The sequence below is a fragment of the Phyllobates terribilis genome, unplaced genomic scaffold (genome assembly GCF_046119375.1).
Source record: "Phyllobates terribilis strain yellow unplaced genomic scaffold, ASM4611937v1 Scaffold_1__5_contigs__length_1240528914, whole genome shotgun sequence".
NCBI lineage: Eukaryota > Metazoa > Chordata > Amphibia > Anura > Dendrobatidae > Phyllobates > Phyllobates terribilis.
In genome coordinates this window covers 1,132,132,891-1,132,709,606 of record NW_027362761.1, presented here as the reverse complement: position 1 = coordinate 1,132,709,606, position 576,716 = coordinate 1,132,132,891, and the positions used below count along the sequence as shown (strand labels likewise).

Here is a 576,716-nt window from a genome sequence, read left to right as displayed (position 1 = left end):
CTCATTTCTATGACTTGTCAGAAACTGAATGAAGTCATATCATCCCAGATAAGGCCAAGGTCCATAGTGATGGGAAAAGATAAGCTTTCTAGTTATGTATAGAACTCGGGATTATATAATCGTGAGTATTTATACCTTTGTACACAAGTGTTATCGCTTATCTTACTGACCTCATTTAAGTTTGACTCTTAAGTTTGACTTAAAATTAATAGGCATTGTTGTTTTTTGGCCTTTTAAACTCATTTTGCACCTGTGCCATAAATGCATGGTGCTGCCAGCTCCGATACTCCGTGACATACGTCTATCATTCTGAAATTATGCCAGCCCAATTTCCTACATGAAAGGAGAAGTAAACCTTATTAACAGTAGGGACGGATGGACATGTGAAAGTTCAGGCTCTGGTACCTCATCCAAGGTTCAGTTCGGGTGCCAGAACTGTACTCGAACTTGAACCAGAACCTGAACCCCATTCAAAAGAATAGAGACCCGGACTTTAGAGCTGGAAAATTCTCTCTCTCTGCAACGGACTTCCTCCAGAACTCCAAACTTTGCAATGAACGTACGAGACAAGTCTATGTTCGGTGTTTAGCCCCGGACACTAACTGTCCAATACAAACCCACAACTTTCAAGTTTTGATTCGCTCATCTCTAATGTCACAACTCTATGGGCAGAGAAAAGTATCCTCTGTGTGTTTCAGCATTAACAAAGGTAGGAGACTCTTTGTAACACGATCAATATACCCCGAGCCTGTTTTTACCTTCCTGACGAGACCGAATTTTTCAATTCTGACTAGTGTCACTTTACGTGGTAATAACTTTGAAACGTTTCAACATATCACAGTGATTCTGAGATTGTTTTTCATAACACATTGTACTTTATGTTAGTGGTAAATTTAAGTTGACATGATTTGCGTTTATTTATGAAAAGATTGAAAATTTGACACAAAATTTGAAAAATTCACAATTTTTGAATTTTTATGCCCTTAAACTACATAGTCATACCAGACAACATAGCTAAGAAATAATAATTACCACATGTCTACTTTACATACTTTTTGTTCTTGAAATGTCTTTTTTTATGATGGTAGAAGCATTAAAAGTTTAGCCACAATTTTTCATTTTTTAATGACATTTAAAAAGTCTATATTTTTTAGGGATCACAACACTTTTTGAACTAACCTTGAAGAGCCTATATGTCAGAACACTCACAACAAGACCCCATTTTAAAAACTGCACTCCTCAACATATTATAGCTAAAAATGGCCCTGTAACTTGTTACACAATTTCTCCAGATAGGGCAATGCCCCATATGTGTTTGCACAATACCGTTTGGCCACACAGTAGGGGTTTGAAGGGACGGAGCGTTATTTGTATTTTTTTCCTGGAATAGTTTGCAGACTCCATTTGCAGAGCCCCTAAGTTACAGAACTGCAGAAACCCTCATCAAGTGACCCGATTTTGGAATTGTGTAGTGATTCCATTGATGATTTCCAGGAAAAAGTATGCAATGGATGTTTTACAGTGAAAATTGAAAATCTGTCACTGTAGTGCCCATAAATTGTGCCCAGCTTGTGCCTCTGAAGATATGGAGCACGTAAACTAAGCAGGCTCTCCCCGGTACAGTAATGCCAAACATATGGACGCTTACTGCAGTTTAGGCACACCGTAAGTCTCAGGAGGATGGGGGGCATTTGGATTTTGGAGCATAAATTTTGCTGGATTTCCTTTTTGGGTGGAGATATTTTGCTTTTCCAGAGCCTCACGTATTGGAGCGATTTACACATAAACCCCAATGTAATCCGCTCAGTGTAGAGCGCAGGACAAATGTGAGCGGAGCCTTACTGCAATCTTTGGGAGGCAGAATGAACAAATCAACAGCAGGTGAAGATTTGGTTTTATTATTTATGTTTTACGCCGTTCCTCGTGCGGTATAACTGATAAGACGGATTTATTCTTCGAGTCTGTGCGATTACTGTGATACCAGATTTATATTGGGTTTTTAGGTTTTGCTTCTAGCACAAAAAAAACAAACACTTTTTTACAAACAAAATTTTTTTCCATTATTTTGAGAGATATAATTTTTCTATTTTTATGCAGAAAGATCTGAGGGTTTGTTTTGTGTGGGATAAGTTGAAGTTTTTATTAGTATCATTTCTGGGCTAATAACATTTTTTGATTGCTTTCTATTCCGATTTGTAAAGACATAATGATCAAAAAACAACAATACAGGAATGATGTTATTTTTTTTGCTGTTTACTGTGCGGTATAATTGAGAAGACAGCTTTATTCGTCGGATCAGTATGATTCCAGTGTTACCACATTTGTGTAGGATTTTTTTATGTTTTGCTGCTTTTGCACACTAAAAGCAATTTTATTGAAGAAAAATTGTTTTTGCATTGCCATATTCTGACGGTTATAGCTTTTTTATTCTTATGCTAGTGTAGCACCCTGAGGATTCGGCTGCTACAGGGGTATTGCACCTCAACCCAGAGGTGTGATATTCCACTCCCGGATAAGGATGGAGTGTGGAGCTGAGCTCAGTTAGCTGCATGAACTACACACATCCCATTTCCGGGGAACAGACCGACGGTACTCCCACCAGTTTATGTGCAGGTACGACAGTGTCTGTTCCTGGCTGGAGTGGGAGGGGGGTGGAACATCCCAGTAGTGTAGGGGCAGATAGGGGGAGCAGTCTGGGTAGTGCTAGGAGCTCATTGGGTGCTGGTCACCTGAGCTCACACATAGAGGGAGTATATAAGGTGGGAACCATCTTAGATCAGAGTCAGTCTGTCAGAGTTGAGTCAGAGAAGCAGAGCAGCTCAGCCAGCTCCAAGGCCAAGAGAGAGAGAGAGAGAGGAGAAAGAAGGACCCAGAGGGGGAGAAGAGGGAACTCCAAGAACCCAAAATTAGATCAGAGGGTGAAGAGTTGGCACAAGGGTACCGGATCCCAAGCTGGTGGAGGGCCCTAATCCTTAGCCAGAGACCGGAGGTCGTGGGCAGGATCTGCCACGACCACCCACTAAATCCACCCGGAAGGCAAACCAAGAATAGGGTCAGGGAACCCAGAGACAAGGGTTTACCAACAAGAGGCCCGAGGGAGCCGGACTTAGGTGGATCCCTGGTGGGGAAGGCCGGAGAGGAGGACAAGTCAGAAAGGGAGCTCAGGACCACACTCCGGAGTTGCCTGGGAGTTGACCGAGTCCAGGACCTGGTGGACGCAGCACGGCTTGGGTGGTCACTGCTGTACACAGTGACCCGAGCAACACCAGTAAGTAAAACCCTGGAACTGCATTTTATGCCTCTGAGTCTCCTTGCTGCACCTTCACAACCACCATCCTCCACGGCTGACCCCCTGAGGCTATACCCCTCCCGTTGGGGGTTATACTACCGCAGCTGCACACACACCACCAGCCTCAGCGGACCATCTTGCAGCGGCGGCCTTTTGACCGCAAATCAACGGGTGGCGTAGTCGACACTAATAACATCTATAAGGACTGCCGCACACTGAGTTTGACACCCTGGGCACGGACCGGGTCACAGCCACTCGGAGACTACAACCCCCATCTGATCCGGCTCCGGGTATCCCTAACAACATGGCCCAGGGGGCGCGTCACTAGCGGTGCTAAGTTAGGGTTTGTTTTTTGTGGGTCAAAAATCAAGATGACGTTTTCAGGGATATTTTTTTGCATTTCCATTTACTTTTTGATCACGTTTTATTCCACTTTTTGTTTAATGGTATGATGAAAAAAAGCATAGTTTCTGCCATGTTTTCTTTATGGTGTTCACTGTAGGGGTTAAATAGTGTGATAGTTTTATAGATCAGGTCGTTCAATACCAAATATGTGTACTTGATTTATTTTTGTATTTACATAAAAATGCGTATTGGCGTAATATTTGTTGTGCTTTTTTCTTTTACTTTTTGCGTTTTTATTTTTTTATTTTTGCAATTTCTTTTTTTTTTTTTTACTTTTCTACTTTGCTCCTCTATGACACTTCAACTTATATTGGTCTGATTATTGTTCTTATGCATTGCAATAGATATGCATTGCGATGCATTAGACCTGTCAGTGTGAGGGACCATATTTTCGGTTCGAGTGTATCCTTTAAAATAACGGACAGCACTCGGGCCAATGTTGTTCAATGGGGCAGTGCAGATGAACGATTTTTTTCACTGGCGATTTTTTTCTTCTGTAATTCGGATGAGACTCACCCATTCGAGTCTATGGGGCCGCAAAAATATTGGATACCACAGTGTAGCATCGGATTTTTACGGATACATTGCAATTCTGCAACATAGGAAAGTGTAAATGATTTTGTAAGTGATTAATAGCTGCTGCTGTAAAAAACTGATTATATACAGATGACAAGTGAGAAAAAACTCGTCCCACTTTTCTGGAAGAAACTCTGATGATTTTTTATATGTTTGTGTGAACCTACCCTGACGTTGACAGCATGCCCGTAGCTAGCAGACCTGGAGGTAGGTCATTATTTGATCTCTGGTTGCCATGATTACCATTAGCTCCCCGTGACTGCGTAGCTGGGGTGCCAATGGTTTAATAGAGGGAGTTCTCTCTCACAGCCTTCTATATACTGCTATCGTTATAGATCGTGGTATTTGGAGCTTTATACAGCCAGGGCATAATCACCATGATATACTGGTACGTCATGTCGGGAAGTACCTGCACAGTATTGGGGTTATTCCCATCTTCACAGGTGTCTATTATATTATAGTCAATATGATACGTATAATATGTGAAGATAGCGATGTACAGTTGAGGTTGTAGTGATTAATGGAGGGGTAGTAATATAAGAAAACCCCGATGCCATGACATAAAACAAGCTCCGGAGCCGTGGGAACAACAATGGTTGCATCTTGATGTTGTTGGTATCCCGGACGCCTGGGCCTATATGCTACAATGGGGGAGCTTTGTAGCTATTGATGTGTTTTCATAGCAACATACAGTGCAACAGAAACATGTCGTCACCCCGGCTACATCCATCTCCTTCATGTACAGAAAAATCTCCTTCATGTGCACAAATCTATAGTGAATGCTAATATAATGTGTGTATACAGTGTCCTTATTATCACCGCAGTGGTGGAGCCGCAGATGTATAGCACGATCACATAGCACTATAAAAGGTATACAAGCAAAGCACAGATGCACAGAAATATACATATATGACACATATGTGTTCACTCTTTACAAAAATGTAAATACCCAAATACTGCCATGAAATGCACAATAATATGTCTATACAATGCCCACACAGTACATGCCATTTACATATTAAAAGGGTTGTCCACCGTTGGGGCCATTTTTTTTCTATTTAAATGCATGTATTTTGGGCTAAAAATCATTTTTGCAAAAATGTTGCTTTTACGGGCTCTTTGTTTCCCTGCAAATTCAACATTAAAAGGGTGGTCCAGAGCTATAATCCTAAATGTTAGGATTATTTTATTTTATCATAATATAATCTCTTTTCTAATACACGTTAATGAAAAGATCCCTACCGTTCCCTAACTACACTAACTGCTTCATTTTTTTTAATTAATATTTTACTTTTACTACTACTTCTTCTGACCCCTCCCTGAAATGAAGTGTCATCAGTGATGCCCATTTCAAGGGCTGGGCTAGTCCTTGCTCTACTGAACGGGCGTCAGTTGTCAATTCCAATTTATGGTCAGTAGATTGCTTTCACTGTGTGATATGCACAGTGACAGTGCACTCACTCTGCAGTGACAGTGCGCTCGCTCGCCGGCTCTGATCAGAAGTAAGGAGCCAGCAAAAGAACGCACTGTCAGTTCGCATTGTAAGAAGATTACCTGGATGTAGGAAAAGCAGAGACCAGCGCTGCCCCCGCAACTGAGGTCAGGAAGCCGGGAGACAGATTAGTGGTGCGCTCCTGAAAAAACAACATGTGAAAAACCCTTTAAATATAGGTTTACATGCTTCACTCGAGTTTCTCCTAGTGGCAGAATGTTTGAAGACATTCTAGGAAACAGTGGACTTTGGCAATTGCCCTTTTTTTCTACCCCTTATAAGCAGGTTCACACTTTTTGATGCGTGGTTTTTATCAGCTGGAAAAAATCCACATTGAGATCTTTCAAATCTCACTCACAAGTTACTTTTTTCCTTACATAAACTGACCTGCAGTGTTTTTTTTTAATGAACAACATGTCAATACTTAAAGCATTGAAATCAATGAGAAAAAAAACATAAAGGTTTTGGCACAAAATCCATATAAAACACACTCTGAAAAAGAATAAAAAATGCACCATTGGAAGTGAAATTGCTGATACATCTTGCTGCATTTTTCGGTGGCCAAACTTTTTGGTGGCCAAACATTCCACCCCCTCCACTAATGGACTGTGCCACTCCTAATGCTGACCCTACTGCCAGTCAGTTGTGGTGGTGAGGTTACAATGGCCATTTTCTATACACAGAGCGGTGACTGAACCTGCACCGGCGCCATTCCCATGACTGAACGCTGCCGGGGGAAAATAAAATTAATTTCCTCCCGGCAGTGGGGCTCTCGGTGCCGGCGCCGGGCAGGTTCAGAACATTATTAACCTGCAGATTAACCCCATATCAGCAGGTTAATAGCGTTTTTTCATGTGACAGATTATTTTTAAAGTTCAAGGCAAGTCAGCGCTCTCAATCACCATAGGTGGAGGGGATAGAACAATGCGTTGAGAGCTTGGACTATAGGTATAATATTTAGGTATAATATTTATAGAGACTAAAGGCTTTTATGCCAGTAAGCTGATGTAAAATGTTTTGAAAAGTCACAAAGTTTTTGCACAAAGCCGAGTTTCAAAAAAAATGCTTGCGACTTTTGCAGTCTTCTTGCTAATTTGATGCAGCTCCACCAAAATGGTCAGAGCTGGGAAGAAGCCGCAGTGGGGCTAAGCCGATCCATCAGATTCAGTAAAAAGTGCTGGCGTTTCTTATGCCAGAAATGCTACTCTAGTCTGTAAATTGAGTCAAATTTCTGGTGAGGCACATGGAGGAGCCCGCCAACGAGAAGCTGTGCCAAATTCATTAAGTGGCTCATTGTACTCCAGCGAGCCTTTCAGCACACGCCAGTATTAATGAATCGGCCCCTAGGTCCTCTGTATGACTACCTGATTAGTGTGCGTGATCGGGGTGACAGACTCCTTATAATGTGTTACATGATCACTTGTGGTATATGACAACGGATAAAACAAGTTAGGTCAGGGTAACATGAGCGTAGTTTCTCTCATCCGAGAGTAGTGGCTCAGTGGTTAGCACTGTACTATATATAGGGCAGCACAGTGGCTCAGTGGTTAGCACTGCGGCCTTGCAGCACTGTGGTCCTGGGTTCAAATCCCACCAAGAACAGCATCTGCAAGGAGACTGTTTGTTCTCCCTGTGTTTGCGTGGGTTTCCTCTGGGTTCTCTGGTTTCCTCCCACACTCCAAAGATATACTGATAGGGAATCTAGATTGTGAGCCCCAATGGGGACAGTGATAATGTCTGCAAAGCGCTGTGGAATTAATGGCGCTATATAAGTGAGTAAAATATATAAATGAAAAAATCAAACCGATTATGGTAATGACACTCAGCTTCAACTCTGACCAGAGTTTGATCTGAGTGTCAGCTTAGTGTGATTGCATCACAGGTGTGGAGAAGATGGAGAACTTAATTTCTCCATCTTCTCCATTGTCTGAGTCTGTTGTCTATACTGTGAATTTTTCTACAGACAGATTCGATCTGTGGAAAAAAACACACTACACCATTACGTAACATTGGTCAGATAAATACGGCCCTTAAAAATGTGAAAATTTGCATAATTCTCAGTGTTACACCATTACACTTGCTGTTATTCCTGATGACTTCTGACCCCTTAGAGATAACGCATTGATGATTCTTATCTATTACATACAACCACTAGATTACTTAAGGCCTAATCTGTGGTACACCCTTTCTTCCCCAGAAGGCCAGAGAAGCTGCAGATGGGTTAGTTATTTGCTTTGGGCCCAGACAGCTCTGTGCTCTCACTAGGGAAAAATCCCATGTCTCAGCAAGTCTATGAGAGCAGCACTTTCTCCTGTTACCACCGCTGTTCCCTCCCATAGCTGCAGGCATCTTGCATAGTAGAAAACATACAAAAAAAACAAGGGTAACCCTGACCCGGAGAATCCTGGAAGTTAAAGGGAAGGATACCATGCCACCTGGCTTGCAGCGCTTTAACTCTTTGCACCCTTTAAATGCCAATAATTGTCCTGTGGTGGAGTAATGACATTTCCCCAGCCCTCAGAATTGCTCATCAATTCTCTGCACGCTGAGCAAGGCTAAATGGTGAATAAACAGCACAAGAGGAGGGGAAGTGCAGAGTCAGGGTTTTTGGCATTAGTCAGCTTTCACACCCTAAGTACACAGCCTGAGCTGACATGGACTGCATCAGGGATACCTACAATGTCTGTAGAGCATACATGTTAACCTCTGGCCTGTGGGCCAAATCTGGTGGTGCCCATAATACTGTATGGAGGACTATGTGGGCCCATAATACTGTATGGAGGACTATGTGGGCCCATAATACTGTATGGAGGACTATGTGGGGCCATTATACTGTATGGAGGACTATGGGGACCATTATACTGTATGGAGGACTATGGGGGGCCCATTATTCTGTATGAAGCACTATGTGGGGCCATTATACTGTATGGAGGACTATGTGGGGCCATTATTCTGTATTGGGGACTATGTGGGGCCATTATACTGTATGGAGGACTATGGGGGTCCATTATACTGTATGGAGGACTATGTGGGGCCATTATTCTGTATAGAGGACCATGTGGGGCCCATTATACTGTATGGAGGACTATGTGGTGGACAGCATTATGTATGGAGGACTATGTGTGGACCATTATTCTGTATGGAGGACTTTATGTGGCCCACTAAACTGTATATTGGTTGGCCCACGACTTTGTCCAAATTTTTAGTTTTATCCCTCTGTGTGTTTGAGTTTGACATCCCAGTGTAGAAATAAGTCAATTGTTTCGCAGGACCCCGGCCCAGCGGCTTGGTCAGTATTCAGTGTCTACTGAATGGGAACACTGTGAACCTCCTACCCGCCGCCTCCTCTTTTGATTAGCCGGCCGGCATGATGTCATCATTGCGCCATCGTGGTGTACCGAGCTGGCTAATCAAAAGAGGACTTGCGGATGTCGGGAAGTAGAAGGAGGTTTGCAGGGTTCCCATCTAGCGGCCACTGAATACTGACCTAGCTGCTGGACCAGGGTTCTGCAAAATTATTTGACCATCTGTATTTCACTGTCCATGTGCCCTATGAAAGCATATGGATATTATAGAGAGGGCACTGCCCTGTTCAACCATTATCAGCCAGTAAGAGGATGTGGCCTGACCATGTATTACACAATCACCCACTGACTACTAACATGATCCCCTGAGCAGCTGATCACAGGGGCTCTCAGCAGGAGGACATCTGCAATGAATCCATTATTGGGACAGCTGTCTCAGAAAAGGAGGCTTTCCAAAGTTTTCTACTGTACATAGAATATATGTGTGTTGTCATTGTGTACAACAGACCACACACACACCAATCAATGTGGCAGTGCACGATAGATTTTCCATACGGACTGATGGTCCATGCAGGAATGAATGGTCACCGCATACACTAATGTCACGTCTTTTGCAGACTAGTTGGTACTAGAGTAAATGGCACATAAATATATGTATCATGCACCTATTCATGCATAGGGCTGCAAATGGACTCAGATATGTCTGTAATTTGCCAACATGACTGACCCATGAATTATCACCTTAGTCTGAATGTAGCCTGAGGTGACAGTTGTATTCACTTTTGTCAGAGCTAGGCCTTATTCAGATGTCTGTTCTTCACGGATAAAACATGTTTCTCTTATAATTTATGGGACTGTTCACATGTCCATGATTTTTTGCAGACTGAGTGTCCACAAAAACTGAGACATTACCGTTTTTCAGCAGAGTCATGGATCAAACTTAAAGGGGTATTCCTATCTCCAAGATCCTATCCCAATGTGTAGTAGCTGTAATAATAATAATAGTAGCAAATATCTCCAATTAGAAATGTAGTATAGTTTTTCTGATTCGTTATGTCTCTTTCCTTATGTGCAGACATTGCAGGACCTTAGGTATCCATGGTTATGACCACTAACAACTAGCTGTCACTATATCAGTGGTTGTAACCATGGATGCCTAAGGTCCTGCAATGCCTGCACATGAGGAAAAAGACATAGCGTATTAGAAAAACTATACTATATTTCTAATTAGAGGTATTTGCTAATATTATTAGTATTATTACACCTACTACATGTTGGGATAGGATCTTGGAGGTGGGAATACCCCTTTAACTATTCAAATTCACGAGTCAGCAAAAAAAATAGAGGACAGCGCATAGATGTCATTTTTTGTGTCATCAGTGTGCTGTAGTTTTTTCACAGTCCGAGTGTCATCCGTCAAAACATCGGATTGCACTCAGACCAATGTTATTCTATGGGGTAGTGCACATGTCCAATTTTTTTCTCAGACCGAGTGGTCCGAAGAAAATAAAATCGCGGCATGGGCGATTTGCCTCCAATAATTATCGGATCGCACTCAGCCATTCAAGTCTGTGGATCTGTGAAAAAAAAATCGGACCGCACTGAGATGACAGAATGGAGATGATGGAGAAACTTTGTTTTTTTTATTCTCCATACCAATGAAAAACGTATTCCACATTGATCATACTCTGATAAGAGTGAGATTGGCATAATCGGACTGTTTTTCTCAGATGCAGAACATACGGTCGTGTGACCCTGGCCTAGTGAGTTGGAAAAGCTTGGAACACTGATGGTAAAAATGGACACGTGGACCGAAAATGGGTGAAAATCAGATCCAGCACACTGTTGAAAACAGTCCATTTTTTCTTGTATGTGAAAAAAAACTTCCAAAAAACATGTCTGAATTTTTCTGCAGCAAAACCTGATCTCTTGGCAGTAAAGGCTGTGCCTCAAAAAAGCAGGTTTTGCTTGTTTTTTGCTGCATTTTTGCTGCGTTTTTGTCACTGTCCATTTTTTGCATGCTGATAAAGTTTAGCGACGGAAAAAAATTGCCTATTCAACTTCATCAGGTTTTGGCACAAAATTCGCAGCAAAACCTGATAACTGCGTTTTTGCAGCGTTTTTGTCACTGCCCATTACTTTCAATGGGTGAAAAATGCTGCAAAACCGCCGAAAAAAACACTGAAAGAAGTGACATGCTCTATTGTGCAAAGCACAAGATACTGATGACAAAAAACCCAATGTGTTTGCATTAGATTTCTGAAATCTCAGACTTTGTGATAATTTTTTTGTTATTTTTAAAATAAATACATTAAAAAAATTGTTTTCGAATTAGATAAAATAAATTGTTTGAAAATAAGTAAAAAAAAAAAAACCTCCTAATTTTTGTAATAATAATAATATATATATATATATATATATGCATACATATATATATATATATATATATATATATATATATATATATATATATATATATATATATGTATATACACAGTGGTGGCCAAAAGTATTGGCACCCCTGCAATTCTGTCAGATAATACTCAGTTTCTTCCTGAAAATGATTGCAATCACAAATTCTTTGGTCTTATTATCTTCATTTCATTTGCTTGCAAGGATAAAACACAAAAGAGAATGAAGCAAAAATCAAATCATTGATCATTTCACACAAAACTCCAAAAATGGGCCAGACAAAAGTATTGGCACCCTCAGCCTAATACTTGGTTGCACAACCTTTAGCCAAAATAACTGCGAACAACCGCTTCCGGTAACCATCAATGAGTTTCTTACAATGCTCTGCTGGAATTGTAGACCATTCTTCTTTGGCAAACTGCTCCAGGTCCCTGATATTTGAAGGGTGCCTTCTCCAAACTGCCATTTTGAGATCTCTCCACAGGTGTTCTATGGGATTCAGGTCTGGACTCATTGCTGGCCACCTTAGAAGTCTCCAGTGCTTTCTCTCAAACCATTTTATAGTGCTTTTGGAAGTGTGTTTTGGGTCATTGTCCTGCTGGAAGACCCATGACCTCTGAGGGAGACCCAGCTTTCTCACACTGGGCCCTACATTATGCTGCAAAATTTGTTGGTAGTCTTCAGACTTCATAAAGCCATGCACACGGTCAAGCAGTCCAGTGCCAGAGGCTGCAAAGCAACCCCAAAACATCAGGGAACCTCCGCCATGTTTGACTGTAGGGACCGTTGTCTTTTCTTTGAATGTCTCTTTTTTTTTCCTGTACACTCTATGTTGATGCTTTTTCCCAAAAAGCTCTACTTTTGTCTCATCTGACCAGAGAACATTCTTCCAAAACGTTTAAGGCTTTCTCAGGTAAGTTTTGGCAAACTCCAGCCTGGCTTTTTTATGTCTCGGGGTAAGAAGTGGGGTCTTCCTGGGTATCCTACCATACAGTCCCTTTTCATTCAGACGCCGACGGATAGTACGGGTTGACACTGTTGTACCCTTGGACTGCAGGGCAGCTTGAACTTGTTTGGATGTTAGTCGAGGTTCTTTATCCACCATCCGCACAATCTTGCGTTGAAATCTCTCGTCAATTTTTCTTTTCCGTCCACATCTAGGGAGGTTAGCCACAGTGCCATGGGCTTTAAACTTCTTGCTGACACTGCGCACGGAAGACACAGGAACATTCAGGTCTTTGGAAATGGACTTGTAGCCTTGAGATTGCTCATGCTTCCTCACAATTTGGTTTCTCAAGTCCTCAGACAGTTCTTTGGTCTTCTTTCCTTTCTCCATGCTCAATGTGGTACACACAAGGACACAGGACAGAGGTTGAGTCAACTTTAATCCATGTTAACTGGCTGCAAGTGTGATTTAGTTATTGCCAACACCTGTTAGGTGCCACAGGTAAGTTACAGGTGCTGTTAATTACACGAATTAGAGAAGCATCACATGATTTTTCAAACAGTGCCAATACTTTTGTTCACCCCCTTTTTTAGGTTTGGTGTGGAATTATATCCAATTTGGCTCTAGGACAATTCTTTTTGTGTTTTTTCATTGAAGACAAATTAAATGAAGATAATAATACCAAAGAATTTGTGATTGCAATCATTTTCAGGAAGAAACTGAGTATTATCTGACAGAATTGCAGGGGTGCCAATACTTTTGGCCACCACTGTATATATATAGATTTCTTTCTAGGCTTTTTCTCTAAAACCACGGCCCCAGGTCATTTGGTTTACATGCCAGATGGCTGCATATGTCCAATTAAACTGCCAGTATAAGTAGCCAGATTAGGAATGCATCCTGTCACTTTCTTGGATTGAGCACTTGTCCTGGGCAAAGTGGCAATTTCTCCAGTGCAATGCGTGTCTCAAAGGAGTCCTGGGACTGGATAAGAATGATTGATGTGATTCCAAATGTTTGATTTTCCTCACAATATCTGTCCTCTTAATGAAGTCAAATGGAAATGAAGCCACTGCCGCTCTGTAATGAGAACCAAGGAGAGATCTGCATGCTGGAAATGCATCACTACATGGTGCCACAACACAGTTTGTGGCCTCTCCTGCGGATACCTATATATTTATATGTTGTTTATAGGACAACCCCTTTAATCCTGGGATCTTTAAAGCCTATTTATTTACACCTTCACACAGATTTTTTATATTGTTCATTTGCTTTCTAAATGCAAAGATAAACAACTTTCATTGAAAAAAAAATCGACTATTTAGTTGCTGCAGTGTCTGTAAGTCCTTTATCCAGCTGAGTGCTTTTGCAAAACTGATAAAAGTTGATCAGAGTTCTGCTCCTTGTTCCGAAAGCTTTCCTCCTCCCTTATTTCATTGTTAGAAATGACAGTGTAGCGCCCCGAGGGTTCGTTCGCTACAGAGGTATTGCATCTCACCCAGAGGTGTGATATCTCACTTCCGGGTAAGGATGGAGTATGGCTCAGGACCCTAACACCCACATGCACTACACCACATTTCCGGGGGACAGGGCGACAATGCTCCCAAGAGTGAGCACAACTGTCCCTGTCCCTGGCTGGAGTGGGGTGAGGGAACACCTAGAAAGGGGGAACCCGGTAGTGTGTGGGTGGGGAGAGTAGATCCCGGGTGCACTGTATAGGGAAGTATATATGGTGGGCACCATCTTAGAGAGAGGAGAAAGAAGTGGAGAAGAGAGAGAGAAGGAGGCTGGGAGCAGAGGCTCTGCATGGGCTCTGCTCCGCAGGCAGGCCAAGTCTTAAGGCCTGAGCCTGAAGGGAGGAAACAGAAGGAGAAGGAAGGAAGAAGGATGGAGGAAGCTCTAAGAGAAGACTGAAGGGACCCCAGGGGTGCGGACCGGCCAGCCGCCACTGCACGCCCGCCGCTACCAGAGTAGGGGGGTCAGGCCAAGAAAAGGAAACCGGATCCCTCATCTAGTGGAGGAGAGCAACTACCCTCAGCTAGTAACCGGAGGCCATGGCATTGTACGTGCACGGCCCCTCACTACACCCGTTAGGAAGGCACCATATAGGACCCAGGGAAAAGGAACATACGTTTGCCCGCCAAGGCCCAAGGCAGCTGGACAGAAACGTGGTCACTTGTGGGGTACGACAGGCCAGAGAAAAGACACACGAAGAGGGTCCTGAAAAGCATTCCAAAGATACCTGGGAGTTGGCCGAGCCCCTCACCTGGTGAGCACAGTACGACGTGGGCAGCCATTACCTGCAGAAGTGGCTTGGAGTGTAAAACTGTGAGTAAAGACCCTGGACTGCATCACTAGACTCTGAGTCATTACTGCTACTCCCGCGCACCATCACCCCCACCATCTACACTCACTGCCCTGAGGCTATACTCCTCCCGTGGGGAGTTATACTACCCCCTGCTGCGCACACAACACCAGCCTCAACGGTCTGCCCTGCAGCGGCGGTTCTCAGTGACCGCAATCCAAGGGTGGCGTAGTCGGACATTTAATCATTAAAACCCACATAAATAGACTGGCACTGGTTTGACCACCCTGAGCCACGGGACCGGGTTGCCGCCACAGAGACTACAACCCCCAGTATCATACAGAGACCTGGCTCCGGGTATTTCCCCTACACACACAGCCCAGGGGGCGTGTCAACAGCAGGAAGAGGTATACCTATTTATTTTACTCACTTATATAATGCCATTAATTCCACAGCGCTTTACAGACATTCTCATCCCTATTGGGGGTCACAATCTAAGATCCCTATCAGTATGTCTTTGAAGTGTGGGAGGAACCCGGAGGAAACCCACGCAAACACGGGGAGAACATACAAACTCCTTGCAGATGTTGTCCTTCGTGGGATTTAAACCCAGGACTTCAGTGCTGCAAGGAGGCAGTGTTAACCACTAAGCCACCGTGCTGCCCTACCTATATAGTTATATGTTGTTGATAGGACAATCCCTTTAATCCAGGTATCTTTAAAGCCTATTTATTTACACTTTCACACAGAATTTTTTTTTATATTGTTCATTTGCTTTCTAAATGCGAAGATAAGCAACTTTCTAAATAGTCTTCAATGAAAAAAAATTCTACTATTTGGTTGCTGCAGTGTCTGTAAGTCCTTTATCCTGCTGAGTGCTTTTGCAAAACTGATAAAAGTCGAGCAGAGTTCGGCTCCTTGTTCTGAAAGCTTTCCTCCTCCCTTATTTCATTGTTAGGGATGACAGCAGGAAGAGGTATGGGGATGTACATAAATCACTACAGCATGGAGAAAGTATTAACTGTCTCACAGAGGGCAGATAAAACAGGCTATTGAAAAGGAGTATACATGAAGAGGACATAAGTGCAGGATAGAAGCTGTGCTGACACTTGAGCTAATAAAGACAGCAGCATCCTGAATGCAGCTCACATCCTAGCTATATTACTGGGAGAGACAAGAAAAGGCTGCAAACTGGGGGTCTGAAACTAAATAAAAGAACAAAGATTGCAGCCTGAAACTTAGCTTAACTAATGGTAACCACTAACATAAGTAAAAATTATTTTATTCCATGTCAAAAGTGTCCACAACCAAGTGTCTATAAAAGTCAATTTAAATGTTGCAGAGAATAAAAGGAAGCAGATACTTATAATTTAAAGGGCCCTTTAGCAAAGTGAAGGATGCCCTAACCAAAATATAGTAAAGCAGTGTAACAAGGGGTGTAAGGTTGGAGTGGTGCCATATAGAGGATCTTCAGCACAGATGAGGGTCCGTAAAGTAATAGTATAGAGTCAAAAGAATTTGGCAGATTTACTAATCTTGTCCAATATTTTAACATTGTAAACTTACACTAGACAGTGGGAAAATGCTCTAAATTCATCACAATGGTTCATGCCGGATGTTCCTTTTGACATAATTTGGTACATTTTTAATCCACACCCCATTCCCTCCAACCATACTCCTTGTCAAATGAGCTGCAAAAAGTGTTGAATAAATACCGTAAGTCTAAAATTTGATGCAACATTATGATTTATAATAAGCCATTTTTTTTGCATGTTTCACCAAGGTGGAGGTGCACTCACAATAGTAAATCTGCCCCAATGTTTTCTTCCCCTAAAAAAATGTAAGAACACACCTGATAGGGTTATCTGGCAGGTTCTATTATATTCCTGCATGTTGAGGCCATCTAAAATGCAGGGATTATATGTCTAAAATATACTTTGACTGTATACAACTAGTGCCTATGCTACCAATGCTTTACTGGAAAAAAAACCTTGTTTTTTTCACCTCCTTTTCACCAGCCTGTTTTCTCTGCCCTCCGTGAGACTGTAGATACTTTCTGTCATCTCCATGATGTAGAGATTTATGTACAATCCCAATACCCTTTTTCTCTGCTGCCATCTCTAACAATGAAAGAAGGGAGGAGGAGAGCAGAGAGAGCCCTCAGAACAAAGAGCAGAACTCTGACCGATTCGCATCAGCTTTGCAAAAGCACTCAGCTAGATAAAAGCCTTACAGACACTCGGCAGCCACAAAACAGTAGAATATTTTTAAGGAAAACTAATTAGAAAGTTGCTTATCTTTGCATTTAGGAAGCAAATCAACATCAGATTTAAAACGTACACCTGGTAAAATCAGTACAAGTGAGAACCTCAGTCTGTACCCGATGACTCAGTGATTTCAGCACCCGCTAATTAAAGGAAACGTCCAGGCAACTCTTATACCCCGTTTTATACCTAGCGCAGGGCCTGAGGGGGCGGAGCATGAGACAGACATTCCCTATTTCATGTTCTTTGTATTCCTGTCATGCTCCTCCCCTATAGGCCCTGCACCATGTATATAAGAGTATTTAAGTTTTGCCTGGAGTTTTCCTTTAAGAACACGTTCACACGTTCAGTATTTTACCTCGGTATTTGTAAGCCAAAACCAGGAGTGGGTGATAAATACAGAAGTGGTGACGTGTTTCTATTATACTCTTCCTCTGATTGTTCCACTCCTGGTTTTGGCTTACACATAGTGATGTAAAATACTGACCGAATACTGAACGTGTGAATGTGGCCTAAAAGAAGCGTTCCCCCATGATGGATTCTCCATGACTGCAAGATATTTTGACAGCGTGTAACTGGTTAAATGGAATTAAAAGTAAGTGTTTTGACTGCAGATTTTATAATGTTTCTTTAACGAGATAAGAATGGACTGGTATTATAAAATCAAGAGAAAAAGGACAAGGTCACCTTGGCTGGAGTAACTCCTATCTCAAGGCTGAGCGCACCATTGTGTGTAATCTGGGTTTAACCCATTGTTATTCCATCTATTTGGTGAGAACATACCATACAGAGGAATTGTGTTTAGATGCAGCCAGATGTAGAGGTTTGTAAGTGTGAACAATTGACTGACATTAACTTCTTTAACCCCTTGACGCACCACTGAAGTAACTGTACGCTGCCTTACATAGAAGAGCCACGACGACATACAGTAACATCAGGTTGATGTGTGAGTGCGATAATTGCTGTAATGGCTGGAGCTGAGAAACCTCTGATTCTGGTTGTTTAAATGCTTCGGAAACACCCATGGAATGTAACCATTATGGCGTAACTCGTGTAAGGCCTCGTTCACACGTCCGATTTTTTTCGTGTACGAGAACTACGGAACCAATTATTTTGATCAGACTCTGGTCAGAGCTGGATTAGAGTGTGGTCCGAACGTCATCAGTCTGTGAAAATCGGATGACATCTATGGATCCGTGATAAAACTGGACCGCACTCGGATAACATCTGCGGGTCAGTCAAAAAACTGAACCGCATACAGATGATATATATACGTCTGTCAAAAAACTGGACCGAACACTAGGATGATATCTATGGCTCCATGAAAAAACTGTACTGCACTCGGATGACATCTATGGGTCCGTGAAAATTGGACCGCACTTGGATGACCTCTATGAAAAAAGTGGACCGCACTCGAATGACATTTATGGGTGCATGAAAAAAGTGGACCGCACTTGGATGACGTCTATGGGTCCATGAAAAAAGTGGACCGCACTCGGATGACATTTATGGGTCTGTGAAAAAACTGGACTGCGCTCGGATGACATTTATGGGTCCATGAAAAAACTGGACTGCACTCGGATGACATTTATGGGTCCATGAAAAAACTGGACTGCACTCGGACGACATCTATGGGTCCGTGAAGAAATTGGACCGCACTCGGATGACATCTATAAGTCCATGAAAAACTGGACCGCGCTCGGATGACATCTGTGTGTCCATGAAAAAACTGGACTGCACTCGGATGACATCTATGTGCCCATGAAAAAACTGGACTGCACTCGGATGACATCTATGTGCCCATGAAAAAACTGGACTGCACTCGGATGACATCTATGTGCCCATGAAGAAACTGGACTGCACTCGGATCACATCTATGGGTTTGTGAAAAAACTTGAACTGCACTCGGATGACATCTATGGGTCCATGAAAATTGGACCGCACTTGGATGACGTCTATGGGTCCATGAACAAAACTGGACTGCACTCGGATGACATCTATGGGTCCATGAAAAAACTGGACTGCACTCGAATGACATCTATGGGTCTGTGAAAAAAGTGGACCGCACTCGGATGACATTTATGGGTCCATGAAAAAACTGGACCGCACTCGGGTGACATTTATGGGTCCATGAAAAAACTGGACTGCACTCGGATTACATCTATGGGTCCATGAAAAAACTGGACTGCACTCAGATTACATCTATGGGTCCATGAAAAAACTGGACCGCACTCGGATAACATCTATGTGTCCGTGAAAAAACTGGACTGCATTCGGATGACATCTATGGGTCCATGAAAAAACTGCTCCGCACTCGGATGACATCATGTTGCCAGGTCATTTTTACCATATCACAAATGCAGTAAAAATGAGAACCAAAAAAAAAAAACCCAGTATATTTGCATTTATTTCTCCATTTCAGCCCACTTGGAATGGTTTTCCTGTTTCCGTATGGTAAGGTGAATGCGGTGGCGCAGTCATGGGTCTTGAAAGAAGGGGAGTAAAAAACTAAAGCGCAAAAAAGAAAATTGTCCGCAGAGGGAATGGGTTACAATTGACGGCTTATCCTTTGGGTTTGTGCACACTACAGTTTAAATTGAAAAAGGGCTATCCGTGGTTTTGACAGATTGCACTCATAGTCGTGTTATTCTATAGGGCTGTGCACATGTCCGAAAAATCGTTGTCATGTCCTATTTTGATCTGAGTGTCGGATCAAAATCGGCAATGCAACTTTATGGCTCCATGGAAAACATCGGACCACACTCAGCTGACATCCGATTTTCAAGGACTGACTGCATGGAGAAGAAACTTTTTTTTCTTTTTCTCGCCACCTCCGAGAAAAACGGATCCCACTCTGATAAAACCCTGATCAGAGATTGATTAGCATAATTGCACCATTTCTCTCGGATGGAGAGAAAACGGTCGTGTGACCCTAGCCTTAGGATAACTCAACAATATTAGATCGGTAGGGGGCCAATTAATGGCACCCCCTCTGAAGAGGCAGCGGTGCTATGCTTTCAGCAGCTTGCAGGCATGTTTGTACTTACTTGTTCTGCACGTTTTACAGCGGTCATAGTTATTGCAGCGATGTCCTGTTCACTTCAATGGAGCAAAGCTGTAATATCTGGCACAGCTGCTAAGAAAACTACAACGCAGGCAAGTACGGACCAGTCTGTAAGCAGGGACCAGCCTGTAAGTATGGATCAGCCTGTAAGAAGGGACCAGCCTGTAAGAAGGGACCAGCCTGTAAGTACATACTAGCCTGTAAGTACGGACCTGCCTGTAAGTGCAGACCAGCCTGTAAGAAGGGACTAGCCTTTAAGCAGGGACCAGCCTGTAAGTGCGGACCAGTCTGTAAGTGCGGACCAGTCTGTAATTAGGAACCAGCCTGTAAGTAGGGACCAGCCTGTAAGTAGGGACCAGCCTGTAAGTAGGAACCAGTCTGTAAGTAGGGACCAGCCTGTAAGTAGGGACCAGCCTGTAAGTAGGGACCATCCTGTAAATAGGGACCAGTCTATAAGTAGGGACCAGCCTGTAAGTAGGGACCATCCTGTAAATAGGGACCAGCCTGTAAGTACAGAGCTGCCTGTACGAAGGGACTAGCCTTTAAGTAGGGACCATCCTGTATTTAGGAACCAGCCTGTAACTACGGACCACTCTGTAAGTAGGGACCAGCCTGTAAGAAGGGACCAGCCTGTAAGAAGGGACCAGCCTGTAAGTAGGGACCAGCCTGTAAGTACATACTAGCCTGTAAGTACGGACCTGCCTGTAAGTGCAGACCAGCCTGTAAGAAGGGACTAGCCTTTAAGCAGGGACCAGCCTGTAAGTGCGGACCAGCCTGTAAGTGCGGACCAGTCTGTAAGTAGGGACCAGCCTGTAAGTAGGGACCAGCCTGTAAATAGGGACCAGCCTGTAAGTAGGGACCAGCCTGTAAATAGGGACCAGCTTGTAAGTAGGTACCAGCCTGTAAATAGGGACCAGCCTGTAAGTAGGGACCAGCCTGTAAGCACAGAGCAGCCTGTGCGAAGGGACTAGCCTTTAAGTAGGGACCATCCTGTATTTAGGAACCAGCCTGTAACTACGGACCACTCTGTAAGTAGGGACCAGCCTGTAAATAGGGACCAGCCTGTAAATAGGGACCAGCCTGTAAGTAGCGACCAGCCTGTAAGTAGCGACCAGCCTATAAGCACAGATCAGCCTGTAAGCTGCTGTATATACGAAGGAGGTGTCCTCTGTTCTGCTGCTTATAGTCGGATTCCTATCTATCCAATGTTGATGACTTGTTCAGTATGTGCACACATTGCCTTTATCAGGAGGGCGCGCCCAGAAAATACTCAAAAGAAGCATTTCTATACGAAAACGACTTGCTGTTCATATGTTCGGTCTCGGTAACGTCTTTTAATCGATTTAGGTTTCCAAAGACGCCCAACGGGATCTGACTAGAGATGAGCAGATCAATTCATAGCACCGCGGCCCAGCGTCCAGGTGATATCTAGCGGCTGGACGGGAGCACCGCGAGTCTCTCCCTTTCAGCAGCCACAGGGCGGCATTTGTTTTTTCAGGGCTGGAATGGCGGGACGCGCGTTGTGCCAGTCTAGGCTAATCATAAGCCACATAGAAGATGCCGGAGGTAAGAGATTCACGGTCTCCTGTCCAGCCGCCTGATGTTCCAGGACTTGATCCGCTCCTCTGTAGATCTGACCATTCTTGAGGCATGACGACACTCTGCAGTCAGTGGGCGGCTCAGATAATGCCCAAGCGTCTTTTTGAGCGTTTTGTCACCATTTCTGCATCTGGAAAACGACATTAACAAAAAGATGTCACAAAAATGTTGGAAAAATACAACAAAAAGGGGCTCAGGGATTCCAATAAAAATGCTAAAACTTCAGAAAATAAGTGTTTCCTGAAGCATCTTCCTTTTGGAAAACTTGTCGGGTCCGCCCTCCTGAATAAGTGGCTGTGTGAGTGTACCCCAGGGCCCAGGAATTGTCTGACACTTTAATGCAGTTACATTGGCCATTTTTTAATTTGATGCAGAACGCAGATTAGTAGTGATTTTAGGCGTGCGAGTGGGTAAGAAATACAGAAGTGATGACGTCTATACGTTTCCTCTGATTGTTCCACTCCTGGTTTTGGCTTACAAATACTGAGGTAAAATACTGACCGAATACTGAACGTGTGAACATGACCTATAAAGCAGAATGATCTGGAAAAGAAAGAGGTAAAATAGCCTAATAATGAGGCTAAGGGGCCCCAATACAGAGACGCCTCATAATCAGCTGTGTATAATACTACCAGAAAGAGCTGACAGCTCCTCTCCAGGAGTGAAAGGGTTACTGGTGAGCGCCCTGCCTGCGTTTTCCCACGGCTGCCCTTGGACTCCGCGCACGCTCTGCATTGTGACGTCACCGGGCTGGAGGAAGACAGCCACAGCCTGACAGGACAGGCTCCAGTACGCCTGCGCAGCCTGACCTGCGCTGCAGCAACTCTCAGAGCACGTCACGTGGTGGTCAGCTCTGCTGCAGCAGTGAGATAAAGGCTAAAGGCTCTGCAGCGTGCTCCGCGCTACCTGAGCCACACATCATATATACAGGACATACATATATATATATATATATACACAGGAGGCTCTGCAGCGTGCTCCGCGCTACCTGAGCCACACATCATATATACAGGACATACATATATATATATATACACAGGAGGCTCTGCAGCGTGCTCCGCGCTACCTGAGCCACACATCATACATACAGGACATACAAATATATATACACAGGAGGCTCTGCAGCGTGCTCCGCACTACCTGAGCCACACATCATATATACAGGACATACAAATATATATACACAGGAGGCTCTGCAGCGTGCTCCGCACTACCTGAGCCACACATCATATATACAGGACATACAAATATATATACACAGGAGGCTCTGCAGCGTGCTCCGCACTACCTGAGCCACACATCATATATACAGGACATACAAATATATATACACAGGAGGCTCTGCAGCGTGCTCCGTGCTACCTGAGCCACACATCATATATACAGGACATACATATATATATATATACACAGGAGGCTCTGCAGCGTGCTCCGCGCTACCTGAGCCACACATCATATATACAGGACATACAAATATATATACACAGGAGGCTCTGCAGCGTGCTCCGCACTACCTGAGCCACACATCATATATACAGGACATACAAATATATATACACAGGAGGCTCTGCAGCGTGCTCCGCACTACCTGAGCCACACATCATATATACAGGACATACAAATATATATACACAGGAGGCTCTGCAGCGTGCTCCGCACTACCTGAGCCACACATCATATATACAGGACATACAAATATATATACACAGGAGGCTCTGCAGCGTGCTCCGCACTACCTGAGCCACACATCATATATACAGGACATACAAATATATATACACAGGAGGCTCTGCAGTGTGCTCCGCACTACCTGAGCCACACATCATATATACAGGACATACAAATATATATACACAGGAGGCTCTGCAGCGTGCTCCGCACTACCTGAGCCACACATCATATATACAGGACATACAAATATATATATATATACACAGGAGGCTCTGCAGTGTGCTCCGCGCTACCTGAGCCACACATCATATATACAGGACATACATATATATATATATATACACAGGAGGCTCTGCAGTGTGCTCCGCTACTTGAGCCACACATCATATATACAGAACATACATATACAGTACAGACCAAAAGTTTGGACACACCTCATTTAAAGATTTTTCTGTATTTTCATGACTTTGAAAATTGTACATTCACACTGAAGGCATCAAAACTATGAATTAACACATGTGGAATTATATACTTAACAAAAAAGTGTGAAACAACTGAAAATATGTCTTATATTCTAGGTTCTTCAAAGTAGCCACCTTTTGCTTTGATGACTGCTTTGCACACTCTTGGCATTCTCTTGATGAGCTTCAAGAGGTAGTCACCGGAAATGGTTTTCACTTCACAGGTGTGTGCTGTCAGGTTTAATAAGTGGGATTTCTTGCCTTATAAATGGGGTTGGGACCATCAGTTGTGTTGTGCAGAAGTCAGGTGGATACACAGCTGATAGTCCTACTGAATAGACTGTTAGAATTTGTATTATGGCAAGAAAAAAGCAGCTAAGTAAAGAAAAACGAGTGGCCATCATTACTTTAAGAAATGAAGGTCAGTCAGTCTGAAAAATTGGGAAAACTCTGAATGTGTCCCCAAGTGCAGTTGCAAAAACCATCAAGTGCTACAAAGAAACTGGCTCACATGAGGACCTCCCCAGGAAAGGAAGACCAAGAGTCACCTCTGCTTCTGAGGATAAGTTTATCTGAGTTACCAGCCTCAGAAATCGCTGGTCAGATTAGAGACCAGGTCAATGCCACAGAGAGTTCTAGCAGCAGACACATCTCTTCAACAACTGTTAAGAGGAGACTTTGTGCAGCAGGCCTTCATGGTAAAATAGCTGCTTGGAAACCACTGCTAAGGACAGGAAACAAGCAGAAGAGACTTGTTTGGGCTAAAGAACACAAGGAATGGACATTAGACCAGTGGAAATCTGTGCTTTGGTCTGATGAGTCCAAATTTGAGATCTTTGGTTCCAACCACCGTGTCTTTGTGCGACGCAGAAAAGGTGAACGGATGGACTCTACATGCCTGGTTCCCACCGTGAAGCATGGAGGAGGAAGTGTGATGGTGTGGGGGTGCTTTGCTGGTGACACTGTTGGGGATTTATTCAAAATTGAAGGCATACTGAACCAGCATGGCTACCACAGCATCTTGCAGCGGCATGCTATTCCATCCGGTTTGCGTTTAGTTGGACCATCATTTATTTTTCAACAGGACAATAACCCCAAACACACCTCCAGGCTGTGTAAGGGCTATTTGACCAAGAGGAAGAGTGATGGGGTGCTACGCCAGATGACCTGGCCTCCACAGTCACCAGACCTGAACCCAATCGAGATGGTTTGGGGTGAGCTGGACCACAGAGTGAAAGCATAAGGGCCAACAAGTGCTAAGCATCTCTGGGAACTCCTTCAAGATTGTTGGAAGACCATTTCTGGTGACTACCTCTTGAAGCTCATCAAGAGAATGCCAAGAGTGTGCAAAGCAGTCATCAAAGCAAAAGTGGCTACTTTGAAGAACCTAGAATATAAGACATATTTTCAGTTGTTTCACACTTTTTTGTTAAGTATATAATTCCACACATGTTAATTCATAGTTTTGATGCCTTCAGTGTGAATGTACAATTTTCATAGTCATGAAAATACAGAAAAATCTTTAAATGAGAAGGTGTGTCCAAACTTTTGGTCTGTACTGTATATATATATATATATATATATATATACAGGAGGCTCTGCAGTGTGCGCTGCTTCCTGAGCCACACATCATATATAAAGAACATACATATATATATATACAGGAGGCTCTGCAGTGTGCTCCGCTACCTGAGCCACACATCATATATACAGAACATACATATATATATACACATGAGGCTCTTCAGTGTGCTCCGCTACCTGGGCCACTCATCATATATACAGAAGGACATACATATATATATACACAGGAAGCTCTGCAGTGTGCTCCGCTACCTGAGCCACACATCATATATACAGAACATACATACAGTGCCTACAAGTAGTATTCAACCCCCTGCAGATTTAGCTGGTTGACACATGCGGAATTAACTTGGCATTGTGACATTTGTACTGTAGATCAGCCTGGAAGTGGGAAATGCACTGCAGCAAATTTTTTTTTTTTTTTTTTTTTAAAAACGTTAAAAGTTAATTCAGAGTGTCATTTATTATTCAACCCCTCAAACCACAAGAATTCTGTTTGGTCCCCCAAAAGTATTAAGAAGTAGTTCAGGCACCAAGAATAATGAGCTTCACATGTGTGGATTAAAGATCTCTTTTGCCAGCCTTTTCTGACTATTTAAGACCCTCCCCAAACTTGTGAACAGCACTCAGACATGGTCAACATGGGAAAGACCAAGGAGCATTCCAAGGCCATCAGAGACAAGATCGTGGAGGGTCACAAGGCTGGCAAGGGGTACAAAACCCTTTCCAATGAGTTGGGCCTACCTGTCTCCACTGTTGGGAGCATCATCCGTAAGTGGAAGGCTTATGGAACTACTGTTAGCCTTCCACGGCCAGGACAGCCTTTGAAAGTGTCCTCCCGTGCCGAGGCCAGGCTTGTCCGAAGAGTCAAGGCTAACCCAAGGACAACAAGGAAGGAGCTCCGGGAAGATCTTATGGCAGTGGGGACATTGGTTTCAGTCAATACCATATGTAACGTACTCCACCGCAATGGTCTCCGTTCCAGACGAGCCCGTAAGGTACCTTTACTTTCAAAGCGTCATGTCAAGGCTCGTCTACAGTTTGCTCATGATCACTTGGAGGACTCTGAGACAGACTGGTTCAAGGTTCTATGATCTGATGAGACCAAGATCGAGATCTTTGGTGCCAACCACACACGTGACGTTTGGAGACTGGATGGCACTGCATACGACCCCAAGAATACCATCCCTACAGTCAAGCATGGTGGTGGCAGCATCATGCTGTGGGGCTGTTTCTCTGCCAAGGGGCCTGGCCATCTGGTCTGCATCCATGGGAAGATGGATAGCACGGCCTACCTGGAGATTTTGGCCAAGAACCTCCGCTCCTCCATCAAGGATCTTAAGATGGGTCGTAATTTCATCTTCCAACAAGACAACGACCCAAAGCACACCGCCAAGAAAACCAAGGCCTGGTTCAAGAGGGAAAAAGTCAAGGTGTTGGAGTGGCCTAGTCAGTCTCCTGACCTTAACCCAATTGAAAACTTGTGGAAGGAGCTCAAGAATAAAGTCCACATGAGACACCCAAAGAACCTAGATAACTTGGAGAAGATCTGCATGGAGGAGTGGGCCAAGATAACTCCACAGACCTGTGCCGGCCTGATCAGGTCTTATAAAAGACGATTATTAGCTGTAATTGCAAACAAGGGTTATTCCACAAAATATTAAACATAGGGGTTGTATAATAATTGACCCACACTTTTATGTTTAAAATTTAATAAAATTCAACTGAGCAACATAACTTTTTGGTTTGTAAGATTTATGCTTCTGTTCATAAAACCTACTCTCGTTTGCAGTTTGAAGGCTCTAACTTATTTGCATCTTATCAAACCAGCTAAATCTGCAGGGGGTTGAATACTACTTGTAGGCACTGTATATATATACACATGAGGCTCTTCAGTGTGCTCCGCGCTACCTGGGCCACTCATCATATATACAGAAGAACATACATATATATATACACAGGAAGCTCTGCAGTGTGCTCCGCTACCTGAGCCACACATCATATATACAGAAAATACATATATATACACAGGAGGCTCTGCAGTGTGCTCCGCTACCTGAGCCACACATCATATATACAGAACATACATATACAGTTATATGAAAAAGTTTGGGCACCCCTATTAATCTTAAGCTTAATGTTTTATAAAAATTGGTGTTTTTGCAACAGCTATTTCAGTTTGATATATGTAATAACTGTTGGACAGAGTAATGTTTCTGCCTTGAAATGAGGTTTATTGTACTAACAGAAAATGTGCAATCTGCATTCAAACAAAATTTGACAGGTGCATAAGTATGGGCACCCTTATCATTTTCTTGTTTTAAATACTCCTACCTACTTTTTACTGACTTACTAAAGCACTTTTTTTGGTTTTGTAACCTCATTGAGCTTTGAACTTCATAGCCAGGTGTATGCAATCATGAGAAAAGCTACTTAAAGTGGCCACTTGCAAGTTGTTCTCCTGTTTGAATCTCCTCTGAAGAGTGGCATCATGGGCTCCTCAAAACAACTATCAAATGATCTGAAAACAAAGATTATTCAACATAGTTGTTCAGGGGAAGGATATAAAAAGCTGTCTCAGAGATTTAACCTGTCAGTTTCCACTGTGAGGAACATAGTAAGGAAATGGAAGAACACAGGGACAGTTCTTGTTAAGGCCAGAAGTGGCAGGCCAAGAAAAACATCAGAAAGGCAGAGAAGAAGAATGGTGAGATCAGTCAAGGACAATCCTCAGACCACCTCCAGAGAGCTGCAGCATCAACTTGCTGCAGACGGTGTCAATGTGCATCGGTCAACTATACAACGCACTTTGCACAAGGAGAAGCTGTATGGGAGAGTGATGCGAAAGAAGCTGTTTCTGCAAGCACGCCACAAACAGAGTCGGCTGAGGTATGCAAAAGCACATTTGGAGAAGCCAATTTCTTTTTGGAAGAAGGTCCTGTGGACTGATGAAACCAAGATTGAGTTGTTTGGTCATACAAAAAGGCGTTATGCATGGCGGCAAAAAAACACAGCATTCCAAGAAAAACACTTGCTACCCACAGTAAAATTTGGTGGAGGTTCCATCATGCTTTGGGGCTGTGTGGCCAATGCCGGCACCGGGAATCTTGTTAAAGTTGAGGGACGCATGGATTCCACTCAGTATCAGCAGATTCTTGACAATAATGTTCAAGAATCAGTGATAAAGTTGAAGTTACGCAGGGGATGGATCTTTCAGCAAGACAATGATCCAAAACACTGCTCCAAATCTACTCAGGCATTCATGCAGAGGAACAATTACAATGTTCTGGAATGGCCATCCCAGTCCCCAGACCTGAATATCATTGAACATCTGTGGGATCATTTGAAGAGGGCTGTCCATGCTCGGCGACCATCAAACTTAACTGAACTGGAAATGTTTTGTAAAGAGGAATGGTCAAAAATACCTTCATCCAGGATCCAGGAACTCATTAAAAGCTACAGGAAGCGACTAGAGGCTGCTATTTTTGCAAAAGGAGGATCTACTAAATATTAATGTCACTTTTCTGGTGAGGTGCCCATACTTATGTCAAATTTTGTTTGAATGCAGATTGCACATTTTCTGTTAGTACAATAAACCTCATTTCAAGGCAGAAACATTACTGTGTCCAACAGTTATTACATATATCAAACTGAAGTAGCTGTTGCAAAAACACCAATTTTTATAAAACATTAAGCTTAAGATTAATAGGGGTGCCCAAACTTTTTCATATAACTGTATGTGTATGTATATATATATATATATATGTTACAGGAAGCTCTGCAGTGTGTGCTGCTACCTGAGCCACACAGCATATATACAGGACATACATATATACACTACCGTTCAAAAGTTTGGGATCATTTAGAAATGTCATTATTTTTTAAAGAAAAGCATGTTTTTTTTTAAATGAAGCTAACATTAAATGAATCAGAAATACACTCTATACATTGTTAATGTGGTAAATGACTATTCTTGCTGCAAACATCTTGTTTGGATCACACAGAAGAACATTTGTGAGACGCAGAACAACTGAAAAGACGCTGTAAGAGTGCCTGACGTCATCTGTGAAGCATGGTGGAGGTAATGTGATGGTCTGGGGTTGCTTTGGTGCTGGTAAAGTGGGAGATTTGTACAAGGTAAATGGGATTTTGAATAAGGAAGGCTATCACTCCATTTTGCAACGGCATGCCATACCCTGTGGACAGCGCTTGATTGGAGCCAATTTCATCCTACAACAGGACAATGACCCAATGCACAACTCCAAATTATTCATGAACTATTTAGGGAAGAAGCAGGCAGCTGGTATTCTATCTGTAATGGAGTGGCCAGCGCAGTCACCAGATCGAAGCCCCATTGAGCTGTTGTGGGAGCAGCTTGACCGTATGGTACGCAAAAAGTGTCCATCAAGCCAATCTAACTTGTGTGAGGGGCTTCAGGAAGCATGGGGGGGAAATTTATCAAGATTACCTCAGCAAAGTAACAGCTAGAAGCCAAAGGTCTGCAATGCTGGAATTGCTGCAAAGAAGCATTCTTTGACGAAAGCAAAGTTTGAAGGAGAAAATTATTCTTTCAAATAAAAATCATTATTTCTAACCTTGTCAGTGTCTGGACTATATTTTCTAATCATTTTGCAACTCATTCGATAAATAAAAGTATGAGTTTTCATGGAAAACACAAAATTGTGTGGGTGACCCCAAACTTTTGAACGGTAGTGTATATACACAGGAGGTTCTGCAGTGTGCGCTGCTACCTGAGCCACTCATCATATATACAGTGTGTGTGTATATATATATATATATATATATATATATATATATATATATATATATACACTACCGTTCAAAAGTTTGGGGTCATTTAGAAATTTCATTCTTTTTGAAAGAAAAACTAATTTTTTTTCAATGAAGCTAACATTAAATGAATCAGAAATACACTCTATACATTGTTAATGTGGTAAGCTAGCTTGCAACGTCTTGTTTTTATTGCAACATCTACATAGGTGTATAGAGGCCCATTTCCAACAACCACCACTCCAGTGTTTTAATGGTACATTGTGTTTGCTAACTGTGTAAGAAAGCTAGTGGGTGTTTAGAAAACCCTTGAAAACCCTTGCACAAGTATGTTAGCCCAGCTGAAAACGGTTTGGCTAATTTGAGAAGCTATAAAATTGACCTTCCTTTGAGCTAGTTGAGAATCTGGAGCATTACATTTGTTTGTTCTATGAAACTCTCAAAATGGCCAGAAAAAGAGAACTTTCATGTGAAACTCGACAGTCTATTCTTGTTCTTAGAAATGAAGGCTATTCCATGCGAGAACCTATAACGAATCCACTAAAAGTGGAGTCTGACCCGATTATATACACTTTAACCAAAAAAGGGGGAGAGACAAAGACCTCTGATCTGCAGTATATAATTACAACAACTGAGCCCAGAAGAAATAGAATATCATAATAATATTAAAGTTTAAACTAGGGGTTCAAGTGAGTCTCAGAGAAAGAAAAAACCAAAGGACTTTTAGTCAAAAGAAAAAACCGCGGGATCGGTTTAAATATCAGAATAATTTTATTAGAACAAAATATTAGTACATATAGAAAAATCCACATATGGTGAAAGAAGACATGTTGCTAAAAGTATATACGACAATAATGAGTAATAAAACTCATAGAAACACAGAGGGTTCCCGGCCCTCAGTCAAAATAGACAGAGATTCACCCCCACACACTAATAGACATGCATAGCAGCCTCCAGGACAGCAAAGCCTAAATATGGGTAAAGATCGAGATATGCTTGGCAATGAACATCTAGCGAATATAACACAACATAGTATAAGTCCTGACGAAGCCGGAAGGAGAAACGCGCGTCGAGGCGCTCGTGTGGATCCCCAGCCCTCTCCCCACAACGCGGATATGTCCCCAGGTACAGCATGTATTTAATATATTATACTATGTTGTGTTATATTCGCTAGATGCTCCTCAACTGGCAGCTTCATTAAATAGAACACGCAAAAAGCCAGTGTCAACGTCTACAGTGAAGAGGCGACTCCGGGATGCTGGCCTTCAGGGCAAAGTGGCAAAGAAAAAGCCATATCTGAGACTGGCTAATAAAAGGAAAAGATGAATATGGGCAAAAGAACACAGACATTGAACAGAGGAAGATTGGAAAAAAGTTTTATGGGCAGACGAATCAAAGTTTGAGGTGTTTGGATCACACAGAAGAACATTTGTAAGATGTAGAACAACTGAAAAGATGCTGGAAGAGTGCCTGATGCCATCTGTCAAGCATGGTGGAGGTAATGTGATGGTCTGGGGTTGCTTTGGTGCTGGTAAAGTGGGAGATTTGTACAATGTAAATGGGATTTTAAATAAGGAAGGCTATCACTCCATTTTGAAATGCCATACCCTGTGGACAGCACTTGATTGGAGCCAATTTTATCCTACAACAGGACAATGACTCAAAGCACACCTCCAAATTATGCATGAACTATTTAGGGAAGAAGCAGTCAGCTGGTATTCTATCTGTAATGGAGTGGCCAGCGCAGTCACCAGATCTCAACCCCATTGAGCTGTTGTGGGAGCAGCTTGACCGTATGGTGCGCAAAAAGTGCCCATCAAGCCAATCCAACTTGTGGGAGGGGCTTCAGGAAGCATGGGGGAAATGTCTCAAGATTACCTCAGCAAAGTAACAGCTAGAATGCCAAAGGTCTGCAATGCTGTAATTGCTGCAAAGGAGCATTCTGTGATGAAAGCAAAGTTTGAAGGAGAAAATTATTCTTTCTAATAAAAATCATTATTTCTAACCTTTTCAATGTCTGGAATATATTTTCTATTCATTTTGCAACTCATTCGATAAATAAAAGTATGAGTTTTCATGGAAAACACAAAATTGTCTGGGTGATCCCTATCTTTTGAACGGTTGTGTGTGTGTGTGTGTGTATATATATACAGTTATATGAAAAAGTTTGGGCACCCCTATTAATCTTAAGCTTAATGTTTTATAAAAATTGGTGTTTTTGCAACAGCTATTTCAGTTTGATATATGTAATAACTGTTGGACAGAGTAATGTTTCTGCCTTGAAATGAGGTTTATTGTACTAACAGAAAATGTGCAATCTGCATTCAAACAAAATTTGACAGGTGCATAAGTATGGGCACCCTTATCATTTTCTTGTTTTAAATACTCCTACCTACTTTTTACTGACTTACTAAAGCACTTTTTTTGGTTTTGTAACCTCATTGAGCTTTGAACTTCATAGCCAGGTGTATGCAATCATGAGAAAAGCTACTTAAAGTGGCTACTTGCAAGTTGTTCTCCTGTTTGAATCTCTTCTGCAGAGTGGCATCATGGGCTTCTCAAAACAACTGTCAAATGATCTGAAAACAAAGATTATTCAACATAGTTATTCAGGGGAAGGATACAAAAAGCTGTCTCAGCGATTTAAACTGTCAGTTTCCACTGTGAGGAACATAGTAAGGAAATGGAAGAACACAGGGACAGTTCTTGTTAAGGCCAGAAGTGGCAGGCCAAGAAAAACATCAGAAAGGCAGAGAAGAAGAATGGTGAGATCAGTCAAGGACAATCCTCAGATCACCTCCAGGGAGCTGCAGCATCAACTTGCTGCAGATGGTGTCACTGTGCATCGGTCAACTATACAACGCACTTTGCACAAGGAGAAGCTGTATGGGAGAGTGATGCGAAAGAAGCCGTTTCTGCAAGCACGCCACAAACAGAGTCGGCTGAGGTATGCAAAAGCACATTTGGAGAAGTCAATTTCTTTTTGGAAGAAGGTCCTGTGGACTGATGAAACCAAGATTGAGTTGTTTGGTCATACAAAAAGGCGTTATGCATGGCGGCAAAAAAACACAGCATTCCAAGAAAAACACTTGCTACCCACAGTAAAATTTGGTGGAGGTTCCATCATGCTTTGGGGCTGTGCGGCCAATGCCGGCACCGTGAATCTTGTTAAAGTTGAGGGACGCATGGATTCCATTCAGTATCAGCAGATTCTTGACAATAATGCTCAAGAATCAGTGACAAAGTTGAAGTTACGCAGGGGATGGATCTTTCAGCAAGACAATGATCCAAAACACCGCTCCAAATCTACTCAGGCATTCATGCAGAGGAACAATTACAATTTTCTGGAATGGCCATCCCAGTCCCCAGACCTGAATATCGTTGAACATCTGTAGGATCATTTGAAGAGGGCTGTCCATGCTCGGCGACCATCAAACTTAACTGAACTGGAATTGTTTTGTAAAGAGGAATTGTCAAAAATACCTTCATCCAGGAACTCATTAAAAGCTACAGGAAGCGACTAGAGGCTGTTATTTTTGCAAAAGCAGAATCTACTAAATATTAATGTCACTTTTCTGGTGAGGTGCCCATACTTATGCACCTGTCAAATTTTGTTTGAATGCAGATTGCACATTTTCTGCTAGTACAATAAACCTCATTTCAAGGCAGAAACATTACTGTGTCCAACAGTTATTACATATATCAAACTGAAATAGCTGTTGCAAAAACACCAATTTTTATAAAATATTAAGCTTAAGATTAATAGGGGTGCCCAAACTTTTTCATATAACTGTATATATATATATATATATATATATATATATATATATATATATATATATATATATATATATATTGTAATGCAGCAGCTTGCTAGCATTACTGTAAATGGTCCAGGATGTGTTTTACCTGACCATGTACCTTCCCCTTTAACTGACTGGTCACATGACCGTGACATCACACAGGTCCTGTATGCACAGTAAAGGTCTGTACACATGACTGGGACAGCACACAGGACCTATACACACAGCTGACTGATCACATGACTGTGACATCAGCAAGGTCCTGTCAGTATGTGGGTGTCTGTGCACAGGATATATAAACCCTGGTGATTTGAGACAGGTGTGTTCGGTGTGAGGCGTGAGGCCTGTGCTCCGTGTGTGTGGGACACCATTTGTGAGAGGCCTAGTGAGGCCAAGAGTGAAGCCTGGCAGCCTGAAAGGCCGTGCCCGGATCCTGTGCGTGGATGCCAGTGGCCTTTGAGGGAGAGCCGGCTGGTTGAGGAACCCTGAAAGGCGCAGGCTGGATGTCAAGTGTGGAAGGCATACCAGTAGCCTACGAGGGGACGACGGCTAGAGACCCCTACCTGGGAAGCCACAAAGCCACAGTGGTGGCAAGCGTAATGGACTGCAGCAGCTAAACCCGGCAAAGGTAATACCCTGTGCTATATGGACATTGTGATATGAACATTGCTATTTTTACCTTGCCGTAAGCTGTAACCTGGAGCAAGTGGGCCTGTGTGCCACTTGGCTCATGAACATTGTGTTTATGTGTGTCTGCGTGCCAAGGAGTTGGACCCGGTGAACTGTGGCTTATGAAGTAATAAACTGCAGCATTGTGATAAAAACGTAAAGACATTGCACGTGTGCATTGATTGACGCAGCGAAGCGAGTAACCCCAGTATGATGACTAGCGCTGCTTACAATATATATATATATATATATATATAAGTTATATATATATTAAAGACAGCACCATTTCATGTTACTCACTAGTCGGTGCCAAGCCTCCAAACAGTCTGTCCAAACTGCTGCATATCAATAGAAAAAATATAAAGAGGCAGCACTCCAAGAAATTTTTGAAAAAAAATGGACTTTAATGAGCCCAAAGGCGATGTTTCGGTTCACAGAACCTTTCTCAAGCTTGAGAAAGGTTCTGTGAACCGAAACGTCGCCTTTGGGCTCATTAAAGTCCATTTTTTTTCAAAAATTTCTTGGAGTGCTGCTTCTTTATATTTTTTCTATATATATATATATATATATATATATATATATATATATACATATATATATATATATATATATATATACATATGCACAAGTGCCTCTCTCAAAACTAGAATATCATCATAAAGTTAATTTATTTGAGTTCTTCAATACAAAAAGTGAAACTCATATATTATATAGAGTCATTACAAACAGAGTGATCTATTTCAAGTGTTTATTTCTGTTAATGTTGATGATTATGGCTTACAGCCAATGAAAACATGAAAGTCATTATTTCAGTAAATTAGAATAATTAACAAAATACACCTGCAAAGGCTTCCTAAGCGTTTAAAAAGGCCCCTTAGTGTTATGAACTGCTACAAGCACTAAGGAAAGATAGGAAAACTGTCCCTACAATAGGACTAAGCTGATTCCCTACGACGCAGCGGGGGACCTGTTCCTTGTGAACAGACCCGCCTAAGTCCTCGGCTAGTCTGAACGCAGACCTATAGATATAAGGGAGGGGTCCCTACAAGAACTAAGGACTGGGATATAGATGGACACCTCCTAGCAGAAATTGTAGCAGAGCAAAGACAAACAAACAAAAAGTACTAGTGGTCAAAAGACCAAGCAAACTACAGAGTTAGGTACAAGGCACCTGGCTAGCTTAAGAGTAAATGTAACACTGAAATCCAGCAAAGCCAGAAGGGCGGAGCTGGATTATATAGGCAGAAAGTCATGTGACCAACAAAATAGAAAAATAACTAACAGGAGGGTTCTAACACTTAGTCTGTTTCAGTTGGCTCCACAATCATGGGGAAGACTGCTGACTTGACAGATGTCCAGAAGGCAGTCATTGACACACTTCAAAAGGAGAGTAAGCCACAAAAGTTCATTGCTAAAAAAGCTGGCAGTTCACAGAGTGCTGTATCCAAGCATATTAATGGAAAGTGGAGAGGAAAGAAAAAGTGTGGTAGAAAAAGGTGCACAAGCAACCGAATAACCGCAGCCTTGAAAGGATTGTGAAGAAAAGGCCATTCAAAATTTTGTGGGAGATTTACAAGGAGTGGACTGCTGCTGGAATCATTGCTTCAAGAGCCACCACACACAGACGTATCCAGGACATGGGCTACAAGTGTCGCATTCCTTGTGTCAAGCCACTCATGACCAATAGACAACGCCAGAAGCATCTTACCTGGGCCAAGGAGAAGAAGACCTGGACTGTTGCTCAGTGGTCCAAAGTGTTTTCAGATGAAAGTAAATTTTGCATTTCATTGGAAATCAAGGTCCCAGAGTCTGGAGGAAGAGTGGAGAGGCCACAATCCAAGCTGCTTGAGGTCTAGTGTGAAGTTTCCACAATCAGTGATGGTTTGGGGAGCCATGTCATCTGCTGGTGTAGGTCCACTGTGTTTTATCAAGACCAAAGTCAGCGCAGCCGTCTACCAGGACATTTTAGAGCACTTCATGTTTCCCTCTGCCGACAAGCTTTTTGGAGATGGAAATGTCATTCTCCAGCAGGACTTGGCACCTGTCCACACTACCAAAAGTACCAATACCTGGTTTACAAACAACAGTATCACTGTGCTTGATTGACCAGCAAACTCGCCTGACCTTAAACCCATAGAGAATCTATTATAGAGAATCTATGGGGTATTGTCAAAAGGAAGATGAGACACCAGACCCAACAATGCAGACGAGCTGAAGGCTGCTATCAAAGCAACCTGGGCTTCCATAACACCTCAGCAGTGCCACAGGCTGATCGCCTCCATGCCACATTGCCGCATTGATGCAGTAATTGATGCAAAAGGAGCCCTGACCAAGTATTGAGTGCATTTACTGAACATACATTTCAGTATGAGTGACCTGGAGCAGTTTGCAAACGAAGAGTGATCCAAAATTCCAGTTGAGAGGTGTAAGAAGCTTGTTGATGGTTATAGGAAGCGATTGATTGCAGTTATTTATTCCAAAGGGTGTGCAACCAAATATTAAGCTAATGGTGACCAAATTTTGTATGGCCCATTTTTGGGTTTGTGTGAAACTATGTCCAGTTTGCCTTTTTTTTCTGTGTTTTTTTGTGTTGTTCCAATACACACCAAGGAAATAAACCTGTGTATAACAAAACATGTAATTATAATAATTTTCTGAGAGAAATACTTCATCTTCTGGAACAATTTCAAGGGCGCCAACACTTTTGGCCATCACTGTGTGTGTGTTTATATGTATATACAGAACATGCAGATCGCTCCGCTACATGAGCCACACATAATATATACAGAACATACATATATATACACAAGAGGTTCTGCAGTGTGCTCCGATACCTAAGACACACATATACACACACACATATATTACTAGGGCAGCATATACAGTGGGGGAAATATGTATTTGATCCCTTGCTGTTTTTGTAAGTTTGCTCACTGACAAAGACATGAACAGTCTATAATTTTAAGGGTAGGTTAATTTTAACATTGAGAGATAGAATATCCCAAGAAAATCAAGAAAATCACATTGTATAAATTAGATAATTTTTTTGCATTTTGCAGTGAGAAATAAATATTTGATCCCCTACAAACCGTTATGAGTTCTGGCTCCTACAGACCAGTTAGATCAGGGGTCTCAAACACGTGGCCCGCGGGCTGCATGCGGCCCCTCCGGCTGCTTCTTGCGGCCCGCAGGCACAGACCCCGTAACTATCGCGGCTCTCTCCAGCAGCTGCCCCATACTGCGCTCAGGTTCACCGTCCCCCCCATACTGAGCACAGGTCCCCTGTGATGTATTTCACATAACAGAGAAAAAAAAGAAAAAGATTCTCACCTGCCTCCGTTCCCTCGGCGTCCTTTCTGCACCTGTGGCCCGCCGGCACAGACCCCATAACGATCGCGGCTCTCTCCAGCAGCTGCCGACATCAGTGCTGTAATGCAGAGTATTGCCGCGCAGAGATCGGCTCTCTGCACAGCAATACCAGTGTCAGCCGCCAGCCTATCAGAGGCCAGCAACTGACATCTGTGTCCCAGCGCAGCATGACGTCACTGATATGCGCAGATGTCAGCTGCTGGCCTCTGATAGGTTGGCGACTGACACTGGTATTGCTGTGCAGAGAGCCGATCTCTGCGCGGCAATACGCTGCATTACAGCGCTGATGTCGGCGGCTGCTGGAGAGAGCCGCGATCGTTATGGGGTCTGTGCCGGCGGGCCACAGGTGCAGAAAGGACGCCGAGGGAACGGAGGCAGGTGAGAATCTTTTTCTTTTTTTTCTCTGTTATGTGAAATACATCACAGGGGACCTGTGCTCAGTATGGGGGGGACGGTGAACCTGAGCGCAGTATGGGGGGGGACGGGGACCCTGAGCGCAGGATGGGGGGACGGGGACCCTGAGTGCAGTATGGGGGGGGACGGGGACCCTGAGTGCAGTATGGGGGGACGGGGAACCTGAGTGCAGTATGGGGGGACGGGGACCCTGAGTGCAGTATGGGGGGATGGGGAACCTGAGTGCAGTATGGGGGGACGGGGACCTTGAGCGCAGTATGGGGGGGCGACGGGGACCCTGAGCGCAGTATGGGGGGGCGACGGGGACCCTGAGCGCAGTAAGGGGGGACGGGGACCATGAGCACAGTATGGGGGGAACCCTGAGCACAGTATGGGGGGGACGAGGACCCTGAGCGCTGTATGGGGGAAGGGCGACCCTGAGCGCAGTATGGGGGGGGGACGGGGACCCTGAGCGCAGCATGGGAGGGACGGGGACCCTGAGCGCAGTATGGGGGGGGACGCGGCCCTGTGCGCACTATGGGGGGGGACCTGTCTGCAACATGGGGACCTGGATGGGGTACATGTCTGCAAGATTAGGACCAGGATGGGTGACTATGTCTGCAATATGGGGGACCATGTCTGCAATATGGGGGACCTGGATGGGGGAGCATGTCTGCAATATGGGGGACCATGTCTGCAATATGGGGGACCTGGATGGGAGACCATGTCTGCAATATGGGGGACCTGGATGGGAGACCATGTCTGCAATATGGGGGACCTGGATGGGAGACCATGTCTGCAATATGGGGGGCCTGGATGGGAGACCATGTCTGCAATATGGGGGACCTGGATGGTAGACCATGTCTACAATATGGGGGACCTAGATGAGAGACCATGTCTGCAATATGGGGGACTTGGATGGTAGACCATGTCTGCAATATGGGGGGCCTGGATGGGAGACCATGTCTGCAATATGGGGGACCTGGATGGGAGACCATGTCTGCAATATGGGGGACCTGGATGGGAGACCATGTCTGCAATATGGGGGACCTGGATGGGAGACCATGTCTGCAATATGGGGGACCTGGATGGGAGACCATGTCTGCAATATGGGGGACCTGGCGGGGAGACCATGTCTGCAAGATGAGGACCAGTTCAAAAGGTGTATAGAAAATAAAATGGTATCACTAAAAATGTCACTTTGTCATGCAAATAATGCGGTCCCCCACATTAAATGTTTTTCCGTGTGCAGCCCAGCTGAGTTTGAGACCCCTGAGTTAGATGCTCCTAATCAACTTGTTACCTGCGTTAAAGACAGCTGTCTTACATAGTCACATGTATATCTCCACAAAAAAGAGAGAAAGGAAGACAGAGAGCGCACCAATCTAAGTGTAGTATATGGCGGTAATATGAATATTTATAATGGTCTTTTGCACTTCACTCAGGTAGAATATACCTGAGGAAGACATAATCTTGTCGAAACGCGTTGTATGTACTTGAGGAATAAAGATCGTTTGGAGAATATATACCCACAGTATTCACTGGCTTCTTGGGAGCGCATTTGGCCTGGATGAACATTATTGTCAAAATAGTCACCTGTATAAAAGACTCCTGTCCACAGACTCAATTAGTCAGTCAGACTCTAACCTCACAACATGGGCAAGACCAAAGAGCTTTCTAAGCTTTATAAGGATGTCAGGGACATCCAACTCCGACTCCAACTCAAATATATCTCCCGGATAAACCATGAATCTGCAAAAACACTAGTGCACGCCCTCATCATCTCCCGCCTTGACTACTGCAACCTCCTGCTCTGTGGCCTCCCCTCTAACACTCTCGCACCCCTCCAATCTATCCTAAACTCTGCTGCTCGACTAATCAACCTGTCCCCCCCGTTATTCCCCGGCCTCTCCTCTCTGTCAATCTCTTCACTGGCTCCCCATTGCTCAGAGACTCCAGTTCAAAACCCTAAGCATGACATACAAAGCCATTCACAACCTGTCTCCTCCATATATCTCCGACCTAGTCTCCCGTTACATACCTGCACGCAACCTCCGATCCTCACAAGATCTCCTGCTCTACTCCCCTCTTATCTCCTCCTCCCACAACCGTATACAAGATTTCTCCCGTGCTTCCGCCCTACTCTGGAACGCTCTACCCCAACGTATCAGACTCTCGCCTACCGTGGAAACCTTCAAAAGGAACCTGAAGACCCACCTCTTCCGACAAGCCTACAACCTGCAGTAACCGCCTCTCAACCCATACCGCTGCACGACCAGCTCTACCCTCACGTACTGTATCCTCACCCATCCCTCGTAGATTGTGAGCCCTTGCGGGCAGGGTCCTCGCTCCTCCTGTACCAGTCGCTGTCACATTGTGTTCAAGATTATTGTAATTGTTCTTGAATTATACCCCTTTTCACATGTAAAGCGCCATGGAATAAATGGCGCTATAATAATAAATAATAAATAATAATAATAATAGACCTGCACAAAGCTGGAATGGGCTATAAAACCATAAATAAGAAGCTTGGTGAGAAGGAGACAACTGTTGGTGCAATAGTAAGAAAATGGAAGAAATACAAAATGACATCGATCTGGGGCACCATGCAAAATCTCACCTCGTGGGGTATCCTTTATCATGAGGAAGGTGAGAGATCAGCCTAAAACTACACGGGGGGAATTTGTTAATGTTCTCAAGGCAGCTGGGACCACAGTCACCAAGAAAACCATTGGTAACACATTACGCCTTAAAGGTTTAAAATCCTGCAGTGCCTGCAAGGTCCCCCTGCTCAAGAAGGCACATGTGCAGGCCCATCTGAAGTTTGCCAATGAACACCTGGATGATTCTGTCAGTTATTGGGTGAGGGTGCTGTGGTCAGATGAGACAAAAATTGAGCTCCTTGGCATTAACTCAACTCGCCGTGTTTGGAGGAAGAAGGATGAGTACAACCCTAAGAACATTGTCCCAACCGTGAAGCATGGTGGGGGAAGCTTTATACTTTGGGGGTGCTTTTGTCTGCAAAGGGGACAAGATAACTTCACCGTACTGAAGGGAAGATGGATGAGGTCATGTATTGCGAGATTTTGGCCAACAACCTCCTTCCCTCAGTAAGAGCATTGAAGATAGATCGTGGCTGGGTCTTCCAGCAAGACAATGACCCAAAACATACAGCCAAGGCAACAAAGGAGTGGCTCAAAAAGAAGCACAGTAAGGTCATGGAGTGGCCTAGCCAGTCTCCAGACCTTAATCCCATAGAAGACTTATAGAGGGAGTTGAAGCTCTAAGTTGCCAAGCGACAGCCTCAAAATCTTAATGATTTAGAGATGATCTGCAAGAGGAGTGGACCAAAATTCCTCCTGACATGTGCGCAACCCTCATCAACTACAAACAACATCTGACTGCTGTGCTTGCCAACAAGGGTTTTCCCACCAAGTATTAAATGTTGTTTGCCAGAGGGATCAAATACTAATTTATACAATGTGATTTTCTTGATTTTTTTTTGGGATATTCTATCTCTCAATATTAAAATGAACCTACCCTTAAAATTATAGACTGTTCATGTCTTTGTCAGTGGGCAAACTTACAAAAACAGCAAGGGATCAAATAATTATTTCCCCCACTGTATATATATGTGTCACCCTACCTGGATGCCACAAGTGTAATAAAGCTGTGTCTGAGAGCAAGGGGGAGGTTCTCTGGTCAGGGGAACATTAGCATGCAATGCCTCCTGTCTCAGGCCAGTAGGGGGAGCAGGCTGCCCCTATAAAAGCTGGTACTGGGGACAGGGTTGGAGAGAACTGGATTGCCTGTCTCAGCTCTGAGACGTGTCCCAGAGTGGAGCAGGGACAGAAAGTTGCATTGTAACCTAAGAGGAAGTGTGGCAGTAAGAGAGCCACAAGCCAGAGACAAGAGGCGAGGAGAGCCTGTCTTGGCAGAGAAAAGACTTCATTTTACCAGACTTTGGTGTCTGAGGCTGGAAGGATTCCACATCCCCCAGCAGAGAACCAGTCCGCAAGGGACTGTATATTCCTTGGCCTAAGAAGCCTGGAGGCCCTGCCACAACCGAAGGGACCAGTGAAGCCGTACAAGGCTGGGAGCAGAAAGGAACCCACGTCGCAGGCCATACAGGCGAGAAAGCACAGAAGCTCGGAAACGTGGGCTGTTACCCTATAACGAGGAGATAGCCAGAAGGAGCGCAGAAAGCACGGTAGGCCTACACCCTCACCCTGACCAGGGCCAATTTCCCCGTTGCTCTCAGACATCCAGGTCCCCTCCTAGCTGGGACTGTTTATGGGTCAGTTTACCTGTTTCAGTAAAGACCCTGGACTGCAACCTGTTGTCTGTGTGCTCCTTGATCCTCCAGCACTATCAGCACTGGGACTCTCACTACCATCACTCCCACCATCCACTATACTGCCCTGGGGCCGCACTCTTCCCGTGGGGAGTCACACTACCATAGCTGCACATCTCATCAGCCCCAGCGGTCTGCATGCAGCGGCAGTTCCTAATAACCACAAATCCACGGGTGGCGTAGTCGGACATAATCATTAACACATAACGGACTACCACTGGCCTGACCACCCTGAGCCACGGAACCGGGTTGCCACTACTACTCCCATCGTTTCCCCCTATTGCCCGGATCCGAGTGCCCCACGGCCTAGGGGGCGAGTCAGCTTTGGCGTAGTCGGCAGGATTTCGTGCCCGCAACCACCGGGTACTGCGTGCCTGAAAAAGACTTTTGTAACTTACCTGTGGCAAAGTTTCCCGCCGTCCGGAGTCGTTTCCCGCCATCCGGAGCCGATTCCCGCCATCAGACGCCATCTTGGACCGTTTCCCACCGTCTTCTGCCGTCTTCCCGCCATCCGCAGCTGTTTCCCGCCATTGGACGCCATCTTCAGGACGCCGCGCGGGAAGAAGAGGGGCGTGGACGTCAAAACCGCGCGAGATCCGAAGCTCCGCCCCACGCTCCGATGCTGCGCAAGGTCCTGGAAGGGAGAGAGAGCGACGCTGACGTCATCAGGACGCGACGCAAGGTCCTCGTCCAGAGCAGCAGCAGCGGAGCCGCGGCCTACAGAAGAGGATCGTCGGAAGGTAGGCCACGGTCCACTAGGGGGGTAGAAAGATGTCGGACACAGAGGCGCCCACTACCACCAACGCAGCTGCAGCAGCGGTGATGCCCTTTTCCTTGCCCTACATCCCTGGAGCGGCCTGGCTGCCCAAATACTCAGGGGAGCCCCATGCCCTAACTGACTTCAAGGAAAGACTGTATAGTTTGTTCCAAGTTTACCCCCTGACAGAGGAACAGAAGGTCAGCATATTGACAGGGCAGTTAACTGGCGCAGCCCAAAGGGAGGTAAAATCATGGCCCATTGAGGAGAAAGGGACTGTGAAGGGTATTCTGGCCCGGCTGCGGGGTACCTTTGATACACGTACCTCCGCTGAAATTAAAATGAGGTTCTATGGATGTAAGCAGCGGGCACAGGACAGCATCAGAGACTATGCCCTAAATCTGCAGGAAGCCTTGAGGGCTATTCAACAAACTGACCCTGGCAGTGTGCAGGAAACCGATAAGCTGCTAACAGAACAATTCATAGAGGGTCTGCTGTCCAGCGCCCACAGGGCCCAGCTGCGCCTCATGTTCTTCCAGAACCCCGACCTGACCTTTGCCCAATTTAAGGACAGGGCCATAAGGGTGCTCCGTGAATCTGCAACCAGTGGCGCTATGAACCCCCGGCAGCCTGCTATCACCTACCACCAGGAGGCGGCGCCCTCCTCTATGGACTCCGTGGAGGCTGATGCACAGGCGCTGAACCAAGCCCCATCGAAAGGCCTGCACCACCAAGTCCAGGAGCTGACCAGGAGCGTCGCGGCGTTGACCAGGACCGTCCAGGCGTTGCAAGTGGACCTGTCAAGACCCATCAAGCTGGCTTCAAGTCCGGAGGATGTCCCGTGGCGTCGACAGAGGAGGATCCCGTCGTTCCGAGGGAGGCCCACAGACCACTACGCAGAGGATGGACAGCCCATTTGCCGTCGATGCAACCAGCCCGGACACATTTCCAGGTACTGTAATTTAAACGGGTCCAACCTGGGGCAGAGGGCCGACCCCCAGGCATAAGATCACCAGGCCCTTATAATTGGCGTGATAAGTACGTTGGGGGGCGCCCAGTTTTACCCGTGGTGCTGGACGGTATCCCCATGAGCGCCTTGCTGGATACTGGGTCGCAAGTAACCACAATCCCTTATGTACTTTTTAAGCAGTATTGGACTGATGCTGATATCACACGGTATCCAGACAGTAACTTGAGCATCATCGCCAGTAATGGCTTACCCGTGCCGCAGATGGGGTTCAAGGAGATGACCATTAAAATTGGTAAAGTTGAACTGCCGGCACAGGGAGTGATTATTGTGGACATTGACCGTCATGAAAGTCACCCTAAAATAACTGTGGGTACTAACATAATTGAAAATTGTCTTTCAGAAGTAATTGTAATTCTACAACAGGTGGCGGTGAATGCTAGTTCCAGCCAACAGAGAGTCCTCAACAAGGAGATAAAAGCCCTGATGAGACGGCAGCAGGTAGAACTGTCTGGTGGTGAGATCGGTAGCGTAAGACTCAGTGATCCATTCCCCATTTCCATGCCTCCCAAAAGTGAAATGATGATCTGGTGTCGGACTGCAATCGGGTTGAGAGGTAGAGACTACCAAGCCATGGTAGAACCCGTGTACTCAGACAGCAGGCCCACCATTTTGACAGCCCGGGGGGTGGTTGATGTCCGTCATGGGAGGGTGCCCGTCCGCATCCTCAACATTGGGGAGAGGGAAGTACACTTACCCAGGTACGCTACACTCGCCAAACTGTTTGTCGTCGAACACCAAGCTATCAGGGCCGTGGAACCCTTGCCTCCATCTCCACAGGCGGAGGGTAATGGCTCCCAGAAACAAAAGGAGGACTGGTGCCAGAAACTCCACGTGGGTGCTGACTCCACTCCCCTGCACCAAAAACAAGGAGTCTACCGGGTGGTACAGAAGTACGAGAGAGTCTTTAGTAAGCACCCGCTAGACTTCGGCAGAGTAAAAGGGATAGAACACCACATCCCCACAGGGAGCCACCCACCAATAAAAGAAAGACACCGACCTGTACCCCCTGCACACTACCAGAACGCAAAGGGCATGCTAAGAGAGATGAAAGAAGCTGGGGTCATTAGAGACAGCTGTAGCCCCTGGGCAGCCCCCTTGGTTCTGGTCAAAAAGAAAGACGGCACCATGAGAATGTGCGTGGACTATAGACAAATCAACCGTATCACCCACAAAGACGCATATCCGCTGCCTAGAATAGAAGAGTCTTTAGCCGCACTAAAATCTGCTAACTTCTTTTCTACTTTGGACCTTACTAGCGGGTACTGGCAGGTTCCTGTGGCAGAGGCTGACAAGGAGAAGACCGCCTTCACCACCCCGATGGGACTGAGCGAATTCAACTGTATGCCTTTCGTCTCTGCAACGCACCAGGGACCTTCCAGCGGCTGATGGAATGCTGTCTAGGGCACCGAAACTTCGAGACGGTCCTCCTTTACCTGGACGACGTGATCGTCTATTCGAAGACCTACGAGGACCATCTAAAGCACCTGGCCGAGGTGTTCGAAGCCCTGGCAGGCTACGGCCTGAAGGTGAAACCATCGAAGTGTCACCTGCTGAAACCAAAGGTCCAGTACCTAGGGCACGTGGTAAGCGCGGAAGGAGTGGTGCCAGACCCTGACAAGGTCACGGCAATCAAGAGCTGGCCAAGCCCCTCGAACATCAAAGAGGTGAGACAGTTTCTCGGGTTGGTAGGCTACTACCGAAGGTTCATCCCCGGGTTCACTAAGATGGCAGCTCCTATGCAGGACCTCCTGATCGGACAGTCTAAGTCCAGGAGTCAAAAGCCACCCTTCAAGTGGGATAAACCGGAAGAGGAGTCCTTCCGCCAGCTAAAGATGGCCCTCACGGGGGATGAGATCCTGGCCTACCCTGATTACGGCCAGCCTTTCATTCTCCACACAGATGCCAGTAATGTGGGACTGGGAGCCGTACTGTCCCAAAACCAACAGGGCAGAGAACGGGTGATCGCATACGCCAGCCGGAAGCTGAGGCCCACCGAGAGGAACCCGGAGAATTACAGCTCCTTCAAGCTAGAATTCTTGGCGGTGGTGTGGGCCGTGACAGAACGCTTCAAGCATTACCTGGCCTCCGCAAAGTTCACCGTGTACACGGACAACAACCCGTTGACACACCTGGACAATGCAAGACTGGGTGCCCTGGAACAGCGGTGGATGGCCCGTCTTTCCAACTATGACTTCGTGATCAAGTACCGGGCAGGCAAAACCAACGCCAACGCGGACGCCCTATCAAGAATGCCTCACTTACCTGAAGGTGACGAAGACCCAGAAGAGCTGGAAGAGGTAGAACTCCCCGCGTTTCACCGGTATGGAGCCGCTCAACACTCTCACCGCGTGAAGGAGGAGGATCTAACAACTGTGATGATGAATCCCCTACCTCACCACAGCTGGGCCGAAACCCAAGATAGTGACCCTGCTGTCCGCCTGGTGAAAGATCTGCTGACCCGGGAAGACGCCCGCCTAGATCCAGATGCCCCAGAGGAAGCCAAGCAGCTATGGAAGGAGAAGAGCAAGCTGTTCCTCTACGAAGGCAAGTTGTGCAGAAGGATTGTTAACCACCGGACGCACAAGCTGACCTGGCAAGTCGTGGTCCCAAGGCGAGATGCAGCTATGGTCCTGGGGGCTTACCATGACAGAGCGGGACACTTTGGTTGGAAGAAACTGGAGTTCCTGCTAAGAGGAAGATTCTTTTGGGTCGGCATGAGAGGAGCAGTAGAAAAGTGGTGCAGAGACTGTGGCCCTTGTCACCTGAGGAGGAAGGACCGCACCAGCCAGAAGACACCCTTGAGGCCCATCGTCACCACGCAGCCTCTTGAGCTGGTAGCTCTGGACCACGTCAAATTGGCTCCAAGCCGGTCCGGATACATCTACGCCCTGACAATCGTGGACCACTATTCCCGTTTTCTAGTGGTGGTCCCGGTAAAGGATTTGACAGCCCAAACAGCGGCCCGAGCCTTCCAGCAATACTTCTGCCGTCCACATGGGTATCCGGAACAGGTCCTGACAGACCAGGGTCCAGCGTTTGAAGCTGAAATCTTCCAGGAGTTCTGCAACCTCTATGGCTGTAAGAAGATTCGGACAACGCCTTACCACCCCCAAACCAACGGGATGTGTGAGAAGATGAACAATATAGTCATTGATCTCTTGAAGACGTTGCCCCTGGAGGAACGCAGCCTGTGGCCAGAAAAACTGCCGGACCTGGTAGACATGTACAACAATATCCCGGTGAACGCTACAAACTGCACCCCGGCTTACCTGATGCGAGCCAGACCGGGTAAGCTGCCCGTAGAGCTGGAGATGGGAGTCCTAATACCTGAGGACACCTCCCCGCATGCGGACTGGGATACGGAAAGGCAACTGCAGTACAAGAAGGTACAGGAGAGTGTGGAGAAGAGCCTGGCCCAGGTGAGAGAGAAGCAAGAAAGACTCTTCAATCAACACGCCCCTGCTAGTCCCCTAGAACCTGGTGAGCAAGTCCTAAAGCGAAAAAGAAGGCTACATAAGTTGGACGACCAGTGGGAAAGGGAACCCTACACCGTACTGCAGTCTGACCACGACAACCCAAAGGTGTGCGTGATCACCAAGGACGGAGGAGAAACCACTAGTGTCGTCTCCAGAGACCACCTCAAAAGGTGCCCCGAGCAACTCCGCAGTGCAGAAGAGGATCAGAGTGACCTTGAACCCGCAGAGGACAAGGAAGAAATGATCAGCACCGTTCTCGGAGAGTTCCCTCAGTCCTGGACTCGCATAAATGATGCCATAGTGGTACCCGTCCTGCATTTCCTGCAACCGGCCCAGCAACAACCAACACCAGAGCCGGAAGGTGAAGAGGAGCAAGCGGTTCCAGAGGCAGAAGAGCCTGTTCAAGCAGCCCAGGAGAGTCAACCCTCTGCTGACAGTGAGCCTGCCATGCCTGCGGTAAGCCAAAGGACCCGCAGACAGCTGCCTGCCCTACCTGTACACCCAGCTGGTAGCTGCACCCCTAACGCTAGTGGGGAAAGCCAAGTCAGTCCACCACCAGACAGTGGGTTAAGGAGGTCAACCAGGAGCACAAAGGGGCAGATACCCGCTCGCTGGAGAATATAGAGTGTACTAAATTGTAAATAACCTTGTTGCCAAATGTTGAATTGTTTGCCAAAGTTACCTGCATGTTTATTAATAGTGTGTTTCAGTTTCTTGCAGCTACCGTAAGGACTCACAGGTTATGGACTTTTATAACCGGGACCTTGTATGGACTGCATTCTGAGCCTAACCCAGGAATGAACTAAGACTGTGAAGGACTTGGGGTAGGACAGACCCCCACCTGGTTAAGGCTCCCCGTTGTTTTGGTGATATGGACACCTGGTCATAGACTACACTGTGACCTTAAGAACTCAATTTGTGCGTCGTCTGTCTATTAATGTTTTATTGTTATGCATATTGTCTTTGTTTATTGTTTAGTCCCGGAGTACTAAATTTCACTAGGGGGGAATGTGTCACCCTACCTGGATGCCACAAGTGTAATAAAGCTGTGTCTGAGAGCAAGGGGGAGGTTCTCTGGTCAGGGGAACATTAGCATGCAATGCCTCCTGTCTCAGGCCAGTAGGGGGAGCAGGCTGCCCCTATAAAAGCTGGTACTGGGGACAGGGTTGGAGAGAACTGGATTGCCTGTCTCAGCTCTGAGACGTGTCCCAGAGTGGAGCAGGGACAGAAAGTTGCATTGTAACCTAAGAGGAAGTGTGGCAGTAAGAGAGCCACAAGCCAGAGACAAGAGGCGAGGAGAGCCTGTCTTGGCAGAGAAAAGACTTCATTTTACCAGACTTTGGTGTCTGAGGCTGGAAGGATTCCACATCCCCCAGCAGAGAACCAGTCCGCAAGGGACTGTATATTCCTTGGCCTAAGAAGCCTGGAGGCCCTGCCACAACCGAAGGGACCAGTGAAGCCGTACAAGGCTGGGAGCAGAAAGGAACCCACGTCGCAGGCCATACAGGCGAGAAAGCACGGAAGCTCGGAAACGTGGGCTGTTACCCTATAACGAGGAGATAGCCAGAAGGAGCGCAGAAAGCACGGTAGGCCTACACCCTCACCCTGACCAGGGCCAATTTCCCCGTTGCTCTCAGACATCCAGGTCCCCTCCTAGCTGGGACTGTTTATGGGTCAGTTTACCTGTTTCAGTAAAGACCCTGGACTGCAACCTGTTGTCTGTGTGCTCCTTGATCCTCCAGCACAATCAGCACTGGGACTCTCACTACCATCACTCCCACCATCCACTATACTGCCCTGGGGCCGCACTCTTCCCGTGGGGAGTCACACTACCATAGCTGCACATCTCATCAGCCCCAGCGGTCTGCATGCAGCGGCGGTTCATAATAACCGCAAATCCACGGGTGGCGTAGTCGGACATAATCATTAACACATAACGGACTACCACTGGCCTGACCACCCTGAGCCACGGAACCGGGTTGCCACTACTACTCCCATCGTTTCCCCCTATTGCCCGGATCCGAGTGCCCCACGGCCCAAGGGGCGAGTCATATACAGTACAGACCAAAAGTTTGGACACACCTTCTCATTTAAACATTTTTCTGTATTTTCATGACTATGAAAATTGTACATTCACACTGAAGGCATCAAAACTATGAATTAACACATGTGGAATTATATACTTAACAAAAAAGTGTGAAACAACTGAAAATATGTCTTATATTCTAGGTTCTAGGTTCTTCAAAGTAGCCACCTTTTGCTTTGATGCAAGATGCTGTGGTAGCCATGCTGGTTCAGTATGCCTTCAATTTTGAATAAATCCCCAACAGTGTCACCAGCAAAGCACCCCCACACCATCACACCTCCTCCTCCATGCTTCACGGTGGGAACCAGGCATGTAGAGTCCATCCGTTCACCTTTTCTGCGTCGCACAAAGACACGGTGGTTGAACCAAAGATCTCAAATTTGAACTCATCAGACCAAAGCACAGATTTCCACTGGTCTAATGTCCATTCCTTGTGTTCTTTAGCCCAAACAAGTCTCTTCTGCTTGTTGCCTGTCCTTAGCAGTGGTTTCCTAGCAGCTATTTTACCATGAAGGCCTGCTGCACAAAGTCTCCTCTTAACAGTTGTTGAAGAGATGTATCTGCTGCTAGAACTCTGTGTGGCATTGACCTGGTCTCTAATCTGAGCTGCTGTTAACCTGCGATTTCTGAGGCTGGTGACTCGGATAAACTTATCCTCAGAAGCAGAGGTGACTCTTGGTCTTCCTTTCCTGGGGCGGTCCTCATGTGAGCCAGTTTCTTTGTAGCGCTTGATGGTTTTTGCAACTGCACTTGGGGACACTTTCAAAGTTTTCCCAATTTTTCGGACTGACTGACCTTCATTTCTTAAAGTAATGATGGCCACTCGTTTTTCTTTACTTAGCTGCTTTTTTCTTGCCATAATACAAATTCTAACAGTCTATTCAGTAGGACTATCAGCTGTGTATCCACCAGACTTCTGCACAACACAACTGATGGTCCCAACCCCATTTATAAGGCAAGAAATCCCACTTAAAAAGATGAGAGATGAGAGAGGCCTGTAATTGACATCATAGGTAGACCTCAACTATAAGAGACAAAGTGAGAAAACAAATCCTGAAAATCACATTGTCTGTCAGTTACAAACAAGCAAGATTTCTGTCTCTCACAGACCTGTATCTTCTTCTTTAAGAGGCTCCTCTGTCCTCCACTCATTACCTGTAGTATTGGCACCTGTTTGAACTTGTTATCAGTATAAAAGACACCTGTCCGCAACCTGAAACAGTCACACTCCAAACTCTACTATGGTGAAAACCAAAGAGCTGTCGAAGGACACCAGAAACAAAATTGTAGCCCTGCACCAGGCTGGGAAGACTGAATCTGCAATAGGCAAGCAGCTTGGTGTGAAGAAATCAACTGTGGGAGCAATAGTAAGAAATGAAAGACATACAAGACCACTGATAATCTCCCTCGATCTGGGGCTCCACACAAGATCAAAATGATCTCAAGAACGGTGAGCAAAAATCCCAGAACCACGCGGGGGGACCTAGTGAATGATCTGCAGAGAGCTGGGACCAATGTTACACAGGCTACCATCAGTAACACACTACGCCTCCAGGGACTCAGATCCTGCAGTGCCAGACATGTCCCCCTGCTTAACCTCTTTACCCCGGAGAGTGGTTTACACATTAATGACCGGGCCAATTTTTACAAATCTGACCACTGTCACTTTATGAGGTAATACCTCTGGAACGCTTCAACAGATCCCGCTGATTCTGATTGTTTTTTTTGTGACATATTGTACTTCATGATAGTGGTAAAATTTATTCGATATCAAATGCATTTATTTGTGAAAAAAAGTGGAAATTTGGCTAAAATTTTGAAAATTTAGCAATTTTCAAAATTTTAATTTTTATGCCCTTAAATCAGAGAGATATATCACACAAAATAGTTAATAAATAACATTTCCCACATGTCTACTTTACATCAGCACAATTTTGGAACAAATTTTTTTTTTCATTAGGGAGCTATAAGGGTTAAAAATTGACCAGCGATTTCTCATTTTTACAACAAAATTTACAAAACAATTTTTTTAGGGACCACATCACATTTAAAGGGACTTTGAGGGGTCTATATGACAGAAAATACCCAAAAGTGACATCATTGTAAAACTGCACCCCTCAAGGTGCTCAAAACCACATTCAAGAAGTTTATTAACCTTTCAGGTGCTTCATAGGAATTTTTGTAATGGGCAAGAAAAAATGAACATTTAACTTTTTTCACAAAAATTTTACTTTAGACCCAATTTTTTATATTTGCAGGGGTAACAGGAAAAAATGGACCCCGAAATTTGTTGTGCAATTTCCCCTGAGCACGCAGATACCCCATACGTGGGGAAAAACCACTGTTTGGTCGCACGGCAGTGCTCAAAAGAGAAGGAGCGCCATTTGACTTTTTGAATGTAAAATTAGCATGAATTATTAGCGGACGCCATGTTGTGTTTAGAGAGCCCCTGATGTGCCTAAACAGTGGAAACCCCCCATAAATGACACCATTTTGGAAACTAGACCCCTAAGAGAACTTATCTAGATGTGTGGTGAGCACCTTGAATCCCCAGGTGCTTCACAGAAGTTTATAACATGGAGTCGTGAAAATAAAATTTTCACATTTTTCCCACAAAAATGTTTTTCAGCCCCCAATTTTGCATTTTTATAAGGGTAAGAGGAAAACTTGCACCATGCAACTTGATGTGCAATCTCTCCTGACTAAGCAGATACCCCATATGTGGGGGAAAACCACTGCTTGGGCGCACGGCAGGGTTCGGAAGGGAAGGAGTGCCATTTGACTTTTTGAATGTAAAATTTGCTTGAATAATTAGCGGATGTGCCCCTGATGTCCTAAACAGTGGAAAACCCCCACAAGTGACACAATTTTGGAAACTATACCCCTCTGGGAACTTATCTATATGTGTGCTGAGCACCCTTAACCCCCAGGTGCTTCACAGAAGTTTATAACATGGAGCTGTGAAAATAATAAAAAATCAAACTTTTTCCACAAAAATTATCTTTTAGCCCCAAATTTTTTATTTTCACAAGGGTAAGAGGAGAAAATGAAACCTAAAAACTGTTGTGCAATTTCTCCTGAGTATGCCAATACCCCATATATGGGGAAAATACACTGTTTGGGCGCACGTCAGGGTTCAGAAAGGAAGGAGCACTGTGTGACTTTTTGAACGCAAAATTGGCTGGAATCAAGAGCGGACGCCATGTCGCATTTCGGGAGCCCCTGATGTGCCTAAATAGTGGAAACTCCCCACAATTGACTCCATTTTGGGAAATAGATCCCTCAAGGATTTTATCAAGGGGTATAGTGAACATTTTGATCCCAGAGGAACGAAGGAATTTGATAACATTAGGTCATCATATTGAATAAGTTATCATTAGTCTTGAGCGCAAGTGCTCGCTACTTGAGTTTGCATCGGGTACTCAGGTATGCACCATGTATCACGGGTGCTCGAGTGACATGTTCGCGCCCCCGCCCCGCATGTTTCATGGTTGTTAGACACCCAAAAAAAACATGCGGGGATCTCTCGTGCATGGCAGGCGATCCCAGCAACGTTTTATTTTGGCCACGAAGCAAATGGGGTAGAGACTCGAGTATGTCACTCGAACACCCGCGATACTCAGTGCATACCTGAGCACCCAATGCAAACTCAAGTAGCGAGCACTGGTCGCCATATCGTCATCATTTTTTTTTCTTTACCTTTTAAAAAATCCCAACCCTAACCCCAACCCTAATACAACCCTAACCCTAGCCCAAGCCCAATCGTAACCCCAACCCTAACCCTAGTCCAACCCTAACCCCAACCCTAATACAACCCCAACCCTAACCCCAACCCTAATACAACCCTAACCCTAGCACAACCCTAGAGTTTATTTTTTTACGCCGTTTCTCGTGTGGTATAAGTGATTAGATGACTTTATACTTCGGGTTGGTGCGATTACAGATTCATATCGGCTTTTTATGATTGACAGCTGTCACACACTTTTTTTTGCAAAGACTAGTTTTTGCATCACCATATTTTGAGAGCTATAATTTTACCATATTTTGGCAGATAGAGTCAAGTGACGGCTTGTTTTTTTGTGGGACAAGTTGACGTTTTTATTGGTACCATTTTCGGGCATGTGACATGTTTTGATAGCTTTCTATTCCGATTTTTGGGAGGCAGAATAAACAAAAAACAGCGATTCCTGAATTGTTTTTTTTATTTTTATTCCGTTCCGCATGTGGTAAAATTGATAATGCAGCGTTATTCTTCGGGTCAGTACGTTTACAGCGGTACCACATTTATATCGTTTTTTCATGTTTTGGAGCTTTTACACAATAAAAACTATTTTCAAGAAAAAATAATTTTTTTGCATCGCTTTATTTTGAGAGCTATAACTTTTTTATTTTTCAGATGATGGAGCTGCATGTCGGCTTGTTTTTTGCGGGACAAGATGACGTTTTCAGCGGAACCATTTTTATTTACATTCGTCTTTTTGATCACGTGTTATTCCATTTTTTGTTTGGCGATATGATGATAAAGCATTGTTTTTTGCTTAATTTTTTATTTTTATTTTTTTACCGTGTTCACTAAAAGTGTTAACCTTGGGCAACATTTTTATAGGTCAGGTCATTCCGGACGTGGTGATACCAAATATGTGTACTTTTATTGGTTTATTTATTTTTTCATAATAAATAAATATTATGGGTACAATATATTTTTATTTTTTGGAGATTATTTTTTTCATTTTTTCAAAAATATTTTTACATTTTTTTAAATTATTTTTTTCACTTTCCTACCCTTTTTTTTACTTTTACACATTGTACCACTATGGGACTTTCACTTTTTGCAGCCTGATCGGCTGTATAGCATAGAGAGCAATAGCCCCCTATGCCATGCAGCCTGTCAGCGCTGCACACAAGGAGACATTACTTTGGTCATGCACTGCGCATGACCAAAGTAACTTCCTGCCTCCTGGTGACCCGGATGTTGTCATGACGACATCGGGTCGTCATGAGAACATCTGGGGGCCGCCGCAGACATCGCTGGAGGCCGGAGAGGAGGTGAGTACCGGTGCTTACCTCCCTTCTTGCCCCCGCAATGCTACGATTGACTTAGATCACAGAATTGCGGGGGTTAATGTGCTGGGAGTGGTGCGGGACCACTCTCTGCACATAGCACCGGGTGTCAGCTGTGACAATCTGCTGACACCCGGCGGCAATTGCCCCACACCGCTTGTGTGCGGGCGCGATCGCATTATGCGTAATAGTACGTAGCTGGTCCATAAGTCCCAGGGCACAGCTACGTACTGTTACTGACTTGATCGGAAAGGGGTTAAGCCATTACATGTCCGGGCTCGTCTGAAGTTTGCTAGAGAGCATTTGGATGATCCAGAAGAGTATTGGGAGAATGTCATATGGTCAGATGAAACCAAATTAGAACTGTTAGGTAGACACACAACTCGGCGTGTTTGGAGGAGAAAGAATGCTGAGTTGCATCCAAAGAACACCATACCTACTGTGAAGCATGGGGGTGGCAACATCATGCTTTGTGGCTGTTTCTCTGCCAAGGGACCAGGACGACTGATCCGTGTACATGAAAGAATGAATGGGGCCATGTATCGTGAGATTTTGAGTGCAAACCTCCTTCCATCAGTAACGGCATTAAAGATGAAATGTAGCTGGGTCTTTCAGCATGACAATGATCCCAAGCACACCGCCAGGGCAACGAAGGAGTGGCTTCATAAGAAGCATTTCAAGGTCCTGGAGTGGCCTAGCCAGTCTCCAGATCTAAACCCTATAGAAAGTCCGTGTTGCCCAGCGTCAGCCCCAAAACATCATTGCTCTAGAGGCGCGCTGCATGGAGGAATGGGCCAACATACCAGCAACAGTGTGTGCCAACCTTATGAAGACTTACAGAAAATGTTTGACCTCTGCCATTGCCAACAAAGGATATATAACAAAGTATTGAGATGAACTTTTGTAATTGACCAAATACTTATTTTCCACCAAAATTTGAAAAAAAAATCTTTCCAGATCAGACAATGTGATTTTCAGGATTTGTTTTCTCATTTTGTCTCTCATAGTTGAGGTCTACCTATGATGTCAATTACAGGCCTCTCTCATCTTTTTAAGTGGGAGAACTTGCACAATTGGTGGCTGACTAAATACTTTTTTTTCCCCACTGTACTCTCCTGTACATGTTTATATTATTATGTATATACTCTCCTGTACATGAGTATATATTATGTATATACTCTCCTGTACATGTGTATATATTATGTACACACGTGGTCAAAATTGTTCGTACCCCTCGTTTAATGAAAGAAAAACCCACAATGGTCACAGAAATAATTTGAATCTGACAAAAGTGATAATAAATTAAAAATCTTTGAATATGAACAGATGAAAGTCAGACATTGCTTTTCTGCTTCCACAGAATTAAAAAAAAAAATTAAACTTATGAAATAGGCCTGGACAGAAATGATGGTTCTTCTTAACTTAATATTTTGTTGAACAACCTTTTGAGGCAATCACTGCAATCAAACGATTCCTGTAACTGTCAATGAGACTTCTGCGCCTCTCGACAGGTATTTTGGCCACTGCTCATGAACAAACTTCTCCAGTTGTCTCGTGTTTGAAGGTTGCCTTTTCCAGACGGCATGTTTCAGCTCTTTCCAAAGATGCTCAATAGGATTTAGGTCAGGGGTCATAGAAGGCCACTTCAGAATAGTCCAATGTTTTCCTCTTAGCCATTCTTGGGTGTTTTTAGCTGTGTATTTTGGTTCATTATCCTGTTGCAAGTGTAACATCCCTGGCGGCGTGCTTGCATGGCTTACCATCTCCCACCATGCAAGACCGCAATCTTACCTTTCAGGCCAGGCTGCACACTTTTGCTCCAGTACCGGCTGTTTGTATGTCTCTTGTCTGCTGGATTAGGACGTCGGCGCTGTTGCTTTCTGATTCTTAAAGCTACAGTGTGCGCAGTCCTAATGCGTCCCCAGCCTATTCCTGTGAGTCACTGGATACTTAAACCTCCTCCACCCAGTAGGAGGTGCCTGAGCAACACTTTCTTACAGTCTGTTCTGTGCAACTGTGAGTTGCCAGGTCCTGTCCTGACTCTAGTCTGTCTGCCACCCTGGGGGCTGAGTACCCAGGGCCTCTACCTGTACCTGTGACTTCTTGTCAGTTTCTGCCTCCCTGGGGGCTATGTTCCCAGGCTCGTTCCTGTATCTTGTTCCTGGTTCAGATCCTGTCTGAACAGTGTCCTAGTCCATCACTTGTTTGTCTCTATGTCTGTATCTTCCCTCTTTTCTGCAGTATCTGAACCTGCACCTAACTCCAACTCGTTGTCTCTGTACTTCTGTTTGTGAGTCTTGTGTCCACTCGCTACTTCATTGTAAGTACCTTGTGTGTATCTGGTTCTGCTCGTTCTGTTTCCCTCCCTCTGTATCTAACTCCTGTGTTCCAGCTATCTTCTTGTGTTTTCCAGTCTGTTCCATGTGAACAGAGCCCTGTCCTGTCTACAGCATCTGCGGGTTTTGCTTTGCTCTGCTTGCTCACCGCACCTACGGTTTTGCTCTGCTTTGCTTTTTCACCGCATCTGCGGTTTTGCACCGCTCTGCTTGTCTACCGCACTTGCGGCTCTGTTCCTATATCCCAGTCTGTACTGGTCCCTATCCTGCCTACGTTCCTACTTGCCAGTACCCGCCAGTCTGCATGTCAGCCGTGCCTCCCTGTGCCCACCTGTCTGCATGCCAGCTGTGCCTGCCAGTGCCCACCAGTCAATATGCCAGTTTAACCTGCCTGTTCCTGCATTCCCCGGAGTGGGCCAACAGCTGTGACCGGGGTCTGACCTGGAGTAGCACCTGGTCCCTCTGCTCGGTTCACGGAGTCGACTGAGCAGCCGTGTGACCTTGGTCGGATCGGGTTGATACTTAGTTACGCCCCTCCACGCACTCCTCGGTCCATGGTACAGTGGGATCACTAATCACGCTCACGCTAGTCTGCCCAGGCGTGTGCGTAACAGCAAGACCCATGACCTGTGACTGAGACCAAGCTTTCTGACACTGGACAGCACATTTCTCTCTAGAATACCTTGATAGTCTTGAGATTTCATTGTACCCTGCACAAATTCAAGACACCCTGTGCCAGATGCAGCAAAGCAGCCTCAGAACATAACAGAGCCTCCTCCATGTTTCACAGTAGGGACAGTGTTCTTTTCTTGATATGCTTAATTTTTCCGTCTGTGAACATACAGCTGATGTACCTTCCATTTTTGTCTTATCTGTCTATAGAAATTCTCCCAGAAGCTTTGTGGCTTGTCAACATGTAGTTTGGCAAATTCCAGTCTGGCTTTTTTATGATTTTTTTTCCAACAATGGTGTTCTCCTTGGTCGTCTCCCATGAAGTCCACTTTGGATCAAACAACGACGGATGATGCGATCTGACACTGATGTTCCTTGAGCTTGAAGTTCACCTTTAATCTCTTTAGAAGTTATCCTGGGCTCTTTTGTTACCATTCGTATTATCAGTCTCTTTGATTTGTCATCAATTTTCCTCCTGCGGCCACGTCCAGGGAGGTTGGCTACAGTCCCATGGATCTTAAATTTCTGAATAATATGTGCAGCTGTAGTCACAGGGAGTATCTGTAGCCCTATATACAGGACCACTGACTGATTACAAGATTGTAGACACCTGTGATGCTAATTAGTGGACACAACTAGATTTAACATGTCCCTTTTGTCACATTATTTTCAGGGGGACCATCATTTCTGTCCAGGTCTATTTCATGAGTTTCATTTTTTTTTTAAATTCTGTGAAAGCAGGGTTGAAAAGTAATGTCTGACTTTCATTTGTTCATTTTCATAGATTTTTAACTTATTATTACTTTTTTTAGATTCAAGTTATTTTTGTGACTATTGTGGGTTTTTCTTTCATTAAACGAGGGGTACCAACAATTTTGACCATGTGTGTATATATACTCTCCTGTACATGTGTGTATACAGTTGTGCTCAAAAGTTTACATACACCGGCAGAATTTTTCCTTTCTTGGCCTTGTTTCAGAGAATATGAATGATAACAAAAAAACTCTCTCTCCACTCATGGTTATTGGTTGGGTGAAGCCATTTATTGTCACATTACTGTGTTTTCACTTTTTAAATCTTAATGACAACCAAAAACATCCAAATGACCCTGATCAAACGTTCACATACCCTGGAGATTTTGGCCTGATAACATGCACAGAATTTGACACAAATGGGTTTGAATGGCTACTAAAGATAATACCCTCACCTGTGACCTCTTTGCTTGTAATTAGTATGTGTGCAAAAAAGCTGAGTGAGTTTCTGGGATCCAGACAGACTCTTGCATCTTTCATCCAGCCACTGACGTTTCTGGATTGCGAGTCAGGGGGAAAGCATAATAATTGTCAACGGATCTACGGGAAAAGGTAGTTGAACTGTATAACACAGGAAAGAGATACAAAAAGATATCCAAGGAATTGATAATGCCAGTCAGCAGCGTTCAAACTGTGGTTAACAAATGGAAAATCAGGGGCTCTGTAAAAACCAAACCACGGTCAGGTAGACCAACAAAATTTCAGCCACAACTGCCAGGAAAATTGTTCAGGATGCAAAGAAAAACCCACAAATAACATCAGCTGAAATTCAGGATTCTCTGAAAACTAGCGGTGTGGCTGTTTCAAGATGCACAATAAGGGTATGTGCCCACAAAGTCAAGAAAGCAAAAATTCTGCTGGGGTATGTAAACTTTTGAGCACAACTGTATATACACATGAACAGGAGAGTATATACTTAATAATATATACACATGTACAGGAGAGTATATACATAATAATATATACACATGCACAGGAGAGTATATACATAATATATACACATGTACAGGAGAGTATATACATAATAATACCGTTGTGCTCATATGTAAACTTATGAGCACAACTGTATTATTATGTATATACTCTCCTGTGCATGTGTATATATTATGTACTGTATATATTCTCCTGTACATGTATATGATATATTATATATATACAATATAATTCACCTAATAGATGTAGATGAAAAACTCAGCAAATACTTATTGTGGGAATGTTGCCTTATGTATTATACTATATCTGACATTATCCTGTGCATATGATATGTGTTATATTAGATGCATGTCTTCAATACCACTGTATATCTGACACCATTCTTTACATGTGTGATATGTATTATTACATACATCATAGACCATATCTAGCACCATCCTGTACATGTGATGTGTATTATTACATATATGTCCTACATACTATATCTCACATTATCCTGTGATATGTGTTATATTACATTCATGTCTTAAATACCATGTATATGACACCATCATGGCTTATATATGATATCTAACACCATCCTGTACATGTGATTATTACATATATTATATCTAGTATGTCTCCCCTCACACTGCCCTGCAGGTGTCACACAGGGGGTCCCTCTGCAGTAACCCCTTCCCTGCCCTTTCCACCATGTCTCTGCCCTGCAGGTGTCACACAGGGGTCCCTCTGCAGTAACCCCTTCCCTGCCCCCATGACTTCCCTCTCACTCCCGGCCCTGCAGGTGTCACACAGGGGTCCCTCTGCAGGAACCCCTTCCCTCCCCCATGTCTTCCCTCACACTGCCTTGTAGGTGTCACACAGGGGTCCCTCTGCAGTAACCTCTTCCCTACCCCCATGTTTCCCCTCACACTGCCCTGCAGGTGTCACACAGGGGGTCTCTCTGCAGTAACCCCTTCCCTCCCCCATGTCTCCCCTCACACTGCCCTGCAGGTGTCATATAGGGGGTCTCTCTGCAGTAACCCCTTCCCTGTCCTCCCCACCATGTCTCTGCCCTGCAAGTGTCACGCAGGGGTCCCTCTGCAGTAACCCCTTCCCTCCCCCATGTCTCTCCTCACACTACCCTGCAGGTGTCACACAGGGGGTCCCTCTGCAGTAACCTCTTCCCTCCCCCATGTCTCCCCTCACACTACCCTGCAGGTGTCACACAGGGGGTCCCTCTGCAGTAACCCCTTCCCTCCCCCATGTCTCCCCTCACACTGCCCTGCAGGTGTCACACAGGGGTCCCTCTGCAGTAACCCCTTCTCTGCCCCCATGTCTCCGCTCACACTGCCCTGCAGGTGTCACACAGGGGGTCCCTCTGCAGTAACCCCTTCCCTCCCCCATGTCTCCCCTCACACTACCCTGCAGGTGTCACACAGGGGGTCCCTCTGCAGTAACCCCTTCCCTCCCCCATGTCTCCCCTCACACTGCCCTGCAGGTGTCACACAGGGGTCCCTCTGCAGTAACCCCTTCCCTCCCCCATGTCTCCCCTCACACTGCCCTGCAGGTGTCACACAGGGGTCCTTCTGCAGTAACCCCTTCTCTGCCCCCATGCCTCCGCTCACACTGCCCTGCAGGTGTCATACAGGGGGTCCCTCTGCAGTAACCCCTTCCCTCCCCCATGTCTCCCCTCACACTACCCTGCAGGTGTCACACAGGGGGTCCCTCTGCAGTAACCCCTTCCCTCCCCCATGTCTCCCCTCACACTGCCCTGCAGGTGTCACACAGGGGTCCCTCTGCAGTAACCCCTTCCCTCCCCTCACACTGCCCTGCAGGTGTCACACAGGGGTCCCTCTGCAGTAACCCCTTCCCTCCCCCATGTCTCCCCTCACACTGCCCTGCAGGTGTCACACAGGGGTCCCTCTGCAGTAACCCCTTCCCCTCGCCCATGCCTCCTCTCACACTGCCCTGCAGGTGTCACACAGGGGTCCCTCTGCAGTAACCCCTTCCCTCCCCCATGTCTCCCCTCACACTGCCCTGCAGGTGTCACACAGGGGTCCCTCTGCAGTAACCCCTTCCCTCCCCCATGTCTCCCCTCACACTGCCCTGCAGGTGTCACACAGGGGTCCCTCTGCAGTAACCCCTTCCCTCCCCCATGTCTTTCCTCACACTACCCTGCAGGTGTCACACAGGGGGTCCCTCTGCAGTAACCCCTTCTCTGCCCCCATGTCTCCCCTCACACTGCCCTGCAGGTGTCACACAGGGGGTCCCTCTGCAGTAACCCCTTCCCTCCCCCATGTCTCCCCTCACACTACCCTGCAGGTGTCACACAGGGGGTCCCTCTGCAGTAACCCCTTCCCTCCCCCATGTCTCCCCTCACACTGCCCTGCAGGTGTCACACAGGGGTCCCTCTGCAGTAACCCCTTCCCTCCCCCATGTCTCCCCTCACACTGCCCTGCAGGTGTCACACAGGGGTCCCTCTGCAGTAACCCCTTCCCCTCGCCCATGTCTCCCCTCACACTGCCCTGCAGGTGTCACACAGGGGTCCCTCTGCAGTAACCCCTTCCCTCCCCCATGTCTCCCCTCACACTGCCCTGCAGGTGTCACACAGGGGTCCCTCTGCAGTAACCCCTTCCCTCCCCCATGTCTCCCCTCACACTGCCCTGCAGGTGTCACACAGGGGTCCCTCTGCAGTAACCCCTTCCCTCCCCCATGTCTCCTCTCACACTGCCCTGCAGGTGTCACACAGGGTGTCCCTCTGCAGTAACCCCTTCCCTCCCCCATGTCTCCTCTCACACTGCCCTGCAGGTGTCACACAGGGTGTCCCTCTGCAGTAACCCCTTCCCTCCCCCATGTCTCCCCTCACACTGCCCTGCAGGTGTCACACAGGGGTCCCTCTGCAGTAACCCCTTCCCTCCCCCATGTCTCCTCTCACACTGCCCTGCAGGTGTCACACAGGGTGTCCCTCTGCAGTAACCCCTTCCCTCCCCCATGTCTCCCCTCACACTGCCCTGCAGGTGTCACACAGGGGGTCCCTCTGCAGTAACCCCTTCCCTGCCCTTTCCACCATGTCTCTGCCCTGCAGGTGTCACACAGGGGTCCCTCTGCAGTAACCCCTTCCCTGCCCCCATGACTTCCCTCTCACTCCCGGCCCTGCAGGTGTCACACAGGGGTCCCTCTGCAGGAACCCCTTCCCTCCCCCATGTCTTCCCTCACACTGCCTTGTAGGTGTCACACAGGGGTCCCTCTGCAGTAACCTCTTCCCTACCCCCATGTTTCCCCTCACACTGCCCTGCAGGTGTCACACAGGGGGTCTCTCTGCAGTAACCCCTTCCCTCCCCCATGTCTCCCCTCACACTGCCCTGCAGGTGTCATATAGGGGGTCTCTCTGCAGTAACCCCTTCCCTGTCCTCCCCACCATGTCTCTGCCCTGCAAGTGTCACGCAGGGGTCCCTCTGCAGTAACCCCTTCCCTCCATGTCTCTCCTCACACTACCCTGCAGGTGTCACACAGGGGGTCCCTCTGCAGTAACCCCTTCCCTCCCCCATGTCTCCCCTCACACTACCCTGCAGGTGTCACACAGGGGGTCCCTCTGCAGTAACCCCTTCCCTCCCCCATGTCTCCCCTCACACTGCCCTGCAGGTGTCACACAGGGGTCCCTCTGCAGTAACCCCTTCTCTGCCCCCATGTCTCCGCTCACACTGCCCTGCAGGTGTCACACAGGGGGTCCCTCTGCAGTAACCCCTTCCCTCCCCCATGTCTCCCCTCACACTACCCTGCAGGTGTCACACAGGGGGTCCCTCTGCAGTAACCCCTTCCCTCCCCCATGTCTCCCCTCACACTGCCCTGCAGGTGTCACACAGGGGTCCCTCTGCAGTAACCCCTTCCCTCCCCCATGTCTCCCCTCACACTGCCCTGCAGGTGTCACACAGGGGTCCTTCTGCAGTAACCCCTTCTCTGCCCCCATGCCTCCGCTCACACTGCCCTGCAGGTGTCATACAGGGGGTCCCTCTGCAGTAACCCCTTCCCTCCCCCATGTCTCCCCTCACACTACCCTGCAGGTGTCACACAGGGGGTCCCTCTGCAGTAACCCCTTCCCTCCCCCATGTCTCCCCTCACACTGCCCTGCAGGTGTCACACAGGGGTCCCTCTGCAGTAACCCCTTCCCTCCCCTCACACTGCCCTGCAGGTGTCACACAGGGGTCCCTCTGCAGTAACCCCTTCCCTCCCCCATGTCTCCCCTCACACTGCCCTGCAGGTGTCACACAGGGGTCCCTCTGCAGTAACCCCTTCCCCTCGCCCATGCCTCCTCTCACACTGCCCTGCAGGTGTCACACAGGGGTCCCTCTGCAGTAACCCCTTCCCTCCCCCATGTCTCCCCTCACACTGCCCTGCAGGTGTCACACAGGGGTCCCTCTGCAGTAACCCCTTCCCTCCCCCATGTCTCCCCTCACACTGCCCTGCAGGTGTCACACAGGGGTCCCTCTGCAGTAACCCCTTCCCTCCCCCATGTCTTTCCTCACACTACCCTGCAGGTGTCACACAGGGGGTCCCTCTGCAGTAACCCCTTCCCTCCCCCATGTCTCCCCTCACACTGCCCTGCAGGTGTCACACAGGGGTCCCTCTGCAGTAACCCCTTCCCCTCGCCCATGCCTCCTCTCACACTGCCCTGCAGGTGTCACACAGGGGTCCCTCTGCAGTAACCCCTTCCCTCCCCCATGTCTCCCCTCACACTGCCCTGCAGGTGTCACACAGGGGTCCCTCTGCAGTAACCCCTTCCCTCCCCCATGTCTCCCCTCACACTGCCCTGCAGGTGTCACACAGGGGTCCCTCTGCAGTAACCCCTTCCCTCCCCCATGTCTTTCCTCACACTACCCTGCAGGTGTCACACAGGGGGTCCCTCTGCAGTAACCCCTTCTCTGCCCCCATGTCTCCCCTCACACTGCCCTGCAGGTGTCACACAGGGGGTCCCTCTGCAGTAACCCCTTCCCTCCCCCATGTCTCCCCTCACACTACCCTGCAGGTGTCACACAGGGGGTCCCTCTGCAGTAACCCCTTCCCTCCCCCATGTCTCCCCTCACACTGCCCTGCAGGTGTCACACAGGGGTCCCTCTGCAGTAACCCCTTCCCTCCCCCATGTCTCCCCTCACACTGCCCTGCAGGTGTCACACAGGGGTCCCTCTGCAGTAACCCCTTCCCCTCGCCCATGTCTCCCCTCACACTGCCCTGCAGGTGTCACACAGGGGTCCCTCTGCAGTAACCCCTTCCCTCCCCCATGTCTCCCCTCACACTGCCCTGCAGGTGTCACACAGGGGTCCCTCTGCAGTAACCCCTTCCCTCCCCCATGTCTCCCCTCACACTGCCCTGCAGGTGTCACACAGGGGTCCCTCTGCAGTAACCCCTTCCCTCCCCCATGTCTCCTCTCACACTGCCCTGCAGGTGTCACACAGGGTGTCCCTCTGCAGTAACCCCTTCCCTCCCCCATGTCTCCCCTCACACTGCCCTGCAGGTGTCACACAGGGGTCTCTCTGCAGTAACCCCTTCCCTCCCCCACGTCTCCCCTCACACTGCCCTGCAGGTGTCACACAGGGGTCTCTCTGCAGTAACCCCTTCCCCTCGCCCATGCCTCCCCTCACACTGCCCTGCAGGTGTCACACAGGGGTCCCTCTGCAGTAACCCCTTCCCCTCACCCATGTCTCCCCTCACACAGCCCTGCAGGTGTCACACAGGGGGTCCCTCTGCAGTAACCCCTTCCCCTCACCCATGTCTCCCCTCACACTGCCCTGCAGGTGTCACACAGGGGTCTCTCTGCAGTAACCCCTTCCCCTCGCCCAGCCCCCAGCCTCAGCAGTGAGGTGTCAGCCGTGTACAGCAGGATGTCCCTGTACATAGTAATGAGGCCGTCACACTGACGTCTCTTCCTGCCTTTATAATGCAGCGCTGCAGTCGGTGAGCCGGCATAAGGAGGAGAGGAGGGGGGAGGTAGAGGACACACACCGGGCACACACCGAGGCTACATGTGCCCCCCAGTGCTGAGGACAGTGACATAAGCCTCCTGCCGCCGGGCTCCTCCATGCCGGCTCCTCTGTGACACTGGCAGAGGCTTCCCTGTAGTAACGCTGCCTCCTGCCATCTGTCTATTCTTAGCTGCTGTGCCCACAGACGTGTGATGGGGGATTACGGGTTCGGGTTACTGCAGACGGCCGGGAGCGGTGCCGGCAGCGGAGGGGGCGCCGGCTTATTCGGCGGGGGAGCGTTCAGGAGCAGCCAGCAGTTCCCCTCGTCCGCGGGCAGCGCCCTGTTCCTGCCCGGCTACCCGCAGGTGATGCAGGATGAGCTGCTGCTGGGGGTGAACTGTGCCCCGGGCAAGCACAGCAAGGGCGGCGGGCAGCACCAGCAGGGCGGCGGGCAGCACCTCCAGGGCGGCGGGCACCAGCCGATCTCCTCCCCGCCGGCCCTGCTGCTGCAGCACGGAGCCCAGGACAAGCAGCTGGGGCACAAGAGGAAGGAGTTCAGCCCCCAGGAGAGCTCCGCGGCGTTCAGGGAGGAGCTGAAGAAGCCTGGGGAGGCTAATCACCGCCAGGGATCTCCCCGAGCGGAGGATCTGGGTGTGGAGGCTCCTGACAAGCTGCTGCCAGTCTCCCCGTCCTCCTCTTCCTCCTCCAGTTCTTGCTCTGCAGAGGAGGCGGCGGCGGGGGACCCTCATGTGCCGGGATCGCCTCCATCTCTGGGTGCTCATCATCAGCTGCCAGCCAAGAACAAGCTGCAGATGGACGGGCAGAGCGGGCACCTCCTGAGCGGGGGCACCACCCTGCTGGGCAGCCCCTTCCCCGGATCTCCTGACCTCGCCAGCAGCAGCCAGAGCCCCGGAGGATCCAGCTCTTCTCCGTCACTGGCCGGGTTTGGTACCCCCTGGTCTGTGCAGACCTCATCCCCTCCACCAGCCCCACCATCCCAGCTCCCCCAGCAGCCGCCGTCTGCGCCCCACCCTACTGGGCACAACCTGAACGCCCTGCAGAGCCCGGAGCCGGACAGCTTCTACCCTGGCATCCCCTCCTCCATCAACCCGGCCTTCTTCCACAGCTTCTCCCCGGTGTCTGCCAACCCTTGCCCTGGCATCAACGTCCCCGGATTCAGCAGCCCCTTCTCGGCTCAGATGAATATGTCCCAGCAGCAGCAGCAGAGCAGGAGGTCCCCTGTGAGCCCCCAACTCAACCCCCAGCACCACCAGGCTGCAGCCTTCCTCCAGCAGAGGAACAACTACAACCACCATCAGGTAACCTGCCACCCCTACTCCCATCACATAACAAGCCCTCTTGCTTTGTTCCCATTGCTCTTATTGGCTGTGTAGAACAATCCTATTAGATTATACAGGTCCGATCTGCTTTATCTGGGGGGGTATTTAACCCTAAAATGCCAGCTTTTTTCCCTTTCCAACAATCCATTGTGCCAGTGGGCACAATCTCTACATACCAGAACGATAGGTACCGTATCGAACGTGAAAAACCCACCATCCACAGTCACAATCATTGCATCTAGAAAATGGGGGTTGTCCTGTTCTCCGCCGTCCCTGGCCTCTTATCTGCACGGTGACATCTGTGTGTCTTATCTGAGGAGCGGTGGCAGATCAGGCTGGATCACCGGCATCGTAATATTGCCTCATTTAACCTGTATGCCAAATATGTATAGGGGGACATCGCAATCATTGTGATATTACATGGGACTGCAGGTGCACCCGGTACAATATCCCCTAAGCAATGACACGGTGAGATCTGCTACATCGCTGTCCATATGTGAGCAGAATAGTGTCTGTCATGGAAGCTGGATCCCGCTGGTGGGGATGATGCACTAGGCCCTAATGACAATGCGGTATACTGCCATAGCGTACAATCACTATTAGTAGTAGCATAGCCCTGCCGTGCCATATATACCCGCCTATAGACCTGCACATCCCCTCTAATATCACCCGACATCCCCCATTATAACACAGGAAAGTCCTTCTTCCTCCCACCTCAGGCTTTGCTGCTTTGTGGCCATTTTCTATGTGCTCGGTGTATATATGGCGGGGCTATTCTGTATATCAGTGTCGCCTGTGCTCGGTGTATATATGGTGGGGCTATTCTGTATATCCGTGTTGCCTGTGCTCGGTGTATATATGGCGGGACTATTCTGTATATCAGTGTCGCCTGTGCTCGGTGTATATATGACGGGTCTATTCTGTATATCCGTGTTGCCTGTGCTCGGTGTATATATGGCGGGACTATTCAGTGTGTCAGTGTCGCCTGTGCTCGGTGTATATATGGCGGGGCTATTCTGTATGTCAGTGTCGCCTGTGCTTGGTGTATATATGGCGGGACTATTCAGTGTGTCAGTGTCTCCTGTGCTCGGTGTATATATGGCGGGGCTATTCTGTATATCAGTGTCACCTGTGCTCGGTGTATATATGACGGGGCTATTCTGTATATCCGTGTTGCCTGTGCTCGGTGTATATATGGCGGGGCTATTCTGTATATCAGTGTCGCCTGTGCTCGGTGTATATATGGCGGGGCTATTCTGTATGTCAGTGTCGCCTGTACTCGGTGTATATATGGCGGGGCTATTCTGTATGTCAGTGTCGCCTGTGCTCGGTGTATATATGGCGGGGCTATTCTGTATATCAGTGTCGCCTGTGCTCGGTGTATATATGGCGGGGCTATTCTGTATATCCGTGTTGCCTGTGCTCGGTGTATATATGGCGGGACTATTCTGTATATCAGTGTCGCCTGTGCTCGGTGTATATATGACGGGTCTATTCTGTATATCCGTGTTGCCTGTGCTCGGTGTATATATGGCGGGACTATTCAGTGTGTCAGTGTCGCCTGTGCTCGGTGTATATATGGCGGGGCTATTCTGTATGTCAGTGTCGCCTGTGCTTGGTGTATATATGGCGGGACTATTCAGTGTGTCAGTGTCGCCTGTGCTCGGTGTATATATGGCGGGGCTATTCTGTATATCAGTGTCACCTGTGCTCGGTGTATATATGACGGGGCTATTCTGTATATCCGTGTTGCCTGTGCTCGGTGTATATATGGCGGGGCTATTCTGTATATCAGTGTCGCCTGTGCTCGGTGTATATATGGCGGGGCTATTCTGTATGTCAGTGTCGCCTGTACTCGGTGTATATATGGCGGGGCTATTCTGTATGTCAGTGTCGCCTGTACTCGGTGTATATATGGCGGGGCTATTCTGTATAGCAGTGTCGCCTGTACTCGGTGTATATATGGCGGGGCTATTCTGTATATCAGTGTCGCCTGTACTCGGTGTATATATGGCGGGGCTATTCTGTATATCAGTGTCGCCTGTACTCGGTGTATATATGGCGGGGCTATTTAGTGTGTCAGTGTCGCCTGTGCTCGGTGTATATATGGCGGGACTATTCAGTGTGTCAGTGTCGCCTGTACTCGGTGTATATATGGCGGGGCTATTCTGTATATCAGTGTCGCCTGTACTCGGTGTATATATGGCGGGGCTATTCTGTATATCAGTGTCGCCTGTACTCGGTGTATATATGGCGGGGCTATTCTGTATGTCAGTGTCGCCTGTACTCGGTGTATATATGGCGGGACTATTCAGTGTGTCAGTGTCGCCTGTGCTCGGTGTATATATGGCGGGGCTATTCAGTGTGTCAGTGTTGCCTGTGCTCGGTGTATATATGGCGGGGCTATTCAGTGCGTCAGTGTCGCCTGTGCTCGGTGTATATATGGCGGGGCTATTCTGTATGTCAGTGTTGCCTGTGCTCGGTGTATATATGGCGGGACTATTCAGTGTGTCAGTGTTGCCTGTACTCGGTGTATATATGGCGGGGCTATTCTGTATATCAGTGTCATCTGTACTCGGTGTATATATGGCGGGGCTATTCAGTGTGTCAGTGTCGCCTGTACTCGGTGTATATATGGCGGGGCTATTCTGTATGTCAGTGTCGCCTGTAGTAAATAGGATGCTTGTTTGGCTCATACAGGATGTGGCTTTTGGCCGCTGTGTGTTCTGCATGGTAAATACGTAGTGTCGCCTGCTTATCCGGTATCCAGTGTAGGAGTCCTTGGCTATGGTATGCGTGTAGTAATAATTGTACATAATAGACGGTATTTTATATATATACGTGGTCTCTTCTCTTGTTAGGGTCATGTTTGCTCTTCTTGCCATTACTTGATAAGGTCACATATGGGAATGGATCTGCAGTGCTGTGCTTATATCGGATGTAGCAGAGCTCTGTATGTATGTATGTGTGTGTGTGTATATATATATATACAGCAGAGCCCCCCAGAGCGCACTGACAGCTCCGCTACATCTGTCACATCTCCACTAATTAGTGTAAAGTGCCTCGGTGACGTTCCTGGGTCCAGCCTACGACTATTGTTCACACCCAGTAATGGCCTGACACATATCAGTCATGGCGTGGATATTTATGTGCGGCCACTTATCTTCTAGGCCTCAGCGGAGGAAAAAATCCATTAGAGAAGTCAAATTGGCTCCTGGACCCATCTGGCTGAAGCCAGAGCCCATAATCACATGAAAGATATAGGATGGATCTATAGATGGGGCAGATATTAGCTAGGTATGAGGTATGATGGAGAGAGAGATGGAGAGAGAGAGATGGAGAGAGAGAAATGGAGAGAGAGAGAAGGAGAGAGAGATGGAGAGAGAGAGATGGAGAGAGAGAGATGGAGAGAGAGAGATGGAGAGAGAGAGATGGAGAGAGAGAGGAGAGAGAGAGAAGGAGAGAGAGATGGAGAGAGAAGGGGAGAGAGAGAGAAGGAGAGAGAGAGAGGAGAGAGAGAGGAGAGAGAGAGAAGGAGAGAGAGAGATGGAGAGAGAGAAGGAGAGAGAGAGAAGGAGAGAGAGAGAAGGAGAGAGAGAGATGGAGAGAGAGAGATGGAGAGAGAGAGAATGAGAGAGAGAGAAGGAGAAAGAGAGATGGAGAGAGAGAGAAGGAGAAAGAGAAGGGGAGAGTGAAGGAGAGAGAGATGGAGAGAGAGATGGAGGGAGAGAGAGAGAAGGAGAGAGAGATGGAGGGAGAGAGAGAAGGAGAGAGAGAGAAGGAGAGAGAGAGATGGAGAGAGAGGGATGGAGTGAGAGAGATTGAGAGAGAGAGAAGGAGAAAGAGAAGGGGAGAGTGAAGGAGAGAGAGAGAGAAGGAGAGAGAGATGGAGGGAGAGAAGGAGGGAGAGAGAGAGAGATTTAGAGAGAGAGAGAAGGCGAGAGATGGAGAGAGAGAGAAGGAGAGAGATGGATAGATATGAGATAGATGGATAGATATATAATAAATAGATGATAGAATAGATAGATATGTGATAGATAATATATATGAGATAAATAGATATCTATATCTGATATTAAGTATCTCTATTGGACTGATATATATTAGAAATCAGAGTGATTGATAGACGGATGGATATTATATATAGAGAGATATTAGACGGATAGATTTGAGATGTTGCAGTACACCTCTGCTCTGTCCCCACAATTGTCCCCCACATCGGCGGTGAGGTGCACGCTCTTTTATCCCCACATCGGCGGTGAGGTGCACGCTCTTTTATCCCCACATCGGCGGTGAGGTACACGCTCTTTTATCCCCACATCGGCGGTGAGGTACACGCTCTTTTATCCCCACATCGGCGGTGAGGTGCACGCTCTTTTATCCCCACATCGGCGGTGAGGTGCACGCTCTTTTATCCCCACATCGGCGGTGAGGTGCACGCTCTTTTATCCCCACATCGGCGGTGAGGTGCATGCTCTTATGTCCCCCACATCGTTGGTGAGGTGCGCGCTCTTTTGTCCCCACATCGTTGGTGAGGTGCGCACTCTTTTATCCCCCACATCGTTGGTGAGGTGCACGCTCTTTTGTCCCCCACATCGGCGGTGAGGTGCATACTCTTTTGTCCCCCACATCGGCGGTGAGGTGCACGCTCTTTTGTCCCCCACATCGGCGGTGAGGTGCACTCTCTTTTGTCCCCCACATCGGCGGTGAGGTGCGCGCTCTTTTATCCCCACATCGGCGGTGAGGTGCGCGCTCTTTTATCCCCACATCGGCGGTGAGGTGCACGCTCTTTTATCCCCACATCGGCGGTGAGGTGCACGCTCTTTTGTCCCCCACATCGGCGGTGAGGTGCACTCTCTTTTGTCCCCCACATCGGCGGTGAGGTGCGCGCTCTTTTATCCCCACATCGGCGGTGAGGTGCACGCTCTTTTATCCCCACATCGGCGGTGAGGTGCACGCTCTTTTATCCCCACATCGGCGGTGAGGTGCACGCTCTTTTATCTCCACATCGGCGGTGAGGTGCACTCTCTTTTGTCCCCCACATCGGCGGTGAGGTGCGCGCTCTTTTATCCCCACATCGGCGGTGAGGTGCGCGCTCTTTTATCCCCACATCGGCGGTGAGGTGCGCGCTCTTTTATCCCCACATCGGCGGTGAGGTGCGCGCTCTTTTATCCCCACATCGGCGGTGAGGTGCACGCTCTTTTGTCCCCCACATCGGCGGTGAGGTGCACTCTCTTTTGTCCCCCACATCGGCGGTGAGGTGCGCGCTCTTTTATCCCCACATCGGTGGTGAGGTGCACGCTCTTTTATCCCCACATCGGCGGTGAGGTGCACGCTCTTTTATCCCCACATCGGCGGTGAGGTGCACGCTCTTTTATCCCCACATCGGCGGTGAGGTGCACGCTCTTTTATCCCCACATCGGCGGTGAGGTGCACGCTCTTTTATCCCCACATCGGCGGTGAGGTGCACGCTCTTTTATCTCCACATCGGCAGCTAGGTGCGCGCTCTTTTAACCCCACATCGGCGGTGAGGTGCGCGCTCTTTTGTCCCCCACATTGGCGGTGAGGTGCACGCTCTTTTATCCCAACATCGACGGTGAGGTGCGCGCTCTTTTATCCCCCACATCAGCGGTGAGGTGCGCTCTCTTTTGTCCCCCACATCGGCGGTGATGTGCGCGCTCTTTTGTCCCCCACATTGGCGGTGAGGTGCACGCTCTTTTATCCCCACATCGACGGTGAGGTGCGCGCTTTTATCCCCCACATCGGCGGTGAGGTGCGCTCTCTTTTGTCCCCCACATCGACGGTGAGCTGCGCGCTCTTTTATCCCCCACATCGGCGGTGAGGTGCGCTCTCTTTTGTCCCCCACATCGGCGGTGAGGTGCGCGCTCTTTTATCCCCCACATCGGCGGTGAGGTGCGCTCTCTTTTGTCCCCCACATCGGCGGTGAGGTGCGCGCTCTTTTGTCCCCCACATTGGCGGTGAGGTGCACGCTCTTTTATCCCCACATCGACGGTGAGGTGCACGCTCTTTTATCCCACATCGGCGGTGAGGTGCGCTCTCTTTTGTCCCCCACATCGACGGTGAGGTGCGCTCTCTTTTATCCCCACATCGACGGTGAGGTGCGCTCTCTTTTGTCCCCCACATCGACGGTGAGGTGCGCTCTCTTTTATCCCCCACATCGGTGGTGAGGTGCGCTCTCTTTTGTCCCCCACATCGGCGGTGAGGTGCGCTCTCTTTTGTCCCCCACATCGGCGGTGAGGTGCGCGCTCTTTTGTCCCCCACATCGGCGGTGAGGTGCGCTCTCTTTTGTCCCCCACATCGACGGTGAGGTGCGCGCTCTTTTATCCCCCACATCGGCGGTGAGGTGCGCTCTCTTTTGTCCCCCACATCGGCGGTGAGGTGCGCTCTCTTTTGTCCCCCACATCGGCGGTGAGGTGCGCTCTCTTTTGTCCCCCACATCGGCGGTGAGGTGCGCGCTCTTTTGTCCCCCACATCGGCGGTGAGGTGCGCTCTCTTTTGTCCCCCACATCGACGGTGAGGTGCGCTCTCTTTTATCCCCCACATCGGCGGTGAGGTGCGCTCTCTTTTGTCCCCCACATCGGCGGTGAGGTGCGCGCTCTTTTATCCCCCACATCGGCGGTGAGGTGTGCTCTCTTTTGTCCCCCACATCGGCGGTGAGGTGCGCGCTCTTTTATCCCCCACATCGGCGGTGAGGTGCGCTCTCTTTTGTCCCCCACATCGGCGGTGAGGTGCGCTCTCTTTTGTCCCCCACATCGGCGGTGAGGTGCGCTCTCTTTTGTCCCCCACATCGGCGGTGAGGTGCGCTCTCTTTTGTCCCCCACATCGGCGGTGAGGTGCGCGCTCTTTTGTCCCCCACATCGGCGGTGAGGTGCGCTCTCTTTTGTCCCCCACATCGACGGTGAGGTGCGCTCTCTTTTATCCCCCACATCGGCGGTGAGGTGCGCTCTCTTTTGTCCCCCACATCGGCGGTGAGGTGCGCGCTCTTTTATCCCCCACATCGGCGGTGAGGTGCGCTCTCTTTTGTCCCCCACATCGGCGGTGAGGTGCGCGCTCTTTTATCCCCCACATCGGCGGTGAGGTGCGCTCTCTTTTGTCCCCCACATCGGCGGTGAGGTGCGCTCTCTTTTGTCCCCCACATCGGCGGTGAGGTGCGCGCTATTTTGTTTGCAGTCACTTATTAATAGCTGTGTACAGCTCTGGTAGGAGAGGGGATTTTGCAGGACATCACAGAGCGCTCGCTGCAGTCCTCTCCGTCAGCACAGGGATTAAATGGCATTCACCATCTGAAACTGAACAAGGCCGGATAAAGCCTTTAATTCCCCAATTGTTTTCCCTTTTTTCCCCATGTTTTGCTGAGGTATATCTTACAGGGCAGAAAACCCGACATCACGATCTGCTGATGTTCACTCACATAATTACTGGCTCGGAAATGTCTCCGCTTGTTTACTGGGGCCTGTGTATCTGCAATGGTCGGGGTAATGGATGCTGCCCAAATTATTATCAAAGACTCATACATAGGACAGATTGTGGTAACATTATTGGTCACCGAACCCCTCTGAAGAACAGCCATCCGCAGCACACAGACGCAGCAGAGCTGAATTAGTAACTGGTGCAATTCATTGGGATTGTACAGATCGTTCAGTGAGCTCTGCTTCATATATAGCTGCTACTAATCCCTGAGAGGGGAAAAAGCTCATGTCATGTGCAACTATCCCAGAGGCCAGTCACCAGAGCCATAGCATCTATCTGTCTGTCTGTCTATCTAGGCACATGGATGCTATAAACCCACCGTGCTCAACCCTACAGGGCATCTATATGAGGCACCATATTCTTCCTAACTACAGTATATGCCCCTTGAAGAATCTGGGCGAAACATGCATCTGGATGGAGGGACACAGGGCCTGATACCTCTCTGTAGCAGCAGTTTCACCTTCTATCTATCTATAGTATCTATCTATATATCTACAGTATCTATCGACAGTATCTATCTATATATATATATCTATGCAAATGGAGTTAATATGGGTCCATAACGGAGCGCAACCCTACAGGGCATCTATGTGAGGCACCATATTCTTCCTAACTACGGTATATGCCCCCAGAAGAAGCTGGGCGAAACATTCGTCGGGATGGAGGGACACGGGCCTGATACCTCTCTGTAACAGCAGTTTCACCTTCTGTCTATCCCATATCTATCTATCTATATTCTATCTATCTATCTATCTATACTATATCTGTCTGTCATCTGTCTACAGTATCTATATATCTATGTGTCTGTCTACAGTATCTATATATCTATGTATCTACAGTATCTATCTCATATCTATTTATCTAATATCTATCTATCTACAGTATCTATCTACAGTATCTCTATATCTATCTATCTGTCTATGAAATTGGAGTTAATATGGGTCCATAACGGAGCTCGATCCTATAGGGCATCTATGTGATGCACCATATTCTTCCTAACTACAGTATATGCCCCCAGAAGAAGCTGGGCGAAACGTGCATTGGGGTGGAGGGACACAGGACCTGATAACTCTCTGTAGCAGCAGTTTCACCTTGCAAGGTACTATTACCTCTGCAGAAATGTGACACTTTTTTGCTGATTAGCATAGGCCTCTGTCAGTCTTTAGATGCCACATTACCGGTCCGTCCTGCATGGATCCGCACTCTATCCATGTACATGGACTCTTATCATGAGTTTAGCGGTGTATGCTCTCAGTAATACTTATCTACCGGAGATCACCTCATGTTTGCCATCATTGCTGCCATGATGATAACCCCCATCATCATACAGGCCGTACTGTAGCGTGGGGAGATGTGGTTGCTGACTAGAAGGCAATGATAGGGTTACTTCTAGTTAGTTGTTGCTTATCAGTGGTCGTGAATAGGTAAAGGTGCATTATACTATTAGAACCCTGGTGTAGTGCAGTCTTCCCACTCACTTTAGGCTTGTTATATGGTCACATGCCAATAATGAATGGAAATGTAACCCAGCTCCATAGGATTGATCATTGGTGGTCCTGGTGGAACGGGGCAAGAAAACAAGGGCTGACAGCATATTCCTGCACAGTATCAGGGCTTGTCATATGATGGGCTGGGACTCCTGTTTTCTAACCCTAGCACTTGACCCCTCCATGCCTTGCAGATCATTACGTGCTTTTTTTTTGGTGTGGAACTATCCGACCTCATTCCAACTAGACGTGTCTTGCCTCGCTCAGTACACTTGCACTAAGCGAGGCTGCTCACGTCTAGTCTGCATGTGATCGCATGTATTCAAATCGCAGGTCACACGCCTGCAACTCCCAGGGCTGCTGTGTTTCGGAACGTCCGGTCGCCACCAGTAACAGCTGATCAGCGGATATGATTGGTCAAGCAGAATTGATATATTCGGATGTCTCTCTACTGGAGGACTCTTCTCTGTTATCAGCCATTTCCACCCAATATGGTTGCTCACTATCTCGCAGTGACAGATCTCCGTCGTTCCTAATGAATGGATGAAGAAGCTGCCGCCTCATGCCCATTGGCACAGCCCCCAACGTGGCTGCTACTGTGGCAGGCAGATTATTTTTGGGGTCTGTCCACCTTCAGATGTTCCCCAGGGCTATTAATGGCCGCTCTTAATAGACGTGACGAGTTCAGCTTTTTAATATATCCGTTTGGCCGAGCGAAACCTTTACAACCAGCAAAAATGATCCCGGGGCAACTGGGCGGCTGTGAAAAAAAAACTGATGATCCCTTAATCCTTCGCATTAATTTTAGTTACTGTTGCAAACTAATCGCCCTCCCCTCATGTCAGACACGGAGAGACGGTCACTCGGGCTCGGTTTCAAAAATGTCTTTGGCAGAGCCGAGGAGGTTTAGTGTTCTATAAGTCTTTTTCGTTGGCAGCGGGCACTCGCTGGGCAATTTAGAGAATTTATGTTTTACTTTTTTTTTTGGAAGGGACTTAATTCAATGAATGTTTTTGAGAGCCCAATTTTTCATTTCCGTTTTTTCTTTAAATTCACTCTTTTTTTTGTTTTTTATAGTTTTTTTTTTTAACTTAATTCTTCAAGATGGCGCACGTTCATGAATTTCGTGCAAAATCGAAAAATGCTCTTTTATCTTTGTCTTTAACCTGTTTTACGACTTTGCATGTTCCGCTACAATGTCGCAGATTTTACGCTAAAATTTTGTAGGGTGGGGTGGGGTGGGGTGGGGGACTGGAACCCCAAACTTCACCCACAATGACAGACTTAAAAAAATAAAAATAGGCAAACGCATATCAAATGGACCTTTTAAAAAATCAACAAAAAAGGAAAAAAAACACCAAAAACTAGACAAAAAAAAAATTACAATATGCAACAATGAATCGGCACCTGAATGTTTTGGTCTTTACTCCATTATTTTTACCAATGAATCCAACATTTTCACGTTACAATAAACTGGAGCCAGTGGATTGCAGCAGGTCCAGCTCCTGCGGTGAGAGGAGGACCCGCTCTGAGTCTGGCTGATGTAATGTGACATTACATGGTGGCTATTCGTACGTATCTGGCTGAAGTAATGTGATATCACGTGGTCGCCATTCTTACTATCTGGCTGAAGTAATGTGACATTACATGGTGGCTATTCGTATGTATCTGGCTGAAGTAATGTGACATAGCATGCTGGCTATTCGTACGTATCTGGCTGATGTAATGTGGAAAAAGGAGCAAAGTTGTGGATTTTCCGCGCTGCTGATCAGTAATAGGGATGTAAATAGAGGCTAATGGTATAGTGTTATTCATTGGTCTTATTCAACGCGTTTCAAAGTTATTCCAAACTTACATGGTTATGTCCTGAAGAAGAAGTTTGGGATAACTCCGAAACGTATTGTTGAAGACTAATCAATAACCGCTATACCATTACCCTCTATTTTGGATCCTTATTACTGATCAGCAGCAGCGCGGAAAGTCCCTTTTTCTTCATGTACGTAAATTTGGTTTCCGCTAAACCCATTCATATACAACGGAAAATTTCTGTCCCAATTGTTTTTTAGAATGTGTCAGGGCACTTTTTATTATATTAGCATTGGAGTTGGTGTGAATAAGTTTCCAGGAGGCGGTCCATCAGACACATAAGTAATCTGTGGAAGCCCTAATAACTGCCTCTCAGAATCCGCGGCTCTGCTTTTGATTAGCCGGCCTGGCGCAACATCATGTGACATCACGCCAGGCCGGCTAATCAAAAGTAGAGCCGCGGATGCTGATCGGTCGGAGGTTGTTCTCAGGGTCACAGATTACTGACCCGGCCGAAGGATCGGGTCTTCCCAATCAATTCGCACCAACTCTACTTAGTATTTATAATACTGCAAAAATATATTTTATGTGCAGTGTATACTATATAGGATGAAAGTGAATGACAGACTTGTAGCTGTGTGACCTATGGTTGCATGTGATTTTTGTAGCGGTGGCATTAAAACCTAATTTTGTAGCATTATTTTCTTCCTGTTTAGCCTTGTATAGCCCTTCTTATGTTGCACTCCTAAACCTACGGAGTGCTGTATTAGGGGATATTTTTAGTTACTGCCTTTATTTCATTTTAAGGGGACCAATCACTTGACATAAATGTATTTTTTTATACCTGGTGTAAATGGCGCCGTTCTCCTGAATCCGGCGCTGTTTTTCTTTTGTTCCTGCGCCCCTCCTTTCATGAGATACGGCCCCCTCTTTGCAGTATATAATTCTAGTCTGTTTAGTCAAGTGGGAGTGATCCTCAACTCTTGTATGGGCAAGACCACACCCACTTGGATATCCAGATTAAATTTTTATACTGTGAAGAAGAGGCCGTATCTCAGGAATGGAGAGGCGCAGAAACAAAAGAAAAACATCGCCGGATCCAGGAGAACAGCGGCAATTACAGCGGGTAAAAAAATAACATATTCATGGCAAATGACAGATCTTTACTTTAGGATGTTTTTAAAAAAAATTCTACCCTTGAAATGGCCCCCATGGCTATTCAGCAGCACTAGGGATACTCCTCATAGAAAAAAAATGATAGATCCCAGCTTCTTAAAAATCCAAAAATGTATTTAAACAAAATTTTAAAAGCTAATTGCATAGATCCATGGTGTGATCAAGGAGCAACTCGTTTCATACCCTCTCCGGCGTTATTTCTCAAAGCAGAAACTCCTCATAGTCCCTATTTCTTTTTTGAGGCCTAAATATGGGCTTGAAGTTGTAGGAATATATGTTTTGCCCAAGCCCTATATCTGAATACTCTCACCGAGGTAGGTCGGCTTGTTGGCGCTCAACCTTGCGCCCCACTTTTAGGGTCACGTACCCTGTAGGACATCACATGAGGCCTCACATTGCCGTACACTGTGTGACCCTATAAGCTTCCTCCTCTGACGAGCTTGGTGATTTTTCCATTCACGTGTCCTATTTGTAAGGATATGGACTATGTGGTTGCTCTTTTTTAACCTTTTGTCCATTTTCCTGCAGTACACAGCTGAGATCAGCGTGGGGACGGAGTCATAAGGAAGTCACATGCCCTCCACACCATCACTTTTCTTAAAATATACCCACTCTGAGGAACCTTTACTATCTATCTCTCCTGGGAGAGTCCGTCCTTAATCTTCCTCCTGATATATACACCTAGAAGTGTATACAGTACATTCTCACCCTGCGCCAGTGCACATGCCGCTCTGCAATTGTGACTAAACGACAACTCCCAGCATGGAAGAAGTAGTAGCTCCGCAAAAGGCAGAGGAGCTACACATTTCATATCACTAATTACGGGTAAAGCTTGTGACTGATACACCCTTGGCCATGTTCTCACATGTGAAAATCAGGGCTGTGGAGTTGGTAAGCCAAACCTGCGACTCCGACTCCTCAATTTCCCTTACACCGACTCCGACTCCACCACTCCGACTCCCACATATATTGCTTTTATTTAATTAGATAGATGGAGGGATTGATAGATAGATGGAGGGATGGATAGATAGTGGGAGAGATGGAGGAATAGATAGATTAATAGAGGGACGGATAGGTAAATAGAGGGATAGATAGATGGAGAGATAGATAGATAGATAGATAGATACAGGGATGGATGGATAAATATATGGATAGATAGATGATAGATAGCCATATGGATGGATAGATGGAGGGATAGATGAAGGGATAGATGAAAGGATGGATAGATAGATAGATAAGATAAGATAGATAAGATAGATAAAGTCATAGATAGATAGATGGAGGGATGGATAGATAGATAGTGGGATGGATGGAGGAATAGATAGATTAATAGAGGGATGGATAGGTAAATAGAGGAATGGATAGCTGGAGAGATAGATAGATAGAAAGATAGATATAGGGATGGATGGATGGATAAATATATGGATAGATAGATGATAGATAGCCATATGGATGGATACCTGGAGGGATAGATGAAAGGATGGATAGATAGATAGAGGGATGGATGGATAGATAGAGGAATAAATGAAAGGATAGATGGAGGGATAGATAGATGGAGGGATGGATAGATAGATGAATACATGGAGGGATAGATAGAGTGTGATAGACAGATGACAGCTACAGACAGCAAATAGTACATTGCACATATCGCACATTTAGTTCACACATTGTACAGAGAGCACATAATAATCACCTACAATATTAGCATTAGTTACCTTCCTGTGACAGAGATGAGCAGTAGTACTTTCACTTTCTCCAGCTCGGGGCCCAGGAATCGGATCCTGTGCAGGGCAGGCACCCCTCCCCCTCCTCTCTCTGGTGAAGACAGGACAGAGGAGGGGAGATTGCCCCCTGCAGTCTGGAGCCGGTGCAGGACGGGAGCACTGCAGCATACAAGTGAGTTTTGATAGGTGCGTGCCCCCGCTTCTAGGGGGGGGGGGGGCAGCTGCCCCCCCTGCCCCTCGCTGGCTACGGCCATGATTCACACACAGCGTTTTGCGGATCTGTTTTTTGCAGTAAAATGCAGTGACTCTGGGCTTCCCAGCAAAGTCAGTGGGTTTCAAGATATGACATTCAGACACATCGTTTTGTGAGGATCCGTTTTTGGGCTCAAAAACGGATCCTCACAAAGAATGAGCATGTCAGTTTGTGCTGCGTTTTTCTAATCTGTTTTTGCTATTGAAAACATTATCTATGAGCTCAAAAACCTTTCAGGTGATGCGTTTTTTTAAAAAGCTGATGTTCTTTTGCAGCTGAAAAACTTATGCTCAAAAAACACAGCAAAAACGCTGTGTGTGAATGTAGCCTTAGATCAGCAATAGAAAAGCCATTTATATGACATTTCATAACTTTCCCAAATTCCTATGAAAAAATATTCAGCACATTCTGCATTGAACTACTGTACCCAATTTATTATATATTTTAGGAGTCGGTCCATTTTATACCGACTCCGACTCCACCAAAATGAGCACCGACTCCACGACTCCGACTCCACAGCCCTGGTGAAAATGCTGCAGTTTTTTTCCACAGCTTTTTTTCTGTACTAAAATATATAGTAGCTATTTGCTTCTGTTTCTGATGCATCTTCCCTTTTTGGTTGTTTTTTTTTGCTGTTTTGAGACAGTGTTTTTTTTAGGGCAGAAATTCTGCAGTTAAAACACAATAGCGATCTATGCATTTTTCAGGCTTCCTAGAGATGTCTGTGGGGAAACAAAGCGCCAAAAATACACATTTCTGCAGCTTCTTTTAATGCACCGTGGGCACGAGTATTCATGAAATGAAAATTTCTATAAACACAGTAGATTTTCTGCACAAAAAAACAGTTTACACCACATTTGAACATAGTTTTGTGTTTCTTGAGCATTAGTGGCGTAGGAATTACATGTGGACACTCCAGGTGGAGATCCACATGGTGATCCAGATAGTGATCTATGTGATGATTGAGGTGGGAATTCAGGCATGGATCCAGAGTGTGATCCAGATAATGATCCACGTGATTATTGAGGTCGGGTTCAGATGTTGATCTAGGTGGGAATCCACATGTGATCCAGGTGGGGATCAAGATGGGATTCAGGTGTTGATCCAAGTGATAATCGAGGTGGGATTCAGGTGTTGATCCGGCTGAGAATCCACATGGTGATCCAGGTGAAGATCAAGGTGAGGTTCAGGTGTTGATCCAGATGGGGTTTCACGTGGTGATACAGATAGTGATCCACGTGATGATTGAGGTGGGGATTCTGACATGGATCCAGGTGGTCATCCAGATAATGATCCATGTGATGATCGAGGTGGGATTCAGGTGTTGATCTAGATGGGAATCCACGTGGTGATCCAGATGGTGATCCTAGTGATAATCGAGGTGGGAATCCACGTGGTGATCCAGGTGAGGACCAGGTGTTGATCCAGGTAGTGATCCACTTGACGATTGAGGTGAGGTTCAGGACTTGATGTAGGTGGGGATCTACATGGTGATCCAGTTGGGCATCTTGGTGGGATTCAGGTGTTGATCCAGGTGGGAATCCAGATGGTGATCCAAGTGATAATCGAGGTGGGATTCAGGTGTTGATCCAGGTGGGATTCTATGTGGTGATCCAGGTGAGGATCGAGGTGAAGCTGATTGAGGTGGGGTTCATGTGGTGATCCAGGTGGGGATCTATGTGAGATTCAGGTATTGATCCAGGGGGGAATCCACATGTGATCCAGATGGTGATCAAATTGATAATTGAGGTGGGATTTGCTATTGATCCAGGTGGGAATCCACGTGGTGATCCTGATCCAGGTGAGGATCAAGGTGAAGTTCAGGTGTTGATCCAGATGGGGTTTCATGTGGTGATCCAGATAGTGATCCATGTGATGATCGAGGTGGGGTTCAAGTGTTGATCCAGGTGGAGATCCACATGGTGCTCCAGGTGAGGATCTAGGTGTTGATCTGGGTAGGAATCCATGTGGTGATCTAGATGTTGATCCTGGTGGTCACCACCATTAATTGAATGACCATGTGACTAATAGGGGGTCCAGAGAACTATAGTATAACAGGAGGAATGATGTCTATAAGACCTGATTTGGTGGGTTATGTGCTCGTAGGACTATTATACATTGTTTGTGGACTGTATAGTGAAAAGCATATGCTGGCATTTCTACTTGTACACTTCTGGTTAGCTTGGACCTCACATCTGTATATCCTGGACCTCTGTTATCTGTATACAGCTTTCCTGGGCATCTTCGTGATCTCCTCCACCTACTTTTTATCCATCATCACTGGAAGCATTCACAATTCTCCAGTACAATATGACACCCACGAAAACATCCTCATCAATTACTCATTCATTCTGCAGAAATCTGTCCCGGTGCCAAGTGTTGAGTCTTGTGTGTGTTAATATTCTCTATTTATGGAGCCCTGATACACCCATCACATGCTTGGCACCAGCTTGCTGTGTTTCTATATACATCTGCCACCTAAATGTAATGCAATGCATTATACGCCCGGGTACTCTGCACTGAAATGAACTCTACACTTGTTCTGTCTGGAAATCAAATAGGGACTTATTAGAGGGGGGGTGTAAAGGACCTTCGTCTATTAGCCAAATCATGGTGGGCTTTTAGAAAGAGTTTCTGTAAGTCGGGAGGACTTGGCACATCCATGTATTACATGGATGAACCATATGTAATGGTGCATTTAATTTCTGGTGACAAGTACACTAAGACCGAGGGTCCCAACAACTATGAACAACGCCTTTCCACGGTGACACCACTTCACTTCCCAGGATACTTTGTTATAGGCCTGGCATGAGCATAACGCATTGCATTCAGGTCCTTCAGATAGGGAGGTCCATAAAAACCCTACTTTCTGCGCCATATGAGGAGTGTTGGTTGAGGAGGCTTTGTTACAGAATGCTTGGACCTTCAATCATGATTTTAGGTCCTGGCTGGTTCACAGGGTAATTTTCAGTCCTACATAACTAGGACAGGTCCTGAGTGACAACCACTGATGGTGCTGTTCTTGTAGCCATAATGGTTGTCCCATAGCTTTCTCAAAAACATCTCGGACTGGCAGACTAGTCAATGTGACCACCTCAGTGGTTGATTTGAGTACATAATGTAAGAGAAACTTGACTTGATAGCTACAGTGGGTGTGACCTGGTGTAGGGATCTTTGTAGTATTCCCTGTCTGTAACTCTTGTCGTCCCACCCAGGTTCCTGACACAAAACCTTTTATTGGCAGCCCTATTATTACTAATGAGTGTTTATAGCTCGGTGCCTGAAATAGTAGTGTGTCCTCTCATTATGACTACGTTGTCATTAGCCGTTCCCTCTTGGTTTGGCCGGTTCAGTCACATTACTGCAGTTGATCATGCTTTTGTTTGTGTCGTCGTGTTTGGTGGTAAGCGGAGCCTTGGTAGCTGGAAAACACTTTTTCTTGTTGGTGTTTCCCAGCCGAACAATGGAGGAAATTCTTTACTGGTGAATAAGCTCTGTGACTGTGACAAGCTGTGCGTCGTCATGTTGGGGTGACGTATGCAAACAAACTGCTGTATGGAATAGCAAAGGTGAAGGAAGGTAGTGATCTTCTGAGTGGCCATGGTGGCACATGGACCACCTTCCATCCTTGAGTTGGTTTCCCATGGAGTTGTCCCTAATGGGCCCAGAGAAATAAAAAAAAAAGTACATACCTCCCCTGATCTCTGGTATAAGCATAACCGCTGCAACCAGTCACCGACCACTGATTGGCACATTCCATCCAAACAGGAATAAAGGTGCCGGTCAGGGAGGTATGAATATTTTTTTTTTATTTCTTACGCCCCCCATGTCCTTTTAAAGTAGGCGATGACTTTTAAGCCAAGTGCACCCATCTCGAGTGAACGCAAAGGACCCCAAGTCTATGATCATACCCAGATGTGCACAGGCACATGATCACCCCAAGTCTATGATCATACCCAGATGTGCACCTTATGACCCATACCAAGGTACTTGACCTACCCATGAGGCTTATATAAAAGGGATCTGACTACTGAGCAGAAAAGATGTCAGGAAATCCGATTCTTCATAGCTTCCTAGCAGATATGACCATAAACAGGCTGCTGCAAACAGTGGCCCGTACTCTGCTGACTGGTGACCACCACTACCATGCTTTACTGAAAGATCAGTCCCACGTAAAAAGGAAACTCCGGGTATAGTGCATTGGAAAACTGATATATATATATATATATATATATATATATATATATATATATATACAGTTATATGAAAAAGTTTGGGCACCCCTATTAATCTTAAGCTTAATGTTTTATAAAAATTGGTGTTTTTGCAACAGCTATTTCAGTTTGATATATGTAATAACTGTTGGACACAGTAATGTTTCTGCTTTGAAATGAGGTTTATTGTACTAACAGAAAATGTGCAATCTGCATTCAAACAAAATTTGACAGGTGCATAAGTATGGGCACCCTTATCATTTTCTTGTTTTAAATAATCCTACCTACTTTTTACTGACTTACTAAAGCACTTTTTTTGGTTTTGTAACCTCATTGAGCTTTGAACTTCATAGCCAGGTGTATGCAATCATGAGAAAAGCTACTTAAATTGGCACTTGCAAGTTGTTCTCCTGTTTGAATCTCCTCTGAAGAGTGGCATCATGGGCTCCTCAAAACAACTGTCAAATGATCTGAAAACAAAGATTATTCAACATAGTTGTTCAGGGGAAGGATACAAAAAGCTGTCTCAGAGATTTAACCTGTCAGTTTCCACTGTGAGGAACATAGTAAGGAAATGGAAGAACACAGGGACAGTTTTTGTTAAGGCCAGAAGTGGCAGGCCAAGAAAAACATCAGAAAGGCAGAGAAGAAGAATGGTGAGATCAGTCAAGGACAATCCTCAGACTACCTCCAGAGAGCTGCAGCATCATTTTGCTACAGGAGAAGCTGTATGGGAGAGTGATGCGAAAGAAGCCGTTTCTGCAAGCACGCCACAAACAGAGTCAGCTGAGGTATGCAAAAGCACATTTGGAGAAGCCAATTTCTTTTTGGAAGAAGGTCCTGTGGACTGATGAAACCAAGATTGAGTTGTTTGGTCATACAAAAAGGCGTTATGCATGGCGGCAAAAAAAACACAGCATTCCAAGAAAAACACTTGCTACCCACAGTAAAATTTGGTGGAGGTTCCATCATGCTTTGGGGCTGTGTGGCCAATGCCGGCACCGGGAACCTTGTTAAAGTTGAGGGACGCATGGATTCCACTCAGTATCAGCAGATTCTTGACAATAATGTTCAAGAATCAGTGACAAAGTTGAAGTTACACAGGGGATGGATCTTTCAGCAAGACAATGATCCAAAACACCGCTCCAAATCTACTCAGGCATTCATGCAGAGGAACAATTACAATGTTCTGGAATGGCCATCCCAGTCCCCAGACCTGAATATCATTGAACATCTGTGGGATCATTTGAAGAGGGCTGTCCATGCTCGGCGACCATCAAACTTTACTGAACTGGAATTGTTTTGTAAAGAGGAATGGTCAAAAATACCTTCATCCAGGATCCAGGAACTCATTAAAAGCTACAGGAAGCGACTAGAGGCTGTTATTTTTGCAAAAGGAGGATCTACTAAATATTAATGTCACTTTTCTGGTGAGGTGCCCATACTTATGCACCTGTCAAATTTTGTTTGAATGCAGATTGCACATTTTCTGTTAGTACAATAAACCTCATTTCAAGGCAGAAACATTACTGTGTCCAACAGTTATTACACATATTAAGCTGAAATAGCTGTTGCAAAAACACCAATTTTTATAAAACATTAAGCTTAAGATTAATAGGGGTGCCCAAACTTTTTCATATAACTGTATATAAAATATACGCATATGGAATATTTGTCACAAGAGTGACTAAATCAATTTTGCCGCAATTTGGCCCAATTATTGGTGATTAATGATTGATAAATTGATACATTTTTAGATATAACACTATATATGTAGATGTTGTTCTACTTTTTCAGCAAATAAATGCAAATTTTGCTACATCTTGACATAAAAGAATGGCGTTATATGCTTGATAAATTACCGCATAGCTTTTTAACATACAAGCCGAGGTGTGACATGCTGTTATTGGACATAATGCAGTGGTATCGGGGTCTAGAAGCGTAGTAGCAGCTATGATTATGGGTGGAACTTGTTTGGTTTTGGTCACCGCACCCATTAGTTTCCGGTGTGGTTGCTGTAGTACTGGTATCGCTGCAGTCAGTGGTTCAGCCTTATGACCGGCAGCACGCTTTGGGTTTTCTATAAATAAGGCAATGCCATGATTCGGGAGTTCCTTTGGATTCATATACAGTCGGCTCTTTCATTCTACACCTCTGTAAATTCCCACTCACATGATGGAGAATTCCATCTGCATTCCCCAGCGATCTGCAGTATACATAATGTATGAAGTCTGCAGATATAATATGTATATATATGTATAGGGCTGGCGGGGTACCGGCTGTATCTGTGGGACACTTGACCTCTGGGTAAGCACATCCTATGCTTATCAAACAACTGGCCTATTGTGATTCTGCCCAACTAAAGGCCCACATGTATAAAGTACTTGATGGGTGGACATATCGCATGTGCAGCCTGTTCAGCTACACTGGGGCCCAAAGTGGCAGGGGGCCGACCAGGAAGGCATGTGATGCTCCCCATCGTCTCCATTGGTCCCACATAAAAGACACTGTAATTTTCAAGTATCCCGGTGTAAAATAGTTGTATTTTTTAACAGTTGCTCTATTCTGCCCCTGTCTTAAATAGGGCCTGTCACTTGCTCAAAAAAATTGTGATAAATCGTTTGTAAAAATCCCTGAGCTCTCCTTATTCTGCTGCTTTTTACCATTTTGCGCTGCATTGCTCCATTGCAGAGATATTCACATTTGTTTATTTTGGAGCGTACTGTGAAATCTCTGCTTGTAGTGCAACAGGTGGGTGTTTCTTCAGAGTCTTTACTGGTGGCATGTTTCACCCTCCTCTTCCAGATGCTACCAATCATAGCTCAGTAGAGTCTGAGACTGCTAGATAAGAGGTTTAGCTGTGATTGGCAGCATCTTGGAGGGAGAAGTATAAGCACACGCCTCCCAGAGAAGACTGAAGAAATGCCCAGTTGTGCTACAAGCAGAGATTTCACATACTGTGATCCAGAAGAAACAAATGTGAATATCTCTGCAATGGAGAGGCGCATTGCAAAACAGAAAAAAGCGGCACAATAAGGGGAACTCAGGGATTTTTACAAGGTATATAACTAAACTTTTTTGAATAAGTGACAGATCCTCTTTTAGGGCACTGTTATGTGACTAGCACAAAATTATAAGCAGTTTTGTGTTGCTGCCAATACTGTATGGAATTTCTATTACTATATGGTTCTTGTGGCGGGATAGATGTTATTAGGGTGTGTTCCCATGTAGCATACTCGCTTGCGGTGAAATTCACCAAATATAGCAGAAGGATTTTGAATGAAATGTACCTAAATGTTATCCCCATGGTCAAAGTCAATTTCAATTTATTCTTTGGTTAACCTTACGTATTTCACCATTTGCAATGCAATGGGTAACATACGGGGAATGTCCGCACCTTTTCCGCATTGAAGTTCACAGTGTTATTATCCGCCATGGATTTCCTGCATTTTTTCTACTGTGGAAAATCCAGTATTTACATAATGTGGGAACTTACCTTCCAAAAGGTATATACATTGTCCGCCCCAGATATTTTCACTGCATATAGTTTTATTTCCTTCTTTTACTTCCTCCTCAAGGCGTCCTACCTCACCTGTTAAAGGTTTCGGAGATTCCTAGACTGCAGTTTTGACGTATAGTAAAGCCATGGAAATACCATGTACTGAGTCTGTCCCTGATTCTTGAATTACAGGGGTTGTCAGGATCTAAAAATGTTTACGGCAATGAATTTTTTGATCATACCAATTGAAAAATTGTGTTTCCAGTGGTACAATAGAGATGACTCCACAACACATATGTCAAACTCTGGCTTGTGGGTCAAATCTGGCCATCAGGGTGGTTTTATTTGGCCCTCGACCCAAGAACCACCACTGAGGGGCCATTATTCTGTATGGAGCACTGTTTGGGGCCCATTATACTGTATGGAGCACTATGTGGGGCCCATTATTCTGTATGGAGCACTATGTGGGGCCCATTATACTGTATGGAGCACTATGTGGGGCCCATTATTCTGTATGGAGGACTTTGTGGGGCCCATTATACGGTATACTGGTTGGCCCGCGACTTTGACCAAGTTTTTAATTTTGGCCTTTGTGTGTTTGAGTTTGACATCCCTGCTCTACAAGACCTTGACACTACTACTCACTTAGTCTATCGGAGATCGGTCCAGGAGACACTGTCCCGTGTTTCCCAGCTATATGTCTCAGTGGTCCACCAGCAGTAGACTTGGTTAACACCTGGTAATCCAAAACTTTTGAGATTTTGGAGCCAAGTATCATTTACAAGGATCTCAAGGTGGCCTTATTACATTTCAATGTATAATTTAATTTAAGGCAGCCTAAAAAACGATAGCACATTCCCGGAAAAAAAATTATAGTCTGTGTGTATACGGCCCAGCAATATGTTCTAGATATGGCGTCCAACGGCTCACTATACCCATGGTATAAGATAATACTGGACGTGCTCATACTTCCTCAAATAAAGTTGGAGCTCATTCTGTCTTATTCTTAGGCCTCTCCTATATACCATTGCTATAAGCAGAGTCTTAAGATGAATCTGATCTAGTCTTCTCAGTGTCTATATTTGTAGATCGATATCACATGGAAGTTTCCAGGATACACATACTCATCATTTTGTCTTGGTTTCTCTTGCAGCCTATGGTCAAGCAGTCTCCATGGAGCAGCCACCAAGGCAGCGGCTGGAGTACGGGCAGCATGTCCTGGGGAGGGATGCATGGCCGAGATCGTCGCACCGCTAATATGGGAATGCCTGGCACCATGAACCAAATCTCCCCTTTAAAGAAGCCCTTCTCTGGGAACGTCATCGCCCCACCTAAATTCACACGATCCACCCCATCGCTCACTCCCAAGTCTTGGATTGACGACAATGTGTTCAGGACGGACAACAACAGCAACTCTCTCTTACCCTTACAGGTAAGAATGGTATGTAACTGCTCTTTACCTTTATGCATGCCTTATACATATATGTGTATATACTGTATACTGTCCATGTCTAAAATCCCTGCCTGCTCTGCCCAGATATGACCCAAGGAAACACTGCGTATGGACTGTCCGGTTACCCCCTCCTCTCAGAGGTTACCCAACGTCTTAGATTTCCTTCTCAACTTGGTAAAACAAATGATTATTTTTTTAATCTTTTACCGCTTTTCCTCCATTTTCTGGCCTGAAGAAGATATTGGAAAAATTGTGTGACTCCCATTTTGCGAACATTGACCCAGCTGGTATGACTAGAGTCGAGTTGCAACCATAGCAAGTTGTCGTAGTAGGGGATGGTAAGGATATAGCTGGGGTCACATTGCGTTTTAGCCTATGGTCAGTTTCTCAGTCGGGGCTTATGTCCGAAGAAAAACGGGATTTGGAGGTCTATGCTGATGGGGCCATTGTAACGATGCGGACAGAGTCACCGTGTGCCCTGTCGGACATCATTTTTGGCCATATCCGTCTACTTGAGGCAGCTTTCAAAACAGTCGACTGCGTAAATGCAATGTGAATACGGCCTTACAGTTAGGTTCAGTTAAGACCCCTATCAAATAATAACCCTTAGTTCATAGAAGTAGAGAATGAGGTCCTCGGACTCGTAGCTTTTTAGCACTTGGCGAAAAACAAAGTCCAGATTAAGAAGTGGAAAACAGTCTTACCCCTAAAATAGGTTTTAATTATTGAAATATGAGTTAATGATGAAGGAAACTTTCTAAAAGTATTTTGGAGGATTTTTTATTTTCACTCATCAGATAACCCCTATAAGGGTGAAATCAGACGTCCTTATAAATTGGAACAAAGTGGAGGGACTGGCTGGCAGCTCTCCCGACCCGAAAGTGACAGGTGCATAGAAATATATGACACTGCCAATCTTGGGTCGGGAGAGCCGCCAGCCGGTCAGTGCACTTCGTTCATATTTCGGCCCGATTCATATGGATGTCTGACTATGCCCTAATAAAGAATGTTTTCGCTACAAAAGATACCAAAGTTGGGTTCAGACGACCTAATTTCACCGTTGGTATATGGACTGCAATGCTCGCGGCTTTTCTGACCTAAACTTACAACCTTGAATATGCCTTGGACGATATGAGTCTGGATCTGGAGATACCACGTGAAATACGGCTGCCTACGGGTGCGTTCACACAAACATATATTCTGTGTGTGCAACAATCCGCAGCCAGAAACCTAGACCCAATGGAAAAACATTACAGAATTCACAATTTATGGTCCAGACTAGTGCATATAAATAATAGGCAACTGCATCCATTACATGGACAAGTATACGGAGCCGCAAACCAAATCTGTACATTTATCATCATATGCGGACCCATAGGTCACCCAGGCCTGCTATATAGAGGACATAACACGCAGAGCCCAGGTTTCGATACACATGTCTGCCTGCCAGTGAAGCAGGTGTGCTTAGTGACAGTCGCTCTCCTCCCCTGGCAGGCAGCCATGTTCTCCACGCACTCCAATGCCTTACAAGGCTGCTCTGCTGTGAAGGTCGGGGGTGTTTGTCTGCTTTGTTTTCATGTGGGCAGCAAGAATGGCTCCGGGATAATTACAGAGGCCTTAAACTGGGTGAAGCCTGCTAACTTCAGCAGGAATTATCTTCTTCAGGACCGTAATGTGGTGTGTGATAACTCATCTGTGTATTTGTATAAATAAAGTTATTGTTGTTTGTTTATAAGCGGAGTCCCTATTTGTTACTCCGGAATGGTAGTATTATTATTATTATACAGTATTGTGTATGGGTCCAGGGCGGGGAATAAAAAGAAAGCGTAGCCACAATCCAGACTCTGCCAACGCCATCCCCCGCCGGTCACGTGACATTAGAGAGGGGCAAAGTGACCGGAGCGGAGTAGCCACCAAGATCTGGGAGGTGACTGCCGTTTTTTTTTTTCTTAATTCTCCACCATGGGCCCATACACAATAATTCCCCACCATGGGCCCATGCACAATAATTCCCCACCATGGGCCCATACACAATAATTCCCCACCATGGGCCCATACACAATAATTCCCCACCATGGGCCCATACACAATAATTCCCCACCATGGGCCCATACACAATAATTCCCCACCATGGGCCCATACACAATAATTCCCCACCATGGTCCCATACACAATAATTCCCCACCATGGGCCCATACACAATAATTCCCTGCCATGAGCCCATACACAATAATCCCCCACCATGGGCCCATACACAATAATGCCTCACCATGGGCCCATACACAATAATGCCTCACCATGAGCCCATACACAATAATGCCTTACAATGGGCCCATACACTATAAAGCCCCCCCATAGGCCAATACACAATAATTCCCCACCATGAGCCCATACACAATAATTCCCCACCATGGGCCCACACAATAATGCCCCACTATGGGCCCACACAATAATGCCCCACCATGAGCCCATACACAATAATCCACCACCATGGGCCCATACACAATAATGCCTCACCATGGGCCCATACACAATAATTCTCCACCATGGGCCCATACACAATAATTCCCCACCATGGGCCCATACACAATAATTCCCCACCATGGGCCCATACACAATAATTCCCCACCATGGGCCCATACACAATAATTCCCCACCATCGGCCCATACACAATAATTCCCCACCATGGGCCCATACACAATAATTCCCCACCATGGGCCCATACACAATAATTCCCTGCCATGAGCCCATACACAATAATCCCCCACCATGGGCCCATACACAATAATGCCTCACCATGGGCCCATACACTCTAAAGCCCCATCATGGGCCCATACACAATAATGCCTCACCATGAGCCCATACACAATAATGCCTTACAATGGGCCCATACACTATAAAGCCCCACCATGGGCCAATACACAATAATTCCCCACCATGAGCCCATACACAATAATTCCCCACCATGGGCCCACACAATAATGCCCCACTATGGGCCCACACAATAATGCCCCACCATGAGCCCATACACTGTAATGCCCCACCATGGGCCCATACACAATAATGCCCCACCATGGGCCCATACACAATAATGCCCCACCATAGGCCCATACACAATAATGCCCCACCATGGGCCCATACACAATAATGCCCCACCATGGTCCCATACACTATAAAGCCCACCATAGGCCCATACACAATAATGCCCCACCATGGGCCCATACACTATAAAGCCTCATCATAGGGCCATACACAATAATGCCTCACCATGGGCCCATACACTATAAAGCCCCACCATAGGCCTATACACAATAATGCCCCACCATGGGCCCATACACAGTAATGCCCCACCATGGACCTATACATCATAATTTTTTACTTATTTTTGCCCTTCAAGGATCATTCCAATCATTGTTTTCACTGCTATTAAGGTTCTGGTACAGGACTGGTACCCAAACCGAACTTTGGACTAAAGTTCGGTTCTGTTTCTTTCCAGAACCCAAACTTTCATGGGTCCGCTCATCCCTCCTCAAAATGCATTTTAGTTTTATGGTCTTTTTGTGGCTTTTTTTTCTTGAGGTCAGTGGTGTTTTTTTCAAATGTGGCATGCTCTGGGTATAGGTTTTTTTTTTGCATTTTTACCATTTACTTAATTATAGGACTTGAAAAAAGATTTGGAAAACCTTGTACTAAATGGAAATCTATTAAAAAGGTCACCAAACATGACGAAAAGTGAGTGGAGGAGGCTCTAAGGCTGTGTTCACATCTAGAGTTTTTTGAAACGTTTAAAAAACTTTGAGTTTTTCACCATAAAACCACTTCAGAAAACTCTCCTTTTCTCAGGAGTTTTTAGAGAAGTCTTTCTTTTCCTGAAGAATTTTCAATGAGTTTTCTTTTTCCTAAAGTATGTTTTTTTGTTGCCTGTTGATTGGTCAGTGCCTAGTTTGGAGAGGTTTCCTTCAAGATCCCTTTCCAAAAAAGTGACATGCCTTTTCTTTTTCCACCAGGCAGTTTTCAAACCTCTCTGCAGGGGACAAAAAAAAACACTCAAAGTGGATTTCCTAGAGACATGAATAGAAAGAGTTTTCAAAGTGTTTTTGAGGAGGATTTTGGAGAGGATCTTCTCCAGAAATACTCATCCAAAACTCAGTGTGAACATAGCGTGAGTTTTTAAACGGACCCTGTCATCATAAATCTGCAGGCACCATGTTATAGAGCAGGAGGAGCTGAGCATATTGATATATAGTTTTGTGAGAAAAGATTCAGGATAACCTGAGTTTTTAGCATTTAATAAACCTTTGCTCTTTCTGGGATTTTCGGTCCAGTGGGCGGTCCTATCAGTGGTCCAGTGGGCGGTCCTATCAGTGGTTCAGTGGGCAGTCCTATTGGTGATGGGACCGCCCACTGCATACAAAAATCTCAGAAAGTGTAAAGGTTTAAATGCTGAAAAAACAAGTTCTCCTGAATCTTTTCTCACAAAACTATATATCCTTTTGCTCAGCTCCTCGTGCTCTATAACATGGCGCCTGCAGATCGGACGGCATTTTCATTGTGATACGTTCCCTTTAAATACATATGAGCATGATAGAGATGGGTCAGTGCTGTATCATATCTACAGTATATGGCTCAGTGGCCATATTGTTGGCTCGTCAGGCAGTGGTCCTCACGGATTGTGTCTTTGTGGGGGGTAATGTGACTGTAGACATGGCAGACTTGGGCTGATAAACTCCTGTCGCCTGTAGTCCTTCTTCTCTTTGCTCTTTTTTCCTTACAAGGTCTGGTATTTAGAGGGAATCTTCTTTAGGAAACGGCTGCTTTTTAGCTCGTGTGACTTAGCAATGGAACATTGTTTTGTGTGAAGTCTACGGCCATTAAATATTCATTGTGTCTACCTCCGTAGCCCAGGGCCCTCATACATCCACCGTGTCTCCTCAGCCTGTGATCACTCAAAAATAAATTATTTTTTACCCCTCGCATGGCCAGCTTTATAGATCGTGAGCTCCTATGGTCACCCAACCACTTGCCTATTTATTCCCAGTAGGTCCTTTTCCAATGGCCGGCATTTCTGCCATTTCTTCATGTCAAAAACATTACCTAACATTGTATCCACTGCAAAATGCAGCTAACAGACTGTGAAGGTGTCTGTTAGCTGCCCCCATGATCAGTGCAATTGCTACGAATAAACTGTCTTGGTAACCCATAGCAACCTATTACCGAGCAGCTTTCATATATTTTAGTACACTTGGAAAATGAAACCTGCGCTGCGATTGGTTGCTGTGACCTAACAGTACTTTTTTTTTAGACCGTTTTTATAAATTTGTCCCATCTAGCTTGTGGTCACACATACAGTATATATTCATCAGATGAGAGTATTTTTATACGGATAGTATACGGGCATCATACGATTTATCAAAACGGTCTAAAATAAAAATAGTTTTCTTAACCGTAACAGTCAATCTCGGCGCAGGTTTTATTTTACTACCGCTAATTAGAAAAAAATGAAAGCTGAACTCTGTTTGCTATGGCTAATAGATTTTCTTTGGACCATTTTGATAAATAAGGACCCAATATTGGGGACCCTATGGCCATTTTTGGTGGCAAGGGGCAGGAGAGGAAGTTCTGGAGACCATGTTGGACTGTAGAAGAGGAAGGCCACCGTGGGGGCCTTAAAGAGGATCTGTCACTAGGGATGAGGGACATGTGGAAGTTCGAGTTCTGGTACCTGACCCGAACTTTATTCCAAAGTTCGGTTCGGGTACCAGAACTGTACCCGAACTTGAACCAGAATCCAAACCCCATTGAAAACAAAGGAAACCCGGACTTTTGAGACAGGAAAATTTTCTCTCTCTCACTCGTCAGATTCATGCCACACCCCGTCCAGCCCCAACTCCCGCCACTTTGTTGGCATAAGAATGCCAAAAGTTGCAAAATTTTAGTGCAGCCTCGAGTTGCACCAAAATTTTGTGACGTTTTAAAGCTTTTTTACACCAGAATTCTGGCATAAAGGCTTTGATTAATTGGGCCCAAATTGTCCAGGCTTTGTTGATTGCAGCTTCTCTTCAGAGTATTCCGGGTTTTTTTGTTTTTAAGTTCACCATACATTTCCAGAGAAATTAACTTTTTTATTTAGCTCTAATTTTTATGGTCCTTAAGGGACTCTGGTCACAGGATTCACTGGCCACTCTTGACCTGCTGTAAGGTCCTTTTAAAATGGTTTCTAGATAGTTCCCCATCCTATCAGACCCTACCCTGCTGATGAAGCCTATTCATTAGGATTTCTGAACATTAGGCCGGTTTCACACATACATGTTTCACAGTCCAGGTTCGGACCACGATGTATGAACTTTCCGGCATTCTAATGACCCAAATTCAGCGGCCTCATAGGCATATATAAGGCTGTTGAGATTGCATCAGAAGACCCCAATCAGTCTGTACATCATGGTCCTTACTAGGACCATAAAACACGAATGTGTGAAACCAATCTTAAGGCCCCATACAAATAAGATAGCAGTCCACCAAACCTGTCTATTTCAGTGGGATTGGTTGACCAACTAGTGTGTATGGGGGCCTTCTGACCCTCTCCCGACAGATGAAGTTGTAGACGATAAGGATTGGGTTGTTGGATTTTCAATGGCGAATCCATTTGTTTGGCCGGGATATAGTCCTCTGCCAGAGGAGTCTGAAGATCGTGTATGGGGGCTTTTAGGCTCACAGCTATCTCTCCCTCATTATTATTATTATTGGCCTTCAGGTCAATCTCGAAGCCATGGCGACTTGATAGATGAATGCTCTGTAGGAAGATCGATCTTGTGCAATCCTAGATAGGTCCACCAGGGTCTCCTCCACCGTTATCTTGATTGTATCAAGTCATCGGGCTGCTGGTCTTCCGCTTTGTCTTGTTCCTTCTATTCTTCTGACCATGATGTCCTTCTCCAGTGATTGCTCTCTTCGTATGATATGTCCAAAGTAGGCAGGTCATAGCTTGGTGATCCTTGCTTTGAGTGCCATGTCTGGCTTGATTTGTTTGCTCTTCTTGCCATCCATGGTATTGATAACATCCTTCTCCAGCTCCACATTTCGAAGGCGTTTATCGCTGTAGGGAGGCAGATGCTTAAAGCAATTGTAAGGACTCATGCCCCATATTTCCTCAATAACTGATGACTGGACAGTTCGGCTGGCAGATCACTCCATAATACCAGATGTGTATAGTCACAACTCCAAGTATCATGGTAATGACATGCTGTGTTATATCTGGCCTAAAATGAGCCTTAGAATTGTTTTTCACGTGATTTTTTTCCTTTATACGCTAGGCACAGGGGCTTCATACACCACTTAGACTTCATGTCATTGCACCATTTCCCTCTTGGTTGAATTTCGGCTCTCCTACACAACCCCCGTAGTGTTCCTGTGAGACAATGAATTGACACATTTGCTCCTCGGCTCTTTTTCAGCCCAGGAGTCGGGATGAATAGACCCTTTGAGTAGATGCTTTGGCTAATGTGGGAATACCCTAAATCTAGACCGAATTACACCAGGTTGAGCTCCCCTGCTGGGCCACAAAGCAGGTGTACGTGCAGTCTGCTGTTGTGTTTTTTCCACTGGTGATTGACAATAGTGAACAGTGTGAATAATGCATTGTGTGTGGTGACTGTGGGCCATAATTACGCACATCTTTCCTTTACGTTATTTTACATACTTAGCTGCCCCTAAAGGTTCCTGCCCTCCGTGTAACCCACCACCTCCTTCCCGTATGACTAAGCGACCAGTGTTTTGTAGACTCTGCGCTCATGAGCTTCTGTCATCCCCTTTATTGCCGGCTCTGTAGTATGTTATATAACAGCTATTTTATGGAGGAATTCCCTGCCACAAACCTAAGCAGAATGACGGTGCCCAAAATATTCATACATTATACTGCAAGGAAGGTCCGAGTATTAGAGGCGCGCAAGGAGTGCTGAACTAATTTTTCTTACCATCCAACATATTGTGTTTATGTATTTATTTTTTTACATGGAGCAAATGTGGGTGACAGAACAGTAAGGCTATGTTCACACGCAGCAATTCTGCTCCATTTTTTTAGGGTGCCGATTACATGTGTGCTTTGTCTACAATACATGTTTAATAAACGTAATTTGCTTACCCAAAAACGCCGCAAAAACGTTTGTTGTGTCTTTTGCAGCGGTTTTTCACTTTCTTATTGCTTTTAATGGGTGAAAAACCACTGCAGAAAATGCTGAAAGGATTGACCCGATGCCGATTTAAAAAACCCTGCAATTCTCAAATTCAGACAGGGAAAAAAAATCAAGCGTGTGCATGAGATTTCTGAAATCTCATAGCTATTGCTGGTACTGTAAAAAGCAACTTTCCATTTGCATAAAAAAATGCTGCAAAAACGCTGCCTGGAGCCCCCTTCACATGTGCGCTTAAAAACACGTCCGTGTGGGACGTTCCGTTTTGACCATCCGTGTGCTATCCATGTGTACGTGTGCGTCATCAGTGTGCCCAATACCAGAATAGAAATTACAGATTTTTAAGTGATGTGCAAAGATAATAGATACTAGAGAGGTAGATACTAGGGAGAGGTAGATACTAGAGAGGTAGATACTAGAGAGATAGAGAGATAGATACTAGAGAGGTAGAGAGGTAGATACTAGAGAGGTAGATACTAGAGAGGTAGATACTAGAGAGGTAGAGAGATAGATACTAGAGAGGTAGATACTAGAGTGGTAGATACTAGAGAGATAGAGAGATAGATACTAGAGAGGTAGAGAGGTAGATACTAGAGAGGTAGATACTAGAGAGGTAGATACTAGAGAGGTAGAGAGATAGATACTAGAGAGGTAGATACTAGAGAGGTAGATACTAGAGAGGTAGAGAGATAGATACTAGAGAGGTAGATACTAGAGTGGTAGATACTAAAGAGGTAGATACTAGAGATGTAGATACTAGGGAGAGGTAGATACTAGAGAGGTAGATACTAGAGAGGTAGAGAGATAGATACTAGAGAGGTAGATACTAGAGAGATAGATACTAGAGAGGTAGATACTAGAGAGGTAGATACTAGAGAGAGGTAGATACTAGAGAGGTAGATACTAGAGAGAGGTAGATACTAGAGAGAGGTAGATACTAGAGAGGTAGATACTAGAGAGGTAGATACTAGAGAGGTAGATACTAGAGAGGTAGAGAGATAGATACTAGAGAGGTAGATACTAGAGAGAGGTAGAGAGGTAGATACTAGAGAGGTAGATACTAGAGAGATAGAGAGATAGATACTAGAGAGGTAGAGAGGTAGATACTAGAGAGGTAGATACTAGAGAGGTAGAGAGATAGATACTAGAGAGGTAGATACTAGAGAGAGGTAGAGAGGTAGATACTAGAGAGGTAGATACTAGAGAGAGGTAGAGAGGTAGATACTAGAGAGGTAGATACTAGAGAGGTAGATACTAGAGAGAGGTAGAGAGGTAGATACTAGAGAGGTAGATACTAGAGAGGTAGATACTAGAGAGGTAGATACTAGAGAGAGGTAGAAAGGTAGATACTAGAGAGGTAGATAGACAGACATGGATGAATAGATAGATAGATATATGGATGAATAGATAGATAGATATATGGATGAATAGATAGATATAGATGAATAGATAGATAGATATGGATAGATAGATAGATATAGATGAATAGATAGATAGATATGGATGGATAGATAGATAGATATAGATGAATAGATAGATAGATAGATAGATATGGATAGATAGATAGATAGATATGGATAGATAGATATAGATGAATAGATAGATAGATATGGATAGATAGATAGATATAGATGAATAGATAGATAGATAAGGATGGATAGATAGATAGATATAGATGAATAGATAGATAGATAGATATAGATGATTAGATAGATAGATAGATATGGATAGATAGATAGATATAGATGAATAGATAGATATGGATAGATAGATAGATAGATATAGATGAATAGATAGATAGATATGGATGGATAGATAGATATAGATGAATAGATAGATATAGATGAATAGATAGATAGATATGGATAGATAGATAGATATAGATGAATAGATAGATAGATAGATATAGATGAATAGATAGATAGATATAGATGAATAGATAGATAGATATGGATAGATAGATATAGATGAATAGATAGATATGGATAGATAGATAGATATAGATGAATAGATAGATATGGATAGATAGATAGATATAGATGAATAGATAGATAGATATAGATGAATAGATAGATAGATATGGATAGATAGATAGATATAGATGAATAGATAGATATGGATAGATAGATAGATATAGATGAATAGATAGATAGATATGGATGGATAGATAGATAGATATAGATGAATAGATAGATAGATAGATATAGATGAATAGATAGATAGATAGATATGGATAGATAGATAGATATAGATGAATAGATAGATATGGATAGATAGATAGATAGATATAGATGAATAGATAGATAGATATGGATAGATAAATAGATATAGATGAATAGATAGATAGATATGGATAGATAGATAGATATAGATGAATAGATAGATAGATATGGATGGATAGATAGATAGATATGGATGAATAGATAGATAGATAGATATAGATGAATAGATAGATATAGATGAATAGATAGATAGATAGATATGGATAGATAGATAGATATAGATGAATAGATAGATAGATAGATATAGATGAATAGATAGATAGATAGATATGGATAGATAGATAGATATAGATGAATAGATAGATAGATATGGATAGATAGATAGATAGATATGGATAGATAGATATAGATGAATAGATAGATAGATATGGATAGATAGATAGATATAGATGAATAGATAGATTGATATGGATAGATAGATAGATATAGATGAATAGATAGATAGATATGGATAGATAGATAGATATAGATGAATAGATAGATATGGATAGATAGATAGATAGATATAGATGAATAGATAGATAGATATGGATGGATAGATAGATATAGATGAATAGATAGATAGATATGGATAGATAGATAGATAGATATAGATGAATAGATAGATAGATATGGATGGATAGATAGATATAGATGAATAGATAGATAGATATAGATGAATAGATAGATAGATATGGATAGATAGATAGATATAGATGAATAGATAGATAGATAGATAGATATAGATGAATAGATAGATAGATATAGATGAATAGATAGATAGATATGGATAGATAGATAGATATAGATGAATAGATAGATATAGATAGATAGATATAGATGAATAGATAGATAGATATGGATGGATAGATAGATAGATATAGATGAATAGATAGATAGATATAGATGAATAGATAGATAGATATGGATAGATAGATAGATATAGATGAATAGATAGATAAGGATGGATAGATAGATAGATATAGATGAATAGATAGATAGATAGATATAGATGATTAGATAGATAGATAGATATGGATAGATAGATAGATATAGATGAATAGATAGATATGGATAGATAGATAGATAGATAGATATAGATGAATAGATAGATAGATATGGATGGATAGATAGATATAGATGAATAGATAGATATAGATGAATAGATAGATAGATATGGATAGATAGATAGATATAGATGAATAGATAGATAGATAGATATAGATGAATAGATAGATAGATATGGATGAATAGATAGATACAGAAAAAATAGTAGAGACAGCACTCCAAAAATAGATGGTTTATTAGCTCAGCTGGAGCTGTGGCGACAATTCGGCTAAATATAGCCTTTTTCAAGCCAGATAGATAGATAGATAGATAGATACTAGATTGATAGATAGATAGATAGATAGATAGATAGATAGATAGATAGCTTGTAGAGCTTTCTATTAAGCCACATAAATAAATAATTAAAAAAAATGACTTTGGGTCACCCCTATTTTTTGAAACCAGCAAAGGTAAAGCAAACAGTTGTGAGCTGATATATTATCAGGCTGGGAAGGTCCCTGGTTATTGAGCCTTTCCCAGCCTAAAAATACCAGCCCGCAGTCGCCCCAGAAGTGGCGCATCACATTAGATGCACCAATTCTGGCGCTCCGCCTTCGCTCTTCCCGATTGCCCTGGTGCTGGTGCGGGGTGATGGTTTTTGGGGTTGATGTCAGCTGTGTAGTGTTAAAAAACACAGCTGGCATCAAGCCCTGGGGTTAGTACTGTAGAAGCTTCTATCAGACATTACTAACCCAGTAATAAAACAAAACACACACACACAAAATCACTGTAATGAAATAAATACTCCCCAGACTTTCCCTCGTTCACCACTTTATTCAAAAAGGAAAAAAATCCCACGCAGGTCCGCCGTAATCCACTAAATCCACTACAAGCTATTTATCTATTATCTCGTATGGGTCCGTATGATCTGTGCTGCCGGTAAAAAAGGGACATGTCAGCGTGTGGAGTACACGGACACGCGGTCCTTGTGAAAACACAAACAAGTGCGCAGCCCCATAGACTATAATGGCTTTGTGTGTGTACGTGTCTCCGGTACGTGTCAAAACAGACGCCACACGTCATGGAAACACCAATGTTTGAAGGGGACCTAAGGCTATGTTCACTTGGCGTTTTTGCCGCGTCTTTTTTTTCCTGAAAAGAAGCTGGTTTTACAGCAAAAGCTCTGAGATTTCAGAAATCTCGTGCACACGCTTGAATTTTTTTCCTTACTGAATTTGAGAACTGCAGCGTTACCGTAAATATACTGTGCGTCAATTCTTTCATCGTTTTTGCATAGTTTTTTTTTACTCTTAGAAAGTAATGTGAAACTACAAAAATGCTGAAAAAAAGCAGCATTTTTACTGTCAAAAGTGAAGGTTTTACGGGCAGAGTAAAAAAAAAAATGTTTGCAAAAACGCCACGAGTGAACATAGCCTTAGGGGTGCTCTCACAGAAATTTGCAAGATCTGCTACAAAATATGCTCGGGTTACATGTGGATTCTCTTTCAGATTTGCATGAAAATTGCATCCTTCTGTCCACATTCCGACTAGACGTGTCCTGCCTCTCTCAACTCACTAGTATTGAGTGAGGCCTCACATGTCTAGTCGGCATGTGACCACATGTATGCAAAATTGCATATTTGAGGTCACGCACCTGCCCACTCCCGAATGGAGACTTGAACCCCAATCCTGGACAATCCCTTTAAATACCAACTATCTGCCTAGTTTCCCATCTCCGAGAGCACAATGGGCTAATAGATTCACCTAGGACTCTCTTAAAGTTGCGATCCTCAAATTTGTGAAACTGATTTGACCAATGTATCTTAATGAATTGGGAAAATGTAGATCGGCAGATCAAAAACTGAGGCTTCAGTGGGTGCAGAGGTGGCTGTCCTGCCCAATTGTTGGCACAACGAGGGAGAGGGCGATGAATCGGTGAAGGGCATCCTCGCTGCCGCTGCTCAGGTCACTTGTTTCAGGATTATTTGCCTGGGTAGTTTTGCAGAATTTCAACTGTTTGCTTCTTGCTTGATTGCCTTAAATGTGCAATAAAAACCTTTTGTTTCCAGAGGGACAGAGAGAGATGAATATTTCATGGCAGGATGATCAGCGCTGTGTATCTGCTGGGGGGGTTTCACAATCTTCGGTTAGAAGAGTCGTTATGTTGGGCAATACCAGCGGCCGGAGGCTCAGTGACTCCGGTGTGTGGAAATGATCTCTCCAGTCCAGTGCAGGAAAAGTGCTAAAGCCTGGGAGAGATTAGGAGTTCTGCCCCATTAACCATTTGGCTGCCACACTGGACAGCTGGCTGGTTCTGGCAGGAGCTATGAAGGTAGCAGGTGTGCGATTAATGGTGGCATCAGCACTGGTAAAAGTATCCATATGCAATCCCAAATATTTATCGGCTTTTCTTGGCGCAGCTTTTTGTTTGTTCATTATATGTTTATTTTATTGCCATAACACTTATTATGATGGCGGAAATAGACCCTGATGATTAGCCCGTCCATCGTGGGCTGATTTACTGTATCTGCCCCCCCAGGTATCTGTATGTACAGCTGGTACCGTTACTAGTCGATTAGTAATAAGCCAACCATAGGATGTAGATTTACATTATTATAACTATTTTTAGATTTAAACTATAAAGATTTTTAAATATGTTCTGGATACAAAGGGCACAAACGGAAAATGGACGCCCATTGGTGACCTTTTTTTTTATACCCTCTATAGCCCCCACCTATCCACCAATCAGGTAAACCTTAAAGGAGTTTTCCCACGAACAAAAGGAACATGGTCTGATCATACCACAGCTCCTGGGCAGGGAGAAAGCAACAGAGTATACAGACAGGACAGCAGGGGATCACAGCTGATTCTTTCTTTGAAGTAAAATATTGTTTAGAAACAGGTAGGGAAATGTTTTATCTCACAAAGAATCCGCTGTGATCCCTGCTGTCCTGTCTGTATACTCTTTTGCTTCCTCCCCTGCCCAGGAGCTGTGGTATGATCAGACCATGTTCCTGTACGGTCAGACACAGCCATTACACAGTACACAGCAGGGGCACATTTATAAGATTATCTCAGCACACAAACATTTTATTTAAACACATCCAATTGTGGAAATTATTATTATTCCAAGATCTATTGATTAAAATCAACTTTTGTTTGTGGGAAACCCCCTTTAAAATCCCCTCATCCTTGCCCTTCTCCCTCTAAGTTTCCCGCTCTAAAGACTCCTCCGAACAGATGACCCCTAACAAACCTAAGTTTAGGCCCTGCTTCTGTTCATGGGGCCCTCTCTTGAGCTTGGGGGGTACAGTCCGGGCCATTGCCTTAGAGGGACTTCGTGCCACCAAACAGGGTCTTTAAAATTGGATCCTCGCTACTGTGAAGATTCAGAATTGTCGGATTTCTCTTCTCCCATTTACTTATCTTTTTATGTGCTTCTAAAAAATGTGACAACAAGAATTCGATACCCTACCCGAACACCCTACCCGAACATTATTCCAAAAGTTTGATTCTGGTACCAGATCTGTAATACAGCCAGGTATGTGAGACCTTAAATGGGCTTTCTGGGCATTTTTAAAAGCTAGCTGGTGGAAGGGATATTAAAAGAAACCAAGTAGCCATGATTTGCCCTACTCTCCAGCTATGACACTCCGACCTCCTGCCCTGGACTGGAAGAGATGACCTCTCAACCCAGTCACCAATCTCTGGTGGCTTCAGCTGTAAGGAGACCGGTGATCCGGACGTCATCTCTTCTGCAGACGGACGAGTGGCAGCGATGGAGCGGAGGCAGATTCCGCCTTCATCCTTGATTTAAAAAAATAAAATGTCAATAAAAGGAGGGTTTTTTGATGATCTGTCCCACTGAAGTGAATGGGAGCTGAGCTGCAGTACCTGGGAGCGACCACTGCGGAGTGTATGGAGCTGTGCTGTTCTGTACACTATCTACATAGTAAACAGCTGATAGGTGGGAGGGCCATGTGTCGGACCCCCATTTCTATGGATAGGTTATCTGTATGAAAGGCCCGGACAGACCCTTTAATGTACTTAACTTGGATAAGAAGGAGGCTATTGTGGATATTTGAAGGGACACCAAGATTCCCTGATGCTGCTGTGTATAAAGTGTCATTTCCATGTATATTTTATAGTGGGGGGTGAAGTTCTCCTCTTAATGTCTGGCTTTGTGCTTGTAAATGCGCTCCCATATGTTGCGGTGCACATGCTATTTTGGTCCCGGTAAGTAAATATGGATGCTTGTGCTTCTGTGGCCGTTCACCTTGAGCTGTCCTTCTGCCATGGCTCGCTCAGCTGCAGCGCTCCTCCCTCTGCTGTCACACTGCGGCTGGCACTGCTCCGCTGCTGCTGCTGCTGCTACGCGGACACTGTGTGCTGTCAGGGCCAGGAGCATCATCAGCCGCAGTCATACCCTATACATTATATAGAGGCCCAGTCAGGGTCCTCTAATCTGACGTCCAGTAATCCAGTAAAAGATAAACCCCAATTACAGTAGAATGTAGAATGTGACAAGAACTCTCAGCAGCGCCATGGCTGCACTATGTAGGAATACAGCTGACAATCAGAGGGATTTATAGGACCAGAAAACCATTGCTGCTTGCTTTCAAAACAGCGCCACACTTATTCAAAGGTTATGTATGGTACTGCAGGTCAGCTTCATTCACTTCTGCAATACCAGACTCAACCTTAGGCCACGGCCCCACTATCAGTATTTGGCCAGTATTTTTTCTCAGGAGTGGGAGACAAAACCAGGAGTGGGTGATAAATGCAGAATTGGTGACTTGTTTCTATTATACATTTTCTCTGATTGTTCCTCACCTGGTTTTGGCTCCCACTCCTGAGAAAAAATACTGACCGAATACTGACCAAATACTGATAGTGGGGCCGAATACTGATAGTAGGGCCGCAGCCTTAGGACAAGTGTGGTGCTGATTTTGGAAAAAAGCGGCCATGTTTTCTGATCCCATACTACCCTGTTATTGCTTTTTTCAGAAAATTATGTTTTTACATTTTTTTACATTATGTTACTGTGAAGTCAGTTGAAATAATGTGAAACAGACTAGAAATAGTGCTTTTTTAACCCTTTTTGGTGATTTTTTTTGGACATTGGATCTTCTGTGTGTTCAGTGAGTAATGTGAATGTTCCCTTAGACCTCATTCAAATTTTTAGTGTGTCATCAGTGTTTGATCAGAGTCTCGTCAGTGTTTGATCAGAGTCTCGTCAGTGTTTGATCAGAGTCTCGTCAGTGATTGATCAGAGTCTCGTCAGTGATTGATCAGTGTCATCAGTGATTGATCAGAGTCTCGTCAGTGTTTGATCAGAGTCTCGTCAGTGTTTGATCAGAGTCTCGTCAGTGATTGATCAGAGTCTCGTCATTGATTGATCAGAGTCTCGTCAGTGATTGATCAGAGTCTCGTCATTGATTGATCAGAGTCTCGTCAGTGATTGATCAGAGTCTCGTCATTGATTGATCAGAGTCTCGTCAGTGATTGATCAGTGTGTCATCAGGTTTTATCACCATACTGTTTATTTTTACATACAAAAAGATTTCTGAAACTTCTCTTATCAATTAGATTTTTTTCACGGACCATTAGATTTGCATTGGCGAGGATGAACCGTGACTAATGTGACATTAGATGAAAGCCTTTGTTCTCCTCCTTTCATATAACATAATTGAAGGGGTCCCCACTATATACGTACTCCCCTCCCCACCTCCACTCTCCTGGTACACAGACTGCTGTGTAAGAGCGGATCTTGATCTTTAAGGTTTTTTTTTACGTTTTTACCTATCCATAGGATAAAAGAAACTCTTCCAAATCACTGCTGAAGTCCAAGAATGTGTAGACCGAGACATTCAGCATGGAGCAGAGGTGGTGTGTGCCCCCTATCCTTCATTGTCTATGACACTGACTGTGATAGCCCTGTTTTGGAGATCGGTCCTAGCAGTTGTTTCCAGAGATTGGGCATATCCATAGGATGGGGAGAACTTCAAAACTCAGCACAAGCTTAATATTTTCTTGAACTATATGGGTGCTTATTCATCTATAAGACCACAATGTAACACTATATAGGAAATGCCAGGGAGACCCAGGATCATCTGCCAGGTGATGTCACTCAGATTACAACTCTTTAATATATGGAGTGCACCCATGGCAGAATATGTGGGTACTTAAAGGGAATCTCTTAGCAGGCTTTTGTTATGTAATCTGAGGGCAGCATTGTATAGGGGCAGAGATCTTGATTCCAGGGATGTGTCACTTACTGGTCTGTGAATTGCTGTTTCAATAAAATCAGTGTTTTATCAGCAGGAGATTATCACTAGAGGACTAGATGTCTTGTGCCTTCTAGTCAACTGCTCTGTATAACCCCGCCCCCACCACTGATTGGCAGGCTTATGCCTATGAACAGTGTTCACAGAAAGTTGCCAATCAGTGATTTGGGCGGGGATATACAGAGCTCAGCATTCAGAGAACTGGTTGATCTGCAGCAGATAAAACAGGGATTCTATCAAAACTGCAACAAGCAGCCCAGTAAGTGACAAATTGCTGGAATCAGGGTCTCTGCCTCTACATCAGTTTACCTAGCAAAAACTTGCTGACAGATTCCCTTTAATACCTGCCATAATATGGGAGTACAATGGAAAACAGGAGTTCACTGCTGAAGGTGCTGGACTATGGGGGTAGCCAGCGGCCCTATTATACCCCACGTTACCAAGTAAAGTGCCAGCCTTCCTTGGCACAGCACCAGCCACTACAGAAGGGGCTAGACTATGAGTGTGTGCATGTTCTAAGGGAAGGCAATTTGGGGAGTTACTCAGGGCCACTATTATCTAGTGAGAGCCGTCACATACTGAACCATCAATCAAGGCAGCACAGATTTTGGCTCTGTGGCATCGGGGTGCTGGGTTTGAATCCGACCAAAAAAATGTAATTTAAATGGAATTTTCCCTGTGTTTTTGCATTGGTTTCCTCCAAAATATGCTGATAGGTATATTCATCCTAAAATGGGGAAATTAGATTGTGAATGCTGGTCGGCATAGGGAGCATTAGTAATCTGTGTACAGCGCTCGGTATAGGGAGCAGTAGTAATCTGTGTACAGCGCTCGGTATAGGGAGCAGTAGTAATCTGTGTACAGCGCTCGGTATAGGGAGCAGTAGTAATCTGTGTACAGCGCTCGGTATAGGGAGCAGTAGTAATCTGTGTACAGCGCTCGGTATAGGGAGCAGTAGTAATCTGTGTACAGCGCTCGGTATAGGGAGCAGTAGTAATCTGTGTACAGCGCTCGGTATAGGGAGCAGTAGTAATCTGTGTACAGCGCTCGGTATAGGGAGCAGTAGTAATCTGTGTACAGCGCTCGGTATAGGGAGCAGTAGTAATCTGTGTACAGCGCTCGGTATAGGGAGCAGTAGTAATCTGTGTACAGCGCTCTGTATAGGGAGCAGTAGTAATCTGTGTACAGCGCTCGGTATAGGGAGCAGTAGTAATCTGTGTACAGCGCTCGGTATAGGGAGCAGTAGTAATCTGTGTACAGCGCTCGGTATAGGGAGCAGTAGTAATCTGTGTACAGCTCTCGGTATAGGGAGCAGTAGTAATCTGTGTACAGCGCTCGGTATAGGGAGCAGTAGTAATCTGTACAGCTCTCGGTATAGGGAGCAGTAGTAATCTGTGTACAGCGCTCGGTATAGGGAGCAGTAGTAATCTGTGTACAGCGCTCGGTATAGGGAGCAGTAGTAATCTGTGTACAGCGCTCGGTATAGGGAGCAGTAGTAATCTGTGTACAGCGCTATGGATTGTGCTGCCGCCAGCCCCGTTATCGCTTTACTATCTGGTATGTCACAGTGCTGTATTATTATACTGACCTTCATTTCCAAAGGACTCATTAAATGGCTTGTAATTAGACGGCTGTGATTGCTCAGGGCCTGATGTGGGCGCTGTCACTGGCCGCAGATTTTATGGAGCGCTGACTTGTAGTCTCCCACCACAATGCCCCTCTGTACTGCGGACAGCCGAGCGGAGCCCGCAGCAGATTAATAAGGATAATCTGATTATCTTTCTTTGAAATTCGATTCCAGCTCAGAAATTGTTGCCTTCAAGTTCGATTTAACTTCTCCACTCAGCGGTAGCTCCTTAAATACGGCTTTTGGGTTTTATATAGTGCACGTCATTTACCCTCACTCCGTATACTGTCCCCGGGGAAACACCGCTATGGCCCTGTTCATATCTGCGTCATGACCCTGTGCCGGATCCATCCCAAAACAGTTTCCATTCATTTCAGATTTCTGGCTAAGCCTATGTTCAGATGAGTATGTCAGAAATGTCATCCGTATTATCACCCGTTTGTTTTATTACATTCATATGTCATCGGATTTTTTTTACTCATTTGTTAAGCTTTTTTTAAGACCTTTCTATGTTATTAAATGCAAAGAATCAGTAAAAAAAAGATACCCTACAGATGGTGCCCTTCTTCTGTACTTTGTCCCCCAAAATTGGACGATTTATTGTGGTTCGCTTGTCATCCATATGTCTGTTTTTGACATTCATATGAGATTTGATCCATCCATATAAAATCTGATTTTTTACATCCAAAATTAAAAAAAAAAATTAAAGGCCTAGTACTGTTTCCTATGTAATCTTTGCAATGAATCTGTTAAAAACTGATGCCATAGAGATAATGTCTGTATGGCATTTTTTTTTTTTTTTTTTTTGAGAGTCCTTTGACATATTAGATGGCTGTTGGTTGAACAGTTGTTTGACTGATCGTGCAGGTGACAGCCATCTCAGCCAGCTGTTCTATACACAGGAACATTCACTTGGCCAACACTCCTGGATTCTCAGTGAAAGAGCCACCAGCTGACACTTCATCAGCCCCCGACTGATCTCAGAGAGAACAATATGGTGGGCAGTCCGAAATCTGATATGCGGGATCAAAATTTTCCCCAACAATCAAACACTTCCAGATCTCATCTCATAGTAGTCAGTGTGGAGTAGCACTGTGAGATGAGATCTGGAAGTGTTTGTAGTAATACTTAACTCAACTCTACTGTATCTCTGCACAGTAGCTGCAGAGATCAGTGAGGAGAGGAGGGCGTGTTCATTTCTCCCCTGAATGATGCCGCCTGCTTATGATTGGTCAACCTCATGCAGAGGAACAAGCACACGCCCCCAGAGACAAATCTCTGGTATTGCCTAGTTGAGCTGCAACATAAATTCGAACCTAAACTTTAGAAGCTAATATATCCGCAACAGAGAGGAGAAATTAAAAAAATAAAAACTAAGTTTTATTCAGCTGTGCAGCCACTATTTCAAGATGCGGCCAATTTAACATGCACAAACTAATGAAAGGGTTTGTCCAGTTAAAAAATACTTGAAAGTGCTTGAAGCAGCCATATGCCTTATTAATATACTTCAGTTATCACAGTTTCTTTACTTCCAGTGCTGTGTAAGAAGAAGTCACAGGACTAAAAATGGAGCTGTTAAATCTTTAACTAGAAGGCATATCTGAAGATCATGGCACCTGTAATAATTAGTATACCAAGGCCAGTTTCACTGATGTCCAACCTTCACAGTATGACAAACTCAGGATCGGCCGCGGATCTTCTGACCTGGACTCAACAGTCTCGTTAACATATATGAGACTGTCGAGTGGGCGGTCAGTCTGGACATCGACTCAGATCATGAATGTCAGACGTGTGAAACTGGCTTAACAAGTACAACTTACTATTTTTAAACACATTTCAATGATGTAATCTAATCTTAGACATAGATTATGCCATAAATTTTTGATATCAAATTACTAGGAACAATTGGAGTTTAACTGCACTGCTGGATTGCCAAAAGCATGGATCCGAAGACCAGGGGTTAATAAAAATAGTTTGTCAACGCATTTCAAAGTCAAACCGACTCCTTCATCAGGACAACCACATAGAAGTATTTAATGTCGGTTTGACTTTGAATCGCGTTGACAATAAACTATTTTTATTAACCTCTTGTCTTCGGATGCAAGCGTTTGGCAATCCAGCAGCGCTAAAGCCCTCTCTTTCTGGGTAATTCGGCACTTTGAATCCCCATGGATACTGCAGCAGCTTATATTTTCACGCTATACAGTGGTTGTATCAACACAACACACCACCAGCTGAGCAAACAACTACATGTTTACCTACTCTGCATTATCTGGATAAGATCCTCTTTGTGCTTTATGTTCTCCTTAGCTTCATAAATGCTTGATAAGATACCAGTCCCACCACCATGTCACGGGTGTGTCAGGTTTGACAGACAGTCATTCTGGGTCCAGCTGTAGATGGTCGCTGGGCTTGGCTTTGCAGACACCTTCTTGATCCTTTCATCTCTGAAGTGTAGTGGTATCCTTCTCTCGCTAGGACCCAGCAGTGATCTGCAACTTCTGCTGCTAATTGACACACCCTTGCTTGATATTTAAAAACCCTCAGTGTCTCCAGAGAGTCCCCGGTGATAGAACTATTTTCCTCTGCTGAGGCCTGGAGTTCTAGCAGTCAGCTAGTTTCTTCTTGGAGTTTCTTGGTGGATTGTTGTCATGCTCTCTCTAGTGTCTTCTCAAAGCTAAGTGTATCCCCTTGTCTGTTTTCCTTGTTTGTCTTTAGTTGCAGTGGGGCTGAGTAGTGCTCACCCCTTCCCCTCCCTACCTAGGGCCTAGCTCTAGGGTCAGTTAGGGATTAGGTTTCCTGCTCGGCGATAGGTGCGTAAATTATTTAGGGACGATAGCGGAGTCAGGGTGTTGTTAGATCTGCCTAGGGGGTCTCCACTCTCCTTTTCCATAGTTGTTTGGCTTTCCCCCTTTTCCCATCGTCATACACTTGTTCCTTCCATTACCTAACAGGACACACTGGAAGTGAAGAAATGGCTGCGTATTCTTGGGTGTGAGAATTTGAAAACAGCCCACAATAGATCACATGGAAAAACTCACAATGAATGGAAAGGAAAGCCGCAAAATCCACAAGTCTAGCATATCTTTTTTTTTTTTTTTAATTTTTACCATTTTTGTATAAAATATAATAACTATGTGATTTAGAAAAGTGCTAGACAGCAAGACCGATCGTTTGAGTGAATCGTGACTGGGTACAACACCATCTTTTTTTCTGCTGCACATCCCCTTTCCTCTGTGTTCACCCTATAACAGGGATGTCAAACTCAAATACACCGTGGGCCAAAATTAAAAACTTGAACAAAGTCACGGGCCAACCTTGATATTTATTAAAAACATGTCTACAATTGAGGAAGTTTTTCCTTATCATTCCTTACAGAATAATGGGCCCTACATATTCCGCCATACAATATAATGGCTCCACATAGTCCTCCATTCAGAATAATGGCACCACATAGTTCTCTGTACAGTACAATGGGCCCCACATAGTCTTCCATACAGTATAATGGCCCCACATAGTCCTCCATACAGTATAATGGGCCCCACATAGTCCTCCATACAGAATATTGGTCCCCACATAGTCCTCCATACAGAATAATGGTCCCACATAGTCCTCCATACAGTGTAATGGCCCAACATAGTCCTCCATACAGTATAATGACCCAACATAGTCCTCCATACAGAATAATGGGCCCCACATAGTCCTTCATACAGAATAATGGCCCCACATAGTCCTTCATACAGAATAATGGCCCAACATAGTCCTCCATACAGTATAATGGTCCTACATAGTCCTCCATACAGAATAATGGCACCACGCTGTACTCCATACAGTTTAATGACCCCACATAGTCCACCATACAGTATAATGGCCCCACATAGTCCTCCATACAGTATAATGGCCCCACATAGTGCTTCATACAGTATAATGGCCCCACGTAGTGCTTCATACAGTATAATGGCACCACATAGTCCTCCATACAGAATAATGGACCCCACATAGTTGTCCATATACAGAGAAAAACCAAAAACAAGCAAAATACCCAAATAACTAGAAGTAAATGGATAAATCTCACAGTGCATAAAAATAATGATAAATAATAAAGGGTATTTAGTAAAGTTAACATAAACTTTGATCAAAATAATGTAAAAGCCATCCCGCCACGTCACGGCAACCCTTATGGGACAGTCCTAACTCTAATACTAAAACCTTACCATTTGTCAAGTGACATACATATGGATAAGGGCAGAGAGACTGAACTCCTAGTAGAAGCATGGACCTGAGAGGCAGAATGAACCTTTCAGCTCAGACAAAGGGCGGCCACACCCTTATATGCACTGAAGCTCACTAAACTACAAAGAAAAAACCTGGGAGTCTGAACTGAAACTTAAATTGATGTGCATGCAAAATGTAAATGCATGTTCACATAAGGCCACTAGACAGAGAAAAACCAAAGATTAGCAAAATACCCAAATAACTAGAAGTAAATGGATAAATCGCACAGTGCATAAAAATAATGATAAATAATAACGGGTATTTGGTTAACATAAATTTTGATCTAAATATTGTAAAAGCCATCCCGCAACGTCACGGCAACCCTTATGGGACAGTCCTAACTCTAATATTAAAACCTAGTTATTTGGGTATTTTGCTTGTCTTTGGTTTTTCTCTGTCTAGTGGCCTTATGTGAAGATGCATTTACATTTTGCATGCACATCAATTTACGTTTCAGTTCAGACTCCCAGGTTTTTTCTTTGTAGTCCTCCATACAGTATAATGGGCCCCACATAGTCCTTCATACAGTGTAATGGCCCCACATATTCCTCCATACAGAATAATGGCACCACACAGTACTTCATACAGAATAATGGCCCCACATAGTACTTCATACAGTATAATGGCCCCACATAGTCCTCCATACAGTATAATGGGCCCCATATAGTCCTCCATACAGAATACTGGCACCACACAGTACTCCATACAGTATAATGGCCCCACATAGTGCTTCATACAGAATAATGGGCCCCACATAATCCTCCATACAGTATAATGGCCCCACATAGTCCTCCATACAGTATAATCGCCCCACATAGTCCTCTATACAGTATAATGGCCCCACATAGTCCTCCATACAGAATAATGGCCCCACATTGTGCTCCATACAGTATAATGGCCCCACATAGTCCTCCATACAGTATAATGGCCCCACATAGTCCTCCATAAGTATAATAGCCCCACATAGTCCTCCATACAGAATAATGGGCCCACATAGCCCTCCGTACAGTACAATGGGCCCCACATAGTCCTCCATACAGAATAATGGGCCCACATAGTCCTCCATACAGTATAATAGCCCCACATAGTCCTCCATACAGTATAATGGGCCCACATAGTCCTCCATACAGTATAATGGGCCCACATAGTCCTCCATACAGTATAATGGGCCCACATAGTGCACCATACAGTATAATGGCCCCACATAGTCCTCCATACAGTATAATGGCCCCACATAGTCCTCCATACAGTATAATGGGCCCACATAGTGCACCATACAGTATAATGGCCCCACATAAAATAAAAAAAAAATAATAAAATACATCTACCCCGGTCCCCCGCTGCTCCGGTTAGGATGACAATACGGTTGAAGGCGCAATGACGAGGGAAGAGGGGGGCTGTGCCAGTGTCACGGGCCAAATATTGCCACCCTGCAGGTCAAATTTGGCCCACGGGCCAGAGCTTGACACGTGTATCCAACATATTTTAAAAATATCCATTGTTATGTATTACACTAAAGAAAATACCAAATTCTACAAAAATCTAACAGCAAGCCATTGTAGATACAGAGAGTTCTTCCCTTCGATCCCGCTTCATTGGTATTTTGCAGCCTATAGTAATGAGATCCTGACGTGGTGCTTCCTCCCTGTTATAAATAGCCCTTCCTCCATACGCCTTATGTTTAAGGGACGATTTTCCCACCGGATTTAGTTTTCTGTGTTTATATTTTAACCAGGCCGATAATTTATTTTCTGGTTGTCAGAGGTCTGCTACCTACATAGAGGCCCGGCTATAAAGTAGATTTTCTTTTCAGAATTCTTACCTTGTCGATAGATATAAAGAAAAAAATGTGTGTATCACTTATATTCTCTACTGTAAAATATTGATGACTTTATCAGCTTTCTACTGGCATTGTGCTGCATACCAGGCCGAAATACCACCTTATACGCAATCTAAATTATTAAAAATCACCACCCACTCGCGCTATACAATTACTAGAAGAAATGCAGCTGCTGGTAGTAGAGCAGGTTTCGTGTGATCACCCGCCTGTGGGGATAAATGTAGTGAAAGGAGTATATACTACCGCGCTCGCAGACGTCAAAAATAAGTGTCTGAAAGAATCTAGAACACCAGGGTAGACATATGTCAGGAGTAATGTGGCTAATGCCGTAATAGACCTACCTACAATAGTGTCAATAATAAAATGGAAAAAAAAAATCCCTGCACCTGCAATCCCCTATTGTGCTGCTATAGGGATCACAGAGAAAACTGATAAAACCATCCAATTAGACACTACATATGAACCAGTGCAGTGGATAGCACAATGGTTAAAGTACCTGTGTCGTTTGCTTTGTCCTCCTATATTGTGGTGGGTCCTGGAATCCTCGTATAATGCTTGGCGGTGAAAAAGGCTGTAATGGGAGCGTCCTCCCAGAGATGCTCCTTACCGTGAATCTTCAGCTGGCGCTCACCCGCGGCGTGCACCGGCCGGAAGCTACGCCGCTATCTGATGCTGCACACGGGGGGGGGAATAGTTAGGGTGAAGACACTGCTCAGAGAGCCTCAGAGCGGCCACAAAATCCAACGCGTTTCAAAGGAATCACTGTCCTTCTACTTTTTCACCGCCAGGCAATCTAAATTATACTTGTATGCGGCAAAATATTAATACAGATCTGCTTTTCTCTTGTAGGATCGTAGCCGAATGTACGACAGCTTGAATATGCACTCATTGGAAAACTCCCTCATTGAAATAATGAGAGCCGAACATGATCCCTTAAAAGGTGAGTAGACGTGACGTCACTTGTAGCATCGTGTTATTGTCTGTGGCTTATATGTTCATATGTTGTCAGGGTTCTTATTGATTACATGGACTCGGACTCCTCTAAATGGTGGCCACGTAATTATACATTTGCCCTGAAGGGGAAATGCGTGGCTGACCGCCTGTCTCGCAAGGTGTGGGAAAGACTAAGTGCAACACGAAGGAAAGAGGGGGAGGAAGCCCAAACACTAAGGAAAGGGGGAGTGGAGACCCTTAGGCAGATCTAATATCACCATGTCTACCCTACTATCCCTATATAGGTTCCACACCTATTGCCGAGCAGGACCCTAAACCCTGAATGTCCCTAGAGGTAGGCCCTAGTTAGGGAGGGGGAGAGGTGAGCACTGGTCAGGCCCCACTACAAATTAAAGACAACAAGGTAGACAAACAAAGGGGATAAACTTAGCTTGAGCAGACACCAGAGAGATAACGCCAACTGTCCTCCAAGGGCACCAGAGAAGAAGCTAGCCAACTGCTAGTGCTCCAAGCCTGCACAAAGGTACATAGAAGTATCACCGGCTATTGCCTGGAGCAAACTGAGTGTTTTTTTTATTATATAATTCTTATTGGTATTTTCATAAAACATAAGAACAAACCAAATTAAAGACGATAATCAGATACCCGTACGCAGACTGGGTATATGACAGTGCTCATAGGATTGACTGCTAATACAAACAATACAAGAATTAAGAACCATATAACTTTATAACTTACATCAACTAAGCTGACATAATATTCTATCTTATTGAAGCCATCGTGATGAAGTAATCCTTCTATACTCATACTATAAACCCTTACCTAATGATTTCTCTATCCTATTCTTTCTTCCCCTTCTTTAATTTAAGCGTAGTGGTCCCAGGCTATTTTTAAGATCCTCCAATAAATACCAAGCTGTAGAAGTGAAGGCTTCCACCATCTTTTTTTCATTTATTGAGCAACAGTTCACAATAAACTGCTTCCATTTTGGAAGAAATTTGCCAGCTTGCGTTTCCTTATTACTAAGGTGGGTTTTGTTGCTCCACTCCCATAAAATGTTTCATTTGAGCTGTCAATTCTGCAATGGGGGGAGTGTTGGGGTCTAGCCAATATTTACGTAACAATTCTTTTGCCAGTATAAGCAGGGTGTGAAGCAATTTGGGTGGGCCTCCTATCTTCCCACCAGGGTTTTCTGTGTTACTCCAGAAGTGCAACAAGGCTAGATAAGGAGAGAGGGTATATCCTGGACCCAAAATGGTGTTAATAATATCCAATACCTGTCCCCAATATGATACTGACGCGGGGCATAACCAAAGACTGTGTATAAGGTCGGAATATGGATGGTGGCATTTAGGACCTGCAGTTAGCCTATTTGATAGTGGATCTTTAAAGGCATAAATGGCCCCATGTATAATTTTATACTGAGTTTCTCTCCACGCTTCATTTATAATGTGTTTTCTTAATAAATTCCAACCTGTCCTGACCTTATCGGGATTCTCCACATCCTCCAACTACTGTATTTCCTCCAATATTTAAAAAAAATGTCCGGGTGCACCCCTAGCAGATTAGACCTCATTCAGAATAAAGAACAGCTATTGAAGGGGTACCCATTGGAGATAGCAAAATGACATCCAACTCGTTTTGGGAAACCTCAAAGGTAACGTCTTTTAAATTGGCCATAATGGAGAGTTTGATTTGTTCATATTGGAAATAATGTTGGGGAGGTAGCTTATATCTTTCCAAACACTCGGAACATGTCATCCATCTCTGCTCAGTTGGATGCCCCGTCTCATGCTGCACATAACACATCTGCATCTCTGGCTGCTGTGGGCATAAAAGGGGACAAACTTATGGTGCGGCCCCCATGCTCCCCTGACCTCAACCCCATTGAGAACCTCTGGAGCATCATCAAAAGGAGTGTCTATGATGGCGGGAGGCAGTTCACATCTAAGCAACAGCTCTGGGAGGGTATTCTGTCCTCATGCAAAACAATTGAAGCAGAAACCATCCAAAACCTGACAAATTCAATGGACGAGAGAGTTCAGAAGCTCCTTTCGAACAAGCGGTCCTATATGCAAATGTAACATCACCTAGAATAAAGTTTTGAGTTGAAAACTGTTTGATTTCAGTTTCTAATAACCTGCTAATGATTATAATTGCAAAAATGACCATTTTTTTGTTCTTTATTAAAATGAAAAGGTTGAAAACTCTGCTGTGCATAATAATTTGGAACATGCATTTTGAGTGCAGTTTGAGTTTTTTATTTTTTTTAAAATATACTGTTATCATAGGCAGTTTGTACAAAAACCTTTCAATTGTACTCTAATAGTTATTTGACTGGAAAATTACAATGACTGCAATTCATATAGGTAATTTGGGAAAATCTGAGAAAATATTATTTGCATAATAATTTGGAACACAGTGTATTATGTAACGAAAGAGGCAGGCAAGATTGTAATTTCTGATGCTTGGAAAATCAATGCCTCCGTCGTCTTTGGAAGCCATAAGTTTGTTCAGACTAATCCTAGGACGTTTTCCTTTCCAAATAAAGTGACTGAAGGCTCTATTGAGTATAGTTACATCCGTGTGTTTCAGGGGTAATGGTAAGGTTTGTAGTTGATACATAATCCTGGCTGTACTGATCATTTTTACCAAATGTGCCCTACCCATAAAAGATAAGGGCAAATCTTGCCATGACTTTAATTGGCTAATGATTTTTTTTATAAGAGGGGGATAGTTGAAGGTGTATACAGATGAAGGCGAGCAACCTATTTTAATTCCCAGGTAGGTGATCTAGGAGGTTGCTAAGGATATAACTTTTAAAGACCCATTTGGGCAGAGTTTTATTCCCTTCTCGGTTAATGAGAGTATTTCACACTTTTTAACATTAATTTTAAACCCAGAATAAGAACCAAAATTTTTAAGCAAGTCAAACACTATTGGCAAATGTTGAATGGGATCAGACATAAATAGAATGACGTCATCTGCAAAAAAAAGCCTCCTGAATTGATCTCCTAGTAAACTGGATACCTGAGAAAGTGCTTGGATCAGACAGAATATGGACTATGGGCTCCAGAGCTAAGTTGAAGAGTAGGGGGGACAACGGACAACCTTGTCTCGTTCCCTTCTCAAGGGGAAAGGGAGTGGACAAGAAACCCGGGGTGTATACCTGAGCCCTTGCGGACGAATAGAAATTGTGTATGTAATTAAAGAAGGGGCCTGTTGATAACATTTTTGTTAAGACTTTGTATAGCTACTCCCAATTTATGTTATCAAATGCCTTTTCCGCGTCCAATGAAACAATCGCTGGGGAGCCTTTTGAGTTAGATGAGGAGTTTATTTTATCCAGTGCCAATAGTACTTTTCTGATCTTCAGCGTGGCAGAGCGACCTTTTACAAAACCTGCCTGGGCGGGAGATATGAGATGGGGTAAACTGGAGGCCACCAGTCTGTCGGCCATTATTTTAGATATGATCTTAATGTCAGTATTGGTGAGAGAGATTGGTCTGTACGAGCTGGGGGATAACGGGTCTTTGTCTGGTTTTAGTAACAATTTGATGTATGCCGTGTTTGCAGAAGGAAAAATGGGATCGCTTTGAGATATTTTGTTGAAGATTGATTCCAATAATGGGGAGATTTCCTCCCTTAAAGATTTGAAAAATTAATTTGTGTATCCATCTGGGCCAGGTGCTTAATTTGGTTTTAGTTTCTTAATTGTACTCGTGACCACTTCCAAAGAGATAGGTTTGTTCAATATAGATTTTTGTTCCTCTGAGAAGAAGGGCAGCTTGACCCTATCTAAAATTATAACTCAGGCACACTGAGTGTTTTTAACTCCCATGCAAGGGTGTGTCAATCAGCAGAAGGATTAAGAAGGCTTTTGTAATGCCAAGTGCAGTGACCTTCTATAGCCAGATCCAGAGCGACTATCTCTTACACCTGATAAACCCATGACACCGCCATGTCCACTAACCAAATCAGCTGTTTTGCTGAGGGTATCGTAAAGGATAGAGATGAGCGAACCCTAACTGTAAAGTTTAGGGTCCGTACTGGACTAGGTGTCCAATGCAGAACTCCGAACATGGACTTCTCCTGGAAGTCCGTTTTACAGTTTGGCAGTCCGGAGAGAGAGATCTCCCACGGGTCTGCCCATCCCTAGTAATGGATTGTCTTTGATGAGACAAACTGATTTTTTTAGTTAGATGCAAGTATGAGGAAAGTGGTTTGGCTCTCTCATAATTCTCTGCTCTCCAAAACAGTGGCCGAGGTTGTTAAAGGTAGTCTGTCAGCACAAAATGACTGTTCAAACAAAGCAGAACGGTTCAGTGCACCTTCCCACTTACTTTTTTTCCATCCATCCTTTCTCCGGCTCTATAAAGTCAGAAGAAGAGGAGTGCAGAGATAGATGGAAGACAAGTAGGTAGGAAGGTAAACTGAAGTGGCCATGCCAAGTGTGAACTTGTGCTTGGTTTGAACAGTCATTTTGTGCTGGCAGACTCCCTTTCAACCATCACTATAGAAGAGATTTCAGGCCTGTAACTGACTCCACCAAATTCCACGTCTTATCTACAGTATCTGCTGTGGTTGTATAACTGAAACCTCTCACATCCGTATGTTTTGGTTTATATGACACATAATCTCTAGTCTGCTTTTTATGAAATGATCTAAGTATAGATTATTTGTAAGATATGATCGTATTTCCCATACCTGGTGACCACAAACCAAAAATGAAGAAGATGATATTTTCATAATAGTAAACTTATTATTCTCCTTTGTGTTTTGCACCAAAAATCCATGTAAAGAAACCAGCAATATTCCCAATTTTCGCTTTTTCATACATAGTCATGCCGAGCTCTCCAGAAGAACAGACGCTTTTAGTGGAGGCCTTGAATATGCTCCAGAACTGTAGACGGCTGGTTGCACACATCCGATATTCATGGTCTGGGCACCGAGCGCCATGTCAGAACCAGCCACCAAATCACTGGGTTATTGGCCTATATAAGGCTGCTGAGATCGGGACTGATCTGAACGCGGACCGTGAATGTCGGATGGGTGAAGCTGACCTAAGGAGATGGGTTGTGGTGTGGAAGCAAAAGCATTTCGGGAAAGAATTGATATAACATTAATTCCTATATAATGTGCAGAATAGTCATTAAACTGTGGCAAGGAGGATTAGCAGGCAGGACCATGCGTCCCCATATCCCATTGCAGCAGATATAATTTATGGATGAATTAATTTAGGTGGACGCGCTTTACACCTCCGGTGGTTCCTCAGTGCCGCCTCAGTTGACGGTCTGTTCTGGAATATACAACACTATAGTTGCTTTTCTAATAGCGGAAACCACACTGGATCCTGTTGGAACCAATTGTACTCTATTAGGATTTGTTTAGCATTGTCGGGATCTAATGGACAACCCTACATTGCGGCTTCTGTTGTAAATGGAAACCACTACAAAGGTGAACATTGCCTGACAATAATATGACCCTTGGAATATTATTGTGCTAAGTTCATAAACCTCATTAACATTCACTAACGGTAAGATCGGTATTCCACCTCCAGGTGTGTAATATAAGATGCTTAAAGGGAACCTAATACATGCTGCTCGATCCACGGGCAGCGCATATCAGACACTGGCTGCATGATCCATGTATGTTTGACTCAGAAATGCTGCGGCGTCTCAGAGAAAAACATATATTATATTATAAGTGGCTTCTCTCCACTCGCTGCCCTTGAGTGACGGGTCTCTCCCTGCGTGTGTGTCCAACTAGTCTCCTGTGCAGCTTGATCCCCAGCGGCTTTTAAAGAGTATTCCCATCTGCAAGATTATATCCCCATATTAGTAGGTGTAATAATAACATTAGCAAATACCTCCAATTAGAAATGTAGTATAGTTCTTCTAATTCGCTGTGTGGTTTACCCCATGTGAAGGGCATTGCAGTAGCTTAGCTGTTAGTGGTCATAACCATGGATACCTAATCTACTGCCATGCCCTGCACATGAGGTAAGCAACATAGCAAATAAGTAGAACTATACTACATTTATAATTTGAGGTATTTGCTAATATTATTATTATTATTATTAATAATAATAAACCTACTACGTATTGGGATAGGGTCTTTGGAGATGGGAATACCCCTTTAAAGTATGCTTTTCTGTGAAATGTCGCAGCATTTTAGAGCTAAACATACATGGCTGAAATCATACAGACAGTGGCTAATACATGCTGCCCATGGATCTGGCAGTATGTATCAGCTGTCACGTTCCTTTTAAGGAAGTCTTAGCACAAAATGACTGTTCAAACCAAGCACAGGCATTCCAGGAACCTTTGGCATATCCGAACAGTTTAGTACACCTTCCCATCTATCTTCGCCCGCCTGTGGCTCCTGTAAAGTCACAGCATGTCAGTTAAGGAAGAGGAAGGTGGAAATAGATGAGAAACAAGTAGATGGGAAGGTGGACTGAACTGCTTGGCCATGCCAATGGAGCACTGAGCATCTGCACTTGGGTTGAACAGTCATTTTGTACTGACAGACTCCCTTTAATGAAATGAGTACTTAAGAAACATTCATTCTTCATGTAGGTACCCCGCCATTGAGTTGTCCGCTAGTCTTGGAGAGTCTAAGGAGATGCATCTTCTTAAATGCTAACATTTACATGCCGCTGGCCAGCTCTGTATTTCAGGGAATGTGTATATATGTATACTCCTAGGCACATTCTTCTGCTGGAAGAAAGCAAGCCTTTGTGTTTAGTAATAACTCTCCTCTCATCGGAATAATCAAAACAAGCTTGGACAGTGCATCTAGTGTGCTGCGGCGCAGCAGAACCGGGGTGAAAGTGCCTGGAATGTGAGGCACGTGGTTCACAGCGCGCTCCTATGACTAAGCATCTTGTCTATGTGTATGTTTTGGCACACACAGAAAACTCTTGTATTTTAGTACACCCTGTGCCCTCCCCGGTCCACTCTAGCTTTTCATTGGATGTATACACTTACTTCATTCACACCATCTGGAATCGGAGGAACATTTTATCACATTCAGGAAATATCTTCCACTATATACAGCACACAAATATAACACAAACTGAGGTCATGTACATTTATATTGTATAGAAGACTCATTTGTCTACGTCTGCATGGCAAGACAGAAAGCAGTACGGGTAATAACCACATAAAGACATTTTTTTTGTCTTTTGTTTAAAATTTTTGGCAAATTTAATGACTGACATCCAAACAGTGGGGGCATTTAAAAATTTTTGCACAAATTTATCCAAATTTCTCAATGATTTATCTCAATTTTTACACCATTTTTTAGCACCTGCTCCAAAACTTGAACATGATAAGAAATGGGGGCGCAGTTATTGTATTGGCGTCAAGCACAATGTATTTCTGATTGCATTTCCACATAAAAGTCGCAAAAAAAGTCACATATAGGGATGAGCGAACCCATGGAAGTTCGGGTTCTGCTACCCAACCCAAACTTTATTCCAAAGTTGAATTCGGGTACCATAATTGTACCTGAACTTGAACTAGAACCCCCATTGAAAACAATGGAGACCTGAACTTTGGATCTGGAAAAAAATTCTCTCTCTTTCATGAACTTCCCCTGGAACTTCGAACAACGGACTCTATGAACGCCAAACTTTTAAGTTTGGGTCCTCTCATCCCTAGTCACATATTCTAGGAATGAGCGGACCCAGGGAAGTTTGGGTTCTTGTACTCGACCTGAACTTTAGTCCAAAGTTCGGTTCGGGACCCAGAACTGTACCCAAACTTGAACCAGTACCAGAACCTCATTGAAAACAACTTTTCAAATGCAAAATTCTCTCTCTCCTCCCTGACTTCCTGAAACTCCGAACATTGCAACCGACTGCCAGGAGAAGTCCGTGTTCAACAATAAGCACCCGGGGGTGGGGGAGAAGCAAAAGAGAGTATACAGACATTACAGTACAGGATTGCAAATATTTCTTTCTTTGAGGTTAAACATTTTTTAAAAACAGGCCGGGAAATGTTTTACCTCAAAGAAAGAATCATTTGCGATTGCCTGCTGTAATGTCTGTATACTCTTTTGCTTCCTCCCCTGCCCAGGAGCTGTGGTATGATCAGACCATGTTCCTGCACGGTCAGACACAGCCATTACACAGTACACAGCAGGGGCACATTTATAAGATTATCTCAGCACAGGAACATTTTATTTAAACACATCCAGTTGTGGAAGTTATTATTATTCCAAGATCTATTGATTAAAATCAACTTTAAAATTAATTTTGTTCTTTGGAAAACCCCTTTAACTTGCAGATTTCTCTCAGAGGATACCCTCAATGTTATACTTGATCAAGAGATCTAAAGGGGTCACACCAGAGACCCCTTTTCTCCCAGAGTAAGCTGGGTGACATTCAAAATGGTTACCATTACAGCTCTCTCAAGGATTGTCACTGTGCTTTTCCAGACCCCTCAGTGGTTGAATAACCCAGATAATACTTGTAACGATATTCATCATTCATCTTTCCTAGAAGCAGATATAATCAGAAACAGGAATAGAACAAGACAACTCAAAGACTTGAATATTTCTTTTTTATTTTAGGAAAGCAATGCGTCTTAATATTCCACACACGCAGACACTGTAGCTCAGCGTCTCGCTGGCCGCCATCTCTCTGGAGATCTACTTTCTATTCTAATGAGGGACATATTCTTGGAAAAGCTGTTTCTGGCCTCTTTTACATAGGACTCCTGGTTTGCCTCACATTTATACAGCTCCCTGTGAAAATTGTGTGAATATTTTAAACAAAATATAGCAGAAATGAATCTTGTAAAAGTTCATTCGAGGGAAAAAAGTCTCTGTTAATTCCTATGTTGAAAACACAAGGCCCCATGTATAAGGCATTAGGCTATGAAACGCCTGAGCAGCACCATAGCAACCAATTAGATTTTAGCTTTCATTTTTGCAAAGCGGGATAGAAGATAAAAGATGTGATCTGATTGGTTGTTTTCTGTGCGCTGGTCAGGCCCCTGTATTTATCATTAGGCTGCCATTTTATAGAAGCCCAAAATGGATGTTTCATAATGTACATTTCCTAATAGTCTTATTTTGTATTTTGTTTTTCTGGACACTTTTTATTTTCTTTGCCTGAACCATATTTTTTTTTTGTGTATTAATTTTAATTGAGAAAACCTTTTGTAATAAAGATTCACCACATGTAAATTATGGACGTCGATACATTATGTTATGCAGAACCATTTTGCAGGCCGTTTAGAGTTGTGGGTCATGTATGGCACCAGATTCCTCCATGGAAGCCATGAACCAGTATTAAAATATTTACCAGAAACCGAATCCTAAATTGTGGCCCATTTTTGAAGCCCCATCCAGAAATGCTGCTATCGATGCAGCAATGGTACAGACTTTACCCTACTGAGGTCTGTGACTTGGGCCACTTATACAGTAGGAGAATGCGGCTCCATATATAAAGTAATATTTGATTCCAAAACTTAGATTTTTTTTAGGCAGAATTCTCTTAAAAAAAACCTTCCATATCCTACTTGTGAAAATCTGGTATTATTTCTGTAGTAGGGATCCGTATCACAAGTCACATAAGACCTAATACAGGAGGGGTGCACATATAGCGAGCGGTGTGCCGTACTCATAATGGGGGGAACCTAGAGCAGTTTCCTCAGATAATGATACCTACCATTCACCACCCTTGCGGCTACTTGTCGTTTTGGTTTGGCTGCAGAGTTGAGTACGTACGTGAACTACTGTCCTTATTCTTATATTCTTGTTTATTATAAAACCCTTTTAGCCGCACAGCACAGGGCGTGCATTATATCAGTGTTAGTTTAATTCTAAAATCACCTGGAGCACATTTCTCGAACGGATAATTATATTTTTTTCCCTCAAATGTAGCTACAAATATACACACATGTATACACATATTCACAAACATATACACACACACATACACATATACAAATATACACACATGTATACACATATTCACAAACATATACACACACACATATACATATACAAATATACACACATGTATACACATATTCACAAACATTTATACACACACATATACAAATATACACACATGTATACACATATTCACAAACATATACACATATACAAATATACACACATGTATACACATATTCACAAACATATATACACACACACATACACATATACAAATATACACACATGTATAAACATATTCACAAACATATATATACACACACATATACGTATACAAATATACACACATGTATACACATATTCACAAACATATACACATACACATATACAAATATACACACATGTATAAACATATTCACAAACATATATATACACACACATATACATATACAAATATACACACATGTATACACATATTCACAAACATATATACACATATACATATACAAATATACACACATGTATACACATATTCACAAACATATATACACACACACATATACATATACAAATATACACACATGTATACACATATTCACAAGCATATACACACACACATACACATATACAAATATACACACATGTATACACATATTCACAAACATATATACACACACACATATACATATACAAATATACACACATGTATACACATATTCACAAACATATATACACATATACATATACAAATATACACACATGTATACACATATTCACAAACATATACACACACACATATACATATACAAATATACACACATGTATACACATATTCACAAACATATATACACATACACATATACAAATATACACACATGTATACACATATTCACAAACATATATACACACACACATATACATATACAAATATACACACATGTATACACATATTCACAAACATATATACACACACACATACACATATACAAATATACACACATGTATACACATATTCACAAACATATACACACACACATACACATATACAAATATACACACATGTATACACATATTCACAAACATATATACACACACACATATACATATACAAATATACACACATGTATACACATATTCACAAACATATATACACACACACATACACATATACAAATATACACACATGTATACACATATTCACAAACATATACACACACACATACACATATACAAATATACACACATGTATACACATATTCACAAACATATATACACACACACATATACATATATACACACATGTATACACATATTCACAAACATATATACACACACACATACACATATACAAATATACACACATGTATAAACATATTCACAAACATATATATACACACACATATACATATACAAATATACACACATGTATACACATATTCACAAACATATATACACATATACATATACAAATATACACACATGTATACACATATTCACAAACATATACACACACACATATACATATACAAATATACACACATGTATAAACATATTCACAAACATATATATACACACACATATACATATACAAATATACACACATGTATACACATATTCACAAACATATATACACACACACATACACATATACAAATATACACACATGTATACACATATTCACAAACATATACACACACATATACAAATATACACACATGTATAAACATATTCACAAACATATATACACACACACATATACATATACAAATATACACACATTTATACACATATTCACAAACATATATACACACATGTATACACATATTCACAAACATATACACACACATATACAAATATACACATGTATAGTATACATATACACATATTCACAAACACATATATACACACACATACAAGTGCTTCTCACTAAATTAGAATATCAACAACAAGTTAATTTATTTGAGTTCTTCAATACAAAAAGTGAAACTCATATATTATATAGAGTCATTACAAACAGTGATCTATTTCAAGTGTTTATTTCTGTTAATGTTGATGATTATGGCTTACAGTCAATGAAAACACAAAAGTCATTATCTCAGTAAATTAGAATACTTTATAACAACAGCTTGAAAAATGTTTTTAAAATCCGAAATGTATGTTCAGTAAATGCCCTCAATACTTGGTCAGGGCTCTTTTTGCATCAATTACTGCATCAATGCGGCAATGTGGCATGGAGGCGATCAGCCTGTGGCACTGCTGAGGTGTTATGGAAGCCCAGGTTGCTTTGATAGCAGCCTTCAGCTCGTCTGCATTATTGGGTCTGATGTCTCTCATCTTCCTCTTGACAATATAAGGTCAGGCGAGTTTGCTGCCAATCAAGCACAGTGATACTGTTGTATATAAACCAGTTATTGGTACTTTTGGCAGTGTGGACAGGTGCCAAGTCCTGCTGGAGAATGACATTTCCATCTCAATAAAGCTTGTCGGCAGAGGGAAGCATGAAGTGCTCTAAAATTTCCTGGTAGACGGCTGCGCTGACTTTGGTCTTGATAAAACACAGTGGACCTACACCAGCAGATGACATGGCTCCTCAAACCATCACTGATTGTGGAAACTTCACACTAGACCTCAAGCAGCTTGGATTGTGGCCTCTCCACTCTTCCTCCAGACTCTGGGACCTTGATTTCCAAATGAAATGCAAAATTTACTTACATCTGAAAACAACACCTTGGACCACTGAACAGTCCAGGTCTTTTTCTCCTTGGCCCAGGTAAGACGCTTCTGGTGTTATCTATTGGTCATGAGTGGCTTGACACAAGGAATGTGACACTTGTAGCCCATGTCCTGGATACGTCTGTGTGTGGTGGCTCTTGAAGCAATGACTCCAGCAGCAGTCCACTCCTTGTGAATCTCCCCCAAATTTTTGAATGGCCTTTTCTTAACAATCCTTTCAAGGCTGCGGTTATCCCAGTTGCTTGTGCACCTTTTTGTACCACACTTTTTCCTTCAACTCAACTTTCCATTAATATGCTTGGATACAGCACTCTGTGAACAGCCAGCTTCTATAGCAATGACCTTTTGTGGTTTACCCTCCTTGTGGAGTGTGTCAGTGACCGCCATTTGGACATCTGTCAAGTCAGCAGTCTTCCCCATGATTGTAGAGCCTACTGAAACAGACTAAGGGACCTTTTTAAATGCTTCGGAAGCCTTTACAGGTGTTTTTTGTTAATTATTCTAATTTACTGAGATAATGACTTTTGTGTTTTCATTGGCTGTAAGCCATAATCATCAACATTAACAGAAATAAACACTTGAAATACATCACTCTGTTTGTAATGACTCTATATAATATATGAGTTTCACTTTTTGTATTGAAGAACTGAAATAAATTAACTTTTTGATATTATAATTTAGTGAGAAGCAGTTGTACACACGTATACACATAGATATACACATATTCACAAACATACATATATATTGGGAGGCAGTGACTGGGGTCGTATACGAGGGGCGTTATATATCCCCCAGAATGTGTACAGAGACCTATTAAATCCATTGGAGTGCATTGCAGTCACAGACACAGCTGCGGCTGTAATGCAGGACTGAAGTTGAGCATTGACCTGGTCAGACTGCCTGGCTAAGGCAGGTTAGTAAAACCCGGCAGGGCCTTCATTTCTTGGAGGAGGCTACAGGAAGGCAGTGGGGCGGCCTCCTCCCTCCAACCCGGGTTTTCCAGTGTTTCTTGCCACAGGTCCTTTATAAACCCTGCACTAAGGATTAGTGTTGCTCAGTGTTGGAACCTGCTAGGAGCACAGCAGGAAAGCTCGGCAGGATTGAGTGTGGCTGAACCCACGCCTGGGAAGGCTCTGCACCCGTCAGGCTCTGAGCGGCCCAGCGCGGCTGTTGCCCCCGGCAACCGTTGTTATGGACTTATGTTATCCCGGCTGCGAACCGGAGGACTTTCTGTTTACTCGTAAGTTGCTGAATAAAAGCTGCTTATGTTGAACTTGCTTGGGTCACTGCCTCAGTTACTGCACAGTGTGAACACCGCCGCCTTACAATATACATATACAGTGCCTACAAGTAGTATTCAACCCCCTGCAGATTTAGCTGGTTTGATAAGATGCAAATAAGTTAGAGCCTTCAAACTGCAAACGAGAGTAGGTTTTATGAACAGAAGCATAAATCTTACAAACCAAAAAGTTATGTTGCTCAGTTGAATTTTAGTAAATTTTAAACATAAAAGTGTGGGTCAATTATTATACAACCCCTATGTTTAATATTTTGTGGAATAACCCTTGTTTGCAATTACAGCTAATAATAGTCTTTTATAAGACCTGATCAGGCCGGCACAGGTCTGTGGAGTTATCTTGGCCCACTCCTCCATGCAGATCTTCTCCAAGTTATCTAGGTTCTTTGGGTGTCTCATGTGGACTTTATTCTTGAGCTCCTTCCACAAGTTTTCAATTGGGTTAAGGTCAGGAGACTGACTAGGCCACTCCAACACCTTGATTTTTTCCCTATTGAACCAGGCCTTGGTTTTCTTGGCTGTGTGCTTTGGGTCGTTGTCTTGTTTGAAGATGAAATTACGACCCATCTTAAGATCCTTGATGGAGGAGCGGAGGTTCTTGGCCAAAATCTCCAGGTAGGCCGTGCTATCCATCTTCCCATGGATGCGGACCAGATGGCCAGGCCCCTTGGCTGAGAAACAGCCCCACAGCATGATGCTGCCACCACCATGCTTGACTGTAGGGATGGTCGTATGCAGTGCCTTCCAGTCTCCAAACGTCACGTGTGTGGTTGGCACCAAAGATCTCGATCTTGGTCTCATCAGACCATAGAACCTTGAACCAGTCTGTCTCAGAGTCCTCCAAGTGATCATGAGCAAACTAGACGAGCCTTGACATGACGCTTTGAAAGTAAAGGTACCATACAGGCTCGTCTGGAACGGAGACCATTGCGGTGGAGTACGTTACTTATGGTATTGACTGAAACCAATGCCCCCACTGCCATGAGATCTTCCCGGAGCTCCTTCCTTGTTGTCCTTGGGTTAGCCTTGACTCTTCGGACAAGCCTGGCCTCGGCACGGGAGGACACTTTCAAAGGCTGTCCAGGCCGTGGAAGGCTAACAGTAGTTCCATAAGCCTTCCACTTACGGATGATGCTCCCAACAGTGGAGACAGGTAGGCCCAACTACTTGGAAAGGTTTTTGTACTCCTTGCCAGCCTTGTGACCCTCCACGATCTTGTCTCTGATGGCCTTGGAATGCTCCTTTGTCTTTCCCATGTTGACCATGTCTGAGTGCTGTTCACAAGTTTGGGGAGGGTCTTAAATTGTCAGAAAAGGCTGGCAAAAGAGATCTTTAATCCACACATGTGAAGCTCATTATTCTTGGTGCCTGAACTACTTCTTAATACTTTAGGGGGACCAAACAGAATTCTTGTGGTTTGAGGGGTTGAATAATAAATGACACTCTGAATTAACTTTTAACGTTTTTAAAAAAAACAAAAAAAAAAAAACAAAACCAAAATTTGCTGCAGTGCATTTCCCACTTCCAGGCTGATCTACAGTACAAATGTCACAATGCCAAGTTAATTCCGCATGTGTCAACCAGCTAAATCTGCAGGGGGTTGAATACTACTTGTAGGCACTGTATACACACATGTATACACATACATATATTCACAAGCATATACAAATATACAAACATGTATACACTTACATATACACATATTCACAAACCTACATTGTGTTCCAAATTATTATGCAAATAATATTTTCTCAGATTTTCCCAAATTACCTATATGAATTGCAGTCATTGTAATTTTCCAGTCAAATAACTATTAGAGTACAATTGAAAGGTTTTTGTATAAACTGCCTATGATAACAGTATATTTTTAAAAAAATAAAAAACTCAAACTGCACTCAAAATGCATGTTCCAAATTATTATGCACAGCAGAGTTTTCAAAGTTTTCATTTTAATAAAGAACAAAAAAAAATGGTCATTTTTGCAATTATAAGCATTAGCAGGTTATTACAAGCTGAAATCAAACAGTTTTCAACTCAAAACTTTATTCTAGGTGATGTTACATTTTCACATAGGACCCCTTGTTCGAAAGGAGCTTCTGAACTCTCTCGTCCATTGAATTTGTCAGGTTTTGGATGGTTTCTGCTTCAATTGTTTTGCATGAGGACAGAATACCCTCCCAGAGCTGTTGCTTAGATGTGAACTGCCTCCCGCCATCATAGACACTCCTTTTGATGACGCTCTGCATCTCTGGCTGCTATGGGCATAACAGGGGACAAACTTATGGTGTGGCCCCCATGCTCCCCTGACCTCAACACCATTGAGAAACTCTGGAGCATCATCAAAAGGAGTGTCTATGATGGCGGGAGGCAGTTCACATCTAAGCAACAGCTCTGGGAGGGTATTCTGTCCTCATGCAAAACAATTAAAGCAGAAACCATCCAAAACCTGACAAATTCAATGGACGAGAGAGTTCAGAAGCTCCTTTCGAACAAGGGGTCCTATGTGCAAATGTTACATCACTTAGAATAAAGTTTTGAGTTGAAAACTGTTTGATTTCAGTTTGTAATAACCTGCTAATGCTTATAATTGCAAAAATGACCATTTTTTTTTGTTCTTTATTAAAATGAAAACTTTGAAAACTCTGCTGTGCATAATAATTTGGAACATGCATTTTGAGTGCAGTTTGAGTTTTTTATTTTTTTAAAAATATACTGTTATCATAGGCAGTTTGTACAAAAACCTTTCAATTGTACTCTAATAGTTATTTGACTGGAAAATTACAATGACTGCAATTCATATAGGTAATTTGGGAAAACCTAAGAAAATATTATTTGCATAATAATTTGGAACACTGTATATATACACATACATATACAAATATACACTTACATATAAACATATTCACAAACATATATATATACACATACATATACAGATTTACACATATGTATACACTTATATATACGCTACACACATGTATACACTTACATATACACATATTCACAAACGTATACACAGGCATATACAAATATACTCACAATCAAAACACTTTTAAGTGGGTCTCCATTTTTCAAACATTTAATTTGCACATCACGATACCATTCAAGTCTTTAGAAACAGTAGAGACCTGATATACCCAAGTAACAATTGAAGAGGTACAGTGCCCATTGGGGTCCCTTGATGATATCGGTAATTTTTCCCATGTACATTATATACAGGGGTGTAGTAGCTATAGGGGGTGTAGATATAGCAGTCACACCTGAGCCGTGGTGCAGAGATATAGGTCCCTCTTCCATGTAACAGGGTTGCCAACTTGATTTATTTTATTTACTTTATTTCCTGGCAGCTTGTCAAAAAATCACAGACAGGCAATATTTTTTATGGACGCATTGGAAAAACATAACAAATCATTGAGATTAAAAGTGATCCAGTGTCTACAGCCCATAACTCTGATAAGGAGACATTATCTGCATTCACTCTAAACCGATGATATGTAGTCACAGTAATCCGTATAAGTTTTTTCAGCTTCAAAAAAAAAAAATCACCGACACCTTAAAAATTTTTTGTTCGGACAGGGCCTAAAATGTGACCAAATTTATACGGATTGTCCTGAAACGTTTGGACAGTGCATGTCAGACAGGGTTTTTTTTTTTTTTTAATTCAGAGTTACATAGACGTTCAGCCTGGTCGACCATGTGTAGGGCTTTCTGTAGTGCAGGACGGGGCCAGGAATGTTCTCTTCAGGACAGGAAGACACAAGAGCCTGTTCTGGGAATGTTTATAATGTCACAACATGAAGAAATGATTGTTCTGGGTGGATTATGTTTCTGCCTGGTGGTTTATTGGTTACATGAGAAAGCCGCCTGCTGCTCGGGCCATAGAGGGGGTACGGAGGCAGGGGACAGATCTCCGGAGGTCAGCAAATTGCTGGATTGCAGGCAGCGAGGGAGAAGACGCGGGTCCTATTGGATCAGATGCAGAGGTGTAACACTCAACATTACTCAACCCCGTCACTTATTTTTGCCTGCGTACTTCATATTACATAACTTTCTTTTTTTTTTTTTCTCTTTTCTCCAGGTCGCTTGAACTACCCCCATCCAGGAACAGACAGTCTTCTCATGCTGAATGGTAAATAATTTAGTTCCTTGATTAAATATTAGCTCAGCAAACACATCACGCTGTCTAGTTACACTCCGTATTCCTGGTGTAATGCGTCAGTTAATGCTTTCTTCTCATCAAATGATGATGCTGCTTTTTGTGCCATTTTGTAGCATGCCCTGTTTTCCCGACAGGCTCGCTGTTGCACAGTATGATACCAACTAAGACCTCGTTCAGACATCACTTTTTCTCGCCCGGGTGCTATCTGTAATTTCCACTCATTCCTATGACAATCTATGGGATAATTCACATGTCCGTTTTTTTTTTTTTTTTTCCCCCCCGACCGAGTAGTCTGCGCAAAAGCACTGAGACTTGTCCAATATTGATCAAACTCACCAATGCAAGTCAATAGATCCATGAAAAAATTGGACAGCACTCGAATGCCATCTTTTGGCTGTCTGCTCGTCGCAGCACTCGGATGCCATCTTTTGGCTGTCTGCTCGTCGCAGCACTCGGATGCCATCTTTTGGCTGTCTGCTCGTCACAGCACTCGGATGCCATCTTTTGGCTGTCTGCTCGTCGCAGCACTCGGATGCCATCTTTTGGCTGTCTGCTCGTCGCAGCACTCGGATGCCATCTTTTGGCTGTCTGCTCGTCGTAGCACTCGGATGCCATCTTTTGGCTGTCTGCTCGTCGCAGCACTCGGATGCCATCTTTTGACTGTCTGCTCGTCGCAGCACTCGGATGCCGTCTTTTGGCTGTCTGCTCATCACAGCACTCGGATGCCATCTTTTGGCTGTCTGCTCGTCGCAGCACTCGGATGCCATCTTTTGGCTGTCTGCTCGTCGCAGCACTCGGATGCCATCTTTTGGCTGTCTGCTCGTCGCAGCACTCGGATGCCATCTTTTGGCTGTCTGCTCGTCGCAGCACTCGGATGCCATCTTTTGGCTGTCTGCTCGTCGCAGCACTCGGATGCCATCTTTTGGCTGTCAGCTCGTCGCAGCACTCGGATGCCATCTTTTGGCTGTCTGCTCGTCGCAGCACTCGGATGCCATCTTTTGGCTGTCAACTCGTCGCAGCACTCGGATGCCATCTTTTGGCTGTCTGCTCGTCGCAGCACTCGGATGCCATCTTTTGGCTGTCTGCTCGTCGCAGCACTCGGATGCCATCTTTTGGCTGTCAACTCGTCGCAGCACTCGGATGCCATCTTTTGGCTGTCTGCTCGTCGCAGCACTCGGATGCCATCTTTTGGCTGTCTGCTCGTCGCGGATTATTTGATAGGAGAAGCTTGAGGAACCTCCATCAGTTTGTTTTTTCATCACTTAAAAACTTATGAAACTTTGACCAAACTCTGATGGTAAAAACTGACGACATTCCGACCATTTTTTGTGTTTGAGAAAACTCGCCGACGTCTGAATGAAGCCTTAGTCTGACCGTAGCATAAAGGAGCAAGAGACCTCGTACACTGGTGCCATCTGTTCTGTAGGATTTATGATGGATCCAAAGGAGTGAATTATAAGGGAGTTATTTGATTTTTTTTTATGTTCCTTCCCCACAGTTTTGTCAGAATTGGTCTTATGTCTTTTAGGGCCTCGTTAGAAACCAAAACCCATATATTATGTCAAGGGAAAGATAGATCTGTCAGAAAATCAGACAGGCAGATCTAACAGAAAACTTGCATGTTAATGGAGGAAATACCGAATGAAGGAGTTGTCCAGGGCTGAACTGTTCTTAAAGGTTTTTCCAGGTTTGGCACGAGTGACTGCCGACTTGTGAATCATCACATCTCGCATAGCGCGCACTCTCAGCGAGACCGCGCGGTCATCTGACAAAGTATTCTATATACTTCCAGCCACATTCCGACTAGATGTGCGAGGCCTTGCTCATTGCTTATTGAGTGAGGCCCCACATGTCTAGTCGGAATGTGTCTAAATATCGAATATGACCGCCCGCTTCCAGCACCGGAGAAACCTGACAGCGCGCGCTATGTGACATCTGATTGACAAGTCTGCAGTCACGTAGAGTGAGTTAGTTTCACCCCTTACATCTCTTAGTTCTGCCTTCTGCTGGTGTTGATTTCAGCTTATTGGTGGGGGTGCTGAGTGTCGGACCTCCACCGATAGCCTGTTGATGACCTATCTTATAGATATGTCAGTATTTGTCCAGTTCTGGACCACCTCTGTAAAGCAAAGTCAGCCAAACCCATAAATTTGTTGAGTAGTATGTAGGGGCCGGGGTATCCGGGCATTTCCGTGACAGAAAATATCTTGAGAAAGTAGGGGCAAATATGTCCAATCCTGTCTGAAATCTTTGAAGGTCTTATTCGCCTATCCCCTCTGTGTGTGTATGGTGAGGACTCGGTGAGGATAGCCGACCGCTATCTGAGATATACGAGCACCAAAACCGTTCTCACCAAACATTGGCCGTCATTGGAGAAAAACAGGACAACTCAAGGGGATTGTTTGCGTTTTGGTGGAACCTGCCTTGCTCCAGAGTGCTGCAGATCCGACCTGTTTGTCTTTAGGGTTGGCTTTTACTTTTTACACCAAACACCAAAGCTCTGTGTGGGTTGTTAATTCTGACCTTTGGCTCCAGGGGTTAATAAACAGAGGGCAATGAAAGCGGTGACCTGCAGTCCCTGCAGGAATAATGATCTGCTGGATGGCTATCGATCTAGTGACTGATTACATGGCGCGTGAGAATGAATCTTTCCACGCGCTAAATTCCCCTCAGCATCAATTTATTTGGTGCTTAATCTAAAACATGAGGGCTGCTCCGATGATCTTGTCATCTGGGGCCCCCATAAACATGCTTTATAGCTGCGTGCAGATCCATGTCCTGAGAAATATGACTCTTTTATGACGGCGTAAGAATAATTGCTGATAATACAAGTTACTTCTATTTCCATGGCTCTTCTCATCTACATAAACGGGGTCTGGATAGGCGTTCGGCACTGCTGTGCGGCACTGAATCATGAGGAAAGCTCATGTTTTTGTTTTTTTTCCCTTTTTTTTTTTTATTCTTATCTATCACTATAGCCATATCAGAGCTTCTTTTTTTTCAAGTCGAGTTGTAGTTTTGAATAACCCCATTAATTTTACTATAAAATGAACAATAAATGGGAAATAAAATTCCAAGTGGGGTGAAATCAATGAAAAAAAAAAGTTCTGACATTGGTATTTTAGGTTTCATTATTACAATGTTCGTTGTGAGATATAAATGACCTGGCAAAATGATTCTCCAGGTCAGTACGTTTATGGCGATACCAAAGTTGTGTAGTTTTCTATTTTTTTTTGGTATTTTTGTAGCTTTATAAATTGTGTTTTTTTTGCTTTGAGATCTGTATTGTTGGTAACTTCATTGTAAAGTGATGCAGAATTTATTGGCGCTATATAAATAAAATAATTATTATTACCATTTTTAAAGAGGGTGCATGTGATGTTTTGGTCACTTTTTATTGCATGTTTGAGGGGGGGGTGCGGCAACCTCAAATCATCCATTTTGCCATTTTTATTCTTTTACTTTCTGCGTTTATCTTACGGATTAAATTTTTTTTTTTTTCGAGCAATAGATTGAACTTTTACTGACGCAGTGACACTAAATATGTTTTATTTTTAATTTCTTTATTTTTGGAAGGGGAAAAGACGGATGATTCAAAATCTATTTTATTTTCGTTTTTTTATGTATATATTTTTTAAAACTTTTTTTTTATTACATTTCACTATATTTTTTTAGTCCCTTTAGAGGACTTGAACCTACGATCATTATTTGATCACTATGTACTACAATAGATAGAACAATTACTGATTTTCTGTGGATGGGCTTTACAGGAACAGCAAGATGACAGCAATGATAGCCTTCAGAAGGCCACAACTGTGTTTGTATAGAGTGACCAATGTGGACGAGTAAAGCTGCAGTGTAGAGCATGGTGAAGCGACAGGAATGCAGCTGGAAGAGACAAGAAGTTGAGGGATATGGCATCTGGCTGGAACGGGGAGTGGAAAAGAGGTAAGTGGCCACAAGGTCTCACTGACTCTAGATCATAATCTAGAGTCGGTGAGACCTCGCGGTCACTTACCTCTCCTCCACTCCCTGTTCCGGCCAGATGCCACTTCCGATCACATAGATGCCTCCTCTACTACACCCAACAAGAGCCGAAACACCAGTCACTAGCTCTTGCCGTAATGTTCGGAGCTCCTTTGCTCCATCTGGCCCTCTGTCAGCTGGCCATGCCGTCACGCTGATAGCAAATTTCTTTCAATATTTTTCAAAATTTTTCGCGAGGCCTATAGGCTGGTGGTACTTACTATGCACAATTGGTAACATGGCACTGGTGGCAATGAAACCAAAGCACTGCAAACTTCTCAATACCTTTCCTCATCCTGTGCACCTAGTAGACCCCGCCATGTTTTGATATTGCGTTGCGGTGATGCACGTCATAATGTAGTCATGATGTCGCAGGGTCTACTAATTAGAAGAGACATCCAGGATGCTGGCAGGTAGTAGAAAGTTCGCAAGGCCCTGGTCATACTGCCATGGAGGACCAACATGGCTAATGGTTCTTTATACTAGCTCCACAACTGGAGGTACGTAGCAAGTTTATATTGTGCCAATCATATCTACATAACATTATGTAAGGCCACGTTCCTCTGGGAACCAAGAAGGCAAACACAGTTCTGGGAAGTATTAAGAGAAGCTTAGCGTCTAGATCACATGAAGTAATTATCCCCCTCTATTCCTCCTTGGTCAGACCTCATCTGGAATAGTGTCCAGTTCTGGCCACCACATTTTAAAAAAGATATAAAAAAAACTGGAGCAAGTTCAGAGAAGAGCGACCAGGATGGTGAGCGGACTGCAAACTTTGTCCTACGAGGAACGGTTAAAGGATCTGGGAATGTTTAGCTTGTAAAAAAGAAGACTGAGAGGAGACTTAATAGCTGTCTACAAATATCTGAAGGGCTGTCACACTGTAGAGGGATCATCCTTATTCTCATTTACACATGGAAACACAAGAAGCAATGGGATGAAACTGAAAGGGAGAAGATACTGATTAGATATTATAAAAAACTTTTTGACAGTTAGGGTGATTAATGAGTGGAACAGGCGGCCACGAGAGGTGGGGAGTTCTCCTTCAATGGACGTCTTCAAACAGAGGCTGGACAGACATCTGTCTGAGATGGTTTAGTTGGACACAATGACCCTGGAGGTCCCTTCCAACTCTAACATTCTAGGATTCTATGATAAGGGTGTTTTACTTTTGTTCTGGAAAATACTATTTTCTGATCCAGCATGAAATCTCCAATTAGAATGGCGGCGCTTAGCACAATCGGCGAGCGTACAGGCCTCTGGGGTGGAGTAGGATTAGGAACCTTTCCTCACTCTTCCTCCGTCTATCCAAGTTGACATCATTTTTCACCTGACAAGGAATCTGGGCTACGCTTAGGGAAGAACACAGAGTTATATAATCGAGAGCGAAAATGAGTCCAGGCAATTTTCATGCAAATCTCCTGTCTGCTGTTTCGCCTGCAGCTCTGCTACGGTTTAATAGGGAGTTGAACATTTGTAGGTCATTGCAGCTATTTCATTCCCACACTCCAGCGTCAGAGCTGGTTTTCCTGCACGAGAGCGGCTCTGAATCAAAGAGGGTTTATTTCTACCTTCTACACAGCTGAACTATGGCTTCTTTCATAGCGACGGCTTACAAGGATGGGAGCTGTTAGCGGGGGGACGTGAGCGTGTGTTTTATGTATGAAGCACTGAAGTCCAATAGTGTCATACATAGGGCTTGTGCACACGTTCAGTATGCGCCGTGGATTTTTCTGCACTAAAAACACATCTCTTGGTAGGAAAAAACGCGTTTTTGATACATCCTTATTGTGTTTTTTCTTTATTTTTTATAGCATACTCTCGAATGGGTGAAAACACTGCAAAAACGCTAAAAGAATTGACACGCCGCAGATTTAAAAAAAATAAACACTGATGGTTAAAATACACAAGAAAATAGAAACTGCGTGAAATTTCAGAAATGTTAATCAGTTTGCTGATACTGTAAAACAAAGTGTTTTATTACCCAGAAAAAAAAAAACAGACTGCAAAAAAAAAAAAAAAACGCTGAAAATACTCCGTGTGTGAACATACCCTTAAGATGCACTATTGTCAGAATCCTACAGATTTTATAGCAAACCTTCCTTTTACACGGATAAACAAGCACCGATCAACAATACTATATAGGAAGCCTATTGTCTTTTTTATGGCCGTTTGTCAATTGGTCACCCAACCTCCCGTCATTATTGATGCTAGTGCCTGCCTGATTTAAACGAGGGCAACCAACAAGTCCTGTGTTAAATGGCTTCAAAGGGGGTAATATGTAGATTTTAGATCAATGTTTTCTAGATGGATATATAGATTTTTACATCTATATGTGATGGATAAATAGATACAAATATATCAATAGTTAGATAAATTTTAAATAAATACGGGATAGATAGATTTTAGATCAATGTTTTATACATGGATATATAGATTTTACATCAGTATGTGAAGTCATCCTTTAGTTGATTTGGAGGTATACTTAGGGTCATTGTTGTGGTGAAAGGTGAAATTCCTTGTCATGTTTTTAGCAGAAGTCTGAGGGTTTTGTTGCAAAATATATTGATAACGTAATTTCCTCCACCTTGACTAAAGCCCCAGTTGATGAAAAACAGCCCCAAAGTATCATGCTGCCTCCACCGTGCTTCACTGTGGGTATGGTGTTCTTTGCTGGCTTGTGAGCAGTTTACGGACCATGACTTTTGCTGTAAAATGCAACTAATAAAATGTCAGGAAAATCCTCCTAGAACAGTTAGTTTACATGGGGTTAATCAGAATCACTGTAAATGATGTCAGCTGTGGACTGAATACTATTAACCACGAGATTAAATGTGACTGGTTAATTATGACCACAACCACGTCCCTAATTATAAGCGGGGGGTTCCCACTTATGCTATCACATCATTTTAGTTTTGTTATTTTTATTCCCCCCCCCCCCCCCCTAAGTGACTCAGACGTAGGCTGCTGCTTCTGAGTGTCCGCCTCCTGCGGGCTTGCACGCCCGAAAAAAGTGCACGTCAGAGCACACATTCACTCTGCCTGTCACCATTGCGGTCTTTGGCCCTGTCAGAGCATACGTCCAGACCTTGTTTTGAGGGAGAATTTTAGGACGTATGCCCCGACGGGGACACAGAACGCTATGTGATAGCACCCTTACCATGGAGTCCACACCTTAGTGACCAAATAACAGTTTGGAGTAATGATCTAGATCAGTGTTTCACAAACTCCAGTCCTCACGGACCCATAGAGGTCATGTTTTCAGGATTTCCTTGGTATTGCACAGATGATGGAATTATTATTAAAGGGATGTTCCCATCTCCAAGATCCTATCCCAATATGTAGTATGTGTAATAATAATATTAGCAAATGCCTCCAATTAGAAATGTAGTATAGTTCTTTTGATTCGCTGTGTCGCTTACCCCATGTGCAGGTGTCACGGGTGTGTCTGAGGTGACTGCAGGAGATCTCTACGTTTGGCATTGCAGACATTATCATAGAGGCTGGCTGTCTCTAGGACCCAGCAGCTACCTCCCTCTGGCTAATTAGCTCCCTGGCCTGAGTGTATAAATACCTGGTGTGTCTGAGAGGGAGGTGCTGGCGATATTCATTACTACTTGTGAGGCTTTAGCAAGAGCAGTACTTCGTCCTCTCTGGAGCTTGAGGATGTGTGCGCATTTGTCTGGAGTCGTCTAAAGCTAAGAAATCCCCTCGCTGTTTGTCTACCCTTGTTGTCTATAGAGTATAGTGGAGATCGACTAGTGCTCATCTTCTCCCTTCCCTAGCCTTAGCCATACGACAGGGAAAGTCAAGGCGAGGCACGCGTGCCGTGATTGGTGAAGAGCCAATATAGGGACGGTAGTTGAGACAGGGTGACACTAGACCAGACTAGGTCGTCTCCATCCCCCCTTTCCCTAGTGTCTGGGCTCCCTTTCCCTCTTCCCTTTGTGTTACACTAAGTCTTTCCCACACCTTGCGTGACAGCAGGGCATTGCAGTAGCTTAGGTATCCATGGTTACGACCACTCATATAGTGAGTTAGCTCTTAGAGGTCATAACCATGGATACCTAATGCCCTGCACATGAGGTAAGCGACATAGCGAATCAGAAGAACTATACTACATTTCTAATTGAATTTGTTTGCTAATATTGTTATTCTTACACCTACTACATATTGGGATAAGATCTTGCAGATGAGAATACCCATTTTAAGCATTTGAAACTGCCATAGGTTCAATACTAAGGATATCTTGAAACGTGTTGTGTTGGGGGCCGTGAGGACGGGATTTTGGAAACTCTGATCTGGATTATCAGCTCTCTGCCAGGGAGGAGGTATAGACATAGAGCATGCTATATTTTCTGGAAGCCATAAAACATCTGGTGTTGTTTGTCCGTTGACTTCCCGTGAACAGATACGGCCTCGACCAGCTGACCTTCCAATTTTGTCAACATCCACATTTATTTTGTCTGGGCCAGAGATGGCGGCATCTGTGCACACATTCTTCTTACGTCGGGTCTTGTGATTTGTGCCGCTTTCCCTGTGCTGGCAGGAAATGGTATAAAAGATACCGCACATCAGTCTAAAAATAAAGGCGTGCGCATGTGACTGTGGTGCGGGTCCGGGCTTCAGCCCTGTACACAGTCATCTCTCACTTATCTCCAGATGTGAGTAAAATATAATATTACATTCAACATATTATTTTATTCTCTTAACATTCCGGATTATCACACGGTTTTGGAAAAAGGATGTAAAAAACTATGTAAAATGTATTCTTAAGTGAACATAACAAAAATAGATGAAATTATTTTTTTTAAATCAGTCTAGTAAAATTCCAAAATTTTACTGCTGCATAACCAGAAGAATGTAGCAGATTATATCAGATTGCGCAGATATTAAATGTCCAATTATTAATACTTTTATTATTATTTTCCTATAAATGCACGCAGTGGGTGAATACAGTGCGGTGCAAAAGTTTTAGGCAGGTGTGGAACACAATGCTGCAAAGTAAAATAGAAATGTTAATAGCATATTTTTATCAGCTAACAACAAGTGAATAAACAAAAGAGAAATGTAAATCCCATCAAAATTTGGTCTGACCGCATCAGTTCTTCTCAGAGATGTCAAACTCAAGCACACAGAGGGGCAAAAGGAAAAACTTGGACAAAGTCGCGGACCAACCAGTATACAGAATAATGGGCCTCACAAAGTCCTCCATACAGAATGATGAGCCCCACATAGTCCTCCATACAGAATAATGGCTCCCCACATAGTCCTCCATACAGAATAATGGCTCCCCACATAGTCCTCCATACAGAATAATAGGCCCCACATAGTCCTCCATACAGAATAATAGACCCCACATAGTCCACCATACAGGATAATGGACCCCACATAGTCATCCATACAGTATAATGGCCTCACAAAGTCCTCCATACAGAATAATGAGCCCCACATAGTCGTCCATACAGAATGCAGAATGATGGCCACCACATAGTCCTCCATACAGTATAATGGGCCCTACATAGTCTTCCATACAGAATAATGGGCCTCACAAAGTCCTCCATACAGTATAATGGGCCTCACATAGTCATCCATACAGTATAATGGGTTCCACATGGTCCTCCATACAGAATAATGGGTCCCATATAGTCCTCCATACAGTATAATGTCCCCACATAGTCCTCCATACAGAATAATAGGCCCACATAGTCATCCATACAGTATAATGGCCTCACAAAGTCCTCCATACAGAATAATGAGCCCCACATAGTGCCCCGTACAGTATAATGGGCCCACATAGTCCTCCATACAGAATAATAGGCCCCACATAGTCCTCCATACAGGATAATGGGCCCCACATAGCCCTCCATACAGAATAATGGCCCCACATAGTCCTCCATACAGTATAATGGGTTCCACATAGTCCTCCATACAGTATAATGGGTTCCACATAGTCCTCCATACAGTATAATGGCCCCACATAGTCCTCCATACAGTATAATGGGTTCCACATAGTGCCCCATACAGTATAATGGGCCCACATAGTCCTCCATACAGAATGATAGGCCCCACATAGTCCTCCATACAGGATAATGGACCCCACATAGTCATCCATACAGTATAATGGCCTCACAAAGTCCTCCATACAGAATAATGAGCCCCACATAGTCCTCTATACAGTATAATGGCCCCACATAGTCCTCCATACAGAATGCAGAATGATGGCCACCACATAGTCCTCCATACAGTATAATGGGCCCTACATAGTCTTCCATACAGAATAATGAGCCCACATAGTCCTCCATACAGAATAATGGGCCTCACAAAGTCCTCCATACAGAATAATGAGCCCCACATAGTCCTCCATACAGAATAATGGGCCCCACATAGTCCTCCATACAGTATAATGGCCCCACATAGTCATCCATACAGAATGCAGAATGATGGCCACCACATAGTCATCCATACAGTATAATGGCCCCACATAGTCATCCATACAGAATAATGAGCCCACATAGTCCTCCATACAGAATAATGGGCCTCACAAAGTCCTCCATACAGAATAATGGGCCTCACATAGTCATCCATACAGTATAATGGGCCCCACATAGTCATCCATACAGTATAATGGGCCCCACATAGTCCTCGATACAGAATAATGGCCCCACATAGTCCTCCATACAGAATAATGGCCCCACATAGTCCTCCATACAGTATAATGGGCCCACATAGTCCTCTGTATAGAATAATGGGCCCCACATAGTCCTCCATACAAAATAATGGGCACCACATAGTCCTCCATACAATATAATGACCCCACATAGTTCTCTGTATAGAATAATGGGCACCACATAGTCCTCCATACAATATAATGACCCCACATAGTTCTCTGTATAGAATAATGGGCCCACATAGTCCTCCATACAGAATAATGGCCGTGAAGTCGCATAGGAAAGAAGCTGTCGGTCAAGTAAATGGCGGCGATTAGAGCAGGGGAAAGCAGAGGCTTGGGAAGTGCTTCCACACTCCGAGAGCTCTTCAGACATATTTGCTTATTGATTCCAACAGCGATTTCTTGATAACGGAGGAACGGACTAGAATAAACTTTTCCAGCCTTCACTCATTGGAACAAGCATTATTTAAAATTTGGCACATCCCGGTGACTTGTTAGAGACTTTGCTTTACACCAACTCAAAGAAAGTCTACTTTGCACTAGTGCTTTTAGTTATTTTATGACCCTTCTCAGCTCCCATAACTTGCCATTTTTCAAATTGTTGACCAATTCATAAGGGTCGTAACTAGATTATCGTTTAAAGGGACCAGTACGATTTAATGTTTTCGGCAGCACATGCCCTGTACACATGGGGAGATGTGCTTCCGACAACTGATTTTTTTTTTTAGGCTGCATAAAAGATGCAATCAGCAAGGTTTTCTCATTGGCTAATCTGTGCAGCCGGGTCAGTTCGTATGACCATTCTTACGCAAGCGGTCGGCTGACTGTCGGCCAAGATTAGTGCGTATATTTAGTTAATCTACACATTATCTTCAGACTGGGGTGCCAAGAGCCCACCAGTAGCTAACTCCGGGGTCCCACTTTTCAGCTACATGCAAATGTGACATTATCCTCAATCACAAATTTATATAACAATAAACTGGGCAGATTGTGAAATGAATAAGATGCTCCTTTTTCAGTACATAGGGATTCAAGTATATTGTGCAAAGCTCAAATAAGAGGGTGGTGGCCCACCGGAGGATTCCCCTGCTCTCCTGTGGGCCAGTCCGAGCCTGACTACATTCACAAGTCTAGGCCCATAGTAGAAGATTTTCAGAATTTCCAGACTGACAGTTTAAAGTAATTTTGCTGTAATTGTTATTTTGGGGGGGTTTTTTGCCAATTTTTCAACATATTGAGATGTTGAAAAATTGGCAAAAAAATACCGCAAAATAACAATTGCAACAAAATTACTTTAAATTGTCAGTTTTGCGAGAGCGGTAGATAAACTACTTTCACCATTTTAGGCCAAAAAAAAACCATAAAAAAGACAACAAATAAGCAAAATGACTCAAGGTGTGCTGTAAAATGCTGCGAGGAGATTCTTTCCAAAAATGTCTGTGTGTCAAAGCCAAGCCTCGTCTTGAATTAGCGGTTGTATAAATGAGGATTTTCTTTTCCTTTATCCTCTTTGGCACAATGAGATTTCTTAGGATTTTGTTTATTGCTACAAGGGGCTTTTGTTGAGCAGACAATGGGCGAGAGGGTGAAAAAATCCGGTCGCGTTGGGCTGATGAAGGTCAAACATTACAACTATTATATTGTTTGTGGCAAATGTACAAAATGTTCTTTGGAGCTTGTGATATGTTTCTTCTTTTTTATGAACCCTTTCTTGTTCTTTTGGAAGAATGGGAGGCAGGTCATATGATGTGTGATCGAGGGTCTCAGAGTACATCATGCAATCGCGGAACATAAAAGAAGCAGCACTGCCAAAGTCCCATTTTTGTGATAGAATTTTGAAGCTTGAGTGCAGTTTGATGTTTTGTTGGATCACACTCGGACCGAAAATACGCTAGTCTGCACCTGCCCTTAGGAAAGGCCACCAATATGCTCTACCTGCCTAAAATATATCAAATTTAGAATATTTAAGCTCCACCCCTGAGGAACAATAGGTAAAACCCCTGAGCATCAACTTTTGGGCACGGTTTTGTAAAACCCCATAACACACAAATCTGGACTAAAACTCTTTTTTTTTTTAAGCATCCATAAGACCCAGAGCCATCTGCCTAAGGTTAAGGGAATGTTCACACGTTCAGTATTTGGTCAGTATTTTGTATCCGTATTTGTAAACCTAAACCAGGAGTGGGGGATAAATACAGAAGTGGTGACGTGTTTCTATTATACTTTTCCTCTGATTGTTCCACTCCTGGTTTTGGCTTATAAATACTGATATAAAATATTGACCAAGTACTGAATGTGTGAACATGGTCTTAAACTCGCCGAGTCTGTACTACTGCAGTATAGCGTCCCATGGCCCCTTGTCTTACATGCGTGGGAAGTAGTTTGTCCTAGTAGCAATGTTTCTAGGAGGATATTGTTATGTTTTATGGTGTCTAGTTGAATATGGCACTTTTTTATCTCTCGGATCTAGTGTAAAATCAGAGATATATGGAGATACAGTAAGGCCCTATACAGTATGGCCCTATTAAAGGAAGATGTACAGAGCTGTATGAGGCCTAATAAATAACTACTCCACCTAAATGTGCTTTATTTTTCAGCTTTTGATAGATTACACGTGCATTGCAAATTTAAAGTACAGAATTGCTCTTTACAGTATAGACAGTACTGAACTGGAAAGACTTTATAAAACCCTAATGAAATGCTGCCCCCGGAGGCCAACTGGTGCATAACTTAATCCAGTTCTCCTGTAACCATAAAGCTTTGCAGTACTTCTTTTTAAGTTAAAGCATTGAAGGCCTATATGTGAAAGACTTCATATCAAAATAGTCTGTATTAATAAGGTATCATGTGTATTTCTGGATGGGAATCTTAAATGAAAGGGGTTTGAGCAAAAAAAAAAAATAATAATTTATTTTGCAAAAAAAAAATTGCAGTTTCCCAGTGCTATTTCTGTGACAGTTTTCAGACAGTTATTAAGACCTCTGCTGTTTTATCAATGTCCTGGTGACGTGATGAACACACATGTGCACGGTCCGTCACCCGGCACATCTCTGACATCTGTCCATCTTATGACTGTGTTCTCATTCAGTGACAAGAAGCTGAGATCTAATTGTAACAGAAAGCATATACAAAAATTGGATGTATTACACAAAAATAGCCTTTATTTCCAACACTATATTGCCCCTTTAAATGGGGCTAGGACATAAAAAACATCACTTTTTTTTTACAGTACTTATACATTGGATCAATGATAAATGGGCGATCGCTGCGGTCCCCACTAGAGATGAGCAAATCTATTTGTGATTCATTGAATTCCAACTGTATTGCCGGATTGTTTTGACGGCCAAGAAGGAGTTAAAAAAAATAAACAAACATATACTCACCTGTCCTAGGCCCATAACACACCTGTCCTGCCAAAAGCCTTCCACTCAGTCTTCCGACCTATGCTTCAGACCTTCCAATCTTCACTTCAGACCTTCCGATCTTCACTTCAGACCTTCCAAACTTCACTTCAGACCTTCCGATCTTCACTTCAGACCTTCCGATCTTCACTTCAGACCTTCCGATCTTCACTTCAGATCTTCCGATCTTTGGATTTTCCGGCCTCTGGTTTTGCGATCTTTTGTTGCTGATTCAGCCTCACCTGGCCACATGGAACGCCACGCACGTCACAGGTGACTGGGTGAGGCCTTGTCAGCGCCAGGAGGCCAAATTGTCCAAAGCGAAGATTGGATGGCTTTTTTGGGATCTGCTGCAGCAAGACTAGTGAGGGGCAGGCCTAGGACTGGCGAGTATGTGATGCTTATTATTTTTGAACCCCTCCTAAGAGCGTATTTTCTGGGCAATTTTGTTTGGCTCCAGACAATTTGAACCCAAATCAATTTTTAACAATTTTGCTCATCTCTAGTCCCCACTGATCACAACAGTGGGGGATCCCGAGCCCTTCCTACAGAAGTGTTTGACTGGAGTGGTGGATTAACGTGTGCTGTTGCTCCATTCATTGTCTATAGGGCTGCACATGTGTGACTACCGTGCCATTCAGACTCCTGTAGATAGGTATTATGTTTTTTTTGGGGGGGTTTGTCCACCTTTTGAGGATATTTTTTTATCTAAATACATGTATTTGGGGCTAAAAAAAATTTTTTGCAATTGGGTTTCATTACAATTTTTGACCATTTGGCTTTTACAGGCCCTTTGTTTTCCTATTCATTCAACTTGGATGCTGTCTGTGGTCAAAAATCAGCTGAGAGGAGCACAGAAAAAGACAGATAAAAGTATAAGCTCACTGCCCGACTATCAGTTAACTCATTCTGCAACCAGTAAAAGACAGTGCAACGTAGAGGGCAAACGATTAAACATTTTTTTTTTATGAATCACAATTGCAAAAATTATTATTTTTTAGCCAAAAATAAACAAAAGATAGTTATACTCAAAAGAGGACAACCCCTTTAAGTCATGTTGTCTGGTATCGGGTCTTAGTTTTATTAGGACGCTTAATATAATGATGATATGAAACATTGACGATGTTGTCCTTTGTTTACATGCAGCAAGGAGTTATGGGCGAAGACGAGGTAATTCATCTATTTATTACTAAAGCTGAATTAACCATTATTTTGCCTGATTACCCCTCATCCTCTATGCTCCATCAGAACGTTTCGATATCCCATATATAGGAATGATATGCTTAGATTAACGCACATACTGGATAGTAATAAAACGCTTCCTATAGATTCTGATCATTTCATTATATCACCCAGTAAAACAATATAAGGGCAATATGGAGGCAAATGTACAGCTTTGTTGTCCATAGCAACCAATCACGGCTCGGCTTTCATTTCTCATTTTGCCTTTGAGAAATGAAAGCTGTGCTGTGATTGGTTGCTATGAGCAACGATGACTTTTAGACCATTTAATGAATGTTATGTCCTACACTTTCTGATGAAATGCAATGTATGCGTCCTTTCTTATGGGGCCGGGTGCTTACAGTCCTCAGTACCCATGTTAGAGCATCCATCCGTGCCACTAAAGTTTAGTATATTAGCACATTGAGTGTTTTTTTCTGCACTAGTCTATGATCTCGAGATCGAAATTGCACATTGCAGCTGCATGTGTAACTTAAAGGGACTGTCCTGTCTTAAGGTACAAGTCTGCGGTCACTGCATGCAACTGCAGACTTGCAAATCCTCACATCGCATGCACTGCACACTGTGAGCATACTCTGGTACCAGCGCTGGGAGCGGGCGGTCATCTGACCGCAAGTATATGATGTGCACACTCCTGGCCACAGTCCAACTAGACTGCTTCCAGCCTCTCTCAATACACTTTCATTGAGCAAGGCTGTGCACGTCTAGTCAGCATGTAGCGTAAGACCATACATCCTATTTAAAGGGTATGTGTTATTAGAAAATGACGTATCATTTAATTGCGGTTTTTATGTAAACCCTTTGGTGCAGCAGCTCCCCCCCCCCAAAAAATGGAATAAAAAGCATCTCAGCCAGAGGCTAGACTTCATAGGAGATCGTCAATTTAATACACAGTAATACTAAAGTATCACGGTGTAATGGATAGGTGATCAAGCAATCACAGGTTCAATGAACTAATGAAAAGTGGCCAAAACATTTAAACACATTTTTTTCAAATATAAAAAATACGTGTAAATCACCCCCTTTAACCATAACTATTTATTTTGCTCACTTGTATAGTGACATTAATTCCACAGCGCTTTACAGACATCATCATCACTGTCCCCATTGGGGCTCACAATCTAATTTCCCTACCAATATGTCTTTGGAGTGTGGGAGGAAAGCAGAGAACTGCAAGGCTACTGTGCTAACCACTGAGCCACCATGCTGCCCATGTCTGAATTTTCTCTTAAAATCTAAAAAAATAAATAAATATACAAGTTTGGATTCGCTGTAATCGCACTGACCTGAAGAATCACGCTGCCAGATAATTTTTAACGGCTAATGTATGCCGTAAAAACTAAATCTAAAACACAATGGCGGCATGTTGGGGGTTTCACCACTTCACTGCTGATGAACCTGTCTCGTTTCTCAAAACGTTATATATAGATCAGTGAATAGTGTCATTCAGAACTACCAATTGTCCAATAAAAAACAAATGCCTTGATACAGCTATGTAGATAGAAAAATGAAAAAGTTCTGAATCTTGGAAGCAGGGAAGGAAAAAGCTAATCTTTTATATTTATTTTATAATTTTATTTGGCCACTAAGCCAAATTAACAAAACAAATATCCTGCAGTAAATAAACAGCAATATTGCATGAAAATAATATAAGATACTTAGTTAACATAATTTTGATCAAAAAAACGTAAAAGCCATCCCACCACGTCACGGTGATCCTATTCTGGACGGTCCTAACCTCTAGTATTAAAACCTTACCATATGTCAAATGACGTAAATGTGAATAAGGGCCGAGCAGGACCAAGACCCTGACTACTGGACATCCAGTAATGGGGAGCTATATAAACGTAATGTCCAGCTCAAAGAAATGGGAGGCTGCACCCTTATTTGCACAGACTGCAAAAAACCTGAAACAAAAACCTAAAGAGATGAACTGGAATACAAGTTGGTGTGCTTTCAGCGTGTAGGCGCATGTTCACACTGGCCACTAAACAGACAAAACCTAAGATAAGAACAAAATAAGCAAATACTTTGCCGTAAATAAATAAAGAACAACAGTGCATGAAAATAATATAGGGTACTTGAGTTAACAGAATTTTAAAAGCCATCCCACTACTTCACGGTGACCCTATTTGGGACGGTCCTAACCTCTAGCATTAAAATCCTACCATATGTTAAATGATCTAAATGTGAATAAGGGGCAAGCAGAACCGAGACCACCAAGTTAAATTCTAGACTCAGACTTCCTATTCTTTACAGAAGACTTTTCAGAAGTCTCATTATCATCACAGACAGGATTACAATGACCAGTAACACCTCCATACACATCAGATGACACAAGATCCACCAATCACAATAGATGATTTAAACAATAGGGTTATTTTCTGATGACACATTCCATTTAAAAACGCAAGAATGGAACAGAGAAATGGCATTGTCTAACAAAGGTGTGAACTGAGCCTTACAGAGAACCAGCAAGAAACATATATTGCCAATTAGGATTTATTAGGGGGTGCTAAAATCAGAACCCGGTGAGATTAGCTGACTCCCCTCACTGATGAATAGAAAATCTAGCTTTGATGAAGCGAATTATGATGAAACATGAATTAACGTGCCGTCATGTAGATTGTGAGCAGCGAGCGACTATTGTGAAATACTTTTCTAAGAGCAGTGACCTTTGTGATCGCTCTGTAATAATCAGTCACGACTGTGGGACCAAGGTGAAAACACTCACTCAAGACAGCGTGACGTTATCTAGAGGACGCATGGTCAATTGGATCCAAGTATCCTGTCCCCCATAACCAAGGAGATTAGCCATGTCGATGACTCGCGGCTTGTGGCATCTACGCCATACCCTTGGTGCGTGGCAGTGATTGCGAGCTGCCGCTAATCATTCCCTATGTTTGTCTCTTACCAATAGACTATCGCTGATTATTTTTATCTGTTGTCCATGCTGTGACTAACTTGTATACTAAGACTGGATTTTCCCCAGGCAAGTATAAATGACACTCATGATGTCATGGCGGCCCCGTACTGGTGCTACTTATCACTATTATCGCAGATCTCTAATATTTATGGAGACCACCGATTTTGGCAGACCAGGTGACCATCTAATGTGTATAGGGGCCTAATGATTCTTCCCCTATGGCAGATGTTGAGGGAGAGAAGGATTGGGCTCTCAGATTTCAACATGCCCGATCCTTTGGAGCCTGCGGGAGATAAACTGTCATCAATAGTGTCTGACAGTGGTTTCTTTCCCTCGCCACTTAGAGGACACGTATTGTTTGGCCAAACATGCACATGTTTATATGGAGGCCAGGAGAAATGGGTATCTAATGTGTTAAGCACCGGACAGTAACTATCTGATACGAACGCCAAACTTTTATTTTCGGTTTCACTCATCTCTAGTCGTTTGTAATCAATAAAAACATCAGCTCACCCTACAAATAAAACCAGCCCTCACACAGTTCGACTATCGACTGAATTTTTTTTTTTTAAAAAAAAAACTTATGGATCTCGGAAAATGGAGACACAAACCAAATTTTTTTGGACAAGGTTCTGAATTTTTGTAGCCACTAAGATATATAAAAAAAAAAACACGTTTTGGTGTAAACGCAACCGTACGGACCTGAAGAGTTATGTCGACAAATGAATGAACTTTGTAAATGCGATACCCTAAAAAATGGCAAAATTGTGTTATTTCACTCCACTTGGAATTTTTTACCTGCCCGTCAGTATTTTATTTGGTAAAGTGATTGGTGTCATTCAAAGTTATGACTCATCCCACAAAAAAAACTTTATACGGCCATGTGGATAAACAAAAGTGAAATAGTTATGGCTCTTGAAAGATGAGGAAATAAAGTAAAGCGCTAAAGAGGAAATTGTCTGCGGGGGAAGGGGCTATGTTCCTTTTAAAAAAAATTAGCATTTTTCTAACTCGTAAATAATATATCTAACAAAGGAAGTTCTTGGAATTCGCCAGTACATTGACAACCATATAAATAGTTCTGTCGTTGGCCTCAAGGATTGCAGTCCCCAAAGGAAGTCTAAAGACTAATTGGTTTGCATCAAGCAAAAAGCAGCTGGAGAGCAAATGTCCCCCTGTCTGAGGTGTGGACCACACATGCTAGGGTCTGGTCCATATTTTGGACAGTCACAGCCCAGAGATATTTGTGCAGAGCCATTGTAACACCAAGAGGTGATTGAAGTTGCTCACCCTTCCTACATTTTATCTTTGTGTCCTTGGAGCCAGTTCATGGGTAAGGCCCTCCGGTGGTATCAGACCACAAAAAACACAGCTCCGGATGCCGCCACGATCGGCGGTTGCAGTTCTAGTCATCACTTGCACTCGGCATGGTTACAGCGCCTTCTGGGTTATAAATTTAGCAGAACATGTTTTCCACGCATTAGACACTTGCTATGGATGGGATTCTTCTCCTACAGCTGGTAACTCGTTCACATTCAGAATGTGCATTGGGGGGTAGGTCTCTGAAATTCTAGCCCCATCTGTTTCATCCAAAGCTTCCAGACAAATGGCCCGGATTAAAACTTGTTTCAGGTTAAGCTGCGTTCAGATTCCAACCAAAAGGTTAGGTCCCTTTAAAGATTCTCATTTTGAACTCTCTAAACACTTACCTGCCTTGTTATCCAATGGGCAAATAGTTTATGTGATTTGGCCCCTCTGAAAGAGAATCTGTCAGGTTTTTGCTAAGCCATCTTGAGAGCAGCTTGATGTAGGGACAGAGACCCTGATTCCAACGATGTATCACTTATTGGTTCAGTTTTGATAAAATCCCTGTTTTATCTTCTGTAGATCAAGCAGTGCTCTGAATGCTGAGCTCTGTATTACCCTGCCCCCACCACTGATTGGCAGCTTTCTGCCTATGCACATAAAAAAAAACTGCCAATCAATGGTGAGAGTGTGGTTGTACAGAGGACTACATGGTAGCAGGTTTACTGGTTCTCTTGTAATAATCTCCTGCTGTTAAAATCACTGTTTTAATCAAAACTACAGCATGCAGCCCGGTAAGTGATACATCGCTGGAATTAGGGTCTCTGTCTCCACATTATGTCACTCTCAGATTAGATGACAATGATGACAGATTCCCTTTAAAGGGCTTGTCTGGCAGAAGAAAAATATTTGTGTGAAATAAGGTATAATGTGTGTGTAATAACTATATATATATATATATATATATATATATATATATATATATATATATACAGTACAGACCAAAAGTTTGGACACACCTTCTCATTTAAAGATTTTTCTGTATTTTCATTACTATGAAAATTGTACAGTCACACTGAAGGCATCAAAACTATGAATTAACACATGTGGAATTATATACTTAACAAAAAAGTGTGAAACAACTGAAAATATGTCTTATATTCTAGGTTCTTCAAAGTAGCCACCTTTTGCTTTGATGACTGCTTTGCACACTCTTGGCATTCTCTTGATGAGCTTCAAGAGGTAGTCACCGGAAATGGTTTTCACTTCACAGGTGTGCCCTGTCAGGATTAATAAGTGGGATTTCTTGCCTTATAAATGGGGTTGGGACCATCAGTTGTGTTGTGCAGAAGTCTGGTGGATACACAGCTGATAGTCCTACTGAATAGACTGTTAGAATTTGTATTATGGCAAGAAAAAAGCAGCTAAGTAAAGAAAAACGAGTGGCCATCATTACTTTAAGAAATGAAGGTCAGTCAGTGCGAAAAATTTGGCAAACTTTGAAAGTGTCCCCAAGTGCAGTTGCAAAAACCATCAAGCGCTACATAGAAACTGGCTCACATGAGGACCGCCCCAGGAAAGGAAGACCAAGAGTCACCTCTGCTTCTGAGGATAAGTTTATCCGAGTCACCAGCCCCAGAAATTGCAGGTTAACAGCAGCTCAGATTAGAGACCAGGTCAATGCCACACAGAGTTCTAGCAGCAGACACATCTCTTCAACAACTGTTAAGAGGAGACTTTGTGCAGTAGGCCTTCATGGTAAAATAGCTGCTAGGAAACCACTGCTAAGGACAGGCAACAAGCAGAAGAGACTTGTTTGGGCTAAAGAACACAAGGAATGGACATTAGACCAGTGGAAATCTGTGCTTTGGTCTGATGAGTCCAAATTTGAGATCTTTGGTTCCAACCACCGTGTCTTTGTGCGACGCAGAAAAGGTGAACGGATGGACTCTACATGCCTGGTTCCCACCGTGAAGCATGGAGGAGGAGGTGTGATGGTGTGGGGGTGCTTTGCTGGTGACACTGTTGGGGATTTATTCAAAATTGAAGGCATACTGAACCAGCATGGCTACCACAGCATCTTGCAGCGGCATGCTATTCCATCCGGTTTGCGTTTAGTTGGACCATCATTTATTTTTCAACAGGACAATGACCCCAAACACCTCCAGGCTGTGTAAGGGCTATTTGACTAAGAAGGAGAGTGATGGGGTGCTACGCCAGATGACCTGGCCTCCACAGTCACCAGACCTGAACCCAATCGAGATGGTTTGGGGTGAGCTGGACCGCAGAGTGAAGGCAAAAGGGGCCAACAAGTGCTAAGCATCTCTGGGAACTCCTTCAAGATTGTTGGAAGACCATTTCCGGTGACTACTTCTTGAAGCTCATCAAGAGAATGCCAAGAGTGTGCAAAGCAGTCATCAAAGCAAAAGGTGGCTACTTTGAAGAACCTAGAATATAAGACATATTTTCAGTTGTTTCACACTTTTTTGTTAAGTATATAATTCCACATGTGTTAATTCATAGTTTTGATGCCTTCAGTGTGAATGTACAATTTTCATAGTCATGAAAATACAGAAAAATCTTTAAATGAGAAGGTGTGTCCAAACTCTTGGTCTGTACTGTATATATATAAAATGAAACTTATTAATATACTTTATTGTTTAAAAACTACAGCCAGCGTTGGTATCAGTACCTCTCTCCTATTTTTGTTTGTTTCAATACATTAAAGCAATTCTTTCCCCCTCATGTTACCCGAGATGTGATAAAGTAGACCACTCAATAGCTGAGCCACCCCTCTTCTCTACGTTATGGCTGATGCAGAGAAGAGGAGTGGCTTAGCTATTAATTTATTTTCATTACTTATATGGTACCATCATATTCCGCAGCGCTTTACAGACCTCATCACTGTCCCCATTGGGGCTCACAATCTACATTCCCTATCAGTATGTCTTTGCCGTGTGGGAGGAAACCCACGCTTACACCGGGAGAACATACAAACTCGTTCATGTATTATTTTGTGAGATTAGTGACTTCCATATGTCTCTAGCACATTGATGTGTCATGAATTTCTGTAAAAGTACATTTTAACAGCATTTTCCATGACATAAAATGCCTGCTGTATAATTGATCGCAGTGTAATTCATCATCCGGTCCGGCTACCTGCATGTCAGGTTACAATGCTATGGCGGCATTTATTCTCCTGCTACAGCTCAGCGCCATTTCGAAGCTGTGATAAATGGCGTCCTTTGAACTATACGGGTCCCTCCTGATTTCATGTAATGAAGCTTCCTGGTAGAATGTAATTGAGTGTTGTAAAACTGGGTGCTGTCATGGCGTTTTCATTATTGGTTCGTTAACCTTTATACTGATTGACCTACAATGTTTTGCTCACCTCAGCATCATACAGCGGAGCGTGAAAAACCATCTATCTGCTTAGTATCTGCATCTGTATATGGTCTTATTTTATGGTATATCTATGGTGCCAACATATTGATTCAGGGGGGGGGGGTCTCAAAATATATTTACCCTGTATGACTTAGAAGTCCAAAATCATAGAATAATTAAGCACATGGCAGGCTCAAAACGACAGTGCTGACCTCTACATAATCCTTTCTGCAAAAAGCAAGACATTTTCATATAGCAGCAAGATATTGAATTTGCTTTATTCAAATACCCCATCAGAGATTTTTTTTTTTTTTTTAATAAAGAGGGTCCCCTATACCAAGATTGTCCCTCATTGGCAGCTCTTTGATTTTAACGGGAACCAATTAATACTTAAAGATCCCATCCTAATATGTAGTAGGTGTAATAATAATAATATTAGCAAATACCTTCAATTAGAAATTTGGTATAGTTCTTCAGATTCCCTATGTCGCTTACCCCATGTGCAGGGCATTGCAGTAGCTTAGGTGTCCATGGTTACGACCACTCATATAGTGACAGTTAGTTAGAAAGCTCTTACTGGTCGTAACCATGGATACCTAAGCTACTGCAATGCCCTGCACATGGGGTAAGCGACATAGTGAATCTGAAGAACTGTATTACATTTCTAATTGGAGGCATTTGCTAATATTATTATTTTTACACCTACTACATATTGGGATAGGATCTTGGAGATGGAATAGCCCTTTAGTTTCCCTTGTAAGTGGCGCTGCAGGTAACTTGAACACTTGCTGCTGAGTTCTGCTAAAACCTAGGATAAAAACAATGAGCAAATACCCTGCAGTAAGTAAATAGTAATAATACATGTAAATAACATAGGGTACTTAGTTCACACTATTTTTATCGAAAAAGGGTAAAAGCCATCCCACCACGACAAGGTGTCCCCAATCAGGATGGTCCTATCTCTGTCAGGCTGTCACCTCTCTACGTGCCAGCCTCAATAGATGGGAGCAGAGCAGGACCCAGGTCTGACTGTTTTGCACCTACCCATGGAAAGCTGTATAGGCAAGATGCACCACCCGAAAAAGGGGGACCCTACCTTTATGTCTACAGGAACTAAAGCAAAACCGAAGAAATGGGCACATCTGTTGGTAGTCTGTTAATGGCCATAGTCTGAATGTGCACCTAGACATTGCACTTATACCAACAGGTAGGACGGCCCATTTCTTCGGTTTTACTTGAGTTTCACTAAAGCAGATGTCCCAAACCTTTCACACCTTGCAGCCACATACAATTTTGTATGAGCTTTAGGTTAAAAATATTAACATGTGACCCATAGAAGGACACAAAATCATGACAGCATTTTAGAATGCAAATTGTCTCTTCAGAGAGGAAAAGGACTAGAACTCTAGCGCCACCTATTGGAAGTAGAAATCCTAAAAGTCAATATCGACCCTTTACCGAGCCTTGCCACATGACTTAGGATAAAGCCAAATCAGATTTCATACTTTGCGCTGATGAGGGGCAACACCCCGAAACACTGTCTGCAAATTGAGATTCTGGTTTGGCTTTTATCCTAAGTCATATTGCACGACTCGTTAAAGAGACTTTTAGGATCATTGCTTACAATAGGTGGCACTAGAGTTGTAGTCTTTGAAAAGACAATTTGGATATTTAATTTCCCAGAGGAGCATGCATGGCTTATAAGTCTCCTCACTCTGACATGCCAGGCCTGGCTTGTCACTCTCAACAAGGAGAAACATTACCCCTTAGACCCCAGCATTTTAGTATGAAATTTAATGCACTGCTATCAAGCCTTCCATACACTGCAGGCGCCAGCTGTGTTATACAGCCAGCACCTGTCTCTAAGGCTATGTGCCCACGTAGCGTTTTTGCGGCGTATTTAGGGACGCAAAAACGCTTGTAAAACAGTCTGCCATGCAAAGCAATGTGAATTCGGATGTGCTGTGCACATGATGCGTTAATTTGCGCGCCGAATTCGCATTGGTTTGCAAAACACAGCATGACCATTTCTACCGCTAATCGCGGTGCGTGTGGTACCCGGGATGAAGAGGAGACTACAACTCCTCTTCATCCCGGCTATCACGCGGTGAAAGAAAGAAATAAAAAAGTAAAAAATAAACAAAATCTGTATACACTGTGTTCCAAATTATTATGCAAATAATATTTTCTCAGATTTTCCCAAATTACCTATATGAATTGCAGTCATTGTAATTTTCCAGTCAAATAACTATTAGAATGCAATTGAAAGGTTTTTGTACAAACTGCCTATGATAACAGTATATTTTAAAAAAAATAAAAAACTCAAACTGCACTCAAAATGCATGTTCCAAATTATTATGCACAGCAGAGTTTTCAACCTTTTCATTTTAATAAAGAACAAAAAAATGGTCATTTTTGAAATTATAAGCATTAGCAGGTTATTACAAACTGAAATCAAACAGTTTTCAACTCAAAACTTTATTCTAGGTGATGTAACATTTGCACATAGGACCCCTTGTTCGAAAGGAGCTTCTGAACTCTCTCGTCCATTGAATTTGTCAGGTTTTGGATGGTTTCTGCTTCAATTGTTTTGCATGAGGACAGAATACCCTCCCAGAGCTGTTGCTTAGATGTGAACTGCCTCCCGCCATCATAGACACTCCTTTTGATGATGCTCCAGAGGTTCTCAATGGGGTAGAGGTCAGGGGAGCATGGGGGCCGCACCATAAGTTTGTCCCCTTTTATGCCCATAGCAGCCAGAGATGCAGATGTGTTATGTGCAGCATGAGACTTTTGATGCTCAAAATCGCTTGGAAAAGTGATTGAAAAAACGCATGTAAATCTTTTTGATTTTTTTCTGCTAGAGAGAGGGAAAAACGCTCTGCATCAAATCTGCTATGTGGGCACATAGCCTAACAGCAGTGCCCGGAGCGATCTCTGATCGCTGCTGTTTAACCATTTAGATGCTTCAAATCCTGAAAAATGATTACAGGGTGCTAATTGGTTACTGGAGACCCTGAGCACTACCATCTTTGTAATGACTAAAAAAAAGAAACGAACTGATGGTTAATCAAAAATATAAAAGTTTTAATAACCTCATTTTTTTCTAATCCCAAAAAAAATAGAAATATAGGATAGCGCCAGGTCTGTAAAAGTCCAATATATGAGAATACAAAATGAATTACTCCATAAGTAAATGTTTAAACATAATGAATTGACATGCCTGAATTGGTGTTTTTGAATCATCCCACCTCCTAAAGATGGAAAAAAACAAAAAGCGAGATCAAAACATATATAATAATGTACCTCAAAATGATGCCAATAAAAACTACTGCTCACCACACAAAAAACAGACACACCCCATACATCTCCATCAACAGAAAAATAAAATGTCATGCATCTCAGAAAATTACACAAAACAATTTTTTTTGGGAGATGTACAGAATCTTTTTAACCAGTAAAATATTATAAAAAAAAAATACAAAAAGTTTCACCATAATCATACCGATTTGTAGAATCATGTTGCCAGATCGTTTTTACCGAAAAATGTCAACGTCTTAAAAGCGAAACTTAAAAAACAATGGTGGAATTGCAATTTTCTTTTTCATTATTCTCACTTGGATTTTTTTTTCCCCATTCTTCATTACATCATATGGTAAAGTGAATGACGCCATACAAAAAATGCAGCTCATCCCACAAAAATCAATGTGAAATGTCAATGGGACTATGAAAAAAGTTATCGTTCTTGGAAAAACAGGAGGAAAAAACAGGAGCAAAAAAAAAATTGTCTAAAAAGGACGAACTATTATAATAGTAGTGAAGTAGTAAAGAATTTCCAAATCCTAGATATCGGAATGAAGTTCAGTCGGCATATCTGTCTTGGAAAAGTTATCACTTCCCTGTGTGGAGAATATAGGTTGGCCCTATACATAGAAATGCTCATTCTAACTACATGGCCGATGAGGTAGACATGTAACTCTTCTCATTGTCTCCTGCAGGTCGTTCCTCCCTCTTCCCAATAGATGATGGTTTGCTTGATGATGGACACAATGACCAAGTCGGCGTTCTGAATTCTCCCAATTGTTACTCTGGACATCAGAATGGAGAACGGATTGAGCGTTTTTCAAGAAAGGTGTTTGTGGGAGGACTGCCCCCCGATATAGATGAAGGTGAGACGCTCAAGTGGATTTGTCAAGGGGAGGGGGTGTCCTATTTCTTCACCACTTTTTTATCTATTTTCTATACTAGCCTCTTATTAATATGTAATTATTTTGCACAGTGATTGATGCATTGTGCTCTTTTCTGCTTCTCCTAATTACATTATTTAGTAGTTTTTAAATGTTGTGTCTCTTTTCAGACGAGATCACTGCCAGTTTCCGTCGGTTTGGTCCCCTGGTGGTTGATTGGCCCCACAAGGCAGAAAGCAAGTCGTACTTTCCACCAAAAGGTAATTTGATGATTTTTTCCCTATAAACATAGATAATTGACAAAAACCGCCTGTCAGAACTAAAATTGCTACCACGGACAGGCTTAGCCCAGGCCATTCCATTTACCAGATCCCAGAGGTTGCCCTGGCTTTCACCCTTTATCCCCTACACAGGGATCTGGACTTACAGAGGGGCTCCAGAGTGAGCTACTGGCTGGAAGAATAAAAGGTCAGAACCAGGAGCTATATGTATCTTAAGGCAGGAGACTAGTCAGCAAAGGAGTCGAGGTCAGAATCAGAAATATCCACTGGGAATTCAAGAGCAAGCACACAGGTGTTCACTAAAGCTAGTCAAATAATAACTGGCAGTGGACAACAAGATTTTAGCAGCTTAAATAGCTTGCAGTCCCAGGCTACACAACAGAGAGCAAATACTGATAAAGTTAACTCCTGAGCTCCCAACCGGGACAGAACTACAAGTCGCAGAGGAAGCAGAACAAAGGAGCCGACATCAGAATCAGAAATATCCACTGAGAATTCAAGAGCAAGCACACATGAGTTCACTAAACCTAGTCAAATTATAACTGGTAGTGGACAGAAGGATTTCAGGAGCTTAAATAGCTTGAGCCTCAGGCTACACAGCAGAGAACAAATACTGACAGAAGTTAACTCCTGTACTCCCAGCCTGGACAGAACTACAAGTCCCAGAGGACACAAAACTGAAGTTGCCACTAGGTGGTGCCTCGCTCTTATTGTAGATGACTGAAGCATATTCGGGAAGGGCAGGCACCAATACAGATGTCAGTGAGCAGGCAGTTTTCTGTACTTTCTATCACGAGTCTGTCTGCCAATTCTCTTCGGTTTCCTGCATATTTTGATATCGCTTAGTGGTTTTATAAACTAAGGTTTTCAGTAATTGGACCGGCACTGGTGGTCAGCAAGGTGGCAGGGGGGTTTGCTTTAGAGAATGAAATTTTTAACTGTTGCTCATAGCTATGCAATTCAGCAGGTGCTGTAGGATCCACCAAAAACGGCTTTTGCTCCCGCCTACAAAATCGCTGAATAATTGGGCACAATATGCTTATTATGACCCCTATCTACCTGATTGACCAAGAGACATCACATTTGTACCAAAATGAGCAGCAGCCTCAAAGCTCTGAACTTCCTTGGATAATCAGGTCAGAAGCCAACCCAAAATAACCATATAGAAGCTGTTTTTGACCTGCACCCAAAAGAGAAGTTTTCTGTTTGGAGCACTTGCTAAATCACCTATCAGCTAGTTATAGACATTTTTATTGATTATTCCAGGACTGTAATATCCTAAGAATAAGATAACAATATCCAATCATTAAGGAGCCAAATCCCATCACACCCAACAGTCAACTAAATGGAGGGAGCACTGTATCTCTTCACCGGAGACAAATTTTTGGGGTTGTGCCTAGTAAACAATGAAGGGGACAGCATTGGAGCACCATGGCCCCTTCATTCAGCTAATCAATAGATATGGCTGGAATCAGATCTCGGACAATAGAATAATAATCATCACTATTAGGACTGTTTCACACAACCATATTTTTATTGCAAGTGCTTTCTGTGAAAAAAACTGACAACACTCGGACCGAAGTTATTCAATGATTTTGAATCTGCGTCTGAAAAAAATCTGTGTGCACTAGTTTCTTCTGAGACTCGCCCAATCAAGCCAATGGATGTGTAAAAAGAATCGTAAAATCGGATACCTATGGAGCCACAGTGTAGCATCCGTATTTTTGTTATATATACATTGCAGTTCTGTAACTTAGGAAACTGTAAATGGTCTTGTAAATGATTAATAACTGCAGAGTTATTACAGTCCCAAAAGTGTGAGAGTAAATCTTTGCACTAATGTTAGTCCACAACTAGAGCGGGGCCCTTCCTACATAAGAACATGTGTTTTGAGATTAGCTATATCTTAAAATAGCTAGGGACCCAATAACTGAAACCTGTCATGTGTTACCTTAAAATCTAAAAATTATCAAGGTGTTTTATATTTTTCACTCCTCCTTTTGAATGCTTCATACAAAAGAATGAGGATTACTAAAAAAAAACCATACAAAGAGGTGGGTACCCGAAAGTGTAATGGGATCAACTCAAGACATACTTTGAAAGTCAACAAAATATGGAAAGAAAAAAGAAGTAGAATTCTAGAATGTTAGAGTTGGAAGGGACCTCCTGGGTCATCGTGTCCAACCCCCTGCTCAATGCAGGATTCACTAACCCATCTCAGACAGATATCTGTCCAGCCTCTGTTTGAAGACTTACATTGAAGGAGAACTCCCCACCTCTTGTGGCCGCCTGTTCCACTCATTGATCACCCTCACTGTCAAAAACTTTTTTCTAATATCTAATCTGTATCTTCTCCCTTTCAGTTTCATCTCATTGCTACTCGTGATTCCATGTGCAAATGAAAACAAGGATAATCCCTCTACAGTGTGACAGCCCTCCAGATATTTGTAGACAGCTATTAAGTCTCCTCTTAGCCTTCTTTTTTGCAAACTAAACATTCCCAGATCCATTAACCGTTCCTCGTAGGACATAGTTTGCAGTCCTCTCACCATCCTGGTAGCTCTCCTCTGATCTTGCTCCAGTAAAGTGAGGATCTCAAATTCTGAAAAATAGTTTGTTCAATCAAAAAGACACATAAACAAAGATATTTAAAAACATTTAAAAAAACTGTCCATTAGCATATTAAAAAAATACAATGCTTACGATAAGGCAGCATAAGGGGTGACCGTTCCTGCCCTGCCGCGTTCTCTCTAGGTCCCTTGAGATGCTCATATATCTTTCGCGCACACAGTTGTTGAAACGTTGTATCTGTTCCATATGTAATATTTCGTGTTCTTTTATCTGCCCTTTACTATTTGTTATATATTTTTTTATTTTTGAGTTGTATACTGTTTTTCTTAGCCTTGGCTTATATTTATACTGTGGACCATTTCTTATCTGTTTTATAATTTTGGGATATTTTAGTGGCAAAACTGGCAGGTGATTTGCCTTTATTATGGCGACACCCTGCATTGTATTTTTTTGGGGATATGCCAGTTGGTATTTTTTAGTGTTTCTAAATACTTTTATGTGCTTCTTTTTATGGTCCATTATTGGAGATCCATCCTTTCTTTTTTTTCTAGAATGGTAAGTGTCGTCATCGGCAGCATTCTTATGATTATATGGACACTCGTTCTGATACGTTAGTGCGGGTCTTTTAGTTTGGGATTTTTTTTTTAAAGGCAAATATTTAAGCAGGAGGAGCGCGGTGTTCAGAGCCAGCCATTGTCTCTGGTTTCACTCTGGAAGGCAAACTTATGTTTTGCATCCAGGAAAAAGCCGACTGGTGCAATTGTGTGACACTATTTGACTAATCCCTGACAACCTGGAGGTGACTGACTTACGGGTTATTTTAAACATTTGAGTTTATTTATAACAGATCCATGTGGCCTTTTCAGGCTGGAGGACAGCTGCCGCCGGATCTGCCGCATGGAGACTTGTAAAAGCATCAGGATTTAATTCTCACGCCATGGCCTGAATTTACAATACAAAGACAGTCCCTTCTATGTCAGCTACAGCTATTGTAATTAGCCTTTTCTGCTACTGTGTGCTGGATGTGGTAATTATGGGCACTTTTTTTGTCTATTTAATTACAATTAAAATATACACCATCAGCTTGAAACATGAAAAACCACCGCAGGGTGAATGAACAACGGGAAATATCTTATGACAATGCCAGCTGTCGAGGTGGTCTGTTTTTTTAATTGAGATTTTTGTAGAAGGAAAAAATAGCCAAGTGTAGAGATCTTAAGGCCCCCAAATGAGTCACCGAACCCTCCGATTTTGGCTGGTCAGGATGACCATCTGATGTGCGTGAGGTCCACCAGCTCTCTCCTAGCAGATGAGGTCGGGGCAGAGAAGGATCGGGCTGTTGGAATTTCCATGCCCCATCCTTTTATTTTCAGGGAGGTAAGGTTCCTCTGGCAGCAGCATTCTCCTCTCTACCCGTTGAAAACACATGAGCGCTCAGCCTAGCTAAGTGCCCCTGCGTATGGGGGAGTCAGGAGAGATAGTTATCCACGGGACAAATGTTAGGCCGACAGTTATCTCATGTGTATGGCCAGCTTAAGACTAGAGCCAGATTATGATGACTAGACTAGGTCAGAGTATCTCCAAAATGGCAGGTATTGTGGGGTGTTTCCAGTATAAAGTAATTAGTAAATACCAAAAGTAGTCCATGGAAGGAAACTAGTCAACTGGTCATAGGGTCTTCACTATTTAGGAATAGTTCATAGAATCCTAGAATGTTAGAGTTGGACGGGACCTCCAGAGTCATCTTGTCCAACCCCCTGCTCAATGCAGGAGTCACTAAACCATCTCAGACAGATGTCTGTCCAGCCTCTGTTTGAAGACGTCCATTGAAGGAGAACTCACCACCTCTCGTGGCCGCCTGTTCCACTCGTTGATCACAATATCAAAATGTTTTTTCTAATATTTAATCTATATCTTCTCCCTTTCAGTTTGAATTCCATTGCTTCTCATATTTCTATGTGCAACTGAGAATAAGGATGATCCCTCTATATTGTGACATCTCCAGATATTTTGTAGACAGCTCTTAAGTCTCCTCTCTTCTATAATATGTCAAGGGCTGTCACATTGTAGAAGGATCATCTTTATTCTCATTTGCACAAGGAAAGACTAGAAGCAATGGGATGAAACTAAATGGGAGGAGACACAGATTAGATGTTAGAAAAAACTTTTTGACAGTTAGGGTGATTAATGAGTGGAACAGGCTGCCACGAGAGGTGGTGAGTTCCCCTTCAATGGACGTCTTCAAACAGAGGCTGGACAGACATCTGTCTGAGATGATCTAGTGAATCCTGCTTTGAGCAGGGGGTTGGACCAGATGACCCAGGAGGTCCCTTCCAACTCTACCATTCTATGATTCTATGATTCTATGATTCTCTTAGCCTTCTGTTTTGCAAGTTAAGCATTCACAAATCCTTTAACTGTTCCTTGTTGGACATAGTTTGCAGTGCGCTCATCAATCTGGTAGTTCTTCTCTGATTTTGCTCCAGTTTTTCAGTCTTTTTTTAAAATGTGGTGCCCAGAACTGGACACAGTATTCCAGATGAGGTCTGACCAAGGAGGAGTAGAGGGGGATAATCACTTCACGTGATCTAGACTCTGTTGCTTCTCTTAGTACATCCCAGAACGGTTTGCCTGTTTTGCTGCTGCATCACACTGTTGACTCATGTGCAGTCTGTGATCTCATAGTATATCTAAGTCTATTCCTCTCATTCTTAAGATGTAATTTTAATTTTTCTTGCCCAGATGTAGAATCTTATATTTCTCCCTGTTAATACCATTCTATTAGTCACTAGTTTTAGGAACATGACAAAGAGTTTGAGGTGTTGAGATCTCAATCTGATTAAGCTGGAAAAACAAGTCTGTTCTGTGTAGGCTGCACCTCACAAATTTTGGGATTTAAAGGATTTGCTGATTTGCTGCTAACATCTTTGTACCAGATACCACAAGACATCATCGGAGTTCTTTTGAAGTCTGTGCCTCTATGGGTCAGAGCTGTTTTGGGGGCATTAGTGGAAGCATGAATCGGGAATCTATGTTTTACTCTGAAATGCTGTGAGGAGCAGGGAAAGGAAACATAAGTTATCTGGGCAGATCCCCTCTCGCTTCCCACCGTCCGGCTCTACCAGATTGACAAGTCTCTGTTTATTTGTATATAGGGAGAAACTTGTCAATCTAGCTAAACTGGGCAGGGAGAAGGCTTCAGGGGCGCGCCCAGATGACTGGTCTACACTATTTCAGATGTCAGAGTAGAGAATAGATGCCCGCAGCCTGTCTCAGATCCATACTATCCATGGTTTAGGCAGAACATGTAGCCCAACAGGTTCCCTTTAATTGAGTGACTTTGTACAAACACTACAGGACTGCACACAAAATACTCATAGATTGTAAGCTTGCGAGCAGGGTCCTCTCTCCTCCTGGTATCTGTTGATTTATGTGATTATTGTTATTCTGTAATGTCTTTTATTGTGTGTACACGTCCCCTCTAAAATGTAAACTGCTGCTGAATATGTTGGCGCTATAGAAATAAAAATGATTTTTATTATTGATATACATACAGGTGCATCTCACTAAATTAGAATATCATCAAAAAAGTTCATTTATTTCAGTTCTTCAATACAAAAAGTGAAACTCATATATTATATAAAGTCATTACAGACAGAGTGATGTATTTCAAGTGTTTATTTCTGTTAATGTTGATGATTATGGCTTACAGCCAATGAACACACAAAAGTCATTATCTCAGTAAATTAGAATACTTTATAACAACAGCTTGAAAAATGTTTTTAAAATCTGAAATGTATGTTCAGTAAATGCACTCAATACTTGGTCAGGGCTCCTTTTGCATCAATTACTGCATCAATGCGGCGTGGCATGGAGGCGATCAGCCTGTGCCACTGCTGAGGTGTTATGGAAGCCCAGGTTGCTTTGATAGCAGCCTTCAGCTCGTCTGCATTGTTGTGTCTGGTGTCTCTCATCTTCCTCTTGACAATACCCCATAGATTCTCTATGGGGTTAAGGTCAGGCGAGTTTCAATCAAGCACAGTGATACTGTTGCTTTTAAACCAGGTATTGATACTTTTGGCAGTGTGGACAGGTGCCAAGTCCTGCTGGAGAATGACATTTCCATCTCCATAAAGCTTGTCGGCAGAGTGAAGCATGAAGTGCTCTAAAATGTCCTGGTAGACGGCTGCGCTGACTTTGGTCTTGATAAAACACAGTGGACCTACACCAGCAGATGACATGGCTCCCCAAACCATCACTGATTGTGGAAACTTCACACTAGACCTCAAGCAGCTTGGATTGTGGCCTCTCCACTCTTCCTCCAGACTCTGGGACCTTGATTTCCAAATGTAAATTGGAACTCTGGGACCTTGTGGAGTGTGTCAATGACTGCCTTCTGGAAATCTGTCAAGTCAGCAGTCTTCCCCATGATTGTGGAGCCTACTGAAACAGACTATGGGACCTTTTTAAATGCTTAGGAAGCCTTTGCAGGTGTTTTTTTTGTTAATTATTGTAATTTACTGAGATAATGACTTTTGTGTCTTCATTGGCTGTAAGCCATAATCATCAACATTAGCAGAAATAAACACTTGAAATAGATCTCTCTGTTTGTAATGACTATGTAATATGTGAGTTTCACTTTTTGATGATATTCTAATTTAGTGACATACACCTGTATGTATGTATGTATGTATGTATGTATTTTAAAATCCATATTGAAAAATAATGTGTGTATGTGGAAATGTTAGTTATTTTTATGTTAATTCCTCTTTTTCTGTCTTATTTTTTGCTGCAGGTTATGCATTTCTTCTCTTCCAAGAAGAAAGCTCAGTTCAAGCACTCATTGAAGCCTGCATTGAAGAAGACTCCAAACTTTACCTGTGCGTTTCTAGCCCCACCATCAAGGACAAACCAGTAAGTGAACACGATTAATATTCTCCAGGCAGCAGATGGAATATATCGAATAGTTGCAAAAACCTATAAATATATACACTGTGTTCCAACTTATTATGCAAATAATATTTTCTCAGATTTTCCCAAATTACCTATATGAATTGCAGTCATTGTAATTTTCCAGTCAAATAACTATTAGAGTACAATTGAAAGGTTTTTGTACAAACTGCCTATGATAACAGTATATTTTTAAAAAAATAAAACACTCAAACTGCACTCAAAATGCATGTTCCAAATTATTATGCACAGCAGAGTTTTCAACCTTTTCATTTTAATAAAGAACAAAAAAATGGTCATTTTTGCAATTATAAGCATTAGCAGGTTATTACAAACTGAACTCAAACAGTTTTCAACTCAACTTTATTCTAGGTGATGTTACATTTGCACATAAGACCCCTTGTTCGAAAGGAGCTTCTGAACTCTCTCGTCCATTGAATTTGTCAGGTTTTGGATGGTTTCTGCTTCAATTGTTTTGCATGAGGACAGAATACCCTCCCAGAGCTGTTGCTTAGATGTGAACTGCCTCCCGCCATCATAGACACTCCTTTTGATGATGCTCCAGAGGTTCTCAATGGGGTTGAGGTCAGGGGAGCATGGGGGTCACACCATAAGTTTGTCCCCTTTTATGCCCATAGCAGCCAGAGATGCAGATGTGTTATGTGCAGCATGAGACGGGGCATTATCATGCATGAAAATGATCTTGCTGCGGAATGCACGGTTCTTCTTCTTGAACCATGGAAGGAAGTGCTGTTTGAGAAACTCCACATACATTATGGAGTTCATTTTTACCCCTTCAGGGATCCTAAAGGGGCCGACAATCTCTCTCCCCATGATTCCAGCCCAAAACATTACTCCACCTCCTCCTTGTTGGCGCCGTAGGCATGTTTGCATGGGGTGTCCATGAACCAGCCATCCTCCACTCCATCCATCTGGACCATCGAGCGTTGCACGGCACTCATCCGTGAACAAAACAGTTTTGAAGTCAGTCTTCATGTATTGTTTGGCCCACTGGAGCCGTTTCTGCTTGTGTGCAGTGGATAGAGGAGGTTGACAGGATGGCGTATGCACAGCTGCAAACCTCTGAAGGACCCTGCATCTTGTTGTTCGGGGGACGTTGGAGGCACCAGCAGCTCCAAAAACTTGTCTGCTGCCGCTGCTCTTTTAACCTGACGTAATTGCCTGTAGGAAAGAGTCCTCAATTTTCCCTTATCAGCGCGCACACGTGTGTACTGTGAATCAGCTACATACTTCTTGATTGTGCGATGATCAGGATGAAGTGTCTTGGCAATGTTGATTGTAGTCATGCCTTGACCTAAACACTCCACAATTTCTTGCTTCTCAGCAGCCGACACATCCTTTTTCTTTCCCATTTTGGCAGAAAATGTAGGCTGCTTAATAATGTGGGACAGCCTTCTTAAGTAGTCTTGCCTTTCATTGGACACACCTGCCAAACTAATTAGCACAGGTGTCTGCAATTGCTTACAGTGATATAAAGAACCCTGACACACATCACCATCAATGAGTTTAACTGACAAACAAACAAATTCTTACCTTATCACTCCTAAACACTTTTTGCATAATAATTTGGAACACAGTGTATAACAAATCGTAAGGAAGCTGTCACGCACAGTGTACGAAAGACAAAGTGCGACACGAAGGGATGAGGGGAAGGGAGCCCAGACACTAGGGAAAGGGGGAAGTGGAGACTAGTGTTGAGCGAATTTGTTTGGCATTTCAAATTCGTGTTCGGGGTTCCGGCTTGTTCGCGCCAAAAAATTGGCTCTGCCCACGAACATCGCCGCACAGGAACCTATCCCTATATTTCCTTAGCGCTTGGCCCTAGATAGGGAAGGGGGGGTGAGCGCTAGTCGATCCCCACTGACAACTAAAGACAGCAAGGGGAGACAGACACAGGGGAAGTAGTTTAACTTGAGTCGACTTCAGAGAGATGGCACACATGTCCTCTTAGCACCAGAGAAGAAGTAAGAACTGCACTTGCTCCAAGCCTTCAGAAGGAAACATGTGAATATCATCGGCGCCTCCCTATTGCAAAGTGAAAGTATTTATACACCCAGGCCAGGGTGTTAATTAGCAAGAGGAAGGTAGCAGCTGGGTCCTAGAGTGAGACAGAACTAAGAAGGTGTCTGTAATGCCAAACGAAGAGATCTTCTGCAACCAACTGCAGGGCGACTGTCTGTCAAATCTGACACACTTACGACAGAAGCTTAGAGTTCAGTATTGATGGAGGGCACTTGTTTTTCACCATACGCTGCCATGCATATTGATGGTTTCCTTCTTGTTTGTTTGCCGGATGCGAATAAATGGTTGTCAGGGGATGGAGATTGTAAGGGCTACACCTACAGGTACATGATCAGCTGCCAGCAGAGTAGGAATGGTCACTGTTGCATCATCAACTATTAGAAGGGAAAATTGGTGGAGTATGAAGAAAAAAAGAGATGTATTAATGCAGTTTTTATTCGACGCGTTTCGAAGCATATCACACTTCTTCTTCAGGAAACAACAACAACTCATCAAAGTATTGTCCTATTATACTGAAAAATCTAAACTCCGCATCAGTAGCCACTGGGCCAGCTCGTACCTCCACTTGCTGTGCATTTGCAGAAAAGCAGAAGCATTCATGTGTTCATGGGATATCAAATACACTTTCCACAAGATGGTAGAACCGAGAAGCTTCATTATTATGTCACTCGATTCTGTCCTTGTAAAAGTCATACATGCCTTAGCGAGCCTAATGGTGGCCATATTTGCCAGTTTATACTGGGTCATAGCCCATGAATATGAATGGCAGTGATACCAATGTATTTTATAGGTTTATGCCCCTCAAATGTATCTCCTGGGTTGTCATCACTACATGTCAGGGGAATATATTCCATAACTAAAAGCCAAAACAAAGGCAAAAACGTAAAAGAAGTTCTCTGGAGTATGTTCAAAGGGAATCTGTCACCTAATCTGGAAGCAGCATAATGTAGAGACAGAAACCCTGATTCCAGACATGTATCACTTGCTGTTTTGCTTAGTGTAGTTTTTATAAAATCACTGTTTTATCAGCAGAAGATTATCACTAGAGGACTAGTAAACCTACTGCCAAGTAGTCCAGACCCGCCCCCAACACTGACAGCTGCCAATCAGTGGTGTGGGTGGGGTTACACAGGTCTGCTTCATAAAACTGATAGATCTGCAGCAGAGGAAACAGTGATTGTATAAAAAATATATAGCAAGCAGCTCAGTAAGTGACACATCGCTGGAATCAGGGTCTCTGCCCCTACATCATGCTGTAGCAAAACCTGGTGATAGATTCCCTTTAAACTTTAAAGGGGACAAAGAATACAGATTTACCATCAGAATCCACTCCCTGCTCCATTGCTGCCGCCTATCTCCAGCAAAGTGGAAACGATGACATCACGGCCACCATGTTTGTCTACAGGGTCAGGTGACTGGTGGTTGGGACATAATTGTATCTGGTGCAGTGGCGAGTGTTAAAGCTTCAGCAGGGAGCGGTTTCCGGGGGTTAGGGGTTTTTTTTAGCCCTGTGAAGTGCAAAAATATGTATAAGAACCTCTTTAAATTAATGCCAGCTCTTTTTGAGATTGGTGGTTAGCGGTGTTTCTGGAGGCAATAGATATGTTGTGTGGCTACCTTTAGTGGATTTACCTACTTTATAGCATATTGATGATGTATGCTATGACTTTTTCATTAGTGGGGTTCTGACCTCTTGGACCCCCCCTACTAATCCTGAGAAGGACGTGCATGGAGTGTCCCCGCTACTATGTATTTCCTCTGCAGCACTAATGGAGCCGCTCTGCAGCACTGATGGAGCCTCTCTGCAGCACTGATGGAGCCTCTCTGCAGCACTGATGGAGCCTCTCTGCAGCACTGATGGAGCCGCTCTGCAGCACTGATGGAGCCTCTCTGCAGCACAGATGTAACCTCTCTGCAGCACTGATGGAGCCTCTCTGCAGCACTGATGGAGCCTCTCTGCAGCACTGATGGAGCCTCTCTGCAGCACTGATGGAGCCTCTCTGCAGCACTGATGGAGTCGCTCTGCAGCACTGATGGAGCCTCTCTGCAGCACAGATGTAACCTCTCTGCAGCACTGATGGAGCCTCTCTGCAGCACTGATGGAGCCTCTCTGCAGCACTGATGGAGCCTCTCTGCAGCACTGATGGAGCCTCTCTGCAGCACTGATGGAGCCTCTCTGCAGCACTGATGGAGTCGCTCTGCAGCACTGATGGAGCCTCTCTGCAGCACAGATGTAACCTCTCTGCAGCACTGATGGAGCCTCTCTGCAGCACTGATGGAGCCTCTCTGCAGCACTGATGGAGCCTCTCTGCAGCACTGATGGAGTCGCTCTGCAGCACTGATGGAGCCTCTCTGCAGCACTGATGGAGCCTCTCTGCAGCACTGATGGAGCCTCTCTGCAGCACTGATGGAGTCGCTCTGCAGCACTGATGGAGCCTCTCTGCAGCACTGATGGAGCCTCTCTGCAGCACTGATGGAGCCTCTCTGCAGCACTGATGGAGCCTCTCTGCAGCACTGATGGAGCCTCTCTGGAGCACTGATGGAGTCGCTCTGCAGCACTGATGGAACCTCTCTGCAGCACTGATGGAGCCTCTCTGCAGCACTGATGGAGCCTCTCTGCAGCACTGATGGAGTCGCTCTGCAGCACTGATGGAGCCTCTCTGCAGCACTGATGGAGCCTCTCTGCAGCACTGATGGAGCCTCTCTGCAGCACTGATGGAGCCGCTCTGCAGCACTGATGGAGCCGCTCTGCAGCACTGATGGAGCCTCTCTGCAGCACTGATGGAGTTGCTCTGCAGCACTGATGGAGTCGCTCTGCAGCACTGATGGAGTCGCTCTGCAGCACTGATGGAGTCGCTCTGCAGCACTGATGGAGCCGCTCTGCAGCACTGATGGAGCCGCTCTGCAGCACTGATGTAACCGCTCTGCAGTTTCTTGCACAGTCGGATGGCTATGATAGTATATGTCAGCAAACCACCCTTTACTTACAAATTGCCACCTATTTTGTGTCATAAATATGTAATTTTTTTTTTACCTGATGTAAATTCCGATGTCCTCCTGAATCTGTTGTTGATTATTTTTTGCTCCTGCACCCCTCCATTCCTGAGAAATGGCCCACTCTTCCCTGTAGATAATCAAGTCTTTAGCCAACTGGGCATGACCCCCAAAAAGACACCCGCTTTAAAGAGATGGTGACCACACCCACTTGGATAAAAAAAAGACTAGACTCACATATAAGGAATCTCAGGAATGGAGAAGCCCAGGAACAAAGGAAAAAACAGCAGATTCAAGAGAACAGGAGCATTTATACCAAGTAAAAAATGTATATTTAAAAGGGTATTCCCATCTCCAAATCCTATCTCAATATGTAGCAGGTGTAATAATGATATTAGCAATTCTCTCCAATTAGAAATGTAGTATAGTTCTTCTGATTCGCTATGTTGCTTACCCCATGTGCAGGGCTTTGCAGTAGCTTATGTATCCATGGTTACGACCACTAGCAACTAACTGTCACTGTGAGTGGTCGTAACCATGGATACCTAAACTACTGCAATGTCCTGTGCATGGGGTAAGAGACATAGCGAATCAGAAGAACTATACTACATTTCTAATTGGAGGTATTTGCTAATATTATTATTACACCTACTATATATTGGGATAGTATCTTCACCATGGGAACATTTATTTAATATTTATTTCAAGTGACAGGTCCTCTAAGGTACTGTATATATTATGGCAATGTATAAATTGTGCTTCTATATTAAGGAAGTATATCTTTTTTTTTACTATATTTAGGCTGTGCTTACAGGGAGAGGACATAGATATTGGATGATATTTCACAGATACAGAAAATGCTTATAGGAAAAGTTCACAGGATTATTTCATTGGACTAATATTTTTTTTCCTGTTGAATAGGTTCAGATTCGCCCCTGGAACTTGAGTGATAGCGACTTTGTGATGGACGGGTCACAGCCACTTGATCCCCGGAAAACAATATTCGTAGGAGGAGTCCCAAGACCATTGAGAGCAGGTAAAGAGTTAAAAGCCCTATAAGGCTAGCTGGAGACGCAGCGGATTAGATGTAGATTTTCTGCTGCGGATCTGCGGCATTTTTGCAATATTTCCACTGCATTTCAGCATCAAATCCAGATTTTGTTCTGAATTTCACTCTATTCATTGCAAGAGTAAAGACCATGCTAAAATCTGCACACAAAGACTGGACATGCTGCTGATTGTAAAATCCGCACAAAGACTGGACATGCTGCTGATTGTAAAATCCGCACAAAGACTGGACATGCTGCTGATTGTAAAATCCACACAAAGACTGGACATGCTGCTAATTGTAAAATCCACACAGACTGGACATGCTGCTGATTGTAAAATCCACACAAAGACTTGACATGCTGCTGATTGTAAAATCCACACAAAGACTTGACATGCTGCTGATTGTAAAATCCACACAAAGACTTGACATGCTGCTGATTGTAAAATCCACAAAGACTGGACATGCTGCTCATTGTAAAATCCACAAAGACTGGATATGCTGCTGATTGTAAAATCCACACAAAGACTGGACATGCTGCTGATTGTAAAATCCGCACAAAGACTGGACATGCTGCTGATTGTAAAATCCACACAAAGACTGGACATGCTGCTGATTGTAAAATCCACACAAAGACTTGACATGCTGCTGATTGTAAAATCCGCACAAAGACTTGACATGCTGCTGATTGTAAAATCCGCACAAAGACTTGACATGCTGCTGATTGTAAAATCCACACAAAGACTGGACATGCTGCTAATTGTAAAATCCACACAAAGACTGGACATGCTGCTGATTGTAAAATCCACACAAAGACTGGACATGCTGCTGATTGTAATATCCGCACAAAGACTTGACATGCTGCTGATTGTAAAATCCGCACAAAGACTTGACATGCTGCTGATTGTAAAATCCGCACAAAGACTTGACATGCTGCTGATTGTAAAATTCACACAAAGACTGGACATGCTGCTGATTTTAATATTCGCACAGCGGGTCAATTTATGTGCGGAAAATTGTAGATTTAGCTGGTACTGTATTACGCTAGGGAGCTTTAATTGTACAGTTTCCGGTCAGCATTGATTCATGACCTTCCTTTGTAGTATGCATATCATATGCTAATAATCCTGCATGGTTTGTGACTTTACAATGGATTCATAGTGCATTTCCTTCCATATTTGCTTACTAGACATGTAACGTAGTTTTGTTTTTGTTTCTATTTGTGTCAGAGCCGACCTGTTTCTGTTTTGCATAGACATATAGGAGCAAAATCTCTATTTCCATGTCATTGTTCTCTTCTGTCTGGAAAGAGAGGTTGTACGTTGGTAGCACTGTATGCAGTAGTGATCGTCTGCTTCCACCCACTCGCTTGCTAAAGATAGGTATTATTCAGTGTGACTGTTGATAAATTCACGCCTTTGTTTATACGCTAAGCTACGCGCTAAGGCGGAAAGGAGAAGGCGCTCCTGAGACCACTACATGGCTCTACATCATGCAGTTGCAGTGCAGGGTGGTCCCGTGGTGAAATCCGCCATTATGGATTTCAGGATTCATATTCATTTTTTTGCCAGAGGAGTTGAAGGCAAATTTAGAGCACTTCTCCCATTCTGGAGGACCCAACAAATCCTGATATTTTATGGCTTTCAATAAGAATAGTGCTACGCCTTAATGCACCTGTGTTGGCCGATGCAGTGGAATCGAGCACTTAATTCCCAATGCATCATTCTTATTGCGCCTCTTCAGAGAGGAAGAGGACTAGAACACTAGCACCACCTACTGGAAGTAGCAGTCCTAAAAGTCAATATCGACTCTTTAACGAGTCTTATCATATGACTTCGGATATAAGCCAAACCAGAATCTCAATTTGCAGACACGTGTTTCGGGGTATTGCCCCTCATCAGTGCAAAGTATGAGATCGGATTTGGCTAGGTGAGAGACTCTGGACTGGGATTTAAGGGGTAATGTTTCTCCTTAATGAGAGTGACAAGCCAGGCCTGGCATGTCAGAGTGAGGAGACTTATATACGCTGTGCATGCGTCTCTGGGAATTAAGTATGCAAATTGCCTCTTCAGAGAGGAAGAGGACTAGAACTCTAGTGCCACCTACTGGAAGCAGCAATCTTAAAGGTCAATATTGACCCTTTAATGAGCCTTGTCATATCACTTTGGATAAAAGCCAAACCAGAATCTCATCAAGAGAGTGCCAAGAGTGTGCAAAGCAGTCATCAAAGCAAAAGGTGGCTACTTTGAAGAACCTAGCTAGAATATAAGACATATTTTCAGTTGTTTCACACTTTTTTGCTAAGTATATAATTCCACATGTGTTAATTCATAGTTTTGATGCCTTCAGTGTGAATGTACAATTTTCATAGTCACGAAAATACAAAAAAAACTTTAAATGAGGTGTGTCCAAACTTTTGGTCTGTACTGTAGGTTTGATAAAATCGGTGATTTATCTGCTGCAGATGTAGCCGTTCTCTGAATGCTGAGCTGTATATAACCCCGCCCACACCACTGATTGGCAGCTTTCTGTGTACACTGTGGGTACTGTGCATAGGCAGAAAGCTGCCAATCAGTGGTGGGGGCGGGGTTTGACTAGCAGACAGAAAGCCAAGTAGTCTTCTAGTGATAATCTTCTGCTGATAAAACCATGATTTTATAAAAACTACACTAAGGAGAACAGCAAGTGATACATCGCTGGAATCAGGGTCTCTTTCTCTACATCATGCATCCACAGATTATATAGCAAAAATCTGGTGACAGATTCCCTTTAAGAGGCACACACTTCTAAATGAATTTTGTGCATTTTACTCCAGCGCACGCATTCTCAAGACTGGCATGCAAAATCTTGATTAATCGGGGTCTGGGTATTTTTATTTTTGCACTAAAATCATTATGGCTTTTCCCAATTTTCATTCTAGTTTTTCCAGTCCTCTTAATTTTTTACATTAGGGCATGGTTTTCCTTATCCAGAAGTTTTCAATTAATTTATCATTCACAGCTTTTTGGAGTGTTGATAACATTTTTGCCCTTTTTTATAGAGTTGAAGACAACTGTGTGACATTTTAAAGGTTCTTGAAAGGATTGTGCAACTTTTCACTCTGAGGCTGAAAACGTCAAAAAAATTAATATATTAACTTGTGCCAAATTTATTTAATTTGATAAATCCACGAGGGGTCCGGGAATCCACGAGGGGTACGGCATCCTTTCCAGTCCAAACTATTAATAATTGAATTCTCCTTCCTACAGTGGAACTGGCTATGATAATGGATCGTCTCTACGGGGGAGTTTGCTATGCAGGAATCGATACAGATCCAGAACTGAAGTATCCGAAAGGCGCTGGACGCGTTGCTTTCTCCAATCAGCAGAGCTACATTGCGGCCATCAGTGCTCGATTTGTGCAGCTTCAGCATGGCGACATTGATAAAAGGGTAAGTGGTTGACTGGTTCCCCGCATTCAGTCCTATCATAGATCCTGTGAACCCTGCCAGTAGTGTCTGTAGCCTGTGAACCATTACAGATGTACCCTGTCTTACCTTTACGCAATCATTTTATACTTTAAAGGTATTAAAAATAATTTGTGTGCTGTGAGGTTGGCGAGTGCCTGACCGCTGATATCTCGGGACAGGCCGCTGTGCACTAAGTCGGGATTAGGCCGAGTATATTACATATTCTTCTTTTCTATGTGAAGTAGGAAAACCAGATGAAAGGCGCTCCCTTGTTAAAATGAACTATATTATATTTTCTTTATTAAAACCACAACACGTTTCGCTGTACTCCACCTTCCTCAGGTGTCTATTCTCAGCAATTGCAACTTTCTCACCTAGTGAACTTCACACATTGCTATGACTTTTTTTATGTGGCTGAGGACAAGCAGAATATTGTGGGGGCAAATGAATCTACATATTCTCCACTTCCCCTCTGACATTTATTTAAATTTATTTTATTCACTTATATAGTTCCACTAATTCCACAGAGCTTTACATACCTTATCTGCACTGTCCCCATTGGGGCTCACAATCTAGATTCCCTATCAATATGTCTTTGGAGTGCGGGAGGAAACCGGAGAACCCGGAGGAAACCCACGCAAACACAGAGAGAACATACAAACTTCTTGCAGATGTTGTCCTTGGTGAGATTTGAACCCAGGACCCCAGTGCTGCAAAGCAACAGGGATAACCACTGAGCCACCGTGCTGCCACTTAGAGATGAATCTGTAAAATCCACTTCCTCATTACGACCAGGGATTAGTGTTCAATTCTGTGACGAAGTCAAATGACGCATACGTGTTCACCACTGCATTTCCTGCCACGGGTATCAGCAGCAAAGGAAAATCTAGGGGGTGCTACCACTCACACAAAACATCTGAAAACAAACTATTTGCAATATATATAAAATGTAAAATGATTTCTATGAGTTCTATCCACTGAAAGGAAATATTTTTCTTGTATTTTGGCCTAGGTTACTAACCACTAGTGATGATCGCAAGTGCTCGTTACTGGAGTTTGCATCGGGTGCTCGGGCATGCACTGAGTATCGCAGGTGCTCGAGCGACATGTTGGAATCCCCCTTCCCGCATGTTTCGCTGCTGTTAGACAGCCACAAAACATGCAGGGATTGCCTGACAAACACGGGGAATCCCTGCATGTTTTGTGACCGTCTGACAGCTGCGAAACTTGCGGGCGCAGGGACTCGAACATGTCACCTAAGCACCCGCGATACTCTGATACCCAGTCAACGAGCACTTGTGCTCATCACTACTAACCACCACTGCAGTTTCAGTGGTGGCCGATGTCCCAGCTAAGGAGAGCAGCGCTTGCAAGCTCTTTGCTATACAGCTTGCAAGCTGTGCTCTGGCCAGTTTCAGTGCCCATGTGGCAACATCGGAAAGTGTAGAGTTCTGGCCTGTGGCATAAACATGCTGCTGGTCCGAACTGTCAATTATTAGGAGCTTTTTTTTTCCGCAAGAAGGAAGTACTTGAGAAAACCCCATTAAGAACCGACAGTCGACAGGGGTTTATTCAAAGCCACCGAGTGCCCACACATAAACAAATATAGCATAAACATCTCCCAACAGAGTATCACAAATTGTGAGGGGTTTTTGTTGAGGTTTTTTTTTTTTTTTTTTTTTTTACAGCAAATGTCAAAACGAGAGGAAACATGGGAGAAGGGCACTTATGTATAGATTTACTGTATTCACAATAGATAGAGAGGAATTTTGAATTAAGATCAGAACTGTTCTCCGATTGCAGGTGGAGGTGAAGCCATACGTGTTGGATGACCAGATGTGCGATGAATGCCAGGGAGCCCGCTGCAGTGGGAAATTTGCTCCGTTTTTCTGTGCCAATGTCACATGCCTGCAGTATTACTGTGAGTTTTGTTGGGCGAATATTCACTCTCGCGCCGGACGGGAATTCCACAAGCCACTGGTGAAGGAAGGAGCCGACCGGCCTCGTCAGATCCACTTCCGCTGGAACTAAGCGTGGCTTCTCTACCACTCACCGGGAGAAGGGTGCATGCGGCTTACTGTGTTTTAAGATACTGACCTGCAGAAGAAATAAGTGCATTCTTCTGCTTTTCACCCCAGTCCTCCACACATGCATCTGTATCAGCAGCCAAAACACTAACAAGCCTCTTCTTTTATTTTTTTTATTTTTATTTTTTTCCACCAAAACCCCACATCTCAGGCTTACTAATTCTTTGTGATATCTCCATGTTAAGTTTTTTTTGTTTTTTTTTTATATATATATATATATATATTTTTTTTTTTTTTCCCAAGTTCTTTTATATATAATGCTGAAATTAAATATGGGAATGTTCTGCATAAGGGGCAACACAGTCTGCTGCTATATAAATATATATATCTATATAGATGAAGTGTGCACTTATTTCTAGACATGGATTTTTAACTTTAAAAATCAGCCCCAGTTATTTACCAAAGGTAGCAATTAATAGAAAAGATAAAAAAAAAAGAAAAAAAAAAGAAAAAAGAAAAACGTCTGCTACTAAAAGATTATTTTTATTGTTGATATTTTAAGTGTGTATGTAAATTAAAAAAAAACAAAATATAGGGTTGATTTTTTTGCTCTCCATTTTGACTTGCAAGAAATAATACCTCAGATAATCTGATTTTTATTAGCTATTTTTAAACATTTTTAATCATAAGCTGTATTAGCTTTGCTGCTACATAGGTGTTGTGTGTAATGCCACCTATTTATACAGGATTGAAAGGTTTTCAAAATCTGCACTGCAAAAAAAAAAAAATGCAGGCAGCACAATATGGCCGAAAATTGCCATAGTTTTAGAATGTGAAATATGCATGTTTACCTACCTGTCTACACCATATGCATGCACTGGATCTATTACCTAACCACAAGTAAAAATGGTATTGCAGATAGAATAAAAAAAAAAATATCTAAAAAAAAAAAGAAATAAAAAAAAAAAGCTCTTTTGAAACTAGGTACAGTAGCATGAGCAAAATTACAAAATTTTGTAAGAAAAAAAAAAGCATATTTGCATGAATCGCGACTCAAGTAAAACAGATGTCCTTAAATGTGTACAATACGAAAAAAAATATAAAATTTGTTTTTTTTTTTAGAATAGTAAGTGCAGCCATTATGTGTCCTGGTCAGTAGTGGACTTCAATTTACAAGGATTGGGTGTAATATTGTTATCCCCGTGCAATAGTCGTGGTGTGTGATTCTGAATCTTGTGACGTGAAGTAGCCTAGAGAAATAAAAACTGGAAAAAAAATTGAAATTGTATTACAAAAAAAAAGCCTATTTTTTTTTTTCCCCTGCCCAATTTTCAAATTTCATGAATTAAAAATGTCATTAAAGGGAACCTGTCACCAGCTTTGACCGATATGAGATACGGCCACCACCTTTCAGGTCTGATATCCAGCATTCTATAATGCTGTATATAAGCCCCCGATCCGAACTACAAGACAAGAAAAATAACTTTTATTCACCTGGGGGGGCAGTCCTGTCCGATGGGCGTTGCTGGTCCAGGTCCAGTGCCTCCCTTCTTCTTGCGATGCCATCCTTTTGCTTCGTATGGATGATGCGTCCTACGTCATCCACACACTCTGCCCGAAATCGCGCTCCTGCACAGGCGTACTTCTCTGCCTTGACGAGGGAAGAGCAAAGTACTGCAGAGCGCTGGCGCCGGGAAAGGTCAAAGAGCCCGGCGCCTGCGCACTGCAGTACTCTGCTCTGCCCTCATCAGGGCAGAGAAGTATGCCTGCGTAGGAGCGCAATGCCAGAGACACTGTGTGGATGACGTAGGAGGACGGCATCACAAGAAGAAGGAAGGCGCTGGCCATCGGACCGGCCCCCCTGGTGAGTATAATAAAAGCTCTTTTTCTTGTCTTGCAGGCCGGGTTGGGGCATAGATACGGCATTATAGAATGCTGTATATCAGGGCTGGACGTATCTCATATCGGTCAAACCTGGTGACAGTTTCCCTTTAAAATTAAAAAAAGACCAAAGATGGCCAGCACACTTATAATCAGCCACCAAATGTATAACCCACAAGCTATTTATTAACGCCTACCAGTTACAAATAATAATTGCTAGTAATAATAATAAAAAAATAAACGCTTGACGATTTGGATTAATGAAGTCAAAATGGAGATGGTATAAAAGCAGATGGCTAGTTGCATACAAATACCCCTTCAAGACAACAGTGACGCTTGGCTAAAAACTAAATTTTGTAATTGGTTTTCCCTGTACATTTTTTTTTTTATTTTTATTTTTTTTATATATATATATATATATATTTTATTAAGGCTGCTATTTTTTATTTTTCATAAAAAATATATCTATTTATTTAAAAAAAAAATAGAAAAAGGAAATTTTTTTTTTCTTTTTTTTTGGCTAATTACGATATTTTAAATTTAAGCCATGGGGGTAAATGCAACTAGCCCACAAGTAATAAAAAAAAAAATCAGTACAAAAAAAGACGATATATAGATAAATATTCACTCTGCAAAATATAACAATTTGAACACCGAAAGAATCAGAAAGTGAAAAATAAAAAAATATTTTTTTTTCTGAGTTAAAACCCATGGGACAATCTTCTGTGTACGAGAAAAAAAAACAAAAATTGTGTTCTTACCGGTTGTCGACAGCGTGCTTTTTTTGTACTGTAAAACATGTGACTCGTCTTCACTTTGCTGTTAATATGTGGTTGTAGTTCACGTTTTAAATGTTTGACAATTGTTGCTGTTCTGAAGAAGTACTTCTTTCTAATTTATTTATGTACCCTTAATCGTAACTTAATATGATCTGTCATGTTCCCCACTCTCTTAATAGTATTTAATCAATCTTCACCCATCCCCCCCTCCCAAAAAATAATCCCAACTTTATTATGCACTATATTTTATATATAAACCTTTTTGACAGTCAGCTGTTTTTTTTTTTTTTAATGAAACACGCTTCTTTTAATTAACATCTATTTTGCAATACCTCAATTATTATTTATAAGATGAAGAAGAAAAAAAAATTAAATTTTCCATCAATTTTATTTAATTGAATTTTTAGAAGAAAAAAAATTATTAAAGAGGTGCAACTGCTGAAAAACAAAAAATAATAAAACTGTTGGGAAATTACCATTTATTTTTATTTTTTTAACCAAAAAAAATAAAATATTTGAAATGAAAAATTGTTAAGATTTGGCAAAGAAAGTTCTTTCTATTAATTGTCATTTCACTTCCGTGTGAGGCAGTCCTCACTTCCGGTTCCAATCCTGCTTTTCGTGCGTGTAAACTTTTTTGTGTGTAGTAAAATCTTATTTTCTAATTGTTGGAAACACTGTATTGGATTTTTTATAAATCATATTTATTTTACTATTTTTGTAGAAGAATGCTAGTTTGATTTTGATTGTATTTTTATATTTTTAAAGCTTCTCTTTTTTTTTTTTTTTTTTTTTTTTTTTTGGTTTTCCCCAAATGTGCATATTGCTTGCCCAAGTGTATGACTATGGAGGAAAAAAAAAAAAAAAAAACAACTTTTAAATCCACACTTTTTGTTAAGAAGGAAACATTTAGCATTTATATATTTGTGTATGGACAACACTTGATATTATATCCCTGTTGCATCTGGCTGCACAAAGCCTCTCCTCAAAGATGCTAAAAAACTTGAATATAACACATTTTGGAAGGCTGACTAACCTCGATTCTGTGTTGTGATGTGCAATACTGTTTCTAATATTTGTATAAAAAAATAAAAAAAAACAGTGTAAACCTTTTTAATGCAAATTTATTTTTTTCATTGCATATTTTGCAGATTTTATCCACAGTGTCATTTTTTACTGTCAAGAAAAGATAAACCCCTTTTGTCATTGCAACTATTTTTTAAAAATCCAGAAAATCTTTGTACTGATGTAAATGATTGTAGTTATTTTGGATAGTGTTTTGCTAACAAAAGGAGAGACTTTTTCATGCATATTTCTATTTTGTTGTTTTTTTTTGTTTGTTTTGTTTTTGGTGTTTTTTTTTCTTGTTTTTTTTTTTAGAAGTAATATTCTTGTCATTAATATCATTTTGTATTTTTATTGTGGGAAAAAAATAAATATAATTTTATGACGCTAATTGCTAAAGTTTTATTTTATTTTGAATTTATTTTTGGAGCTGAAATCTTTGTACTATTAAAGCAACTAGTTTCTAATTCAGAGTTTCTGTATAGAATGGCACAAGTGGCTTACGGAGTGTTTGGATTGTAATTATTAAAGGTTCTTTGATATGCAAATTTAGTTGATTTTTATTTTTTTGGGGGTATTCTGTATAATTAAGAGCCCTTGCTTAAGGACACTAGGTGATTGCCTTCAGCTTGAATTTTTATTTTTTATTTTTAAGATATTTTAGTTAAAATTTTACTGTTATCTTCCAGGTGTCTAAATCTCCAGTCTGTCTGTTGTACTGGTAATTTAACTCTGTAATGAAATAGTTTGCTGCCAACTATTTATATTAAGTAATTTTTAAATATTTGTATTATTGTTGACTGACTAATAAACTTAAGTTATTGGCATGTCCTCTGTCACTGCCTCCTTATTACTGCTTGTTGTGTTTTTATCTTTCATATTATGGAAATATGGCGTTAGAAAAAAAAAAAAAACAACAACTATCCCCTAAAGCACAACGCTTGTCCATGGACTGCGTCTGATATTTCAGTTCATCCCCACTTACTGTATATTAATGGAGCTAAGCTGCAATACCACATACAGCCTGTGGATAAGAGTGGCACTGTTTTAGAGTAGTGGAGAAACCAATACTTTTTGTATTAGCAGACAATCCTTTTAAAGGGAATATGTCAGCAGGTTTTTTGCTATGTGATTTTAGAGCAGAATTATGTAGAGACAGAGACCCTGATTCCAGCGATGTATCACTTATTAGGCTGCTGTTTCAATAAGATCAGTGTTTTATCAGCAGGAGATTATCACTACAGGACTAGATGACTCATGCCTCCTGGTCCAGCCACGCCACCACCACTATACAGTGTAAACAGAAAGCAGCCAATCAGGGGTGTGGGTGGGGTTACACAGAGCTCAGCTTTCCAAGCACTGCCAGATCTGCAGCAGAGAAAACTGCATCAGAATGACAACATGTAGACCAGTGAATGACACATCACTGGAATCGGGGTCTCAGTCCCTACATCATGCTATACTCAAGATTACATAGAAAAAAAAACTTTGACAGATTCCTTTAAAACTCTACAAGTAGCTTACAGTTTGATTTACACTTGTTGGTATTAAATGGTCACTGTATTTTCATATTATATTTGATAGATCATTAGAGTTGAGCAAACAGATGCGCAAGACCCTGGTCCAGGGGCCATGTCAGTAGTCTACGGCTACCAGACCAGAGTGCTATAAACCTCCTACCACCTGGAGCCTCTCCTGATGAGTAGAGCTGGCACAACCATGCCCTATAATGATGTCACACTGGGCCTACTAATCAGAAGAGGCACGGGGGCTGCAGGCAGGAAGTAGGAGGTTCGCAAAGCTCTGGTCTGAAGTGGAAGATGGTCTCTGTCTTAATGACTCTGCTCTGCTTTCTGTCAAACTGCATACAGACATATCAAAGAGGCTTACAGTTCAGGGCAGTTAAGCCAATGAATAATGACAGACCCAGAGCATGCTGGGAAATGCGGAAAAAGAAGTTCCAGCTCTTATAGTGCTAGAAGAATAATAATCAAGAAGAACCACCCTCTCAAAAAAAAGTAGATGGCAAGTAACAGAGGAAGAGCATCAGGACAGTTCCTGGACATATTAGACTGATTTGTGCACCAAAACCAGTTTGAACTCATATTGGAGAATTAAGGCAGCTAGGCCTTATCCATGTGAAAGGCTCCATATACTTTTAAGCACTTTCCGATGTTTATTTTCAAATCCTGACCTGCAGGCACCCACGTTCATTTGGGACCTATAATTATAAGGACCTCATTTTCGTCTACTTGTACCTTTGCTCTACGTGCAAAGCGTTTTGGTTGTGGTGTTTTATTGGCGTTTTAAAATCGCAGAATGCTCTCTGGGGTTCTCTATAGGACTTGAAAAATGCTTTTTTCCTGCCAGGGAGAAGCGGAAAAAATATGCAGCATTTCTGCATCGTGGGCACATAGCCTTAGGACAACTGGTAGACAAGCAACGGTTTGAGCAGAATCACAATTCAATTCCAATGCAACTTTGGGTGGTCGTCTCAATGTAACTGACTGACAAATATGTCTGGTCTTGTTTATTTTCTTGAGAGGATTGGACCCTGTGTGACCCTTGTTTTGGATTCCTTATTGTAGGGGTATTCAATAATTATCTAAAATGTTGACCAGCTTTACTGACAACTATAAAGTGCATTCTAATGCACAGAAGTAAAGGTACACTATATAGACAATGTATTGGGACAAGTCCACATTACACTTATTACATCCCATTCTAAATCTTTAAGCAGTAATCTGGAGTTGATTCCCTCTTTGCAGTTATAACAGCTTTCGCTCTTTTGGGAAGGCTGTCTACAATATTTTGGAGGTTTCTGGGGAAATCTAGATGAGCATTTGTGTTACGATACTGGCGTAGTACTGCTGGAAACCAGTGTCCGAAGGAGCACAAGCAGAACAGCAAGCGGTAGTAGAAGTTCTTGTAGTTAGCAAAAGGAGTTGAGGGAAACAATCTGTAGATAGATGAGAACAATCTAGGTAAGAATGTTCAGGACCTTGGAGACTGGAAACTAGGCTAACAGCTAGACACAATACTCAGGCAATGAGTGAGAGATCCATGTGGCTTTAAGTAGGCCCAAACAGGAAACAAGATGGATCTCACATGTTCAGAATCTGACATCTTAGTAAAGGGCAATTGCAGAACACAACAGCAGCCTCCAGTGATAAGGAGTGGGATTGCAGCACAATTATTAAGGTGAACAATAGCAGCCACTAGTGGTCAAACTGTAGAAGGACAACTAGAATTCTGACAATTTGTGAGGTCAGGCCCTAATGTTGAGGAGAGGCTATGCTAACAATCTTCAGTCTAGTTCATGCCAAAGTTTTTTGGGGTTGAGATCAGAGCTCTGTTCGAGTAGTCAAGTTCTTCCCAGCAAACTCCCCCAACCAGGCTTGGACTGGCCCACAGGAGAATCCTCTGTTGGGCCCCTGTGCAGGAGTGGGCCATCACCCTCTTATACAGTATGAGCAGTACTTGGCACTATATACTTGAATCACTTTGTAGAGACAAAGGCAGCATCTTATTCATTTAAAGGTAACCTGTCACCAGAAATTACGCTGTTAACCTGCAGATATGCAGTTAATCTGCAGATTAACAGTGTCATTATGCTGCCCGGCGCCTGCACGGGGGTGCCTCGGGTTCAGTCACCGCTCTGAGTATGCAGAACAGCAGCTGTAACCGAGCCCCCAGCCCTGACTGACACTCGCTCTGCACTGCGGCCAGCTGTCAGTCAGAGCCGGGGGCGCGGTTACAGCCGCCATGACTGAACCGCCCCTGTGACCGAATCCAAATGCTGGCGGGGGGAACAAAATAAATCGGTGTGCAGGCGACGGGCAGCATAATAGCGCTATTAACCTGCGGATTAACCCCATATCTGCAGGTTAACAGCGTTATTTCTGGTGACAGGTTCCCTTTAACAATCTACCCAGTTCTTTGTTATATAAATTTGTGATTGAGGATAATGTCACATTTTCATGTAGCTGAAAAGTGGGGCCCTGGAGTTGGTTACTGGTGGGCCCTTGGCACCACAATCCGACACTGCCCCACAACCATGGACCTTTCTTTGTACATTGAGGCACAGTCATGCTGGAACAGAAAAGGACCTTCACCAAAGACGTTCAAAAGCAGGAGTTTTTCCTGCACAAATCATTTCAGTAAACTCTCCTATTTTGGGGAGGGTTTTTTTTCTGCTGAACTGTGTTGAACAGTTTTGGAACAGTTTTTTCTCCTTAAGTGTTCACAAGGGTATTATGAGGAATTTTTGGAGTGCATTCTCTTCAAAATCCGCCACAAAATCTTTTAGAAACTCTTACAATTTATTTCTTTGAGAAATCCACTCTCCTTTTTATATGAGGAGTTTTTTGATCTTTTTCATTTCTGAAGAAATTTTGAAAAACACCTGGTGGAAAAAAAATGTGCACATCACTTCTATGGCTATGTGCGCATAACATCTTTTGCGGGCAGATTCTGGATGAAAAACCGCTCAAAAGAATGAACATAAGCAATTCTTGTAAAAACTACTTGCTGTTCATATGTTCAGGCTTTTGAAGGTCTTTTAACCACTTCAAGTTTCTAAAAACGCCAAGCAGTTAAAAGAAGTGATTCTTCTAGCATTTTGTCCATTCTCCTGGCATTTCCGTTCAGAAAAAGCTAGCAAGACAATAGGAAAGGTCAAAAGGTGTTAGGATGACGACCGTTTGAGTCTTTTGCCATAGTTTTTGTCTAAAATATACTAGTGGTTCCTTCATTATTTAATGGAGTAAAAAAAAAGCGACTAGAGAGCAACAGTAAAAAAAACTTCAGAAAAACAATGGGAAAACCTTCCAAACCAAACGGCGGCAACTGAAACCATTGGAAAGATACGACCAAAAAAACTACACAAAAGACCTTTCTGAAACATTTTTGTTCATTTCCTGAAGCGTTTTCTGTTTGAAAAAATTGTCTCATCTGCCAGAGTTGAAAAGACGTTGTGTGCACGTAGCTTTTGAAGAGGATCCTGAATGAAATCTTTCCAAACTAGGCTGTCCAATCATGAGGCTGCAAAGAACACCTACTTAGGCTACGTTCACACAATCAGTATTTTTTATCAGTATTTGTATGCCAAAACCAAGAATAGGTGACAAATGCAGACGCGGTGACGTGTTTCTATTATACCTTTCCTCCGATTGGTTTAAAAATACTGAGGTCAAATACTGAATGTGTGAACGTGACCCTAAGGAAAATAAACTCTCCAAAACTTCATTTTGAAATGCTTCAGAAAAAAAGAAAAACTCCAAAACTCTCCAAAACAAGAATTTCCTGAAGAGTTTTAAAGGACACATAAATGCAGCTAGTCTTCATCCACTAGCTCAGAGACAACTGGAAATTAAGAGATACAGCCTGCAGGGAGGAAAACCGGTGAAAATGCAGGATACAGGACATAGAATGGCCACCAATAGTGTTATTCCTCGTGTACACACATATTATTCTGAAGCCACCTGAAACTACAGGAATGCTGTAAGGTCCATATCTGAAGCCCCACAACATACGAGATGACCCCAGCTGATCTAGCATGTATGGAGATGAGGGTTGTACTTCAGTTCATCCTCTTTGCTTATTTTGATAGCACTTGATAATTTATTAGACTGTAGCTCGTAAATGAGTGATATAAATAGATTTTTTAGCATGAGACATAATAGTAATGACGTTCGTTCCGGATATAATCAATGCTTATTTTGCATGGCCCGTGGTATTTTGACGACCATTATGAAAATTTATTGGTATATTTTGGATCCCAAAGTGTCAAAATGATTGCAGGGGGCCGCACTAAATGTGTCAAAGGATAATACATTTATATTAGATGCTGTCAACCTAACAAAGTGTAGCTAAGTGAAGCGTATCCATTTAATAAAGCTAGTTGCAATGAATTTCACACAATGGAAAGTTAATATTCCTGCCATTAAAACTGTGCAGCAGATGGCAGGAAAAAAACATTTTGACAGTGATAAGTAGTAGTAATTATCTAGAAATTCATGCTTGTGATCATCAATGCAGAGACATTTTCTGTGCTGTTAATTCTGTTTTCACAAAGAAATTGTATTTAAGACAAAAGTGAAAGGATATTCGCATGCGTATATTTAGTAGAGACAAACATTATATATTTATGCTGAGACATGTACAGTAGATAGATGGTTTAGAGATAGATAGATAATAGATTTGTATTCTGCATTTTTATTGAATCACTGTATACTATACAATGCTGTGCAAAGATTTAGGCAGGTGTAGAAAAAGGATGCAAAATAGGAATGCTTGAAAAAAAGTACAAGTGTTAAATGTTTATTTTTATCTATTAACAAAATGCAAAGTGAATTAACAAAAGAGAAATCTAAATCACATCAATATTTGGTGCCACCACCTTTTGCCTTCAAAACAGCATTAATTCTTCCTGATACATTTGCACAGTTTTTGAAGGATCTCAGCAGGGAGGTTCTCCAAACATATTAGAGAGCTAACCTCAGATCTTCTGTGGATGTCGCTTGTGCAAATCCTTCTGCTTCTTCATCTAATCCGAGACAGACTGGATGATGTGAGATCAGGGCTCTGTGGGGGCCGGATCATCACTTCCAGAACTCCTTGTTCTTCTTGAGGCTGAAGATAGTTTTAAATTACATTATCTGTATGTTTGGGGCCGTTGTCCTGCTTCAGAGAATTTTGAGCCAGATATCTCTCTGATGGTAATGTTTGATGGATAAGTATCTGTCTGTATATCTCAGCATTGGAGACACCATTAATCTTGACCAAATCCCCAACTCCATTTACTGAAATACAGCTCAAACTTGCAGAGAACCTCCACCGTGTCCACTGCTGCCCCCAGACTTTTCGCCCTTTGGCGAACAAACTTCCTTCTGTTATAGATAAAGATTTTACATTTTGACTCATCAATCCAGAGCACCTGCTGCCATTTTCCTGCCATCACCCGGAGTTTTATATTTTCGTGCATTTTTGGGTCTTGTTTTCATGTCGAAGGTATGGTATTTGGCTGCAATTCTTCCAAGAAGACAACTTCTGGCCAGACTATTCCAAACAGTAGATGGTTGTAGCTGGGTCCCACTGGTTGCAGCCAGTTCTGAGCTGATGGCACTGCTGGTCATCTGATTTTGAAGAGACGTAAGCATTATGTGCTTTTCATCTGCTGCACTAAGTTTCCTTGCTGTGTCTAAGGTGCTCAATGTGCTCATTTCCAGGTGTCTTCAATGCTGAGAAATACAGAGAGATGATTGCTTATCCATCGTGCAATATCATCAGGGAGTCATTTGATTGGCTCCAAATTTATTCTACTGCAGAACAATGACCTCAAACATACAGCCTATGTCATTAAAAACTATCCTCAGCATAAAGAAGAAAAAATCCTTTGCAGTGATGATATGGCACTATAGGGGGATGGGCACGTTGTCCATACCCCCTGAGAAGCCTTCATGTAATGTTGTAGAGTGTAATATGTAGTGTGTACTGTGTGATACATAATGTTATGTGATAGTAGTTGGTATATGGGTATAGGAGGCGCTGTGGGCTCGTCACTACTAGTGGCAGCAAATTAGTGGACAGGGAACCAGAGTTGTCCAAATGGGTTTTGATGTAGCTGAAAAGAAGTAAATTTGCGCTAGTGGTAGTGAACAGAAGGACAGCACGAGAGATATATAGTGCAAGAGATAATTTTATTTAATCGAACATAAGCTTAAATTAGCTTAGTTAAAATGATTCAGACTCAGTGGGGTCACTGGGTCGGATAAGAGAATAGGTATTAACCACTTCGCGCCAGAGCCTGTTTTTGCCTTCGTGACCGGGCCAATTTTTTCAATTCTGACCACTGCCAGTTTATGAAGTAATTACCCTGGAACGCTTCAACGTATTCCCCTGATTCTGAGATTGTTTTTTCGTGACATATTGTACTTCATGATAGTGGTAAAATTTCTTCGATATCACTTGCGTTTATTTGTGAAAAAATCGGAAATTGGGCGAAAATTTTGAAAATTTTGCAATTTTCAAACTTTGAATTTTCATGCCCTTAAATCAGAGAGATATGTCACACAAAATAGTTAATAAATAACATTTCCCACATGTCTACTTTACATCAGCACAATTTTGGAACCCAAATTTTTTTTTGTTAGGGAGCTATAAGGGTTAAAAATTGACCAGCGATTTCTCATTTTTCCAACAAAATTTACAAAAACATTTTTTTAGGGACCACATCATATTTGAAGTCACTTTGAGGGGTCTTTATGACAGAAAATACCCAAAAGTGACACCATTCTAAAAACTGCACCCCTCAAGGTGCTCAAAACCACATTCAAGAACTTTATTAACCCTTCAGGTGCTTCACAGGAATTTTTGGAATGTGGAAGAAAAAAATTAACATTTAACTTTTTTCACAAAAATGTTACTTTAGACCCAATTTTTTTATTTTCACAAGGGTAACATGAAAAAATGGACCCCAAATTTTTTTGTGCAATTTCTCTTGAGCGTGCTGATACCCCATATGTGAGGGAAAACCACTGTTTGGGCGCACGGCAGGGTTCGGAAGGGAAGGAGCGCCATTAGACTTTTTGAATGTAAAATTTGTCTGAATAATTAGCGGACGCCATGTTGCGTTTGGAGAGCTCCTGATGTGCCTAAACAGTGGAAACCCCCCACAAGTGACACCATTTTGGAAACTAGACCCCTTAGGGAACTTATCTAGATGTGTGGTGAGCACCTTGAACCCCAAGGTGCTTCACAGAAGTTTATAATATTGAGCTGTAAAAATAAAATTTTCACATTTTTCCCACAAAACCGTTTTTCATCCCTTAATTTTGCATTATCATAAGGGTAATAGGATAAATTTCACCATGAAATTTGTTATGCAATTTCTCCTGAACACGCTGATACCCCATATGTGGAGGCAAATTACTGTTTGGGCACATGGCAGGGTTTGAAAGGGAAGGAGCGCCATTTGACTTTTTGAATGTAAAATTTGTTTGAATAATTAGCGGACGCCATGTCACATTTGGGGAGCCCCTAATGTGCCTAAACAGTGGAAACCCCCCACAAGTGCCACCATTTTGGAAACTAGACCCCTTAGGGAACTTATCTAGATGTGTGGTGAGCACCTTGCACCCCCAGCTGCTTCACAGAAGTTTATAATATTGAGCCGTAAAAATAAAATTTTCACATTTTTCCCTCAAAAAATGTTTTTCATTCCCTAATTTTGTATTATCATAAGGGTAACAGGATAAATTGCACCATGAAATTTGTTGTGCAATTTCTCCTGAACACGCCGATACCCCATATGTGGAGGCAAATTACTGTTTGGGCACATGGCAGGGTTTGAAAGGGAAGGAGCGCCATTTGACTTTTTGAATGTAAAATTTGTTTGAATAATTAGCGGACGCCATGTCACATTTGGGGAGCCCCTAATGTGCCTAAACAGTGGAAACCCCCCACAAGTGCCACCATTTTGGAAACTATACCCCTTAGGGAACTTATCTAGATGTGTGGTGAGCACCTTGCACCCCCAGCTGCTTCACAGAAGTTTATAATATTGAGCCGTAAAAATAAAATTTTCACATTTTTCCCATAAAAAATGTTTTTCATCCCCTAATTTTGCATTATCATAAGGGTAACAGGATAAATTGCACCATGAAATTTGTTGTACAATTTCTCCTGAGTACACCGATACCCCATATGTGGGGGAAAACCACTGCTTTGGTGTACGGCAGGGTTCGGAAGAGAAAGAAGCGCTATGTTGGCTGGGATAGGCAGCAGACACCATGTCACATTTGAAGAGTCGCTGACATGCCAAAACAGCAGAAACCCCTACAAGTGACCCCATTTTGTAAACTACACCTCTCAAGGAATTCATCTAGGGAAGTAGTGAGCATTTTTTAATTTTTAAATTTATACCATTGGGCAGTGAAAAAAGCATAATTATATTTTTACCACAAAAAAATGTTTTACCCTCAGATTTTACATTTTCACACAGGGCAATGGGTAAAAATGGTGCCGAAATGTGTCACACAATTTCTTCTAAAAGTGGCAATACCCCATATGTGGCTGTATCGTACCGCTCAGCCATACGGCGAGATCTGGGGGGGACGGAGCGCTATTTGACAATTGGAGAACAAATTATTGTAGAATTGGCATTTGGATTTGGGAGCACAACATTTTCTGAATTTCTTTTGGGGGGCAAGGACCATTTTGCTTTTCCAGAGCCTTTCTGCTACCAGTAACTTGGAAGTCCCTTATATTTTTAACAGATGATGGACCTGAGTGGGGACTAGCTTTTTTTGAGGACTGAGTTGAAGCTTTTATTGGGAACATTTTACGTAACATTTATCCGGCGCTCTAGGCTGAGCACTTACATCGGGGTTTCCATCTAATTTTCCAAGTGATGTAATTCAGATGAAACCCCTGCGGGATCCATTCACTATAATGAGGCAGCAGAGTTACTCTGGACTCCGTCTGGCCTCTGTTTAGTGGTGTCCTTTTTTTCAGAAGTGCACAAAACTGTGGCCAACCGCACTTTTATGCACGCCTAAAACAAATGACACCGTGGGATCCCAGGCTAGACGGCATCCACAGTGGCCTATATCTGCCTCATTACAGGGAATCTTCCATCATGGGTTCTGGCTGAATCACGTATTTCAGAGATTTACACGGAAACTCTGGTGTAAGTGCTCAGCGCAGAGCACAGGATAAATGTGAGCAGAGCCTTACTGGGATCTTTGGGAGACATAATAAACAAATCAGTAGCAGGTGAATAATATTTGTTTTATTTATTTTTTATGCCGTTCCTAGTGTGATATAACTGATTAGATTACTTTATTCTTCGGGTCGGTGCGATTACAGAGATACCAGATTTATATCGGGTTTTTATGACTGACAGCTGTCACACACTAAAATACGCTTCTTTTGCAAAATCTAGTTTTTGCATCACCATATTTTGAGAGCTATAATTTTTCCATATTTCGGCCGATAGAGTCATGTGACAGCTTGTTTTTTGCGGGACGAGTTGAAATTTTTATTGGAACCATTTTTGGGCACGTGACATTTTTTGATCGCTTTCTATTCCGTTTTTTGGGAGGTAAAGTTAACAAAAACAAACACTTCAGGAATTGTTTTTTGAGTTTTTTTTTATGCCGTTCTGCGTGTGGTAAAAGTGACCAGGCAGCGTTATTCTTCGGGTCAGTACGTTTACAGCGATACTACACTTACTGTATTTTTTTCATGTTTTGGCGCTTTTACACAATAAAACAATTTTATAGAAAAAAAAATATTTTTTTTGCATTGCTTTATTCTGAGCGCTATAACTTTTTTATTTTTTGGCTGATGGAGCTGTATGGCGGCTTTTTTTGCGGAACAAGATGACGTTTTCAGTGGTACCATTTTTATTTCTATTCTGCTTTTTGATCGCATTTTTTTCCACTTTTTGTTTGCGATATGATGAAAAAGCATATTTTTTTGCTTCGTTTTTTATTTATTTTTATTACGGTGTGCACAGAAGGAGTTAATTAGTGTGACAGTTTTATAGCTCGGGTTGTTTCGGACGCGGCGATACCAAATATGTGTACTTTTTTTGGTTTTGTAATAATTTACGGATTTATTGGTTTAATATTTTATTTATTTATTTTTATTTATTTTGTGATTTTTTTTTTTAATAGTTTAAAAACTTTTTTTTTACTTTTTTTTACATTTTTACTTAGTCCCTGTATGGGACATTAATTTTTATTTTTCTGATCACTGATCTCATGTAATGTAATACACATATATTACATTATATGAGATCTTCACTGACTGTTTCAGTCAGAGTCTCCTGTCTGACTTCAGCTACATACAGGCTGAAGTCAGACAGGAAGGACACCATATATGGCAGAGCTGGAGGCGGTCATGTGACCTCCAGCTGCCATAGCAACCCCAGGTCCTCAAACGAAACGGAGGTCTTCGGAGGTAAGTAAGACGACCCCCTCTCTTCCTGCTGCCTCCTATATGCCGCGATCACTATAGATCACAGCATATAGAAGACAGCAAAGGGTTAACATCACTGGGACCTGATCTAATCAGGTTTTATACAAAAACCGCGGACATTTCTATGTCAAGACCTCAGAAGGAAAACCTGTCAGGGTGGCTCTCTGGGAGGTCCAACTCGGGATCTTTATGCCCTGCAGCCACCCCAGGGCCCACGTTGAGGGTTTGGGGCAGGTCCCTCACACTTCTGAACTGACCCTGCGTCTTTGCACCTTAACCCGTCTGTTTGCACAAAATGTCTCTGGAAAAATGCTAGCACTTTTATAATTTTATACTTTTGTAATTTTGTACTGTATAACCTGTTTTGCAACGTTTAAGAAGATGTGCCTCCCATAAAGGGAAGATAGTTCATGTTTATATTAAAAAGAAAATTTCCTGGGTGTTACTCTTTTGCAGCCCGCGAACATGCTGTGTTTTACCAGGGGGGAATGTGGCGCCCCTGAGGGTTCGATCGCCACAGGAATGCTGCACTTCTCTAATGGAATGTAGTATTCCTCCTCTGAGGTAAGAACAGTGTGATGGTCGGGACCCAACCTTTGCATCCAACACCACATTTCTCCACCAGAGGGGGCTAGAATGCACTAGGTGCTGCGTTCCTGGTTACAGGGAGACTGGGGAACCAAGAGTGAGGGGAACCAGTTAGTGGGTGAGGGTGGAGGACTCACAATTTAGTGACACTGTAAATTTCATATTTAATACAAAGTCATCTTGGTTTTTGGTCCTTGTAGTTTAGTTCTTTGACTGTCCTTGTGAGTCAAGGTTACTGGCTGTCACGCACTGTGATCTCCTACCCTGAGCGTGGATCCTGTGTGGACCTGCAGGGGATGGGGACACAGCCCTCGTACCCCGGCCTTGGGACGAGGGGCAGGTTGCAGATAATGAATGTCTCAACCCGGCCAAGGATCACGACCAAGAAGGCCCCGGAGCTTAAGAGTGTAGCTCCACAGCAAATGGATCCCAGGGAGGATGCAGACGGAGCGGTGTACGCCACCTGTCCTCGCCATGCTGATATATTCAGAGGGAGCCCGGCTGCAAGAGGGGTACCGGCCCCCGTCACCCGACCTTGCTACTCATTATCCTGGTCGGGGAAGCCCGGTAGGCCCTGAGGATCCCACCGGGCATCGGAAGGAGCGGAGCTGCCGCCCGTGCCCTTTTTCTGAGTGGAGTTCAGAGGGAGACCCGGCCTATCTACACACATGGACAGGAAAGGATTCGGTCTGTAGTTCAGGAACACTCTGGTGCAGGGTCCCGAGTGAATGCTGGACTTGCTTGGAGGTTGTCGGACCCTCGTCCCTGGTGACCACAGGACTCCACGGGGAGCAGGGAGTCGCCTTCCTTCTGCCATCTCTAATGTGAGTAAAGCCTTGGAAGTTCATGCCTATGGCCTCCGGACTGTTTATTCTGCGCTACACCGCACGACGCGGCGCCCGTTCTCCTCTACTACTACCCCTCTCCATCCTGTCCCTCTGCCCTGAGGCCTTGCTCCGCCTGTGGGCCGCCATGACACCATGCCTCAGCGGACAGCAGCCGCGCTGGTGGCCTTCACCAGGTGCCACAGCTGGCGTAGTCGTAAATCAGCCACTCAACCCGGATAAGCCCACACCATCCTTTTTAATGTGACGGCCCTGAGCACGGGTCAGGTCCGGGCCACGGCTGCACCCCATCTCCATCATAGGACCCGACGCCGAGTCCCCCATCTCCCAGGGTAAAGACAAAGGGGCTTCCAGGTAGAGGCGTTACAATTATATTGTATACTGGTTGGCCTGCGACTTTGTCCAAATTTTTCATTTTGGCCCTCTGTGTGTTTGAGTTTGACATCCCTGCTCTACAGTAAAGAAAGTCAAGTGTTGCCATATGAGACACATCCTCTCCTATGGAGAAATCACAGGATGCATTGCTACATGATGGAGTCTCTGACTCTTGTGGACTGGAAACTGAGAGTAGCTGTGTGGGGCCATAGCATAACACCTCGACCCATGAGGTCCCCACAGAGGAAAACGGAAGCTCCCAAGATAGTGTGCTGGGCTGTGCAAAGAGTAGAGTAGGTTATCGGAGAAGATAGAGTGCTTCCATGGAAGAAGGACATGTGTGTGTTCATGTCACTTGTGGTTAAAGAAGGGCATTTGAAGATAAATGCCTACTACCTGCTGTATATAGTTCATATAAAGTTATTCTTCAATTAAAAGAAGTTTAATTTTAAATGGTGGTCTCCTTTCATGAACTGGTTAACATCTGGTCCTGGCAAACCAGCGTCATCGGTTACATGTGGCCTGCACGGGCATACCGCCCCTAGGACACAAGTCCACACTCCCAGTCAGGACCCCCCACTTTCATGCGACATTCACAGAAGATTTCCAAGATGTTTCAAATAACCTCCTTGTCAAGTTCCTTAAAAAACTGTGTGCAAGTGTATCTAGAAGAATTAATGATTTGATGCTGTTTTGAAGGCAGAGGGCGTTCACACCAAATATTGATGTGATTTAGTTTTTTCTTTTGTTCATTCAATTTGCATTTTTTTAATTTATAAACTTAAACTATTAACACTTCTATTTTTTCCATACATGTCCAACATGTTTTGCACAGTACTGTACAGAAATAATTAGAAAGAATGATAGATACTGTGGATTTAAAAAGGTTGCATACCCTTGTTAAAATGACAGATTTTTGTTATGCAAAAAAATCATACCAAGAAAAATACTTTCAGAACTTTTTCCATCTTCAGTGTCACCCATTACTTGTACAATTCAATTGAAAAGCAAACTGAAAACTTTTTCTGAGAAAAAATAAAAAATAATGTGTTTCTATAAATAAACATACCTTTAAACTAATACTTTGTTGAAGTATCCTTTTAATTTATGGTAGCATTCAGTTTTTTTGAGTAGAAGTCTACCAGCATGGGACATCTAGTACTGGCAACCTTTACCCACTCTTCCTTCAGTAGCACCAAATCTGTCATATTGCAAGATCATCTTCTGTGTTCAGTGCTCTCTTCAGGTCAACCCACTTTTACAATTGGATTCAGGTCTGGGCTCTGGCAGGGCCATTCCAAAACATTGATCTTCTGGCAAAGCAATTCTAATGTTGATTTGAGATATGCTTAGGGTCATTGTCATGCTGAAAGGTGAAATTCATCTTCAGCTTTTTAGCAAAGGCCTGAAGGTTTTGTTGAAAAAATTTACTGATATTTGGAGCTGTTCATAATTCCCTGCATCTGGACAAAAGCCCCAGTTCCATTTGCAGAAAAACAGCACCAAATCATAATGCTGCTTCCACTATGCTTCACTGCGGTTATGGTGTTCTTTTAGTGATGAGCAGTGTTGGCTTAGTGTCAAACATACCTTTTGGAATTATCGACAAAAGTTCAACCTTGATCTCAGCAGACCATAACACATTCTCCCACATGCCTTTGGCAGGCTTGATGTAGGTTTTGACAAAACGTTGCTGGGCTTGGATGTTTTTCTTTGTAAGAAAAGACTTCCACCTTGCCACCCTACCCCACTGGCCAGACATATAAAGGATACAGGAGATTGTTGTCTCCGCAATACAAAACCAGTACTTGCCAGAAATTCCTGCAGCTCCATTAATGTTGCTGTAGGCCTCTTAGCAACCTCTCAGATCAATATTCTTATTGTCTTGTCATCAAATTTTGCAGTACATCCAGTTCTAGGTAATGTCACTATTTTGACAAATTTACAAATACAGCAGATGAAATAAGTGTTGAACATGTCACTAGCTTTCTAAGTAAACATATTTCTAAAGATGCAATTGAATTTCATGTCAATAGAACATTTAGAAATATATTTATTTAGAAAATTGGTGACGTGTTCATTAATTAGTTCACCCGCTATATATTTAATGCCTTGGAAAAAATGTTGTACCCTTCTCATGACTGATAACTTTTAATAATGAGATCCCTTTGCTGTGTTGTAAGCTGTTTATGGACCATGGCTTTTGCTATGAAATAGAACTAAGAAAATGTTAGGAAAATCTTACTAATCCAGCTAAACTTTATATGGGACTAATAAGCAACACTTGAAGTGATAAATAGATAGATAGATGGATAGATAGATAGATAGATAGATAGATAGATAGATAGATAGATAGAAGCCTATCAGTCTTCTGGCTGTTAGATCATGAATATATAAAAACAAAAAGAGGTAGGGTGAGAGTATTTGTTGTACCTCAGGTGAAACATTCACTTAGTATATATAATGGTGGCGGACTGTGCCGTCGCTTTCCTACCCATGAAGACACCAATTATGTGTACTGTGTAGTGTGTATTGTGTCCTGCATCTTTGTGACTATCGTAATGTACCATGTGAAATGTAATATGTTCCTGTGTAATGTATAGGATGTATAGTGTAAAGTATAGTGTTATAGGACAGGTAGTATAGGGATGTAGATAGCTAACTGTAGTGACATTATGGTAAGTTAAGAGACCGTTAATGTTTGGGACTAGCCCATAGTGTGGGGGGGGGATAAGTTTTAGGGCAAATGACTACTTCCATTACTTAGGGAGATCGAGTTTGGAGTGCTAAGTGAGTAATGCTGCAAAAGGGGTGATCCATAGGAAGAGGAGACATAAGGCCATGGATAGTGAAATCCTGAGAAAAAGTGACTGATTAGTCATAGTGGCCTACCAGAGAACGGTCCGTGTAGAGGACACCGAGTCACAGACCCCTGAACTTGCAACGCTGAAGGTGACGGATCTAAACAGGACTGAGTTAGTGGCACTAATGTGGGTCCCGAGCAGTAGATCCAGGGTGCCCATAATGTAAGAAGTAGGACGTGGAACCGCTGAGCGAGTAGAGACTTGCTCATCAGGACTGCAGTGTTCAGGCTGGGTTGTGGTGACGTAGGACGAAGCAGTGTGTCTGCAAAGCCCTGGAGTAGAACTACAGAGGAAGGATGCGGTGTGAGAGAAAATGCTGTATACCGTAGACAAAACGACCATAAGACTTTCTGCCCACTATGCCTTGTATATAAATAGATGAACTCCCCGTTGTAGGTATCCACCATAGGTTTCTGAGGTCCAGCAGGTCTCTCGAACCCGGGCAAGTAAATTATTTTCACCAGTGATCAAATTTTTAAACCTCATTATCTGTTTTTAATTCATTTAAATAAAAATTTGTCATTTAATTGAGATTTTTTTCTGGACTCCTTTTTCTCCTGTTTTATAATTGCATAATGGACTGGTCTAACTAATACATGTTTTCAAACATGCAAATCTGGTACTATTTAGTGATTACGGTATAATTTTCAAAATGTCATACTATGGATTATGTCAGGCATTTTTTTACATTTTATTTTAATCCTAAATTAATGGGGTTGTGCACCATAAGAATGTCTTTTTATTAGAGTAGTCCTGTGAAAATAAGGAGATCAGTGCGTCTTAGTGTTGGAACTAGCTGACATATATTTGGCCATCTATGGAATGGATGGCTTTTCTTAGTATCTTTTCTCTACACAAGTCTATATTAATCTTGAATAAGGGACTTTTCTCTATTACCCCTCAATGACCTAGTAGGGAAATTGAAAATGGATTTTCTAAACCAGATGAGCCGTTACACACATATTGTAGTAGAGTAGCTCTTATTGGTGGCACCATATTGTCATAACTGTATTAGACTCGGGTTGTGTTTGACATCCCGATAATTAGTGTGTGGATGCTGGCTTCGCGTAGAAGTGAGAAATATTTTGACATGGATATGTGGAATGTTCTTATGTGCTGGGTGTTTATCTGCAGCAGTAATTACTTCAGGCGAAGCTGCTGAAATGTACTGTGAATGGAAATGCCTTGTTTAGACAGATGGCACACCAAAAAGTGATGGTCCTGGATTTCTTAATTTTATGTTAAGTTCTCTTACCAAAGAGGTTTCTTGTTTGTTGACCTGTGGACACATAAATTATTAGAATATCAGAATATTAAGAATTGTAAGCCCTTTTCCAGAAGACGGTGAAATTATGTGCTGTGTTTGATGACACTCGGCTCTCCTGCATACACTGCCATCTGTAGGATCGGGTGCAACCGATGCCATCACCAGGATCGAATGCACGTGGTGCCATCTGCAGGATCAGGTGCACACATTGCCGCCTACAGAATTGGGTGCACACGGTGCCATCTGCAGGATCGGTTGCACATGCTGCCATCTTAAGAATCGGGGGCACACCGTGCCATCTGCAGAGTTGGGGTGCACACATTGCCGCCTGCAGGATTGGGTGCACACGGTGTGTGGGTGCACACACTGCCCTATAAAATTCATACCTTCATTGTATCTGTTACTGGTACAGTGCTTGTGAAAATAACCTTCAATCTATAAGCAAATGAGGCGTTTTGGTGCTCCCATGATGTAGCCATAATCTGGATGCACAGTTCTGCCCCCTCAAGTTGTGTTTTGGGTGAAGCTTAGGAAGGTTCGTTCACAATAATCTTGCAATGTAAATGGACCTTAAAGGGGTTGTCCACTACTCAGATAATTCCTTTTCAAGGCTATATTCTCCCTTATAAAATAACAATAGACTGTACTCACCTTCGGTGCCGCTGCCCTTCCAGCAGTGATGGCATTGCCTCTCCCGGAAACTGCATGACGTTGTTATGCCATGCGAGCCCTGCAGCCAATCAGTGGCCGCTTCATTCTCACTTCCTACAGACAAAACTGACACCTAGAAGAAGTGAGAGTTGATGCTGCTCTCTGACTTCCTCTGAATGTGTGTTACGTCTTTAGGAAGTGAGAGTGAAGTGGCCGCTGATTGGCTGCAGGGCTCGCGTGACATAACAACATCATGCAAGTCCCGGGAGAGGCAGTGTCATCATTGCTGGAATGGCCCTTTCAGGGGTTATTACAAGTGGTGACTTTGTTGGTGCCATTTTTGTTTTCTATGCCCACCTGATGACAAATCCATATGGATAGGGGTTTGTTTTTTTATGTCACAAGTTGTATTTGTTAATAGCATAATTTCATATAAGTTATTGAAAAGTTACAAAATTCTTTGTTGGGTGAAAAACATTTTTTTTTATTTAGTTTCTAAAGTGTTCACTATGAGGTATAAATGTAATGATATCTTTATTGTCAGTCAAGACAGTTATGGTGATACCACGTTTACAGTTTTGGTTATATTTTATTACTTTTAGAAAACAAAAAGCCTTTTTGCCCCAAATTGCAAAAGATATACCGTAACTATTTTTCCAATAATGAAGCTGTGTGAGGGCTTGTTTTTTTAATGGGGCGAACTGTAGCTTTTACTGGAACCATTTACGAATACAGATGGGTTTTTGATTACTTTTTTTTATGTGTTTTTTTTTTCTTTTAGATAAACTGACCAAAAAAGCAGCTGTACTTTTATGGCATTCAGTATGCAGAAAAAATAACATGATATTTTAATAGTTTTGACCTTGCTTACAATTTGATACTAATTCTATTTATTTATTTTTATTATTTATATCTATTAAATAACAAGGGTAGAATGGTTTCTTTTTTAACTTTAAGGTTAATTTCACGAGGTGCATTGTTGCTGCAGAAATTGTTCTGCAAATATCCCATTCAATTAAATAACTGCATTCATCTGAAATAATTCCAGACATTTCTACAATGTGAGAATTCACCCTTAGAGAGGACCAGGGCTGGGACTATGGTGCCCTAGGAAGATGAAGCAAATGGCACCCCTCCTCCCCCTTCAATGGGTCAGGTAACAAGCTCTGGCGACCACTTCCACTAGAATTGTTGCCTGTTTTACCAAAAAGTAACAGCAAAAGTTAAAAAAAAAGTGGTGTACTTTAGAGGTGAAGCTCAACAGGGAGTGTGTTTTCATAGCTAGATATGGAATCATTAATTGCTTGCAGACCATTTACATGATACCAGGGAAAAATAGCGATATTCATCCCTGACATACTATATGTCAAGGATAGTCATAGAATCAAACATTACTTAACTATAATGGAGGCCATAAAGGGATGAATTTTTTTATCCGTCATGCAACAAATACAGTTTGCAACAAAACTGATGGTGGTTCTGGTGCCATATTCCTGTATGGTTAGTGGTCCTGGTAACATATTTATTTACTGATGGTGGTTTTGGTCTCGTATTCCTGTACTGATGGTGGTTGTAGTGACATCCACATGTAGTGATGGTTTTTCTGGTGCTGTATTCATGTACTAGTGATAGCACTAGTGATGTATTCACATAGTGATGATGGTTCTTGTGCTGTATTCATCACCAGAACCATCATCGGTACATGAATATGAGACCAAAATCATCATCAGTACATGAATATATCACCATAACCATCATCAGTAAATTAATAGGTAATTAATAGAACCACCATGAGTACATGAATACGTCACCAGAACCACCGTCAGCAGATAAATGCATCACCCGAACATGAAAACACCAGAATCACCATCAATACATGAATACATCAGAAAAAAAAAGAAAAAAATCAGCACCAAAAATCTCAAAAGCACTGATATATAATTATCTGCCACATAATATATTGCAAACCGGTACTCCGGGATCTCGGGTGCAAACCTGAAGAAAACAGTTGCCAGACAAGTCTATGTAAAAAGAAAAAACAGGTTTCACTCATCGTCCCTTTAAAAGTCCACGAAGTAGATCAAAGTCGGACGACAGCCGTTTCGCGCCTCCTGCGCTTCAACGGGTCCTAAGGTCACTAAGTCTTAAGGACTTTTAAAGACGGTGAGTGCAACTTTTTCTTTTTACATGGACATGAATACATCACCAAGCTTTGTACAGCAATCTATTGTAATTAGGGATGAGAGAGCCCGTGGAAGTTCATGTTCGGAAGACCTTGAGTCCAAAGTTAGGTTCGGGTACCCGAACTTGATCCCAGACCCAAACCTCATATACGTCAATGGGGACTCGAACTTTGGTGCTGTAAAATGCTTGTAAAATGGTCGTAGTAAGGGCTAGGGGGCTGCAAAAAGGATGCAAAATGGGGGTAAGAGCAGGACAATTGCCCTGCAAACAAATGTGGATAGGGAAATGACTTAAAATAACAGAATTTAAAAAAATAAAAAATAATAATGTTGAACCAGGAGGCGGAGGTCCAAGTGGAGGAGTGTAGCAGTGCCTTGCATGTGTAGTATACTGCACTTGTTAATAAATAAGTGAATGAAAAAAACAATGTGTGGTCCCCCCTATTTTTCATAACCAGCCAAGGGAAAGAAGATAGCCGTGAGCTGGTCTTATTATGCTGGGAAGGGGTCAATATCCATTTAGCTTCGCAGCCTATTAATATCAACCCCCAGCTGTCTGCTTTGCCTTAGCTGGTTATTAAAAATGGGGGGACCCTTAAAAAAAATTACGTGGGGTCCCCCCTATTTTTTAATAACCAGCTAAGGCAAAACAGACAGCTCCAGGCTGATATTTATCAGGCTGGGAAGGGCCATGGATATTGGCTCCATCCCAGCCCAATAAGACAAGCCCTCAGCCGCCCCAGAAATGGCACATCCACTAGATGCGCCAATTCTGACACTTAGCTTCAACTCTTCCCGATTGCCCTGGTGCTTTGGGAATCTGGGTAATGGGATTCGGGTTGATGTCAGCTGTGTAATGACTAACCCGTAGTCAAAATAAAGAAAGACACACAGAAAAATCCTGTATTTGTAATAAGCACTCCCCGACAAATTCTCTCTTTCCCCCATTTATTTATAGAGCCCTGTTCAGAGAACAAAGCTCCATAGACTGGAGCTGCAGCCACTACTGGGTCTTGCACTGTACTACACGAGACTTGGTTGCTGTGAACTGAGATGACGTCAGTAAGGTCACCTCAGTTCATAGCAACTGGTTCTGATGCTGCTCAGCGCCAGTGCTGGACTGATGAACAGTCGTTCATCAGTCGGGCACTGGCTCCACACAGTGTGAGAACCAGCCACTGTGAACTGAGGTGACCTTACTGATGTCACGTCAGTTCACAGCAACAGGGTCTCGCGTAGTACAGCAACAGACCCAGCAGTGGCTGCAGCTACAGTCTATGGAGCTGCGTTCTCTATAGCTCTACATTATCCACGCTAACGTCTCTCCATACTGTGCTTCCATTTCATGCTGCCCCCTCTCCATATTCATATTGTACCCCTTTTCACACTCTTTCACACTCACACCCTTTTTCTACATCCTGCCCACCACATTGTCCTCTCTAAACTTCCCCCTTCTCACCACAGCTGCCCCTGCAGTATAGTATCCACAACAGCCCCTAATATACACTATGATGTTCTTCACAGGTCCCATGCAGTATGATGTCCACCACAGCCCCCAATTATATAGTGTGGTAAAGCGACTTGCTCACCTGTATGCGGAGGTAGACAAGTAACACTTTCTCTTTAAATTTCGGGTTAGTTTATTAAACGTCATAAACTAACCAGGAGCCCATAAAGAAAACACAGCCCATTCGGCATAAAGGCAAAACAAAATACAAAGTTGCAGCACATTCCGTATATCGACCAGCGTCCAGCCACTCAGGGTTAGTCACTCACGATTCAGCACAGCACATGTGAACTCCTCTCTGGAGCAGGTTTTTCCAGACACTGAACACACCTGAGTGTCAGGGTTGGCTATTTAAAGCTCAGACACTCCCTGGATTAGAGATATGGTGGATGATGTACCGCCCTGCACTTCGTCATCCACTAAAAACATTCCCTTGTAAACCTGGGCCATTAACCCTCTCTGCACTTAATGTGCAGGAGAAACTTCCATGTTTTCACATTACTGAGGCTAACAGCCTCAGTGACACATATCTCACTTCCGACACACTGCCAGTGACTTTGTCACAATAGTATGATGGTCCACACAGCGTCCCATACAGTATTATGGCCCCACAGTCACCAATACAATATAATGGCCCCACAGCCGCTTATATACAGTACAATGTCCCCCACAGCACCCCACACAGTATGATATCCACCACAGGCCCCCAACAAAATACACTATGATGTTGATCACAGCCCCCATGTAGTATGATGTCCACCACAGCCCCCCATTATATAGTATGATGGCCCTCACAGCACCCAATACAGTATTATTGTCCCCCAGTCATTGATACAGTATAATGGCTCCACAGCCCAATATATACAGTATAATGTCCCCCACAGTACCCCACACAATATGATATCCACCACAGACCCCCAACACTATAATGTGCCGCACAGCCCCCTATACAGTATGGTCACCAAAGCCCCCAATTGAAGGTCCCCAACAGTACCCAATACAGTATGGTCACCCTCTTGTTATGTCCCCACAGCCCCTCTTGTAATGTCCCCATAGTCAGCCCCTTATGTTCCCATAGCCAGCCCCTCTTGTAATGTCCCAATAGCCAGCTCCTTAAGGCCCCATAGCCAGCCCCTTATGTCCCCATAGCCAGCACCTCTTGTGATTTCCCAACAACCCCTCTTATGTACCCATAACCAGCCCCTCATATCCCCATAGCCAGCTTCTTATGTCCCCATAACCAGCCCCTCTTGGAATGTCCCCACAGACCCTAGGTATAAAAGCTTCCATTCAGTAGGAAAATAATAGAATAAAAACAAAAAAAAAACTTATGCTCACCTGATCCAGTTGGCGTTGATCCAGGGAACTAGTCTGATTGTCTATGGAGTCAGGAAGGATTTTTTTTCCCCCAATGTGGAGCTTAGTGTTTGCCACATGGTTTTTTTTTTTGCCTTCCTCTGGATCAGCATGTTAGGCTATGGGTTGAACTAGATGGACTTAGTCTTCCTTCAACCTTAAAAACTATGTTACTATGTTACTATGTTATCTTATCCAGGCTCCCTGTCCAGCCCAGCTCCATCTCCTCTTCCATCTGGTGCAGCAGTGGGCGCTGGATGATGCGATTATGGTACTGCATCATGACATATGACTTCCTTTGTGTGCGCAAAGATCCTGGCAGAGCAGGAAGCAGATTATAGCTCTTCTGCTCCTGTCCCAGGCGGCGCCGTCATCAATTGTATTCGCGCCTTTAGGTGTGAATACAATTGAGTGCTGGGAATGAGAGACGGCCGGGCGCAGGCAGAGAGAGGGGTGAACGGTGTCAGTGACTGACACAGCTTCCCTGCGAGCCCTGGCCATCACTGTGCTGAATCCCTGCAGCCAGAGGCAGGTGACGGGTGGCCGCAAGCATTCAGTAATGTCAAGGTTTACTTTTTCTCTGAAATGCGCCCCCCCTCGGGTAGGCAGGAGGTAGCGCCCTAGTCAGATGCCTACCCTGCCTACCCCTCATCCCGGCCTTGGAGTGGACCTGCCATTTGCTATAAATATGAAATTGATTTACCTGTTCTAATGTCAGTGTTCTCCTTAATCCAGTGTTGTTTTTCTTTTGTTCCTGTGCCTCTCCGTTCCTGGTATATGGCCCAGTCTTACCTGTATGTAAATCTAGTCTGGTTAGCCAAGGAGGGGGGACCTTATGAACATAAAAGAGTTGAAGACAACACCCAATTGGCTAAAAAATAAAATTTACATACAGGGAAGAAGGGGCTATATCTCAAGAACAGAGAGGCTCAGGAACAAAAGAAAAACAACTCCAGATTCAGTAGAACAACAGCTTTTACACTACGTAAATACAAATTCACTGTGACAGTTTCCACTTTAAGGTTGTTGTTTTTTTTTTACTTTTAAAGATCTTTAATCAATGATGAGAAAGGAGGTGTATCTCAGACTACCTCAGACTCCATGAAGACACATTACCCATAGTCATAGTAGTTGTCATATCACAGCTCTGGAAATGAGCTAAAAAGAAGCCATGGAGCAGGAACTGAGGAAAATATATATTAGGTTTACATCCCCTTTAGGTACTGACTTTAAATATCATTTTCAAGCTTCTGACTGAACAGTTTAATTTTATGATGAGCTAGAAAAATTCCACTCTCCAGGAATAGAAAAAAAAACAACTAAAGGAAATGTCAGTATAAACAAATTGCTAAATATATTTAATTAGCAAATCACAATCATTTGTCTAAGGAGGTAATCACCATAGTATTAAAATGGCCGCCACCTTGTTACACTGAGAGAAGGCTGTCCTAGAATGTTAGGACAGAATCCTGTGAGCATGTGCAGTGTGAACACCGCTGCTGTGACTTGCAGATACTTATATACACTTCTGGTATCTCCGGTAGAATTTATGGAGCAAGTCTTTCTACATTTGAAGGAGGGCGGAGCTTCCTACTGCACATGCTCACAAGCATCTGTTCTAACATTCTAGTTTCTGTCAGTGAAAAAAGACAGCGGACATTTTAATTCTATAATGATTACCTCCCTAAACAAAACAATTGTGATTTACTAATTAAATGTATTTGGGAACTTATACAGTACAGACCAAAAGTTTGGACACACCTTTTCATTTAAAGATTTTTCTGTATTTTCATAACTATGAAAATTGTACATTCACATTGAAGGCATCAAAACTATGAATTAACACATGTGGAATTATATACTTAACAAAAAAGTGTGAAACAACTGAAAATATGTCTTATATTCTAGGTTCTTCAAAGTAGCCACCTTTTGCTTTGATGACTGCTTTGCACACTCTTGGCATTCTCTTGACGAGCTTCAAGAGGTAGTCACCGGAAATGGTCTTCCAACAATCTTGAAGGAGTTCCCAGAGATGCTTAGCACTTGTTGGCCCTTTTGCCTTCACTCTGCGGTCCGGCTCACCCCAAACCATCTCGATTGGGTTCAGGTCTAGTGACTGTGGAGGCCAGGTCATCTGGCGTAGTACCCCATCACTCTCCTTCTTGGTCAAATAGCCCTTACACAGCCTGGAGGTGTGTTTGGGGTCATTGTCCTGTTGAAAAATAAATGATGGTCCAACTAAACGCAAACCGGATGGAATAGCATGCCGCTGCAAGATGCTGTGGTAGCCATGCTGGTTCAGTATGCCTTCAATTTTGAATAAATCCCCAACAGTGTCACCAGCAAAGCACTCCCACACCATCACACCTCCTCCTCCATGCTTCACGGTGGGAACCAGGCATGTAGAGTCTATCCGTTCACCTTTTCTGCATCGCACAAAGACACGGTGGTTGGAACCAAAGATCTCAAATTTGGACTCATCAGACCAAAGCACAGATTTCCACTGGTCTAATGTCCATTCCTTGTGTTCTTTAGCCCAAACAAGTCTCTTCTGCTTGTTGCCTGTCCTTAGCAGTGGTTTCCTAGCAGCTATTTTACCATGAAGGGCTGCTGCACAAAGTCTCCTTTTAACAGTTGTTGTAGAGATGTGTCTGCTGCTAGAACTCTTTGTGGCATTGACCTGGTCTCTAATCCGAGCTGCTGTTAACCTGCGATTTCTGAGGCTGGTGACTCGGATAAACTTATCCTCAGAAGCAGAGGTGACTCTTGGTCTTCCTTTACTGGGGCGGTCCTCATGTGAGCCAGTTTCTTTGTAGCGCTTGATGGTTTTTGCAACTGCACTTGGGGACACTTTCAAAGTTTTCCCAATTTTTCGCACTGACTGACCTTCATTTCTTAAAGTAATGATGGCCACTCGTTTTTCTTTACTTAGCTGCTTTTATCTTGCCATAATACAAATTCTAACAGTCTATTCAGTAGGACTATCAGCTGTGTATCCACCAGACTTCTGCACAACACAACTGATGGTCTCAACCCCATTTATAAGGCAAGAAATCCCACTTATTAAACCTGACAGGGCACACCTGTGAAGTGAAAACCATTTCCAGTGACTACCACTTGAAGCTCATCAAGAGAATGCCAAGAGTGTGCAAAGCAGTCATCAAAGCAAAAGGTGGCTACTTTGAAGATCCTAGAATATAAGACATATTTTCTGTTGTTTCACACTTTTTTGTTAAGTATATAATTCCACATGTGTTAATTCATAGTTTTGATGCCTTCAGTGTGACTGTACAATTTTCATAGTCATGAAAATACAGAAAAATCTTTAAATGAGAAGGTGTCCAAACTTTTGGTCTGTACTGTATATAATGACATTTCCTGTAGTTATTTTTTTTTTCTATTTCCAGAGAACCCCTTTAAATGATTTATATTATCAGAAAATTACACAAGGTTTTACTTATTAAAAAAATATTATATAGGTTTATTTTCTATTATACAGGGTGGTCCAAAAGTAGATGGACAGAAAGTGTAATAAGGCTATGAAGGGGGAGATTTATCAAACATGGTGTAAAGTGAAACTGGCTCAGTTACCCTCAGCAACCAATCAGATTCCACTTTTCATTCCTCACAAAGTTTATAGTGGAAAACCAAAAAGTGTCAGTGTTTTGAAAAATTACATAAGAGATGCCTTTCAAGAAATTAATACCCAAAGAGACTTGTGCAAAAAAGTTTGTCAAAGCCTAAGAGGCAGACTTCAAGGATTTGCAAATTGTAATGGAAAACAGTTTGAGCACCTGCATTGATACAATTTAAGGGCTTTTTTATTATTGTTCAGAATAAAATTTAATTGTCAATGTTATGCTTGTGTTAGTAAATATAATTTTATATATAAATCAAAATAAATGTTATTATTTTCTGGCCACCTACTTTTGGACCACCCTGTATATAACAGAATGGGGAAAATAGTTGCAGTGTCCATAAAATAACATTTCTCCAGAACGTCGCATATGTATCATTCCTCTTTTATTCCTTCAGTAAATGCATAAATAAATTGACAATTGGGCGGATCTATTTGGGATGAGTACCTTCACAGTGTGACACTACCTAATCAGGGCTTGCAGTGTCATACTCCGTGAGAACACACACTATTGACAAAGGAAATAGTAGCAGTTGTTATGACTGCTAAAGCACATATAGTTGTGCTCAAAAGTTTACATAACCCGGCAGAATTTTTCCTTTCTTGGCCTTGTTTCAGAGAATATGAATGATAATAAAAAACTTTTTCTCCACTCATGGTTTTTGGCTGGGTGAAGCCATTTATTGTCAAACTACTGTTTTCTCTTTTTAAACTCTTTTTAATGACAGCCAAAAACATCCAAATGACCCAAAAACTTCACATATCCCAGTTCTTAATACCGTGTATTGCCCCCTCTAACATCAATGACAGCTTGAAGTCTTTTGTGGTAGTTGTGGATGAGGTTCTTTATTTTCTCAGATGGTAAAGCTGCCCATTCTTTTTGGCAAAAAGCCTCCAGTTCCTGTAAATTCCTGGGCTGTCTATCATGAACTGAGCGCTTGAGATCTCCCTAGAGTGGCTCAATGATATTGAGGTCAGGAGACTGAGATGGCCACTGCAGAACCTTTACTTTGTTCTGCTGTAGCCAATGACAGGTCAACTTGGCCTTGTGTTTTGGATCGTTGTCATGTTGTAACGTCCAAGTACGTCCCATGCGCAGCTTCCAGGCTGATGAGTGCAAATTTGCCTCCAGTATTTGCTGATAACGTGCTGCATTCATCTTTCCTTTAACTTTTACCAAGTTTCCAGTGCCTTTGTAACTCACACTTCCCCAAAACATTAGCGATCCACCTCCGTGCTTTACTGTAGGAATGGTGTTCCTTTCATCATAGGCCTTGTTGACCTTTCTCCAAATGTAATGTTTATGGTTGTGGCCAAAAAGTTCAATTTTGGTCTCATCACTCCAAATTACCTTGTTCCAGAAGTTTTGAGGCTTGTCTCTGTGCTTATTGGCGTATTGCAAGCAAGATACTTTGTGTCAGTAATGGCTTTCTTCTGGCGACTCGACCATGCAGCCCATTTTTATTCAAGTGCCTCCTTATTGTGCATCTTGAAACAGCCACACTGCTAGTTTTTAGAGAGTCCTGAATTTCAGCTGATGTTATTTGGGGGTTTTTCTTTGCATCCCGAACAATTTTCCTGGTAGTTGTGGCCGAAATATTTGTTGGTCTACCTGACCGTGGTTTGGTTTTTACAGAGCCCCTTATTTTCCATTTGTTAATCACAGTTTGAATGCTGCTGACTGGCATTATCAATTCCTTGGATATTTTTTTGTATCCCTTTCCTGTGTTATACAGTTCAACTACCTTTTCCTGTAGATCCATTGACAATTCTTTTGCTTTCCCCATGACTCACAATCTAGAAACGTCAGTGGCTGGATGAAAAATGCAAGAGTCTGTCTGGATCCCTGAAAATCACTCAGCTTTGATGCACACACACTGATTACAAGCAAACAGGGCACAGGTGAGGATGTTACCTTTAGTAGCCATTCAAACCCATTTGTGTCAAATTCTGTGCATGTATCAGGCCAAAATCACCAGGGTATGTGAACTTTCGATCAGGGTCATTTGGATGTTTTTGGTTGTCATTAAGATTTAAAAAGCGAAAACACAGTAGTTTGACAATAAATGGCTACACCCAACCAATAACCATGAGTGGAGAAAAAGTTTTTTTATTATCATTCATTTTCTATGAAACAAGGCCAAGAAAGCAAAATCTGCTGCTGTGGCTCATCAAAAAGAGATGCCTACCACAGAACGCAGGATCAAGGGTTTGAATCCAGACGCATGACAGCGGCCATTTATCCATACATTTCCAAGTGGAATAACAGAAAAGCGACACAATGCAGAACTCTAGGAAAGATATTTCAGAACTAATATTAGCGTTTTCCAAGGAATGAACCAACGACAATTTTTCTACATTAGTCCCAATGTCTTCACAGTATGAAACTGTGAGTAATAATTTTTGTAACTTTGTTCTTTTCAGTGATTAGTTTGCAGCGCATAGAGAATGTTAAACCTGGATACGAATGTCTCCCCAGGTGTATTCATTAATTCTCACTCAATCTTGTCAGGCCCCTGAGGTTCTCTTGTGTTTTTACAGATTAATTAATAGTCCCATTTTGCAGGAAAAAAAATATCTGTATTATGTTAAGAAAAATTATAGCCAGATGGAAGGCAGAGCGTAATTCAGATGATAATATTTTTGCTGTACCTGACTGATATTGGCGATAAATGTATTAAACCTATCAGACTTTTCACAGCACAGTAACCGCTTTAATATTCATATGCATGAATAAATCACAGCAGTACATTTTATAGCTCCTCACATAAAAAATGTGAATACGTAATGAGAGACGGTACCTTTAGATTCTCCATATAAAAAAGAGGCACAGCTCTGCAATCTGAAATTCACATTATTCATTGTAAAACTCTGAAAGATGTCATTATATTATAAATTGCCTAAAGTCGATCTACACCCAAGGCCTAAAGTCCAGGTTTGACTACAGTAACAATAAATGTCATGAGACAGGAGGCTATGAAGGGGATTTATTGTCAGAATATTATGATGGTTTCCAATTTTTTGGGCCCTGCAGGGGGTAACATATGTTTTACTCAACATATTTGATAATATGCATTGGAGTTGGTTATTGGAGTCAATCAGCAGTACTCCTCAATGATCAGCTCTCTTCAATGGTTACGGCTGGCTGGAGTTAATAGCAGCTGATAGGAGTGCTAGATATTACACCCCTACTGATCTTATGTTGATAACCTATCCTTTTATTAAGTCGACAATATTTTATACCAGGACAGCCCCTTTCACATTTGCCTCAGGTCTGAAAATTTTAATTATTTTATACGTTTGTTTAGTTTTATTTTGAAATGTTCTTATCCTTAGATTCTTATTTCACAGTCTGAAGCGTTAAATGGATTTTGCCGCTCACATTACTTTTTACTCATATTCTAAAAGGCATTTTGTTTATATTTTTACAATTGATGTGAGAGGATTTTTTATTATTTCTTTTAAGAGAGATTTTTTTTATATACAGAAAACATATATATCTTTGTACTGTGTAGTCTCGAAAGCTTGCAATTTGTTACCATCTTTTCAGTTACATATTAAAAGATATCAACCACTGAGGACTCTCAAATCCTAATATTTTTCTATTTTTTATATTAAATTGTGTGGTATGTGAGTGACAATAGTGATGCGCCACAGCTTCTAACACTGCACTCAAATGAATGGTCATCAAGGGATGGCGCTGGTGTTACTCACTGATTCTATCTTCTTTCACAGAAGCTATGGCGGTAGTGGAGGCAGAAGCAGAGAGCCTGTGCTTCACTCACCTTTCTTGCAGTGTCTGTCACCATGGATCCAGGACATCTTAAGAGTGGGCAGCGATGCAAGAAAACTAGGTAGTAACTGCAGCGCTACCCCATGGTGAAGTGCTGTTCCAGGAGGGGCGATAGACACTGCAGGGAATAAGTGCAGCCCCAGCTTCCTTTTACATCACATTTCAGACTCCTCTCAAACGAAACATCACAGGAAGTACAGTAAAATAAACACATTTAGGGATTAGATAGGGAAGAGTGTAGGGTATTGTGTAATAAAAGAAATTACAAAAGTGGTTAGGGCATCAGGATAGATACTTAGAAAGGACATTTGAGGTGCAGGACCTCCCCTTTAATAACCTCGTTGATAGCAGCCATGTTGTGTAATTGTGTATATTTCTACACATGGTGCTCATACTCGATACTGAATAAATCAAGATGTTTTGAAAATTTGGGGGGAGATTCATCAAAGTGTTCTTGCCATAAAACTGTTGCAAAATTTGTCCACAACACAGATTTGCGCAAAATTTTTGCAACACCAGAAGCCCTACACAAGGACACTGCCACAACTTTTCATTGTAAGCACAATGCATTTAGAAAAATGAATTTAGAAAAATGCATGGTGCCTACAGTGAAACATGGTGGTGGCAGTGTCCTTACTTGGGACATGAGTGCTGCTGGAGATAGGGAGCTACATTTCACTAATGGTGCCATAAGTTCACGGATGAACTGCTCTATATTAAAAGAGAAGATGCTGCCATCACCCTGTGCCCTTGGTAGTCATGAACTTTTCCAACATGACAATGATGCAAAACACACATTTGTTGCATTTTAAGAACAGGGTAATAGTGATTCAGCGGCCAAGTGTCTCCAGATCTGAACCCAACCAAACACATATGGGGAATTCTGAAGAGACAAGTTGTCGTCACTCTCCATCCAACATCCAGGCTCCAAAAGAGGTTGTTCTTGCAGAATGGAAAAAGATAGATGCTGTAATATGTCACCAAATTGTTCATTCCATGCCTAGAAGACTTGGTGCTGTCCTTAAAAATCATGGAGATTATACAAAATACTATATGAAGCAGTTTTTGATTTGGGGTGTACTCATTTTGCACCTACTAATTTGAGCAAAACTGAAGATTTTGTAATGAAAGTTTTATCATTAACCTTGAAGAGTCTCCTCTTCTCCAGACCTGGGTACCATCCGCGCATTGAATCGCATAACATCCACATACATACTTGTATGGATGCGGAGGTTATACGGTTCAATGCAAGTCAAAGGCAACGATTTTTCCGTGATTCTGCAAAATAATTGGTAGTGCTGCAGATTTTTCCGCAGTGATAATCCGAAGCGGAAATTTCTGCAGCATGTGCACAGCACATGCGGATTATCATTGGGAAACATGGCAGACAGCTTAACATGCCTTTTTAATGCATTTTCGCGGCGGAAATGCAGCCGCGGAAACGCATTAAATCCGCATACTGGGCACGCAGCCTTAGGCTATGTGCCCACAATGCAGAAATGAAGCAGAAATTTTCCTAAGCATTACTGCATCTCCTTGGCAGAAAAACGCATGCAGATTTTACATGCGTTTTTTACGTGTTTTTGATGCGTTTTTTCATGCGGATTTTATATGTATTTTTGTAAGCGCTTTTTTAAAGCGTTTTTGAACACAAATAAAGTTAGGTGAAAAAAAAAGAAAAAAATATGGCACTTCTGATGTCATTTCCTAGTCCAACCCCTTTTCACCATTTTGCTTTTTGAAATATACAGAATGCCACATGAACAGCAGTCCCTGCATCTCAGCAAACCATACATACGCTGTACAATAATCTAACATTTCAATATATTTTAAAAAAATACGTGGGCTCCCGCATAATTTTCATAACTAGCAGAGGGAAAGCAGACGGTAGAGGGCTGATGTTATAGTCTGGGAAGCAGCCAATAATCATGGCCCTTTCCCTTGCTATTAATACCAGGCCGCAGCAGTTAGCTTAGCAGTTACTGGCCTTTCTACAGGGGGACCCCAAAAAAAATGACGTGGGGTCCCCCTATAAATTGTAGCCAGCAAAGACTAGGCGGACAGCTGTGACCTGATATTAATAGCCTAGAAAGGGGCCATGGTTATAGGCCCCCTCCCAGGCTATAATATCAGCTCTCAGCCATCCCAGATTTGGCGCATCATATTTGTGCGCCAAATCTGGTGCTTAGCCTTGCTCTTCCACGCTGCCCTGGTGCGGTGGCAGGGGGTAATTGTGTTGAGGCTCATGTCAGCCGCAGCTGGTATGAAGCCCAGGATAGTAATGAGGGGCGTCTATAAGACACCCCCATTACTAACCTACAAAGAGTTAAAAAAAATAAAAATAAAAATAAACACACAAACACTCAGAAAAAAATTTTTTAATCGAAATAAAACACACCATTTTATTTAATTATTAGTTTACTAAAAAAAAAAATAATTACCTATCCACGTTCCAGGGAAAATGTCAAATGCACAGCTGTCACATCTGGAGATGTAACAGCTGTACATGTCTTCTGTATGCTCACACTGCCGGGAACACGTCCGCTCCCGGCAGCATGAGCCACTGACTGAGGTCACCGGAGTTCAGTCAGCGCAGGTTCGGAGACCTTCTTTGCGACCCTGCTGTACCGTGGGAATTTCTCACCGTCATTGTATCGGCGGCGGCGCTCGTTTAAAGCGGTCACATTTTATGTGGCCGCTTGTAACGGGTCTGGGAGGTGGAACCAAAGAGCAACTATACAAAGGGGCAGTCCTTGTAAGGAAGCGGGTGACACCCAGGGAAGGAGGGCGGGCAGTCACGGCTGAGCCTCCAGGTAGGCAAGCAGGCAGGTAGCGGGTGGACGCTCCCAGGTGAGCGGGCGAGAGTCTCTGGACAAGCGGGTGGTCACAGCAAGTGACGGCTGAGCCTCCAGGTAGGCAAGCAGGCAGGTAGCGGGTGGACGCTCCCAGGTGAGCGGGCGAGAGTCTCTGGACAAGCGGGTGGTCACAGCAAGTGACGGCAGAGCCTCCAGGTAGGCAAACAGGCAGGTAACAGGTGGACGCTCCCAGGTGAGTGGGCAAGAGTCTCTGGACGGGCAGGTGGTCACAGCACGTGACGGCAGAGCCTCCAGGTAGGCTAGCAGGCAGGTAGCAGGTGAGCGCTCCCAGGTGAGCGGGCAGACGGATCCATAGACAGACTGGCAGGGCTGGTAGGCAGACTGTCGGACCACAGGAATAACAGCAGATAGACACGAGTCAGGCAGGTATCAGACAGGAAACTGGCAGGAAACTGGCAGGTAACTGGCAGGTAACTGGCAGGTAACTGGTAACGGGACCTGAGGGCTGAAGCAGAGTGATGAACTATGCTACAACATTGCTCTGGCACCTCCATTTTGGTGGAGGTGCCTTATATATGGAGAGATCCTCCGGCCATTGGCCGGGGACTCCTTAGGACGGCGCGCGGCCCCTTTAAGAGAGGGGGAGCGCGTGCGCGCGCCCTAAGCACAGTGGCCGGGAAGGAACGCGCGCTGCCAGCAGAGCGGGAGGAAGACGCCGGGCACGGAGCGGAGAGGTGAGGGGAACAGTGTCCCTGCCTAGCAGGAGGCAGGGACGCCGACGCTACAGTACCCCCCCCCCTTTAGGCTCCCCCTTCTTTAGGCCAGACAGAAATTTATCAAGGATGAGAGGGGCATGGATGTTCTCCCGGGGCTCCCACGTTCTCTCCTCAGGACCAAACCCCTTCCAATCTACTAGAAAAAAGGTCTTTCCTCTTACCCTTTTGGTGGCCAGAATGTTCTCTACCTCAAACTCGTTTTCAGCGGAAACCGGAGCAGGAGGCGTACCTGTAGACTTGGAAAAAGAGTTAAGTACCACGGGTTTGAGGAGAGATACATGGAAGGAGTTAGGGATCCGCAAGTTGGCCGGGAGTTTCAATTTATAGGCCACCGGGTTGATCTGTTTGATAACCTCCAGTGGGCCGATGAACCGAGGCCCCAACTTGTAGGAAGGAACCTTGAGCCGGACATACTTGGACGAGAGCCAAACTTTATCTCCAGGACGGAATTGTGGAGGATCCAGTGATCTTTTGTCAGCGTGTTTTTTCATCCGCTCGGGCGACTGAAGGAGTGCGGATCGGGTACTCTCCCAAATGGAGGAAAATTCGCTAACGAGAGATTCCGCAGCCGGATTGTCCACCGAGGTGGAGACGGGAAACGGGATCCGAGGATGCTGACCGAAGACTACAAAAAACGTGGATTTGGAGGACGATTCGCTCTCGTGGTTATTCTAAGAGAATTCGGCCCATGGTAGGAGATCCACCCAGTCTGAATGGTGGGCATTAATGAAGTCCCGGAGGTAACTGGTCAGGATCTGATTGATCCGCTCCACTTGACCATTGGACTGTGGGTGGTAAGCGGAGGAGAAGTCCAGGGTGACGTCTAGCAGCTTACATGTGGCTCTCCAGAAGCGTGAGGTGAACTGAACCCCACGATCCGACACGATGTGGAGAGGCAGGCCATGGAGACGGAAGATGTGGCGGATAAAGTCTTTAGCCAGCTCGGGTGCAGACGGGAGGCCCGGCAGGGGAATGAAGTGAGCCATCTTGGAAAAGCGGTCAGCGACCACCCAAATGACCGTACAACCGGCAGAGACAGGGAGATCTGTAATAAAGTCCATAGCTATATGCTGCCAGGGGGCAGCAGGTACTGGAAGAGGAAGAAGGCGACCGGCTGGCAGGTGTCTTGGAACCTTGTTGCGGGCGCAGGACACACAGGCAGAAACAAAGTCTATTACGTCCTTGTGCAGGGTAGGCCACCAGTAGTGCCGGGTAATAAGCTGGAGGGTCTTTTTCGGACCGGCGTGGCCTGCTAGCTTAGACGAGTGACCCCAGTGTAGGATCTTCTCCCGATCAGGTACAGTTACGAACGTCTTACCGGGAGGGAGACGATTTAGATTCACGGGGACCACCTGCATTACTCTGGCGGGATCGATGATGTGTTTAGGTTCCTCCTCGAGATCAGACACCAGGAAGGATCGGGACAAGGCGTCAGCTTTGATGTTTTTATCAGCCGGGCGAAAATGAAGAACGAAATCAAAGCGGGCAAAAAACAAGGACCACCAGGCTTGGCACGGGTTAAGTCTCTGGGCACTCTGTAGGTAAGCCAAGTTCTTGTGGTCCGTGTAAATAATTACCGGGTGAAGAGCCCCCTCGAGCAGGTAATGCCACTCCTCCAGTGCCAGCTTAATGGGCAATAACTCTCGGTCTCCTATAGAATAATTGCACTCAGAAGGGGAGAAGAGTTTGGAGAAGAAGCCGCAAGTTACCATTCTTGCGGAAGACGACTTTTGGGTAAGTACCGCTCCGGCTCCAGAGGAGGAGGCGTCCACTTCCAGGAAGAATTGTTTGTTGCCGTCCGGACGATGCAGCACCGGGGCGGAAGAGAAAGCCTGTTTTAAGGAAAGAAAGGCTTCCTCTGCTTCGGGCGGCCATTCTCTGGGATTAGTACCCTTACGGGTGAGCGCAGAGATTGGGGCAGTCCGGGAAGAGAAGTGCGGTATGAAGAGGCGGTAGTAGTTGGCGAAGCCCAGGAACCGCTGAATAGCCTTCAACCCCTCTGGTCGGGGCCACTTCTGGATGGCAGACAGTTTCTCAGGATCCATTCATAGGCCGGTCTGAGAGATTATGTAGCCCAAGAACGGAAGCGAGGTCTGCTCAAAGAGGCACTTCTCATATTTAGCGTAGAGGTGGTTCTGCCTGAGCCTGAGCAGGACCTGACGAACATCCCTCCGGTGAGTGAGAAGATCCGGAGAGAAGACCAAGATGTCGTCCAGGTACACCACTACGCAGGAGTAGAGAAGGTCCCGGAAGATGTCATTGACCAACTCTTGAAAGACGGCGGGAGCGTTACAGAGACCGAAGGGCATTACCAGATATTCATAGTGGCCGTCCCGGGTGTTGAATGCCGTCTTCCATTCAACCCCCTGACGGATACGGACCAGGTTATACGCCCCACGGAGGTCCAGCTTGGTGAAGATTCTAGCCCCCCTCAGACGGTCAAATAATTCCGGAATGAGCGGAAGGGGGTATTTATTCTTCACCGTGATCTGGTTAAGGCCTCTATAGTCTATACAGGGACGGAGTGAGCCGTCCTTCTTTCTGACGAAGAAGAAGCCTGCTCCCGCCGGAGAGGTCGATTTCCGGATAAATCCCCGGGCCAGATTCTCCTCAATATATTCAGACATGGACCGGGTCTCAGCAGCGGACAAAGGGTAAATACGCCCACGGGGAGAAGTAGCGCCGGGCATCAGGTCGATTGGGCAGTCGTATGGTCTATGAGGGGGTAATGTCTCTGCCTCCTTTTTATTAAAGACGTCCGCATAAGACCAGTAGGGAACCGGAAGACCAGGTAGATTGGCTGGGGTAGGAGAAGGACGGACAGGATGGACGGGAACTAAACAAGTCTTATGGCAGTCCTGTCCCCAGCGAAGGACTTCTCCGGTCTGCCAATCAAGCACGGGTGCATGTTTCTGAAGCCAAGGTAGGCCTAGCAAGAGGGCGTGAGAGAGTCCAGGCAGAACATGAAAGAAGATGCTCTCAGAGTGCAGCATTCCCACCTGCAGGGTTATGGATTCGGTGATGAGTTGGATGGGATGTGGTAAGAGGCCCCCATCCACGGCAGCAACAGATAAGGGTACAGCCAAAGGTTTGGTGGGAATGCGGTATTTCTCTACCAGGGACTGAGAAATGAGATTTCCGGCAGCTGCAGAGTCAAGTTGGGCTAGTTCAAAATAACGGTTCTCCCCGCAGATGATAGAGACCGACAGCAACAGAGATGGAGAGGGTTTACTCTTGTCTAGGACGACCTCTCTGAGCGATCCTAGACACAGGCGTTTCCCGACCTCTCCGGGCAGGAACGGATCCGGTGCTCCTTACTGCCACAGTAGAAGCAGCTCCCCTCGGATCGGCGTAACTCTTGACGGGTCTTGACCATCTTGGTCTGGTCGACCTGCATAGGCTCGGGTGAGTGCGCCTGGGGAGTAGCGGGAGAAGTGACGGGTTTCTGAAAGGTAGGGGCTAGACGTGGAAACCTCCTCTCACGGGTGACCTCTTTGGCGCGTTCCTGGAACCGGATGTCAATCCGGGTGGCAAGAGTTATTAAGTCGTCGAGAGTGGTAGGAATGTCCCGACCGGCGAGTTCATCTTTAATACGGCCGGACAGACCCTCCCAAAAGACAGACACCAGGGCGTCGTTATCCCAGGCCAGCTCCGAAGCAAGGGTACGGAACCGTATGGCATATTGGCCCACGGTGAGATTTCCTTGATGGAGGCGTAGCAGAGATGATGCGGATGAGGTCCTCCGTCCAGGTTCGTCGAAGACTTTCCGGAAAGCCGTGAGAAAGGCTGGCAGGTTGGACACCAGGGGGTCTCCTCTCTCCCATAGAGGATTTAGCCAAGCCAGTGCCTCCCCCGTGAGATGGGACATGATGAAGGCTACTTTGGCCCGGTCGGAGATAAACTGGTGGGACAGGAGTTCAAAGTGCAGGGTGCACTGGTTTATGAAGCCCCGAGCTTGAGCGGGGTCGCCTCCGAAGCGAGGAGGTGCAGAAAGCCGGGGTCCGGGGCAGGATGCCATGGTATTGGTGGGCAGCGGTGCTGCCGGGCTGCGAGTCATGACACTAGCGGTGGTTGCTGGTGGAGCAGTCAGAGTGTCCAGGCGAGAGTTGACATTCCGCAGATGACTCAGGATGGACTCCTGTTGAGACCTCTGACGGGACAGTTCATGACATAGGTCCGAGAGCGAGGGAGCTTGGGTGCCACCGGGTTCCATGGCCCGAGCAAACTGTAACGGGTCTGGGAGGTGGAACCACAGAGCAACTATACAAAGGGGCAGACCTTGTAAGGAAGCGGGTGACACCCAGGGAAGGCGGGTGGGCAGTCACGGCTAGTGACGGGGACAGTCTCTGGGTAAGAGGGCAGGAGGTCACGGCAAGTGACGGGGACAGTCTCTGGGTAAGAGGGCAGGAGATCACGGCAAGTGACGGGGACAGTCTCTGGGTAAGAGGGCAGGAGGTCACGGCAAGTGACGGGGACAGTCTCTTGACAGGCGGGTGGTCACGGCAAGTGATGGCTAAGCCTCCAGGTAGGCTAGCAGGCAGGTAGCGGGTGGACGCTCCCAGGTGAGCAGGCGAGAGTCTCTGGACAAGCGGTTGGTCACAGCAAGTGACGGCTGAGTCTCCAGGTAGGCAAGCGGGCAGGTAGCGGGTGGACGCTCCCAAGTGAGCGGGCGAGAGTCTCTGGACAAGCGGGTGGTCACAGCAAGTGACGGCTGAGCCTCCAGGTAGGCAAGCAGGCAGGTAGCGGGTGGACGCTTCCAGGTGAGCGGGCGAGAGTCTCTGGACAAGCGGGTGGTCACAGCAAGTGACGGCAGAGCCTCCAGGTAGGCAAACAGGCAGGTAGCAGGTGAGCGCTCCCAGGTGAGCGGGCAAGAGTCTCTGGACAGGCAGGTGGTCACAGCACGTGACGGCAGAGCCTCCAGGTAGGCTAGCAGGCAGGTAACAGGTGAGCGCTCCCAGGTGAGCGGGCAGACGGATCCATAGACAGACTGGCAGGGCTGGTAGGCAGACTGTCGGACCGCAGGAATAACAGCAGATAGACACGAGTCAGGCAGGTATCAGACAGGAAACTGGCAGGAAACTGGCAGGTTACTGGCAGGTAACTGGTAACGGGACCTAAGGGCTGAAGCAGAGTGATGAACTATGCTACAGCATTGCTCGGGCACCTCCATTTTGGAGGAGGTGCCTTATATATGGAGAGATCCTCCGGCCATTGGCCGGGGACTCCTTAGGACGGCGCGCGCGGCCCCTTTAAGAGAGGGGGAGCGCGCGCGCGCCCTAAGCACAGTGGCCGGGAAGGAGCGCGCGCTGCCAGCAGAGCGGGAGGAAGACGCCGGGCACGGAGCGGAGAGGTGAGGGGAACAGCGTCCCTGCCTAGCAGGAGGCAGGGACGCCGACGCTACACCGCTCTAAACTGGAAAACTTTGTAAGACACTCGTGGACTACTACGGAGGGGTAAGGATAAGGTTGTGGTTTATTATTTTATTTTTTATTACAGGAGATCAATGGCTTTGGGGAATTAGGTGTATAGGTGTATTTTTTAATTTTTTATTTTATTTTAGGTGACGTTTGGAGGGGACAGGTAAGTATGAACTACTTTATTTTTATTTATTTTGTAAACCACTGGCCACCAATGAAATTTATTTTTGGGGACAAAAAAAATAAATAAAAGGGGACAATAAATTTTAAAAAATACAGGCAATAATTAATTTATAAAAATTCATGGGGGCAATAAATAAAAAATATATCGGGGCAATAAATAAAAAATATATGGGGGCAATAAATAAAAAAAATTACGGGGACAATAATAAAATGAATTTAGGGAGCAATAATTAAATAAAAATATAGGTGGCCATTAATAACTAATATATAATATGGGGCACATTTTTTTGCAGGAGCAGGCTGATGGGAACTACTGCTCCCATCGAGCTGCTCCTGCTGACACTACTGAACAGGCGACAGACATAGGCCGATGGGAGTAGTAGTCCCACATCGGCCTATGTCTGCCAGCAAACACTCGCACACAGACCACACACAGACCGCACACAGATAGCACACAGACACACACACAGACACTTTCCACACTAATCATGTATCCGACATTCAGGTCCATTCGCTTGGGATTCTCGTAAAGTGCCTAGGCATAGAAAGAAAAACGAATTCCAAAAAATGTCTCTGATTATTCATTACGCCCATATAGAGTAAATATATTCCAGAAGTAGATATAGTAGCATGAAAGCTTCACCAATTTAAATTGACACTAGTGTGAATTATTATTACTCCTACTGGTCTACACTAATTGTAGTATCACACAATGAACCACTAGATGGCAGCAAAACCCAGCAAGAAAATGTTAATACTTTATTAAGTAATGCCACATTCCGCATCTCTCGGGATTTTTCCACAAATCACACATTTTTCTTCTATGCACAGGATAGCTAATAAACGGTGCCCCCCTCAGCTGGAAAAGCAGCCATTTCTAATTACCTGATTGGTTCCTTGGTGCATTATATTTACATTTCCTTCCCAAAAGTTTTGTTATTGTGAATTTGATTATAAAACATGACAAAATACATATTTGCTGTTTGTTTTCGGGGGAGATGTGCCACAAAGCTTAATCAGTTCAGGATCGGGACTTTTTGCCCCATTCCTGACCACTTTTGGGGCTTATCATACACGATCTTTTAACAGCTCTGATTTGCGACTGTTTGACAGCTTTAATACATGTGAGGAATACCTGTTTCTTAGGCATTCCTCACATGTATTAAAGCTGTCAAACAGCTTTAGTACACTAAAACATAACACCCGAGCACACTTAAGATACTCGGCGAGCACCCCAGCATGCTCGCCAAAAGGGTTAACATACTCGCTCATCACTATTCTCGATTCATAAAAAAAACAATAAGTTGGCACAGACAACTATCCTCTGGTGAGACTACGTATGTAAAAAGAAATGTGTCCATGTGGAAATGTATGATGAAATTTATTAATACAACGCATTTCGGCTTTTACAATTTATCCAGGTATCTGATGAACGCTTAATTCGTAACAGCTGAGACTCAATGCATTAATAAATTTGGTCCTCTGATACGTTTCATCATGGGATATATTACATTGATTTGGTGGTGGAACCAGTAGTACGGTTGTTTCATCAAAATGTCCCCAAGCTGTCTGACTTCTACGGAAGAGAAAGGGGGACAAACCATGTAGCATGGATAATGCGCTGTGGCAAATTTTGCCCACGCTCCCAGCCACACCCCAAGTCACACGTACTTAAAAATGCAATGGTATTTTTTTTCTTTTACATGCATTTTTTTTTCAGGCTCCACATAGAAGCTTACAGAAAAAAAGTGCATCAACACCGAACAGTTCAGCTGCGTCTTAAGACGCACAGTGGCCATAATATTCATGAAATCACATCCACTTTGCTTGGACAGTTAAACACAGCAGAATTTCTGTGCAAATAAAGCAGCAGAAAAAAAGCCAGCATTTACACTACATGTGAACATGGAGAGCCCCCTCCCTCTCCCATTCGATCTGCATCCTCGCGACGTCATCACGAGGGACCAATCATGGCCATGGCAACCCGAGGTCGTCATGATGACCTTGGGGTCAGCTAGCTACGGATGTCTGTTTAGACAATGTCAGGAGCATGGTCCAAGAGGCTTCTATAAGTGCAGCACTGACAGGTATAATGCATTGCAGTTTTAGTGCATTGCAATGCATTAAACCAGTGATCAGAGTAATAAAAGTCAAAGTCCCATAGTACTAATCTATAAAACTGTCACAGTGAACTCCGTAAAAAAGAATTAATAAAAAACGTGGCAAAAAAATTATGCTTTTTCATTATACTGCCAAAAAATGTGTAATAAAATATGATCAAAAAGTCAAATTTTAATAAAAATGGTATAACTGAAAAAGACATCTTGACCTGGAAAAAACAAACCACCATACAGCTCCATCGGTGGAGAAAAAAAAAGGTATAGCTCTCAGAATAAAGCGATGCAAAAACAATTCCTTTTTCTATAAAATAGTTTTTATTGTGTAAACTTACCAAAACATAAAAAAATTATATAAATGTGTTACCGCTGTAAACGTTCTGACCCGAAGAATAAAGCTACCTTATCAAGTTTACCATATGGTGAACGGCATGGAAAAAACAAAAATAGAAAGCGATCAAAAAATGTTATGTGCCTTAAAATGGTGCCAATAAAAACGTCAACTCATCCTGCAAAAAACAAGTCCTCACATGACTATCAGCCAAAATATGGAAAAATTATAGCTATCAAAATATGGCGATGCAAAAACATTTCTTTGCAAAAAAAAAGCGTCTTTTAGTGTGTGACAGCTGCCAAACATAGACAACTATATAAATCTGGTATCACTGTAATCGCACCGACCCGAAGAATAAAGTCGTCTAAACACTTATAGCGATTAAGAAACAGTGAAAAAAAATAAAAGCAATTCTTGACCTGATGCTGATTTGTTCATTCTGAATCCCAAAGATCGCAGTAAGGCTCGGTTCACATTTATCCTGCGCACTGCGTTGAGCGCTTACTTCAGCGTTTCTGTGTAAATCTCTGAAATATGTGATTCAGACAGAACCCCTGGCAGAAGATTCCCTATAATGAGGCAGATGGAGTCACTGTGGACTATCTGGCCTATGATTTGGTGGTGTCCACCTTTTTAAGTGTGCATAAAAGCGCACCCACAAAAAGCAGCCACAGTTTTATGCACCGCTGAAAAGAAGGACACCGCTGAACAGAGGTCAGACGGAGACCAGAGTAACTCTGCTGCCTCATTATAGTGAATGGATCCCTCGGGGGTTTCATCAGAATCACATCATTCCGAGATTTAGATGGAAACCCCGATGTAAGTGTAAGATGTAAGTGCTCAGCATAGAGCACCGGATAAATGTGTTCTAAAATGTTATGTAAAATGTTCCCAATAAAAGCTTCAACTCAATCCACTAAAAAAGGAAGTCTCCACTCAGGTCCGTCATCTGTCAATGGAAATATAGGGGCTTCCATGTAACTGGTAGCACAAAGACTCTGGAAAAGCACTATGGCTCCTTGCCCCACAACAGAAATCCAACAAATTTTGCACTCCCAAATGCAAATGCCCCCCTCCCTTCCGAGCACCACAGTGTGCCTAAACCACATTTAGTGTCCACATGTTTTGCATTTTTGTAGCGATGAGAGTCCACTTAATTTACTGGTGCATGTCTGCAGAAGCACAAGCTGAGCATAATGTACGAGAACTACAACATACTGATGACTACAATGTATGGGCACTACACTGACAGATTTGCAATTTTCATTCGGCAACATCCAATGCTGCTTGTTTCTGGAAAGCACCCATGGATTATAAATTGTCACTACACCTGTACATAACTTCACAAAGGGGTGTAATTTCCAAAATGGGGTCACTTGAAAGGGGTTCCTGCTCTTCTGGCAGTTAAGGGCTCTGTATATGGAGTCCCCAAACTATTCTACGATAATTTATTCTTCAAGAGTCAAATAGCGCTCCGTCCCTCCCGAGTCTCATTGTGTGGCTAACCGGTACTATACAGCCACATATGGGGTATTGACCGGCACTTCCAAAACAAGAAATAGGTGTGAACAGGTGCTTACTAGGAGCAGCCATCTCCATATACACCTAACAAAGTAGCGCACTGTAACGCTAAGTATGAAATATATGAAATATGAATAGCAATACTACTGTAGAAAATAGAAATAAATGAGAAATCTTAGGTCATAAATTGGACAATTCATGTGTACCTGGTAGCCGTGATAAGGCGTTTCTCAAAATACCAGGACCCTATCAATGTGAATGCCTCTCTAAGGGACATCCGTCTGCTTATGTGTGGGATAATAAGATCCTGCTGTAATCTCCTGTGGCATAGAGGCGGAGTGCTCAGTCAAAGCTTATACATAGAAACAAAAAAAAAAACAGAAAAAACTGTCCGGCACTTCCAAAACTAGAAATAGGTGTGAACAGGTGCTTACTATGAGCAGCCATCTCCATATACAGCTAACAAACAAAGTAGCACATTGTAACGCTAAGTATGTGAACATGAGATATATGAAATATGAATAGCATTACTGCTGTAGAAAATAGAAATAAATGAGAAATCTTAGGTCATAAATTGGGCAATTCATGTGTACCTGGTAGCCGCGATAAGGCGTTTTTCAAAATACCTGGTGATTTTAATTACAGCAGGATCTTATTATCCCACACATAAGCAGACGGATGTCCCTTAGAGAGATATTCACATTGATAGGGTCCTGGTATTTTGAGAAATGCCTTATCGCGGCTGTCAGGTACACATGAATTGGCCAATTTATGCGCTAAGATTTCTCATTTATTTCTATTATCTACAGCAGTAATGCTAATCATATTTCATATATTTCATATATTTCATGTTTGCGTACTTAGCGTTACAGTGTGATACTTTATTTGTTAGTACACATATGGGGTGTTGCCACATTCAGCAGAAACTGTGACACATTTTGGTGTCATTTTTATCCATTTCCCAATGTGAAAATGTAAAATTTGGGGCTAAAATAAAATTGTTGTGGTAAAAATGTAATTATTTTTTCTTCACTGCCCAATGGTATAAAATTCTGTTACACACTCGTGGTGTCAATATGATCACTGCGCCCCTACATGAATTTATTGAGAGGTGTAGTTTGTAAAATGAGGTTGTCACTTATGGGGGCAGTTCTGCTGTTCTGGAACCTCTGGGGCTCTGCCTATGTGGCATGGCACCCTCAAACCATTCTAGCACAAACTGAACTCCAATATGGCATTTCTTCCTTTCTGAGTTTTGCACTGTGCCTCCAAAGTAGCTTTTTACCACATATGGGGTATTGGCATACTCAGGAGAAATTGCACAACACATTTTACTGTTCTTTTTCTCCTGTTATCCCATTTGAAAATTAAAAACTTGGGGTCAAAGCAACATTTTAGAGGAAAAAATGGTAATCTTTGATTTACTCAGCCTAATGTTATACAATTCTGTGAATCACCTGAAGGTTAAAAATGCAAACTACACAATAGATGAATTCCTCAAGATGTGTAGTTTCCAAAATGGCTTATCATGTGGTTTCTGCTGTTTTGGCATGTCAGGGGCTCTTTGAATGTGACATAGCTTCCGCAATATATTCCAGCCAAAACTGAGCTCCAGAACTCAATTGGCGCTCCTTCCCTTACAAGCCCTGCCGTATGTTCAAACCGTAGTTTTCCACCCACGTTGGATATTTATGGGATAGATAAGTTCCTTGAGGGGTTTTGCTTTCAAAATGGGGTCACTTGTGGGAGGGGTTTACTGTTTAGGCACATCAGAGGCTCTGCAAACATGACATGGCATTCGCTATCGATTCCAGCCAATTTTGTGTTTCAAAAGTCAAAAAAGTCCGAGCCTTGCCACGTTGGAACCATCAGTTGTGTTGTGCAGAGGTTTGGTGGATACACAGCTGATAGTCCTACTGAATAGACTGTTAGAATTTGTATTATGGCAAGAAAAAAGCAGCTAAGTAAAGAAAAACGAGTGGCCATCATTACTTTAAGAAATGAAGGTCAGTCAGTGCGAAAAAATTGGGAAAACTTTGAAAGTGTCCCCAAGTGCAGTTGCGAAAACCATCAAGCGCTACAAAGAAACTGGCTCACATGAGGACTGCCCCAGGAAAGGAAGACCAAGAGTCACCTCTGCTTCTGAGGATAAGTTTATCCGAGTCACCAGCCTCAGAAATCGCAGGTTAACAGCAGCTCAGATTAGAGACCAGATCAATGCCACACAGAGTTCTAGCAGCATACACATTTCTTCAACAACTGTTAAGAGGAGACTTTGTGCAGCAGGCCTTCATGGTAAAATAGCTGCTAGGAAACCACTGCTAAGGACAGGCAACAAGCAGAAGAGACTTGTTTGGGCTAAAGAGCACAAGGAATGGACATTAGACCAGTGGAAATCTGTGCTTTGGTCTGATGAGTCCAAATCTGAGATCTTTGGTTCCAACCACCGTGTCTTTTTGCGACGCAGAAAAGGTAAACGGATGGACTCGACATACCTGGTTCCCACCGTGAAGCATGGAGGAGGAGGTGTGATGGTGTGGGGGTGCTTTGCTGGTGACACTGTTGGGGATTTATTCAAAATTGAAGGCGTACTGAACCAGCATGGCTACCACAGCATCTTGCAGCGGCATGCTATTCCATCCGGTTTGCGTTTAGTTGGACCATCATTTATTTTTCAAAAGGACAATGACCCCAAACACACCTCCAGGCTGTGTAAGGGCTATTTGACCTAGACGGAGAGTGATGGGGTGCTACGCCAGATGACCTGGCCTCCACAGTCACCAGACCTGAACCCAATCGAGATGGTTTGGGGTGAGCTGGACCGCAGAGTGAAGGCAAAAGGGCCACAAGTGCTAAGCATCTCTGGAAACTTCTTCAAGATTGTTGGAAGACCATTTCCGGTGACTAGCTCTTGAAGCTCATCAAGAGAATGCCAAGAGTGTACAAAGCAGTCATCAAAGCAAAAGGTGGCTACTTTGAAGAACCTAGAATATAAGACATATTTTCAGTTGTTTCACACTTTTTTGTTAAGTATATAATTCCACATGTGTTAATTCATAGTTTTGATGCCTTCAGTGTGAATGTACTATTTTCATAGTCATGAAAATACAGAAAAATCTTTAAATGTGGTGTGTCCAAACTTTTGGTCTGTACTGTATATATTGTAAGATGGCTGCTGGACAGATCCTTGAGTGGGGATATGTATCTATGGGGATTGATAGCTTTGGTGATGTAAACCTGGGAAAGCATGCTCCAGCACGTATAGTGCTGAGAGGGTTAATAGGGCGTATCAGGGCCGGTTTTACGAGCAGTCATAAGAGATGGGTGGCAATGGCTGCTCACATATCCCTGACCAGGGGGCGTGGTTTGTTAAATAAAATGGAGACCAGGTGTCTCATTCAGTGTCTGTTGCTGGAGGTGTGAAGACCTCCCGTGTGGTTTTCTGAAGGACACTGACCTGAGTGGGCGAACCTGCCATATTGTATGAACGATTTATTTTCTATTTTCACTCTGTGCCAGAAAAGGCTGTTTTTGTTCGCTTATGCTGAGCGGTTTATGAAGTCTGAATAAACTTGCCTGAACATTTTTATGAAATCGACTCCTGTGCCTCCCTCAACCGCAGCTGAGTGAGTACCAAACCCTACATTACATAGTATGAAAGCAGAAGGTAAGGTCTTGGATGGCAGATATGTGTCACTGAAGTGGTTGGCCCCAGTAATGTAAAGTCTGTTCCAGTAACAATCAGTAACAGAGAGAGTTTTAATTTGACTGACTTTTGGGTCTGGGATTCATGAACAACCTAGAGAGTCTGAGTGGAAAAGGTCGTTCCCAAAATCCAGCAGGGGGCTTACAGGCCTAATAACAGCAACTGGGTTAGCTCAGCAGAGTGGAGTTTTGGCTGAAGCTGAAGAGAGGTGTGTTTGTCTGTTGAACGCGTTTAAACAGCTGGAGCTGATGCTGCCTGAAATATTGAGATTGGTGAGGTTGCTATATTTGCTTCATTGTGCCTGAAGAAAGGACTGTTTATGTTATTCTTTTGTACTGGAGAAAATGTGTTTTTGTTTTGGAGCTGTAAAGTTTATGATGGACGATAAAGTTTATACTGCTTTGATATACCTGGAGCCAGTGAGTATCCAAGAGGCTACCAGAGAGCTGAACCCCTAAAATAAATATATATACATATTGTTCCAGAAGTATTGGCATTCAGAATGGCCTTAAAGAGGCTCAGTGAGAATCAAAGTGCTGAAGAGGAAAGGCTATAATTTGCCTTAGTGGTTTGTTAGGTTTGAAAAAGCAAGGTAAGTGTCCTATGTGTGGGCCAAACTGTGTTTTTATTGTAATTCCACTTAAAAGCTGAATAAAGCAATTATCTTTGGATTGCTATGAACTTCTATACATTTATATGCTTTTATTAGGTTTATATTTGGTTTATGCTATTTATATATGTATGATGTAAGCACGGTGTATTGTGAAATGTTGTGAGATATACACTTTTAGGTACCAAGAGGAGGATCTAAAAAGGATTTTCCACTTCCTGGAAAATGAACCGCAAATGCCCTATAAAATAACAAACAGAGCAGGTACTCACCCACACCGTGGCTAACTCAGTCAGCTAGGTGCTGTCGGGTCTCAGTATTGCCAAAATCGCGCATCAAAGCTTTAGACAATCACTGAGATCAGTGGCTGTACCCAGGGCCGTATTTGCCCTTAGGCACTTGTAGGCACATGCCTAGGGCGCCGGAATTCGGGGAGGGCGGCGCCCAGTGGCGTACCGCCAATGGCGGCAGGCCACGCGACTGCTATGGGGCCCGTGAGCCTGTACCGAAGAAGACTGCACGAGCCACCAAGCTCATGAATTAACCCCTGTGTGGTGGTTTACCTTTAATTTTTGGTATTCATACTGTGTCATGTAGTATGTAGTGAAGCCCAGACTAATGTCCAGATATTATTGCCTGGCTCTTTAACTGGAGAAGAGGTAACTTCAGTCTTAATCCGAAAAGTAAGGATTTTTGATAATATTTATTATAGACGAAAACTGTGTCCAAATCTACTCTCGACGTCTCGCCACGGTTGTATAAACATCCCAGACCTCTGAACCGCTGGCAGTGAAAACTGAAATTGGTCTAAAGTTTTATGCTGTTATTTTCCCCATAAAACTTCTCTATCAATATACAGTACAGACCAAAAGTTTGGACACACCTTCTCATTTAAAGTTTTTTCTGTATTTTCATGACTATGAAAATTGTACATTCACACTGAAGGCATCAAAACTATGAATTAACACATGTGGAATTATATACTTAACAAAAAAGTGTGAAACAACTGAAAATATGTCTCATATTCTAGGTTCTTCAAAGTAGCCACCTTTTGCTTTGATGACTGCTTTGCACACTCTTGGCATTCTCTTGATGAGCTTCAAGAGGTAGTCACCGGAAATGGTTTTCACTTCACAGGTGTGCCCTGTCAGGTTTAATAAGTGGGATTTCTTAACTTATAAATGGGGTTGGGACCATCAGTTGTGTTGTGCAGAAGTCAGGTAGATACACAGCTGATAGTCCTACTGAATAGACTGTTAGAATTTGTATTATGGCAATAAAAAAGCAGCTAAGTAAAGAAAAACGAGTGGCCATCATTACTTTAAGAAATGAAGGTCAGTCAGTCCGAAAAATTGGGCAAACTTTAAAAGTGTCCCCAAGTGCAGTTGCAAAAACCATCAAGCGCTACAAAGAAACTGACTCACATGAGGACCGCCCCAGGAAAGTAAGACCAAGAGTCACCTCTGCTTCTGAGGATAAGTTTATCCGAGTCACCAGCCTCAGAAATTGCAGGTTAACAGCAGCTCAGATTAGAGACCAGGTCGATGCCACACAGAGTTCTAGCAGCAGACACATCTCTTCAAAAACTGTTAAGAGGAGACTTTGTGCAGCAGGCCTTCATGGTAAAATAGCTGCTAGGAAACCACTGCTAAGGACAGGCAACAAGCAGAAGAGACTTGTTTGGGCTAAAGAACACAAGGAATGGACATTAGACCAGTGGAAATCTGTGCTTTGGTCTGATGAGTCCAAATTTGAGATCTTTGTTTCCAACCACCGTGTCTTTGTGCGACGCAGAAAAGGTGAACGGATGGACTCTACATGCCTGTTTCCCACCGTGAAGCATGGAGGAGGAGGTGTGATGGTGTGGGGGTGCTTTGCTGGTGACACTGTTGGGGATTTATTCAAAATTGAAGGCATACTGAACCAGCATGGTTACCACAGTATCTTACAGCGGCATGCTATTCCATCCGGTTTGCGTTTACTTGGACCATCATTTATTTTTCAACAGGACAATGACCCCAAACACACCTCCAGGCTGTGTAAGGGCTATTTTACCAAGAAGGAGAGTGATGGGGTGCTACGCCAGATGACCTGGCCTCCACAGTCACCAGACCTGAACCCAATTGAGATGGTTTGGGGTGAGCTGGACCGCAGAGTGAAGGCAAAAGGGCCAACAAGTGCTAAGCATCTCTGGGAACTCCTTCAAGATTGTTGGAAGACCATTTCCGGTGACTACCTCTTGAAGCTCATGAAGAGAATGCCAAGAGTGTGCAAAGCAGTCATCAAAGCAAAAGGTGGCTACTTTGAAGAACCTAGAATATAAGACATATTTTCAGTTGTTTCACACTTTTTGTTAAGTATATTATTCCACATGTGTTAATTCATAGTTTTGATGCCTTCAGTGTGAATGTACAATTTTCAGAGTCATGAAAATACAGAAAAATCTTTAAATGAGAAAGTGTGTCCAAACTTTTGGTCTGTACTGTATGTATTATACAAGACCTCCATTCTTTGGCCAGAATCCATCAGTCTTAGGATTCTACCATCAGATCTAATACCTAACAAGATATAAGTGAATCACTGGCTCAAAAAAATTAAAAAAACTTTTCGTTTTATGTATGTAAATGTTAAGTATTGTGTATTGGAAAGTTCTCAAAGTTTCTAATTACCTTTTTTAAGTTTTTCTCCATTTTTAAAATGCTTATTATGTTAATAATAATAATTTATTAATAATTAATAGAGTGGGGACATGTACAGACAATAAGGTCATTACAATAGGCCTGTCTAAAGAGATGTGTTTTTAAAGCAGGCTTAAAAATGTGGGGGTTAGGTATTAATCAGATCATCTGTGGTAGTGCATTCCAGAAAACTGGGGCAGCACAAGAGACAGAAGTGGGAGGTTCGGATTATGGAGAATGTTAGTCTTAGATCAGTCGCAGAATGGAGAGCACGTGTAGGGTGATAGACAGAGATGAGAGAGAAGATGTAGGGTGGTGCAAAACTGTGGAGAACTTTGTGGTGAGAGCGATGAGCTTACACTGTACTCTGTAGAGGATGGGTAACCAGTGTAATGACTGGCACAAGGTTGTAAATGATTGAATGCATATTTTACAACCAGAGGCTGAAAGAATGCATTAAAATATCAGGATACACACCTATCCCCGACCACTATATTTGTAGTACATTTGAGCCAGGATAGCACAAAGCATGTTTTTTAATTAGCAATTAGGAAAAATGTGCGAATGAGCATACCTGTGGGTTAATTAGTGCTGTGAGAGGTCTGGAGACCTTCCTTAGATTGCTGTATCGGTGATTCCGCTGAGAGATGCAGAGAGCATCAAGTGGCTCTGAATACAACAAATAGTTATGGACTACCTGATGAATATCTGTTGGCGACTTCAGAAGTAGAAGAATATACTGACCTAAATTTTTTACTCTGGGTGAGCACCAAGAATTATGCCCTGAAAGTATCTGCTGTGATTGACCATGCCAGACTATTGTGGCGCCCCTGCGGGTCCAGTAGCCACAGAGGTACTGCATCTCACCCAGAGGTATGGTATCCCACTCTCAGGTAAGGATGGAGTACTACCTGGGACCCACACACCCACATTCAATACACTCCACTTCAGGAGGGAAGGGCGAGATTGCTCCTAAGGGAGAGCACAGTCCCTGGTCCCTAGCTGGAGGGTGGAAATAGGTAGAGGAGGTGGGTGGAGGAAAAAGATCAGTGGAGCACAGACAGAAAGAGTATAAAAGACAGATAGAAACATCTAGAAGAGGTCAGTCGGGCTCAGAGGTTCTGAGGTTCAGAGGGGAGTCCTGCTTAGGAGAGCAGTGAAAAAGGGTCCATGCTCCTGGCTCCAGTGCTTGGAGCAGGAGTTCAGTGGAGAGACAGGAGCCGGGCCTAGTAAGAGAGGCCCAGGAGGAGAGTGAGGAGAGAAGAGAGGAGCAGTGGGAAAGGCTCCAGTGAGACAGAAGGGATCCCAGGGGCACGGTGAGTGCAGGATGCCACCCGTGCACCCGAATTCACGCTGACGTGGAGGGATCAGGCGGCAGAAGGGGACCGACCCCAGACTAGTGTAGAACAAACAGGCTCAGCTAGCCAACCGGAGGCCGCAGCATTTTCAAGGTGTTGCAGCCGAAATCCACAATTACATCGCCGAAAAGGTGGCCACTTAGGTCCAGGGGACTGAGAGTAAGTTGCCAGACAAGACCCGAGGCCACTGGCTTGGGACACTGATTGTGAGGAGTGGGGCAGGAAGGTGAGAGCCAGCGCAGTGAGATGACCTGGAAAGGTACATAGAACGATCCCGTCCAAGTGCTCCTGAGATACCTGAGAGTTTGCTGGATCACTACCCCGGAGGACACAGGACGACGTGGGTGGTTGCACACCGGTAACTGTAACTTGGAGAACTTAAGAACTGTGAGTAAAACCTGAAGACTGCACCAGACTGTATCCTCGGCTAATTACTGTGTCATCTGCCCTGCACTACACTGCACCAACAACATCTACCTCCATAAATCACCATATACTGCCCTGGAGCTTAGCTCTGCCTGTAGAGAGCTGAACCAACTCTGCTGCGTCACCATCAGCTCCAGTGGATCTGCACCGCAGCGGCGGCCCCATATAGCCGCATACCACAGGTGGCATCACGAACATTATCTCCAAAAACTTTATTCCCCTTTTTCTTTTCCTTTAATTATTTGCCTGCCCAGGGCCACGGACCGGGTCACTGCCACCGTGACATCCCCAGCACCGACCGGCCCGGCTACCCAGTGTCCCACGGCCCAAGGGGGCGCGTCACTATCAGCAATTGAGACTGTGTCCTGAGATATCACTGTGGCCTGAAATATACTGTAGTGAGGAGCCTTGGCCTGTAACGCTGAATGGCCTGGGACAGTGGGAGAAGAAGTGGCCTGTAATACTGAGGGGTGCTGTGGTCTGGGACAGTGGGAGAAGACACTGCCAGTAATGCTGAGTGGTTCTGTCGTCGGGACAGTGGGAGAAGAGATGGCCTGTAATGCTGAGGGGTGCTGTGGTCTGGGGCAGTGGGAGAAGAAGTGGCCTGTAATGCTGAGTGGTGCTGTGGTCGGGGACAGTGGGAGAAGAGATGGCCTGTAATGCTGAGGGGTGCTGTGGTCTGGGACAGTGGGAGAAGAGATGGCCTGTAATGCTGAGGGGTGTTGTGGTCTGGGACAGTGGGAGAAGAGATGGCCTGTAATGCTGAGGGGTGCTGTGGTCTGGGACAGTGGGAGAAGAGATGGCCTGTAATGCTGAGCGGTGCTGTGGTCTGGGACAGTGGGAGAAGACATGGCCTGTAATGCTGAGGGGTGCTGTGGTCTGGGACAGTGGGAGAAGAGATGGCCTGTAATGCTGAGGGGTGCTGTGATCTGGTACAGTGGGATTAGAAGTGGCCTGTAATGCTGAGGGGTGTTGTGGTCTGGGACAGTGGGAGAAGAGATGGCCTGTAATGCTGAGGGGTGCTGTGGTCTGGAACAGTGGGAGAAGACATTGCCTGTAATTCTGATGGGTGCTGTGGTCTGGGACAGTGGGAGAAGAGATGGCCTGTAATGCTGAGGGGTGCTGTGATCTGGTACAGTGGGATTAGAAGTGGCCTGTAATGCTGAGGGGTGTTGTGGTCTGGGACAGTGGGAGAAAACATGGCCTGTAATGCTGAGGTGTGCTGTGGTCTGGGACAGTGGGAGAAGAGATGGCCTGTAATGCTGAGGGGTGCTGTGATCTTGTACAGTGGGATTAGAAGTGGCCTGTAATGTTGAGGGGTGTTGTGGTCTGGGACAGTGGGAGAAGACATTGCCTGTAATGCTGAGGGGTGCTGTGGCCTGGGACAGTGGGAGAAGAGATGGCCTGTAATGCTGAGTGGTGCTGTCGTCTGGGACAGAGGGAGAAGACATGGCCTGTAATGCTGTGGGGTGCTGTGATCTGGTACAGTGGGATTAGAAGTGGCCTGTAATCCTGAGGGGTGTTGTGGTCTGGGACAGTGGGAGAAGACATTGCCTGTAATGCTGAGGGGTGCTGTGGTCTGGGGCAGTGGGAGAAGAAGTGGCCTGTAATGCTGAGTGGTGCTGTGGTTTGGGACAGTGGGAGAAGAGATGGCCTGTAATGCTGAGGGGTGCTGTGGTCTGGGACAGTGGGAGAAGAGATGGCCTGTAATGCTGAGGGGTGCTGTGGTCTGGGACAGTGGGAGAAGAGATGGCCTGTAATGCTGAGGGGTGCTGTGGTCTGGGACAGTGGGAGAAGAGATGGCCTGTAATGCTGAGGGGTGCTGTGGTCTGGGACAGTGGGAGAAGAAGTTTCCTGTAATGCTGAGGGGTGCTGTGGTCTGGGACAGTAGGAGAAGACATGGCCTGGAATGCTGAGGGGTGCTGTGGTCTGGGACTGTGGGAGAAGACATAGCCTGTAATGCTGAGGAGTGCTGTGGTCTGGGACAGGGGGGGAAGAGATGGCCTGTAATGCTGAGGGGTGCTGTGATCTGGTACAGTGGGATTAGAAGTGGCCTGTAATGCTGAGGGGTGTTGTGGTCTGGGACAGTGGGAGACGACATGTCCTGTAATGCTGAGGGGTGCTGTGGTCTGGGACAGTGGGAGAAGAGATGGCCTGTAATGCTGAGGGGTGCTGCGGTCTGGGACAGTGGGAGAAGAAGTTTCCTGTAATACTGAGGGGTGCTGTGGTCTGGGACAGTAGGAGAAGACATGTCCTGTAATGCTGAGCGGTGCTGTGGTCTGGGACAGTGGGAGAAGACATGGCCTGTAATGCTGAGGGGTGCTGTGGTTTGGGACAGTGGGAGAAGACATGGCCTGTAATGCTGAGGGGTGCTGTGGTCTGGGACAGTGGGAGAAGAGATGACCTGTAATGCTGAGGGGTGCTGTGGTCTGGGACAGTAGGAGAAGACATGACCTGGAATGCTGAGGGGTGCTGTGGTCTGGGACAGTGGGAGAAGACATGGCCTGTCATGCTGAGGGGTGCTGTGGTTTGGGACAGTGGGAGAAGAGATGGCCTGTAATGCTGAGGGGTGCTGTGATCTGGGACAGTGGGAGAAGAAGTTTCCTGTAATACTGAGGGGTGCTGGGGTCTGGAACAGTGGGAGAAGACATTGCCTGTAATGCTGATGGGTGCTGTGGTCTGGGACAGTGGGAGAAGAGATGGCCTGTAATGCTGAGGGGTGCTGTGATCTGGTACAGTGGGATTAGAAGTGGCCTGTAATGCTGAGGGGTGTTGTGGTCTGGGACAGTGGGAGACGACATGTCCTGTAATGCTGAGGGGTGCTGTGGTCTGGGACAGTGGGAGAAGAGATGGCCTGTAATGCTGAGGGGTGCTGTGGTCTGGGACAGTGGGAGAAGAAGTTTCCTGTAATACTGAGGGGTGCTGTGGTCTGGGACAGTAGGAGAAGACATGTCCTGTAATGCTGAGCGGTGCTGTGGTCTGGGACAGTGGGAGAAGAGATGGCCTGTAATGCTGAGGGGTGCTGTGGTCTGGGACAGTGGGAGAAGAGATGACCTGTAATGCTGAGGGGTGCTGTGGTCTGGGACAGTAGGAGAAGACATGACCTGGAATGCTGAGGGGTGCTGTGGTCTGGGACAGTGGGAGAAGACATGGCCTGTCATGCTGAGGGGTGCTGTGGTCTGGGACAGTGGCAAAAGAGATGGCCTGTAATGCTGAGGGGTGCTGTGATCTGGTACAGTGGGATTAGAAGTGGCCTGTAATGCTGAGGGGTCTTGTGGTCTGGGACAGTGGGAGAAGAGATGGCCTGTAATGCTGAGGGGTGCTGTGGTCTGGGACAGTGGGAGAAGAGATGGCCTGTAATGCTGAGGGGTGTTGTGGTCTGGGACAGTGGGAGAAGAGATGGCCTGTAATGCTGAGGGGTGCTGTGGTCTGGGACAGTGGGAGAAGAGATGGCCTGTAATGCTGAGCGGTGCTGTGGTCTGGGACAGTGGGAGAAGACATGGCCTGTAATGCTGAGGGGTGCTGTGGTCTGGGACAGTGGGAGAAGAGATGGCCTGTAATGCTGAGGGGTGCTGTGATCTGGTACAGTGGGATTAGAAGTGGCCTGTAATGCTGAGGGGTGTTGTGGTCTGGGACAGTGGGAGAAGAGATGGCCTGTAATGCTGAGGGGTGCTGTGGTCTGGAACAGTGGGAGAAGACATTGCCTGTAATTCTGATGGGTGCTGTGGTCTGGGACAGTGGGAGAAGAGATGGCCTGTAATGCTGAGGGGTGCTGTGATCTGGTACAGTGGGATTAGAAGTGGCCTGTAATGCTGAGGGGTGTTGTGGTCTGGGACAGTGGGAGAAAACATGGCCTGTAATGCTGAGGTGTGCTGTGGTCTGGGACAGTGGGAGAAGAGATGGCCTGTAATGCTGAGGGGTGCTGTGATCTTGTACAGTGGGATTAGAAGTGGCCTGTAATGTTGAGGGGTGTTGTGGTCTGGGACAGTGGGAGAAGACATTGCCTGTAATGCTGAGGGGTGCTGTGGCCTGGGACAGTGGGAGAAGAGATGGCCTGTAATGCTGAGTGGTGCTGTCGTCTGGGACAGAGGGAGAAGAGATGGCCTGTAATGCTGTGGGGTGCTGTGATCTGGTACAGTGGGATTAGAAGTGGCCTGTAATCCTGAGGAGTGTTGTGGTCTGGGACAGTGGGAGAAGACATTGCCTGTAATGCTGAGGGGTGCTGTGGTCTGGGGCAGTGGGAGAAGAAGTGGCCTGTAATGCTGAGTGGTGCTGTGGTTTGGGACAGTGGGAGAAGAGATGGCCTGTAATGCTGAGGGGTGCTGTGGTCTGGGACAGTGGGAGAAGAGATGGCCTGTAATGCTGAGGGGTGCTGTGGTCTGGGACAGTGGGAGAAGAGATGGCCTGTAATGCTGAGGGGTGCTGTGGTCTGGGACAGTGGGAGAAGAAGTTTCCTGTAATGCTGAGGGGTGCTGTGGTCTGGGACAGTAGGAGAAGACATGGCCTGGAATGCTGAGGGGTGCTGTGGTCTGGGACTGTGGGAGAAGACATAGCCTGTAATGCTGAGGAGTGCTGTGGTCTGGGACAGGGGGGGAAGAGATGGCCTGTAATGCTGAGGGGTGCTGTGATCTGGTACAGTGGGATTAGAAGTGGCCTGTAATGCTGAGGGGTGTTGTGGTCTGGGACAGTGGGAGACGACATGTCCTGTAATGCTGAGGGGTGCTGTGGTCTGGGACAGTGGGAGAAGAGATGGCCTGTAATGCTGAGGGGTGCTGCGGTCTGGGACAGTGGGAGAAGAAGTTTCCTGTAATACTGAGGGGTGCTGTGGTCTGGGACAGTAGGAGAAGACATGTCCTGTAATGCTGAGCGGTGCTGTGGTCTGGGACAGTGGGAGAAGACATGGCCTGTAATGCTGAGGGGTGCTGTGGTTTGGGACAGTGGGAGAAGACATGGCCTGTAATGCTGAGGGGTGCTGTGGTCTGGGACAGTGGGAGAAGAGATGACCTGTAATGCTGAGGGGTGCTGTGGTCTGGGACAGTAGGAGAAGACATGACCTGGAATGCTGAGGGGTGCTGTGGTCTGGGACAGTGGGAGAAGACATGGCCTGTCATGCTGAGGGGTGCTGTGGTTTGGGACAGTGGGAGAAGAGATGGCCTGTAATGCTGAGGGGTGCTGTGATCTGGGACAGTGGGAGAAGAAGTTTCCTGTAATACTGAGGGGTGCTGTGGTCTGGAACAGTGGGAGAAGACATTGCCTGTAATGCTGATGGGTGCTGTGGTCTGGGACAGTGGGAGAAGAGATGGCCTGTAATGCTGAGGGGTGCTGTGATCTGGTACAGTGGGATTAGAAGTGGCCTGTAATGCTGAGGGGTGTTGTGGTCTGGGACAGTGGGAGACGACATGTCCTGTAATGCTGAGGGGTGCTGTGGCCTGGGACAGTGGGAGAAGAGATGGCCTGTAATGCTGAGGGGTGCTGTGGTCTGGGACAGTGGGAGAAGAAGTTTCCTGTAATACTGAGGGGTGCTGTGGTCTGGGACAGTAGGAGAAGACATGTCCTGTAATGCTGAGCGGTGCTGTGGTCTCGGACAGTGGGAGAAGAGATGGCCTGTAATGCTGAGGGGTGCTGTGGTCTGGGACAGTGGGAGAAGAGATGACCTGTAATGCTGAGGGGTGCTGTGGTCTGGGACAGTAGGAGAAGACATGACCTGGAATGCTGAGGGGTGCTGTGGTCTGGGACAGTGGGAGAAGACATGGCCTGTCATGCTGAGGGGTGCTGTGGTCTGGGACAGTGGCAAAAGAGATGGCCTGTAATGCTGAGGGGTGCTGTGATCTGGTACAGTGGGATTAGAAGTGGCCTGTAATGCTGAGGGGTCTTGTGGTCTGGGACAGTGGGAGAAGAGATGGCCTGTAATGCTGAGGGGTGCTGTGGTCTGGAACAGTGGGAGAAGACATTGCCTGTAATGCTGATGGGTGCTGTGGTCTGGGACAGTGGGAGAAGAGATGGCCTGTAATGCTGAGGGGTGCTGTGATCTGGTACAGTGGGATTAGAAGTGGCCTGTAATGCTGAGGGGTGTTGTGGTCTCAGACAGTGGGAGAAGACATTGCCTGTAATGCTGAGGGGTGCTGTGGTCTGGGACAGTGGGAGAAGAGATGGCCTGTAATGCTGAGCGGTGCTGTCGTCTGGGACAGTGGGAGAAGAGATGGCCTGTAATGCTGAGGGGTGCTGTGATCTGGTACAGTGGGATTAGAAGTGGCCTGTAATGCTGAGGGGTGATGTGGTCTGAGACAGTGGGAGATGACATTGCCTGTAATGCTGAGGGGTGCTGTGGTCTGGGGCAGTGGGAGAAGAAGTGGCCTGTAATGCTGAGTGGTGCTGTGGTCTGGGACAGTGGGAGAAGAGATGGCCTGTAATGCTGAGTGGTGCTGTGGTCTGGGACAGTAGGAGAAGACATGTCCTGTAATGCTGAGCGGTGCTGTGGTCTGGGACAGTGGGAGAAGAGATGGCCTGTAATGCTGAGAGCTGCTGTGATCTGGTACAGTGGAATTAGAAGTGGCCTGTGATGCTGAGGGGTGTTGTGGTCTGGCACAGTGGGAGAAGAGATGGCCTGTAATGCTGAGGGGTGCTGTGGTCTGGAACAGTGGGAGAAGACATTGCCTGTAATGCTGATGGGTGCTGTGGTCTGGGACAGTGGGAGAAGAGATGGCCTGTAATGCTGAGCGGTGCTGTGATCTGGTACAGTGGGATTAGAAGTGGCCTGTAATGCTGAGGGGTGTTGTGGTCTGGGACAGTGGGAGAAGACATGTCCTGTAATGCTGAGGGGTGCTGTGGTCTGGGACAGTGGGAGAAGAGATGGCCTGTAATGCTGAGTGGTGCTGTCGTCTGGGACAGTGGGAGAAGAGATGGCCTGTAATGCTGAGGGGTGCTGTGATCTGGTACAGTGGGATTAGAAGTGGCCTGTAATGCTGAGGGGTGTTGTGGTCTGGGACAGTGGGAGAAGACATTGCCTGTAATGCTGAGGGGTGCTGTGGTCTGGGACAGTGGGAGAAGAGATGGCCTGTAATGCTGAGTGGTGCTGTCGTCTGGGACAGTGGGAGAAGACATGGCCTGTAATGCTGAGGGGTGTTGTGGTCTGGGACAGTGGGAGAAGAGATGGCCTGTAATGCTGAGGGGTGCTGTGGTCTAGGACAGTGGGAGAAGATATGGCCTGTAATGCTGAGGGGTGCTGTGGTGTGGGATAGTGGGAGAAGATGAGTTTGTAACATTGAGTGGTCCTTTGACTCCAGACAGTGCGGGGCATTGGGACTGGGACTATGAATACAGCTCTGTCCTGAAACAGTGAATAGATGATGCCCAGGCTTGTTAACCTTCTGTGGCCTAGGACACTGAGGAAAACTATACCCTTCACTGTGAGACCTCCTGGGTATGAGTGTGTCTCCAGGTTCTGTTGTGCTTGTATCTGTGACAACATACAGACTCTAAGAGATTAGCTGTTGACCTATCCAAGTGTAACCTACTGCATTGAGTTCTGTGATAATCACTCCATGTCAAGCTGTGTTTATAGCTGAACAAGTAAAAAAGACAATACTTTTGTTCGTTGCCAAAACCACCAAGCTCTGCGCAGTAGTGTAACCTACAAGCTGACGGACTGTTCCTGTCATTGTATAACTGCCAAGTTCAGAATATCAATATTGAAGTATAATAATAATAATAATAATAATAATAATATTTTTTATTTCTATAGCGCCAACATATTCTGCAGCACTTTACAATTTTAGGTGCCACTTGTACAGACAATAAAGACGTTACAGAATAAGCATATCTCTGATATCAAAAGGAGTGAGGTTCCTGCTCGCAAGCTACAATCTATGAGGAAATAGGGTAGACTTGAAAGGTAAATGGTAAAATGTGCTTATATTGTATAATACAGCCATAATATACTATATAGAGTATGCACATAACTCTGCATGAACTGGTCACCAGAAAATATGTGTACAGTACAGACACAGAGGGCATGGAGGGTATGAACATGATTTTGAAGAAAATTTTCTATGGGCCAAACGAGAATAGTTAGATAAGTGAAGTGAGGCCATAGACCAGTCTAAAGAAATGCGATTTTAGGCCACGCTTAAAACTGTGGGTTTTGGGAATTAATCAAATTTTCCAGGGTAGTGCATTAAAAAGAATAGGCGCAGCACACGAGAAGTCTTTGAGATGGGAATGGGAGGTTTGGATTATGGAGGATTTTAGTTTTAAGTCATTAGTAGAACAGAGGGAACAGGTAGGGTGATAGACTGAGACGAGGGAGGAGATGTAAGGCTGTGCTGAACCATGGAGCGCTTTGTGGGTGAGAGTGGTAAGTTTATATTGAACTCTGTATTGGATGGGCAACCAGTGCAATGACTGGCACAGGAAAAAGGCATTGGTTTAGTGGTTGGCGAGGAATATGATCCATGATCCTGGCTGCTATATTCAGAACAAATTGGAGAGGGGAGAGTTTAGTAAGAGGGAGACCGATTAGTAGAGAGTTGCAATAGTCCAGACGAGAATGAATAAGAGCTACAGTAAGAGTTTTGCCGAGTCAAAGATAAGAAAAGGTCTAATTCTAGAGATGTTTTTGAGGTGTAGGTGACATGAGCTGGCAAGTAATCGGATGTGAGGAGTGAAGGAAAGATGACCCTAAGACAGATGACCCTAAGACAGCGGGCATGTTGCTGGGGACTAATGGTGGAGCCACACACGGAAATGTAACAATGTAATAATCAAGAACTCTACCATTAAGCTGTTCTTTCATTCGAGAGATTGTAACATGTTTTGCAAGTCTGCCTTACTTGGAGTAAAGTTGAATTAACCACTTCTGTGTCCCTGTCACCACTGCTCCATTCTCGTGCTGGGAGCGATGTCTGGGGTCGAGGGGCCACCCATAATTTCTGACATGTTTACAAGTTACTAAGCACTGCCCTAATAATGGTGGCCATAAAATTATGCTGTAAAAAATCTAACAGAAGCTCTCTAATAGATATTAAAATAACAAACTATATAATCTCACTATTAGTTCTACTTGGATTTGAGAGTCCTCGGTGGTTGATACCTTTTAATGGCTAACTGAAAAGATAGTAACAAATTGCAAGCTTTCTAGACTACTAAGGTCTCTTCATCAGGCATAGTATAACACAAAATCTGAAAAGTCACATATTTATGCACAACAAGACGCAGAAATAATGCAATAGATGAGACAAGTGACGTGAAGCAGAACTATCATTATGGGAGAGGGATAAACATTTGTGGCCGTAAATATTGGTCCAGTTCATAGATAAGGAGTATGAAAGTTTTTTTGCCCTGTGATTGAAATCTGGTCCAGGGTTGTGATGCCCCCACAACGCCTGAGGAGCACATTCCTTAGTTGATATAGAAAGACATTTACAGCCACAAATGTTTATCCCTCTCCCATAATAATAGTTCTGCTTCACATCACTTGTCTCATCTATTGCATTATTTCTGTGTCTTGTTGTGTATAAATATGTGACTTCAGATTTTGTGTTATACTATGCTTATGAAGAAACCTGAGTAGTCTCGAAAGCTTGCAATTTGTTACCATCTTTTTAGTTAGCCATTAAAAGGTATCAACCACAACTACTAAGGACTCTCAAATCTAAATATTTTTCTATCTACTGGCTAACATGGTACAAAGATATACTGTATATTTTTCATGTATTAGATATATTAATATCCAAATGTGCACAAAGAAGGAACATGGGTGAATGTTAGACATAATTCTGGTCACTGCCTAAATCAAGTTCCATCCCTAATTCCTCCCAGCTGCTTGTGTGACTTACTGACCTCAATCGGATGGGATAGAAATGCTTCAGAACACTTCTGCTAAGTGTTACCTCCGACTTTATGGATTCCATCCACTGAAAGGCGAGAGACTCTATAACTTGCTCACTCCTAGAGAAGCATTTAGCTCGGAGTCTGACTTATTGCAGTTGCTTCAAATTAGAAATCTTGGCAAGTGCTGGTATAAAGGAGTGGAGTTTAGTGCAGCGGGGAGAACGGGATCATCTACAACTTGTAGGATAGTTCTTCACCAGACGGCAGATTTGATCATAGGAATTACTCTGGGCAAACCTATGGGAAATCTTGGCTGCAAGATCTTTTCTGGGATGGTGGAAGACAATATTCCATGATAAGGTAAGACAGATACACATATATGGATGTACAGATATAGCAGATCCGAGTGTGACAATCCTACTGCATTATTAGAAAGTTGTTACAGTGCTATTGATGCACAAAATATAACAATTCCATCCTGCCACATCTCTACAGCGCCGTTTTCACACAACTCCCTAATGACCATCATATCACCTTGTCAACTGTATATATTATGTACTAAAGGGTATACGGCTTCAGTCATAGCCGGGGAAACAAGGCTGCATTGTGCCTCAGGATCCTGATATGTGTATTATCAGACTAACATGTCTGTTTTCTGAAATATGTTCTATAAATTCTTATGCACGTGCTTGTATTATGGGACATCTTACATGGGGGTCTCTACTGGATTTGATACAAAGTTATGCACAAGTAAAATTCTGCATAATCCAACAGATACGCAAGATCCTGCGGAAGCAGAGATAGTCATAGCAACCATTTAAAAAGATCTCTTCACCTTTCCCTTTTATTTCTGAAATCTTCCCAACCATAACTATTATTAAAGGTTATTTTCTCTTACTCAAATGCATGCATTTATGGCTAAAAGTAATTTTTACAATTAAGTCTCAAATGTTGCACCGTTTGCCTTCTATAGCCTCTGTGTTGCACTGCTGATTGCTAGATGCAGAATGAGTTAACTGAGGATCCATAAGTGAGTTTGGAACACTTTTATCTATCTCTCTTTGAGCTCTTCGGCAGATTTATGACCACTAACAACAAAAAAGGTGAATGTACAGGGAAACAAAAGGCCTGTGAAAGTCAAACGAAGCTAATTTTTTAATAAAACCCAATTGAAACAATTAATTTTGGTCCAAAATATATGCATTTAAGGAAAAAAAATTGTCCTCCGAGGTGGATAACCCCCCCCCAAAAAAATCACGTGAGATTTTGGTATTAAAAACATCCAGTTGTCACATACAGTATATATTGAGAAAGGATCTTTCTTCTCTACATGTAGAAGATTCTTGAGTTTTTCTAATTTTGGATCAACAGATTACAGTTTAACCTTTCCAGAAGACCACCTATTGGCAGAGATCACCCTCCTGTCCAGACCAGATTTGCTACAACAGACTTTCTCTTCCAGCATAAATATGTATGCTGGCCATATTCTTTGGAAACACCTCCCTCCTTTTTCCTTGCAATGTTGGGTGGTCGTCTCAACAAGGTTTCACTGTACGTAATGGACAAATCCTTTAAGCAAAAAGCACTGTTTTTGCTTGTGCATCCTCAGCAGAACAATATTTTGTATCAAGGTAGGAATCACTATACAGTCAGATGTATGTTGGATGGAATTTCTGAATTTAGTTAAAGGAGTTGTTCAACTCCAAATTTAAAAAAAAAATCTTCAGAATAATAAAGCAAAGAATTCTTAGCTTACTGATCCCCAACCTCTTCTTTCCTAATACTGTCAGATTCCCTGTTGGTTACTGCTATGCCGAGGGATTGGCTGCAGCGGTCACATATCGGTTAGGACTGAACAGGAAGTACAGATATCCCCAAGGGACCTGGATAGTGTTGAATGACAACCATCATGTTAATATTTTACAGGATTAGGGATGTTTTTTTTAAAAAAATAGTTTTTAGGAGTAAACAACCCCTTTGAGGTGAAATTTTGGTTGAATATCATAAATATTTCCCATATCAGTATTGTTCGCTTATCTTAAGGGCAGACCTCATGATTGTTCCTAGATGGCTCCACTGTATCCTCCATAGTCATTAATCACCTTGTTTCTTGTAAAAATACCTTTTCTTACAAGTGTTGATGGTCTATGTCTTAGGGGTGGACATTTTAATCTGGTTTATAGATAATATATGTTTGTATACTCAACAACAGTACCAATATATTCACCTCCCAGAAGAGGACTCGAGCAGCGTTACAGGGAAGTCACAGCCTATCCATACCACTACCTGTGCCCCCTTTTGGTTCTTGCCTACTCTTCTGGTGGGGACAGTACATGACTTCTCCAACCAATCATGGGGCCCTATTGTGAAAAAAAAAATACTCCTTTTGTGGGAGGTTCTAAGGATGATCTGATTTGTAGGTAGAAGGGTTAAAGAATCATTGGGTTCTAAATTCTAAAAGGCTCCATGTAAGAACGACTTGTTGACCCTAACCTTAACAGTTAACCAAAAAAATGAACTGGAGTATAAGTTGGAATGCATACAAAATAGGAGCATGTTCACACTGGCCATTACACAGGCAAAACCTAAGACAGAAACAAAATGAGCATATATAGTGAAGGAAATAATTTTTTGATCCCTTGCTGTTTTTGTAAGTTTGCCCACTGAGAAAGACATGAACAGTCTATAATTTTAAGGGTAGGTTAATTTTAACATTGAGAGATAGAATATCCCCAAAAAAATCAAGAAAATCACATTGTATAAATTAGATAAATGTATTTGTATTTTGCATTGAGAAATAAGTATTTGATCCCTCTGGCAAACAACACTTAATACTTGGTGGCAAATCCCTTGTTGGCAAGCACAGCAGTCAGACGTTGTTTGTAGTTGATGAGGGTTGCGCACATGTCAGGAGGAATTTTGGTCCACTCCTCTTGCAGATCATCTCTAAATCATTAAGATTTTGAGGCTGTCGCTTGGCAACTCAGAGCTTCAACTCCCTCCATAAGTTTTCTATGGGATTAAGGTCTGGAGACTGGCTAGGCCACTCCATGACCTTAATGTGCTTCTTTTTGAGCCACTCCTTTGTTGCCTTGGCTGTATGTTTTGGGTCATTGTCTTGCAGGAAGACCCAGACTGCGAGTAGTGTAACACATCACCATACCTTTTCTTACCCGTGTCCTGGGGCTGCATTAACCAAACATTGACCGCGTCCTGAGGAGCCACCTTTAATAAAGATACTGTAAAACCAATGTGGGTTATGTGGGTTGGCCACAGCTTTTTTTATTTACCAAAAAAAACACCGTACATACATTGCCAAAAAACCTTCCTCGTCCATGCTCATTTTCTGCTTTTTAACCAACAATAAAATACCAAAGGCCAACCACTTTTTTACAGCGGGCCTTGCGAATAAAACTTATCGAGCATGGACGAGAACCGCCATGCTGTGACAACTAACAAAAACCACACTGATAAACAAAAAAATTTCTTCTTCCACTTGTTTTCATAACCAGCCGTAAAAATAATGAAACGGGGAGGGTGGGCAGGTTTCTTCTTGTCAGGTAAGACGCTGTGTGACTGATCTTTGCCGCTTTTCCCTCATATGTATGACCATTTGAACACCACGCCCCCAAATCTATCGTGCAGCCCCAACCACTTCCCGCACTTTTATTTAACCCTCAAGGGACCCACCACCAACTCCCTCACAGTCCTAGGCCCTTTCCTTACTTTATTCAGGGCCTTATAGCCACGACACATTTTTAGTGTCCTAGCAGAGGGAAGGAGGTTGTCACTCAGGATTACATGGCTCCATCCATTCTCCCATTGATGTGGTGAAGTAGTCCTGTGCCCTTAGCAGAGAAACACCTCCAAAACATAATGTTTCCACCTCCATGCTTGACAGTGGGGAAGGTGTTCTTTGGGTCATAGGCAGCATTTCTCTTCCTCCAAACACAGCAAGTTGAGTTAATGTCAAAGAGCTCAATTTTTGTCTCATCTGACCACAGCACTTTCTCCCAATGACTCACAGAATCATGCAGGTGTTCATTGGCAAACTTCAGACGGGACTGCACATGTGCCTTCTTGAGCAGGGGGACCTTGCAGGCACTGCAGGATTTTTTAACCTTTAAGGAGTAATATTTTACTATACAAGTCCCCCCCAGTGTAGTTTTAGGCTGATCTCTCACCTTCCTCATGATCAAGGATACCTCACGAGGTGAGAGTTTGCATGGTGCCCCAGATCGATTGACAGTCATTTTGTATTTCTTCCATTTTCTTACTATTGCACCAACAGTTGTCTCCTTCTTACCCAGCATCTTATTTATGGTTTTGTAGCCCATTCCAGCTTGTGCAGGTCTATCATCTTGTCCCTGACATCCTTAGAAAGCTCTTTGGTCTTGCCCATGTTGTAGAGGTTAGAGTCAGACTGATTAATTGAGTCTGTGGACAGGAGTCTTTTATACAGGTGACTATGTAAGACAGCTGTCTTTAAAGCAGGTAATGAGATGATTAAGAGCGTCTAACTGATCTACAGGAGCCAGAACTCATAATGGTATGTAGGGGATTAAATACTTATTTCTCACTGCAAAATGCAAATAAATTTATCTAATGTATACAATGTGATTTTCTTGATTTTTTGGGGGGGATATTCTATCTCTCAATGTTAAAATTAGCCTACCCTTAAAATTATAGACTGTTCATGTCTTTGTCAGTGGGCAAACTTGCAAAAACAGCAAGAGAATGGATCATATAATTATTTCCTTCACTGTACCCTGCTATAAAAGCAATAGTACATATAAATAACACAGGGTACTTAGTAAACACTCTTTTTGATAAAAAAAAAGTGTAAAAACCATCACATCAGTGTCAAGGTGACCCAAATCAGGATAGTCTGACTCCTAACCTCTAGTATTAAAACCTTATCATGCGTCATAGCAACGTCAGTGTGAATAAGGGCCTTGTTTATTCTTCAAGCGGGGGCAGCGCATGACTTCTCCAGCTAATCAAGGGGCCCGATAGTAAAAAAAAAAATTACTCCTTTTGTGGGAGGTTGTAAGGATGATCTGATTTGTAGGTAGAAGGGTTAAAGAATCCTTGGGTTCTAAATTCTAAAAGGCTTCAGGTACGTGTTGTGACAGGTAGACCCTAACCTTAACCTTAACCGGTAATTATTAGTAGTCTCACAAAAAAACAGAAATGGTGCCCAATACTGTAATAATGGTGCCCTATTCTATATTAAAAGTAAAACAAGAAAAATATTCACCAAACTAAATTGGTAATAGGGTATATATATTTACCAGAGAACCATAGACAGAAAAAATACCCAATAAAAATTAACTTTTAATAATTATCCTTAAAAGTGTACTCTATAGTACAAGTGAGAAAAAACTACACATATATCTCAAAAACAGGATACCATGTAAGGAGAATATAATATGAAATTAGCAATTAATTCAGACAAACTTACCCTGGATAGCACCTAATAAGATTTCTCTCCCTACCTAACAGCGGAGTGTTTTTCACCCTAAGGTTCATGTAACGGGTCTGGGAGGTGGAACCTCTGAGCAACTATACAAGGGGGCAGTCCTTGTAAGGAAGCGGGTGGCTCGCAGGGAAGACGGGCAGGTAGTCACGGCAAGTGACAGGGACAGTCTCTGGGTAGAGGGGCAGGTAGTCACGGCAAGTGACAGGGACAGTCTCTGGGTAGAAGGGCAGGTAGTCACGGCAAGTGACAGGGACAGTCTCTGGGTAGAAGGGCAGGTACTCACGGCAAGTGACAGGGACAGTCTCTGGGTAGAAGGGCAGCGGGCTGGTGGCTGGTGAGCGCTCCCAGGTGAGCGGGCAAGAGTCTCTGGACAGGCAGGTGGTCACGGCAAGTGACGGCAGAGCCTCCAGGTAGGCTAGCAGGCAGGTAACAGGTGAGCGCTCCCAGGTGAGCGGGCAGGCTGGTCCATAGTCAGACTGACAGGTGTCGGAGGGCAGACCGTCGGACTGCAGGCTTGCAAGCAGGTAAGCGGATATCAGGCAGGTATCAAGCAGGAATCTGGCAGGTGACTGGCAGGTAACAGGCAGGAATCAGGCAGGTGACTGGCAGGTAACAAGCAGGAATCTGGCAGGTGACGGGCAGGTAACTGGTAACGGGACCTGAGGGCTGAAGCAGAGTGAAGGCTTTGCAACAACATTGCTCGGGCACCTCCATTTTGGAGGAGGTGCCTTATATATGGGAGGTCCTCGGGCAATTGGCCGCGGACTTCCTAGGACGGCGCGCGCGGTCCCTTTAAGAGAGGGGGAGCGCGCGCGCGCCCTAAGCACACTGCCGGGGAAGGAGCGCATGCCGGAAGCAGCAGGGAAAGAAGCGCTGGAGGACGCCGCGCCAGGAGCGGGGAGGTGAGAGGGACGGCGTCTCTGCCTAGTACGGGGCAGAGACGCCGATGCTACAGTTCAGATGGTGTCCCCGCTCCTCGGAGGCTGTCCCTCTCCTTTCCCTAGGTATCCCTACACAGTCAAAAGATGCCACACACATACATATAAACGGACCAATTGTAGACTATTCATGTCATAATTGACATGCTCAATATAAAAAATTACAACAATACCATATCAGTGGGGAGTGGGCAAAAAATAGATATAGTTGCACAAATAGAGGGTTTTTGATTTACAGTAGCCCACTAATATAAATAGATAGAAATGTGTACCAGTCAGAGCGAATCCGAAAAAAATATTAAGAATATTTTCATCCCCAATCAAACTAAGATTCAAGCGATGCCATAAATGATATCAATTAGTTGGCCTTTAGTACAATAACTAAATGTAGTCAATCCACAATGCAAAATTTCTCAAAGCTATGATAGCAATATTCCAGACATCAATATTATAAGATTCCTCAGACTGGTGTAAAGTCATCCGCAAATAAGATTATAATTAATCCCTTCGTCCCAACCCACTGGAATAGGTAGAAATGTGTACTAGTCAGACCAAATAAGAAATAGTAATAAACTTATCTTAATCTCTAGTCCATCTGAGATTCACACAGTACCTTGAGTGGTGTCCATTAGATGTCCTTTTTGTACATAGCTGAATATAGTCAATTCACAATTCAGAACTCCCCAAAATAGTAACAGCATTCCAGGCATCAATTTTCAAGGTCCCTCAGACTGGTGTAAAATCATCAGCAGTAAAGTTATTCCTTAGGATTAGTCCCTTCGTCCCTATTCTATATTACCAACCATTGGAAAAATACGAAAAGGATGTGGTTTTATGGTCTCTTTCCTTCCTTTCTTTGGCTTACAGACCCTTCTTGAGTGTATTTACATTGCTGTAGGGATTGGTGTGCGGTCCACAATTAATATTCGACAAGGATAGATACCAAACAGACTATGGCTCCATTTACACTGCTAGATTATCATCATCACCTGACGAATGAGTAAAAATACATTTGTTAGGTGAAACAATATTTTGTGCTGAACGAAAGATCATCATTCTCGACAGCACATTGTCCCTTCAAATCATTCAGTGCGCAACTGAAAAGTTGTCTGCTTGTGTAAAAAAGCAATTAAACAGCCGATCTGCAAAGTCATTTAGTGCCGCTGGTTGGATCATGTAAACGAGCCTAATCCCTGGCCCTTGAATCCATTATCCACCATATGTTCAATTTCTCTAATGTTATCCCAATGGTCAGTCACCATAAAACTTCTTTACATATTGTACCCCTCAGCAATGGGTCCCCTATAACTATGTCTGTTACCTACCCCATGACAAAAAGAATCACTTATTTCAGTTCAACAGATAGAGAAATACCTTGTAGCTACTGCTGCGGCTCAGTGATCCTCTGTGCCCGCTACTAAAGAGAATGCATATTCACCCTTTTACCAGGATTGGGTCTGAAGGGACCATGCATACCAGGATTGAGGATGATGCGGTCATGCATACCAGAATTGGGTTGAGGGGAGCCTTGCATACCAGGATTGGGGATGATGAGGCCATGCATACCAGGATTGGGGATGATGGGGCCATGCATACCAGGATTGGGGATGATGGGGGGCCATGCATACCAGGATTGGGAATGATGGGTGCCATGCATACCAGGATTGGGGATGAGGGGGGCTATGCATACCAGGAATGGGGGATGGGGAGGTCATGCATACCAGGATTGGTGGATGATGGGGCCATGCATACCAGGATTGGGAATGATGGGGCCATGTATACAAGGATTGGGGATGAGGGGGCCATACATACCAGGATTGGGGATGAGAGGGCCATACATACAAGAATTGGGGATAAGTGGGCAATACTTACCAGGATGGGGAAATTTACCAATAGCTGCTGCATTTCCTACTCTAGGCTTATACTCGAGTCAATAAGTTTTCCCAGCTTTTTGTAGTAAAATTAGGTGCCTCAGCTTATATTCGGGTCGGCTTATACTCGAGTATATATGGTAAATATATGATAGATAAAAGATAGATAGATATAATATATAGATAATAAGTAGATATGAGACAGATAGATAGATAGATAGATAGATAGAGCATAATCTAATGTAACCCGGCGTTTAGTCTTTGCTGTGAACTACTGATCTTTCTGTGAGGTTTATTTGCAGTGGATTTCGGAGAGGATTACTCATTGTTATCATGTTTTCAATTCTTCATGCTTCCAACAAACTAATGAGAATTTATGCATTATGTGGCAGTTCAAGGTTTTCATGGGGATTAAATACACAAACACACAAACGAAAATGCACAATGTTTTCAACAGAAATTCTGGTTAAAAAAAAAGAGTTGCCCATTGTTCTTATACATAATTGTCATAGTAGCTAATTATTTTAAATGACTGAGCTAAACTCCACTGTCTGCCAGAATAGGGTACTTCTATGCTTAACCACTGCTCCATGCTGGAGAATGGCAAGTACAGCACTACGGTAGTCCTAAGAATGAATGGAACGGCAGCTGAGCATGTGTGGCACCCCAGGGGTCCGGTTGCCACAGTGGCATTGCCTCCCTCACAAGAGGTGATCCCATGCCTGGAAGCAAGCAGGGGTCCCCTAGTCAGGTATACCAGCATGCAACACTTTACTGGCTCCAGACCAGAAAGGGTAGCTCCTCCCCTTAGCAACTGGAATCTGGAGGCGGGGATAGTTAGAGTTAGTGAGAGGAGTTGAAGACAGGACAGCGAAGAGGAAAGACCTGGAGAGTGGAGCTGTATGGCAGCTCACCCCAGAGAGGAGCGTAGAAGAACCGGACACCGAGGTTGTGGGGCACTGAAGGCCCAGCAGCAAAAACCGGAGGGCAGGAGACTGCAGGTCTCCTGGCCCCATCAGACGCCCGGAGGCTCAGCAGCACGATAGGGCCCAGCACCGCCACGAGGGAGTGACACTCCAGGAAGGCCTGAGCTGCCTGCCATACAGGTGAGCACAAAGACGTTTTAATCAGGGACGAGGGCCGCAGCACAGCTATAAGCAGCAGGGCCAAAGAGATTAGCGCAAAGGGAAGGCCTCCAACTTCACCTGGTGAAGTGGATTCTCAACTTGCTTCTAGGCCGCCCGGACCTCTACTACAAGCTAGTACCCGTGCCCCGGTCTGCCTAACCACCGCAAGTAAAGATAAGAGGAAACCGCCATTAAGTTGTGGAATGGTTATGATCTGCGCCATCCCCTGCACTACACTGCACAGCAACATCTATAACATCACCATTTCCTGCCCTGGAGCTAAGCTCTGCCTGTGGAGAGCTGTCCCAACTCTGCTGTGTCACCATCAGCTCCAGAGGATCTGCACCGCAGCGGCGGCCCCATATAGCCGCATACCACAGGTGGCGTCACGAACATTAAACTATAAAAACTATAATCCCCCTTTATTGACTGCCCTGGGTCACGGACCGGGTCACTGCCACTGTGACATCCCCTGCACCGACCAGTCCGGCACCGAGAACCCAACGACCCAGGGGGCGCGTCACATGCGCACTTCTACTCCATTCTGACAGGGATCAAAGTGGCTTGATCTGGCAACTGGTAGGAGCACTCTTCCAATCTAGACCACTACCGATTTAAAAGTTATCACCTATACCAGTGTTTCACAAACTCCAGTCCTCACGGACCCCAACAGGTCATGTTCTCAGGATTTACAAACTGTTGCACAGGTGAGAGAATTTCTGATGCCTTGATGATACTTCCATCCCCTGTGCAATGCTAAGGAAATACTGAAAACAAGATCTGTTGAGGGCAGTGTCTTTGTCCTACCAGAATACCCCATTAATACTTACATTATTTGAGACTTTTGCATTCTGGTTCCACATCAAAGGGTCTCAGGAATCCATGTATAGGTGGAACCTTGGCTCAATGGTTAGTTACGGTGCTTTGCCAAGCTGTGTTCAAATCCAACCAAGAACTGATGTGAATGATGACAATGTGGAATATGTTGGCACTATATCCCGTGAGCAATAGTTTTCTAAAACTACGACTACCGTGAGCAGACTGTGTGGCCTAGATGTGCTACCATGGCCTGCAGCGTCTCCGGAATTATCTCCCATTGAGCACATCTGGGACATCAATTGCAAAAGGAGCTTCCAGGAGCGAATCATGATGATTTTCTTGCCCAAGTGCATTCAGTGTGGCAAAATATTCCTCCAACAACCATTAATAACCCTATTGATAGCAGACAAGGCTGTATAGATTGTGATTTTTTGAAAATGTTGTTTCCATTTTTTCATCATTTACATATTATTAACATGTCTATCCATCCTGTGATCTCCATAACTCCATGACTTTTCCTTCTCGGTGTTGCAATTTCAATGTTGAGGAGTGTATATTCTCATATTGGCGACCATAGATCCCCAACATATATTTCGCACATTCAGAAGAGAACTGAATTTTCTACACATTAAATAGCAATAAGCTCTTTTGTAGATAATTACATAAGGAAGTAAGAGCCGTGTACACAATGAATTCTGCAGTATATTGGCCCAATACAAGTCAATGACGTCGTAACAATAATACTGTTAAGTCAACTGTTGATATGATGGCAGAGAGAGATGTGAGGGATGCAGATGCTTGGAAACCAACCCAAGAAAATAAAGCCCAGCCTCTGATAGTCAGCAGTAGTAGTTAACCCCAAAGGCGCGACTGGTTTACCATGAAAAGATCTGTGACCATGGAGGTCCTGGACATAATTAAATATAATCAGGAGGACACTGCAGTCATTCCCTCATCATTTCTAATCTTTATATGGTCTTCCAAATTTCTCCTATTCTTATGTATCCAACTTTCACCCTTCGAAAGATCAAAACACATGTAGATAGCACGATGACTGTATGGACATGAGCGCAGAGATTGGGGCCTCCACTGGCGAGGTATGAGTTTGGAGAAATCATAAATTTAAAGGGGCTGTTAACTTTTAAGATATCGGTAGATTGTACATACTCTAGAAGGTATTAGAAAGTATGACATATACCTCAAGGACTTCTTCAGGGAAATTGTGGCATCACAGCTAAGGATATGTCCATGTACTGTATGCTCTTATTGCTGTGTTCTTGTATTTAGTGCTGAGGATGAGACATGTACATTCATAGGTGTAACTTAAAGAGGTTGTCCACTACTTTTTGATTGATGACCTATCCTTGGGATAGGTCATCAACTTCTGATTGGCTGGGGTCCGACACCCGGTATCCCTGCCGATTAGCTGTTATCGGTGTTAATGGTGGCCGCCGGCCAGAAGTACTCACTTGCTGTCTTTTGGTAGTGGCTGCCGCAGTGTACTATGCATCCACCTCCTATTCAAATCAATAGGAGGTGGATATGTAGTACCCTGCAGCGGCCACTATCAGAACATGGCCAGCTCTGCAAGTGAGTACTTCCGGCCAGCGGCCGCCGCTGCCGACACCGATAACAGCTGATCGGCGGAGGGTGTCGGTTGTCAAACCCCGGCCGATCAATGGTACACATAAAAATATGAAACTTTGTAATATATATTTTGGCAGTAGTTTGCTTCTTTCTCTTCCTGGGCTGATCTTTTATTATCAATAATCAGTTTAATTCACAGACAAAATGTGTCCTAAGTGACAACAGATTTTCCCATTATTGAGATAGGAGATGACTGTTGGTGCTCATAAAGTTCTATGGAAAGGGGAGGAGAGAAAGGGAGGAGCTGGAGGCAGACATAGACATTCTGCTAAAAGTTCTCCAAAAACGACAGAAATGGACACATATTTTCCTTTTTCTCCTTTGTATTTTCCTTGAATATTATAAAAAAATAATAAATAAATAAATACAAGTATAAAAAATGACATAAAAATTAGGCTGCACATATCACAAAAAAATAATTTGAATAACTGATTGAGAAAAAAATTACAACTTAAATCCGCATGGATGAAGAAAACAAAAATGTACCAAGTCACGTAAAGGGCAAAAATTTCCAGGTCTTGAACTGGTTAAGGAAGTTGTAGGGGCTGATTTTTTTTTTTTTTAACAGTAAAAAGAACAAAATGTTACTCATCGGTAGACATTGACTTTAAAACAGAGCTTAAGACAAGAAAGACTATCTGAAAGAAAAAGTAAAGTAAGGCAGCAGTGCCATGGTAATAATGTAACCCAACTATAGCTCGATACTTGATGATTCAAAACCTTAAAAATAGCCAGGAAAATATCTACCAATATTTCTCCGTTGCATGTAGATAAATTGCTTCTCATTTTATCTGGCTTAAAGGGAACCTATAAGAAACTTTTACCAACTCCCCAACCCCAAACCATATTTATTATTGTGTAGCCCTTCAAAATATGAGTTAGTTGATCCCTTTATGATCCCAAACCACTGCTCCAGCATCAAGAAATCGCGTTTTGAAGTTATGTATGGAAGCGCATTGGGGCGTGATGATGCACTTACAGCTTCTCAGCCACACTCCGTATTTCCTATATATCAGCACCCTGCCCTGTCAATCAGCCAGAGCAGGGTGCTGCTAGGTAGGAAATACAGCATGTGGCTGAGAAGCTGTAAGTGCATCATTACGCCTCAATGCACTTCCAGACACAAATTCAAAACACGATTTCACGCTGCTGGATCAGCTCTTTGGAGTCATAAAGGGATCTACTGAATCATCTTTTTAAGGGCGACATAGTCATATAACTGATTTGGGAAGGTTAACATTTCTGACAAGTTTCCTTTAAGCAATCACAGTGGCTTTCATCAACATTTATTATTAACAATCTCACAGACACATAAGCCAAGTCAGGTTAAGTCATAGTGCAGCAATGTAGCATTACTTCAAATAAGAGGATTTCATCACCATGTGGTATGAGTGCACATTACACCAGCGTCTGCCAAAGTTTCTTGCTCGGTGATGACTTAAATGAGTTTGCACAGATCAAAGATTTGCTGTGAATATTTTATTTATGCAAAATATATCAGAAGCAAGAGAGTTTGGGGTAAACCATCTCCAATCCTATAACCACCATTGTGTTACTTACTCTAGCAGTTGTATTTCATGTGATGTTCTCCATTTTTGCTTGGCTTGTTTGAGATGTCACCACTCTGTTGTACCGTGCATGAAGAAATTGATGAAAATGCAACTTCTATCCAGTAGATATGAGCGGATCAAATGGCAGAGGATCGAGTTTGAGTCCAATTTTTTGAAATTCATAGTTTCACATGAATTTTTAACATTTCGAGATTTGATTGAAAAACACAAAAAAGATGCTCCGGGATAAAAACATTAGTGCTTTCTGTAGTATCTTCCTCTTGACAAATTTATTTGGTTTTCCCATTGAATATTTTGGAAAATATGTAATTTTATGGGTCTACTACCATCTACAATGTCCATTATATTGTGTGCCCGAAATATAATGGATATAAGGAATCATATTATATAAGAAATAGTCACTATTTATAACGGTGACTGTTAGGACATGGTTGAGCTCAAAGTTATTTAGAAAAGTGGATGTTTCCTACTGGACTTTTATGGACCCTTACTGTGTTGGAGCCTGAACCCAACTAAGGAAGTTCTGTAGGTCTACTTGATTTTGATCAGGTACTTTTTTTCCTCTGAAGAAACCTATTACAAAAGTGAAAGGGAGAAGATACATATTAGATATTAGAAAAAAAATGTTGACAGTGAGGGTGATCAATGAGTGGAACAGGCGGCCACGAGAGGTGGTGAGTTCTCCTTCAATGGAAGTCTTCAAACAGAGGCTGGACAGACATCTGTCTGAGATGGTTTAGTGAACCCTGCATTGAGCAGGGGGTTGGACACGATGACCCTGGAGGACCCCTCCAACTCTAACATTCTAGGATTCTATTCTATGTGTTTTTGATAATATTCGTTAGTTGAGAATTAGACCCTGGGACAGTAAATTTCACCATTTAATTAACTGTAGATGTTCGTTTTGCTTGACTGTTGAGGACCCTGAATGCACCAAGTCTCCCATTGTGGTAGGTGAATGTTTCTATTGTTTTTTATTCTGCCTTTTCGTGTTCAACTTGTTTTATCATGGATGTAACTTATAAAATCCGCTAATAATAATAAAGGCCATACACGTACCACAGATTATAGCAGACCAACAATATTATTATTAAGCGGCTAATTTCCTTTATGTGGAGACACGCCATATTAATTTTAAAACAATTATTAATTCCAGATGTGGTAATTCCTCTGGAGCGCTCAGTCCATCTAATCTTCATTTCTATTTGAAAAATTGAGAAATTCTTTCCAAAGTAAAATTCAAACCAAATTTCTTTCCTTAGGAGATGAGAGAACACGTTGTTCTCATTTAGCCGATAGGTCACCGTCCTGAGGATCGGGACATGTGCTCGACATATGAACGTGTTCATAAAGAAATACCAATACACTCTATACATACAAAATTATTAACTTCCAGGAACTGTCACAGTATTTAAAGGATTTGTCTCTGGATGTATTTCATTTGCTCCGCAGACAAAGTGAAAATATCAAGGTCAATATTAAAAAATGATCAAGCGCTGGTCAGAATTTGCTAAATTTGGCCTGGTCAGAAAGGTGAAAACAGGCTAGGGGCTGAAGGGGTTAAGAACACGAGCCCCCCCTTTGTGGAGAACACGTCCTGTGCTATTATTTGTTTCTCATTCTGCAACATATTATCGGCGAAGGATCAAGATTGAGTCGAATTTTTGGAAATTTGACGTTTCACATTAATTTGAACATTTTGAGATTTGCTTCGCAGCTTGTAAAAGCAAAAAAAAATTGCTCGCCACAATTTCCCACACTGCTGACGCATCAGAGAGCCGGTTAATGTCATTTTGTGTTGTCACTCGGACATCCTCCTAAATTCTTTCTAGCTATGACATTATTATCATACCTTGTACAGTGGTGGTCAGTACCTGCGCCATCTCAAATCAGCAGTTTTCAGTGGAGCACACTTTGTACGACAGAGTCATTTTTCATCTCCAAGCCACTGGGTGAGTCTCTGTCTCCGGTAGAGTGTAAGCTTTTATGGTCAGCAGGGTCTTCGCTCTCTCTCCTGTAGAGCGTAAGGTCTTATGGTCAGCATGGTCTTCTCCTGTAGAGCGCAAGGTCTTATGATCAGCGGGGTCCTCTCTCTTCTGTATTGTGTAAGCTCTTATGGTCATCAGGGTCTTCTCTCTCCTGTAGAGTGTAAGCTCTTATGGTCAGCAGGATCCTCTCTCTCCTGTAGAGTGTAAGCTCTTATGGTCAGCAGGATACTCTCTCTTGTAGAGTGTTAGCTCTTATGGTCAGCAGGGTCCTCTCCCTCTCCTGTAGAGTGTAAGCTCTTATGGTCAGTGGGGTCCTCTCTCTACTGTAGAGTGTAAGCTCTTACGATCAGCGGGGTCCTCCCTCTCTCCTGTAGAGTGTAAGCTCTTATGGTCAGTGGTGTCCTCTCTCTCCTGTAGAGTGTAAGCTCTTATGGTCAGCGGGGTCCTCTCTCTCTCCTGTAGAGTGTAAGCTCTTATGGTCAACAGGGTCCTCTCTCTGTCTTGTAGTGTGTAAGTTATTATGGTCAGCAGGGTCCTCTCCCTCTCCTGTAGAGTGTAAGCTCTTATGGTCAGCGGTGTCCCCTCTCCTGTAGAGTGTAAGCTCTTATGGTCAGCGGGGTCCTCTCTCCTGTAGAGTGTAAGCTCTTATGGTCAGTGGGGTTCCTTTCTCTCCTGTAGAGTGTAAGCTCTTATGGTCATTGGGGCCCTCCCTCTCTCTTGCAGAATGTAAGCTCTTATGGTCAGCGGGGTCCTCTCTCCTGTAGAGTGTAAACTCTTATGGTCAGTGGGGTCCTCTCTCTCCTGTAGAGTGTAAGCTCTTATGGTCAGCGGGGTCCTCTCTCTCTCCTGTAGAGTGTAAGCTCTTATGGTCAACGGGGTTCTCTCTCTGTCTTGTAGAGTGTAAGCTATTATGGTCAGCAGGGTCCTCACCCTCTCCTGTAGAGTGTAAGCTCTTTGGTCAGCGGGGCCCTCTCTCCTGTAGAGAGTAAGCTTTTATGGTCAGTGGGGTCCTTTCTCTCCTGCAGAGTGTAAGCTCTTATGGTCAGCGGTGCCCTCCCTCTCTCTTGTAGAGTGTAAGCTCTTATGGTCAGCGGGGTCCTCTCTCCTGTAGAGTGTAAACTCTTATGGTCAGTGGGGTCCTCTCTCTCCTGTAGAGTGTAAGCTCTTATGGTCAGCGGAGTCCTCTCTCTCTCCTGTAGAGTGTAAGCTCTTATAGTCAACAGGGTCCTCCCTCTCTCCTGAAGAGTGTAAGCTCTTTTAGTCAGTGGGGTCTTCTCTCTCTCATGTAGAGTGTAAGCTCTTATGGTCAGCAGGGTCCTCTCCCTCTCCTGTAGAGTGTAAGCTCCTATGGTCAGCGGGGTCCTCTCCCTCTCCTGTAGAGTATAAGCTCCTATGGTCAGCGGGGTCCTCTCCCTCTCCTGTAGAGTGTAAGCTTTTATGGTCAGCGGGGTCTTCTCTCTCTCCTGTAGAGTATAAGCTCTTACAATCAGCTGGGTCCTCCCTGTCTCCTGAAGAGTGTAAGCTCTTATGGTCAGCGGGGTACTCTCTCTTCTGTAGATTGTAAGCTCTTATGGTCAACGGTGTCCTCTCTCTCTCCTGTAGAGTGTAAGCTCTTATGGTCAGCAGTGTCCTGTCTCTCTCCTCTGTAGAGTATAAGCTCTTATGGTCAACAGGGTCTTCTCTCTCTCTCTCCTGTAGAGTATAAGGTCTTATGGTCAGCGGGGTCCTCTCTCTCTCTCTCCTGTAGAGTGTAAGCTCTTATGGTCAGCAGGGTCCTCTCTCTCTCCTGTAGAGTGTAAGCTCTTATGGTCAGCGGGGTCCTCTCTCTCTCCTGTAGAGTGTAAGGTCTTATGGTCAGTGGGGTTCTCTCTTTTCTGTAGAGTGTAAGCTCTTATGGTCAACAGGGTCCTCTCTCTCTCCTGTAGAGTGTAAGCTTTTATGGTCAGCAGGATCCTCTCTCTCTTGCCTGTAAATGGTATCTCAAGCCCCCTACACTCACAGCCTAGCCACGGAGTCAGAATAGTGTCTAGATCCTGCATAAGTCTATTATCACAGAGTCTTCTGTGCATAGAGAGACTCTTACCCCTTATAATTTCTTTTGTCATAATCCCAATATCCATGTCTGCAAGTTTTTTTTACTGTTCATGAACTTTTTAAAGCATTCAGATTGCATAGCGTGGCTCAGGAATGATGTCTGTGAAATTATACAAATTATGTTACAAAAAGATTCAAGTTCAAGAAAAAGCCAGCAATTTCTAATACCTTAAATGACAAGAGCAGAGATCGAAACCAGGACGCATGTCCAAGACCTTACAAGGCTTAAGAGCTTCACATATCAGAAAAATATTTTATTTTCCATTGCACAAATACATGATGAAATTTTATAAAAATAGCTAAAGAAGGCAAAATATCTACTTTACTGCTTACATTAAAGCCAAGAAAATGGAAACGAGATAAATTACAGTTTTCCAGTAGCAAATTAGTAGGAAAAGTAGACATGCATTAGTATGCTAGCGGCTTTACATGGTTGAGGATTCAGTGAGGAAGCGCTCTCTTCTAGTTTGCAAAAGGTCTTTTAAAGGGAGTTTCTCACATATACACACGTGGTCAAAATTGTTGGTACCCCTCGTTTAATGGAAAAAAAAACCACAATGGTCACAGAAATAACTTGAATCTGACAAAAGTAATAAATTAAAAATCTATGAAAATGAACAAATGAAAGTCAGACATTGCTTTTCTGCTTCCACAGAATTTAAAAAAAAATAAACTCCTGAAATAGGCCTGGACAGAAATGATGGTTCTTCTTAACTTAATATTATGTTGAACAACCTTTTGAGGCAATCACTGCAATCAAACGATTCCTGTAACTGTCAATGAGACTTCTGCATCTTTTGACAGGTATTTCGGCCCACTCCTCATGAGGAAGCTTCTCCAGTTGTCTCGTGTGTGAAGGTTGCCTTTTCCAGACGGCATGTTTCAGCTCTTTCCAAAGATGCTCAATAGGATTTAGGTCAGGGCTCATAGAAGGCCACTTCAGAATAGTCCAATGTTTTCCTCTTAGCCATTCTTGGGTGTTTTTAGCTGTGTGTTTTGGGTCATTATCCTGTTGCAAGACCCATGACCTGCGACTGAGACCAAGATTTCTGACACTGGGAAACACATTTCTCTCTACAATCCCTTGATAGTCTTGAGATTTCATTGTACCCTGCACAGATTCAAGACACCTGTGCCAGATGCAGCAAAGCAGCCCCAGAACATAACAGAGCCTCCTCCATGTTTCACAGTAGGGACAGTGTTCTTTTCTTGATATGCTTCATTTTTCCATCTGTGAACATAGAACATTCAACTGGCCCACGACGACCAATCCACTTTCCAGGAAACTGTTCATGTAGGAATGCTCGGACCTGACACCCATAATGTGGTGGTGCACCATCTTGTTGGAAAAACTCAGGGAACGTGCCATCTTCAGTGCATAAAGAGGGCAACACATCATCATGTAGCAATTTCATTGCCACCAAGGTCTCCCGATCTGACCCCCTTAAACTTTTATCTATGGGGTCATCTGAAGGCAATTGTCTATGCTGTGAAGAAACGAGATGTGCAGCATCTGAAACAACGGATACTGGAAGCCTGTGCTAGCATTTCTTCCGTGGCGTTGCTATTAGTGTGTCAAGAGTGGGAGAAGAGGGTTGCATTGACAATCCAACACAATGGGCAGCACTTTGAACACATTTTATAAGTGGTCATAAACTTGTAAATAACTCATGAAAGAATAAAGTTATGATAAAACCAAGCACACCATTGTTTTTCTTATGAAATTCTCAATAAGTTTGATGTGTCACATGACCCTCTTCCCATTGAAAAAAATAAAGTTGGATCCAAAATGGCCGACTTCAAAATGGCTGCCATGGTCACCACCCATCTGGAAAAGTTTTCCCCCTCCCATATACTAATGTGCCACAAGCAGGAAGTTGATATCACCAACCATTCCCATTTTATTTAGGTGTATCCATATAAATGGCCCACCCTGTATATATATATATATATATATATATATATATATATATATATATATACTAATTAAAACCATATTCTGTAACTTATTTTTTCTCATCAGATTTTTATTTTCTAATTATATATTTTTCTATTTTATTTATGGAATTATAAGGACCGCTATCTAAATTGAACTGCCACTCTGTGAAAAAGTCCTTAAAGCAACCGCAACTTAATACAGAAAATGACTCATTGATTTATCATGAGGAGAGTTTTAGAAGTCAGCTTTGCTCGAGACTATATTGCCATTATTTGTACCAAATTTATCAAGAGCTGGACAATGCTATAAATTTGGAGCATCTTTAAAAATTACACTTCTGTCGAGTTGTTTCTCCAGTTTTTACACCATTCTCCTACTGAAGTGTGAACTGTGACTTTTTTTTTAGAAAAAAAGTCGCAACTCAAATTTTGCTTACAGTTTTTGCCTTGGAGGGTTGTTCGGTCTTCAGATAAAATAAAGTTTGCAGTCACTCAGTTATGTGACCATGTTATGCACACGCCCGGGCTAGAGCGGCGTGTGCATGTGATTGGTAGTGATTCCACTGGACCGTGCCGGAGAGTGTATGCCTGGAGGGGCGTAACTAAGTATCTACCCGATCCGACCAAGGTGGCACGACGGCATACGACGCCAGTGCACCAAGGAGGAACCGAGCAGAGGGACCAGGTGCTACTCCAGGACAGACCCCGGACACGGCTGTTGACCCACACAGGGAAATACAGGAACAGACTGGTATGCAGGCAGGCGGGTATGCAGGCAGGCGGGTATGCAGGCAGGCGGGTATGCAGGCAGGCGGGTAAAGGCAAGCACAGCTAGAGTGCAGACGGGGAGGCACTAGCAGGTAGGAACACAGGCGGGATAGAGCCCAGAACACACCGGGACTCAGGAACAATACAGGCAGGATAGGGCCCAGTACACACTGGGACTCAGGAACAATACAGGCAGGATAGGGCCCAGTACACACTGGGACTCAGGAACAATACAGGCAGGATAGGGTACAGGCAGGGCAGGACAGGACTGCCGGAGCAGCGGGCAGAAGCAGGGCAGGACAGGACTGCAGGAGCAGCGGGCAGAAGCAGGGCAGGACAGGACTCTGTTCACACGGAACAGACAGGAAGGGAAAGACAGAGCCAGACACCCACAGGGTACTTGCAGTGAAGTAGCGAGTGGACCACAAACTCACAAACGGGAGTACAGAGACAACAGGCAGGAGTTAGGTACGAGTTCAGACTCTGCGGAAAAAGGAAGGGAACGGACATAGAGGAAAAACAGGTAAAGGATAGGAGAGAGTTCAGACTGGAACTGAGTGTACGGAGGAGACCGACACTGCAGCGGGATACAGGAGCGGGTCTGGGAATACTGCCCCCAGAGAGGCGGGACGAACAGGCAAGGAGCGTGTTCAGACAGGACAGACAAGATACAGGACACAGTTCAGACACGGGAGCTGACACCGCAAGGCAGGAGAAATACAGGACTAGTTCAGACACGGGAACTAATACCATAAAGCAGGAGACAAACAGGACTTAGTTCAGAAACGGGAACTAATACCGTAAAGCAGGAGACATACAGGACACAGTTCAGACACGGGAGCTGACACCGCAAGGCAGGAGAAATACAGGACTTAGTTCAGACACGGGAACTAATACCGTAAAGCAGGAGACATACAGGACACAGTTCAGACACGGGAGCTGACACCGCAAGGCAGGAGACATACAGGACTTAGTTCAGACACGGGAACTAATACCATAAAGCAGGAGACATACAGGACACAGTTCAGACACGGGAGCTGACACCGCAAGGCAGGAGACATACAGGACTTAGTTCAGACACGGGAACTAATACCGTAAAGCAGGAGACATACAGGACACAGTTCAGACACGGGAGCTGACACCGCAAGGCAGGAGACATACAGGACAAAGTTCAGACACGGGAGCTGACACCGCAAGGCAGGAGACATACAGGACTTAGTTCAGACAGGCCTGGAAATACAGCCTCCAGGAAAGGCGGACAGGGAAACAGGAACGGGACCTGGCATCTCAGAGTGCAAGCACACACTGAAAGAAACACATATGCTCAGGCAGGGATAGAAGGGAGCTGCTGAGCTATATACCAAGAGACAGACAGCGATAGGCTGAGGACGCACAAGGGGTGTGACCCACAGCAGGTACAAAAGGCAGGAAGTGATCGGGCGCCGCCCTTAAGCAGCAGAAACAGACACAGACACAAACAAGACAGCATGGAGGGAAGCCAGAGAGACATTCTGGACAGGAGATCAAGTGCGCGCTCCTGCACAGTGGGAGATGGACCACTATGCAAGGACGCCGCCAGGTATGTTACAGTACCTCCCCCCTTACGCCCCCTCTTCTTCAGGCCTGCCAGAATCTTCCGCAGGGAATTCGAGGACCAGTCGTTCACTGGGTTGGAGGGGGACAGAGACTTGAGGGTAATCTCTGCTTCGAGGTACATCTTGTCAAGCTCACAGGAAGAAATAGACGGGTTATCAGGTACATAATGAGGAAAAGTCACTGTCTCTTTGTTATCTGGTGGTACCCCGGAGGATTCAGGAAACAACTGGAGGTCCTCCGCCGGGTCAGAAGAGTACTGAGGCTCAGAGAAAACATCTGCTTCAGAGTACACTAGGTCGGACTCACTGGAGGAAGCAGGCGAGGTATCAGGTACAGGAAATAGGAAAGTCTCTGTCCATTCACCACCAGGTGGCACCCCGAAGGGTTCTAAACACAACTGGAGGTCCTCCGCCTGGTCGGAGGGGTGTAGAGACTCGGGAGTAACTTCTGCTTCGGAGAACACTAGGTCGGACTCACTGGAGGAAGCAGGCGAGGTATCAGGTACAGGAAATAGGAAAGTCTCTGTCCATTCACCACCAGGTGGCACCCCGAAGGGTTCTAAACACAACTGGAGGTCCTCCGCCTGGTCGGAGGGGTGTAGAGACTCGGGAGTAACTTCTGCTTCGGAGAACACTAGGTCGGACTCACTGGAGGAAGCAGGCGAGGTATCGGGTACCGAGTATAGGAAAGTCTCTGTCCATTCACCACCAGGTGGCACCCCGAAGGGTTCTAAACACAACTGGAGGTCCTCCGCCTGGTCGGAGGGGTGTAGAGACTCGGGAGTAACTTCTGCTTCGGAGAACACTAGGTCGGACTCACTGGAGGAAGCAGGCGAGGTATCGGGTACCGAGTATAGGAAAGTCTCTGTCCATTCACCACCAGGTGGCACCCCGAAGGGTTCTAAACACAACTGGAGGTCCTCCGCCTGGTCGGAGGGGTGTAGAGACTCGGGAGTAACTTCTGCTTCGGAGAACACTAGGTCGGACTCACTGGAGGAAGCAGGCGAGGTATCGGGTACCGAGTATAGGAAAGTCTCTGTCCATTCACCACCAGGTGGCACCCCGAAGGGTTCTAAACACAACTGGAGGTCCTCCGCCTGGTCGGAGGGGTGTAGAGACTCGGGAGTAACCTCTGCTTCGGAGTACACCAGGTTGGACTCACTGGACGAAGCGAGCGAGGTATCAGGTACAGAGTATAGGAGAGTCTCTGTCCTTTCGTTACCAGGTAGCACCCCGAAGGGTTCAGGAGGTCTCAGGGAGGACAGACCCAGGCGTGACTGCTTGCCTCTAAGTCTAGCACGTCTGGACTGCCTCTTGAGGTTGGGAGAAGTATTCCGGAAAGCGTAGTCACCCTGTGAGGATTCTGGGTGGGCAGTAGTCTCATTGGGCTGGAGAACTATTACGCTACCCACACACATTACCCATTGGGGCTGCTCCGGGATATTGGGAAGTGAAGCTTCAGCAGGAGCCTCCGGGTTAGGATCATCGAAGACCATTAGAAAGGCCACCAGGAAGGCCATTAGGTCCCGGAGGATCGGATCCTGTGTCTCATATAGGGGGTTGATCCATTCCAAGGCATCCCCCGCCAGGTAAGACATAATAAAGGCCACTTTAGCCCAATCGGAAGGAAAATAAAGAGGGTAGGCCTTAAAGTGTAGCATGCATTGCTCCACAAATGCACGACACTGTCTTGGATCCCCATAGTAACGTGGCGGATCCGCAGGAACGAGAGCTGATAGATCCATCTGGACGGTGCGTAATTCGCCTGGAACTCAGCTAAGGGAAAAAAAAATTTATTTATTTATTTTAATGCAAGTCTTCGCTGGAAACTTCTCAGAGAGCGAAGGCCGTGGGGCTCAACGGGAACCATGGCCTGAGCATGCTGTTATGCACACGCCCGGGCTAGAGCGGCGTGTGCATGTGATTGGTAGTGATTCCACTGGACCGTGCCGGAGAGTGTATGCCTGGAGGGGCGTAACTAAGTATCTACCCGATCCGACCAAGGTGGCACGACGGCATACGACGCCAGTGCACCAAGGAGGAACCGAGCAGAGGGACCAGGTGCTACTCCAGGACAGACCCCGGACACGGCTGTTGACCCACACAGGGAAATACAGGAACAGACTGGTATGCAGGCAGGCGGGTATGCAGGCAGGCGGGTATGCAGGCAGGCGGGTATGCAGGCAGGCGGGTAAAGGCAAGCACAGCTAGAGTGCAGACGGGGAGGCACTAGCAGGTAGGAACACAGGCGGGATAGAGCCCAGAACACACCGGGACTCAGGAACAATACAGGCAGGATAGGGCCCAGTACACACTGGGACTCAGGAACAATACAGGCAGGATAGGGCCCAGTACACACTGGGACTCAGGAACAATACAGGCAGGATAGGGTACAGGCAGGGCAGGACAGGACTGCCAGAGCAGCGGGCAGAAGCAGGGCAGGACAGGACTGCAGGAGCAGCGGGCAGAAGCAGGGCAGGACAGGACTCTGTTCACACGGAACAGACAGGAAGGGAAAGACAGAGCCAGACACCCACAGGGTACTTGCAGTGAAGTAGCGAGTGGACCACAAACTCACAAACGGGAGTACAGAGACAACAGGCAGGAGTTAGGTACGAGTTCAGACTCTGCGGAAAAAGGAAGGGAACGGACATAGAGGAAAAACAGGTAAAGGATAGGAGAGAGTTCAGACTGGAACTGAGTGTACGGAGGAGACCGACACTGCAGCGGGATACAGGAGCGGGTCTGGGAATACTGCCCCCAGAGAGGCGGGACGAACAGGCAAGGAGCGTGTTCAGACAGGACAGACAAGATACAGGACACAGTTCAGACACGGGAGCTGACACCGCAAGGCAGGAGAAATACAGGACTAGTTCAGACACGGGAACTAATACCATAAAGCAGGAGACAAACAGGACTTAGTTCAGAAACGGGAACTAATACCGTAAAGCAGGAGACATACAGGACACAGTTCAGACACGGGAGCTGACACCGCAAGGCAGGAGAAATACAGGACTTAGTTCAGACACGGGAACTAATACCGTAAAGCAGGAGACATACAGGACACAGTTCAGACACGGGAGCTGACACCGCAAGGCAGGAGACATACAGGACTTAGTTCAGACACGGGAACTAATACCATAAAGCAGGAGACATACAGGACACAGTTCAGACACGGGAGCTGACACCGCAAGGCAGGAGACATACAGGACTTAGTTCAGACACGGGAACTAATACCGTAAAGCAGGAGACATACAGGACACAGTTCAGACACGGGAGCTGACACCGCAAGGCAGGAGACATACAGGACAAAGTTCAGACACGGGAGCTGACACCGCAAGGCAGGAGACATACAGGACTTAGTTCAGACAGGCCTGGAAATACAGCCTCCAGGAAAGGCGGACAGGGAAACAGGAACGGGACCTGGCATCTCAGAGTGCAAGCACACACTGAAAGAAACACATATGCTCAGGCAGGGATAGAAGGGAGCTGCTGAGCTATATACCAAGAGACAGACAGCGATAGGCTGAGGACGCACAAGGGGTGTGACCCACAGCAGGTACAAAAGGCAGGAAGTGATCGGGCGCCGCCCTTAAGCAGCAGAAACAGACACAGACACAAACAAGACAGCATGGAGGGAAGCCAGAGAGACATTCTGGACAGGAGATCAAGTGCGCGCTCCTGCACAGTGGGAGATGGACCACTATGCAAGGACGCCGCCAGGTATGTTACAGACCACAAGTGTGCGATTTGTATATTTCCGGCCACTTTCCGACTAGACATGCTCTGCCTCGCTCAATGAACAAGGGCAAGCATGTCTAGTCGGAATGTGGCCGGAAATATGCAAATCGAATACTTGCGGTCACATGACCATCCGCTCTCACTGACAATGCATAGAGCAGTTGCAGACTAGACAACCCCTTTAAAAACTATAGCCACTTTCCGACTTTAAAATTGGCCATGGTGGTGTGAAATCCCAAAGATTCACAAATATTTGCTCAAAAAGAGAAGGTGAAACTTTTTGACAATGAAAATTAGCACAAAATCCCTGATCATTTTCTACAATTGACTTCTAAGGGAGAGTGTTTTGTGCATGCTCTGTGATCTGTGCTGAGGAGGGGAGACGATGAGCTGTAACCTTCAGTTATTGTGAATGGTGGATCCTGCATATTGATACTGTATATACTGTAGATGTTGCTTTTCCTTGTAATCCTGCTGTGACGGTAATGAGATGACTGCAGGGCACTGTAGACCGTAACGAGTGGCATCTCTCAGAATCAATTATGTAAGTTTTATACGTAAGTTACTAATGGAAGCCATGACATTAGTTTGGGCAGAGCCTTACCAATTATGTATCAATAATGCTTGTGAATGGAACAACTACATTTACAATACAAAAGTTTATGATGTTAGAAGCTTTTACTTGCAACTGATTTCTATCTTTACCACAGTGTGACCATACTAATGGCAGACTCTATTATTCTACTAAGAAAGCAAAATGTTTTGATGTCTAAGGATTAATGAGTGGTATACGTGTTGTGTTGTCAACCATTTAATAATGTCCCCATCCTGGGCGCTATCATGTAATAATGTCCCCAATCCTCACCACCATCCTATAGTAATGTACCCTCTCTGGCCCCTATCCTGTAATAATGTCCCCTATACTGACCCATCTTCCTGTAATAATGTCCCCCATACAGTAATGATGTCCCCAATCAACCCAACAACCCCTTTCACTAGTGTCGTTGCTACTCTCCTCTGCGGCCTGATGAGAGGGCGTGCGTGCAGAGGAAAGTGGCCACGACACTTGTGATGCGCTAGTGTGGAGGGTGAGGGGATGGCGCATGGACCCAAAGGTAGGACTGCGATATATGAAGAGATCAGCGTTGGAACGACAGAGATATGTATATTTTTTTTTAATCTGGGGCCATTATACAGTATGGAGCATCATGTGGGGCCCTTATACTATGTGGAGCACTATATGGGGCCATTATACTGTATGGAGGACTATGTGGGGATCATTATACTGAATGGAGGACTATGTGGGGATCATTATACTGTATGGAGGACTATGTGGAGCCATTATACTGTATGGAGCACTATGAGGGGCCATTATACTGTATGGAGCACTATTTGGGGCCCATTATACTGTATGGAGGACTATGTGGGGCCCATTATACTGTATGGAGGACTATGTGGGGCCCATTTTCTGTATGGAGCACTATGGGGGCCATTATACTGTATGGAGCATCATGTGGGCCCATTATACAGTATGGAGCATTATGTGGTGCCATTTTACAGTATGTAGTACTTTGTGGGGTCTTTATACTGTATGGAGCACTATGTGGGGCCATTATACAGTATGTAGCACTATGCGGGCCCATTATACTGTATGCAGCACTATGCGGACTCATACTGTATGGAGCACTATGTGGGGCCATTATACTGTATGGAGGACTATGTGGGGACCATTATACTGTATTGAGTACTATGTGGGGTCATTAAGCTGTATGGAGGACTATGTGGGGCCAATTATTCTGTATGGAGGACTATGTGGGGCCCATTATTCTGTATGGAGGACTACGTGGGGACCATTATACTGTATGGAGGACTATGTGGGGTCATTATACTGTATGGATGGCTAAGTGGGGCCATTATACTGTATGGAGCATCATGTGGGGCCATTATACATTATGGAGCTTCATGTGGGGCCATTATACAGTATAGAGCATCATATGAGACCATTATACAGTATGGAGCACTATGCGGGCTGATTATACTGTTTGGAGGACTATGTGGGGCCATTATACAGTATGGAGCACTATGCGGAGCCATTATACAGTATGGAGCACTATGCGTGCTGATTATACTGTATGGAGGACTGTGTGGGGCCATTATACAGTATGGAGAACTATGCGGGGCCATTATACAGTATGGAGCACTGTACGAGGCCATAATACAGTATGGAGCACTATGCGAGGCCATTATACAGTATGGAGGACTATGTGGGGCCATTATACAGTATGGAGGACTATTCGAGGCTATTATACAGTATGAAGCACTATGCAGGGCCATTATACAGTATGGAACACTATGCAGGGTCATTATACAGAATGTAGGACTATGTGGGGCCATTATTCAGTATGAAGGACTGTTTGGGGCCATTATACAGTATGGAGCACTATGCAGGGCCATTATACTCTATGGAGCACTATGTGGGGCCAGTATACAATATGAAGCATCATGTGGGACCATTATTCAGTATAGAGGATCATGTGGGGCCATTATACAGTATGGAACACTATGCAGGGCCATTATACTGTATGGAGGACTATGCATGGACCATTATTCTGAATGGAGGACTATGTGGGGCCCATTATACAGTATGGAGCACAATGCAGGGCCATAATAGTGTATGGAGCACTATGTGGGGCCATTATACTGTATGGAGAACTATGTGGGGACCATTATTCTGTATGGAGGACTATGTGGGGCCCTTTATATAGTATGGAGCATCATGTAAGGCCATTATACAGCATGGAGCATTATGTGCGGCCACAGTCTAATGGGCAAACTGAGCGAGTGAACCAGAATCTTGAGACATATATTAGGTGCTTTGCCTCCAAAAATCAGGCGGATCCTCAATTCTGCACCATCAATAGGAATCAACTTTCAGGACTACTTGAGGGGGAACGTTTTTCTTCGTCTATTACATCAGAATGGCAAGGTGTTCTTAATAATTTGAGGAGGATGGTGTCCAAATATAAGAGTATGGCTGATCGGAAACGCTTGGTTGGTTTGGACCTGTGTGTTGGTTATTGGGTGTGGCTGTCCTCGAAGAAGATTAAGTTTAAGGTACCTTATTGGAAACTGGGACCCAGGTTCATCAGCTCCTATAAGATAGTTGCCATTGTCAATCCAGTAGCGTTTCGCACTGCTTTGCCACCCACTATCAAGATCCATAATGTGTTTCACCGATCACTTCTCAAAAAATATATTGCTTGCTCTGAAGCATCTCCACCACCACCTTCCCCAGGCATTGTTAATGAGAATCTGGAATTACAGATAGCTAAGATTATCGATTCTTGCTTGGTACGCCAGTCTCTTCAATATTTGTTACATTGGAAAGGTTACGGTCCTGAGGAGAGAATGTAGGTACCAGCTTCTAATATTCATGTGATCACGTTGGTCCGGTCTTTTCACGTTTCATATACATATAAACCCGGTTCTGAGGGTCTGAAGGCCCCTCTTAGGAGAGGGGGTACTGTCTTGGGGCCAGTAGATCTGGTCTGGTTACACAATCTGCTGCACATATTAGATCTGCTTCACCTTCCTTTTAGCAGTGCAGGTCTTCCTTGCTCTATTATTGCAAAGGTTAATCAGTTATGTCTGTCTCCTAGAGCTCTCCATCCTGAATTGTCTCAGCTGTTCTGTGTTGGCCACTCCTCTCAGGTATATATGCTCATCTCTTGCACTAGGGAATTGCTGGTGATAGTTTACAACTTCCTGGTTTGGTATTGAAGGAGTAGTCTGAATTAGTAGCAGTCGGTTGGTGTTGTTTCAGGAGGTATCTACGTCGATCTAGTATTGTGTGTTATCCTAATCCTCTACCCATTTTATTTGCCCCTCCTACTGTACCCTTGATTTCCTCTTGGTTGTTTTGTGAGTGTATTTGTATGATTGTAGTTTTATTTTATCCCTGTCTGTTTCTCCTGTCTGTCAGGTTTGTGTTATCCTATACACTTCTGTCCCATACATCCCTGGGTGGGGGAAGGAAACAGATCAGCGTGCATATAGGAGTATAGCAAGGTATGAGACTCCAGCATCTCCATTATCAGGGGTAATCTGAGGAACAGGGATAGCTTAGGGTTCTCCTAGCTTGAGTGACAGGGAAGGAGCCCATTGCCCCGGGAAATCCTGCTACAATATCGTGATAAATATTCTCTGTTCTGGCTCTCAACCATTTAATAATGTTCCCCATCCTGGTCTCTATCCTGTAATAATGTCACCCATCCTCACCACCATTCTATAGTAATGTCCTTCATTCTGTCCCCCATGCTGAAATAATTTACCACACTCTGGCCCCTATCCTGTAATAATATCTCCTATACTGATCCAACATCCTGTAATAATGTCCCCCATCCTGTAATAATGTCGTCCATTCTGGCCCCCATCCTGTAATAATGTCCCCCATCCTGGCCCAATATCCTGTAATAATATCCCTCATTCTGACCTCCATCCTGTAATAATGTCCAAGGACGGATCAGTGGTGGACATGTGTTGATCTATGGCCCTGACCCCAATTCTTTAATAATGTCCTGCATCCTGGCCGCTATCTTTTATAATGTCTCTCATCTTGGCTCCTATTCTGTAATATTGTCATCTATCCTAGCCCCTTTCTTTAATAATGTCCCCATGTTAACGCTCTTCCCTAGCACAATTAATAAATAAACAATTCTTATTACCTGCCCCGTTCCCAGGCCAAGCAGGGTTATCTTCTTTCTCCAATGTCGGAGCAGGGAGGTAGGGTGGTGGATGGCAGTGTCTTCATGCCCCACCCTGCAACGGATACGCCGACGTAAAATGATTGATTTGATGGTCAAGGAGTACAAGGTGGAAATAACAAGTTTCAGCAAATTTCCACAATGAAAAACTCAAAATTCTGCAAATAAAAATTATTAATTGACCTGACAGTTTAGCAGACACTCTGAGTAACAGACACATGAAGTGTAAACCATCATAAATATATCTCATGGCTTAAGATGTCAAAGGTTTCATTGTTGTAGCTGTTCAGCTATGGAGGGATCTATCAAGCTGCATGTTTTTGGCATGTCTTACATCTTCTTTTGTTATAGCTCATGGCTGTTGTCCAGAAGACACAATCCAGCTGTTTGATCTTTATATATAAAAAATTTGTTTTCAAGGTTGGACATTGCAGGAAATCATTTAAGGAAAACATGGGATTGCAAATATGTCCAGTATATGGAGATTTACTCCTTACGGAAAACATTTATCCTAGACTTTAAAGGGTAATTGTGCTTTCAAGTAGAATAAGATGTCCTCTGTGTGTACATGAGGAATAACTCTATCTTTGGTCATTATTTGACTTGTTTTGTGGATTTTTCCCCAGTTTTTCCCTCTATCTCCTAATTTTCAATTGACTGTGATCTGGTGGGAGAAGGCTATCTGCTATGATTTCTCCCACATACAGCATGGATTCCTGCTCTTCATTCATTTTTTATCACACAGAGTCAAGCAGCATCACAGAGGATATTATACAGCAGTACTACGCTGTCTAGATGTGAATCTAGCTTTGTAGTAATTAGAGATGAGCGTTGTTCTACTCGAACTGTTCGCCAATCTCAAATTCGAGCTGTTTTGGGCGGTGTTCGAGCCGGTCGGCGAACACGAACAATTTGAGAAAAATTCGGCTGTTCGAGGTTATGTTCGATAACTGTTGGTGCACCAAAATCATAACTGGATTTTTTCTCAGTAATGATGAAAATTAATGTTAATACGCAGTTTGAGTGTACAGCGGGGCGGGGGGAGGGGCAGGGGATGGATCTCTGCAGGAACAATGAAGATCTCCATTTTTTTTTCTCTTTCCCGCATTTGCAGTGGGGAGGTGCAATCTGTCAGCCTATCAGCAGCGCACACACGGAGCGAAGTGCTTTTTTTCACACAAGCAAGGGCATGTGTGATTGGCAGTGTATGTCACATGTCCTTGCCCTATAAGACCAAGCCATTTTCCCCGTCGCCACCATTTTCTCACTGCTGCAGCTGCGTGTTAGACGGCACCGCTGTTGCTGTGTGCGCTATACCTTGTTAATTTCAAGCCAATTTTCGCACAAATATACAGATAGCTTGGGAGTAGGGAATAGTTGTGATTGCAGTCCTTTTAAGGACTAGGTTACAGCATTTCCTACGACTTTTATCAGGCAGGTCTGTGCTCTTAAATAGATAGATTGTGGGAGTAAAGACTAATTGTAATTGGAGTCCTTTTCAGGACTAGGTTACATCAGTTCCTATCAGTTTTTGCCAGGCAGGTCTGTGCCAGTGCTGTGCAAGTTTTTTTCACAGCATTTGGCTGAATCTAGCAAAGCTAATCCTTTTTGGCCTATTGCAGAGTGTGTTAGTCAGTGGAGTAGCCTATCTGTGTTGCAAGATATACCACCTGTGTATAGAATACCAATTTTTTTACTGCACCTAGTGAAGTAAAATCTTTTGGGCATAGCATCATTCTATTAGTCCATCTATACTGACCTCCATCAGGTTGCAAACTGAATATAATTTTTTTCTGCATCTAGCTCTGAAAAAATATTTGGGCTTCTAGCAGTGTGTGGGACTTGGTCTATTAGTCCATCTATACTGACCTCCATCAGGTTGCAAATTAAAAATAATTTTTTTCTTCATTTAGCTCTGAAAAAATATTTGGGCTTCTAGCAGTGTGTGGGACTTGTTCTATTAGTCCTTCTATACTGACCTCCAGCAGGTTGCAAATTGAATATAATTTTTTTCTGCATCTAGCTCTGAAAAAATATTTGGGCTTCTAGCGGTGTGTGGGACTTGGTCTATTAGTCCATCTATACTGACCTCCATCAGGTTGCAAATTAAAAATATTTTTTTTCTGCATCTAGCTCTGAAAAAATATTTGGGCTTCTAGCAGTGTGTGGGACTTGGTCTATTAGTCCATCTATACTGACCTCCATCAGGTTGCAAATTAAAAATAATTTTTTTCTTCATTTATCTCTGAAAAAATATTTGGGCTTCTAGCAGCGTGTGGGACTTGTTCTATTAGTCCATCTATACTGACCTCCATCAGATTGCAAATTAAAAATAATTTTTTTCTGCATCTAGCTCTGAAAAAATATTTGGGCTTCTAGCAGTGTGTGGGACTTGGTCTATTAGTCCATCTATACTGACCTCCATCAGGTTGCAAATTAAAAATAATTTTTTTCTGCATCTAGCTCTGAAAAAATATTTGGGCTTCTAGCAGTGTGTGGGACTTGGTCTATTAGTCCATCTATACTGACCTCCATCAGGTTGCAAATTGAATAAAAAAAATTTCTGCATCTAGCTCTGAAAAAATATTTGGGCTTCTAGCAGTGTGTGGGACTTGGTCTATTAGTCCATCTATACTGACCTCCATCAGGTTGCAAATTAAAAATAATTTTTTTCTGCATCTAGCTCTGAAAAAATATTTGGGCTTCTAGCAGTGTGTGGGACTTGGTCTATTAGTCCTTCTATACTGACCTCCATCAGGTTGCAAATTAAAAATCATTTTTTTCTTCATTTAGCTCTGAAAAAATATTTGGGCTTCTAGCAGTGTGTGGGACTTGTTCTATTAGTCCTTCTATACTGACGTCCAGCAGGTTGCAAATTGAATATAATTTTTTTCTGCATCTAGCTCTGAAAAAATATTTGGGCTTCTAGCGGTGTGTGGGACTTGGTCTATTAGTCCATCTATACTGACCTCCATCAGGTTGCAAATTAAAAATAATTTTTTTCTGCATCTAGCTCTGAAAAAATATTTGGGCTTCTAGCGGTGTGTGGGACTTGGTCTATTAGTCCATCTATACTGACCTCCATCAGGTTGCAAATTAAAAATAATTTTTTTCTGCATCTAACCCAGCCAATAGTTTTGGCCTAATACCACAGTTTGGCCACTCAGCTCTGCTCGGTTACCATCCATTGTTTTTTTGTGCAAACAACTCCAGAGTTGTGAATTAGTTAACCACCAAAATGAGTGGAAAAAGGCCTGCTGCTGGTGGAAAGGGGAATAGGCGTGTTGGGAAGGGGAAAAAAGGTTGTGTCCGTGGGGTAGGTGCAGAAGAAAGACCATCTTCCAGCCAAACTAAAATGTCTACTTCTTTTAGCGGACAATGTGATAAGATCCCTTTCTTACGGCCACGCCAATCGCTACAAATTCCAGATGAGGCACAAAAACAGCAGGTGCTTCAACGGATATCAAGTGCTCCTTTAAGTGGGCTCTCCTCCACATCAACTTCAACATCACAAATACTCCAGTCCTCAAAGGTGTCACCCAAATCGCACTTGCTTCCTCACAGCTCCCAAATCTCCAGCTGCCCGTCTGAGTATGAGGTAGAACAGATGGTTGAGTCTGCAGAGCTGTTTACTCATACTATAGCCTGGGAATCAGAGGTCGACTCCAGCGCTTCTGTGAATCCAGACGAGGAAATGATCTGCACTGATGCCCAGAATCTTTATGAGTCGGATCCAGGACCAGACGCAGAAGGTTCTGACCATAATGTAGACCCTCATTCCCAAACTGTAACTCCTGTTGGTGGAGACAATGAGGAAGACGATGATAAGACTCAAATACCTGATTGGAGCGACAACTTTAGTTTTTTGTCAGGGCAGGAACAGGTTGGCTCTGAGGACGACGGGTGTGATAACGCACAGGGTGATGATGATGAGGTCGGAGATCCCACTTACTGTCAACCCACAGTCAGCCAAGAGATGAGGTCAGCAGAGGAGGTGGAGGAAGATGCTAGTGACGACGAGGTCAGGTTGCGCCTTCCTGGACAGAGACGTAGTACTGGAAGCACGTCAACAACTGCATCCTCAAACACAACTCTGCCTCTCACCACAAGTCGTGGTGGCTCTTCAGGTCGCATGGGTGCTAAGCCTTGCATAGCCTGGGCATTTTTTCAGATCGATAAAGATGACCCAACTCGTGTTATCTGTAACATTTGTCAGCAAAAGCTAAGTAGAGGCCAAAAAATACATAGTTTGAGTACTTCATGCATGAACCGGCACATGGACATGAAGCATAAGTTGCAGTGGGAAGCTCAGTGTGCTACAATGCGGTCTAGCCGGCCGGGCCAACCACCGTCTGCCATATCTTGTGCATCCGCGGCCTCTTCATCCTCTGTGACTGGGGGGACAGCAGTCACACCTGTTTTGGGGCGCAGACCTGCCACCTCTTTACCCGCAACAGCCAGCGTGATTGGCAGGTCATCATTTTCTTTGGAGGTGGTAACACCAGCTGGTCTTGAGCGCTGTCCGACATCGATAGCACCACCTTTGGATCAAGGCAACCTAACATGTCCGCCTGCATCTTCCTCACAGACCGGCAGTTTGCCGGGGACACCCTTATCAACCCCGTCTAAGCACAATAGCCAGCCCTCGGTCCCTCAGATGTGGACAAGTAAAAGACCATTTCCTCCTAGCCATGAGAAAGCTAAGAGGTTGAATTTCACCATCTGCAAGCTCTTGGCTACAGAAATGCTGCCTTTCCGCCTGGTGGACACAGAGGATTTTCGAGACCTTATGTCCGTCGCAGTGCCCCAGTACCAGATGCCCAGTCGGCACTACTTCTCAAAGAAAGGTGTGCCTGCGCTCCACCAGCATGTCGCACAGAACATCACCGCTTCTTTGAGAAACTCTGTGTGTGACAGGGTGCATTTCACCACAGACACTTGGACGAGTAGGCATGGACAGGGGCGTTACATGTCGCTGACTGGGCACTGGGTAACTATGGTGACAGCAGGACAAGGGGCTGCTGTCCAAGTCTTGCCGTCCCCACGAGTTGTGCGTCAATCCTCTTTATGTCATTTTTCCTCCACTGCTTCTGCCTCCTCAACCTCCTCTCGGTCTTCCACCTGCACCCAAAGCCTGTCTGGTCATGCCACAAGCTTTCTAACTGCGCAGAAGGGATCCTGCACACCTCCTTACTATGCTGGCAGTAGGGCTCAACGTCATCAGGCGGTTTTTACATTGAAATGTCTGGGAAATGTGAGTCACACAGCTGAGGAGTTGTGGTCAGCTCTGGAGAACCAATTTCATGAATGGTTGTCTCCACTGGACCTGAAACCAGGGAAGGCCGTGTGCGACAATGCTGCAAACCTGGGTGCGGCCCTTCGCCGGGGCAATGTCACACACGTGCCTTGTATGGCTCACGTGTTGAACCTGGTTGTCCAGCAATTTTTAGCCCACTATCCCAGACTAGATGGCCTTCTGCAGAGGGCACGGTCGCTGTGTGCTCACTTCCGCCGTTCGCATCCCGCAGCTCAGCGACTTACATCTCTACAGAAGTCGTTGGGCCTGCCACTTCACCGGCTAAAATGCGATGTGCCTACCCGGTGGAATTCAACTCTGCACATGTTGCAGCGACTGTGGCAGCACCGACAAGCCCTGGTGCAATACGTTCTGACGTATAGCCTGGGCCAACGAGATTCAGAGGTGGGGCAAATCACGCTGGAGGAGTGGTCTCAGATCAGGGACCTATGCACCCTTCTGCACAGTTTTGAAATGGCGACGAAGATGTTTAGTGCTGACGATGCCATTATCAGCATGACTATTCCGGTGATTTACATGCTGGAGCACATGTTAAACAGAATTCGGAGTCAGGTGGTGGCACAAGAGGAGGTGGAGGAAGTAGAGGAGGAGGAGTTGTATGCGGAAGGGCTAACATCTGCAAGGTCCAGACGGTCGGCAGCACCAGGGCGGCAGGCATGTGAGGGTGGGGGAGATGATTTTACCAGGGCGCATGGTAGCAGCCAAACTAGTGAGGAAGGTGCAGGAGCCCAGGAAGAAGTGGAGGACGAACTGATGGAAGACTCATCAGATGAGGGAGACCTTGATCACATTTCTGTTGTGCGAGGTTGGGGGGAGAGGACAGAGGAAGGAAGCATGATTGTTACCTCGCCACCAACACAACAGGGACTTGGTGCTCCTGGATGCGCAACACACATGAGTGCCTTCTTGCTGCACTACCTGCAACATGACCCTCGAATTGTGAGAATTAGAAATAATCCTGACTACTGGGTTGCCACACTGTTAGATCCCCGGTACAAAAGTAAATTTGCAGAAATTATTCCTGCCATAGAAAGGGATGCACGCATGCAGGAGTATCAGCAGAGACTGTTGCAGAATCTTACATGTGCTTTTCCACAAAATACCAGTGGTGCACGTAGTGAATCTCACAGTTCCAACTTGCCAACCGTGGGACCGTCAAGTGTTCAGCACTCAAACCGTAACAGAACCACAGTATCTGCTGGTAACATCAATTTTGCGGAATCATTTCACCACTTTTTTAGCCCATCCTTTGCAAGGCCACAGGAGACAAGAAGTCTGACACATAGTCAACGCCTAGAGACGATGGTACAGGAGTATCTCCAAGTAAACATTGAAGCCACGACTGTGTCACTGGACCCTTGCTCTTTTTGGGCTTCCAATCTGGATAAATGGCCGGAGCTAGCCACTTACGCCTTGGAGATCTTGTCATGCCCCGCAGCCAGCGTTCTGTCTGAACGTGTGTTCAGCGCTGCTGGTGGTGTGCTGACAGATAAGCGCACGCGGCTCTCCACTGATAATGTAGACAGACTCACGTTCATAAAGATGAACAAATCATGGATCCGAAACGACTTTTCTACCCCTGTGTCATCCTGGAGAGAGTAAAAGCTTGATGATTGGTTAAAATCACCCTACCAACCGTTTTAAGCTTTCAAATTACTAATCATGTTTATCTGTATCTTGACTGGAAAATAATTTGGGCTTTGTAGCAGTGTGCAGCACTGATCCTATTAGGCCATCTATAATAAGCTTCACCAGATTTAAAATTAAAAATAATTTTTAGCTGCATCTAGCCCGGAAAATAATTTTGGGGCTCCGAGATGCGCAAGACACATAAGTGCCTTCTTGCTGCACTACCTGCAGCATGACCCTCATATTGTCAGAATTCGAAGTAATCATGACTACTGGGTTGCCACACTCTTAGATCCCCCAAACTTTTCGATCAACCTTTTCATTTTAATAAAGACCAAAAAAATGGTCATTTTTGAAATTATAAGCATTAGCAGGTTGTTAGAAACTGAAATCAAACAGTTTTCAACTCAAAACTTTATTCTAGGTGATGTTACATTTTCACATAGGACCCCTTGTTCGAAAGGAGCTTCTGAACTCTCTCGTCCATTGAATTTGTCAGGTTTTGGATGGTTTCTGCTTCAATTGTTTTGCATGAGGACAGAATACCCTCCCAGAGCTGTTGCTTAGATGTGAACTGCCTCCCGCCATCATAGACACTCCTTTTAATGATGCTCCAAAGGTTCTGAATGGGGTAGAGGTCAGGGGAGCATGGGGGTCACACCATAAGTTTGTCCCCTTTTATGCCCATATCAGCCAGAGATGCAGATGTTTTATGTGCAGCATGAGATGGTGCATTATCATGCAGAAAAATGATCTTGCTGTGAAATACACGGTTCTTCTTCTTGAACCATGGCAGGAAGTGCTGTTTGAGAAAATCCACATACATTATGGAGTTCATCTTTAGCGCCTTCAGGGATCCTAAAGGGGCCGACAATCTCTCTCCCCATGATTCCAGCCCAAAACATTACTCCACCTCCTCCTTGTTGGCGCTGTAGCCGTGTTTGCGTGGGGTGTCCATCAACCAGCCATCCTCCACTCCATCCATCTGGACCATCGAGCGCTGCACGGCACTCATCCGTGAACAAAACAGTTTTGAAATCAGTCTTCATGTAATGTTTGGCCCACTGGAGCCGTTTCTGCTTGTGTGAAGTGGATAGAGGAGGTCGACAGGATGGCGTATGCACAGCTGCAAACCTCTGAAGGACCCTGCATCTTGTTGTTCGGGGGACGTTGGAGGCACAAGCAGCTTCAAAAACTTGTCTGCTGCTATGACAAGGCTTTTTTGCCGCTGCTCTTTCAACCTGACGTAATTGCCTGTAGGAAAGAGTCCTCAATTTGCCCTTATCAGCACGCACACGTGTGTACTGTGAATCAGCTACATACTTCTTGATTGCCAAGACACTTCATCCTGATCATCGCACAATGTTGATTGTAGTCATGCCTTGACCTAAACACTCCACAATTTGTTGCTTCTCAGCAGCCGACACATCCTTTTTCTTTCCCATTTTGGCAGAAAATGTAGGCTGCTTAATAATGTGAGAGAGCCTTCTTAAGTAGTCTTGCCTTTCATTGGACACACCTGCCAAACTAATTAGCACAGGTGTCTGCAATTGCTTACAGTGATATAAAGAGCCCTGACACACATCACCATCAATGAGTTTAACTGACAAACAAACAAATTCTTCCCTTATCACTCCTAAACACTTTTTGCATAATAATTTGGAACGCGGTGTACATGTGCTTTTCCACAAAACACCAGTGGTTCACGTAGTGAATCTTACAGTTCTAACTTGCCAACCGTGGTCTGTATGGAATTGTTCAATAAAGGGCCCAAAATTAAGATAACATAGATGGGAGAGGTCTCTATGAATAGGAATTCCTAAGTATTTGATACCCTGTGAGGGCCAGGCAAAGGGAAAGTTGGACTGGATGGAATCCTATATGGATTTAGGGAGGGAGACATCGAGGGCCTCAGACTTCGCTGCATTGATTTTAAAATTTTACCATGTAACAAAGTGATCTATTTCAGCCATAACAGCAGGGATGGATATATGTGATTGAGTGATATATACTAGGACATCATCAGCAAATAGAGAGCACTTGTACTCGGTGCCTCCCACCTCAATCCATCTAATATTGGGGTTATGGCGAATTGATGAGAGCAGGTGCTCCGTCACTAGGATGTATAAGAGAGGGGACAGAGGACATCCCTGCCTTGTCCCATTGGTGATTGTGAAAGGTGATGAAAATGTTCTGACGCACCCCCTGGGCCTTGGGACACCCGGAGCCGGACCCTTTTTGGTGGATGCTGGTGGTTGTAGTCTTCGTGGCGGCGATCCGGTTCCGTGGCTCAGGGCGGTCAAACCAGTGGCGGAACTATTTATGTGGTTTTGATGTTTAAATGTCCGACTACGCCACCCGTGGATTGCGGTCAGAGTGAACCGCCGCTACAGGGCAGACCGCTAAGGCTGGTGTTGTGGGTGCAGCAGAGCGTAGCATAACTCCCCACGGGAGGAGTATAGCCTCAGGGCAGTGTATGCGGAGGATGGGGGTGATGGTGCAGGGCAGCAGCAGTAACGACACGGAGTCAGTGATGCAGTTCAGGGCCTTTACTCACAGTTCTTATTATCCAGACCACGTCTGCAGGTAACGGCTGCCCACGTCGTACTGTGCTCACCAGGTGAGGGGCTCAGACAACTCCCAGATAACTTTGGAGCGCTTTACAGGACCCCCTTTGTGTGTCCTTTGTCTGGCCTTTCTTACCAACACTTCTGTCCGGCTGCCTCGGGCCTCCTCTTGGTAAACTTGGCGCCAGTTTCCCTGACCCTATGTGGTGCCTTCCTAGCGGGTGGAGCAAGGGGCTGCGCCACATAAAATGTCAGAGCCTCCGGTTTCTAGCTGAGGGTCGTTTCCTGCCTCCACTAGTTCGGGGACCGGTCTCCCCCTTTGGCCTGACCCCTCCACGCAGGTGGATTCGGGCGTGCGGTGGCGACTCGCCCGTCCGCACCCCTGGGATCCCTTCATTCCTCGTTCCTGGAGCCTTCTCCGCTCCTCTTCCTTCCTTCTCCCTCTTGCAGGCCTGGGCCTCTGTTACTAGGCCCGCCTCCGGAGCAGAGCTCATGCAGAGCCCCTGCTCCCTGCCACTTCTGCTCAGACTTCTCTGCACTGAACTAAGATGGTGCCCACCTTTTATACTCCCTTCTCAATGCACCCAGGAACTGCTTCCTCCCTGCTCCTGCACTGCAGGGTTCCCCTTCCTCAGTGTTCCCTCCCCCCACTCCAGCCAGGGACAGGGACTGTCGTGCCCATCTCAGGGGCATATTGGTCGCCCTGCCCCACGGCAATGTGGTGTAATGCATGCAGGTGTCGGGTCCTGATCCACACTCCATCCTTATCTGAGAGTGAGATATCACACCTCTGGGTGAGGTGCAATACGTCTGTAGCAACCGAGCCCTCGGTGCTACAGTTCCATTTATCTTCAGCCTAGGTGACGTATTGTGATACAGGGCCGTGATTTTGGCTATAAAAGGGTCCCCTAGACCCCTACCCCAAGCTTTTTAAGAGAATCATATATGGCGTGCCAGGAGACTCTATGGAATGCTTTCTCAGCATCCAACGAGAGTATCTACTTACAAATTTTTAACTGCATCTAGCCCAGGAAATACTTTGTGCCTAGTAGCAGTGTCTGCTAGTCAGCGGATTATCCCGGCTGTTAAGCAAGCTACACCACCTGTAGTTTGGACACTTAATTTTTTCAAAGGAAATGCTTCGGGACCACGGGATACTTAGTGAAGAGCATCAGGAGGCACCCCAAGGCATAGGGGCTGGGACTGGCACTAGGATGCCTTGCGGTGGACAGCCGAGCTCGATCCTTATAAAAGCTTTTTAACTGCAGCAGCTTTAGTGGACGCTACTGGAGCTGGAATTACGCGGCTGCTGGCATGAGACTTGCCCTCCAATAGATCCTTGTAAATGGATTTAAAGTGTATTCATTCAAATTAGAGGGACAATTTAAATTAAAAAGCTTAGAGCTGCCTCCACCACAGGGGGGCTCTCTCGACCCACCAGCGTACAGGCACCAGTATTGGGAGAGGGGGGCTGGCCGTCAGGGTTCACCGCGGCTCTGGCACAAACCCGGCGACACGGAGGTGGCACGGGCAGGAGCGGACTGGCCGTCTCGGCTTCTCACTTTTTGGATTTTAGAAGGGCATGACATGCCTATATCTGTGTCTCCCCCTCCTTTTACTCCTCCACCTCTTTTCTTTTCGCATGACTATATGTACTTGTCACTTTTCCATGTGTTAGTTGTGTCTTCTGAGCAGTTTGTCAGCTTTTGGATACCTTTGAAGGTGTTTTCTATGTGTTTCTATGTGTTTTTGTTTGCCTGCCATTGGTTTTAACGGTGTTCGAAGGTGTTCGACGAACAGTTCGACGAACAGTTTGGCGAACACACGGGTGTTCGACGAACCGAACCGAACTCGAACACTACGGGGGTGGCTCAACACTAGTAGTAATATAATAGTCTCACCAGAAAGTTCACCACAATGTTTCTGTGTCTCCCTCTGCCTGTTTACTCTCCCTGCTCCTCAATCCTCCTCATCCCTCCCCTCTACATAAAGTCTAATGGACTGTGTTGTATCACAGTGAGCCAGCAGTTGATATCATCTGAGCAAGGTGGAGTTCCATTTTAAGTAATGATTATATAATCTCATTTATAAATTTCAGAACTGTGTATAATAAACACAGAAATATAAGAAATAAAATAATAAAAGGTAAGGAAAATACATAATTATCCAGGCATTCTTGGAAATGTCTCCAAAGTATCAAAGATGTCCTGTTATCACACACAGCTGAATAATTCCATGGGAACTGAATAATTATTCATTACTTTTGCTAGAAATTGAATAGTTGCTACTGGGTTACACCACGTCAGGACCCCCTATAGCCAGCTAATGGTCAGGAGACCCTCCTAATAATATAAATATTGGCAAATATGGGCCACACCCTCGCAGCGCGATTGCGGGTTGTAATGGATTTTGATGGATTTTTCAGCCAATTAAATCATGAAGCCTGATAGGCTGTCATTCAAATACTGACAAGTTCGATAATGCACTGCACTACATAGATTATACAGTGTATTATTAGTGTGATCAAAGTCCCCTTGTGGGACTAGTAAGTAATGTAAAAAAATGTTTTTAAATGTAAAAAAAAAAAAAAAAAAATTATCCAAAGCACATTTTTAATAAAAATTCTTCATTATTATTAATGAAAAAAGCAACCACTGGCACATATTTGGTATTGTCGCTTTCATAATAACCTATATTATATTGTATTTTCAACTATGTTATTTTTCACCATTCAAAAAAGTGGAAAAACCATGCCATAATTGCTGTTTTTCTTAATCTCAGCTAAAAAATGTTAAATAATAAGTGATCAAAAAGTGGTATGTATTTCCAAATAGTACCAATAAAATCTACAGCTCTTTACACAAAAAATGAAACATTTATACCGCTCTATAGATAAAAAAATGAAAAAGTTAGGGTTCTTACAAGATGAAGAGCAAAAAAGTGATTTTTTAAGTGATTTATCTAGTAAAAAAAAATAGTACAGCATAAAGCAGGTATAAATTGGGTACCATCATTATTGTATCGGCCCGTAGAATAGAGCTAACACGATACTTATACTGCAATGTGTGCTTTGTAAAAAATACAATTTTAAATAAATCCAGATTTAATGATTTTGTTCATGCCTACTACCAGAAAAAATAATTGAAAGTGACTAAAAGTTAGTATGCACAAAAAAATGGTAGCAATAAAAAGTACTGCCAAAAAACAAGCCCTCATACAGCTCCTTCTACAGAAAAATAAGAAAGTTATGGTGGGCAAAAAAATATCTCTTTGTAAAAGTAATTTCTGGTGCAAAAGTGGCAAAATATAAAAAATACAATTAAATGTGGTATTGTCATAATCATATCAACCTACAGAATAAAGATAACGTGTCTATAATGCCTAATAGTGAACAACGTTTAAAAAAAAAATAGAATTGCTGTATTTTGTCCAAATTGCCCCCCAAAGAAAGTAATAAAAAATGTTCAAAAAGTCGCATCTGCTACAAAATGAGAGTAATGAAAACTATGGCTTGTCAGGAGAAAAAAGCCCTCATACAGCTCTACTGATGGAAAGTTGGGAAACTTATGGCTCTCATTAACTGTATAAACTGCACCAAAGTAATAAAAAATAAATTTGTCATTGTCATAATCATGACCCAGAGAATAAAGTTAATACTTTCATTGTGCAAATCGGCAAATAGTGTAACATTTAAAACGCAAAAAAACAGTGGCTGAATTGCTATATTCTACCATAAAGAGTTAATAAAAGTTTGTTTATAAGTTGTATATTACCCAATATGAGGCTACTGACAAAGACAACTTATTACAAAAATACAAGCCATCATAAGACTATGTTACCAATTTTTTTTTTTAAAAAGTTATGGTTTCTAGAATGCCACAATAAAAACATGAAAAAAAATGTTTGTCATTAAGGCCAACACTGACTATGACATCAAGGGGTTAATAGTAACTGAAATGAATGGGAGACAAATGACAGATAAATATCCTAAACTTTTACAGCCTTCAGAATCTGATGGAGTGCAGCCTCCTACCCAAAAAAAGACCACAGGTGATAGGAAGGGTGTCTTGTCTGTGTTAATAGTGTTATATTCTGCCTTTTCTATGCTTCCAGTAAAACAATACAGTTGTCATTTAAATCTCTGCCTTTTAATGATAATGAGATAACTCTTTATACGCTGTCTCAGTCTATACAGCAAAGCTGACAAGCTATAGGAATTTGTAATCACATTGTAACTGCAAGCTTTTGTTTATATTGTTTCTATTTTTAGGTGAGTAACAACTGCATTATTCAATAGGCAATCACCACTTACTTAAGGAGTGATACTTATTGTGAAGATCCAAGGTTGTGGGTTGTATTAATCACCTAGGCAGGTTAGCGATGCAATTAGTTTTATTTCTTCCATCCACAGTCATACAGCAACTCCAGGTAGATGGCCAAAATACAATGCCCTCAGTCCATAAGATCCCCACCCGGGATCGCTAGTTCCACTGCCCCTGTACCAGGTGATACCCACTGTCTCCCAACTTTTGATTGGCCCACAGCTTTTGGCATGTCCCGCCGGTATAGTCTACAGTCATAGCCTATGTTCTTCCAGATGGCAGATTCGACAACCGTAGCACATGTATCCAACTCCAGCCAGCAACAACCCCTCCATTTCCTCGTCAGTGTTCTAAATACCCCCAGCCACCCTTCCAGAATTGAGCCCGGCTTTAGGGAAACATCTCCCAAAGCTAGCTGTGCATTGGTGGAGGTATTTTACCCAGGGCAAACCCCATTACCTAGGACTGCATGTGAGACCCCCTGTGGTGACGGCTGCACTGGGTCTACTACCCCCATCCACCCACACAATAGGACTAGTTACTGGGAGAACAATGGCTTGAAGCTAGTGATGAGCGAGTATGTTCGGTTAACCCTTTCGGAGATTTTGCTCGGGCGAGTACCGAGTATCTTCAGCGTACTCGGTGATATGTTTGGATCACTCCCGTGTGCATGATTTACGACTGTTTGACAGCTTTAATACATGTGAGGAATGCTTGTTTCTTTCGCATTCCTCACACACGTATTAAAGCTGTCAAACAGTCGCAAATCATGCACACAGGAGTGATTCAAACATATCACTGAGTACGCTGAAGATACTCGGTACTCATCTGAGCATACTCGACCAAAGGGTTAACTGAATATACTCGCTCATCACTACTTGAGGCCCCTGAGACACTAACGAGAGTAATGGAATGATTGTTTTAACTGATGACCAATCTTGTTTCTGGCCTTATGTATGCATATGATCCAGCCCGCACTTCTTCCTCTGCTTACTGTCACTGAATGGCAACATTGATTAATTTTCCAGGAGAGATTTATAATAAAATACAGCAATCAATCGCTAAGAAAACACAACAATAAGATTAATGTAATGGGTGCTCCGTGCTGGAAAAAGTCTGCATCCATTAGAGCCATGAATTCTGCTCTACCTGCATTGGTCTTTTGAACAAGGCCAGCTCCTCACACTTATTTATATGTAGTATTTGAGTACTTGGCCACAAGTGATCATTTAGTCAAATTCCAGACATGTATTAGAAGAAGCTCTACTGCCAACAAAAAGGTTATACTAAATTAAGCTGTGCTACAAAGTCAGTAACAGCCAGGAAAAATAAATCCACACCAATAAAAACTCACTAAAATATTTCATTTGATGTTATACAAAACAATGTAAAAGCTATGTCTACAGTGTCAAGATAGTAATATCTAGGGATCTCATAATAAAATGAAAACCAGATCTAGACTTGCATGCTTTCTGGTCATAAAACCAGCCAGAATATAATGGGGTTATGTACGATCGAGAAAAAAAAATGGGAGGAATACTAAAGAATCATTCCCTGTTAAGTCCACCACCGCTCTTGTGCTCCTCACCAGCCTTTACTTAAATGTCTGTAGGTATGACATCACGATGACACATGTAGCCTCTGCAGCCAATCACTGATCTCACCAGTCACATGATAACATTTGTACTGACAGTAATAGGCTATGGTTAGGTCATAGCAGAACTTTTCCTAATCATCACCATTCCCTTCTTCTCTATTAGCTGGAGTGATCACCTGTTCAATTTGTCATTAGCTAGGATTAATAAATGGAGTCAATCGGCTTCAAATGTGACTTCAAATGTTACCAATGAAAACTATTACTCTTCCTCCAAAAAACAATTCATCGTACAGCTGTGAATAAAGGGTTAAAAAACTTATGGCCCTTGGTATGTGTGAATGAAAAAAATAATAATAAAAAAAAAGTTTTTCCTGAAGGCACAAATTCTGACTTTTTTTTTTTTAAAAGAAAAAACATATTATTTATGTGAGACAACCTTATTCACAAATTTTGCATTTTAGAAAAAATTGTCTTTATTTTTTCTAAGTTTGCTTTACTATTCAAATTTGTACAATTTAGGAAAATGGGGTTGAATTTTATTTTTAAAAACAGTAAAAAATATATAAATATTTTTAACTTTTTGCATAACTATACACGCCACAACAATATTAAACACCATAAAGAGAAAAAAAAATCAAAATGCCAGAGCAAATTAATGCAATAAGAAGTGATGAAAAGATTGAATCTACCTCAAAGTAGTTTCAATAAAAACTTCAGCTCACCATGCAAACAAAAAAAAACAAGCCCTCACACAGTTCTGTTGACTGAAAAAATGAAAATGTTACAGGTCTTGGAAAATGGCAATACAATGGAAATTTTTAAATTAATTTCCTAATTTTCTTCACCACTTATGAATAAAAATATATATATGTTTGGTATCTCCATAATTGAACTGACCTGGAAACTCATATTGCGAAGTCATTCTTAATGCATGGCTAATGCCAGAAAAACAAACTCGAAAAAAAAACCCAGCAGATATGCGTTTCACTGCACTTGGAATTTTTTTTTCCATTTTCCAGTACACTGACTTATCAAAAATACAACTTATCATGGAAAAAACAAACCACCATACAGCTGTATCGACATAAAAATAAAAAAGTTAGGTCTCTTGGCATAAGGAAGGAAAAAACGAAAGCGCAAGGATGGAAAATTGCCCAGTCGGAAAGCGGTTAAAGTAAAGTAGACAAAAGGTTGTAAAGAGGTAGATAATGGCCTATATTAATGCACTGAATGTATCGTCTACATATTAATCGCTACAATTAAGCTGCCAGTGCACATAGTGCAGAATGATACCTCTGCCAGCGACCCCATGCTACCTCTGCCAGCGACCCCAGTGGGACACTAATCTGGAGACACATGATGCCGTCTGCGTTCCATACCTTTCTACCACTACACTTTGTGACAGTGATATCAAGGCTCAGGAGGAGTTGAAAGCTTATGTTGTTACTTCTGAAATGTATCATACAACATGAATCATTGTAATGATTTGGATGCATGAAGCCTAATTCTAGAGTTTCTATTCAATTGGTGATTCATTGACATGTACCCAACGCCCGTTCCTCCTGTCAATGAATGCTTAGGCACTAGCTGTATAAAGCTTCCTATTATTGATGCTCGGAATCTTGTAGAACACTGGTATACATATAGATGTACATGTGGACCTTGTATCTGATGTTAGTTACAATATTCAGCTGTCATATAGGAACCAAACCATGTAGTTCTTCTTTATTATTAACATGTCCACATCTGGTTCACTTCCAAATTCCTTACAAGCTAGGACTTCATCTCATAACTGTTCTCACTGACTTCTAACCTTTCTAGGAATTTTGACCAACATCCTACTAATGTTTACAGAGTTCATTCCGAGCAAACTAAGTGTGAACCTCAATGTGACGCCTGTTCCGTCAGCCCATGATACACATTGGAAACATGGGAAAAACCTAACACTCGATCGTTATCTTGCTATTTCTTGTTGAGCGATTGCCTACAGTAATGGATGAAGAATCTAAGCTTTGATTACATAATTGGTATGTTTTTTTTGTCCAAATTTATTAGTTTGCTAGGCTTTTAATCACATTTAGCAGTTTATACCATTTATACGTTGTCTAGTTATAAAACTGCAGTCACTAAAGGGGTCTTTACCATGTAAAACTTGAATTTATTAGTCGGAGAAGACTTCAGATAAAATCTTCTACTCTTTTTCTGTTTCTTAGGCTGTGTGCCCACGTAGCATTTTTCAAGCGTATATGCTGCGGAATTTCCGCAGCGTAAACGCTTGAAAAACGCATGTATATCCGCACCCCATGGTCCTCAATGGGATTCCGCAACATCTATGCACATGCTGCGGATTTTTCCGCAGCGTTTATGCCGTGTTCAAAAATCCGCAGCATGTCATTTAATTTTGCGTTTCCGCAAGCGGAATTGCCTTTGTCCAATGCATAAAAAACGCAAGGCAATTCCGCATGTGGAAAACGCGTGATAAACGCGCGAAAAATGCGCGATAAACGCGTGCGGAATTCCGCATGCGTTTTTCCGGGAGAGGACTTGCATTTATGCAGCAGAAATTTTCTGCTTCATAAATGCAACGTGGGCACATAGCCTAATAGCCGCAATATAAAATGCTAATGAGAACTATGTAATGCTTAATTTCCCCAGTGGAGGTGCTGCAGTCAAATTAGATTAGATTACAGCTGATCACTGTGGGGTCCTATCAGGGGGACTTTGTGCGCCTATTTTATTATCAGGGAATAGTCCTAAAATAAAGTGGACAGCTTATGTAATTTTTTTTTGTTGATATAATATACTACAAGTGAATAATGTTGATAATACAATTTCAAGCAAAATAATTCAACCCCCAATGCAAATTTGGCTTATTGGCAAAATCTGTAAACGTTCTGGTGTTTCCAATAAACCAGTGAAACAAGAACAATTTATATAACACAACATAACTAATATAACAAGTGTTTTCTCCCAGTTTAACATAAAATGACACATTTAATAACTATTGAAGTCTCAAAATGACACAAGTTTGTATAGTTTATACAAATTAAACTAGAGCAATATGGGATGGGAAATATATGGGCGAGAAAAAATGTGCATCTAATGAATTCTTTTGAGAACCCTGTTATTATAAGTGGAAATATAGAACAAAAACAATAAATTCTGAATGAAAATAGAGTGCTAGAGAAACCGACTACAAACTAAAATGTGTCTATACAAATGCACAGAGCGTGGGAAATAAACAAGGAGTACTGGAGCTGCTAACACAGGAAGAGCGATATGATGATTACAAGAAGAGGAAGACCAGTGAGGACTCAGTCTTTAACCCTTTTCTGATGTGAGGCGCAATAATACATCCCTGTGCCCTGGGCCTTAATGACCAGGTATGTATTATTACTAGTGTTGAGCAAGCACTAAAATGCTCGGGTGCTCGAAGCTCGGGCCGAGCTCGCCGTGATACTCGGGTGCTCGACCCGAGCAACGAGCCCAATGTTAGTCTACGGGAGACCCGAGCATTTTTGCGGCGGCACCCCCGGCAGTCTGTAGAAAGCCTAAAAAGTGCCCAAAACGATAGTGACAGTGCTCAAATGACATGGGGACAGCATGGGGATCGCCCCAGGAAGCATTTCTGACCCCCAGGTCACTGTTGTCAACAACGTGGTCAGAGGTATTAAGCAAGTTTAACGGGCTCACAATAAAACATTCAAAAACAAAACTGAAACGGTTTTCCTGTGAAATATGTTAAGGAACTTCCTTTCCAGGGTAAAGACTTGTGTATAAGGTAAAATAAATAACCAAAAACAAAAATACTCCTCCACACCTTGGGCTATGTTCACAAGTAGCATTTTTTATGCGTTTTTGCACTTTTGTACTGCTTTCAACCGTGACAAATGCATTCCCTGGGAAATGTAATTTTAACATTTTACAATCTTATCTGGCCATGTGCTGTGTGACACATGCAAACAGTGCTGAAAAGACATGGGAACAGCATGAAGAAGACCCCTGGAAGCACCTCTGACACCTAGGTCACTGCCTAAAAGTGTGCCCATCAGAAGTGATCCTTTCCGCATCAGAAGATGCAGACTTGCAACTATCCCCGTGCAAGTCCTTGTCCCAGGGCAGAGTTCAATTGTACCTCCCCCATTCAGGGGGCAGTACAGAGATCTCTCCCATGACCTGTTTATACCAAGGATGGTGACAAAGACGAGGGGGCACACTATGCGTCAGGAGGAAAGGAGGTTCCTGCACCAGCATAGAAGGGGATTCTTTACGGTTAGAGCCGTGAGACTCTGGAACTCTCTGGGAGAGGAAGTGGTGATGTCCAACTCACTTAATGAGTTCAAGAGAGGCCTGGACGCCTTTCTTGAGAACAATAAAATTACATCTTATGCTTAGTGATAGTTAATTAATCCAGGGATTTAATCTGACTGCCAGATTGGTGTCGGGAAGTGAATTTTTCCTCAATGATGTAAATTGGCCTATACCGCATGTTTTTTTTTTTTTTTGCCTTCCCCTGGATCAACGCTGCGGAATAGCTGCAGTGCACAAGAAATAGGCTGAACTGGATGGACGCTTGTCTTTTTTCGGCCTTATAAACTATGTAACTATGTAACATTCCTTGCAAAGCAAGCGTAAGTGTGCAACCTGCCACCCACCCACCCCCAGGCTGCAATACCATACTGCTAGCTTGCTTGCACTTGAAATGGGGCCTTTTAGTTTGGAGGAGGCCGAAGCTGGCCACTACCTCATGGCTGCTTCGGCAGCGAGGTATCCATGCTCAGTCCCCAGCCGCCCGGCGACCGGGTGTCCACACACTGTCCCCAGCCGCCTGGCGGTGGCCGGGTGTCCATAAACGGTCCCCAGCCGCCCCTATTTCTCCTTGGAACATCCCCCCACACACTTTTCTTAGCCAGGCCTGCTTTAGGGCAGCATTGGACGAGCCCACCAGAGTACCAGACTCCTCCGGTGGGCCCTGGCTTCTCCATCAGGGCAGTCGAGAGTGCCAAGGTGAGGAGCATGACGATGATGATAGAAGTTAGCATCTGCTTTGTTTTCTTGGAATGCAAGCGTAAGTGTGCAACCTGCCTCCCACCCACCCCCAGGCTGCAATACCATACTGCTAGCTTGCTTGCACTTGAAATTGGGCCTTTTAGGCATGTGGAGGCAGACATCTGCCGCTAGCGTGTTCAGATGGGAATTTTTTTAACAGTTCTGCAGCAAGGGCCTTCAGGTACTGCCACATTTTTGTAGACCTCTCCACCTCAGGAATAAGAGAGTGAAAGTTCTCCTTGTAGCAGGGGTCTAAAAGTGTCACCAACCAGTAATGACTGTCACCCAACATTTTGACAACGTAAGGGTCACGGTTAAAGCAGCGTAACATAAAGTCAGCCATGCGTGCCAGACTGGTAACGGGCAAGACTTCCGTGTCCTCACCAAGATGACGACTGACCATGCTCTCCTCCTCCTCCTCCCCCCTGTCCTCAGGCCACCCATGCTGAACCGACTGTATGACAGTTGTACAGGTACTACCGTCTACAGCGCATGATACCAGCTCCTGTTCTTCCTCCTCCTCCTCCTCTCCCTCATTGTCCCCCAATGCATGTTGGGATGAGATGAGGCTGGGCTGTGTGTAATCGCCCGCTACTGCTTCTTGATCCATCTCATCATACTCTGGCTGCAATGCCTCCTCTTTAATTCTCTGCAGAGAGCGTTGCAAAAGACAGACAAGTGGGATGCTGACGCTAATAATGGCGTCATCGCCACTCACCATCTTGGTGGACTCCTCAAATTTTGTCAGGATGGTACATATGTCAGACATCCAGGTCTACTCCTGAGGTCTTATGTGTGGAGTCTGACCTGAATATCGACGGCCTTGTTGCAGCTGGTACTCCACAACTGCTCTTTTCTGCTCACAAATCCTTTGCAACATGTGGAGGGTAGATTTCCAACGTGTGGGGACATCACACACCAGTCGGTGTGCCGGAAGCTGCAAACGCTGCTGCAACACAGCAAGGGCGGCGGAAGCTCTAGCCAACTTCCGAAAATGAGCTGACAGGCAGCGTACTTTGAAGAGCAGATCTGGCAACTCAGGGTACGATTTAAGAAACCGCTGAACCACGAGGTTAAGCACATGAGTCAGGCATGGTACGTGTGTGATCTCGCCTCGCCTCAGAGCCGCCACCAGGTTATGGCCATTGTCACACACGACCATGCCTGGATGTAGGTAGGTTCAGCGGTCTCAGCCACAGATCTGCCTGCTCTTTCACAGCTGTCCACAACTCACAAGCAGTGTGAGGTTTATCACCTAAGCTTATGAGTTTCAGCACAGCCTGTTGCCGCTTGGCTGAGGCAGTACTGCAGTGCTTCCAGCTTGTAACTGATGTGGTGATATCTGAGATGGAGGCTGAACATGAGGAGGAGGAGGATGATGCGCAGGAGCTGTACACTGTGGGGGCAACTTTGACTGACATAGGGCCCGCAATCCTCGATGTGGGGAGGATGTGTTCCGTCCCAAGGTCCGACTGGGTCCCGGCTTCCACTATGTTTACCCAGTGTGCCGTCAGGGAGATGTACCGTCCCTGGCCACAAGCACTTGTCCACGTGTCCGTTGTCAGGTGGACTCTCCCAGTAACTGCGTTGTTTAGGGCACGGCAGATGTTTTGGGACACGTGCTTGTGTAGTGTGGGGATGGCACACCAGCAAAATAGTGTCGGCTGGGGACTGAGTACCGAGGGACGGCCACCGCCATAAGGTTGCGGAAGGATTCCGTCTCCACCAGCCTAAAAGGCAGCATTTCCAACGCAAGCAGTCGTGAAATCTGCGAATTTAGGACTGTGGCCTGTGGGGCGTTGGCTGCGAATTTGCGCTTTCGTTCAAAGCTCTGGGATATGGACAATTGAACGCTGCGGTGGGACTTGGACGTGGACATTGATGCTGTTTCTTGAGAAACTGCCATAACAAGTGAAGAGTGAGAGGTGGGGGCATCTTTGCATGCAGTATGGACAGGGGATTGCCTTGCACACACAACAGAGGGTTCTATTACACGCACAACAGCGGAAGAAGTAGTGGTGACACCCACTGACACAATGTCGTGGACCCTGGGGTTCACCCCACAAAGTCAGGTGCTTTGCTGCCATATGCCTGATCATGCTGGTAGTGGTCAGGCTGGTAGTTTTGTCACCCCTGCTGATGCTGCCATGGCAGGTGGTACAAATGGCCTTTTTGGGGTTATCAGCAGAGTCTTTAAAAAAATTCCAGACTCTGGAAGACCTACCGGTTGTACTGGCAACGTCCCTCGTGTTGGTGTTACGGGAAACGGTTGCCCGCCTTCTGTCTGCGGCCACAACACTGCTTCTTCCTGCCTATTGGGGTACTCCGCCTCCCTCCCCCTGTGTGCTGCTGGCTTCACTCTGCGTGTCCTCCTGCCACGTTGGGTCAGTTACTAGATCATCCACCACCTCCTCCTCTTCCACTTGCGCACCACGATCCTCCTCCTCACTTCGTGGCAATTGTGTCTCGTCATCGTCCACCTCTTGTGACAAATTGCCAGCGTCGACTTCCTCTGGCCGTGGCTGTTCAAATATTTGGGCATCGCTACATGGGATCTCCTCTTCCACCACTTCAAGCGGAGCAGGCGAGCGGCACAAATATGGAAATGGACCAGTGAACAGCTCTTCAGAGTGTCCAAGTGTGGGATCAGTTGCTGTCTGACGACACTCGGCATGGTGGGAGGAAGGAGCATCAGGGTGAGGAGGAGTATGCGGTCGAGACTCATGGCTACTAAAACTTGACCGTGTGGAAGACAGACTGGAGGTGATGGTGCCCAGGTAACTGGAAGTATTATCTGCTATCCAATTAATAACCTGTTTACACTGATCAGTTCGCAATAGTGGTCTTGTTGTTGTGTGCTTCCCTAGTAATTCTGTCAAGAACTGGGAGCGAGAAGATGTGGCTGTTGGTTGTGGCACATTTTCACCTTGGCCACGGCCCCATCCTCTACACGCACCATCACCAGAACGTCCAGTTCCACGTCCCTTGCCACGTGCCTTGACCATTGTAAATGAAGTGAAATAGCTTACACTTGCACTATCAATGGAAAAAGGGTAATAAAAACGAGATTAGAACCATGGAAGAGGAAAACCACAGTTATATTTTTCTGGCCTACACCAGAATCTTTCAAACAGATATATTTGTGTCTGAACAATCAGGGAGTCACTATTACTGTTTTTCTTTACAGAAAAAATACCAAAAGCTGGATAATACAGAGATTTGACCAGTGGAACTGCAAAACCACAGTTATATTTTTCTAGCCTACACCTGAATCTTTCAAACAGATATATTTGTGTCTGAATCATCAGGAAGACACTATTACTGTTTTTTTATGGCAAAAAATGCCAAAAAAGGATAATACAGAGATTTGACCTGTGGAACTGCAAAACCACAGTTATACTTTTCTGGCCTACACCAGAATCTTTCAAACAGATATATTTGTGTCTGCACCATCAGGGAGACACTATTACTGTTTTTTTTTACTGCAAAGAATGCCAAAAAAAGGATAATACAGAGATTTGACCCGTGGAACTGCAAAACCACAGTTATACTTTTCTGGCCTACACCAGAATCTTTCAAACAGATATACTGTATTTGTGTCTGAACAATCAGGGAGACACTATTACTGTTGTTTTTTACGGCAAAAAATGGCAAAAAAGGATAATACAGAGATTTCACCCGTGGAACTGCAAAACCACAGTTATGTTTTTCTGGCCTACACCAGACTCTTTTAACCCCTTAATAACATTTGACGTACTAATACGCGTCTGTGCCCTGGGACTTAAGAGCCAGACCCGTATTAGTACGTCATGGCGATCGCGCGCGCACACAGGCTGTGCGGGCGCGATCGCCGCCGGGTGTCAGCTGATTGTCACAGCTGACACCCGATACTATGTGCAGGGAGCGGTCCTGCACCGCTCCCAGCACATTAACCCCCGCGATGCTGCGATCAAAGTCGATCGAAGTCGATCGCAGCATTGCGGGGGCAAGGGGAGGTGATCGCAGATACTCACCTCCTCTTCCGGCTTCCAGCGCTGTCTGCAAAGGCTTCCCGGGTGTTGCCATGACGACCTGATGTCGTCATGACAACATCCGGGTCACCAGACAGCAGGAAGATTGTTTGCACATGCACAGTGCATCTCCAAACAATCTTCTCCCTGTCCGGCGCTGACAGCCTGCATGGCACAGGGATGGTGCTGCATTCCTGTGCCATGCCGGCGATCAGAGAAAAAAAACTGAAAGTCCCAGAGTGGGACAAAGTAATAAACTATATAAGCTTCCAGAAAGTGAAAAAAAAAATAAAATAAAAAATTGCAAAAATATTTAAAAAAATGAAAAAAATAATCCACCAAAAATAAAAATATAATGTACCCATCAATAAATATTATTATAAAAAAAAAAAAAAAAAAAAACAATAAAAGTACACATATTTGGTATCGCCGCGTCCGGAACAACCTGACCTATAAAACTGTCCCACTAGTTAACCCCTTCAGTGAACACGGTGAAAAAAAAAAACGAAGCAAAAAACAATGCTTTATCACCATACCGTCAAACAAAAAATGGAATAACACGCGATCAAAAAGACAAATCTAAATAAAAATGGTACTGCTGAAAACGTCATCTCGTCCCGCAAAAAACAAGCCGCCATACAGCTCCATCATCTGAAAAATAAAAAAGATATAGCTCTCAGAATAAAGCGATGCTAAAAAATATTTTTTTCTATAAAATTGCTTTTATTATGTAAAAGTGCAAAACATAGAAAAACAATATAAATGTGGTACCGCTGTAAACGTACTGACCCGAAGAATAAAGCTACCTTATCAATTTTACCACACGCGGAACAGAATAAAAAAAAGCAAAAAAAACAATTCCTGAATTGTTGGTTTTTGTTTATTCTGCCTCCCAAAAATCGGAATAGAAAGCGATCAAAAAATGTCACGTGCCTGAAAATGGCACCAATAACAACGTCAAGTCATCCCGCAAAAAACGAGCCGTCACATGACTGTCTGCCAAAATCTGGAAAAATTGTAGCTTTCAAAATATGGCGATGCAACAACTAGATTTTACAAAAAATGCGTCTTTTAGTGTGTGACAGCTGTCAGTCATAAAAACCCCATATGATTCTGGTATTGCTGTAATCACACCGACCCGAAGAATAAAGTCGTCTAATCACTTATACCGCACAAGGAACGGCGTCAAAAATAAACTCTTGGGTTAGGATTGGGCTAGGGTTAGGGCTGGGTTTGGGGCTAGGGTTGTGCTAGGGTTAGGGTTGTGCTAGGATTAGGGTTGTGCTACGGTTAGGGTTGTGCTAGGGTTAGGGCTGGGGTTGTGATGGGGTTGGGATTTTTTTCAAAAGTAAGAAAAAAAGATGACGATATGGCGACTAGTGTTGAGCGCAAGTGCTCGCTACTTGAGTTTGCATCGGGTGCTCTGGTATGCATTGAGTATCGTGGGTATTTGAGTGACATGCTCGAGTCTCTGCCCCATATGCTTCGCGGCCAAAAAAACTTTACGGGGATTGGCTGCCATGCACGAGCGATCCCCGCATGTTTTTTTTTGGGTGTCTAATAACCGTGAAACATGCGGAGCAGGGACTCGAGCATGTCACTCGAGCACACGCTGTACATGGTGCATACCTGAGTACCCGATGCAAACTCAAGTAGCGAGCACTTGCGCTCAAAACTAATGACAACTTATTCAATATGATGACCTAATGTAAACAAATTCTGTGTCATACCTCTGGGTTCAAAATGTTCACTATACACCTTAATAAAATCCTTGGGGGGTATAGTTTCCAAAATGGGGTCACTTGTGGGGGAGCTCCACTGTTTAGGCACATCACGGGCTCTCCAAACGCGACATGGTGTCCGCTAACAAATTGAATGGAAAATCGTCTCAAATTGTTAGCGGACGCCATGTTGCGTTTGGAGAGCCCCTGCGTGCCCAAACATTGGAGCTCCCCCACAAGTGACCCAATTTTAGAAACTAGACCCCCCAAGGCACCTATCTAGATCCATAGTGAGCACTTGGAACCCCCAGGTGCTTCACAAATTGATTCATAAAAATGAAAAAGTGTTTTTTTTTTCACTTTTTCATTTTTATGAATCAATTTGCAAAGCACCTGGGGGTTCCAAGTGCTCACTATGCATCTAGATAGGTGCCTTGGGGGGTCTAGTTTCCAAAATGGGGTCACTTGTGGGGGAGCTCCAATGTTTGGGCACACAGGGACTCTTCAAATGCAACATGGTGTCCGCTAACAAATTGTCGGCTCAAATTGTCAGCGGACGCCATGTTGCGTTTGGAGAGCCCCTGTGTGCCCAAACATTGGAGCTCCCCCACAAGTGACCCCATTTTAGAAACTAGACCCCCCAAGGCACCTATCTAGATGCATAGTGAGCACTTGGAACCCCAGGTGCTTCACAAATTGATTCGTAAAAATGAAAAAATGAAAAAAAAAACACTTTTTCATTTTTACGAATCAATTTGTGAAGCACCTAGGGGGTTCCAAGTGCTCACTATGCATCTAGATAGGTGCCTTGGGGGTCTAGTTTCCAAAATGGGGTCACTTGTGGGGGAGCTCCAATGTTTGGGCACACAGGGGCTCTCCAAACGCAACATGGTGTCCGCTAACAATTTGAGCCGACAATTTGTTAGCGGACACCATGTTGCATTTGAAGAGTCCCTGTGTGCCCAAATATTAGAGCTCCCCCACAAGTGACCCCATTTTGGAAACTAGACCCCCCAAGGCACCTATCTAGATGCATAGTGAGCACTTGGAACCCCAGGTGCTTCACAAATAGATTCATAAAAATGAAAAAGTGTTTTTTTTTTCACTTTTTTATTTTTACGAATCAATTTGTGAAGCACCTGGGGGTTCCAAGTGCTCCCTATGCATCTAGATAGGTGCCTTGGGGGTCTAGTTTCCAAAATGGGGTCACTTGTGGGGGAGCTCCAATGTTTGGGCACACAGGGGCTTTCCAAACGCAACATGGTGTCCGCTAACAATTTGAGCCGACAATTTGTTAGCGGACACCATGTTGCATTTGAAGAGTCCCTGTGTGCCCAAACTTTGGAGCTCCCCCACAAGTGACCCCATTTTGGAAACTAGACCCCCCAAGACACCTATCTAGTTGCATAGTGAGCACTTGGAACCCCAGGTGCTTCACAACTTGATTCTTAAAAATGAAAAAATGAAAAAAAAAACACTTTTTCATTTTTACGAATCAATTTGTGAAGCACCTGGGGGTTCCAAGTGCTCACTATGCATCTAGATAGGTGCCTTGGGGGGTCTAGTTTCCAAAATGGGGTCACTTGTGGGGGAGCTCCAATGTTTGGGCACACAGGGGCTCTCCGAACACAACATGCGTCCGTAATTATTCAAGCAAATTTTACAATCAAAAAGTCAAATGGCGCTCCTTCCCTTCCGAGCCCTGCCGTGCGCCCAAACAGTGTTTTTTCCCCAAATGTTGGGTATCTGCGTGCCCAGGGGAAATTGCACAACAAATTTTGGGGTCCTTTTTTTCTAGTTACCCCTGTGAAAATAAAAAAAATTGGGTCTAAAGTAACATTTTTGTGAAAAAAGTTACATTTTCATTTTTTTCTTCCACATTCAAAAAATTCCTGTGAAGCACCTGAAGGGTTAATAAAGTTCTTGAATGGGGTTTTGAGCACCTTGAGGGGTGCAGTTTTTAGAATGGTGTCACTTTTGGGTATTTTCTGTCATAAAGACCTCTCAAAGTGACTTCAAATGTGATGTGGTCCCTAAAAAAATGGTTTTGTAAATTTTGTTGGAAAAATGAGAAATCACTTGTCAACTTTTAACCCTTATAGCTCCCTAACAAAAAAAAATTTTGGTTCCAAAATTGTGCTGATGTAAAGTAGACATGTGGGAAATGTTATTTATTAACTCTTTTGTGTGATATATCTCTCTGTTTTAAGGGCATAAAAATTAAAATTTTGAAAATTGCAAAATTTTCAAAATTTTCGCCAAATTTCCGTTTTTTTCACAAATAAACGCAAGTGATATCGAAGAAATTTTACCACAATCATGAAGTACAATATGTCACGAAAAAACATTCTCAGAATCAGGGGGATCCATTTAAGCGTTCCAGAGTAATTACCTCATAAAGTGACAGTGGTCAGAATTGTAAAAATTGGCCTGGTCATTAACGTGCAAACCACCCTCGGGGCTTAAGGGGTTAAACAGATATATTTGTGTATGACCAGTCAGGGAGACACTATTACTGTTTTTTTATGGCTAAAAATGGCAAAAAAAGGGTAATACAGAGATTTGACCTGTGGAACTGCAAAAACACAGTTATACTTTTCTGGCCTACTCCAGAATCTTTCAAACAGATATATTTGTGTCTGAACAATCGGGGAAACACTATTACTGTTTTTTTTTACGGCAAAAAATGCCAAAAAACGGATAATACAGAGATTTGACCTGTGGAACTGCAAAACCACAGTTATACTTTTCTGACCTACACCAGAATCTTTCAAACAGATATATTTGTGTCTGAACCATCATGGAGACACTATTACTGTTTTTTTTACGGCAAAAAATGCCAAAAAAGGATAATACAGAGATTTGAGCTGTGGAACTGCAAAACCACATAGTTTTATAGTTTTTTAAGGTTGAAGGAAGACTAAGTCTAATTCAACCCATAGCCTAACTTGTTGATCCAGAGGAAGGCAAAAAAAACCATGCGGCAAACACTAAGCTCCACATTGGGGAAAAAAATTCCTTCCCGACTCCATACGACAATCAGACTAGTTCCCTGGATCAACGCCCTATCAAGGAATCTAGTATTTATAACCTGTAATATTATACTTTTCAAGAAAGGCATCCATGCCCTTCTTAAATTTTAACAGTGAATCACTCATTACAACATCCTGCGGCAGAGAGTTCCATAGTCTCACTGCTCTTACAGTAAAGAATCTGCGTCTGTGATTATGATTAAACCTTCTTTCCTCCAGACGTAGAAGATGCCCCCTTGTCCCCGTCTCAGGCCTCAGAGTAAAAAGATCAGTAGAAAGGTCTTTGTACTGTCACCTCATATACTTGTACATAGTAATAAGATCACCCCTAAGCTTTCTTTTTTCCACAGTAAATAACCCCAAGTGTAATAACCTGTCTTGGTTTTGCAGACCCCCCAGTCCTCTAATAACCTTGGTCGCTCTTCTCTGCACCCGCTCTAGTTCAGCTATGTCTTTCTTATACACCGGAGACCAGAACTGTACACAGTATTCTAAGTGTGGTCGCACTAATGACTTGTATAGAGGTAAAATTATGTTCTCCTCATGAGCATCTATGCCTCTTTTAATGCATCCCATTATTTTATTTGCCTTTGCAGCAGCAGCCTGACACTGGCCACTAAACGTGAGCTTGTCGTTCACCAATACACCCAGGACTTTTTCAGTTACAGTTTTGCCCAGTGTTTTACAATTAAGCATAGAATTATACATTTTATTTCTTCTGCCCAAGTGCATTACCTTACATTTATCCCCATTAAAGCTCATTTGCCATTTATCAGCCCAAGCTTCTAGTTTACATAGATCCTCCTGTAATATAAAATTGTCCTCCTCTGTATTGATTACTCTGCAGAGTTTAGTGTCATCTGCAAATATTGAAATATTACTCTGTATGCCCCCTACAAGGTCATTAATAAATATGTTAAAAAGAAGGGGGCCCAATACTGACCCCTGTGGTACCCCACTGTTAACTGAGACCCAGTCTGAGTGTTTTCCATTAATAACCACCCTTTGTTTCCTATCACTGAGCCAATACTTAACCCACATACATATATTTTCCCCTATCCCCAATATTCTCATTTTATGTATCAACCTTTTGTGTGGAACCGTATCAAAAGCTTTTGAAAAGTCCATATACACAACATCCACTGCCTTTCCTTGGTCCAGTCCAGAACTTGCCTCCTCATAAAAACTGATCAGATTAGTTTGACAGGAACGGTCCCTCGTAAACCCATGTTGATATTGGGTCATGAGGTTATTCTTCTTCAGATACTCTATCATAGCATCTCTTAGGAAACCCTCCAGGATTTTACCCACAGTAGAGGTTAAGCTTACCCGCCTATAATTTCCAAGTTCAGTTTTTGTCCCCTTTTTGAATATTGGCACCACATTTGCTATATGCCAGTCCTGTGGTACAGACCCTGTTATTATGGAATCTTTAAAGATTAAAAATAATGATCTATCTATGACATTACTTAATTCCTGCAGTACTCGCGGGTGTATCCCATCCGGGCCTGGGGATTTGTCAACTTTAGTGATTTTTAGACGCCGCCGTACTTCCTGCTGGGTTAAGCAAGTGACATTTACTGGAGAATTTTTGTTATCACTAATCATGTTTTCTGTCATGCGATTTTCTTGTGTAAATACGGTTGAAAAAAAATCATTTAGCATATTGGCTTTTTCCTCATCCTCATCCACCATTTCACCCAGACTATTTTTAAGAGGGCCAACACTATCATTTTTTAGTTTTTTACTATTTATGTAGTTAAAAAATATTTTGGGCTTATTTTTACTTTCTCTGGCAATGATTCTCTCTGCCTCAATCTTTGCTGTCTTGATTTGTTTTTTACATAATTTATTTAATTTACTGTATTTATTTAATGCCTCATCACTACCTACTTGCTTTAGTTCTCTAAATGCTTTCTTTTTGTCACTTATTGCGCCCCTTACAGCTCTATTTAGCCATAGTGGTTTCCTCCTATTTCTAGCATGTTTATTCCCAAGGGGTATATATTGTGCACAGGTCCTATTCAGGATGTTAATCAATGTCTCCCATTTGCTTTGTGTAGCTTTATGTCTCAGGATATCGTCCCAGTTTATTGCAGTAAGATCATCTCTTAACCGTTGGAAATTTGCCTTCCTGAAGTTTAGTGTCCTTGTAATCCCTGTACTACACATCTTATTAAAGGTTACATGAAAACGTATTATTTTGTGATCACTATTACCCAAGTGACCCCCAACTCATATATTTGATATGCGGTCTGGCCTATTGGTTAATATTAGGTCTAGCAGTGCCCCCCTTCTTGTTGGGTCCTGAACCAGTTGTGAAAGGTAATTGTCTCTCATAGTAGTCAAAAACCTATTTCCTTTGCTTGAACTACATGTTTCTGTCCCCCAATGTATTTCAGGGTAGTTGAAGTCTCCCATAATAATGACTTCTCCTTGAGTCGCTGCTTCATCTATTTGCTTTACGAGGATATTCTCCGCTACTTCCATTATTTTTGGAGACTTATAACAAATCCCTATCCGTAATTTATTATTTTTTCCCCCTCCCCTTATCTCCACCCACAGGGACTCTACATTTTCATTAGATTCACATATATCCTCCCGCAAGACATGTTTTAAGGATGATTTTACATATAAACACACCCCCCCCTCGCTTGTTTGTACGGTCATTTCTGAACAGACTATAGCCCTGTAAATTAACTGCCCAGTCATGGCTCTCGTCCAGCCACGTCTCAGATATCCCTACCATGTCATAATTATTTTCCAACAAAATTAATTCTAATTCCTCCATTTTGTTGGTGAGGCTTCTGGCATTAGTGTACACGCATTTTATGTATCTCTCTGTACCTCTATTCCTTCTTACTTTATTGACTGTTCTAACCCCACCCCCAATTTCTTTATTTGTGCCCAGGTCACTATCTGCACTATCTTCCCCACCTATAAAATGAATACCCTCCCCCCCAATCCCTAGTTTAAACACTCCTCCAACCTTCTAGCCATTTTCTCCCCCAGCACAGCTGCACCCTCCCCATTAAGGTGCAGCCGGTCCCTAGCGTAGAGTCTGTAGCCAACTAAGAAGTCGGCCCTGTTCTCCAGGAACCCAAATCCCTCCTTCCTACACCAGTTCTTGAGCCACTTATTTATCTCCCTAATCTCCCGTTGCCTCTCTGGCGTGGCACGTGGTACCGGTAGTATTTCAGAGAATACCACCTTGGAGGTCCTTGCTTTCAGCTTGCAGCCTAATTCCCTGAAATCATCTTTAAGGACCTTCCACCTACCTCTAACTTTGTCATTTGTGCCAATGTGCACCATGACCACTGGGTCCTCACCAGCCCCTCCCAGTAATCTGTCAACCCGATCAGTGATGTGCCGGACTCGAGCGCCAGGTAGGCAGCACACTGTTCGACGATCCCTGTCTTTGTGACAGATTGCCCTATCTGTTCCCCTAATAATTATATTTTTCTGGCCTACACCAGACTCTTTTAAACAGATATATTTGTGTTTGACCAGTCAGGGAGACACAATTACAGGTTTTTTTTACATTCAAAAAATGCCAAAAAAAGGATAATACTGAGATTTGACCTGTGGAACTGCAAAACCACAATTATACTTTTCTGGCCTACACCAGACTCTTTTAAACAGATATATTGGTGTCTGAACAGTCACAGACACACTCAATTTTATTTTTTTTGGGGGGGAGGGGGATACCAAAAGGTTAATAAGACGCGTATTTGGACAGTCTGAGGAAAAAAAATAAATACAGGATTTAGATGAAAAAAAAAATTTTTTTTCCTTTCCCCTGAGACCGGGTGATAAGTCTAGCAATTTGACCAGCAGGAGCACACAGGACTGTAATGCAGCATTTGCTGGTATAACCACTGCGTCTCCTATACAGCCTGCCTGCCTGGTATCTGGGATGGATATTAGTCCTGAGAAGGACTGTTTGTTTGATTTGGCAGGCTTTAGAGACGCTACACTACCTATTTTGCAGTATAAATCTCTCCCTAGGTCAGCAGCACTGACCCTACACTGAATGATCCGGAGCGACTGTGTCCAAGATGGCGGCGCCCGGTTTTAAATACTCGAGGTGACACTGTGCGGCCAGCCAATCACTGTAATGCCCACAAACAACATGGCTGCGGCATTACAGTGACTGGCTGGCAATCCCTGCATGTTCATTGGCTCTGTAAAGAGCGCCAAACATGCAGGGCGGAGACCCGAGCTCCCGCCCGAGTAACCCGGAAATGCTCGGTGCTCGCCGAACATCCCGAGTAGTGAGATGCTCGGGCGAGTACCGAGTAGTGTCGAGTATGCTCGCTCAACACTATTAATGACCTTAGTATGAAGTACTTAGCTTTGAGCCTTGAGCTTTTAATCATGTATCACCACCAGCACTTAACAAACTAGGTGTATCCTCTTGGAAAAAATGAAAACAGCAAGGAGCACCCAAAAAGCTGATTTTTGGAAACATCATTTTAATTGCAAAACTTATTATTTTTTTGTGTGATGTGACAGAATAAATTAAGATTTATTCATGGGACAACGGAGGAAATCACTCATGAGCCCTAAACACGTCTAGGGATGTCTCAAGTGACACAGAGACAGACTTTCCTAATTCTAAACATCTGCCCAGAAAATAATCCATTCACTGCAGCTGTGACTACATCTCGAGTCCAATGTAAGTAAACAGATTTTCCACATAAGAAGAAGCGGGGATGTCTGGATAATAAAATAAAATATACACAATTATTCATCCCAGTCAGATGTGCTGGTGCTGGACCATGCTGTCTGCAACCAATCATGTACAACTAGAGAGGTCGAGAAATGAGATCATACAAAAATGCTCCATGTAGCGTACAGCTTATGGTGTTATTGTGTTATTACTGCTGCATTTGTATTAGAACTTTATATTATTGCTACTTGTATAGATACACTATATACTGCAAGAGGAAAAGAGGTCGACACTTCCATCTGATAATGTAAAAAGTCAGTCATCCTTTATTGGTAATCCATTAAAAAGTGAAGGTGAACAAGGGAAGTAAAAAAACTGACGCGTTTCTGGCGTGTTACATGCCCTTAATTATAGGGTATCAGTCAAATCTCGGGAGTCTCATTTTAAACTGAGTGAAACCAATCACATGTAACATAAGAGATGACGTATATTCAACTAAAAGTAAGAAACTCTGTACCTGTATATAGACATTAAGCAACTTAAGAATAATCAATTCAAACTCAAATAAAAGTAAAAGAAATCATTTTTGAAATTCATGCCCTGTGGGTATTTCATGTCAAGAGTTAATATCCAAAAAGCTTCACGCAGCATGAGACGTTTCTACCAGCTGTCCCCTCTAATGGGACAAGCAACCTTCTCCAGGCCATAAAAACTGAAATGCCTGGTGTCACCTTTATGTACGGTGACAAAATGCTTGACTTCACTGGAGTAGGATCCATTCTTCTTATATATATTGGTGGGATGTACGGCAATACGTTGTTTTAATTTTCTAATCGTGCAACATATGTATCTGTTATGAACTGATCTGGGTTGGAGTAGTGGTATTGCAACTAGTGTTGAGCGAATTTGTTCGGCATTTCAAATTCAGGTTCGTGTTCGGGTTAATGGCTTGTTTGCGCCAAAAAAATCGGTTCCGCCCACGAACATCTCTGATTTGCCACACTGTCACAAAGATAACATCCGGAGTGCAGCAGGCTTGGTTGCACTGGAGTGCAGCATGATTGCACCGGAGTGCAGCAGGCTTGGTTGCACCGGAGTACAGCAGGATTGCACCGGAGTGCAGCAGGCTTGGCTGCACCGGAGTACAGCAGGATTGCACCGGAGTGCAGCAGGCTTGGCTGCACCGGAGTACAGCAGGATTGCACCGGAGTGCAGCCGGCTTGGTTGCCCCGGAGTACAGCAGGATTGCACCAGAGTGCAGCCGGCTTGGTTGCACCAGAGTGCAGCAGGCTTGGTTGCACTGGAGTGCAGCAGAATTGCACCGAAGTGCAGCAGGCTTGGTTTGCACCGGAGGGCAGCAGGGTTGGTTGCACCTGAGTGCAGCAGGCTAGATTGCACCAGAGTACAGCAGGTTTGCACCGGTGTGCAGCAGACTAGGTTTGCACTGGAGTGCAGCAGACTTGGTTTGGACCGGACTGCAGCAGGCTTGTTAGCATGGACTAGTACGCAACCTTTACAACATAGACTGTAGAACAGGAAGGTTGCTCAGGCATCTCCCCAGCAGGGAGGAAGCAATGTAATGTCCCACTGCCATTGGCTGGGGACGTAATAGCAAGTGCGCACACTGGCCCCTTTAAGAGGGCGGGGGCGTGCGCATGTGCCTTAAGGACATGACCAGAAACCCTGCTGGAAGCAGGCAAAGCATGGGGGAAGGAAGCACCGGCCGCAACGCAGGTTAGTGAAGTGACACGCCGGAGTCCCTGCCTGTCAGAGCGGGGATCCAGCGTGGCACTAACAGACATAAAGGATCCGGTGAGAAAAAGGCGGAAGAAAGATAATGTAGTATTTGTATTTTCATTGCACATGTTTTAATATCGATATATATACTGCTCGCCTTTTTTTAAAACTGTTCATTGTTTTGCCAAAAATATAATATTAATCTGAGCCTGTAATGACATCAAACAAGATTTGGTAGCAGCAGGCACTGAGGTGCACGCTAAGGCATATGTTAAAGGCTGCACATCTCCTTGACCGAAGGCCAAAGCATACACTTCTAATAACCCAAAAACATTGTCTCCAGTATCCTTAGAACCATATTAATAAGCCACAGAAGATTCAGTATACTGTTCTGTGAAGCAATGTAACAAAACTGGAACTTCACTGGTATATGGATCAGTGGTATATTTGGAGGAGGAATAATGAAGCATATTTTGAGAACAATACCATGCTGTAGCGTCGGCGTCCCTGCCTCCTGTTAGGCAGGGACGCTGTTCCCCTCACCTCTCCGCTCCGTGCCCGGCGTCCTCCTCCCGCTCTGCTGGCAGCGCGCGCTGCTTCCCGGCCACTGTGCTTAGGGCGCGTGCACGCGCGCTCCCCCTCTCTTAAAGGGGCCGCGCGCGCCGTCCTAAGGAGTCCCCGGCCAATGGCCGGAGGACCTCACCATATATAAGGCACCTCCTCCAAAATGGAGGTGCCCGAGCAATGTTGTTGCATAGCCTATCACTCTGCTTCAGCCCTCAGGTCCCGTTACCAGATACCTGCCAGTTACCTGCCAGTTACCTGCCAGATTCCTGCTTGATACCTGCCTGATACTTGTCTATCTACTTGCATTCCTGCGGTCCGACAGTCTGCCTACCAGCCCTGCCAGTCTGTCTATGGATCTGATTGCCCGCTCACCTGGGAGCGCTCATCTGCTACCTGCCTGCTAGCCTACCTGGAGGCTCTGCCGTCACGTGCAGTGACCACCTGCCTGTCCAGAGACTCTTACCCGCTCACCTGGGAGCGTCCGCCTGCTACCTGCCTGCTAGCCTACCTGGAGGCTCTGCCGTCACGTGCTGTGACCACCTGCCTGTCCAGAGACTCTTACCCGCTCACCTGGGAGCGTCCGCCTGCTACCTGCCTGCTAGCCTACCTGGAGGCTCTGCCGTCACCTGCTGTGACCACCTGCCTGTCCAGAGACTCTTGCCCGCTCACCTGGGAGCGTCCACCTGCTACCCGCCTGCTAGCCTATCTGGAGGCTTAGCCGTCACTTGCCGTGACCACCCACCTGTCAAGAGACTGTCCCCGTCACTTGCCGTGACCTCCTGCCCTTCTATCCAGAGACTGTCCCCGTCACTTGCCGTGACCTCCTGCCCTTCTACCCAGAGACTGTCCCCGTCACTTGCCGTGACTACCTGCCCGCCTACCCTGGGAGCCACCCGCTTCCTTACAAGGACTGCCCCTTTGTATCATTGCTCAGAGGTTCCACCTCCCAGACCCGTTACACATGCCTACAGAGAAGCATGGCGGGAGCTCAGTGATGGTCTGTGGCTGCTTTGCTTCCTCTGGCTCTGAAAACGTGCCTAATGTGGTGGGCAAGTTGGATTCAATCAAATATCATGAAATTATGTAAGAAATTTGGGTCATTGAACCTTCCAACAGGACAATCATCCCAAGTGTAGATCAAAGTCCACTAAGACTTGGTTTATCATAGAATTATACAATCAAAGAATATTAGAGTTGGAAGGGACCTCCAGGGTCATCGTGTCCAATCCCCGGCTCAATGCAGGATTCACTAAACCATCTCAGACAGATGTCTGTCCAGCCTCTGTTTGAAAACTTCCAGTGAAGGAGAACTCACCACCTCTCATGGCCGCCTGTTCCACTCATTCATCACCCTCACTGTCAAAAAGTTTTTTTGATAAATTATCCCACACAAAATCTTTGGTGAGATTTTAATAGGGCGGTTGCAGCACACAAACCCAAGACTATTAGTGACCTAGAGGCCATTGCCAATAAGAAATTGGCTAAGATTTCTCGGAAACACTACCAAAAGCTGCCGTCTGGCTGTGCATCCTGTTTACAGCAGGTCATATCAGCCAGAGGTGATCTACTAACTAATAATGATGCTTGTCAAGAAGGAATAGAAAATCCTGAGACTGCAGTAGTCAGTAAAAGAGGCATTTTGTGATGAATTTGGAAAAAAAAACTTGTTACATTAGTTTTGAAATATTTGCATTGTTCTTGTTTGATTGTTTTATTACAAACTACAGAAAGTTTGTAAATCTTGATAATAAACCAAATCTTCAATCGGCGTTGAATCATTTTAATTACAACTGCAATTATTTACCTATTGGCCACTTGAAAATGGATGGGTATCCTCGCTGGTCTCATGTCCTTTTGGCCAGAATCCATATAGGTCTTCTGTCTCCAAAGAATCTGCACTGCTAACAAACTAGAGGAGGAGAAATTGGTCCAAGGGTCACGGAAGAGAATAAAGAGGCCTTTGAAGCGCTTCTCTTCTTGATGGCGAAGCCTCAAACTGAGGGTTCAATTTTGATTTTGTTTCAAGGCCAATAGAGTGCAGCAAACAGACTTACAGTTTTCACTTCTGTGGCCAGCATCCTCTGCCTGGCACCACGGGCGCCTCTCACGCTTACTAGTTATGACATACGTTGTGGTGTTTTGTAAGCACAAGAGGTGCTCAGAATACCATGCTGAGGATGTGAGCCACATAAGTAAATACTGCCCTTATCCAAGTGCCACAGAAGAATGGACTAGATGCTGGACCAAATCTTTTTGTTAATCTCTAGAGATCATCTTTCTTCTATATATACAAATGAACAGGGTTCATTGCATTCTTAACAAAAGACACTATCTCTTTGACCAGTCCCCGAATCCTCAGTCCTGTTTTCAAAATTTTTTTAGAGTAAAACATACATGTGTATAATGATAGAGCCAGCAGTTCGAGCAGTATGTATCATGTAACAGCTTACCTATAAAACTTTAGTGTTTTGTTATCTGCAGCATTAATATCCAAAGAAGATTAAATAAAAAAATGTAAATGTTAAATTATATCCAAGTTCCAGCACAGACTCAACTGCGGAGCCCCCACCACGGGCAGCAGATGAACACCACATGAGTTAAGTTATCCAGGTGCTGGAAGCTAAGGGGACTGCACAGACGACGTCTTCTAACACATCCTCAAGTCAGACAAGTATTATATCTGATTCACTCTTGAGTTTAGAGAAATTTGGAGCTGGTCTAAGATCTCCCTGCCTCTACAGAAACAGCTGTAGATGGTGTATTTCTATGTGAAGGCAAGTTTTTCCTGTAGTTACACGATGTATTTGATAAATGTTTCTGTTTTGTTTTTAGTAACTGTATGTACAGATAACGTAGTGTTATATATCAGTGCCTTGAAAAAGTATTCATAACTTGTGAACTTTTCCACATTTTTTTCATTTTACTCCCTGTCAATGATGTTATCCACAAATATCACAGGCCGGGAGTCACGCAAAACTACTCACTGTGATCTTTGAAGCGAACAGCTCTCTGCTGCCCCCTATCATCCAGACAATTACATGACTCCATGATCAATGGAGAAGGTCGCAGGCTGTTTGCACCAATAGGCCAGTTATCGGAAAACAAACAGTGAGCGTATGGTATATACACCTTCGGATTTCAACACCTGGAATATATGTATATACACCCCGTACGATAACTGCTAACACCACAATAACCCCAGACTACTCGCTGCCACCACCAATCATTTATACAGGCTGCTTGGACGCCTGATAGGTAGCAAATGGCTTTAAGGCATGGTTACAGAGCAAAAGAAACAACTATTGCATTTTATATTTAATCCAAAGGGAGGCAGTGTTATGAAAAATATACAAAAGATTTTACAAAAGTGACAAAACAATATAGTTTATACAGTCACAGAAAATAAAAGGAATTAACAAGAGAACTTTCTACACTAATCGCAGAAACGATTTAGCCGAAGGAGAGCACTTTGATTGGCAGTTCAGCGAACGGGGTTCCTGCATACACAATATGTATCTTTCTACACAAGCACCGATCATAATTTTATCACACCCTGAGTCCCACCCACACACTACCCCTTGATGACCTCACATGGGCTGGACTGTGGACTAGTCTCAGCCCTTCATGATTTTATATAATCCCCAGTTTATGTGATAACTCCTTTCCGGATGATGGCAGAAGTTGGAGATTGAAGCCATATTTTCCATCAGGATTTTATCTTTGCTTAGAGACCAAACATGACATGGCTGTTGTCCGTTATCTGGCCACTGCGGTTTTATAGCTCATTGGCAGGGGCTACAGTTATGAGAAAATATGTATCTTTTTCCCTGGTTAGCCCCGGTGCTGAAAATGTATGTCTCATTAATATTGGATTTATAGAAATTTCAATATTCAATATTTTCTTTCGGAGACATCCCGTCTGCTAAAGCTGTGCTGATGAAAGGAATGTATATGCAGGATGACAATGGCTGTTTCTAAAGAGTGTGAGGTGTCTGTATTAATCCTCTCAAAATTAAGCTTTTAACTGTCTAAACTATTTGTCCAGTCTGTTGTCACGGGTCTGTCACATGTGACAGACAGTTGCTCTGGAGTCGGCTGCAGAAGGTCACTGCGCTTGGCATTGCAGACGCCTTCTTGGTCCTCTCATCTCTTTGGTATTGTTGTATCCTTCTTCCTTTAGTACCCAGCAGCTACCTCCACCATCTTCTTCTGATTGACACACCCTTGCTTGGAAGTTAAAAACTCTCAGTTTCTCCAGAGAGGCGCCGGTGATAGTTCTATGTACCGTTGTGTTGGCTTGGAGCACTAGCAGTTGGCTAGTTTCTTCTCTGGTGCCCTTGCTCAAGCTAAGTGTATCCCCTTTGTTTGTTTACCTTGTTGTCTTTAGTTTGTAGTGGGGCCTGACCAATGCTCACCCCTCCACCTCCCTATCTAGGGCCAAGCGATAGGGTCTTCCGGGGTTTAGGGTCCTGCTCGGCGAGAGGTGTGGAACCTAAATAGGGACGGTAGGGTAGGCAGAGTGATATTAGATCTGCCTAGGGGTCTCGACTCCCCCTTTTCCTAGTGTTTGGGCTTCCTACCCCTCTTCCCTTTGTGTTGCACTTAGTCTTTCCCTCACCTTGCTTGGCATCTGTACTTTTTGTCCATACACAATGGGCATTCTTGTTAGTATGCCAGGGCCTATTGTCGCAAAAGGAGCTCCTGCATGCATTTTAACTAGGGTTTGCACTTATCTTTGTCTCCAATCTATACATCGTACAATCCTACATCTAAGTGACTAGACTGTCAGCTATTGCATGTTAATTAAACTGGTTCACTATTGTCTAAGTCTAGCTAATTGCTTACTGGAAATTGGTGTGATAAAAAAATGAGGGACTTTAGAGATTTTTAATACTTTCTATCACACACCCATGAACTTAAAAGTGTTTTTAATGGGATTTTATATCATCTACCAACACAAATAGCAAGTATTTGTGAAGTGTAAAGGAAATGATACATGGTTTTCTAAATATTTGAAAAAAAAGAATCTGAAAATTGTGACATGCATTTGTATACACCACCCCTGAGTCAATACTTTGTAGGACCACCTTTGGCTTGAATTACTGCTGCAAGTCTTTTGAGGTCTGTCTCTACCAGCTTTGAACATCCAGAGGCTGAAATTTTTGCCCTTTCTTCTTTGCACACTCGCTCTAGCTCAGTGATTTTGGATCTATGAACAGCAATTTTCACACAGATTCTCAATGGGATTTAAGTCTGAACTGTGACTGGGCCTTTCACACACATGAATATGCTTTGATCTAAGCCATCCATTGTAGTTCTGGCAGTATATTTAGTGTCGTTGTCCTACTGGAAAGTGAACCTACGCCTCAGTTTCAAGTCTTTTGTATCCTCTACCAGGTTTTCCTCCAGAATTGCCCTGTATTTGACTTCATCTATCTTCCCATAAACTCTGACCAGCTTCCCTGTCTCTGCTGAAGAAACTCATCTGCACAGCATGATGCTGTTTTCAGGGTGATGTGTTATTTTCCCGCCACAAATAACGTTTTGCATTTACCTTAAAAAGCTCTACTTTGGTCTCATTTGACCACAGCACCTCCTTCCTTCCACATGCTCGCTGTGTCCCCTAAATGGATTTTTGCAAACTGGAAATTGTATTTCTTATGGCTTGCTTTCAAAAATGGCTTTCTTCTTGCCACTCTTCAATAAAGGCCAGATTTGTTGAGTATGCAACTAATAGTTGTCCTGTGGACATATTCTCCCACCTGAGCTGTGGATCTCCGCAGCTTCTGCAGAGTGACCATGGGACTCTTGACTGCTTATCTAATTTGTTCTCTCCTTGCTTGGGATGTCAGTTTAGGTGGATAGCCATTTTTATACCCTAACCCTTCTTTACTGTTCTCTGTAACTTTATCCCTGGTCTGTCTGGTGTGTTCCTTGGATTCATGATGCTGTTTGAGCCCTAATGTTCCCAAACAAACACTTCTGAAAGCAATTGGACACTCAGGATTTTATTTAGAAGTATCGGACTACGGGGGTCTGAATACAAATGCACTTCACAATTTCAGATATATATTTATGAAACAATTAAAAAAACATTTATCGTTTCTTTTACACTTTACAAATACTTGCTACTTTGTGTTGGTGTACCCTATACAATCTTAATAAAATACATTTATGTTTCATAGTGTAATGTGAAAAGATGTGGAAAAGTCCATTGGGTATGAATACTGTACAATTATGCACTTGGGTCCAGACAGGGTTTCTTGGGCCGAGGGAGAAAGAGTTTCAGTGGGCACACATACCACGATTCATTATGCACAGATACGGCAGAGAAATATAGGCATAGTACAAGGCCAAATATTTCACTTACTTATTACATTATATGAGTGATATCTATTGTAATTCTACAGCAGCTCAGAAACTGGCGAATTCTCGCAGTGCATAGTCCATGTCCTGGGGACAGTAGAGTCCTCCATACAGTAATATGGCACCACATAGTCCTCCATAAAGTATAGTGAGCCCCATATAATGCTCCATACAGAATAATGGACCCCATAGAATGCTCCATACAGAATAATGGACCCCATAGAATGCTCCATACATAATAATGGACCCCATATATTGCTCCATACAGTATAATAAGCCCCATATAGTGCTCCATACAGAATAATGAGCCCCATATATTGCTCCATGCAGAATAAAGAACACTATATATTGCTCCATACAGAATAAAGAACCCCATATATTGCTCCATACAGAATAAAGAACCCCATATAATGCTCCATACAGAATAAAGAACCCCATATATTGCTCCATACAGAATAATGAGCCCCATATAGTGCTCCATATAGCATAATGAGCCCCATATACTGCTCCATACAGAATTAAGAACCCCATATATTGCTCCATACAGAATAAAGAACCCCATATAAAGATGTGGAAGACACTGGAGCTGCGGAGGAACAGGGAGTGGTAAGTATTGCGAACAGTTTAAAGCAAGAGGGGGCCCGGTGCTAGAGCCCACGCTGGCACCGCCCCCTCCCCATCTGACAGGCCACACAGAGCGCCAGTGTCCCCGACGGCGAGTAGGCCTTTCCCGCTTGCTCATGACCCTGGCACTTACCCGGGTGCACCTGGTGGTGACGCCAGCCTTGGGTGCAGACATATTAGGACGGTGGCACAAGTTTTGGCATTTTAGCTGTTTACTATACAGGGCCATTATACTGTATGGAGAACTATGTGGGGGCGTTTATACTATATGGAGCACTATGCAGGGCCATTATACTGTATGGAGGACTGTGTGGGCAGATTATACTGTATGGAGGACTATACGGGGCCATTATACTGTATGGAGGACTATGTGGGGCCCATGATACTGTATGAAGGACTATGTGGGGCCATTATACTGTACGGAGTACTATGTGGGGCCATTATTCTGTATGGAGGACTATGTGGGGCCCATTACACTGTATGGAGGACTATGTGGGGCCCATTACACTGTATGGAGGACTATGTGGGGCCAATATTCTGTATGGAGTACTATGTGGGGCCATTATTCTGTATGGAGGACTATGTGGGGCCCATTATACTGTATGGAGGACTATGTGGGCGCATTTTACTGTATGAAGCACTGTACGGTGCCATTGTATTGCATGGAGTACTATGTGGGGCCATTTACTGTATGGAGCACTATATGGGGCCATTATACTGTATGAGGCACTATGTGGAGTCCTTTATACAGTATGGAGCACTATGTGTGGCCCCTTATTCTGTATGGAGGACTGTGTGGGGCCATTATACTGTATGGAGGACTATGTGGGGCTCATTATACTGTATGGAGCACTATGTGGGGCCCATTATACTGTATGGGGCACTATGTTATTATTATTATTTATTATTATAGCGCCATTTATTCCATGGCGCTTTACATGTGAAAAAGGGGTATAATACAAGAACAATTACAATAATCTTGAACACAATGTGACAGGGACTGGTACAGGAGGAGCGAGGACCCTGCCCACGAGGGCTCACAATCTACGTTGGGGTAGAGAGTTCCAGAGTAGGGGGGAAGCACGGGAGAAATCTTGTATGCGATTGTGGGAGGAGGAGATAAGAGGGGAGTAGAGAAGGAGATCTTGTGAGGATCGGAGGTTGCGTGCGTGTATGTAACGGGAGACTAGGTCAGAGATATATGGAGGAGACAGGTTGTGAATGGCTTTGTATGTCATGGTTAGGGTTTTGAACTGGAGTCTCTGAGCAATGGGGAGCCAGTGAAGAGATTGACAGAGAGGAGAGGCCGGGGAATAGCGGGGGGACAGGTTGATTAGTCGAGCAGCAGAGTTTAGGATAGATTGGAGGGGTGCGAGAGTGTTAGAGGGGAGGCCACAGAGCAGGAGGCTGCAGTAGTCAAGGCGGGAGATGATGAGGGCGTGCACTAGTGTTTTTGCAGATTCATGGTTGAGGAATGTGCGGATCCGGGAGATATTTTTGAGTTGGAGTCGGCAGGAAGTGGAAAGGGCTTGGATATGTGGTTTGAAGGAGAGTTCAGAGTCCAGGGTTACCCCAAGGCAGCGAGCTTGAGGGACTGTGGAGAGTGGGCAGCCATTGACGTTGATAGATAGGTCAGTTGGGGGGGTTGAATGAGATGGCGGAAAGATGATGAATTCTGTTTTGTCCATGTTAAGTTTTAGAAATCTGGCAGAGAAGAAGGATGAAATAGCAGACAGACATTGTGGGATTTTGGTTAGTAAGGAGGTGATATCGAGTCCAGAGAGGTAGATCTGTGTGTCATCAGCATAGAGGTGATAATGAAAGCCGTGAGACTCTATGAGCTGTCCCAGGCCGAAGATGTAAATGGAGAAGAGCAGCGGTCCTAGAACTGAACCTTGGGGGACACCGACAGATAGGGGGCGAGATGAGGAGGTGATGTGTGAGTGGGAGATACTGAATGTCCGGTCTGTTAGGTATGAGGAGATCCAGGATAGGGCCAAGTCTGTGATGCCGATAGATGAGAGAGTCTGTAGTAAGAGGGAATGGTCCACTGTGTCAAAGGCAGATGACAGGTCTAGGAGGAGGAGGACAGAGTAGTGTCCCTTAGATTTGGAGGTTAGTAGGTCATTGGTGACTTTAGTCAGTGCAGTTTCAGTAGAATGGTGCGGTCGGAAACCAGATTGTAGGCGGTCAAAGAGGGAGCAGGAGGAGAGGTGGGAGGACAGTTCAGAATGGACATGTTGTTCCAGTAGTTTTGAGGCATAGGGGAGAAGTGATATGGGGCGATAACTAGACACAGAGGATGGGTCAAGGGAGGGCTTTTTGAGGATGGGTGTGATTGAGGCATGTTTGAAGCATGAGGGGAAGACACCAGTTGTTAGTGACAGGCTGAAGAGGTGGGCTAGGGCTGGGATGAAGATAGTGGTAAGGTTTGGGATGAGGTGGGGCGGGATTGGGTCAAGTTTACAGGTGGTGAGGTGTGATTTGGAGAGTAAGGAGGAAAGTTGATCTTCAGAAATGGTGGAGAAGGTGGTTTTGGAGGAAGAGGGTTGAGTAGGTGTGGGGAGGGGCTGTGGGGGCTTTAGGCAAAAGCTTTGTCTGATGGTGTCAATCTTCTGCTTGAAGAATGAGGCAAAGTCTTCTGATGAAATAAGAGGAGAGGGAGGAGGCACTGGGGGACGGAGGAGAGAATTGAAGGTGTTGAATAGTTGTTTGGGGTTGTGAGACAGGGAGGATATGAGAGATGTGAAGTATGCTTGTTTTGCTGCAGTGAGTGTGGACTTGAAGGTAGTGAGGGACTGTTTGAATGCGATGAAGTGCTCATGGGAGTAGGACCTTTTCCATCTACGCTCAGCAACCCTGGAGGCCCGTCGCAGTTCTTTAGTTAGGCTGGTGTGCCAGGGTTGTCTGTTGATTGTGCGAGTCTTGGAATGTGTGAGGGGGGCGACCGAATCGAGAGCTGCAGCGGTTGTGGTGTTGTATAAAGTGGCAGCAACATCTGCATCATGTAAGGAACTAATGTCTGTAAGAGGGAGGAGGGATTCAGAGAGTGAGTGTAGGTCAAGGTGTTTGAGATTTCTGCGAGGCTATGCAAGTTTGTGGAGTGGGGATTGTTGCCCTGGGGAGGAGAGAGAAGAGAATGTGAGTAGGTTGTGGTCAGAAAGAGGAAGAGGTGAGTTAGAGAGGTTAGATAGGGAACAGAGGCGGGTGAAGATGAGGTCCAGTGTGTGGCCGTCTTTGTGGGTGGGTGTGTAAGACCACTGAGTAAGACCAAAGGAGGAAGTGAGGGATAGAAGCTTAGAGGCAGCTGAGAGGGAAGTGTCAATGGGGATGTTAAAGTCGCCCATGAGGATAGTGGGGATGTCAACGGAGAGGAAATGAAGTAGCCTAGTGGTGAAGTGGTCGAAGAAAGTGGTGGTTGATCCTGGGGGGCGGTAGATGACAGCCAGTTGGAGGTTGGATGGGGAGTAGATGCGCACGCAGTGCACTTCAAAAGAGGGGAGAGTAATTGAGGGCGGCAGTGGGATATGGGTGAAGGAGCAGTTTTCTGAGAGGAGAAAACCTATTCCTCCACCGTGCTTGCCGGTGGGGCGGGGGGTATGGGAGAGGTGGAATCCACCATATGAAAGTGCAGCAGGAGAGGCTGTGTCGGAGGGGGTGAGCCAGGTTTCAGTGGTGCAGAGGACGGAAAGCTTGTTAGTGATGAAGAGATCGTGAATGTAGGAAAGTTTGTTGCAGACGGAGCGAGCGTTCCATAGAGCTCCTATTAGTGGGACTGGGGAAGCGGGGGCTGGGCGGATGGGTATAAGGTTAGAAGGGTTACGAGAGTTTGGGATAGATCGTGGGTAGGAGGTGGAAGTGAGTGAGGAGGACCGGGATGTGGAGAGATGTCGCCGGCAGTAAGGAGGAGCAGAGAAAGCGTTAGTAGGTGGGAGCAGGAGAGGGCATGAGGTGGCTGTCTGTGTTTGGAGGCAAAAGATTGTATATTGAGGAATAGCTCTGAGGAGGAGGTGAGATGGGTGGGGAGAATGGAGGGAGAGATGAAGAGTTCATTACTAGGTGTAGGGATTAGGGGTGGTTGTAAGAAGTGAAGGATTAAGGGGGTGAGAGTGAAAACAAAGACAAACATTGTTTACTGTGACAAAGTATCCAGTTCCCTTCAGGTTCAATTCAGGATTAATTCAAATTTCAGACACTTCAGCTAATGGACACTTAAGGTGATGGACACAGACTGAAGTCTAAAAGACTCCTGGCCCACAATATATTTGTAACAGAATGCATTCTGCTGTGAACCAGCGGGGAGTGGTCTGTGTTCATCTTGATCAGCTGATTAGATTGAACCAGATGCTGGATACTCAAAGACTGAGTAAACAAGGTCATAAATGAAAGTGGGGGGTAGCTGGTGTAGCTTGGGTGACGTACCATTAGAAAGTAGGAACAGAACGGTATAGAGAAGACGGCATGGAAGTCAGCATGGGAAAGTTGTGGGGCTATTATACTGTATGGAGGGCTGTGTTGGGATTACAGTTGGAGAATCATACATTGATGGGGTCACCATTCTTTGTTGGTGGGATTGAGGGAAGAGAGGTACAGTAGGGTCATCATACCGTGCATGTGGAGGGTACTGTGGTGGAATTCACTGTGGTATCTTTCTGTGTTTTGGGGGCACTTTTGTTTGCATCATACTTTATTATCTGTTTTATTCAAGGCTTTTTATCCTTTGTTATTACATATTTAAATTAGACCACTTTTTACTACTCTTCCGAAACATATTATATTATTCCAATATTTTATTCTAAGATCTATTAATTAAAATGTACCATATTTTTCAGATTATAAGATGCCCTTTTTTTCCCCCAAATTTGGGAGGAAAAAGGGGGTGCATCTTATAATGTGAACTTACGGTAGTTTACCTGGGGAGGCTGTGTCGGATCGGGGTCCCAGATACAGGAGGTGGGTGGCGGCTGCGGCGGTAGTGGGCCGATGCTGCGGGCTCCATCCTCAGAAGAAGTGATGCTTTTCAAGGTGGTGGTGGTGGCGGCGGTAGCGGGGCGATGCTGCGGCCCCGTCCTCAGAAGTTGGCGGTGACGGGAGGCGAGGTTCTCTATTCCGTACATAGCAATGTGCAAATTGGCCGCCGGACCATAAGCAGATTGAGATCTCGGGAGACGAGATCTCGTCTCTCGATATCTCGATCTGCGCATGCTCCGGTGGCCATTTTGCCGAAGCACACCGCAGAGTTGTGTACGGGATAGGGAACCTCGATTCCGCTCACCGCCAACTTCTGAGGACGGGGACGCAGCATCGCCCGCTTCCGCCTCCATTTTTCTTATTTTGCACCCCAAAATTTGGGGTGCGTCTTATAATCTGCAAAATATGGTACTTTGTTCATGGGAAAACCCCTTTAAGTTTGTTTCCATATGAAAAAGTTAATTATTACATTTGATGATAAGGAAAACTTTCCTCAATTGTAGACATTTTTTTAAATAAATATCAAGATTGGCCGGCGACTTTGTCCAAGCTTTTAACTTTGGCCCTCTGTGTATTTGGGTTTGACATCCCTGGTCTAGAGAAAGTAGGTGTTTCAGTATCTAAGTGTACCATTAAAGAAGACTTCATGAGAGAAAATACAGATGGTTCACCACAAGGTTCAAACCATTAATCAGCCATTAAGCGGCCAAATTAGACTTTGCCAAAAAACATCTAAAGAAGCCGCCCAGTTCTGGAAAATAATTCTTTGGACAGATGAAACTAAAATCAACTTGTATCAGAATGATGGGAAGAAGAAAGTATGGAGAAAGCTTCGGATGACTCATGATCCAAAGCACACAACATCCCCTAGCACACGGTGGAGGCAGTATGATGGTGTAGGCATGCATGGCTTCCAATGGCACTGGGTCACTATTGTTTATTGATGATGTGACTGAAGACAGAAGCAGCCGGATGAATTCTGAAGTCTACAGGGCGATACTATCTGCACAGATTCAACCAAATGCCGCAAGGTTGATTGGGCCGTGCTTCACAGGACAGATGGACAATGACAAAAATATACTGCAAAAGCAATCCAGCAGTTTATGACAAAGAAGTAGAATATTCTGCAATGGCCAAGTTAGTCACGAGATCTCAACCACATCAGCAGCATTTCACATGCTTAAGACAAAACTTAAGGTAGAAAGAGGCACAAAGAAGTCATCTGCAGTAAAGGTCTGGCAAAGCATCACAAAGGAGTGTTTTGTGACATCCATGGCTTCCAGACTTCAGGCAGTCATTGCCTGCAAAGGATTATCTATAAAGTATTAAAAATAAACATTTTATTTATGATAACATTAATTTGTCTAATTACTTTTGAGCCCCTGAAATGAGGAGGCTTTGTAGAAAAATGGTTACAATTCCTAAAAGTTTCACAGGATATTTTTTTCAACCCCTTTACTTAAACCTGAAAGTCTCCACTTCAGTTGTGTCTCAGTTGTTTCATTTTAAATTCAAAATATTGGCATGCAGAGCCCAAATCATGAAGATTCGGTCACGGTCCAAATATTTCTGGACCCAGCTGTATATACAGTATATCTTGATGCCATGCTTGTGGGTGACTGGGTGACAAAAGACAGCATTCGATAGACTTCATAGACTGACTATAATTTCATCTTATTGACGTAGGTTACTGTAGGAAATGCAGTTTTTGAACACAAAGGTATCAGACACTTGGTTTTGTGCACTTACTAAATATATAAGTATTACAGGTTCTCCTTCTGTACCTTGTGAGTTTAGCCTTCTTTACAGACTCCATAGCTCTCCTTTCATCACAATATCTGCTGAAATAGGAGCAAGTGAACAGATCTGTCCATCAACCTCCTCCAATTGAAAAACAGCTTTCGTCTTGCAAAATATTTTTCAATTGGAGAAGAGAAAGATGATGGAAAGACCAACCCCTTTAAAGAGTAACCAAAATTTATTTTATTTAATTATCCTCCACTTGTTGCAAAGTAATGAATTAATATACTGCATTACCTTATTTTGCCTTCTCTCCTTTACACCATTAGACAGTGCTGTTTCGATGGCCAGTTTATGCTCCTTTAGAAGCTGCTTTCAACTGCTGCTCTGAAAAAACCCTATTCTGTATTCAAACACTCTGTGTATGGGAATGTGTGGCGCCCCTGAGGATTCGACCGCCACAGGGATGCTGCACTTCTCTAATGGAGTGTAGTGTTCCTCCTCTGAGGTAAGAACAGTGTGATGGTCAGGACCCTTCCTTTGCATCCAACACCACATTTCTCCACCAGAGGGGGCTAGAATGCACTAGGTGCTGCCCTCCTGGTTACAGGGAGACTGGGGAACCAAGAGTTAGGGGAACCAGTTAGTGGGTGAGGGTGGAGGACTCACAATTTAGTGACACTGTAAATTTCATATTTAATACAAAGCCATTTTGGTTCGTGGTCTTTCGCTGGTCCTTTTGAGCTTAGTTCTTTGATGGTCCTGGTTAGTCAACTGTCATGTACTGTGATCTCCTACCCTGAAAGTGGATCCTGTGTGGGCCTGCAGCGGATGGGGACACAGCCCTCGTACCTTGGCCTTGGGTCGAGGGGCAGGTTGCAGACGAGGAATGTCTCAACCCGGTCAAGGACCACGACCAAGAAGGCCCGGAGCTTAAGAGTGTAGCTCCATAGCAAATGGATCCCGGGGAGGATGCAGACGGAGCGGTGTACGCCACCTGTCCTCGCCTACCAGATATATTCAGAGGGAGTCCGGCTGCAAGAGGGGTACCGGCCCCCGACACCCGACCTTGCTACTCCACGTCCTGGTCGAGAAAGCCCGGTAGGCCCTGAGGATCCCACCGGGTATCGGATGGAGCGGAGCTGCCACCCGTGCCCTTGTTCTGAGAGGAGCTCAGAGGGAGACCTGGCCTATCTGCACACACAGACAGGAAAGGATACGGTCTGTAGTTCAGGAACACTCTGGTGTGGGGTCCTGATCGAATGCTGGACTTGCTCGGAGGTAGTCGGACCCCCGTCCCTGGTGACCGCAGGACTCCGCGGGGAGCAGGGAGACGCCTTCCTTCTGCCATCTCTTATGTGAGTAAAGCCATGGAAGTTCACCCCTATGGCCTCCGGACTGTTTATTCTGCGCTACACCGCACGACGCGGCGCCCATACTCCTCTACTACTACCCCTGTCATCCTGTCTCTCTGCCCTGAGGCCTTGCTCCGCCTGTGGGGAGTAGTAACAACGTTGGCCGCTATACCACCATGCCTCAGCGGACTGCAGCAGCGCTGGTGGCCTTCCCCAGGTGCCACAGGTGGCGTAGTCAGAATCAGCCACTCAACGTGGATAAGCCCACACCATCTCCTTTTTAATGTGACGGCCCTGAGCACGGGTCGGGTCCGGCCCACGGCTGCACCCCATCTCTCCATCACAGGACCCGACTCCGAGTCCCCCATCTCCCAGGGTAAAGAAAAGGGCTTTCGAGTAGAGGCGTCACAAATGCCCCATTCTGAGTATGGTGGGGAGTGAAAAGAAGCTCAAACAGGGAAGATTCCATAAACAGACTTTTTGAAATAGTATACAGATCTTATAAAAAACTAAAAGACACACTGGCGCTTCACACAGGATATAAAAGCTGCTGGTAGTATGCAGGCTCTGTGTGTATCTGCCTGCACAATGTAATAATAATAATAAAACAACCACAAATGCTACCACACTAAGTACACTCAGAGCTGGTGGGGGCGCAGCACTGTGACGTCACAGCCCAAAGTACGAGATGTACAGGGGGCCACAAAAAAGACCGACGCGTTTCGAAGGACACAGTCCTTCTTCCTCGGGGTGTGGCTCACCTAGACCTCCTGCCTTTAAATAGCATTGCCAGCCTGCTGCCAACCAATAAGAACAAACAGGGGGAAGAAAAAACATACACGTCCTTAAAAAATACCAGATTTAGTGTAGGAGAATATCCAAACAGAAACACATACTTAAAAAGGAAAGAAAGAAAGACCTGTATATTCCATATATACCACCACTGGTAGATTCAACTATTAAAAAACTGTTATTTAATAATTAAAAGTATAAACTATAAACTAAAAACCTGTGTGGTGATGCAAGTGCATACTATGTGCCTATGTGTCCCAGTGCATAGGAACCTAATAGGGATCGATGCCTATTTGTAAGATATGTGAATAAATAACCCCTAATTAGATACCTCTATATACTTTTTACTGTCAGAATACACGATGTCAGCATGATTACCTGACGGTAAGTGGAAATAAAATGCTCCTACTGACACGTGTAATTAAAAGAGATTAAAATGCAACACAAAAAATGTTACCTTAAAAGGTCCCATATATGCGAGAATGTAGTGTTAGCTCGTACCCTGAAATACCCTTAAAAAGAGAAAGTCATCAGTGCTTGGTAAATGAAAAACGCACACAAGCGCATCTCTGTGTGCGCAAACTATAGGTTTGCCCCTGTTAGATGTACCTAACTGAGGGGCACCTCATATTGTGCGCTGGGGTCTACCTGACCGCATGCGTTAAACAAGTGGCCTAACCAACCAGTCTGCCACCTTTTGAGGGGATAACTCCCGTGAGCACTAGATTTAAAAGGCGTACAATTCAATTTCGTGATTTAGCCCTTTCGGTGCCAAACTGTCCAGAGTAAATATCCATTTGGACTCTACTCTGGACATTTGTTTTAAAAAATCCCCTCCTCTCCAGTTTCTTTTGACCACCTGAATACCACAAAAATGGACCCCCTCACAAGACCAATTGTGCTTTTCAGCAAAATGTCGTGACAATGGGTGCCCTGTATAGCCTTTGTTAATATTATCCAGATGTGCATTGATTCTTTTTGTTAACTGCCTTTTCGTGCGCCCAATATACCGTATTTTTCGAACTATAAGACGCACCGGACCATAAGACGCACCTAGGTTTTAGAGGAGGAAAATAAAAAATAAAAATTTTAAGCCAAAAATGTGTTCATGATGCACTTTTAAGGGGGAGGGGGTCATCTGCTGACACTGGTATAGGGGTAATGTACCCCAATTCTGATAATATCCCCCATCCTGGTATATATGCCCCCCCCTCCTTTTATACATGGTCCCAATCCCCATCCTAGTATGCATGGGACCCCTCCATCCTGGTATGCATGGCACCCCTCCATCCTTATCCTGGTATGCATGGCTCCCTCATCCCTGTCCTGGTATGCATGGCACCCTTCACCCCCAATCCTGGTATGGATGGCACCCCTCATCCCTATCCTGGTATGCATGGCACCCCTAATCCCTATCCTGGTATGCATGGCACAGCAATCACCATCCTGGTATGCATGGCACAGCAATCCCCATCCTGGTATGCATGGCACAGCATTCCCCATCCTGGCATGCATGGCACCCCTCATCCCCGTCCTGGTATGCATGGCACCCCTCATCCCTGTCCTGGTATGCATGGCACCCTTCATCCCTGTCCTGGTATGCATGGCACCCCTCATTCCCGTCCTGGTATGCATGGCACCCCTAATCCCCATCCTGGTATGCATGGCACCCCTAATCCCTATCCTGGTATGCATGGCACCCCTAATCCCTATCCTGGTATGCATGGCACCCCTAATCCCTATCCTGGTATGCATGGCACCCCTAATCCCTATCCTGGTATGCATGGCACCCCTCATCCTTACCCTGGTATGTATGGCCTCCTCATCCTTAGCCTAGTATGCATGGTCCCCCTAATCCCCATCATGCTGCACATAAAAAAACAATAAACACTCCTACTCACCTTTCTTCTCTCCTGCAGCGCTGCGTCCTGTCTGCCTGCACTGATCTCTCCATGTGAGCCGCGCATGACGTCACTTCCATGCGCGGCTCACAAAAAGAGATCAGCTGCCAGAAGTCACTGCTCCCCACGCCGAGACTGCTTGCGCGGGGAGCAGTGACTTCACTCTCCTTCATAGCCGGCACACATGTAGCCGCGCTGCTGCTCCTGCTACTGCCGGCTATCGCGTGTGCCCGCTTATTAAAGGGCATGAATATTCACCCCCTCCCCACGCCCATGGGCGTGGAGAGAGGTTGAATATTCATGCCCTTTAACAGCGGGCACAGGCGATTCCGGCAGCAGCAGGAGCCGCAGCGCGGCTGCACTGTGTGCTGCTATTAAGGAGCATGAATATTCAGTGCTCCCCATGCCCCATGGGCGTGGGGAGCACTGAATATTCATTTTCTTTAGCAGCGGGGACAGTGTAAGCTGCAGCGGGCGGCTGCTGCCTCCTGTGCCCCGTTCCTCCACCGATACCGCTCCCCCCACACCCCACATATATATACACCCCCCCAACATTTGGACTATAAGACGCTCCCCCCATTTTCCTCCAAAATGAGGCCTTCATGTAATTTACCCTTATTGAAGATGTTGAATTCCTCCCACCTCCCTACATAAGTTTGCATAGCTAGTGGCGTATTTTGTCCCCATGGCAGTGCCCCATGTTTGGAGGTAAAATTGTTGGGCATAACTAAAATAATTATGAGTTAGGATGAATTCAATGCAATTCAAGATGAATTGAGTTTGGGTTACCTCATATAAATTAGAAAATTCTAGAAAGTGCCCTGCTTCACATCCCTTCTTCTTGGTTGATCACTGTATACATAGATTTAAAGCCCAAAGTCCCCAAAATGTAACTACTCTTCCATTCAACAGGGGCCAAAATCTGAAGGGTATGCCCTGTATCTTTCAAATATGCTGGTAAGTGGGGAACACATTTTTGTAGATGAATATCCACGAACTGGGAAAGGTTTGCCGTCAGGCAATTGATGCCTGAGACAATGGGTCTTCCTGGGAGACATGTGATGTTCTTATGGACTTTTGGGATATGGTAAAAAACCACAATACTCGGAGTCTTATTCCATATAAATTGAAATTCCTTTTTACTAAGAATACCCAATTTTTTTCCTTTTATGGCCAAAATTCCCAATTCCTTGGTATACTTTGGGGTGGGGTCACTTTTTAATTTCTTATATGTAACCAGATCCCTCAAGAGGCGTATTGATTCATCTTCATACATCTTTTGACTAAGTACCACAATCCCGCCCCCTTTATTCGCTGGGCGGATGATAATGTCTCCTGGAGACGTAGGACCGCCTCCCTTTCCTTTCTGGTCAAATTGTGTGGTATATATGTGACGCTCGCAGCCCTGCCCTGGGAAGATGGGGGTACTCGGAGCCGGGTCAGATGTTGAGGGGGATGCAGCCGTGGCCTGGACCCATTCCGTGCCCAGGGCCGTCACATTAAAAAGGATGTAAGAGCTTTCAGGGTTGAGTGGTATTATCGACTACGCCACCTGTGGTGTCTGGTGATGCGCCACCAGCGCTGCTAGCAGTCCTCTGAGGCTGGATGTAGTGGCAGCAGGTGATGTTATAACTCCCCACAGGCGGAGCTGGGCCTCAGGGCAGATGAAACAGGAGGATGGGGAGAGTAGTCCTGGGTCACTCAGGTGCGGTGTGGTGCAGCGCAGAAATAAAGGAACCATAGGCCATAGGGATAGTCTTTCAGGTCTTTTACTCACAGCTCTTTTAAGCAGCGGCAAGGCTTCTCCCTGCTCCTCACGGATCACTGCGGCCACCAGGGATGAGGGCTCAGCGCACCCAAGTAATTCAGGTACCTCGATCAGGACCCTCCGAGTGTTCCTAACAGTCCCCTTTGAACCTCTCCTGTGTGTGTGCGTGCAAAGGCTGGGTCCCACTGGATAAACGCAGGTAGAGGGGTACAGGTGGCGTAGGCCGCTCCGTCTGTATACCTCCCGGGATCCACTAAGCCTCCGGGCTTTTCTGACAGAGACGTGAAGTGGCAAAGTCAGATGTCGGGGGCCGGTACCCCTCTTGCAGCAGGAGTCCCTCTGGCAGGGCCAGAATGGAGAGTACAGGTGGCGTACGCCGCTCCGTCCGTGCTCCCTGGGATCCTTTTGCTTGTGGAGCTGTCACTAAAGCTCCCAACCTTCTCAAGCAAGGGAACTTGACCGGGGTAGAGACTCTGTTAACTCCTTCCCGCTCCTCGTGTCAAGGTCAGGGCACGAGGGCCGTGTATCTTCAGCACACTGCAGGCTCCTACACAAGGCCACTGTCAGCTGCAAAGACGACAATCAAAGAACCTTGTGCTTAAAATGGCTGGGTAATATATATGAAACTATGTGTGTAACTAACAGTGTGTTCTTCCCCTCACCCACTACATGGTTCCCCTAACTTTTGGTTCCCCCCACTCGTGATCCTGCTGAGGCAGCACTATGGTGCATACTTGCCTCCCATAGGTCAGGAGTGTGTAGTGTTGAATGTAGATTCAGGGTCCTGACCAGTGCACCTTCCTTACCAGGGTGAGGAGACACTACACCTGCTGACAGGTTGCAGTATCTCCCCTTGTGGCGACCGAACCCTCAGGGGCGCCATATATATTTGTGCTTCTTTTTGGTCATTTTTCTGATATCTGAGGTGACCATATTCTCAAAGGTGATAAAAGAACTAGAATACTCGTTGATTGGGTTAAAAGTGGACTTATTAGCAAGTGAGGTGTGTACATAAGCAACTTCATGGCTAATACCTCTATGTGCTTCTTGAGGTCTTTTGATGAAGTATCTCTTAATAGCTAAGTTACGTAAGTACTGCTTCATACTTACATATAAATAGAATGGGCGGGCTTCAGATGTTGGGGCAAATTTTAGTCCCTTCTGCAAGAGGGTTTCATCCTCCACTGATAAAGTATATGAGCTTAAATTTAAAATTTTCGAAGGACTGTGTCCTTCGAAACGCGTCGGTCTTTTTTGTGGCCCCCTGTACATCTCGTACTTTGGGCTGTGACGTCACAGTGCCGCGCCCCCACCAGCTCTGCGCTCACGCGGCCAAGCTTCCGGCCGGAGCACGCCGCGTTTGCACCAGCGCTGCAGAGTGGGTAAGAGGCACGTTTTCAGGAGGACGCTCCCGCTTTACCCCGCCGGCTCATCAGTACAGACCCAGCTGGACCAATGGTAACAGCGCGCATCAACTGCTGAACTATTGTGCTCGGTCTGGCTGGCTGAGGACTTCCACGCCACAACCAACAGCTGATGGCTGTGATTCTGCAAAGCCTGCCTAATCAACACACCTTTCTACGGAAGTAGCTCATACTTCTCAGAGTAAGTGCTGCCACTTTTCCCTCTCTGTTTCTTTTTCATAGAGCTATTGCTGATTGTAGCTAGGATCAATGTGTGTATCCTCACTGAGGGGGCAGTTAGAAGTAGGATATCCATTTGGGTTGCACTTTCATTTTCTTTTTTTGTATTTATCTACATCCATCTAGTCAGAGCCACCAGCTCTGAGTGTACTTAGCGCGGTAGTATTTGTGGTTGTTTTATTATTATTATTATTATTATTATTACATTGTGCAGGCAGATACACACAGAGCCTGCATACTACCAGCAGCTTTTATATCTTGTGTGTAGCGCCAGTGTGCTTTTTAGTTTTTTATATTTTACTTTTTTTCTGTGTGTTACACACTTGGGCTGCTCACTTATGGCGATTAATTCCTTATGGAATGACAGGGGGAATCGATTGAATGGGGCTCAACAACACACAAGCTAGAGGCTTACTAAGATCCATGGCGAAGCTCCTGTTTAATGAAATGAGAGACATATGGGAGGTTGCCTCACTGGAGAAATACCAGAAAGAGGAAATTATACCCAGGGGCCTGGTGGTGTTTAAGTCCCTTGCGAGTGATTTTTTGGAATAGGGAATTTTGGCCATAAAAGGAAAAAATGTGGGTATTCTTAGTAAAAAGGAGTTCCAATTTATATGGAATAAGACTCCGAGTTTTGCGTTTTTTTACCATATCCCAAAAGTCCATAAGATCACCTTGCGGTGCAAGGAGGGACCAGAGGGGCTTGACTAAGTATCTACCCGGCCTGACCAAGGTCGCACGGCGGCTCAGTCGACTCCGTGAACCAGGGAGGGACCAAGCAGAAGGACCAGGTGCCACTCTGGGACCGACCTTGTATGAGAGCAGGTGACTCCCATGGGTCAGAAGGCTGGAAATGACCGGTACAGCGGATGAGCACGGCAGGCAGGCTGACGGGTGGTCCGGGTAGGCAGACAGGCTGATTCGGCTGATAGCCAGACGGGTGCTCCGGATAGGCAAGCTGGCGGGCACAACAGGTAACAGGCAGATGCTTCCAGGTAAGCAGGCAAGCGGGCACGGCAGGTAACAGACAGATGCCTCCAGGCAAGCAGGCTGGTGGGCACAGCAGGTAACAGGCAGGTGCTTCCAGGTAAGCAGGCTGGCGGACACGCCAGGTAACAGGCAGGTGCTTCCAGGTAAGCAGGCTGGCAGGCATGGCAGGTAACAAGCAGGTGCTTCCAGGTAAGCAGGCGGGCAGAGCCCATAGACAGACTGGGGGACTGGACTGTAGGCAGACTGTCGGGCTGGAAAGGACAGGACTGACTTGCAGAGGACCTGAGGGCTGAAGCAAGGTAAGTATCACAGAGCAACAAACTTGCACGGGCACCTCCATATTGGAGGAGGCGCCTTTTATAGAGAAAGTCCTCCGGCCACTGGCCGGGGACTTTTTAGGACTGCGCGTGCGGCCCCTTTAAAAGGGAGGGAGCGCGCGCGCCCTAAGCACAGAGCCAGGGAAGCTGCGAGTACCAGCAGCTGCAGCATGGAGGCCGGAAGACGCCGGAGCAGGAACGCAGCGGTAAGGCGGACGGCGTCTCTGCCGGGCAGTGGGCAGACACGCCGATTCTACACATCACATGTCCTCCAGGAAGACCCATTGTCTCAGGCATCAATTGCCTGACGGCAAACCTTTCCAAGTTCGTGGATACGCATCTACAAAAATGTGTTCCCAACTTACCAGCATATTTGAAAGATACAGGGCATACCCTTCAGATTTTGGCCCCTGTTGAATGGAAGAGTAGTTACTAGTGTTGAGAGAGCACTAAAATGCTCAGGTGCTCGAAGCTCGGGCCGAGCTCACCGTGATAATCGGGTGCTCTACCCGAGCAACAAGCCCAATGTTAGTCTATGGGAGACCTGAGCATTTTTGCGGCGGCACCCCCGGCAGTCTCTAGAAAGCCTAAAAAGTGCCCAAAACGATAGTGACAGTGCTCAAATGACATGGGGACAGCATGGGGATCGCCCCAGGAAGCATTTCTGACCCCCAAGTCACTGCTGTCAACAACGTGGTCAGAGGTATTAAGCCACTTTTACGGGCTCACAATAAAACGTTCAAAAACTAAACTGAAACTGTTGTCCTGTGAAATATGTTAAGTAACATCCTTTCCAGGGTAAAGACTTGTGTATAAGGTAAAATAAATAACCAAAAATAAAAATACTCCTCCACACCTTGGGCTATGTTCACAAGTAGCATTTTTTATGCGTTTTTGCACTTTTGCATTGCTTTCAACCATGACAAATGCATTCACCGGGAAATGTCATTTTAACATTTTACAACCTTATCTGGCCATGTGCTGTGTGACACATGCATACAGTGCTGAAAAGACATGGTAACAGCATGGAGAAGACCCCTGGAAGCATCTCTGACACCCAGATCACTGCCTAAAAGTGTGCCCATCAGAAGTGATCCTTGCCACATCAAAAGATGCAGAATTGCAACTATCCCCATGCAAGTCCTTGTCCCAGGGCTGTGTACCTCCCCCATTCCTTGCAATGCAAGCGCAAATATGCAGCCAACCACCCACCCACCCCCAGGCTGCAATACCATACTGCTAGCTTGCACTTGAAATGGGGCCTTTTAGTTTGGAGGAGGCCGAAGCTGGCCACTACCTCATGGCTGCGTCATCGGCGAGGTCTCCATACAGTACACAGCCGCCACTATTTGTCCCGGTAACCTTTCCCACACTTTTCTTAGCCTGGCCTGCTTTAGGGCAGCATTGGATGAGCCCACCAGACAACCAGACTCCTCCGGTGGTCCCTGGCTTCTCCATCAGGGGAGTTGAGAGTGCCAAGGTGAGGAGCATGATGATGATGATAGAAGTTAGCATCTGCTTTGTTTTCTTGGAATGCAAACGTAAGTGTGCAGCCTGCCACCCACCCACCCACAGGCTGCCCCATACTGCTAGCTTGCTTGCACTTCAAATGAGGCCTTTTAGGCTTGTGGAGGCAGATGCCGGCCACCATGTCATGGCTGCGTCGGCGGTCTGGTATCCATACTCAGTCCCCAGCCGCCCGGCGGCCGGGTGTCCACACTCGATCCCCAGCCACCCCTATTTGTCCCGGTGCGCCTTATACACAAGCGTGCATACCAAAACATTACCTGTGCCCTCCCCAGTGCATTTAATGGGAAGGACAGCCTAACCACAAACACGTGGACAAGTGAATGTGGCCAGGGATGGTCCAACTCACTAACGCCTTCACACTGGGTTAATATTGTGGAAACAAGGATACAGTTGGACACTGGGATGCAACACGTCCTCCAGACATAGAGGATTGCGGGTCCTAGGTCAATCAGGCTTCAACACAAAGTTCAGAAGGTAGACAGCAGCAGTGGTCGGCCTCCTACACAACGAGTAAATTATTCATGATCATGAGGCCATCCATCTCCTTAGCTTTCTGTTCTTTGGAATGCAAACGCATGTATGTCGTAGCGGCTAGGCCTGAGGTGGTCAGCATTTTGGCGCATATCTTACCTCCTTGAGGATTGCTGGATGCTTTCCTGCTACTATCCCAGTTCTATGACTCCCGTTAAAACAAAGCTTCAGGTGATGAATGATGGATGAGGTGGTGGCAAAGGAGAAAGAGCAGGAGGAACAGGGACCATTCACATCAATATCAGGCCAGTCAACCACACATATCTTGTAGGATATGTTTCTGTACCAAAAGGAGCAGTTCAGCTACACAGTTATAGGGCCTGCAGTGAGTGCAATGCCTACCAAAAATTTCGATGCACTCCAATGCACCTTGGAAGTGACATGGAGGTCAGAGGGCCTTAACTAAACCATTTTTTCCATTTATAGCAACTGGGTCTCCTGTACACTGTTGGCCTAAGCAGTGAATGGAAGGCTTTCCAAAAATTATGAGGAACTGCAATGCCCCTTGAAACAGACGTGGATTACAGCGTACTAAAAACCTTCTACACATTATTGGGGAGTGAGTCTCCCTTAGTGTTCGCCTATGCATTGAAAAGCAAAAGCTGACTAAAATTAGGAGGAAATGCAATGCCCGTTGGAAGAGTCGTGGAGGCTAGAGGTAATTAAAAACAACATTTCAAATGCCCCTTGGAAGAGCTGTGGAGTTCAGAGTGGTTTAACAAGACTGTTTTAATGCCCCTTGGAAGAGAAGTGGAGGTCACAGTAGCTTAACAAGATGGTTTTAATGCCCCTTGAAAGAGACGTGGAGTTCAGAGTGGTTTAAGAAGACGGTTTTAGTGCCCCTTGGAAGAGACGTGGAGGTCCCAGTGGAATAAAAAGACAATATCAATGGCCCTTGGAAGAGTGGTGGAGGTCCCAGTGGAATAAAAAGACAATATCAATGCCCCTTGGAAGACTGCTGGAGGTTACAGTGGAATAAAAAGACAATATCAATGCCCCTTGGAAGAGTGGTGGAGGTCGCAGTGGAATAAAAAGACAATATCAATGCCCCTTGGAAGAGTGGTGGAGATCCCAGTGGAATAAAAAGACAATATCAATGACCCTTGAAAGAGACGTAGAGGTCACAGTAGCTTAACAAGATGATTTTAATGCCCCTTACAAGAACCATGCAGTACAGCATATTAAAAACATTATTCCCATTATTGGGGAGTGAGTCTCCCATAGTCTTAGCCTATGCCTTCGAAGCAAAAGCTGCCAAAAATTAGGACGGAGGAACTTGCAATGCCCCTTACAAGAGCCATGCAGTACAGCATATTAAAAACAGTATTCCCATTATTGGGGAGTGGGTCTCCCATAGTCTTTGCCTATTCCTTCCAAGCAATAGCTGCCAAAAATTAGGATGGAGGAACTCACAATGCCCCTTACAAGAGCCATGCAGTACAGCATATTAAAAACATTATTCCCATTATTGGGGAATGAGTCTCCCATAGTCTTTGCCTATGCCTTCCAAGCAAAAGCTGGCAAAAATTAGGATGGAGGAACTTGCAATGCTGGCAACACGGACCACGGTCACCCTGGTGGTATAGTGGTGGTGGAGGCTGAGGATAAGGAGAAGAGCAAAAAACAGCCGAAATGAGGAAGCGTATACCCAAGTGTGGGTGTGAAGCGGTGCATGGGAATACACCTCCCGAAATAACACAGTGGATTTGACTTTATGTTACTCTGCTGTAATTTGGTGGTGATGAGAAGTCTGGCCCAATCCAGCCCTTGTTCATTTTGATAAGGGTCAGCTTGTCAGCATTGTGAATTGACAAGCGAGTGCGCTTATCAGTTATAATTCCCCCAGCGGCACTAAAAACACGCTCCGATAACACGCTAGTGGCAGGGCAGGCCAGGACCTCTAAGGCATACAGAGCAAGTTCATTCCAAGTGTCCAGCTTGGATACCCAATAATTAAAAGGCACAGAGGAATCACGGAGGATGCTGGTACGGTTGGCAAGGTACTCCCTCACCATCTTTTGAAACTTTTCACTCCTTGTAAGAGTACCCCGCGCCTCAGGGCCTGTAAGCTGGGCGGGTCTCAGAAAACTGTCCCAGAACGTTGACAGTGTTCCCCTGCCTCTGCTGGATTGGAGTTGCATCTCTCTCGCCTGTACGCCTTGGTTGGGCAACGAATTGTGACCTCTGCCGCTAGCGTGTTCAGATGGGAAATTTTTTAACAGTTCTGCAGCAAGGGCCTTCTGGTGCTGCCCCATTTTTGTAGAGCTCTCCACCTCAGGAATAAGAGAGTGAAAGTTCTCCTTGTAGCGGGGGTCTAAAAGTGTCACCAACCAGTAATGACTGTCACCCAACATTTTGACAACGCGAGGGTCACGGTTAAGGCAGCGTAACATAAAGTCAGCCATGCGTGCCAGACTGGTAACGGGCAAGACTTCCGTGTCCTCACCAAGATGACGACTGATCATACTCTCCTCCTCCTCCTCCCCCCTGTCCTCAGGCCACCCACGCTGAACCGACGGTATGACAGTTGTACAGGTACTACCGTCTACAGCGCATGATACCAGCTCCTGTTCTTCCTCCTCCTCTCCCTCATTGTCCCCCAATGCACGTTGGGATGAGATGAGGCTGGGCTGTGTGTAATCGCCCGCTACGGCTTCTTGATCCATATCATCATACTCTGGCTGCAATGCCTCCTCTTTAATTCTCTGTAGAGCGTTGCAAAAGACAGACTAGTGGGATGCTGACGCTAATGATGGCGTCATCGCCACTCACCATCTTGGTGGACTCCTCAAAGTTTGTCAGGATGGTACATATGTCAGACATCCAGGTCCACTCCTGAGGTCTTATGTGTGGAGTCTGACCTGAATATCGACGGCCTTGTTGCAGCTGGTACTCCACAACTGCTCTCTTCTGCTCACAAATTCTTTGCAACATGTGGAGGGTAGAGTTCCAACGTGTGGGGACATCACACACCAATCGGTGTGACGGAAGCTGCAAATGCTGAAGCAACACAGCAAGGGCGGAAAAAGATGTAGCCAACTTCCGAAAATGAGCTGACAGGCGGTGTACTTTGACGAGCAGATCTGGCAACTCGGGGTACGATTTAAGAAACCGCTGAACCACGAGGTTAAGCACATGAGCCAGCGGATGTAGGTTCAGCGGTCTCAGCCACAGATCTGCCTGATCTTTCACAGCTGTCCACAACTCACAACCAGTGTGAGGTTTATAGCCTAAGCTTATGAGTTTCAGCACAGCCTGTTGCCGCTTGGCTGAGGCAGTACTGCAGTGCTTCCAGCTTGTAACTGATGTGGTGATATCTGAGATGGAGGCTGAACATGAGGAGGAGGAGGAGGATGATGCGCAAGAGCTGTACACTGTGGGGGCAACTCTGACTGACATAGGGCCTGCAATCCTCGGTGTGGGGAGGTTGTGTTCCGTCCCAAGGTCCGACTGGGTCCCGGCTTCCACTATGTTTACCCAGTGTGCCGTGAGGGAGATGTACCATCTCTGGCCACAAGCAGTTGTCCACGTGTCCGTTGTCAGGTGGACTCTCCCAGTAACTGCGTTGTTGAGGGCACGGAAGATGTTTTGGGACACGTGCTTGTGTAGTGCGGGGATGGCACACCAGGCAAAATAGTGTCGGCTGGGGACCGAGTACCAAGGGACGGCCACCGCCATAAGGTTGTGGAAGGATTCCGTCTCCACCAGCTTAAAAGGCAGCATTTCCAACGCAAGCAGTCGTGAAATGTGCGAATTTAGGACTGTGGCCTGTGGGGCGTTGGCTGCGAATTTGCGCTTTCGTTCAAAGGTCTGGGATATGGACAATTGAACGCAGCGGTGGGACGTGGACGTTGATGCTGTTTCTTGAGAAACTGCCATAACAAGTGAAGACTGAGAGGAGGGGGCATCTTTGCATGCAGTATGGACAGGGGATTGCCTTGCATGCACAACAGGGGGTTCTCTTTCACGCACAACAGCGGAAGAAGCAGTGGTGACACCTGCTGACACTGGTCGTGGACCCTGGGGTTCGCCCCACAAAGTCGGGTGCTTTGCTGCCATGTGCCTGATCATGCTGGTGGTGGTCAGGCTGGTAGTTTTGTCACCCCTGCTGATGCTGACCTGGCGGGTTGTACAAATGGCCTTTTTGGGGTTATCAGCAGAGTCTTTAAAAAAATTCCAGACTCTGGAAGACCTACCGGTTATACTGGCAATGTCCCTCGTGTTGGTGTTACGGGGAACGGTTACCCGCCTACTGTCTGTCTTAGAACCGTGGAAGAGGAAAACCACAGTTCTATTTCTCTGGCCTACACCAGAATCGTTTAAACAGATATATTTGTGTCTGAACAGTCAGCGAGACAATCAGTTTTTTTTTTTATGGAAAAAAGACAAAAACGTGGATTACACCCAGATTTGAACCGTGGAAGAGGAAAACCACAGTTCTAGTTCTCTGGCCTACACCAGATTCTTTTAAACAGATATATTTGTGTCTGAACAGTCACCGAGACACTCAAACTGTTTTTTTTTATGGAAAAAAGGCAAAAAGGTTGCTAACACCCAGATTTGAACCGTGGAAGAGGAAAACCACAGTTCTATTTCTCTGGCCTACACCAGAATCTTTTAAACAGATATATTTGTGTCTGAACAGTCAGCGAGACACTCAAACTGTTTTTTTTTATGTAAAAAAGGCAAAAAAGTGGACAACACCCAGATTTGAACCGTGGAAGAGGAAAACCACAGTTCTAATTTCCTGGTGTATACCAGACTTTTTTAAATACATATATTTGTGTCTGAACAGTCAGCGAGACACTCAAACTGTTTTTTTTATGAAAAAAAGGCAAAAAAGTGGATAATACAGAGATTTGAACCGTGGAACTGCAAAACCACAGTTCTAGTTATCTGGCTGAAACCAGACTCTTTTAAACAGATATATTTGTGTCTGAACACTCACAGACACACTCAATTTTTTTTTGGGGGGTGGGGAATACCAAAAGGTTAATAAGACGGGTATTTGTACAGTCTGACTGAGGAAAAAAAAAAAAGAGGATTTAGATGTTAATAAATGGATTTTTCCTGGCCCCTGAGACATGGGGCTAAGTCTAGCAATTTGAGCAGCAGCAGCACACAGGACTGTAATGCAGTGTTTGTTGGTATAACCACTGCGTCTCCTATACAGCCTGCCTGCCTGCCTGATATCCGGGATGGATATTAGTCCTCAGAAGGACTGTTTGTTTGATTTTTTTAGGCTTTAGATACCCTACACTACCTATTTCGCAGTATAAATCTCTCCATAGCTCAGCAGCACTCTCCCTACACTGTCTGATCCGGAGCGACTGTGTCCAAGATGGCGGCGCCCGGTTTTAAATACTCGAGGTGACGCTGTGTGGCCAGCCAATCACTGTAATGCCCACAACCAACATGGCTGCGGCATTACAGTGACTGGCTGGCAATCCCTGCATGTTCATTGGCTCTGTAAAGAGCACCAAACGTGCAGGGCGGAGACCCGAGCTCCCGCCCGAGTAACCCGAAAATGCTCGGTGCTCGCCGAACATCCCGAGTAGTGAGATGCTCAGGCGAGTACCGAGCAGTGTCGAGCATGCTCGCTCAACGCTAGTAGTTACATTTTGGGGACTTTGGACATTAAATCTCTGTATACAGTGATCAACCAAGAGAAGGGATGTGAAGCAGGGCACTTTCTAGAATTATCTAATCTATATGAGGTAACCCAAATTCAATTCATCTTGAATTGCATTGAATTCATCCTAACCCATAATTATTTTAGTTATGCCCAACAATTTTACCTTCAAACATGGGGCACTGCCATGGGGACAAAATTCACCCCTAGCTATGCAAACTTATGTAGGGAGGTGGAAGGAATTCAACATCTTCAATAAGGGTAAATTACATGAAGGCCTCATTCTTTGGCGTCGATTTATTGACGACATTCTCTTTGTTTGGGATGGATCACTAGGAGACCTTAGTCTATTCCTGGCTGCACTGAATGATGTTGATATTGGTCTTGTATGTACTCCTACTGTTAGTATGTCTATGGTTAATTTTTTGGACCTTACTATCTGTGTAGAACAAAATCATCTCACTACAAAATGTTACCGAAAGGAAGTAGACTCTAACAGTTATATACATACTTCTAGCTGTCATTTATCTGTTTGGCTTACCAATATTCCGAAAGGTCAGTTCACCAGGATTCGTCGCAATTGCACGAAGATGGAAGATTTTATTACGGAAGCTGAATATGTTAAGCAACAATTTTTGAACAAGGGTTATGTGGCATCTCTGCTGGAAAGATCTGCAAAGGAGGTGAGATCCATTCCGAGACAAGAACTGGTGTATAAAGAAAAACCAGTAAAAGAGATCCCAAGCCTTTCCCAACAAATTAACAAATTAGCCATTTTGACCCAATATCATTCGAACCATAGGGTATTCAGCAATATTATCCGCAAATACTGGCCGATTCTCCAACAAGATAAGGTTATAAGTGAACTCTTACCTAAACATCCAAGGTTCACCTATAGAAAAGCTCAAACCTTGGGTAATCTGGTAGCGCTGACAGCTAAAATGAAAACAAAGGCTAGCAAACCGTCAATGGCGCATGCAAACAATTTTTTGCCCTCCCATATGGGATTCATCCCATACGGGAGGTGCTCATGCTGTGTTCGCACAAAGATCAAGAAAAGCCTTCAAACTAGCTTCTCTAATTCAAGTGGTAATAATCATTTTACTATTAAAGAAGCAATTTCATGGTATACAATGGGCGTCATATATAGTATCCAGTGCCCATGTCGGTAAATTTATATTGGGCGCACGAACAAGCAGTTAACAAAAAGAATCAAGGAACATCTGGATAATATTAACAAAGGCTATACAGGGCACCCATTGTCACGTCATTTTGCTGAAAAGCACAATCGGTCTTGTGAGGCGGTCCATTTTTGTGGTATTCAAGTGGTCAAAAGAAACTGGAGAGGAGGAGATTTTTTAAAACAAATGTCCAGAGTAGAGTCCAAATGGATATTTACTCTGGACAGTTTGGCACCGAAAGGGCTAAATCATGAAATTGAATTGTACGCCTTTTAAATCTAGTGCTCACGGGAGTTATCCCCTCAAAAGGTGGCAGATTAGTTGGTTAGGCCACTTGTTAAATGCATGCGGTCAGGTAGACCCCAGCGCACAATATGAGGTGCCCCTCAGTTAGGTACATCTAACAGGCGCAAACCTATAGTTTGTGCACACAGAGATGCGCTTGTGTGCGTTTTTCATTTACCAAGAACTGATGACTTTCTCTTTTTAAGGGTATCTCAGGGTACGAGCTAACACTACATTCTCGCATATATGGGACCTTTTAAGGTAACATTTTTTGTGTTGCATTTTAAACTTTTTTAATTACACGTGTCAGTAGGAGCATTTTATTTCCACTTACCGTCAGGTAATCATGCTGACATCTTATATTCTGACAGTAAAAAGTATACAGAGGTATCTAATTAGGGGTTATTTATTCACATATCTTACAAATAGGCATCGATCCCTATTAGGTTCCTATGCACTGGGACACATAGGCACATAGTATGCACTTGCATCACCACACAGGTTTTTAGTTTATAGTTTATACTTTTAATTATTAAATAACAGTTTTTTAATAGTTGAATCTACCAGTGGTGGTATATATGGAATATACAGGTCTTTCTTTCTTTCCTTTTTAAGTATGTGTTTCTGTTTGGATATTCTCCTACACTAAATCTGGTATTTTTTAAGGGCGTGCATGTTTTTTCTTCCCCCTGTTTGTTCTTATTGGTTGGCAGCAGGCTGCCACTGAGGGGGCAGTTAGAAGTAGGATATCCATTTGGGTTGCACTTTCATTTTCTTTTTTTGTATTTATTGTAATGCAGCGGCTTGTGGCATTACTGTAATGGTCCAGGATGTGTTTTGGCTGACCATGTACCTCCCCCTCAGGTGACTGGTCAGATGACTGTGACATAGCACAGGTCCTGTGCACACAGAAGGTCTGATCACATGACTGTGACATCAGCCCAGGTCCTGTGTGCATTGGAAGATATATAAACCCTGGTAGTTTTAAAACAGAGGTGTAATGCATGAGGCCTGTTCCCGTGTGGGACACCACTAGAGTGTGAGGCCTAGTGAAGCCTATTGAAGCCTGGTGAAGCCTGAAAGGCAGAGGCTGGATCCTTAGGTGTAAGCGATCCCAGTAGCCTTGGAGGGCCAGAGTCCTGGAAGGCAGAGGCTGGATGTAGGTGAGAAAACATACCAGTAGCCTTTGAAGGAACGAGGGCTGGAGACCCCCATCTGGGAAGCCATAAAGCCACAGTGGTGGCAGAACAAGTCTGAAGCAGCTAAAACCTGGCAAAGGTAAAACACTGCTTGATGTGGACATTTCTATAAGTGACTTTGCTGGAGGCTGTAACTGGAGCCAAGTGGGCCTGTCTGCCACTTTAAAGGCTCCTGAACATTATATGTAATATGTCGGCGAGCCACTGAGTTGGAATCGGTTATAGCAGTTATGAAGTAAAATAAACTGCTGGTTTATGAAATACTGGAAAACGTGGCTGGTGTGCTTTAATTGACCCGGAGCAGCGAGTGTCCCCCAGCATGATGACTAGTACTGCCTTACATTATCTACATCCATCTAGTCAGAGCCACCAGCCCGGTAGCGCAGTAGTATTTGTGGTTGTTTTATCATTATTAGTATACAGATCTTGCTGAGGAGCAGTTCAAAGCAGCTTCTAAAGGAGCATGAACTGCGCATTGAAATAGTAATGCAACATGGTGTTTTGGGGAGACAGAAACAAAAAAGATGATAAAGTGCAGTATATTACAAAAATTCATAGCTGAAATGACTGGAGGAGAATTAAATAAAAAGTTTAGTTAGTGGTTAACTATTGGTTTACTATATATAAATATTGAACAATATATTTGTTTTATATTTGTGTTATTAAGAATATTATGCCTTTTAATAACAGTACAATTATACATGTCTTTGAGAATAAACTATTAATATTGTGTATATTTCCCTGAATTATGTTTTTTATTTTCTCAACTTTATAAGTATAATATTTTTTTTTGCAAACTGTTCAAAAAAATAGATTTTGGCAAATATACAAATACAACATAACATAGATATTTCCTGTTGAGGAGTGTGTTCTTCATACTGTAGATATAGTTTCCAGAATTATTGGCTGTTGACACGGCTCTCACCGGGTTTAAGTCTTTTAATTTTACTTTGATTTATGCTTTACAGATTTTAGATTCCTTTGTATTCACATTGGCAGTCAAAGAGTAACATGTGCAGATAGACTTAGCATGTTCTCATACTTAGATTTCCATTGTTGCTGTAAAATGGGTTGGCGGATTCAGAAAACCGTTTTTTTCAAATACCCTATTAAGGACTTTCAATTTAATATAAGGGATCCCTCAAAAAGAACAGCTATGAAATGTGTCCTTGGAGGACCTATCATGTCCATGCATTAGATTGATTTCATTGGACACAGTGTAATACTTTATTCCTCCAGCAGTGGCACTGTTGGGAAGTTAAACACTGGATCTTAGTTGATCAAAGGGGTTCCATGCAGTAGAAAAACCTTAGTTCAGCTCCATAAGGAATTGTCCAAAAAGACAACCCTTGCTCTATATACACAAATTATTTTACATACAGTATGTACATATCTAAATATTATTTTATTGTGAAATTGTTCAGATCATTATGTAGTTCTAGAAAAAGGACCAGCTTTTTCTTCTCTAGTTTTGGTTGTTGTATTTTAAGCCAATATTTTGTGTAAATAAATAGTGTATGTCATTCATAAAACTGACATATTTCACTCCACCTGGGGGACTATTCATTGGTTGTACAAATGAAAACTCATTTTTTGACATGTAAAAAAAATCACACCAATAAGAATATTTTCAGAACTTTTTCCACATTTAATGTCACCAATAATATGTACACTTCAATTAAAATTTAAACTTAAATCTTTTTGGATGGAAAAAAATAAAGACCTAAAATAATGTGGCTGCATGAATATGCATACCTTTAAACTTATACTTTGTTGAAGTACCCTTTGAATTTATGATAGTCTACAACCCAAAATGACTGCATGCTATCAGCATGGCACATCCAGAATTGGCAACCTTGGCCCACTCTTCCTTTTAGTGCTCCAAATCTGTCAGGTTGTGAGATCATCTCCTGTGTACAACGCCCGCTTCAGGTCATCCACAGATTTTCAGTTAAGTTCAGGGCTGGGTGTTATGTTCTGCAACTTAGAACTAAGGAATAGGAGGGAAAAGCTGTCCCTGCACTGAGACTCAGCTTTACCCTACGCTGGGGTGGGTGCCCTATTCCTTACCAATAGCCCCACCAAAACTCCTGCACTGAACTCAAACGAAGACCTGTAGGAAAGGGAAAGGGGTCTCTAAAAGATCTAAAGACTGGGAGCAAAAGCAGGAGACCTCCTAACAGAAAAGTTAGTTGCAGAAACGAAAATAAAAGGAAACAAAACTGGTGGAAAAAGAAGTCCCAGGATAACAATAGTCCAAAGCAAGAAGAACTAAACCAGGCTACTTAGCCGGAGCACTAGCGATACAACACTGATGTCCAGCGGAGAATGGGAGCCAGGTGCTGAGTAATGAAGAGTGCAGAGATCACGTGATCAAGAAACCCAGCACCAGAGGAAAAGACTAGAAGCCAGCAAACCACAACAAGATGGCCGATAGTAAAACAACATAGATTCTAACAGTACCTTCCCTTTTACGAGGATCCTCCAGATCCTCTAGGCCGAGCCTTACCAGGAAATCTCCTGTGAAAAGTCTTAATTAGCCTTGAGGCCGAGACGTCCTCGGCCTTCACCCAGGAATTATCCTCGGGGCCGAAACCTCTCCAGGACACAAGATACTGTAATCTTCCTCTATGCCACCTGGAATCCAAAATGCGAGAAATCTCAAATTCACCGTCCTCATCAACAGGAGGAACAGGGAATGCCCAACCTCACAGCTGCCGAGTTGACAATCTGAACCACTTTGAAAGGACCCACAAATTTAGGCCCCAGTTTTTTAGAAGGAATTTTCAAACGAAGATTCCTAGAGGACAACCAAACCATATCCCCAACAGCAAACAAGGACTCCTTTCTTTTTTTGTCAAAATACCTTTTTGATCTCCTGTTAGCCTCTGTAAGGTTCAGGCGTACACTGGTCCAAACCCTCTCCAAATCACCAGAAAAATTGTCCTCCTCCGGTACAGCAGCCCCAACTTTGGAAAATGGACCAAAAGATGGATACCTGCCAGTACAACAAAAAAAAGGAGAACAACCAGCCGAGGAAGAAGTATGATTATTAAGGGCAAACTTCGCAAGTGGTAGAAATTCTGACCACATTTCCTGATTGTCTGCCACAAAACATCTCAAAAACTGCTCGACATCCTGGCTCTTCCTTTCAGTCTGTCCATTGGACTCTGGATGATACCCCGACGAGAATGACAAATGAATTTTCAATCTGTCACAAAAAGCACGCCAAAAGCGAGCTACAAACTGTGGTCCTCTATCGGAAACAATGTTCGTGGGAACACCATGGAGCCTGACAATCTCCTTCACCAAAGCCTTATCAAGAGTCTTGGCGCAAGGTAACTTGTTGAACGGAACAGATGACACATTTTACTAAACCGGTCCACAACAACCCAGATGACAGAAAAACCCTCCGATAAAGGCAGATCGGTGATAAAATCCATGGCAAGGTGCGTCCATGGCGAACTAGGAATTTCCAAGGGGCATAGCAACCCCGCAGCCGATGCGTGAGAGACCTTCACTGACGCACCCACTTGATGACTTACCTTTGCCACCCTGGCCACCAGAAACTCCGACCAATAGACTTCCTAGTTTCTGAAATCCCTGGGTGACCCGCCAACCGAGACTCATGACATTCAACAAACAACGCTCTCCTCAAGGCTCTAGGCACAAACAATTTACCACACGGAGTGTTAGTTGGTGCCGCACTCTGAGCTCCTAGGATGCTATTCTCCAACTCAGAATCCAATGCAGCCACCACCACCCCTCTCTGCAAAATACACTCCTCCCTCTCAGCATTCACCGCTGGAGAGAAACTACGAGACAAAGCGTCAGCCTTAACATTCTTTGTCTCCGGGACAAAGGTTACGGAAAAATTGAACTGGGCAAAAAACAGTGCCCGCCTAGCCTGACGGGCATTCAAACATTTAGCTGCGTCCAGATAAATCAAATTCTTATGATCAGTGAAAACCTGTATAGGATGTCGAGCCCCCTCCAAAAAATGTCGGCCAATTCTCGAACGCGAGTTTAATAGCCAACAACTCACGATTCCCAACATCATAGTTGAGCTCTGTATCAGAAAATTTTTTTGAAAAGAAAGCACAGGGATGCACCCCAACCTCACCCTCCAGGGACAAAACTGCCCCTACACCTATAGATGAGGTATCCACCTCAAACAAAAATGGCTTGGTCTCATCCGTCTGGATAAGAACAGGAGCAGAGCTGAACCTCTCCTTGAGATACTCAAAAGCTTCAATAGCCTCAGTGGACCATTGGACTGTATTAGCACCCTTCTTGGTGAGATCAGTAATGGGTTTAGCGATGACAGAGAAATTCTTTATGAATTTCCTGTAATAATTGGCAAACCCCAAAAACCTCTGTACGGACTTCAAACCCTCAGGCCTCGGCTACTCCAGCACAGGCTGAACTTTCACCGGGTCCATCTCAAAACCATCACAAGAGACAAAGTAACCCAAAAAACTAATTTTCTGGACAGCAAACTGACACTTCTCCAATTTAGCAAAGAGTGTGTTATCTCTCAGTATCTGAAGAACTTTGCGGACTCTCTGACAATGAGACTCAAGATCCGATGAATAAATCAAAATGTCATCCAGATAAACAATAACAGTCCTACCGATCAAGGGTCTCAGAATGTCAATGATGAAATTTTGAAAAAATGCAGGAGCGTTAGTAAGCCCAAAAGGCATCACCAAACACTCAAAATTACCTTCCGGGGTGTTAAAAGCTGTCTTCCAGCTTTCATCTAGTCGACATGTTGCAGGAAGTGTGCAAATTGCATATTTCCGATCACATCACCGCACATTCGACACTTGGGCCAGAGACTTGTTCTCCAAAGCCAGACAACCCCTTTTATGTTGCTGTAAGTCACTTGTCAGCATCCCATACCAATTTTGTTCTTGTATTTTCATCAAATTTTGATGGACCACCAGTTCTAGGTAATGTCACTGTTGTGCCAAATTGAAGGCCACTTCTTGTTGACATCTTTACTGTGTTCCATGGTACAGTGATGAGCAAAAGGGTAACAATGTTTTGAACTTTTGACTTTCAGGCTCCATATCTCACCATCCACTTCTGCTTCGAATGTGAGACTATCATAATTTTATAGACAATTATCTTGATTATCTCATACATAAATTTGACTTGCAACTATTTTACTTATGATTAATAATGCAGATTCTTATCATGTCACTGCATTGTTACTGTTTTGCTCCTAAAAATCTAAATTTAAATTTTTATTATTTTGTTAGTATTTTGTAAATCCACCTTTGGCTTTCAACACTGCCTGACTCCTTCTGGGTATACTCTCAATCAGATTCAATCATGTCTCAACCAAAATTCAATCCCAGGTCTCCTTTACATGTTCTCAAAGTTGGTGTATAGTGGTCGACTCACTTGGGTATGTATACAGCTTTTTCTTCAACTCTATCCACAAGTGTTAAATTTGGTTGACGTCTCGGGACTGTGGGGGCCAATCCAACATCTCTACTACTTTGTCATTGAACCATTTCTTTGCCAATCCCGATGTATTCTTTGGGTCATTGTCCTGCTGGAACACTATGTCGTCTTTTTAATACCTATAGTACTTGAGTGTACAAAGTAATTCATCTTGTAGGATACTCACATGTAGCTCAGCATTGAGATCACCATCGATCCTGGTCAAGTATCCAACGCCTTTAGCTGTGAAACAACCCCATATCATCAGGCTTCCTTCACTGAACTTAACAGTTCCTTCAATTTCTCGATCCATTACCCCCTTTTTCCCTTGTGTCTTCTAGTCCCAGTTGCACCCGTCAGAGCATAGTCTATTGACTTTCATCTCATCACTGTAAAATCCCCTGTTTCCAATCTTCTACTGTACACTTTTCGTACGTTTTTGCAAAATTGAGTAGACGCTTCTGATGACGATATTGAAGTCGAGGCTTCTTCACCTTTTTTAAGGCCTCCATTCCAGATTTGTGTAACGTGCGTCACACGGTGCTTGCATGGACATCTGTGATCTCACTATTACAAAGCATACGAGCCGCCTCCACTGCTGTGTTTGTTGCATCAGAACTGATAGTTCTTGTGATGAACCAACTTGTTGACTCCAATATTTTGCCTGGTCGTCCAGCTCTTGGCTTTTGAATGGATGGACGGACTTCATTTTGTATTCTCCCAGCTGTCATGGCGCTCACATGATGCAGTTTGGCAATTTTCTTGCCTGAGAGACCGCTATCGATAAGCTGGGTGATGCTGTTTCTCTTTTTTAGGTAAATCTTCTTCATGGCTGCTCCTCAATTCAAACCAGTGACCTTTTGCTTGGGAATCAACCTAATAACACACTGAGCTATTAGGGAATGTGAGAACAGGTTGTAATTTATAGTATACAGGAAGAAAAAGATTTTTCTACCACCAGCAGCAAAACAGTAACTATGCGTAGTGACATGACAACAATCTGCATAACTAATCAAATGCACATTTGTTGCAAGTCAAATTTATGTATGAGATAGCCAAGCTATTAAATGATGGTAGTCTCACGTTCAAAGAATTAGTGGATGGTGAGATATGGAGCCTGAAAGTCAAAAGTTCAAAACATTGTTACCTTTTTGTTTGTCACTGTATATCTAATGCCTTGGATATTGGTTTGTACCCTTCTCCTTACTAATAAATTTCAACAATGAGATCCCTTTGCTGTGTTGTAAGCCATTTACGGACCATGGCTTTAGCATAAAATGCAACTAAGAAAATGTTACGAAAAATCTTCTAGAACAGCTAAACCTTACACAGGGTGAATCAAAATCACTACAAATGGTGAATACTACTTAAAACACTACTCCTACAGTGGTTGCATAAGTGTGAACACTCCTAAGGGTGTTCACACTTATGCAACCACTTTATTAGAGTTTTATTATTCTCTACCCCACCCCCTCAAAATTATTTCAGTTTGTTACTCTATGGATTTGTATAGATTACGGGTGACATTCAGGGGGAAATAGTTTTGAAATGATTCTTTTTGGTTTGACTCTTTTTTTACATAACTAAAACCTGGCTGGAGAATTAGCTGTCAGCTATTGAAGATATATTGTCAATTTTAAAGGGGCTGAAAATCAACCTCCTGGATGAACGTGGCGATACTAACATGCAATGACCCAAAGGGTGATTATAATTTATGATAATAGTTGTACATACAGAAGCAGTGTTTGTCAGAACACCAGGTCCTCCACAATTCACAGAATGTTCTATTTTATTTCTTATTCTTGGGAACAAAGTGGAGTAATTCAGAATAGAGATAATTGGCTTCTGTGCATTTCTACTTTTCCAGAACTAATTCCTCATCAAGATATTATTTCCATTGCTGGTACATCTGCATAGATACCATTATGGAATATAATAAATTTTACTACTTTTGCTAACCAAAAGGAACCTAAAACACACAGGTGCATCTCACTAAATTAAAATATCATCAAAAAGTTTATTTATTTCTGTTCTTCAATACAAAAAGTGAAACTCATATATTATATAGAGTCATTACAGACAGAGTGATCTATTTCAAGTGTTTATTTCTGTTAATGTTGATGATTGTGGCTTACAGCCAATGAAAACAGAAGCGTCATTATCTCAGTAAATTAGAATAATTAACAAAAAACACCTGCAAAGGCTTCCGAAGCATTTAAAAAGGTCCCTCAGTCGGTTTCAGTAGGCTCCACAATCATGGGGAAGACTGCTGACTTGACAGATGTCCAGAGGGCAGTCATTGACACACTCCACAAGGAGGGTAAGCGACAAAAGGTCATTGATAAAGAAGCTGGCTGTTCACAGAGTGCTGTATCCAAGCATATTAATGGAAAGTTGAGTGGAAGGAAAAAGTGTGGTAGAAAAAGGTGCACAAGCAACCCGGATAAACACAGACTTGAAAGGATTGCTAAGAAAAGGCCATTGAAAATTTTGGGGGAGATTCACAAGGAGTGGACTGCTGCTGGAGTCATTGCTTCAAGAGTCACCACACACAGATGTATCCATGGGCTACAAGTGTCGCATTCCTTGTGTCAAGCCACTCATGACCAATACACAACGCCAGAAGTGTCTTACCTGGGCCAAGGAGAAAAAGACTTGGACTGTTCAGTAGAGATGAGCGTTGTTCTACTCGAACTGTTCGCCAATCTCAAATTCGAGCTGTTTTGGGCGGTGTTCGAGCCGGTCGGCGAACACGAACAATTTGAGAAAAATTCGGCTGTTCGAGGTTATGTTCGATAACTGTTCGTGCACCAAAATCATAACTGGATTTTTTCTCAGTAATGATGAAAATTAATGTTAATACGCAGTTTGAGTGTACAGCGGGGCGGGGGGAGGGGCAGGGGATGGATCTCTGCAGGAACAATGAAGATCTCCATTTTTTTTTCTCTTTCCCGCATTTGCAGTGGGGAGGTGCAATCTGTCAGCCTATCAGCAGCGCACACACGGAGCGAAGTGCTTTTTTTCACACAAGCAAGGGCATGTGTGATTGGCAGTGTATGTCACATGTCCTTGCCCTATAAGACCAAGCCATTTTCCCCGTCGCCACCATTTTCTCACTGCTGCAGCTGCGTGTTAGACGGCACCGCTGTTGCTGTGTGCGCTATACCTTGTTAATTTCAAGCCAATTTTCGCACAAATATACAGATAGCTTGGGAGTAGGGAATAGTTGTGATTGCAGTCCTTTTAAGGACTAGGTTACAGCATTTCCTACGACTTTTATCAAGCAGGTCTGTGCTCTTAAATAGATAGATTGTGGGAGTAAAGACTAATTGTAATTGGAGTCCTTTTCAGGACTAGGTTACATCAGTTCCTATCAGTTTTTGCCAGGCAGGTCTGTGCCAGTGCTGTGCAAGTTTTTTTCACAGCATTTGGCTGAATCTAGCAAAGCTAATCCTTTTTGGCCTATTGCAGAGTGTGTTAGTCAGTGGAGTAGCCTATCTGTGTTGCAAGATATACCACCTGTGTATAGAATACCAATTTTTTTACTGCACCTAGTGAAGTAAAATATTTTGGGCATAGCATCATTCTATTAGTCCATCTATACTGACCTCCATCAGGTTGCAAACTGAATATAATTTTTTTCTGCATCTAGCTCTGAAAAAATATTTGGGCTTCTAGCAGTGTGTGGGACTTGGTCTATTAGTCCATCTATACTGACCTCCATCAGGTTGCAAATTAAAAATAATTTTTTTCTTCATTTAGCTCTGAAAAAATATTTGGGCTTCTAGCAGTGTGTGGGACTTGTTCTATTAGTCCTTCTATACTGACCTCCAGCAGGTTGCAAATTGAATATAATTTTTTTCTGCATCTAGCTCTGAAAAAATATTTGGGCTTCTAGTGGTGTGTGGGACTTGGTCTATTAGTCCATCTATACTGACCTCCATCAGGTTGCAAATTAAAAATAATTTTTTTCTGCATCTAGCTCTGAAAAAATATTTGGGCTTCTAGCAGTGTGTGGGACTTGGTCTATTAGTCCATCTATACTGACCTCCATCAGGTTGCAAATTAAAAATAATTTTTTTCTTCATTTATCTCTGAAAAAATATTTGGGCTTCTAGCAGCGTGTGGGACTTGTTCTATTAGTCCATCTATACTGACCTCCATCAGGTTGCAAATTAAAAATAATTTTTTTCTGCATCTAGCTCTGAAAAAATATTTGGGCTTCTAGCAGTGTGTGGGACTTGGTCTATTAGTCCATCTATACTGACCTCCATCAGGTTGCAAATTAAAAATAATTTTTTTCTTCATTTAGCTCTGAAAAAATATTTGGGCTTCTAGCAGTGTGTGGGACTTGTTCTATTAGTCCTTCTATACTGACCTCCAGCAGGTTGCAAATTGAATATAATTTTTTTCTGCATCTAGCTCTGAAAAAATATTTGGGCTTCTAGCGGTGTGTGGGACTTGGTCTATTAGTCCATCTATACTGACCTCCATCAGGTTGCAAATTAAAAATATTTTTTTTCTGCATCTAGCTCTGAAAAAATATTTGGGCTTCTAGCAGTGTTTGGGACTTGGTCTATTAGTCCATCTATACTGACCTCCATCAGGTTGCAAATTAAAAATAATTTTTTTCTTCATTTATCTCTGAAAAAATATTTGGGCTTCTAGCAGCGTGTGGGACTTGTTCTATTAGTCCATCTATACTGACCTCCATCAGGTTGCAAATTAAAAATATTTTTTTTCTGCATCTAGCTCTGAAAAAATATTTGGGCTTCTAGCAGTGTGTGGGACTTGGTCTATTAGTCCATCTATACTGACCTCCATCAGGTTGCAAATTAAAAATAATTTTTTTCTTCATTTAGCTCTGAAAAAATATTTGGGCTTCTAGCAGTGTGTGGGACTTGTTCTATTAGTCCATCTATACTGACCTCCAGCAGGTTGCAAATTGAATATAATTTTTTTCTGCATCTAGCTCTGAAAAAATATTTGGGCTTCTAGCGGTGTGTGGGACTTGGTCTATTATTCCATCTATACTGACCTCCATCAGGTTGCAAATTAAAAATAATTTTTTTCTGCATCTAGCTCTGAAAAAATATTTGGGCTTCTAGCAGTGTGTGGGACTTGGTCTATTAGTCCATCTATACTGACCTCCATCAGGTTGCAAATTGAATAAAAAAAATTTCTGCATCTAGCTCTGAAAAAATATTTGGGCTTCTAGCGGTGTGTGGGACTTGGTCTATTAGTCCATCTATACTGACCTCCATCAGGTTGCAAATTAAAAATAATTTTTTTCTGCATCTAACCCAGCCAATAGTTTTGGCCTAATACCACAGTTTGGCCACTCAGCTCTGCTCGGTTACCATCCATTGTTTTTTTGTGCAAACAACTCCAGAGTTGTGAATTAGTTAACCACCAAAATGAGTGGAAAAAGGCCTGCTGCTGGTGGAAAGGGGAATAGGCGTGTTGGGAAGGGGAAAAAAGGTTGTGTCCGTGGGGTAGGTGCAGAAGAAAGACCATCTTCCAGCCAAACTAAAATGTCTACTTCTTTTAGCGGACAATGTGATAAGATCCCTTTCATACGGCCACGCCAATCGCTACAAATTCCAGATGAGGCACAAAAACAGCAGGTGCTTCAACGGATATCAAGTGCTCCTTTAAGTGGGCTCTCCTCCACATCAACTTCAACATCACAAATACTCCAGTCCTCAAAGGTGTCACCCAAATCGCACTTGCTTCCTCACAGCTCCCAAATCTCCAGCTGCCCGTCTGAGTATGAGGTAGAACAGATGGTTGAGTCTGCAGAGCTGTTTACTCATACTATAGCCTGGGAATCAGAGGTCGACTCCAGCGCTTCTGTGAATCCAGACGAGGAAATGATCTGCACTGATGCCCAGAATCTTTATGAGTCGGATCCAGGACCAGACGCAGAAGGTTCTGACCATAATGTAGACCCTCATTCCCAAACTGTAACTCCTGTTGGTGGAGACAATGAGGAAGACGATGATAAGACTCAAATACCTGATTGGAGCGACAACTTTAGTTTTTTGTCAGGGCAGGAACAGGTTGGCTCTGAGGACGACGGGTGTGATAACGCACAGGGTGATGATGATGAGGTCGGAGATCCCACTTACTGTCAACCCACAGTCAGCCAAGAGATGAGGTCAGCAGAGGAGGTGGAGGAAGATGCTAGTGACGACGAGGTCAGGTTGCGCCTTCCTGGACAGAGACGTAGTACTGGAAGCACGTCAACAACTGCATCCTCAAACACAACTCTGCCTCTCACCACAAGTCGTGGTGGCTCTTCAGGTCGCATGGGTGCTAAGCCTTGCATAGCCTGGGCATTTTTTCAGATCGATAAAGATGACCCAACTCGTGTTATCTGTAACATTTGTCAGCAAAAGCTAAGTAGAGGCCAAAAAATACATAGTTTGAGTACTTCATGCATGAACCGGCACATGGACATGAAGCATAAGTTGCAGTGGGAAGCTCAGTGTGCTACAATGCGGCCTAGCCGGCCGGGCCAGCCACCGTCTGCCATATCTTGTGCATCCGCGGCCTCTTCATCCTCTGTGACTGGGGGGACAGCAGTCACACCTGTTTTGGGGCGCAGACCTGCCACCTCTTTACCCGCAACAGCCAGCGTGATTGGCAGGTCATCATTTTCTTTGGAGGTGGTAACACCAGCTGGTCTTGAGCGCTGTCCGACATCGATAGCACCACCTTTGGATCAAGGCAACCTAACATGTCCGCCTGCATCTTCCTCACAGACCGGCAGTTTGCCGGGGACACCCTTATCAACCCCGTCTAAGCACAATAGCCAGCCCTCGGTCCCTCAGATGTGGACAAGTAAAAGACCATTTCCTCCTAGCCATGAGAAAGCTAAGAGGTTGAATTTCACCATCTGCAAGCTCTTGGCTACAGAAATGCTGCCTTTCCGCCTGGTGGACACAGAGGATTTTGGAGACCTTATGTCCGTCGCAGTGCCCCAGTACCAGATGCCCAGTCGGCACTACTTCTCAAAGAAAGGTGTGCCTGCGCTCCACCAGCATGTCGCACACAACATCACCGCTTCTTTGAGAAACTCTGTGTGTGACAGGGTGCATTTCACCACAGACACTTGGACGAGTAGGCATGGACAGGGGCGTTACATGTCGCTGACTGGGCACTGGGTAACTATGGTGACAGCAGGACAAGGGGCTGCTGTCCAAGTCTTGCCGTCCCCACGAGTTGTGCGTCAATCCTCTTTATGTCAAAGTTCCTCCACTGCTTCTGCCTCCTCAACCTCCTCTCGGTCTTCCACCTGCACCCAAAGCCTGTCTGGTCATGCCACAAGCTTTCTAACTGCGCAGAAGGGATCCTGCACACCTCCTTACTATGCTGGCAGTAGGGCTCAACGTCATCAGGCGGTTTTTACATTGAAATGTCTGGGAAATGTGAGTCACACAGCTGAGGAGTTGTGGTCAGCTCTGGAGAACCAATTTCATGAATGGTTGTCTCCACTGGACCTGAAACCAGGGAAGGCCGTGTGCGACAATGCTGCAAACCTGGGTGCGGCCCTTCGCCGGGGCAATGTCACACACGTGCCTTGTATGGCTCACGTGTTGAACCTGGTTGTCCAGCAATTTTTAGCCCACTATCCCAGACTAGATGGCCTTCTGCAGAGGGCACGGTCGCTGTGTGCTCACTTCCGCCATTCGCATCCCGCAGCTCAGCGACTTACATCTCTACAGAAGTCGTTGGGCCTGCCACTTCACCGTCTAAAATGCGATGTGCCTACCCGGTGGAATTCAACTCTGCACATGTTGCAGCGACTGTGGCAGCACCGACAAGCCCTGGTGCAATACGTTCTGACGTATAGCCTGGGCCAACGAGATTCAGAGGTGGGGCAAATCACGCTGGAGGAGTGGTCTCAGATCAGGGACCTATGCACCCTTCTGCACAGTTTTGAAATGGCGACGAAGATGTTTAGTGCTGACGATGCCATTATCAGCATGACTATTCCGGTGATTTACATGCTGGAGCACATGTTAAACAGAATTCGGAGTCAGGTGGTGGCACAAGAGGAGGTGGAGGAAGTAGAGGAGGAGGAGTTGTATGCGGAAGGGCTAACATCTGCAAGGTCCAGACGGTCGGCAGCACCAAGGCGGCAGGCATGTGAGGGTGGGGGAGATGATTTTACCAGGGCGCATGGTAGCAGCCAAACTAGTGAGGAAGGTGCAGGAGCCCAGGAAGAAGTGGAGGACGAACTGATGGAAGACTCATCAGATGAGGGAGACCTTGATCACATTTCTGTTGTGCGAGGTTGGGGGGAGAGGACAGAGGAAGGAAGCATGATTGTTACCTCGCCACCAACACAACAGGGACTTGGTGCTCCTGGATGCGCAACACACATGAGTGCCTTCTTGCTGCACTACCTGCAACATGACCCTCGAATTGTGAGAATTAGAAATAATCCTGACTACTGGGTTGCCACACTGTTAGATCCCCGGTACAAAAGTAAATTTGCAGAAATTATTCCTGCCATAGAAAGGGATGCACGCATGCAGGAGTATCAGCAGAGACTGTTGCAGAATCTTACATGTGCTTTTCCACAAAATACCAGTGGTGCACGTAGTGAATCTCACAGTTCCAACTTGCCAACCGTGGGACCGTCAAGTGTTCAGCACTCAAACCGTAACAGAACCACAGTATCTGCTGGTAACATCAATTTTGCGGAATCATTTCACCACTTTTTTAGCCCATCCTTTGCAAGGCCACAGGAGACAAGAAGTCTGACACATAGTCAACGCCTAGAGACGATGGTACAGGAGTATCTCCAAGTAAACATTGAAGCCACGACTGTGTCACTGGACCCTTGCTCTTTTTGGGCTTCCAATCTGGATAAATGGCCGGAGCTAGCCACTTACGCCTTGGAGATCTTGTCATGCCCCGCAGCCAGCGTTCTGTCTGAACGTGTGTTCAGCGCTGCTGGTGGTGTGCTGACAGATAAGCGCACGCGGCTCTCCACTGATAATGTAGACAGACTCACGTTCATAAAGATGAACAAATCATGGATCCGAAACGACTTTTCTACCCCTGTGTCATCCTGGGGAGAGTAAAAGCTTGATGATTGGTTAAAATCACCCTACCAACCGTTTTAAGCTTTCAAATTACTAATCATGTTTATCTGTATCTTGACTGGAAAATAATTTGGGCTTTGTAGCAGTGTGCAGCACTGATCCTATTAGGCCATCTATAATAAGCTTCACCAGATTTAAAATTAAAAATAATTTTTAGCTGCATCTAGCCCGGAAAATAATTTTGGGGCTCCGAGATGCGCAAGACACATAAGTGCCTTCTTGCTGCACTACCTGCAGCATGACCCTCATATTGTCAGAATTCGAAGTAATCATGACTACTGGGTTGCCACACTCTTAGATCCCCCAAACTTTTTGATCAACCTTTTCATTTTAATAAAGACCAAAAAAATGGTCATTTTTGAAATTATAAGCATTAGCAGGTTGTTAGAAACTGAAATCAAACAGTTTTCAACTCAAAACTTTATTCTAGGTGATGTTACATTTTCACATAGGACCCCTTGTTCGAAAGGAGCTTCTGAACTCTCTCGTCCATTGAATTTGTCAGGTTTTGGATGGTTTCTGCTTCAATTGTTTTGCATGAGGACAGAATACCCTCCCAGAGCTGTTGCTTAGATGTGAACTGCCTCCCGCCATCATAGACACTCCTTTTAATGATGCTCCAAAGGTTCTGAATGGGGTAGAGGTCAGGGGAGCATGGGGGTCACACCATAAGTTTGTCCCCTTTTATGCCCATATCAGCCAGAGATGCAGATGTTTTATGTGCAGCATGAGATGGTGCATTATCATGCAGAAAAATGATCTTGCTGTGAAATACACAGTTCTTCTTCTTGAACCATGGCAGGAAGTGCTGTTTGAGAAAATCCACATACATTATGGAGTTCATCTTTAGCGCCTTCAGGGATCCTAAAGGGGCCGACAATCTCTCTCCCCATGATTCCAGCCCAAAACATTACTCCACCTCCTCCTTGTTGGCGCTGTAGCCGTGTTTGCGTGGGGTGTCCATCAACCAGCCATCCTCCACTCCATTCATCTGGACCATCGAGCGCTGCACGGCACTCATCCGTGAACAAAACAGTTTTGAAATCAGTCTTCATGTAATGTTTGGCCCACTGGAGCCGTTTCTGCTTGTGTGAAGTGGATAGAGGAGGTCGACAGGATGGCGTATGCACAGCTGCAAACCTCTGAAGGACCCTGCATCTTGTTGTTCGGGGGACGTTGGAGGCACAAGCAGCTTCAAAAACTTGTCTGCTGCTATGACAAGGCTTTTTTGCCGCTGCTCTTTCAACCTGACGTAATTGCCTGTAGGAAAGAGTCCTCAATTTGCCCTTATCAGCACGCACACGTGTGTACTGTGAATCAGCTACATACTTCTTGATTGCCAAGACACTTCATCCTGATCATCGCACAATGTTGATTGTAGTCATGCCTTGACCTAAACACTCCACAATTTGTTGCTTCTCAGCAGCCGACACATCCTTTTTCTTTCCCATTTTGGCAGAAAATGTAGGCTGCTTAATAATGTGAGAGAGCCTTCTTAAGTAGTCTTGCCTTTCATTGGACACACCTGCCAAACTAATTAGCACAGGTGTCTGCAATTGCTTACAGTGATATAAAGAGCCCTGACACACATCACCATCAATGAGTTTAACTGACAAACAAACAAATTCTTCCCTTATCACTCCTAAACACTTTTTGCATAATAATTTGGAACGCGGTGTACATGTGCTTTTCCACAAAACACCAGTGGTTCACGTAGTGAATCTTACAGTTCTAACTTGCCAACCGTGGTCTGTATGGAATAGTTCAATAAAGGGCCCAAAATTAAGATAACATAGATGGGAGAGGTCTCTATGAATAGGAATTCCTAAGTATTTGATACCCTGTGAGGGCCAGGCAAAGGGAAAGTTGGACTGGATGGAATCCTATATGGATTTAGGGAGGGAGACATCGAGGGCCTCAGACTTCGCTGCATTGATTTTAAAATTTTACCATGTAACAAAGTGATCTATTTCAGCCATAACAGCAGGGATGGATATATGTGATTGAGTGATATATACTAGGACATCATCAGCAAATAGAGAGCACTTGTACTCGGTGCCTCCCACCTCAATCCACCTAATATTGGGGTTATGGCGAATTGATGAGAGCAGGTGCTCCGTCACTAGGATGTATAAGAGAGGGGACAGAGGACATCCCTGCCTTGTCCCATTGGTGATTGTGAAAGGTGATGAAAATGTTCTGACGCACCCCCTGGGCCTTGGGACACCCGGAGCCGGACCCTTTTTGGTGGATGCTGGTGGTTGTAGTCTTCGTGGCGGCGATCCGGTTCCGTGGCTCAGGGCGGTCAAACCAGTGGCGGAACTATTTATGTGGTTTTCATGTTTAAATGTCCGACTACGCCACCCGTGGATTGCGGTCAGAGTGAACCGCCGCTACAGGGCAGACCGCTAAGGCTGGTGTTGTGGGTGCAGCAGAGCGTAGCATAACTCCCCACGGGAGGAGTATAGCCTCAGGGCAGTGTATGCGGAGGATGGGGGTGATGGTGCAGGGCAGCAGCAGTAACGACACGGAGTCAGTGATGCAGTTCAGGGCCTTTACTCACAGTTCTTATTATCCAGACCACGTCTGCAGGTAACGGCTGCCCACGTCGTACTGTGCTCACCAGGTGAGGGGCTCAGACAACTCCCAGATAACTTTGGAGCGCTTCACAGGACCCCCTTTGGGTGTCGTTTGTCTGGCTTTTCTTACCAACACTTCTGTCCGGCTGCCTCGGGCCTCCTCTTGGTAAACTTGGCGCCAGTTTCCCTGACCCTATGTGGTGCCTTCCTAGCGGGTGGAGCAAGGGGCTGCGCCACACAAAATGTCAGAGCCTCCGGTTTCTAGCTGAGGGTCGTTTCCTGCCTCCACTAGTTCGGGGACCGGTCTCCCCCTTTGGCCTGACCCCTCCACGCAGGTGGATTCGGGCGTGCGGTGGCGACTCGCCCGTCCGCACCCCTGGGATCCCTTCATTCCTCGTTCCTGGAGCCTTCTCCGCTCCTCTTCCTTCCTTCTCCCTCTTGCAGGCCTGGGCCTCTGTTACTAGGCCCGCCTCCGGAGCAGAGCTCATGCAGAGCCCCTGCTCCCTGCCACTTCTGCTCAGACTTCTCTGCACTGAACTAAGATGGTGCCCACCTTTTATACTCCCTTCTCAATGCACCCAGGAACTGCTTCCTCCCTGCTCCTGCACTGCAGGGTTCCCCTTCCTCAGTGTTCCCTCCCCCCACTCCAGCCAGGGACAGGGACTGTCCTGCCCATCTCAGGGGCATATTGGTCGCCCTGCCCCACGGCAATGTGGTGTAATGCATGCAGGTGTCGGGTCCTGATCCACACTCCATACTTATCTGAGAGTGAGATATCACACCTCTGGGTGAGGTGCAATACGTCTGTAGCAACCGAGCCCTCGGTGCTACAGTTCCATTTATCTTCAGCCTAGGTGACGTATTGTGATACAGGGCCGTGATTTTGGCTATAAAAGGGTCCCCTAGACCCCTACCCCAAGCTTTTTAAGAGAATCATATATGGCGTGCCAGGAGACTCTATGGAATGCTTTCTCAGCATCCAACGAGAGTATCTACTTACAAATTTTTAACTGCATCTAGCCCAGGAAATACTTTGTGCCTAGTAGCAGTGTCTGCTAGTCAGCGGATTATCCCGGCTGTTAAGCAAGCTACACCACCTGTAGTTTGGACACTTAATTTTTTCAAAGGAAATGCTTCGGGACCACGGGATACTCAGTGAAGAGCATCAGGAGGCACCCCAAGGCATAGGGGCTGGGACTGGCACTAGGATGCCTTGCGGTGGACAGCCGAGCTCGATCCTTATAAAAGCTTTTTAACTGCAGCAGCTTTAGTGGACGCTACTGGAGCTGGAATTACGCGGCTGCTGGCATGAGACTTGCCCTCCAATAGATCCTTGTAAATGGATTTAAAGTGTATTCATTCAAATTAGAGGGACAATTTAAATTAAAAAGCTTAGAGCTGCCTCCACCACAGGGGGGCTCTCTCGACCCACCAGCGGACAGGCACCAGTATTGGGAGAGGGGGGCTGGCCGTCAGGGTTCACCGCGGCTCTGGCACAAACCCGGCGACACGGAGGTGGCACGGGCAGGAGCGGACTGGCCGTCTCGGCTTCTCACTTTTTGGATTTTAGAAGGGCATGACATGCCTATATCTGTGTCTCCCCCTCCTTTTACTCCTCCACCTCTTTTCTTTTCGCATGACTATATGTACTTGTCACTTTTCCATGTGTTAGTTGTGTCTTCTGAGCAGTTTGTCAGCTTTTGGACACCTTTGAAGGTGTTTTCTATGTGTTTCTATGTGTTTTTGTTTGCCTGCCATTGGTTTTAACGGTGTTCGAAGGTGTTCGACGAACAGTTCGACGAACAGTTCGGCGAATACACGGGTGTTCGACGAACCGAACCGAACTCGAACACTACGGGGGTGGCTCAACACTAACTGTGACATCACTGTGCTTATTATCCCTGTACTGTGACATCACTGTACTTATTATCCCTGTACTGTGACATCACTGTGCTTATTATCCCTGTACTGTGACATCACTGTGCTTATTATCCCTGTACTGTGACATCACTGTATTCATTATCCCTGTACTGTGACATCACTGTGCTTATTATCCCTGTACTGTGACATCACTGCGCTTATTACCCCTGTACTGTGACATCACTGCTATTATTATCCCTGTACTGTGACATCACTGTGTGTATTATCCCTGTACTGTGACATCACTGTGTGTGTTATCCCTGTACTGTGACATCACTGTGCTTATTATCCCTATACTGTGACATCACTGTGCTTATTATCCCTGTACTGTGACATCACTGTGCTTATAATCCCTGTACTGTGACATCACTGTGCTTATTATCCCTGTACTGTGACATCACTGTGCTTATTATCCCTGTACTGTGACATCACTGCGCTTATTAACCCTGTACTGTGACATCACTGCTATTATTATCCCTGTACTGTGACATCACTGTGTGTATTATCCCTGTACTGTGACATCACTGTGTGTGTTATCTCTGTACTGTGACATCACTGTGCTTATTATCCCTATACTGTGACATCACTGTGCTTATAATCCCTGTACTGTGACATCACTGTGCTTATTATCCCTGCACTGTGACATCACTGTGCTTATTATCCCTGTACTGTGACATCACTGTGCTTATTATCCCTGTACTCTGACATCACTGTGTGTATTATCCCTGTACTGTGACATCACTGTGCTTATTATCCCTGTACTGTGACATCACTGTGTGTACTATCCCTGTACTGTGACATCACTGTGTTTATTATCCCTGTACTGTGACATCACTCTCCTTATTATCCCTATACTATGACATCACTGTGCTTATTATCCCTGTACTGTGACATCACTGTGTGTATTATCCCTGTACTGTGACATCACTGCTTTTATTAACCCTGTACTGTGACAGCACTCTGCTTATTATCACTGTACTGTGACATCACTATATTTATTACCCTGTGCTGTGACATCACTGTGTCTATTATCCCTGTACTGTGGCATCATTGCATTTATTATCCCTGTACTGTGACATCACTGCATTTATTATCCCTGTACTGTGACATCACTGTGTGTATTATCCCTTTACTGTGACATCACTGTGCTTATTAACCCTGTACTGAGACATCACTGTGCGTATTATCTCTGTGCTGTGACATCACGGTGTGTATTATCCCTGTGCTGTGACATCACTGTGCTTATTATCCCTGTACTGTGACATCACTGTGCGTATTATCTCTGTGCTGTGACATCACTGTGTGTATTATCCCTGTACTGTGACATCACTTTGCTTAATATCCCTGTACTGTGACATCACTGTGCTTATTATCCCTGTACTGTGACATCACTGTGTGTATTATCCCTGTACTGTGACATCACTGTGTGTATTATCCCTGTACTGTGACATCACTGTGTTTATAATCTCTGTACTGAGACATCACTGTGTGTATTATCCCTGTACTGTGACATCACTGTATTTATTATCCCTGTACTGTGACATCACTGTGCTTATTATCTCTTTGCTGTGACATCACTGTGCTTAATATTTCTGTACTGTGACATCACTGTGCTTATTATCCCTGTACTGTGACATCATTGTATTTATTATCTCTGTGCTGTGACATCATTGTGCTTATTATCCCTGTACTGTGATATCACTGTGCTTATTATCCCTGTACTGTGACATCACTGTGTGTTTTATCCCTGTACTGTGACATCACTGTGTTTATTATCCCTGTACTGTGACATCACTGTGTGTTTTATCCCTGTGCTGTGACATCACTGTGCTTATTATCCCTGTACTGTGACATCACTGTGCTTATTATCCCTGTACTGTGACATCACTGTGTGTATTATCCCTGTACTGTGACATCACTGTGTGTATTATCCCTGGACTGAGACATCACTGTATTTATTATCCCTGTCCTGTGACATCACAGTGCTTATTATCCCTGTACTGTGACATCACTGTGCTCATTATCCCTGTACTGTGACATCAATCTATTTATTATCCCTGTCCTGTGACATCACTGTGTGTATTATCCCTGTACTGTGGCATCATTGCATTTATTATCCCTGTACTGTGACATCACTGCATTTATTATCCCTGTACTGTGACATCACTGTGTGTATTATCCCTTTACTGTGACATCACTGTGCTTATTAACCCTGTACTGAGACATCACTGTGCGTATTATCTCTGTGCTGTGACATCACGGTGTGTATTATCCCTGTGCTGTGACATCACTGTGCTTATTATCCCTGTACTGTGATATCACTGTGTGTATTATCCCTGTACTGTGACATCACTGTGCTTATTATCCCTGTACTGTGACATCACTGTGCATATTATCTCTGTGCTGTGACATCACTGTGTGTATTTCCCTGTACTGTGACATCACTGAGCTTATTATCCCTGTACTATGACATCACTGTGCTTATTAACCCTGTACTGTGACATCACTGTGTGTATTATCCCTGTACTGAGACATCACTGTGTGTATTATCCCTGTACTGTGACATCACTGTGTTTATAATCTGTGTACTGTGACATCACTTTGTGTATTTCCCTGTACTGTGACATCACTGTGTGTATTATCCCTGGACTGTGACATCACTGTATTTATTATACCTGACCTGTGACATCACAGTGCTTATTATCCCTGTACTGTGACATCACTGTGCTCATTATCCTTGTACTGTGACATCAATCTATTTATTATCCCTGTCCTGTCACATCACTGTGTGTATTATCCCTGTACTGTGATATCACTGTGTGTATTATCCCTGTACTGTGACATCACTGTGCTTATTATCCCTGTACTGAGACATCACTGTGCATATTATCTCTGTGCTGTGATATCACTGTGTGTATTTCCCTGTACTGTGACATCACTGTGCTTATTATCCCTGTACTATGACATCACTGTGCTTATTAACCCTGTACTGTGACATCACTGTGTGTATTATCCCTGTACTGAGACATCACTGTGTGTATTATCCCTGTACTGTGACATCACTGTGTTTATAATCTGTGTACTGTGACATCACTTTGTGTATTTCCCTGTACTGTGACATCACTGTGCTTATTATCCCTGTACTATGACATCACTGTGCTTATTAACCCTGTATTGTGACATGACTGTGTGTATTTCCCTGGACTGTGACATCAATGTGCTTATTATCCCGGTACTGTGACATCACTGTGCTTATTATACCTGTACTGTGACATCTCTGCATTTATTATCCCTGCACTGTGACATCACTGTGTGTATTATACCTGTACTGTGACATCACTGTGCTTATTATCCCTGTACTGTGACATCACTGTGCTTATTATCCCTGTACTGTGACATCACTGTATTTATTGTCCCTGTACTGTGACATCAATGTGCTTATTAACCCTGTACTGTGACATCACTGTGCTTATTATCCCTGTACTGTGACATCACTGCGCTTATTAACCCTGTACTGTGACATTACTGCATTTATTATCCCTGTACTGTGACATCAATGTGTGTATTATCCCTGTACTGTGATATCACTGTGTGTAATATCCCTGTACTGTGACATCACTGTGCTTATTATCCCTGTACTGTGACATCACTGTATTTATTATCCCTGTACTGTGACATCACTTTCCTTATTATCCCTGTACTGTGACATAACAGCATTTATTATCCCTGTACTGTGACATTAGTGTGTGTATTATCCCTGTACTGTGACATCACTGTGTGTGTTATCCCTGTACTGTGACATCACTGTGCTTATTACCTGTACTGTGACATCACTGTGCATATTATCTCTGTACTGTGACATCACTGTGTGTATTATCCCTGTACTGTGACATCACTGTGTGTGTTATCCCTGTACTGTGACATCACTGCGCTTATTATTTCTGTACTGAGACATCATTGTTCTTATTATCCCTGTACTGTGAAATCACTGTGCTTATTATCCCTGTACTGTGACATCACTGTACTTATTATCCCTGTACTGTGACATCACTGTGCTTATTATCCCTGTACTGTGACATCACTGTGGGTATTATCCCTGTATTGTGACATCACTGTGTTTATAATCTGCGTACTGTGACATCACTGTGTGTATTATCCATGTACTGTAACATCACTGTATTTATTATGCTTGTACTGTGACATCACTGTGCTTATTATTTCTGTACTGTGACATCATTGTTCTTATTATCCCTGTACTGTGAAATCACTGTGCTTATTATCCCTGTACTGTGACATCACTGTACTTATTATCCCTGTACTGTGACTTCACTGTGCTTATTATCCCTGTACTGTGACATCAATCTATTTATTATCCCTGTCCTGTGACATCACTGTGTGTATTATCCCTGTACTGTGGCATCATTGCATTTATTATCCCTGTACTGTGACATCACTGCATTTATTATCCCTGTACTGTGACATCACTGTGTGTATTATCCCTTTACTGTGACATCACTGTGCTTATTAACCCTGTACTGAGACATCACTGTGCGTATTATCTCTGTGCTGTGACATCACGGTGTGTATTATCCCTGTGCTGTGACATCACTGTGCTTATTATCCCTGGACTGAGACATCACTGTATTTATTATCCCTGTCCTGTGACATCACAGTGCTTATTATCCCTGTACTGTGACATCACTGTGCTCATTATCCCTGTACTGTGACATCAATCTATTTATTATCCCTGTCCTGTGACATCACTGTGTGTATTATCCCTGTACTGTGGCATCATTGCATTTATTATCCCTGTACTGTGACATCACTGCATTTATTATCCCTGTACTGTGACATCACTGTGTGTATTATCCCTTTACTGTGACATCACTGTGCTTATTAACCCTGTACTGAGACATCACTGTGCGTATTATCTCTGTGCTGTGACATCACGGTGTGTATTATCCCTGTGCTGTGACATCACTGTGCTTATTATCCCTGTACTGTGATATCACTGTGTGTATTATCCCTGTACTGTGACATCACTGTGCTTATTATCCCTGTACTGTGACATCACTGTGCATATTATCTCTGTGCTGTGACATCACTGTGTGTATTTCCCTGTACTGTGACATCACTGTGCTTATTATCCCTGTACTATGACATCACTGTGCTTATTAACCCTGTACTGTGACATCACTGTGTGTATTATCCCTGTACTGAGACATCACTGTGTGTATTATCCCTGTACTGTGACATCACTGTGTTTATAATCTGTGTACTGTGACATCACTTTGTGTATTTCCCTGTACTGTGACATCACTGTGTGTATTATCCCTGGACTGTGACATCACTGTATTTATTATACCTGACCTGTGACATCACAGTGCTTATTATCCCTGTACTGTGACATCACTGTGCTCATTATCCTTGTACTGTGACATCAATCTATTTATTATCCCTGTCCTGTCACATCACTGTGTGTATTATCCCTGTACTGTGATATCACTGTGTGTATTATCCCTGTACTGTGACATCACTGTGCTTATTATCCCTGTACTGTGACATCACTGTGCATATTATCTCTGTGCTGTGATATCACTGTGTGTATTTCCCTGTACTGTGACATCACTGTGCTTATTATCCCTGTACTATGACATCACTGTGCTTATTAACCCTGTACTGTGACATCACTGTGTGTATTATCCCTGTACTGAGACATCACTGTGTGTATTATCCCTGTACTGTGACATCACTGTGTTTATAATCTGTGTACTGTGACATCACTTTGTGTATTTCCCTGTACTGTGACATCACTGTGCTTATTATCCCTGTACTATGACATCACTGTGCTTATTAACCCTGTATTGTGACATGACTGTGTGTATTTCCCTGGACTGTGACATCAATGTGCTTATTATCCCGGTACTGTGACATCACTGTGCTTATTATACCTGTACTGTGACATCTCTGCATTTATTATCCCTGCACTGTGACATCACTGTGTGTATTATACCTGTACTGTGACATCACTGTGCTTATTATCCCTGTACTGTGACATCACTGTGCTTATTATCCCTGTACTGTGACATCACTGTATTTATTGTCCCTGTACTGTGACATCAATGTGCTTATTAACCCTGTACTGTGACATCACTGTGCTTATTATCCCTGTACTGTGACATCACTGCGCTTATTAACCCTGTACTGTGACATTACTGCATTTATTATCCCTGTACTGTGACATCAATGTGTGTATTATCCCTGTACTGTGATATCACTGTGTGTAATATCCCTGTACTGTGACATCACTGTGCTTATTATCCCTGTACTGTGACATCACTGTATTTATTATCCCTGTACTGTGACATCACTTTCCTTATTATCCCTGTACTGTGACATAACAGCATTTATTATCCCTGTACTGTGACATTAGTGTGTGTATTATCCCTGTACTGTGACATCACTGTGTGTGTTATCCCTGTACTGTGACATCACTGTGCTTATTACCTGTACTGTGACATCACTGTGCATATTATCTCTGTACTGTGACATCACTGTGTGTATTATCCCTGTACTGTGACATCACTGTGTGTGTTATCCCTGTACTGTGACATCACTGCGCTTATTATTTCTGTACTGAGACATCATTGTTCTTATTATCCCTGTACTGTGAAATCACTGTGCTTATTATCCCTGTACTGTGACATCACTGTACTTATTATCCCTATACTGTGACATCACTGTGCTTATTATCCCTGTACTGTGACATCACTGTGGGTATTATCCCTGTATTGTGACATCACTGTGTTTATAATCTGCGTACTGTGACATCACTGTGTGTATTATCCATGTACTGTAACATCACTGTATTTATTATGCTTGTACTGTGACATCACTGTGCTTATTATTTCTGTACTGTGACATCATTGTTCTTATTATCCCTGTACTGTGAAATCACTGTGCTTATTATCCCTGTACTGTGACATCACTGTACTTATTATCCCTGTACTGTGACTTCACTGTGCTTATTATCCCTGTACTGTGACATCACTGTGCTTATTATCCCTGTACTGTGACATCACTGTATTCATTATCCCTGTACTGTGACATCACTGTGCTTATTATCCCTGTACTGTGACATCACTGCGCTTATTACCCCTGTACTGTGACATCACTGCTATTATTATCCCTGTACTGTGACATCACTGTGTGTATTATCCCTGTACTGTGACATCACTGTGTGTGTTATCCCTGTACTGTGACATCACTGTGCTTATTATCCCTATACTGTGACATCACTGTGCTTATTATCCCTGTACTGTGACATCACTGTGCTTATAATCCCTGTACTGTGACATCACTGTGCTTATTATCCCTGTACTATGACATCACTGTGCTTATTATCCCTGTACTGTGACATCACTGCGCTTATTAACCCTGTACTGTGACATCACTGCATTTATTATCCCTGTACTGTGACATCAATGTGTGTATTATCCCTGTACTGTGATATCACTGTGTGTAATATCCCTGTACTTTGACATCACTGTGCTTATTATCCCTGTACTGTGACATCACTGGGCGTATTATTTCTGTACTGTGACAGCGCTGTGTATATTATCCCTTTACTGTGACATCACTGTGCTTATTATCCCTGTACTGTGACATCACTGTATTTATTATCCCTGTACTGTGACATCACTGTCCTTATTATCCCTGTACTGTGACATCACAGCATTTATTATCCCTGTACTGTGACATTAGTGTGTGTATTATCCCTGTACTGTGACATCACTGTGTGTGTTATCCCTGTACTGTGACATCACTGTGCTTATTATCCCTGTACTGTGACATCACTGTGCATATTATCTCTGTACTGTGACATCACTGTGTGTATTATCCCTGTACTGTGAGATCACTGTACTTATTATCCCTGTACTGTGACATCACTGTGCTTATTATCCCTGTACTGTGACATCACTGTGGGTATTATCCCTGTATTGTGACATCACTGTGTTTATAATCTGCGTACTGTGACATCACTGTGTGTATTATCCATGTACTGTGACATCACTGTATTTATTATGCTTGTACTGTGACATCACTGCGCTTATTATTTCTGTACTGTGACATCATTGTTCTTATTATCCCTGTACTGTGAAATCACTGTGTTTATTATCCCTGTACTGTGACATCACTGTACTTATTATCCCTGTACTGTGACTTCACTGTGCTTATTATCCCTGTACTGTGACATCACTGTGCTTATTATCCCTGTACTGTGACATCACTGTGCTTATTTTCCCTGTACTGTGACATCACTGCGCTTATTTCCCCTGTACTGTGACATCACTGCTATTATTATCCCTGTACTGTGACATCACTGTGTGTATTATCCCTGTACTGTGACATCACTGTGTGTGTTATCCCTGTACTGTGACATCACTGTGATTATTATCCCTATACTGTGACATCACTGTGCTTATAATCCCTGTACTGTGACATCACTGTGCTTATTATCCCTGTACTGTGACATCACTGTGCTTATTATCCCTGTACTGTGACATCACTGTGCTTATTATCCCTGTACTCTGACATCACTGTGTGTATTATCCCTGTACTGTGACATCACTGTGCTTATTATCCCTGTACTGTGACATCACTGTGCTTTTTATCCCTGTACTGTGACATCACTGTGTTTATTATCCCTCTACTGTGACATCACTGCATTTATTATCCCCGCACTGTGACATCACTGTGTGTATTATCCCTGTATTGTGACATCACTGTGCTTATTATCCCTGTACTGTGGCATCACTGTGCGTATTATCTCTGTACTGTGACATCACTGTGTGTATTATCCCTGTACTGTGACATCACTGTGCATATTATTTCTGTACTTTGACATCACTGTGCTTATTATCCCTGTACTGTGACATCACTGTGCTTATTTGCCCTGTACTGTGACATCACTGCATTTATTATCCCTGTACTGTGACATCACTGTGTGTATCATCCCTGTACTGTGACATCACTGTGCTTATTATCCCTGTACTGTGACATCATTGTGTGTATTATCTCTGTACTGTGACATCACTGTGTATATTATCCCTGTACTGTGACATCACTGTGCTTATTATCCCTGTACTGTGACATCACTGTTCTTATTATCCCTGTACTGTGACATCACTGTGTGTAATATCCCTGTACTGTGACATCACTGTATTTATTATCACTGTACTGTGACATCACTGTGCTAATTATTTCTGTACTGAGACATCAGTGTGCTTATTATCCCTGTACTGTGACATCACTGTGCTTATTATCCCTGTACTGTGACATCACTCTGCTTATAATCCCTTTACTGTGACATTACTGTATTTATTATCTCTGTACTGTGACATCACTGTACTTATTATCCCTGTACTGTGACATCACTGTGCTTATTATCCCTGTACTGTGACATCACTGTGCTTATTATCCCTGTACCATGACATCACTATGCTTATTATTTCTGTACTGTGACATCACTGTGCTTATTATCCCTGTACTGTGACATCACTGTGCTTATTATCCCTGTACTTTGATATCACTGTGTGTATTATCCCTGTACTGTGACATCACTGTGTTTATAATCTGTGTACTGTGACATCACTGTGTGTATTATCCCTGTACTGTGACATCACTGTGTGTATTATCTATGTACTGTGACATCACTGTGCTTATTATCCCTGTACTGTGACATCACTGTATTTATTATCCCTGTACTGTGACATCACTGTCCTTATTATCCCTGTACTGTGACATCACAGCATTTATTATCCCTGTACTGTGACATTAGTGTGTGTATTATCCCTGTACTGTGACATCACTGTGTGTGTTATCCCTGTACTGTGACATCACTGTGCTTATTATCCCTGTACTGTGACATCACTGTGCATATTATCTCTGTACTGTGAAATCACTGTGCTTATTATCCCTGTACTGTGACATCACTGTACTTATTATCCCTGTACTGTGACATCACTGTGCTTATTATCCCTGTACTGTGACATCACTGTGGGTATTATCCCTGTATTGTGACATCACTGTGTTTATAATCTGCGTACTGTGACATCACTGTGTGTATTATCCATGTACTGTAACATCACTGTATTTATTATGCTTGTACTGTGACATCACTGTGCTTATTATTTCTGTACTGTGACATCATTGTTCTTATTATCCCTGTACTGTGAAATCACTGTGCTTATTATCCCTGTACTGTGACATCACTGTACTTATTATCCCTGTACTGTGACTTCACTGTGCTTATTATCCCTGTACTGTGACATCACTGTGCTTATTATCCCTGTACTGTGACATCACTGTATTCATTATCCCTGTACTGTGACACCACTGTGCTTATTATCCCTGTACTGTGACATCACTGCGCTTATTACCCCTGTACTGTGACATCACTGCTATTATTATCCCTGTACTGTGACATCACTGTGTGTATTATCCCTGTACTGTGACATCACTGTGTGTGTTATCCCTGTACTGTGACATCACTGTGCTTATTATCCCTATACTGTGACATCACTGTGCTTATTATCCCTGTACTGTGACATCACTGTGCTTATAATCCCTGTACTGTGACATCACTGTGCTTATTATCCCTGTACTATGACATCACTGTGCTTATTATCCCTGTACTGTGACATCACTGCGCTTATTAACCCTGTACTGTGACATCACTGCATTTATTATCCCTGTACTGTGACATCAATGTGTGCATTATCCCTGTACTGTGATATCACTGTGTGTAATATCCCTGTACTTTGACATCACTGTGCTTATTATCCCTGTACTGTGACATCACTGGGCGTATTATTTCTGTACTGTGACAGCGCTGTGTATATTATCCCTTTACTGTGACATCACTGTGCTTATTATCCCTGTACTGTGACATCACTGTATTTATTATCCCTGTACTGTGACATCACTGTCCTTATTATCCCTGTACTGTGACATCACAGCATTTATTATCCCTGTACTGTGACATTAGTGTGTGTATTATCCCTGTACTGTGACATCACTGTGTGTGTTATCCCTGTACTGTGACATCACTGTGCTTATTATCCCTGTACTGTGACATCACTGTGCATATTATCTCTGTACTGTGACATCACTGTGTGTATTATCCCTGTACTGTGAGATCACTGTGCTTATTATCCCTGTACTGTGACATCACTGTGCTTATTATCCCTGTACTGTGACATCACTGTGGGTATTATCCCTGTATTGTGACATCACTGTGTTTATAATCTGCGTACTGTGACATCACTGTGTGTATTATCCATGTACTGTGACATCACTGTATTTATTATGCTTGTACTGTGACATCACTGCGCTTATTATTTCTGTACTGTGACATCATTGTTCTTATTATCCCTGTACTGTGAAATCACTGTGTTTATTATCCCTGTACTGAGACATCACTGTACTTATTATCCCTGTACTGTGACTTCACTGTGCTTATTATCCCTGTACTGTGACATCACTGTGCTTATTATCCCTGTACTGTGACATCACTGTGCTTATTTTCCCTGTACTGTGACATCACTGCGCTTATTACCCCTGTACTGTGACATCACTGCTATTATTATCCCTGTACTGTGACATCACTGTGTGTATTATCCCTGTACTGTGACATCACTGTGTGTGTTATCCCTGTACTGTGACATCACTGTGATTATTATCCCTATACTGTGACATCACTGTGCTTATAATCCCTGTACTGTGACATCACTGTGCTTATTATCCCTGTACTGTGACATCACTGTGCTTATTATCCCTGTACTGTGACATCACTGTGCTTATTATCCCTGTACTCTGACATCACTGTGTGTATTATCCCTGTACTGTGACATCACTGTGCTTATTATCCCTGTACTGTGACATCACTGTGCTTTTTATCCCTGTACTGTGACATCACTGTGTTTATTATCCCTCTACTGTGACATCACTGCATTTATTATCCCCGCACTGTGACATCACTGTGTGTATTATCCCTGTATTGTGACATCACTGTGCTTATTATCCCTGTACTGTGGCATCACTGTGCGTATTATCTCTGTACTGTGACATCACTGTGTGTATTATCCCTGTACTGTGACATCACTGTGCATATTATTTCTGTACTTTGACATCACTGTGCTTATTATCCCTGTACTGTGACATCACTGTGCTTATTTGCCCTGTACTGTGACATCACTGCATTTATTATCCCTGTACTGTGACATCACTGTGTGTATCATCCCTGTACTGTGACATCACTATGCTTATTATCCCTGTACTGTGACATCATTGTGTGTATTATCTCTGTACTGTGACATCACTGTGTATATTATCCCTGTACTGTGACATCACTGTGCTTATTATCCCTGTACTGTGACATCACTGTTCTTATTATCCCTGTACTGTGACATCACTGTGTGTATTATCCCTGTACTGTGACATCACTGTATTTATTATCACTGTACTGTGACATCACTGTGCTAATTATTTCTGTACTGAGACATCAGTGTGCTTATTATCCCTGTACTGTGACATCACTGTGCTTATTATCCCTGTACTGTGACATCACTGTGCTTATTATCCCTGTACTATGACATCACTATGCTTATTATTTCTGTACTGTGACATCACTGTGCTTATTATCCCTGTACTGTGACATCACTGTGCTTATTATCCCTGTACTTTGATATCACTGTGTGTATTATCCCTGTACTGTGACATCACTGTGTTTATAATCTGTGTACTGTGACATCACTGTGTGTATTATCCCTGTACTGTGAAATCACTGTGTGTATTATCTATGTACTGTGACATCACTGTGCTTATTATCCCTGTACTGTGACATCACTGTATTTATTATCCCTGTACTGTGACATCACTGTCCTTATTATCCCTGTACTGTGACATCACAGCATTTATTATCCCTGTACTGTGACATTAGTGTGTGTATTATCCCTGTACTGTGACATCACTGTGTGTGTTATCCCTGTACTGTGACATCACTGTGCTTATTATCCCTGTACTGTGACATCACTGTGCATATTATCTCTGTACTGTGACATCACTGTGTGTATTATCCCTGTACTGTGAGATCACTGTGCTTATTACCCTGTACTGTGACATCACTGTGCTTATTATCCCTGTACTGTGACATCACTGTGGGTATTATCCCTGTATTGTGACATCACTGTTTATAATCTGCGTACTGTGACATCACTGTGTGTATTATCCATGTACTGTGACATCCCTGTATTTATTATGCTTGTACTGTGACATCACTGCGCTAATTATTTCTGTACTGTGACATCATTGTTCTTATTATCCCTGTACTGTGAAATCACTGTGTTTATTATCCCTGTACTGTGACATCACTGTACTTATTATCCCTGTACTGTGACATCACTGTGCTTATTATCCCTGTACTGTGACATCACTGTATTCATTATCCCTGTACTGTGACATCACTGTGCTTATTTTCCCTGTACTGTGACATCACTGCGCTTATTACCCCTGTACTGTGACATCACTGCTATTATTATCCCTGTACTGTGACATCACTGTGTGTATTATCCCTGTACTGTGACATCACTGTGTGTGTTATCTCTGTACTGTGACATCACTGTGCTTATTATCCCTATACTGTGACATCATTGTGCTTATAATCCCTGTACTGTGACATCACTGTGCTTATTATCCCTGTACTGTGACATCACTGTGCTTATTATCCCTGTACTGTGACATCACTGTGCTTATTATCCCTGTACTCTGACATCACTGTGTGTATTATCCCTGTACTGTGACATCACTGTGCTTATTATCCCTGTACTGTGACATCACTGTGCTTTTTATCCCTGTACTGTGACATCACTGTGTTTATTATCCCTGTACTGTGACATCACTGCATTTATTATCCCCGCACTGTGACATCACTGTGTGTATTATCCCTGTATTGTGACATCACTGTGCTAATTATCCCTGTACTGTGACATCACTGTACGTATTATCTCTGTACTGTGACATCACTGTGTGTATTATCCCTGTACTGTGACATCACTGTGCATATTATTTCTGTAATTTGACATCACTGTGCTTATTATCCCTGTACTGTGACATCACTGTGCTTATTTTCCCTGTACTGTGACATCACTGCATTTATTATCCCTGTACTGTGACATCACTGTGTGTATCATCCCTGTACTGTGACATCACTGTGCTTATTATCCCTGTACTGTGACATCACTGTGTGTATTATCTCTGTACTGTGACATCACTGTGTGTATTATCCCTGTACTGTGACATCACTGTGCTTATTATCCCTGTACTGTGACATCACTGTTCTTATTATCCCTGTACTGTGACATCACTGTGTGTATTATCCCTGTACTGTGACATCACTGTGCTTTTTATCCCTGTACTGTGACATCACTGTGCTTTTTATCCCTGTACTGTGACATCACTGTGCTTATTATCCTTGTACTGTGATATCACTGCATTTATTATCCCCGCACTGTGACATCACTGTGTGTATTATCCCTGTATTGTGACATCACTGTGCTTATTATCCCTGTACTGTGACATCACTGTGCGTATTATCTCTGTACTGTGACATCACTGTGTGCATTATCCCTGTACTGTGACATCACTGTGCTTATTATTTCTGTACTTTGACATCACTGTGCTTATTATCCCTGTACTGTGACATCACTGTGCTTATTTTCCCTGTACTGTGACATCACTGCATTTATTATCCCTGTACTGTGATATCACTGTGTGTATCATCCCTGTACTGTGACATCACTGTTCTTATTATCCCTGTACTGTGACATCACGGTGTGTATTATCTCTGTACTGTGACATCACTGTGTGTATTATCCCTGTACTGTGACATCACTGTGCTTATTATCCCTGTACTGTGACATCACTGTTCTTATTATCCCTGTACTGTGACATCACTGTGTGTATTATCCCTGTACTGTGACATCACTGTATTTATTATCACTGTACTGTGACATCACTGTGCTAATTATTTCTGTACTGAGACATCACTGTGCTTATTATCCCTGTACTGTGACATCACTGTGCTTAATATCCCTGTACTGTGACATCACTCTGATTATAATCCCTGTACTGTGACATTACTGTATTTATTATCTCTGTAGTGTGACATCACTGTACTTATTATCCCTGTACTGTGACATCACTGTGCTTATTATCCCTGTACTGTGACATCACTGTGCTTATTATCCCTGTACTATGACATCACTATGCTTATTATTTCTGTACTGTGACATCACTTTGCTTATTATCCCTGTACTGTGACATCACTGTGCTTATTATCCCTGTACTGTGATATCACTGTGTGTATTATCCCTGTACTGTGACATCACTGTGTTTATAATCTGTGTACTGTAACATCACTGTGTGTATTATCCCTGTACTGTGACATCACTGTGTGTATTATCTATGTACTGTGACATCACTGTGCTTATTATCCCTGTACTGTGACATCACTGTGTGTATTATATCTGTACTGTGACATCACTGTGCATATTATCCCTGTACTGTGACATCACTGTGCTTATTATCCCTGTACTTTAACCTCACTGTGGTTATTATCCCTGTACAGTAACATCACTGTGCTTATTTTCCTTGTACTGTGACATCACTGCATTTATTATCCCTGTACTGTGACATCACTGTGTGTATCATCCCTGTACTGTGACATCACTGTGCTTATTATCCCTGTACTGTGACATCACTGTGTGTATTATCTCTGTACTGTGACATCACTGTGTGTATTATCCCTGTACTGTGACATCACTGTGCTTATTATCCCTGTACTGTGACATCACTGTTCTTATTATCCCTGTACTGTGACATCACTGTGCTTTTTATCCCTGTACTGTGACATCACTGTGCTTATTATCCCCGCACTGTGCTTATTATTTCTGTACTTTGACATCACTGTGCTTATCCCTGTACTGTGACATCACTGTGCTTATTTTCCCTGTACTGTGACATCACTGTATTTATTATCCCTGTACTGTGACATCACTGTGTGTATCATCCCTGTACTGTGACATCACTGTGCTTATTATCCCTGTACTGTGACATCACTGTGTGTATTATCTCTGTACTGTGACATCACTGTGTGTATTATCCCTGTACTGTGACATCACTGTGCTTATTATCCCTGTACTGTGACATCACTGTTCTTATTATCCCTGTACTGTGACATCACTGTGTGTATTATCCCTGTACTGTGACATCACTGTATTTATTATCACTGTACTGTGACATCACTGTGCTAATTATTTCTGTACTGAGACATCACTGTGCTTATTATCCCTGTACTGTGACATCACTGTGCTTAATATCCCTGTACTGTGACATCACTCTGCTTATAATCCCTTTACTGTGACATTACTGTATTTATTATCTCTGTACTGTGACATCACTGCACTTATTATCCCTGTACTGTGACATCACTGTGCTTATTATCCCTGTACTATGACATCACTATGCTTATTATTTCTGTACTGTGACATCACTGTGCTTATTATCCCTGTACTGTGACATCACTGTGCTTATTATCCCTGTACTGTGATATCACTGTGTGTATTATCCCTGTACTGTGACATCACTGTGTTTATAATCTGTGTACTGTGACATCACTGTGTGTATTATCCCTGTACTGTGACATCACTGTGTGTATTATCTATGTACTGTGACATCACTGTGCTTATTATCCCTGTACTGTGACATCACTGTGTGTATTATATCTGTACTGTGACATCACTGTGCATATTATCCCTGTACTGTGACATCACTGTGCTTATTATCCCTGTACTTTGACCTCACTGTGGTTATTATCCCTGTACAGTGACATCACTGTGCTTATTTTCCTTGTACTGTGACATCACTGTATTTATTATCTCTGTACTGTGACATCACTGGGATTATTATCCCTGTACTGTGACATCACTGTGCTCATTATCCCTGTACTGTGACATCACTGTGCTTATTATCCCTGTACTGTGACATCACTGCATTTTTATCCCTGTACTGTGACATCACTATGTGTATTATCCCTGTACTGTGACATCAGTGTGTGTATTATCCCTGTACTGTGACATCACTGTATTTATTATCCCTGCACTGTGATATCACAGTGCTTATTATCCCTGTACTGTGACATCACTGTGCTTATTATCCCTGAACTGTGACATCAATGTATTTATTATCCCTGTCCTGTGACATCACTGTGTGTATTATCCCTGTACTGTGACATCACTGTGTGTATTATCCCTGTACTGTGACATCACTGTGCTTATTATCCCTGTACTGTGACATCACTGTATTTATTATCCCTGTTCTGTGACATCACTGTGCTTATTATCGATGTACTGTGACATTACTGTGCTTATCATCCCTGTACTGTGACATCACTGTGCTTATTATCCCTGTACTGTGACATCACTGCATTTATTATCCCTGTAGTGTGACATCACTGTGTGTATTATCCCTGTACTGTAACATCACTGTGTGTATTATCCCTGCACTGTGATATCACAGTGCTTATTATCCCTGTACTGTGACATCACTGTGCTTATTATCCCTGAACTGTGACATCAATGTATTTATTATCCCTGTACTGTAACATCACTGTGCTTATTATCCCTGTACTGTGACATCACTGTGCTTATTATCCCTGTGCTGTGACATCACTGTGTGTATTATCCCTGTACTGTGACATTACTGTGTTTGTTATCCCTGTACTGTGACATCACTGTGCTTATTATCCCTGTACTGTGACATCACTGTCCTTACTATCTCTGTACTGTGACATCGCTGTATTTATTATCCCTGCACTGTGACTTCACTATGCTTATTATCCCTGTACTGTGACATCACTGTGTGTATTATCCCTGTACTGTGACATCACTGTGTGTATTATCCCTGTTCTGTGACATTACTGTGTTTATAATCTCTGTACTGTGACATCACTGTGTGTATTATCCCTGTACTGTGACATCACTGTATTTATTATCCCTGTACTGTGACATCACTGTGCTTATTATCCCTTTACTGTGACATCACTGTGCTTATTATTTCTGTACTGAGACATCACTGTGCTTAATATCCCTGTACTAGGACTTCACTGTGCTTATTATCCCTGTACTGTGACATCAGTGTGCTTATTATCCCTGTACTGTGACATCAATGTGCTTATTATCCCTGTACTGTGACATCACTGTATTTATTATCTCTGTACTGTGACATCACTGTGCTTATTATCCCTGTACTGTGACATCACTGTGCTTATTATCCCTGTACTGTGACATCACTGCATTTTTATCCCTGTACTGTGACATCACTGTGTGTGTTATCCCTGTACTGTGACATCACTGTGCTTATTATCCCTGTACTGTGACATCACTGTGCTTATTATTCCTGTACTGTGACATCACTGTATTTATTATCCCTGTACTGTGACATCACTGTGCTCATTATCCCTGTGCTGTGACATCACTTTGCGTATTATCTCTGTACTGTGACATCACTGTATTTATTATCCCTTCACTGTGACATCACTGTGCTTATTATCCCTGTACTGTGACATCACTGTGTGTATTATCCCTGTACTGTGACATCACTGTGTGTATTATCCCTGTACTGTGACATCACTGTATTTATTATCTCTGTACTGGGACATCACTGTGCTTATTATCCCTGTACTGTGACATCACTGTGCTTATTATCCCTGTACTGTGACATCACTTTGCTTATTATCCCTGTACTGTGACATCACCATGTGTATTATCCCTGTACTGTGACATCACTGTGTGTATTATCCCTGTACTGTGACATCACTGTGTTTATTATCCCTGTACTGTGACATCACTGTGTGTATTATCCCTGTACTGTGACATCACTGTGCCTATTATCCCTGTACTGTGACATCACTGTGTGTATTATCCCTGTACTGTGACATCACTGTGCTTATTATCCCTGTACTGTGACATCACTGTGTTTATTATCCCTGTACTGTGACATCACTGTGTTTATTATCCCTGTACTGTGACATCACTGAGATCATTATCTGTGTACCATGACATCACTGAGTTGATAATCTAAGTACTGTGACATTACTGGATTTATTATTCATTGGTGACATCACTATGTTTATTATCCCTGTAATGTATTAATATTTTTATTTGTGACATCACTGTATGCAATAACTTTTCACCATGACTTCACAGTATTAAAGGGTGTCTGTCACCAGGTTTTACAACATAAGCCGCATACATTGTTAAATAGATATTTTAGACCGGATAAGGATGGCACACTTACACTGAAAATCTGTAATAGAATGGCATTCCCTCTCCATCCGCCTTGCCTGATTGACAGCTCCTCGTTGTCCCTCCTCCCTCCAGCCTCATTGGGTGTAAGAGATCTATTTAATAATGTATACAGCTTGTATTGTGAAATCCAGTGATAGATCCGCTTTACTGAGACATCATTGTTATTCTTATCACTGTGTGCATTTTCAAGGGATACACTATATAGACTGCAGAGGATCTACCATACTTATTGTCAAGTAGATGCAGAAATTCTGCCTAGAGCAATAAGTTGAGGAATTTATTAATATTTTCAACAGACTTCCATCTCTTTGTGAGGTTCAGACTTCATCGGGTTCTTGCCGATGAGACCCGAGGAGAATAATCTTGAGGAGTCCTACACTAGACCTTTACATTCTATACCGCAGAGATGATAATATTTGTTCCTATCCCTTTTGCCCATTTAGAACATAACATTAGACTCATGGCTAGATGCTAAAGGATCACAATAAATGACTTTTCGGCTGAGTTTTGCTAGGAATATTATATTTCCCACACAATGAGATTATGTAATGTCTCCATGGGATCCTTGGATGCATTCCAGCAATATAATTCACCATCTGTGTTACGAGTAATCTGAGATAGTAGAACATGTGAATGTTGTACGTAGTGAGGACCAATGAGGCACCGCTACTGATCTCTGCATTCTTTGAACTTACATTAGAAAATCCTTCAAGGCGAATACCACTTCCACTGGAAGTCTGTTCACCAAATGGAAGCCAACTAAGCAATGACATCGGCCCACAGTATCCTAGTTCCAAGCCTGTATTTGGATTTTTGATATACAAATGACTCATAATCTGAACCAAAACAATCAACAGAACAAACAAATTTAGGAAGAAATTTAGAAAAATTAGGAACTAAAGCTTCTTTATAGAACTGCCAAGATGACACGCAGAACTCAAGCTGCAATGGAGATGTTTCCGAATTGTTGAGCATGGTCATAATTTTGTGTACAAAGTCCCGAGTGTTTCCTCGTTCCTCATTTATTACCCAAAAACAAGAACCTGTTGTCTTTGTTATTGGTAGTCCAATGATTCAGAATTTTTCAAATCATGAAAGGAAAGGCAGTGAAGTTTCTGATCTTCTAGAGGACTCCAATGATTGTACAAATAAAATATTCTCTGTCAAAAATTATTTTGAGAAATTCAGCATCTTACAGTACAAACCATCTCTGGAGTAAGTGCATAGTCTTTCCGTAATTTATCATAATAAAGAATATTTTCCAAGTAGAAAGCCATCACAAAATCCTTAAGTGCGAGGAAATACTTATACAAGTGACCTCATTGATAGTCACTTGTTTTTGAGATATGAGCTGTGCATGTACAGAACATTTGTACAATTAATTTTCAGCCCTTGTGGGCTCCTCAGAGCAAAGTAGAAACATCTGGATACATAATAAAGTGGGGTTGTCCCACTGCAAAATATCATATTTGTCTCTTAAATTCCTAAAAATGAACAATATTTGCCATTTGAATGATGATAAAAAGGAACCCGTGCAGAGTATGGCATTGAGGACAGCTCTGTTCATCCGGGCCACTACACATTACCAATACAGCGCTTTTACTTTACTTTGCTCTCACCTTGTACTATGGCTGTCTGTCTGATGAAGGTCTCAGGCAGGCTTGGACTGGCCCACAGGAGAACAGGAGAATCCTCTGGTGGGCCCCTGTGCAAGAGTCCCCACCCTCTTATGTGAGCAGTACTTGACACAATATACTTGAATCACTATGTACAGACAAAGGCAGCATCTTATTCATTTCACAATCTGCCCAGTTTATTGTTATATACAAGTGTGTCTCACTAAATTAGAATATCATCAAAAAGTTAATTTATTTCAGTTGTTCAATACAAAAAGTGAAACTCATATATTATATAGAGTCATTACAAACAGGGTGATCTATTTCAAGTGTTTATTTCTGTTAATGATGATTATGGCTTCCATCCAATGAAAACACAAAAGTCATTATCTCAGTAAATTAGAATACTTTATAACAACAGCTTGAAAAATGTTTTTAAAATCCAAAATGTTGTCCTACTGAAATGTATGCTCAGTAAATGCACTCTATACTTGGTCGGGGCTCCTTTTGCATCAATTACTGCATCAATCCGGCGTGGCATGGAGGCGATCAGCCTGTGGCACTGCTGAGGTGCTATGGAAGCCCAGGTTGCTTTGATAGCAGCCTTCAGCTCGTCTGCATTGTTGGGTCTGGTGTCTCTCATCTTCCTCTTGACAATACCCCATAGATTCTCTATGGGGTTAAGGTCAGGCCAGTTTGCTGGCCAATCAAGCACAGTGATATTGTTGTTTGTAAACCAGGTATTGGTACTTTTGGCAGTGTGGACAGGTGCCAAGTCCTGCTGGAGAATGAAATTTCCATCTCCAAAAAGCTTGTCGGCAGAGGGAAGCATGAAGTGCTCTAAAATTTCCTGGTAGACGGCTGCGCTGACTTTGGTCTTGATAAAACACAGTGGACCTACACCAGCAGATGACATGGCTCCCAAACCATCACTGATTGCGGAAACTTCACACTAGACGTTAAGCAGCTTGGATTGTGGCCTCTCCACTCTTCTCCAGACTCTGGGACCTTGATTTCCACATGAAATGCAAAATTTACTTTCATCTGAAAACAACACCTTGGACCACTGAACAGTAGTGTTGAGCCACCCCCGTAGTGTTCGAGTTCGGTTCGGTTCGTCGAACACCCGTGTGTTCGCCGAACTGTTCGTCGAACTGTTCGTCGAACACCTTCGAACACCGTTCAAACCAATGGCAGGCAAACAAAAACACATAGAAACACATAGAAAACACCTTCAAAGGTGTCCAAAAGCTGACAAACTGCTCAGAAGACACAACTAACACATGGAAAAGTGACAAGTACATATAGTCATGCGAAAAGAAAAGAGGTAGAGGAGTAAAAGGAGGGGGAGACACAGATATAGGCATGTCATGCCCTTCTAAAATCCAAAAAGTGAGAAGCCGAGACGGCCAGTCCGCTCCTGCCCGTGCCACCTCCGTGTCGTCGGGTTTGTGCCAGAGCCGCGGTGAACCCTGACGGCCAGCCCCCCTCTCCCAATACTGGTGCCTGTCCGCTGGTGGGTCGAGAGAGCCCCCCTGTGGTGGAGGCAGCTCTAAGCTTTTTAATTTAAATTGTCCCTCTAATTTGAATGAATACACTTTAAATCCATTTACAAGGATCTATTGGAGGGCAAGTCTCATGCCAGCAGCCGCGTAATTCCAGCTCCAGTAGCGTCCACTAAAGCTGCTGCAGTTAAAAAGCTTTTATAAGGATCGAGCTCGGCTGTCCACCGCAAGGCATCCTAGTGCCAGTCCCAGCCCCTATGCCTTGGGGTGCCTCCTGATGCTCTTCACTGAGTATCCCGTGGTCCCGAAGCATTTCCTTTGAAAAAATTAAGTGTCCAAACTACAGGTGGTGTAGCTTGCTTAACAGCCGGGATAATCCGCTGACTAGCAGACACTGCTACTAGGCACAAAGTATTTCCTGGGCTAGATGCAGTTAAAAATTTGTAAGTAGATACTCTCGTTAGATGCTGAGAAAGCATTCCATAGAGTCTCCTGGCACGCCATATATGATTCTCTTAAAAAGCTTGGGGTAGGGGTCTAGGGGACCCTTTTATAGCCAAAATCACGGCCCTGTATCACAATACGTCTCCTAGGCTGAAGATAAATGGAACTGTAGCACCGAGGGCTCGGTTGCTACAGACGTATTGCACCTCACCCAGAGGTGTGATATCTCACTCTCAGATAAGGATGGAGTGTGGATCAGGACCCGACACCTGCATGCATTACACCACATTGCCGTGGGGCAGGGCGACCAATATGCCCCTGAGATGGGCACGACAGTCCCTGTCCCTGGCTGGAGTGGGGGGAGGGAACACTGAGGAAGGGGAACCCTGCAGTGCAGGAGCAGGGAGGAAGCAGTTCCTGGGTGCATTGAGAAGGGAGTATAAAAGGTGGGCACCATCTTAGTTCAGTGCAGAGAAGTCTGAGCAGAAGTGGCAGGGAGCAGGGGCTCTGCATGAGCTCTGCTCCGGAGGCGGGCCTAGTAACAGAGGCCCAGGCCTGCAAGAGGGAGAAGGAAGGAAGAGGAGCGGAGAAGGCTCCAGGAATGAGGAATGAAGGGATCCCAGGGGTGCGGACGGGCGAGTCGCCACCGCACGCCCGAATCCACCTGCGTGGAGGGGTCAGGCCAAAGGGGGAGACCGGTCCCCGAACTAGTGGAGGCAGGAAACGACCCTCAGCTAGAAACCGGAGGCTCTGACATTTTATGTGGCGCAGCCCCTTGCTCCACCCGCTAGGAAGGCACCACATAGGGTCAGGGAAACTGGCGCCAAGTTTACCAAGAGGAGGCCCGAGGCAGCCGGACAGAAGTGTTGGTAAGAAAGGCCAGACAAAGGACACACAAAGGGGGTCCTGTGAAGCGCTCCAAAGTTATCTGGGAGTTGTCTGAGCCCCTCACCTGGTGAGCACAGTACGACGTGGGCAGCCGTTACCTGCAGACGTGGTCTGGATAATAAGAACTGTGAGTAAAGGCCCTGAACTGCATCATTGACTCCGTGTCGTTACTGCTGCTGCCCTGCACCATCACCCCCATCCTCCGCATACACTGCCCTGAGGCTATACTCCTCCCGTGGGGAGTTATGCTACGCTCTGCTGCACCCACAACACCAGCCTTAGCGGTCTGCCCTGTAGCGGCGGTTCACTCTGACCGCAATCCACGGGTGGCGTAGTCGGACATTTAAACATCAAAACCACATAAATAGTTCCGCCACTGGTTTGACCGCCCTGAGCCACGGAACCGGATCGCCGCCACGAAGACTACAACCACCAGCATCCACCAAAAAGGGTCCGGCTCCGGGTGTCCCAAGGCCCAGGGGGTGCGTCAGAACATTTTCATCACCTTTCACAATCACCAATGGGACAAGGCAGGGATGTCCTCTGTCCCCTCTCTTATACATCCTAGTGACGGAGCACCTGCTCTCATCAATTCGCCATAACCCCAATATTAGGTGGATTGAGGTGGGAGGCACCGAGTACAAGTGCTCTCTATTTGCTGATGATGTCCTAGTATATATCACTCAATCACATATATCCATCCCTGCTGTTATGGCTGAAATAGATCACTTTGTTACATGGTAAAATTTTAAAATCAATGCAGCGAAGTCTGAGGCCCTCGATGTCTCCCTCCCTAAATCCATATAGGATTCCATCCAGTCCAACTTTCCCTTTGCCTGGCCCTCACAGGGTATCAAATACTTAGGAATTCCTATTCATAGAGACCTCTCCCATCTATGTTATCTTAATTTTGGGCCCTTTATTGAACAATTCCATACAGACCACGGTTGGCAAGTTAGAACTGTAAGATTCACTACGTGAACCACTGGTGTTTTGTGGAAAAGCACATGTACACCGCGTTCCAAATTATTATGCAAAAAGTGTTTAGGAGTGATAAGGGAAGAATTTGTTTGTTTGTCAGTTAAACTCATTGATGGTGATGTGTGTCAGGGCTCTTTATATCACTGTAAGCAATTGCAGACACCTGTGCTAATTAGTTTGGCAGGTGTGTCCAATGAAAGGCAAGACTACTTAAGAAGGCTCTCTCACATTATTAAGCAGCCTACATTTTCTGCCAAAATGGGAAAGAAAAAGGATGTGTCGGCTGCTGAGAAGCAACAAATTGTGGAGTGTTTAGGTCAAGGCATGACTACAATCAACATTGTGCGATGATCAGGATGAAGTGTCTTGGCAATCAAGAAGTATGTAGCTGATTCACAGTACACACGTGTGCGTGCTGATAAGGGCAAATTGAGGACTCTTTCCTACAGGCAATTACGTCAGGTTGAAAGAGCAGCGGCAAAAAAGCCTTGTCATAGCAGCAGACAAGTTTTTGAAGCTGCTTGTGCCTCCAACGTCCCCCGAACAACAAGATGCAGGGTCCTTCAGAGGTTTGCAGCTGTGCATACGCCATCCTGTCGACCTCCTCTATCCACTTCACACAAGCAGAAACGGCTCCAGTGGGCCAAACATTACATGAAGACTGATTTCAAAACTGTTTTGTTCACGGATGAGTGCCGTGCAGCGCTCGATGGTCCAGATGAATGGAGTGGAGGATGGCTGGTTGATGGACACCCCACGCAAACACGGCTACAGCGCCAACAAGGAGGAGGTGGAGTAATGTTTTGGGCTGGAATCATGGGGAGAGAGATTGTCGGCCCCTTTAAGATCCCTGAAGGCGCTAAAGATGAACTCCATAATGTATGTGGATTTTCTCAAACAGCACTTCCTGCCATGGTTCAAGAAGAAGAACCGTGTATTTCACAGCAAGATCATTTTTCTGCATGATAATGCACCATCTCATGCTGCACATAAAACATCTGCATCTCTGGCTGATATGGGCATAAAAGGGGACAAACTTATGGTGTGACCCCCATGCTCCCCTGACCTCTACCCCATTCAGAACCTTTGGAGCATCATTAAAAGGAGTGTCTATGATGGCGGGAGGCAGTTCACATCTAAGCAACAGCTCTGGGAGGGTATTCTGTCCTCATGCAAAACAATTGAAGCAGAAACCATCCAAAACCTGACAAATTCAATGGACGAGAGAGTTCAGAAGCTCCTTTCGAACAAGGGGTCCTATGTGAAAATGTAACATCACCTAGAATAAAGTTTTGAGTTGAAAACTGTTTGATTTCAGTTTCTAACAACCTGCTAATGCTTATAATTTCAAAAATGACCATTTTTTTGGTCTTTATTAAAATGAAAAGGTTGATCGAAAAGTTTGGGGGATCTAAGAGTGTGGCAACCCAGTAGTCATGATTACTTCGAATTCTGACAATATGAGGGTCATGCTGCAGGTAGTGCAGCAAGAAGGCACTTATGTGTCTTGCGCATCTCGGAGCCCCAAAATTATTTTCCGGGCTAGATGCAGCTAAAAATTATTTTTAATTTTAAATCTGGTGAAGCTTATTATAGATGGCCTAATAGGATCAGTGCTGCACACTGCTACAAAGCCCAAATTATTTTCCAGTCAAGATACAGATAAACATGATTAGTAATTTGAAAGCTTAAAACGGTTGGTAGGGTGATTTTAACCAATCATCAAGCTTTTACTCTCCCCAGGATGACACAGGGGTAGAAAAGTCGTTTCGGATCCATGATTTGTTCATCTTTATGAACGTGAGTCTGTCTACATTATCAGTGGAGAGCCGCGTGCGCTTATCTGTCAGCACACCACCAGCAGCGCTGAACACACGTTCAGACAGAACGCTGGCTGCGGGGCATGACAAGATCTCCAAGGCGTAAGTGGCTAGCTCCGGCCATTTATCCAGATTGGAAGCCCAAAAAGAGCAAGGGTCCAGTGACACAGTCGTGGCTTCAATGTTTACTTGGAGATACTCCTGTACCATCGTCTCTAGGCGTTGACTATGTGTCAGACTTCTTGTCTCCTGTGGCCTTGCAAAGGATGGGCTAAAAAAGTGGTGAAATGATTCCGCAAAATTGATGTTACCAGCAGATACTGTGGTTCTGTTACGGTTTGAGTGCTGAACACTTGACGGTCCCACGGTTGGCAAGTTGGAACTGTGAGATTCACTACGTGCACCACTGGTATTTTGTGGAAAAGCACATGTAAGATTCTGCAACAGTCTCTGCTGATACTCCTGCATGCGTGCATCCCTTTCTATGGCAGGAATAATTTCTGCAAATTTACTTTTGTACCGGGGATCTAACAGTGTGGCAACCCAGTAGTCAGGATTATTTCTAATTCTCACAATTCGAGGGTCATGTTGCAGGTAGTGCAGCAAGAAGGCACTCATGTGTGTTGCGCATCCAGGAGCACCAAGTCCCTGTTGTGTTGGTGGCGAGGTAACAATCATGCTTCCTTCCTCTGTCCTCTCCCCCCAACCTCGCACAACAGAAATGTGATCAAGGTCTCCCTCATCTGATGAGTCTTCCATCAGTTCGTCCTCCACTTCTTCCTGGGCTCCTGCACCTTCCTCACTAGTTTGGCTGCTACCATGCGCCCTGGTAAAATCATCTCCCCCACCCTCACATGCCTGCCGCCTTGGTGCTGCCGACCGTCTGGACCTTGCAGATGTTAGCCCTTCCGCATACAACTCCTCCTCCTCTACTTCCTCCACCTCCTCTTGTGCCACCACCTGACTCCGAATTCTGTTTAACATGTGCTCCAGCATGTAAATCACCGGAATAGTCATGCTGATAATGGCATCATCAGCACTAAACATCTTCGTCGCCATTTCAAAACTGTGCAGAAGGGTGCATAGGTCCCTGATCTGAGACCACTCCTCCAGCGTGATTTGCCCCACCTCTGAATCTCGTTGGCCCAGGCTATACGTCAGAACGTATTGCACCAGGGCTTGTCGGTGCTGCCACAGTCGCTGCAACATGTGCAGAGTTGAATTCCACCGGGTAGGCACATCGCATTTTAGCCGGTGAAGTGGCAGGCCCAACGACTTCTGTAGAGATGTAAGTCGCTGAGCTGCGGGATGTGAACGGCGGAAGTGAGCACACAGCGACCGTGCCCTCTGCAGAAGGCCATCTAGTCTGGGATAGTGGGCTAAAAATTGCTGGACAATCAGGTTCAACACGTGAGCCATACAAGGCACGTGTGTGACATTGCCCCGGCGAAGGGCCGCACCCAGGTTTGCAGCATTGTCGCACACGGCCTTCCCTGGTTTCAGGTCCAGTGGAGACAACCATTCATGAAATTGGTTCTCCAGAGCTGACCACAACTCCTCAGCTGTGTGACTCACATTTCCCAGACATTTCAATGTAAAAACCGCCTGATGACGTTGAGCCCTACTGCCAGCATAGTAAAGAGGTGTGCAGGATCCCTTCTGCGCAGTTAGAAAGCTTGTGGCATGACCAGACAGGCTTTGGGTGCAGGTGGAAGACCGAGAGGAGGTTGAGGAGGCAGAAGCAGTGGAGGAACTTTGACATAAAGAGGATTGACGCACAACTCGTGGGGACGGCAAGACTTGGACAGCAGCCCCTTGTCCTGCTGTCACCATAGTTACCCAGTGCCCAGTCAGCGACATGTAACGCCCCTGTCCATGCCTACTCGTCCAAGTGTCTGTGGTGAAATGCACCCTGTCACACACAGAGTTTCTCAAAGAAGCGGTGATGTTGTGTGCGACATGCTGGTGGAGCGCAGGCACACCTTTCTTTGAGAAGTAGTGCCGACTGGGCATCTGGTACTGGGGCACTGCGACGGACATAAGGTCTCGAAAATCCTCTGTGTCCACCAGGCGGAAAGGCAGCATTTCTGTAGCCAAGAGCTTGCAGATGGTGAAATTCAACCTCTTAGCTTTCTCATGGCTAGGAGGAAATGGTCTTTTACTTGTCCACATCTGAGGGACCGAGGGCTGGCTATTGTGCTTAGACGGGGTTGATAAGGGTGTCCCCGGCAAACTGCCGGTCTGTGAGGAAGATGCAGGCGGACATGTTAGGTTGCCTTGATCCAAAGGTGGTGCTATCGATGTCGGACAGCGCTCAAGACCAGCTGGTGTTACCACCTCCAAAGAAAATGATGACCTGCCAATCACGCTGGCTGTTGCGGGTAAAGAGGTGGCAGGTCTGCGCCCCAAAACAGGTGTGACTGCTGTCCCCCCAGTCACAGAGGATGAAGAGGCCGCGGATGCACAAGATATGGCAGACGGTGGTTGGCCCGGCCGGCTAGGCCGCATTGTAGCACACTGAGCTTCCCACTGCAACTTATGCTTCATGTCCATGTGCCGGTTCATGCATGAAGTACTCAAACTATGTATTTTTTGGCCTCTACTTAGCTTTTGCTGACAAATGTTACAGATAACACGAGTTGGGTCATCTTTATCGATCTGAAAAAATGCCCAGGCTATGCAAGGCTTAGCACCCATGCGACCTGAAGAGCCACCACGACTTGTGGTGAGAGGCAGAGTTGTGTTTGAGGATGCAGTTGTTGACGTGCTTCCAGTACTACGTCTCTGTCCAGGAAGGCGCAACCTGACCTCGTCGTCACTAGCATCTTCCTCCACCTCCTCTGCTGACCTCATCTCTTGGCTGACTGTGGGTTGACAGTAAGTGGGATCTCCGACCTCATCATCATCACCCTGTGCGTTATCACACCCGTCGTCCTCAGAGCCAACCTGTTCCTGCCCTGACAAAAAACTAAAGTTGTCGCTCCAATCAGGTATTTGAGTCTTATCATCGTCTTCCTCATTGTCTCCACCAACAGGAGTTACAGTTTGGGAATGAGGGTCTACATTATGGTCAGAACCTTCTGCGTCTGGTCCTGGATCCGACTCATAAAGATTCTGGGCATCAGTGCAGATCATTTCCTCGTCTGGATTCACAGAAGCGCTGGAGTCGACCTCTGATTCCCAGGCTATAGTATGAGTAAACAGCTCTGCAGACTCAACCATCTGTTCTACCTCATACTCAGACGGGCAGCTGGAGATTTGGGAGCTGTGAGGAAGCAAGTGCGATTTGGGTGACACCTTTGAGGACTGGAGTATTTGTGATGTTGAAGTTGATGTGGAGGAGAGCCCACTTAAAGGAGCACTTGATATCCGTTGAAGCACCTGCTGTTTTTGTGCCTCATCTGGAATTTGTAGCGATTGGCGTGGCCGTAAGAAAGGGATCTTATCACATTGTCCGCTAAAAGAAGTAGACATTTTAGTTTGGCTGGAAGATGGTCTTTCTTCTGCACCTACCCCACGGACACAACCTTTTTTCCCCTTCCCAACACGCCTATTCCCCTTTCCACCAGCAGCAGGCCTTTTTCCACTCATTTTGGTGGTTAACTAATTCACAACTCTGGAGTTGTTTGCACAAAAAAACAATGGATGGTAACCGAGCAGAGCTGAGTGACCAAACTGTGGTATTAGGCCAAAACTATTGGCTGGGTTAGATGCAGAAAAAAATTATTTTTAATTTGCAACCTGATGGAGGTCAGTATAGATGGACTAATAGACCAAGTCCCACACACCGCTAGAAGCCCAAATATTTTTTCAGAGCTAGATGCAGAAATTTTTTTTATTCAATTTGCAACCTGATGGAGGTCAGTATAGATGGACTAATAGACCAAGTCCCACACACTGCTAGAAGCCCAAATATTTTTTCAGAGCTAGATGCAGAAAAAAATTATTTTTAATTTGCAACCTGATGGAGGTCAGTATAGATGGACTAATAGACCAAGTCCCACAGACCGCTAGAAGCCCAAATATTTTTTCAGAGCTAGATGCAGAAAAAATTATATTTAATTTGCAACCTGCTGGAGGTCAGTATAGAAGGACTAATAGAACAAGTCCCACACACTGCTAGAAGCCCAAATATTTTTTCAGAGCTAAATGAAGAAAAAAATTATTTTTAATTTGCAACCTGATGGAGGTCAGTATAGATGGACTAATAGACCAAGTCCCACACACTGCTAGAAGCCCAAATATTTTTTCAGAGCTAGATGCAGAAAAAAATTATTTTTAATTTGCAACCTGATGGAGGTCAGTATAGATGGACTAATAGACCAAGTCCCACACACCGCTAGAAGCCCAAATATTTTTTCAGAGCTAGATGCAGAAAATTTTTTTATTCAATTTGCAACCTGATGGAGGTCAGTATAGATGGACTAATAGACCAAGTCCCACACACTGCTAGAAGCCCAAATATTTTTTCAGAGCTAGATGCAGAAAAAAATTATTTTTAATTTGCAACCTGATGGAGGTCAGTATAGATGGACTAATAGACCAAGTCCCACACACTGCTAGAAGCCCAAATATTTTTTCAGAGCTAGATGCAGAAAAAAATTATTTTTAATTTGCAACCTGATGGAGGTCAGTATAGATGGACTAATAGACCAAGTCCCACACACTGCTAGAAGCCCAAATATTTTTTCAGAGCTAGATGCAGAAAAAAATTATTTTTAATTTGCAACCTGATGGAGGTCAGTATAGATGGACTAATAGAACAAGTCCCACACGCTGCTAGAAGCCCAAATATTTTTTCAGAGATAAATGAAGAAAAAAATTATTTTTAATTTGCAACCTGATGGAGGTCAGTATAGATGGACTAATAGACCAAGTCCCACACACTGCTAGAAGCCCAAATATTTTTTCAGAGCTAGATGCAGAAAAAAATTATTTTTAATTTGCAACCTGATGGAGGTCAGTATAGATGGACTAATAGACCAAGTCCCACACACCGCTAGAAGCCCAAATATTTTTTCAGAGCTAGATGCAGAAAAAAATTATATTCAATTTGCAACCTGCTGGAGGTCAGTATAGAAGGACTAATAGAACAAGTCCCACACACTGCTAGAAGCCCAAATATTTTTTCAGAGCTAAATGAAGAAAAAAATTATTTTTAATTTGCAACCTGATGGAGGTCAGTATAGATGGACTAATAGACCAAGTCCCACACACTGCTAGAAGCCCAAATATTTTTTCAGAGCTAGATGCAGAAAAAAATTATATTCAGTTTGCAACCTGATGGAGGTCAGTATAGATGGACTAATAGAATGATGCTATGCCCAAAAGATTTTACTTCACTAGGTGCAGTAAAAAAATTGGTATTCTATACACAGGTGGTATATCTTGCAACACAGATAGGCTACTCCACTGACTAACACACTCTGCAATAGGCCAAAAAGGATTAGCTTTGCTAGATTCAGCCAAATGCTGTGAAAAAAACTTGCACAGCACTGGCACAGACCTGCCTGGCAAAAACTGATAGGAACTGATGTAACCTAGTCCTGAAAAGGACTCCAATTACAATTAGTCTTTACTCCCACAATCTATCTATTTAAGAGCACAGACCTGCTTGATAAAAGTCGTAGGAAATGCTGTAACCTAGTCCTTAAAAGGACTGCAATCACAACTATTCCCTACTCCCAAGCTATCTGTATATTTGTGCGAAAATTGGCTTGAAATTAACAAGGTATAGCGCACACAGCAACAGCGGTGCCGTCTAACACGCAGCTGCAGCAGTGAGAAAATGGTGGCGACGGGGAAAATGGCTTGGTCTTATAGGGCAAGGACATGTGACATACACTGCCAATCACACATGCCCTTGCTTGTGTGAAAAAAAGCACTTCGCTCCGTGTGTGCGCTGCTGATAGGCTGACAGATTGCACCTCCCCACTGCAAATGCGGGAAAGAGAAAAAAAAATGGAGATCTTCATTGTTCCTGCAGAGATCCATCCCCTGCCCCTCCCCCCACCCCGCTGTACACTCAAACTGCGTATTAACATTAATTTTCATCATTACTGAGAAAAAATCCAGTTATGATTTTGGTGCACGAACAGTTATCGAACATAACCTCGAACAGCCGAATTTTTCTCAAATTGTTCGTGTTCGCCGACCGGCTCGAACACCGCCCAAAACAGCTCGAATTTGAGATTGGCGAACAGTTCGAGTAGAACAACGCTCATCTCTAGTCACAGTACAGGGATAATAAGCACAGTGAAGTCACAGTACAGGGATAATAAGTACAGTGATGTCACAGTACAGGGATAATAAGCACAGTGATTTCACAGTACAGGGATAATAAGAACAATGATGTCACAGTACAGAAATAATAAGCACAGTGATGTCACAGTACAAGCATAATAAATACAGTGATGTTACAGTACATGGATAATACACACAGTGATGTCACAGTACGCAGATTATAAACACAGTGATGTCACAATACAGGGATAATACCCACAGTGATGTCACAGTACAGGGATAATAAGCACAGTGATGTCACAGTACAGGGATAATAAGTACAGTGATGTCACAGTACAGGGATAATAAGCACAGTGATTTCACAGTACAGGGATAATAAGAACAATGATGTCTCAGTACAGAAATAATAAGCGCAGTGATGTCACAGTACAGGGATAACACACACAGTGATGTCACAGTACAGGGATAATACACACAGTGATGTCACAGTACAGAGATAATATGCACAGTGATGTCACAGTACAGGGATAATAATAGCAGTGATGTCACAGTACAGGGGTAATAAGCGCAGTGATGTCACAGTACAGGGATAATAAGCACAGTGATGTCACAGTACAGGGATAATGAATACAGTGATGTCACAGTACAGGGATAATAAGCACAGTGATGTCACAGTACAGGGATAATAAGCACAGTGAAGTCACAGTACAGGGAAATAAGTACAGTGATGTCACAGTACAGGGATAATAAGCACAGTGATTTCACAGTACAGGGATAATAAGAACAATGATGTCACAGTACAGAAATAATAAGCACAGTGATGTCACAGTACAAGCATAATAAATACAGTGATGTTACAGTACATGGATAATACACACAGTGATGTCACAGTACGCAGATTATAAACACAGTGATGTCACAATACAGGGATAATACCCACAGTGATGTCACAGTACAGGGATAATAAGCACAGTGATGTCACAGTACAGGGATAATAAGTACAGTGATGTCACAGTACAGGGATAATAAGCACAGTGATTTCACAGTACAGGGATAATAAGGACAGTGATGTCACAGTACAGGGATAATACACACAGTGATGTCACAGTACAGGGATAATAAGAACAATGATGTCTCAGTACAGAAATAATAAGCGCAGTGATGTCACAGTACAGGGATAACACACACAGTGATGTCACAGTACAGGGATAATACACACAGTGATGTCACAGTACAGAGATAATATGCACAGTGATGTCACAGTACAGGTAATAAGCACAGTGATGTCACAGTACAGGGATAACACACACAGTGATGTCACAGTACAGGGATAATACACACACTAATGTCACAGTACAGGGATAATAAATGCTGTGATGTCACAGTACAGGGATAATAAGGAAAGTGATGTCACTGTACAGGGATAATAAATACAGTGATGTCACAGTACAGGGATAATAAGCACAGTGATGTCACAGTACAGGGATATTACACACAGTGATATCACAGTACAGGGATAATACACACATTGATGTCACAGTACAGGGATAATAAATGCAGTAATGTCACAGTACAGGGTTAATAAGCGCAGTGATGTCACAGTACAGGGATAATAAGCACAGTGATGTCACAGTACAGGGTTAATAAGCACATTGATGTCACAGTACAGGGACAATAAATACAGTGATGTCACAGTACAGGGATAATAAGCACAGTGATGTCACAGTACAGGGATAATAAGCACAGTGATGTCACAGTACAGGTATAATACACACAGTGATGTCACAGTGCAGGGATAATAAATGCAGAGATGTCACAGTACAGGTATAATAAGCACAGTGATGTCACAGTACCGGGATAATAAGCACAGTGATGTCACAGTCCAGGGAAATACACACAGTCATGTCACAACACAGGGTTAATAAGCACAGTGATGTCATAGTACAGGGACAATAAGCACAGTGATGTCACAGTACAGGGAAATACACAAAGTGATGTCACAGTACACAGATTATAAGCACAGTGATGTCTCAGTACAGGGATAATACACACAGTGATGTCACAGTACAGGGTTAATAAGCACAGTGATGTCATAGTACAGGGATAATAAGCACAGTGATGTCACAGTACAGGGAAATACACACAGTGATGTCACAGCACAGAGATAATATGCACAGTGATGTCACAGTACAGGGATAATAAGCACAGTGATGTCACAGTACAGGGATAATACACACAGTGATATCACAGTACAGGGATAATACACACAGTGATGTCACAGGACAGGGATAATAAATAGATTGATGTCACAGTACAGGGATAATGAGCACAGTGATGTCACAGTACAGGGATAATAAGCACTGTGATGTCACAGGACAGGGATAATAAATACAGTGATGTCTCAGTCCAGGGATAATACACACAGTGATGTCACAGTACAGGGATAATACACACAGTGATGTCACAGTACAGGGATAAAAATGCAGTGATGTCACAGTACAGGGATAATACACACAGTGATGTCACATTACAGGGATTATAAACAGTGATGTCACAATACAGGAATAATACACACAGTGATGTCACAGTACAGGGATAGTAAGCACAGTGATGTCACAGTACAGGGATAATAAGCACAGTGATGTCACAGTACAGGGATAATAAGCACAGTGATGTCAAAGTACAGGGCTAATACACACAGTGATTTCACAGTACAGGGATAATAAATGCAGTGATGTCACAGTACAGGGATAATAAGCAAAGTGATGTCACAGTACAGGGATAATAAGCAAAGTGATGTCACAGTACAGGGCTAATAAATACAGTGATGTCACAGTACAGGGATAATAAGCACAGTGATGTCACAGTACAGGGATAATAAATACAGTCTTGTCACAGTACATGGATAATACACACAGTGATGTCACAGTACAGAGATTATAAACACATTGATGTCACAGTACAGGGATAATACTCACAGTGATGTCACAGTACAGGGATAATAAGCACAGTGAAGTCACAGTACAGGGATAATAAGTACAGTGATGTCACAGTACAGGGATAATAAGCACAGTGATTTCACAGTACAGGGATAATAAGAACAATGATGTCACAGTACAGAAATAATAAGCACAGTGATGTCACAGTACAAGCATAATAAATACAGTGATGTTACAGTACATGGATAATACACACAGTGATGTCACAGTACGCAGATTATAAACACAGTGATGTCACAATACAGGGATAATACCCACAGTGATGTCACAGTACAGGGATAATAAGCACAGTGATGTCACAGTACAGGGATAATAAGTACAGTGATGTCACAGTACAGGGATAATAAGCACAGTGATTTCACAGTACAGGGATAATAAGGACAGTGATGTCACAGTACAGGGATAATACACACAGTAATGTCACAGTACAGGGATAATAAGAACAATGATGTCTCAGTACAGAAATAATAAGCGCAGTGATGTCACAGTACAGGGATAACACACACAGTGATGTCACAGTACAGGGATAATACACACAGTGATGTCACAGTACAGAGATAATATGCACAGTGATGTCACAGTACAGGTAATAAGCACAGTGATGTCACAGTACAGGGATAACACACACAGTGATGTCACAGTACAGGGATAATACACACACTAATGTCACAGTACAGGGATAATAAATGCTGTGATGTCACAGTACAGGGATAATAAGGAAAGTGATGTCACAGTACAGGGATAATAAATACAGTGATGTCACAGTACAGGGATAATAAGCACAGTGATGTCACAGTACAGGGATATTACACACAGTGATATCACAGTACAGGGATAATACACACATTGATGTCACAGTACAGGGATAATAAATGCAGTAATGTCACAGTACAGGGTTAATAAGCGCAGTGATGTCACAGTACAGGGATAATAAGCACAGTGATGTCACAGTACAGGGTTAATAAGCACATTGATGTCACAGTACAGGGACAATAAATACAGTGATGTCACAGTACAGGGATAATAAGCACAGTGATGTCACAGTACAGGTATAATACACACAGTGATGTCACAGTGCAGGGATAATAAATGCAGAGATGTCACAGTACAGGTATAATAAGCACAGTGATGTCACAGTACCGGGATAATAAGCACAGTGATGTCACAGTCCAGGGAAACACACACAGTAATGTCACAACACAGGGTTAATAAGCACAGTGATGTCATAGTACAGGGATAATAAGCACAGTGATGTCACAGTACAGGGAAATACACAAAGTGATGTCACAGTACACAGATTATAAACACAGTGATGTCACAGTACAGGGATAATACACACAGTGATGTCTCAGTACAGGGATAATACACACAGTGATGTCACAGTACAGGGTTAATAAGCACAGTGATGTCATAGTACAGGGATAATAAGCACAGTGATGTCACAGTACAGGGAAATACACACAGTGATGTCAGAGCACAGAGATAATATGCACAGTGATGTCACAGTACAGGGATAATAAGCACAGTGATGTCACAGTACAGGGATAATACACACAGTGATATCACAGTACAGGGATAATACACACAGTGATGTCACAGGACAGGGATAATAAATAGATTGATGTCACAGTACAGGGATAATGAGCACAGTGATGTCACAGTACAGGGATTATAAGCACTGTGATGTCACAGGACAGGGATAATAAATACAGTGATGTCTCAGTCCAGGGATAATACACATAGTGATGTCACAGTACAGGGATAATACACACAGTGATGTCACAGTACAGGGATAAAAATGCAGTGATGTCACAGTACAGGGATAATACACACAGTGATGTCACATTACAGGGATTATAAACAGTGATGTCACAATACAGGAATAATACACACAGTGATGTCACAGTACAGAGATAGTAAGCACAGTGATGTCACAGTACAGGGATAATAAGCACAGTGATGTCACAGTACAGGGATAATAAGCAAAGTGATGTCAAAGTACAGGGCTAATACACAGTGATGTCACAGTACAGGGATAATAAATGCAGTGATGTCACAGTACAGGGATAATAAGCAAAGTGATGTCACAGTACAGGGATAATAAGCAAAGTGATGTCACAGTACAGGGCTAATAAATACAGTGATGTCACAGTACAGGGATAATAAGCACAGTGATGTCACAGTACAGGGATAATAAATACAGTCTTGTCACAGTACATGGATAATACACACAGTGATGTCACAGTACAGAGATTATAAACGCATTGATGTCACAGTACAGGGATAATACTCACAGTGATGTCACAGTACAGGGATAATAATCACAGTGATGTCACAGTACAGGGATAATAAGCACAGTGATGTCACAGTGCAGGGATTATACACACAGTGAGGTCACAGTACAGAGATAATATGCACAGTGATGTCACAGGACAGGAATAATAATAAGCACAGTGATGTCACAGTACAGGGATAATACACACAGTGATGTCACAGTACAGGGATAAAACACACAGTGATCCCACAGTACAAGGATAATAAATGCAGTGATGTCACAGTACAGGGATAATAAGCACAGTGATGTCACAGTACAGGGATAATACACACAGTGATGTCACAGTACAGGGATAATATACACAGTGATGTCACAGTACAGAGATAATAAACACAGTGATGTCACAGTACAGGGATAATACACACAGTGATGTCACAGTACAGGGATATTAAACACAGTGATGTCACAGTACAGGGATAATAAATACAGTGATGTCACAGTACAGAGATAATAAACACAGTGATGTCACAGTACAGGGATAATACACACAGTGATGTCACAGTACAGGGATAATACACGCAGTGATGTCACAGTACAGGTATAATAAACACAGTGATGTTACAGTACAGGGATAATAGACACAGTGAAGTCACAGTACAGAGATAATAAGCACAGTGATGTCACAGTACAGGTATAATACACACAGTGATGTGACAGTACAGGGATAATAAACACAGTGATGACACAGTACAGGGATAATAAGCACAGTGATGTCACAGTGCAGGGATAATAAGCACAGTGATGTCACAGTACAGGGATAATACACACAGTGATGTCACAGTACAGAGATTATAAATACAGTGATGTCACAGTACAGGGATAATACACACAGTGAGGTCACAGTACAGGGATAATACACACAGTGATGTCACAGTACAGGGATAATACACACAGTGATGTCACAGTACAGGGATAATAAATGCAGTGATGTCACAGTACAGGGATAATAAGCACAGAAATATCACAGTACAGGTATAATAAGCACAGTGATTTCACAGTACAGGGATAATAAATACAGTGATGTCACAGTACAGGTATAATAAGCACAGTGATATCACAGTACAGGGATAATAAATACAGTGATGTCACAGTACAGGGATAATAAGCACATTGATGTCACAGTACAGAGATAATACGCACAGTGATGTCACAGTATTGGGATAATAAGCACAGTGATGTCATAGTACAGGGATAATACACACAGTGATGTCAGAGTACAGGGACAATACACACAGTGATGTTACAGTACAGGGATAGTACACACAGTGTTGTCACAGTACAGGGATAATAAATGCAGTGATGTCACAGTACAGGGATAATAAGCACAGTGATGTCACAGTACAGGGATAATAAGTACAGTGATGTCACAGTACAGAAATAATAAGCACAGTGCTGTCACAGTACAGGGATAATAAATATAGTGATGTCACAGTCCAGGAATAATACACACAGTGATGTCACAGTACAGAGATTATAAACACATTGATGTCACAGTGCAGGGATAATACACACAGTGATGTCACAGTACAGGGATAATACACACAGTGATGTCACAGTATAGGGATAATAATCACAGTGATGTCACAGTAAAGGGATAATAAGCACAGTGATGTCAAAGTACAGGGATAATACACACAGTGATGTCACAGCACAGATATTACGCACAGTGATGTCACAGTACAGGGATAATACACATAGTGATGTCACAATACCGGGATAATACACACAATGATGTCACAGTACAGGGATTATAAATGCAGTGATGTCACAGTACAGGGACAATAAGCACAGTGATGTCACAGTACAGGGATAATAAGCACAGTGATGTCACAGTACAGGGATAATAAGCACAGTGTTGTCACAGTACAGGGATAATAAGCACATTGATGTCACAGTACAGGGATAATAAGCACAGTGATGTCACAGTACAGGGATAATAAGCACAGTGATGTCACAGTACAGGGATAATAAGCACAGTGATGTCACAGTACAGGGATAATACACACAGTGATGTCACAGGACAGGGATAGTACTCACAGTGATGTCACAGTACAGGGAAAATAAATGCAGTGATGTCACAGTACAGGGATAATAAGCACAGTGATGTCACAGTACAGGGATAATAAGCATAGTGATGTCACAGTACAGGGAAAATAAGCACAGTGATGTCACAGTACAGGGATAATAAGCACAGTGATGTCACAGTACAGAAATAAAAAGCACAGTGATGTCACAGTAAAGGGATAATAAGCACAGTGATGTCACAGTACATGGATAATAAATACAGTGATGTCACAGTACAGGGATAATATACACAGTGATGTCACAGTACAGAGATTATAAATACCGTGATGTCACAGTACAGAGAAAATAAGCACAGTGATGTCACAGTACAGGGATAAAACACACAGTGATGTCACAGTACAGGGATAATAGACACAGTGATGTCACAGTACAGGAATAATAAATGCAGTGATGTCAGAGTACAGGGATAATAAGCACAGTGATGTCACAGTACAGGGATAATAAGCACAGTGATGTCACAGTACAGGGATAATACACACAGTGATGTCACAGTACAGGGATAATATCCACAGTGATGTCACAGTACAGGAATAATAAATGCAGTGATGTCACAATACAGGGATAATAAGCACAGTGATGTCACAGTAGAGGGATGATAAGCAAAGTGATGTCACAGTGCAGGGAAAATAAGCACAGTGATGACACAGTACAGGGATAATAAGCACAGTGATGTCACAGTACAGAAATAAAAAGCACAGTGATGTCACAGTAAAGGAATAATAAGCACAGTGATGTCACAGAACAGGGATAATAAATACAGTGATGTCACAGTACAGGAATAATACACATAGTGATCTCAAAGTACAGAGATTATAAATACAGTGATGTCACAGTACAGGGATAATAAGCACAGTGATGTCACAGTACAGGGATAGTACACACAGTGATGTCACAGTACAAGGATAATAGACACAGTGATGTCAGAGTACAGGAATAATAAATGCAGTGATGTCACAGTACAGGGATAATAAGCACAGTGATGTCACAGTACAGGGATAATAAGCACAGTGATGTCACAGTACAGGGATAAAACACAATGATGTCTCAGTACAGGGATAATAGACACAGTGATGTCACAGTACAGGAATAATAAATGCAGTGATGTCACAGTACAGGGATAATAAGCACAGTGATGTCACGGTACAGGGATAATAAGCACAGTGATGTCACAGTACAGGGATAATTTATACAGTGATGTCACAGTACAGGGATAATACACACAGTGATGTCACAGTACAGAAATAATAAACACAGTGTTGTCACAGTACAGGGAAAATACACACAGTGATATCACAGTACAGGGATATTAAATACAGTGATGTCACAGTAAAGAGAAATTAAACACAGTGATGTCACAGGACAGGGATAATACACACAGTGATGTCACAGCACAGGGATAATACACAAAGAGATGTCACAGTACAGGGATAATAAATACAGTGATGTCACATTGCAGGGATAATACACACAGTGATGTCTCAGTACAGAGATAATAAACACAGTGATGTCACAGTACAGGGAAAATACACACAGTGATGTGAGAGTACAGGGATAATAAGCACAGTGATGTCACAGTACAGGGATAATAAGCACAGTGATGACACAGTTCAGGGATAATAAGCACATTGATGTCACAGTACAGGGACAATAAATACAGTGATGTCACAGTACAGGGATAATAAGCACAGTGATGTCACAGTACAGGGATAATAAGCACAGTGATGTCACAGTACAGGTATAATACACACAGTGATGTCACAGTGCAGGGATAATAAATGCAGAGATGTCACAGTACAGGTATAATAAGCACAGTGATGTCACAGTACCGGGATAATAAGCACAGTGATGTCACAGTCCAGGGAAATACACACAGTCATGTCACAACACAGGGTTAATAAGCACAGTGATGTCATAGTACAGGGATAATAAGCACAGTGATGTCACAGTACAGGGAAATACACAAAGTGATGTCACAGTACACAGATTATAAACACAGTGATGTCACAGTACAGGGATAATACACACAGTGATGTCTCAGTACAGGGATAATACACACAGTGATGTCACAGTACAGGGATAATAAGCACAGTGATGTCACAGTGCAGGGATAATAAGCACAGTGATGTCACAGTACAGGGATAGTACACACAATGATGTCACAGTACAAGGATAATAGACACAGTGATGTCAGAGTACAGGAATAATAAATGCAGTGATGTCACAGTACAGGGATAATAAGCACAGTGATGTCACAGTACAGGGATAATAAGCACAGTGATGTCACAGTACAGGGATAAAACACACAATGATGTCTCAGTACAGGGATAATAGACACAGTGATGTCACAGTACAGGAATAATAAATGCAGTGATGTCACAGTACAGGGATAATAAGCACAGTGATGTCACGGTACAGGGATAATAAGCACAGTGATGTCACAGTACAGGGATAATTTATACAGTGATGTCACAGTACAGGGATAATACACACAGTGATGTCACAGTACAGAAATAATAAACACAGTGTTGTCACAGTACAGGGAAAATACACACAGTGATATCACAGTACAGGGATATTAAATACAGTGATGTCACAGTAAAGAGAAATTAAACACAGTGATGTCACAGGACAGGGATAATACACACAGTGATGTCACAGCAAAGGGATAATACACAAAGAGATGTCACAGTACAGGGATAATAAATACAGTGATGTCACAGTGCAGGGATAATACACACAGTGATGTCTCAGTACAGAGATAATAAACACAGTGATGTCACAGTACAGGGAAAATACACACAGTGATGTGAGAGTACAGGGATAATAAGCACAGTGATGTCACAGTACAGGGATAATAAGCACAGTGATGACACAGTTCAGGGATAATAAGCACATTGATGTCACAGTACAGGGACAATAAATACAGTGATGTCACAGTACAGGGATAATAAGCACAGTGATGTCACAGTACAGGGATAATAAGCACAGTGATGTCACAGTACAGGTATAATACACACAGTGATGTCACAGTGCAGGGATAATAAATGCAGAGATGTCACAGTACAGGTATAATAAGCACAGTGATGTCACAGTACCGGGATAATAAGCACAGTGATGTCACAGTCCAGGGAAATACACACAGTCATGTCACAACACAGGGTTAATAAGCACAGTGATGTCATAGTACAGGGATAATAAGCACAGTGATGTCACAGTACAGGGAAATACAGAAAGTGATGTCACAGTACACAGATTATAAACACAGTGATGTCACAGTACAGGGATAATACACACAGTGATGTCTCAGTACAGGGATAATACACACAGTGATGTCACAGTACAGGGTTAATAAGCACAGTGATGTCATAGTTCAGGGATAATAAGCACAGTGATGTCACAGTACAGGGAAATACACACAGTGATGTCACAGCACAGAGATAATATGCACAGTGATGTCACAGTACAGGGATAATAAGCACAGTGATGTCACAGTACAGGGATAATACACACAGTGATATCACAGTACAGGGATAATACACACAGTGATGTCACAGGACAGGGATAATAAATAGATTGATGTCACAGGACAGGGATAATAAATACAGTGATGTCTCAGTCCAGGGTAATACACACAGTGATGTCACAGTACAGGGATAATACACACAGTGATGTCACAGTACAGGGATAAAAATGCAGTGATGTCACAGTACAGGGATAATACACACAGTGATGTCACATTACAGGGATTATAAACAGTGATGTCACAATACAGGAATAATACACACAGTGATGTCACAGTACAGGGATAGTAAGCACAGTGATGTCACAGTACAGGGATAATAAGCACAGTGATGTCACAGTACAGGGATAATAAGCACAGTGATGTCAAAGTACAGGGCTAATACACACAGTGATGTCACAGTACAGGGATAATAAATGCAGTGATGTCACAGTACAGGGATAATAAGCAAAGTGATGTCACAGTACAGGGCTAATAAATACAGTGATGTCACAGTACAGGGATAATAAGCACAGTGGTGTCACAGTACAGGGATAATAAATACAGTCTTGTCACAGTACATGGATAATACACACAGTGATGTCACAGTACAGAGATTATAAACACATTGATGTCACAGTACAGGGATAATACTCACAGTGATGTCACAGTACAGTGATAATAATCACAGTGATGTCACAGTACAGGGATAATAAGCACAGTGATGTCACAGTGCAGGGATTATACACACAGTGAGGTCACAGTACAGAGATAATATGCACAGTGATGTCACAGGACAGGAATAATAATAAGCACAGTGATGTCACAGTACAGGGTTAATAAGCACAGTGATGTCATAGTTCAGGGATAATAAGCACAGTGATGTCACAGTACAGGGAAATACACACAGTGATGTCACAGCACAGAGATAATATGCACAGTGATGTCACAGTACAGGGATAATAAGCACAGTGATGTCACAGTACAGGGATAATACACACAGTGATATCACAGTACAGGGATAATACACACAGTGATGTCACAGGACAGGGATAATAAATAGATTGATGTCACAGGACAGGGATAATAAATACAGTGATGTCTCAGTCCAGGGTAATACACACAGTGATGTCACAGTACAGGGATAATACACACAGTGATGTCACAGTACAGGGATAAAAATGCAGTGATGTCACAGTACAGGGATAATACACACAGTGATGTCACATTACAGGGATTATAAACAGTGATGTCACAATACAGGAATAATACACACAGTGATGTCACAGTACAGGGATAGTAAGCACAGTGATGTCACAGTACAGGGATAATAAGCACAGTGATGTCACAGTACAGGGATAATAAGCACAGTGATGTCAAAGTACAGGGCTAATACACACAGTGATGTCACAGTACAGGGATAATACACACAGTGATGTCACAGTACAGGGATAATACACGCAGTGATGTCACAGTACAGGGATAATAAACACAGTGATGTTACAGTACAGGGATAATAGACACAGTGAAGTCACAGTACAGGTATAATACACACAGTGATGTGACAGTACAGGGATAATAAAGACAGTGATGACACAGTACAGGGATAATAAGCACAGTGATGTCACAGTACAGGGATTATAAGCACTGTGATGTCACAGGACAGGGATAATAAATACAGTGATGTCTCAGTCCAGGGATAATACACACAGTGATGTCACAGTACAGGGATAATACACACAGTGATGTCACAGTACAGGGATAATACACACAGTGATGTCACAGTACAGGGATAAAAATGCAGTGATGTCACAGTACAGGGATAATACACACAGTGATGTCACATTACAGGGATTATAAACAGTGATGTCACAATACAGGAATAATACACACAGTGATGTCACAGTACAGGGATAGTAAGCACAGTGATGTCACAGTACAGGGATAATAAGCACAGTGATGTCACAGTACAGGGATAATAAGCACAGTGATGTCAAAGTACAGGGCTAATACACACAGTGATGTCACAGTACAGGGATAATAAATGCAGTGATGTCACAGTACAGGGATAATAAGCACAGTGATGTCACAGTACAGGGATAATAAATACAGTCTTGTCACAGTACATGGATAATACACACAGTGATGTCACAGTACAGAGATTATAAACACACTGATGTCACAGTACAGGGATAATACTCACAGTGATGTCACAGTACAGTGATAATAATCACAGTGATGTCACAGTACAGGGATAATAAGCACAGTGATGTCACAGTGCAGGGATTATACACACAGTGAGGTCACAGTACAGAGATAATATGCACAGTGATGTCACAGGACAGGAATAATAATAAGCACAGTGATGTCACAGTACAGGGATAATACACACAGTGATGTCACAGTACAGGGATAAAACACACAGTGATCCCACAGTACAAGGATAATAAATGCAGTGATGTCACAGTACAGGGATAATAAGCACAGTGATGTCACAGTACAGGGATAATACACACAGTGATGTCACAGTAAAGGGATAATAAGCACAGTGATGTCACAGTACAGAGATAATAAACACAGTGATGTCACAGTACAGGGATAATACACACAGTGATGTCACAGTACAGGGATATTAAACACAGTGATGTCACAGTACAGGGATAATAAATACAGTGATGTCACAGTACAGAGATAATAAACACAGTGATGTCACAGTACAGGGATAATACACACAGTGATGTCACAGTACAGGGATAATACACGCAGTGATGTCACAGTACAGGGATAATAAACACAGTGATGTTACAGTACAGGGATAATAGACACAGTGAAGTCACAGTACAGAGATAATAAGCACAGTGATGTCACAGTACAGGTATAATACACACAGTGATGTGACAGTACAGGGATAATAAACACAGTGATGACACAGTACAGGGATAATAAGCACAGTGATGTCACAGTGCAGGGATAATAAGCACAGTGATGTCACAGTACAGGGATAATACACACAGTGATGTCACAGTACAGAGATTATAAATACAGTGATGTCACAGTACAGGGATAATACACACAGTGAGGTCACAGTACAGGGATAATACACACAGTGATGTCACAGTACAGGGATAATACTCACAGTGATGTCACAGTACAGGGATAATAAATGCAGTGATGTCACAGTACAGGGATAATAAGCACAGAAATATCACAGTACAGGTATAATAAGCACAGTGATTTCACAGTACAGGGATAATAAATACAGTGATGTCACAGTACAGGTATAATAAGCACAGTGATATCACAGTACAGGGATAATAAATACAGTGATGTCACAGTACAGGGATAATAAGCACATTGATGTCACAGTACAGAGATAATACGCACAGTGATGTCACAGTATTGGGATAATAAGCACAGTGATGTCATAGTACAGGGATAATACACACAGTGATGTCAGAGTACAGGGACAATACACACAGTGATGTTACAGTACAGGGATAGTACACACAGTGTTGTCACAGTACAGGGATAATAAATGCAGTGATGTCACAGTACAGGGATAATAAGCACAGTGATGTCACAGTACAGGGATAATAAGTACAGTGATGTCACAGTACAGAAATAATAAGCACAGTGCTGTCACAGTACATGGATAATAAGCACTGTGATGTCACAGTACAGGGATAATAAATATAGTGATGTCACAGTCCAGGAATAATACACACAGTGATGTCACAGTACAGAGATTATAAACACATTCATGTCACAGTGCAGGGATAATACACACAGTGATGTCACAGTACAGGGATAATACACACAGTGATGTCACAGTATAGGGATAATAATCACAGTGATGTCACAGTAAAGGGATAATAAGCACAGTGATGTCAAAGTACAGGGATAATACACACAGTGATGTCACAGCACAGATATTACGCACAGTGATGTCACAGTACAGGGATAATACACATAGTGATGTCACAATACCGGGATAATACACACAATGATGTCACAGTACAGGGATTATAAATGCAGTGATGTCACAGTACAGGGACAATAAGCACAGTGATGTCACAGTACAGGGATAATAAGCACAGTGATGTCACAGTACAGGGATAATAAGCACAGTGTTGTCACAGTACAGGGATAATAAGCACATTGATGTCACAGTACAGGGATAATAAGCACAGTGATGTCACAGTACAGGGATAATAAGCACAGTGATGTCACAGTACAGGGATAATAAGCACAGTGATGTCACAGTACAGGGATAATACACACAGTGATGTCACAGGACAGGGATAGTACTCACAGTGATGTCACAGTACAGGGAAAATAAATGCAGTGATGTCACAGTACAGGGATAATAAGCACAGTGATGTCACAGTACAGGGATAATAAGCATAGTGATGTCACAGTACAGGGAAAATAAGCACAGTGATGTCACAGTACAGGGATAATAAGCACAGTGATGTCACAGTACAGAAATAAAAAGCACAGTGATGTCACAGTAAAGGGATAATAAGCACAGTGATGTCACAGTACATGGATAATAAATACAGTGATGTCACAGTACAGGGATAATATACACAGTGATGTCACAGTACAGAGATTATAAATACCGTGATGTCACAGTACAGAGAAAATAAGCACAGTGATGTCACAGTACAGGGATAAAACACACAGTGATGTCACAGTACAGGGATAATAGACACAGTGATGTCACAGTACAGGAATAATAAATGCAGTGATGTCACAGTACAGGGATAATAAGCACAGTGATGTCACAGTACAGGGATAATAAGCACAGTGATGTCACAGTACAGGGATAATATCCACAGTGATGTCACAGTACAGGAATAATAAATGCAGTGATGTCACAATACAGGGATAATAAGCACAGTGATGTCACAGCAGAGGGATGATAAGCATAGTGATGTCACAGTGCAGGGAAAATAAGCACAGTGATGACACAGTACAGGGATAATAAGCACAGTGATGTCACAGTACAGAAATAAAAAGCACAGTGATGTCACAGTAAAGGAATAATAAGCACAGTGATGTCACAGAACAGGGATAATAAATACAGTGATGTCACAGTACAGGAATAATACACATAGTGATCTCAAAGTGCAGAGATTATAAATACAGTGATGTCACAGTACAGGGATAATAAGCACAGTGATGTCACAGTACAGGGATAGTACACACAGTGATGTCACAGTACAAGGATAATAGACACAGTGATGTCAGAGTACAGGAATAATAAATGCAGTGATGTCACAGTACAGGGATAATAAGCACAGTGATGTCACAGTACAGGGATAATAAGCACAGTGATGTCACAGTACAGGGATAAAACACACAATGATGTCTCAGTACAGGGATAATAGACACAGTGATGTCACAGTACAGGAATAATAAATGCAGTGATGTCACAGTACAGGGATAATAAGCACAGTGATGTCACGGTACAGGGATAATAAGCACAGTGATGTCACAGTACAGGGATAATTTATACAGTGATGTCACAGTACAGGGATAATACACACAGTGATGTCACAGTACAGAAATAATAAACACAGTGTTGTCACAGTACAGGGAAAATACACACAGTGATATCACAGTACAGGGATATTAAATACAGTGATGTCACAGTACAGGAATAATAAATGCAGTGATGTCACAGTACAGGGATAATAAGCACAGTGATGTCACAGTAAAGAGAAATTAAACACAGTGATGTCACAGGACAGAGATAATACACACAGTGATGTCACAGCACAGGGATAATACACAAAGAGATGTCACAGTACAGGGATAATAAATACAGTGATGTCACAGTGCAGGGATAATACACACAGTGATGTCTCAGTACAGAGATAATAAACACAGTGATGTCACAGTACAGGGAAAATACACACAGTGATGTGAGAGTACAGGGATAATAAGCACAGTGATGTCACAGTACAGGGATAATACACACAGTGATGTCACAGTAAAGGGATAATAAGCACAGTGATGTCACAGTACAGAGATAATAAACACAGTGATGTCACAGTACAGGGATAATACACACAGTGATGTCACAGTACAGGGATATTAAACACAGTGATGTCACAGTACAGGGATAATAAATACAGTGATGTCACAGTACAGAGATAATAAACACAGTGATGTCACAGTACAGGGATAATACACACAGTGATGTCACAGTACAGGGATAATACACGCAGTGATGTCACAGTACAGGGATAATAAACACAGTGATGTTACAGTACAGGGATAATAGACACAGTGAAGTCACAGTACAGAGATAATAAGCACAGTGATGTCACAGTACAGGTATAATACACACAGTGATGTGACAGTACAGGGATAATAAACACAGTGATGACACAGTACAGGGATAATAAGCACAGTGATGTCACAGTGCAGGGATAATAAGCACAGTGATGTCACAGTACAGGGATAATACACACAGTGATGTCACAGTACAGAGATTATAAATACAGTGATGTCACAGTACAGGGATAATACACACAGTGAGGTCACAGTACAGGGATAATACACACAGTGATGTCACAGTACAGGGATAATACTCACAGTGATGTCACAGTACAGGGATAATAAATGCAGTGATGTCACAGTACAGGGATAATAAGCACAGAAATATCACAGTACAGGTATAATAAGCACAGTGATTTCACAGTACAGGGATAATAAATACAGTGATGTCACAGTACAGGTATAATAAGCACAGTGATATCACAGTACAGGGATAATAAATACAGTGATGTCACAGTACAGGGATAATAAGCACATTGATGTCACAGTACAGAGATAATACGCACAGTGATGTCACAGTATTGGGATAATAAGCACAGTGATGTCATAGTACAGGGATAATACACACAGTGATGTCAGAGTACAGGGACAATACACACAGTGATGTTACAGTACAGGGATAGTACACACAGTGTTGTCACAGTACAGGGATAATAAATGCAGTGATGTCACAGTACAGGGATAATAAGCACAGTGATGTCACAGTACAGGGATAATAAGTACAGTGATGTCACAGTACAGAAATAATAAGCACAGTGCTGTCACAGTACATGGATAATAAGCACTGTGATGTCACAGTACAGGGATAATAAATATAGTGATGTCACAGTCCAGGAATAATACACACAGTGATGTCACAGTACAGAGATTATAAACACATTCATGTCACAGTGCAGGGATAATACACACAGTGATGTCACAGTACAGGGATAATACACACAGTGATGTCACAGTATAGGGATAATAATCACAGTGATGTCACAGTAAAGGGATAATAAGCACAGTGATGTCAAAGTACAGGGATAATACACACAGTGATGTCACAGCACAGATATTACGCACAGTGATGTCACAGTACAGGGATAATACACATAGTGATGTCACAATACCGGGATAATACACACAATGATGTCACAGTACAGGGATTATAAATGCAGTGATGTCACAGTACAGGGACAATAAGCACAGTGATGTCACAGTACAGGGATAATAAGCACAGTGATGTCACAGTACAGGGATAATAAGCACAGTGTTGTCACAGTACAGGGATAATAAGCACATTGATGTCGCAGTACAGGGATAATAAGCACAGTGATGTCACAGTACAGGGATAATAAGCACAGTGATGTCACAGTACAGGGATAATAAGCACAGTGATGTCACGGTACAGGGATAATACACACAGTGATGTCACAGGACAGGGATAGTACTCACAGTGATGTCACAGTACAGGGATAATAAGCACAGTAATGTCACAGTACAGGGATAATAAGCATAGTGATGTCACAGTACAGGGAAAATAAGCACAGTGATGTCACAGTACAGGGATAATAAGCACAGTGATGTCACAGTACAGAAATAAAAAGCACAGTGATGTCACAGTAAAGGGATAATAAGCACAGTGATGTCACAGTACATGGATAATAAATACAGTGATGTCACAGTACAGGGATAATATACACAGTGATGTCACAGTACAGAGATTATAAATACCGTGATGTCACAGTACAGAGAAAATAAGCACAGTGATGTCACAGTACAGGGATAAAACACACAGTGATGTCACAGTACAGGGATAATAGACACAGTGATGTCACAGTACAGGAATAATAAATGCAGTGATGTCACAGTACAGGGATAATAAGCACAGTGATGTCACAGTACAGGGATAATAAGCACAGTGATGTCACAGTACAGGGATAATACACACAGTGATGTCACAGTACAGGGATAATATCCACAGTGATGTCACAGTACAGGAATAATAAATGCAGTGATGTCACAATACAGGGATAATAAGCACAGTGATGTCACAGCAGAGGGATGATAAGCATAGTGATGTCACAGTGCAGGGAAAATAAGCACAGTGATGACACAGTACAGGGATAATAAGCACAGTGATGTCACAGTACAGAAATAAAAAGCACAGTGATGTCACAGTAAAGGAATAATAAGCACAGTGATGTCACAGAACAGGGATAATAAATACAGTGATGTCACAGTACAGGAATAATACACATAGTGATCTCAAAGTGCAGAGATTATAAATACAGTGATGTCACAGTACAGGGATAATAAGCACAGTGATGTCACAGTACAGGGATAGTACACACAGTGATGTCACAGTACAAGGATAATAGACACAGTGATGTCAGAGTACAGGAATAATAAATGCAGTGATGTCACAGTACAGGGATAATAAGCACAGTGATGTCACAGTACAGGGATAATAAGCACAGTGATGTCACAGTACAGGGATAAAACACACAATGATGTCTCAGTACAGGGATAATAGACACAGTGATGTCACAGTACAGGAATAATAAATGCAGTGATGTCACAGTACAGGGATAATAAGCACAGTGATGTCACGGTACAGGGATAATAAGCACAGTGATGTCACAGTACAGGGATAATTTATACAGTGATGTCACAGTACAGGGATAATACACACAGTGATGTCACAGTACAGCAATAATAAACACAGTGTTGTCACAGTACAGGGAAAATACACACAGTGATATCACAGTACAGGGATATTAAATACAGTGATGTCACAGTACAGGAATAATAAATGCAGTGATGTCACAGTACAGGGATAATAAGCACAGTGATGTCACAGTAAAGAGAAATTAAACACAGTGATGTCACAGGACAGAGATAATACACACAGTGATGTCACAGCACAGGGATAATACACAAAGAGATGTCACAGTACAGGGATAATAAATACAGTGATGTCACAGTGCAGGGATAATACACACAGTGATGTCTCAGTACAGAGATAATAAACACAGTGATGTCACAGTACAGGGAAAATACACACAGTGATGTGAGAGTACAGGGATAATAAGCACAGTGATGTCACAGTACAGGGATAATAAGCACAGTGATGACACAGTTCAGGGATAATAAGCACAGTGATGTTACACTACAGGGTTAATAAACACAGTCATGTCAAAGTACAGGGATAATACAGACAGTGATGTCACAGTACAGTGATAATAAGCACAGTGATGTCACAGTACAGGGAAAATACACACAGTGATGTCACAGTACAGAGATAATAAGCACAGTGATGTCACAGTACAGGGATAATACACACAGTGATGTCACAGTTCAGGGATAATAGACACAGTGATGTTACAGTACAGGGATAATAAATGCAGTGATGTCACAGTACAGGGATAATAAGCACAGTGATGTCACAGTACAGGGATAATAAGCACAGTGATGTCACAGTACAGGGATAATACACACAGTGATGTCACAGGACAGGGATAGTACTCACAGTGATGTCACAGTACAGGGAAAATAAATGCAGTGATGTCACAGTACAGGGATAATAAGCACAGTGATGTCACAGTACAGGGATAATAAGCATAGTGATGTCACAGTACAGGGAAAATAAGCACAGTGATGTCACAGTACAGGGATAATAAGCACAGTGATGTCACAGTACAGAAATAAAAAGCACAGTGATGTCACAGTAAAGGGATAATAAGCACAGTGATGTCACAGTACATGGATAATAAATACAGTGATGTCACAGTACAGGGATAATATACACAGTGATGTCACAGTACAGAGATTATAAATACCGTGATGTCACAGTACAGAGAAAATAAGCACAGTGATGTCACAGTACAGGGATAAAAGACACAGTGATGTCACAGTACAGGGATAATAGACACAGTGATGTCACAGTACAGGAATAATAAATGCAGTGATGTCACAGTACAGGGATAATAAGCACAGTGATGTCACAGTACAGGGATAATAAGCACAGTGATGTCACAGTACAGGGATAATACACAGTGATGTCACAGTACAGGGATAATATCCACAGTGATGTCACAGTACAGGACTAATAAATGCAGTGATGTCACAATACAGGGATAATAAGCACAGTGATGTCACAGTAGAGGGATGATAAGCATAGTGATGTCACAGTGCAGGGAAAATAAGCACAGTGATGACACAGTACAGGGATAATAAGCACAGTGATGTCACAGTACAGAAATAAAAAGCACAGTGATGTCACAGTAAAGGAATAATAAGCACAGTGATGTCACAGAACAGGGATAATAAATACAGTGATGTCACAGTACAGGGATAATACACACAGTGATGTCACAGTACAGGGATAGTACACACAGTGATGTCACAGTACAAGGATAATAGACACAGTGATGTCAGAGTACAGGAATAATAAATGCAGTGATGTCACAGTACAGGGATAATAAGCACAGTGATGTCACAGTACAGGGATAATAAGCACAGTGATGTCACAGTACAGGGATAAAACACACAATGATGTCTCAGTACAGGGATAATAGACACAGTGATGTCACAGTACAGGAATAATAAATGCAGTGATGTCACAGTACAGGGATAATAAGCACAGTGATGTCACGGTACAGGGATAATAAACACAGTGATGTCACAGTACAGGGATAATTTATACAGTGATGTCACAGTACAGGGATAATACACACAGTGATGTCACAGTACAGAAATAATAAACACAGTGTTGTCACAGTACAGGGAAAATACACACAGTGATATCACAGTACAGGGATATTAAATACAGTGATGTCACAGTAAAGAGAAATTAAACACAGTGATGTCACAGGACAGGGATAATACACACAGTGATGTCACAGCACAGGGATAATACACAAAGAGATGTCACAGTACAGGGATAATAAATACAGTGATGTCACAGTGCAGGGATAATACACACAGTGATGTCTCAGTACAGAGATAATAAACACAGTGATGTCACAGTACAGGGATAATACACACAGTGATGTGAGAGTACAGGGATAATAAGCACAGTGATGTCACAGTACAGGGATAATAAGCACAGTGATGACACAGTTCAGGGATAATAAGCACAGTGATGTTACACTACAGGGTTAATAAACACAGTCATGTCAAAGTACAGGGATAATACACACAGTGATGTCACAGTACAGTGATAATAAGCACAGTGATGTCACAGTACAGGGAAAATACACACAGGGATGTCACAGTACAGAGATAATAAGCACAGTGATGTCACAGTACAGGGATAATAAGCGCAGTGATGTCACAGTACAGGGATAATACACACAGTGATGTCACAGTACAGAGATAATAAACACAGTGATGTCACAGTACAGGGATAATACACACAGTGATGTGAGAGTACAGGGATAATAAGCACAGTGATGTCACAGTACAGGGATAATAAGCACAGTGATGACACAGTTCAGGGATAATAAGCACAGTGATGTTACACTACAGGGTTAATAAACACAGTCATGTCAAAGTACAGGGATAATACACACAGTGATGTCACAGTACAGTGATAATAAGCACAGTGATGTCACAGTACAGGGAAAATACACACAGGGATGTCACAGTACAGAGATAATAAGCACAGTGATGTCACAGTACAGGGATAATAAGCGCAGTGATGTCACAGTACAGGGATAATACACACAGTGATGTCACAGTTCAGGGATAATAGACACAGTGATGTTACAGTACAGGGATAATAAGCACAGTGATGTCACAGTACAGGGATAATAAGCACAGTGATGTCACAGTACAGGGATAATACACACAGTGATGTCACAGTACAGGGATAATATCCACAGTGATGTCACAGTACAGGACTAATAAATGCAGTGATGTCACAATACAGGGATAATAAGCACAGTGATGTCACAGTAGAGGGATGATAAGCATAGTGATGTCACAGTGCAGGGAAAATAAGCACAGTGATGACACAGTACAGGGATAATAAGCACAGTGATGTCACAGTACAGAAATAAAAAGCACAGTGATGTCACAGTAAAGGAATAATAAGCACAGTGATGTCACAGAACAGGGATAATAAATACAGTGATGTCACAGTACAGGGATTATACACACAGTGATGTCACAGTACAGGGATAGTACACACAGTGATGTCACAGTACAAGGATAATAGACACAGTGATGTCAGAGTACAGGAATAATAAATGCAGTGATGTCACAGTACAGGGATAATAAGCACAGTGATGTCACAGTACAGGGATAATAAGCACAGTGATGTCACAGTACAGGGATAAAACACACAATGATGTCTCAGTACAGGGATAATAGACACAGTGATGTCACAGTACAGGAATAATAAATGCAGTGATGTCACAGTACAGGGATAATAAGCACAGTGATGTCACGGTACAGGGATAATAAACACAGTGATGTCACAGTACAGGGATAATTTATACAGTGATGTCACAGTACAGGGATAATACACACAGTGATGTCACAGTACAGAAATAATAAACACAGTGTTGTCACAGTACAGGGAAAATACACACAGTGATATCACAGTACAGGGATATTAAATACAGTGATGTCACAGTAAATAGAAATTAAACACAGTGATGTCACAGGACAGGGATAATACACACAGTGATGTCACAGCACAGGGATAATACACAAAGAGATGTCACAGTACAGGGATAATAAATACAGTGATGTCACAGTGCAGGGATAATACACACAGTGATGTCTCAGTACAGAGATAATAAACACAGTGATGTCACAGTACAGGGATAATACACACAGTGATGTGAGAGTACAGGGATAATAAGCACAGTGATGTCACAGTACAGGGATAATAAGCACAGTGATGACACAGTTCAGGGATAATAAGCACAGTGATGTTACACTACAGGGTTAATAAACACAGTCATGTCAAAGTACAGGGATAATACACACAGTGATGTCACAGTACAGTGATAATAAGCACAGTGATGTCACAGTACAGGGAAAATACACACAGGGATGTCACAGTACAGAGATAATAAGCACAGTGATGTCACAGTACAGGGATAATAAGCGCAGTGATGTCACAGTACAGGGATAATACACACAGTGATGTCACAGTTCAGGGATAATAGACACAGTGATGTTACAGTACAGGGATAATAAATGCAGTGATGTCACAGTACAGGGATAATAAGCACAGTGATGTCACAGTACAGGGATAATAAAAACAGTGATGTCACAGTACAGGGATAATACACACAGTGATGTCACAGTACAGGGATATTAAATACAGTGATGTCACAGTAAAGAGAAATTAAACACAGTGATGTCACAGGACAGGGATAATACACACAGTGATGTCACAGTACAGGGATAATAAATACAGTGATGTCACAGTAAAGAGAAATTAAACACAGTGATGTCACAGGACAGGGATAATACACACAGTGATGTCACAGCACAGGGATAATACACAAAGAGATGTCACAGTACAGGGATAATAAATACAGTGATGTCACAGTGCAGGCATAATAAGCACAGTGATGTCACAGTTCAGGGATAATAGAGACAGTGATGTTACAGTACAGGGATAATAAATGCAGTGATGTCACAGTACAGGGATAATAAGCACAGTGATGTCACAGCATAGGGATAATAAATACAGTGATGTCACAGTACAGGGATAATAAATACAGTGATGTCACAGTACAGGGATAATAAGCATGGTGATGTCACAGTACAGGGATAATAAGCACAGTGATGTCACATTACAGGGATAATACACACAGTGATGTCACAGTACAGGGATAATAAGCACAGTGATGTTACAATACAGGGATAATAAGCACAGTGATGTCACAGTACAGGGATAAGAAGCACAGTGATGTCACAGTACAGGGATAATACACACAGTGATATCACAGTACAGGGATAGTACACACAGTGTTGTCACAGTACAGGGATAATACACACAGTGATGTCACAGTACAGGGATAATAAGCACAGTGATGTCACATTACAGGGATAATACACACAGTGATGTCACAGTACAGGGATAATAAGCACAGTGATGTCACAATACAGGGATAATAAGCACAGTGATGTCACAGTACAGGGATAAGAAGCACAGTGATGTCACAGTACACGGATAATACACACAGTGATATCACAGTACAGGGATAGTACACACAGTGTTGTCACAGTACAGGGATAATACACACAGTGATGTCACAGCACAGAAATAATACGCACAGTGATGTCACAGTACAGGGATAATAAGCACAGTGATGTCACAGTACAGGGATATTAAGCACTGAGATGTCACAGTACAGGGATAATTAGCACAGTCATGTCACAGTACAGGGATATTAAGCACTGAGATGTCACAGTACAGGGATAATTAGCACAGTCATGTCACAGTACAGGGATATTAAGCACAGTGATGTCACAGTACAGGGATAATAAGTACAGTGATGTCACAGTACAGGGATAAGAAGCACAGTGATGTCACAGTACAGAGATAATACACACAGTGATGTCACAGTACAGGGATAGTACACACAGTGTTGTCACAGTACAGGGATAATACACACAGTGATGTCACAGCACAGAAATAATACGCACAGTGATGTCACAGTACAGGGATAATAAGCACAGTGATGTCACAGTAAAGGGATAATACACACAGTGATGTCAAAGTACAGGGACTATAAATGCAGTGATGTCACAGTACAGGGATAATAAGCACAGTCATGTCACAGTACAGGGATAATAAGCACAGTGATGTCACAGTACAGGGATAATAAGCACAGTGTTGTCACAGTACAGGGAAATTAAGCACAGTCATGTCACAGTACAGGGATATTAAGCACTGATATGTCACAGTAAAGGGATAATTAGCACAGTCGTGTCACAGTACAGGGATAATAAGCACAGTCATGTCACAGTACAGGGATAATAAGCACAGTGATGTCACAGTACAGGGATAATAAGCACAGTGATGTCACAGTACAGGGATAAGAAGCACAGTGATGTCACAGTACAGGGATAATACACACATTGATGTCACAGTACAGGGATAGTACACACAGTGTTGTCACAGTACAGGGATAATACACACAGTGATGTCACAGCACAGAGATAATACGCACAGTGATGTCACAGTACAGGGATAATAAGCACAGTGATGTCACAGTACAGGGATAATAAGCACTGTGATGTCACAGTACAGGGATAATACACATAGTGATGTCACAGTAAAGGGATAATACACACAGTGATGTCAAAGTACAGGGACTATAAATGCAGTGATGTCACAGTACAGGGATAAAAAGCACAGTGATGTCACAGTACAGGGATAATAAGCACAGTGTTGTCACAGTACAGGGAAATTAAGCACAGTGATGTCACAGTACAGGGATAATAAGCACAGTCATGTCACAGTACAGGGATAATAAGTACAGTGATGTCACAGTACAGGGATAATAAGCACAGTGATGTCACAGTACAGGGATAATAAGCACAGTGATGTCACAGTATAGGGATAATAAAAACAGTGATGTCACAGTACATGGATAATAAATACAGTGATGTCACAGTACAGGGATAATAAGCACGGTGATGTCACAGTACAGGGATAATAAGCACAGTGATGTCACATTACAGGGATAATACACACAGTGATGTCACAGTACAGGGATAATAAGCACAGTGATGTCACAATACAGGGATAATAAGCACAGTGATGTCACAGTACAGGGATAAGAAGCACAGTGATGTCACAGTACAGGGATAATACACACAGTGATGTCACAGTACAGGGATAGTACACACAGTATTGTCACAGTACAGGGATAATTAGCACAGTCATGTCACAGTACAGGGATATTAAGCACTGAGATGTCACAGTACAGGCATAATTAGCACAGTCATGTCACAGTACAGGGATAATAAGCACAGTCATGTCACCGTACAGGGATAATAAGCACAGTGATGTCACAGTACAGGGATAATAAGCACAGTGATGTCACAGTACAGGGATAAGAAGCACAGTGATGTCACAGTACAGAGATAATACACACAGTGATGTCACAGTACAGGGATAGTACACACAGTGTTGTCACAGTACAGGGATAATACACACAGTGCTGTCACAGCACAGAGATAATACGCACAGTGATGTCACAATACAGGGATAATAAGCACAGTGATGTCACAGTACAGGGATAATACACATAGTGATGTCACAGTAAAGGGATAATACACACAGTGATGTCAAAGTACAGGGACTATAAATGCAGTGATGTCACAGTACAGGGATAATAAGCACAGTGATGTCACAGTACAGGGATAATAAGCACAGTGATGTCACAGTACAGGGATAATAAGCACAGTGTTGTCACAGTACAGGGAAATTAAGCACAGTGATGTCACAGTACAGGGATAATAAGCACAGTCATGTCACAGTACAGGGATAATAAGCACAGTGATGTCACAGTACAGGGATAATAAGGACAGTCATGTCACAGTACAGGGATAATAAGCATAGTGATGTCACAGTACAGGCATAATACACACAGTGATGTCATAGTACAGGGATAGTACTCACAGTGAAGTCACAGTACAGAGATAATAAATGCAGTGATGTCACATTACAGGGATAATAAGCACAGTGATGTCACAGTACAGGGATAATAAGCATAGTGATGTCACAGTACAGGGAAAATAAGCACAGTGATGTCACAGCACAGGGATAATATGCACTGTGATGTCACAGTACAGGGATAATACACATAGTGATGTCACAGTAAAGGGATAATACACACAGTGATGTCAAAGTACAGGGACTATAAATGCAGTGATGTCACAGTACAGGGATAATAAGCACAGTGATGTCACAGTACAGGGATAATAAGCACAGTGATGTCACAGTACAGGGATAATAAGCACAGTGTTGTCACAGTACAGGTAAATTAAGCACAGTGATGTCACAGTACAGGGATAATAAGCACAGTCATGTCACAGTACAGGGATAATAAGCACACTGATGTCACAGTACAGGGATAATAAGCACAGTTATGTCACAGTACAGGGATAATAAGCATAGTGATGTCACATTACAGGGAAAATAAGCACAGTGATGTCACAGTACAGGGATAATAAGCACTGTGATGTCACAGTACAGGGATAATACACATAGTGATGTCTGTAACGGGTCTGGGAGGCGGAACCTCTGAGCTACTATACAAGGGGGCAGTCCATGTAAGGGAGCGGGTGGCGACCAGGGAAGACGGGCAGGAGGTCACAGCAGTTGACCGGGACAGTCTCTGAGTGAACGGGCTGGAGGTCACGGCAAGTGACCGGGGCAGTCTCTGGATGAACGGGCTGATGGTCACGGCAAGTGACCGGGGCAGTCTCTGGATGAACGGGCTGATGGTCACGGCAAATGACCGGGGCAGTCTCTGGATGAACGGGCAGATGGTCACGGCAAGTGACCGGGGCAGTCTCTGGATGAACGGGCAGATGGTCACGGCAAGTGACCGGGGCAGTCTCTAGGTAAAGGGTTGGTACGACCTGTGGCGGCTGATGATAGACGTGAGCTCCCAGGTGAGCAGGCGAGAGTCTCTGGAAGAACGGGTGGTCACAGCATGTGACGGCGGAGCCTCCAGGAAGACCAACAGACAGGCGGCAGATGAGCGCTCCCAGGTGAGCGGGCAGAAGACTCTGGACAGGCGGGTGGTCACAGCACGTGACGGCAGAGCCTCCAGGTAGGCTAGCAGACAGGCAGCAGATGAGCGCTCCCAGGTGAGCGAGCAGGAGTCACTGGACAGGCAGGTGGTCACAGCACGTGACGGCGGAGCCTCCAGGTAGACTAGCAGGCAGGTAGCAGGTGTGTGCTCCCAGGTGAGCGGGCAAGCTGGTCCATAGACAGACTGACAGGAGTTGGAAGGCAGACCGTCGGACCTCGGGCAAGCAGGCAGGTGGCTGATGTGCGCTCCCAGGTGAGCGGGCAGACTGGTCCTTAGACAGACTGACAGGAGTAGTAAGGCAGACCGTCGGACCTCAGACTAGCAGGCAGGTAGCAGATAATCAAGCAGGAATCTGGCAGGTAACTGGCAGGTAACTGGCAACGGGACCTGAGGGCTGAAGCAGAGTAGTAAACAGTGCAACAACATTGCTCGGGCACCTCCATCTTGGAGGAGGTGCCTTATATATGGTGAAGTCCTCCGGCCATTGGCCGAGGACTCCTTAGGACGGCGCGCGCGGCCCCTTTAAGAGGGAGGGAGAGCGCGCGCGCGCGCCCTAAGCACAGTGGACGGGAAGGAGCGCGCGCTGCCAGCAGAGCGGGAGGAGGACGCTGGGCACGGAGCAGGGAGGTGAGGGGAACAGCGTCCCTGCCTAGCAGAGGGCAGGGACGCCGGCGCTACAGTACCCCCCCCTTTAGGCCCCCCTTTTTTAGGCCAGACAGAAATTTAGCTAGGATAAGAGGGGCATGGATGTTCTCCCGGGGCTCCCACGTTCTCTCCTCAGGACCAAACCCCCTCCAATCTACTAGAAAAAAGGTCTTTCCTCTTACCCTTTTGGTGGCAAGAATGTTCTCTACCTCAAACTCGTCCTCAGCAGAAACCGGAGCAGGAGGCGTACCTGTAGACTTGGAAAAAGAGTTAAGTACCACAGGTTTGAGGAGAGATACATGGAAGGAGTTAGGGATCCGTAAGTTGGCCGGGAGTTTTAATTTATAGGCCACCGGGTTGATCTGACTGATGACCTCCAGAGGACCGATGAACCGAGGCCCTAACTTGTAAGAAGGTATCTTGAGTCGGACATATTTAGACGAGAGCCAGACTTTATCTCCAGGACGAAATTGTGGAGGATCCAGGCGTTTTTTGTCAGCGTGTCTTTTCATCCGTTCGGACGACTGGAGGAGTGCGGATCGGGTACTCTCCCAAATGGAGGAAAATTTGCTAACGAGAGATTCCGCAGCCGGGTTGTCCACAGAGGTGGAGACAGGAAAAGGAATCCGAGGATGCTGACCGAAGACTACAAAAAACGGGGATTTGGAAGAGGATTCGCTCTCGTGATTGTTATAGGAGAACTCGGCCCATGGTAGGAGATCCACCCAGTCAGAATGGTGGGCATTAACGAAGTGCCGGAGGTAACTGGTCAGGTTCTGATTGATCCGCTCCACTTGACCATTAGACTGTGGGTGGTAAGCGGAAGAGAAGTCCAGGGTGACGTCTAGCAGTTTACAAGTGGCTCTCCAGAAACGTGAGGTGAACTGTACCCCACGATCCGACACGATGTGGAGGGGCAGGCCATGAAGACGGAAGATGTGGCGGATAAAGTCTTTAGCCAGCTCGGGTGCAGACGGGAGACCAGGCAGGGGAATAAAGTGAGCCATCTTGGAAAAGCGGTCAGCGACCACCCAAATGACCGTACAACCGGCAGAGACGGGGAGATCAGTTATGAAGTCCATAGCAATATGCTGCCAGGGGGCAGCAGGCACAGGAAGCGGAAGAAGGCGACCGGCTGGCAGGTGTCTCGGGACTTTGTTGCGGACGCAGGACACACAGGCAGAAACAAAGTCTATTACGTCCTTGTGCAGGGTAGGCCACCAGTAGTGCCGGGCAATAAGCTGGAGGGTCTTTTTCTGACCGGCGTGGCCAGCTAGTTTAGACGAGTGACCCCAGTGTAGGATCTTCTCCCGATCAGGTACTGACACGAACGTCTTACCGGGAGGGAGACGATTTAGGCTCACGGGAGCCACCTGCATTACTCTGGCGGGATCGATGATATGTTTAGGTTCTTCCTCGAGAACGGACACCAAAAAGGATCGGGACAAGGCATCTGCTTTGACGTTTTTGTCAGCCGGGCAAAAATGAAGAACAAAATCAAAGCGAGCAAAAAACAAGGACCACCGGGCTTGGCGCGGGTTAAGTCTCTGGGCATGCTGGAGGTAAGCCAAGTTCTTGTGGTCAGTGTAAATTATTACCGGGTGAAGAGCCCCCTCGAGTAGGTAACGCCACTCCTCCAATGCCAGTTTGATGGCCAATAACTCTCGGTCTCCTATGGAATAGTTGCGCTCAGAAGAGGAGAAGAGTTTGGAGAAGAAGCCACAAGTTACCATTCTCCCTGAAGATGATTTTTGAGTAAGTACCGCTCCGGCTCCAGAGGAGGAGGCGTCAACTTCCAGGAAGAACTGCTTGTTGCCGTCCGGGCGATGCAGCACCGGGGCGGAAGAGAAGGCCTGTTTTAGGGAAAGAAAGGCCTCCTCTGCTTCGGGCGGCCACTCTTTGGGATTAGTACCCTTATGGGTGAGCGCGGAAATTGGGGCAGTCCGGGAAGAGAAGTGTGGTATGAAGAGGCGGTAGTAGTTGGCGAAGCCCAGGAATCGCTGAATGGCCTTCAACCCCTCCGGTCGAGGCCATTTCTCGATGGCAGACAGTTTCTCTGGATCCATTCGTAGGCCGGTCTGAGAAATAATGTAGCCCAAAAACGGAAGCGAGGTCTGCTCAAAGAGGCATTTCTCGTATTTAGCGAAGAGGTGATTCTGCCTGAGCCTGAGCAGGACCTGACGAACGTCCCTCCGGTGAGTCTGGAGATCCGGAGAGAAGACCAAGATGTCGTCCAGGTACACCACTACGCAGGAGTAGAGAAGGTCCCGGAAGATGTCATTGACCAACTCTTGAAAGACGGCAGGAGCGTTACAGAGACCAAAGGGCATTACCAGATATTCATAGTGGCCGTCCCGGGTGTTGAATGCCGTCTTCCATTCATCCCCCTGACGGATACGAACCAGGTTGTACGCCCCACGGAGGTCCAGTTTGGTGAAGATTCTAGCCCCCCTCAGACGATCAAATAACTCCGGAATGAGCGGAAGTGGGTACTTATTCTTCACCGTGATCTGGTTAAGGCCTCTATAGTCTATACAGGGACGGAGAGAGCCGTCCTTCTTTTTGACGAAAAAGAAGCCTGCTTCCGCCGGGGAGGTAGATTTCCGGATGAATCCCCTGGCCAGATTCTACTCAATATATTTGGACATCGACCGGGTCTCAGCAGCGGATAAAGGATAAATACGCCCACGGGGAGGAGTAGTACCAGGTAACAGGTCGATAGGGCAGTCGTATGGTCTATGAGGAGGTAGTGTCTCTGCTTCCTTTTTATTAAAGACATCAGCATAAGACCAATAAGGAATCGGAAGTCCAGGTAGATTAGCTGGGGTAGGAGAAGGACGGACGGGATGGACGGGAACCAGACAGGTATTATGGCAGTCCTGTCCCCAGCGAAGGACTTCTCCGGTCTGCCAGTCAAGCATGGGTGCATGTCTCTGGAGCCAAGGTAGGCCTAGCAAGAGGGCGTGAGAGAGTCCAGGCAGAACATGAAAGGAGATACTCTCAGAATGCAGCATTTCCACCTGCAGAGTAATGGATTCGGTGATGAGTTGGATGGGGTGTGGTAAGAGGCCCCCATCCACGGCAGCAACAGACAAGGGTACAGCCAGAGGTTTGGTGGGGATGCGGTATTTCTCTACCAGGGACTGTGAAATAAGATTCCCGGCTGCTCCAGAGTCAAGTTGGGCTAGTTCGAAATAACGGTTCTCCCCGCAGACGATTGAGACTGACAGCAGCAGAGATGGAGAGGATTTATTCTTGTCTAGGTTGACCTCTCTGAGCGAACCTAGACACAGGCGTTTCCCGACCTCTCCGGGCAGGCACGGATCCGGTGCTCCTTACTGCCACAGTAGAAGCAGCTCCCTTCGGCACGGCGTAAGTCCTGACGGGTTTTGACCATCTTGGTCTGGTCAACCTGCATAGACTCAGAAGAGTGTACCTGGGTAGAGACGGAGGGAGTGACGGGTTTCTGAAAAGTAGGAGCTAGACATGGTAGCCTCCTCTCACGGGTGACCTCTTTGGCACGCTCCTGGAACCGTAGGTCAATCCGGGTGGCAAGAGTTATTAGGTCATCGAGAGTGGTAGGAATGTCGCGACCGGCAAGTTCATCTTTAATACGGCCGGACAGACCCTCCCAGAAGACGGATACCAGAGCGTCGTTATCCCAGGCCAGCTCCGAGGCAAGGGTACGGAACCGTATGGCATATTGGCCCACGGTGAGACTTCCCTGACGGAGGCGTAGCAGTGATGATGCGGATGAGGTCTTCCGTCCGGGTTCGTCGAAGACTTTCCGGAAAGCCGTGAGAAAAGCAGGCAAGTTGGACACCAGGGGGTCTCCTCTCTCCCATAGAGGATTTAGCCAGGCCAGGGCCTCCCCGGTGAGATGGGACATGATGAATGCAATTTTGGCCCGGTCGGAGTTAAACTGGTGGGACAATAGTTCAAAGTGCAGGGTGCACTGATTTATGAAGCCCTGAGCCTGGGCGGAGTCGCCTCCGAAGCGAGGAGGTGCAGAAAGCCGGGGTCCGGGGTAGGATACCATGGTATTAGTGGGCAGCGGAGCTGCCGGATTGCGAGACATGGCACTGGCGGAGGTTGCTGGTGGAGCAGTCAGAGTGTCCAGGCGAGTATTGACATTCCGCAGGTGACCCAGGATGGACTCCTGTTGGGACCTTTGACGGGACAGTTCATGACACAGGTCCGAGAGCGAGGGAGCTTGGGTGCCACCGGGTTCCATGGCCCGAGCAAACTGTAACGGGTCTGGGAGGCGGAACCTCTGAGCTACTATACAAGGGGACAGTCCTTGTAAGGGAGCGGATGGCGACCAGGGAAGACGGGCAGGAGGTCACAGCAGGTGACCGGGACAGTCTCTGAGTGAACGGGCTGGAGGTCACGGCAAGTGACCGGGGCAGTCTCTGGATGAACGGGCTGATGGTCACGGCAAGTGACCGGGGCAGTCTCTGGATGAACGGGCTGATGGTCACGGCAAATGACCGGGGCAGTCTCTGGATGAACGGGCAGATGGTCACGGCAAGTGACCGGGGCAGTCTCTGGATGAACGGGCAGATGGTCACGGCAAGTGACCGGGGCAGTCTCTAGGTAAAGGGTTGGTACGACCTGTGGCGGCTGATGATAGACGTGAGCTCCCAGGTGAGCAGGCGAGAGTCTCTGGAAGAACGGGTGGTCACAGCATGTGACGGCGGAGCCTCCAGGAAGACCAACAGACAGGCGGCAGATGAGCGCTCCCAGGTGAGCGGGCAGAAGACTCTGGACAGGCGGGTGGTCACAGCACGTGACGGCAGAGCCTCCAGGTAGGCTAGCAGACAGGCAGCAGATGAGCGCTCCCAGGTGAGCGAGCAGGAGTCACTGGACAGGCAGGTGGTCACAGCACGTGACGGCGGAGCCTCCAGGTAGACTAGCAGGCAGGTAGCAGGTGTGTGCTCCCAGGTGAGCGGGCAAGCTGGTCCATAGACAGACTGACAGGAGTTGGAAGGCAGACCGTCGGACCTCGGGCAAGCAGGCAGGTGGCTGATGTGCGCTCCCAGGTGAGCGGGCAGACTGGTCCTTAGACAGACTGACAGGAGTAGTAAGGCAGACCGTCGGACCTCAGACTAGCAGGCAGGTAGCAGATAATCAAGCAGGAATCTGGCAGGTAACTGGCAGGTAACTGGCAACGGGACCTGAGGGCTGAAGCAGAGTAGTAAACAGTGCAACAACATTGCTCGGGCACCTCCATCTTGGAGGAGGTGCCTTATATATGGTGAAGTCCTCCGGCCATTGGCCGGGGACTCCTTAGGACGGCGCGCGCGGCCCCTTTAAGAGGGAGGGAGAGCGCGCGCGCGCGCCCTAAGCACAGTGGACGGGAAGGAGCGCGCGCTGCCAGCAGAGCGGGAGGAGGACGCTGGGCACGGAGCAGGGAGGTGAGGGGAACAGCGTCCCTGCCTAGCAGAGGGCAGGGACGCCAGCGCTACAATGTCACAGTAAAGGGATAATACACACAGTGATGTCAAAGTACAGGGACTATAAATGCAGTGATGTCACAGTACAGGGATAATAAGCACAGTGATGTCACAGTACAGGGATAATAAGCACAGTGTTGTCACAGTACAGGGAAATTAAGCACAGTGATGTCACAGTACAGGGATAATAAGCACAGTCATGTCTAGAGATGAGCGTTGTTCTACTCGAACTGTTCGCCAATCTCAAATTCGAGCTGTTTTGGGCAGTGTTCGAGCCGTTCGGCGAACACGAACAATTTGAGAAAAATTCGGCTGTTCGAGGTTATGTTCGATAACTGTTCGTGCACCAAAATCATAACTGGATTTTTTCTCAGTAATGATGAAAATTAATGTTAATACGCAGTTTGAGTGTACAGCGGGGTGGGGGGAGGGGCAGGGGATGGATCTCTGCAGGAACAATGAAGATCTCCATTTTTTTTCACTTTCCCGCATTTGCAGTGGGGAGGTGCAATCTGTCAGCCTATCAGCAGCGCACACACGGAGCGAAGTGCTTTTTTTCACACAAGCAAGGGCATGTGTCATTGGCAGTGTATGTCACATGTCCTTGCCCTATAAGACCAAGCCATTTTCCCCGTCGCCACCATTTTCTCACTGCTGCAGTTGCGTGTTAGACGGCACCGCTGTTGCTGTGTGCGCTATACCTTGTTAATTTCAAGCCAATTTTCGCACAAATATACAGATAGCTTGGGAGTAGGGAATAGTTGTGATTGCAGTCCTTTTAAGGACTAGGTTACAGCATTTCCTACGACTTTTATCAGGGAGGTCTGTGCTCTTAAATAGATAGGTTGTGGGAGTAAAGACTAATTGTAATTGGAGTCCTTTTCAGGACTAGGTTACATGAGTTCCTATCAGTTTTTGCCAGGCAGGTCTGTGCCAGTGCTGTGCAAGTTTTTTTCACAGCATTTGGCTGAATCTAGCAAAGCTAATCCTTTTTGGCCTATTGCAGAGTGTGTTAGTCAGTGGAGTAGCCTATCTGTGTTGCAAGATATAACACCTGTGTATAGAATACCAATTTTTTTACTGCACCTAGTGAAGTAAAATCTTTTGGGCATAGCATCATTCTATTAGTCCATCTATACTGACCTCCATCAGGTTGCAAACTGAATATAATTTTTTTCTGCATCTAGCTCTGAAAAAATATTTGGGCTTCTAGCAGTGTGTGGGACTTGGTCTATTAGTCCATCTATACTGACCTCCAGCAGGTTGCAAATTGAATATAATTTTTTTCTGCATCTAGCTCTGAAAAAATAGTTGGGCTTCTAGCGGTGTGTGGGACTTGGTCTATTAGTCCATCTATACTGACCTCCATCAGGTTGCAAATTAAAAATAATTTTTTTCTGCATCTAGCTCTGAAAAAATATTTGGGCTTCTAGCAGTGTGTGGGACTTGGTCTATTAGTCCATCTATACTGACCTCCATCAGGTTGCAAATTAAAAATAATTTTTTTCTGCATCTAGCTCTGAAAAAATATTTGGGCTTCTAGCAGTGTGTGGGACTTGGTCTATTAGTCCATCTATACTGACCTCCATCAGGTTGCAAATTAAAAATAATTTTTTTCTGCATCTAGCTCTGAAAAAATATTTGGGCTTCTAGCAGTGTGTGGGACTTGGTCTATTAGTCCATCTATACTGACCTCCATCAGGTTGCAAATTAAAAATAATTTTTTTCTTCATTTAGCTCTGAAAAAATATTTGGGCTTCTAGCAGTGTGTGGGACTTGTTCTATTAGTCCTTCTATACTGACCTCCAGCAGGTTGCAAATTGAATATAATTTTTTTCTGCATCTAGCTCTGAAAAAATAGTTGGGCTTCTAGCGGTGTGTGGGACTTGGTCTATTAGTCCATCTATACTGACCTCCATCAGGTTGCAAATTAAAAATAATTTTTTTCTGCATCTAGCTCTGAAAAAATATTTGGGCTTCTAGCAGTGTGTGGGACTTGGTCTATTAGTCCATCTATACTGACCTCCATCAGGTTGCAAATTAAAAATAATTTTTTTCTGCATCTAGCTCTGAAAAAATATTTGGGCTTCTAGCGGTGTGTGGGACTTGGTCTATTAGTCCATCTATACTGACCTCCATCAGGTTGCAAATTAAAAATAATTTTTTTCTGCATCTAGCTCTGAAAAAATATTTGGGCTTCTAGCGGTGTGTGGGACTTGGTCTATTAGTCCATCTATACTGACCTCCATCAGGTTGCAAATTAAAAATAATTTTTTTCTGCATCTAGCTCTGAAAAATATTTGGGCTTCTAGCGGTGTGTGGGACTTGGTCTATTAGTCCATCTATACTGACCTCCATCAGGTTGCAAATTAAAAATAATTTTTTTCTGCATCTAGCTCTGAAAAAATATTTGGGCTTCTAGCGGTGTGTGGGACTTGGTCTATTAGTCCATCTATACTGACCTCCATCAGGTTGCAAATTAAAAATAATTTTTTGCTGCATCTAGCTCTGAAAAAATATTTGGGCTTCTAGCAGTGTGTGGGACTTGGTCTATTAGTCCATCTATACTGACCTCCATCAGGTTGCAAATTAAAAATAATTTTTATCTGCATCTACAGTACCTCTGAAAAAATATTTGGGCTTCTAGCTGTGTGTGGGACTATTTGTATTAGTCCATCTATACTGACCTCCATCAGGTTGCAAACTGAATATATTTTTTTCTGCATCTACCTCTGAAAAAATATTTGGCCTTCTAGTAGTGTGTCGGACTTTCTCTATTAGTCCATCTATACTGACCTCCATCAGGTTGCAAATTAAAAATAATTTTTATCTGCATCTACAGTACCTCTGAAAAAATATTTGGGCTTCTAGCTGTGTGTGGGACTATTTGTATTAGTCCATCTATACTGACCTCCATCAGGTTGCAAATTCAAAATAATTTTTTTCTGCATCTAGCTCTGAAAAAATATTTGGGCTTCTAGCGGTGTGTGGGACTTGGTCTATTAGTCCATCTATACTGACCTCCATCAGGTTGCAAATTAAAAATAATTTTTTTCTGCATCTAGCTCTGAAAAAATATTTGGGCTTCTAGCAGTGTGTGGGACTTGGTCTATTAGTCCATCTATACTGACCTCCATCAGGTTGCAAATTAAAAATAATTTTTATCTGCATCTACAGTACCTCTGAAAAAATATTTGGGCTTCTAGCTGTGTGTGGGACTATTTGTATTAGTCCATCTATACTGACCTCCATCAGGTTGCAAACTGAATATATTTCTTTCTGCATCTACCTCTGAAAAAATATTTGGCCTTCTAGTAGTGTGTCGGACTTTCTCTATTAGTCCATCTATACTGACCTCCATCAGGTTGCAAATTAAAACTAATTTTTATCTGCATCTACAGTACCTCTGAAAAAATATTTGGGCTTCTAGCTGTGTGTGGGACTATTTGTATTAGTCCATCTATACTGACCTCCATCAGGTTGAAAATTCAAAATAATTTTTTTCTGCATCTAACCCAGCCAATAGTTTTGGCCTAATACCACAGTTTGGCCACTCAGCTCTGCTCGGTTCCCATCCATTGTTTTTTGTGCAAACAACTCCAGAGTTGTCAATTAGTTAACCACCAAAATGAGTGGAAAAAGGCCTGCTGCTGGTGGAAAGGGGAATAGGCGTGTTGGGAAGGGGAAAAAAGGTTGTGTCCGTGGGGTAGGTGTTAAAGCAACAGTAACATCTGCAGAAGAAAGACCATCTTCCAGCCAAACTAAAATGTCTACTTCTTTTAGCGGACAATGTGATAAGATCCCTTTCTTACGGCCACGCCAATCGCTACAAATTCCAGATGAGGCACAAAAACAGCAGGTGCTTCAACGGATATCAAGTGCTCCTTTAAGTGGGCTCTCCTCCACATCAACTTCAACATCACAAATACTCCAGTCCTCAAAGGTGTCACCCAAATCGCACTTGCTTCCTCACAGCTCCCAAATCTCCAGCTGCCCGTCTGAGTATGAGGTAGAACAGATGGTTGAGTCTGCAGAGCTGTTTACTCATACTATAGCCTGGGAATCAGAGGTCGACTCCAGCGCTTCTGTGAATCCAGACGAGGAAATGATCTGCACTGATGCCCAGAATCTTTATGAGTCGGATCCAGGACCAGACGCAGAAGGTTCTGACCATAATGTAGACCCTCATTCCCAAACTGTAACTCCTGTTGGTGGAGACAATGAGGAAGACGATGATAAGACTCAAATACCTGATTGGAGCGACAACTTTAGTTTTTTGTCAGGGCAGGAACAGGTTGGCTCTGAGGACGACGGGTGTGATAACGCACAGGGTGATGATGATGAGGTCGGAGATCCCACTTACTGTCAACCCACAGTCAGCCAAGAGATGAGGTCAGCAGAGGAGGTGGAGGAAGATGCGAGTGACGACGAGGTCAGGTTGCGCCTTCCTGGACAGAGACGTAGTACTGGAAGCACGTCAACAACTGCATCCTCAAACACAACTCTGCCTCTCACCACAAGTCGTGGTGGCTCTTCAGGTCGCATGGGTGCTAAGCCTTGCATAGCCTGGGCATTTTTTCAGATCGATAAAGATGACCCAACTCGTGTTATCTGTAACATTTGTCAGCAAAAGCTAAGTAGAGGCCAAAAAATACATAGTTTGAGTACTTCATGCATGAACCGGCACATGGACATGAAGCATAAGTTGGAGTGGGAAGCTCAGTGTGCTACAATGCGGCCTAGCCGGCCGGGCCAATCACCGTCTGCCATATCTTGTGCATCCGCGGCCTCTTCATCCTCTGTGACTGGGGGGACAGCAGTCACACCTGTTTTGGGGCGCAGACCTGCCACCTCTTTACCCGCAACAGCCAGCGTGATTGGCAGGTCATCATTTTCTTTGGAGGTGGTAACACCAGCTGGTGTTGAGCGCTGTCTGACATCGATAGCACCACCTTTGGATCAAGGCAACCTAACATGTCCGCCTGCATCTTCCTCACAGACCGGCAGTTTGCCGGGGACACCCTTATCAACCCCGTCTAAGCACAATAGCCAGCCCTCGGTCCCTCAGATGTGGACAAGTAAAAGACCATTTCCTCCTAGCCATGAGAAAGCTAAGAGGTTGAATTTCACCATCTGCAAGCTCTTGGCTACAGAAATGCTGCCTTTCCGCCTGGTGGACACAGAGGATTTTCGAGACCTTATGTCATAGAATCATAGAATCATAGAATGGTAGAGTTGGAAGGGACCTCCTGGGTCATCTGGTCCAACCCCCTGCTCAAAGCAGGATTCACTAGATCATCTCAGACAGATGTCTGTCCAGCCTCTGTTTGAAGACGTCCATTGAAGGGGAACTCACCACCTCTCGTGGCAGCCTGTTCCACTCATTAATCACCCTAACTGTCAAAAAGTTTTTTCTAATATCTAATCTGTGTCTCCTCCCATTTAGTTTCATCCCATTGCTTCTAGTCTTTCCTTGTGCAAATGAGAATAAAGATGATCCTTCTACAATGTGACAGCCCTTGACATATTTGTAGACAGCTATTAAGTCTCCTCTCAGTCTTCTTTTTTGCAAGCTAAACATTCCCAAATCCTGCAACCGTTCCTCATAGGACATGGTTTGCAGACCAGTCACCATTCTGGTCGCTCTTCTCTGAACTTGCTCCAGTTTGTCTATGTCTTTTTTAAAATGTGGTGCCCAAAACTGTACACAGTATTCCAGATGAGGTCTGACCAAAGAGGAGTAAAGACCGATAATGACTTCACGTGATCTAGACTGTATGCTTCTGTTAATACATCCCAGAATTGTATTTGCCTTTTTTGCTGCTGCATCACACTGTTGACTCATGTTCAATCTATGATCTATTAGTATACCTAAGTCTTTTTCACATGTACTGTTGCTTAGCTCTATTCCTCCCATTCTGTATATGCTTTTTTCATTTTTATTGCCCAGATGTAGTACTTTGCATTTTTCCCTGTTAAAAACCATTCTGTTGGTTGCTGCCCACTGCTCCAGTTTATTGAGGTCTTTTTGAATTCTCTCTCTCTCTTCTCTAGTATTAGCTATCCCTCCTAGCTTTGTGTCATCAGCAAATTTAATCAGTTTACCCTCAATTCCTTCATCTAAATCATTGATAAAGATGTTGAACAATACAGGTCCCAGAACGGAGCCCTGTGGTACCCCACTTGAGACATTCATCCAGCTGGATGTGAAGCCATTTACAACCACCCTTTGAGTCCGATCACTAAGCCAGTTATGAATCCACCTAACAGTTGCCTGGTCCATTGCATACTTGGTCATTTTTTCAATAAGGATGGTGTGAGATACTTTGTCAAATGCTTTGCTGAAGTCAAGATATACTATATCTACAGCATTTCCCTGATCCACCCAGTCAGTGATTCTGTCATAGAAGGAAATTAAGTTAGTCTGACATGACTTGTTAGTTACAAACCCATGCTGACTCTGGTTAATCACTTCATTCTTATCCATGTACTTACATACATGTTGTTTAATAATTTGTTCAAAGATCTTTCCTGGTATAGAAGTCAGACTCACCGGCCTATAGTTCCCTGGGTCCACCTTCTTCCCCTTTTTGAAGATAGGAACAACATTTGCTCTTCTCCAGTCTTCTGGGACTTCTCCTGTTCTCCAAGAATTTTCAAAGATTATGGAGAGTGGTTCTAAAATTTCTTCTACGATCTCCTTCAGTACTCTGGGGTGTAATTCATCTGGACCTGGAGACTTGAACTCATTTATGTTAGCTAAATATTCCCTCACAATCTTTCTGTTTACAGATAATTTGGATTCCTCTATTCCTTTAAAAGGACAGTGAAGATCAGTTGATGTTACATTTTCTTTCTGAGAGAAAACAGATGCAAAATAGGAATTAAAAAGTTCGGCCTTCTCAAAATCCTCTCTTACCATTTCTCCATTTTCATCCTGTAAAAATCCTATAGCGTCTTTGACTTTTCTTTTACTTTTGACATACCCCCAAAATCCTTTTTTATTGCTTTTGACATCTCTTGCAAGCCTTAATTCATTGTCAGCTTTAGCTAACCTGATACGTGCCCTACAGGATCTGCAGACTGCATTATAATCTTCTTTAGATATGCCTCCCTCTTTCCATTTAATAAACATTTCTTTCTTTCTTTTTAGCATGTGTTTAAGTTCTGTGTTCATCCATCCTGGTTTCCTTAAATGCTTCCCATTCTTCCTACTTTTCGGGATTGTTAACGATTGTGCTTTGAGAATCTCATTTTTAAAAATTTCCCATCCTTCCTGTACATTTTTGTCCTTAAGGACATCCAGCCATTGGATCCCTCCTATTCTCTTTCTGAGTCTCTTAAAATCTGCCTTTCTAAAATCTAACCTTGAAGTCTGAGTCTTCACATGTCTTCCTCCTCTAGTTATCCAAAATTCTATAATAGCATGATCGCTGCCTCCTAGGGTCCCAGCCACCTTTACCTCCTCAACCATTTCCTCCCTGTTTATAAGGATTAGATCCAAAGTAGCAGATCCCCTTGTTTTCTCCCCTACCTTTTGGAAGATAAAGTTGTCAGCAAGAGAGGATAAGAATTTGCTTGACCTGTTAGTTTTACTTGAGAGAGATTCCCAACAAATGTCTGGATAGTTGAAATCTCCCATGACCACTACGTCATATTTTTTGGAGAACTTGGTCATTTGATACATAAAGAGTTCATCCATATCTTCAGCTTGCCCAGGTGGCCTGTAGTAAATGCCTACAATGGTGTCCTTTCCGTTGTTCTCTCCTTGTATTCTTACCCAAACAGTTTCCACAGAACTCCCAGTCTCTGAAGCTTCAATCTCTGTGCAGATATACGCTTTTCTAACATACAATGCGACACCTCCTCCTCGTTTATCAAGTCTGTTTCTTGCAAATAAGTTGTATCCTTTTAGCCTTTTATTCCAATCATGTGTATCGTCCCACCAAGTTTCAGTGATTCCAATGACATCATATTCCTTTTCCTGCATTAGTAGTTCCAATTCTCCTTGTTTGTTGCCCATGCTTTGTGCATTTGTATAAAAACAAATGTCCGTCGCAGTGCCCCAGTACCAGATGCCCAGTAGGCACTACTTCTCAAAGAAAGGTGTGCCTGCGCTCCACCAGCATGTCGCACACAACATCACCGCTTCTTTGAGAAACTCTGTGTGTGACAGGGTGCATTTCACCACAGACACTTGGACGAGTAGGCATGGACAGGGACGTTACATGTCGCTGACTGGGCACTGGGTAACTATGGTGACAGCAGGACAAGGGGCTGCTGTCCAAGTCTTGCCGTCCCCACGAGTTGTGCGTCAATCCTCTTTATGTCAAAGTTCCTCCACTGCTTCTACCTCCTCAACCTCCTCTCGGTCTTCCACCTGCACCCAAAGCCTGTCTGGTCATGCCACAAGCTTTCTAACTGCGCAGAAGGGATCCTGCACACCTCCTTACTATGCTGGCAGTAGGGCTCAACGTCATCAGGCGGTTTTTACATTGAAATGTCTGGGAAATGTGAGTCACACAGCTGAGGAGTTGTGGTCAGCTCTGGAGAACCAATTTCATGAATGGTTGTCTCCACTGGACCTGAAACCAGGGAAGGCCGTGTGCGACAATGCTGCAAACCTGGGTGCGGCCCTTCGCCGGGGCAATGTCACACACGTGCCTTGTATGGCTCACGTGTTGAACCTGGTTGTCCAGCAATTTTTAGCCCACTATCCCAGACTAGATGGCCTTCTGCAGAGGGCACGGTCGCTGTGTGCTCACTTCCGCCGTTCGCATCCCGCAGCTCAGCGACTTACATCTCTACAGAAGTCGTTGGGCCTGCCACTTCACCGGCTAAAATGCGATGTGCCTACCCGGTGGAATTCAACTCTGCACATGTTGCAGCGACTGTGGCAGCACCGACAAGCCCTGGTGCAATACGTTCTGACGTATAGCCTGGGCCAACGAGATTCAGAGGTGGGGCAAATCACGCTGGAGGAGTGGTCTCAGATCAGGGACCTATGCACCCTTCTGCACAGTTTTGAAATGGCGACGAAGATGTTTAGTGCTGACGATGTCATTATCAGCATGACTATTCCGGTGATTTACATGCTGGAGCACATGTTAAACAGAATTCGGAGTCAGGTGGTGGCACAAGAGGAGGTGGAGGAAGTAGAGGAGGAGGAGTTGTATGCGGAAGGGCTAACATCTGCAAGGTCCAGACGGTCGGCAGCACCAAGGCGGCAGGCATGTGAGGGTGGGGGAGATGGTTTTACCAGGGCGCATGGTAGCAGCCAAACTAGTGAGGAAGGTGCAGGAGCCCAGGAAGAAGTGGAGGACGAACTGATGGAAGACTCATCAGATGAGGGAGACCTTGATCACATTTCTGTTGTGCGAGGTTGGGGGGAGAGGACAGAGGAAGGAAGCATGATTGTTACCTCGCCACCAACACAACAGGGACTTGGTGCTCCTGGATGCGCAACACACATGAGAGCCTTCTTGCTGCACTACCTGCAACATGACCCTCGAATTGTGAGAATTAGAAATAATCCTGACTACTGGGTTGCCACACTGTTAGATCCCCGGTACAAAAGTAAATTTGCAGAAATTATTCCTGCCATAGAAAGGGATGCACGCATGCAGGAGTATCAGCAGAGACTGTTGCAGAATCTTACATGTGCTTTTCCACAAAATACCAGTGGTGCACGTAGTGAATCTCACAGTTCCAACTTGCCAACCGTGGGACCGTCAAGTGTTCAGCACTCAAACCGTAACAGAACCACAGTATCTGCTGGTAACATCAATTTTGCGGAATCATTTCACCACTTTTTTAGCCCATCCTTTGCAAGGCCACAGGAGACAAGAAGTCTGACACATAGTCAACGCCTAGAGACGATGGTACAGGAGTATCTCCAAGTAAACATTGAAGCCACGACTGTGTCACTGGACCCTTGCTCTTTTTGGGCTTCCAATCTGGATAAATGGCCGGAGCTAGCCACTTACGCCTTGGAGATCTTGTCATGCCCCGCAGCCAGCGTTCTGTCTGAACGTGTGTTCAGCGCTGCTGGTGGTGTGCTGACAGATAAGCGCACGCGGCTCTCCACTGATAATGTAGACAGACTCACGTTCATAAAGATGAACAAATCATGGATCCGAAACGACTTTTCTACCCCTGTGTCATCCTGGGGAGAGTAAAAGCTTGATGATTGGTTAAAATCACCCTACCAACCGTTTTAAGCTTTCAAATTACTAATCATGTTTATCTGTATCTTGACTGGAAAATAATTTGGGCTTTGTAGCAGTGTGCAGCACTGATCCTATTAGGCCATCTATACTAAAGCTTCACCAGATTTAAAATTAAAAATAATTTTTAGCTGCATCTAGCCCGGAAAATAATTTTGGGGCTCCGAGATGCGCAAGACACATAAGTGCCTTCTTGCTGCACTACCTGCAGCATGACCCTCATATTGTCAGAATTCGAAGTAATCATGACTACTGGGTTGCCACACTCTTAGATCCCCCAAACTTTTCGATCAACCTTTTCATTTTAATAAAGACCAAAAAAATGGTCATTTTTGAAATTATAAGCATTAGCAGGTTGTTAGAAACTGAAATCAAACAGTTTTCAACTCAAAACTTTATTCTAGGTGATGTTACATTTTCACATAGGACCCCTTGTTCGAAAGGAGCTTCTGAACTCTCTCGTCCATTGAATTTGTCAGGTTTTGGATGGTTTCTGCTTCAATTGTTTTGCATGAGGACAGAATACCCTCCCAGAGCTGTTGCTTAGATGTGAACTGCCTCCCGCCATCATAGACACTCCTTTTAATGATGCTCCAAAGGTTCTGAATGGGGTAGAGGTCAGGGGAGCATGGGGGTCACACCATAAGTTTGTCCCCTTTTATGCCCATATCAGCCAGAGATGCAGATGTTTTATGTGCAGCATGAGATGGTGCATTATCATGCAGAAAAATGATCTTGCTGTGAAATACACGGTTCTTCTTCTTGAACCATGGCAGGAAGTGCTGTTTGAGAAAATCCACATACATTATGGAGTTCATCTTTAGCGCCTTCAGGGATCCTAAAGGGGCAGACAATCTCTCTCCCCATGATTCCAGCCCAAAACATTACTCCACCTCCTCCTTGTTGGCGCTGTAGCCGTGTTTGCGTGGGGTGTCCATCAACCAGCCATCCTCCACTCCATCCATCTGGACCATCGAGCGCTGCACGGCACTCATCCGTGAACAAAACAGTTTTGAAATCAGTCTTCATGTAATGTTTGGCCCACTGGAGCCGTTTCTGCTTGTGTGAAGTGGATAGAGGAGGTCGACAGGATGGCGCATGCACAGCTGCAAACCTCTGAAGGACCCTGCATCTTGTTGTTCGGGGGACGTTGGAGGCACAAGCAGCTTCAAAAACTTGTCTGCTGCTATGACAAGGCTTTTTTGCCGCTGCTCTTTCAACCTGACGTAATTGCCTGTAGGAAAGAGTCCTCAATTTGCCCTTATCAGCACGCACACGTGTGTACTGTGAATCAGCTACATACTTCTTGATTGCCAAGACACTTCATCCTGATCATCACACAATGTTGATTGTAGTCATGCCTTGACCTAAACACTCCACAATTTGTTGCTTCTCAGCAGCCGACACATCCTTTTTCTTTCCCATTTTGGCAGAAAATGTAGGCTGCTTAATAATGTGAGAGAGCCTTCTTAAGTAGTCTTGCCTTTCATTGGACACACCTGCCAAACTAATTAGCACAGGTGTCTGCAATTGCTTACAGTGATATAAAGAGCCCTGACACACATCACCATCAATGAGTTTAACTGACAAACAAACAAATTCTTCCCTTATCACTCCTAAACACTTTTTGTATAATAATTTGGAACGCAGTGTACATGTGCTTTTCCACAAAACACCAGTGGTTCACGTAGTGAATCTTACAGTTCTAACTTGCCAACCGTGGTCTGTATGGAGTTGTTCAATAAAGGGCCCAAAATTAAGATAACATAGATAGGAGAGGTCTCTATGAATAGGAATTCCTAAGTATTTGATACCCTGTGAGGGCCAGGCAAAGGGAAAGTTGGACTGGATGGAATCCTATATGGATTTGGGGAGGGAGACATCGAGGGCCTCAGACTTCGCTGCATTGATTTTAAAATTTTACCATGTAACAAAGTGATCTATTTCAGCCATAACAGCATGGATGGATATATGTGATTGAGTGATATATACTAGGACATCATCAGCAAATAGAGAGCACTTGTACTCGGTGCCTCCCACCTCAATCCACCTAATATTGGGGTTATGGCGAATTGATGAGAGCAGGTGCTCCATCACTAGGATGTATAAGAGAGGGGACAGAGGACATCACTGCCTTGTCCCATTGGTGATTGTGAAAGGTGATGAAAATGTTCTGACGCACCCCCTGGGCCTTGGGACACCCGGAGCCGGACCCTTTTTGGTGGATGCTGGTGGTTGTAGTCTTCGTGGCAGTGACCCGGTTCCGTGGCTCAGGGCGGTCAAACCAGTGGCGGAACTATTTATGTGGTTTTCATGTTTAAATGTCCGACTACGCCACCCGTGGATTGCGGTCAGAGTGAACCGCCGCTACAGGGCAGACCACTGAGGCTGGTGTTGTGGGTGCAGCAGAGCGTAGCATAACTCCCCACGGGAGGAGTATAGCCTCAGGGCAGTGTATGCGGAGGATGGGGGTGATGGTGCAGGGCAGCAGCAGTAACGACACGGAGTCAGTGATGCAGTTCAGGGCCTTTACTCACAGTTCTTATTATCCAGACCACGTCTGCAGGTAACGGCTGCCCACGTCGTACTGTGCTCACCAGGTGAGGGGCTCAGACAACTCCCAGATAACTTTGGAGCACTTCACAGGACCCCCTTTGTGTGTCCTTTGTCTGGCCTTTCTTACCAACACTTCTGTCCGGCTGCCTCGGGCCTCCTCTTGGTAAACTTGGCGCCAGTTTCCCTGACCCTATGTGGTGCCTTCCTAGCGGGTGTAGCGAGGGGCTGCGCCACATAAAATGTCAGAGCCTCCGGTTTCTAGCTGAGGGTCGTTTCCTGCCTCCACTAGTTCGGGGACCGGTCTCCCCCTTTGGCCTGACCCCTCCACGCAGGTGGATTCGGGCGTGCGGTGGCGACTCGCCCGTCCGCACCCCTGGGATCCCTTCATTCCTCGTTCCTGGAGCCTTCTCCGCTCCTCTTCCTTCCTTCTCCCTCTTCCAGGCCTGGGCCTCTGTTACTAGGCCCGCCTCCGGAGCAGAGCTCATGCAGAGCCCCTGCTCCCTGCCACTTCTGCTCAGACTTCTCTGCACTGAACTAAGATGGTGCCCACCTTTTATACTCCCTTCTCAATGCACCCAGGAACTGCTTCCTCCCTGCTCCTGCACTACAGGGTTCCCCTTCCTCAGTGTTCCCTCCCCCCACTCCAGCCAGGGACAGGGACTGTCGTGCCCATCTCAGGGGCATATTGGTCGCCCTGCCCCACGGCAATGTGGTGTAATGCATGCAGGTGTCGGGTCCTGATCCACACTCCATCCTTACCTGAGAGTGAGATATCACACCTCTGGGTGAGGTGCAATACGTCTGTAGCAACCGAGCCCTCAGGGTGCTACAGTTCCATTTATCTTCAGCCTAGGTGACGTATTGCGATACAGGGCCGTGATTTTGGCTATAAAAGGGTCCCCTAGACCCCTACCCCAAGCTTTTTAAGAGAATCATATATAGCGTGCCAGGAGACTCTATGGAATGCTTTCTCAGCATCCAACGAGAGTATCTAATTACAAATTTTTAACTGCATCTAGCCCAGGAAATACTTTGTGCCTAGTAGCAGTGTCTGCTAGTGAGCGGATTATCCCGGCTGTTAAGCAAGCTGCACCACCTGTAGTTTAGACACTTAATTTTTTCAAAGGAAATGCTTCGGGACCATGGGATACTTAGTGAAGAGCATCAGGAGGCACCCCAAGGCATAGGGGCTGGGACTGGCAGTAGGATGCCTTGCGGTGGACAGCCGAGCTCGATCCTTATAAAAGCTTTTTAACTGCAGCAGCTTTAGTGGACGCTACTGGAGCTGGAATTACCGCGGCTGCTGGCATGAGACTTGCCCTCCAATAGATCCTTGTAAATGGATTTAAAGTGTATTCATTCAACTTAGAGAGACAATTTAAATTAAAAATCTTAGAGCTGCCTCCACCACAGGGGGGCTCGCTCGACCCACCAGCGGACAGGCACCAGTATTGGGAGAGGGGGGCTGGCCGTCAGGGTTCACCGCGGCTCTGGCACAAACCCGGCGACACGGAGGTGGCACGGGCAGGAGCGGACTGGCCGTGTCGGCTTCTCACTTTTTGGATTTTAGAAGGGCATGACATGCCTATATCTGTGTCTCCCCCTCCTTTTACTCCTCCACCTCTTTTATTTTCGCATGACTATATGTACTTGTCACTTTTCCATGTGTTAGTTATGTCTTCTGAGCAGTTTGTCAGCTTTTGGACACCTTTGAAGGTGTTTTCTATGTGTTTCTATGTGTTTTTGTTTGCCTGCCATTGGTTTTAACGGTGTTCGAAGGTGTTCGACGAACAGTTCGACGAACAGTTCGGCGAACACACGGGTGTTCGACGAACCGAACTCGAACACTACGGGGGTGGCTCAACACTAGTCATGTCACAGTACAGGGATAATAAGCACAGTGATGTCACAGTACAGGGATAATAAGCACAGTGATGTCACAGTACAGGGATAATAAGCACAGTGATGTCACAGTATAGGGATAATAAAAACAGTGATGTCACAGTACATGGATAATAAATACAGTGATGTCACAGTACAGGGATAATAAGCACGGTGATGTCACAGTACAGGGATAATAAGCACAGTGATGTCACATTACAGGGATAATACACACAGTGATGTCACAGTACAGGGATAATAAGCACAGTGATGTCACAATACAGGGATAATAAGCACAGTGATGTCACAGTACAGGGATAAGAAGCACAGTGATGTCACAGTACAGGGATAATACACACAGTGATGTCACAGTACAGGGATAGTACACACAGTATTGTCACAGTACAGGGATAATTAGCACAGTCATGTCACAGTACAGGGATATTAAGCACTGAGATGTCACAGTACAGGGATAATTAGCACAGTCATGTCACAGTACAGGGATAATAAGCACAGTCATGTCACAGTACAGGGATAATAAGCACAGTGATGTCACAGTACAGGGATAATAAGCACAGTGATGTCACAGTACAGGGATAAGAAGCACAGTGATGTCACAGTACAGAGATAATACACACAGTGATGTCACAGTACAGGGATAGTACACACAGTGTTGTCACAGTACAGGGATAATACACACAGTGCTGTCACAGCACAGAGATAATACGCACAGTGATGTCACAATACAGGGATAATAAGCACAGTGATGTCACAGTACAGGGATAATACACATAGTGATGTCACAGTAAAGGGATAATACACACAGTGATGTCAAAGTACAGGGACTATAAATGCAGTGATGTCACAGTACAGGGATAATAAGCACAGTGATGTCACAGTACAGGGATAATAAGCACAGTGATGTCACAGTACAGGGATAATAAGCACAGTGTTGTAACAGTACAGGGATAATAAGGACAGTGATGTCACAGTACAGGGATAATAAGCATAGTGATGTCACAGTACAGGCATAATACACACAGTGATGTCACAGTACAGGGATAGTACACACAGTGAAGTCACAGTACAGAGATAATAAATGCAGTGATGTCACATTACAGGGATAATAAGCACAGTGATGTCACAGTACAGGGATAATAAGCACAGTGATGTCACAGTACAGGGAAAATAAGCACAGTGATGTCACAGTACAGGGATAATAAGCACAGTGATGTCACAGTACAGAAATAAAAAGCACAGTGATGTCACAGTAAAGGCATAATAAGCACAGTGATGTCACAGTTCAGGGATAATAGACACAGTGATGTTACAGTACAGGGATAATAAATGCAGTGATGTCACAGTACAGGGATAATAAGCACAGTGATGTCACAGTACAGGGATAATAAGCACAGTGATGTCACAGCATAGGGATAATAAATACAGTGATGTCACAGTACAGGGATAATAAATACAGTGATGTCACAGTACAGGGATAATAAGCACGGTGATGTCACAGTACAGGGATAATAAGCACAGTGATGTCACATTACAGGGATAATACACACAGTGATGTCACAGTACAGGGATAGTACACACAGTGTTGTCACAGTACAGAGATAATTAGCACAGTCATGTCACACTACAGGGATATTAAGCACTGAGATGTCACAGTACAGGGATAATTAGCACAGTCATGTCACAGTACAGGGAAAATACACACAGAGATGTCACAGTACAGGGATAGTACACACAGTGTTGTCACAGTACAGGGATAATTAGCACAGTCATGTCCCAGTACAGGGATATTAAGCACAGTGATGTCACAGTACAGGGATAATTAGCACAGTCATGTCACAGTACAGGGATAATAAGCACAGTCATGTCACAGTACAGGGATAATAAGCACAGTGATGTCACAGTACAGGGATAAGAAGCACAGTGATGTCACAGTACAGAGATAATACACACAGTGATGTCACAGTACAGGGATAGTACACGCAGTGTTGTCACAGTACAGGGATAATACACACAGTGATGTCACAGTACAGGGATAGTACACGCAGTGTTGTCACAGTACAGGGATAATACACACAGTGATGTCACAGCACAGAGATAATACGCACAGTGATGTCACAGTACAGGGATAATAAGCACAGTGATGTCACAGTACAGGGATAATACACATAGTGATGTCACAGTAAAGGGATAATACACACAGTGATGTCAAAGTACAGGGACTATAAATGCAGTGATGTCACAGTACAGGGATAATAAGCACAGTGATGTCACAGTACAGGGATAATAAGCACAGTGTTGTCACAGTACAGGGAAATTAAGCACAGTGATGTCACAGTACAGGGATAATAAGCACAGTCATGTCACAGTACAGGGATAATAAGCACAGTGATGTCACAGTACAGGGATAAGAAGCACAGTGATGTCACAGTATAGGGATAATAAAAACAGTGATGTCACACTACATGGATAATAAATACAGTGAAGTCACAGTACAGGGATAATAAGCACGGTGATGTCACAGTACAGGGATAATAAGCACAGTGATATCACATTACAGGGATAATACACACAGTGATGTCACAGTACAGGGATAATAAGCACAGTGATGTCACAATACAGGGATAATAAGCACAGTGATGTCACAGTACAGGGATAAGAAGCACAGTGATGTCACAGTACAGGGATAATACACACAGTGATGTCACAGTACAGGGATAGTACACACAGTATTGTCACAGTACAGGGATAATTAGCACAGTCATGTCACAGTACAGGGATATTAAGCACTGAGATGTCACAGTACAGGGATAATTAGCACAGTCATGTCACAGTACAGGGATAATAAGCACAGTCATGTCACAGTACAGGGATAATAAGCACAGTGATGTCACAGTACAGGGATAATAAGCAAAGTGATGTCACAGTACAGGGATAAGAAGCACAGTGATGTCACAGTACAGAGATAATACACACAGTGATGTCACAGTACAGGGATAGTACACATAGTGTTGTCACAGTACAGGGATAATACACACAGTGCTGTCACAGCACAGAGATAATACGCACAGTGATGTCACAATACAGGGATAATAAGCACAGTGATGTCACAGTACAGGGATAATACACATAGTGATGTCACAGTAAAGGGATAATACACATAGTGATGTCACAGTAAAGGGATAATACACACAGTGATGTCAAAGTACAGGGACTATAAATGCAGTGATGTCACAGTACAGGGATAATAAGCACAGTGATGTCACAGTACAGGGATAATAAGCACAGTGATGTCACAGTACAGGGATAATAAGCACAGTGTTGTCACAGTACAGGGAAATTAAGCACAGTGATGTCACAGTACAGGGATAAAAAGCACAGTCATGTCACAGTACAGGGATAATAAGCACAGTGATGTCACAGTACAGGGATAATAAGCACAGTGATGTCACAGTACAGGGATAATAAGGACAGTGATGTCACAGTACAGGGATAATAAGCATAGTGATGTCACAGTACAGGCATAATACACACAGTGATGTCACAGTACAGGGATAGTACACACAGTGAAGTCACAGTACAGAGATAATAAATGCAGTGATGTCACATTACAGGGATAATAAGCACAGTGATGTCACAGTACAGGGATAATAAGCATAGTGATGTCACAGTACAGGGAAAATAAGCACAGTGATGTCACAGTACAGGGATAATAAGCACAGTGATGTCACAGTACAGAAACAAAAAGCACAGTGATGTCACAGTAAAGGCATAATAAGCACAGTGATGTCACAGTTCAGGGATAATAGACACAGTCATGTTACAGTACAGGGATAATAAATGCAGTGATGTCACAGTACAGGGATAATAAGCACAGTGATGTCACAGTACAGGGATAATAAGCACGGTGATGTCACAGCATAGGGATAATAAATACAGTGATGTCACAGTACAGGGATAATAAATACAGTGATGTCACAGTACAGGGATAATAAGCACGGTGATGTCACAGTACAGGGATAATAAGCACAGTGATGTCACATTACAGGGATAATACACACAGTGATGTCACAGTACAGGGATAATAAGCACAGTGATGTCACAATACAGGGATAATAAGCACAGTGATGTCACAGTACAGGGATAAGAAGCACAGTGATGTCACAGTACAGGGATAATACACACAGTGATGTCACAGTACAGGGATAGTACACACAGTGTTGTCACAGTACAGAGATAATTAGCACAGTCATGTCACAGTACAGGGATATTAAGCACTGAGATGTCACAGTACAGGGATAATTAGCACAGTCATGTCACAGTACAGGGATAATACACACAGAGATGTCACAGTACAGTGATAGTACACACAGTGTTGTCACAGTACAGGGATAATTAGCATAGTCATGTCACAGTACAGGGATAATAAGCACAGTCATGTCACAGTACAGGGATAATAAGCACAGTCATGTCACAGTACAGGGATAATAAGCATAGTGATGTCACAGTACAGGGATAAGAAGCACAGTGATGTCAAAGTACAGGGATAATAAATGCAGTGATGTCACAGTACAGCGATAATAAGCACAGTGATGTCAAAGTACAGGGACTATAAATGCAGTGATGTCACAGTACAGGGATAATAAGCACAGTGATGTCACAGTACAGGGATAATAAGCACAGTGATGTCACAGTACAGGGATAATAAGCACAGTGATGTCACAGTATAGGGATAATAAAAACAGTGATGTCACAGTACATGGATAATAAATACAGTGATGTCACAGTACAGGGATAATAAGCACGGTGATGTCACAGTACAGGGATAATAAGCACAGTGATGTCACATTACAGGGATAATACACACAGTGATGTCACAGTACAGGGATAATAAGCACAGTGATGTCACAATTCAGGGATAATAAGCACAGTGATGTCACAGTACAGGGATAAGAAGCACAGTGATGTCACAGTACAGGGATAATACACACAGTGATGTCACAGTACAGGGATAGTACACACAGTATTGTCACAGTACAGGGATAATTAGCACAGTCATGTCACAGTACAGGGATATTAAGCACTGAGATGTCACAGTACAGGGATAATTAGCACAGTCATGTCACAGTACAGGGATAATAAGCACAGTCATGTCACAGTACAGGGATAATAAGCACAGTGATGTCACAGTACAGGGATAATAAGCACAGTGATGTCACAGTACAGGGATAAGAAGCCCAGTGATGTCACAGTACAGAGATAATACACACAGTGATGTCACAGTACAGGGATAGTACACACAGTGTTGTCACAGTACAGGGATAATACGCACAGTGATGTCACAATACAGGGATAATAAGCACAGTGATGTCACAGTACAGAGATAATACACACAGTGATGTCACAGCACAGAGATAATACGCACAGTGATGTCACAATACAGGGATAATAAGCACAGTGATGTCACAGTACAGGGATAATACACATAGTGATGTCACAGTAAAGGGATAATACACACAGTGATGTCAAAGTACAGGGACTATAAATGCAGTGATGTCACAGTACAGGGATAATAAGCACAGTGATGTCACAGTACAGGGATAATAAGCACAGTGATGTCACAGTACAGGGATAATAAGCACAGTGTTGTCACAGTACAGGGATAATAAGGACAGTGATGTCACAGTACAGGGATAATAAGCATAGTGATGTCACAGTACAGGCATAATACACACAGTGATGTCACAGTACAGGGATAGTACACACAGTGAAGTCACAGTACAGAGATAATAAATGCAGTGATGTCACATTACAGGGATAATAAGCACAGTGATGTCACAGTACAGGGATAATAAGCACAGTGATGTCACAGTACAGGGAAAATAAGCACAGTGATGTCACAGTACAGGGATAATAAGCACAGTGATGTCACAGTACAGAAATAAAAAGCACAGTGATGTCACAGTAAAGGCATAATAAGCACAGTGATGTCACAGTTCAGGGATAATAGACACAGTGATGTTACAGTACAGGGATAATAAATGCAGTGATGTCACAGTACAGGGATAATAAGCACAGTGATGTCACAGTACAGGGATAATAAGCACAGTGATGTCACAGCATAGGGATAATAAATACAGTGATGTCACAGTACAGGGATAATAAATACAGTGATGTCACAGTACAGGGATAATAAGCACGGTGATGTCACAGTACAGGGATAATAAGCACAGTGATGTCACAGTACAGGGATAGTACACACAGTGTTGTCACAGTACAGGGATAATTAGCACAGTCATGTCCCAGTACAGGGATATTAAGCACAGTGATGTCACAGTACAGGGATAATTAGCACAGTCATATCACAGTACAGGGATAATAAGCACAGTCATGTCACAGTACAGGGATAATAAGCACAGTGATGTCACAGTACAGGGATAAGAAGCACAGTGATGTCACAGTACAGAGATAATACACACAGTGATGTCACAGTACAGGGATAGTACACGCAGTGTTGTCACAGTACAGGGATAATACACACAGTGATGTCACAGCACAGAGATAATACGCACAGTGATGTCACAGTACAGGGATAATAAGCACAATGATGTCACAGTACAGGGATAATACACATAGTGATGTCACAGTAAAGGGATAATACACACAGTGATGTCAAAGTACAGGGACTATAAATGCAGTGATGTCACAGTACAGGGATAATAAGCACAGTGATGTCACAGTACAGGGATAATAAGCACAGTGTTGTCACAGTACAGGGAAATTAAGCACAGTGATGTCACAGTACAGGGATAATAAGCACAGTCATTTCACAGTACAGGGATAATAAGCACAGTGATGTCACAGTACAGGGATAAGAAGCACAGTGATGTCACAGTATAGGGATAATAAAAACAGTGATGTCACAGTACATGGATAATAAATACAGTGAAGTCACAGTACAGGGATAATAAGCACGGTGATGTCACAGTACAGGGATAATAAGCACAGTGATGTCACATTACAGGGATAATACACACAGTGATGTCACAGTACAGGGATAATAAGCACAGTGATGTCACAATACAGGGATAATAAGCACAGTGATGTCACAGTACAGGGATAAGAAGCACAGTGATGTCACAGTACAGGGATAATACACACAGTGATGTCACAGTACAGGGATAGTACACACAGTATTGTCACAGTACAGGGATAATTAGCACAGTCATGTCACAGTACAGGGATATTAAGCACTGAGATGTCACAGTACAGGGATAATTAGCACAGTCATGTCACAGTACAGGGATAATAAGCACAGTCATGTCACAGTACAGGGATAATAAGCACAGTGATGTCACAGTACAGGGATAATAAGCGAAGTGATGTCACAGTACAGGGATAAGAAGCACAGTGATGTCACAGTACAGAGATAATACACACAGTGATGTCACAGTACAGGGATAGTACACACAGTGTTGTCACAGTACAGGGATAATACACACAGTGCTGTCACAGCACAGAGATAATACGCACAGTGATGTCACAGTACAGGGATAAGAAGCACAGTGATGTCACGGTATAGGGATAATAAAAACAGTGATGTCACAGTACAGAAATAAAAAGCACAGTGATGTCACAGTAAAGGCATAATAAGCACAGTGATGTCACAGTTCAGGGATAATAGACACAGTGATGTTACAGTACAGGGATAATAAATGCAGTGATGTCACAGTACAGGGATAATAAGCACAGTGATGTCACAGTACAGGGATAATAAGCACAGTGATGTCACAGCATAGGGATAATAAATACAGTGATGTCACAGTACAGGGATAATAAATACAGTGATGTCACAGTACAGGGATAATAAGCACGGTGATGTCACAGTACAGGGATAATAAGCACAGTGATGTCACATTACAGGGATAATACACACAGTGATGTCACAGTACAGGGATAGTACACACAGTGTTGTCACAGTACAGAGATAATTAGCACAGTCATGTCACAGTACAGGGATATTAAGCACTGAGATGTCACAGTACAGGGATAATTAGCACAGTCATGTCACAGTACAGGGAAAATACACACAGAGATGTCACAGTACAGGGATAGTACACACAGTGTTGTCACAGTACAGGGATAATTAGCACAGTCATGTCCCAGTACAGGGATATTAAGCACAGTGATGTCACAGTACAGGGATAATTAGCACAGTCATGTCACAGTACAGGGATAATAAGCACAGTCATGTCACAGTACAGGGATAATAAGCACAGTGATGTCACAGTACAGGGATAAGAAGCACAGTGATGTCACAGTACAGAGATAATACACACAGTGATGTCACAGTACAGGGATAGTACACGCAGTGTTGTCACAGTACAGGGATAATACACACAGTGATGTCACAGCACAGAGATAATACGCACAGTGATGTCACAGTACAGGGATAAGCACAGTGATGTCACAGTACAGGGATAATACACATAGTGATGTCACAGTAAAGGGATAATACACACAGTGATGTCAAAGTACAGGGACTATAAATGCAGTGATGTCACAGTACAGGGATAATAAGCACAGTGATGTCACAGTACAGGGATAATAAGCACAGTGTTGTCACAGTACAGGGAAATTAAGCACAGTGATGTCACAGTACAGGGATAATAAGCACAGTCATGTCACAGTACAGGGATAATAAGCACAGTGATGTCACAGTACAGGGATAAGAAGCACAGTGATGTCACAGTATAGGGATAATAAAAACAGTGATGTCACACTACATGGATAATAAATACAGTGAAGTCACAGTACAGGGATAATAAGCACGGTGATGTCACAGTACAGGGATAATAAGCACAGTGATATCACATTACAGGGATAATACACACAGTGATGTCACAGTACAGGGATAATAAGCACAGTGATGTCACAATACAGGGATAATAAGCACAGTGATGTCACAGTACAGGGATAAGAAGCACAGTGATGTCACAGTACAGGGATAATACACACAGTGATGTCACAGTACAGGGATAGTACACACAGTATTGTCACAGTACAGGGATAATTAGCACAGTCATGTCACAGTACAGGGATATTAAGCACTGAGATGTCACAGTACAGGGATAATTAGCACAGTCATGTCACAGTACAGGGATAATAAGCACAGTCATGTCACAGTACAGGGATAATAAGCACAGTGATGTCACAGTACAGGGATAATAAGCAAAGTGATGTCACAGTACAGGGATAAGAAGCACAGTGATGTCACAGTACAGAGATAATACACACAGTGATGTCACAGTACAGGGATAGTACACATAGTGTTGTCACAGTACAGGGATAATACACACAGTGCTGTCACAGCACAGAGATAATACGCACAGTGATGTCACAATACAGGGATAATAAGCACAGTGATGTCACAGTACAGGGATAATACACATAGTGATGTCACAGTAAAGGGATAATACACATAGTGATGTCACAGTAAAGGGATAATACACACAGTGATGTCAAAGTACAGGGACTATAAATGCAGTGATGTCACAGTACAGGGATAATAAGCACAGTGATGTCACAGTACAGGGATAATAAGCACAGTGATGTCACAGTACAGGGATAATAAGCACAGTGTTGTCACAGTACAGGGAAATTAAGCACAGTGATGTCACAGTACAGGGATAAAAAGCACAGTCATGTCACAGTACAGGGATAATAAGCACAGTGATGTCACAGTACAGGGATAATAAGCACAGTGATGTCACAGTACAGGGATAATAAGGACAGTGATGTCACAGTACAGGGATAATAAGCATAGTGATGTCACAGTACAGGCATAATACACACAGTGATGTCACAGTACAGGGATAGTACACACAGTGAAGTCACAGTACAGAGATAATAAATGCAGTGATGTCACATTACAGGGATAATAAGCACAGTGATGTCACAGTACAGGGATAATAAGCATAGTGATGTCACAGTACAGGGAAAATAAGCACAGTGATGTCACAGTACAGGGATAATAAGCACAGTGATGTCACAGTACAGAAACAAAAAGCACAGTGATGTCACAGTAAAGGCATAATAAGCACAGTGATGTCACACTTCAGGGATAATAGACACAGTCATGTTACAGTACAGGGATTATAAATGCAGTGATGTCACAGTACAGGGATAATAAGCACAGTGATGTCACAGTACAGGGATAATAAGCACAGTGATGTCACAGCATAGGGATAATAAATACAGTGATGTCACAGTACAGGGATAATAAATACAGTGATGTCACAGTACAGGGATAATAAGCACGGTGATGTCACAGTACAGGGATAATAAGCACAGTGATGTCACATTACAGGGATAATACACACAGTGATGTCACAGTACAGGGATAATAAGCACAGTGATGTCACAATACAGGGATAATAAGCACAGTGATGTCACAGTACAGGGATAAGAAGCACAGTGATGTCACAGTACAGGGATAATACACACAGTGATGTCACAGTACAGGGATAGTACACACAGTGTTGTCACAGTACAGAGATAATTAGCACAGTCATGTCACAGTACAGGGATATTAAGCACTGAGATGTCACAGTACAGGGATAATTAGCACAGTCATGTCACAGTACAGGGATAATACACACAGAGATGTCACAGTACAGTGATAGTACACACAGTGTTGTCACAGTACAGGGATAATTAGCATAGTCATGTCACAGTACAGGGATAATAAGCACAGTCATGTCACAGTACAGGGATAATAAGCACAGTCATGTCACAGTACAGGGATAATAAGCATAGTGATGTCACAGTACAGGGATAAGAAGCACAGTGATGTCAAAGTACAGGGATAATAAATGCAGTGATGTCACAGTACAGCGATAATAAGCACAGTGATGTCAAAGTACAGGGACTATAAATGCAGTGATGTCACAGTACAGGGATAATAAGCACAGTGATGTCACAGTACAGGGATAATAAGCACAGTGATGTCACAGTACAGGGATAATAAGCACAGTGATGTCACAGTATAGGGATAATAAAAACAGTGATGTCACAGTACATGGATAATAAATACAGTGATGTCACAGTACAGGGATAATAAGCACGGTGATGTCACAGTACAGGGATAATAAGCACAGTGATGTCACATTACAGGGATAATACACACAGTGATGTCACAGTACAGGGATAATAAGCACAGTGATGTCACAATACAGGGATAATAAGCACAGTGATGTCACAGTACAGGGATAAGAAGCACAGTGATGTCACAGTACAGGGATAATACACACAGTGATGTCACAGTACAGGGATAGTACACACAGTATTGTCACAGTACAGGGATAATTAGCACAGTCATGTCACAGTACAGGGATATTAAGCGCTGAGATGTCACAGTACAGGGATAATTAGCACAGTCATGTCACAGTACAGGGATAATAAGCACAGTCATGTCACAGTACAGGGATAATAAGCACAGTGATGTCACAGTACAGGGATAAGAAGCCCAGTGATGTCACAGTACAGAGATAATACACACAGTGATGTCACAGTACAGGGATAGTACACACAGTGTTGTCACAGTACAGGGATAATACGCACAGTGATGTCACAATACAGGGATAATAAGCACAGTGATGTCACAGTAAAGAGATAATACACACAGTGATGTCACAGCACAGAGATAATACGCACAGTGATGTCACAATACAGGGATAATAAGCACAGTGATGTCACAGTACAGGGATAATACACATAGTGATGTCACAGTAAAGGGATAATACACACAGTGATGTCAAAGTACAGGGACTATAAATGCAGTGATGTCACAGTACAGGGATAATAAGCACAGTGATGTCACAGTACAGGGATAATAAGCACAGTGATGTCACAGTACAGGGATAATAAGCACAGTGTTGTCACAGTACAGGGATAATAAGGACAGTGATGTCACAGTACAGGGATAATAAGCATAGTGATGTCACAGTACAGGCATAATACACACAGTGATGTCACAGTACAGGGATAGTACACACAGTGAAGTCACAGTACAGAGATAATAAATGCAGTGATGTCACATTACAGGGATAATAAGCACAGTGATGTCACAGTACAGGGATAATAAGCACAGTGATGTCACAGTACAGGGAAAATAAGCACAGTGATGTCACAGTACAGGGATAATAAGCACAGTGATGTCACAGTACAGAAATAAAAAGCACAGTGATGTCACAGTAAAGGCATAATAAGCACAGTGATGTCACAGTTCAGGGATAATAGACACAGTGATGTTACAGTACAGGGATAATAAATGCAGTGATGTCACAGTACAGGGATAATAAGCACAGTGATGTCACAGTACAGGGATAATAAGCACAGTGATGTCACAGCATAGGGATAATAAATACAGTGATGTCACAGTACAGGGATAATAAATACAGTGATGTCACAGTACAGGGATAATAAGCACGGTGATGTCACAGTACAGGGATAATAAGCACAGTGATGTCACATTACAGGGATAATACACACAGTGATGTCACAGTACAGGGATAATAAGCACAGTGATGTCACAATACAGGGATAATAAGCACAGTGATGTCACAGTACAGGGATAAGAAGCACAGTGATGTCACAGTACAGGGATAATGAATACAGTGATGTCACAGTACAGGGATAATACACACAGTGATGTCACAGTACAGGGATAGTACACACAGTGTTGTCACAGTACAGAGATAATTAGCACAGTCATGTCACAGTACAGGGATATTAAGCACTGAGATGTCACAGTACAGGGATAATTAGCACAGTCATGTCACAGTACAGGGAAAATACACACAGAGATGTCACAGTACAGGGATAGTACACACAGTGTTGTCACAGTACAGGGATAATTAGCACAGTCATTTCCCAGTACAGGGATATTAAGCACAGTGATGTCACAGTACAGGGATAATTAGCACAGTCATATCACAGTACAGGGATAATAAGCACAGTCATGTCACAGTACAGGGATAATAAGCACAGTGATGTCACAGTACAGGGATAAGAAGCACAGTGATGTCACAGTACAGAGATAATACACACAGTGATGTCACAGTACAGGGATAGTACACGCAGTGTTGTCACAGTACAGGGATAATACACACAGTGATGTCACAGCACAGAGATAATACGCACAGTGATGTCACAGTACAGGGATAGTACACACAGTATTGTCACAGTACAGGGATAATTAGCACAGTCATGTCACAGTACAGGGATATTAAGCACTGAGATGTCACAGTACAGGGATAATTAGCACAGTCATGTCACAGTACAGGGATAATAAGCACAGTCATGTCACAGTACAGGGATAATAAGCACAGTGATGTCACAGTACAGGGATAATAAGCAAAGTGATGTCACAGTACAGGGATAAGAAGCACAGTGATGTCACAGTACAGAGATAATACACACAGTGATGTCACAGTACAGGGATAGTACACATAGTGTTGTCACAGTACAGGGATAATACACACAGTGCTGTCACAGCACAGAGATAATACGCACAGTGATGTCACAATACAGGGATAATAAGCACAGTGATGTCACAGTACAGGGATAATACACATAGTGATGTCACAGTAAAGGGATAATACACATAGTGATGTCACAGTAAAGGGATAATACACACAGTGATGTCAAAGTACAGGGACTATAAATGCAGTGATGTCACAGTACAGGGATAATAAGCACAGTGATGTCACAGTACAGGGATAATAAGCACAGTGATGTCACAGTACAGGGATAATAAGCACAGTGTTGTCACAGTACAGGGAAATTAAGCACAGTGATGTCACAGTACAGGGATAAAAAGCACAGTCATGTCACAGTACAGGGATAATAAGCACAGTGATGTCACAGTACAGGGATAATAAGCACAGTGATGTCACAGTACAGGGATAATAAGGACAGTGATGTCACAGTACAGGGATAATAAGCATAGTGATGTCACAGTACAGGCATAATACACACAGTGATGTCACAGTACAGGGATAGTACACACAGTGAAGTCACAGTACAGAGATAATAAATGCAGTGATGTCACATTACAGGGATAATAAGCACAGTGATGTCACAGTACAGGGATAATAAGCATAGTGATGTCACAGTACAGGGAAAATAAGCACAGTGATGTCACAGTACAGGGATAATAAGCACAGTGATGTCACAGTACAGAAACAAAAAGCACAGTGATGTCACAGTAAAGGCATAATAAGCACAGTGATGTCACACTTCAGGGATAATAGACACAGTCATGTTACAGTACAGGGATTATAAATGCAGTGATGTCACAGTACAGGGATAATAAGCACAGTGATGTCACAGTACAGGGATAATAAGCACAGTGATGTCACAGCATAGGGATAATAAATACAGTGATGTCACAGTACAGGGATAATAAATACAGTGATGTCACAGTACAGGGATAATAAGCACGGTGATGTCACAGTACAGGGATAATAAGCACAGTGATGTCACATTACAGGGATAATACACACAGTGATGTCACAGTACAGGGATAATAAGCACAGTGATGTCACAATACAGGGATAATAAGCACAGTGATGTCACAGTACAGGGATAAGAAGCACAGTGATGTCACAGTACAGGGATAATACACACAGTGATGTCACAGTACAGGGATAGTACACACAGTGTTGTCACAGTACAGAGATAATTAGCACAGTCATGTCACAGTACAGGGATATTAAGCACTGAGATGTCACAGTACAGGGATAATTAGCACAGTCATGTCACAGTACAGGGATAATACACACAGAGATGTCACAGTACAGTGATAGTACACACAGTGTTGTCACAGTACAGGGATAATTAGCATAGTCATGTCACAGTACAGGGATAATAAGCACAGTCATGTCACAGTACAGGGATAATAAGCACAGTCATGTCACAGTACAGGGATAATAAGCATAGTGATGTCACAGTACAGGGATAAGAAGCACAGTGATGTCAAAGTACAGGGATAATAAATGCAGTGATGTCACAGTACAGCGATAATAAGCACAGTGATGTCAAAGTACAGGGACTATAAATGCAGTGATGTCACAGTACAGGGATAATAAGCACAGTGATGTCACAGTACAGGGATAATAAGCACAGTGATGTCACAGTACAGGGATAATAAGCACAGTGATGTCACAGTATAGGGATAATAAAAACAGTGATGTCACAGTACATGGATAATAAATACAGTGATGTCACAGTACAGGGATAATAAGCACGGTGATGTCACAGTACAGGGATAATAAGCACAGTGATGTCACATTACAGGGATAATACACACAGTGATGTCACAGTACAGGGATAATAAGCACAGTGATGTCACAATACAGGGATAATAAGCACAGTGATGTCACAGTACAGGGATAAGAAGCACAGTGATGTCACAGTACAGGGATAATACACACAGTGATGTCACAGTACAGGGATAGTACACACAGTATTGTCACAGTACAGGGATAATTAGCACAGTCATGTCACAGTACAGGGATATTAAGCGCTGAGATGTCACAGTACAGGGATAATTAGCACAGTCATGTCACAGTACAGGGATAATAAGCACAGTCATGTCACAGTACAGGGATAATAAGCACAGTGATGTCACAGTACAGGGATAAGAAGCCCAGTGATGTCACAGTACAGAGATAATACACACAGTGATGTCACAGTACAGGGATAGTACACACAGTGTTGTCACAGTACAGGGATAATACGCACAGTGATGTCACAATACAGGGATAATAAGCACAGTGATGTCACAGTACAGAGATAATACACACAGTGATGTCACAGCACAGAGATAATACGCACAGTGATGTCACAATACAGGGATAATAAGCACAGTGATGTCACAGTACAGGGATAATACACATAGTGATGTCACAGTAAAGGGATAATACACACAGTGATGTCAAAGTACAGGGACTATAAATGCAGTGATGTCACAGTACAGGGATAATAAGCACAGTGATGTCACAGTACAGGGATAATAAGCACAGTGATGTCACAGTACAGGGATAATAAGCACAGTGTTGTCACAGTACAGGGATAATAAGGACAGTGATGTCACAGTACAGGGATAATAAGCATAGTGATGTCACAGTACAGGCATAATACACACAGTGATGTCACAGTACAGGGATAGTACACACAGTGAAGTCACAGTACAGAGATAATAAATGCAGTGATGTCACATTACAGGGATAATAAGCACAGTGATGTCACAGTACAGGGATAATAAGCACAGTGATGTCACAGTACAGGGAAAATAAGCACAGTGATGTCACAGTACAGGGATAATAAGCACAGTGATGTCACAGTACAGAAATAAAAAGCACAGTGATGTCACAGTAAAGGCATAATAAGCACAGTGATGTCACAGTTCAGGGATAATAGACACAGTGATGTTACAGTACAGGGATAATAAATGCAGTGATGTCACAGTACAGGGATAATAAGCACAGTGATGTCACAGTACAGGGATAATAAGCACAGTGATGTCACAGCATAGGGATAATAAATACAGTGATGTCACAGTACAGGGATAATAAATACAGTGATGTCACAGTACAGGGATAATAAGCACGGTGATGTCACAGTACAGGGATAATAAGCACAGTGATGTCACATTACAGGGATAATACACACAGTGATGTCACAGTACAGGGATAATAAGCACAGTGATGTCACAATACAGGGATAATAAGCACAGTGATGTCACAGTACAGGGATAAGAAGCACAGTGATGTCACAGTACAGGGATAATGAATACAGTGATGTCACAGTACAGGGATAATACACACAGTGATGTCACAGTACAGGGATAGTACACACAGTGTTGTCACAGTACAGAGATAATTAGCACAGTCATGTCACAGTACAGGGATATTAAGCACTGAGATGTCACAGTACAGGGATAATTAGCACAGTCATGTCACAGTACAGGGAAAATACACACAGAGATGTCACAGTACAGGGATAGTACACACAGTGTTGTCACAGTACAGGGATAATTAGCACAGTCATTTCCCAGTACAGGGATATTAAGCACAGTGATGTCACAGTACAGGGATAATTAGCACAGTCATATCACAGTACAGGGATAATAAGCACAGTCATGTCACAGTACAGGGATAATAAGCACAGTGATGTCACAGTACAGGGATAAGAAGCACAGTGATGTCACAGTACAGAGATAATACACACAGTGATGTCACAGTACAGGGATAGTACACGCAGTGTTGTCACAGTACAGGGATAATACACACAGTGATGTCACAGCACAGAGATAATACGCACAGTGATGTCACAGTACAGGGATAATAAGCACAATGATGTCACAGTACAGGGATAATACACATAGTGATGTCACAGTAAAGGGATAATACACACAGTGATGTCAAAGTACAGGGACTATAAATGCAGTGATGTCACAGTACAGGGATAATAAGCACAGTGATGTCACAGTACAGGGATAATAAGCACAGTGTTGTCACAGTACAGGGAAATTAAGCACAGTGATGTCACAGTACAGGGATAATAAGCACAGTCATGTCACAGTACAGGGATAATAAGCACAGTGATGTCACAGTACAGGGATAAGAAGCACAGTGATGTCACAGTATAGGGATAATAAAAACAGTGATGTCACAGTACATGGATAATAAATACAGTGAAGTCACAGTACAGGGATAATAAGCACGGTGATGTCACAGTACAGGGATAATAAGCACAGTGATGTCACATTACAGGGATAATACACACAGTGATGTCACAGTACAGGGATAATACACACAGTGATGTCACAGTACAGGGATAGTACACACAGTATTGTCACAGTACAGGGATAATTAGCACAGTCATGTCACAGTACAGGGATATTAAGCACTGAGATGTCACAGTACAGGGATAATTAGCACAGTCATGTCACAGTACAGGGATAATAAGCACAGTCATGTCACAGTACAGGGATAATAAGCACAGTGATGTCACAGTACAGGGATAATAAGCGAACTGATGTCACAGTACAGGGATAAGAAGCACAGTGATGTCACAGTACAGAGATAATACACACAGTGATGTCACAGTACAGGGATAGTACACACAGTGTTGTCACAGTACAGGGATAATACACACAGTGCTGTCACAGCACAGAGATAATACGCACAGTGATGTCACAATACAGGGATAATAAGCACAGTGATGTCACAGTACAGGGATAATACACATAGTGATGTCACAGTAAAGGGATAATACACATAGTGATGTCACAGTAATGGGATAATACACACAGTGATGTCAAAGTACAGGGACTATAAATGCAGTGATGTCACAGTACAGGGATAATAAGCACAGTGATGTCACAGTACAGGGATAATAAGCACAGTGATGTCACAGTACAGGGATAATAAGCACAGTGTTGTCACAGTACAGGGAAATTAAGCACAGTGATGTCACAGTACAGGGATAAAAAGCACAGTCATGTCACAGCACAGGGATAATAAGCACAGTGATTTCACAGTACAGGGATAATAAGCACAGTGATGTCACAGTACAGGGATAATAAGGACAATGATGTCACAGTACAGGGATAATAAGCATAGTGATGTCACAGTACAGGCATAATACACACAGTGATGTCACAGTACAGGGATAGTACACACAGTGAAGTCACAGTACAGAGATAATAAATGCAGTGATGTCACATTACAGGGATAATAAGCACAGTGATGTCACAGTACAGGGATAATAAGCATAGTGATGTCACAGTACAGGGAAAATAAGCACAGTGATGTCACAGTACAGGGATAATAAGCACAGTGATGTCACAGTACAGAAACAAAAAGCACAGTGATGTCACAGTAAAGGCATAATAAGCACAGTGATGTCACAGTTCAGGGATAATAGACACAGTCATGTTAGAGTACAGGGATAATAAATGCAGTGATGTCACAGTACAGGGATAATAAGCACAGTGATGTCACAGTACAGGGATAATAAGCACAGTGATGTCACAGCATAGGGATAATAAATACAGTGATGTCACAGTACAGGGATAATAAATACAGTGATGTCACAGTACAGGGATAATAAGCACGGTGATGTCACAGTACAGGGATAATAAGCACAGTGATGTCACATTACAGGGATAATACACACAGTGATGTCACAGTACAGGGATAATAAGCACAGTGATGTCACAATACAGGGATAATAAGCACAGTGATGTCACAGTACAGGGATAAGAAGCACAGTGATGTCACAGTACAGGGATAATACACACAGTGATGTCACAGTACAGGGATAGTACACACAGTGTTGTCACAGTACAGAGATAATTAGCACAGTCATGTCACAGTACAGGGATATTAAGCACTGAGATGTCACAGTACAGGGATAATTAGCACAGTCATGTCACAGTACAGGGATAATACACACAGAGATGTCACAGTACAGTGATAGTACACAGTGTTGTCACAGTACAGGGATAATTAGCACAGTCATGTCACAGTACAGGGATAATAAGCACAGTCATGTCACAGTACAGGGATAATAAGCACAGTCATGTCACAGTACAGGGATAATAAGCATAGTGATGTCACAGTACAGGGATAAGAAGCACAGTGATGTCACAGTACAGAGATAATACACACAGTGATGTCACAGTACAGGGATAGTACACACAGTGTTGTCACAGTACAGGGATAATACAAACAGTGATGTCACAGCACAGAGATAATACGCACAGTGATGTCACAGTACAGGGATAATAAGCACAGTGATGTCACAATACAGGGATAATACACATAGTGATGTCACAGTAAAGGTATAATACACATAGTGATGTCACAGTAAAGGGATAATACACACAGTGATGTCAAAGTACAGGGATAATAAGCACAGTGATGTCACAGTACAGGGATAATAAGCACAGTGATGTCACAGTACAGGGATAATAAGCAGTGTTGTCACAGTACAGGGAAATTAAGCACAGTGATGTCACAGTACAGGGATAATAAGCACAGTCATGTCACAGTACAGGGATAATAAGCACAGTCATGTCACAGTACAGGGATAATAAGCACAGTGATGTCACAGTAACGGGATAATAAGCACAGTGATGTCACAGTACAGGGATAATAAGCATAGTGATGTCACAGTACAGGCATAATACACACAGTGATGTCACAGTACAGGGATAGTACACACAGTGAAGTCATAGTACACAGATAATAAATGCAGTGATGTCACAGTACAGGGATAATAAGCACAGTGATGTCACAGTACAGGGATAATAAGCATAGTGATGTCACAGTACAGGGAAAATAAGCACAGTGATGTCACAGTACAGGGATAATAAGCACAGTGATGTCACAGTACAGAAATAAAAAGCACAGTGATGTCACAGTAAAGGCATAATAAGCACAGTGATGTCACAGTACAGGGATAATAAATACAGTGATGTCACAGTAAAGGGATAATACATACAGTGATGTCACAGTACAGGGATAATAAGCACAGTGATGTCACAGTACAGTGATAATAAGCACAGTGAAGTCACAGTACTGGGATAATAAGCACAGTGATGTCACAGTACAGGGATAATAAGCATAGTGATGTCACAGAACAGGCATAATACACACAGTGATGTCACAGTACAGGGATAGTACACACAGTGAAGTCACAGTACAGAGATAATAAATGCAGTGATGTCACAGTACAGGGATAATAAGCACAGTGATGTCACAGTACAGGGATAATAAGCATAGTGATGTCACAGTACAGGGAAAATAAGCACAGTGATGTCACAGTACAGGGATAATAAGCACAGTGATGTCACAGTACAGAAATAAAAAGCACAGTGATGTCACAGTTCAGGGATAATAGACACAGTGATATTACAGTACAGGGATAATAAATGCAGTGATGTCACAGTACAGCGATAATAAGCACAGTGATGTCACAGTACAGGGATAATAAGCACAGTGATGTCACAATATAGGGATAATAAATACAGTGATGTCACAGTACAGGGATAATAATTACAGTGATGTCACAGTACAGGGATAATAAGCACGGTGATGTCACAGTACAGGGATAATAAGCACAGTGATGTCACACTACACGGACAATACACACAGTGATGTCACAGTACAGGGATAATAAGCACAGTGATGTCACAGTACAGGGATAATAAGCACAGTGATGTCACAGTACAGGGATAATAAGCAGTGTTGTCACAGTACAGGGAAATTAAGCACAGTGATGTCACAGTACAGGGATAATAAGCACAGTCATGTCACAGTACAGGGATAATAAGCACAGTGATGTCACAGTAACGGGATAATAAGCACAGTGATGTCACAGTACAGGGATAGTACACACAGTGAAGTCACAGTACACAGATAATAAATGCAGTGATGTCACAGTACAGGGATAATAAGCACAGTGATGTCACAGTACAGAAATAAAAAGCACAGTGATGTCACAGTAAAGGCATAATAAGCACAGTGATGTCACAGTACAGGGATAATAAATACAGTGATGTCACAGTACAGGGATAATACACACAGTGATGTCACAGTACAGGGATAATAAGCACAGTGAAGTCACAGTACAGGGATAATAAGCACAGTGATGTCACAGTACAGGGATAATAAGCACAGTGATGTCACAGTACAGGGATAATAAGCATAGTGATGTCACAGTACAGGGAAAATAAGCACAGTGATGTCACAGTACAGGGATAATAAGCACAGTGATGTCACAGTACAGAAATAAAAAGCACAGTGATGTCACAGTTCAGGGATAATAGACACAGTGATGTTACAGTACAGGGATAATAAATGCAGTGATGTCACAGTACAGCGATAATAAGCACAGTGATGTCACAGTACAGGGATAATAAGCACAGTGATGTCACAGTATAGGGATAATAAATACAGTGATGTCACAGTACAGGGATAATAATTACAGTGATGTCACAGTACAGGGATAATAAGCACGGTGATGTCACAGTACAGGGATAATAAGCACAGTGATGTCACATTACAGGGATAATACACACAGTGATGTCACAGTACAGGGATAATAAGCACAGTGATGTCACAATACAGGGATAATAAGCACAGTGATGTCACAGTACAGGGATAAGAAGCAAAGTGATGTCACAGTACAGTGATAATACACACAGTGATGTCACAGTACAGGGATAGTACACACAGTGTTGTCACAGTACAGGGATAATTAGCACAGTCATGTCACAGTACAGGGATATTAAGCACTGAGATGTCACAGTACAGGGATAATTAGCACAGTCATGTCACAGTACAGGGATATTAAGCACTGAGATGTCACAGTACAGGGATAATTAGCACAGTCATGTCACAGTACAGGGATAATAAGCACAGTCATGTCACAGTACAGGGATAATAAGCACAGTGATGTCACAGTACAGGGATAATAAGCACAGTGATGTCACAGTACAGGGATAAGAAGCACAGTGATGTCACAGTACAGAGATAATACACACAGTGATGTCACAGTACAGGGATAGTACACACAGTGTTCTCACAGTACAGGGATAATACACACAGTGATGTCACAGCACAGAGATAATAAGCACAGTGATGTCACAGTACAGGGAAAATAAGCACAGTGATGTCACAGTACAGGGATAATAAGCACAGTGATGTCACAGTACAGAAATAAAAAGCACAGTGATGTCACAGTAAAGGCATAATAAGCACAGTGATGTCACAGTTCAGGGATAATAGACATAGTGATGTTACATTACAGGGATAATAAATACAGTGATGTCACAGTACAGGGATAATAAGCACGGTTATGTCACAGTACAGGGATAATAAGCACAGTGATGTCACATTACAGGTATAATACACACAGTGATGTCACAGTACAGGGATAATAAGCACAGTGATGTCACAATACAGGGATAATAAGCACAGTGATGTCACAGTACAGGGATAAGAAGCACAGTGATGTCACAGTACAGTGATAATACACACAGTGATGTCACAGTACAGGGATAGTACACACAGTGTTGTCACAGTACAGGGATAATTAGCACAGTCATGTCACAGTACAGGGATATTAAGCACTGAGATGTCACAGTACAGGGATAATTAGCACAGTCATGTCACAGTACAGGGATAATAAGCACAGTCATGTCACAGTACAGGGATAATAAGCACAGTGATGTCACAATACAGGGATAATAAGCACAGTGATGTCACAGTACAGGGATAAGAAGCACAGTGATATCACAGTACAGAGATAATACACACAGTGATGTCACAGTACAGGGATAGTACACACAGTGTTGTCACAGTACAGGGATAATACACACAGTGATGTCACAGCACAGAGATAACACGCACAGTGAAGTCACAGTACATGTATAATAAATACAGTGATATCACAGTACAGGGATAATACACACAGTGATGTCACAGTACAGGGATAATAAGCATAGTGATGTCACAGAACAGGCATAATACACACAGTGATGTCACAGTACAGGGATAGTACACACAGTGAAGTCACAGTACAGAGATAATAAATGCAGTGATGTCACAGTACAGGGATAATAAGCACAGTGATGTCACAGTACAGGGATAATAAGCATAGTGATGTCACAGTACAGGGAAAATAAGCACAGTGATGTCACAGTACAGGGATAATAAGCACAGTGATGTCACAGTACAGAAATAAAAAGCACAGTGATGTCACAGTTCAGGGATAATAGACACAGTGATGTTACAGTACAGGGATAATAAATGCAGTGATGTCACAGTACAGCGATAATAAGCACAGTGATGTCACAGTACAGGGATAATAAGCACAGTGATGTCACAATATAGGGATAATAAATACAGTGATGTCACAGTACAGGGATAATAATTACAGTGATGTCACAGTACAGGGATAATAAGCACGGTGATGTCACAGTACAGGGATAATAAGCACAGTGATGTCACACTACAGGGACAATACACACAGTGATGTCACAGTACAGGGATAATAAGCACAGTGATGTCACAGTACAGGGATAATAAGCACAGTGATGTCACAGTACAGGGATAATAAGCAGTGTTGTCACAGTACAGGGAAATTAAGCACAGTGATGTCACAGTACAGGGATAATAAGCACAGTCATGTCACAGTACAGGGATAATAAGCACAGTGATGTCACAGTAACGGGATAATAAGCACAGTGATGTCACAGTACAGGGATAATAAGCATAGTGATGTCACAGTACAGGCATAATACACACAGTGATGTCACAGTACAGGGATAGTACACACAGTGAAGTCACAGTACACAGATAATAAATGCAGTGATGTCACAGTACAGGGATAATAAGCACAGTGATGTCACAGTACAGAAATAAAAAGCACAGTGATGTCACAGTAAAGGCATAATAAGCACAGTGATGTCACAGTACAGGGATAATAAATACAGTGATGTCACAGTACAGGGATAATACACACAGTGATGTCACAGTACAGGGATAATAAGCACAGTGAAGTCACAGTACAGGGATAATAAGCACAGTGATGTCACAGTACAGGGATAATAAGCACAGTGATGTCACAGTACAGGGATAATAAGCATAGTGATGTCACAGTACAGGGAAAATAAGCACAGTGATGTCACAGTACAGGGATAATAAGCACAGTGATGTCACAGTACAGAAATAAAAAGCACAGTGATGTCACAGTTCAGGGATAATAGACACAGTGATGTTACAGTACAGGGATAATAAATGCAGTGATGTCACAGTACAGCGATAATAAGCACAGTGATGTCACAGTACAGGGATAATAAGCACAGTGATGTCACAGTATAGGGATAATAAATACAGTGATGTCACAGTACAGGGATAATAATTACAGTGATGTCACAGTACAGGGATAATAAGCACGGTGATGTCACAGTACAGGGATAATAAGCACAGTGATGTCACATTACAGGGATAATACACACAGTGATGTCACAGTACAGGGATAATAAGCACAGTGATGTCACAATACAGGGATAATAAGCACAGTGATGTCACAGTACAGGGATAAGAAGCAAAGTGATGTCACAGTACAGTGATAATACACACAGTGATGTCACAGTACAGGGATAGTACACACAGTGTTGTCACAGTACAGGGATAATTAGCACAGTCATGTCACAGTACAGGGATATTAAGCACTGAGATGTCACAGTACAGGGATAATTAGCACACTCATGTCACAGTACGGGGATATTAAGCACTGAGATGTCACAGTACAGGGATAATTAGCACAGTCATGTCACAGTACAGGGATAATAAGCACAGTCATGTCACAGTACAGGGATAATAAGCACAGTGATGTCACAGTACAGGGATAATAAGCACAGTGATGTCACAGTACAGGGATAAGAAGCACAGTGATGTCACAGTACAGAGATAATACACACAGTGATGTCACAGTACAGGGATAGTACACACAGTGTTCTCACAGTACAGGGATAATACACACAGTGATGTCACAGCACAGAGATAATAAGCACAGTGATGTCACAGTACAGGGAAAATAAGCACAGTGATGTCACAGTACAGGGATAATAAGCACAGTGATGTCACAGTACAGAAATAAAAAGCACAGTGATGTCACAGTAAAGGCATAATAAGCACAGTGATGTCACAGTTCAGGGATAATAGACATAGTGATGTTACATTACAGGGATAATAAATACAGTGATGTCACAGTACAGGGATAATAAGCACGGTTATGTCACAGTACAGGGATAATAAGCACAGTGATGTCACATTACAGGTATAATACACACAGTGATGTCACAGTACAGGGATAATAAGCACAGTGATGTCACAATACAGGGATAATAAGCACAGTGATGTCACAGTACAGGGATAAGAAGCACAGTGATGTCACAGTACAGTGATAATACACACAGTGATGTCACAGTACAGGGATAGTACACACAGTATTGTCACAGTACAGGGATAATTAGCACAGTCATGTCACAGTACAGGGATATTAAGCACTGAGATGTCACAGTACAGGGATAATTAGCACAGTCATGTCACAGTACAGGGATAATAAGCACAGTCATGTCACAGTACAGGGATAATAAGCACAGTGATGTCACAATACAGGGATAATAAGCACAGTGATGTCACAGAACAGGGATAAGAAGCACAGTGATATCACAGTACAGAGATAATACACACAGTGATGTCACAGTACAGGGATAGTACACACAGTGTTGTCACAGTACAGGGATAATACACACAGTGATGTCACAGCACAGAGATAACACGCACAGTGAAGTCACAGTACATGTATAATAAATACAGTGATATCACAGTACAGGGATAATACACACAGTGATGTCACAGTACAGGGATAATACACACAGTGATGTCACAGTACAGGGAAAATAAGAACAGTGATGTCACAGTATAGGGATAATAAGCACAGTGATGTCAGAGTGCAGGGATAATACACACAGTGATGTCACAGTACAGAGATAATAAGAACAGTGATGTCACAGTACAGGGATAATAAGAACAGTGATGTCACAGTACAGGGATAATACACACAGTGATGTCACAGTACAGGAATAATAAATGCAGTGATGTCACAGTACAGGAATAATAAATGCAGTGATGTCACAGTACAGGGATAATAAGCACTGTGATCGCCCAGTACAGGGATAATAAGCACAGTGATGTCACAGTACAGGGATAATAAGCACAGTGATGTCATAGTACAAGGATAATTTATACAGTGATGTCACAGTACAGGGATAATACACACAGTGATGTCACAGTACAGAGATAATAAACACAGTGTTGTCACAGTACAGGGATAATACACACAGTGATGTCACAGTACAGGGATAATAAACACAGTGATGTCACAGTACAGGGATATTTAATACAGTGATGTCACAGTACAGAGAAATTAAACACAGTGATGTCACAGTACAGGGATAATACACACAGTGATGTCACAGTACAGGGATAATACACACAGTGATGTCACAGTACAGGGATAATAAATACCGTGATGTCACAGTGCAGGTATAATACACACAGTGATGTCACAGTACAGAGATAGTAAGCACAGTGATGTCACAGTACAGGGATAATACACACAGTGATGTGACAGTATAGGGATAATAAACACAGTGATGTCACAGTACAAGGATAATATGCACAGTGATGTCACAGCACAGGGATAATACACATAGTGATGTGACAGTATAGGGATAATAAACACAGTGATGTCACAGTACAAGGATAATATGCACAGTTATGTTACAGTACAGGGATAATACACACAGTGAAGTCACAGCACAGGGATAATAAACACAGTGATGTCACAGTACAGCGATATTACACACAGTGATCTCACAGTACAGGGATAATTAGCACAGTGATGACACAGTACAGGGATAATAAGCACAGTGATGTTACACTACTGAAATAATAAACACAGTCATGTCAAAGTACAGGGATAATACACACAGTGATGTCACAGCACAGTGATAATAAGCACAGTGATGTCACAGTACAGGGAAATTACACACAGTGATGTCTCAGTACAGAGATAATACGCACAGTGATGTCACAGTACAGGGATAATACACACAGTGATGTCAGTGTATAGGGATAATAAATCCAGTGATGTCACAGTACAGGGATAATAAGCACAGTGATGTCACAGTACAGGGGTAATAAGCACAGTGATGTCACAGTACAGGGATAATAAGCACAGTGATGTCACAGTACAGGGATAATAAATACAGTGATGTCACAGTACAAGGATAATAAGCACAGTGATGTCACAGTACAGGGATAATGAGCACAGTGATGTCACAGTACAGGGATAATAAGCACAGTGATGTCACAGTACAGGGATAATAAGCACAGTGATGTTACAGTACAGGGATAATACAAACAGTGATGTCACAGTACAGGGATAATAAGCACAGTGATGTCACAGTACAGGGATAATACACACAGTGATGTCACAGTCCAGGGATAATAAGCACAGTGATGTCACAGTACAGGGATAATAAGCACAGTGATGTTACAGTGCAGGGATAATAAACACAGTGTTGTCACAGTACAGGGATAATACACACAGTGATGTCAGTGTATAGGGATAATAAATCCAGTGATGTCACAGTACAGGGATAATAAGCACAGTGATGTCACAGTACAGGGGTAATAAGCACAGTGATGTCACAGTACAGGGATAATAAGCACAGTGATGTCACAGTACAGGGATAATAAATACAGTGATGTCACAGTACCAGGATAATAAGCACAGTGATGTCACAGTACAGGGATAATGAGCACAGTGATGTCACAATACAGGGATAATAAGCACAGTGATGTCACAGTACAGGGATAATAAGCACAGTGATGTTACAGTACAGGGATAATACAAACAGTGATGTCACAGTACAGGGATAATAAGCACAGTGATGTCACAGTACAGGGATAATACACACAGTGATGTCACAGTCCAGGGATAATAAGCACAGTGATGTCACAGTACAGGGATAATAAGCACAGTGATGTTACAGTGCAGGGATAATAAACACAGTGTTGTCACAGTACAGGGATAATACACACAGTGATGTCAAAGTACAGGGATAATACACACAGTGATGTCACAGTACAGGGATAATAAATGCAGTGATGTCACAGTAGAGGGCTAATAAGCACAGTGATGTCACAGTACAGGGATAAGAAGCACAGTGATGTCATAGTACAGGGATATTAAGCACAGTTATGTCACAGTACAGGGATTATAAATACAGTGTTGTCACAGTACAGGGATAATAAGCACAGTGATGTCACAGTACTGGGAAAATAAGCACAGTGATGTCACAGTACAGGGATAATAAATACAGAGATGTCACAGTACAGGGATAACACACACAGTGATGTCACAGTACACAGATTATAAACATAGTGATATCATAGTACAGGGATAATAAGCACAGTGATGTCACAGTACAGGGATAATAAGCACAGTGATGTCACAGTACAGGGATAATAAGCAGTGTTGTCACAGTACAGGGAAATTAAGCACAGTGATGTCACAGTACAGGGAGAATAAGCACAGTCATGTCACAGTACAGGGATAATAAGCACAGTCATGTCACAGTACAGGGATAATAAGCACAGTGATGTCACAGTAACGGGATAATAAGCACAGTGATGTCACAGTACAGGGATAATAAGCATAGTGATGTCACAGTACAGACATAATACACACAGTGATGTCACAGTACAGGGATAGTACACACAGTGAAGTCACAGTACACAGATAATAAATGCATTGATGTCACAGTACAGGGATAATAAGCACAGTGATGTCACAGTACAGGGATAATAAGCATAGTGATGTCACAGTTAAGGGAAAATAAGCACAGTGATGTCACAGTACAGGGATAATAAGCACAGTGATGTCACAGTACAGAAATAAAAAGCACAGTGATGTCACAGTAAAGGCATAATAAGCACAGTGATGTCACAGTACAGGGATAATAAATACAGTGATGTCACAGTACAGGGATAATACACACAGTGATGTCACAGTACAGGGATAATACACACAGTGATGTCACAGTACAGGGATAATAAGCACAGTGATGTCACAGTACAGGGATAATAAGCACAGTGAAGTCACAGTACAGGGATAATAAGCACAGTGATGTCACAGTACAGGGATAGTACACACAGTGAAGTCACAGTACAGAGATAATAAATGCAGTGATGTCACAGTACAGGGATAATAAGCACAGTGATGTCACAGTACAGGGATAATAAGCATAGTGATGTCACAGTACAGGGAAAATAAGCACAGTGATGTCACAGTACAGGGATAATAAGCACAGTGATGTCACAGTACAGAAATAAAAAGCACAGTGATGTCACAGTTCAGGGATAATAGACACAGTGATGTTACAGTACAGGGATAATAAATGCAGTGATGTCACAGTACAGCGATAATAAGCACAGTGATGTCACAGTACAGGGATAATAAGCAAAGTGATGTCACAGTATAGGGATAATAAATACAGTGATGTCACAGTACAGGGATAATAATTACAGTGATGTCACAGTACAGGGATAATAAGCACGGTGATGTCACAGTACAGGGATAATAAGCACAGTGATGTCACATTACAGGGATAATACACACAGTGATGTCACAGTACAGGGATAATAAGCACAGTGATGTCACAATACAGGGATAATAAGCACAGTGATGTCACAGTACAGGGATAAGAAGCACAGTGATGTCACAGTACATAGATAATACACACAGTGATGTCACAGTACAGGGATAGTACACACAGTGTTGTCACAGTACAGGGATAATACACACAGTGATGTCACAGCACAGAGATAATAAGCACAGTGATGTCACAGTACAGGGAAAATAAGCACAGTGATGTCACAGTACAGAAATAAAAAGCACAGTGATGTCACAGTAAAGGCATAATAAGCACAGTGATGTCACAATATAGGGATAATAAGCACAGTGATGTCACAGTACAGAAATAAAAAGCACAGTGATGTCACAGTAAAGGCATAATAAGCACAGTGATGTCACAGTTCAGGAATAATAGACACAGTGATGTTACAGTACAGGGATAATAAATGCAGTGATGTCACAGTACAGGGATAATAAATACAGTGATGTCACAGTATAGGGATAATAAGCACGGTGATGTCACAGTACAGGGATAATAAGCACAGTGATGTCACATTACAGGTAAAATACACACAGTGATGTCACAGTACAGGGATAATAAGCACAGTGATGACACAATACAGGGATAATAAGCACAGTGATGTCACAGTACAGGGATAAGAAGCATAGTGATGTCACAGTACAGGGATAATACACACAGTGATGTCACAGTACAGGGATAGTACACACAGTGTTGTCACAGTACAGGGATAATTAGCACAGTCATGTCACAGTACAGGGATATTAAGCACTGAGATGTCACAGTACAGGGATAATTAGCACAGTCATGTCACAGTACAGGGATAATAAGCACAGTCATGTCACAGTACAGGGATAATAAGCACAGTGATGTCACAATACAGGGATAATAAGCACAGTGATGTCACAGTACAGGGATAAGAAGCACAGTGATATCACAGTACAGAGATAATACACACAGTGATGTCACAGTACAGGGATAGTACACACAGTGTTGCTACAGTACAGGGATAATACACACAGTGATGTCACAGCACAGAGATAATACGCACAGTGATGTCACAGTACAGGGATAATAAGCACAGTGATGTCACAGTACAGGGATAATACACATAGTGATGTCACAGTAAAGGGATAATACACACAGTGATGTCAAAGTACAGGGACTATAAATGCAGTGATGTCACAGTACAGGGATAATAAGCACAGTGATGTCACAGTACAGGGATAATAAGCACAGTGATGTCACAGTACAGGGATAATAAGCATAGTGATGTCACAGTACAGGTATAATACACACAGTGATGTCACAGTACAGGGATAGTACACACAGTGAAGTCACAGTACAGAGATAATAAATGCAGTGATGTCACAGTACAGGGATAATAAGCACAGTGATGTCACAGTACAGGGATAATAAGCATAGTGATGTCACAGTACAGGGAAAATAAGCACAGTGATGTCACAGTACAGGGATAATAAGCACAGTGATGTCACAGTACAGAAATAAAAAGCACAGTGATGTCACAGTAAAGGCATAATAAGCACAGTGATGTCACAGTACAGGGATAATAAATACAGTGATGTCACAGTACAGGGATAATACACACAGTGATGTCACAGTACAGAGATTTTAAATACAGTGATGTCACAGTACAGGGATAATACACACAGTGATGTCACAGTACAGGGACAATAAGCACTGTGATGTCACAGTACAGGGATAATACACACAGTGATGTCACAGTACAGAGATTATAAACACAGTGATGTCACAGTACAGGGATAATACAAACAGTGATGTCACAGTACAGGGAAAATAAGAACAGTGATGTCACAGTATGGGGAAAATAAGCACAGTGATGTCAGAGTGCAGGGATAATACACACAGTGATGTCACAGTACAGAGATAATAAGAACAGTGATGTCACAGTACAGGGATAATAAGAACAGTGATGTCACAGTACAGGGATAATACACACAGTGATGTCACAGTACAGGGATAATAGACACAGTGATGTCACAGTACAGGAATAATAAATGCAGTGATGTCACAGTACAGGGATTATAAGCACTGTGATCGCACAGTACAGAGATAATAAGCACAGTGATGTCACAGTACAGGGATAATAAGCACAGTGATGTCACAGTACAGGGATAACTTATACAGTAATGTCACAGTACAGGGATAATACACACAGTGATGTCACAGTACAGAGATAATAAAAACAGTGTTGTCACAGTACAGGGATAATACACACAGTGATGTCACAGTACAGGGATAATAAACACAGTGATGTCACAGTACAGGGATATTTAATACAGTGATGTCACAGTACAGAGAAATTAAACACAGTGATGTCACAGTACAGGGATAATACACACAGTGATGTCACAGTACAGGGATAATAAATACCGTGATGTCACAGTGCAGGTATAATACACACAGTGATGTCACAGTACAGAGATAGTAAGCACAGTGATGTCACAGTACAGGGATAATACACACAGTGATGTGACAGTATAGGGATAATAAACACAGTGATGTCACAGTACAAGGATAATATGCACAGTGATGTCACAGCACAGGGATAATACACACAGTGATGTGACAGTATAGGGATAATAAACACAGTGATGTCACAGTACAAGGATAATATGCACAGTTATGTTACAGTTCAGGGATAATACACACAGTGAAGTCACAGCAAAGGGATAATAAACACAGTGATGTCACAGTACAGCGATATTACACACAGTGATCTCACAGTACAGGGATAATTAGCACAGTGATGACACAGTACAGGGATAATCAGCACAGTGATGTTACACTACTGGAATAATAAACACAGTCATGTCAAAGTACAGGGATAATACACACAGTGATGTCACAGCACAGTGATAATAAGCACAGTGATGTCACAGTACAGGGAAATTACACACAGTGATGTCTCAGTACAGGGATAACACACACAGTGATGTCAGTGTATAGGGATAATAAATCCAGTGATGTCACAGTACATGGATAATAAGCACAGTGATGTCACAGTACAGGGATAATAAGCACAGTGATGTTACGGTACAGGGATAATACAAACAGTGATGTCACAGTACAGGGATAATAAGCACAGTGATGTCACAGTACAGGGATAATACACACAGTGATGTCACAGTACAGGGATAATAAGCACAGTGATGTCACAGTACAGGGATAATAAGCACAGTGATGTTACAGTGCAGGGATAATAAACACAGTGTTGTCACAGTACAGGGATAATACACACAGTGATGTCACAGTACAGGGATAATAAGCATAGTGATGTCACAGTACAGGGATAATACACACAGTGATGTCAAAGTACAGGGATAATACACACAGTGATGTCACAGTACAGGGATAATAAATGCAGTGATGTCACAGTAGAGGGCTAATAAGCACAGTGATGTCACAGTACAGGGATAAGAAGCACAGTGATGTCACAGTACAGGGATATTAAGCACAGTTATGTCACAGTACAGGGATTATAAATACAGTGTTGTTACAGTACAGGGATAATAAGCACAGTGATGTCACAGTACTGGGAAAATAAGCACAGTGATGTCACAGTACAGGGATAATAAATACAGTGATGTCACAGTACAGGGATAACACACACAGTGATGTCACAGTACACAGATTATAAACATAGTGATATCATAGTACAGGGATAATACACACAGTGATGTCACAGTACAGGGATAATACACACAGTGATGTCACAATACAGGTATAATAAGCACAGTGATGTCACAGTACAGGGATAATAAGCACAGTGATGTCACAGTACAGGGATAATACACACAGTGATGTCACAGTTCAGAGAAAATACGCACAGTGATGTCACAGTACAGGGATAATACACACAGTGATGTCACAGTACAGGGATAATAAATGCAGTGATGTCACAGTACAGGGATAATAAGCACAGTAATGTCACAGTACAGGGATAATAAGCACAGTGATGTCACAGTACAAGGATAATAAAAACTGTGATGTCACAGTACAGGGATAATAAGCACAGTGATGTCACAGTACGGGGATAATAAGCACAGTTATGTCACAGCACAGGGATAATACACACAGTCATGTCACAGTATAGAGATAATACGCACAGTGCTGTCACAGTACAGGGATAATAAGCACAGTGATGCCACAGTACAGGGATAATACACACAGTGATGTCACAGTACAGAGATAACACGCACAGTGATGTCACAGTACAGGGATAATAAGCATAGTGATGTCACAGTTAAGGGAAAATAAGCACAGTGATGTCACAGTACAGGGATAATAAGCACAGTGATGTCACAGTACAGAAATAAAAAGCACAGTGATGTCACAGTAAAGGCATAATAAGCACAGTGATGTCACAGTACAGGGATAATAAATACAGTGATGTCACAGTACAGGGATAATACACACAGTGATGTCACAGTACAGGGATAATACACACAGTGATGTCACAGCACAGGGATAATAAGCACAGTGATGTCACAGTACAGGGATAATAAGCACATTGAAGTCACAGTACAGGGATAATAAGCACAGTGATGTCACAGTACAGGGATAATAAGCATAGTGATGTCACAGTACAGGCATAATACACACAGTGATGTCACAGTACAGGGATAGTACACACAGTGAAGTCACAGTACAGAGATAATAAATGCAGTGATGTCACAGTACAGGGATAATAAGCACAGTGATGTCACAGTACAGGGATAATAAGCATAGTGATGTCACAGTACAGGGAAAATAAGCACAGTGATGTCACAGTACAGGGATAATAAGCACAGTGATGTCACAGTACAGAAATAAAAAGCACAGTGATGTCACAGTTCAGGGATAATAGACACAGTGATGTTACAGTACTGGGATAATAAATGCAGTGATGTCACAGTACAGCGATAATAAGCACAGTGATGTCACAGTACAGGGATAATAAGCAAAGTGATGTCACAGTATAGGGATAATAAATACAGTGATGTCACAGTACAGGGATAATAATTACAGTGATGTCACAGTACAGGGATAATAAGCACGGTGATGTCACAGTACAGGGATAATAAGCACAGTGATGTCACATTACAGGGATAATACACACAGTGATGTCACAGTACAGGGATAATAAGCACAGTGATGTCACAATACAGGGATTATAAGCACAGTGATGTCACAGTACAGGGATAAGAAGCACAGTGATGTCACAGTACATAGATAATACACACAGTGATGTCACAGTACAGGGATAGTACACACAGTGTTGTCACAGTACAGGGATAATACACACAGTGATGTCACAGCACAGAGATAATAAGCACAGTGATGTCACAGTACAGGGAAAATAAGCACAGTGATGTCACAGTACAGAAATAAAAAGCACAGTGATGTCACAGTAAAGGCATAATAAGCACAGTGATGTCACAATACAGGGATAATAAGCACAGTGATGTCACAGTACAGAAATAAAAAGCACAGTGATGTCACAGTAAAGGCATAATAAGCACAGTGATGTCACAGTTCAGGAATAATAGACACAGTGATGTTACAGTACAGGGATAATAAATGCAGTGATGTCACAGTACAGGGATAATAAATACAGTGATGTCACAGTATAGGGATAATAAGCACGGTGATGTCACAGTACAGGGATAATAAGCACAGTGATGTCACATTACAGGTAAAATACACACAGTGATGTCACAGTACAGGGATAATAAGCACAGTGATGACACAATACAGGGATAATAAGCACAGTGATGTCACAGTACAGGGATAAGAAGCATAGTGATGTCACAGTACAGGGATAATACACACAGTGATGTCACAGTACAGGGATAGTACACACAGTGTTGTCACAGTACAGGGATAATTAGCACAGTCATGTCACAGTACAGGGATATTAAGCACTGAGATGTCACAGTACAGGGATAATTAGCACAGTCATGTCACAGTACAGGGATAATAAGCACAGTCATGTCACAGTACAGGGATAATAAGCACAGTGATGTCACAATACAGGGATAATAAGCACAGTGATGTCACAGTACAGGGATAAGAAGCACAGTGATATCACAGTACAGAGATAATACACACAGTGATGTCACAGTACAGGGATAGTACACACAGTGTTGCTACAGTACAGGGATAATACACACAGTGATGTCACAGCACAGAGATAATACGCACAGTGATGTCACAGTACAGGGATAATAAGCACAGTGATGTCACAGTACAGGGATAATACACATAGTGATGTCACAGTAAAGGGATAATACACACAGTGATGTCAAAGTACAGGGACTATAAATGCAGTGATGTCACAGTACAGGGATAATAAGCACAGTGATGTCACAGTACAGGGATAATAAGCACAGTGATGTCACAGTACAGGGATAATAAGCATAGTGATGTCACAGTACAGGTATAATACACACAGTGATGTCACAGTACAGGGATAGTACACACAGTGAAGTCACAGTACAGAGATAATAAATGCAGTGATGTCACAGTACAGGGATAATAAGCACAGTGATGTCACAGTACAGGGATAATAAGCATAGTGATGTCACAGTACAGGGAAAATAAGCACAGTGATGTCACAGTACAGGGATAATAAGCACAGTGATGTCACAGTACAGAAATAAAAAGCACAGTGATGTCACAGTAAAGGCATAATAAGCACAGTGATGTCACAGTACAGGGATAATAAATACAGTGATGTCACAGTACAGGGATAATACACACAGTGATGTCACAGTACAGAGATTTTAAATACAGTGATGTCACAGTACAGGGATAATACACACAGTGATGTCACAGTACAGGGACAATAAGCACTGTGATGTCACAGTACAGGGATAATACTCACAGTGATGTCACAGTACAGAGATTATAAACACAGTGATGTCACAGTACAGGGATAATACAAACAGTGATGTCACAGTACAGGGAAAATAAGAACAGTGATGTCACAGTATGGGGAAAATAAGCACAGTGATGTCAGAGTGCAGGGATAATACACACAGTGATGTCACAGTACAGAGATAATAAGAACAGTGATGTCACAGTACAGGGATAATAAGAACAGTGATGTCACAGTACAGGGATAATACACACAGTGATGTCACAGTACAGGGATAATAGACACAGTGATGTCACAGTACAGGAATAATAAATGCAGTGATGTCACAGTACAGGGATTATAAGCACTGTGATCGCACAGTACAGAGATAATAAGCACAGTGATGTCACAGTACAGGGATAATAAGCACAGTGATGTCACAGTACAGGGATAACTTATACAGTAATGTCACAGTACAGGGATAATACACACAGTGATGTCACAGTACAGAGATAATAAAAACAGTGTTGTCACAGTACAGGGATAATACACACAGTGATGTCACAGTACAGGGATAATAAACACAGTGATGTCACAGTACAGGGATATTTAATACAGTGATGTCACAGTACAGAGAAATTAAACACAGTGATGTCACAGTACAGGGATAATACACACAGTGATGTCACAGTACAGGGATAATAAATACCGTGATGTCACAGTGCAGGTATAATACACACAGTGATGTCACACTACAGAGATAGTAAGCACAGTGATGTCACAGTACAGGGATAATACACACAGTGATGTGACAGTATAGGGATAATAAACACAGTGATGTCACAGTACAAGGATAATATGCACAGTTATGTTACAGTTCAGGGATAATACACACAGTGAAGTCACAGCACAGGGATAATAAACACAGTGATGTCACAGTACAGCGATATTACACACAGTGATCTCACAGTACAGGGATAATTAGCACAGTGATGACACAGTACAGGGATAATCAGCACAGTGATGTTACACTACTGGAATAATAAACACAGTCATGTCAAAGTACAGGGATAATACACACAGTGATGTCACAGCACAGTGATAATAAGCACAGTGATGTCACAGTACAGGGAAATTACACACAGTGATGTCTCAGTACAGGGATAACACACACAGTGATGTCAGTGTATAGGGATAATAAATCCAGTGATGTCACAGTACATGGATAATAAGCACAGTGATGTCACAGTACAGGGATAATAAGCACAGTGATGTTACGGTACAGGGATAATACAAACAGTGATGTCACAGTACAGGGATAATAAGCACAGTGATGTCACAGTACAGGGATAATACACACAGTGATGTCACAGTACAGGGATAATAAGCACAGTGATGTCACAGTACAGGGATAATAAGCACAGTGATGTTACAGTGCAGGGATAATAAACACAGTGTTGTCACAGTACAGGGATAATACACACAGTGATGTCACAGTACAGGGATAATAAGCATAGTGATGTCACAGTACAGGGATAATACACACAGTGATGTCAAAGTACAGGGATAATACACACAGTGATGTCACAGTACAGGGATAATAAATGCAGTGATGTCACAGTAGAGGGCTAATAAGCACAGTGATGTCACAGTACAGGGATAAGAAGCACAGTGATGTCACAGTACAGGGATATTAAGCACAGTTATGTCACAGTACAGGGATTATAAATACAGTGTTGTTACAGTACAGGGATAATAAGCACAGTGATGTCACAGTACTGGGAAAATAAGCACAGTGATGTCACAGTACAGGGATAATAAATACAGTGATGTCACAGTACAGGGATAACACACACAGTGATGTCACAGTACACAGATTATAAACATAGTGATATCATAGTACAGGGATAATACACACAGTGATGTCACAGTACAGGGATAATACACACAGTGATGTCACAATACAGGTATAATAAGCACAGTGATGTCACAGTACAGGGATAATAAGCACAGTGATGTCACAGTACAGGGATAATACACACAGTGATGTCACAGTTCAGAGAAAATACGCACAGTGATGTCACAGTACAGGGATAATACACACAGTGATGTCACAGTACAGGGATAATAAATGCAGTGATGTCACAGTACAGGGATAATAAGCACAGTAATGTCACAGTACAGGGATAATAAGCACAGTGATGTCACAGTACAACGATAATAAAAACTGTGATGTCACAGTACAGGGATAATAAGCACAGTGATGTCACAGTACGGGGATAATAAGCACAGTTATGTCACAGCACAGGGATAATACACACAGTCATGTCACAGTATAGAGATAATACGCACAGTGCTGTCACAGTACAGGGATAATAAGCACAGTGATGCCACAGTACAGGGATAATACACACAGTGATGTCACAGTACAGAGATAACACGCACAGTGATGTCACAGTACAGGGATAATAAGCACAGTGATGTCACAGTACAGGGATAATACACACATTGATGTCACAGTACAGGGATAATACACACAGTGATGTCACTGTAGAGGGATAATAAATGCAGTGATGTCACAGTACAGGGATAATACACACAGTGATATCACAGTACAGAGATAATAAACACAGTGATGTCACAGTACAGGGATAATACACACAGTGATGTCACAGTACAGGGATAGTACACACAGTGATATCACAGTACAGGTATAATACACACAGTGATGTCACAGTACAAGGAGAATAACCACAGTGATGTCACAGTACAGGGATAATACACACAGTGATGTCACACTACAGGGATAATACACACAGTGATGTCACAGTACAGGGATAATAAATGCAGTGATGTCACAGTACAGGGATAATAAGCACAGTGATGTCACAGTACAGGGATAATAAGCACATTGATGTCACAGTACAGAGATAATACACACAGTGATGTCACAGTACAGGGAAAATACACAAAGTGATGTCACAGTACAGGGATAATAAGCACAGTGATGTCACAGTACAGGGATAATACACACAGTGATGTCACAGTACAGGGATAATAAGCACAGTGATGTCACAGTACAGGGATAATAAGCACAGTGATGTCAAAGTACAGGGATAATACACACAGTGATGTCACAGTACAGGGATAATACACAAAGTGATGTGACAGTACACAGATTATAAACACAGTGATGTCACAGTGCAGGGATAATACACACAGTGATGTCACAGTACAGGGATAATACACACAGTGATGTCACAGTACAGGGATAATAAGCACAGTGATGTCACAGTACAGGGAAAATAAGCACAGTGATGTCACAGTACAGGGATAATAAGGACAGTGATGTCACAGTACAGGGATAATACACACAGTGATGTCACAGTACAGGGATAATACACACACTGATGTCACGGTACAGGGATAATAAATACAGTTATGTCACAGTACAGGGATAAGACACACAGTGATGTCACAGTACAGAGATAATACACTCAGTGATGTCACAGTACAGGGATAATAAACAGAGATTTCACAGTACAGGGATAATAAGCGCAGTGATGTCGCAGTACAGGGATAATAAATACAGTGATGTCACAGTACTGGGATAATAAGCACAGTGATGTTACAGTAAAGGGATAATACACACAGTGATGTCACAGTACAGAGATAATAAGCACAGTGAGGTCACAGTACAGGGATAACAAGCACAGTGATGTCACAGTACAGGGATAATACACACAGTGATGTCACAGTACAGAGATAATATGCACAGTGATGTCACAGTACAGGGATAATAAGCACAGTGATGTCACAGTACAGGGATAATACACACAGTGATGTCACAGTACAGGGATAATAAATACAGTGATGTCACAGTATAGGGATAAAAAGCACAGTGATGTCACAGTACAGGGATAATAAGCACAGTGATGTCACAGTACAGGGATAATAAGCACAGTGATGTCACAGTACAGGGATAATACACACAGTGATGTCACAGTACAGGGATAATAAATGCAGTGATGTCACAGTACAGGGATAATAAGCACAGTGATGTCACAGTACAGGGATAATAAGCACAGTGATGTCACAGCACAGTGATGTCACAGTACAGTGATAATAAATACAATGATGTCACAGTACAGAGATAATAAGCACAGTGATGTCACAGTACAAGGATAATAAGCACAGTGATGTCACAGTACAGGGATAATAAGCACAGTGATGTCACAGTACAGAAATAATAAGCACAGTGATGTCACAGTACAGAAATAATAAGCACAGTGATGTCACAATACAGGGATAATAAGCACAGTGATGTCACATTGCAGGGATAATAAATACAGTGATGTCACAGTACGGGGATAATAAGCACAGTGATGTCACAGTACAGTGATTATAAACACAGTGATGTAACAGTACAGGGATAATACACACAGTGATGTCAGAGTACAGGGATAATACACACAGTGATGTCACAGTACAGGGATAATAAGCACTGTGATGTCACAGTACAGGGATAATAAGCACAGTAATGTCACAGTACAGGGATAATACACACAGTGATGTCACAGTACAGGGATAATAAATGCAGTGATGTCACCATACAGGGATAATAAGCACAGTGATGTCACAGTACAGGGATAATAATCACAGTGATGTCACAGTACAGGGATAATAAGCACAGTGATGTCACAGTACAGGGATAATAAATACAGTGATGTCACAATACAGGGAAAATAAGCACAGTGATGACACAGTACAGGGATAATAAGGACAGTGATGTCACAGTACAGGGCTAATACACACAGTGATGTCACAGTACAGGGATAATACACACAGTGATGTCACAGTACAGGGATAATAAATACAGTAAAGTCACAGTATAGGGATAATACACACAGTGATGTCACAGCACAGGGATAATAAGCACAGTGATGTCACAGTAAAGGGATAATAAGCACAGTGATGTCACAGTACAGGGATAATAAATACAGTGATGTCACAGTACAGGGATAATACACACAGTGATATCACAGTACAGAGATAATAAACACAGTGATGTCACAGTACAGGGATAATACACACAGTGATGTCACAGTACAATGATTATGAACACAGTGATGTCACAGTACAGGGATAATACACAGAGTTATGTCACAGTACAGGGATAATAAGCACAGTGATGTCACAGTAGAGGGAAAATACACACAGTGATGTCACAGTACAGGGATAATAAGCACAGTGATGTCACAGTACAGGGATAATACACACAGTGATGTCACAGTACAGGGATAATACACAGAGTGATGTCACAGTACACAGATTATGAACACAGTGATGTCACAGAACAGGGATAATACACACAGTGATGTCACAGTACAGGGATAATAAGCACAGTGATGTCACAGTACAGGGATAATAAGCACAGAGAGGTCACAGCACAGGGATAGTAAGCACAGTGATGTCACAGTACAGGGATAATAAGCACAGTGATGTCACAGTACAAGGATAATAAACACAGTGATGTCACAGTACAGGGATAATAAATACAGTGATGTCACAGTACAGGGATAATAAGCACAGTGATGTCACAGTACAGGGATAAAAAGCACAGTGATGTCACAGTACAGAAATAATAAGCACAGTGATGTCACAGTACAGAAATACTAAGCATAGTGATGTCACAGTACAGGGATATTAAAAACAGCGATGTCACAGTACAGGGATAATACACTCAGTGATGTCACAGTACAGGGATAATAAGCACAGTGATGTCACAGTACAGGGATAATACACACAGTGATGTCACAGTACAGGGATAATACACAGAGTGATGTCACAGTATACAGATTATGAACACAGTGATGTCACAGAACAGGGATAATACACACAGTGATGTCACAGTACAGGGATAATAAGCACAGTGATGTCACAGTACAGGGATAATACACACAGTGATGTCACAGTACAGAGATAATATGCACAGTGATGTCACAGTACAGGGATAATAAGCACAGTGATGTCACAGTACAGGGATAATACACACAGTGATGTCACAGTACAGGGATAATAAATACAGTGATGTCACAGTATAGGGATAAAAAGCACAGTGATGTCACAGTACAGGGATAATAAGCACAGTGATGTCACAGTACAGGGATAATAAGCACAGTGATATCACAGTACAGGGATAATACACACAGTGATGTCACAGTACAGGGATAATAAATGCAGTGATGTCACAGTACAGGGATAATAAGCACAGTGATGTCACAGTACAGGGATAATAAGCACAGTGATGTCACAGCACAGTGATGTCACAGTACAGTGATAATAAATACAATGATGTCACAGTACAGGGATAATAAGCACAGTGATGTCACAGTACAAGGATAATAAGCACAGTGATGTCACAGTACAGGGATAATAAGCACAGTGATGTCACAGTACAGAAATAATAAGCACAGTGATGTCACAGTAAAGGGATAATAAGCACAGTGATGTCACAGTACAGGGATAATAAATACGGTGATGTCACAGTACAGGGATAATACACACAGTGATATCACAGTACAGAGATAATAAACACAGTGATGTCACAGTACAGGGATAATACACACAGTGATGTCACAGTACACTGATTATGAACACAGTGATGTCACAGTACAGGGATAATACACAGAGTTATGTCACAGTACAGGGATAATAAGCACAGTGATGTCACAGTAGAGGGAAAATACACACAGTGATGTCACAGTACAGGGATAATAAGCACAGTGATGTCACAGTACAGGGATAATAAGCACAGTGATGTCACAGTACAGGGATAATACACACAGTGATGTCACAGTACAGGGATAATACACAGAGTGATGTCACAGTACACAGATTATGAACACAGTGATGTCACAGAACAGGGATAATACACACAGTGATGTCACAGTACAGGGATAATAAGCACAGTGATGTCACAGTACAGGGATAATAAGCACAGAGAGGTCACAGTACAGGGATAATAAGCACAGTGATGTCACAGTACAGGGATAATAAGCACAGTGATGTCACAGTACAAGGATAATAAACACAGTGATGTCACAGTACAGGGATAATAAATACAGTGATGTCACAGTACAGGGATAATAAGCACAGTGATGTCACAGTACAGGGATAAAAAGCACAGTGATGTCACAGTACAGAAATAATAAGCACAGTGATGTCACAGTACAGAAATAATAAGCATAGTGATGTCACAGTACAGGGATAATAAGCACAGTGATGTCACAGTACAGGGATAATAAATACAGTTATGTCACATTACAGGGATAATACACACAGTGATGTCACAGTACAGGGATAATAAAAACAGCGATGTCACAGTACAGGGATAATACACACAGTGATGTCACAGTACAGGGATAATAAGCACAGTGATGTCACAGTACAGGGATAATACACACAGTGATGTCACAGTACAGGGATAATACACAGAGTGATGTCACAGTACACAGATTATGAACACAGTGATGTCACAGTACAGGGATAATAAGCACAGTGATGACACAGTACAGGGATAATAAGGACAGTGATGTCACAGTACAGGGCTAATACACACAGTGATGTCACAGTACAGGGATAATACACACAGTGATGTCACAGTACAGGGATAATAAGCACAGTGATGTCACAGTACAGGGATAATAAGCACAGAGAGGTCACAGTACAGGGATAATAAGCACAGTGATGTCACAGTACAGGGATAATAAGCACAGTGATGTCACAGTACAGGGATAATAAGCACAGTGATGTCACAGTACAAGGATAATAAGCACAGTGATGTCACAGTACAGGGATAATAAATACAGTGATGTCACAGTACAGGGATAATAAGCACAGTGATGTCACAGTACAGGGATAAAAAGCACAGTGATGTCACAGTACAGAAATAATAAGCACAGTGATGTCACAGTACAGAAATAATAAGCATAGTGATGTCACAGTACAGGGATAATAAGCACAGTGATGTCACAGTACAGGGATAATAAATACAGTTATGTCACAGTACAGGGATAATACACACAGTGATGTCACAGTACAGGGATAATAAATGCAGTGATGTCACCATACAGGGATAATAAGCACAGTGATGTCACAGTACAGGGATAATAATCACAGTGATGTCACAGTACAGGGATAATAAGCACAGTGATGTCACAGTACAGGGATAATAAATACAGTGATGTCACAATACAGGGAAAATAAGCACAGTGATGACACAGTACAGGGATAATAAGGACAGTGATGTCACAGTACAGGGCTAATACACACAGTGATGTCACAGTACAGGGATAATACAAACAGTGATGTCACAGTACAGGGATAATAAATACAGTAAAGTCACAGTATAGGGATAATACACACAGTGATGTCACAGTACAGAGATAATACACACAGTGATGTCACAGTACAGGGATAATAAACACAGTGATGTCACAGCACAGGGATAATAAGCACAGTGATGTCACAGTAAAGGGATAATAAGCACAGTGATGTCACAGTACAGGGATAATAAATACAGTGATGTCACAGTACAGGGATAATACACACAGTGATATCACAGTACAGAGATAATAAACACAGTGATGTCACAGTACAGGGATAATACACACAGTGATGTCACAGTACACTGATTATGAACACAGTGATGTCACAGTACAGGGATAATACACAGAGTTATGTCACAGTACAGGGATAATAAGCACAGTGATGTCACAGTAGAGGGAAAATACACACAGTGATGTCACAGTACAGGGATAATAAGCACAGTGATGTCACAGTACAGGGATAATACACACAGTGATGTCACAGTACAGGGATAATACACAGAGTGATGTCACAGTACACAGATTATGAACACAGTGATGTCACAGAACAGGGATAATACACACAGTGATGTCACAGTACAGGGATAATAAGCACAGTGATGTCACAGTACAGGGATAATAAGCACAGAGAGGTCACAGTACAGGGATAGTAAGCACAGTGATGTCACAGTACAGGGATAATAAGCACAGTGATGTCACAGTACAAGGATAATAAACACAGTGATGTCACAGTACAGGGATAATAAATACAGTGATGTCACAGTACAGGGATAATAAGCACAGTGATGTCACAGTACAGGGATAAAAAGCACAGTGATGTCACAGTACAGAAATAATAAGCACAGTGATGTCACAGTACAGAAATACTAAGCATAGTGATGTCACAGTACAGGGATAATAAGCACAGTGATGTCACAGTACAGGGATAATAAATGCAGTTATGTCACAGTACAGGGATAATACACACAGTGATGTCACAGTACAGGGATATTAAAAACAGCGATGTCACAGTACAGGGATAATACACTCAGTGATGTCACAGTACAGGGATAATAAGCACAGTGATGTCACAGTACAGGGATAATACACACAGTGATGTCACAGTACAGGGATAATACACAGAGTGATGTCACAGTACACAGATTATGAACACAGTGATGTCACAGAACAGGGATAATACACACAGTGATGTCACAGTACAGGGATAATAAGCACAGTGATGTCACAGTACAGGGATAATACACACAGTGATGTCACAGTACAGAGATAATATGCACAGTGATGTCACAGTACAGGGATAATAAGCACAGTGATGTCACAGTACAGGGATAATACACACAGTGATGTCACAGTACAGGGATAATAAATACAGTGATGTCACAGTATAGGGATAAAAAGCACAGTGATGTCACAGTACAGGGATAATAAGCAGAGTGATGTCACAGTACAGGGATAATAAGCACAGTGATATCACAGTACAGGGATAATACACACAGTGATGTCACAGTACAGGGATAATAAATGCAGTGATGTCACAGTACAGGGATAATAAGCACAGTGATGTCACAGTACAGGGATAATAAGCACAGTGATGTCACAGCACAGTGATGTCACAGTACAGTGATAATAAATACAATGATGTCACAGTACAGGGATAATAAGCACAGTGATGTCACAGTACAAGGATAATAAGCACAGTGATGTCACAGTACAGGGATAATAAGCACAGTGATGTCACAGTACAGAAATAATAAGCACAGTGATGTCACAGTAAAGGGATAATAAGCACAGTGATGTCACAGTACAGGAATAATGAATACGGTGATGTCACAGTACAGGGATAATACACACAGTGATATCACAGTACAGAGATAATAAACACAGTGATGTCACAGTACAGGGATAATACACACAGTGATGTCACAGTACACTGATTATGAACACAGTGATGTCACAGTACAGGGATAATACACAGAGTTATGTCACAGTACAGGGATAATAAGCACAGTGATGTCACAGTAGAGGGAAAATACACACAGTGATGTCACAGTACAGGGATAATAAGCACAGTGATGTCACAGTACAGGGATAATAAGCACAGTGATGTCACAGTACAGGGATAATACACACAGTGATGTCACAGTACAGGGATAATACACAGAGTGATGTCACAGTACACAGATTATGAACACAGTGATGTCACAGAACAGGGATAATACACACAGTGATGTCACAGTACAGGGATAATAAGCACAGTGATGTCACAGTACAGGGATAATAAGCACAGAGAGGTCACAGTACAGGGATAATAAGCACAGTGATGTCACAGTACAGGGATAATAAGCACAGTGATGTCACAGTACAAGGATAATAAACACAGTGATGTCACAGTACAGGGATAATAAATACAGTGATGTCACAGTACAGGGATAATAAGCACAGTGATGTCACAGTACAGGGATAAAAAGCACAGTGATGTCACAGTACAGAAATAATAAGCACAGTGATGTCACAGTACAGAAATAATAAGCATAGTGATGTCACAGTACAGGGATAATAAGCACAGTGATGTCACAGTACAGGGATAATAAATACAGTTATGTCACATTACAGGGATAATACACACAGTGATGTCACAGTACAGGGATAATAAAAACAGCGATGTCACAGTACAGGGATAATACACACAGTGATGTCACAGTACAGGGATAATAAGCACAGTGATGTCACAGTACAGGGATAATACACACAGTGATGTCACAGTACAGGGATAATACACAGAGTGATGTCACAGTACACAGATTATGAACACAGTGATGTCACAGAACAGGGATAATACACACAGTGATGTCACAGTACAGGGATAATAAGCACAGTGATGTCACAGTACAGGGATAATAAGCACAGAGAGGTCACAGTACAGGGATAATAAGCACAGTGATGTCACAGTACAGGGATAATAAGCACAGTGATGTCACAGTACAGGGATAATAAGCACAGTGATGTCACAGTACAAGGATAATAAGCACAGTGATGTCACAGTACAGGGATAATAAATACAGTGATGTCACAGTACAGGGATAATAAGCACAGTGATGTCACAGTACAGGGATAAAAAGCACAGTGATGTCACAGTACAGAAATAATAAGCACAGTGATGTCACAGTACAGAAATAATAAGCATAGTGATGTCACAGTACAGGGATAATAAGCACAGTGATGTCACAGTACAGGGATAATAAATACAGTTATGTCACAGTACAGGGATAATACACACAGTGATGTCACAGTACAGGGATAATAAAAACAGCGATGTCACAGTACAGGGATAATACACACAGTGATGTCACAGTACAGGGATAATAAAAACAGCGATGTCACAGTACAGGGATAATACACACAGTGATGTCACAGTACAGGGATAATACACACAGTGATGTCACAGTACAGGGATAATAAGCACAGTGATGTCACAGTACAGGGATAATAAGCACAGTGGTGTCACAGTGCAGGGATAGTACACACAGTGATGTCACAGTATAGAGATAAAATGCACAGTGATGTCTCAGTATAGGGATAATAAGCACAGTGATGTCACAGTACAGGGATAATACACACAGTGATGTCACAGTACAGGGATAATACACACCGTGATGTCACAGTACAGGGATAATAAATGCAGTGATGTCACAGTACAGAAATAATAAGCACAGTGATGTCACAGTACAGAAATAATAAGCACAGTGACGTCACAATACAGGGATAATAAGCACAGTGATGTCACAGTACAGGGATAATAAATACAGTGATGTCACAGTACAGGGATAATACACACAGTGATGTCACATTACAGAGATTATATACACAGTGATGTCACAGCACAGGGATAATACACACAGTGATGTCGCAGTACAGGGATAATACACACAGTGATGTCACAGTATAGGGATAATACACACAGTGATGTCACAGTACAGGGATAATAAGCACAGTGATGTCACAGTGCAGGGATAGTACACACAGGGATGTCACAGTACAGAGATAAATCGCACAATGATGTCACAGTACAGGGATAATAAGCACAGTGATGTCACAGTACAGGGATAATCCACACAGTGATGTCACAGTACAGGGATAATATACACAGTGATGTCACAGTACAGGGATAATAAATGCAGTGATGTCACAGTACAGGGATAATAAGCACAGTGATGTCACAGTACAGGGATAATAAGCACAGCAATGTCACAGTACAGGGATAATAAATACAGTGATGTCACAGTACAGGGATAAAAAGCACAGTGATGTCACAGTACAGGGATAATAAACACAGTGATGTCACAGTACAGGGATAATAAGCACAGTGATGTCACAGTACAGGGATAATAAGCACAGTGATGTCACAGGACAGGGATAATACACACAGTGATGTCACAGTACAGGGATAATAAATGCAGTGATGTCACAGTACAGGGATAATAAGCACAGTGATGTCACAGTACAGGGATAATAAGCACAGTGATGTCACAGCACAGTGATGTCACAGTACAGTGATAATAAATACAATGATGTCACAGTACAGGGATAATAAGCACAGTGATGTCACAGTACAAGGATAATAAGCACAGTGATGTCACACTACAGCAATAATAAGGACAGTGATGTCACAGTACAGAAATAATAAGCACAGTGATGTCACAATACAGGGTGTAATGCAGCGACGTGCTTGCATTACGGTAATGGTCTAGGATGTGTTTTACCTGACCATATACCTTTCCCCTCAGGTGACTGGTCACATGACTGTGACATCACAAGGGTCCTGTATGCACAGTAAAGGTCTGTACACATGACTGGGACAGCACACAGGACCTATACACACAGCTGACTGATCACATGACTGTGACATCAGCAAGGTCCTCTCAGTTTGTGTGTGTGTTCACAGGATATATAAACCCTGGTAATTTGAGACAGGTGTGTTCGGTGTGAGACGTGAGGCCTGTGCTCCGTGTGTGTGGGACACTGTTTGTGAGAGGCCTAGGGAGGCCGAGAGTTAAGCCTGGCAGCCTGGAAGGCCGAGCCTGGATCCTGTGCATGGATGTCAGTGGCCTTTGAGGGAGCGCCGGCTTGGTGAAGAACCCTGAAAGGCGCAGGCTGGATGTCAAGTGTGGAAGACATACCAGTAGCCTACGAGGGGACGACGGCTAGAGACCCCCACCTGGGAAAGCCGCAAAGCCACAGTGGTGGTGGAATAAACGGACTGTAGCAGCTAAAACCCGGCAAAGGTAATACACTTTGTTACATGGACTGTGTTATGGACATTGATAATTTATTACCTTGCCGTAGGCTGTAACCTGGAGCAAGTGGGCCTGTGTGCCACTTGTCTCATGAATATTGTAGATATGTGTGTCGGTGTGCGACGGAGTTGGACCCGGTGAACTGTGGCTCATGATGTAATAAACTGCAACATTGTGAGAAAAGCGTAAAGACATTGCTTATGTGCCTTAATTGACCCGGTGCAGCGAGTAACCCCCAGTATGATGACTAGCGCTGCCTTACATTTGGTTCGAGAATGCGAGCAACGGCAGCCCGGTTGCTAGCGGCAACGACAACCCGGTTGCTAGGGGCAACGGCACAGGACGACCAGTGTGGATAAAGCATCTTGCTGCAACTCGGCGGGGTTGCGAAGATTGGCGTCGCACTCAAATCCGGTTGTTTGCTGCAACTCGGCGGGGTTGCGAAGATTGGCGTCGCACTCAAACCTGGTTTGCTGTGGCTCGGCGGGGCTCACGAAATTAAAAGCATCTGGCTGCAACTCGGCGGGGTTGCGAAGATTATCGTCGCACTCAAACCTGGTTTGCGGTGGCTCGGCGGGGCCACGAATATTTTTTCCGGGAGTGCGGTGAAGTTCTAGTGTGAACAGCGTACCGCGATGGCTGTGAGCAAAGCAGCAGATCTGTCTGGAGCTATTGAGCGGTTGAAGGGCCGGTTGGGACCGGAGCAGGTATTTGGGAAACTTTTTCTGGACATGGTGCAGGAACCACAGGAGCTGTGGGCACCATATGGAATGGCGGCAGTGGACCATTCTATGGACTCTCCGGGGGCGCCAGTGTTGTCCCAGAGTGCCCGGGGAGGTGGTAAGAGATGTTGTGAACTGAGTCCTAAGACTACTGCTGATTTTTTGTGTAAAAATTACCCTGCCGGTGTGGTTGTTAAAAAGGGGGCAGAGTCTAAAAAAGGGGCGGATTTTCACAAGAGTGTGGACTGCAGAAAACTGGAAATTGTTACTGGTTGTGGGTTGGTACCTCCTAGAAATGACAATGTAACCGTTGATAACGGGGTAACTCCAGTAGAAGGGGGTGACGTCAAAGTGTGAGGTGACCTGTTAGTCCACAACACCATAGGGAGTGACACAGACCCCGTAGCTGACTGTGACACTATGAAAGTAAAAAGTGAGTACGGTCAGGAGGGGCTGGATGAGGGGAGAGAGTCCCCCTCTCGTCGTCGACGGCGCAAGGGCCACAAAAAGGTTGCTCCGGTAGTACTCCCTGAAAATGAAAATAAAGAGAATATAGTACTGTGTGCCTATGCTTCAAGTGTGGATCCTCCTTTAGAGGTAGAAGAGGAGATGACGTTGCCAGTAGCAACCTCCGGTACGGTACTGAGACTGACGGATCAGGATCCGACAGCCCTGAAAGTGGAGGCGGCCAGTCATGACCAAGAGCTGGAGCCTATCAGGCCGCAGTGTCAGATTGACGTGCAGCAGTTATGTGAAAACCTGGGGAACGTGTCCTCAGACCAGCTGAACCTGGAGTCTGAGCAGCGGAAAATATACCAGGTTATGAGGAACTGGCAGCGAGACATGGAGGGAAGCAACGCGGAAATTAACCATTGGAAGGAAATGTTCTACGGAATTAAGGAGGACCGCCGCAAAATCAAGGAGGAGGTTTTTCAATTACAGATTGACAAAGCGGTGTGTGAAGATGAGTTATGCGAGGTGAAAGATCGCTTCTCCCTGGTACAGTTAGAGCTGTCTGCCCTCAAAGAGGCGCTGCAGCATGAAGTTGCTGGGCGTGAACAAAACCTAAAACGATTGCGCAAACAGTTTAACCAGGAGCTGTGTGACTCCAAGAAGGAGTGTGATGAAAAGTTCGGTATGGAACTGCAACAACTTAAGAGAGATTATGAGGATCTCCTCAAGGTAAAAGAAAAACTAGAGGAGGATAAGGCGGGTGCAGAGCAAGTGCACCAAGTGGTTGAGACCACTCTGCAAGAGACCCGTGAGGAGAATGATGATCTCCGTGGAAAGACTCTAGGTCTGGAAGCTCAGGTGAAGGAGCTACAGATGTCCTGTGAAACTCTCCAGAGGGCGGAGACGTGCCTTAAAGAAACAGTCAGCAACATGGAAGCTGAGCGGAAAAAGATGGAAGAGTCCATCGGAGAAGCCACAGACCAGGGCCAGGAGTTGCCCGCTGGTGAGGGGAGGTATGAAGCAGATACCTCCTCGAGTGATGCGAGCTTGGATGATTCAGTGGAAGTAAGAGCCGAGATCAGGGAGCTCAAGGAATTGCTTCAGGCCCATTTGAAGCAAGAGAGGTCTGAGAGAACTCTACTGTTAAAAGAGCAGTTGAAGCAGGAAGAGCTTCAGAGACTGGCCGCTGAGAGGCGAGTGACGGAACTAGAGGAAGAGGTTTCCGGGCTCAAAAGTCGCCTGACAAAGTATCACTCGGTGAACGAGGCCTACTTGGAGAAGGAAAAGGGCAAACACGTTGTACTCACTCCCTTATACCATGAGAAGGTGGACCTGAGGAGAGCTAAGAGCAGGGTAACAGAAGATAAATATAAAGTGAAAGTGGTCAAGATGAAAATTCGTGAATTTGTAGCTGTGAGTCAGCTCAGGGTAAGCATACAGGGGGAAGAAGCTGAAAGTCAGTTGTCCCTGAACCCTGAGCTGGTTGGTCGTCTGAAAACTACTGGTGAGTCCGAAACGTCTTGGTACAAATGCCTCATAGATGTACCCGAGGATTTGAGGAAAGAATGCACCCGTGAGTCCGTGCATGAAGAGTTTAAGAAGGCTGTGGGAGCCTGTAAGGTGTACTTGACCTCCGAAGCTAAACAGCTGGTGGTTCTGTCCATGACCGAAGTCACAGTGAAGAGTGTGGCGATCCTAAGTGATATGCATTGGCGATGTATTCGCACGAAGAGGTTTCTCCGGTTGAAGACGGAACAAGCCGTTAGACAACTGGAGCTGATGAGGAAAGCTCACAGTATGCGTGAAGAGGTCATCCGGGTGCCTCATGTTCTGGTGAGAAAGCTCATTGGGAGAAGCGGTCGAGCCATGCAGATGATGGTCAAGAAGTCTGGTGTGGTGAAAGTAAGCAGTCCACGTGATCATCAGGACTGGATACCAGACGAAGACTGCATGGTGTCCTTCTCCGCAGTAGGAACAAAAGAAAGCCTAGAATATATACGCATGCTGATTGAGTACTGAGTGATCTACCTGCAGGAGGTAGAACAATTGAATCTCGCTAGACTGCGAGTAGATAGACAGCATCATCTGAGCAGCAGAAGATGGAAGCCGTCTAGAAATAGTGAGACCCGACAGAGAAAGGGCCCCCTAAATACCAGAACAGCTACAGCTGGAGTTAGGGACCTTTCAAGATGTCCTGAGAGTAGTGGGCGTGGGTTTAGAGGTAGTGAGACCTCCAGTAACTCAGGTTTGAGCAGCCCATACAAACGACCCCATAGAGGACGGGACAGTACGGAGTCGAACCGGACCTTAGATACCAGGGCATGTGAGTCACACCGCTGTATAACTGACCGCTGGGAGCGGGGGAGGTCTGACAAGATTATGACTGACCGCTGGGAGCGGGGGAGACCTGACAAGGTTACAACTGACCGCTGGGAGCGGGGGAGCTCTGACAAGGTTACGACCCGGAAAGGTGACCCGACGAAGTCAGTAACAGTGACAAATGGTAGGTCCCTAAAGAATGGGCTAATGTCACTGACTAATATTCCAGGGGCTGAACAGCGCAATTGACAAGTACATGGACTCGGTATGAGCTGTGGGATATGAGCTGATTGTGTATATTATGTGTTCAACCCCAGAAGTTTGAACAGAGGGGGGGATATGTAATGCAGCAACGTGCTTGCATTACGGTAATGGTCTAGGATGTGTTTTACCTGACCATATACCTTTCCCCTCAGGTGACTGGTCACATGACTGTGACATCACACAGGTCCTGTATGCACAGTAAAGGTCTGTACACAGGCTGGATGTCAAGTGTGGAAGACATACCAGTAGCCTACAAGGGGACGACGGCTAGAGACCCTCACCTGGGAAAGCCGCAAAGCCACAGTGGTGGTGGAATAAACGGACTGTAGCAGCTAAAACCCGGCAAAGGTAATACACTTTGTTACATGGACTGTGTTATGGACATTGATAATTTATTACTAGAGATGAGCGTTGTTCTACTCGAACTGTTCGCCAATCTCAAATTCGAGCTGTTTTGGGCGGTGTTCGAGCCGTTCGGCGAACACGAACGATTTGAGAAAAATTTGGCTGTTCGAGGTTATGTTCGATAACTGTTCGTGCACCAAAATCATAACTGGATTTTTTCTCAGTAATGATGAAAATTAATGTTAATACGCAGTTTGAGTGTACAGCGGGGTGGGGGGAGGGGCAGGGGATGAATTTCTGCAGGAATAATGAAGAACTCCATTTTTTTTTCTCTTTCCCGCATTTACAGTGGGGAGGTGCAATCTGTCAGCCTATCAGCAGCGCACACACGGAGCGAAGTGCTTTTTTTCACACAAGCAAGGGCATGTGTCATTGGCAGTGTATGTCACATGTCCTTGCCCTATAAGACCCAGCCATTTTCCCTGTCGCCACCATTTTCTCACTGCTGCAGCTGCGTGTTAGACGGCACCGCTGTTGCTGTGTGCGCTATACCTTGTTAATTTCAAGCCAATTTTCGCACAAATCTACAGATAGCTTGGGAGTAGGGAATAGTTGTGATTGCAGTCCTTTTAAGGACTAGGTTACAGCATTTCCTACGACTTTTATCAGGCAGGTCTGTGCTCTTAAATAGATAGATTGTGGGAGTAAAGACTAATTGTAATTGCAGTCCTTTTCAGGACTAGGTTACATCAGTTCCTATCAGTTTTTGCCAGGCAGGTCTGTGCCAGTGCTGTGCAAGTTTTTTTCACAGCATTTGGCTGAATCTAGCAAAGCTAATCCTTTTTGGCCTATTGCAGAGTGTGTTAGTCAGTGGAGTAGCCTATCTGTGTTGCAAGACATACCACCTGTGTATAGAATACCAATTTTTTTACTGCACCTAGTGAAGTAAAATCTTTTGGGCATAGCATCATTCTATTAGTCCATCTATACTGACCTCCATCAGGTTGCAAATTGAATATAATTTTTTTCTGCATCTAGCTCTGAAAAAATATTTGAGCTTCTAGCAGTGTGTGGGACTTGTTCTATTAGTCCATCTATACTGACCTCCATCAGGTTGCAAACTGAATATAATTTTTTTCTGCATCTAGCTCTGAAAAAATATTTGGCCTTCTAGCAGTGTGTGGGACTTGCTCTATTAGTCCATATATACTGACCTCCATCACGTTGCAAATTCAAAATAATTTTTTGTCTGCATCTAGCTCTGAAAAAATATTTGGCCTTCTAGCAGTGTGTGGGACTTTCTCTATTAGTCCATCTATACTGACCTCCATCAGGCTGCAAATTAAAAATAATTTTTATCTGCATCTACCTCTGAAAAAATATTTGGCCTTCTAGCTGTGTGTGGGACTTGTTCTATTAGTCCATCTATACTGACCTCCATCAGGTTGCAAACTGAATATAATTTTTTTCTGCATCTAGCTCTGAAAAAATATTTGGCCTTCTAGCAGTGTGTGGGACTTTCTATATTAGTCCATCTATACTGACCTCCATCAGGTTGCAAATTAAAAATAATTTATATCTGCATCTAGCTCTGAAAAAATATTTGGCCTTCTAGCAGTGTGTGGGACTTTCTCTATTAGTCCATCTATACTGACCTCCATCAGGTTGCAAATTAAAAATAATTTTTTGTCTGCATCTAGCTCTGAAAAAATATTTGGCCTTCTAGCAGTGTGTGGGACTTTCTCTATTAGTCCATCTATACTGACCTCCATCAGGCTGCAAATTAAAAATAATTTTTATCTGCATCTACCTCTGAAAAAATATTTGGCCTTCTAGCAGTGTGTGGGACTTGTTCTATTAGTCCATCTATACTGACCTCCATCAGGTTGCAAATTGAATATCATTTTTTTCTGCATCTACTTCTGAAAAAATGTTTGGGCTTCTAGCAGTGTGTGGGACTTGGTCTATTAGTCCATCTATACTGATCTCCATCAGGTTGCAAATTGAATATAATTTTTTTCTGCATCTAGCTCTGAAAAAATATTTGGGCTTCTAGCAGTGTGTGGGACTTGTTCTATTAGTCCATCTATACTAACCTACACCAGGTTGCAAATTCAATATAATTTTATTCTGCATCTAGCTCTGAAAAAATATTTGGGCTTCTAGCTGTGTGTGGGACTTGTTCTATTAGTCCATCTATACTGACCTCCATCAGGTTGCAAATTGAATATCATTTTTTCTGCATCTACTTCTGAAAAAATGTTTGGGCTTCTAGCAGTGTGTGGGACTTGGTCTATTAGTCCATCTATACTGATCTCCATCAGGTTGCAAATTAAAAATAATTTTTATCTGCATCTAGCTCTGAAAAAATATTTGGGCTTCTAGCTGTCTGTGGGACTTGTTCTATTAGTCCATCTATACTGACCTCCATCAGGTTGCAAACTGAATATCATTTTTTTCTGCATCTACCTCAGAAAAAAAATTTGGGCTTCTAGCAGTGTGTGGGACTTGTTCTATTAGTCCATCTATACTGACCTCCATCAGGTTGCAAATTGAATATAATTTTTTTCTGCATCTACTTCTGAAAAAATATTTGGGCTTCTAGCAGTGTGTGGGACTTGGTCTATTAGTCCATCTACACTGACCTCCATCAGGTTGCAAATTAAAAATAATTTTTATCTGCATCTAGCTCTGAAAAAATATTTGGCCTTCTAGCAGTGTGTGGGACTTTCTGTATTAGTCCATCTATACTGACCTCCATCAGGTTGCAAATTAAAAATATTTTTTGTCTGCATCTAGCTCTGAAAAAATATTTGGCCTTCTAGCAGTGTGTGGGACTTTCTCTATTAGTCCATCTATACTGACCTCCATCAGGCTGCAAATTAAAAATAATTTTTATCTGCATCTACCTCTGAAAAAATATTTGGCCTTCTAGCAGTGTGTGGGACTTGTTCTATCAGTCCATCTATACTGACCTCCATCAGGTTGCAAATTGAATATCATTTTTTTCTGCATCTACTTCTGAAAAAATGTTTGGGCTTCTAGCAGTGTGTGGGACTTGGTCTATTAGTCCATCTATACTGATCTCCATCAGGTTGCAAATTAAAAATAATTTTTATCTGCATCTAGCTCTGAAAAAATATTTGGGCTTCTAGCTGTGTGTGGGACTTGTTCTATTAGTCCATCTATACTGACCTCCATCAGGTTGCAAACTGAATATCATTTTTTCTGCATCTACCTCAGAAAAAAAATTTGGGCTTCTAGCAGTGTGTGGGACTTGTTCTATTAGTCCATCTATACTGACCTCCATCAGGTTGCAAATTGAATATAATTTTTTTCTGCATCTACTTCTGAAAAAATATTTGGGCTTCTAGCAGTGTGTGGGACTTGGTCTATTAGTCCATCTACACTGACCTCCATCAGGTTGCAAATTAAAAATAATTTTTATCTGCATCTAGCTCTGAAAAAATATTTGGGCTTCTAGCAGTGTGTGGGACTTGGTCTATTAGTCCATCTATACTGACCTCCATCAGGTTGCAAATTGAATATCATTTTTTTCTGCATCTAGCTCTGAAAAAATATTTGGGCTTCTAGCAGTGAGTGGGACTTGTTCTATTAGTCCATCTATACTGACCTCCATCAGGCTGCAAATTGAATATAATTTTTTTCTGCATCTAGCTCTGAAAAAATATTTGGGCTTCTAGCAGTGTGTGGGACTGGGTCTATTAGTTCATCTATACTGACCTCCATCAGGTTGCAAATTAAAAATAATTTTTATCTGCATCTAGCTCTGAAAAAATATTTGGGCTTCTAGCAGTGTGTGGGACTCATTGTATTAGGCCATCTATACCAAGCTCCACCAGCTTTGAAATTAATAATAATTTTTAGCTGCATCTAGCCCTGAAAATAATTTTTCCCAATAGTGGTAGCAATAGAAATATGGGGCGCGCGCCTGGCTAACAAAAATATACGCTTCATAACACAAAACACCAGCCTGGCGCACTGCATTAATAAGATGGCATCATCGTCTCTCCCAGTGCTAGGCCTACTACGCAGGTTAGCATTCCTGTGCCTAAAACACAATGTATGGGTCCGCGCTAGCCACTATGCTGAGGGGTATAAAGCTGCTGCTAACGCTTTATAACAATTCAATTGGCAGATTTTCACAGAGCTCTTCCACAACGCCCACCCATCGGGCAACAGTTGCCCACCCTCCCTATGGGATCTAATGGCGAATAGTTGATGCCATTAATCAGAGCGTCAGTTGCCCCGTCAACGTGGCAAGCATACGGTAAGCCATGGGAAGAGTGGACACGGCTAGTAGCAGGCAGACGGGTTGACCAATGTGAACAAGCCAGATCACAAGTCACCATAGAATTTCTCCACCAGCTAATGATGAGGGGCATATCAGGAGCGTCAGCGCAGCGGTGTCTGACCGGAGTAGCATTTCACTTCCAACTACTGAATTGGGGAGATGTGACAAAGATTCATCATCAGACAATCCATAATAGGGTGGAAAAGGGGTCAGCCAAGTCAGGAATGTAGACGTCCCGTCCCGTGTCACTAAAACTGATTTCTCACATCATATCCCTAACACCATTAACATGACACTCACAATTTGAAGCAACACTAATGTCTACTGCATTTGTGATCGCCTTCTTCGGGGCGCTATGTATAAGCGAATTAGTCCCTCAATCCAAAATTACCACCAGTGGAGGCTTATTACACCAGGACGTAGTCATAGCCAATAATGCAATACGTCTACGCATACACCAATCGAAAACGGTTCCAGCGGGCAGGGGTACTTGGGTACTTCTACAACCCACAAACGGTACACTGAGTCGGGTAACAATAGTAAAAACATATCTAACCATCAGATCACAAAGTAATTTCTTCCTATCACACATTGATGGAACGCCATTATCAAGATACCTGTTCCAAGCTATATTTAATAAATGCATAACATCGGCAGGGAACCACCCCAAAGATTACGGGACACACTCATTCCGCATAGGTGCGGCCACGGAAGCAGCAAGAGCAGGACTGTCAGAAACGGAAGTTCAGAGGATAGGGAGATGGCGATCCACGTGTTTGGCGAGATACATAAGACCGGACTTGTTATCCTAACGTGGTTTGTTTCTTTTACAGGTGACGCTAAGCCAACAGTGTGAGTGATAGGCCACTCGTATATATATTGGGCACAAAAAGGGCGAAAGTCCGCCCAGGCGGGAGGAAATTAGAGTGTCATAACACATATTTCAACTGGAGAGGTATTAGAGGCCTGCTATGGCCACAGGTACTAATGGAGGTAATCAAGGTAGGGAGAGAGGCAAGAGGTCAGGTCATCTTAGTTATACAGGCCGGGGGAAACAACCTAGGTCATCACAAGAGCGCATAACTAATGGCAATAATGAAACTAGACACTGAGCGCTTCAGAGAATTTTTCACAAAATTAGCTATAGTATGGTCAGAGATTGTGCCGATAGCGGTATGGCAAGGTGCGCGAGACATCACGGCCATCGAATGGACAAGGCGGGTAATAAATATTCGGATGGCAAAATTTAGAAGAGACAGAGGCGGTGTAGTGATACGACACCGACAACTGGAAGGAGATAAAGCAGGCCTCATACGGCCCGACGGTGTTCACTTAATAGATATTGGACTGGACATATTCCTGTCAGGACTCCAGGACGGAGTGGAACAAGCGTTAAGAGTGATGGGTGGGGGTCAGAGTCCTGCATACGAGTACGCTGGATCCTCCGTGGCCTGGAAATAGGACATGTTGGAGAGTTACACTTGTTGGCCAACTTGCCGGAGTGGGGACCCAGGGCATGCTGCAACAAGCTGAATTATTTTAGAAATAAAATGCCTTTCTAATGGAATGAGTATAAAGAGTTAATAAAGCTGTGACCGATCCTCACCCATCCAGTTGTAAGAGTTACATTATTGTATTGTCCATGAAAGGGGGGCGGTAGGGGGGCTGAGCGTCTGGGTTTGGTTGGGGGTCCCCACAGTCTGCCTAGGCTAGATTCATTTAAAAATTCTTATTAGATACACAGGCGGTGCAGCTTGCTTCGCAGCTGGGCTACTACGCCCAAAGTATTGCCTAGGCTAGATGCAGTTAAAAATTCTACGCTGACTAGCAGACACTGAAGATTTGGAGCAGACCTCTGAGTAAACAGCTCTTCAGACTCAACCATCTGTGATACCCCAAGCCATAGTGTATGTAGTTTCTTACAGTTAAAAGGGGGGAGGTGCGACCCAACCCACCTGGAATTGACGATGCCAACGTCACGTAAGACACAGCAAGGGGACTCCCAAAATTGTGGCACAGACACCACTTAACCCTAGAACGCATACCTGTGGCCTTGCAGGCCCGCCCAGTTAATTGTTTTCTATTTTCTGCAAGATTACTTTAGTTAGAATTTTGAAACTCTAGGTATTCTTCATGTATATAGTTGTTTGTCATTTGAGTTTGAGTTATTCCATGTTATTTGCACACGGGCCTAAAGGGCCCCAGGTATGTGAAAGTGTAGATTTTTATGGTCATGCGTTCTAGGGTTAAGTGGCATCAATTGCCCCACTGTTGCTTAAAACGGTTGGTGAGGTGATTTTACCAAATCCCCAAGCTTTTAGTCTCCCAAGGATGACAGAGGGGTAGAAATGTCCTTGCGAATCCATGATTTGTTCATCTTTATGAACGTGAGTCTGTCTACATTCTCAGTGGACAGCCGCGTGCGCTTATCTGTCAGCACACCACCAGCAGCGCTGAACACACGTTCAGAGAGAACGCTGGCTGCATGGCATGACAAGATCTCCAAGGCGTGAGTGGCGAGCTCCGGCGATTATTCCAGATTGGAATACCAAAATGCCAAAATGAGCAAGGGTCCAGTGACACAGTCATGGCTTCGATGTTCACCTGGAGATTCTCCTGTACCATCCTCTCTAGGCATTGACTATGTGTCAGACTTCTTGTCTCCTGTGGCCTTGCAAAGGATGGTCTAAAAAAGTGGTGAAACGATTCCACAAAATTGCTGTTACCAGCAGATACTGTGTTACTGTTACTGTTTGAGTGATGAAGACTCGACAGTCCCACCGTTGGCAAGTTAGAACTGTGAGATTCACTACGTGCACCACTGGTGTTTTGTGGAAAAGCACATGTAAGATTCTGCAACAGCGTCTGCAGATACTCCTGCATTCGTCAATACCTTTTTATGGCAGGAATTATTTCGGCAAATATACTTTTGTACCGGGGATCTAAGAGTGTGGCAACCCAGTAGTCGGGATTACTTCGAATTCTGATAATCCGGGGGTCATGTTGCAGGTAGTGCAGCAAGAAGGCACTCATGTGTCTTGCGCATCCAGAAGTACCAAGTCCTTGTTGTGTTGGTAGCGAGGTAAGAATCATGCTTCCTTCCTCTGCCCTCTCCCTCCAACCTCGCACAACAGAAATGTGATCAAGGTCTCCCTCATCTGATGAGTCTTCCATGCCCATCGCCAGTTCGTCCTCCACTTCTTCCTCGGCTCCTGCACCTTCCTCAACAGTTTGGCTGCTACCATGCGCCCTGGTTAATCCCTCTCCCCCACCCTCCCATGCCTGCCGCCTTGGTGCTGCCAACCGTCTGGACCTTGGAGATGTTATCCCTTCCGCATACGACTCCTCCTCTACTTCCTCCACCTCCTCTTGTCCCACCACCTGACTCTGAATTCTGTTTAATGTGTGCTCCAGCATGTAAATCACCGGAATAGTCATGCTGATAATGGCATCGTCGTCAGCACTAAACATCTTCGTCGCCATTTCAAAACTGTGCAGAAGGGTGTGTGGCGCCCCTGAGGGTTCAGTAGCCACAGAGTTACTGCATCTCACCCAGAGGTGTGGTATCTCACCCTCAGGTAAGGAAGGCGTATGGCTCGGGACCCTGACTCCTGCATCCAACACATACCCGCAGTGGGGGTAGGGCGAGATTGCTCCTAAGGGAGAGCACAGTCCCAGGTCCCTAGCTGGTTTGAGGGTCCTATGTAGTGGGTGCTTAGGGGAGCAGCTTAGGGGAGCACATGACAAGGAGAGTATAAATAGGAAGCCATCTTAGAAAGAGCAAGCCAGACAGAGGAGGAAAAGTGACAGGAGCAGAGACTAGGCATGAGTTCTGCTCCGGAGGCGGGCCTAGCCTGGGAGGCCCAGGACTGAAGGAGAGAAGAGAGGAGTGGGAGCTGGAAGGCTCCAGGAACCGAAGGGACCCTACGGCTACGGGCCGTGCAGAAGGCCACCCGTACTCCCGCTGCTACCAGGAGGTAGAGGGGTCAGGCCAGATAAGGGGAACCGGTCCCTCAACTAGCGGAGAAACAGCAAGGCTCAACTAGAAACCGGAGGCTGCTGCATTTCATGTACTGCAGGCCAAAGTCCACACCAGTCTCACTAAGAAGGTAGCCACATAGGACCCAGGGGACGGAACACACGTCACCCGCCAAGGCCCGAGGATACCAGATAGAAGTGTCACTGGGTGTGAGGTGCAGGGAGAAGGCCAGAGAAAGGACACACAGAAGGGGGTCCTGCTAAGTACTCCAGAGCTATCTGGGGGTGGACTGAGCCACTCACTGAGTATGCACAGCACGACGGGGGAGATTGCTCTGGTACCTGTAATCTGGACTACAACAACTGTGAGTAATATCTTGAGACGGCATCACACGGACTCTGTGTTCATTACTGACTCCCTGCACTACAACCACCATCATCCACCCACACTGCCCTGAAGCTACACTCTTCCTGTGGTGAGTAATAATACCGTTGCTGCAAAACCACCAGCTTCAGAGGACTGTTCCGCAGCGACGGCCCCTTTGGCCGCACTCCACAGGTGGCGTAGTCAGACATTATAAAATCCATATATACAAATTACCCTTGGATTGACCGCCCTGGGTCACGGACTGGGTCACCGCCACAGTGACTACAACCCCCATCGTCTACCGGCCCGGCTCAGGGTACCCCATGGCCCAGGGGGCGCGTCAACTTCATAGGTCCCTGATCTGAGACCACTCCTGCAGCGTAATTTACCCCACCTCTGGATCTCGTTGGCCCAGGCTATACGTCAGAACGTATTGCACCAGGGCTTGTCGGTGCTGCCACAGTCGCTGCAACATGTGCAGAGTTGAATTCCACCGTGTCGGCACATCGCATTTCAGCCGGTGAACTGGCAGGCCCAACGACTTCTGTAGAGATGTAAGTCATTGAACTGCGGGATGCGAACGGCGGAAGTGAGCACACAGCGACCGTGCCCTCTGCAGAAGGCCATCTAGTCCGGGATAGTGGGCTAAAAATTGCTGGACAACCAGGTTCAACACGTGAGCCATACAAGGCACGTGTGTGACATTGCCCCGGCGAAGTGCCGCACCCAGGTTTGCAGCATTGTCGCACATGGCCTTCCCTGGTTGCAGGTCCAGTGGAGACAACCTTTCATGAAACTGGGTCTCCAGAGCTGACCACAACTCCTCAGCTGTGTGACTCACATTTCCCAGACATTTCAAAGTAAACACTGATGCCGTTGAGCCCTGCTGCCAGCATAGTAAGGAGGTGTGCAGGATTCCTTCTGCGCAGTTAGAAAGCAGGTGGCATTACCAGACAGGCTTTGGGTGCAGGTGGAGGACCGAGAGGAGGTTGAGGAGGCAGAAGCAGTGGAGGAACTTCGAGATAAAGAGGATTGACGCACAACTCGTGGGGACGGCAAGACTTGGACAGCAGCCCCTTGTCCTGCTGTCACCATAGTTACCCAGTGCCCAGTCAGCGACATGTAACGCCCCTGTCCATGCCTTCTCGTCCAAGTGTCTGTGGTGAAGTGCACCCTGTCACACACAGAGTTTCTCAAAGAAGTGGTGATGTTGTGTGCGACATGCTAGTGGAGCGCAGACACACCTTTCTTTGAGAAGTAGTGCCGACTGGGCATCTGGTACTGGGGCACTGTGACGGACATAAGGTCTTGAAAATCCTCTGTGTCCTCCAGGTGGAAAGGCAGCATTTCTGTAGCCAACAGCTTGCAGATGGTGAAATTCAACCTCTTAGCTTTCTCATGGCTAGGAGGAAATGGTCTTTTACTTTTCCACATCTGAGGGACCGAGGGCTGGCTGTTGTGCTTAGACGGTGTTGAGTAGGGTGTCCCCGGCAAACTGCCGGTCTGTGAGGAAGATGCAGGCGGACATGTTAGGTTGCCTTGATCCAAAGGTGGTGCTCTCGATGTCGGAGAGCGCTCAACACTAGCAGGTGTTTCCACTTCCCAATGAACTGACGACCTGCCAATCACACTGGCTGTTGCGGGTAAAGAGGTGGCAGGTCTGCGTCCAAAAACATGTGTGACTGCTGTCCCCCCAGTCACAGATGATGAAGAGGCTGCGGATGCACAAGATGGGGCAGACGGTGGTTGGCCCAGCCGGCTAGGCCGCATTGTAGCACAGTGAGCTTCCCACTGCAACTTATGCTTCATATCCATGTGACGGTACATGCATGAAGTACTCAAACTATGGATTTTTTGGCCTCTACTTAGCTTTTGCTGACAAATATTACAGATAACACGAGTTGGGTCATCCTTATCGATCTGAATAAATGCCCAGGCTATGCAAGGCTTAGAGCCCATGTGACCTGAAGAGCCACTACGACTTGTGGTCAGAGGCAGAGTTGTGGTTGAGGATGCAGTTGTTGACGTGCTTCCAGTACTCCGTCTCTGTTCAGGAAGGCGCAACCTAACCTCGTCGTCAATAGCATCTGTGATGCCCCGCTGCGCTTGGTATCACAGATCCTAGAAGAGTGCATTGATGGAATCCTCCACAAGAGGCCCCCATAAACATTCACACATCTCCACCTTCCACCTCAGACCAGCAGAGGGAGCCCGTTAGGGATATAAATAGGGAAGGTGGAGCTAGGCAGTTCAGTTCCTCTGAAGGGTTCCTGCAGTAGAGAAGCCTAAGAGAGGTCAGTCTGCAGTGGAGCTCAGTCTAGTCTAGAGAACGCAGTTAATAGTTCAGCAGTGGAGCACGAGGCTCCTGCTTGCTAGATTCAGGGAGCCCAGATAGAGCTTAAGGTGTGCCGGCGCCGTAAGATCAGTGAAGCGCGGCAAGCTGCCGTTAGTGTGTATAGCCTAGTGAGGGCCCGAGTAGGCCGAAGGCGAGTGGCGAGTTAGTACATAAGGGGCAGAGGAGCTTAACCAGCTCACCCCGAAGCATTTACCGGACACAGGATCCGAGCTTACCGGTATCTCTATGACCCAGTAAGGCATAACCGGAATCCCTGGAGAACTACAAGTCCCAGGATCGCTAAGGTGCTGATATGTAACAGAGCCAGGAGACGCTTAGGCCCCGCATACTGGGAGCGTGAACTCCGAAGAGAAGGCCCTACCACAAGGTCAGCCAGCGCAGGACAGAGACAAAGTTAGGCCTAGCTCCAGGCAGGTCAGAAACTTACTACGCAGAGGCAAGAAACAGGAGGCCCTACACCCGCTCATTGGGGAGGATCCTGATATGCACCCTTCACCCTACAGTGCTCCGGGATGTGCCTGAATTTCCACCAGTAAAAGGTACTGAAGTGACTACCGTGTCCGTTCCCGTTCTTGCTCTGACCCAGCTGGGTCTCGCCTGTCCTGCATTCCCCCTGCATACGCTGCCCTGAGACCTAGCTCCACCTGTGGGGAGCTATACCATCGAGCTGCCTTATCACCGGCCTCAGTGGACTGCTGCAGCGCTGGTGCTTGTCACCAGATACCACAGGTGGCGTCATGAACTCTTATAAAATTAACAATTATCCACCCTTTTAAAGAGAGACCCCAGGGTACGGGCCAGGGAGCCGACCACCGCGACATCCCCAAGGCCAGGCAAATGCCCGGGTACCGAGTCATCCCCATCCCCAGGGCTAGTCACATCCTCCTCCACCTCCTCTGCTGACCTCATCGACTGGCTGACTGTGGGTTGACAGTAAGTGGGATCTCCAACCTCGTCATCATCACCCTGTGTGTTATCACACCCGTCGTCCTCAGAGCCAACCTCTTCCTGCCCTGACCGAAAAGTCAAGTTGTCGCTCCAATCAGGTATTTGAGTCTCATCATCGTCTTCATCATTGTCTCCACCAACAGGAGTTACAGTTTGGGAACAAGGGTCTACATTATGCTCAGAACCTTCTTCATCTGGTCCTGGATCCGACTTATAAAGATTCTGGGCATCAGATCAGATCATTTCCTCATCTGGATTAACAGAAGCTCTGGAGCAGACCTCCGTTTCCCAGGCTATAGTATGAGTAAACAGCTGTGCAGACTCAACCATCTGTGCTACCCCATACTCAGACGGGCAGCTGGAGACTTGGGAGCTGTGAGGAAGCAAGTGCGATTGGGGTGACACCTCTGAGGACTGGAGTATTTGTGATGTTGAAATTGAGGTGATGGAGAGCCCACTTGAAGGAGCACTTGATATCCGTTGAAGCACCTGCTGTTTTTGTGCCTCATTTAGAATTTGTAGCGATGGGCGTGTCCATAAGAATGGGATCGTATCACATTGTCCACGAAAAGAAGTCGACATCTTAGTTTGGCTGGAAGATGGTCTTTCTTCTGGAGATGTTACTCCCCCCCCACCGTGGGGGGCCTCGACCCACCGGCGGACAGGCACCAGTATTGGGATAGGGGGGCTGGCCGTCAGGGTCCACCGCGGCTCTGGCACAAACCCGGCGACACAGAGGTGGCACGGGCAGGAACGGACTGGCCGTGTCGGCTTCTCACTTTTTGGATTTTAGAAGGGCATGACATGCCTATATCTGTGTCTTCCCCTCCTTTTACTCCTCCACCTCTTTTCTTTTCGCATGACTATATGTACTTGTCACTTTTCCATGTGTTAGTTGGGTCTTCTGAGCAGTTTGTCAGCTTTTGGACACCTTTGAAGGTGTTTTCTATGTGTTTCTATGTGTTTTTCTTTGCCTGCCATTGGTTTTAACGGTGTTCGAAGGTGTTCGACGAACAGTTCGACGAACAGTTCGGCGAACACACGGGTGTTCGACGAACCGAACCGAACTCGAACACTACGGGGGTGGCTCAACACTATTTATTACCTTGCCGTAGGCTGTAACCTGGAGCAAGTGGGCCTGTGTGCCACTTGTCTCATGAATATTGTAGATATGTGTGTCGGCGTGCCACGAAGTTGGACCCGATGAACTGTGGCTTATGATGTAATAAACTGCAACATTGTGAGAAAAGCGTAAAGACATTGCTTATGTGCCTTGATTGACCCGGTGCAGCGAGTAACCCCCAGTATAATGACTAGCGCTGCCATACAAGGGTTAATAAGCACAGTGATGTCACAGTAAAGGGATAATAAATACAGTGATGTCACAGTACAGGGATAGTATACACAGTGATGTCACAGTACAGAGATTATAAACACAGTGATGTCACAGTACAAGAATAATACACACAGTGATGTCACAGTACAGGGATAATGCACACAGTGATCTCACAGTACAGGGATAATGCACACAGTGATGTCACAGTACATGGATAATAAGCACAGTGATGTCACAGTACAGGGATAATACACACAGTGATGTCACAGTACAGGGATAATAAGCACAGTGATGTCACAGTACAGGGATAATAATAACAGTGATGTCACAGTACAGGGATAATAAGCACAGTGATGTCACAGTACAGGGATAATAAAAACAGTGATGTCACAGTACAGGGATAATACACACAGTGATGTCACAGTACAGAGATTATAAACACAGTGATGTCACAGTACAGGGATAATACACACAGTGATGTCACAGTACAGGGATAATACACACAGTGATGTCACAGTACAGGGATAATAAGCACAGTGGTGTCACAGTGCAGGGATAGTACACACAGTGATGTCACAGTACAGAGATAAAATGCACAGTGATGTCACAGTACAGGGATAATAAGCACAGTGATGTCACAGTACAGGGATAATACACACAGTGATGTCACAGTACAGGGATGATAAATGCAGTGATGTCACAGTGCAGAAATAATAAGCACAGTGATGTCACTGTACAAAAATAATAAGCACAGTGATGTCACAATACAGGGATAAAAAGCACAGTGATGTCACAGTACAGGGATAATAAATACAGTGATGTCACAGTACAAGGATAATACACACAGTGATGTCACAGTATAGAGATTATAAACACAGTGATGTGACAGTACAGGGATAATACACACAGTGATGTCACAGTACAGGGATAATACACACAGTGATGTCACATTACAGGGATAATACACACAGTGATGTCACAGTACAGTGATAATAAGCACAGTGATGTCACAGTGCAGGGATAGTACACACAGTGATGTCACAGTACAGAGATAAAACGCACAGTGATGTCACAGTGCAGGGATAATAAGCACAGTGATGTCACAGTACAGGGATAATCCACACAGTGATGTCACAGTACAGGGATAATATACACAGTGATGTCATAGTACAGGGATAATAAATGATGTCACAGTACAGGGTTAATAAGCACAGCAATGTCACAGTACAGGGATAATACAGTGGTGTCACAGTACAGGGATAATAAGCACAGCAATGTCACAGTACAGGGATAATAAATACAGTGGTGTCACAGTACAGGGATAATAAGCACAGTGATGTCACAGTACAGAAATAATAAGCACAGTGATGTCACAATACAGGGATAATAAGCACAGTGATGTCACAGTACAGGGATAATAAATACAGTGATGTCACAGTTTAGGGATAGTACACACATTGACGTCACAGTACAGAGATAATAAACACAGTGATGTCACAGTACAGGAATAATACACACAGTGATGTCACAGTACAGGGATAATGCACACAGTGATGTCACAGTACAGGGATAATAAATGCAGTGATGTCACAGTACAGGGATAATAAGCACAGTGATGTCACAGTACAGGGATAATAATAACAGTGATGTCACAGTACAGGGATAATAAGCACAGTGATGTCACAGTACAGGGATAATACACACAGTGATGTCACAGTACAGGGATAATAAATACAGTAATGTCACAGTATAGGGATAATACACACAGTGATGTCACAGTACAGAGATAATACACACAGTGATGTCACAGTACAGGGATAATAAACACAGTGATGTCACAGTACAGGGATAATAAGCACAGTGATGTCACAGTACAGGGATAATAAGCACAGTGATGTCACAGTAAAGGGATAATAAGCACAGTGATGTCACAGTACAGGGATAATAAGCACAGTGATGTCACAGTACAGGGATAATAAATACAGTGATGTCACAGTACAGGGATAATACACACAGCGATATCACAGTACAGAGATAATAAACACAGTGATGTCACAGTACACTGATTATGAACACAGTGATGTCACAGTACAGGGATAATACACACAGTGATGTCACACTACAGGGATAATAAGCACAGTGATGTCACAGTAGAGAGAAAATACACACAGTGATGTCACAGTACAGGAATAATAAGCACAGTTATGTCACAGTACAGGGATAATAAGCACAGTGATGTCACAGTACAGGGATAATAAGCACAGTGATGTCACAATACAGGGATAATACACACAGTGACGTCACACTACAGGGATAATAAGCACAGTGACGTCACAGTACAGGGATAATAAATACAGTGATGTCACAGTACAGGGATAATAAGCACAGTGATGTCACAGTACAGGGATAATAAGCACAGTGATGTCACAGTACAGGGATAATACACACAGTGATGTCACAGTACAGGGATAATAAGCACAGTGATGTCACAGTACAGGGATAATAAGCACAGTGATGTCACAGTACAAGGATAAAAAGCACAGTGATGTCACAGTACAGGGATAATAAATACAGTGATGTCACAGTACAGGGATAATAAGCACAGTGATGTCACAGTACAGGGATAAAAAGCACAGTGATGCCACAGTACAGAAATAATAAGCACATTGATGTCACAGTACAGGGATAATAAGCACAGTGATGTCACAGTACAGGGATAATAAATACAGTTATGTCACAGTACAGGGATAATACACACAGTGATGTCACAGGACAGAGATTAAAAACACAGTGATGTCACAGTACAGGGATAATACACACAGTGATGTCACAGTACAGGGATAATACACACAGTGATGTCACAGTACAGGGATAATAAGCACAGTGATGTCACAATACAGGGATAATAAGCACAGTGATGTCACAGTGCAGGGATAGTACACACAGTGATGTCACAGTACAGAGATAATACGCACAGTGATGTCACAGTACTGGGATAATAAGCACAGTGATGTCACAGTACAGGGATAATACACACAGTGATGTCACAGTACAGGGATAATACACACAGTGATGTCACAGTACAGGGATAATACACACAGTGATGTCACAGTACAGGGATAAAAAGCACAGTGATGCCACAGTACAGAAATAATAAGCAGAGTGATGTCACAGTACAGAAATAATAAGCACATTGATGTCACAGTACAGGGATAATAAGCACAGTGATGTCACAGTACAGGGATAATAAATACAGTTATGTCACAGTACAGGGATAATACACACAGTGATGTCACAGGACAGAGATTAAAAACACAGTGATGTCACAGTACAGGGATAATAAGCACAGCGATGTCACAGTACAGGGATAATAAATACAGTGATGTCACAGTACAGGGATAAAAAGCACAGTGATGTCACAGTACAGGGATAATAAGCACAGTGATGTCACAGTACAGGGATAATACACACATTGATGTCACAGTACAGGGATAATAAATGCAGTGATGTCACAGTACAGGGATAATAAGCACAGTGATGTCACAGCACAGTGATGTCACAGTACAGGGATAATAAATACAATGATGTCACAGTACAGGGATAATAAGCACAGTGATGTCACATTACAAGGATAATAAGCACAGTGATGTCACCGTACAGGGATAATAAGCACAGTGATGTCACAGTACAGGAATAATAAGTACAGTGATGTCACAGTACAGGGATAATAAGCACAGTGATGTTACAGTACAGGGATAATGAACACAGTGATGTCACAGTACAGAGATAATACATACAGTGATGTCACAGTCCAGGGATAATACACACAGTGATGTCACAGTACAGAGATAATGAACACAGTGATGTCACAGTACAGGGATAATACACACTGTGATGTCACAGTACAGGGATAATAAGCACATTGATGTTACAGTACAGGGATAATAAGCACATTGATGTTACAGTACAGGGATAATAAGCACATTGATGTTACAGTACAGGGATAATAAACACAGTGATGTCACAGTATAGGGATAATAAATACAGTGATGTCACAGTACAGGGATAATCAGCACAGTGATGTTACAGTACAGGGATAATACACAGTGATGTCACAGTACAGAGATAATAAACACAGTGATGTCACAGTACAGGGATAATAAACACAGTGATGTCACAGTACAGAGATAATAATCACAGTGATGTCACAGTACTGAGATAATACACACAGTGATGTCACAGTACAGTGATAATAATCACAGTGATGTCACAGTACAGGGATAATAAACACAGTGATGTCACAGTACAGAGATAATAAGCACAGTGATGTCACAGTACAGGGATTATAAGCACAGTGATGTCACAATACAGGGATAATACACACAGTGATGTCACAGTACTGGGATAATACACAAAGTGATGTCACAGTACAGGGATAATAAGCACAGTGATGTCACAGTTCAGGGATAATAAGCAAAGTGATGTTACAGTACAGGGATAATAAACACAGTGATGTCACAGTACAGAGATAATACATACAGTGATGTCACAGTACAGGGTTAATAAGCATAGTGATGTCACAGTACAGGGATAATAAGCACAGTGATGTCACAGTACAGGGATATTAAGCACAGTGATGTTACAGTACAGGGATAATAAACACAGTGATGTCACAATACAGGGATAATAAATACAGTGATGTCACAGACAGGGATAATACACACAGTTATGTCACAGTACAGAGATAATAAACACAGTGATGTCACAGTACAGGGATAATAAACACAGTGATGTCACAGTACAGGGATAATAAGCACAGTGATGTCACGGAACAGGGATAATAAACACAGTGATGTCACAGTACAGGGATAATAAGCACAGTGATGTCACAGTTCAGGGATAATAAGCAAAGTGATGTTACAGTACAGGGATAATAAACACAGTGATGTCACAGTACAGAGATAATAAATACAGTGATGTCACAGTACAGGGTTAATAAGCATAGTGATGTCACAGTACAGGGATAATAAGCACAGTGATGTCACAGTACAGGGATATTAAGCACAGTGATGTTACAGTACAGGGATAATAAACACAGTGATGTCACAATACAGGGATAATAAATACAGTGATGTCACAGTACAGGGATAATACACACAGTGATATCACAGTACAGAGATAATAAACACAGTGATTTCACAGTACAGGGATAATACATACAGTGATGTCACAGTACTGTGATAATAATCACAGTGATATCACAGAACAGGGATAATAAACACAGTGATGTCACAGTACAGGGATAATAAGCACAGTGATGTCACAGTACAGAGATAATAAACACAGTGATGTCACAGAACATGATTAGCAAACACAGTGATCACAGAGATACCAAAAGAGGGATTAGGGATAAATAAGATAGCAAATAGTATAACAATGCATGAAATACTCTGTGTGTATGATCATTTGATATCATTGTTGTGTTATTATTTAGGAATATTTCCATTATGAATGTTATTTTCTTGCAGAGTCGATGATGATTATTTTGCTATGCGTTACAAGCTTTGCACTATGTGTCAGTGGACAGCCAGCAAGTAATAGACTTAAGGGAGAAAACCAGAATATACGGTACATCTGTAGCATCCCAGGATTGCCCGGACCCCCAGGAAACCCTGGAGCTAATGGATTAGTTGGGCCACATGGACGCATTGGCCTTCCTGGAAGAGATGGGAGAGATGGAAGAAAGGGTGAAAAGGGAGAGAAGGGCACCGCAGGTAATAAACCCATCTGCCCATAGTTAACTATACAGTATGTGACACTGTAGTATTATCTATAGGACTATTGCTATTCACTATCAATATATCTACAGTAGTAAACTCTATATTTTACATAGAAGCAAAAACATCATGAGTCAGCTTCTATGAAGTTCAGGATGTTGTTAGAGGTACAGTAAATGTTAGAATATGTTCTGTTTTGTCCTCGTTTTTTTTTTTCTTTTCCTACATTTCATACACATTGTATTGATCGAAAAAGTACAGATATGGCTGTGAAGAATACAAGGAGCTTCTGTATGGTTTACATCATGGAGGCTCAGATACTAAGCGTCTCAGTGTGTATTTTGATGAGATCAAGGCCATATCTCACGAATGTGATGAAATGCTCTGTATTATTTTGTGGTATGGAACTCATACTGACATTATGTTATGTAAAACAGATTGTGAAACTGCTAAAACCAATTGGTATACTTGAAAACCACTGGTACTCTATGGGTGTAGAAATCCAATGTGCCTGATGCTTCGCCCCCCGAACATCTCCAATGTGTTTTCACTGAAAGTGACAATTGTGTCTTACATGACCATTGTTGACATATTGAGCCCAATTCTTCATTTATGGGAGAGGGGGTTTAATCACTTTTCCTTTTTGTCTTGTGGTATTTGTTAACATCTTTTGCGTCAATCTTTTCAAAATAGGAAAAAACTAGGAGGAAAAAAATAGCTTAATATAGTTTTATCCGAGGAAGAACATTTCCATGACTTATAAATCATAAAAGTCTAGAATGTTAGAGTTGGAAGGGTCCTCCAGATTCATCGTGTCCAACCCCCTGCTCAATGAAGGATTCACTAAACCATCTCAGACAGATATCTGTCCAGCCTCTGTTTGAAGACTTCCATTGAAGGAGAACTCACCACCTCTCGTGGCCGCCTGTTCCACTCATTGATCACTCTCACTGTCAAAAAGTTTTTTCTAATATCTAATCTGTATCTTCTCCCTCTACAGTGTGACAGCCCTTCAGATATTTGTAGACAGCTATTAAGTCTCCTCTCAATCTTCTTTTTTGCAAGCTAAACATTCCAGATCCTTTAACCGTTCCTCGTAGGACATAGTTCGCAGTCCGCTCACCATCCCGGTAGCTCTTCTCTGAACTTGATTCAGTTTTTCAATGTCTTTTTTAAAATGTGGTGCCCAGAACTGGACGCAGTATTCCAGATGACGCCTGAATTCCAGCTGCTGCAGGTCCAACGGGTCATCAGACGGGGAAAACACAGATAAGGAGAATTTGCGGACAATCTGCGCTGCTGGTATCAGGTTTTCTTGTCATCATGAAGAAGTCTGTAGCACTTCAAAACGTGTTGACTGAATAAAGAAAAACGACAAATACTTTCTGTCTGGACATGGATCTATTATATGCGATAACAGCAGCACAGATTATCTGCAAATTCTCCTTATCTAAGCTCTTCAAAATGGGGCACGCAATTCATATATTTTACGCAAAAAGTTACATGTTGTTCTTTACATGTCGCAAAATTTGCAGGAAAAAAATCTAGATGTGCATCTACAATGGTGAACATAAAAAAAATGCAAACGCATAGAAAATAGACCTTAAAAGAAGAATAAGGTACAAATTAGAAATAGGTGAAAAACACCATAAACTAGATTAAAAAAAGGCACAAATGCAATATTGAATAGAGCACTTTCTGTGTATACCCAGTTTATGAACAGATAACTACAGAACAGACAGCTATAAAACGTACAACCTTAGGCTGTGTGCACACATTGCGTTTCTGCTGAGTTTTTTCAGTGCAGATTTGTCACAAAACCTCAAGGGATTCCTGATACCAGCAAAGTGAATGAGAATCTTGAAGTCTCATACACATATTTCAGCGTTTTTGCTGCAAATTTCACCCATACTAAGGCTATGTTCACACATGTTGGTTTTTTTTTTGTCACAAATCTGCTGCAAAACTGATCTCTGGCAGGAAATCAGCTGCGACAAAAACGCAGGTTTTGCTGCGTTTTTGCTGCATTTTTGTGCGTTTTTTCAGCGTTTTTTTTCACTGTGCTTCTCTCTCTATTTATTCATGCACATAAAGTTCTGTAAAAAAACAAACCCCATTCTATTTTGCCATCAAAACACTGAAATAACGCTGATGCAAATTTTGGTGCATTTTTTATGCGTTTTTTCAGCTTTTTTTCCACCATCCATTACTTCCTTTGGGTGAAAAAACGCTGGAACAAGTGACATGCTCTATTTTCCAAAAACCCAACCAAGGCACAAAATACACAAAGGTAAAAAACATGATGTGTGAACAGAGAATTCTGGTTTCTCATAGACTTTGATGATACTGCAAAATGCAGCTGAAAATTTGCATAAAAATCTGCAGCAAAAAACGCTGAAAAACAAGTGTGAACATAGCCTGATAAGTTGGGAAAAATCTGCACCAAAAACGAAGTATAAAATGCAGCCAAAACGCGAGTTTTTGCCGCTGCGTTTTTCCTGCCAAGAGATGCAGAAATGGTGCAGAAGTTCTGCACCAAATACTTAACGTGTGTACATGTCCTTATGCACTAGGGAGATGTTTTTTATTCTATATATTTCCAGTGTGTGTGTAATTAACAGTATCAACATTTTATTTAAAGGTTTGCGAGGAAAAACAGGTCCACTTGGACCCATTGGTGAAAGAGGAGATCAGGGAGAAACTGGCAAAAAGGGACCAATTGGACCATCTGGAGACAAAGGAGAGATTGGACCTGATGGACCATTTGGATCTAGAGGTGACAAAGGGACCAGAGGAGATCCAGGAGAACCAGGAGTGTGCCGGTGTGGGGATATAATTCTCAGATCTGCTTTCTCGGTTGGGATCACCACCAGTTACCCTCAGGAAAGACTTCCCATTCTATTTAACAAAATTCTCTTTAATGAAGGAGAACATTACAACCCATCCACAGGGAAGTTTATTTGCGCCATTCCTGGGATTTATTATTTCTCCTATGACATCACTCTTGCAGACAAGCACTTGGCCATCAGCCTGGTACACAACGGAGAATACAAAATCAAGACATTTGATGCCAACACGGGAAATCATGATGTTGCCTCAGGTTCAACACTTCTCTACCTAAAGCCAGAAGATGAAGTCTGGCTGGAGATATTCTATACAGATCAGAATGGTCTGTTCTCAGATCCCAGTTGGGCAGACAGTTTGTTTTCTGGATTTCTTTTATATGCAGATACTGATTATCTGAATGCTTTGTCTGATGATGAATATTGATCTATGGCTCCACTTATTATATCAGTCTTATAGAATGTATGTTCTGACAACTTCTTGACAGGTCTGAGGATTTTAGGTCAAGAACCAGTCATAAGAAGTTTGGACAACTTTTGTGGCCCTTATAGACATCCTGCATAGTGTGGTCTAATGTTATTTCAAAAAAGGCATTGTCCAACTTTACAAAGTGGACACAAAGCAGGGATGTATTAAAATATTAAAATAATTTAAAAAATAAGCTGAAAATCCATTTGGAGGAATTTTCAGGTTTGTAATACTGATAGGCTACCCTAAGGCTAGACAGTCAATATCCAATTAGTAAGGTCTAGTAATGATTATTCTAGGTATTGTAGGGTTATCTCATTCACGGTTGGAAATTGAGGCCTGACCTAAGGATAATAGCATCAGTCAGTCAACTCCGCCCTGGGCATTTTGAGACCTATGATGGATTTCTTATATAGGAACCGTTGTAGACTACTGTATAACATTCTAATAAATAAAGACAATGTATAATTAATAATGAACTTCAAAATGTTAATTAAAAAAAGAACATATTTAAAACAAAAAAACATGTTTTCTAGATAACCTCAATGCAAAGGGATTTTCCTCAAGACATTATTCCATTTGGCAAGTCAATATAAGATGAGGCCAAGCGCATAGATGGCTGCAGGGTCCTCTCCATTAAAGCCTTAAAGGGTCAGGGAAGAAGCCAAGCTTTACTGAATCATTAAGGAGGTTGTCCTGCCTGAGACAAAAGTCTGCAGTCACTCTATGTGTGATGTGCATGCTATCAGGATTCCCCGGCATTCACGGTGCAAGCAGAGGGTCACGTGTCCACATGAGTTACCATTTTGCATGTGCTCGTGTTCCAAGCCAGGAAAACCTTTTTAATTCCCATAAATGTCAGTGGGGAAAACCACGCAACTGCACAACACCTCCACATGTAATCTTCTGTTATTTGTCATTATATATATATTATATATATATATATATATATTTATATTATATATATATATATATATATATATATATATATATAGTACCCAAGGATGAGCCAGACTTATGCAAGTCCACAATTCTTTTCCTGATATCTTGGCTGATGTCTTTAGACTTCCCCATGATGCTACACAAAGAAGCAGTGTTTCAGGTGTGCATTAAAATACATCCACAGATATGTCTCTAATTAACTCAGATGTTGCCGAAAAAACACAAGAAGCTTCCAAACACATGACATCATCATACGGGCAGTCCAGAATTGTTTAAAGGCATAGTAATCTTAGTGTATGTAAACTTTTGACTTTGCAGTAAGCAATAAAAATGCCTTAAAACATCCTCTCTCATTATTCTGGCATTTGGCAAATATTAAAAATTATGGTAACCCTAACTGACCAAAAACAGGAAAGGTTTATTCTGATTTCATGTCAGATATTGAGAAAAACATTCATATGTGTCTTTTTATATAGTGTATGTAAAGGTTTGGTTTCAACTGTATATATATGTCCATCTTGACTTGCCAAATGGTCCTGGATACAGTTTATTGCTGCCTATACAGTGCTTAACGAGAACCCGCCTAGTGGACAAGACCTTGCCCTACACACTTGTATTGGGAGAGGCCGCGCCGGCTAGTCGGATTCTGCCTGGTAGAATGCATATCACATACTGACCACCATTCCCGGGGCAGACAACGGAGAATCCTCACAGCGTACAGTGCGCACGCTGGGAGGATTCACAAGTCTGCAGTCACAGAAAGTTTATTTTAGACCGGACAACCTCTTTAAGCACTTTTTATTTTTGTTTTCTCATTTCCCTGCAGAAGGTCTAATGTCAGCAAATTGAGAGCATTTACCATTAGAAATTTACCCCAATAAGACTTTTTTTTTTAAATAGACAACTATAAATAACTAAAAATGCAAAAAAAAATTAAAAAAACAATATTGCACACAATGTAGGGATTATTGGATTTTAGCTATATACAAACGAAACTATGAATGTACTTTTAGATGGACAGATATCCATACAGACAATCTGTGTTCAATTCCTACATATCATTGATGTTTTCTGGAAAGTATTATAAATGGCATACGCGTAAGAGGTCGGCCTTTTTTGAGGCGATTTTTTTAAATGCACCCTCTCCAAAATTCTCCTCAAAACAGCTTAAAAAATGCCTGGAAAACGCTTCCTATTCATTTTTATTGGAAATCTACAGTAATTTACTGTCCACATGAGGAGTTGTTGTTTTTTAAAGAGATTTTGAACAATTTCTGGTCGAAAGAAAAGTGCCTGTCACTTCTTTGAAGCAGATCATGATGGAAAATGCTCCAAAATAGGCACTGCCAAATCAAATGCTGAAAAAACGCTCCAGGAAAAAAAAAATCTTCCAACATTCTTTCATTTATCAACTCTTCAAAAAAGGAGTATTTCCTGAAGCAGTTCACACTTGAAAAACTCTTGCTTTTTAACATGTTTTATGTGTGAATATAGCCTCACAGATTTTGCATTGGTGCCGTGAAGTCAATGTATGTATCACGGGTGTGTCAGAAGTGACAGACAGTCACCCTGCAGTTGGTTGTACGAGATCTCTACGTTTGGCATTACAGACATCTTCTTAGAAGCTGTATCTCTAGGACCCAGCGGCTATCTTCCTCTGGCTAATTAACACCCTGGTCTGGGTGTGTAAATACCTGCTGTGTGCAAGAGGGAGGTGCCAGTGATATTCATTACTCCTTGTGAAGGCTTGAGCAAGAGCAGTACTTCTTCTTCTCCGGTGCTAGAGTACATGTGCGCATTTGTCTGGAGTCGACTAACGCTAAGCAATTTTCCTTTGTTTGTCCCCCCTTGTTGTCTTTAATGTTCAGTGGGGATCAACTAGTGCTCATCCCCTCCCTTCCCTAGCCTGAGCCTAACACCAGGGAAAGACAGGGTGAGGTACGCGTGCGGCGATTGCTGAAGAACCAATATAGGGATGTTAGTGGAGACAGTGTGACACTAGATCAGCCTAGGAGGTCTCCCTAGAGTCTGGGCTCCCTTTCCCTCTTCCCTTTGTGTTGCACTTAGTCTTTCCTACACCTTGCGTGACAGTATGCCTCTGTTAGCAAGTTTAAGGAAATAGATAAGATCAAGTTTTAGAACTTAACAATTGGGTAAAATAAAATAATTGTATTTCTTCCTGCACTAATCTCACATTTACAAATGTGTCTTAGTTTCACTACACTGTTATATGAGTTTCGTAACCAGTCTTGCTATTTAGGCACATGCAGTATATTCACACTATAAAACAAACCTGAACTCAGAGCAAATGCAATCCAAAATTTTTGCAAGCACATTACCAAAACTTTTTCAAAGTTTCACCACCACTCCTCGTACTAAGTTCATCACTTCAAACATCCTCCTCTCTTCTGTGTTTGGCACTTGTACGTATTGACTTTATTCCCACCAAGTGCTTCTGTGAAACCATGTGCTGGCTAATGTTGTAAATCTGTTTCCTCCTTTGCTTCCCCTGATGAAGCCAGTAAGGTGAAACAAGTTGGTTAATGTAAAGGCTCTGACATGGACACTCATTAGAACTTTTAAACCTTTGAAGACATGCTTTTAAACTAGGCTGAATTTTCTAAGTGTGATATTAAAAGGAAGATATTGCAAACTTTACTTGATTCCATGTTTTACAGTACCAACAAAGTCTATGAGATTTCAGAAATCTCATGCACACACATTGTTTTTTTTCCTGACTGTTTTGTCAAAGAGCTGCGTTTTTGCAAAATGCACCATTTCATTTCATTCAGCATTTTTCATGCATAAAAAGCAATGGGTAAGTGCAAAAATGCAGCAAAAAAAAAAAACACAGGTATCAGGTTTTGTGCCATTTTTGGTGCCAAAACCCGAGGCAGTTGAGTCAGGTTATTTTTTTATTAAACCTTATCAGCATGCACAAGAGAGAAATTGACCGTGACAAAAATGCAGTAAAAAAACACAGCAAAATCTCAGCAAAAATGCAGCAAAAACTCATCAAAACCTGCTTTTTTGACATTATTTCTTTACTGCCAAGAGAGCAGGTTTTGCTGGTGGAAAAAAAACGCAGCAAAAATGCAACGTGTGAAACACAGTTGATTCATGCTGCTCAAACCACAAGCAGCAAAAATCAGAGTCTGCCTGAACGGTTGCAGCATAGTTTGAAGAGCCAACTGGGGACTATAGCGAGAGACACGACCAGTCTGGCCCCGCTCCTGGCCAGATTCTCACTGCACTGCTGCAGGTGATTGACAGGTCTCTCCTATGTGTCTATACTAGGAGAGACCTTTCCATCATCTCTAGCAGTGCTGGGAGACACCGGTGGGTGCTGTGATGGAATAGTCTTCAGCTACTCGATTGACAAGTTCCTTTTAATGAATTTAGCACTTTTATTCATTAACATTGCCATGGAAAACACCAGTTTTAGTGCATAGGGGCCCTTTTTGTTTAATATACATTATTTTATAGTGACTGGTGAAAAGAGCACGTCTTTTTCAATGCAAATCACTAGTACAAGGTATTTGCAGACATTGGGGGAAATTTATGGAGCTAAATGTACCAGAATTCTATAGTTTATGCCCCAGAAAAGTCTTTAATTCGCTGCACCATATTTAATATGCATTTTAGACACTTTTTGCACCTTGGCTGATAAGAGGACGTGGCCTCTTTGAAATGGGGCATGGCTTATCTGAAAAAGGGTTTGGTCTACCAAGCGAAACAATGCGCCCAAAAATACACCAGAATTGTGCATTTCTGGTACAAGATAAGACTAAATTGGCTTAGAATTGGACAGATTTATAAATCTATGATAAATCTGGCACACTTTAAGACTCTCTAGTCATAGAATGCACTGTCTAAGAATAATACGATAATATGTAATCATCTGACCCATAGTTGCAGAAAGAAATACTGGTAGATTTCAGCTCTGGTGGCTACAGAGTTGTGAATGCAGCTTTTAATTATAATACAGACTGTAAACAGAACCACCTGTAATCAATAAGTAAGCAGGATTAGTAACCACTTTTATCCAGATAGAGTCATGAAATAATAATAATAATTTCAGATTAATGTCATGTGTAGACCTGTGTCTTGATGAAATAATTCCTGCTGTTTTGTGTATACAGCTCCTATGCAGACCCATGTGTCTCCATGGTTATTCACTATGAAGAAACTCTTTCGGATCTGACACTGAAGCCACATTTTCCCCTCTTCCATTTTCTGTAATCCAGATCCTACAGTTTGTAGGTGATCAAGAAGGGATGAGAGAGAAAGAACAGAAGACAGCAGGATCTGACTACACTGGGTTTCCTTGTAGTCTGTAACCATGGAGACTGAGAGATTGTTTCCATGTATTTTTAGTTATTTTTTGTATTATTTATTATTGTAATTTTATTTTATTTTACATACATTGGAAGTCTTACATTTTCTGAGCAATTGTATGTTTTTTAAAAATAATGTTTTAGCATTTCAAGATTTTAGAAGAATGAGAATGATCATAAAGCTTACTTTACTAACTTTCCAAAGAAAGTACATTGGCAGGAGTTATTACAATTTACTTTTTTTTAATGATGCCAAATATATTTTGGATAGTTTCCCTGGGAGATTAAACTAAGCTAAGGCTTCAAACTAACTGGATGTAGATTTGGAATGTAAACTATGTAAACCCTACTAAAGGGAGATGAGTAATAGATTTATCAAATGGATCATTCAATTACTTTGTGCAGTCCTTGTGCGTGATCTAAGTCCAAGTCTAGTGTAAACAGTATGGTACATTCAACAGATCAAGTTTTCGGGTCAACATTTAAAGCAAAAGGAGCTGTTAAGATCTATGAGCTGGACATAGATCTCCCTGAGAATCTGCCTCCAGAGCTTATTATAAATGAAAGGAGGAGTTACCAATGGGAGACATGTAATGACTGACAGTCTGCTCTCCTGATCTACATGTCTCACACTGATAATGCTGGTTTATATTTAAAATAATCTCTGGAGGCAGATTCTCAGGAAGATCTATGTCCGGCCCATTAATCTCTGGAGGCAGATTCTCAGGAAGATCTATGTCCGGCCCATAGATCTTAACAGTTTATTTACTTATAGGAAAAACATTGATATCTCTGGACTAAGACATCGGATCCTAGATATCAAGGTATCATTTTATTCAGCTTTCTATGACCTGCATGCCCATATAGACGGCTTAGGAGGGTTCATCCTACTGATAGATTCCCTTTACAACCAGTGTTGTGGTAGTCTACTTCAAGCCATTTCAAGCCAATTTCAAGCTAATATCAAGCCATTTTGCTTCTACAACGTCTGTGTGTCAATGTACACAGCAGACCGCAGAAAAAGTTAAAGGGGTATTCCGGGCTAAAAGGAGAATTTTGCAGTCATTTTATGTGACCACAGTCTGCTGAACCATGATGATGTGCCATGATAGAACACTGAGAGAGGCAGAGGAAAGTCTTGTATGCATGTGGCCACAAGTATGCAAATCGCATACATGCATTCACGTGAACGCCCACTTGCACAGGGAATTTAGGAGAATCGTGGCAATGTGCACACCACAATTCACAATTTGGCAGTTTCCACTCAGATAGAGTGACTGTAGCCTTCATGTCTCAGCCAGGAAACCCCTTTAACAGTGAAACTGCTAGTGAGTTGATTGTTACACAATGTTTATATGCCTTATGACCACATCAAAGTTCTGCTCAACTCTGATGTGGTCACAAATCAGCTTAGGGGGCTATGTTCACACTAGGCGTTTTTTCAGCGTTTTTTTAATGAAAATTTTCGGGTGCGTTTTACAGTACCAGCAAAGTCTATGAGATTTCAGCAATCTCATGTACACACATTGGTTTTGTGTCATCAGTATTTTGTGCTTTGCATGGTTCTTTGCACAATAGAGCATGTCACTTCTTTCAGTGTTTTTGTCAGCGTTTTTCACCCATTGAAAGTAATGGGTGGTGAAAAAACGCCTAGTGTGAACATAGCTATCAGGTTTGCTGTGTTTTTAGTGAAAAAAAAGTACAGCAATATGTGAAACTCATTTATTTTTGTGATTTTACCATTTTATCTTTGTCACCTAAGATGGCAGTCTGGATTAGGATAGTTTAATTAAATTAGTGATGTGTAGAGTGTAAAGATTGGCTGATATAAGTGTGAGATTGAACAATACATGTGGCCCAAGGAGGTGTGAAATTGAACAATCTCTGTGCAACTCAATGGCAGACCCCATAGTATGAAAATAGTGTCCTACAAACTCAATGCACTGCCAGTGTCTTAGAAAAACTATTCCTGAACAATTCACCTTCCCTCACTGTTACAGTTGTAATTCTGGTTAATATCGTTTCACATATGTCTTGCATTGGTGACCTGTGTTCATGCTTCTGTGGTGGAAGCAAAGCTGAACTTTGGGATCCTGAAAAACAAACCAAAATGTAGCAAAAATGCACCAAAAAACGCATCAAGACCTGTGTTTTTGACACACCAAGAGATCAGGTTTTGCTGCAGAAAAAAACACTGAAAAAACGTCTAGTGTGAACATAGCCTTAGCGTTACAGCACTACTATTAGGAGGCGCTTACTGTTTAATTCAGAAACGTCAGTGGCTGGATGAAAGATGCAAGAGTCTTTCTGGATCCCGGAAACTTACTCAGCTTTTATGCACACACACTGATTACAAGCACACAGGGCACAGGTGAGGATGTTACCTTTAGTAGCCATTCAAACCCATTTGTGTCAAATTCTGAGCATGTTATCAGGTCAAAATCACCTGGGTATGTGAACTTTTGATCAGGGTCATTTGGATGTTTTTGGTTGTCATTAAGATTTAAAAAGAGAAAACACAGTAGTTTGACAATAAATGGCTTCACCCAACCAATAATCATGAGTGGAGAAAAAGTTTTTTTGTTATCATTCATATTCTCTGAAACAAGGCCAAGAAAGGAAAAATTCTTCCAGGGTATGTAAACTTTTGAGCACAACTGTATATTTACGGTGATACATAGAGGCTGTAGAAACCAATGAGTTCAACAATTTTATTATAATCCAATTGCACAAATGATTTTAAGCCAAACAGAGCAAAAATATTGCCCCTTAAGGTATCCATATTTTTTAAAGGAAGAAAGGCACTATAATTGCCTGGATTAATAGAATGATTTTTAACAAAGAAAAGGTTATAGCCATGAAACTGAGAATAGAAAAGTCTCCATAGAACAAAACTGAATCCTGCACTAAATCATCTCAACTAAAATCTATAGCATATAAACTATGAAGGACTAACATGTCTGACAGCATTCCGGGATTACAGCACTCCATGGTTGTTGGATCGAGCCTCATAAAAGAGTATTATGACTTCCCAGGATCCAAGAAGTGTTCACAACTACATTAGAGGAGCAGAACATCTGTACATTGTGCTGCGGGGAATCACACAAGCCAAGAAAACTCTGAAGATATTGAACGTGTTCAATATAGATCTGGTGTGTAATTCACGCAAATTATCATAAAAAATAATAATATTTATATAAAATATACATTTTTTCTTTAATTCAGTATTTAACACAGTTTTAGTCCCTGGTGTAAAAACAAACATATGTTACAGATTTATCAAAACTGTCTAAAAAATAAACCGACTTTGTTACCAACAGTGACCCACCTTTCATTTCTGAAGCTGCTGTGGAAAAGTGGTAAAACAAATGGACACCTTGGGGGCTTTATTTCTTTTATTTTTTTACTTAAATGCATGCATATTGAGCTAAACATCTTTTTTTTGCATTTGGGTTTCATCAAAAGGTTTGCACTGTTTGGCTTTTAAAGCTCTTTGTTTCCCAAAGTTAAGCTGAACTTTCAGCTGAGAGAAGCTCAGAAAAACACAGGTAAAAGAATTATAAACACTCCCGTGAAAATGAGCTCACTGGCAGTTTCTTAGTTAACTCATCCTGCAGCCAAGAATAGACATGCAATGCAAAGGCTATATAAAATTTATAATGAAACCCAATAGTAAAAATTATTTTAGCCCAAAATACATACATTTATGAATAAAAAAAAAAGATTGATGGTGTTTATTCTTTTAGTACTTTTGATAAATCTTTCCTACAGGGGCATAATGATCACAAATGCAGGGAGTTCATCTGCAACCAGCTTTGTGGAGGAAGGGGGCCTGTCGATGCAAGCAATATTTTCAGATGGATGTTCTTGTTCCCCTCTAAAAAGATGGACATCACTGCAAAAAAGCGCAAACAGAAACCATCTGAACTCCATTTGTCTCATTGTAATGAATGGATCTATCAATCGACCATACATCGAATATATTTCCGAAATTCCAAGAACAAGTGGAATCTCCGCCTGGGTCTCGACCTAGTCTAGCACATAGGGATAGGGAGATACACAGCACAGCCGTTGGAAAACCCCTATGTGTGAATTCTCTTTTTCAGGGATTTAGAAGGAAGCCATCAAACCACTGCTGAACCCAATGTGAATTTAGCCTAGTTTTTCCAATGTAATTATTGTTTCATTTGTGTGGTCCCACAAGTCTCAATCCATGTCCTAGGTTATCAGGCTACTTGCCTTTGAAGACCAGAGTGATATTTGAGAAATCATGAAATTTTCAAATGAATTAGAAAGACTCAATTAATATGACAGGAATAAGAACAGTAAAAGGCCTAGTTACAGTATATACTAGTTTTAAGTTGTGGGTAATCCAAATGAACCCTCACAACATTTTATGGGTCAAAGACGTGAGATAATGTGAGATATGTAAATAAAATAATAGTAAATTAAATCTATGGATTCATTTATAAACCTAAGAATATTCTATAAAATCCAATGTGCCAAGATATGTGGCATGTTAGATAATAACCAGCAAAACTGTGAGAATAAAATATAACACACGTATTAAAAGTACAAAAGTATCAGAGTCTGTAACAATACCGGATCCATCCGACAAATATGACTCTCTGATTACCCAGCGTTTTAAAATGTCTTTAATTGCTTTCAGATTCACAAGCTAGCTAAAGTTTGCTTATAAAATGTTTAGTTAAAAGCTAATTACCAGGTCTAGTTCTTATCTTTGATCAACTTTGTATATTTGTTACGTAAAAATGTTGACATTTAACATTCCAACTTGTCTTATAAAATATTTCTCAAAAACATGTTGGCAGCTTAAGAAGCGGGACCTAGCTGCTCACACTATTTTAAAGGGAAACTATCAGCAAGGAGAAATTGTTTAAATATATAAATTACAGATGCTCTAATCATTTTAGAGAGCAACTAAACCCCCTAATCATCTAAAAGAACAGTGAACTTAGCTGATAAAGGAGTCGTCCAGGACTGAGATAGTGACAGCCTATCCTCCTCCCATACAATTGGTGGATGTTGGACACCCAGCTTCCCCAACAGATCAGCTGTTAGCAGGACCCACGGTGGCCGGAATCATTCAGGACAAGCTGTATTCACTGTGTGGTTGTTATTCTCAATAACTGCAGCTCAGATCACATTCACTTCAGTTGGAACTAACGTTCATCAACAACCATCCAAGGACAGGGGTGCTGTATAGGAATGTCACGGCATGCAAAAAAATACGTATAAGTGTATAGCGCCATAGATTATAATGGGTACGTGATATATTATGTGAGTGTTACCATCCAAGAGAAATGGACCAACTTTTTTCTCATGTGCATCCTAATTGCACCTGTTTTTTCTCATGCTTTTTTATCACTGAAGCAAGTAGACTGTCTGAACTTTTTTACCCATTGACTCTTAGCAATGAATCAGTTAAGAACAGATGGAACTCTGAAGTGCAAAGTCTGTCTTCATTGTGTCATCTCTTTTACACAGTTCTCCATAGACTTTAATGGCCGAGTCGGATTTGTAAAATGATTAATAGGACATGCTAGGCGTCTAAGGGCTCATACTTATCTGCGTGCAAATCAGACGAGTGCAATCCAATAAAAAATCGGATTGCTCTCTGACTAATGTTATTCAATAGGTTACATCTCATCTGCGAGTGGCCGCATATATCAGACGAGACTCACCAATGCAAGTCAATGGGTGCGAGAAAAAAAAAAAAAAGGACGGCACACAGACCATCCGTATGCCATCCGATTTTTACGGAGACAATACGATTCTGTAGCATAGAACACTGTAAATGGTCCTGTAAATGTAGAATAATAGAAAAAAATGCATTGCATACGGATGCTATATGGATGTCATATGGATTGTGAGGAGCTGACCTTGTTCTAAAGACTATTGGACCAATGAACGTACAGCAGAATCCGCGGCTCTAAGGGATGCAGACTTTTTCCAGCACGGAGCACCCGTTACGTAAGTCTTACTGCTGTGGTTTATTAATGATTTGCTGGCTCGTCAGTTCAGCCTCAGTAATCAATGTTTCCATTCAGTGACAGTAAGCAGAGGAAGACGTGCGGGCTGGATCTTATGGATACATAAGGCCAGACAGGAGATTGCTAAAGGCTAAATGTAAAGCAATCATTCCATTAATCTCATCAGTATCTCAGGGGCCTCAAGCCATTTTTCTCCCAGCCACTAGACTCATTGTGTGGGTGGAGATAGTAAACCAAGGGGAGCCATCACCACCGGGGAAGTCTCACATGCAAACTTCATTCTTTAAGCTTAACCCTCCGTCACATACAATAGGCCTGACAGGCACATCTCTTTTACTTTCATTTCTCCTTCCTCACCAGATTGTGAGGAAATCCCCTCCCTCCAGGTAGTCTCCTGTCTCTAGCAGCTCTGTGAAACCTCATACCACAGTTGGATTGCAGAGCTTCAGGAGGACAGATATAACTGCGCTAATCTCTCAGGCTCATTGTATGTGAACACGTCACACTCAATAAGGTTGGTATTTTATGTTTTTATTCATCACAATTGTTTATTTAGCTTGTTTTATGAATGTATAGCACAAAGTGTGAGGATATTTCATAGAAATAAGGCAGATTAAAAAAGAAAGTGTGCTGCTCAAGCATATACAGTAGTTCCCTAACACATATTCCTTCTCTTGCTTCAGATTATCTGCTGAAATGGAGAGGAAAATGTACAATTTATCGAAAAACCTTGATGTTGAGGAAGTAACAAACATGCTGTTAGATGATGCAGACCCCACACTGAATGAGGATTTAGGAGAGGAAAGTGAGATTGATTCTCATGATGAGGTGGAAGTATGTGAAGTGGATTCTGAAACAGAGCAAGACGGTGACAGTGATGAGGATGAAGATGTAGAATCTTATTATATGGAAAAAGATAAAAAATAACAATGGAACAAGAAGCCACTCCAGAAAAAACGTAGGGAACCTCAAAACATTATTACTCACCTTCCTGCAGTTATAGGAACTGCAAGTAATGCAAAAACTGCAGTTGAATGCTGGAATAGTTTATTCACAGATGACATTCTGGACTCTATTGTCACATATACCAACCAATATATAGACATTATAAAGGACAAGTTCATATGCAACAGAACCATCAAGGCCACAGATGAAATAGAACTGCGTGCTTTTTTTGGATTATTATACCTTGCAGGAGCTTATAGGGCAAATAGACAAAGTTTGGAGGAACTTTGGAGTAAAGATGGGGATGGAGTTGAAAAATTTGGCCTTGTTATGTCCATAAACAGATTCAAGCTTCTAATTCGTTGCCTTCGGTTTGACGACAGAACTACCCGAACCGAACGTAAAACACATGACCGACTTGCTCCAATTCGTGATATATTCCAAAAATTTGTTGAAAACTGTAAAAAACGCTATTGCCCTGGGGAGAATCTCACTATTGACGAAATGCTCCCTGGTTTTCGTGGTAAATGTGCCTTTCGTCAATATATTCCATCAAAGCCTAACAAATATGGAATAAAAATGTATGCCCTTGTTGATGCCAGTAAGACCTACACTTACAACCTGGAAGTTTATGCAGGAAAACAACCAGAAGGTCCTTACAGTGTCAGCAACAAACCCAGTGATGTTGTAAAAAGACTGGCTGAGCCCTTATTTGGATCGGGTCGCAATATAACAGCTGACAATTGGTTTTCAAATTGTGATCTGATTGATTATCTGAAAATGCAGAAGCTTTCATGTGTCGGAACTGTAAGAAAAAATAAAAAAGAATTGCCTACACAGTTTGTAAGTGTGAAAGGGAGACAACAGTACAGCAGTATGTTTGCATTCCATAATGGAAAGGTTTTGGTTTCCTATGTACCACAAGCAAAAAAAATTGTACTTCTTCTATCAACACTTCATGATGATGATGCCATCGATCCTGGGACTGAGGCACAAAAAAAAACAGAGATAATTACATTTTATAATGCAACCAAAGGGGGTGTTGATACAGCTGATCAGATGTGCTCAACTTTCAACGTCAGCAGAAACACCAAACGCTGGCCAATGGTCATATTTTTTGCTATGTTGAATCTGGGTGGTATAAATTCACAAGTCATTTACCTTGAAAACAAGCTTGAACCACTCCGTAGACGATTCTATCTGAAAAAATTGGCCCATGAACTAGTGCTTGGAGAGCTACGCAGGAGAAGTATGAAAACAATCGGTATCCCCTCTCGCCTTCAAGTTCAGCTCAAAAGATTCCGCCCAGAAGATGATAGTGAAAATTCACCACCTGCACCACCTCCCAAAAGAAGGAGATGCACCACCTGCACCACGGAAAGCGGAATCAGAAGGCTTTCTAATTATGAATGTCACAAATATCATAATGCAATCTGCCTGACACATGCAAAAATGATGTGTAATTCTTGCTCTTTGCTCTGCAAGTGTAATTTTTCTGGGGAAACTTCAGGATCTAATTCTGATTGAATATGTGTTTAATAGTACTTAAGGTACCTTAAAATTAAGTTTGTTTCCATAAATTTTCTTTGTAGAGTTTTTTGACAGAGTCGAACTGGGGACTATTTGGCGGGAGTTTTGAAATGTTTGTATTTCAGAGTTATTAGTTTTATGTTAAGTAAATGGTTTTTTTTTGCACCTGATTATGTGTAGTCTCTTTTATTACATCCCTATGAAGGTCACTGATCACTTTTAGAGCACTGAAATTGCAAACATTAGATATTATAGGTATTTTTCTAGCCTGCGCCTAACAGTCACATTGTATGTGAACTCGTTAGAACCAATATTGTATGTGACGGAGGGTTAAAGCAAATGTTTAAGGGGGAGGGTGTTAACAATTCTGCCCATTAAGGAGGCTGATCCCAGGGAAGGAGGAAAAAGCCACATGTTTTAGTCAGGTACTTGGGAAAGTGACATCAAACGGAGAGGATCTAGGCTGAGGTCCTGGAGCCATGGATGGATGGCCTATGGAATTTGGAGATTGGTTGCTGGCTGGGCTGGACACACGTGCTACAATTGTGGGATCTGTCCATTACTATTTAAAATATGCAAAAGCGTTTTTATGATGAAAAGCAGCTTCTTTGTAATTACCTCCCTCTGCCTTTTCTGCCTGTGAGTGGCGCTATCAGTGGCCGCTCACATGCAGCACGTGACCCCCCGCTGACGTCCCGTCTATTGAGGCGTGACTCAGCGCCGGGGTCCCCGTGGTGGCTTCTGGGTTGTGGGCGGGGTTAACCCAGCGCGTCACACCCAGCATCCACCGCGTGCTTTCCCAATGAATGGGGAGAGGGAGAGTGCGTGGTGGATGCTGGGTGTGACGCGTGGGGATAACCCAGCCCACAGCCTGGAATCCACCTGGAACGCGGAAGAAAGAGATCCCCGGCTGCAGCCTGGACTTGTCGTGACATCAGCGGATGTCAGAGCCGGCTGCAGCCGGGGGTCACGTGATGCCTGTGAGCGGCCAGTGATAGCGCCCCTCACAGGCAGAAAAGGCAGAGGGAGGTAATTACAAAGAAGCAGCTTTTCATCATAAAAACGCTTTGGCATATTTTAAATAGTAGTGAACAACCCCTTTGAGGACTACTGCTGCTCGATACATGTGCTTCGTTCATGTTATCTGTCGTCTGGAGGAGAGTGGACTGTGGCTACAGACTATACTGGCTGGAGATACAAAATCTGTGGGCCAACCAAAAGTTGGGAGACAGTGAATATTGCCTGGTACGGGGGCAGTGGGACTACTGATCCTGGGTTGGGAACTTTTGGACTGAGAGCATTGTATTTTTGCCATTTTACCTGGAATAGTTGTAAAACCATGGATGTAAGGAATAACATATTGTTGTATTGTTAACCTGCCTAGGTGATTATTACAACCCACAACCTCAGATTTTCACATGGATGCTATGTGAGAAAAGTCACATTGTACTCACATGACACTTGTCCTACTTTTCTGGATCAACATTGGAGCGATGTTTTAAACGCAGATGAGTGCCAGCCCTAACAGACCAGACACACAGATCTGTTTTTAAAACCAAAGTGTGCATGGCTCAAAGCAGGGCTGACGTTAGGGGCAGGCAGATTAGGCATATGCCTAGGGCCCCACTCTCCCAGGGGCCCCAGCCAGTGACGTGCCGCTAATAGCATAGATGCAGGTACAGTTTGAAAGCATTGATGGAAGAGAGAGACGCTCCCTCTCCCATCATTCCCTCTCTGCCTCTAATGCAGCAGCGCGATGACGTCATCTCATCGCATGCCGGGCAGTGGAGCTGCAGAGACCGGAGGAAAGAGGAGAGGTAAGTTTGCATTTATTTATTTTTTACATCAGTGAGTAAATGTGGCAATAATACTGCAGGATTATGAGGAGTGCATTATACTATATGGGGGCATATTGGGCTGCATTATACTATATGGGGCATATGGCTCTGCATTATACTATATGGGGGCATATGGAGCTGCATTATACTATATGGGGCATATGGGGCTGCATTATACTATATTTAATCCCACTTATTAACCTGACAGGGCACACCTGTGAAGTGAAAACCATTTCCGGTGACTACCTCTTGAAGGTCATCAAGAGAATGCCAAGAGTGTGCAAAGCAGTCATCAAAGCAAAGGGTGGCTACTTTGAATAACCTAGAATAGAAGACATATTTTCAGTTGTTTCACACTTTTTTGTTAAGTATATAATTCCACATGTGTTAATTCATAGTTTTGATGCCTTCAGTGTGAATGTACAATTTTCATAGTCGTGAAAATACAGAAAAATCTTTAAATGAGAAGGTGTGTCCAAACTTTTGGTCTGTACTGTATATTGGGGCATATGGGGCTGCATTATATTATATGGGGCATATGGGGCTGCATTGGACAGCAGGACTATGGGGAGTGCATTATACTATATGGGGCATATGCAACTGCATATACTATATGGGGCATATGGAGCTTAATTATACTATATGGGGCATATGGGCTGCATTTATACTATATGCGGGCATATGGGCTACATTAAACACCAGGACTGTGGGAAGTGCATTATACTATATGGTGGCATATGGAGATGCAATATACTATATGGGGGCATATGGAGATGTATTATACTATATGGGGCTGAATTATACTATATGGGGCATATGGGGCTGCATTATACAGCAGGACTATGGGGAGTGCATTATACTATATGGGGGCATATGCAACTGCATTATACTATATGGGGGCATATGGAGCTGCATTATACTATCTGGGGGCATATGGGGCTGCATTATACTATATGGGGCTGCATTATACTATATGGGGCATATGGGGCTGCATTTTACAGCAGGACTATGGGGAGTGCATTATACTATATGGGGGCATATGCAACTGCATTATACTATATGGGGGCATATGAGCTGCATTATACTATATGAGGGCATATGGAGCTGCATTATACTAAATGGGGCATATGGAGTTGCATTATACTATATGGGGGCATATGGGGGCTGCATTATACTATATGGGGCATATGGAGCTGCATTATACCATATGGGAGCATAGGAGCTTCATTATACTATATGGGGGCATATGGTTGCTGCATTATACTATCTGGGGCATATGGTGCTGCATTATATTATCTGGCGGGGCGCATATACATAGGAGGCATATGGAGCTGCATTGCACTATATGGGGGCATATGGAGCTGCATTGTACTATATGGGGGCATATGGAGCTGCATTGTACTATATGGGGGCTTATGGAACTGCATTATACTATATGGGGGCTTATGGAACTGCATTATACTATATGGGGGCATATGGAACTGCATTATACTATATGGGGGCATATGGAACTGCATTATACTATATGAGGGCACATGGAGCTGCATTATACTATATGGGGGCATATGTAACTGCATTAATTATATGGGGCATATGGAGCTGCATTTACTATATGGGGGCATATGGAGCTACATTATACTATATGGGGCATATGGGCTGCATTATACTATATGGGGGCATATGGAGCCCCATTATACTATATAGGGGCATATGGAGCTGCATTATACTATCTGGGGGCATATGGGGCTGCATTATACTATATGGGGCATATGGAACTGCATTATACTATATGGGGGCATATGGAGGGCATTATACTATATGGGGGCATATGGGGCCGCATTATATATATGGGGGCATATGGGGCCGCATTATACTATATGGGGCTACATTATACTTTATGGGGGGTGGGCTGCATTATACTATATGGGTCACATGGAGCTGCATTATACTATATAGGGGCATATGGGGCTGCATTATACTATATGGGGGCATATGGGGCCGCATTATACTATATGCGGGCATATGGGGCTGCATTATACTATATGGGGGATACATTATACTGTATGGGGGGTGGCTGCATTATACTATATGGGGCTACATTATACTGTATGGGGGCTGCATTATATTACATGAGCATGCATTATACTATATGGGGCTACATTATATTATATGGGCATGCATTAACTAGATGGGGGCTGCAATATACTATATGAGCTACATTATATGTGCATGCATTATAATAGATAGAGAGGCTGCCTTATACTATATGGGGCTACATTATATTATATGGGCATGCATTATACTATATGGGGGTTACATATTATTATATGGAGCTGCATTATACTGTATCGGGGCTGCATTATACTCTATGGGGCTACATATACTCTATGGGGGCTGCACTATACTCTGTGGGGGCCTGTCATACTATGTGGGGGCTGCACTATACTCTGTTGGGGCGGCACTATACTCTGTGGGGGCGGCATATACTCTATCAAGGACTATAGGTTGTGTATTATACTGTATGTACTATATGGGGGCTGCATTATACTGTATGGAGGACTATGGGTAGTGCATTATACTGTATGGAGGAGTGTATTATATAGTATGGAGGACTATATGGCGCATTATATTATATGGAGGACTATGGGATGGATTATATTATATGGAGGACTATGGGTGCATTATATTATATGGAGGACTATGGGGTGCATTATATTATATGGAGGACTATGGGGTGCATATACTAAACGATGCTGCCTATTCATCGAGTGATTGGATTGTTTATACCGGACACAAATCATTGTTCTCAGCAGCACATTGTCGCTGTAGACTGCAGATGTGCTGCTGATAACATGATACAGATGTATGTGGACAGATTGCTCTATTAGTGATTGTTCTGTCCTCATCATTCATCGTTAGCCGGTGTAAAGAGGCCGGGAAAACAAGCACCGAATGACTTCAATATTGTCGATCGGCCCGTTTAACGACCTGAACTCAGCGCATGTAATTACAACCAAAATGTTTCTGTGTGATGGTGCCATATGTGAGCATTGGGGGCCCCACTTTGTCTAAAACTGACCCTGGCTCAACGAAACACTATGGGTCAGTGTGCCGTCCGAAAGAAAACCAGACATGTATAACAGATGTGTGCATGTGGTCTTATTCTGAAGTGTTATGGCATTTCAGAGAAAACATTCTTTGACAAGTCATCTGGAGGACTATGTGGTCTCTCCAATACACACTTAGAAAAACACCTGTCAGTCTAGGGTGGGCAGGGCATGGAGGAGATGGGGGTACCAACTTCTTGGACTAGTAATACGAACCACAGTCACCGAACGACTTTTTAAAAATGTTTTCTCTGACATGCTGCAGCATTTGAAACATACAAGTCTGCAATATCACAACCATGACCGAGGGTGCAGGCAGAATGATCTACTGTCACATACTTTTTACCATTTCCACTAAAGTGGAAAAAAGAAAGATCCCTTAATACATATACATTTTGATAAATCCTTGTTCACAGCTGGAATTGTTGCCATGTACCTCTTGACAAGCGTAGCCTAGCTAGTGTCAAAGATCCGATGCTCCGTTCCAAACTTCTTGGCCGAAGCCCTGGATCTCCAGCGACTGCTACATTGAACTGTGTCAGCATCAACATGGCACCGACACAGTTCAATCTGGTTATAGAGCAGGGAGTCAAAGCTTCCTTCTCTATCACTGTCTGTGTCAGATCGCTGTAGGCCTGCAGCTTACAAGACATTAGCATACCCACGCAGGCAGCACGGTGACATCACTGCATTGTGCCGCCTCTGCAGATGTTAGAAAGGACATGGAAGCTGAGATGCCGAGTATCTGGATTAAGCCACGGCCCCACTATCAGTATTTGGTCAGTATTTTCCTTTTCTGGGAGCAAAAATCAGGAGTGGGTGATAAATGCAGAATTGGTGACTTGTTTCTATTATAACTTTTCTCTGATTGTCCCTCACCTGGTTTTGGCTCCCACTCCTGAGAAAAAATACTGACCGAATACTGATAGTGGGGCCGTGGCCTTATGTGAGTAATCTTTATTGTTTATTTCTAATATTGGGTTGTGGGGTCCATGATACTATATATAGTGTCCTGTGAGGACTTCATACTATATATAGTGTCCTGTGAGGACTTCATACTATATATAGTGTCCTGTGAGGACTTCATACTATATATAGTGTCCTGTGAGGACATCATACTATATATAGTGTCCTGTGAGGACATCACACTATATATAGTGTCCTGTGAGGACATCATACTATATATAGTGTCCTGTGAGGACATCATACTATATATAGTGTCCTGTGAGGACATCACACTATATATAGTGTCCTGTGAGGACTTCATACTATATATAGTATCCTGTGAGGACTTCATATTATATATAGTGTCCTGTGAGGACTTCATGCTATATACAGTGACCTGTGAGGACTTCCTACTATATATAGTGTCCTGTGAGGACATTATACTATATACAGTGTCCTGTGAGGACATCATATTATATATAGTGTCCTGTGAGGACATCATGCTATATATAGTGTCCTGTGAGGACTTCCTACTATATATAGTGTCCTGTGAGGATATCATATTATATATAGTGTCCTGTGAGGACTTCCTACTATATATAGTGTCCTGTGAGGACATTATACTATATACAGTGTCCCTGTGAGGACATCATACTATATACAGTGTCCTGTGAGGACATCATGATATATATAGTGTCCTGTGAGGACTTATGCTATATATATTGTCCTGTGAGGACATCATACTATATACAGTGTCCTGTGAGGACTTCATACTATATATAGTGTCCTGTGAGGACATTATACTATATACAGTGACCTGTGAGGACTTCCTACTATATATAGTGTCCTGTGAGGACATTATACTATATACAGTGTCCTGTGAGGACATCATACTATATACAGTGTCCTGTGAGGACATCATGCTATATATAGTGTCCTGTGAGGACTTCATGCTATATATAGTGTCCTGTGAGGACATCATACTATATACAGTGTCCTGTGAGGACATCATACTATATATAGTGTCCTGTGAGGACATCATACTATATACAGTGTCCTGTGAGGACATCATACTATATATAGTGTCCTGTGAGGACATCATACTATATATAGTGTCCTGTGAGGACATCATGCTATATATAGTGTCCTGTGAGGACTTCATACTATATATAGTATCCTGTGAGGACTTCATATTATATATAGTGTCCTGTGAGGACTTCATGCTATATACAGTGACCAGTGAGGACTTCCTACTATATATAGTGTCCTGTGAGGACATTATACTATATACAGTGTCCTGTGAGGACATCATATTATATACAGTGTCCTGTGAGTACATCATGCTATATATAGTGTCCTGTGAGGACTTCATGCTATATACAGTGACCTGTGAGGACTTCCTACTATATATAGTGTCCTGTGAGGACATTATACTATATACAGTGTCCTGTGAGGACATCATATTATATACAGTGTCCTGTGAGGACATCATGCTATATATAGTGTCCTGTGAGGACTTCATGTTATATATAGTGTCCTGTGAGGACATCATACTATATATAGTGTCCTGTGAGGACTTCATACTATATATAGTATCCTGTGAGGACTTCATATTATATATAGTGTCCTGTGAGGACTTCATACTATATATAGTGTCCTGTGAGGACTTCATACTATATATAGTGTCCTGTGAGGACTTCATATTATATATAGTGTCTTGTGAGGACATCATATTATATACAGTGTCCTGTGAGGACATCATACTATATATAGTGTCCTGTGAGGACATCACACTATATATAGTGTCCTGTGAGGACATCATACTATATATAGTGTCCTGTGAGGACATCATACTATATATAGTGTCCTGTGAGGACATCACACTATATATAGTGTCCTGTGAGGACTTCATACTATATATAGTATCCTGTGAGGACTTCATATTATATATAGTGTCCTGTGAGGACTTCATGCTATATACAGTGACCTGTGAGGACTTCCTACTATATATAGTGTCCTGTGAGGACATTATACTATATACAGTGTCCTGTGAGGACATCATATTATATATAGTGTCCTGTGAGGACATCATGCTATATATAGTGTCCTGTGAGGACTTCCTACTATATATAGTGTCCTGTGAGGATATCATATTATATATAGTGTCCTGTGAGGACTTCCTACTATATATAGTGTCCTGTGAGGACATTATACTATATACAGTGTCCTGTGAGGACATCATACTATATACAGTGTCCTGTGAGGACATCATGATATATATAGTGTCCTGTGAGGACTTTATGCTATATATATTGTCCTGTGAGGACATCATACTATATACAGTGTCCTGTGAGGACTTCATACTATATATAGTGTCCTGTGAGGACATTATACTATATACAGTGACCTGTGAGGACTTCCTACTATATATAGTGTCCTGTGAGGACATTATACTATATACAGTGTCCTGTGAGGACATCATACTATATACAGTGTCCTGTGAGGACATCATGCTATATATAGTGTCCTGTGAGGACTTCATGCTATATATAGTGTCCTGTGAGGACATCATACTATATACAGTGTCCTGTGAGGACATCATACTATATATAGTGTCCTGTGAGGACATCATACTATATATAGTGTCCTGTGAGGACATCATGCTATATATAGTGTCCTGTGAGGACTTCATACTATATATAGTATCCTGTGAGGACTTCATATTATATATAGTGTCCTGTGAGGACTTCATGCTATATACAGTGACCAGTGAGGACTTCCTACTATATATAGTGTCCTGTGAGGACATTATACTATATACAGTGTCCTGTGAGGACATCATATTATATACAGTGTCCTGTGAGTACATCATGCTATATATAGTGTCCTGTGAGGACTTCATGCTATATACAGTGACCTGTGAGGACTTCCTACTATATATAGTGTCCTGTGAGGACATTATACTATATACAGTGTCCTGTGAGGACATCATATTATATACAGTGTCCTGTGAGGACATCATGCTATATATAGTGTCCTGTGAGGACTTCATGTTATATATAGTGTCCTGTGAGGACATCATACTATATATAGTGTCCTGTGAGGACTTCATACTATATATAGTATCCTGTGAGGACTTCATATTATATATAGTGTCCTGTGAGGACTTCATGCTATATACAGTGACCTGTGAGGACTTCCTACTATATATAGTGTCCTGTGAGGACATTATACTATATAAAGTGTTGTGTGAGGACATCATACTATATACAGTGTCCTGTGAGGACATCATGATATATATAGTGTCCTGTGAGTACTTCATACTATATATAGTGTCCTGTGAGGACATCATACTATATATAGTGTCCTGTGAGGACATCACACTATATATAGTGTCCTGTGAGGACATCATACTATATATAGTGTCCTGTGAGGACATCATACTATATATAGTGTCCTGTGAGGACATCACACTATATATAGTGTCCTGTGAGGACTTCATACTATATATAGTATCCTGTGAGGACTTCATATTATATATAGTGTCCTGTGAGGACTTCATGCTATATACAGTGACCTGTGAGGACTTCCTACTATATATAGTGTCCTGTGAGGACATTATACTATATACAGTGTCCTGTGAGGACATCATGCTATATATAGTGTCCTGTGAGGACTTCATGCTATATACAGTGACCTGTGAGGACTTCCTACTATATATAGTGTCCTGTGAGGACATTATACTATATACAGTGTCCTGTGAGGACATCATATTATATATAGTGTCCTGTGAGGACATCATGCTATATATAGTGTCCTGTGAGGACTTCCTACTATATATAGTGTCCTGTGAGGATATCATACTATATATAGTGTCCTGTGAGGACTTCCTACTATATATAGTGTCCTGTGAGGACATTATACTATATACAGTGTCCTGTGAGGACATCATACTATATACAGTGTCCTGTGAGGACATCATGATATATATAGTGTCCTGTGAGGACTTTATGCTATATATATTGTCCTGTGAGGACATCATACTATATACAGTGTCCTGTGAGGACATTATACTATATACAGTGTCCTGTGAGGACATCATACTATATACAGTGTCCTGTGAGGACATCATGCTATATATAGTGTCCTGTGAGGACTTCATGCTATATATAGTGTCTTGTGAGGACATCATACTATATACAGTGTCCTGTGAGGACATCATACTATATATAGTGTCCTGTGAGGACATCATACTATATATAGTGTCCTGTGAGGACATCATGCTATATATAGTGTCCTGTGAGGACTTCATACTATATATAGTATCCTGTGAGGACTTCATATTATATATAGTGTCCTGTGAGGACTTCATGCTATATACAGTGACCAGTGAGGACTTCCTACTATATATAGTGTCCTGTGAGGACATTATACTATATACAGTGTCCTGTGAGGACATCATATTATATACAGTGTCCTGTGAGTACATCATGCTATATATAGTGTCCTGTGAGGACTTCATGCTATATACAGTGACCTGTGAGGACTTCCTACTATATATAGTGTCCTGTGAGGACATTATACTATATACAGTGTCCTGTGAGGACATCATATTATATACAGTGTCCTGTGAGGACATCATGCTATATATAGTGTCCTGTGAGGACTTCATGCTATATATAGTGTCCTGTGAGGACATCATACTATATATAGTGTCCTGTGAGGACTTCATACTATATATAGTATCCTGTGAGGACTTCATATTATATATAGTGTCCTGTGAGGACTTCATGCTATATACAGTGACCTGTGAGGACTTCCTCCTATATATAGTGTCCTGTGAGGACATTATACTATATAAAGTGTCCTGTGAGGACATCATACTATATACAGTGTCCTGTGAGGACATCATGATATATATAGTGTCCTGTGAGGACTTTATGCTATATATATTGTCCTGTGAGGACATCATACTATATACAGTGTCCTGTGAGGACTTCATACTATATATAGTGTCCTGTGAGGACATTATACTATATACAGTGACCTGTGAGGACTTCCTACTATATATAGTGTCCTGTGAGGACATTATACTATATACAGTGTCCTGTGAGGACATCATACTATATACAGTGTCCTGTGAGGACATCATGCTATATTTAGTGTCCTGTGAGGACTTCATGCTATATATAGTGTCCTGTGAGGACATCATACTATATACAGTGTCCTGTGAGGACATCATACTATATATAGTGTCCTGTGAGGACATCATACTATATATAGTGTCCTGTGAGGACATCATGCTATATATAGTGTCCTGTGAGGACATCATACTATATATAGTGTCCTGTGAGGACATCATACTATATATAGTGTCCTGTGAGGACATCATACTATATATAGTGCCCTGTGAGGACTTCATACTATATATAGTATCCTGTGAGGACTTCATATTATATACAGTGACCTGTGAGGACTTCATGCTATATACAGTGACCTGTGAGGACTTCCTACTATATATAGTGTCCTGTGAGGACATTATACTATATACAGTGTCCTGTGAGGACATCATACTATATACAGTGTCCTGTGAGGACATCATGCTATATACAGTGAACTGTGAGGACATTATACTATATACAGTGTCCTGTGAGGACATCATAGTATATATAGTGTCTGTGAGGACTTCATGCTATATACAGTGACCTGTGAGGACTTTATACTATATATAGTGTCCTGTGAGAACATCATACTCAATATAGTGACCTGTGAGGACATTATACTATATACAGTGTCCTGTGAGGACATTATACTATATACAGTGTCCCGTGAGGACATCATACTATATATAGTGTCCTGTGAGGACTTCATATTATAAATAGTGTCCTGTGAGGACATCATGCTATATATAGTGTCCTGTGAGGACATCATACTATATATAGTGACCTGTGAGGACATCATACTATATATAGTGTCCTGTGAGGACATCATACTATATATAGTGTCCTGTGAGGATATCATACTATATATAGTGACCTGTGAGGACATCATACTATATATAGTGTCCTGTGAGGACATCATACTATATATAGTGACTTGTGAGGACATTACACTATATACAGTGTCCTGTGAGGACATCATACTACATATAGTGTCCTGTGAGGACATCACACTATATATAGTGTCCTGTGAGGACTTTATACTATAGTGTCCTGTGAGGATATCATACTATATATAGTGTCCTGTGAGGACTCCATATTATATATAGTGTCCTGTGAGGACATCATACTATATATAGTGTCCTGTGAGGACATCACACTATATATAGTGTCCTGTGAGGACATCATACTATATATAGTGACCTGTGAGGACTTTATACTATATATAGTGTCCTGTGAGGATATCATAATATATATAGTGACCTGTGAGGACATCATACTATATGTAGTGACCTGTGAGGACATTATTCTATATACAGTGTCCTGTGAGGACATCATACTATATATAGTGTCCTGTGAGGACTCCATACTATATATAGTGTTCTGTGAGGACATCATACTATACATAGTGTCCTGTGAGGTCTTCATACTATATATAGTGTCCTGTGAGGACATCATACTATATATAGTGTCCTGTGAGGACTTCATACTATATATAGTGACCTGTGAGGACATTATACTATATACAGTGTCCTGTGAGGACATTATACTACATACAGTGTCCCGTGAGGACATCATACTATATATAGTGTCCTGTGAGGACATCATGCTATACAGTTATATGAAAAACTTTGGGCACCCCTATTAATCTTAAGCTTAATGTTTTATAAAAATTGGTGTTTTTGCAACAGCTATTTCAGTTTGATATATGTAATAACTGTTGGACACAGTAATGTTTCTGCCTTGAAATGAGGTTTATTGTACTAACAGAAAATGTGCACACTGCATTCAAACAAAATTTGACAGGTGCATAAGTATGGGCACCTCACCAGAAAAGTGACATTAATATTTAGTAGATCCTCCTTTTGCAAAAATAACAGCCTTTAGTCGCTTCATGTAGCTTTTAATGATTTCCTGGATCCTGGATGAAGGTATTTTTGACCATTCCTCTTTACAAAACAATTCCAGTTCAGTTAAGTTTGATGGTCGCCGAGCATGGACAGCCCTCTTCAAATTATCCCACAGATGTTCAATGATATTCAGGTCTGGGGACTGGGATGGCCATTCCAGAACATTGTAATTGTTCCTCTGCATGAATGCCTGAGTAGATTTGGAGCGGTGTTTTGGATCATTGTCTTGCTGAAAGATCCATCCCCTGCGTAACTTCAACTTTGTCACTGATTCTTGAACATTATTGTCAAGAATCTGCTGATACTGAGTGGAATCCATGCGTCCCTCAACTTTAACAAGATTCCCGGTGCCGGCATTGGCCACACAGCCCCAAAGCATGATGGAACCTCCACCAAATTTTACTGTGGGTAGCAAGTGTTTTTCTTGGAATGCTGTGTTTTTTTGCTGCTATGCATAACGCCTTTTTGTATGACCAAACAACTCAATCTTGGTTTCATCAGTCCACATGACCTTCTTCCAAAAAGAAATTGGCTTCTCCAAATGTGCTTTTGCATACCTCAGCCGACTCTGTTAGTGGCGTGCTTGTAGAAACGGCTTCTTTCGCATCACTCTCCCATACAGCTTCTCCTTGTGCAAAGTGCGTTGTATAGTTGACTGATGCACAGTGACATCATCTGCAGCAAGTTGACGCTGCAGCTCTCTGGAGGTGGTCTGAGGATTGTCCTTGACTGATCTCACCATTCTTCTTCTCTGCCTTTCTGATGTTTTTCTTGGCCTGCCACTTCTGGCCTTAACAAGAACTGTCCCTGTGTTCTTCCATTTCCTTACTATGTTCCTCACAGTGGAAACTGACAGGTTAAATCTCTGAGACAGCTTTTTGTATCCTTCCCCTGAACAACTATGTTGAATAATTTTGTTTTCAGATCATTTGACAGTTGTTTTGAGGAGCCCATGATGCCACTCTTCAGAGGAGATTCAAACAGGAGAACAACTTGCAAGTGGCCACTTTAAGTAGCTTTTCTCATGATTGCATACACCTGGCTATGAAGTTCAAAGCTCAATGAGGTTACAAAACCAAAAAAAAGTGCTTTAGTAAGTCAGTAAAAAGTAGGTAGGAGTATTTAAAACAAGAAAATGATAAGGGTGCCCATACTTATGCATCTCTCAAATTTTGTTTAAATGCAGATTGCACATTTTCTGTTAGTACAATAAACCTCATTTCAAGGCAGAAACATTACTGTGTCCAACAGTTATTACATATATCAAACTAAAATCGCTGTTGCAAAAACACCAATTTTTATAAAACATTAAGCTTAAGATTAATAGGGGTGCCCAAACTTTTTCATATAACTGTATATAGTGTCCTGTGAGGACATCATACTATATATAGTGACCTGTGAGGACATCATACTATATATAGTGTCCTGTGAGGACATCATACTATATATAGTGTCCTGTGAGGACATCATACTATATATAGTGACCTGTGAGGACATCATACTATATATAGTGACCTGTGAGGACTTTATACTATATACAGTGTCCTCTGAGGACATCATACTATATATAGTGTCCTGTGAGGACATTATACTATATACAGTGTCCTGTGAGGACATCATACTATATATAGTGACCTGTGAGTACATCATACTATATATAGTGACCTGTGAGGACATTATACTATATACAGTGTCCTGTGAGGACATCATACTATATATAGTGCCCTGTGAGGACATCATACTATATATAGTGTCCTGTGAGGACATCATACTATATATAGTGACCTGTGAGGACTTTATACTATATATAGTGTCCTGTGAGGATATCATACTATATATAGTGTCCTGTGAGGACTCCATACTGTATATAGTGTTCTGTGAGGACATCATACTATACATAGTGTCCTGTGAGGTCTTCATACTATATATAGTGTCCTGTGAGGACATCATACTATATATAGTGTCCTGTGAGGACATCATACTAGATATAGTGTCCTGTGAGGACATCACGCTATATATAGTGTCCTGTGAGGACATCACACTATATATAGTGTCCTGTGAGGACATCACACTATATATAGTGTCCTGTGAGGACATCACACTATATGTAGTGACCTGTGAGGACTTTATACTATATATAGTGTCCTGTGAGGATATCATACTATATATAGTGTCCTGTGAGGACTCCATACTATATATAGTGTTCTGTGAGGACATCATACTATAAATAGTGTCCTGTGAGGTCTTCATACTATATATAGTGTCCTGTGAGGACGTCATACTATATATAGTGTCCTGTGAGGACATCATACTAAATATAGTGACCTGTGAGGACATTATACTATATACAGTGTCCTGTGAGAACATTATACTATATACAGTGTCCCGTGAGGACATCATACTATATATAGTGTCCTGTGAGGACTTCATATTATATATAGTGACCTGTGAGGACATCATACTATATATAGAGTCCTGTGAGGACTTCATACTATATATAGTGTTCTGTGAGGACATCATACTATAAATAGTGTCCTGTGAGGTCTTCATACTATATATAGTGTCCTGTGAGGACATCATACTATATATAGTGTCCTGTGAGGACATCATACTAAATATAGTGACCTGTGAGGACATTATACTATATACAGTGTCCTGTGAGGACATTATACTACATACAGTGTCCCGTGAGGACATCATACTATATATAGTGTCCTGTGAGGACTTCATATTATATAATGTCCTGTGAGGACATCATGCTATATATAGTGTCCTGTGAGGACATCATACTATATATAGTGACCTGTGAGGACATCATACTATATATAGTGTCCTGTGAGGACATCATACTATATATAGTGTCCTGTGAGGACATCATACTATATACAGTGTCCTGTGAGGACATCATACTATATATAGTGACCTGTGAGGACATTATACTATATACAGTGTCCTGTGAGGACATTATACTATATATAGTGTCTTGTGAGGACATCATACTATATATAGTGTCCTGTGAGGACATCATACTATATACAGTGTCCTGTGAGGACATCATACTATATATAGTGACCTGTGAGGACATTATACTATATACAGTGTCCTGTGAGGACATTATACTATATATAGTGTCTTCTGAGGACATCATACTATATATAGTGACCTGTGAGGACATCATACTATATACAGTGTCCAGTGAGGACATCATACTATATATAGTGTCCTGTGAGGACTTCATACTATATATGGTGTCCTGTGAGGACTTCATACTATATATAGTGTCCTGTGAGGACATCATACTATATACAGTGTCCTGTGAGGACATCATACTATATATAGTGTCCTGTGAGGACATCATACTATATATAGTGACCTGTGAGGACTTTATACTATATACAGTGTCCTGTGAGGACTTCATGCTATATACAGGGACCTGTGAGGACTTCATACTATATATAGTGTCCTGTGAGGACATCATGCTATATATAGTGTCCTATGAGGACTTCATACTATATATATATAGTGTCCTGTGAGGACATCATGCTATATATATAGGGACCTGTGAGGACTTCATACTATATATAGTGTCCTGTGAGGACATCATACTAGCTATAAGGGGCTGTGAGGATATTATATATAAGGAAGCTGTAGAGATATCATACTATGTATAGGGAGGCCGTATGGGGACATGATATAATATATAAGAAGCTATGAAGACATTATATCATATATAATGATGTTGTAGAGACATCATACTGTAAATAATGGAGCTGTGGAGGCATCATAAAAAATATAGGGATGTTGGGGACACTATATTGTATATAGGCGGATGTGGAGATATTATACTATGTATAGAGGGTTTTGTGCCTCTTTATATATATATAAAAGACTGTGGGGGCATCATACTACAGTCATGGCCAAAAGTATTGAGAATGAGACAAATAGTAATTTTTCCAAAGTTTACTGCTTCATTTTTTGTAATGACAATTTGCATATACTCCTGAATGTCAAAGAGTGATCAGCTTAACAGCAATTACTGTACTTGCAAAGTCAATATTTGCCCAGAAAATGAACTTTAACCCCCAAAACACATTTCAACATCATTGCAGTCCTGCCTTAAAAGGAGCAGCTAACATCGTTTTAGTGATTGATCCATTAACACAGGTGTGGGTGTTGATGAGGACAGGGCTGGCGATCAATCAGTCATGATTAAGTAAGAATGACATCACTGGACACTTTAAAAGGAGGCTGGTTCTTGGTATCATTGTTTCTCTTCAGTTAACCATGGTTATCTCTAAAGAAACACGTGCAGCCATCATTGCACTGCACAAAAATGACCTAACAGGGAAGAGTATCGCAGCTACAAAGATTGCACCTCAGTCAACAATCTATCGCATCATCAAGAACTTCAAGGAGAGAGCTTTCCATTGTTGTCAAAAAGGCTCCAGGGCGCCCAAGAAAGACCAGCAAGTGCCAGGACCGTATCTTAAAACTGTTTCAGCTGCGGGATCGGACTACCAGCAGTGCCGAGCTTGCCCAGGAATGGCAGCAGGCTGGTGTGAGTGCTTCTGCACGCACTGTGAGGCGGAGACTCTTTGAGCAAGGGCTGGTTTCAAGGAGGGCAGCAAAGAAGCCACTTCTCTCCAGAAAAAACATCAGGGACCGACTGATATTCTGCAAAAGGTACAGGGAGTGGACTGCTGAGGACTGGGGCAAAGTCATTTTCTCTGATGAATCCCCTTTTCGATTGTTTGGGACATCTGGAAAACAGCTTATTCGGAGAAGAAGAGGTGAGCGCTACCACCAGTCTTGTCTCATGCCAACTGTAAAGCATCCTGAAACCATTCATGTGTGGGGTTGCTTCTCAGCCAAGGGAATCGGCTCACTCACAGTCTTGCCTAAAAACACAGCCATGAATAAAGAATGGTACCAGAATGTCCTCCAAGAGCAACTTCTCCCAACCGTCCAAGAGCAGTTTGGCGCCCAACAATGCCTTTTCCAGCATGATGGAGCACCTTGCCATAAAGCAAAGGTGATAACTAAATGGCTCATGGAACAAAACATAGAGATTTTGGGTCCATGGCCTGGAAACTCCCCAGATCTTAATCCCATTGAGAATGGTGGTCAATCATCAAGAGACAGGTGGACAAACAAAAAGCAACAAATTCTGGCAAAATGCAAGCATTGATTATGCAAGAATGGACTGCTATCAGTCAGGATTTGGTCAAAAAGTTGATTGAGAGCATGCCAGGGAGAATTACAGAGGTCTTGAAGAAGAAGGGGCAACACTGCAAATATTGACTTGCCGCATTAACTCATTCTAACTGTCAATATAACCTATTGGTACTCATAATATGATTGCAATTATATTTCTGTATGTGATATAAACATCAGACAAACACTAATAAAAAACAGAGGCCAGCAGATCATGTGAAAATATAATTTTGGTGTCATTCTCAAAACTTTTGGCCATGACTGTATATATAGGGAGCTGTAGAGATATCAAACTGTATATGGGGGCTGTTGGGGCTATCATACTGTACGTAGGGTGTTGTGAGGACATTATACTACATAAAGGGATTTGTGTAGGCCATCTTATTGTATATAGTGGGCTGTGGGGACATAATACTGTATACAGGGAGCAGAGGGGGCAGCATACTGTATATAAAGAGGTTGTGGAGACATCATAGAATAATAGGCGTTCTGTTGAAATCATACTGTATATAGGGGGCTGTGGGGACCATCATATTGGATATAGGAAGCTGTGGGGGCATCATACCGTATATAAGGGACTTTGGGGCCATTGTACTGTATATATGGAGCTATGTAGACACTCAGAGGGCATTATTTGTTTTAAATGGGGGCATTGGTTTTGATTGGTGCATTTTGTGGGCATTATTACTTTTTGGGAAGCACTGTTACTTTAAATGGATACTGAAGGGTATTTATTGCTTGAAGATGGCACTTGGGACATTGCAACCTTCAATAGAGCATACAGGGCCTTATTACTTTCCAGGTTGCACAGTGGGAACATTAATACTTTCTACGGGACACTTATTTTCGTGGGCAGTATCTACAGTTATATGTAAAAGTTTGGGCACCCCTATTAATCTTAATGTTTTATAAAAATTGGTGTTTTTGCAACAGCTATTTCAGTTTGATATATGTAATAACTGTTGGACACAGTAATGTTTCTGCCTTGAAATGAGGTTTATTGTACTAACAGAAAATGTGCAATCTGCATTCAAACAAAATTTGACAGGTGCATAAGTATGGGCACCCTTATCATTTTCTTTTTTTAAATACTCCTACCTACTTTTTACTGACTTACTAAAGCACTTTTTTTGGTTTTGTAACCTCATTGAGCTTTGAACTTCATAGCCAGGTGTATGCAATCATGAGAAAAGCTACTTAAAGTTGCCACTTGCAAGTTGTTCTCCTGTTTGAATCTCCTCTGAAGAGTGGCATCATGGGCTCCTCAAAACAACTGTCAAATGATCTGAAAACAAAGATTATTCAACATAGTTGTTCAGGGGAAGGATACAAAAAAGCTGTCTCAGAGATTTAACCTGTCAGTTTCTACTGTGAGGAACATAGTAAGGAAATGGAAGAACACAGGGACAGTTCTTGTTAAGGCCAGAAGTGGCAGGCCAAGAAAAACATCAGAAAGGCAGAGAAGAAGAATGGTGAGATCAGTCAAGGACAATCCTCAGACCACCTCCAGAGAGCAGCAGCATCAACTTGCTGCAGATGGTGTCACTGTGCATCGGTCAACTATACAACACACTTTGCACAAGGAGAAGCTGTATGGGAGAGTGATGCGAAAGAAGCCGTTTCTGCAAGCACGCCACAAACAGAGTCGGCTGAGATATGCAAAAGCACATTTGGAGAAGCCAATTTCTTTTTGGAAGAAGGTCCTGTGGACTGATGAAACCAAGATTGAGCTGTTTGGTCATACAAAAAGGCGTTATGCATGGCAGCAAAAAAACACAGCATTCCAAGAAAAACACTTGCTACCCACAGTAAAATTTGGTGGAGGTTCCATCATGCTTTGGGGCTGTGTGGCCAATGCCGGCACCGGGAATCTTATTAAAGTTGAGGGACGCATGGATTCCACTCAGTATCAGCAGATTCTTGACAATAATGTTCAAGAATCAGTGATAAAGTTGAAGTTACGCAGGGGATGGATCTTTCAGCAAGACAATGATCCAAAACACCGCTCCAAATCTACTCAGGCATTCATGCAGAGGAACAATTACAATGTTCTGGAATGGCCATCCCAGTCCCCAGACCTGAATATCATTGAACATCTGTGGGATCATTTGAAGAGGGCTGTCCATGCTCGGCGACCATCAAACTTAACTGAACTGGAATGGTTTTGTAAAGAGGAATGGTTAAAAATACCTTCATCCAAGATCCAGGAACTCATTAAAAGCTACAGGAAGCGACTAGAGGCTGTTATTTTTGCAAAAGGAGGATCTACTAAATATTAATGTCACTTTTCTGGTGAGGTGCCCATACTTATGCACCTGTCAAATTTTGTTAGTACAATAAACCTCATTTCAAGGCAGAAACATTACTGTGTCCAACAGTTATTACATATATCAAACTGAAATAGCTGTTGCATAAACACCAATTTTTATAAAACATTAAGCTTAAGATTAATAGGGGTGCCCAAACTTTTACATATAACTGTATCTGGCACACAGTCTGTGTAGCATTTTTGGAGGAGTCAGTAATTGCACTAACAACACAATTTTTGAAGAATTGGGGTCACTGTTCCACACTGCAGGTGCACGTAGGATGGGAAGTGTTTGTATTCTGGGAATAGATGGTGACGGTGCTGGAAATGTCAGAAGTCAAATTTCTCTTTCTTATAAACTCTGCAGACGAGTCGCGTCTAAGAACGAAGTGCCATGTTGGTATGGTCCAGAAGGAAAAATCAAGAAAAGTGAAAGACAATCACCAAAACCGACAGTTGTAAGTCACTACATTATATATAGCTGAACCGTAATCACTATGTTTTGTAGGACTGGTATCTACTACTATATGGTCACTATATGGGGGTAACACAGTTTAATGTATTTCAGTTATTAGGAAGATAATAGTGTATTGTGGTTTTATTGGTCATTGTTCAGTGTGTTTTGTTATATAGAAGTAATGGTCATACTGTAATATATACTCCTGTGTAGTGGTAAGTAGACATTGTGAAGCCGTATTATTTTAGGCTTGTATAGCAGTAATTTTGGTAATATTGGTCTTTGTATACTGTGTTTTAAGGTTAGCAACAATTGTATACAATAATCATGTAAAGTAACATGAAAAGGTAATCAGCTTACCTGCCTGATAAATGCCAAACGCCCTCTGTAGCAATATGGGTAGATCCACATGGAAGCCATCACTCATAGTATTCCATAATAAAGTTATGCTTATTGTTCAGATTAGAAGCATGAGTGGCAAAGAGCAGCAACAAAAATAATTAAAAATATATAACAATGGCAGAGAATGGACGCACGTCTAATCGGCATCCAGGCATCTAGTCTGACCAGTGCAAGCGTATAAATGTTTTATCGGATAGCAATCAGACCAATGTAATACTATGGGGCAGTGCAGATCTGTGACTTTTTTTATCATGCAAATTCGTTATGAGAAAGAAGTTGCGGCATGCTGTGAGTTGCTGCGCAAATCAGATCGCACTCACCCATTCAGGTCTATGGGTGCATGGAAATCATTGGACTAAACTCAGATGACATCTGAGTGCAGTCTGATTTCCATGGACTCACACAGTGGAGAAGCTGGAGAAATCTTGTTCTCCATCTTCTCCTCACTTGTGCTACTATTCTCACATGCGAGAGAATCGGATCACACTAAGCTGATCAAAGGGTCATTTACATAATCAATCCGATTATCTCTCAAGAGCATATACGCTCGTGTGACCCCAGCCTTAGGCTTAGGCCATCGCCCCACTATCAGTATTTGGTCAGTATTTTCTCTCAGGAGTGGGAGCCAAAACCAGGAGTGGAACAATCAGAGAAAAGGTATAATAGAAACAAGTGCACCAATTCTGAGTTTATCACCCACTCCTGGTCTTAGCTCCCACTCCTGAGATAAAATACTGACCGAATACTGACCGAATACTGATAGTGGGGCTGTGGCCTTAGACTAAGGCCGGAGTCACACTACTGTATAACACGGCTGAGTGCTATGTGTGGCGCCCATGCGGGTTCTGTCATCACAGAGGTACTGCATCTCACCCAGAGGTGTGGTATCCCACTCTCAGGTAAGGATGGAATACTGCCCGGGACCCACACACTTGCATCCATTACACTCCACTTCAGAGGGAAGGACGAGATTGCTCCTAAGGGAGAGCATAGTCCCTGGTACCTAGCTGGAGGGTGGAGCATGTAGTGGATGTGGGTGGAGGAAGAAGCACAGGGGAGCACTTCAGCAGGAGTATAAAAAGGGGAGCCATCTTGGGAGTGGTCAGAACAGTCTGAGGGAACAGTCAGAGAGGACAAGGAGTGGGAGCAGGAGCTCTGTAGGAGCTCTGCTCAGGGAAGCGGGCCTAGTGTGAGAGGCCCAGGAGGAAAGGCTGAAGAGGAAGGGAGCAGAGGAAGGCTCCAGAAGTGAGGGGATCCCGGGGGCACGGCGAGTGCGGAAGCCACCCGTGCGCCCGAATCTACAGGACCGTGGAGGGATCAGGCCGCAGAGGGGACCGGCCCCTAAACTAGTAAACTACAAGGCTCAGCTAGAAGCCGGAGGCTTCTGCACTTTCAGGATGTAGTTGCTCACAGCCGCAACTAAATCGCCGAAAAGGTAGCCACACAGGATTCAGGGGACTGCAGGTCACCGGCCAAAATCTGAGGTTATCGGCTTAGGACACTGGTTGCGAGGCGCAGGGCAGGAGTGTGAGAGTCAGCACAGGAAGACGACCGAGGAAGGCACACAGAATGGGGTCCTGTTATGTACTCCTGAATCACCTGGGAGTTTGCTGAACCCCTCCCGTGGTAAACACAGGACGGCGTGGGAAGTTACCCTGGCGCTGGTAACTTGGAGTCTGAAAACCGTGAGTAAAGCTTGAAGACTGCACCCCACTGTGTCTGTGAATTATTTCTGCGCCATCACCAGCCCTGCACTACACTGCACAGTAACATCTACCTCATTAACCATCACTGCACCACCCTGGAGCTTAGCTCTACCCGTGGAGAGCTGAACCAACTCTGCTGCATCACCAACAGCTCCAGAGGATCTGCACCGCTGCGGAGGCTCCATATAGCCGCATACCACAAGTGGTGTCACGAACACTAAACTATAAAAACTATAAACCCCCTTTTATTGACCGCCCTGGGTCACGGAGCGGGTCACTGCCACTGTGACATCCCCCAGCGGCCCGGCTACCGAGTACCCCACGGCCCAGGGGGCGCGTCATTTTTGGCGTCTCGAACAGGATGTGAACCCACCCGTTATAACCGGGTATTGTGCGCCTAGAGACTGTGTTGTATACTGAATGTGGCACCCACCCCAGAAGAACGGGCACCATTATGTGCGTGATCAAGGACGACAATAAACCTCCCATCGTGGACCGGGTCCCAGAATGACCCCAAAAGCGCAACCCGCCCCATGCGCCTGTGGCCATATACCAGGATCTGTCAATCAGTCTGGTGAAGCCGTCCCCAGGTGTGGCCGACAGCAAACAGCCATGAGACCGCCCCAGAAAGGGGAGAGCAGAGAAGAAACCTGGGAGACAGGGCGGGGTCTCCAGCAGAGCAGCCAGACTGCACCCGGCAGGCGAGATGGACGGGGATCAGCCTCAGACTCCGGGCCGTGGCCTGCAGCCAAGTGCGTCATCCCTCAACCTGGAGGGGATCTTAACAAAGTTGTCCCTGGAGGATATGGGGTTCCTCCGAGATGAGGTGCAAGAGCTGGGCAGAAGAATGGAGGAGGCCCAGCAAGCTGCTGTCGCCGTCTGGAGAGCCGAGCTCCTGGAGAAATTGCTGATCCGGCAGCAGTCTGCGCTGCATGCGTCTAGCAGCGCCTCAGCCCCGGCGGAGCTGCTCCTGGACCAGGAGGATTCAGGCCGAGCGGAAGCGACTGGGGGAGCAGGTAGGAGCGATATCCCTGTCCCGGACGCCACTGGCGCTGATCTGTTCCTGGTCCCCCTGCAGGAATCGCCTTCCCCGGGCGTTCACGACGCCGGCCTGCTCCTGCGCCCCCTGCAGGAGCCACCTGCCCCCACACCCGAATGGGTGTACAGCCGCGCGGCATGGGATTGGTCCGCGGAGGTTGAAGACCAGAGCCTCCTTTGACTGCCCGAACCCGCACCCTTGGTTGCCAAAAGGGAAGAGGGAGACCAATTTTGTTGGGATAACCCGGCGGGTGACCTGATGGGTTTTCCCCGGGAGACCCAAAAGGAGGCCGCACGCCGAGAAGAGCATTGCTGGCGGGAACTCCTTCAGGGGGTGCGCTGGGAGAGAATGGAGGCCCACAACATGGAGGAGAAGACCTGGGCCTGCAAAGCCAAGCCGGCCACGCCCGATCCACAGGTAGAAGGGGTCGTTGTCAAGTTTGACTTGGATGGAGGATGGGGCTTTATCCGGGAACCACAACTTGGCACCGACCTCTTTGTGAATTGGCGGGATGTGGAGTCCCATTTACAGCAGGGATATCCAGCGTGGGATCTGTACCCTGGTGACAAGGCCACCTACACCAGTCACAGAGGAGAGCGGGGCGGGTACGCTCTCCATGTTGATAGGGTGGTGGAGGAGGGTGTACCCTTGCCATCTGAAGAAGATGACCCGGCTGGGCCATCTAGTGGTGGGACAATGTTCCCCGGGAGGGAATACCACTACTAACTGTTTACTAAAAAGTTGAACTGTATATAGTTACCCGGAAGGGTACATCATTGTTGAGTGAGCTGAAAAAGTTTTGTGTGTTACCTAGTTACCCGGTGAGGGTATAAAAACTATCAGGCTGAGGACTGTGAGCAGCCAAAAACTTTTAAACTGTAAATAGTTTGCACTTCTTAAGGTGCTTCTTATTGGTTTTATATAAAAAGACTGCAGAACAAAAACCCGTTTGGCGTGGCCAAAGACGTGGTCCAACAAGTGGATCAGTTATGCCCTGCAGCCACGCCCAGGGCCTACGTTGAGGGTTTTCGGACGGGTCTCTCAAATTGAACCTTCTCCAGTGAAATGGACACCCGGCTATAGATTTCACTGTAGTTTATTGAAAATGTTTGAAATGGAGAAATGTTTATATATGTGAAGAAAGTTTTATAATGTTTTGATAAAGAAACCTGTAACATTTACGAAAATGTGCCTCCCATAAAGGGAAGAAAAGTTTTGATTATTCTTATATGTGATGCATCTTAAAATTTTGTATGCCTAAAATACCCTGTTTTACTCAGGTCCAGCCCGCGGACGTGCTGTGTTTTACCAGGGGGGTATGTGGCGCCCCTGCGGGTTCAGTCGCCACAGAGGTACTGCATCTCACCCAGAGGTGTGGTATCCCCCCTCAGGTAAGGATGGAGTACTACCCGGGACCCACACACTTGCATCCATTACACTCCATTTCAGGAGGGAAGGGCAAGATTGCTTCTAAGAGAGAGCACAGTCCCTGGTCCCTAGCTGGAGGGTGGAACCATGTAGTGGGTGTGGGTGGAGGAAGAAGCACAGGGGAGCACTACAGCAGGAGTATAAAAAGGGGAGCCATCTTAGGAGTGGTCAGAACAGTCTGAGGGAACAGTCAGAGAGGAGAAGTAGTGGGAGCAGGAGCTCTGTAGGAGCTCTGCTCAGGGAAGCGGGCCTAGTGTGAGAGGCCCAGGAGGAAAAGCTGAAGAGGAAGGGAGCAGAGGAAGGCTCTAGAAGTGAGGGGATCCCGGGGGCACGGCGAGTGCGGAAGCCACCCGTGCGCCCGAATCTACAGGACCGTGGAGGGATCAGGCCGCAGAAGGGACCGGCCCCTAAACTAGTGGAGAACTACAAGGCTCAACTAGAAACCGGAGGCTTCTGCACTTTCAGGGTGTAGTTGTTCACAGCCGCAACTAAATCGCCAAAAGGTAGCCACACAGGATTCAGGGGACTGCAGGTCTCCCGCCAAATCTGAGGTTACCGGCTTGGGACACTGGTTGCGAGGCGCAGGGCAGGAGTGTGAGAGCCAGCACAGGAAGACGACCGAGGAAGGCACACAGACTGGAGTCCCGTTATGTACTCCTGTTATGTACTCCTGAAACATCTGGGAGTTTGCTGAACCCCTCCCGTGGTAAACACAGGACGACGTGGGAAGTTACCCTGGCGCTGGTAACTTGGAGTCTGAAAACGGTGAGTAAAGCTTGAAGACTGCACCCCACTGTGTCTGTGAATTATTGCTGCGCCATCACCAGTCCTGCACTACACTGTACAGTAACATCTACCAACAGCTCCAGAGGATCTGCACCGCAGCGGCGGCTCCATATAGCTGCGTACCACAGGTGGCGTCACGAACATTAAACTATAAAAACTATAAACCCCCTTTTATTGACCGCCCTGGGTCACGGAGCGGTTCACTGCCACTGTGACATCCCCCAGCATCGACCGGCCCGGCTACCGAGCACCCCACGGCCCAGGGGTCGCAACACTATGCGATGAAACATGGCTCAGCACCCAGCCCAATGTTATTCTCTGGGGCAGCTCAGATCAGCGATTATTTTCTCATGACAATTTGGCATGAGAGAACAATGGCAGCATGCTGCGATTTGCAACGTGACTCGGCTCACACTCTCCTATACAAGTCTATGGGTGCGAGTGAAAAATCGGACTGCACTCGGATGTCAGCCCAGTGCAGTCCGATATACGCAGAGTCACGCCATGCAGGAGAGGGCGAAATCATTTTCTTTGTCTCCTCCGCAGCTGTGCTGCGATCCTCTCATGCAAGAGGATTGGAGTACAGCAGCACTGACACCCGGCTCCTGCTAGCAGCAGAGTAGGAGCCGACGGTTATTAGCATATCGCATCCGATGCCATACACTAGTTTGTTTTCAGCTTAAGGACCGCACTGGTCAGAAACTAGTAGCCTGGATGCCTGAATAGAAGTGCGTCCATTCTCTACCATTGTTATATGTATTTATAATATTTTTTTTTGCTGCTCTTTGTCACTCATGTTTTTAATCTGAACAAGAAATGTAATTTCTATGGAATAATTATGTATGTATAGATCCTCTTTTAGGTGGTGGGTGACATATGGGGAGAAGTAATTTGAGGCTTAGGCCTCTTATCTTAAGACTAGTGTTGAGCGAGCACTAAAATGCTCGGGTGCTCGAAGCTCGGGCTGAGCTCGCCGTGATACTCGGGTGCTCGACCCTAGCAACGAGCCCAATGTTAGTCTATGGGAGACTCGAGCATTTTTGCGGTGGCACCCCCGGCAGTCTTTTAAAAGCCTAACAAGTGCCCAAAACGATAGTGACAGTGCTCAAATGACATGGGGACAGCATGGGGATCGCCCCAGGAAGCATTTCTGACCCCCAGGTCACTGCAGTCAACAACGTGGTCAGAGGTATTGAGCCACTTTTACAGGCTCACAATAAAACGTTGAAAAACGAAGTGAAACTTTTTTCCTGTGAAATATGTTAAGGAACATCCTTTCCAGGGTAAAGACTTGTGTATAAGTTAAAATAAATGACCAAAAACAAAAATACTCCTCCACACCTTCGGCTATGTTCACAAGTAGCATTTTTTATGCGTTTTTGCACTTTTGTATTGCTTTCAACTATGACAAATGCATTCACAGGGAAATGTCATTTTAACATTTTACAACCTTATCTGGCCATGTGCTGTGTGACACATACATAAAGTGCTGAAAAGACAAGGGAACAGCATGGGGAAGACCCCTGGAAGCATCTCTGACTCCCAGGTCACTGTCTAAAAGTGTGCCCATCATAAGTGATCCTTACCGCATCAGAAGATGCAGACTTGCAACTATCCCCATGCAAGTTCTAGTCCCAGGGCAGTGTTCAATTGTACCTCCCCCATTCCTTGCAATACAAGCTCAAGTATGCAGCCTGCCACCCACCCACCCCCAGGCTGCAATACCATACTGCTTGCTAGCTTGAACTTGAAATTGCGCCTTTTAGGCATGTGGAGGCGGAATCTGGCCACCACGTCATGGCTGTGTTGGCGGCCTGGAATCCATACTCAGTCCCCAGCCTCCCGGCGGCCGGGTGTCCATACTCGGTCCCCAGCCGCCCCGCGGCCGGGTGTCCACACACGGTCCCCAGCCGCCTGGGGGCAGCCGGGTGTCCATAAACGGTCCCCAGCCACCCCTATTTCGCCTTGGAACATCCCCCCACACACTTTTCTTAGCACGGCCTGCTTTAGGCAGCATTGGACGAGCCCACCAGAGAACCAGACTCCTCCGGTGGGCCCTGACTTCTCCATCGGTGGAGTTGAGAGTGCCAAGGTGAGGAGCATGATGATGATGACAGAAGTTAGCATCTGCTATGTTTTCTTTTAATGCAAGTGTAAGTGTGCAGCCTGCCACCCACCCTCCCCCAGACTGCAATTCCATACTGCTAGCTTGCACTTGAAATGGGGCCTTTTAGTTTGGAGGAGGCCGAAGCTGGCCACTACCTCATGGCTGCTTCGGCAGCGAGGTATCCATACTCAGTCCCCAGCCGCCCATATTTGTCCTGGTGTGCCTTATACATAAGATTAAGCGCGTATACCAAAACATTACCAATGCCCTCCCCAGTGCATTTAGTGGGAAGGAGAGCCTATTCCGCTGTAGTGTGTGCATGCCAAACCCCTGTTCATGGTACATGCGAAGATGCCTCCCACCTTGCACCTGTCGTTGCAGACTTGCAACTATCCCCATTCAAGTCCTTGTCCCAGGGCAGTGTTCAATTGTACCTCTCCCATTCCTTGCAATGCAAGCGCAAGTATGCAGCCTGCCACCCACCCACCCCCAGGCTGCAATACCATACTGCTTGCTTGCTCTTTAAATTGGGCCTTTTAGGCATGTGGAGGCGGAATCTGGCCACCACGCCATGGCTGTGTCGGCGGCCTGGTATCCATACTTAGTCCCCAGCCGCCTGGTGGCCGGGTGTCCCCGCTTGCTCCCCAGCCTCCAGGGGGTGGCCGGGTGTCCATACTCGGTCCCCAGCCACCCCTATTTGTCCCGGTAACCTTTCCCACACTTTTCTTAGCCTGGCCTGCTTTAGGGCAGCATTGGCCGAGCCCACCGGACTATCAGACTCCTCCGGTGGGCCCTGGCTTCTCCATCAGGGGAGTTGAGAGTGCCAAGGTGAGGAGCATGATGAGGATGATAGAAGTTAGCATCTGCTTTGTTTTGTTGTAATGCAAGCGCATGTATGTAGTAGCGGCTAGGCCTGAGGTGGTCAGCGTTTTGGCGCATATCCTACCTCCTCCGAGGATTGCTGGATGTTTTCCTGCTACTATCCAAGTTCTATGACTCCCGTTAAAACAAAGCTTCAGGTGATAAATGATGGATGAGGTAGTGGCAAAGGAGAAAGAGCAGGAGGAACAGGGACCATTCACATCAATATCAGGCCAGTCAACCAGATATGTCTTGTAGGATATGTTTCTGTAACAAAAAGAGCGGTTCGGCTATACAGTTATAGGGCATACAGTGAGTGCAATGCCTACCAAAAATTTCGAGCCACTCCAATGCCCCTTGGAAATGACATGGAGGTCAGAGGGCGTTAACTAAACCTTTTTTTCCATTTATAGCAACTGGGTCTCCCGTGCACTGTTGGCCTAAGCAGTGAATGGAAGGCTTTCCAAAAATTATGAGGAACTGCAATGCCCCTTACAAGAGCCATGTGTGGCACCCCAGGGGTCTGGTCACCACAGTAATAGAGATATTACGTCGGAGAGCAAGTGGGAGGTTTCCTGGTCAGGATCCCTTAAACATGCAACATCCTCCTGCCCCAATCCTGGGAGGGGAGAATTCTGCCCTTATAAACTGGATCTGGGGCGGGGTTGAGTGAGTCAGAGAACAGTCAGAGTCAGAGTGAGAGCAAGGGAAAGTAACAGCAAGGAGCTCTGTAGGAGCTAGGAGCTAAAGACCAGGGGCTGGAAGCTGAGCAGAGCTCGCCCTGGCAAAAGACAATAGGAACCGGACACAGGAGTCCGAAGCTGTGAGGACTTATATATCCAGGACTTATATATCCAGCAGCAGAAACCAGCCGGCAGGGGATTTCAGGTCCTCTGGCCATAGAAGCCCGGCGGCTCAGTCACAAGCAAGGGACCAGCACCGCCGTCGTGGAGCGGAGGCTAACAGAAGGCCCCAAGTCACCAGCCATACGGGTGAGCACTACACGGTACACTCAGGGACGTGGGCTACTTCTATCCGCTTACAGAAAGGTAGCCAGGAAGAGTGCAGGCAGACGGGGAGGCCTACAACTTCACCTGGCCAGGGGAACTCCTGCTTGCTCACAGACTGACCAGGCCTCTTATGCTAGCCAGTACTCCCGGGAGGGTCTACCTTATAATCATCAGTAAAGACCCTGAACTGCACTGCAAAGACTCTGAGTCATTCCTGCTGCGCTCGTGCACCATCACCCCCATCATCCACACTCACTGCCCTGAGGCTATACTCCTCCCGAGGGGAGTTATCCCATTCTATGCTGCGCACACAACACCAGCCTCAGCGGTCTGCCTCGCAGCGGTGGTACTCCCTGACCGCAATCCACGGGTGGCGCAGTCGGACAATTAACCTCAAAACCTAAGAAAGACTGCCACTGGTTTGACCAGCCTGAGCCACGGGACCGGGTCACCGCCACGCAGACTACAGACCCCAGAGACCCGGCACCGGGTATCCCACACATGTGTACACACGGCCCAGGGGGCGCATCACATGCAGTACAGCATATTACAAACATAAGTCCCATTATTGGGGAGTGGGTGTCCCATTGTATTTGCTTATGCCTTGCAAGCAAAACCTGCCAAAAATTAGGACTGAGCAACTTGCAATGCCCCTTACAAGAGCCATGCAGTACAGCATATTACAAACATAAGTCCCATTATTGGGGAGTGGGTGTCCCATAGTATTTGCTTATGCTTTCCCAGCAAAAGCTGCCAAAAATTAGGACGGAGCAACTTGCAATGCCCCTTACAAGAGCCATGCAGTACAGCATATTACAAACATAAGTCCCATTATTGGGGAGTGGGTGTCCCATGGTATTTGCTTATGCATTCCCAGCAAAAGCTGCCAAAAATTAGGACGGAGCAACTTGCAATGCCCCTTACAAGATCCATGCAGTACAGCATATTACAAACATAAGTCCCATTATTGGGGAGTGGGTGTCCCATAGTATTTGCTTATGCCTTGCAAGCAAAAGCTGCCAAAAATAAGGACGGAGGAACTTGCAATGCTGGAACCCTGGTGGTATAGTGGTGGTGGAGGCTGAGGATAAGGAGAAGAAGATTAAACAGCCGAAACGAGGAAGCGTATGTGTGTGGGTGTGAAGCGGTGCATGTGAATACACCTCCCGAAATAACACAGTGGATTTGACTTTATGTTACTCTGCTGTCATTTGGTGGTGATGAGAAGTCTGGCCCAATCCAGCCCTTGTTCATTTTGATAAGGGTCAGCTTGTCAGCATTGTCAGTTGACAGGCGAGTGCGCTTATCAGTTATAATTCCCCCAGCGGCACTAAAAACACTCTCCGATAACATGCTAGCGGCAGGGCAGGCCAGGACCTCCAAGGCGTACAGAGCGAGTTCATTCCAAGTGTCCAGCTTGGATACCCAATAATTAAAAGGCACAGAGGAATCACGGAGGACGCTGGTACGATCGGCAAGGTACTCCCTCACCATCTTTTGAAACTTTCCACTCCTTGTGAGAGTACCCCGCGCCTCAGGGCCTGTAAGCTGGGCGGGTGTCAGAAAACTGTCCCAGAACGTTGACAGTGTTCCCCTGCCTCTGCTGGATTTGAGTTGCATCTCTCTCGCCTGTACGCCTTGGTTGGGCAACGAACTGTGACCTCTGCCGCTAGCGTGTTCAGATGGGAATTTTTTCAAGAGTTCTGCAGCAAGGGCCTTCTGGTATTGCCCCATTTTTGTAGACCTCTCCACCTCAGGAATAAGAGAGTGAAAGTTCTCCTTGTAGCGGGGGTCTACAAGTGTCACCAACCAGTAATGACTGTCACCCAACATTTTGACAACGCGAGGGTCACGTTTAAGGCAGCGTAACATAAAGTCAGCCATGTGTGCCAGACTGGTAACGGGCAAGATTTCCGTGTCCTCACCAAGATGACGACTGACCATGCTCTCCTCCTCCTCTTCCTCCTCCCCCCTGTCCTCAGGCCACCCACGCTGAACCGACGGTATGACACTTGTACAGGTACTACCGTCTACAATGCATCATAGCAGCTCCTGTTCTTCCTCTTCCTCTCCCTCATTGTCCCCCAATGCACGTTGGGATGAGATGAGGCTGGGCTGTGTGTAATCGCCCGCTACGGCTTCTTGATCCATCTCATCATACTCTGGCTGCAATGCCTCCTCTTTAATTGTCTGCAGAGAGCGTTGCAAAAGACAGACAAGTGGGATGCTGACACTAATGATGGCGTCATCGCCACTCACCATCTTGGTGGCCTCCTCAAAGTTTGTCAGGATGGTACATATGTCAGACATCCAGGTCCACTCCTGAGGTCTTATGTGTGGAGTCTGATCTGAATATCGACGGCCTTGTTGCAGCTGGTACTCCACAACTGCTCTCTTCTGCTCACAAATCCTTTGCAACATGTGGAGGGTAGAGTTCCAACGTGTGGGGACATCACACACCAGTCGGTGTGCCGGAAGCTGCAAACGCTGCTGCAACACAGCAAGGGCGGCGGAAGCTGTAGCCGACTTGCGAAAATGAGCTGACAGGCGGCGTACTTTCACGAGCAGATCTGGCAACTCGGGGTACGATTTAAGAAACCGCTGAACCACGAGGTTAAGCACATGAGCCAGGCATGGTACGTGTGTGATCTCACCTCGCCTCAGAGCCGCCACCAGGTTACGGCCATTGTCACACACGACCATGCCGGGATGTAGGTTCAGCGGTCTCAGCCACAGATCTGCCTGCTCTTTCACAGCTGTCCACAACTCACAAGCAGTGTGAGGTTTATCACCTAAGCTTATGAGTTTCAGCACAGCCTGTTGCCGCTTGGCGGAGGCAGTACTTCAGTGCTTCCAGCTTGTAACTGATGTGGTGATATCTGAGATGGAGGCTGAACATGAGGAGGAGGAGGATGCGCAGGAGCTGTACACTGTGGGGGCAACTCTGACTGACATAGGGCCCGCAATCCTCGGTGTGGGGAGGATGTGTTCCGTCCCAAGGTCCGACTGGGTCCCGGCTTCCACTATGTTTACCCAGTGTGCCGTCAGAGAGATGTACCGTCCCTGGCCACAAGCACTTGTCCACGTGTCCGTTGTCAGGTGGACTCTCCCAGTAACTGCGTTGTTGAGGGCACGGCAGATGCTTTGGGACACGTGCTTGTGTAGTGCGGGGATGGCACACCGGGCAAAATAGTGTCGGCTGGGGACCGAGTACCGAGGGACGGCCACCGCCATAAGATTGCGGAAGGATTCCGTCTCCACCAGCCTAAAAGGCAGCATTTCCAATGCAAGCAGTCGTGAAATGTGCGAATTTAGGACTGTGGCCTGTGGGGCGTTAGCTGCGAATTTCCGCTTTCGTTCAAAGGTCTGGGATATGGACAATTGAACGCTGCGGTGGGACGTGGACGTGGATGCTGTTTCTTGAGAAACTGCCATAACAAGTGAAGACTGAGAGGAGGGGGCATCTTTACATGCAGTATGGACAGGGGATTGACTTGCACACACAACAGGGGGTTCTATTGCGCGCACAACAGTGGAAGAAGCAGTGGTGACACCTGCTGACACTGGTCGTGGACCCTGGGTTTCGCCCCACAAAGTCGGGTGCTTTGCTGCCATGTGCCTGATCATGCTGGTGGTGGTCAGGCTGGTAGTTTTGTCACCCCTGCTGATGCTGGCATGGCAGGTGGAACATATGGCCTTTTTGGGGTTATCAGCAGAGTCTTTAAAAAAATTCCAGACTCTGGAAGACCTACCGCTTGTTCTGGCAACGTCCCTCGTGTTGGTGTTACGGGGAACGGTTGCCTGCCTTCTGTCCGCGGCCACCACACTGCTTCTTCCTGCCTGTTGGGGTACTCTGCCTCCCTCCCCCTATGTGCTGCTGGCCTCACTCTGCATGTCCTCCTTCCACGTTGGGTCAGTTACTAGATCATCCACCACCTCCTCCTCTTCCACTTGCGCACCACGATCCTCCTCCTCACTTCCTGGCAATTGTGTCTCGTCATCGTCCACCTCTTGTGACAGATTGCCAACGTCGACTTCCTGTGGCCGTGGCTGTTCAAATATTTGGGCATCGCAACATGGGATCTCCTCTTCCACCACTTCAAGAGTATCAGGCGAGGGGCCCAAATATGGAAATGGACCAGTGAACAGCTCTTCAGAGTGTCCAAGTGTGGGATCACTTGCTGTCGGACGACACTCGGCATGGTGGGAGGAAGGAGCATCAGGGTGAGAAGGAGTATGCGGTCGAGACTCACGGCTACTAAGAGTTGACCGTGTGGAAGACAGACCGGAGGTGGTGGTGCCCAGGTAACTGGAAGCATTATCTGCTATCCAATTAATAACCTGTTCACACTGATCAGTTCTCAATACTGGTGTTGTTCTGTGCTTCCCTAGTAATTCGGTCAAGAAGTGGGAGCGAGAAGATGTGGCAGTTGGTTGTGGCACATTTTCACCTTGGCCACGGCCCCGTCCTCTGCACCAACCGTCACCAGAACGTCCACTTTCACGTCCCTTGCCACGCGCCTTGCCCATTGTAAATGAAGTAAAATAGCTTACACTTGCACTATCAATGGAAAAAGGGTAATAAAGAGTAGATTAGAACCATGGAAGAGGAAAACCACAGTTATTGTTTACTGGTGTATACCACACTTTTTTAAATAGAGATATTTGCGGCAGAACAGTGAGCGACACACTCAAACTGCTTTTTTTTTAGATACCAAAGGCCCAAAACTGGATAGTACAGCGATTTGACCTGTGGAACAGCGAAACCACACTGGGATGTCGGGCCTACACAAGACTATTTTCAACAGATATATTTTTGTGTCACAACAGTCAGGAGACACTACTGTTTTTCTCTACGGAAAAAACTACCAAAACCTGAATAATAGAGATTTTTTACCGTGGGATGGCAAAACCACAGTTATTGTTTACTGGGGTATACCACACTTTTTTAAATAGAGATATTTGCGGCTGAACAGTGAGCGACACACTCAAACTGTTTTTTTGTTTAGATACAAATGGCCCAAAATGGATAATACAGAAGTTTGAACCGTGGAAGTGCAAAACAACACTTCTGTTTCTCTAGCCTACACCAGACTATTTTCAACAGTTATATTTGTGTCTGAAAAATCAGAGACACGCTTTTTTTTTGGGGGGGGGGGGGGGGACACACCAAAAGGTTAATAAGACGGGTATTTGTACAGTGTGAAGGAGGAAAAAAAAAGGAGGATCTAGATGAAAAAAAAAGGATTTTTCCTGGCCCCCGACACCTGGTGCTAAGTCCAGCAATTTCAGCAACAGGAGCAGCACACAGGACTGTAATGCAGCGTTTGCTGGTATAACCACTGCGTCTCCTATACAGCCTGCCTGCCTGGTATCTGGGATGGATATTAGTCCTGAAAAGGACTGTTTGTTTGTTCTGGCAGCCTTTACAGACCCTACACTAACTATTTCGCAGTTTATATCTCTCCCTAAATCAGCAGCGCTGTCCCTACACTGTCTAATCCGGAGCGACTGTGTCCAAGATGGCGGCGCCCCGTTTTAAATACTCGAGGTGACGCTGTGCGGCCAGCCAATCACTGTAATGCCCACAACCAACATGGCTGCAGCATTACAGTGACTGGCTGGCAATCCCTGCATGTTCATTGGCTCTGTAAAGAGCGCCAAACATGCAGGGTGGAGACCCGAGCTCCCGCCCGAATAAATGCTCGGGGCTTGCCGAACATCCCGAGTAGCGTGATGCTCGGGCGAGTACCGAGCAGTGTCGAGCATGTTCGCTCAACACTGCTTAAGACCTTAGCAAGCTCACAAGGTTCAGCACCTCACTCCTGAGTCTCCTCTACATTGTTTTACACTGATGCGGTTCCCGTTTCCATATTCCTGTAGACCTAGGCTATTCAGGAGTCTGGGAAAGTAGAGTGATAACCGTTTTGTGAGCAGTCATGTTGAACATATTGTCATCTTTCCCCCAAAACAGCTATGACTAAGGTCACATTCACACATTCAGTATTCGGTCAGTATTTTACATCACTATGTGTAAGCCAAAACCAGGAGTGGAACAATCAGAGGAAAAGTATAATAGAAACACCTCACCACTTCCGTA

The 576,716-nt window shown here is 43.6% G+C and overlaps 2 protein-coding genes across 7 annotated transcripts; both read left to right on the top strand.

Moving 5' to 3' along the window:
• The first annotated feature begins 65,830 nt into the window (after positions 1–65,830).
• Positions 65,831–185,934, top strand: CPEB2 (cytoplasmic polyadenylation element binding protein 2). 4 transcript variants are annotated; one of them, XM_073647358.1, is made up of 11 exons: positions 65,831–67,173; positions 89,998–90,276; positions 116,671–116,761; positions 134,796–134,846; positions 150,123–150,146; positions 161,832–162,002; positions 162,191–162,280; positions 169,668–169,786; positions 175,781–175,895; positions 179,156–179,337; positions 181,159–185,934. In XM_073647358.1, exons 1-11 carry the CDS (start codon positions 66,067–66,069, stop codon positions 181,384–181,386), a joined length of 2,457 nt encoding a protein of 818 aa, XP_073503459.1. In that variant the 5' UTR covers positions 65,831–66,066; the 3' UTR covers positions 181,387–185,934. The 4 variants fall into 4 exon arrangements, with proteins under 4 accessions (XP_073503459.1, XP_073503455.1, XP_073503476.1 ...); XM_073647354.1 differs by having other exon boundaries at positions 89,998–90,285; XM_073647375.1 differs by lacking the exon at positions 150,123–150,146.
• A 61,990-nt stretch (positions 185,935–247,924) lies between these two features.
• C1QTNF7 (C1q and TNF related 7) lies at positions 247,925–540,503 on the top strand. Of its 3 annotated transcripts, XM_073647341.1 has the most exons (4): positions 247,925–248,288; positions 503,990–504,185; positions 523,011–523,256; positions 525,901–527,095. In XM_073647341.1, the coding sequence occupies exons 3-4, from the start codon at positions 523,016–523,018 to the stop codon at positions 526,527–526,529; spliced, it is 870 nt and encodes a 289-aa protein (XP_073503442.1). In that variant the 5' UTR covers positions 247,925–248,288; positions 503,990–504,185; positions 523,011–523,015; the 3' UTR covers positions 526,530–527,095. The 3 variants fall into 3 exon arrangements, with proteins under 3 accessions (XP_073503442.1, XP_073503434.1, XP_073503425.1); XM_073647333.1 differs by lacking the exon at positions 503,990–504,185; XM_073647324.1 differs by lacking the exons at positions 503,990–504,185; positions 523,011–523,256; positions 525,901–527,095 and adding an exon at positions 538,548–540,503.
• The last annotated feature ends 36,213 nt before the right edge of the window (positions 540,504–576,716 follow it).

Bases quoted from the DNA above. Each gene is read 5' to 3' on its own strand.
- CPEB2 (XM_073647354.1), top strand. From the start codon at position 66,067: ATGGGGGATTACGGGTTCGGGTTACTGCAGACGGCCGGGAGCGGTGCC. The intron at 116,762-134,795 runs GTGAGTAGACGT...TCTTTTCTCCAG, and splicing joins CGAACATGATCCCTTAAAAG to GTCGCTTGAACTACCCCCAT. The intron at 169,787-175,780 runs GTAAGTGAACAC...CCTGTTGAATAG, and splicing joins CCACCATCAAGGACAAACCA to GTTCAGATTCGCCCCTGGAA.
- C1QTNF7 (XM_073647324.1), top strand. From the start codon at position 539,140: ATGTCCATAAACAGATTCAAGCTTCTAATTCGTTGCCTTCGGTTTGAC.